This window comes from Amphiprion ocellaris, chromosome 1, assembly GCF_022539595.1.
Source record: "Amphiprion ocellaris isolate individual 3 ecotype Okinawa chromosome 1, ASM2253959v1, whole genome shotgun sequence".
Taxonomy (NCBI): domain Eukaryota; kingdom Metazoa; phylum Chordata; class Actinopteri; family Pomacentridae; genus Amphiprion; species Amphiprion ocellaris.
Window position 1 is genome coordinate 15,748,220 of NC_072766.1, and position 472,961 is coordinate 16,221,180.

General features: G+C 39.0%; 17 protein-coding genes and 2 long non-coding RNA genes across 25 annotated transcripts in view; 13 read left to right on the forward strand and 6 right to left on the reverse strand.

The window, feature by feature from the left end:
- Positions 1 to 138,653, reverse strand: part of LOC111576189 (CUB and sushi domain-containing protein 1-like) — a 427,486-nt gene extending 288,833 nt beyond the window's left edge. Inside the window, exons 1-2 of the mRNA XM_023281752.3 lie at positions 137,995 to 138,653; positions 42,692 to 42,908 (exon numbers count right to left, since the gene is read on the reverse strand). Coding sequence (XP_023137520.2) covers positions 42,692 to 42,908; positions 137,995 to 138,130 — 353 coding nt within the window. The 5' untranslated portion in view covers positions 138,131 to 138,653. The remainder of the gene's footprint in view (positions 1 to 42,691; positions 42,909 to 137,994) is intronic.
- On the forward strand, positions 112,128 to 114,891 carry LOC129348959 (uncharacterized). The gene is made up of 2 exons (XR_008601735.1): positions 112,128 to 112,875; positions 114,674 to 114,891. It is a non-coding gene; the product is annotated as an uncharacterized LOC129348959 (long non-coding RNA).
- A 35,410-nt stretch (positions 138,654 to 174,063) lies between the features above and the next one.
- On the forward strand, positions 174,064 to 175,532 carry LOC129347643 (uncharacterized). Its single transcript, XR_008599843.1, has 3 exons — positions 174,064 to 174,468; positions 175,171 to 175,279; positions 175,436 to 175,532. It is a non-coding gene; the product is annotated as an uncharacterized LOC129347643 (long non-coding RNA).
- A 6,011-nt stretch (positions 175,533 to 181,543) lies between these two features.
- Positions 181,544 to 208,781, forward strand: chs1 (chitin synthase 1). Of its 2 annotated transcripts, none has more exons than XM_055009030.1 (35): positions 181,544 to 181,992; positions 182,102 to 182,181; positions 185,076 to 185,211; positions 186,881 to 187,066; positions 188,053 to 188,254; positions 189,680 to 189,840; positions 189,964 to 190,039; positions 190,492 to 190,607; positions 191,428 to 191,605; positions 192,096 to 192,192; positions 192,453 to 192,549; positions 192,810 to 192,931; positions 193,381 to 193,476; positions 194,104 to 194,268; positions 194,358 to 194,505; positions 195,197 to 195,262; positions 195,353 to 195,525; positions 195,774 to 195,832; positions 196,252 to 196,452; positions 196,546 to 196,714; positions 197,818 to 197,933; positions 198,665 to 198,844; positions 198,932 to 199,036; positions 199,126 to 199,243; positions 200,133 to 200,214; positions 200,308 to 200,525; positions 200,816 to 200,925; positions 201,031 to 201,112; positions 201,402 to 201,555; positions 202,163 to 202,267; positions 202,474 to 202,584; positions 203,223 to 203,360; positions 203,504 to 203,583; positions 203,891 to 203,954; positions 207,293 to 208,781. In XM_055009030.1, exons 2-35 carry the CDS (start codon positions 182,135 to 182,137, stop codon positions 207,398 to 207,400), a joined length of 4,266 nt encoding a protein of 1,421 aa, XP_054865005.1. In that variant the 5' UTR covers positions 181,544 to 181,992; positions 182,102 to 182,134; the 3' UTR covers positions 207,401 to 208,781. The 2 variants fall into 2 exon arrangements, with proteins under 2 accessions (XP_054865005.1, XP_023137551.1); XM_023281783.3 differs by having other exon boundaries at positions 181,545 to 181,992; positions 203,891 to 203,957.
- Positions 208,782 to 209,134: 353 nt separating this feature from the next.
- On the reverse strand, positions 209,135 to 219,543 carry ddx21 (DEAD (Asp-Glu-Ala-Asp) box helicase 21; the record flags this gene model as incomplete). Its single annotated transcript, XM_023281768.3, has 16 exons — positions 209,135 to 210,307; positions 210,490 to 210,534; positions 211,122 to 211,256; positions 211,530 to 211,689; positions 211,934 to 212,007; positions 212,819 to 212,938; positions 213,217 to 213,378; positions 213,645 to 213,794; positions 214,131 to 214,276; positions 214,455 to 214,640; positions 215,921 to 216,038; positions 216,171 to 216,349; positions 216,817 to 216,892; positions 217,620 to 217,760; positions 217,953 to 218,189; positions 219,307 to 219,543. Coding segments are annotated over 16 exons (2,415 nt in total), but the record flags the coding sequence as incomplete, so codon positions are not given.
- Positions 219,544 to 223,104: 3,561 nt separating this feature from the next.
- On the forward strand, positions 223,105 to 235,798 carry LOC111576205 (globoside alpha-1,3-N-acetylgalactosaminyltransferase 1-like). 2 transcript variants are annotated; one of them, XM_023281776.3, is made up of 12 exons: positions 223,105 to 223,355; positions 225,580 to 225,621; positions 225,823 to 225,945; positions 227,633 to 227,665; positions 230,469 to 230,603; positions 230,760 to 230,868; positions 231,600 to 231,713; positions 231,927 to 232,043; positions 232,244 to 232,377; positions 232,592 to 232,669; positions 232,880 to 233,051; positions 235,476 to 235,798. In XM_023281776.3, the coding sequence occupies exons 1-11, from the start codon at positions 223,291 to 223,293 to the stop codon at positions 233,025 to 233,027; spliced, it is 1,098 nt and encodes a 365-aa protein (XP_023137544.2). In that variant the 5' UTR covers positions 223,105 to 223,290; the 3' UTR covers positions 233,028 to 233,051; positions 235,476 to 235,798. The 2 variants fall into 2 exon arrangements, with proteins under 2 accessions (XP_023137544.2, XP_054865014.1); XM_055009039.1 differs by lacking the exon at positions 232,880 to 233,051.
- A 10,548-nt stretch (positions 235,799 to 246,346) lies between these two features.
- LOC111576206 (globoside alpha-1,3-N-acetylgalactosaminyltransferase 1-like) lies at positions 246,347 to 259,342 on the reverse strand. Its single transcript, XM_023281777.3, has 11 exons — positions 259,096 to 259,342; positions 254,547 to 254,588; positions 254,282 to 254,395; positions 252,593 to 252,625; positions 249,263 to 249,397; positions 248,998 to 249,106; positions 248,153 to 248,266; positions 247,823 to 247,939; positions 247,482 to 247,615; positions 247,190 to 247,267; positions 246,347 to 247,075 (listed from the first exon to the last, which is right to left on the reverse strand). The coding sequence occupies exons 1-11, from the start codon at positions 259,158 to 259,160 to the stop codon at positions 246,928 to 246,930; spliced, it is 1,089 nt and encodes a 362-aa protein (XP_023137545.2). The 5' UTR covers positions 259,161 to 259,342; the 3' UTR covers positions 246,347 to 246,927.
- Positions 259,343 to 265,967: 6,625 nt separating this feature from the next.
- LOC129349177 (globoside alpha-1,3-N-acetylgalactosaminyltransferase 1-like) lies at positions 265,968 to 269,930 on the reverse strand. Its single transcript, XM_055011658.1, has 8 exons — positions 269,926 to 269,930; positions 269,006 to 269,140; positions 268,741 to 268,849; positions 267,896 to 268,009; positions 267,566 to 267,682; positions 267,231 to 267,364; positions 266,939 to 267,016; positions 265,968 to 266,825 (listed from the first exon to the last, which is right to left on the reverse strand). Exons 1-8 carry the CDS (start codon positions 269,928 to 269,930, stop codon positions 266,807 to 266,809), a joined length of 711 nt encoding a protein of 236 aa, XP_054867633.1. The 3' UTR covers positions 265,968 to 266,806.
- A 3,907-nt stretch (positions 269,931 to 273,837) lies between these two features.
- On the forward strand, positions 273,838 to 289,331 carry LOC111576208 (globoside alpha-1,3-N-acetylgalactosaminyltransferase 1-like). 3 transcript variants are annotated; one of them, XM_055009051.1, is made up of 11 exons: positions 273,838 to 274,087; positions 279,548 to 279,589; positions 279,797 to 279,910; positions 283,377 to 283,409; positions 285,789 to 285,923; positions 286,080 to 286,188; positions 286,920 to 287,033; positions 287,247 to 287,363; positions 287,570 to 287,703; positions 287,918 to 287,995; positions 288,110 to 289,331. In XM_055009051.1, exons 1-11 carry the CDS (start codon positions 274,023 to 274,025, stop codon positions 288,255 to 288,257), a joined length of 1,089 nt encoding a protein of 362 aa, XP_054865026.1. In that variant the 5' UTR covers positions 273,838 to 274,022; the 3' UTR covers positions 288,258 to 289,331. The 3 variants fall into 3 exon arrangements, with proteins under 3 accessions (XP_054865026.1, XP_054865029.1, XP_054865033.1); XM_055009054.1 differs by lacking the exon at positions 283,377 to 283,409; XM_055009058.1 differs by lacking the exons at positions 273,838 to 274,087; positions 279,548 to 279,589; positions 279,797 to 279,910 and adding an exon at positions 281,623 to 282,513.
- A 1,178-nt stretch (positions 289,332 to 290,509) lies between these two features.
- mpc1 (mitochondrial pyruvate carrier 1) lies at positions 290,510 to 295,154 on the forward strand. Its single transcript, XM_023281756.3, has 5 exons — positions 290,510 to 290,701; positions 292,481 to 292,484; positions 292,791 to 292,887; positions 293,638 to 293,770; positions 294,161 to 295,154. Exons 1-5 carry the CDS (start codon positions 290,631 to 290,633, stop codon positions 294,192 to 294,194), a joined length of 339 nt encoding a protein of 112 aa, XP_023137524.1. The 5' UTR covers positions 290,510 to 290,630; the 3' UTR covers positions 294,195 to 295,154.
- Positions 295,155 to 298,342: 3,188 nt separating this feature from the next.
- On the forward strand, positions 298,343 to 305,290 carry kifbp (kinesin family binding protein). Its single transcript, XM_023281755.3, has 13 exons — positions 298,343 to 298,815; positions 299,105 to 299,203; positions 299,649 to 299,728; positions 299,849 to 299,907; positions 300,058 to 300,182; positions 300,506 to 300,599; positions 300,893 to 301,005; positions 301,330 to 301,479; positions 301,832 to 301,906; positions 302,792 to 302,954; positions 303,097 to 303,271; positions 303,364 to 303,549; positions 304,402 to 305,290. Exons 1-13 carry the CDS (start codon positions 298,366 to 298,368, stop codon positions 304,538 to 304,540), a joined length of 1,908 nt encoding a protein of 635 aa, XP_023137523.2. The 5' UTR covers positions 298,343 to 298,365; the 3' UTR covers positions 304,541 to 305,290.
- A 14,516-nt stretch (positions 305,291 to 319,806) lies between these two features.
- On the forward strand, positions 319,807 to 329,047 carry vps26a (VPS26, retromer complex component A). Its single transcript, XM_023281774.3, has 9 exons — positions 319,807 to 319,942; positions 321,284 to 321,433; positions 322,055 to 322,130; positions 322,808 to 322,964; positions 323,472 to 323,636; positions 323,744 to 323,850; positions 324,060 to 324,161; positions 324,349 to 324,458; positions 326,183 to 329,047. The coding sequence occupies exons 1-9, from the start codon at positions 319,940 to 319,942 to the stop codon at positions 326,297 to 326,299; spliced, it is 987 nt and encodes a 328-aa protein (XP_023137542.1). The 5' UTR covers positions 319,807 to 319,939; the 3' UTR covers positions 326,300 to 329,047.
- Positions 329,048 to 330,496: 1,449 nt separating this feature from the next.
- Positions 330,497 to 339,632, forward strand: supv3l1 (SUV3-like helicase). Its single transcript, XM_023281766.3, has 16 exons — positions 330,497 to 330,921; positions 331,061 to 331,138; positions 332,832 to 332,939; positions 333,132 to 333,246; positions 333,324 to 333,492; positions 333,961 to 334,072; positions 334,380 to 334,457; positions 334,586 to 334,677; positions 334,788 to 334,968; positions 335,362 to 335,455; positions 335,848 to 335,967; positions 336,091 to 336,190; positions 336,282 to 336,362; positions 337,323 to 337,499; positions 337,989 to 338,137; positions 338,308 to 339,632. The coding sequence occupies exons 1-16, from the start codon at positions 330,654 to 330,656 to the stop codon at positions 338,732 to 338,734; spliced, it is 2,349 nt and encodes a 782-aa protein (XP_023137534.1). The 5' UTR covers positions 330,497 to 330,653; the 3' UTR covers positions 338,735 to 339,632.
- Positions 339,633 to 340,428: 796 nt separating this feature from the next.
- LOC111576191 (uncharacterized) lies at positions 340,429 to 376,638 on the forward strand. The gene is made up of 42 exons (XM_023281754.3): positions 340,429 to 340,712; positions 342,172 to 342,334; positions 342,454 to 342,611; positions 342,753 to 342,875; positions 342,998 to 343,093; positions 343,446 to 343,545; positions 344,789 to 344,972; positions 345,067 to 345,222; positions 345,305 to 345,538; positions 346,234 to 346,375; positions 346,530 to 346,686; positions 346,835 to 346,983; positions 347,199 to 347,318; positions 347,443 to 347,538; positions 347,723 to 347,822; positions 348,056 to 348,168; positions 348,284 to 348,417; positions 348,653 to 348,808; positions 348,969 to 349,056; positions 350,667 to 350,812; positions 350,955 to 351,087; positions 356,458 to 356,535; positions 362,852 to 363,014; positions 366,224 to 366,372; positions 366,465 to 366,584; positions 366,787 to 366,882; positions 366,992 to 367,091; positions 367,300 to 367,483; positions 367,807 to 367,962; positions 368,105 to 368,192; positions 368,584 to 368,729; positions 368,940 to 369,132; positions 369,219 to 369,330; positions 369,841 to 369,989; positions 371,386 to 371,505; positions 371,738 to 371,833; positions 371,917 to 372,016; positions 372,100 to 372,283; positions 372,412 to 372,567; positions 372,759 to 372,846; positions 373,181 to 373,326; positions 374,769 to 376,638. The coding sequence occupies exons 1-42, from the start codon at positions 340,650 to 340,652 to the stop codon at positions 374,914 to 374,916; spliced, it is 5,583 nt and encodes a 1,860-aa protein (XP_023137522.2). The 5' UTR covers positions 340,429 to 340,649; the 3' UTR covers positions 374,917 to 376,638.
- Positions 376,639 to 376,909: 271 nt separating this feature from the next.
- On the reverse strand, positions 376,910 to 386,040 carry tacr2 (tachykinin receptor 2). Of its 2 annotated transcripts, none has more exons than XM_055013177.1 (8): positions 385,823 to 386,040; positions 385,068 to 385,219; positions 384,313 to 384,608; positions 380,646 to 380,840; positions 379,193 to 379,343; positions 378,981 to 379,100; positions 378,827 to 378,903; positions 376,910 to 378,725 (listed from the first exon to the last, which is right to left on the reverse strand). In XM_055013177.1, the coding sequence occupies exons 2-8, from the start codon at positions 385,200 to 385,202 to the stop codon at positions 378,404 to 378,406; spliced, it is 1,296 nt and encodes a 431-aa protein (XP_054869152.1). In that variant the 5' UTR covers positions 385,203 to 385,219; positions 385,823 to 386,040; the 3' UTR covers positions 376,910 to 378,403. The 2 variants fall into 2 exon arrangements, with proteins under 2 accessions (XP_054869152.1, XP_023137550.1); XM_023281782.3 differs by having other exon boundaries at positions 376,910 to 378,710; positions 385,823 to 386,039.
- Positions 386,041 to 389,515: 3,475 nt separating this feature from the next.
- Positions 389,516 to 427,168, forward strand: tspan15 (tetraspanin 15). Its single transcript, XM_023281767.3, has 8 exons — positions 389,516 to 389,691; positions 400,213 to 400,398; positions 400,869 to 400,943; positions 404,299 to 404,394; positions 417,913 to 418,029; positions 420,517 to 420,567; positions 422,250 to 422,366; positions 424,414 to 427,168. The coding sequence occupies exons 1-8, from the start codon at positions 389,602 to 389,604 to the stop codon at positions 424,579 to 424,581; spliced, it is 900 nt and encodes a 299-aa protein (XP_023137535.1). The 5' UTR covers positions 389,516 to 389,601; the 3' UTR covers positions 424,582 to 427,168.
- Positions 427,169 to 443,451: 16,283 nt separating this feature from the next.
- LOC111576209 (zinc finger protein 771-like) lies at positions 443,452 to 447,876 on the forward strand. Its single transcript, XM_023281780.3, has 2 exons — positions 443,452 to 443,925; positions 445,492 to 447,876. Exons 1-2 carry the CDS (start codon positions 443,658 to 443,660, stop codon positions 446,433 to 446,435), a joined length of 1,212 nt encoding a protein of 403 aa, XP_023137548.2. The 5' UTR covers positions 443,452 to 443,657; the 3' UTR covers positions 446,436 to 447,876.
- A 2,253-nt stretch (positions 447,877 to 450,129) lies between these two features.
- dna2 (DNA replication helicase/nuclease 2) lies at positions 450,130 to 462,619 on the forward strand. 2 transcript variants are annotated; one of them, XM_023281769.3, is made up of 25 exons: positions 450,130 to 450,485; positions 451,629 to 451,694; positions 452,304 to 453,234; positions 453,837 to 453,951; positions 454,256 to 454,405; positions 454,796 to 454,979; positions 455,382 to 455,530; positions 455,779 to 455,901; positions 456,052 to 456,298; positions 456,388 to 456,502; positions 456,744 to 456,900; positions 457,004 to 457,195; positions 457,371 to 457,598; positions 457,742 to 457,855; positions 457,951 to 458,060; positions 458,297 to 458,406; positions 458,563 to 458,691; positions 459,040 to 459,132; positions 459,256 to 459,449; positions 459,536 to 459,625; positions 459,828 to 460,041; positions 460,317 to 460,406; positions 460,557 to 460,742; positions 460,861 to 461,007; positions 461,245 to 462,619. In XM_023281769.3, exons 1-25 carry the CDS (start codon positions 450,456 to 450,458, stop codon positions 461,296 to 461,298), a joined length of 4,218 nt encoding a protein of 1,405 aa, XP_023137537.2. In that variant the 5' UTR covers positions 450,130 to 450,455; the 3' UTR covers positions 461,299 to 462,619. The 2 variants fall into 2 exon arrangements, with proteins under 2 accessions (XP_023137537.2, XP_023137538.2); XM_023281770.3 differs by having other exon boundaries at positions 453,870 to 453,951.
- LOC111576203 (phenazine biosynthesis-like domain-containing protein 1) lies at positions 462,166 to 467,295 on the reverse strand. The gene is made up of 10 exons (XM_023281773.3): positions 467,127 to 467,295; positions 466,679 to 466,778; positions 465,448 to 465,546; positions 465,089 to 465,198; positions 464,851 to 464,880; positions 464,636 to 464,724; positions 464,310 to 464,401; positions 463,737 to 463,820; positions 463,053 to 463,115; positions 462,166 to 462,889 (listed from the first exon to the last, which is right to left on the reverse strand). Exons 1-10 carry the CDS (start codon positions 467,208 to 467,210, stop codon positions 462,777 to 462,779), a joined length of 864 nt encoding a protein of 287 aa, XP_023137541.2. The 5' UTR covers positions 467,211 to 467,295; the 3' UTR covers positions 462,166 to 462,776.
- Between the last annotated feature and the right edge of the window lie 5,666 nt (positions 467,296 to 472,961).

Genomic DNA, 472,961 nt, shown 5'->3' on the forward strand with positions numbered 1-472,961 from the left:
GTGAAAATGAATCATTTTAATTCTCTGGCCTTTGAGCAAGGACACACAGGACAGACCAGAACAGATGAAGGAAGCATACAAAAAGCAACAAACGGAAAGAGAGATGGAGACAAGAGAGGAGACAGAGGAAATGGAGGACAGACAGAGCCGAGACAGGGGAGAGGGGTGTGGTGAGAAAAGAGGAGACAGGAGGAAGAGAAAGGATCTTCTGTCTATAGGCATGAATAAGATTTTTTACTTCACCATAATAGTGTTTGGCACCCACATTTTTATGTTTGATTCTACGCATTGAGCAAGAAATCTAATTTTTGGTTTACATGGGATTTCGTATATTGTTGTCACTGAGCATTCTGGTCCCTGCAACTGTGCTAATTAAATGTTGTGCTCTGATTATACCAGTAGAGGGTAGAGCATGCTACCATAACTGTTTTGCAATTTCTGTAAAGAAACAGTAAAACCTACAATTATTATTATTCATTTTTTGTGACTATATGCTTTAGTTATAGATTTAGCAAATTTTGTATATTACAACAGTGTGTACTTGTGTGGTTGCCTAATATTTCTAGTCTTAATGATAAAACACATTTTTTGTGTTATATATTACGAACATAAAAGTAAACTGCTATAATTAGGTTTTAACTGCACACAACTACACTTATTAGCATACTGTGGTAATAAAATGACAACCACCACACACATTGGTTTAAAAAAAAAAGTTCTACCCACTCTTCTTTGATGATATACACATATATAAAGGCATTGGCGGTGGGAAACTGTCTACCTTTTCAGCTTGTGTGCTGCATTTTCTGTGCACTTGCTATTTTTCTCAACCAGAAAGAGAATTGGCTGGTCACAAGCTACAATAAATCACCTTGGTGGCCCACAGGGGACAGCAGTTGCATTCTCACATGAATATTTCACCACTCAACAAATAAGATGTGAACAAAGTAAAATGGGTATAACTAATTATCCGGAGCACGCTTTGCTCCTCCATTTTTAATTTCATGGGCATATGAACTTTCAAGGACATTTTGCTCTGGGCCAAGGTTAATTTTTGCCACTGGTCAGAGATGTAGACAGGGGTTGGCTAGATATGGGACTTCTATTGATCAAAGCGGTGCTGGCTGCACTATGGAGCCACGGTGGCTGACAACTGCAGAGGTAAAACTGTTTGTGAAGGGCTTTCAACAAGCGCTGGTATTGACTTAGATGATCATTAAGCTCAAACTGTTTTGTTTTTTTTTTTTTTTTAATAATTCATATACTGATTGGAAATATACATAAATCAGTCACAACATTAAAACCACTGACAGACGAAGTGTTTCAATGTAATGTCTTATACCCAGAAACTGGGTCCTGGCATTTATGTGGATGTTACTTTGACATGCAGCACTTATATAAATATTGTGTCCCAACTTCTTCACATCACAAAATGGTTCAGTGCTGTTTTGCCAGTGTGAGAGGAAACTACACATTATGTGGTTTTAATGTAGTGGCTGATCAGTGTATGTCATGTTGCAATATTAATAATAACATTGGAAAAATAAATGGAATAAACCCCCGCATAAGCATCATCATTCCCTTTCTCTGACTATCTGTCACTTGAAATAAAACAGTGGTGTGATCTGTGTCTTAAATGCAGGATTGACCAAAACACAGATGAAAATCCACATGTGCATGCACACACACATACACACACATACACACACACACACACACACACACACACACACACACACACACACACACACACACACACACACACACACACACACAAGATTGTTAGTCAGTCAGTCCGTCAGTCAGGTAATGAGCAGTAATCTTCTAGCTGTCACTACACTGACCGACGACATGATTCCATATCCCTGTCTAGCTCTGTTTCACCCTTTGTATGTGTGTGTTTGTGTGTGTCTGTGTGTCTACTTCCTCTTTTTCTGTTCTCTTTCCATCTCGCTCTCCCTTGCAATCAGGCAAACTGACTGATCCTGACATTTATATAAAAATAAGTGAGCCGGGTTTAGAATATTTGACTGTTTATCCAGTCGGTCAACTGTCCACCCAGTCAAAATAGCTTATGTAATCAGACAGCCACTCAGTGATCCCATCCTGTCGATTTTTTACAGTCAACAAACCAACCAGCCAGCTTGCCTGCATGCCTCTCTCTTGCTTGGTCCATCTGTCTGACTACCCATCTGTATCTGCCTGTTTCTATCTCCCAACCTGCCTGCCAGTCGATCAGACTGTTTGCATGTTGACATACTCTTTCAATTCTAAGATTACTGTTTAGACTGGATGGTAGTGCAGTTATATGGCATACCAGAGCAAATGGAAACAGTGCATGTATTACCACCACATGATCACAACACAGACAGGGAAACAAATAAGTGTTGCATCTTAGGTTTGTACAAAATGATAACAGAGACCCAGCAAATCCTGGTAAAGCTATACGTAAGATTTTCTTGAGCAAAGTCAAACAAAGTGAATACAGCGTTGAATATTTCAAAACTGATATTCCTATCTTAGAATTCATGACCTTCAAACTGCAAAGAAGATGTTTGTTCCATCAACTTTAACAACTCCAAATGTGCAGACTCTATGTTGTAAAGCAATGATGCATACTGAAGAATTGAAGTTAGCCAGTGATACGGCCAACTTGTAAAAGCTGCTGAATCCGAAAGAATAAGCCCATGATGGTGCAAAGGTGAAAAAAGAGGTACAAACAAATGGGAGCTTTTATTTGAATGAGTCAGCTCAAAGAGAGCTGTGAGTATTTTGGTTGAGAAAAGGGCTGTTTTGCTAAGAACAGACGTCTAAGAATCAGGTTGGTTTCCATTTCAACACTACTCTTTTATCACTGAAGTGACAGGCTGAGAACATTTATTTATTATCAGAAACAGCAGGCATGTTTAGAGATGCCCTTACTGCCCATGTGCACAAAATGTAGTACTATGTGCTGCTTTGATGCAAATGTGCCATTCAAATAGAGCACAGTCATTCAGTTACAGCCTTGTTACAACGCTATTCACAGATGGAATTGGTCTATTTATTGTCACACACAGCGATAATTTGGTTTACCAGACTCCTCAAGTAAGAGCAGTTAAAGGCAAGGTAACAATAAAACTCCATCAGAACAATCTAGTTTAATATTGCCTTTCCTATCTGCATGGATACATCTAGATCAAAGCCTTTTGACCTTGAACATGTCCTTGCAGTCTTCTGGTAAACTTGGCTTAAAAGTGGTCCACCAAGCAGAAAATATCAATAACTTTTAAGCTTTTAGAGTTGGTTCAAACTGCTTTCTGATGCTCTCTGTATTTCACTCAGCCCGCTCAAGTGGAATAGAGTATAAGCGAGTGTTGAAAATATACAGAGTTGATGTTTGGCATCTAGACTCTGACCTCTTCACTCCCCACGAAGAAGCACCAAGCAGGGAGTTGGGTTTTCAAATGCTATGTGAGTCACATGAGTGAAGTGGCCACAGGGATGCCTGCAAGAGTAGGAAGAGCAGTGACCGCCTGTTGCCTGCAACCAGTAATGTAATAACGGCCAATAACGTAATTTTAAAAATATTAAAGCCAATAACATAATAATAGCAGTTTGCTCAACAGAAATAGGTATAATGTATGGCATAGTCGTCATATTCATGCATCAAGGATACGTCCCATGTAGCACGCTGCTTAATTATGGTTGTAAGAGCCTATTTGAAAATTATTTATTGGACAAAATCTTTATTTAGAATACTGTTTGATTGCTTAGATATATAAATTCATAATTCCATGTCAGTGTTTCTGCATTTCCGCATTTTTTTTCCTCCGAAAACATTTCATTAAAAATGTTTTCAAACATTTCTCATGGAAAAACAATTCAGTCTTCACTTAAAACTGCATTTAAATACCTGAACCGGCACCATAACAGTATTGAATTCCAAAAAACTGAAGAGTATGGTGTACATGGTGAATTAAGGGGAAAAGATCAACATAAAATTGACATTACATCATCCAGTAAATGTCCTTAACTATGAACTGCACAAAAGCTATATCAGTGAGAAGAATCAAGGCTTTCATCCATCCGCTGTTCTTGCCAAATAACCTTTTTATGTATAAGCTTAGACCACTGTTGTGTCCAGCAGCCTTGTAGAACTTCATAATACTAATGGAACAGTCGTCTGTGCAGTTCGAGGCTTTCTGCAAGTGCTTCTCTCATATATAAAAGATATGCAGTCCTATTTATGTATTATTGCATTATCAGATGCAGTTAGTCTATTTTCAAAGGATTTTTTTTTAATGCAAGGTCATTAACATAATAACCAACCAATACCGTAATAACTTATTACACTATTGGCAAAATGTTATTACATTTTTCACAGGTTATTACATTATTGGCTTTATTACATTCAAAATGGCCAAAATTATTACATTGTTGGCAGGTACTACATTAGCAGCCATTATTAAGTTATTGGTTGCTACATCCACCTAAGTAGACAGCATGATTAAAAGGGTGTAGTGGTTGTGTGTTGCAATGAGAGAAATACAACATATGAATGTAGCAGTAGACTTGACTTGGATGCGTTAACTGGCTACACAGGTTTTGTTTCATTTTGGGGGATACTGAGTTTTTAAAAAAATAGCAGATGAAGCAATTTCAGAAACATAAATGCATTACTTAGTGAGTGTAACCCTCTTACTTTTGCTCTATACTGCACACTAGAATAATAGCCTTCTCTCACATTTGTCCCCTTAAGCGCTCCCTTTGCCACAGAGCATCCCTACCTGTGAAATGAAACCTGCAGGGCTTTTTAACACCATGTATTCAAAAACAATGAACAGATTGTTGTCATTGACATTCCAGCAGGCTAAATCCAGACAGGTGAAGTGAAGAAGTGATTTATTCAGTGACCATTGTGATGCGAACCCTCACTTCTCTGAAGCTGAAATAATATACGGCAATGATGAGAAACTCCTAGGAGGGCTAAATGAAGTAGAAAAACAGGAGGGAATTCCACTGCACAAGTCAAAGTATGACCTATCAATGACTCATCATAACAAAGGCAGGGTACTACCAAAAAAGGAACACTACATTTTATTTGTAGGTTGTGGATTTTGTTTGCAGATACTCTAGCTTTCGCCACAATATGACAGTAATCCAATTGTGATGGTTGGAAGTAATTTATGAGTCAAGCTCTGACAGATTTATTTGTAAAATTCCCCAACTTTCCTAGAAAATGTGTCAAACATGTAGTTAAAATGCTTGGGTTTTCCAGCTATTTCACTTCCGTACCCTGAAAATCATTACAGTCCTGTTGAAAGACCGTCAGAAAACTGTTCTACCATTGCAAAACCTGAGTTTGGACCCAGCAAAATCCATGACTTTTGGAGCTATAAAGCCCATACAAATTCCACACATCTAATGTAAAACAACGTGGCAGCCCAATGAAAAATAGGAACTGCTCTCTTCCCAAAACGGTCGCCTTTTTTGAGAGATAGCAGAGATTTATATCATAGGTTCCCCATAAATCTATCCACTCTGACATCTTGAAAAACTGTCACTCACAAACCAGAGACAAGATCAATGTGAACTCATAAAACAAATATGACTATTTTCCACCACAGTCTGGCTGAACATTTGACTTCTCCTTGCCAACAGTGGATACACCCCAGTCTTGTACAGTAGATGTATGCCCCTGGCTGCAACTATTTGTTTCAACCCATCATTCTGGGACGTAATCCATTTTTTAAGATTGTCTAGTGGAACACTAGTCTATCAGTGACACAACAGAGCTCAGAGTAAATGGATAGACAAGAAGTGCTTGTTGCGGAAAAGAAAGAGACAAAGAGAACACTGGAGAGAGACAGATAGGCAGTGAGCACATGACTGAAGAAATCTTGAGAAGCAAACATATTAGAAACAATAAATAACCAAATTTTTTAGTAGTCGTTTTTTACACACATAAAAACAGCAAATGAGAAATGGTAGACCACACAGCGAGAACATAGACAGAGCTGTTAGGAGATTTGTTTAAAATCATAGCCTTGGCGCTGTTTCCCGTACAAACTGCAGACCATATGTCGGGGAAAACAGTGTGGTATAAATCTGGAAACAGTGGTGGTATAAACCCCTGGCAACAGGATTGTGACTTTTTTGAAATTTGTAAAGCCAGATAATGATACACAAAACACCTGGGGCTCCTTTTCTCTCCATGTGCTGCTGAAAAAAACAGAGAGCAAGTAAGACAGAGGGGCCTTAGGCAATATGGGAATTTTCCTTTTTTTAAGTTTCTCTGTGTGTCAACACTTAACACACATTACTGTAGTCATCTGAAATCCGTGTAACTCCAACTTTCAAACCCCACTGGATGACTTTTAAAAGAGCACAAAGCCCCAGCTAAAATCAAGAAAACTGGCAGGTTGGAAATATTGAGATGAGAGAATGAAAACAGTATCAACATGAAGAGAAAAAAAAAATATCGTAACTGTCTTATTTTCCAACCACTCATTATGTGTAGGCCTTAAAGAAGATATTAAGCTGTATTTATGGATAATTAGTTCTCTCTGGCTTAATTGTAAACCCCTGGCTATGAAACAGTTTGACGGTCTACCCAAGACTTGTTATTGTAGCCGTAAGCAAACTTTTACAACAGCACTTTTAAAGACAGGCTTTAAACATATTACTGAGATGGTAAATGCTACTCTTTTGCTTGTTTTTGGTAGAGAAGAGAAGAGAAGAGAAGAGAAGAGAAGAGAAGAGAAGAGAAGAGAAGAGAAGAGAAGAGAAGAGAATTGGAATTGGGATTGTTTGAAGAGATTTGTTTTCACAGGTTTGAACACATTTCATGCAGTCAAATGGAGAGACAGATAAACAGATCTTATTCTGAAGAGGGATTACAGTTCTTTTGCCTCTGGGAGTTTAAGTTACCCACTGAGAAGCACAAACTCATTCACACACAAACACATACACACACAAATGGGACAAACACAAGAAGTGAGAGGTACGCACAAGATCACACAGATCTACGTGGCAGCACTGCTGCAGTGTTGTGAGGCGCTGAGTGCCTTGCTCAAGGGCACTTTGGCAATGGGTGGCACTTGATGTGAGTGACAGAAGCATAAAAACCCCACTGATTCTCTGGTGCCCTCCAGCAACACCTTGCTGTGCAGTCCCCTCATGTTTAAACCAGGAACTCCACCTAGCCTCACACTGTCTGTCAAGCTGTCTGTCTCCCAGAGTTGGACTGTCTATGGAAGCCTGTGTGTGTGTTTTTGTGAGCATTAGTATGTGTACACAGGTGTGTAACAACACCAATCGGTACACGTCAATCCCATTGTTGTGCAACTGTAAACTTTGTTTAATGATTCGCTGTTAAAAAAAATACCTATAGTACACATATTCTTACACACCAGTCACCAATTGTTATGCTTCTAACAACAAGAAGATGGAGGATGATTAATAGGGCAGTGTGATTGTTCCATTGGTGCACGTTTCATTTAATCTCCGTTATCATACCGTATATCTAGTTATTAGGAGCCTTAAAATTCAAAAAACCAAACCTGGCACACAGTTTTTTACTCAAAGTCAAAAATAGATGCAGATTATTTTACATCAAACTACATGTTTCAAAATATTGAACAAAGTTCTGAAACTAGCATTTAGCCTAATGTTTGGTGTGCTGATACTGTATTAGAGGTATATTTATCAAGAGTGGAACCTAAGCGCAGAATTTCCTTTGCTATGAACTTGGAAAATGTAAACACTTGACTGTTTCCAGTAGCGTTGAGCTACTGTGATTTTCAGGATGCTAATTATCAGAGAAAATTATTATATATGAGCCTTCCTCAGTGACACATATTTACACTTTGGGTACAAATCACATTCCCATTGAGTTAAATAAATGCTGCCTCGGTAGACTCTTTTCCTTGACTTGCAATTCGCTCCAATTATTACGATCATATTGCTAAAATAGCCTGCATTAAAAATGCAAGTTGCTTTACAATTTTAGGAAAAGTCACCATAATTTTAGGTCACAATAGGTGCAAAAAAGCCCCATAAAGTCCCAGAGGGACCAATTTATCTGAGCTGTGGTAAGGAACAGGAGCAGTGAGTAGGCAGCTGGCATGGAGCCACATCTCACTGGGTTGTAGACCAGTGTTTTTCTAACAGTGTATCCAATCCTATCATGGGTCACTGTTTGCTTCAAGTGGGCCCACAGAAGATGATCTTTTATTGAATGTGAAGAGCAGGTTGAAACAATGAGGTTGTAAAAGGAGGTTTCCCTGTGATAAAATCACTGATTCGGTCCATAAACAGAGAAGCTCTGCCTAGTGAAGACTTGTCTTAAGGGGGGTTTTGTTGTTGAAAATGCATTTTGTGTTATAATCATGACAAAAAAACTTTTCACTTTAACTGAAAGATGGCTTTGCTCTACATTTTAACCATCATCTAGGTGCCAGAGTCCATGGCAAATACTCCAAAACCCTTAAAATCCCTGGAATTTTAAACAATCATGATATGGAAGCCCACAAAGTTCAAATGTGGAAACAGAGGTTTAACTGCTTTTTAGAAAAGCCCACTCTGCCTAGCAGCAGCAGCATCAGCAAGGGTTTGTGGGTATCCAGATTGCTGGCTGATAGCCAAGTCTCTGGGTCCTTGAGACTTAAGTATTTTCTCTTTGTGTCTCTTTCTCTCACACACAACCTTGTTTTTGTTTCCAGGTCTATAGAGGTTTAATACACATTGTAAAGTTACCACCACAATTACATTATGGGTTTAAATCAGTCAGAACTGTCTGCTTTTGACATAATGGAACACATCAGTAATTGCAATGGCTTAAAACCCTACAAATCAGATTTCTGAAAATAAAACCTTGTTGTCAGAGGAAATGAGAATCACCACAAGAAGCTCAAATGTGTTGACATTTGTGTTTTCTTATGTTTCCAAATATACCATATGATGGCCCCTTAAGACAAGACACAAACAATGTTAAATACAGAAATAGCATAAACATTAAAAATACATGTAATGTGGATTTGTAGCACAATGCACTTGATTTATTAATTTCTTCTTGCTTCTGTTTGTAGGCCATCTTATCTTTATGATCAGAAAAACATGATCATTCCGCAGGGCATGTACAGTATTTATGCTCGTATAATGCATTGTTCACATTTCAGAAACATTGGAGAAATGAAACCCGCCAAACAGTCTGAGTAAACATTTTTACACTATACATTCATGCAGTATTCTGTTTAGATTTTAGTTACTGACAGCGTTGTTGCACTGCAGCCTGGGACTGTTGTTGCATGTCATGTTGCCCTCTTTCCCCTCATTTCCTGTCAGCTCTCCACTGAGTGATATGCTATCTGATAAACTGCTTTTTGTAATTTGAGTAGACACATGATATCTAAGAATCTTTAAAAAAAAAAAAAGTTCTATGTCACACTCAAATAGTACTAGTACAGAAATCACTGGTGGACACGCCAGTGGTGGAAAAGTAAAATGAAAACTGGCCCAAAGCCTGACATTGGCTCTTTTCCATTAGTAATGTGGGACGCTTGGAACAAAAGCAAAAAAATAAATAAAACTCAAAGTTGTGAATGTGATTTATGGATGTCTGCCAAACATAGGAGCTGTTGGTGAATATGCTTATCCATCTGACATAAAAAGAATAATCAAAACAGAACAGGAAAAACAATGATAGCAACTGTAATTAAATCATCAAGATTATGGAAATGCATCTCCCCTGGCGCTTCACTGAAAAATTGCTGGTGTTGTTCATCAATTTGTTTTTGATGTTGTAGAAGTGAATATATATACACACAAAATAATTTATCTTTATGCTGTGTTTAGGCCAGCTTCAGAAATGCATCAAAAATGCAACACTAATGTCTACACAGTGCTTGCCCTTTCTCATTCATTTGAATGACTTAGACATCAAGGAAATCTGATTAAATGTTTATTCTGTCCAAACTTATACAGTGCAGTCATCCAGCGATGTAATGCGCTGGCCAATCAAAGATGCACATTAGCACATTCTAGGTTGATTACTTTCAAACACTAGTACCAATGACCCTACTGTTAAAATCTTAAGATTGTAAAACAGTGCTTTGGTTGTCATAGCTTTCATGGTGTTTTAGTGTCACTGAAGAGAAAATGGAAAAGAGGTCCATATGAAGAAATAATACAGAACAGGCAGATAAATATAAAGGTTAGGACATTAGAACCAATAACACCAACAAGTCTGGCTTTGGTGCACAACAGTAAAGTTTGTAATACTAAAAATATATTTTCAGTTGGAATGAAACTAACTCCAAACTTCTCATTTTCCAGATTGTAATGTATGTTAATGTAGCACACGTACACTTCCAATTTAGTTATCAAATAGTAATTCATTATTACTTTCTTTGCCATTTACTTTGTGGCTTTGTGATGTGGGTCTGATGTGGCCTTATTGTGGGAAATGAGTGACTCTCTCTGTTGCAAATGTATGAAAAGTCATATTTCCAGCACGAAGCTGCAGCCACTGTTAGATGCATGTCCACAGAGGTGATAATGTTACTGTAGTCGGCCATCAAGTATTAAGACAGACCCAAATTCTAGTATAACACTTATCCAAATGTTGTGTATCATGTAACAGAAGAGGAAATACAGGCTTGACTCATGCAGCATTATGACAATGTCTATCTGGATCTACTGATCGTTGCAGAGTGGGACACTGGGGTGAAGTAGTCTCACTCTTTCTTTCTCCCTAACGTACACGCTGCATCCAGATGCACTCTTAGGTATTGAAATTTGGCATTGATTGATTTTAAGTGCATCGGTCCTCGCTGGGGCAAACATAATTCAGTCAGTGCTCTTCAAAGCACCATGTTCAGTTATCAGTAATACATACATAATAATAAGAACATAACCTAATGACCTTTTGTGTTCTTTACATAGCTCTTCTTCATCTTCTCTTTTTGTTCGCTATTTGCTCCAGCATTTTTTCCGTCTACTCTTATGTTTCCTTACATCCACAATACTCTCTCATTTTGTACTATGGTACAGGGAGAGAATAAGGAGCCATCCATCAGAACACTTACAGGTGAACAGCCATTACTGTTGGACACATACACACCCATGCCACACATAAAAACACACATATAAGCTGCTGTGTTTGAAATATATTGCCATATCCATCACGCACATACAAACACACACGCACACTGTAAGGTGCTTCAATCTTGACTCTACACACACACACACACACACACACACACACACACACACACACACACACATCAATTTCACACTTTTAGTCACACACACAGACTGGTCATAACTAGCCTTGAGAGCCAAATAGACCAAACACACACAGACACATGAACATACACAAATATATAGTCACATGCACATACACACACACCTACACAAACACACAGTGTTACACAAAATTAGCCAGCCAAGCAGAAAGACCCACCAAAAACATGGCTCACTGAGTGTGAAAACACAGGTACTGACACAAGAAATTGTCAACCCAGAAAAGCTATGTCACACGCACACACACATGCATAAAATGGAGTTTACAAAATTAGTTAGGCAGCTGCATCACATTAAATGAAACACATTTGTAATCTAACACAGGTATATCCTAAGGCAAGAATTTAAATGCTGCTATTGAGTAGCATTAACATATATGTAACATACACCATGACTCTGTCTGGACATGTTTGTGTGCGTCTGCATGTGTTTATGTGGTCTGTCTCTGTATGGGCACTACACTACCTATGTGCATATATGTGTCCTTGCCTGTGTGTGCGTGTTTGCATTGTTTTGTGAGCACGCGTGTGTGTATGTGTATTGTTTCGTGAGTGCGAATGTGTGTGTTTGACCACATTGAAAAGCGTATAATCCAGCGCTATGGGCAATATCAACAGAGAAAACCACTGGGCTAAAGTAGGCCAAGCTTCCCTTTAAAAAAAACACACACACACACACACACACACACACACACACACACACACACACACATACATACGCATACACATACATACAGAGATGTGCACACAGCTAACACAAACACCACATCACCGATCCACTGTGGGGGAGAAAAGCATTATTTGACAAACCATTAAAACTGATTCTCTATGCTTCTGAGAGACAGTGAGAAAGAGAAGGGGAGGAAAAAGAGAGAAGGGACGGATTAGAGAGAGGAAGCGAGAATTAGGAGACCCCCCGCCCCCCACCCCCCACCCCCTACTCTATTTCCTCTTCTACATCCTCTCTTTCACCATCTCATTCGCCTCTCTTATCTCTGTCAGGTTTGTTTAGAAGCCCGTGACAGGTGTCCTCTACATGTCTGTGTGTGTCTCTGTGTGTGTGTGTGTGTGTGTGTGTGTGTGTGTGTGTGTGTGTGTGTGTGTGTGTGTGTGTGTGTGTGTGTGTGTGGGTGTGGGTGTGTGTGTGCGTGCGTGGTAAGTCAAATATTTCTGACAAGGTGTGAACATCAAAAGCACCTACGGTCACATCCACCCAAAGGCCTGAGGGAAGGACACCTTCACACACTCCTCGATGCACATGTGCATATACACATGCGACGCACGCACACACACACATTCATGAATATACACACACAGGCACACACATGCATCAAAAGATCAAGTTATAATCATCATCCAGCCAGACCCTCAGCCAGACTAGTCACATAGCGGCAATGATCAAGAAGAAGAAAAGGTGAAACGAGACAACTTAAATGAGCATCCCACTTTGGTGGAATTTAAGTGGCATATCCCTACATACTGTACGGTGACTAGGTTTACTTTACTGCACAGTGTATTCACTGGCAAAGTCTTGAAATGACTGCCTTACTGTTTCTTGTTTAATTGATTTTTTTTTTCTTTGTGTGCTTTCTTTTGGATATGTTTTACCCAAGAACGCAACACTGACACAGCAGCCAATGTAACCTACAGAGTCAGGTTTAGGTTTGGCCTTTTCATTGAATATGCTTACAATAAGAATACTGCCAACCTCCTCACATAGCCATTTCTGACTGAAAGACATCCAAATAATAATAATAATAATAATAATAATAATAATAATAATAATAATAATAATAATAATAATAATAATAATAATAATAATAATATTAAAAATAGCAATCGTAATACTTAAGGGATCCCTTGGCTGCCTGGCCACACTGTGTCTACAGCTGCTACAGTCTGTCTGTCTGCATGTCTGACCTTGTCTCAACATCTCCTCTGCAGCTACAGGAAATTAAACTGAAATGATTTAATTAGTAATTAGCAACAAGGAAAAATGTGGGGGAAAAAATCAGCACAAATGATAATAGCGTAACAAAGGTTCAGAATTTTGCCTCCTGTGATAGCTTAGCATTCAGAACAGAGCTCTTAATCCTTAATTAGAGCACTGTTTACACTGTTATGTAATTGTTGCATTCGTACTTGTTGGGAGAAAGAAAATCCATGCTTCCATTTATAGCAATTGCTAAAGAAAGCCCAGTTGATGTGCCTGTATGCAATCTGGAAGACTACCATTATTGATTAAATCGACACATCCCTGCATATCCTCCTTGCACATTCAGACGGCTGGAATTCTGTTGGATACAGAAATATACTGCGTTGTCAAATAGACTTTTAGAGGCAAAATATAAATAAAGACAGAAGCAATAAAACAAAAAAAGAGAGAGAGAATTAAAAGTGAAATAAAACACGTCAATTCTTGCTGAACTCATGGGATATAAAGCATGACTGACATGAGAGATTCCTCTCCCCCACACCCTTACTCATCCTCGTTTGATTGATTGCCACCCTTCTGTTGCAGCTGTAATCCTTCTCTGGGCTTTCCAACTGAGAGAGTGAGAGATGCTGGACAGGCTGTATTCCTGTGTCCTGAGAGACTTAAATACCCATTAGTCACAACTTGGAGCCATAAATTATTTGCATATTTAAATACGAAGTGAACATTGACAAATGTGTTGTTTTATTTTGTTTTTCAGCTTTAGTTTGGCAGCAGTGTTCAGTAGTAGCGGACATACTGATCGTAGGACGTTAGATCTGTACAGAACTGTACAGGCGCAAATCATAGTCCACTATGAAACATTAACAGGTGAGACATGGGAATTTGACACCTTCAGTTACATACACTTGGAGAGGACTTTTCAGTGAAGCAAGAGACATCTAGACATTAAGCTATTATAAAACATAATTTGCATATTCACAGATTTTGGATTTTTTAATGAGGTAGAAGGAGATAAAGCTATTTTCTTAATGGTAATTCAACTGTTATTGTGCAGAAAAATCACACATAAAAATCAAAACAACTAAATTCTTCACACAACCTATTCCAAGCAGAGTATTACAAATATCTTAAAGCATGTCTGGAGAGGATCATTAACTTTGAAAACACAAGATGATGTGAGTAATGGGTGGAGGTGGCTGGGGGCACAGATGGTGTCTTGAAAGCCTGCCAGCAGCCTTTTTTTGTGCTAAAACAAAGAATAAGCAGCACTGAAAAAACATTTTGAAAGGCAGTAATCTCAGCACCTGGCAAAGTAAGTAATAAGTCATGTTTATGCTATTGGGCAGGAAAAAGAGTTACTTTTTGCTGTTTTAAAAGAATTCAAAGTAACCCTGTGTTGAAATGACAAAAGCCTGAGCACACAAAAGAATCTGGTGGAATGACTATACTTCTCAGCCTGTGACAAAGGCTGCAATGAGAAATTAGCTCTGCTTGGAGCATAACAACGATTCAACATTAGTCAGTGTTAGCGTGATTCAGGCGTTCAGACCTTAAAAATGACTCAGACAGTCAGATCCTACGCACAGAGTGTTTAACATGTAACAGTGATAGAAAGGAGAACTAAAGAGAAAGCCGTGGCATTGAATCACACCATTAAAGAGCTATCTATCTATCTATCTATCTATCTATCTATCTAACTTTCTTTTCCTTTATTGTCACCCTCTTCCTCTTTTTCTTTACCTGCTGTATGAATCAGTATTTTTAGCAGCAGAAGCTGAGGCATTACTTTCAGATTTGATCATGTTTTATCAGGAAAGCTATTGGGATCCATTGGATCAAACAGTCTTTTCCAGTTTCCTCTGCTCCCTGCACCTCTTACATCTCCTCAAATTATCTGCACTTGCTTCTCCTTTATTCAACTTCACTTATACTTGTTTCCCCTTAGTTTGTCTCACCCCTTGTATCGTCTCTCCTGCCCTCATCTCCTCGTCTTTTGCTCTCTCTTTTCTTGTTCGCCCTCCTATCATCAGCGCTACCCTGCCATTTTCCTTTCTCCTCTCCCTCTTTTCTGACATTTGGCTGCATCCTTCTTCTTTTTTTGTCTGAACACATGAGCACAGGGACAGGTTTAGGCAGAAAGGTAAAGAGTTAGAGAATGCAAAAGAGAGAGGACAGAGAAATAGACAAATTAATTGGCTATCACCCAAAGCAGGACAGGAAATGGAATATTCCCTTACACATTTGTTAAGCTGAGAGAGCAGCAAAGTGAGAGTTTGTGTCTGCATTGAATAATTCTTATCCGGCAGATGTGACCAAGCTGCAATGCACACATACTCGACTTCTATTGACTGCAGTGTGTTCTCATATCCTGCATGTGCACTTCAACTCTTGCCACAACATCCCTTGTTTTTTTCATGTACTTTATGATAAACTTTACCCTTGACTTCAAGCTGAATTTATTTTTGTGTATATAGGGGTTATGCTGTACATTCACTGGGTATGTGTGCAGGGTCCAAGGTTACACTGTGGGCTGATGTGTGTCCAATCATGTATGACACACAGGTTTACTATTGCAGTGGTGCTACAGCATCAACAGAAGCTTTATACATACATATATCCTACTTTAATGTCTGAAGTGTTAACAGTGCATTTGCAACCATGCCATTAATGAAACCTTTAGAGCCTTTGCTACAACCAAAGTCTTCCTCACTTCCCCTGAAGTCAACAAACACAAGCCCAACACAAACAATGTTACTTTGCTATTGCTTGAGATGTAGGCCTATAGCTCAAGACCAAAGCAAGCCGTGCATGTGGAGCTGAGTCAGATGAAGATGTTGACTTGGCAAGCAAAGCAAAGGAGGCAAAGCGCTGTGCTGCTGAGTTTGGCTAGTTCTTAATTTCAGTTGTTGTCCACTATCTGGTTCATCTGGAGAGACTCTCAATTAATTACTGCAAGTCACTATTCAAAAAATGTTACAAAGGACACATTATTGTAAAAACTGACTACACGAAATATTGTTTGTTGGGATTTTATAACAGCAAGATTGAGCTTTCATTCTCTTCTTTATCTGATATTTCTTCAGACAAATTCTCAACTGACCAAATGAGAGTTGTTTTTTCCTGCAAAAGGTAAACACATTTCTGAGAGTTGAACTCTAATACATAAAATGGAAGGTCACTTACAGAAAATCAATAAATGTGGCTCTTCAGGTAGAGGGACGATAGCTTGTTGTGTTTATATTTAATTTCATGGCCCAATATTAATGTTTTTAAATTTAGCAATTTTTACACTAGAATTGCAGGTACTGGTTCAGAAAAGTACATGAGGACTGCAGTGTTATACACGTCCTCATTCATTACCTTTAGATTACAAGCAGACAAGTTGACAAGCCTGGTACCGCCTTTGGCTGTCTCTGTCCATTACATGACCCTCAACTGGCAGGTTGTAGCAGTTTGTTCAGAGTCTCATGGCTGATCTGGCATCCAGAGAAACAAAATGTTCCCCTTGTTCATCAGTAGCTGCCATTCTTGTGAGCCACTCTAGTGAATTAATAAAGTAGTTAATCGCATGTGAAAGGGAAACCTTATGGAGGAGAAGTCAGCCATTTTTGGAAACTTTGCTCATCAGTCGACTAAGGGTGCCAGAAGTAGCATGGACCTCCCAACTCCCATATTCTTCTTCTGAAGCATATAACATGACGCTGAGTTATCACCTGCATATTCATCCACTTCAAACCTGTTTATTTGTGTAAAGCTGACTTTTCGGAAACTCAACAGCTAAATGCAACAGCGGATTAACCTGCTGGCTCATTATAAGAGAAAGTTATTTTAGTTTCAGCATTAGCTGTATTTACTGGAAGTCAAAAGACAAGGAGCTAAATCAAGAAGAAGATGCAGAGACTCAGAGGATAGTGGTAGAGATGGAAAGACTACACACTTTAGGAACCTGGTGGTTAGTGATGTACAGGTCCGTGGGCCGGGGGAAGCTTAATGGAAGGAATCACCAGTTCGTGAGGGTCGAGTCAAAAAGTGACTCAGCAGCATTCTAAGTTAATAGTAACTTACAGACACATCGCATGCAAAAGGATAAGCTTATCAGTCCACCTTCTCTTTCCCCTGTGTCTCTTTTACTTTAACACACACTTCAACATTGAGGCTGCTGGCTCTTTTATGCCCTGTCTGTAAATAATATACATTACTAAGCTATCAAGTAATCTACATGTTGCCTGTTAAATCTCTCTGAACCCTAATACCTAATTTTTAAGAGACAAGTAGCAGGGACTCACTAAAGTTGTTTCCATTTTTCCGATAAAATAATCCTTTATTAGACTATCATAGGCCTAAGTTATAATGACATATTCTATGATCTCTGGTGTCTGTGCTGCTGAAAGTACACCCCTGATCAAGATTAACAATATTTTGGGGGAAGCATGATAGATACAGATTTAGATCTTTGGTGTAGGTCTAACCTGAGAGTGAACCAGACCCCATGTGCTCTGCAAATCTGGTGGGAGTTTTGATTTTGGGTGGTTGATTAAAGCATATTTTTGTAGACTGGCTTTCCAAACTATTCTGGTGCGTGCGGGCAAAAAACCCCGCCCTGTGCATCAGTGCTGTCTGTGGTCACAGCTCTGTTGATGACAGAAAGACTGATGCTGTAAAATGTGAAAGTGGCTGGAATTACAACTAATGAATCTGCAGATTTCATAAACGTCGCCATCTCAGAGATGGTGTTTCACCTCGGCAAAATCAGCTGGAAGAAAAAAACAGGAGTGGCTAGGCTGAACGCTTGACTCTCCATATGGCAAGTAAAAGCTGTTCCAACAAGAAAAAAGTGATTTTATGTGTTGGATATCTTGTTTGCTATGACCTCTGTAGCACTGGCACAGGCTGAACAGAAAGCTATGCCCAGCCTCACACATGGTAGCACACACACACACACACACACAGACACACACACACACACACACACACACAGACACACACACACACACACACACACACACACACACACAGACACACACACACACACACACACACACTTTTTGGCCTCAACACTTCTAAAATTAATCCAGCGTCCTTGCCGTTGACACTTCAGGAGAACCTGTGTGTTCGAGTTGAAAATCACTTTTACCAATATAAGTTACATTTGTAAAACCTAAATAAGATTTTTGGGGTATTCTAAAGCTTTACTTTTGTATAAATTTTATTTCCTTGCATAGAAAATACAAAAAAAACCTTGAAACTAACGCATAACATTAACACGGTATACTGTTCATCATGAGAAAGAGCACTGATAGATTTCTTATTCCTCACCACAAACTGAGATATTTTCTCGATACTTTTTCCAAGAAAAAAATGTGAAGTTTTTTTTTTTTTTTAAAACATAGTGAATGTTTTTTTTTCTCATCTTTCTCTTTTCACAACTCTAAATGCCTTCTCAAGTTGCAATCTGCACTCACATGCAAATGCAGCACAAACTTTGCAGGGTGGATAAGCACAATATTAAAAACAGCTTTTCCATAATCAGAAAATAGAAATCAGCATTCCCCTAATACATTTTTATATATCATTTTTCACTTTCACTTGTGTTCATGAATGACATCTTTATATTTTTTAAAGCCCTCAACGTTACCCGGTGTTTAACACTTCACAATGTTACTCCGTCTTTCCACCTCTTCATCTATTTTCGTCCACTGTTCCTTCTGAATCTCCCAGTCCTCTTATTTTCATTCTCCTGCTCTGTTCGCCATTTCTTTCCCCCTCCTATTTCCAAGGAGACAGGCCCAAATTTCTTTGAAATTTAAATCGGATTGAAACATAAACATTCTTCTATAAGCTCAAAAGTCAGTTTCATGATAAGAATTGTGTGCTAATAGAGAGTAAAAGAGGCAGAGAGAGAGAACCATGAGAGAGAGACAGAAAATCTTTTGATTAGAACGAGACGAAAAGCGTGAGAGGAAGCTATGATTCTAGGTGGGTCTTTGTGTGACAAATCCTTCTGACGCTGATCTGTCAGCTGTCAATCCCCGATCACAACTCATCACAAGTTGCTATAGCAACCTTGTGGTCTTCTGAAGGAAAAAAAAAAAGACATTCAAAATTCAAAGTCTGGCCAGGTGGTATGCTGTGCTGCAATTGGCCACAGGGCTAAAAATATGCAAAGCATGCTGACTCATTGGCTGATATGAGATTTAGCTCCGGTTTGGGAGAACTGTACTATTTTTTTCCAACACATCCAAAGAAAGACAAACTCACAGATGCCTTTTCATGTTTCTGTGAGCTGTTTGAAGGTATGTCCACTAGTCAAGAACTCAAGATAAAGTCTGCTTAAAGCTATATACTCTTTCTCCAGCATTGGGGTTTTTTACAAATACAGGAAAAATTGTGATTTTTACTTCAGTATTTGTGGGGTATTTCTGTTTTTATGACTGTGTACACATGTAACTAGGCAGATAAGATATAGTCTATGATATGTAAGTGTGTCTGTGGGTATGTTTCATGCAGCTACTGGCTTAGGTTTGTACAGTAATGACTGAAAGAGCCAGCAAAGTGATGCTAATTACAGTCATATCAGACTGTAATTAGCATGTTGTCTTTTAAGAAATATCCACCAGTTAGCAGGAAACAGCTCCAGCTTCAACACCTTCTCACACATGGAGGTGAGGACACATGCAATCAGACACAATAGTAGTGACACGGGACTGAACTGTCCAATTGTGGACGACAGCCCACATAAGTGAATCTGACATTTAAATACTCTCACCACACTGAAATCCATGATCCCCAAATATTTATAAATATGGCAATATCTTAAAAAAAAAAAAAAAAAAAAAGTTTTTAAATAACCCGTTTCATTTGTTTGTGCTCACTACTGAGGAGGTTAAAGGAAGATCGTTTGTGAGTATCATGCCAGATGGAGGAGAATAGGCTCGTGTGAAGAAACACCTCCTCTGAGCCCCCTTGTATGAAACCCTGTGGAGCAACGTGATAAAAAGCAAAAGTTGCTGATAATATTACAAAGGTAGAGCTCAGAAAACATGGTCCTACACAGTTACAATACCTCTGCTTCAGTGAGCTCCAGACCATAATCTCAACCTATGATGCCTAAGCTACAAACCTGTAACAGCAAGCAATATTGGGATAAAAATATATGCTTTTCGTGGAAGTCATTTTGACACATTACAACAGTAAAGGTGCAGGTGTAGCTACTAAAATTAATGAAGAGAACATTACAACTATTAATGTTATTACTCACACCTGTGCTTTTCATCCTACAACAACTAAAAATGTCTGCTCTGAAATTCAAGCTCAATCTTTTTCTGCAGCTTTGAACTGCACATTACAGTCTGTCCCCAAGTTCAAAAAACAGACTACAAGCCTCTATTTTCACAAATTGATCCACAGTAAAATCACTTCCATTTCTCATTACTTTACTTTCCATCACTCCATCCATTTCTTCTGAAAATATCTTCTATCAAATATGAAATTCACCATATGTACCAGTCACATGCGGAACAATAAAGAGAGGACAGTATGGCAAACAAGCTTACTGACCATATAGAGCTTCCAAACTATTACCAATAGACAGGTGACTCAGTCCACCACAGCAAACATTACACATAAATACATTTTAGAATTTCTGGAAACTGTATTACCCCTTTTTCCCCCCACACCAATCTCCATTAACCCTATAAAACCCACTGTAGCAGAAATACAACATTATTTAAAAAAAAAAAAAAATTTTGTATTTATATATATATATATATATATATATATATATATATATATATATATATATATATATATATATATATATATATATATATATATATATATATATATATATATACATACACACATATACACCGTATTTTGGCGACCATAAGGAGCCCCGTATTAAAAGGCGCAGTCTCAGTTCCAGGTGCTATTTCTGTATTTAACACATACATAAGGTGCACCGTATTATAGAGCGCGGACATAGTAAAACATACCTGTACTAGCTTAAAACATGCATGCTAGCGTGTGTTTTAAAAAAGGTAGCGGAAGCTAAACTGAGTTCAGTTGTACTTTATTGAAGTATTTAGCAATGTTTTCACGTTGTTTTTTGATCAATCCTCATTCACAAATCCATCAAAGTCCTCATCTTCTGTATCCGAAATGAACAGCTGGACTAGTTCTCCATGGAACACGCCAGGTTCCCGCTCGTCATTGTCAGAGTCAGTCTCGTTGCCGTGCGGCTCCTCATAAATGATGCCGGCTTTGGCGAAAGCTCGAACAACAGTGCAAGCAGACACGTTAGCCCAAGCATCCGCAATCCATTCACAAATTGTGGCGTAACTCGCCCGGCGCTGCCTCCCAGTCTTAGTAAAACTGTGTTCGCCATCTGTCATCCATCGCTCCCACGCCGTTCGCAACTTCACTTTGAACGCCCTGTTTACACCGATGTCCAGCGGTTGGAGTTCCTTCGTCAAGCCTCCCGGAATGATAACAAGCTCCGAGTTCATTTGCTGCACTTGGTTTTTCACAGCGGCTGTGAGATGGACGCGCATGGAGTCACAGATCAACAGGGACGGTGACGCCAAACCCATGTTGTTTTGCATAATGCACATACCGGCACTTTATACCAACTGGGGGCGTGTCTTTAGCGTCTTCTTTCACGCCCACACTTCCCCCTTTAACGTTCTCATGCTGTCCTCTGTCACGTCCGCCTTTTCTCTATATAAGCAGCGTGTCGGCAGGAAGCGGAGCTCATCAAAGTCACACAACAACATTTACACATTTTGGAAGTCGGTGCACACATAAGGCGCACCGCATTATAAGACGCTCCGTCATTTTGGAGAAAATTTAAGACTTTTTCGACCTTATGGTCGCGAAAATACGGTATATATATATATATATATATATATATATATATATATATATATATATATATATATATATATATATATATATATATATATATGCAAATTTTTTTCTATATTTGGGTTTTATAGGGTTAAATTCTCACATCCTTACAGCAAAAAACAAAACAAAAAAACAAAAAAAAAAACGAATTTCAAAATGTCATGAGAACTTTGTTCTACTCTTAGTTGACACCTAAACTGACTAATTTCATGTTTGGCCTGAGTTTATCGTACAAAAAGTGAGTTTGGGAGCATGTAAGGACGTTTTTAAAACATGACAGAAATGGCTAAAATCCCTGTTTTGCTTTTTTTTCCCTTCCACCAAGGGTCCAGGGGACTTCATGCTAATTCATTATCTTCCATTGCAGAATTTTCCCAGTCGCTTCTGTTATTTTGTGAGTTCTCACTTTCAGTGTGAAAAAGCCTTTCTTCGATCGCAATAGCCGCACTGCACTGTGTGTAAGCAGCTGTTTGTCTGCATGTTTTTCTGCATATGTTCACACCATCATTCCAAATTAAACAAGAAAAAGTTTCCAATCAGGGGAAAAAAAAAAAAAAAAACTAGTAAAGAATTGCAGTGCGAGCCAGAAAATGATGGAGCAACAGGGAGAAAAAGAGATGAGGAGGCATCGACAAGTGGTCGAAATAATGTAAGAGTGAAATTGAAAATAAAGGAGCAGATTTTTTTTGGCAAACCCACAGTGGAGAGACAGAGGTACAGAAAGCCAGAGGAGAGGTTAACAAGAGAGTCTTGGCAAGCAAGGAAATGGAGAGAAATGTGAAAGATGGATGGAAAGAAACAAGCACTGCTCCAGCTCATCACAGTCTCTAGGTCTTTGTCAGTAAGAAATGAATAACACCAGGATTTTCTTTCTGTCTCTAAAAGGAAATACATGGGTGGAAAAATCACACTCACTCAGCCTGTAAAGTTTTTAATGAATAGAAGTCTAAAGAACTAGCATTCTGACACACACTTTTAAAAAAAATTACCACGCTGAACAGAAGTTTTCATAGCCTAAAGTTTGATATAAAACTGCTCTTTATTTTTTAACAAAGTGGTACTTTTGGTCAGCTGTATAGCTAAAAGTTGGTTTTAAAAAGTGAAGCATGAAAAGAACTGTTATTTCCTGATGTATGAATAAAACGGAAAGCTAGAAAAGTAGAGAGCATCATTTGTTTTGGTATTTTTTGCCTCTCATATCAAAGCGCTTTCGTCTGTGCACTTTGATGTATCTGTAGAAAAAAAAAAAAGATTCTTTTGGAGGCATTTCAAACTCTGGCTTTTTACCAGTCAGCCTTTCCACCTTGATGTGTCTGAAACAAACAAACAATTTTTTATCTGTATTTTCAGGAAGTGTAGATTCCGTATTACTGCTCAACAAATACCCAACGGGGGCAAAAACAACAGGAGATTTTCTGGATAAATGCCAGCTCAGATGTTCTAAAAATGACAGCCAGCCATTCAGCCAGCCGGTTAGTTCACCAGTCAGCCAGCGCAGAAAGGAATGCCAGCGGCCTCGTGTCTGAATGCCTGCACACATTGCATCTTATGATGCATGATATTTTGAAATGTAAAATAGAAATCAAGCGCTATGCCTAAGGGATGGAGCTAAATAAGAGTGAGTTAGAGATGGCTGTTACTATAGATCTGACTGTTGCCTTGTAAACTCTGAAGATCAGAATTTACATGGATCTGAGGTGATGTCTCAGCTCTGTTTCCTCACGGAAATACTTCCATGTAATGTGGGAATTTATTTATGTCTGTAGGACCGTCACCGCTTTTGTTTCGCTCACTCCGGGTAAATCAGACTGCCGGCCTGTTACACAACAGCAGCCTAATGAGGACGACGATGACTTTGGTAGCAGCAGAGACAACTGTTTTACTTTAGATCCTAAAGCAATCCTTCCTATTTAAAATACGATTTTCTATTGTTTTGCTTTTTTTTTACTTACACAGTTCTAATTCTATTAACCAGGTTGCTAGAACTTACTCAAGTTTTTATTCACACTGCTTCATTTTCATATCTTGCACTGATCATAAAAAGTACAAAACATAAATGCAAGATCCATGCATGTTGACATCTAAACAGCTTAAAGGAGTACTTTACACATTTTGAACTTTGACAACAGCTGTGAAATTAAAAATGAATGCAGTGAAAGCCCATTAAAAGCTGCACTGTCAAAAAATGTTACACCTCCCAAAATGAATAGAAGCATTGAAGCACTGCAGCATCATTAATATTGAGGTAAAATTCATGAAAGAAAGTAATGCTTCAAGATCACAATAAATGAAGAATAAGCTCATTACATTTTGCTTTCATTTTTAAAATGAACTATAGACTCTTTTAACCCTTAGATTTGATTGAAAATATGAGTAAAACAAATAATTCAACTATCTGGGTGCAAACAAATACAGCACAAACATGAATATCTAGCATAAAAGGCATAGCAGGAGGAGCTTTTCCTCTACAGCTCTGATCCAGATGATGATCTGTGTTGCTGGGCAACACGTTAGATGTCAATCATTTGTATACAAGCAACTAAAAGTACAGTGGTAAAAGACAAACAAAAAGCACACCTGAAAAAACCCGAAACTCCAAAGGATCAACTATGTTTCTCCTTGAAGCTCAATGCTTTTTGTTCATGTTGTATTTGTTTCTCTCTGTGAGATCAAACAGTCCAGTTCTTGGTGGTCATCACAGGACCTTGTTTACCATGTTTCACCTTGGAGACAGAAAATGCAGTTTACAGAACAGCAACTGAAAATTTCTTGCTTTGGTTGGCCCTCAATGGTTGAACTTCTCACCCTGCTCCACTCATGCGGTGGCCTTCAAGTTGTGTTTGTACTCTGTGACTCTGCACATGTGCAACCACAACCACAAATAGGTCTTCACATGCAGCACACTTTCACCGTTTAACTGATCTGCACATCCTAAGAAACGCGTGTGTATTTCTCTGTTAATTAGTAAAAAAAAAAAAACTGAGTCTCTAGATCTGACTGACACTTTCCTCATGTCATGTGCCAAACCTCCACTTTGATCAAGGGCAGCAAAAGTTTCTAACTGGAAAGCTTTTTTCTGGATGTGCAAGGACAAGATTGTTGTTTTCAAAAAGACTGTTTTTCTTCTTTCTGTAAGTACAGGCGCTTTTGCTCTTTTTTTATTGACAGTAGTAACAATGCAGAAATTTTACAGCTATATTGGCAAACTCACACTTTAGTAGCTGTAAACTGCAGTGTGGGGTTGATGCTGTGCTGGTCTTGTCCGATCTTGTTTGTTGGAAGTTTGTCACCCCCCGTGCACAGAGATAATTTCCTGCCAGTGTCCATGAACAATAGCTGAATATCATATGGGTAGAAGACGACTGCACATGCGTGACTATGCTGTATCTTTTTAAAGAAAGTGAGCGACATCATTATGGGTGGCCATGGTGAACTATAAATGAGTGCATGTCATTTCAGATTGCCTTATCCACTAGTGTTGTGTTTTGAATTGTCATGTTGATTTTTGTTGATGCTTTGTTGTTTTGTTTCTTTTGTTTGGGGTGAGATCTGTTTTAGGAACACCTGCAGTTCCATTCTTTCATACTCTACTTTCTTTTTCTTCCTGTTGTATTTTCTAGCTATTTTTCTTTTTTTTTTTTTTTTTGCACTTTGCGTCAATGTTCTGTGGCTGTGTAAACAAACTAAACTAGTACGTCAGATGTTTCACTGAAGTAAAACTTTTGTGACAAGGCCCAAACTGGATTCACGGCAAATTTAACTTTTACTGTGGATGTTTGAATAAATGCGACTGGAATTCAGGTTAGCAGCAACATTAGAAATGAGAGCAAACACTGTGTGCGTATGGGCATGTATGTACACTGTAGACTAGTGATCAAAATGCAGAATTCGTAGAGACAACTTAAGGAAGGCTCAGCTTGAAATCTGGCCACCGGCAGATTGTGTCCTCCATCTTTCCTGCTCTCTCTCTCTTCCTCATATGGCTTCTCTCTGCTCTGCTCTGCTCGGCTATGTTTCTCTCTCTGTTTTCTGTCTACCTGTAACTTTTCTTTTTATTGCTTCATCTTTCCTTCTGTATCCCCTCACCCCCTGCTGTGTCTCAGCAGTAACAGGTGTTTGGTGAGGCAGGAGGCCCACGGATCTAAATGTTCTCATCAGTCCTACAGTCCAGCCTAACAGCTGAACTCAGCATCAGTCCACAGTCTGTTCCAGCGACAGCAGCTCCTCCCGGTTACTTTCATTCTTGACAATAATGCACACTCATTTTTCCACTGAAAAAATACTCCTGGCTCCGATGGAATCTGGGGAACCAGCTAGAGGACTGCAAGCCCTATAAACAACATGAAAGGGTCATTATGGTCCCAGCTGACTTTGTGTAGGTTTTGATTTATTGAACTGTAAGACCTCGACTGAGCTGCAATTACAAGATAAGAATGCCAGTCACAGTGAAGCGGGAAAAAAAAAAAAGTTTAAATCAAGCAAAAACTAGCACCTACTCTTACAACTTTAAACAAAGTTTCTTTTCATTCAACTTGAGTACTGAAAAATGTGGGTGATTATGAACTTTTATTTAACAAGTTTGATTATGAGTTAATGTATTTTGAAAAATTGTTAGAAATGTTCATTTTCCTGCATGCCAGCTTCAGTTACAATATTTTTTTTTCTTTTTTTGTTGTTGTTAAACATATTTGGACTGCTTAGAATGTCAACTTGAGGACATTACATTGGGCCTTGAGATAATTCAGATAAATTCAGGAGCAACACACATTTGCTACATCCTTATACCAACACTACAGGCTTGCATAAATTGTCATAAACAGCTTAGCACAGAGAGGAAAAAAGGAAGCTGCATATATAACCATGTTTGGCATATTCTGGAAAAAATGTAATGTCTGGATCATACTGAGTATTCATGCAAACACTAGAGAGGTAGATTATGCCACAGGAGTAAATGCGTTACAATTCATTGTAACTGCTTTGGCTCCATGCTGATTGCAGCTGCCATTCTCCAAAAATGAGTTGGATGCAGACTTTTTCAAGTCATCTTTAAAACCTGCAGGAGAGGAAGTGCTTGGTAATCACAACAGAAGTCTTCAGTGGAATGTTTCTTTAAGCCTGCATGGACAAATATAACTCCAACCTTGTTAGCTACATTGGGCTTCAGTGTTCACTTGCACAGTTGAACAAATGAATAAACAAAAGGACGAGGAAAAAAAAAGATCAAAATGCTTATATGGCAGAAATCATGCATATTCTTTGAGTTTTCAAGCCTGTTCAACTCTTATCACAATGAGAAAACTGTACTCAACTTTCTGATGTGCTGGTGACAAGTCGAAGCAGCTTAGAGAATTATCAAGAATACAATAAGACACAGACAGACGGACAGAACTACCAACCGCAGAGGGACTTAGTTCGACTAGCTTTAGTATCCTCCCTCTGTGTGTGTGTATGTGGTGTGTATTAGTGTGTTTGAAACCCTCTGTGGTCCTGTGTGTCTCTCTCTCCTTACCCCAGCAGTCCTACCTTCATCCCTCCCCCACTCTCTTTCTCTCTTCACTTCGCCCCTTCCTCCCCTAGCGGTACTCCTGGATTAGTTCCATTGCCTGGTTATCTAGTGTTGGCCTACTTTTCTCAGAAAAGTGTGTTTTTTTTACTCTGCAGTTACTGGGGCTAGTCTTAGTTTGTGTAGGTGTATGTGTGCATGTTCAAAAGATGATGCCTGTAAACGTAAGCGAGAGATGTAATCCAATGAGTGTTTCTCATTACTTTCAATTGAAGTCAGTATCTAAACTACTTTGGCTTGTTACTTGGAGGTATCTTTATTTTTTGATATTGCAACATTGTAAAACTGATATCACAATCTCTAAATCTGTATCTAGATTAGGTCTGGTATGCATTCAAAACAAGAAAAAAATCCTGGCTATGGGTTCATTTGACATTTTTGTAAAATGTTACAAAAAACTGACTGAAGTACTGAGAAAATCTTCTTGCATAGTTTTGTTTGTACATTACTGTCTATGAAATTCTATTTTTAGATAAATGGCTTTGGTTGAGGAGCAGAGCACAACTGTGGACCTGCCATCAAAAAAAGTAATGTAATATCTTCTACTACGACCTGGTTCAGTCTTATTTTTATTATTGGATGCTCCACTAAATGTTTTACTTCAGTATTCTGCTCTCAGTGACACTTTGGTCTCTTTTTGTTTTAATGTTATCTAAGCACTTTGAGGCTGCAGCTGCCCCCATCTTTGTGTACGGTTACCAGGGTTACAAATGCTTTTCTTGTCTATTGCAAGGTCCCTCTGCTCTGCAGTGACACTGCAAAGAAACTCTCATAAATTCAGCTGATGTTATCATTGTCAAACCCTGAACTGTTTCCTGTCTCTCTGTTGTGCTCATCTACCAGTAACAACAGCACTATGGCAACTACATGATCTCTCCACAGAACAGCAGCAGCTCATTCAGTTGATAATTCACTTCAACACTTGGTCACTAAATTCCTGTTGAGAGTCTGGATTCAGCTTTAGAATGCTAAATGGTTGGAAAACACTTAGACAGTTATCCAGCAGTATTTCTATATGGAGGATGATTAAGATGGAACGCCGTCATTAATCCTGGAATTTACTCATTCCTTCTGACAGCAACATGAACAATATCCAACTGGAAGTAATGTTAACATTAAATCCACATCACCTGTGCTGCAATAGCAGTATTAGATTAACTTTAACTTGCCTCAGCTGCTTTATTGTCAGTTTTTCTCAATGTGATTTACAGAGGAGTTTATTTCCGAAGTCCATTTCTTTAAAGAGCCATCTAATATTACTTACTGAAATGAAACATTACTGAATGTAAGGAGTTTAGCTTCTTAAATAACAGCAGTTGAAGATGATAGATTGAAATCTACTAAACAAGACTAATTTTGGTTGAGAGAAAAAGTTTGATCAGAATTTCCAGTCTTGAATCTCCTTTCTGATATCCTGAATTCTCTTTTTCTATTTATGAAACTCAGAGAGTAAATACATAAATATTTAAATACACAATTAGCAGCTTGACAGACCTAAAGTATAACCAAGTGAAACTGAGCTAAGAAGAGCTCAGAAGAGAGGAGGAAGTGTATAGAGCCGAGCAGTTGAGATGGAAAGGTAGCTTCAAAAAATGCAAGCAGAAAAATAGAAAGTAGGCAAGGAAAGCAAGGGAATGTGTTTGACAGGAGAATAAACGAGCCACGAAGTTAAAGTTAGTGACCGATGAAGCAAAAATTATTCAGCACTGGTGGTTGTATTGTATGTGGATCTGTGTGTGCATATATGTGTATTTGCACTGTGCAAAAACGATGAATGGAAAAGACAGCTGACCAGCTTTCTCTGTCTCACACACACATGCATTGCAACATGAACATTACCCTTTTGCCTCTTCGTTCTCTCTTTATCTGTGTTTTCTGTCTGTTGTACTCTCTTGATTTTGCTCTGTCTCCATCTCTCAACAACAAAGACACAACACCCTACTGATAACCTTTCTCTGCTCCCTCCTCCTCCCTGTTTGCATGCAAAGATGCAGCACAGTGCTGTGGTTTCCAGTGCTTTTTCTACACAAATGCTCAAACCACTTTTCTGATTTTTAGGCTTTTTATTTCTGTACTATTTCTGTGATCACTCAGTTAGCCACTACAGACAAACGAACACTGCGTCTTGTAAAATGACATACAGTGGGTGCTTTTAATTGACTGATATAAATTTCGCTGAAGAAAAAGCCTACACACATTTTAGCTCTAGCAATATCTCTTCCTGAATGTGGTAGATACCAGATACTTTCTGAGCATAATATTGAGTTTGCATCATAACTACAAAGAGACGTGCTTTATTGTCTTCGACTGATGTTCATAAGGCTTTTTAGGAAATCATTAAAATGATTTAAAAGTCACCAGAGCTGCAGATGAGGACAGATGTGGGCTGTAGCTGCTAACCCTTCAAAAGTAAATTCATTAGTCTGCATTTCAGCTGACTTGTGGCCTCATCTCATGGTCTAAATATCATTTCAGTGATTTATTTTTTTTAGTATGATGAGAAAGGAATACCACAATAAAAACACAATGTTAAAAATCTGATTCCCTTGAATTGTATCTTTCCATTGAAGCATGTGGTCTGTTGGTGAACAATGGTTTGCATGACGGATTCGATCTTCTCATCAGGTAAATCAAATTGGAACCATTGTTCACTTGCTATAAATATGGCTCTCCCTCAAGCTTCCAGCAGTGCATTGCTTACTAAGTAGCACTGTGATAGGAAGAAACACAGCCTCAGAGCTAAGTGAAAGTGTCAGAAATCGAATAGTCGCTCCTAACAAATAGGGACTTTCTCAGCATCAAATCATGGCTAGTCTGAAGTTATCTAACGGAGTCGTGCATAGGACTAAAAGACCTTGTGGAAACCAGATCGGTTATATCCCAAACATGATCAGACACACCAAAAGTGACCACACCATCAGAAGATCAATACATCAAGCTTTGTTCACTGACAGATGGAAAAGCAACGTCATCACAGATACAGAATTTACTTATAAAAGAACACGACACTCCAATTAGCAAAACACTATCAAAAGCAGGCTGTCTATCAGTGGTCTCCGAGGAGGAGTAGTGGCCTCTAATCCATTTCTCAAGGGGAAAAACAAGACTAAGACATACCAGCCCTTCATGGCAGATGACTGGTCCTATTTACTAATCGATCCATGTTCGAGATTTGAGGCAGTAACTAAAGGGTATAGGTAAGGAGACAAACAGGAAATAGTATGATACTGCAGTGTATTTAGCCAGAAGTGCAACGTGGTGGTGCCAGTGTTGAAGTCTGGGGTTGTTTTGCTACTCTGGAGCTGGACACTTGCACCAAATCAACTGTACTCTGACCAAAGAGAAGTACCACTTCAGAGACATAGTCCTTTGTCCTCTGGTTTGCCTCTTTATAGAGAAAGATTCTTGCTTCAGCAGGACAATAAGCCTAAACACACTTTAAAGTTTTGCAACAACTTCGTGGAGACCAAAGAAGATCAAGAAATGCTAACTGTTGTGGGCTTTCCTCCACATTCACCTGACCTTAACTTCATTTAACATTTATGGTGGCACTAAAAGAATGAGGAAAATCAAGCCCTTCTCACATGACACTAAGGTCTTTGGATCATGCTGGGACAACATGGGTCATCAGGTTTTGCACAAACAAGTGGAGTTTGCTATTCTGAAAATTATGTACATTTTTCAGATTCAACTTTTCAACATCAACCACTGAAACAGTCTAAATCCACAGGAGAAATTGAGAAAATTCTCCAAGATGCTTGGAAAAGGCTACCTGCCAACTATCTTAAAACATGTATTCAAGTGTATACCAACTGGTGCCATTTAAAGGCAAAGGTTTGGTCCAGTAATTATCTTATTTATTTTGTATTTTTGTTTTTGAGTGCACTTTGCACTCCATTGAAAGAGTTCTTTTGCACTGGATGGCACAGCTATTAATCCTATAAATCAAGAATCTTACAATATTAAGTGTAGCAATACAATAGTATAAAAGAGGAAAGAGGAGGGATTCTGGATATGCTGGAAGGGGCAAAAATCAATTCCAAAAACAAATACAACAAATACAAAACACCAAAAACTCTGGTCCTTCAGATGTTTTGAGTATCACTTCAGTTCAGGTAGGATTTAGACGAAGGCAGGAGAAATAGGTTCAGTTGGTTTTTCTTCATACAACGATAATATGCCCATATTGATCCAGCTACTAGTTGCATTTCTCCTGGCTGTGAAGTGGTCCCTCTCCTTGGTCTTTTCCAAAGAAAGTGTTGTTAGGCTTTTCAGGTACTCTTTCCTAAAGTTTTGCATGACAGGTAAAAATCTAAACATCTGAGCTGAAAAAAGTATAAAGAAAAAAATGTACATACAATTCATTATATAGCTGCTTTATATAGCGATGCATACAGGACAGCTGTCAACACATCTCTAAATCTAATCCAGTACAACAATTTTGCATCTAAAAATTGTGTTCTATTTGAGTGCATTGCAATGTGAAATACTCTGTCTACCTTCACTAATTTAAATAAATACAGTGCTTACTGGTAAAGTCTATTAACAGTGCACGGTTGACCCATTTCTCTGGCCACAACAATTGTGATGGAAATTAGCTCATTGGGGGGAAGTGACACATTTTTATTTCTAAATTCTACAAATATTGCAAACATGTATCTCACAGATTTTTTTTCTCCAAGCAGTAACTTGCAAAGCTGCATTTTTAATGGCATATATTTTAACATCATTGTGCCAGTGCAGATTCCTAATTTAAACGACATGAGCAACCTCTTGACTCTTTTAGCTGTAAGTGCCTTTGCGACTTTTGCTCCAAATGTGCCTCAGAATTTAGCTGTCATGGCAATGTTTATTTGGAAAGCCATGCAATATTTGTAAATGGCATTAGGATGCCAAGGTCTGGATAATGAATACAGAAATATTAGAAAAGAATGTTTAAATTGGCAGTGTAAGCAGGAGGAATGAATTCAACAAGTAAAAGCAGTTTCAGGGTTCATATGTGCACGTGGCTATTGTCAGAAGACAGAAATGGAATATTCTGAGCCCATCCTTTGATGTATTTTTGGTCCCAGTAGAGTTCCCTCCAAAAATATTTTCTTAACAGAAATAGCTACAATTCGTGCAAGGCAATTAAGGCATAAAGAGTGTTTCCATTTAATGAAGTTAGTCCACAAGTTGACTTGTTTCAATAGTCAATGATCTATAGTTAAGGCAGAAGAAATACACAGAAATGGCTTTTAGATAGACAGTAAATATACTGATAAAGGTCGAAGGAGGTAAAACATTTTTGTACCCTGTTGTACATTAAAATGATTGCCAGAAGTTTGTGATCTTCTGAGGAGCTACTTAATTTGCTCAAGCGAGGGTCACAAAGAGAATAAAAAAGAATCTCCCTACAGGGATCAAAAAGGTACCACTTGACTTATGATATTGCAGGTCCAAATGTAGCCTGAAAAACCACTTCTGCAGGCGTCTCATGTGCAGAAGCCACAGTGGAAATACAGTGAGCTACTGGCACAAGTCCCACAGGGAACATGACAATAGGAATGCCAATGGTTTGTACCCTCTGACGTGACTCTATAATGACTCTCTGGTTCTGAAAAACAAACTCAAAGGTTGACAAAATCCAGCAGCAATTCACAATATAATATCTGTTTTGTTATCTTGGACAGCTGGAATATTGATCCAAGTGACTGTCTGCTTCAAGTGCACAACAAAGCTTGCAGTTGAGATCATCCATCCATCCATCCATTATCTATACACCGCTTAATCCTCATTAGGGTCGCGGGGGGGCTGGAGCCTATCCCAGCTGACTCGGGTGAAGGCAGGGGACACCCTAGACAGGTCGCCAGTCTGTCGCAGGGCTACATATACAGACAAACAATCACTCTCACATTCACACCTACGGGCAATTTAGAATGATCAATTAACCTCAGCATATTTTTGGACTGTGGGAGGAAGCCGGAGTACCCGGAGAAAACCCACGCATGCACAGGGAGAACATGCAAACTCCATGCAGAAAGATCCCGGGAAAGCCGGGACGCAAACCAGGGATCTTCTCGCTGCAAGGCAGAAGTGCTAACCACTACAACACTGTGCAGGCCAGTTGAGATCATATTACAGCCATTTGTTTGTCTGTAAGGAAGACCTCACAAAAACTAACATACCAAATTTCATGACACTTGAAAGGTGGAGCACGGCCAATTACCTCTTGGTGTAGATCCAGATTATTTCCTTTAAAATCGCAAGATACCATTGGCCTTGGCGGAGGACTGTGCTTTTCAAGTGCCCTTCTACCTACTTTATAAAGTAACAAAGGCAGTAAAACTGTATTTCACACCACGATGGTTAAACTTTGCAATCAATCCATGCTTCACACATACAAGAAACCATGGGTGGGATTCTGAACAGATCCTAGATGAAATGCACTCCGATACACCACTACTGAGTATCAAGAGGGTGTGCAAAATTATGAATGTGTTTGGGCATTTGTCTCCTTTCATTCTTGGCTTTACACAGCCCATAACTTTCTTAGCCAAAATCCAGAAGTGTGTTGTCGCGCCAAGTCTAACAACATATGCTCAGCCTTGATCTTTGTGACACCAAACAATCCAGTTTTGGGGTTAGCACAGTACAGAAACAGCTTTAGTCAAGGGGACAAATGACCTCCTCACTGCAGCCATTTCAGGTCAAGTAAACAGTTCTCACTGTATTTGACCTCAAAAATTTGACTCCATATGACACAGACTTGACCTCACTTACATGATGGAGTTCCTTAGCGTCACCCTTTCCAAGGTTCCAATCTGTCAGTTAAGGAGTACACCAAGGATCAGCAACAGCATCTTCAACCAAAACCTTCCATCCCCCTCTCTGTACTGTCACTCAACAACTTTCATGATATAAAAAATTTGATTGTATCCAACATGTTCATTCCATTAACTGTGTATAAAGGTGATTAAACCCTCTGTGATGTCACCCATATGTTTTCTGAACAGTGGTTTTGAAGGTCATTATGTGCCTCCAGCTGTCACCATCTTGGCAGGGTTTGACTCCTCTTTACTCTTGGCTAATCCCAAAATGAGCAGAAGCACAGTATGAGGGGACCTGAGGCAAATCAACACAAGCTTCTTCTCTGGGCGGGGGACTGTCCTATAACATGACATACCTGATCCACAGGTGGAAGAGTGGCTTGTCCACTGATCGGATCAGTGGCAGTTCAATATCACACCCCTCCACGAGCTGAAGTGTGAATTGGTGAATAAAAGGAACTAAGCGACGGTTTAAAGGGGATAGAAAATGTGAAACATCTGCCATTCACTCAAAACAGCCACACCATTAATTATGCATTATTGTAAGCCTTAATATACTTTAAACATGTGAGTTGTGGAAAATTGCACTCCTGTTTAGAAACCAAAATGCCTATACAGACCAAAACATGTTTTTGAACTAAACTGCAAACATGTTTATTTCTGCTGTAAACTTGGGCTTTTTAACAGGGACTCACTTTTAGAGATACTATCATGTGGCTGTTTCAGGATCTGTACTTAACCAACAAAACCACACCCATGATTGTGGCATCTATGACTGTTCTACCAACAGTTGGAAAAATATATTGCTATCCATTGATGGCTGCTTCATCTGCTCCTCTTCAGAAGTCTCCTATCTGTGTGTTATCTTTGATTCAATCCTTTGATTTGAACCACAAAATTCTTATTTCTTCCACATGAGGTTCATCTCCAGACAAAGATTGTCTCAATACATTTGTCACATTTAATCTGGATTACTGTAATAGAATCCTAATTGAACTGCCCAATAAAGTCCTAGAGAGATTTAAATATGTCCATAACTCAGTTCTCACATGTGCAAAACCCTGGCAGCACATTGCCAATCGACAGCATGTCCACTGGCTCCCATCAAGTTTTGTGTGACATTTTAAATTGCCCTCCTCACCTACAAATCTCATTACAATTTGGCTCCTAAATACTTCTGTGGTCTCTGCACACCTACAACCACTTTCACACTTTCTCCTCAGTGGACTCCTTGCCACTCCCCGCACCACGGTGCTTTCAGTTTGGAACAGGGCCTTTAGACTATTGCTCCTCTAAAATATTCCTTCTGCCTCAATCTGCAATGTCGATCCAATTCTTTTCTTAAATGTAAACTTATGACTATGACTAAGCATAGTTTTTAGCTTGTTTTGTTGGGTATGTGTAAGGCATTTAAAATGTAATTCATCATAAGTACCGGTGATAACTGGCCAAATTAAACAAAAAGTGTACAAAAGATGCCAGAAAGGGTTCAAATAAAAACTCTGCAGTGGTTGGTGAAACATTATCATCTGGGCTAAAATGACTAGTTAAGAGTTAACAGATGCTCATCATTAAGGATAAAATGCAAAATAAGTGGTTAAGGCTTGGGAATGAGTTTAAAAATCTATTAAAGTCTATTTTCCTGTCGCTAATGTATGTCTAAAGACACTGAAACAATGTAAAAGACAATCAAATTCTTTTGCTCTTAAAACGTGTGAGAAAGAAAACTGATCAGAATGGTATTCCAAGACACAAACAACACACTACATTCGGGAAAGACAATATACTTGTTCCTTTACAATAAACTTCATGTAACTTGCGAATCATGAAGCACTGAAAAGCAGCAATAGCAGCAGTGGCTATGGACAGGGGTGGGATCAGCGCCTTGCTTACCCTGTCAAAAGTTAAGACTTCATTTTTTGGTCAGGTAAGGGAAAAATAGTCAAAGAAAGACAAGAATGATTTCTAACTTCTGACTGGGTGGGCAGACTACAGCCTCCATCCAATGTCACCTACTACATAGTGTCTCTTGAAGCATGCAAAGTAATAGCACACTCGCTGTATCACTGCTGGTGAAAAAAATCAAACTCAAACACATCACCTGCTCTAACTCGTGTAAGGACTGAAGCAAATTAGAGTTCTAAATGTTTGTTAAACTTTACATTTTTTTCTGTATTATTCTTACTTATGTCAGGCATCATAAAAAACAGTCATCTCAGTAAGTGGAGATCCCTGCATCTGGCCTCAAACTAACAACCATTGGGTTATTAACTCCCTTCTCTGAACTCCCACTCGAGATGTCCGTCTGTTTTTTCTACCAGCTCAGCGTAATATCTAGCAGCCTAAAACTGAAAAACAAAAGAACTTTAAAATGATCCAACACTACAAGTCAGTCACCCTGCAGGTTTGATTGATGGCTATGAAAAGTTTTACTTTCCTTACTTTACTGCCCGACAGTCACCATGGTCAGCTAGAATTCAGCCAGCTCAAATCGATCCCAATGGGAACAGGTTTTACAGTGAAAAAAGCACAAAAAAGTTCACAGAAACTTTTAAACCTACTCCAGCATTTTCCCCATCACCGATGTCCATCTATACTGTACATGAAGCAAGATCTAAACAAGCAAACAGATATATCTCAACAGACTTCTTTGAAATTGGTAAATCTCTGACTATAAGAAAAGTGACCTCGAAGGAAACTATTTAAAAGCCATTCGTGACCTTCTTAAATCATGAAGCACACAGGAATAGAGCAGGGAGTGATGACTGTGTGAGAGAAGGTTTTCAGTTTTAGAAATAAATATTTTCACACTGTTGACATCAGTCATCAGAGTGAGTGGGATGGAGTAGAGTTAGTGCTGCTGACGCACAGCTGGGGCTGCTAAGAAAAGGCCACAGATGCCAGGTCAGCAAATCTTCTATATATGAGATTGCAGCATTCCCCACACACAAGGTCCGAGGGCAGTTGGAGGGGTGGCTGCAACACAAAGATATATCCTGTGTCTTCTGCGCTCCTCTCTGTGAACAAAGAGAGGGCTGCCAGCTCCTCTTGGCTTCATCCCACTATCCACGTGGGCAGCCTGATGGGTTCGTATCAGCAAGTCTTGCACCATTCAGCCAGAAGCTGAGAGGAGGAGAAGGTTCTAGGCCAACCAGCTGAAGACTGCCCTTGTCAACCTCAGGCAGAGAACAGGCAGCAGTAGGATAATTGAAATCAGCTCTTGTATGGACAGGGTGAAATGATTTATGTAAAAACACAAGTTAGACTCTCATGACCGAAAAAAAAAACCAAGGATGGTGTGCGTGATTCAATAGCTACTAACACTCAGCTGGAGCTGAAGGAAGGCTTACAAACTGGGCCGAAGCTTTGCCTGACACACACCAGGGAGGCCCCGAGGGCACAAAGGAAGCCTGGTCAGTGGTCTCAATTCAGCACTATGCTGCCTGTCCCCAGCAATGTCTGCACCATTCAGAGAAGTGCTAACATCAACAGAAGGGCTGAGTTGAGAAGAGTGAGCCTGCACCTCCTAGCTTAGTCACTTGATCTAAATGGCACAAAGAATGGGTTCACTGCAATAGCTCACTGCACATAAGGCCAGAAGCTCCAGAGATACTGACTATGCCAGTCTTCTACCAATCTTTAACAGTGAGGGCTTGCAAAGGATGGATCCGTTGTAATATTACTGGCATGTCTGTCCGATAATGTGTGTGCCAAATAACTGCAGGGCTAACTACGGTCAATGACAAAGCCACCAGGCTGGCAAAGGGTTGCAGCTGCCAACTCGTCAGCTCACTTGCCAAAGCAGTTAACTCCAGCACCCTTTTTTAAATTAATTAATGAATTGGTGGTTCTGTAATAAGCAGCAGCACACACTGAATTCAGTCTTCTGCAGAGGCTAGAAGACGCCCAAATGCATCAAGTTGACAGATCTTAAATTACTGTGTATGCACAAGTATGTACCAGGCGAACACAAGAAGGCGATAATTCAAACCAAATAATCCTGGTTAGAAGCCAATTCCATTTAACAATACTTTGTAGAAAATTCTATATGTAATCTTCAAGTGATCACAGCAGAGACAGCAAGTTGAAAAATAAAAGGAGCATATACAAAGAAAGTTAAAATAAAGAGAGAACTATTTGGGAATGTTAATTTATTTTCACATTTCATATATTTAATCACTTTCGTTAGTATTCCTCACAGCTGTTCAAGCTCATTTCACTGACAAATTAGATTAGATTTTTTTAAAAGACATTTTGGAAATTAACAGAGTGAAGGGTCTAATAAATCAGTGTTCTCAAGTAGTCTCCTGAACAAGCCTATCACATGAGATAATCACAGCACAGATCAGTGAGGCCAAGCGTAACAAAAGCCCAAACAAAGCCCTCTTAGTCATGTTAGCTTCCCGTGGATGTCAAACACAAGCAACAGGTAGAATAATGCAGGGAAGCATTGTGTACGATGAAGCTCTTTCAAAGACCTGCTAAAGCAGAAACACCTTATCTAAAAACACATCACGCAGAACAGATTAGCAGTTCACAGCTTAGTATTGGATTTTAATTTAGTCCAATTTGTTAGTCTGAAACAACTGTTAATGTGTTCAAATTTTGTGCAACTACAGTAATAAATTATATTCTTACAACTTGTAACTATCAACACAGTGCATTGCAATATAGTGCTTTCAGTCTTGAACCCTTACTTCCAAAATGATGTAGGCTATTATCTCACAAAAAAGTCTTGGCTTTTTAAGCATAACCCTAGGGGACAAAAAGATCCTATTGGTGATACTTTGTGCACAAAAAGTAGCTGAATTTACAGTCAGCTTGCACACAAAGCCACCACTCCGTATAGTGTACCCTATTCTCATCCATCCAGAAAGATGAAAAAAAAAGTATGCTACACAAACACTGACACAAAATACAGCTATGTAATGCTTTCAAGGAAAAACCCACTGCTATCCATAACTGCACCACCAGCCTCAAACACTACTTGGTGCATTCCCAGCTCATCCCTCCTACACACAAGCAGAACACTATGAATAAGCTTCCCACAGTTTGCCAGCTCAGTAGATGCTGTTCTCTCTGCCCTTTCTGCAACAATATTACAGTCCTACCACTCACCAAACAGGGACGCTGCCAATTCATCAATGGCTTATACTGTACTGTATATTTCTGCAGAGTTGTGTTGATCAACAGAGAAAATAACAATTTGAATTTTCCACTAGATAGTGCTGTTAATCCTGGTGAGATTTTCTTTATCTGCATAGTGGTGGTGTTGCAATATTTACAAGTCAAAATAAAATTAAAATATTGCAGTGAGGTTATTCATGTCTACAGAGAATGGATATTACAGTCAAGACACTGTTGTTCCATTTGGCTGGTGAGTTGCAGCCTTGCTGGAGTCTTGCTGCTACAATTAAGACAATTAGCCAGTCGACAGAAAATCATCTGGCAACAATTTTGATTTAAGCCATATTTTTTTAAACCAAAAATGCCGAATTTTCTTGTTTAACGTCCCCAAATGCAAATATTTTGTGGCTTTTTAGTCTCCTACAATTGTCCATGTAGTACCTTTGGATTTCAAATTGTTGGTTGAACAAAACAACACACCTAAAAACATCACTGTGGGTTTTTTATTTCTGTTACTGTGGAAAAAGCTAATGATCAATCCAGAAAAAAAATCAACAGATTTGTCTGATCTGAAAATTATTATGAGCTGCGGTTTTGATTTGTTATTACAGACTGTTTGTGATTGGATTCACATTTTTGGAAACAGAATCAGAAAACTTCTGTTACCAATAAATGTTGGCTTATTTTTGCAACATTTACATTACACAAAAGTCTAAAATGATTGTATATTTCATGTACTAAAGTCCAGTGCTCTGTAGAATGAATCTGCACGATAACAAATACCACTATATTTTGAATAGTATCAGCCCACTGAGAATACGCAAACTATGCCTCAATGGGAATCACCAAACCTCTCAATTAATTTAAATACAGGAATTTTTTTAAGATAGCAATTAAGCAGCAACAATAGTTATTTTGAAATAAAAGTACACAGAAAAGTGGTAGTTTCTTACTTTTTCTGTCACCTATCGGTGCACATGTTAAATAAACACGTGTTGCACAATGTTTCAAGTCATACAAACAAAATGCTTCCAAGCATTTAGTTTTCTAAATAAAAAAGGAGGTAGACATTAAACGGTAATGTCCCTGTCCTGCTCGAGGAGTTTATTAACCCATTAATGAAAAGGTTCATGTGTCCAAATGATTACCTTTATCAACATTACTAAGAAAGATTTATTGAAATTTGTCAATCAATGCTGCACTGTCAACCAAACAAATAGATTTTTTTGCCCTACCCACACAGCTTTTATCTTTTGGCCCATACATAGACCTGTATGCACTTTATTTTTCCTCCATTGGTTTTTTTTTGTAGTTGTCCCTTATCAACATCCTAAATAACACTTGAGCAAGATAATTTGGTTTGAAACCTTATATTATATGTAATATAACCAACAGTTTCTTTGTTTTAAGCAGCAGATACATTTTCACCCTTTTGAAAAAATTATTTTTATTTAATTTGCTTTGGGCCTTTGTGATACCTGTATTTCTGACACTGGTCTATAGTACCTACATAAAACTGAACACCCGGCATGCTGATTCATTAGCCCAGATGATTTATCATAATCCCCTGTAGTCTAAATTACAGTGCTGAACTTTGCTTGATAAGCTCCAGGCAATGCAGCAAAGACATTTAACCTAGTTTTTGTCAAAGATAAGACTTCATATTTCTCACTCACAAATTAAAATAACACATCCTCTAATATCATGCAGATTTCAGTTGTAGTTAAGCCTTAATTCTGATGCAAACATGCTAAAATGATTAATTCAGATGGCACTCTGCATGGCTAGAACCAAGAATATTCATTCTTTCATCTCACAGACTTAAAGACACAAACTTCACCATGAGGCAAATGTCCTATCTAAGCTTTAGATTGCATCCACATGATTTAGTTAGTCAACTATGAATATGCAATGATGATCATAAAATCAGAAAACTGTGACGGCACCAAATATTTTTGTAGAGTTTTGGATTTTTTAAAAATCTAATTAAGAAAGTAACAAAAGGAAAGTAGTTAAGATGACTAAGGGACAGAGTTTAAAGCTGAAATATGCTTTAAATAGATTTATTTAAAGGAACTGCTATTATTATGGACTTTGATAGAGCAAACTGACCATAATTAGTTTTTTCCTATTGTGTATTCATTTTTGTTGAATTATTTTTAATTCTACTTTGTGACTGTACTGAGGTTTTCTCTGATGCTGATACTTTTTTTCTATGTTTTTGAATGTGAACCACTTTGTAAACCTGTTTTTGAAAAAGGCTACATAAATAAAGGATATTAATAATTATATTTACTTTAATATCTCCAAAAATAAACACTCTAAAAATATTATATTTTAAAGCTGATCATTAGTGGCCTGAAACCTTAGATGATAACATAAAAGAGTTCTTTTTATACACTGTATCTTTGTTTGTTTGCCAATATAAAGTCAAAAACGTAGAGAAGATGCCGAGAATACTGTTGCAAGTATAGAAGTCCATGCATTCAAATGAAGAAATTAAAATATATTGTACTTTTGAAAACTGAACGAAAGGTCTTAGTTCCCCGAAACTGAGAGCTATCAAGATCATATCAGAAGGTCTACATGTATAAAGCATTTTGTATTCCAGCAGATTGTATTACTGATTGAGTTTTTAGGCAGCCAATAAACACCCTTCTCAACAACTGCAATGTCAAAGTGTGTGCTTTGCTAAATCTCCGTCTATTTTCTACAGCTACGTTTGTCATCGTGACAAATAGTGAACCTTGCCAAAAAAAATGGATGTTCTTTTGTAAAGTATTTATCCAATCTGCCAGAAAATCCACTCAAATTAAAACTGACATTCACCATTCTTTGTCATAGAAAAGTATTTGAAGCCCAGATGTCAAAAGAAATATGCTACTGTCCAAATGCCAACTTTTGTTTAGATAAGGAAGATGAGTTGGACAAGAGGGGAAGCTACACTCAAATTGAGACAGTCAGAGAGGTTAGAGGGGAAAGAGGGAAGAGAGAGAGATAGAAAGACCCACAGAGGAGCAGGAAACAAGATCAGACAGCAAATGAAAGAATCGGTTCTAACCTCATTTTTAAGTTGCCAGGCGATGGCTGTCCATCGTAAACCGATACAATATCAAAGTCTTCCTCCAGCGCCAGTGTGACGAAGGTTAGCTGGATCCGATTCCTCTCCCCCGTTATTATCAGCCACGTACAGTTGGCATAGTTGGGATAGCCATGGGGGAATCCAGGCGACTCTATGGTGCCATTCAGGCCTTGGACTACACCACCACAAGACTCAGCTGGAAGGGGGAAAAAATAGACAAACCATGAGTATTAAGACCACAAACCTGCATCCTACCTTGAGTTGTATAAGTTACACACAAGTTTATGTGTTTCATCTCTGCCTTACATACTTCAGATTTAGCCTGTGGCTTTGTAACCTTTGTCGAATTCTACGCAGGAATCAAAACAAGAAGAAAAATGATAATAATACATGTTTTTTAAATTAATTCTGTGCTCGAAAACCTTCAATAATGATGTAATGCACTGTGTATCTGCAGGAAAATTCCAAGCAGAGCTATGTGCAAGTCAAATGTTACTACAGTAACATGCCCATGTCCTCACACGTAACTCCAACATAATGCAACCCATGTGTCACAGCCTCCCTTGATGCCATAACATATGTCATATCAAGCTTTCGTGCAAAGTAGCTCAACGCGAGCACATATTTAGATTTCATGGCCCTTTCCCTTCAGTTCTGACAATGTTAGTGCTGTGATCTACTGATCTTGGACCAGAAGTAACCTCCCATGACACATACGCTCATACACACTCAGGCATCCACATGACACTGTAAGGTGTTATTTTACCAGTACAGCATGTTCCGTGTGATCTTACTGCTTACTCATTCAAGTCCCATGACATTAAAGACTAAAACATGGAACCATATCAACATGAAACCTTGTGCAGCCACAACAATGTCCTCCCATTACAGTGTAGAACACAGACTTCATATCATTCACTATAACTACATTAATACAAATACACTCATAGATACTTAACTAAAAACACCAATTAGGTCAGCTCATATACAGCTATTTTTTTTTTATTGGTAAATCATTCTCTGATGATAATGTTTTTCATATACAAATCTGTAGCAAAATACTTTTTTTAACATGCCAGCAAATGGTGTACAAAATGCTGTGCAGATTCAATTCTACTCTCTTCTCTCTCACACAGAATGTCAGCTTTAAGTATTCCCTCTGAATCTGTTTATGTCCACTATTGTGTAGCTACAATATGGTTTAAACTTGTTTTGAATGTAGAGAAGCCTCACGCGCACACAATTAAAGGGTCTCTGTGGGATATGATTCAGTGTAGATGTTAAGTGCTGGTACTTTTCCACCTCTTACATTTTTATCTGTGAGGATATGAGCAGTATATTCCAACAAAGTGTCAGACACCACTTAATACTTGCACATGCACATGTGAACGATATAGACAGAGACATAGTTGTGCAGACACACACACAAAAGAACTGAATTTATATAGCCGGTTAAGTTTTGAAGAATTCATGAACAGCTTTTAACTGTCAACTTCAGTCGGACAGAAAAAAGACAGTAATAAATAATAAAGCTACTCTTAACGCTGGAAAAAGCGAAGCCACAAATGTAGAGAAAGCTATACATAAAACTAGGGCTATGGCCAAAACAGTACTCATAATTATTTTTGATCAGTATTGACATCAAACTTATTTATTGCACTATTTAATTGATTTTAACTGCACTTTTACATTAATTACTGTACTAGTTTCACTTCTGTGTTGCACTACATTCTTGTTAATGTACAAGTCTTCACATAAAAAAAGACTTAATAGAAGGCTCTTAACCTGAATTCAGTGAACACATTTTTTTTTAATTGCACACGAAATGCCTCACAATTTATTATTTCATAAATGCCTCACATGTATTGGTAGACACTAGGCAGCTGTGTACAGAGAATACTCTAGTTTCCCAATTCAGTTACTTCAGCTCTGTGGAAGACCAAAAACTACTTTCAATAGAGTGAACTGAGGTAATCCAGGGCTCCAGACTGCAACTAAATGGTTGCATTTTGCGACTAAAGTTTGAGCGCGAGTAAATTTTTCATCTTGCGCACGTGCAACCAGTAAATTTGCCGATTTTTTAAAAATTACCGAATATTTTTTGTTGCTGACAATCTTCTGCTCCACACTTCAGCCCAGTAGTTGACAGTAATGAAATGAGCTGGTTTACCAACCAACATTAACTCCAAAAGAAGAAGGCGGGCCAACGTGTGTGAGAGCGGGGGGAGAATGGCGGCGAAGCTCCTCGTGTTTCACAAAGCCTTCAGCCGTCAGCCTTATTTTGAACACAAATTCATCTTTCTGTCCTTCAGGAAACACCGTCAGAGCTCGTCTCCATTCCAGCTAGGTGCTTCTAAGTTTAGACACATGCTTTGCCAGACAGCAACGGCGTGGAACCGTTTTCTTTCATCTTTACGTGAATTTTCAGGTCTTCATCATGTCAAGAAACCGCTTCTTAGATAAACACTTCCTGTGCAGCTGGAATGGTGACAAAATAAAAGCCTGTACCATTAAAAATAAAAGCATGGAGGGGACGGTTATTTTAACACTAGCAAAACAAAGGCCTTGCCAAAAGTGATGAACTGATCAACAGACCTTTATAAGAGTAATTTACATGCAATTCGGTATTCATACATAACATGCACATGCATAACACATGCCTGTGCTCAGCACAAGGTTGTTTTTTATTAAAGATTGCAGCCGTCAGAAATTATACGTCAACTGAGCAGCCTTGGCAGAGTACTGCGCTCTCTGAGTGCTTTTCTTGTTCTATTGTGTCAACTGCTGCACAATAAAATGTGAATTGAAAACATTATAGTTTCTTGATTTATTGTTCAAGTATTTATCAGTAATACGGTGAAAATGAGAGGAAATGTGAATATTTACTTTGTAAGTCGATTTTGGTGTGCGGCCTGAAATTTTCTGCTTGCGCTCCTAAAATTTTAAGTTAGGGGTCACTGTGCTCCTAGGAAAAAAAGTCAGTCTGGAGCCCTGTAATCTAATGTCAGCTTTATCTCAAGGTGTTTTCTATGACTGGGGCATTCTATGTAGAGAGATTTCTGTGCCTTGTAAATGAAAATATTGCATTCAGTCATGTTAAATGAACTGTGAGAAGCCAAAATCATGGTTAATATTTGATTAACTGTCCGGTCCAACATGTAACTGACCCTATAAACAGACTGGAGTCAGCTAGAACCAAACAAACAGAACAAAATTTAAAACCATTAAAATAAGCTAACTGAAACAAACCAAAGCTGACCAGCTTTAAAGAAATCTATAAGAGCTTACCAGGTATTTTTTACTTGAAAAAATGATTCTAACATGTGTAACAAAAGTGTCTTATGGAAAAATAAAGCAACTGTCAATTTTACAGTTTATTCAGTTGCATCAAAGGCACAACAGTGCAGTACCACGTGTAAAAGCAAAAACACCAAGATAAAGAATTAAAGACAATCTTTAAAGATGTTGCATGATGGCATATTGCCCCTTTAGTCTGAGTCTTCATTGTCCTTCTCTGTGCTCATTTAAAACTCTACACTACACTTGAGTCTTCTGCAGCATCTCTCATATTCTGCTAGTGTTTCCTTGATAACACTGTATATAGTTTACTCCAAGAGAATATAGGAGGCACGTAGCGCAGCGTGTGTGTGTGTGTGTGTGTGTGTGTGTGTGTGTGTGTGTGTGTGTGTGTGTGTGTGTGTGTGTGTGTGTGGCCAACATGAAAGCCAGCAGTAATTGTTTCTCAGATAGTGATGGCTATTGATTTATTAACCTTACATCAATGAGAACAGGCCTACTTTCGCATCCACACACACACATACAGAAACGTGTTGTAGACTCCAGAGAAAACTACCTACTAGGTCACAATTCAGTCTCCGAATGCATACAAAATGTGTCTAAATCTGCTTCTGTGTGTTTTTGTCGTCTTCTACCATAATGAGATGAGAACTTGCTCATGGTGCACATACCAGATGTTCTTGTTTGTCTGAAGTAACAGAAAGCACACAAAAACACGTAAACACCTATACACAAGCCCAAATGGACAAGCTGGCAGTAACAAGAGAAGCACACATGTATCCAAGCTCACACACATACACAAACTTCAAACCATCTGGAGTGTCCAGATTCATTTCAGATTGTTCTCCACTGTCTTTCCAACCCAATTCACCTCTCCCCCTCAGCCCTATTTGTGTCTATCTCTCATTCTTTTTTCAGCTGTCTTGTACTTTCTGTCTGCCATCGTTTCCGTTACCAGATCCCCCTCTGCCCTCTGTGGAGCAGATGGGATAAGTAGAATTCAGCGGATACCTGCATCGAGCCGGATGCCATATTGTAGCATCGTACTTGGGGCATTTCAGCAAAAGGGACTTTGTTTAGCCTTTTATATGTTATAGGTTGTTCTTCCTGTTTTGTTTTGTTTTTTAAATTAATGTTTACATTTTGCTTGCTCAGTGTAGTTTTTTTCTTTTTTTTTCTACAAGAGAAACGGTCCAGTAACTGAAAAACATATGGTCCTTCCTTCCAGCAGCTGTCAATTCTAGCAAGATAACAAAATATTGTCATTTTGTACTGACTTCAAGAAATGGCCATATTAACTTGGCAAGTTAGCATGCTAACAATTGATAACATTAATAACATCCATCCATCCATTATCTATACACCGCTTAATCCTCACTAGGGTCGCGGGGGGGGCTGGAGCCTATCCCAGCTGACTCAGGTGAAGGCAGGGGACACCCTAGACAGGTCGCCAGTCTGTCGCAGGGCTACATACAGAGACAAACAATCACTCTCACATTCACACCTACGGGCAATTTAGAATAATCAATTAACCTCAGCATATTTTTGGACTGTGGGAGGAAGCCGGAGTACACGGAGAAAACCCACGCATGCACAGGGAGAACATGCAAACTCCATGCAGAAAGATCCCGGGAAAGCCGGGATGCGAACCAGGGATCTTCTCGCTGCAAGGCGAAAGTGCTAACCACTACACCACTGTGCAGCCCCATTAATAACATATTATAGAAAATTTTAGATGTGCAATACATATCATTGTAACCAAATTTTAATAATTCATTCATTCACTGGGGAAAATGAAGGTCCGCATTAAGTTTCATTGCAATCCATCCAATAGTGGACTTTCTAGTGGCGCTAGATGAAAAGTCAGAGGATCCACAAATCAGAGAGCTTCATTTAGTGGGAACCCTGAATGTCTGCATTAACTTTCATGGCCATCCACCCATTAGTTGTTGAGATATTATCGTCTGGACCAAAGCGGCAGTCCAACCATCACTGCAACTTCTAGAGGCACATTGCCAGCATGGCTAGAATAGCTGTAATCACTTTCAGTTCCAGTAATAGAGGAGTCTGGTGAAAACTGTTGTGCAGAAGCAAACATCTAACACCTGTTGACGGAGGCCACCAGAAAGCTGATGAGTGGTGACCTTCATTCTAACAAACACCATCAAGTACTATTTTCAGGCATTTGGCACAAAACAGTCTGTTGTTTGGATTATAACAACTTGCCAACTAATTTTATGAGAAAAGGTTAGGCAGACACATTTAAATCGCTGTAATTATCGTCTGCTGGTTCGTTTTGTTGCTGTGGTAACAGATTAGAAATGCTGTACTCACAAAAACAGCATGAGTAATTGTTCAGAATTTTTTGTGTCTCTCTTTCTCTGTATCCTTCCTCCTTCTTCATTATAGCCCTCTTATGATATCTAAGATATGACAAGTACAGCTTGTATTGGCTATGATTTGTTTTTAGTTTAGATGAAATGAAATATACTGTTCGACCCATCGACATCTAGCTATATATAAGAACGTGAGAAAAAAGAAAAAAAAATGTCACATTGAGTGTGTGCATGTGACATAAATTAGTCTTTGTGTATCTCTAAGAAGAGAGTGAAAAGGCCACTCCAGAGACAGTCAGACAAAAACATGCTGTCATTTGCACACGTACACTGTGCACTTAGATGCAGACATAACACGTGTTTGAGTCTCCATTAAAACACAGGGTATAATCTTACAGGTATAATTTATATTTAACAGGAGTGAAGGTTTCAGCATGCTATTTAGATGGTTTAAAAAAAAATATATCCATGCATGTCGACATAAAGATACCGCTGTGAAATATGTGAGCATTTTCCTATATGTAACAGGCGTTCTCAAGAACTGCATGTCGTATGTCAGTAATCAAACCACAGCAACTTGATTCTCAGCCTTTTCCACGTGTACAATAGAGAGACGTTTGTTTGCAGAAAAACACATTATTTCCTCCTAATTTTTGCCCTACAACTGAAACAACGTCTGCATTGTTTGATAATGGATTAGGTTAGTGCACAGATCTATACAACAATCAGACAGACTGTTAAATTTTAGGCGCTGAGAAGCAACAGAGAGGTGAAGCGCTCTAGTAGAACCTGACCACAAGGTCCCTGGCTCATAAATCAAATGCTGGCCTCTTCTTTCCACGGCGTACTGGGCCACAAATCAAATGCATCTTTCCAAGTTACGCTGTGTAGAACTATTGACTGCAGTGATTCAATACCGGCTATGAAAAAGTGGAGGAGGAGAGGAAGGAGGAGAGGAGAGGAGAGGAGAGGAGAGGAGAGGAGAGGAGAGGAGAGGAGAGGAGAGGAGAGGAGAGGAGGTCTTCTGGTTTCCCTGTTTTCTTTCCCTCGTTGCCTCATCCTCCCCACTCTTCATGTGTACCACCCCTCCCTCTTTTTCATTATCTCCGTGTCAGAATCATTGTGTCTCTCCCAAGTTATGTTTGTCTCTCTGCTACCCTCCATCTCTCTCCATCTCCCCACTCTATCTCTTGTTCTCCCCAACCTTCTGTCCATCCTTGCTCTCTTCATTACGCCGGCGTTATCATCATCCCTCTACCTCTCTCCACGTAGCTCTTCCTCCCTCATGCTCTCCCTCCCTGCAGCTCAATTCCTCTCTCTCTCTCTCTATCTCTTTTCCCAGCACTGTCATCATGCCTCCCTCTTTCCCTCTCTACCTCTGTCCTGCTCTCTCATGCCTCCATCCCTCCTGCTCGCTCTGCATCCCTCCTTCACCACAATTATCTCTGTATTAGCATCATCACTTCTCTCCCTAAGTGTCATTACGTTTCTTCCTCGCTTCCACGCTATTATTATCACTATGTCATATTGTCTCTCTTCTGGTGTCATTATATCTATCTCCTGTGTTTCCTCTCTTATCCTGCTACAGTGTTGGGTTGTTTTTATTCCACCCACTCACCTGCTATATTTATCACACAAAGAACAAATACCACAACCTCTCTCTGTCTGTCTTTCTCTCTATCACCATTTCTCGCGCTCTCTGTCAGCCCACTGTCAAACTGTTTAAATAAGTGGGACTGCAGTTAGATTCAAGCGTTTAGGCCATTTAGCTGGTGCGCAGTGGGGATAAAAGCAGGTCTCTGGAAAATAATATGAAAGTCCACCTATGCAGTTAACTACGCTGAAAACTGTTTTGAAAAACGCTTTGTGTTCTCCTGCGACTGCAATCATTCTGAACACTTATTCACCAGACTGAAATTTTTAAGGCCATCGTGATGTTCACTCTAATAAAAGCAACAATAATCTTGTTTAAAGAATTTAAATAAGAAGCATGAGCACTGCACTTTGTCATTTCAAGCACTTGGGTCAATGCAATTATCACAAGAATGTATATTTATTTCTTTAAATGTAAAGAAAAGATTCTGAAAGCACAGCCTCCCTATATTAGAAACTGCCCACAATTTCACCTCCGTGTGTTTATTTTTTGGAGCTGTGATTATGCTGTGCAAAGTTAGTCAGTAAACACGATGAGAAAATCATTAAAGTGCAAACTTGAAAACTAATAAATACTGAACAAACACTGTTAAAAATTCTACCACGCCTCTCGCTACGCTTCAATAAGTTGATCAAAGAACCTATTTGTCAAATTGAAGATTAATATACTTGTCAGATGTAAATTAGATGTGTATTAAATTGAGTCAAAACATTAAATTTAATCTACAGTGAAGCTGGTAGCTAAATAAATGGCGAGGTTAGGGGCAGGACCTGCCCTGTCACCAGTCACCATGACAACCATGGAATACTGTGAGACATGTATTATACCCCATATGACACACACATATACACAGTATTGGACAGACACACCGGGACATACAGGGAGACTCAAGGCTACATCCAGAGTAAATCCCAAACATTGTCAGCAAGGAATAGGGGTTGCTGTCTGAAGATAGCAGACATAGGTAAGATTGATGGTGAGTGTGTGTGTGTGTGTGTGTGTGCGTGCATGTACTTGTACAGTTATCTTTATGAGGACCAGTTTGAGTTTTAGGCATTGGAGTGAGGACATTTTGGGAAAGTGAGGACCTCACTCTCTCACACCTCTTCAAAAGGCTGTTTGAGGGTTTAGACACGGTTTTTGTAGAATTAGGCTCAGCTTAGGGCAAAGGCTGAGGTTAAGCTCTTCCTAGTGATAGTTAATGTTAGTGTAATGGGCTGGGGAATGCACTATGTCCATGCATGTCCTCACAAAATAGCCACACAAATGTGTGTGTTTATGTGAGTGTGTAAGTACAAAAAAGACGCACAGTGAAAGATAGAAGCAGACTGAAATAAGGACAAAGTGATACGCAGGAGAGAACAGGAGAGAATTGCACGTGATTGCATGTGTACTTGTGTTTGTATGTGCATGCGCCAGTGCGTGTTTTATAAAACATTATCTTCATTTTTCATCATTCTTGCTTTGAAAAACAAACTCGCTGACTTTCTGAGGAAAGCCACCATTCTGCATCCCTTATCAATCATCCTTTAACCTACAACTCAATTACTGAATGCTCTGAATAGAATGAATGAAGATGATTTGAGGGATTCAAATCAAACTCAAGTGCTGAAACCAAAATGCTCTATAAATTTAAGAATAACAATAATTTTCAGAGAACATCTTTGGCCTTACTGCTGCCCTTGCTTCACCCGACGATAACTGTGAAGCTACACATAATATATCCTTCAAAATATTTTATAAAGCGCAACTAGTGTATTTTGTCTGTGAAGATATTACATCTCTGTAGACATGGTTGCTCATCAGCACTGGCTGAAATTCTGTCAATCCATTATTTGTATTTGCTTCAACAGTCTCAGTAGATCAGCTGGTGCCTGTTTGTTTGGGGGTTTGGGAGGTGTTGTCAGTCCAGTGATGCCAAAGCACCGGGGGTAGTTTTAGGACGTGATGGCAAATGCAGTGCAGGAAACCGCTGCAAAGACATTATGAAATGTGTCGCCACAATCAGGAAATACAACAGTCATACATACTGGCACATTTTAGACATTTAAAACAATGTGGCTAAAAAGACAGCAAAGTGAGTGAGACTTGTGGCACTTAGTTTTCTATAGTGCTCAGTGACCTGCAGTCAAATGAGAGCAGGACAGCTCCTGATTGTAATAATGATAGGACCAAAAGTGAAGAAGACTGACTGTCCACCCTTTAGTATGACTGTATTGTGCTGGTATTTTTAAAGCCTCTCGTCTTGGAAATACCTGAGTTTGTCTGAGTCTGAGAGGGCATATTGTGACAAAGTTCACAATCAATAATAGCTGTTTTCCGTTAAGTTCTGGAGAGATGGAAACAGAGATACTAGAAAGTGCCAAATAACTTGACACACTATGAATTACAACTTACAAGATGTTTGCCCTGCAACCTAGAAGCTTTATCACCAACCTGTCAGATTAGATAAAGCAGTCCTTGTCTACTATTTCTTGAAGTGCTTGTAGCTCAACTGCTATTGATTCATGTCATTGTGTCACTTTTGAAGGTCCCATCCCATGAAAATGAATCCTAACTATCACAGCATGAGGTCACTAGTAAAGACTCTCCGCTTTGCAGGTCCCCATTTAATGGGATCTTTAAAGGTGTAATCAGTGATTTGTTGGCCATTCGAGGACAGCGGAAACAAGCCCTGAACACATAACGCATGTTATCCCCTTTTAGTAGCTTATTTACACATCAAGCAGACATGGAGCAACATTAGTATTCATTTGGAGTCATGTTTCTGGCCACCTGACGAATCTAAGGGAAATATCCACTCTGTTTTAGCTCTGTTTTTAGTCTCTACCAACTCCTGGGGGAAATAACTGCCTCTATAGCTGTTCAGTGCTTCATTATGTTGACCAGCTCGCTGCTAGTTTAGCCTGTCTGCTCTTAAGAAGTTTTTCCTTGAAAACAGCAACCTGCTGCAGCTGGAAATGACACTGTGACAGCAGGTAACTGTGAACCAAAACGTTAACGTTGCTGGCCTCAAAATCAAACACAAGCTGAAAGATGTTATAAGGAAAAAATAGAGTTGAGGGAATATGTAGAGTCAGACAGTAAATGTCTGCGATCATTACAGTTTTGTAACCTGCTGTTGTAAATATAACATTCACTATAGACGTCTAAAGCAACATTAGTCTGAGGGCTCCCTTATATCAACAAAGCAGTGACTTTTTGACAAAGGTAAAATTCCCTTTTTGTATTCCCTTTGGAAAGTGACTTTCCGTCAGTTTAAGCTGTCAAACTCACTGAGTTTTCCTCAACATGGTGTAGGGAGGCATCTGAGTCAATGAGGGGGAACCACACAGTTATATGCACAGCCATCTAACTGGAATAGACGTGACAATGAAAATCACTGATGCCCCACAAGCTTGCAGCACCTAAAAAAAAGAGGCAGCATGCTCAATATTTAATTTATCCTGGGGATAAGCTTAAACTGAAAAAAGCCCTATGAATTCCTTTGCATTCCTGAAAAGTCAACCTGTGAATGTGATACACACAACCCCGAGTCAGCACACAGTCAAACAGACACATACTCCAGCAGAAAACACACATTAGGATCTTCAACGGTCAAGGCTAGGTGGAAATATCAAAACCATGAACTCAGCAATCTGCTGAACGCGTGTTAGAGCGCAGCAAAGCGAAATGACTGCTGAGAGCGAGCAATGGTAAGCAATCTTCTATATGTTTGTGATGTGTTTGTGATTTTGCCTGTGTGTGTGTGTGTGTGTGTGTGTGTGTGTGTGTGTGTGTGTGTGTGTGTGTGTGTGTGTGTGTGTGTGTGTGTGTGTGTGTGTGTGTGTGTGTGTGTGTGTGGATGCATGGCCTTGGGTGCACGTTGTGTGTTTCTGGATGTGGTAAACTGAAATATTATGCTGAGACGTTCTAATATAAACGGGAGCCAGCGGTCAAGACTGGGTCACTCTATCATTGCTGACAAAACACAAACATAGCACCTAAAAGTCCTACATTTGTCTTTTTTTATGATTTCCTTCCAGTTACAGTGTTTTTGCCTTCCTGTTCTGCTGCCTTTCTGTATTTTTTTTCTCTCTCTACTCATTAAACATATTCCTTCCAGACAGTGGAAATCAATTGCTTGTTTTATCTGACAATAATGTTGCTTTTTTCAGCAAACAAAAAATAAATGAAAGCAGTCCTGTTGTCCAATTTCTATAACAGTGAGCAATGACTATATTCTTTTTTTTTTTTAAATAAAAACATCCCCAATTTGCAATTCCTGTTTTCCTCTACAGTACATCACAGTTAACAGCTTTATTCTTTACAGACACCTTAATCAGTTTTGTCAAAGTAGTTTGCTGTGATTTGTGTATGATTTTATTGTGTGAAGTTTAGTGGTTTCATATCAAAACACATTTGATGTTACCTTATGCTTACTAATAATAATCTGGCATCACCTTACAAATCACAATGTAGCGTCACAGTTTTCTTATTTGTAATATTTTTGTAGTGACTAGAAAAAGCAGGCAATTTTCAAATTGGGAAAGTAAACAAGACAGTAAAACAAGTATATGTTAGGAAGTGAGAGAAGTTGAACTGTGAATAAGAAACATTTACACAAGTAGGTGGGTGACATTAAATGACACATTTTCTTTTAACACATTAAGCTGCATGTGGTTTTGTTTGTGCCAGCGTGTCATTTTGCCTATCAGGTGTGTGAGCGGTTAGAGCACACACAAGAAAAGAATAAGTGGGAAAACAAAATTATACCTTCATAAAGGAACCAAGGCTTCACCAGTCCAGGTGTGTCCCTTATAATTTTATGATAATTTCCATTAGAAACTCTTCCTGCTGTGAAAATGATCCATTTATCTTCTCCCTTTCCCTTTCGTGCTGACGTCTATTAAACAGCTTTCATATATCAGGATGCATTTTTCAGGCTATGATTTAATTTCAGTATATTCAGGTACTTTTAAATTTGATATAACAATGATACGTATGGTATGATGACTCATATTTTGACCATAAGCTCTATATCATTGCTAATTCTCTGTAGCTGGCCGATATTTCAAACATTATATTTCAGTGTCCACATTTGAAACTGTTATCAGTGAACATGTCACACCTGTACTAAATGTTACGTGGTTACTTGTTGTAAGTGGTTCAGTTAGAGCTGCATGGTTTTTACTTGGTACAAATTAAGTTATGACAGCATTTCCCAACAACATTAAGAATGTATCTTGTCCCACAAGTTTGTGAAAACCCATATAAATAGATATCAAAATGTGCGATTCAGAATGGTGGGCTCTGTCTTTTTGTAAAAATCTGAGTTTAAAAGTCCCTGTTGAAATGATGGGACGTCAACTGTCAAAACCAAGTCATCTTTGGAAGCATGTAGCTCTGACATACTTTACAGTAGAAACTTCATTGAAAGTTTAAACAGGTAGCAAGGCTTTAAATGTTATTCCTCTAAAGTTTTTTTTACAGAGTCACAGCTTAAGTTGTTTTTTCTTTTTTTTATTATTATTTTTTCAGGCAGTCATTCTGACTAAATAAATTTTGCGTGGTTAACCTTTTCTCCTTCTCACAATTTCTACTGTACATGAACAATTTATATACAGATATATAGGCAATTCCATCCTCTTTCATCCACCGCAACTCTCATTATCTTATGACTTACTGTTTTTTCATAAATTACCTCAGAGAACAAAGTGTACCGACCAAAACTCTCACTGACTCCCGTTATATTGGAGCTCCAAAATTTCAGGTGAAAATTAGAAGTGGAGGGTCTCTCTAACCTGCCACCAAATCAATATTATATACAGTATGTATAGGAAAATGCATCAGCTGGTTTGAAACAAAACTGTGCTTCATTGAAATGATTTCCTCAATATGACTTCCAATTTTTGAGCTATTATTGCTTGCTTGAGGGGCTAATCCTTAGGCTGCGTGTCTGCTCTTTTCACTGCTATTCTCACTGGAAGCAATCAGTGACTCACAGGTAATTGGCCGATCGACACTGGATTGCACTTTCAAAGTAAAAGCTCAAAGGTGTTAAAAGGTAATGATTGGGGTTTGTGAAGCATGCTGCTTTTTTTAATATAAATTGCACTTACATTAACAATACCTCATGGATAATATAGCAGGACATTTTAACCAACAACAGCTGCACTGGAACATTCAAAACTGTTGTAGTTCACCTTGATATCTGAATTCTGTGACATGAAATGGCTTTGTCTGATTTGACTCCCTTGTTATGTCATTCGTTCATTCAAAAAGACGAATGAGAGGCAACAAAAGCACTATATATTAAGTGCAGTCCATTTATGACCCAGTAATACAGCAGGCATTCCAAAATCAGGCTGTGAATTCACACAATCGTCTTTTAGACTCATAGCCTGTGTACAAAAGCACTCCCTATACAGTGCACCATTTTATGCTAGTGATATAATTATATGAAAACCCACTGTACCGTCCTCACAAAATTACCCACGGAACAAAAAAGTAATGTCCACAGCATATACACTACTTTATTCTAATAATCCCAATATGCAACAGATCACGTTTTATACATGAAATATCACTGTTGAACAGCTCAACAGCTGTCAATGATGACGTAAGATGATGATGATAACTTGCTTTTCTAATAGCCTGGAAAAACACTCTCGGTTTGTGTTTGACGAGATATTATCTGTGACTGTGAGCGAGCAGTGTCTGAGTTCTGCTTCATTCAGCCTGTCCCTGCCGGGTGGCTAATGCTAGCCGGCTGTCTGTAGAAATCTTGTCAACACTGTCCATGAATTAGTAAACAAATAAACTTTAAGTGTCTGCTGTGTCTGTGCTCAAAGTGATAATTAAATTGGATGCACTGCACTTAGTTGAAGCACACCCCATTGTACAAAGCTGTATGAGATTCTATTCAAATTTTATAAATCTAAATATTGATGATATCCTTGAATGTGATGCTGGTTTATTATTATTATTATTGCACACACTGGCCTAAAACATACAGATGTGCCATGATTTAGTCATTTACTCAAAAAATAATTAGTTGGCAGTCCTGTAATATTTTCTTAAATAATTGAGTCTATAATCTGTTTGCAATTGTGTATCCAAAAAAACAACAACAATATTGTACTGTTGTTGAACATGGAAGACGTTTAAGCGCCAAAAAAATACTCTATCAAATACTCGTATTTATCAGTTGTAATTGAATTGTACTCGAGAATCAGATTGAATCACAACTAATCAATTTAAAACAACACAATCCAAATCAATAAATAATTGCTAGTATCCAACTACAGTTAATTTGTCTGTTAACTATGAATATGTAATTTGACAAAATTTTAGTATCACCTTTATTCAACAATAATCATGAATTTTGCAAAGTGTATTTAATCAAGTTAAAACCCTGACATTTTTTGAAAAATTTTTTTAACCTTTTTTCAATCAGGGTGATTACAAAGAAAAAAAACTAAGTTCTTGAATACTGTTATAAAATATATTGCAGATTGTGGTCTATACAGTCACAGTTTCTGAGTTTCTATGTCTACATCTGTGAGGGAAATGTGTCATGGTCAGAACTTAACAAATATGAAAAACCTGTCCTTCACCTTAGAAAATATAGACATGTGAACAAAAATATAAATGTAAGCTGGCAGGCAGGCTAATTTCATATAACCTTGGTGTTTCTTGGACTGTTACAAATGTTGAACATTTTCCATATGGTTCGTCAGTAATGATTGGTTTTAATGATGTTACAGAAAACATAATTACGCACCATTACCTTTTCACTGAGCCCTGGATAAGAAAAGAAACAAATCTGGAATGGAGAGATCTATTTTGTTTAATAATTCTAAAAGCATTGCCTTTTGTCTGCATAATGTTCTGCCCATACAACAGCCCGCCAATTAGAAGGCAGGAAACCGCATGTAATGCATCGCACATATGAAAGTTACCATAAGCGAATCATGAGCACACTGTAATTACAGCAAGCTACATCACAACATGCCAGCGTATTAGAATGCATTATGAATCTAGCGGCAGTTTATAGGGCTGTTAGAGTTGGCACTTTATTTACTTTGCTTAAAAAGAGCATGTCAGAGAGGCAATAAATAGCAAAAACTTGCACAACTTAAATACATTTGGACTCTTCCTACAGTAGGCACCATTAAATTTGGACCATTGCTGATAGAGGCCTAAAGGACAAGAACATTTTTCTTTCAATTGACGAGTTACAATACACACTGCATGTTTTATGAAAGAAGTAATTTACCAGAAATTATGCCTTTAAGCCTGAGCTGTTAACATCCTAAACCACAGTGTGTTGTTTCTAAACTGATGGCTGGGTTTAAGTAATTCACTTGTAAATAATTCAGCTTCCTTTCTCCCGAGAAATTAATTGGGGCCTGTCAATTCTAGTATTTACCTAATTAGTTACACCTGCAACGGCTGAGTATTTTACAATCCTTTCACTTTAACAGCCTTTTACTGGTGGTAAGGAAGAGCAGGCAGGAATGGGAAGTATATCTCTGCAAATGCATTTTGTCAGGGCTTCTCTGTATAGGTCTTCCACCCTGGTTTTTTTTTTTATTCTTCTTTTTCTTTTTCTGTATACCTGTCTTTTGAATTTATAGGTCCCTGTGGATATCCGCATCTCTTCTGTACACGAGAGAGGAAGAGACAAGATGTGAGGGAGATGGAGGGAGACAGAAAGAGATGCTCTGCAGGGCGATTTGTGTAATAACTGCATGTGTGTCACAGCACACAGTTAAACCGCATGCAAGCATCACACATACGTAGATGCACACGGGGCCGTGCGACAGCTGCTGCTCAATGCCTGTGACTCAAGGTATGTTCGCTCGCCAACCGGCCACCACTGTAACGGAGACACAGCCACGGGTCCCTGGAGAAATAAAGCTGGGAAATGTGCCTAAGTGTGTGTGAAAGGAAGAGATGAAAAGAAAGAGATCTCTAAAAATACCGCGGAACTGTTAATTCAAAACCACAAAAAATGGAGAAATACAATAAAGGAGAAAAGTAAAGATGAATAAACTGAATGAGAGGAGAGAGAGGTAAAAAGTGCAGAAGAGAGTAAGAGAGGGAGAGAGAGAGAGAGAGAGAAGGATGCAGTTCTTTGCATCTATATATTTGCCCTTGGGGCCCTAATACTCTATATGCTGCAGTATGCTTTGTTATTCATCTGTGGGGACATTGATGTTTCACATGAGCTAGCAGGTTGTGTGTTAGAGAGCGTGAGGCGCACACACACACACACACACACACACACACACACACACACACACACACACACACACACACACACACACACACACACACACACACACAGAAGAAATAAAACAGGGACTACATGAGTTAAAATGGAGATTGCGAGCAAAAAAATGGGAAGCAGGGTTAACTCTGCAAGGGGAAAAACAATCAGCAGAGAGGAACGAAGGCACCAAGCATCTCGTCAATGTAATACATACCAGAGAGACAGACAGAAACAGGCAGAAAAAGTTGAGATGAGAGGGGGGGGCACTAAAATATACATAATAATCCTGAAAAAGCAGGAATGTGTTCATAAAGTTATATTTTAAATTGTTCATACATCACTACCTTCAGTCTCTATAAGCTTTGTGGTTAAAATAAAAACAAAAGATGGTGCTGTGAGATACTAGAAATGCAATAACTTTCATGATGCTTTTAAAGGACCCGAAAATCTACTTTCTCAGTCAGCTTCTTGCATGAACCAAATTCAAACAGTCTATTTCACATAAAAGACACATTCTACAAATGTATTATCTGCATTCTTTTTGTTTGCATTCTTTTACTGGTTCGAAGAGCAACAATTGAGTGAAAATGTGATGACAGTGATGGGTTTGTTTGTTTATTAAACCAGGCAGCTGTCAATCAAATCTAATGAAACCATACCCTCACACCTCTGATGAAAGAGATGAGTTTTTGATTGCTAAACTTCTTCCAAACTTCCACTGATGTACATTCAGTAATGGGCATTTAATGCTACAGTGAAATACTTGATATTTGAAACTACGTTTGTCAGGGGTTTTAAATAGTTTATTTGCTTGCAGTAATGAATATATGCTATTAAAGTCTCAAAACTGTGGCAAATTCCTTATCGTAGCCAAATGTTGGTTAGCATAGTGGTGAAATGTGTCACATACAAGATATTTGCAGACATAATGTCATGCTGGAGCAGTTTACTCACAGCAATCTTACAGTGGTGCAGTGATACATTTGCTTGCTGCAAGTGGATAATTTCCTGCCTGCATGAGTTCAATAATGCTGTAGCTCACAGTGACATTGCTACACCAACATTAGGGAAAGGGCACACCAGAGGAGGATGTCAACACAAATTAGGTGGGTCAATGTTGTCTGGCTTTAAAAAAAAAAAAAAAAAAAGCAGTGTCTCCGCCTGCTCAGACCACATCTCATTTCAGTAAATGTATTGTTGGATGTATAGCACACGCACCGAGCTCTTTAAAAACAACTGCAACTACAAGGCCGTCCAACATGTGATTACTGCAACAATTCACAAAGCGGGATGATTCCTACCAGTATTTGTCATCTACAGATGCTTGTATTATGTATGAGGGGCTTTTCCTTTTCAGCTGATGAAATTCTGCAGCTATCTGAAGGCAGTAAAACACGTATCCATCTGCAGCCTGTTATTCGAATAGCATTGTGTGTTTTGAAAGTAGCTCAAGCTCTTCATTCCTAAATAAATCTTGCTGAACTGATGCTCACTTGTTGCACGTGTGGAATAGTGTGTATTTGTGCTTTGAGAAGAAGTGTTTGCCCATGGGAGAGATCTGGACTCTTTTCTCCATTACAAAAATGTCAGCGTGTGGTGGGAGTGCACTGCTGTTAAAAGGGATGAGAGGAGCTGATCTGATTGTTCATGATTGATACCGATAATTTATTCCTCCTAATCCAGCCTCTTTTGCATTAGAGCTGCAGGTGCACCGCCAGAGCCCTACAGCCTGTGGTCATGAAATTACCAAAAATCTGTCAGTCACGGCCAAGCACACTAGTGCAATGAATTTGACTCCCAGAAATAGGGCCCTCTGAGGAAGTAGAAGTCGAGGTTGAAAGGAAGAGAAGAGGGAGTGGGAAATGGAATGAAAGTGGAACACGGAGAGAGAAGAGGGGGAAACCGTTGTCTCGTTTCAAAGGGAGAAGGCAAAAGGGGAGAAAGAGAGAACACAAAGAGTGAAACCCCCTTTCCCATCTCACAGGAAGAAATGAAAACTTGTGTCGTTACCAGGGAGGGTGCTTTTATTCTGGTGTTTCTATAGCAACAGTTTCTATGTGCCCATTTTACCGACCTGAAGAGTTATTATTATGCAACGTGTAGGAAAAAAAAACACACAAATGCCAGAAACAATATGATTATTAGTAATCATGCAGAGACAGACATCCATTTTTAACTAACCGTGCTGAATGCATGCAGCATAAACTGCATATATAAAACACACACACACACACACACACACACACACACACACACACACACACACACACACACACACACACACACACACACACACACACACACACACACACACACACACACAGAAACAGCCAACACACTGGCACATGGGACAAGTTTAAAGTGACATGACATGTTCCCCCCAAAAGGCTTCCTCCAAAAGCAGAAGGGTGAAAAAGGATTTATTAGGTGGTTCAAAAAATGAAAATGGAAAAACTGCACGAGGATTTTTTTGGCTGTGCTTGAGTTGCTTCCTGTTTGCTTCCTGCTTTCTTTCTGTTACTTTATTTCCTCGTCCCTGCCTATTTGCGTTTCGTGTCCTGATCAGCGGCTGTGTCTTTGTGTGTAGCTGTTTGTGTGCTTGTGTGTAGCTATACATCCTGAATGATCGTGGGACGTTGTCATTTTCAGGAAGACAGATTGAGATAGAGAAGCATTACCGAGAACCTAGGACATCCATCTTCTGCTGTCTGACTAGTGTGTGCGTGTGTGTGTGTGTGTGTGTGTGTGTGTGTGTGTGTGTGTGTGTGTGTGTGTGTGTGTGCGTACGTGTGAATGCGTGCAAAGGCCTACATCTCTTTAACCAACTACGTCATATTTGTGCATGATTTAGCAAGAGATTTTAACCACACACACACACAGGCGCGCAGGATCATTAAACTCGGCAGATGCTGCCTTTTGCTTTCAGCACTTCCCATGACAACAGAATCCCATCAAGACTCTCACCTAACCTTTTGCTGCTGCAGTAATCACCGATTAACAATCTGTTAAAGACAAGAAAAAGGCGAGCGGGGGGAGACTGAGCGAGTGACGGGGAGAGGCAGTGATAAATACGTAAATAAATAAAGAAATAAATGCAGCGTATGAGAGGAACAGAGGAGAGAAGAGACACACACACTCACAGGTCAAATGCATCGTGCCAACTCAGCATAAGTCGTTCTACATGGCAGGCTATTGTAATTAGTCTATTATAGCGACAGTAATCATATTAGCATGAATGGGTTCCTATTGAGAATAAACAGAATGCATTCAAGTGCCGCTGCGAGGTTCTGCAGAAGGAGACACCCACATTATTGTTTTGACGTTATATTTGAAAACATAAACTCCAGGATCCAAAAATGCCAAACTGTCTTACACAAACTATAGATTCACAATAGTCGCATCTGGGCTCAAACAATGACAACATCAGAAAAAAACTGAGAATCAAGCAAACTGAAGGCAGCTTGCTTCAGCCTTGCTGTGATTTTGGTCTCAGGGGGGTCTGACTCCCGCGGAGCATGACATCCTGTCACCATTGCCACCCTCGGCATTATGCATGAAGCTCTATCGCTTTCCCTCATTCATTTACATCCCTACACACTCAGAGAGAAAGTCTCTGCTGGCATCTCTGCTGGTCGGATGTTATTTTCCACAGTTTCCGAGGCAGAATGTCAGTAACTTTATCTTACTGCAGCAGTGCCCCACCCAAAGAAACACAAACCAGAACTCGGTAATGCACCCTTACAAACTAAAATCCAGCAATCAGTAATGCTTAAATTGTTTTCTTTCTACAGAAGGATCTTGTCACATTTTGTTACTAGCTGCTAGTCCTGATGTTTGTGTTTGATTTGGTTGATTGGTCATGCATTTGTTTTTCTTCTATGGTTACAACAAAACTAATCATACACAGTGTTTCAATTATATTTTAAAATCACATTATACATAACTTTGTCAGCAAGGGCCTTCTCTTTTTTTGAGTGCCTACTGCAGGGATGAGTGCTAGTCCCATTTAGCTAAATCTACCTGAAATACAGCACTCAGTTCTCCATCAGCAATGAAAGACTAAACCAAAAATAAACAAAAATTCCTGCCAAAAGCATCCATGGTGCTTATTCATCAACAAAGGTCAGTGCCTAGTGTAAAGGTTACCAAGATAACACATGTAGGTTCTTGGATTTGCTTAGAAAAAAAAAAAAAAGGCAGTTCTATCCATGTACTATTGCTTCCAGTATTTGAGCTACGCAAGGTTAAACATGTCCCTGACCTAGCTGTATATCTGTACCAGTGTTGAAATTGATATCGATTTCCTATCTGACGCTAGATTTGGCTAGAAACAAGCATTTTCCCCCCAAGTGTTCTCAAGTCTTTATTGGGGATATCAAAGATTGGCTTAGGGGCACACTGGTGACCGTTGCACAATTTGGGGAAGTGGAACATTGACCAAATTCACATGCTGGCTTTGCCGATCTCGACTTTGGTCTGGTGGTGTTCAGTGAATGAGACGGCAGTTTCATTTGAGATAAAAATGAAACATGATAAACATTACCAACCACACGCTGTGTTCAAGTGGAGGTGTGAGTGAGTGCAAATGAGCACGTTTGCATCCTCTGAATGCTGTGTTCACTGGATGTGAATAAAATGTGGATTGAGATGTTATATATGTCATGTTGAATGGGTTGGATAAACACAGCATGAGATTCAGGGTGAGATGACCCGAATCACACAGAGGACAACACCTCCATATAACTGATTATACTTGTAGGTATATGAAGCCATTGTATTATTTAACGATTATTCAGAGTGAGAGAGAAGTGAGCTAAGGCAGGGGGTAAAAAGAGTGAAGTGGAATAGACCCACAGAAGAGAGATTGGTACTTAAAGAAATGAAAAACTGAACATAGATGAGTAATGAACTGAGTGAATTCTCATTATTGAGTGGAACGGCCAAGAGGGATTGCTGCTTAGAGAGACAGTGAATAGAGAGCTCTGAGGGGTCACTTCACCCAAAGCTATTTCCATGATGTTAGTGTCCAAAAAAAAGTGGAACTCATGAGCCTAAAAATGAAAAAAAAAAAAAAGGAGAGAAAAAAGACAGAAATATTTCTTCAGTTGTCCACTAAAGAATAAAATGTATTTGTTGATGCTTCTGGAAAAGATTAAAAGTTAAATATCAAGAAGACACAAGCAACAAATGTATCTGAAATAAATGGCAATCCTCCTCCATAAAACATCCCACAAGTCGCACTGAGCTGTTGAAGAGTAGGTCGAATAACGTCAGTAAGTCAAACCTTAATGGTTGATAATTATAAGCAGCATTTCAGGAGTTACTTCATGGTACAGCATTTTGATCTGGCTTAATGAAAAAAATCCTACATCTTGACATTTAAATTCTTTCTGCCAAGACAATGGAAAGAAATGGCCCTTTTAAAGTTTTAGAATCCTTGATTTTTTTTCCTTCTAATTGATTCAGGGGATTTTACGTCTATGTATAACTGATTATAATATTTAGATTTTTTCCCAGAAAGATGGACGGATTGTAATGGACAAATAATAATGCTGTGAGGTGGACCGTGTGTTGTAATAATTTCACTGTGAGATGCAGTTGCTGATCCTCACTCTGAAATAATAGTCAGAAATTTGACTTTCTCAGTGTTTCCTTATTGTTTTGTGTTCCCCATTAGTTGTTATTTTTGCATCAACTTCTCTGCTAATAAGATTCCAGCCTGGCTTCCTTTCCTGACTAAAATAAATCAGTAGTGTAGAATTAATAGTTGTACAGTTATGTGCAAAAATTTTGACACATGACATATATTGTTCATCTTTGAAATTATTAGAAGTTATGTTACTAAGTAAATACAACCATCTGCGGCAAACAAACATGATTCTTTCTTCAAATGCTAATGCATTGTGACTTTACATTTTATTCATTTCAAAGGTTTGTCCCTCTAAACAGTCCCACTGTCTAACTTGCAAATCTATGTATTTGTGATGCAGTACTGTTAGAGCGTTAGGCTGTTTTTTTGTTTGTTTTTTTACAAGGGTGTTAATTAAAACTTTCAATAATATACAGAAAGAAAGAAAAAATGCTATATAGTAATAATCATAAATATATTCCAAATTTGTTCACACTAAATTGAAACCTGCCACAATGTGAATGCTTAAACCCCCGAAGGCCCAAACCACATTTATAAAAAAAATACATATCTCCAAAGGCTAAATATGAAACTGTAATTGCACAGAAGAAAACACACAAAATGCACAAATTTAGCAGATAAAAGTAAACATAGGTAACACTAATAAAAAATAAAATCAGTTATTTAGCAATACAATGAGCATCTTAGTCTCCAGAACAGAAGATGCAGAATCTCCTATTTTGGTTTCATTTATGATTCTAACTATATAGAGTGTTTTCTTAATTTCTGTATGTGACTGAAAGCTGTCATTCAGTGGAATAAAATTTTGACAGCCCTAACCCAGGGCTGAAAAGTGTAACCCATACGATAGTGTCAAAACTGCAGTTCCACGAATGCCCACTTGATGGTGTCACCAAAAGTGAGTTTCTCTGTTGACTTCAGTGTTAAAATGCCCAACATTACAGCAGAAAGGAACATGATTACAACTTAAAACGAAAAACAGTTTTGATCTCTTTTGCTGATTTCCCCATTTATTACTACTTAACAGGGGTGGACTTTAATATAACTACTTTAAAATATATTAAGGCTTAAAATTCTAAATAATTAAGTGCATGGCTGCTTTCAGTGACAGGAGGATGACATCACAGTTGATGGCCCAGAAATGTTTGCATGTCCTGCCACAGCTCCAGTCACACTCCATCTCTTTGTTCATTTTTGGATTAGCTGGGAGATAAGAGGAATTAGGCACTGCCAAGATAGCTACAGGCAGAGTCACCTCACTGAGCTTCAAAACAGCTCTTCAAAAAAACCACAGGCTCTTTCTCTCATTCTTTATATACAGTCAATGGCAAACATGTATTTTGTCACTAAACTTGAGCACACAGTTGTATTTTCCAATAAGCTGATTTTTTTCAAGGTCATCCAGATCAAGTGGACCAGATTTCAATAAGTCATCTTGAGTAAAATCTGTGATATTTTACTACAAAATGTGAAAAATCACTTTTAGCACTCCTTTCATACAAAACACCACGTTTGAGAAGATGTTGTTCATAGAAACAGATCATGAAAAGTAGAACGTCTACTGGATGTTCTTCACAGGTTCAGCTAAGTACATCTTAAGATTTCTTTGGACTCAGTAAATAGGAAGTGAAAAGTAGCCTCAAGCTATGTTTTGTTTGTTTTTGTCTGGGTTTCATTACAGCCTGTAACAGTTTTACCAGCTCAAGTGATTTATGAGGGTGTACATATTGTTGTGCGCGTGCTACTTAGCTTTACACACGCATTTTGATGTTTTATGACACAAAAATTGAAAAATTACCCAAGGTCAGCAAGAAAAGCATTTAAGTGAGATGAAAGAAGAGAAAGCAGTTATGTTGCCATCCCTGTTGTAATGATGCAACAAATTATTCGTTAAATAACACACAATCTTCCTATACTGCTATAAAAATATTATATATAACTTATATTAAAATTATATGAGTATTTTTGAAATATTTAAGGATAATGTGCTATCATGCTGAAGTCTTTTGATGTCATTTTCTCCAAATTCATGGAACATGATAATCCAGTCTGATCCCATATTTTGGTGCCAAACCAGACTTTTTAATCCACAGCACGGCAGGGTGTAAATCGTTACAGCCAAATATGAACACATTTGTCAATGCAAATTAGAATTAAGGACAATTTTGTCTCCTGAAAAAGAGTCACTTTATCTCTTCTTTTCAACTGGTGGACAGTAGCCGAACTTTGTGGGCATCTGTGGGTATTGATCATCTCAACCAAGGATGCTGCAGTTGCTGCTCTGTTGGCTTTGAGTTGTGAGGCTGCATTATGCTCAGCCACTCAGCCAGCCGGCCAGTCAGTCATCCACTAAGCTATTTCATCAACCAGCCGGCCAATCAGTCAACCAGCGCTAAGTCTGTCAGCCAGTTATCCGGTCAGTTAGCCAACCGACCTGGGTGCCAATCTGTCAGTGAACCAGTCAGTCAGTCTGACAGGAGGGCAGCCAATTAGTAAAACCTCCAGCTGGCCGCTGGTCAGAGAGGACGTTTCATAAGTATGGTAAATGCTAATGATACAAAATCATATCTGGGAAAATCAACATTGCTCTGCTTTTATAATAACAAATAGATCGCCATCATGCCTGCATTCAAAAATTCATTCTTGCTGTTTAGATGCTATTTCAGCTGTGAACCGTAAAGGAAGGCAGAAATTTACATGCCTATGATCATAGCCGTCATTTACATGTGTGTGTTTCCCATTCACAAACAGGCTGCAGCGCCGAGCAGGAGTCACTACCAATAACAGCATAAAGGAAAGAAAGAGAGAGAGCGAGAGAAAGAAGGAGTGTCTGCATCAGTGTTTGTTTTATTTAGTTTGACAGCCTGTTGACAGCGTTCGCTTGTTTTTGATGCTGTCAGCCGATTATTCATTTAGAGCTGAATGCAGTTTGGACCACAAGGCCTATTAAATTATACACATTGAACAGAATTGTCTCAGCACCACAAAGACTGTCGGAGCTGTACGAGTTTGCGACGCAGGAGCTTGTTTTAAGCTCACAACTATGGGAGGTGTGAGGCTGTGCACTATATCTGCATCTGTTGAGGGACAAGTTAAATCATACATGCCCTGTTCTCACTGGCCTCAAAGAGCACATTACTATTCAGGCTGTCAAAAGGGTGACACATTAAATTCTCAAATCAATTCCTTTAACTTTTGCTGCTACTGTGTTTTGACAGATAGAAAGTGTAGGGGAGCAGCGAGTTGTTTCTTTTAGTAATAATTGCCAAGTAAAAAAAAATAAAATAAAATCCAAAAACCCAGAAAAAGGGTCTCTGATGTGGTGAGACTCCAATAAATCTTAATACAAGTGAAGTAAGTACAATGACATGAGGTGACAGAGCTTGAATACATGAAGACATTGTGTTGTCAGTGTGATTTATTTCATTTTGACATAAATGTTTTCTGCTACACAAGTGATTTAAGTAACTCATTTTACCAAAAAATCTGTTGCAACATTGAGATGACCATCTGCTGCAGCTAAATATTCCATTTCCTCTATGACAGTTTCTTTCTTCAATAAATATAGAACACAAGCTTTTATTTATTTTTACCATTTTAGCATTCCTAAAGTATCAGTTCTATAGAAACTACAACTTCTGGGTAAGTCAAGAGATCAAACAGCGCGTACGTTTTGAGACAGCAGAGAGCAAAGGAAAGGTTTAATACATGAAATTAATATCAGAAGACAGCCATGTTGCCTCACATCATTTTTTACGGGAGCTGTTTTTTGTATGCTAACAAAGTACTCACTTAACTTTGTTAAAACCCCCAAGGTTATTTATCAATTTCGCTTATTTTCTGTGTATTTTTAGGTGACTCGGCAGCATAATGAGCTTGCTGTAGGACAAATCTAGCCGACACACAAGATGTTTATCATCAGTGTCTCGCCATATGACAGGGTCCTGTGTTTCATCACTGTCAACCAGGCTAAGTGATTGATAATACTCTGAAAAAGGTTAAAACACAGTGACACTGAGAGGAAAAGCTCATTTCTGCAGCATATTAAGGATAACATTACAAAGTTAAATAATCAAAACTTGCATTGAAAAAATACCCCTGAATATATCCATTCGATCCAATTTAATGACCCCCACAGAAGTGACTCATTTTAGGGCAAAACATGCTCAGACAACAAACCTGGCAGGACATATGATAAGTCGAGAGCAAGGGAATGTGTGAGAGAAACAGGGCATCAGTCCAAAGGGCAATTCAGTACAGCAGCCTAATACTGTGTTGTCCAGATGGTCTGGCCTTATTATGGGGAGTATATGTTTCTGTAATGAGCATCGCAGCCATAAGTCCTGCTTGCAACCCACAAATGTGCACGTTTTACTGAACTTACTGTACCTGGACTTCGAAGATATTTTACTTACAAAACATGCAATCTGTATTAAAGTCACTTGTATGTGTTCACATGCACTTGGCAGACTCACACATCCAAACATACAGCCAAATACAAGAATGTGGGATCAACTCCAGTTTCAAGTATTTCATTAAAGCCATTTTTTCTGTGTTTAAACAGAAATACTGTAGAAATCACCTGAAACCTGTGCACAAAGCTAACTTCCTCTCACCCTCTCTTGTCTTCCTCTCACACTGTTCTCTTTCCGTCTCTCTTGCCTTCTAGTTACTGACAGGCTAAATTCACTTCTACTTCCCTTCTTATGTGAGCAGCACATGTAAGCTGCCCTCTAGCTATAATAAAGCCTTTAAACGCTCAAGTGAAAAAAATGCATTTTGAGTAGTGATGGCTGCAGAAATTATAACATTTATTTATAGCCTAACCATAAACACACACCCGTGGCGCCGACTCGCTCCCACATACCCAGTCGCTTACAGTAAAGTGAAGCTATCATTCTGCTCTCAAGCACTGCAAAGTGAGTTTCAGCGATTGAATTTAAGTGGTATACTGCAACGCAGATGATGGATGGTTCCAATGAATGTTTTAATTTGCTGGTGCACATAGTTTCATAAGAGTTTAGAGGCGGTCAGACTCCAAATCCACTCTGGGGACATGTAGTCAAACTAAAAATGTAATCTTCAAGTGTTGTTTAATAATTGTTCTTAAAACACTCTGACACAAAGGAGACATTGATCCAAGTTATATTACGCTGCTTACCTTGGGGATTATTGTTTCTTTTAGTTATTTCACCTGCTTGCAGTTATTGATATTGAGCAGAAGAGAGAAAGTTGGAGTGCCAGTTGTGATAGTGGATCCCAAGGGTAGCTTCTGTTTATATTGAAAGTTGATTGCCCTTGAACTCCTTTCATCAGAAATAAAAATTAAAGACATTTTAAGTGCACAAAAGTTGATCTTGTTGACAAAAAAAGCGCATAAAGGTGTAGCTGCTGCAAAGTGAAAGAGTCAAAGCGAGCAGAAATTGCTTTGAGAAAATTTAATTTGGATAAGCCTGCAGTTGGAAGTCACGGGGGAGCCTCATGAGGGTTTCTGTACAAAACGGGACTTTTTAAGTTCAGTACTTTTGGAGTGAAGAGCCACATTAAGAGCAGTTAATCTACTGTAGAAGTACAGTGGGGTCTTTAATCTCTCTCTCACACACACACACTCTCTCTCTCTCTCTCTCTCTCACACACACACACACACACACACGCCTAAACAACACGCATGGAGAACACACAGAAACACAGACATGCGAGCTGGTGGGAGATGTGGAGGGAATGAGGAGTGCGTGGGGGTGGGCAATCCAGTGTTATCCACCTAATTCTGTCTCCAGCAACACTCCCCACACACTGGATTAGCTAGTGGGCTTTGTCAATACATTGTAGAGAGGCAGGCTGAGAGAGCGAGACTGTGAGTGTGTGTGCAGCAAATAAGGCCGATGAAGAGGGAAGAGCTTGTGCACGTGAGAGATGGAGGGTCTCGTCTAGGGGAGGACGGTTTGTGTTTAGATAGAAGGAGACTGAGTGTGACGCCAGTGAGCGCCCGCATCAGTGAGTGCATGTTGATGTGTGTGTGTGTGTGTGTGTGTGTGTGTGTGTGTGTGTTTGTTTTCGTGCTGCTTTTTGATTTGATTTTTATAATTTCATGGAGCCATTGTAGATAAGAAAATGCACAAAGGGATGTTGAGAAATGTCTGAAGCCGTGCCAGTTTGTGAGTGTGTGTGCATGTGTATATATGTGTGTGTGTAGGTCTGCGCATGTGTACACACTTTCCAGTCATTGTTTCAGAAAGCATAGCAAAGCGTAGGGTGTAGGAGGGGTTGGAGAATAGTATGTTATTTATCAATATCTTCCATATGCTTGCAGCATTGACTGGACTCACGAAATACGGAGCCAATAGTCACTGTAAAACACCATGGCAAGATTTCCAAATGACTGAATCATTCGCTGTAGTGTAACTTACAGAAAGAGAGAAGAAAAAGAGAGGAGAAAAAGGAGGCAGAGGAGGATAAATACATTGAGGGGGAGGAGAAAGAGAAAAAAAGTGAATGAAACCTAGCTGCATGTATTTACAATGCCTCTTCCAACAATTATGTTTGTGTTCCTTGCTTGTAAATACCAGGTCAAATTGCATAAAATGCAGGCTTTTCTCGAGGTTTGCAGAAACACTCTGTGTATGGCGGATTTACAACGGAAATGTGTTTTGGTTGTTCACATTTAAATCGTTACCGCTTCAAAAACATGCCTCATTTTGATGTTGAAATGTTACATAAACCACACTGTGCTTTCCAAACATCTCTAAGAGACTTTCAATAAATCAGTGCGAGCTGAAAGACAGTGAAAATGAGCAATGGAAGGAAAAATAAAGAGCAGAATCAAAGAGTTGCAGTCAATGGGAGGTATTGGGAATGTGTTTGTTTGCATATTCCAGAAAGCTTTTTCTTACACGGGAAGTTTGTGTGGGCTTTAAGATGTAAAACATAAGAGAGGAAGAAAAAAACTCCAGAAAAAAAAGAAAAAAAAAAAACTAGGACAACCTCTAACTTAAACCCCCATCAATGCCTTCCAAATTCTTTTTAAAACACTCACAGCACTCAAGATTTCCTTAATGCGTTTAAGCTGGAGATACAGCTGAGCCAACAATGGCTTTTGAACGGTCATATTTTGGACTCGGGATACAGTTTCGCTATAGAAATATAAAATGAGTAAAACATGAATCTTAAGTGTAAAAGAGAAACATGATGGTGTCCAGATAGCTCAGCCAGCTGGGCAGGCAACCCATGAACAGGGGCTATTGTCTCCAACACAGCGGTCATGGGTTCAAATCCAAATCATGGCACTTTGCTGCATGTCATTCCCCAACTCTTCTACTCATGTTTCCTGTCTCTCTCTCACTGTCCTATATAATAAAGGCAAAAATGCCCAAAAAATAACATTAACAAAAAAGAGAGAGAAACGTGACAGAAGCAGTCCTGGTGTCCCTCAAACCATCAGTGCTCATGGAGGGGAATAATGATTAAGGACAGCAGAAGAATTACCGGTACAACAGTGGCATTAAAAAAATCTCCAATTCCAACAACTGAAGGTGAATTTGTGAATAAAGTCGCTCAAGGTCCAGGCATGTTTTATGCCATTTTTCGGTTGTAATTCTTCCACGGTCCTTTTGCTTTTAAAATGTGCTCAAGGTTTGAACATGAAGAAATCTCAATCCTGAAATGTGGTCATAGTTTCGAAACTTAAATACCAAAAGATGGCGTTAGTTTTGATAAATAATTCTTTGATCACCATCACAGGTTTGCCCATTTTAGAATATTTTTAAAAGAATAATAAAAAACAAATAAAGAAAGAAAGCCTCTTTGGCTTTTTTGTTTGAAGAAATAAGGTTTTGTATTAAAAAAAAAGTTTGTAGTTTCTATCAATTTAAAATTAGTGCTTTGTATCCTATTAAAATCCATCACTACCAATAACAAAAACTGACCAGTTCATTACAGAGATCATGGAGAAAGCCATTTTGACACCATCTGGATGAATTTAGTTTCCGCTGTAACTTAAAACGGTGCACATATAAGAAAGCATTGCTGTCCTCGCTAAGCCCTCAGACACATTAATGTTCTTTTGGAGTAATTTCGGTTGCTGCTAGCTGAGCCCTGAAAACCACAAACACAATCTATATGACAAACACTGAGCAACCACTGTGTCTACGAGAAACCAGAAAGACGTATCCAACTGAGAAAAACGCGGACTATTATTTGTGTTTCCCCCCCACTCACACGCTGATGTTTATCACAAAGATGAATAAGTAAACAGCCTCCTGTAATTGCTGGCACTCCATCTTGAAACACATCTAGCTGCTTTGAGAAAATCAAATTGCACATCACCCACTGACAGTGCCCTGCATGGTGCAGTCCATCATCTGTCACCTCGTCCACTGCGAAGCTGCGCTACCTTTTACTGTGTGCAGCAGCCGAATGTGCCAGCGCTCAGTTTAAAAGCTGCTACAGTAACTACAGTCGCTCCACTCAAGGCTCAGCAAATGAGTCTAATAAAGTTCTACTGCTAGATAAAAAAAAACTTTTAGAATTTACTCAATGTGTGAGACAGAGCAGTGGCTGATCACACAGATGTCTAACACACACACACACTCAGCCAAACATCTGTCGTTCCCGTACTGAAGCGGTGAAAGATGCTCGTTGACAAGGTGATTGATGCTGCTGTTGTCATCTTCTGACTTTTTCCCTCCCTTTCTCTCTCTCTCTCTCCGTCTCATTCCCTCTCTCTGTTGCAGCTTCCTAAACAGAACCCTCAGCAGTAATGAACGTCGGTCCAGATGCCCAGTAAATTTCACAACAGTCGGCCTGTCAATCCACGAGCGCAAGCACACACATGAATGCACAAACATGTAGCACACGTGGGCAGACGAAATAATGGAAACATCACCTAGAAGACAACGAAATCACATGTGATTACTTATGTTGAGCTGCTGGGCGACTCATCGCAGGTGCTGAAAAACAAGGCTTTCACAGATTAAAAGATCAATTTAAACTAAGTTTTATAAATCTATTGTCATTGTCATCCTGTCTTTTGTTTCTTCATTGATAAGATGCTGACCATTATAGTTTAGAGTGCTCTGGTGACAAGCACACAGCCGAAGTTTGTCATCAAAGCAGTGCAAGAGTAAACAACTTAAGGTTAAAAAAAAAAATTGAAATAAAAAGGTGATTTTTTAAATCATATTTCCATCTTAAACTGTGTTTTCTCTGTTACTGGCTTACTTAAAATCATATCATCTTTAAATCATAATTACATTCAAATCAAAGACAATACAAAGAAGTTGTTTATCCAAATAAAGTGGACTCAGTAGAACTTGAACTGTCAAGTTACAGTTACAAAGGCATCAACGCAGCAGACTGAATGCTAATTAGCAGCATTCATCTTTCTTAAGAGGTCTGACAATCATCATGTTTTTCAAAGCCTCATGTCGCTTTGAAAAACATGATGAAGTCCTAAACAGGATAAACGGTCAGTGCATGAAAAGATGCATAAATCTTGCAGCCCTCTGTGGACGACATTATTACCACAGGAGATCTGAGGACTGGTAATTACCAACTCAGGACATCAAGACTTTTAACATCAGAAAAGACTGAGCTTACCGTATTCTGAGGTAAATTTGTAGATAATTTTAACTGTATCCAGGTAGACATCTCATTAGTCACGCAGTCCTCAACTTGAGAACATCACATCCTGATAAGAACAACCATGTAAGCAGCAGTGAGACTTTACAAAATGCACAGGGGCGCTTAAAACAACCTGTTATCATACACGCTGGGTGACGTTGTTGAAAGTGTTTCTGCGTTTTCACAGGGCCACAGTAAATTAATTTGAGGAGTGACAGGCATTACCAACGTGCATGGGCAAAATCAAATTGCTGGCTTGTTCTGATAACACTAATGCCTTCTCAAAAGGCTAAAACTCGGAAAATTATTTAATGAAGCAAAGAGAGCAGTCTGAAAAACAGCGACGACATATTCCATCTACATAGAACTAAGACTACAGCGGAAGACATGCGGAAAGCAAGAAGTGAGAGTGAAAGAATCTAAAAGGGAACAGAATAGCCATGTGGGAAAAACTTTGACTATAATTGGAATGATAATTAGAGAACAATGATAATGATAATCATAAAGATACAATTTTGTTTGAGGCCAAAGCTATCAGCAATTGGCTGCATTAACAGAGAAACGCTACCTTTATCTTTTCTATTTTCCCTTTGCATTTCAATTACTTAATTTCAATGTTTTCTATCCGAGGACAAATTGACAATTACTTCAGGGATCGAGCTATTTGTAACAGATATAGATAATTGCCAGGAAAGCCAGAACTTGGCACCACGGGAGGTGCTAATCATGAAGCTGTCGCTGATTTTTGAAGGTCTAACTCACAGGACACTGTCAGCTAGTCATTTAGTTGACAAATCTGTAAAATAACTTTTTATCAAATACTCCAGTAATTGTGATCTTCACTCCACAGGTGGTGCTACAGCATGCCGCACTTTAAAACCAGGGAGGAATTTAATCAGTTTCTGTTTCTCTGTGGTTATTAAGGTTCTCAGAGACATTTCCAGTTCATGCATGCACCTGCTTGAAGACATGAAGACAGAGGAAAAGGATTGAGAGACAAAGGCAGATGAGAGGGTCAAGGGAGGAGAGCAGTCGGTGTTTCACAAAATGCCACTGGAATATTGTGCATGTCTTATCTGCAGCAGTCACACAAACCTCACTGTGGAACGAAGGGCTAATAGGTTGACTAGCTGAATGACTGCCTGAATGGATGGATGGCTGACTATCTGACTGACCAGCATAGTGACTTTCCATCCATCCACCCGCCTCTCTCCCTGTCCCTTACTCTATGTGTGTCTGTCTGGTTGTCAGGCCCATTAGCTCATTAGACAGTGTGTGTGATTGGAATAAGAACTAAGCTAGCACGAATCTCTAGGCTGAGGCACACACACACACACACACACACACACACACACACACACCAATCTTCTCTTTGTCTCAGCTTGCCCTTCTCAGCCTTTTTGCTGCCCATTCTTGTTTTCCTTCCCTCTTGTTGTCCTCGGTTTATGCTCTTTGCTATCACTTGTTTCTGTCTGTTTCTTCCTCCCTGCCTTCCGGCCTTTCCCCGACTCTCCTTCTCAGTCTCAGTGTCTTTGCTACGACTACACCGCCACCTAATAAAAAATCTATAATAACAACCATTAAAGTGGACAAAGGGCTATAGTGAGATATTAAACACAGCATGTAGTGTGCTACTTTATCCAGACCTCCATTCAGTAGCAGTAGAAGACTGTAGGTATAGATTACCCTGAATGATCGCTGTTGGAAGAAAACTTCTATGAAGTTGCTGTAATTTTCTCGCACAGCTCAAACAAAAATGCTCACACAAATTAGGATGTTGTTCTTACAAGTGGATGCAGCTGGAAATATGTGAAGGCACTGCTTAATGCTAAGTAGGCATAAGTATCCCACTATACATTATGAACATCAGGAAACAGGCTAATATATGCTATGAATTTTTAAAAAGGCAGCAAATGACCATGAACAGCTGCCAGTAAATATGAGACTGAAAGCTGTACAAAAGCACAGCTCCTCTCTATTCTTTGAATCATTAATAAAAAAGTTAGCCTCACTCATGCATGAAAGTTGTCTAAGAAGTCATTTTATAAAGTAATCACCATAAATATTGCACTGTCAGTGACCAGCAAAGCCAGATGCAGCCTGCAGGAGGTACGTTTGACGCTGAAATGAAAACTCAGAGATGATCCCTCTACCCAAACCAACAGGAGCAGCTGGAGTCCCTAAATTATTTTTTCACTCAAGCAGCTAGCTTCAATGCTGTGATTCAAAGGTCACAGTTTTGAAAACACTGACCAAGCAGGAACGTTCTGTGAGTAAAGCTCTTTTGTGCTGCCCTTGAAAAAGGAAAACAGATTTTGCATAATCTCACAGGAGAACACATCCACAACAGCGTTTAGCTCCTGCACGGGGAATAAAGTTCATCAGTGTCAACCGGCATACTGTTTATTGTGCTGACGTATGAGCTGTACGTGACACATACTTGATGTGACCACAGCATATGTTGCTAAACATGTTGGACTGCACATGTTGTATGAGGGAACACAGGATCCAGTCATAGCTCTGTGAGCTGGCTCATCTCCCTCCTCCTCCTTCTCCGTCTTCGTGACTTTGATAATGTCTCGATTTTTCTCTCTTGCTCACTTTTCCGTTTCCATCTGCGTACAGTATTTATCGGTCTCTGTCTTCTGTTTACGTCTTTCTCTCTCTCCTTGTCTCTCTTTCTTTCTGTCTCTCTCTCTCTGTCTCTGGCTATTGGTTCCTATGGTGACAGGTCTCCGGTGCGTTCTGTTCTGTTGCTATGGTAACTGACCTACAGTTGGAATCCTGCTCTCTGATCTTTGCGTCCCGTCATTAATGTATATATGTGTGTGTGTGTTTAAGTTTATTACTGTGAGATAAGGCTGACAGTGCTTAAATTACAGTGAAATGTATCACTCATAACTGCAGCGATTCCAGCTTATAATCTGACTATGTGAGGCTGAGACTGACATCAGAAAATGTTTCTTTTTGATAGATAAAAAAGTGGGCGGACAAATGGACTGAGAGACAGATAAAATTAACTTCAGCCTCAGAGGACTGATGATGGAGATTCCTTTAAGCTTACATACCACTTTACCCCTCATCATAGCAGCACTACAAAGTTAGGGCAGTGTTAAATGATTTCCTTTCGTCCACTTGGGGGCTGCAGAATAAGAAACTGCAGATGAAAATGAACTCTAAGATAACTCTTGTGTAAAACATCAAATTGATTAATAATGTGCGTGGTCTCTTGCAAATAAAGTAAATAGAAAGTAAGCTGTAAATCAGAGACTGTATAAAAAAGACGGATGTGGAGTTTTGGATCTGACTGGGAACCCAAGGACACAAATGACACCTTTGCAGCAGCAACTTGTCATCACAAGGTAGCCACAGCCTGCTTTATCATCTATTTTACTCTAAATGGGACCATAATTTACAAAAAGAGCGCAAGGCTGTATTAAAGGAGACTTGAAAATAATGACTGAGTCCATAAACTGATTAAGGATGTAATAAATAAAGTGAGAAGTAGGTTCATTTTCTCATACACTTTCAAACTTCTTTTTGCGACCAGATGATTCGCCCTCTGCTGGCCTTTACAAAGAATGCAGGCTTGAGGCACCTCTGTGTTGGCTTCACTTTTCAGACCGAGAAGCTACATCAGTCTTTAATGCATGCTCAGTGCTGTAACAACATCACTGACAGACAAAATTATCACATTATTAAGTTGAAATGGATAACAGTTAGCAAACAGATGCCTAATTAGAAATCCAGCAGACACGAAGCAACATTAGCATCCATTAGAGTTTGTTCTGTGGCAACCTGATGAGTCTAAGTCCAATATTATGTCTGTATTTAGATCCATTTAGCTCTCCACCAATTCCTAAGGGAAACATCTGACTCTTTAGAGGTTAAATGCTTCACAGTTTGTCAAGTGTTTGGTGTTGGGCAGGTTGTCAGCACACTGGTGGTTTCTCATAACTTTCTTTCTGAAAAAGTAGTAAAGTTGTGGGCTATAAAACCGAAATATTGAGCTGAAAGACACTAAATGTCCTGTAGAGCTGTCAGGAACTCTGCTTTAGTAACAACTTGTTCTGACTACAAACGCACTTGTACACTAACTCTGAATTCCCCCAAAATGCTTGAATGAAATTGGGGTATCTTTTGCATGAATCCTCTCTGCAATGTATAGTATGAACCTCTGAATCAGGGCTCCAGTCTTTATGGTCAGGTACCTTGAGTGCCTCATTCTGCATACCCCTCGTATATGTATGCACACGCGTATCTTCACAGAGCACAGGGTTGGCAGCGATGCAGCACCCCTGGAGGAATTTGGAATTCAGTGCCTTGGTCAAGGGCACTTTAGAATTGTTCAGTGAGCAGCCACTGTCCTTTCAAAAACTTTTGTTCAGAAGGGATAGAGAAGAGGGCTGTCAGTGAGTGCAGTGTCACCAGACTCGTTTGTGATTCAGTGCCTTGTTCAAGGGCACTTTAACAGGCAGCCACCAACTGGTCCTATCACACACCAGAGGCAAAAGACTTGCTAGGGCTGGAGATTGAACTAGCACCCCTTCAGTTCTTACTGAAGCGCTGCGTGTTGAGGGTTGTTCTTTGCGTCTCTCGAGAGCGTAATCCTATAATAAAGTCACAGAAGTGGATTTATTCAGGTCCGGGATGATCTAACATCTTGAGAAAGTTGAGTAGTGATAGTGTTAAAATATCAAGTGATCTATATAAGATGTGACTCTAAATTTCATAGCAGGGTTAAAAGACTCAAAAGATAGCAGTGTGCATGAACAGGAGAACTTATATAGTTGCCCCACAAAAATGCTTTGAGCTGCTTGAGTGTTTTTAAAGAGCACCACGTAACACAATTTAAAGCTCTTAAACAGCTACTAAACTCACAATGAGTTGAGGCTGTCTCCTCAAGTGCTGTTTTCAGGGTTAAGAATGAACTTCAGTTTCAGTGTAGACAAGAGGCGTTCAGAACACAACTGAAATGTGAACACCTACAAAGTCCATCTGCTGATGAAGATAATGAGATTAGATCAGAAGCTCTAGGACATCCACTAATTGGACCATGTGGTGAGAAAGTTTTCTGATTATCACTTCCACACAATGATGGACTGCATCAATAATTCTTGATTGAAATACCTCTGCAAAACTTATAAAATGCACAAATTTTAATATTAGTATGTATTATTTAATTTCATATTTAATAAATTTGTGAAAGTGCTACTTTTTGGACAACAGAAGCAGTTTTATTATGGGACTTAACTCTTTATGAGGGGAAGAAGAGGTAGGTGTTGGACCTAATTTAATTTCCATTGCTGACTGACTTTAATACTCAGTTTCTGCTGTCTCTAGTTTAGTCTTCACTGATTTAGAAGTTAATTAGTTAACAAGGCACCGAGGGCTGTGGAGGTGGGGTTAATGTCTGATATGCTAATTATCACCATGGAAACACTGTCACAGCAGGAAGCAAGAAGGCAGTGACTAATGGCTCACTCATCTGATATCCCATTCAATCTCTCTCTCTTTCTCTCTCTCTCACTCACTCTCTTCTCTTTCCACGGATTCACTCTCTCACATCTGAAATCCCACTCATCGCTGTGTTTCCATTCTCCCTGCTGCCAGTCATCTCTTCTCAGAGTCTCTGCCTCATGCACTTTGCCTTTTCCTGTGTTCTCTCTGTGCGCTCTTGATTTTTTTCGTCTTTCTTGTTTTCTGAGGTTTATACTTCTAAAATATTTGTTGCAACACTAACTAGAAAAGCACTCAGAGAACGCAGTACTCCGCTAAGGCTGTTCAGTTGACGTATCATTTCCGACGGATGAAATCTTTAATAAAAAATGACCTTGTGCTGAGCACAAGCATGTGTTATGCATGTGCATGTTAGGTATGGATACCAAATTGCATGTAAATTACTCTTATAAAACTCTGTTGATCAGTTCATCACTTTTGACAAACCTTTATTTTGCTACTGTTAAAATAACCGTTCCTTCTATGCTTTTATTTTGAAGACATATTTTTAATGTTACAGGCTTTTATTTTGTCACCATTCCAGCAGCACAGGAAGTGATTCTCTAAGAAGCAGTTGCTTGACATGACGAAGACGCTGCCAAAAAGTCAGAAAATTCAAATAAAGATGAAAGACAACAGTTCCACGCTGTTGCTGTCTAGCAAAGGATGTGTCTAAACTTAGAAGCACCTAGCTGCAATGGGGACAAGCTCTTACTGTGAAGAAATGAGTGAAGGACAGAAAGGTGGATTTGTGTTCAACATAAGGCTGACGGCTGAACTTAACGTGTCTGGCTGGGGTTTGCTACATTGCATGACCTAAATATGTACCGGATGGCAGGAATTGATGGGACTCAGAAACAGCCCACAGTTTAATCATTTGTTCCTTGTATGATTTCCAGCTGATAAATCACAGTCAGTTTGTAGTAGGATCGCAATCATGTGATCGTCTGCGGGTAACTGACACAGTGTTCACATCATAGCTACAGCGACGCCGTGCCGGCTGCTATATCTCCCAATGGGAAATCTTTAACAAAGCTGTAGATCCAGACTATAAGCTGCATCACTGCCAAAATCTAATCACTTGGTCCTTGTGTCATTTCTGACCTTCTCTGAAAATTTCATCCAAATCTGGTGCTCCGTTTTTCAGTAATGTTTCACACAGACAGACAGACAGACAGATTCACAGACAAATGTACGCTGATCGTCACATAACTCCGCCCGTTCTTTGGCAGAGTAAAAATGAAACAATGAAATCTGTAATTTTTTTGAAGCTGCAGCAACGCAAGAAAAGAAGTCTGGAAAACACATAACAATGACACATGCAACAGTAAATAATGCATAAATGAAATCTCTTAGCAACCACAAGTCTCGCTTTCCCCCTTCATTATTTAACTGCATGAGTCATGTGTTCAGACACATTTTTATGTCTCTGTCAACATGAAGTGACAAGAAACTCACAGAATTCCCTTTAAAGTATTAATAAAAACACAGTTTCTTCTCATGCGACGTATTTAACCGCATCTGCCTGCGTCTCTCTCCAAACTTTCCCCAGCTGTCTATGTGACTCATAGCTTTTTTGACAACTCTGTCAACACAAGGAGATAAGAGACCACTAGTTAATTACGGGTGTGTTAAACACTGAGACAGGAGACACACCTTCTTCCATATCCAGAAGATGTGGGGGAAAAAATTACAATACAGACTGCGTTTGATGTTGATGGCAAACAATGCTTGAAAAATTTTAATGATCAGTGTAGATAACTTAATTATTAACCCCAGATGCACCATGGCAGACAAGACTAACTAGGAAAATCAAAGCAGCAGGAAACTCTGTCTGTGGTCTTCCATGTGTTTTTAAACTGACTACAAGCAAATGAAATTTAGTTCATGTTTTTGTTGGCCTCTTGAAATCTGTAGACTCTTGACTCTTGGCTCTCACCTCTGTCAACAGGCTGAGAAGCCATCTCCAATATTCCTAACCCTCGTGATATAGTCATTATGTGCATGACGTGTTTGGCTGCCATCCATTCTTATCACTTGCTTACACTACAAGCTTCCCTAGAAGGAAGAGCAACTCGAGCTTATCAGTACAGGGGCGTCATTTAAAACACAGTCAATGTGACTGTGTGATCAGCTCTTTTCCATCTTGCATTCTTGAGTGAAAATGGGAAAAATGGTTGTGGAAAACACGTAACACAAATTTAGGTTCTAAGGAAAACTGCACATGCACTAAAATGCATGCTTTTTTCCTAAATAAATAATATCAAAATCTAATGCTGTGGTTTAGTTGTGTGACCAAATTAGAAGCTGCAGACAGCAGAGTAGGCAGAAGAAGTCGGTAAATAAACTTATTTAATGCATTGAAAAAAAAAGCCCCAGGAGACATCCAATCATGATGCAGATTGTGATGCTGATGAAGATTAAATGAACAACTGAACTCCCAGTCAAGGCCACGCTTGCACAAGACCAACGTAAACAACTTGAGAGCACCCACACAAGCATTAATTCAGGTAGACGTACATTAGCTGAGTGGAATTAGCTGCTCCATATTTTACAATCATTGCCTTATTCATACCAGCTGACTAGAATCAGGTTGTTGCAGGTGTACAACATAGTCTTTATAATCAAGCATTTCTCCCCATTACTGCTGATATGCCTGTGCCAGATACATTTGTTGCCACAGCTCCCTACACACTTACTCGCTCTCTTTACATGCTATATTTTTGATATTTTTAATTTGACTGATTTAATGCCTGTGCGTTTCTTAAAAGGGTTTAATTTTTCCTTCAGAATCTTTGTCATTGCCCAGATCTTTATGTTTTATGCTATGTATTGTCGGCTCTTTTATATATGTCTGACTGAACTTCTCAAATAACAAGTAAAACTTAAAAGCTCTGTTGATTCTTGTGTGTTCTGCATTTTCTGCAACAGACAGATGGTCTCCTTCAGTTCCGTTACAGAGCAGATGTCGAGAGCAGCAGCAGTCGCAGAGACAATGTGACCTACCTTTTGATCCACAGATGCCCCACACTGCACATGGCACTGCACTGACCTGTCAAAGCGCTGTGGTTTGTATGAGGCCTGTGTTAAATTAACCCCTAACCAAGTTGAGAAGAAGAAATCCAAAGACAAGTTGTTATCAGAACGGCAGCACGATCCAAGCAAGTTTGCAGCTGACAGCGACAAAGTCCCTGAAAAGCAGCTCTACCAACCCACTAAGTTTCTGCATCAACACATTAATGAACCCAACTTTATAGGGCAAAGCTGCCACTGAGGCCACAAGAATCAGGACAAAGCAATTCAGGCTATGAAATGTGGGGGCATGTTGTAGAGAAAAGGCCTGCTGATGCATCCTTGGTTGCAGCTCCTGAAGGTTAAGTGTCCTCTGAGGAGCGCCACGTCACTTGTTGAGGTTCTGAGTCAGCCATAAAGTGACAACGGGTTTTAGAAAGATGGGCAGGTGGACAAGCAATAAAAAAATATGTATAGTGTCGGTGCTGACGATATGAGTTTTTGTGGTATATTTATGGTGGTATATACATGTGCATATATGAGAAAATGTATTCACCACACTGTGAAGGCCAAGGATCTTCAGCCCTTCGTGGCCACAGGGGTTCTTCCCATGGGACTCCTTCACCCCAACATACAACACACAAGTGCTGTAGAAACCCCTTTTCCTCCCTTATGGCTTTAGAACTACATTTACTACTGTAACACCTAAAATGAAGATAATGACTCCAGAGGGAACAGTTGCTGCTGGATTCAAAAGTGCATTTTTGGCACAGCATTTTCGCTCCGACAAGCACAATGCAATCTAGCAAAGAAGCAGCCATTCTGTCTCTAAATTACCTTGAGCAGAGGAACAAGGCCTTTGGCCTCTTGGCCACTACAATCTGAGTTCCTCAGCAAATAAGTCATGACAAAGTTTTACCTCAGTTCCATCAGACTTATTGCAATTTGGTAAACAACAAGTACAGAGAATAGACAAAAACAGAGAGGAATTGATCCAGGCTTTGTCTGGATCAGAAAATCTGCAGCAGGACTTGACATTTTGGTGGATGACGTGGTCATTACCGTGCCGTATGCAGTATTGACTGTGGTCCTCCATCACTCAGTCTGTGTTTGGGCATCAGGGCAGAGCTTTGATGCAGGGAACCATCAGCGCTTCCATTGCTCCACCATCTGTCACTGCAAGAAGGGCTGCAATCTCAAGCTCCATGTCTGCTGGAACAATGATGCCCTCTCCCAGCTTTTGTTGTAAAGCAGTTATATTGAGAGCCAGAAAGAAACCCAGTGGATTTCTAGACATTTATACACCTCTGACCCAAAATATTGAAAATAATCAATGTGAAGAAAGCCGATTCAGTTGAAGAGGTTACTTCCGAAACACACAAAACAGCACAAGTATATTGTGCTTTATATGTGCACACACATGCAAGTGTTGGCCAAAGAGCAGTACGTTTCAAGCCCAAAGGGAAAAGAAGAGATTACTGTCTCTTTTCTCTCCCTTCTTTCTCTGTTCACCAGTTATCTGTCTCTTCTTTCCATCCATCTTCATGTCTCTCTCTCTCTCTCTGCCCTTGGCAATATCATGATAATAAAAGCTAAAGAATATCTTTGAGTTTGGACTCTCTCTATTTCTCTGTGACCCCTTTGGCCGACCATTATATCACACACCCACACACACACACACACACACACACACACACACACACACACACACACACACACACACACAGATGCAATGCACATAGTCACACACTCTGACGCGTACAGTATACACACAAGCAAACACACGCACACACACTAGTATATCAAGTTGTGACTGAATTACATTTTGAGTGATAGTGCTCTTGAGGGAAGAGCAATGATAACTCACCTGTATGTGTGTGCGTGGGTGGGAGTGTACTTTTAGTGAGGTAGGTACAAGGTTGCAGGATTTACTTGTGTGTGTGTGTGTGTGTGTGTGTGTGTGTGTGTGTGTGTGTGTGTGTGTGTGTGTGTGTGTGTGTGTGTGTGTGTGCGCATGCGTGTGTGTCTGCGTGTGTGCATGTGCCATCGCTCAGGGCTACAATAAAGGGGATAGCTAGCCTGAAAGAGTTGGCCTTTTACTTCACTGCTAAGACTGCCAAGCTGTGCTAACACAGCCAATACAGCCAATACATCCTAAAATCTGACAGTGCAGAGATAAAGTTTTCCTTGGTTCACTCTGTATTCTTTTCTTCCTCTGTTCTTTGTCTCTCAGTCTCTAGGAGACACACACAAACGTGCATGATCACCTACCAGAAAGCGGATATGATGCTTTAAAGCTAACTTTAAACTGAATAAAATTGACTTGAATGTTGGCTTATGAAATTGTGATAAAAGATAAAATAACGGGTGTTACTGGCTGAGACACTCCATTGTGCAATAATTAAATAAGAAAAAGTGGTTTTGAAGCAGAGTTGAGGTTTAAAGATAACATTTCAATCATATTTATATATTTTCAGGTGTCTTGTCATGTTACTATACATTTTTAGAATTAGATTTTTAATAAAAGAAGTGGATTATAAGTACATAGACATGTAAATTACAATTCCAGTGTTCTTGTAATGAATTAAAATAAGTAGGAATTTTCTGGTGACTTTTTTGTGCTGTAAAAATCCATCTCTGGTACTGAAACACTGTGTAGGACAATATCAGAGCAGTACAGTAGATCTTAAGACATACTGGCTTGTTTACATGCAGTTGGACTGTGCTGCTATGTGAACAGTCTTTTGGTAAGAGTATGATCCATGCTAATCTTTTTCTGTCTTTTAAGATTTTCCCTAAAAAAATACCAGCTTAAACAGATTTTTTTTTTTTTTTTTTTACAGATTTTCTTTCCACTCATCCAAAGGCTGTGGTGAGTTCTGCTCCAAGATGACAGTGTTCATGCTGTTTACAGTACACAATGTCAACTCTTCGTGATTGTGGCTCATGTTATGCTTCCAACCAGTGCCAGAATTACATCTAAAGCTGCAAGCAACACAGAGTGTGCAGCTTTTATGAGGAGCTTTGTGCCGTCTGGTTCCATACAGCAAATGTCTTGTGTTTATATCAGCAGGTCAGTTTAATGTACAGAAGCATTTTCTTTGGAAAAGTTAATTTCTGGATTCGAGAAAAAAAAACATTAAAAAGAAGCTTATTTCCCTTAAAAGGTAAAGGGTAGGTAAAAAAATGAATTGAATTTATAGACTAAATCAAAGAGACTAGGCTTATTGAAACTGAAGTATTGGTGAAGATTAGCAAACATTTATTCAAATATTAAAATAAAAGTTGGGTGCTCCACAGGAGACTGATCATAATCTTTGTTGTTACCCTCATTACAAAATTAAAATGTTAGGGAACTCAATTCATCTTCATTGTATTAACCTACATAATTAAGATAATTCTCTGTTAAGGAAATTACAAACCAAAAACTCATATAAAACATCAAAGACTTTGCAAAAAGGTCATTTCAAAGTGTAAGAAAATGTATTCGCTGATAATACACTGGCTGGCAATTTCAACACCTATTCTATGGTCCAATTGACTTTCCTCCCTGGCTAGACAGTAATGAGAGTGTTTAAAAGGTTTCACAGTGGAAAAACTGTTTTTCTGGACTATTTTGCCATTTCCTCACAATACATCCTACATTCATCCTGATCCATATGAGTAGTTGGTGTCTTTGTGCAATCAGACTATAATACACTGCCAGTTTAGAGAAATGCTTTGCAGATACCACAGGAAAGAGAGATGATGTGACACTTTGCACGATGCATTCATTGCTCATTGCTCCTTTCAAAAGGCCAAACCCTGACAGTATAGAGCCACTGGCTTTGAGAACAGCTGCAGCTGATCCGGCTGGCTGTGGTGGGTGAACCCATAGCCATAAATATGGTCACTGCTCAAATTTTGGCTGCATTTGAGGTTGAATCTATGAGTCAGCCACTGCCACAATCACAGCGACAGCTATGTCATTCCACAGCTATGACATTCGTGATCATTGCTACAGCCTCAATCAGCCTCGGCAGTGGCCAGTGACAGAGACGGGTAAAGTAGCTCTCCTAGTTATCTTGCTAACTGTAGTAGCACATATTTTACTCGTGTAGCAGTGGATGATGGTGCACCGACTTGACTGTGGTCTATTGCTACACTGTATATAATAATAACTTTTAATAACTAATAATAACTTTTATCTGTGGATATGAGGAAATACGAAATTTATTGTGAGAGCATGCAAAAATAGTTCAGAACAAATGTCCAATATGATCTTCTGTAGTTTTAACTTCTGCATATATTTTTTTTAGCTGTAAATTTGAGAGTTTCCCTACCTCATAATTAATCTGATTTATCAGATGTAGGCCATTCTTCACAGACTGTTGGTGAAATGACTTCCCTGCATGCAAATGTTCCACTGAAACAATTCCGCCTGTCGCTATTTTGCAGGAGCACTGTCACTACGTCTTTCACAATTGTAATTGGATTTACAGAAATACAAATAAGTCATAAAGTTGTTTCACATATAGCAGAATGATACAGAAGTGCAGCCAGACCAATGCTCTGCTGCACAACAGTCTTCTATGTGAGACTACCTCATAACTAACATACTGGTCCAGAGCCTGATCTTTGATTCCACAAAATTCTATTGAGGAAATTTTTAAATCATTTTTGTTTTCTCAATAAAATATTGTCAAGTTTAAAGATAATGGGTATAGAAGCTCAGCCCTCAAAAGCCCATGAGTCAAAACCATAACAGGCCATGAATTTCTGTCAAAAAGATTTATGGGTAAGCTTCAGACTATTTTCCACTTCATCCCTGAATGAAGGGTGCTCGTCCATGAAAACTGCTTTAAGTGAGCAGGCTGGCCCACGCCCTCTCTGACTGGCCCTGCCGGCTGTGTGCACTTCATGGCAGACCATTTACACACACAAGACTTTGGAGGTGAGAACAAAAGTCTTTGCTCTTGTCCAGCAGCTGGCTGACAGAAATGAATCACATGCTGAATCTCGGACAGCAGCAGAGCAGAAGCCATGACCATCTCTCACCTTTGTTTGGGGACGAAAAAAAGAACAATATAGAAAATAATGGGGATATTAAGTACATGCAGGTGCACACAGTTAAAAGAAATAGACTGAGTGGAGAGGCCAAATCAAAAGGGCCTGTACTCTACATGAGTCAAATGTTGCTCACAGTACCAGAAAGTGAAGACGGAAGGAAAATGCAATTGAGCTGCTGCTGATGCACCAGAGTCCCTTACAGTAATAAAAAGAAGAAGTAAATAAACTGAAAACTGCAGAATGTTTGGGCTCCAAATGATATTTTTATAATCCCATTTTTAAAACTTGAAATAAACACAAGTGATTTTCTCAAATTAAAAAACAAAAATAGTGCCCCCAGTGTGATGAGTCATCACCAGGCATACAGTAGGTAGTACACAAGTATGAAGTTAGCAACCAGCCTTCTCTTAACTCCACTGCGCACACTCACTTACCTGTGTATGTTAATATAAGTGTCATTATGTCACAGCAAATCACTCTGTCACTAAGCCTCATATCTCCATTCCTTCAGATATACTGAGAAAGAGATTTAATTACCACACATACACACAGCCTCAGGTAGAAACAAGGGGCTAGATTTAATTATCTCTCCCTTTCTCTCTTACTCTCTCTCTCTCTCTCTCTCTCTCTCTCACACACACACACACACACACACACACACACACACACACACACACACACACACACACACACATATACACACATACACAGCAAGGCAGTGGTAGATCTTAATTGAAGCAACATGATGCTGAACTGAACATAAAACAGCTATCCAAACCTCAGGTGGTAGATCTCGTATCTTCAGAATGTACATACAGATACGCACACACACCTGCCCACACGTGCACGCACGCATACACGCCCTTTTGAATATTTTTTTTTTCTGTTATTTTTAGGCAGTGGCTTGAAGTCCATATTGAACTTATATTCCTAATGTCTAGCAGCTTAAAGTTACTCATTCCTTATTATTGTTCTTAGTCCCTTTGCACCATTTACATAGAACACAATGAGTGTCTATTGATAATAGACTGACTGACAGATAAACAAGAAGAAAGATTGAAAAAAAAGAAAAAAGAAGAAAACAAATGCAAATAAGGAAAATAATGAGCAAAGCCCAACATAAAATAAACTCATCCACCCACACAGTCTACCCAAGCCGTTTTGGCCTATTTGCAATTCCCATACACTAACTCTAGTGTCTTTCTCTTTAACACATTTTATATAGAGAATTTAACATCAATTGATTTACATGTAGGATCTCATTAAATGAGCAGCTCTCTAAATAGTAGCACTTCTGTATTTCTTAAGCGCGCTTTTAGATGCAATCAACATTTCTAAAGTACAAAGATTATGAAAAGAGGACAGCCACTGTCTGATATACGGCTTAGCAAAGGTTCAGCGAGGACGAACATCTCCTCTACTCCTCACTCATTACACCAGCTGACTGAGTGTTCTTTTCCCACCCAGATTTTGCCACATCGTCTGTCGGCAAGCCAAGCATTTTTCTGCTGTCATTTTTTTAAAAACTCTTCCTTTCTCAGCTCCTCTCAGCTGCCTTTTCAGTGTCAGATCAATGCAATCCTCCCGCCTGTCCACTTCTCTTTTTTTTTTCCATCAAGGCCAGTATGCATGGGTCCTTCCACTGAGCTCATCAGCAGTCCAGCTTCACATCACATCGATCCCAATCGTCAGAATCATTTTTCACCCCTGCTACACCATCACCAGTTTCCAGAGTCCATCGGGATCAAACTGCCGGAGATTCCTTATATATTTCTTCAACTTTTCCTTATGGCACACACCATGTCAAATAAATCATTTAATTACATTTTAAGCCTTTCTCTCATTTGAGTCTCTCCTGGTATCATAAAAATTGCCTTGGGTGCATTTAGCCCGGCAAAAAGGACCTTTTTTTGATACTGTAACAGTTTGAGGAGTGAATCATCTCTCAGCATCATAGAGCTTGCTGAACAAGATACATGGACCTCTAAAACACCTGATAATATCTTCACAAAATAATAAAAATGTATGTGCCAATGGACTTTAGATTACTGAGGGAGCATATTGGACTTGGACTCATCTTTAGCCAACATCGTGGGTTGATAAATAGTATTGATGAATCATTTTATACTGCAATAGTTTGTGACTGTACAAAGTTAAAGAAATGTTGTGATATACTATAACAATCATCTGTCCATCTTCTGATTAATCTACATAGATACGATCTACAGCCATTCTGTTGCATTGTTATTCACGAGATGAAAGTACAGATTCACTATTTGAATTTATAACAACAACCGTGTGATAGATGTGTCCTGTTATGTTTCATTTATTGTCACATGACAGTAGATTTGTTCTCATGAGTCTCTACATCTTCCAAATAAAGCATTTAACAAATAATACTGTGATAAAGGGATGAAGCACACATGCTTTATTATATCTGAGAAGTGATCCTCAAGTTTGCCTGCAAATCTGATGACTTTATTTTCAATACATAAATGTGTATTGTATTAATATGCCAACTTATCCCTCATTTGCGCAGATTCAAGTGTAATTTATTGATTCCAGCTGGAAGCTTGACGCACACACAATAGGCATTCTCCTTGTCCATGTGAAGTGTTAAAGCAGTGCTGATCCACACTGACAAACAGCTGCTCTTTTGCCCTTTGACTTTTTCCTCTAACATCACAACAGCCACTCCAAAGCATCCTATAAATAGTGCTCACACATGCACACACAGGTGAATGCTGGCCATAGGACACAGTGTCCTACAGTTTTCAGATTAGATAATTTGTCTCATTGTTCAGCGCATCATTTTTAAACCAACAGTAAACAAACACATACAAAGTATTGAAAATTTAAAAGGAGCACGGCTGATCGGTAAAATGATCACATGAAATTGATCTGTGGGTTGATAAAGTGGTTCCATCTGTGATGATAATTAGAGACTGCGACCTTTTGTTCCAGTTCAGTGCAGAGTTTTAAGTGTGACCTTAAGCGGTAACAGAAACACTGATTCTGAAAATTCCAATATGAGCTTGTTTGATGCAGGGCAACAAACAACAAGACTGATAATTGTGAGTTTGTTGATGCAAAGATACAACAACAACAAGCGTCAGTCGTCATTTACAATTCTGTCACTAATAGCTGGGAATCAGGTGCTGTGATGTTTGCAGATTATGAGTACTGTTTAATTCCCGCTAAAAAGAAAACGATCAGCTTGTAGGATGAAAGGACTGAAAAAGGCAGTTTAAAAAAAATTGTCTATTTTTCACAATCAAAGTCTATTCAGGAAATGTTTGTAAAGATGCATATTCTGATAAAGTACGATGACTGTGTATTTGTATTCTTTTAGAGGCAAAAACAATCATATTTTTGATCAGATAATTCCAAACTACAACCTAAAGAATTAGCAGGTGGTTCCACACAGTATTTAGTCTATGATCGCCTGATATGTACTTAAACACGAGTGATGCAGACCAGCAGTGCAGGTAGTGATTTACTGTGCAAAGAAAATGATATAGTCAGATGTGTCATCATGCACATGGTGCTCAGCAAGCAGAGCAGCATCTGTCTCAGCAACTCTCCTATGTGGGATGTGTTTCACTGGCATGGTGAAGCCACGGTGGACATCTCTGACGGTGCATTAAATGTTGCTGAGTGAGGGAACATGTACAATCTCCCTGAAAGATAATGGCTGTGTCTACAAGGAATGAGAGGAAATTGGTTTGATAAGCCTTAAAATGATGTAAAACAAATCCCAAAGCTGTCCCACAGACTAAACCTCCATCTGACTCAACACAGCGGGACACTCAGCTGTGCCAAAACATGATTTCTCCACAGTCAAAACACTGAATAATGGAACTTCTTGTCAGAAAGTTGTGCTGTACCCATGAATCCGGCGTAAACTTTAGACATTTGTGGAGTTTCTGGCGAGGCCCACTGAAGGTGCTCTTATGCCTCTACATCCTATAAAAGCACTCTGAATTGGCTTTTATTTATTAAACACAACAGGTAACAGGAGAAATGGTTGGTACTATAGCTGTTTTCTACTTGCATCGTTTCCCCACTGCTGCAATCGTCAACAAGTCGGTCAAATTTGATCAAAGTTTGCTTAAAGTGTGTGTCGCAGGTTTGTGAAAAATATTAGCAGCTTGTTGGTAAAGATGGCACTAACAAGCAGAGTAGGAGACAGGCAGATTGTTTTCCCTCTTTAGATTAGGCCTGGAAACAGACTGTTGACAAGGGAGCAGGGAAGAGAAAAATAAGGCAAATGAGCGAGGTGGTGGGCAGGTAACAAACTGAATTTTCTTCAGAAAGCCATCTGCTAGAGGAGGCAGGCTATGAGAGGATCTGTGCTAACAAGAGGGAAAAGAGGGCAGGTGAGCCGATCTACGAGCTGCACGGAGAAGCATGTTATCAGCATGGGCAACCTCACGTCTCTAAGCCCTAAAAATCGCCCTGACTACCAAAATAGAGAGAAAGACAAAGACACAGAGAGAGAATCCTGTGTTCCAGTAATTAGTCTGTAGAAAGTGAGCTGGACTATAATTCGGTCAGTCAGATGGATGTCTGCCCTCCAGACATTAGGTTTAGCCATTATCTACACTCATCCCTCCACTGTCCATCCATCCGTCTCTCCTCCTCCCTCACACTCTCCCCTCTCCACCACATTCATCCTTGTACCATGTCCCACCATCCATCCTGTCTCCCCCCTTTTCCTCCCCCATGTCCTCTTCTCCACTCCTCCACACATCAGACCTATCTCATCATTTATGCTCAGCTCTTCCATTTCTCTATCTCCTCCTGCCTCTCTCCAGCTCTCTCCTCCTTTCTTTCTCCAGACATCACATCTAACCATATTTTAAACTCGTCCCTCCAGTCCTTTCTATCAACACATCCATCTCTTCCTGTCTCCATCCTCTCCGCTCTCTTCTGCTCTCCTCTGTTCTTCTCTCCTCTCCTGCAGACATTAGATCAAGCCCATTACCTGCACTATGTACAGCGCACTTGCCAGAATCAGTTTATCTGTCATGGACAGGACATGTGCGGGAATCTGTCTCGGTGACGCTGATGGAGTGATATTCAGCTCGCAGTCACACAGTACACAGTGTCATACAGTCCACCGAGTGCAAGACTCACATTCAATAGGTTACAGCGAGGCACACATTTGGCAGAACACTGTCCACTGACACTTAACAAATACACATTCACTATCAATGTGTGTTCAAAGGTGCACGGCACACAGGTATGAAGATAACACCGTCCCTCTACTCCTTTCCATTCATCTCTCCATCCCCCTTTCTTATCTCTGTAACCTCTCCTCCCTCCAGACATTAGATGGAGCCCATTATCTATACTCATTGCTCCACTCCTGCCCGCATACCGATTCGTAGCTCCCGATCTGTCTCTCCTCCTTCCAGACATTAGATGTGAGCCCATTATCTGCACTCATTCCTCTACCCGTGTCCTTCTATTCTTTATATTCATCCATCCTTCCATGCATGCTTTGCTTCACTTTACCTGTTGTCTCTCCCCTCTTTTTTCCTCTCTGTCCCTCTTCACTCCTCTCTCTGCCGGATATTATGTCTAGCTATTATCTACACTCGTCCTGCTACTCCAGTCCATCCATCTATCCTCCTTCGCTTCCCTCTGCACCTCCACGTCTTTCACCTCCAGATAGAGCCGCCTATTATCTGCCCCACTCCCTCCATCCATCCTTTCTCTCACACTTGCACAAGCACTCACTTAGCGAGATCAGACACACATTCACACAGCTGGCCTATCCTCTATCTGGGCAGACTATCTTAGCAGTCAGCAGTGCAACAGGGAAGTAGCCCTGTTTAAAACGGGGAGGAATCTATGGCCTCTAATAGAAGACCCAGTTAAGGAATGTAGTTTGTTCAAAAAGACTCCAGTGCTGCTTTTCATTCAGTGAGACACTATGTTTGTGGTTTTGCCAGTATAGAAGTTAGCAATTAGGTACACTGGCAAAGCACCAATTTAAATCGAAGAACAGAACATGTTATATTGTAAAAAAAATTGTGCATTCCACATGATCCGTAATATGTAAGAGGAATGCAAAGTATTACTACTGAAGACAGACTAACCAATAAATGTGCCCTTAGCTGCGTTTTTAGCAACACTGGTTTCACTAGTTGAAATCTGTTTTATTTCTTGCTGCTGACCATTTTCAAAAGTGCACTGACACACTGCTGTTTCATTCCCATTTGGTCAGTCGTCAAAGATAATTTGTTTTTTTTGATCTGACCTCTGATGTTGGGCTATTTTCCACAGAGAACTGCAGGTTTTACAGTGATTTTCACAGTTATTTGCATGATTTTCAAGCACTTCCAAAAATCAACTTTCAGGGACTTCAAACTTAGTTGCAATGGATAATCCGCCCCTGTGTACAATACAGTAGTTTTGTTTTATCTGTCAAAGTGATGTTCTGGTTGTGTAGTGAGGCAGCTGGAGCAGAGACTGAAGCTTTATCTCTTCCTGTCGGTGCATGTAAGGACACTCTGGCCTCTAAAAACTCAGAGCCGGGGTAATGGTCTCTCAGAAGAAAATTCCTAAGACGTTTCTCTGACTATGTGACAAATCAAATGTGTTAATAGTCATTGTAAACGGCCACACTGGATAGCAGACTGAAAAGCTGAATGTCATATAAAGGGGGAAGCAATGTCATTTAAAAACAGGGATAAATGTGCATATTTTCAGTCAGATGATATTGATAGTGCCAGATTGGATTGAACACATGAAAAGTAATCCAAATAGTTGAGTAACAGATGAAAAAAACTGAAGAAAAGCAATGACTTAGTCGCTCTTCCTGTAGTTTCTCATACTTTTTCCAGTTAAACAGTTTTGTGGGAGTTTTTTTTTGTATCTGAGTAGATGTCTGTGCATGCTATACAGACTGTGACGCCCCTTGAGGCAAAATTGAGATTTGTGACACTGAGCCACAGAAATAAAGTTGACTTTTGACTTGACACCCCCATAGAACATCAGAAAGGTGTGGGGTGAGGAGGGGTTCAGACGCTGTCCCACCCTCACACATGCAGTTTGAACTAGCTTCAGGAAGCTGCTGAGCTGCAACAATTTCCAAGCTATTTCACATGATCTTTTTTATATCATTTACTGCTGTCTCCTGGACAGTGTAATGCCTTGAGGCAGAGGACTATCAGTTTACTGAAACACTATTAAATGCACCTTTCACTAGAGTTTTATAACAGCTTCTGCTTGCAACTTTTAATACCATAAAATAAAAATGCAAACAAAAACACCCAAAAAATAAATAAATCATAAAGGATTTCTTCAGTGTGATATGCATCTTAAGCAAATTTCAAGTCTTTGTAAATTGATTTTAAGTGCATCTTGAGATAAAGAGTGCTTCCAGACAAGGTATGATTAATCTCTACCGTGCCCGAGTACGATTGCTGTCCCTCCCGCATTGGCCAGCGTTCATATCACATTAATGTTCCGTAACTGACACTTGTTTGCATCGTAGAAATGTGCAGCAAATCCAATTGATACAGTTTTTTCAGCAAACTTTACACTGGAGTACTACTTAACTTTACTGCTGCTTTTGTTTTGAGTGCACAGACAGACACTTGACACGCTGTCACCAGTTTTTAAACCCCATTTGTCATGCAAGGAAGTGGATCTAAGTGTCAAGATCTGCCCACATACGCACACTTCTGAGGAGAAAGTATCTTCATTGTCGTTTGGAAAAGTGACAGATGGAAATACATTCTCAACAGTAGTAAACGTTCTGAATGTGGTACAACTAGCTGAGTACCACTCGAGTCTGCCTCACACAAACCAAACAGGTATGGACTGTTGTACTGTGCTGTTAGCATGACACTTCACAAAAAAAAATGTAAAAATGTAAAACATATGCCATTTGAAATCAAAGGGGGAAAAACCTTTATGTCATTGTTGCAGTCTACTTGCACGTACTGCATACTGTGATTTAACATAACCTTTAGATATTAAAGGCAGATACAATGTCCTCCTGTAACTCACTAAATCATCAGTCCAATCCACAACATTCTCTGTCAGTTCCCAGTGCCCAACCACCCCCATCCTCCAATCTTGATCTTTCTCTTCCTGTCCTCCCTCTCTCCTTCCTCCTCTGTGACCCCGCTGTGTACATCCATCTTCTTCTTTCATTCTCTCCATACATCCATCTTGTTGACTGCCTTCTTTCTCTCCTCTTGTCTCAAAGCTTTCATCCTTCTTAACCCTGTCCTACATTCATCTGCTTCATTCACTCTGCCCTCATCCTTGAAGCCTGTCTTTCTTGCCACTTCCAGGCTCTCTTTTTGTCCCACACCCCCTTTTTCTTCTTTTCTCATCTCTTTCTCTTCTATTCCCTCTCTGTTTCTCCTCCAGGTCTCCTCTGAGTTTGACGAGCCACTTCTCTGCTTGCTCTGCCGTGCTCCTCCTTATCTCTTGTTGCCCCTCATCCTCCACCAATTCATCTCTCCTCCACGCTATCGCTTTCATTCTTTCCCTGCAATCTACCTCCTCAGGTACCTGGAAACAGTTTTGCAGTGGAAGAAAACAGGAAGCCGGTTTAGATCCGCACTCATTTCCAGGATGTCGATATGCATGTTTTATTAATGCTGTGAATAGGAATACTTACAACTTTAATGTCAAGTGCTTCCCTTTATGTTAACTTAGGCAGCTTTAACACTGGAAGAGAATCTTATTCTGCACAGTGACCATATCATTCAGTATATATTCTGTATCAGATTCAACCATAAGACTCTATGCCTTTAATGGTTGCAACATTTTACAAATTAAAATATTATAGGTGCTTTGTGCATCATATATTTGGGCATTGTATATATTATTGTTATTATAATTGTTATTATTACTGTACATATGATTAGTGCTGCTTTGAAAGATGTTGTTGCTGTAACACTGGAAATTTCCCCTGACGTGGGGAGTAATAAAGGATTATCTTATCTTAAATTAATCCTAAAAAGGGGTAAGTGATAATATTAGCACAAAAGTGAAACAATCTAGAATCATTTACATTTGAACATTTTATGCTATTTGTTTGTGCGAGTAGGAAAACTATAGTCACTCCTGACATCCTCACCAACTGACAACTGACAGAATATACAGATCAATAAGTGCTTAAGCCTAACTAACAAAATAATAATTTTCTGCTTTGGCTAAACGGTTTTCCTTTAATGTCCACCCATCAGCCCCAGTCTCCTCCCTGTGAGGTTTGGCATCACTGTAACAAAATTCACATTCACATCTTTATAATTCTTCATTAGAAGAGCTGCAATTGCAGTAGTTACTGCAGGACTTGGAAGGTGCTTTGATTTGGACACGCTTTCTATTAATGTTGCTCAAACACAATAGATAGCCCGAAATTCTCCAGAAACCCTGTGCTATGTCGGCACAGCTCAGGTAAAAATCAGCGACACAGTGCTACAGCCCAACCTGTGAGTAGCTGCTATATCATGTAAAAACTGACCTGCGTGTTCTTCTGTGTTCAACATGAGTGACAATGCAACCATCTGCACAGCAGACCAGAGCAGACCTATTGTAGTGTGAACAGAACCCAATGTGCATCCGTGGTCCACTTTCCAGTCCTCATCAGTTGGTGCACAAGGATACTAGAAGCACAAGCTGGCCATTAGAAACTTGGATTATCTGCATTTTAACAAGACCTTTTTATGTACGGCACTTGAGTCAAAGGCCGAGAAAAAAGCTGTCACAAGGGATGAAGCTTGAACAAGTAAATTTAATCTTGCATCTCAAAGCCATAAACATGAATTAATAGCGTAACTTTTACTGATGATCTTTTCCCATAGAAGATTTTAACATTGTGTCGAGGACAGAGGTGAACTATTTTGACATCTGTGCTGTGTTCCAGTATGTGCTAAGTGTTACTACCAGTACATTGGAATCTGCTAATTGACAAAACTGCAAATCAGCAGGAAGCTGACATTTAAATTAAGGCGCTTTTACAGAAATAAATAACGTCTTACCTTAAACAGTGAACTGCCGACTGTACAGGCAACATTGTTTATTAGTATTCGACTGCTCTGATGTGATTTACATGGATGCAGCAGCCGCATACGCTCAGGCCCTTTGACGCTGTTTATCACAACGCACTTAGATTCATTACAGGTGACAGTTTTAGAGCACATCATTGTATCCTTTGTGAGAAGAGAAAACACTGCCTCTTGTTTACTGACAAAGCCGTATCTCACAAACTACATTTATACATTTCATCAATTTTAAAATCCTCAATGACTGGATATTGCATTTAATCAAATGAGATACTTAGCAAGTGAACACTGAGGTATGACAGCAACCTTTTTTATGCGCCCGGCTGTGTCTTAAATTGGACACACTTGTATCAAGGAATGTACCTGTTTTTCTCATAATGTTATGCATGGTCACACACACTAGGTGGTCCGCACTGTAATGAATTACCATATCATTTACCCCAAGCAAACACAATCATTACAGAACGCTCTGTGTATTATCATAAATAAGATGGTCACACACTGGGCAAGTATGGGAAGTGTTATTCTGTGCATACATGCACCTTTGTCATACTATGCATGCTTGTTTTGTTACTGGAAAAAAAGGAAAACAAAGAAGTAAGTCTTTAAAAAATGCAAATTCTTTAAAGTACTGTGGTATTGTTATAGGCTGTCTAGTTTATATTGTAAAGATGGTCAGTTTTTGGTAGTCAGGGTGGATTTCGTAAAGGTGCTTTCAGCCTCATGCATGTTAAAATAGACAGCACCCCTGACTTAGACAGCAAAATCTGGTTAAAAAAGGTTGAAGGATGGATCTTTAACCTGTTTCAAGCTCTGCTCTCAAGAGAGACTGTAAAATGGTAAAAAAGTGAACTTTACACTGAGAGACAAGAGGATTCTGCTAACATTGAGTGGTAGGCCGTGCCCTTCAAATGCCTCCAGGGGCCTTGTGGATCTACAATTTCATTTTGCTATATATTTGAATGCTCACAGGGTTTTTTATATTACATTTGCAATATAGACAACTTTGACCATATTGCAAAGCAGAGCACCTTGTCTCCTCTTCTTGAATTTCTCTTTCTTTAATCTTCTCCTTCCACTGTCCCTCACTGCTGCCTCATCTGTTCACTCATATCTACAATTTCATTTTCTATCTCCTCTCCAATTCTCAAGGATACAATGAATGCTAACTGTAAGTGTTAAGTGGGTTTTACTCAGAGACAGACCAAGGATGATGCGATGTGAGTGATTAGGTGATTAGTCTGTGTGTGCGTGTGCGCGTGTGCATTGTGTGTTCCATCAAACTGACTCCCAATGGCAGATAGCAGCTGGCAGAACTGACTGTGACGAGCACACACACACACGCACATGCACGCAGGCATGCACACACACAGACACACACACACACACATTAGGTTGCGTTATGCAGAAGAAAATTGGGTTCCAACAAATAACTATCGCTTAACTCAGTTAGCACAGTACAAATCCATTTGAAGTCGGTGTTATGGGAAACATGCTGTAGATAGCAGATGTTGTATAAGCCATTAGCCATGACTTAAGGAATTGTTCTTCTGCGACGTCCACGATGAAAAGCCATCTGTGATACATATGAAAAGACACTAAGAGTTATTGTATGCTATTATTATAGTTATTATGTTTAAATAGTAGTAGTACAAGTCAGTCCAATAGCTCGAGTCCCATACTGAAGACTCATCACATTTACAAATAGCAACTTTAAAAAAGATATGTTATTACTGAACATTAATTTGAGGTTGAAATAACATTTAAGCTTTTAGTTGATATCTTGTTTCATATTTTCTCCAGAAAATGTTGTACAGAGCAGAAGCCTAACTGCAAACACTGAGAAAGTGCTCTGAAAGTTCAAAATTATATGGTGGCCATGAAGAGCTGCTATGTGGAAGTCAGATTCCCCGCACAAAATAGCTCCTATGCAACAATCCCTCAAATTACTATTGAATAATTCCATATAATATGAGAAAAAAATGGTGATCTGCAGTTAGAAATGTTTCCTTCAAATGCTTCATTCCAACAGATGCATAAAAGCTGTTTATGTTGTCCTATATTTCTGAACCAGCAAATGCTACAATATGGTTGTCACTATTTTCATCTATTAACTTTTTTTGTAATTTAACACTGTTGGACTAGAAAAAGGATTCTAGGCAGACAAACATGGATAAAAACATAAAAACAGCTGTATTTAAAATAGATCTTTCTCCATTTGATGTGAAAAAATAATCGAAACCCTCAACATTTTTCTGCACTTTGGCAAATGCTTAAAGGCTACCTGTGGGGGTTTTGAACTCTAGTACAAATCAGCTGTTTTTCTATTATTAAGTCTCCATTTTGTTTGTATCATACACACATGCATACAGGTGATGCAGCACACATTCCTGCCTATGGTTTCACACTATTCCAATGATCTATAGGCAGAAGTTACACGCCAAGATAAGCAACAATGCACCGTATAAGGACAGGAAGAAAAAGACTGCAAGCCAGTAAACCTGGATGTAAACACTGCTGGATCTAAAAAAAAAATATCTTTGCAAATATTTTATGAGGAAGGAAATACATTTCACACAATTGCTAAACCTCAAGGATCCGCATGATGTGTTTTGGAGAGAAACACTGTTAACATAACTTTTGTTTGTTTACAAGAAAACTCCACAGGGAACTTTTAATAAAGCTAGCATTCTAAGATGAATAATACAGTGTATGTAATTGGGTTGTGATATTCAAAACAGTTCTAGCCATAAATTTTAGAGATATGAGACATTTTTCTTTGGATTTAATTATTTTTTTAGTTGGAATTGAACAGGATTACTTAGTGTCTGCAAAGCTGTTAATGACATTTTTGCTTCATTAAGTGCAATGCAAAACAACAAAGCACGGCAGAGAGAGGTAGTGAGAGAGAACACGCTCTGCTTAATCACATACATGTGCACGTACACATGCAGGCGTTGTCATGCCGCACCCGTTTTGCTTATGAATAACAACTTCATTATTCAAATGACTGGATCTGAGGTTAGAGATTGAGAGACGGTGTGAAGGAAGAAGATGGGAAGAACGGAGAAAAATGCTCTGACTTGTTTGTATTTCTTTAAACCAATCACAAAATAGTGAAGGGGGAATTGTTTTGGTGGAATACTTGCATGCAAGGAAGCGAGCACTGCCATTTAATTGGCTCATTCGCTGAACAAAAGCAGCAAAGCTGCCTTACTGCACATTCAAAATCTTTAGAACAACTTAAAATGTCAGCGTCTAGGTTGTTGCCCTAAGGTTGTGGTTGTTGTATCCCATAGTGATGGAGATTTTGAAAATAGTAGATAGCGGAAGGTGTGGAGAAAGCCACAGGAAATACCTGCTGTCAGCATCCAGCGAGTGAGACAGAACAGCAACACCTTAATGATTCAGCAAATTAAACTTGCTATTCAACAAGATCGCTGATCACTTTGGTTTCTTATTCATGTATGACATTAAAAAATCTTTCAATCTCTGGTTACTGATCATCTCTACACTGCACAGTCAATATCCCTGCTATAATTAGACAGAAAAAAATGTTTTCTGTGATGAAAGTGTGGCAAAATCAGTCAATGTTTACAGTGCAAGTAACTGTCTTTCCTTTTCTGTGCATTCACAGATTTCCCTCAGCATGTGTTGGAACTGTCAGCTGCATAATGTTTGGAGAGCCCCAGTTGGGTTTTACTCTATTTTTAGGGTTTGTTGTTCTTTGCTGTATTCTACTTGCTATCGCCACAGCCAGCTAATTTCCTCTAAGCTATCATTATAGTTTCACCTTTTGTGTGGCAATTAAGCACACACTGGGAAATGCATTGATTGCATCATGCATTTTTAAAACCATTAGCATGATGTACTGTATATGTAGACTAGAGGGGAGGAGGCAAAGCAACAGAAGAATGGATGTAGGGATGACAGAAAAGGTAAAATATGCAGCAATAAAACAAGGACCGCTTCTTTTTTTTCTTAGAATGACATGGAGATGAACTGCTGGCTCAGAGCCAGACAATCTCTGCCAGCTCTGTATCTCTATAGCTTCTCAGAGTGCTACAGTCAAGGTCAGAGAAAATGGGTGAACTCCCCCTTTAATACCAGGTACATTAGGAGGAATTACAGCTAATACAAGGACGAGAACATCAGTTATCTCCCCTTTTCTTTCCGCTTCTCTTGTTCTTTATCCCTTCCTCACTTCTTGTCATTTCCTTTAGTCACATTCTTCTCTGTGTTCTTTCCCTCTCCAGCCCTCCACTTTACTGGCCTCTTCATCACACACACGTACACACACTACACCATCTTTTGCAGGTCTATATGGATGACGAATGCGCAGTATGTTCTTTGCTCAGTGTGTCCATGCTTGTGAGCGTGCTGTAATGTGTGTGTGCGTGTGTGTGTGTGTGTGTGTGTGTGTGTGTGTGTGTGAATGTGTGAGGATGCCAAGGCAGTTAACAGCAGCAGGCTAAGAATAGTTTCAACTTGTCTGCTCATCTCTCCCTCTTTCTCAGCTCTACTGCTCCATGTTGTCCCACAGATTTGAATCTTCTACCCATTTTCCCTGTCAACATCCACGAGTTCATACAGGAGCTTTGTACCTTTGAAAAGCATCACACAGCCGCTGCCATAGAATATAGTCAAGGTCTTCAAATTATCCCATTAAGCTCTACTCAGAAAAAAAAACATTCAACCACATGTGAAATGAAAGTAATCCTGCACTTTTCTGTGAACTGAACTCTTTGTTAGTGCTGCTGTAACAACTGTCTTACAGCAGCACACACTCTCTCACTACTCTGCAGTGAATGTGACTGTACATCAGGAGATCTTATCAAGGTTTAACACTAAATGAGTGTAAAAACAACCAGGACCACATCAAGAAAGGTCTCTTGGGTTTTCTCCTCTTTTATTTACTCCTTCTTCGTGTTTTTCTTCCCTCACTCCCCCCTCTATCTCCGTCCTGCTATCTTCGTCCGTCTTGCTCTCCTCCTTCCTCTGTGTCTCCTTCCATCTTTATTCTACTTAAAACACACATGACACTGTGCCAGATTTTGCTCCTTGATCTTGGAGGTTCTTTCGCATTTTTTGTCACGCTTTTCCCTTTTTTATTCCAGCTGGAGAAACGCATCTAATAAACACAAGCACGCACACGGCACTATACGCACACTAACTGCACTCTGCGTGCGTATGTGTGTGTAGATATAAGTGCATGCTTATAGTTCTTTTAATATTCTCTTTTATTCTCTTCCCTCTTCTTTCATGTCGAGAGGCTGTCAGTTTGTGCATCTATAAGTCTCTGTTTTTATCTGCCTTCCCTGCTCCTCACCATTCCCCCTCTCCTACTGTATACCATCCTTCTCTTCCAGTGTCTTTCAGTCTTTGAATTTCTTTTTCTCTCTCTAGCCCTCTCTCCATTGCCACGAGTGTTTTTTCTGCCTGTGTCAACACTCAACATCGCTCAGCTGTCCAATAGAAGCTATTTGGAAAGTAAAATCCCACCTGTAGGAAAGATGACTCACAGGCTAACAGAATGATATGGAGTGTCATAATAGTATGGTGTATTTCACTGCTTTCATTGTCAGTGATCATTTTAAGTCAATCTTTATCATAACTTTTGCTGTTATTTGACTAAATACAAAGATTTTAGAACCACTTGTTGACTTTATTTTAAATAAACTGCTGATTTTGTTTCTATATTCTGAAGATTATAGTTATTTTTTTAAAAAGCTTTCATTTTGAGAACACTAATAGATGAACAGGTGCACTCACATTAGAAAGAATGCTTTTACACAAATTTCGCCTCAATAAATTGAAAGCATATGAATGAATAACAAATTACCCTCCTACACCTCAGTAATTCCATTTATGTACTGAGGAGCTGAGACATTCACTCACTGCCCTGTTGCAACAGAGGTGAAGGGAATTTTGTTTTGTGGTGCACAAAAGACAGAAAACATGACAAACTAAGCAACAGCGTGCTTGTCCAAAAGCAGTGTCCTGGTTACTCATTCCCACACACCTCGCTGTCACCAGTTTTCTTCAGATCTGTCTTATAGTGAAGAAGTGCTCCTCCTGAAAAGTGTTGACAGTGTGGCCAAGTCAAGAATATTTATGTAGCCTAAAAATGTGTCCAGCGGGACTTTACAGTCTGTAACATCTTTTGACTCTCGAGTCAGATAAGGAAACTGTGGATGGATTCGTGATACGTTTTGCATTTGCAGTAGGCTCTTTACAAATGTGACAAATGAAGCCTAATGAACTGAACCAACTGCTTCTTACGGCCAAACACAAAACACAATTCCAAGGCTAACCACAACCAGTAACACACTCTTATTCCCTCATATGAATGTATACCAGAGGGATAAAAAATAAATAAATCTGTGTGAATTGCATTTCAATTTGAATGGCAATCCGACTTTGCTATAATGGTCTCTTTTTATCCAGTTTATAATTATGCTAAATTCTGTCAGTTTTCAGTAAAGATTAAGTTAACATTCTTAATTTAATGGAATAGAAAACAATGTTTAAAAGTTGCCTGTGGATAGCCATATCCACAAAAGCCATGCACAGTTACAGAATACTGTAAAACTCAACTGCCTTTCAATCATGTGCTGCTGCTTTGTGTCTTTGACGGGTATAATGTATAGTGAGCTCAAATCCATGTAGAGGTTTTACTAGCAAGTTCATGAAGTCACACATCAGTTCATGGTCATTCCTTGCAGCGGCAGCTTTGTTTTATTGTAAAGTAGTTACTTTTAAAAACACAGACTCTGCATATTTGTACAAGACTGCTTGTTCAAAATAAAGCATACAGCTGATTACAGGGGTCAGAAGTCAACTGCAGATCTCTTGATAGCTGCTCCTGAGAGTAGCTGAGGGTCTCCTCTGGGTCACTGTACAAATACAGCACTGACTGGCCCACGTTTTTACAATAATCAGCCAAAATGTTTGAAAAGAGCTTAAATTGCACCACACACTGATGCACAAGTGTGTCTCCTGATGTGAAGCAGGCTGGTAATGGAGTGGAGTGGAGAAATAATTGGCTTTTAGTGAGAATCTGACATGTGGAACAAACACCTTGACAATTGCATGTTGGCTGTGGATAGATGCAGAATGCTGAGAGGTATCTTACTTGAGCTGGGATATGACAGGAGTGAAGCAGACCTGCATTTTACACCAGCTTGTACATATAATGTTTCAAAGTTTTTAGTCGTAAATCTGTTATGTCAAGAACGTAAGCAAGTTTGGTAGTTTCACTAGAGCTTGTACAAATATTTTTTTGAGTTTTATCATTTCAATCAGAAGAGTAACTTCAGGTTTAGCATTTACAGCCAAAGACTGATTAGATTCATCTCGAAAGGGTTACAAAATTCAAATGAGCGGTTTTTAATTGCAATCACAATCATTTCATATTCAAATGCTGCTCCACCAAGATTTCGTAAAGCATCCTTTTGAATTTACAGCTGGCATGTAGGGTTTAGTGTGTTTTAATTGCACACTAAAGTGTAATAATGGAAAAGTCAGTCTGACACAGCTGAAAAATAAAATTCATCTGCATTAACTATTGGTAGCATGGATTGTAGTGGGATTTTTCTACTATAGATTGATTACAACACCACAACAATATAAGTCAAGGATTTACACACAAAGATAAGCATCTGTACAACTCAAATGAAGCACACCGGCACCCACTGTAAATGCACATGCATGTTTACATGCACACAGCAGTGTTCAGTGACACCAGGACAGCAGGATGCAGCACTGTGCAATCAATCACTTCTCATCCACATGTGAATATGTGCACACAGACCTCCAGATAAGGTGTGTGCATTTTTAACAATTTGACTGTTACACTTCCAAACTGGCATATTTCTCTGAGACCCACATAGATGCTCTCAGTCTCACACACAGATTCTGTGAAATACATAACGCATAGAGAGTTTAAATAGAAAGCATTAGAAGTGCTCGGAGCATTACGATGCTTAGCACAAGGTTCTTGAACAACACGCCACACTCTGAGTCCTTGGAGAGTTACAGAGCCCGCATGCCTCCCTCTAAAAACCAAATTGTGGCTGTGACTTCGGCTCAAACTGAATTATTTTCTTTCAAGGTTACAATGTCTTTAGAAAGCGTTTCTTTGCTGAGCCAAGGCAAAGGAGCAGTGACACAAAGAGGGAATTTGGTCCTATGATGCCTTGGATTGTAACTCAGACTACAAAAACTTCCTAAAGGCTAAGATTAAATTTTGACTGCGCTTTTATTGAGAAGGAAGATTCTGGATTTTGCCCCATATCATTTCCGTTAAAATTGCTTTAATGGACATGTGACCACTGTTTTATGTCAAACCAAAAATTTGACCATGTCTTGTATTTCTCTTGATTCAATGCAATGGTTATTTTTCATTTCAAATTCATTCTCATATATTAAAGATCCCCTTCAGTGAAAATCATATTTTTTACCTTGGTAACATTTCCATATGGTGGTACATCGTGAGCAACATAAGCTGTCAATGCCACAGCTAAGCATTTACATCTGGAAGCTGCACTGCACCACTGACAGCCTCAAAAAAGCACATTCAGACTTCTGGGGTTTCATACGTGACAAAACCTATGAAACTCATCCTGTCAACTTCCTGGTTGAGACTTTCCACATCACTATTCTACTTCTACAATCTCTTTCCAGTTCGAACCTGTATGGCTGAATAACTCCATTATTACAACTTGTCTTTGTGTTTTCTTTACAGCATTTGAGCAGAAAGAGAGATTGCAAAAGTGTAGATACATTTAAGTCATTTTAAAGCATGAAGGGATTATTTGCTGGGAAAACCTCCAAATATTTAATTTGGAATTTTTAAGGTTTCAATCAAGGACTGGGGAGAGAATTTAAATGTAACAAGTTAAGCTTATGGAAGCATTGGTAACACTTTTATATACACTACATGAATAAATGTCTGAGAAACAGTGAGTGTAAAGCATCAAGGGAAATCAATGACTTTTTTGTTTTTTGCTCATTTCCGCATTTATTTTTCAAGCCCCCATAAGAAAAAAACCCTATGGAATACTATTTATTGTTCCAGGACCAATTCATTCAGAGAAAAACATAATGATATTAAATATGTCCTGCTAGTTTTATATCAGTATTACTATGGAAGGAATTTACAACGAGGTGCATGCAAACACACAATTCTTGCTTTTTCCTCCTTTTCCATACCTAACCCGTACTGAGGCACTTCCATTCACTTTCTATCTCTTTCTCTCCCTCTCTCTTTATATTAAAGCTGCAGCAGTCTGTCAAGTCACATAAAAGATTTTGATTTTGCACGCACATTCACAATTTTCTGTCTGTGACATAATGGCAGAAAATAACCAACACTAGCAGAAAATCTATGGAAAGAAAAACTTAGCTTCACTCTCGTCTGCCTCCCTCTGTCTCTGTAATAGTATCTCTATTGTCTGTTCTCTTCTCCCTCCCTCTGCAAGGCTGTCTGTCCTTCCCTCGTTCCTTGTCATTCTCATCTATCTGTCTGTGCCACCCTCTTCCTCCTCACCCTGTCCCAGAGTGTTGAGTCACTCCTTAGGGGTGAGGCAGTGAGTGCAGAACAATCCCTCTGTCTCTGGCCTATCAGCCATCCTTTGATAGAGCTGCGGTTATTGATTAAAATGTCTGAGAGCTCGGCCTTCTGGGGCCCGGAAGCTTTATTCAACCCTCTCCGTTTGCTCTTCACACTCAGTCTTCCTCTCCATCTCTCTTCCCGAGCCTCCCTCTCTTTGTCTAACCCCCCTCATTGCCTTTGACTTCCTCCACCCTGTTTTTTTTTTTTTTGATTTGCCTAAGGCAACACTGCAGCCAAACCAGACCACTGATTAGTAAGTAGTAACTGCTGCCTTTTCCTCTCTCCATCATGTATGTGTGTCACATGTGTGTTGAGATGTAGATGTGTCACTGTCTGAATCCAATCATTACATCATATCACTGTTTGTTTTAAACACTGAGCACAAATCACGATGACAATACTGAAATTCATATATCATCTGTTTGTAAGTGCTTATCATCATGTACAGTGTGCTGTGGCTTATTTGAACACTGAAAAACATGGCGAAACCATCCAGCCTTTTCATCTGAGAATATCTATACTCCTCAAGTCACTCTTAATTACAATTAATGAAAATACAATTAAAAATGTTTTAATATTTGGATAGAAAATGTTATTTACTGTATAGAACGCAGCTGTAAATCATCTTTAAATCAAACTTATTTCATCATTTTGTACAAGTATCCAATATAGAAAGGAATTAACATCCAGGTACACTAAGCTAAATGAATGTATTCTAATACGTACATCAAAAGCCTTATTTGTTTTTGTTGAAAAACTTTTATGATTATTAAACTCCATCATGTCATTTTAGCGGTCTTGTGTTGCTGTGTTGAACAGCATCGCATTACCCTGAAAAGTGCTTTTAGACTGAATGTTAGAAGCACCTATCAGTACATCACGAAGCGATTCAACAGCTCTACAAAGTAACCTCTAAACTATGAAGTTCAATTAACTTCTCTCACGAACAAGAAAACTGACTTACAACATAACTGAACATATTCATGTACACTGTATCATGTTTTAACAAACTGGAAAATGACTGCACTTACATTACAGAGAGTCAGAAAAGAATGTCTTCTATGTTTGAATACATCTGATAATTTCACATAAAACTATTGTTTGCACTCAAAAAACTGCAATAAAGACATTAGAGAATGTTGTGTGGATCTATTTCTGTTACAAACACTTTTGTTTTAGACCGATCAGTAACGAACTTGAAGGCATACAAAGTTAGTTTGGTAAAGACAGAATGATCAGTCACTTTTCTTCTGGTTAGGACTTTCTCCTTCTTATTAGCTGAATGCTGCCTCTTGAGGCAAATATCTCACGATAAAGGCAGAACCCAAGTGATCACTATATAGAAAGAGACCGGGTAATAAATGTGGACACATACAGCATAAGTTAAGCTGTATAAATGTGTTATGTTGCCAAGTGATGGGTTGAGGTGCCAAGTAATTGAGGGGTGCTGTGTTTTAAATGTAAGCTGCTGGTTAATGGGTTGAGACACACAGTAAAGGTCTGGCTAAGAACCCATTATCCCCCCACCCCCGTTGAAAAAGGACTGGAATGGACAAATGCAGTAACAGATGTCTGTTCCCCTATGTCACCCATTAATGTCTATACAACCCTACTTACACAGCTTATAGAAAACCCCATGCAGTGGTCCACAGGTTTTCCATTATCAAATGTAGTTTGCTACCATCTCCCACTAACTACAGGGACAACGTAATTCCTTGTTTGATTGGTTTCTATAAGTGCTGTTGTTATATAACAGTATAGCAGTTCCAGGCGGGAAATGGGCAGGAAAAGAAGTGTGTTCCGTAAGTGAAAGCAGAGGTTGACTTTTGTTTTATTATCAATATTTATTCTCCTATGATGTTTCTTTTTCTGTCGTTTGTTACGTTTCTGACAAAGTCCCTAATATACTCTCTGCCGCTCGCTTTTCTCTTTCTCTGGTTGCCTGCTTTTGTATGCTCTCTGTATTTTATTTATTTATTTATTTTTTGGTCATTGATTTGGGAGATGTTATGATTCTGACCAAGTCACCACAACACTGAAAGACAGCCAAATTTGTTTCTCCTTCTCTTTCACACCGCCCACTACGCACACACACACACACACACACACACACAATAACACACACATGCACACAGAGAATCTCAAAACAACCCTCCACTCCTCTTTAATAGTCTTGCCGCTCCTCAGTCCTGTTCTGTGTTTGTTGTTTAGCAGCTAACAATTTTATGCCTGTTTATCGCAGTGGAAGATACAAACAAACCCTGATATACTGAAATACATTTCAGATTTTTTAAGATAGAACTCGGCCTACATTTTACCATTTTTATAATGCAGAAAAAAGTGACAATCATCAGACCGACATAGTTGCTGAATCATGACACCACACAACTGCAACCGAGTGTACAGTACCGCTATGGCTATAAAAGCTTTTGCATTTAAAGAGTACAGTGGCGACTTAGTGCATACGGCCAGCACCCACGAGTATTACTTCCTGGCATTAAAAATCCTATTGGGTACAGGAACAAATTAGTTTTTATATCTGTTCGCTCCTCTCGAGTCCCTCATCCTTCCAGTGGAGGGAGAGAGCCGGTAGTCAAAGAGGAGACTGAATGTGTTGTCTCAGAGACTATTTTCTGCTCTGTCTAATGCCCTACTCATAAAAGCCCTCGATGGATGAGTTTAACTTGGCAAAATGCAAATGATTTGTGACTGAAGTTGCAAGTTTACAAAGGTCTGTATTTGTGCGATACCTCTTACTAAAAAGGATCCTAATACAAGATGGCTGCGGCTGCATTTCTGCATTGTTTTTGTGTTCCACTCACAGTCGATACTGACTTTACATTTTGCCAGCCTGGAAATGTATTGACAACCTATTGGCAATTAAATAACATGTTAAATGTTTAAAACTGGATCTTTGGCAGTCACAAGGTCACATAACTGCAATGTCCATACTTCGATTCCTGCCTGGACCCTGTGGTGCATCTCATTCCCCTTCCTCTCCACTGGTTTAATGTCTGCCTCTTCACTGCTGACTGTCCAATAAAGGCAAAAAAAAGTGCAAAGCTGAAATAAATAGTCAATGAACACAACAATTTTAGCAAATCAATAACTCATTTGAATAGGTCTCCAAGCAAAACTGACTGAAATCCTATCTTTCCAGCTCTCAAAAGTTAAAATCCCCCCCTAAATATTCAGTGGAACAAAGCAAGTAATCCGAAGACATCAAACTGGATTCTGGGAAATTGCAATATTACAACATTTTTTCATTGTTTTCTGAAATTTTACAAACCAAAGACTGAATAGACTTTTTGATGAAAAACAAAGTCTGATCATTGCTGAAAATAAACTGTGTACTAACAGGCTTTGGCAAAACTAAGTGAGCATTTTTTAAAAAGTGGATTAGTTGTTGCTCCCTTTGTGTTATTGAAGGATGGATGGACAGCTGAAGGGAATGCTGAAGAGAATAACCACTGCATAATTACATTATGATAAGAAAATGGTCAGAGAACAGCATTGGATTGTCTTTAGCATTGCAAAAACAAATCATAACAGAATTTGTAAGTCAGTCGCACCACTGCTGTATTATAGAATCAGAAGCAGACAAGATGTTTTTATTTGTTGTCCTAAATAGCAGCAAACTGTACCAACATCCTTCATCCATGCATCATTAAGCTGAAATTTTCCAGACAGTTTAAAGTGAGTCATGACAATATGAGCTTACTCTAAGTTGATAGCAAAATAAAAGGTGTCACCTTATGCAAATCTTATGCAAACGCCACCTCGTCACACATTTTGTTGTTCAGGATGAGGCTTTCAGTTCACAAATGCAAGCATGTCTGCATCTCTATTGCTCAACTGTGCACTGAACCAAAAACAGCAATGTCATCACACATTTTATCCAACAGCTAGGGCTCAAAGGACAAGCTCAGTCCTGTCTGTAAAAAAATCAGACAACCAAACTGCATTTTCAGTTACATTTAGTAGGAAATACATTTTCCATCAGCTTACAGTTGTTTGAGGAATCACAAGCATGCTTCACATAGATGAGGTGGGGTCACCCTGGTAATCCCGAAAATAGAGGTGGAGCTTCAAACATGTTGCTTAAGTGTTGTATTTTAATCCATAACTAAACTTAAGAAAGCTTCTAAGACTTATTGTTGGGAAAGTGCAAACTAAACCATGATACTGTCCTAAGCCTGGCAATGTAGCTTTAGTGCCTCAGGGTTCCCGCGTCTTAAAAATATTAACACGTGATATGTATGAGTTTATGATTGTAATTGGTCTCAAACCTCAAAATAAATGGTAACATTTATTCATTTATGTATTTATTTAAATAATTTACAGAATGACTCTCGAGGTAACATCGCGCAATCAACAAAACAGTGATGTGTTTGCAGCCGGGACTCTAATCGCAGACGCACGTCGTTCATGTAGCAACTTTGGACCACATGGGAAAATGTAAATTCAACGAAAATTGGCTGTCCAACCAAGTTTTATCTTCACGGCTGAAAGCGGTACCAGGCAGTGTACGAGGCACCGGTGTATTTTGTGCAAGAAATGTTTCAAACTCGGCACGATGGGAGTGAAGGCCGTGGAGTCATACATGCACAGCGCAAAACATAAAGCCTCGAAATCAAGCTGCCATCAAACGCCGGGTATTTCCCAGTTCTGTTCTACTCTCGTCTCCACCCCCAGCCCCGATATCAACAACCAGGACCGCAGCATCGCATCTCCGGACTATGTTCGGGTGGACGCCTACACTGAAAGCACAGGTACTGTGGTCTCTGAACTCCGTGACAAAACACCAATCATACCAGTCAAATGAGGGAGTTGGAGGCTTTTTCCGTGCTGTGTTCCCAGACTCTGACATTGCCCACTCGTTTGCGTGTGGTTCGGTGCAAGACGGCCTACATCAGCAGGTTTGGATTAGCCCCGTACATTTCAGAGCAGCTTGTTGCGGATGCTAACAAGGACGCGTTTGTTTTAATGTTTGGCGAGAGCCTCAACCAGACCACGAAAACAAAACAACTGGATCTGCATATCCGCTATTGGTGCGAAGATCACGTCCAGTCAAGATATTCGGGGTCGCAGTTGATGGGACATGGAACAGCTGAGGATTTACTACGCCATTTCAAAGTAAGTAGGCGACAAACAAATTATTATGGAAGCAGAAAATTAGAAACATCATTCTGCCTGTCTCATGCGTGTAAATGTAGCGACCAAAACTTTCAATATAATGCAGTCCACTTCAACACCACTGCAAATTACAACATCAGTAATGAAGTTCATATCTTTTCTGAAAGTGTCAATCAAAACTGAACATTATTATATTTGTAAAGGTAGAAGTCATGGCTGTTGTATTGGATCACATTATATTGTACAAGTGTTGTTTATATTGTATGGTCTTCAGTGGTGGACAGCAGTGAAGTACATTTACTTGAGTACTGTACTTAAGTACATTTTGTGAGCATCTGTACTTTACTTGAGTATTTGTTTTTTTTTGGAAACTTGTGACTTTCACTCCACTACATTTCAAAGACAAATACTGTACTTTTGACTCCACTACATTTCTAGGAAGGTTGTTGTTACTTTTCGACTAAGCTTTGAAGTCAGCTGTTGCTGTTTTTTCTTTTCTAAAATGCAGTTGGTCACATGCTGTGTTCCTCACAAAAGGAAACTGATCACAGTAGCTCCTCTCAAATGGGACTGATGTAAAAGTGGAAATACGTCATCCAGGTGCACTCTGGAACAAGAGCAAGCAAGCTCTCCCTCTGTTATTTAAACAAAAAGCAGTAATAGTGACAGCAGGAGAAAGACAAAATGAATTCTCAAGATGTTATTATAATTATTCATTATTCCAGGTAGCTTTTAAAGTTGGATTGTTTTTATTGGGATGAAAAATACCTCATAATTCATGTATATACTGCTCCTGAAGACAGAAAGAAATCTCAGTTATTTAACAGACTTGGAGAACTCCTTAGAGTTGGCTTCAATCTCATTTTATGATGTGATTTTAATACATTTACATCAGAAATTGACAACAGCTGTCCGTTTTGTTCTTGACTGTATTTCTATGCTGAAGTTTTTATAGATGTTTCTGTAGGCTTTATGTAGCAGAGTGGTTCTACAAGCAGGTCAGTGCATCATCAGGTGCTTTCAGAAAGTTACAAGGTTCTGTATATGCATCGTGAAAACAATACAGCATGTATTGATATTACAAAATGTACTTTGTAATTTGTACTTTTGAATACTTCAGTATTTTTTAAAGCAAGAACTCTACTACTTTAACTCAAGTAAAATTTTGACTGAGCAACTTTCACTTGTAGTTGAGTAATATTTGACCAGGAGTATCTATACTTTGACTCAAGTACTGGGGTTCAGTACTTCGTCCACCACTGATGGTCTTCAGCTTTGACTTATTAAAGCGAAATTCCACTTTTCAAGAATAATGCACTCAATATGTACTCACCTCTATGCTGATATGAGGATGGGTGAAAATCATCAGTTCACAAAATAATCCTGGAGTTTCAGCAGAAAACAGCGTTGCAGCTAATTACAGTGAATGGTGACCATGGATAAAATGTAAAAAAAACGAACACAAAATGTCTCTGCTCTCTGTGGTGGTTGATTTTATCCATGGTCATCATTCATTCTAATTAGCTGCAATGCTGTTTTCTGCTGAAACTCCAGGATTGTTTTGTGAACAGAAGATCTTCACCCATCCTCACATGGGCGTAGAGGTGAGTACATATTGAGTGGATTATTCTTGAAAAGTGGAATATCGCTTTAAGGTGTCATTATTGATATCTTTTCTGTGTCAGCCTTCCATCTGTTACAAAGACAATATGCTGTATGACAGTTTGCTAAATCTTTACTGGATTAATCCAGTATGATTTTTATATGCTTCATGTGCTTCAACATTGTTTATTCCCAGGAAGGTGCCAAGGACCTGGATAGGCGTAAGCCGTTGTCCGCCTCCATGGATGGACCAAACGTTAATTGGAAGTTCCTGGAGCTACTGCAGCAAGAACATATTGCAACTGAAGGAATTTTGCCTGGAGGTGTGGTCAAAGAAAAAAAACTTTTTCACTGGACAAAAAAGTCATGTTTTATGTTAAAATAAACATTTGGGTAAAATTGTCCCTAACCCTATGTAATTGATGTGGTGTTTTTTTTTTTCATTTGTGTTTATTGTGAAATTGGTCTTAAATTTAATTTCAAATGGCAATAAAAAAAGTCTTAAAAGGTCTTGAATTTAACTTGCCTTAAGCTGTAGGAATCCGGTGCCTAAACATTGAGTGAAACAAATCCTAAATTGAGATTAATGGCCCAATAACAGACGCAAACACTAACACTTGCTAACTGATGTCTCCATCCTCCCCCCTTACCTCCTAATCTGACTATTTCAAAATGAAAGCCTTTCCTACTGCATCACAGTCTCAACTTTTGGTAAGAAAACTTGCTTGTTTTAAAACATAAATGAGAATGCAGTTTAATTGTATAGATGTATAGAAAGATTACGAGACGGGGCTGACATACTACGATAAGATTAAAATAATCAAAGAATTGTGGTTAGGGCTGAATTTCAAATAAAAATTTTAATTTAAAACAATGCAGTTAGCAAACAGTTTAACCTGTCAGGTCAGTGGTTTTACAAATTCATGGCTCCTCCCTTTTGATGGTGTCTCATGTGCTAATCACGTTTTAAATCTATTACTCAGTGATTATTGAACCGAAGCAAAAACAAAATCGCAAATCAAATCACAATATCTGCCAGAACAAATGCAATCAGTTATTTTCCGAAAATCGTTCAGCCCTAATTCTGGTGGTAAAATTTCATTACAACATCACCACGCTTCTTGGTTTGTTTATACACCAACATTTCCATTCCCATAATGGTTGACAAAGCCCCTGTTGCAAAGCTAAGGCTGGCAGCTAAATGTGGTGGTTATGTAAGAGGGAGAAGTAAAAGGCTTGTTTAAACCTGTTCGCCAAAAGTAACAGATCTCCATTGTGAGTTGTAATGCATTGTGACGGCTGCAAAAAGGATTTTGGTGTACCCCATAAGTCAAAATCGTACAACAATCTGTATTCATAAAATGTAAGTGACTAGCTGAATTATTGAGATGGACATCAAAACTGCTGTGATACCAGTCACTGACACAATCATGAGGTGGGACACTCTCCACAAACTGCACATGTCAAACACTGCACTTTTCCTGGGTCAGAGTCCGTGGCATGACCGAGCATCCTCTTTTCAAACAGCTATATTTCAGATGCAGCAGCAAAGAACAATACATACAGAAGGCTGGACATACTCCTGCAAATGTCACTCTGGAAAAAAAGGAATTAAAACTTAGCACAACTCTTTTAGTCCTATTGTTTGTCCAAGCCCGAAGCTGTGCCTTAACAAGAAATATCACAATACATAATTTAGCCAGAGGAGAGGAGAGTCATGAAATCAGATCACTAATCTTGTGACGGGAAGATTCACCAAAAGTAGGCTAGCAACATGACACTCCTGCCAACTGTATAAGCATTACTTTACATACAAGTGAGCTTTCTATCGCGGTGCTGCACTAATCATACTGTAGAAAAACAACCAGGGTAATGTCACAGTCATCTTTCATGATGGGATAACTATCCTCGTGCAAAATACATTTTCCTGTTTAAAATTCTAATCAGTAAAGTAATCTACTCAGGTAAACACAATAATATAATCTCATAGATTGAATTACCTCCATAATGACTTTACTGTAGTATATCAGAAGCAAAAAAATGACTTAAATTCATCATTTAAATCATCATCTTTCAAAGCAGTGTGGTTATCCCCCCTCAGTCTAAAAAAACCCTCTGTATACTGCCACAGTTTCATCTTCAGAGACAAAAAAAAGAGAGGCCATGTCGATGTTTTACTATTCAAAGCTGCACTGGTTTCTCAAAGAGTAGCTTTGAGGCCATCGTATGTTATTATGCATATTAATCAAGTCAGCTCACATTCAGAAAGATTTTCTTAGATACACCAGAAAAGTAGTTTGATTTGTTGCTTGTCACTTTGCAGAATTAATGTCACTGAGCAAATGTTGTAGAGACAGTAAATCACTGACGAGGATCACAAGTTGGCTGTGAGAAGAGAAGAGAAGAGAAGAGAAGAGAAGAGAAGAGAAGAGAAGAGAAGAGAAGAGAAGAGAAGAGAAGAGAAGAGAAGAGAAGAGAAGAGAAGAGAAGGATTCCTGACAACACAAGATGGATCGTATCTTCCGATTGAATGTCCAATTTTTAAGATCCAAGGTATATCTGGTGTTGCTACTGTAACGCTATCCATTACAAACCAAAAGATGTACCCTTAATCCTGGCGATATGGAGCCGTACAATTGAGAAGCCATTACTTCTGCTGTCATGCGTGGGCCCAAAGGTGTAGGCTGGCAAGATAACCATGACAGAACATGTCACATGCATAACTATCACACCACATCCTCATATAGCATCCTGGATCAAAACTACTATGTGGCTGCTTACTGTAAGAGCAAGGTTGGAATAGTCATCACTCCAAAGAAGGCAAAATTGTTAAAATTGAGTTTGGGTGAGCTGGCGGTCATGCAGTGCAGAGAAAGGCAGAGGTTACTCTGTCATGTCATCAGTACTGTGACTACAACAGTCACCTACTGAACCAGAGCCTTGTATTTCTTATGACCTTATGAGGGATCCAGAGGTGTGAAAGTCTCTTTTTTCCATTCTTCACACAAGTACTGCTGTCACTTCTGTGCAACGGCATCAATACCTGTGAGGAGAAATTGCAGAGTCATCTGCCCTTTTCCTCATTTTTCATGAATCATTGTGTTGATAATACAGACAGAACTGGGGAGGCAGTTGATCAAGGAGGCCGAGTGATTCAGCCAGAGGAAGCTATAATGGTATTCCTTCAGTGCTACTTTCAACGTGTGACCGGGTCTGGAAAATACATCACACATACAACATAGTGAATTACACGCATACTGACCTGCAAGCATATTTTGTCCTATGTGCTGTCATAACTCAAGAGACGGAACATGTTAAGACGGCTGGAGCTTGGTGGAGAAATCCTTTCAGCCCAAGACACTGAGCATCAGAGTGATAGAGTGGTGATTAGCTGGGATTCACTGGATACAGTATTTCCAGGACTGACAGCTGGATGGTAAGTCATGCGGCATGTCAATCACTCCCTCAAGCCTTTTTTTTTTTTTTTTGAGAAGCAGTCTGTGTATAACATTGTGTAGCAGTGCTGATAATCTCCTACATTCTGAGTTTATGACAGAAAAACACTGCCAGTACTCATAAAAATGGACTGGAAGGGGAAAATGTCTCCAATTGTTAATGACTGTAGGTAACCAACTACAGTACAGGCAAGGCACCAGACTGAACAGCTCTTGTTTGTTTATAAGTGTATAAATTTCAGGCAGAAAGCTGCTGAAAAGGAGCATGCATTTACAATCAGTCTTCCCTAAACAAAGAAATTACAAGGAAGCAGGCTTATTGTTAAAACCTGCGACAAAACCAGAATAAAGGGAAGCAACTATCTCTGCTGCCATCAATGAGAAAATATTACAAAGGAAACTGTGATATGTTGAAATATTCACCAGCTCTCACAGCACAAAATGTTTAGCGGATAAGATCAATGGCGGTCTAAGTAGCGAAGGCTACATGAACCTGATGGCTGTGCAATTGTTTTGATTCATGCACCAGTGGTCATTTCTTTTAAGTGATTTTACAGCTAACATCTATGCTGTGAGCAATATCACATCCATTGGTACGCGTGTCACTGGTGATATACTCAACACTAATCATCATGGAGGAGACACATACTATTTTGGCAGTAACAGAGGTCACTCGCAATTATGTCATTGCTGCCGAGAAGAAATTAAAGAGAAAGGAATGGGAGGAAGAGAAAATACTGGTTATGAACATCGACAGTCATATTTTGAGTAATAGTGCAGCTGGCCAAAGGTCTGTGACTCCTGTCATGTTGTAATATCTTACTGGAGTGGAAGAAAGAATAAGAAATAAGATGTGGATGACAAGACCAGAGTCAACAGTCTTGTTCTGTGAGCTTTGCAGTAAGCAGATTCTGTGACTTATGTCACAGCCACTACATCTAGCTTTGCATGCATTATAAAGTATTCTCCTATAGCATCATCCATAACAAATATGTGCTTTGTTATGTCCTTCAATGCTTAATAGGCACATTGGTGTGTTTCAGATCTTGGTGCAGCTGATTTACAGCATCGTGGATAATGAACAGCAGCAAAATCTAAGAGCTGGCAGTAAGTGTTTTTCCATCCTGGTACTTTTATTAGCATTTCCAATTTGTGCATAAAAAAGCTGAAGGAAAAACAGTTTTTCTAACATCGCAGCTTTTTTCCTGTTGCGTGGAAAAGTTCATGAGACTGTACAAACAGAAACAGACATGTCACTCAAACGCCTACTCAAACTTCAGCTGCAAAGAAGAAAAACAGTGGCAGACAAAGGCTCAGATACAGTATATGTGGAGCCATGAGGACTGCAACATTCTTTGAGTTAATGCATGACACCAACATAAATGTCTAATTGTTAATAGATTTTCGAGATTGTTTTCCGCTATGCAAGGTCTGACTGCATGGCACTCAGAGTACTTTCTGTACCTGATCTCAGTGTACCATCTTTAATGGCACTCAGCTGGAGACTGAACACCACTACGTTTGGCTCACTTTGGATTTGGATGGCAAAGTGACTTGTGAAACTTTGTGATGGATTTTCAGATATACAACAATACAACAGCAATGTTGTTTGGATGCAAAAGTGTTTGTGTTACTATCAGTCTTCAATTTGTGGGTCTGACATAAAAATACATACAAAACCTAAAAGAAAAAAAAGCCATTAGGTTCATCTCAGTTGGTGTTTAGTGTACATAAACATGTAAGTATAAGAATAGCAAGTAAGAATGCAAATATGAAGAGGGAAGGCAGTGACAGTCTCTCAGATTTGACATTTAAAAAGGAGAGTTGTGTTAATAACTGTATTCATCTCCTATTTTATGGTAAAATTTATCACCACATCTGCAAAATGCCAAATTTAGTGTAATAACTGAACGGGAAAAGGCCATACAGTCTCTACTAATACTTTGCTTTATATCCATTCATATTTAGAGGAGGAGACAGTAACACGGTGCATGGAGTATATGAGGTGGAGGCTGGTTACAATATGTTTTGAGTAAATATTGAGAGCCCAAGCTTTTTTAGTATTGTGATGGTATTTTCTTTGGGTATTTTTCATTGACGAAAAGGACAGAATGAATGACATGCAACAAAGGTCTCAGGCCACCAGCAAGGGACTTTTTGAACAGGTTAACCAGTAAACTTTGTCAGCTTTGCAGAAGAAATTAATTTGCATCTCATCTAATTTAATATAAGCAAATTACAGGGCTATACCACACAGACAATATCTTACTATATCATGTAAACCACAGACAATTAAAAATGAGGATTTTTTAATTGGCATACTAGATGATTAATCACAGTCATCATAACTGCAGATTACTAATCATCCAGTTGTAAGCATCATAAGTTTTGATGCAGTATTTCATATAAATAAGACAACAGATGACACATTCTGAATGACATTCTAGATATGATGTATCAATAAATGATTTCCACATTTGGTTATAAATAATACTCTGATTAACATATCGGTCATGTTGACAGAGCAGACTGTGGAAAAAGAAAATAGCTTGCTGAGCCAGGGTTTATAGATTGATTCCCTTGCGAGGCAATGTGGCTCACTGTATGCAACTGATGCACAAATCAACCTGTAAGATATACAGCATCTTCACGATTTCCATTTATTTCACAGAATTATTACTTTTATGCATGTTTTTCAAACATGGAGAAGCAGAGCGGGGCTGGCAGTGAGATATGCAGGGTTTCAACATCAGGACAAGAAATGGTTTTTCAGGAGCTCAGTAAACGCATCTGGATTTTCCTTGGTGTCTAGTGAGTTTTGGAGATTTGATATTGCAAGGTCTGATTACAATAGATCCCCTCTTTACACAAATGATGGAAGGATTTATTCCACATTGGCACGATTATATTATATTATATTATATTATATTATATTATATTATATTATATTATATTATATTATATTATATTATATTATATTATATTATATTATATTATATTATACTTCCATAAAATAAAGACATATTTCACACAATTAAAGTTTTGATGCATTATTATACTACCTTGGGCTATTCTGCTGTATGAAACTATATCAATATATAAATCACAAACTTAGAAATAGGGTAACTGGATTACATAGATGATTACGAAATATAAACTGGAGCCTCAACATAACATTATATTACAATATATTATGACATAATTATATGGTTACATAATATACATGGCAATCTAATGAGTGATATACTTTATACATATAAATTAGGTAATTAGGTGATATTGCAGTGAGGGTGTTAATGGAGGCACAAAGCACCACCGAGGCTGGTTGGTTGGCTGCCTGACTCACAATTGACTGCTGATCTACAAGCAATTATCCTTTTTCAATTTTCTGACCATAATTCTGAGGTAAAAGATCTATCATCTAATTAGTCACTGCTTCCAGTCACAGGCACATTATTGCAGTCAGCAGACAGAAACAGGGACGAAGTGGATCGATCAGCCAGATGGACATACGGACTGACAACCGCCAGCTGACTTATCTAATAGAAGAAAATTCCTGCGATGCCACCTTATTAAGTCTTCACACAGAGAACAGTGTAACCCTTTTGTGGAAGTAGACAGTAGACGAAACGAGGCACAAAAAGTAGGAGAGAGGAGAGAGCAGTGGTTGGAGCAGGAGACAGGACGAGATGAAAAAGGTACATAGTCAAGAGAGGCAAGGAGAATCTGGGAAGGAGATTGAGAAGCCGAAAATCACACTTTTAGGACAAAGAGTGAGCGAGAGGAAGGAGGAGGGAAAAGGACAACAGCTAAAAAGGATGAGGCAGTGAGAGAAAGATCCAGAGAGAGGAGAGGAGCAGGGGAGAACATTATATCAGATCTGAGTGGAGGAAGTCATTTAGTTAAATTTAGCCCCCATTTAGAAAAGCTCTTCATGTCCCCTAAACAACTCCACACCAGCAGGCTACTGGATGCCACAAAATGCCTGGTGCAATAAACTGGGGAAAGGGAGGGAGGAGGAGAGGAGAGGAGAGGAGAGGAGAGGAGAGGAGAGGAGAGGAGAGGAGAGGAGAGGAGAGGAGAGGAGAGGAGAGGAGACATTAGAGGAGAGGAGAGGAGAGGAGAGGAGAGGAGAGGAGAGGAGAGGAGAGGAGAGGAGAGGAGAGGAGAGGAGAGGAGACATTAGAGGAGACATGAGAGGAGAGGAGAGGAGAGGAGAGGAGAGGAGAGGAGAGGAGAGGAGAGGAGACATTAGAGGAGAGGAGAGGAGAGGAGAGGAGAGGAGAGAGAGGAGAGGAGAGGAGACATTAGAGGAGAGGAGAGGAGAGGAGAGGAGAGGAGAGGAGAGGAGAGGAGAGGAGAGGAGAGGAGACATTAGAGGAGAGGAGAGGAGAGGAGAGGAGAGGAGAGGAGAGGAGACATTAGAGGAGAGGAGAGGAGAGGAGAGGAGAGGAGAGGAGAGGAGAGGAGACATTAGAGGAGAGGAGAGGAGAGGAGAGGAGAGGAGAGGAGAGGAGAGGAGAGGAGAGGAGAGGAGAGGAGAGGAGAGGAGAGGAGACATTAGAGGAGAGGAGAGGAGAGGAGAGGAGAGGAGAGGAGAGGAGAGGAGAGGAGACATTAGAGGAGAGGAGAGGAGAGGAGAGGAGAGGAGAGGAGACATTAGAGGAGAGGAGAGGAGAGGAGAGGAGAGGAGAGGAGAGGAGAGGAGAGGAGAGGAGAGGAGAGGAGAGGAGACATTAGAGGAGAGGAGAGGAGAGGAGAGGAGAGGAGAGGAGAGGAGAGGAGAGGAGAGGAGCAGGCTGGCTATGTGACACCTCTCTCTGTTCTCTGTCTTACTCAGTGCAGTGACGTCAGCTTTTTAACAGCACTGGTGTCAAATCTGGCCTCCCTCCTGTTTCTAGCGCCAGGAAGGCAGTCTGAAAGAGATTATTAAACAGTAAATGTGGATTTTTTTTTCATGTATATTCATGAGACATGTATCCTTTTCAATCATTGTGAAACACACGCATTCTTACAGAGGATGAACACAGTATCAAGAACACCTATGCAACTTCCTGCCATCTTTGTGAAGTTTTGAAAATCAGCACTGAACACTCGCCACTCTGCACTCCCACATACAGAGGAAAATGGCTATCAGAACAACAAACTGGGACTGCTGGCGTTGCCTTTTAAGGAGCAGCTTACAATGAGTTTGGCAAAGGCATTTTTGTACAGTGATTCTTTCTCACTCGTTTATGCTATGAGCAGTGTGGATACAAAGGTGCAATACGCAGTATTATACAGCCCTTGTCATCAGGGCTATATGCTGCAAATAAAAAGAATCTCACTAATGCCAACTTCTTTGGAGATATTACAAAGAGATGTGTCCCCACACAGAGTCAAAGGCAAACATAATACCGATAGGAAGTACATTAACTTTTTAATCATTCAGTTTAAACTGCATATGGAGGTGCATCAAGTTCATGATTAAATATTAATTATATTACAGGGGAAACTGCAAGCTTTACAGCTTTTGATGCACAACATTAAGTACATTAAAGCCTGATGTGCAAGATGGAAACAGATGATCCACTGTGGTGACCCCTAACAGGAGAAACTGAAGTGCAATTACACTGTTTTTCCAACAGCATGCTCCTTTTAACACTCGTTCTATAAAGAATGTACACCCATTAGTTTTTAAATTAATGATATAGACAATTTAAATGAATTAGTTGTGGAATCTGTTTTATTAGCGTTACAGTTTTTTTATTCAGATTTGCTGTAACTCTTATATACATTGTTGATATCCACAGTGTGTTCTAGTCTAGTGAATGACATTACGAGTAAACAGGAGCTGTTTCATTTATTTCATAATTCCTCTTGGGAATATTAAGTTCTTGTATGCATTTAAGCTCATATCAGGTGCTAATCTTATCCATAACTGTTCCTTTAGAATATACACTTTCATCATTGTAATGGCTAATAAGATGAAAGATGCCACAAATGTTTCTCTTCTTCATTAGAGACTCAACAGACTTGCATATTGATATCTTATCATCTTTCTGATTTAAACCATCTGGATGTGCTATCCTGCTCCTGTATGGGTGTCAGTGCATCCTGGGAACATAACTGTGCTGTAAGCTGCTTTGGCAGTATGCGGTGCCACACTGCTGCAGCTACTGCTAAGTCTTGGAGAGATAATGGCTTATTGTCTGCTTCTCCTCAACCATCAACAGATTAGAGGCATGTAGACACAGTCTCTCCCTCTCCCTTTCTCTTTATTTCTCTCCTTCTCCTCCCGTTTTACTCCTCTCGCCTCTCCCCCCACTCCTCTTATCTCAATTTTTTTCCTCTCTTATAAGCCGACTCACTCTCTCCCTCCTCGTGCACCCGCCCCACACCCCGTATCATTTTTAAACACGTTCTCTCTATTTTCAGACATCTTCTTCTTTCTCTTCACTGCCAGAAACACAAGAAAACTGCAGCGTCAGCCCAGCCCCCACCACCACCACCACAACACACTCACCCTACCTCACTCTTTCGCTCCCTGTGTCTCCCTTTCTGTGGTACCGATCAGAAAGCTGTTTATAATACCAACAGTGGCTGATGTGGCCATCTGACATTTAGACAAACGATCTACAGAGGCGGCCGAGGAAACAGAGGGGGGGAAATGAGAGTAGAAAGGCATAGAGAATGAAAGAGCAGGCAAAAACAAGAAAAGGGGTACTAGGAGAGAGAGCGAGAGAAAAGAAACTGAGAGGAATATTGCAGAGAGGCAAGTGAGCGGCACAAGAAGAGGATAAAATGAAGTGAGAAAATAAAAGGCTGGTGAGAAGAGGAGGACGAGGAGGAAATGCTGGGGAAGTAGAGGTGGAGAAGGAAGAGAGGGAGAAAAGAGGATAGAGGGCAGATGAGACTGTGACAGGAGAGTTATTTCAGTGGTCATAGACATCTCAATGAAAATGCCAGCAACCTAATCAAAGGACTCGAAAGGGCAGAGAGAGAGAGCAGGAAAAGAGACGGCAAACAAAATTGGAGAGGAGAATGAGAAGGAGTGAGGTGGAGGAAGTTGAGGGAGGAAGGAAAGAGAGGGACAAGGAGGGAGAGGGAGAGATGAAGAGGTGTGGAGGAAGAGAGAAAGGCCAGACATTGAGGGAATAGATGGAGAAAAAGAGGAAAGCAATAAAGTGAGTTGAGGGGGAGACAAAAGGAAGAAAATTAAGAAGAATGAGTGGCAGAGAGTAAAGAAAGAAGCAGAGGAATGATACATAAAGCAAAGGAGAAAATGTGGAGAGAAGAATCCGAGTCAAGGATGAAAAGGGGAAAAGACATGCGGCGGGAGAGAAAGGGCAGAGGGATGAAAGACGAGGGGAGATAAGGGGTGAGTGGAGAGCGAAGGAAAGAAAATGGGGTAAGAGAGAGAAGACAGAATCACTTGCTTCTTGACATTCAAGAAGCATTACTTGAAACTCCTCATAGAAGCAGCTTATTGCCTAATGTGCTAAAGATGTGCTGAAGGGACTTCATATCGTCGTCGCTGGTAAAAATGTGGCAGAATTAGAACAAATTTAAGTCAAGAACATTGTGCAAAAAGCCCATAACTAGTCTGAAAAACGAAGTCTGACTGGCACATGCTAATAAAAACAAGGCAATGGGGATTTACTCATCATTCATCGCTGTATTCATTTTCCTCTTCCTGCTCTTAGCCTCTTTCAAGCTTGCGCTCCTTTCCGTTAATCTGACACCAACTAAACTTCATGTCCGAATGAGCAACCAGGTCACTTTTCCATAAAAGTTGCAAGGACAATCCTACAAGGTCCAATGTAGTATTATTTCAGTATCACTTGCAACTTTTAAGTTTTAAGGACATTAACAAGTTAACAGAGAAGCAGTTCACTTCAAGTTGCGCAAAAATGATCAAGGGGAAGGTCCTGTCCACATTTTAGTACCATATTTGTCCTAAAACTTACAAAGAGCAAAAGACACAGCTTGTAGCCAAAACCACAAAACATCTTTCTTCACTACATCCAACAATTTCACATCTATTTGACTACAAACCTTACTGTGATGAAACCAGACAAACAGCTCAAGTTAATGATATTCATCAATATTTTCTTTTTGCTTCATACCTCTTTTAAAAAACCTGCAACGTGAACCAGCAGCAGTATCCACGAGTGTCTCCAAGGCGAGAGCTGCACGTATTTAAGCACATGCAACAGCAGGACAACAGAACATGAAGATAGGATCGATCAGGATCTAACGGCAAGTCACGCTGTGTGCTTTTCTTCACATCAGACAGGTGAGCTGTCACACAGTCACCGTTTATGAGCGGCAGTTGAACCATTTGTTACATAGCTGCTGTCCTCAGGTTGAGTTCTGAGCTCCATCACAACTGTAGGACATGCTTTATTTCACTGTTGGGAATGTAGCAGTTAGGTGATCATCACACATGGACAAAACTTCCTGCATTCAGGAATCAAAAATAAATTAGATTGTCAGTTATTCGGACAATTTGATAAACTTAGTATTAGTTTAGATTCAGCCTTTTGTTTATTGGAGCATGATTCTGCATTGAACATCTCTTACAGTACTGTGGAATATCTCATATAAGACAAATATCGCACCTGTAATATGGCACTTTGCAACTGTTGTGGGTCTGAATGAAGCTATGAGGAACAAGTGAAAGTAAAAGTGTCCTGTGTTTAAATGGCAGAATGGAATCACTTCAACAGAGTGAGAAAGCAAGGAGTGGTAGATATCCCAGGTCTGAAAAGGGCTTCTGACTATCCCACCTCTGTGGATTCCAACATCTGGGAGGGACTGATCGCTCTGGCCTCCTTTGACTACAGGAAGATTTGTTTGCTTGACTTAAGATAGGCAAACAGACAGACGAGGACAGACAGAAAAGCGGTGTTATTTAGCCATCATTTGTCAGACAGAAGTAAGCAATTGCCGTTGTTCAAGTTTAATGGCCTGTAAAGGACACTGCAACATCAGTTTTCATACGGCTGTGTGTGTGTGTGTGTGTGTGTGTGTGTGTGTGTGTGTGTGTGTGTGTGTGTGTGTGTGTGTGTGTGTGTGTGTGTGTGTGTGTGTGTGTGTGTGTGTGTGTGTGTGTGTTTGAGAGTAAAAGAGGGAGAAAAAGTGTGAGATTGTGTGTTAAGGTGTGTGTGTGGCTGATATTGCTAGGGCTGGAGTCTTGGAGGCTTTTACAACCTTTCCTTTATTATTTCCTTATCAGACTGCTTAAGGCCTTCCCTCCCTCCTCCTATTTCACCTCTCCTCCTTCCACCGTCTCCTCCTTCTCTTTAATGCCCCTCATTCCCTCACTCACTCCCTCTTTCACTCATCCTCTTCCCACTCTTGCCCCAATCCATCTCTGCCTCTCCAGCTGACAGGGCGATATTGCTCCGTTTACACTTTAACATGTCAGCATTGCACAAAAATTTCAGAGCCCGAGTTTAAGCCGTTTTAATCTTTTTTTTCCTTTAACTTGAATCGATAAATTGTTTCAAATGTTTCCATTGGCCTAGGTTATTAAATCCGGTTGAATACAATTCAATTTCATCTGATTTAGTTTGATTTAATTCCACTGGATTTCGCTGGATAAAATCCTACTATTTCCCTCAAGGAAGGCACAAGGAAGCATTGGTAATAAAGCACATTGTGGTCTTTAATGGAAACAAATAAAACCTAAATTTAACAAGGAACAATTTAGCAGCCATTATGTGCTACCAACGTTTCTTGGCCTTTGGACTGAGGAAACTCTGTCCAAACCTTTTTTGTTGAGTTTAAACACAGTTAAGAGGCCTTGACTTCCCCATCTCTCCACCAGGTCTCTCTGTTTGTGCCATTACAAAGGTACCTTGTAAAAATCCTTCAACAAATCAGCAATTGCCTCAGTCAGTCACGTAGCCAGCCTGTAACACAACCAATCAGCCAGCAAGTCAGTCAATCAGATTAACAACCAGTCCATCATTTAGTCAGTAAATCAAACTGTCAGTCAGTCAGTCAGTCGGCCAGGCAGCCTGCTGGACAGTTTCTCACCTTCTCCTTCCCTCTTCTTCACCCACTGTCCTCCCTGTAGGGGTGTAATGCAGCCAAACATTATACTATGGGACCTTTTCAGCAGAACCCTATGATGTTGGTTTCCACAAGCTAACATCTATTAACACCCTCCCTGTTTCTCCTCTCCATCCCAATCTATTTTTCAGCCTCCCTTCCTCTGTCTCCTCCGTCTTGCTCGCTTTGTGCACCACGGGACCATTTTTTGCTGTGTCCTGTGTCCCGATATAGGCTCAACACTGCTAGCAACCATTACCAATCATTAAAAATGGATAGAATAAGAACGATGCTACTGGAGCAACAATAGCCTGTGGCTAATGCATTTATACTCAAACACACACACACGCTCAGCTGAAAATGCATAAACACAAACCACACACACACAACATGCAGGTTGTTAACGCTGACACACACAAAAAGGTTTCAAATGCCATGTGCGCCATGTGTGCAGAAGCAAACACACACACACACACACACACAGAGGGCTCCAGCAATAAACCCCCTCACTGACAGCCACATATTTTATGCTTGTACACTGTGCTATGCCCGTTCTCATTTGCACACAGGAACTTCCAGACTTTATGGAAATACACAGCTTAAATTCCTTCACATGGACACACTCACAGAGGCAAATACTCATACAAGTTTGTGTACACAAGCAAACACTAATACGCATGCAACAAATTCTAAACTAACACATTCACTTTCAACTTGCCTCACTACATTAATATGACACACAGCTTGTACAGCCTTCGCATGGTTGCACTCAGAAAAGCTGTGTACACACACACGATGCCTAAAGTGGCACACACACATTTTTCGCTTACGCATGGACATTTACACAAAAGGGTACTCAAGCACAAAGTAATCCCCTCACAGCTCCCTTTAACACACCCACTTCTATCCCTAACCCTATAGCATATTTCCTCTTGAAGGCTGAGACAAATGCACACACAGACTCTTTATTCTTTACAGCAACTCATCTTCTGCAGACTTTTCAACTTCCTGCAGAGAAGAGTGTTGCAACAACACTCAGACACTTTACAGAGCAGTGAACCTGCTAATGTGAGTGACAGCTGCATTAAAACACCGGACTGTGCAGCAGATAAATTGAGCGCTCCTAATTTGACTAAAAACACAAGGGAAGACGTGGCGATGCGAGGTGGTTGTCAGTAGGAGAGGAACGCAGAGAAAGACACACTAATAAACAATCTGAGCCCTTTGCCAACCTGAAGAGTAATTATTACTGTGGCTCTATGCGTTTCCTTCTGCGTGTGTCTCACTGTCTCGCTCTCTCCCTAAAATCACATTAATGGATGAAAGTAGCTTCTGCTGCTGCTGACTCGTCGCTTTGAAATGGAAATGTAACTCATTGGCTCCATATGTAGAACGCACATACACACACTCACATACACACATGCGCACACACACTCATACAGTAGGACGACACACACGCAGCCCCCCCCACACACACACACACAAAGCGTAGGTGTGCTCTAACAGTGTCACACACACACACACACACACACACACTATGCCCTTAAACCATGGAACTAAGCGAGAGGAAAACTGAAATAACACTAATGTAACATTAACAGACGCATTAGCCTGCTTAATGTTAGCCCGCTAGTCAGCTATTAGCCTGCAGCTTATAGAAAATGTCATGCTAACAGAGAGGCAAAGCGGAAATAATAAAAGAGCAAAAATGCTACATTAAGAGACACATTAGCCTCTATATTCAGGGGGCAGCAGCACCAGACCAATAGACACTTAGGTTTAAAGCTGCAGGGTAGTATAGCAGATGGACAGCATCATTCAGTGTAGGATCTCTATTCGAGCTCCAAAAATAAAATAAAAAATTTAAAAAAAAAATCTCCACCCTGATTAAGTGTCCCAAAGCAAAACACTGAAACCCCACCAGTTTCTACCAGCTGACCCCGCACTGTCATCAAAAAGCCCTTTCTCCTACCTGGAACAGTAATTACCATATTACTTTTATCTGGGTTATTTAAACTTGCTAGCCCTGGGACATGCCACAATAAGGAGTAGTTCTACATTCAGACCAACAAAGGCACAACATTAAAAAAAACAACAAAAAAAAAAACCCTCAGCATTCATTTCAATGGGACCAACATGCTGATGCGGTGCTGTGCGATCACAGCTGCAGAGGACAAAAAAAACATAAGGAGGTCCAGCAAGAAAGTTGATCTCTTTGCTAAAAAAATGTGCATCCACCCTCTTGTTGCAACACATACCAGTGCAATGCCTCCAGCATGTCCCATGTGGCATTGCTTGATTGTCTTTGACCCTTAAAGAATTTCAAAGTTGTGAAATAGATGTTGTCACTGCATGCATGCATGAATCTTTAAACCTACTACACCTAATCATTTACAAGACCAGGAGCAAATAATGGCACAGATGTAGGTGATGGCAGCAATCTGTGCAATGCTCTGGAATTCCAGAATCAATCTGTGTATCTGGGTGGCAGTTTATATTGTTCACAAGGGTTAGAAGTTCTGAGAGATAGAAAACTATGTTTGGCACCTAAACTTGAATAAAATAGACTAGACCTCAATTTTATTCAAACATGAAGCAGTCAATATTGAGTAGCGCTGCTTGAACCATTGCTCCCAGAATGCACTGCACAGCCATTAACATAGCAAACGAATGGAAAGCGATGGAAATTATGTACTTTACTGGAATTGGTAAAAATGTACCATAGCTGTTGATGTTCTGAATAATCTGTCAAATTAAATTTGGATATTGGTTTTCATGGATGTCTTGTAGTCACACCGAACGATCTTTCATTATGAACTCCAGTTGAGAGGTTCATTTCATGCTTATTTTTAGAGCTGGCTGGCTGAGTAATCCTGTGTTATGAAATAACCCTCAGCTCCCACCACAGCGAGGCGTCTGCACCACAAGGTACAGAAAAACAGCAACAAACTGCTGTGCCAAAAGTGTCTGCATTAAAAGCTCTATAGCAGCCAAATGCAAAGTTTCAGCCCATGGTATAAATGTAGTGTTTATAGCTTGTTATAGCACATAGCTCATTAGACATGTGTCTGTTTTAATGGCTTGCAGTAGAACTTTATATCGAATCCTGGATATATCCAGGCGACGCACAGTTAAAAAGATGAATACAGTGGTCTGTGTTAGTTAGGTCTCAAAATTTCAGAAAAAAAAAACACTAACAGCGTGGTTCAGAAAAAGAGTCCGAAAGCTAAACCAGACATGGCATTTACTCATGCATACTAATGCACCCATGCAACAACTGGGCCAGCTATGCAACAGCACTTTTATGATGTTCATAATTTCAAGCTCTGTCATGGTATTTCAAATGATATACATTTCCTCCTTTATGCCCCCCTTTTTTTGCTGTCCTCTCAGATTTTAAATGACAGAGATGCGAGACTTGTGTGTGATGCACTATTTACTGCAAGCATGAAATATCTGAGTTCAGTCATTAATATCAACAGATTTTAGAGCCGTGTTTGTTCGCGCCTTTAGGTCAGTTTGGTGGATTTCCCTCCATATCTGAGGTATAAATTCAGGGCAGACAGGGTTATGATGTCATTACTTAATGCCAGACATTACTAGCCAAGCAGCACAAGATGGAAAAGTCAGTCCTGATTAATCGCATCTGCTGGGGAATACATTTTCATTTCCTCCTTCACTTTGTCTTCCCCTGCATAGAAGTGGCTCTCCTTCTCTATGTCCTTTCTGCACACTTGTTCTGGTCTCTGCCTCTATCTCAGTCTCTCTTTCTCTGTCTTTTCACACATATTCTCTTTTCCTCTCTCAGTCTCTTGCTCACTGCCCTCTCCCCCCGCATTAGTGTACTGTATGTAGGCCATGGCTCTTTAAAAAGTTCTGTCACTTGAACACTATAAAGATAGATTACTAGCTCATTTAGCTCAAGCCGGCATGCATGGCTGAAAGACTTCTTTTCAACATCAGAAGCATAATGACCCATGTATACTTAGCATGTACTTCATGTGTTTTCTTTTACACTTATTCATATGCTGTGACACCAACAGCAGCCCCACTTCATTTTATATGTTCTACCATATATGAATATATATTTAAATTTCAGAACTTGTGAGAATGAAAATCAAACGGTTCATTGCTTCTAGTATTCATTAGACCGCTCTGCAGCTCTCTCTATCTCTTCCTGACTTACAGACATGCACACACTACCTCTCTGCTCTCCACTGAACTGTGTACTCTCCGCTAGTTAACTGTATTGAAGTGTGTGTGTACTCTCTGGTCTCACTGGACATCTAGAAGGACTCTCAAGTACCCGAAAATCATCAGTAGTCAATGAGATGTCTCGCTCTTGCGCTTGCAGGTGCACACACACATAAAGACTCTCCTCTGCTCTTTCTCAAGCTCAGGTTGTTTGACATCTGGCGAATCTTTGGTGTGGCTGGGGGGAATCAATTACAATACAAGCACCTGTCACACACTGAACAAAATTCCTCTCTTTCTGCACCTGTGTGTGTGTGTGTGTGTGTGTGTGTGTGTGTGTGTCTATGTATGTGTGTGTGTGTGTGTGTGTGTGTGTGTGTGTGTGTGTGTGTGTGTGTGTGTGTGTGTCCATGTGTGTGCGCCTTTTAGTTTGTCTCCCAAGTAGAGGTGAAAGCTATAAATACTCCCATGTTTCTCACACGAAGAAAGCAGAAAATGATTAAACACACGCTTACACACACAAAGGGAATCCCGCAAAAATGTGCACACAGACACAGATCATCACAGACACAGCTACGTTTAAAGTGAGCTACAAGGACACCCCAAGGAAATGTTCTTTGAATGGTGGCTTTTAATAAAGGTAGTATGTACACGTTCTATTCTGTTTTCATTATTATAATTCACTTAAATTAAAAAAAAAAAAATGTCAGTCACATGGGAAGATTAAGTGCATTAATCACACTTAAAAATCGATAAAATTACAATTCAAGATTAGGTGTCAATGACTAGAAGCTCTTTGGGAGTGACATTTAGAACCTGTCTTATTAAAGCTTCTGACATTGAAGGTCTGTCGCACTCTTTGTTGCTGAAGTGCGTGGTATCATCATGGCAAGAACTAAAGAGGTCTCCAAGACCTTCGTAAAAAAGGATCGTCGATGACTATGAGTCTGGCAAGTAATTTAAAAAGTTCTCCAGATATTTGAAATAAATCATTGCATCGTAAGGAAAATCACCTACAAGTGGCACAGATTTTAAACCACTGCAAATTTGTCCTGCACTGGCCACCCGAGCAAATTCAGCCCAATAACAGACCGTCTGCAGCAAAAAGAAGTCTCCAAGAACCATTAAATTTTATTTCAGGATCTGCAGGTAACTTCTGTAAATGTTGGTGTCAATGTGCATGATCAGAAAGCGCAGGAAGAGGTTGACAAAACTGATTTGGATGGGGGGTGTGCAAGGAAAAAGCCTTTGCTGTCCAAAAAGGACACTGAAACCAAAATACAGTTTGTCAGTGTTCATACAGACAAAGACTGGAATGATGTGCTCTGGACAGATGAATCAAAGATAGAGTTGTTTGGCCACAGTAACAATAGACATGTTTAGAACAGACCAAAGGCATCTTTTCAGAAGAAGAACCTCATACCAACTGCAAAGTATGGTGTGGAAATGTTATAGTTTGGAGTTGCTTCACTGCCTCAGGGGCTGGACAGCTTGCAGTCAATGATTCAACTATAAATTCTGCATCGTATCAAAGAGTGCTTGAAAATAATAGGAGGCCATCTGTCCAAAAGTTGAAGTTGAAATGAAAGTGGACCTTTCAACTGAATAATGATACGAAGCACACTAACAAATCCACCAATGAATGGATCAAAAAAAGAGTAATGAAGGGTTAAAGGATGGCCAAGTCAAAGCCAGATTTGAATCCCACTGAAATTTTGAGAGAGGATTTGAAACAGGAAACATGCAGAAGAAAACTCATACAGGTTGCAACTGAAAGAATTTTGCATGGATCGAGTGGTCAGAAATTTCAGCAAGCCAATGTCAGAGATGGCGGACAATTATGTGAAATGCCTGCAAGAAGTCATTTTTGCTAAAGGTGGCAATACTAGCCTCTAAAGACTGGGCGTACTTTTTTTTTCCACAAAAGATAATTATAATGATTGACATTTTTGGTGAAAAAATGCCTAAAAAAAACTGATTGTCCTTGTGATTGTGCTTTTGTATGTCGCTTTTATTTGTAGGTATTGTTCAAAAGAGGATCAAATGTTTTCTTTTCCAAATATGTCAAAAGAGACCATAATTTTCATGAAATATACTTATACTTTCACACAATTGTATATCATTAACACAACAACATGGAGACACTCACAAACTAGCAAATGAACAAATGAGAGCATAAAGTGAGAGACAATGTCGATACAATACACAGCATGTCAACTACTGATTCTGAAAACTATATTCTTCAATAATCTGAAACTGTGTTTTGGTTTAAAGTCCCTCTATTCAGCATTTATAATCAGTGTAGAGACTTCTGAATAGCCTACAAAACATTTTGATGTAGTTGCATATATAAATAAATACAATATTTACTATTTATTAATGCGACATATTCTTTACCAATTAGAATTTTTATCATGGAGATACATTCTCTATAATTACAACTTTCTTTGACACAGTAATACTCAGATCTTCTTGCAATTACATTGTATTTTCATATACGAGTGTAGATATACCTGATATACATCCACTTACTTAGGTATTTATATGCTTTTTTGGCTGTACCCTGAGGTCTTGGTCATGTAATAACAGACTGTCACATCGGGAGCGAGATCATCGATCAGTGATGATACCTGAGCAAAGTCCATTCACTAAAGATGGCATGGGACGTGAAAAAAGCGAAGTACGTGGGCTTTGCTTTGAGAATATTTAGCACACACATCTGTGTTCTCAAGGTCAACAAAGAAAACTCCATGTTCAAGACCTCTAGAATACTTTGAAATCAGGGTCTGACATACACACCCACTTCTTTCTTTCACATTTTATGATTCTTTCTGTATTTTCACACTTTTCACTGGCACACACTGCATATGTCCAATTCCCTGGGTTTGATGTACCTACAGTGAATCTGGATTGGGCAGATAGCTCTGTTTTAATTAGCTATGTTCTCACAGTGAGTGTGTGTATGTGTGTGTGTGTGTGTGTGTGTGTGTCAGAGTTTGTGTGTCTCCTGTGTGTGATATTAGTATGCCAAGCAGGGGGACAGACAGCTAGTTCCAATATCTTGTTGTTTGGCATTGATTCAATGTCAGCTAATTGTCACTGTGTGCGTGTACTTTTGTTCCGTGTGTGCGTGCGTGTATTCGGGCCTAAATGTTCTCGTAAGGATGAAAACATTAAAAAGCTTCAAAAAACCCAGACGTTTAATCAGTCCTCGATTTAAAAAGCGGATAGCAATAAGTCACTGGAATGTCCTTTGTGTGAGTGTGTGTGTGTGTGAGTTTATTTCTGTAAGTGTATAAGTGAGTGTGTGCACGAGTGATTAAACAAGTGCTTCATAGTCCCTGTGGGAGTCTAAAATGAAGTTCTCAGACATGTTATTCTCAGCAGTGCGTGTGTGTTTGTGTTCGTGCATATGTGTGTGTGTGTGTGTGTGTGTGTGTGTGTTTGCCAAAAATGTCTTTTGTACAGTCCCCTGTAGAGTGTCGTTAACAATATATCAATTACATAAGCACTAGCTGGGTTTTATGGGAATTATCATCACAGTTGGACAATTGGACGTTACTTAGCTGTAACAACCTGTTGATAAATAGGCAGAGTGGATTTCATTCTTTCTGTGTTAGCTTTCGATAGTGAAACACAGTTTGGCAGGTAAATGCATGTAAAGACTATAAACGCTGGAGTGGGACAGACCATAGAACTGGATTTTTATTTATTATTACACAAGCTTCCAATAAGCATAATGCTCTCAAAAGTCAGCTACTATAATATGAATTTTGTGTATCATTGTCAATTAACTAATGTCCCTCAATTGCACATTTCGATTGTAAAATAAAATCTTAATGACATACTAAACCTATTAATGGTATAAAAGCCAATTTGGAAAATTAAAAGTTGCTTTGATGTTAGGCAAAATTGGTAAAATGTAGCTTACTATAACCACTACCACTAATATTAATAATCTTCAAAATATGTACTTTCTAGGAGTGATGATCACAGAAATAAATTATGAAAGACTATGAGAAAAGTCAAGCTAACATTTAACTAAAGTACTTCATCATTAAAAACTCTGTTTAATAAACTTTTTGTTCATTTGGGTGTTTTATTTGAGCTTCAGCTCATGTCTGAAAACACCTGACTTTTTATGACATTTTTAAGTGACATTTCCAGACAATCAATAATTAGTTGTGTGTTGGAATTTAGAGTGCGGCATCACATTTAAAAGGCTGGCAACCATCTGGGGCTTGAGGTTTGACAAAATAAATTATTGCCACCCTCCGTCTGTCTTTCCAGATGTCGGTCTGCCCTTTAATTTTCCCCTACTTTGTCTTTGTGTGTGATTACCTCTTCAGTGAGTGAAAGATTTCATTTGTGACCATTATAATGGTGTTATTGGTTGCAAATTCAACAGGTTAATTAAAGTCTACTGTGCTTGGTTTTTATTTCAATTTGTTTAAAGTGATATAATAAAATATGTAGTTGCTGCATACAAAAAATTGCTTAAGATCTTGAAACCTGTAAAAAAAAAAAATCAGATTTTAAGATTGATTAAAAAAAAAAAAACCCACAGGAAACACACATACAAAGATTAGAGCGCAAGATAAATCATAGGTGATAAGAAGCAGTTGCTTCAATCAAAAACGGCTGAAAAGCACCACTATCATATTCATCAACATACTCAATTCCCCCATAATCACACTTTCACTCAAATCCCTTTATTTCCAGGTTGACAGCCTGCATGTATACGACAGGGGAGTAGAGATAAACACACCATCACCTAACACACATGTGCACGCGCAGCAACCATTCACAGCAGATCAGCGCTCAAACAGAAGAACAGAGGCAAAACACCATCACTTACACAATTATCAAGATTTTTAACTCGCAGAGAAAGCGATTTCCTTCGTTGCAGAGGGTAAAGATCTCATGGGTGCATGTGTGTGTGACAGAGAGGGAGTTTGGGAGAGAAACACAGGCTTTGAGAAAAGAGAGGGAGGGAGAAGTGCACACAGAGAAGCTATTGATAAAAAGAGTAACAGTAAGGCTCCCACCAGACGAGGGGAATGTTAACACTTTCTTCTCTACCCATCCATCTATAACACCAGGAGCCTCCTTTGTCAAAAATCCCCCCCGCACCAACGCAGACCTGCTGGGCTGCTGACACACAGCATCAATCTGCTGTCCTATCACACTCTGCACAGCCTCTGAGACAGCTGCTCCTCTGTGAGTGCAACTCCACAAAATCATGTTTAACTATGAGCATTGGATTTCCTCTCTACATGCCCTCCACATGAAAATCTCTCCCTGCCTATTTGTAGCACAGATTGAGCTAGAGTTGCCCAAAAAAGGAGCCTCACACCAAAACAACAACTTTGCCTGTTTCACATGTGGAATTTAACTGCTCATTGATTCTTTTTTTTTTATTATTTTGATTGGAATATTTGCACAGCATGGAGGCCCACAAGAAAAAAAAATGCCTACACTGTTCCAACTTGGCCACTGCACTCTCTCCTCTCTCACGCACACACACTAACCCCTTGTGCGCGCACACACGCGAGCTCTCACTGCCTCTTTTTGGATCTCACACACGCACGCACGAAAGGACACACGCACATGCGCATACACGGCACCTACGCGCGCGCACACACACACACACACCAACGCTGTCTGCAGCACTGAAACTGCTCGCGTTACCTTTCCCTTCACTCTCGGATGTGCGCGTACATGCAAGGAAAAAAAAACCTGCGAACACTGTGATCCATCAACATGCGCCAGACAGATTTTTTTTTTTTTTTTTTTTTTTTTTTTTGAAAAACCTCCGGAAACTCACCCTTGGACGAGGAGAAATCCCCGATGAGAAGCCCCAGCAGGAGGAGAAGCGGGAGGTCGCGTCTCAGCCTTCCCGTTTTCTTCACGTTCAGCCTCCTCCTCATCAGCTGCATCTCCGGCGCCCCCAAATCCGTCATTTTGCTCTTAAATAAATCCAAGCTGGCTTAATTTTAAAGCCCTCTCTCCCCACCTTGCCGCTCTGCTTGGCTGAAGGAAGCGGAGGGGGGTGAAAGAGGACGGCCGCCCCCCTCCTCCTTTTTCTTTCGTTTTTGTACAAAACAAAAAAACAAACAAACAAAAAAGAAAATACACACGCCCGAGGATCAATCACGAATATCCCCCACGCACATGTCCATGGTAAGGTTTGGACAGGACAACCGGTGACGGGTTGACAGTCTGAGATCGGGCAACACGCCGCTGGTGTGAGCTGTCATAGCAGAGACCGGAGGACCGGAGGAGAGGGACGAGAGAGAGAGATGAAGAGATTCAGTGAAGGAGAGGAGAGATGTGGTCGGTAGGTCCGCACAGCACGGCGAGCGAGCGACGACTGAGACAGAAGGGGGAGAGAGAGAAAGAGAGGGGGAGAGAGGGAGGGAGGGAGAGAGAGAGAGGGAGGTAGAGGTTGGTCTGGGAAGTAGAGGAGAGGGAGGAAAAAGTGGGGTACAAGTGGAGGAGGAGAGGAAAGAAAAAGAGTGAATGGAGAGGAGTCTGAGAGAAAGATGGTTGGATGAGAATGGAAAAGAGGGAGGATGGAGAAAGATGGAGAGATTTATGGAGAGAAGGAAGAAAGGAAGGAGGAAAAGGAACAGAGGATGAGAAAAGGACAATGTCAGGGAGCTGGAAATGAAAGAAGAAAGAGATCAAAGGAGAGGAAGGAAGAGAATGATTTGAAGAATGAAGGAGGGAGTCAGGAAAAAGACTAAAGGAAATAGGAAAGGAAGGGTGGAGAAAAGAGGGATGGAGCCCAAGGGAGGAGTAAAGGGATGGAAAGGAAGAGGGGGAAAGAAAAGAGAGCGATGAAAGGATGAGAGGTGGAAAAGCTAAATTGACACAAGGAAGAGTTAGAAAACGTAGGTAAAGCAAATGATGAGGAGAAAGGGATGATATAAAAGAGGAAAAGGAGATGAAGAAGGGTAAAATGAGCAGATAAAAAGGAAGAGGAGGATAGTAAAGAAAAGGAAGACAGGAGAGAAGGAAAGAAAAGTAAAGAGGAATGAGAGAGGATGGTGATTGAAGAAGAAAGAAGGAATTAGGAGGAAGTGATGTAGTCGAGTGGGGTTGAATAAAGGTGTAAAGTGGAGACGTGGACATAAAGGGAGAAAACAAGAAGTGGGAGGAAAAGGAAATTAAGGAAACTGGAGAGAAAGATTCATGAAAAAGAGGAGAAGCAAAGGAACAGAAAGAAAGAAAGATGAGAAGTTCATGTGGAGTTTTAAAAGGAAAACTAAAAATAAAATTTCAAAAAAAGAAGGAAGCAAAGTGTGAGGAGTAAGTCTACCAAACACACACTCAGACAAAAAATATCTACTCCCGATCACATTTTGTGATGCAATTTGAGAATGTCACGAAGTGTTAAACACAAACACACACAAAAAAATCTTCACACTCTATTACTCTGTTTCTTGCCAATCAATCTCCGAGCCATATAAACATCCATCTGACGCTCTCATCTCTCTAAGAGTGTGTGTGGAGGCACCCCAAATGGAGCCACGAGCCAGTTATTGATCCTCAGTCTCTGGTGGCATGTGCAGAGGATCACGCTAACAAGATTACAACGCTACAAACACGACGTGGAGACTTAGCCTGCTGAGCCACAGAGAACAACCAACGGCAGCAATATTTCGAGGTAAATGCAAATTACACATGTCACTCCAAATTTGTCCCATTATTGTATCCCACTGCAGGTGTCACCCAACACTTTCACACCATGGAAAGAAAAGCTAGTGAGTAGGTGCCCCAAGTATTTACTGTGAAAACTGACAAAGCTGTCGACGTTGTTTTCTCAGAGATTTTGCAGAGTTTTGATGAGGATTTACTACTTGTTGCCATCTTGGCAGCGATGGAGCCAATCAAAGCTGCATATACTTCTCACTTTAATATATTTTAATGTAAGAGCAATATTTTGCTACTTTTAAAGAAGCATCTAGTGCTAATAGCTTATGTTACGTTTTTTTGCAAAGGTCAGTAAAGACTAATTTGCTTAAGTCAGCCTGGGGACTCATACAGGAGGAATACTTTTGTAGATATATGTATCTGTAGCATTTAGAACTTAAACTAATCAGCAAGCACGAATGGTGCAAGCTGCCAAAGCATAAAAAAAAGCACTGAATTTGAACTAATCCTCACTTTTGCCCTAAACAACCCCCTCGGGTCGTTTGACCACATGTCAAACTATTTATAGGCTACAGCAGCTTGTTTTTTGCTTTAAATATTTCTCATAATAGATTTGCTGCTAATATCCCATCATGCTAAACCACACAAGCGACCTCATCCATTACAGTAGAGGTAGTTAACGTCTTAACTTTAATATCATGTCTTGTGTGTGTGTGTGTGTGTGTGTGACACATGGGTTTATGAAGCATGTGTGTGTGTGTGTGTGTGTGTGTGTGTGTGTGTGTGTGTGTGTGTGTGTGTGTGTGCTCGGCTGTTGTGCTACATGTAGCATTAGTATGAGTGTGTGTTTGAGTGAGTGGCTGTGTGTGTGTGTGTGTGTGTGTGTGTGTGTGTGTGTGTGTGTGTGTGTGTGTGTGTGTGTGTGGGTTGAGCCATTTCACAGCATTACTGTGAGTCATCCATCAAGCTGGTAGCTCTCTGTGCGTTGGGCTAGTTTAGTCATTTTATATATATTTATAAAAACATTTTTTACATCTACTGGTGGGAGGCTTCATAACAGCATACGCTCCTAAAAAGACTGTCATTTTCAACCCTGACAAGAGGGCCGTTTGACACAGTACACTGCTGCTGCACGACAGACACACAGACAGACAGACAGAGAGACAGACAGACAGAGAGAGAGAGGGACAGATAGATAGATAGACAGATAGATAGATAGATAGATAGATAGATAGATAGATAGATAGATAGATAGATAGATAGATAGATAGATAGATAGATAGATAGATAGATAGATAGATAGACAGACAGACAGACAGACAGACAGACAGACAGACAGACAGACAGACAGACAGACAGACAGACAGACAGATAGATAGACAGAGCGAGAGAGAGACAGATAGTCTAAGGAGAAAGTCAGTTATGCACCATTCAGCACCATGGAGAACTCCTCTTTATAGCTGAGTGTAGTAAGGCTGCCATCTACTGGTCACAGACAGACTGCAGGAGAGAGACAATCGAAGAAAAGTGGGTGGAAAAAGAAGACAGAATTCAAATTTAATCAAATTTAAACGTAAAAACACTACCAATTTTGAATCTGCATTGAATGAACCACTGCCTGAGTGATTTTTGAATGCGTCAACCTTTAGATTATTATTGAGAAATTTACCCCCATTTACGTTCATGGCAGACATCTCATCTGATCATGCAGAAGTAGCTGAGGTTTACGCTGATCACTATGGCACTACTCTGAAGAACACCTCGTAATAAGTGTAAAGGAGCAGTTTCATTGAATAAAAGCTCTAACACCTTTGAGGGTGGTCTATGCTCTGATTATATGGTTACAACATGTGGTTAGGCACGAGGTGCAGCTGTGCTACATTAGCTAGAGGTCTAACTTTAGAGCCATACTACAGCAGGGAAGGGAAAACAAACCATAAAATAAAGCCAGTGATCAAGAAAACCATGAACAGTTTCTCTATAAACATACTTCCACTGAGAACCAATGAAATCCCCCAAGGTCTCGTGTTTTTTACTTAATTTTAATTAGAAAAGGAGAAAAAAAGGACACGTTCTTATTTGTCCTATGTTCCAAGAAACCATGAGCGTGGAAGACAAAGTTATGTCTGTACTGACATTAATTGAAAACAAAAAAAAGTGAAAATGTCGCATATCACTGCAGTTATATTCATTCCTGAATTGTTTTTGACCTCATTACGCAAAAACTAAAAGTATATCCAGATCTAAACTGCATCCTTCTTTAATGATTGCTGAGAAAAAGAGATTGCTTGCTTTGATATTGATGTTTGCAAGTTTTCCGTGAGGTGTGCCAGTTTCTCAGTGTATTCATCTGTTTCAAAATAGAAAACCCTTTATTTACACAAAGTCAGACTCACATTAGATGTTAAAAGTAGCACCCTTACTGAACCTCAGAAGTAAATACAAGTAATACTAAGTGTATTATTAAAGATGCAGATCCTGCTCATTGTGGAAATGGCACAACAACTGGTAAATTATTGGTGATTATGATCAATTGATCTGGACAAATACAGTAATTTAATGATCAGTAGTTCAATATGAGCCATGCAAAGTGAAAACATCATGTTTACATAAACAGATTACAAAATTTGCACTTAAATGGTGCACTTTATGATGAACAACAGAATGTTTTTTTCCTTTTAAAACAATACATTGCTTTCCATCTAAACATGAGGAAGGATTTAGAAATAAAATAGTCAAACTATATTTTAGTTGATTTTACTTAGTTTATCTAAATATATTTGATTTAGCGTCTACCATCGATTGCAGGCCCCTGAATTTAATCAAGTCTAATGTATTAAAGCAGACTTCATGATATCAGCAAATACTTTGTTATTCAAGAATCTATGTAATATCTTGGGATTGCGATGTACACCCCTTTTAATTATAGCATGTAATTTAACAGTTGAAGCCACCAGCAATGAGCTACAGCCGCTTCAGTCAAAGTTCCTAGAGGCACAAACGCTGCATCTCCACTGGAGACATCAGGTTTCTGCTTTTTTTTTCAGTAGAAAGAGTCAGCCCCCTGTTGTGTCTTCAACAGCTTTGGAGTCTAGCATTTTGTTTGAGCACAGACCAAAGAAGGTCAAAAGTTGAAATATTTCAACTTTGGGGAAGCATCGCACTGCTTCAAATGGGTCTTTAACAGTGTTTGAGCAACAGCAGGAGCCACAATCAGCCCTTGTCCCAAAATCTGCTTTAAGCGGCAGGAAGACTCACAGATTAACTGAGGATCAGTCACTCAGAGGTTGTCGCACAGTGTTTTGCTGTTTGAGAAGAGCATAATGTTTTAACAAGTCAATGATTTTCTTCATTAAAAAATAGTTTTGTGATTTACACTGAAAATCAGTTAGTTGCTATTTAGCATTGCAGCTAGACGTGACTGTTCACTTTTCCATCATGACACATCATCCCGTCAAAAAACCTAAGAAAAAGCTCATTTAAACAGTTGCTGTCTTACATACCACCCTCCTGATCAATTAACTTTTAAAAGTACTACAAGAAACACTGATTTTCTGAGCAGAAGTTCACTAAGTCCTTAATGTCATCAGACGAAAACAATGGTGGGAAAATAAAAACACTCTGAAGAGCCCTTGATCAAAAATTAGTTAATCAGGAAAAAAAAATGTAAAATTGGGAAAACATGGACGTGATTACAGAAGAATCAGATCTTCTGTAATTACCCCCGACAGCTTAACAACAAGCTATAAAAAACTGAAGACTGTTTCTAATATTTCTAGTCCCATGTTTCAATGCATTGTAACATCCCATAAGCCTCCAGATTAAGTCTAGCCCCTAACACCAGCTCAGGGGTAGGTCTGGGTAATTAATCACATAAATTGATGTATCAACATAACGACTTTCTAATCAACCTAGTTTCACTCGTTGATGTGTTCGATAAATTCATTCTTTCACACTAGCAGTCAACTCTTAATGCACTAGAGCTGCCTTGACTTGCCTATGCATAACTTATCTTACTAGCAAGCAATCATTCATGTCATTCAGTGTGTGCTTCTAATCTTTTTGGTCACACACACACACAGACTATAACAGCAACTCGTAACTGATGTGACTCAGCTATGAGGAGAGAAGAAATCAGCCCAATAGTTGATTCTGTGTCAACATCTTCAACGGTTAACTTTGATATTTACTTTTTTTAAAAATCTGCAGACAACAGTATACTCATTGCAAGGCTTCCAACACTCCTTTGTACTTGTAAAAGCAGTCACAAACAAATGTTTTAATAATTCGTTTAGCTATTAATAAGTCTAGTAATTATTTTATTTAAAAGCCTAAAATATTCAAATTAACTGTATAAAAAGAGAAGAGCAGAATACAAAGTACAAGCAAATATTGGCATTTTAGCTTGAAGAATGTCTAAAACAGTTATCCTTTTATTTAAAAAGAAAAAGGTAAGTGTTGACCTTGTGATGCTATCTTGCATAGAGCATAATGGCAGTTGTTGTCATGGCATCTTCGTTTAGCCTGCCTCTGAGAAACCTTAGAGTCTGGCTGCATTTTTAAATCAAGATGCAAAAGCTAACTTGTGTCATCTACTCCCAGTTATATGGTACAAGTTCTGCTGAGGAGGGTACTCGCACTGGTTGCACAAGAAGCAAAAGGACTATTACAGTATGTTGCCTTTGCACCAGTTTCAAAACCATTTTCTTATTGTGTTTAAGTGACCTAGAGAGGGAGGTGTATCTCAGTACGTGTTACTGAGTCAAGGTCAGTGGAGGAGAACCTTAATTGACTCAGCTTGAGTCCCCATAGCCCCCAAACCAGCACATTTTAATGAGTGCAGGCCCAAGGTGATATTTATTCAACTTGACAGAAAAAGTTATGAGATGTCTCATTCGTATGAGAATGTTGAACTACTTGGCAGTGCTGGACCATACCCAAGTTGTCTATGAGTGTCTCCCCAATCAAACATGAGGCCCGCTGTCTCGGGGCAAATTGTGCATTCTGCGGTGTATGGTCACGTCTGTGCAAGTGTGTGTCGGTGTGTGTGTCTAACTGTGAACTAACAGAGAATACACCTGTTCTCCTAAAACAGCTCAAAGTCAAACATGAAGCCTTTTAGAGAAAATGACAGAAGAGGGGTGAGGGTATAAAAGACAGGGAGGTAAAGAGACAAAAACACAGGGTCAGGAAACTATAAAGATAGAATTTGAGACAAAGATGAACTAGGATGCTACACTGTGATGTGAGAAGAAACTAAGGAAACCTGAGGTGGGAAGAGACAGAGATGAATGAGACAAGGGAATGTTAGATGTGAGGAAGAAGAAACAAAGGTAGCAGAGGAATTGGGGAAGAAATTAAAAAGGAAAGGCGAAGAGGACATGAGGGAGGGGGAGAGATGCGGAGAAGATGTGTGAAGAAAATGAGGAGAATAGAAAAGAAATCCCTGGTGATTCCAGCAAGCTCTCAACAAAAACATCTGGCTTCCTGATTAAAATTTCAGCTTTCCATCTCTGTTACTTTCGTTTCTTCTCTCCAGCAATAAAATGAGTCCTCCGTGACTTATCAACCTTGGAGACACTTGCTGATTTTAAAAACAACTTAAAAACCTTAATTAGCTGAAGGAAAGAATTACTGGACCAGGTTCGAAGTCCTGGTGCATATTTGGCATTCCCTGTCAAATTACCGTTGCCCTACAGGTTGAGTTTCCATCAGGGTTATGATTAACTATTGCTTTGAAGGCTATGATAATGAATGTCTGAGCTGTAACTGACTGAAACTGATGGCTAAGCAAGAGATTTAAATGTATCTTGGACTGGCAGAATGGAATGAAGATAATGCTTCATAATATTGTAAAGTCAGTATTATTGGCAAATGTAAATGGCCTAAATTGGCTTCTTGGGTTCCGTTACATACTTGTAAAGGCAAAGTAACAAGCACACGTATGCTCTGATCAGCCACAACATTAACCCCTTGATGGCTATTGTTGCGAATTCGCATCATACGACTTTCACTCAGACTGCGGCCGAGATAATGTATCCATTCCCCCAGTGCCAGTTTGTGCATATTCAGTACGTACCTCGGAACCTTTTGCAAGCACTGGTTTCTTGTAGGACCGGTTGAAGTGGGACCTAATTATTATATATCTGTTATTATTATTATATATCTCTTTGTAATAGATAAATTAATAATCTCCACTTATTTTAGCATCAGCTGGAAAGCAAAAACACACAAAAAATGCTTTTTTATTTAACTGTAAATAAATTCAGGCGTCAAGGTGTAAAACCACCTGTGCCACCAAAATAGCTCATGGACTCCCCCAGACTCTGAAGTCATCCAGTAGTATCAGGCTCCAATATGTTAGCAGCAGCTCCTTCACATCGTGGGAGTTGCCAGGTGGCACATGGCACATGCCATAGATGTTCAATCAGATTGAGATCTGGAGAATTTGAGAGTCAGGTCAACACCTTTAATCCCTTCTCATGTCCCCCGAACCAATCCTGAACTTCTTTTTTTTTTTTTTTTCTTTTTCCCTGCAGTGTGGCAGGGAGCATCGTCCTGCTGAAAGCGGCCACTGCCATCAGGGAATACTGTTGTCATGAAGGGGTGCATGTGGTCTGTAACAATGTGCTGGTGGGTGGTACATGTCAAAGAAATGTCCACATGAATGCCGGCAGAACATTGCTCAGAGCACCACACTGCTTCTGCCGGCTTGCCTTCCTATATTGCAAACTGCAGCAGTCTCCTTCCCAGGGAGACGATGCACCTGCACCTGGCTATCCTCATAATGTACAAGGAGGCATGATTGAACAGACCAGGCCACCTTTATTCATAGCTTCACGGTCCAGTTCTGATGCTCACTGGTCCATTGTAGATGCTTTTGGAGATGGAAAGCGTTCAGACACTGACTGACCTGCAAATGCACAGCGTTATATGCAGCAACTGATTTAGCCAAACTGTTTGCATAAACATAAATATCTTGCAGTAGCTGAAATTGTAGATCTTTCCAATATTTCAGACTTGAAATGACAGCATGAACATGAACCATTTTTTCATAACAGGTTACAATGAATAAATAGGGAAAAGAATAAGAAAAGGAAAATGAAGGGAGTATTGAGGGATGTAATACAGCAGAAAGAACAGAGAAAAGGAAAGAAAGCTAAAAAACGTGAACTATATCAGCTCAGATGACGCAGCAATTATGAAACAGGTCAGACAAAGAGCAGTGGGAAACAGGGAGGTGAAGAACAGAATACAATAAAAGAAAGAGAAGTAGTGGAATAAATGTTTAATTTGTGAACAAGTAAAACTTTCTCACAAAACTAGAAACCTCTCCTCGATAATGTCACTAAGAGACAAATGTGAACTGGCTCTAGTGATAATGACAGACTTTAGAGACGGTGTAGCAGCATCCAGAGAGTTGGCTGAGGGCACATCGACGCATTTTCCGGTTCTGAGCCATTTGCATCAACACTGGGGTAGAAAATGGGAAATCGGAGTAGAAAAGCAGGAAAGAGGAACTTGCGAATTAGAATGCGACTGAGCTACTGAGGAGTGGGGGGGAGAGTAAGGTGGAGAGAGAGTGGGGGTGGAGAGAGTAAACAGATTGGGAGGAGGTGGTGATGATAATGATGAAAGCTGTGTGGTGAGCGTGAGGGCTGGTGGGAGGGAGAGAGGTACTGTAAGGAGGAAAGAGATGCAGGGGAGTAGGGGGGTGGTAATGATGATGGTGAGGAACGATGATATGTGGTTAAATAAGAAATGATTTGCAAGAAGAGGAGGGAAAGAGAGGGAGCGTGGAGCACTTTCCATGATGATCTAGGTTTAAACGTGGAGGAGGAGAGTAGAGAAGGTACTCAGCTGAAGAGAAGAGGAATGGAGGGAAGGAGTTGGAGGACGGGGAGCGAGCGAGGAAAGGTAGTGAGTAGACGAGGTGTATAAATGCACACAACGTGCTATTGACTGAAGGCTTTCCCCGTTAATTGCATATTCCCTGTGATTGCACTGTGAAAAGCTGTTCGGAATGAGAATAACTTTCTCCCTCGCTCTTCTTTTTCAGACAGGCAGAGAGCAAGACAGCAACCGGCATAAGTGAGATATGAAGGGAAAGAGGCAAGGAGACAGAATATCAAGAAAATTAACAGGAGCATGAATCCTGCACAATCCGGTAACTGTAACAAAATTTTACTTAACACCACAAAATGTCTGAGCAAAATATTCTCGATGACGTATATGTTGAGATTTTTCAATGGAAAAGTGGAGATATGAAGACAGTTTCGCTTCTCATGTGGTCTGTTTAAAATTTCATCCAACAACTGCGAACACGTTGGTCTCGGCCAAAGTGGACTGGCAGACCAACATACAGTAGCCAGCATGCAGGGCTATCCACATAACAATAACAGATGACTCTTTAGAGCCAACCATGGATCCATATCCTCTATTTATGCCCACTACTTACTCCACACCTTCATTTACGCATTCATTTAACCTGTTGTTGTATATGTCGTTTGGTATAAATTAGATTAGTAAATAGATTAGCTGTAGCACCTGATTATGGAAACAGGCAGAGCATTTTACTGTTGCAAATCAAGGAATCATTCCTCGAACTACTGGTAAACAGAGAGCACTGTGGGAGTTTAACTAGTATAGTACAACCATGATAAATGTTCCTGTGCTGCTTAATAGCTATTGGCAAGCGTTTTCATATTGCAGAGTTGCAGTTCATTAACAGGGTCACAGTTGTACAGCAGGTAGTCGTTTACACTATTAAAGTGGGCTGTGTCATATGACTTCTCTCATTCGCTAGTTTTTAAGGCAGCTATACCAGGACACGGAATGATGTCCACTGAGAGAATTTCATGTTACTGACTAATCGATTACTGATTGATAAGGCTACCGATTATCAGCTCAGAAAATTGTTCAAAATTTGCATCCTTTCGCTCAAAAATTATTTTAAAAAGTGGTTTTGTAAGTATTTTAAAAGTTGAAAACACAGAAATACGTGAAAACAAACAACATCTCATAAGTCATGTCATGGGAAATTTAAACATCCATCTGTCCATTCAATAGTTCTACCCTTTTTATCCTGTGAAGGGTCACACTAAGGAGGAACCTATTCCTGCTGACAATAGAGGAGAGGCAGGATACAGACTAGTCAGGTCGACAGCCCGTTGCAGGCCTAACATTAGCAAACAGACAACCACGCACGCTAACACTTACACCTAGAGCCAATTCAGAGTTTCCAATAAGGCCACCATGCATGTCTGTGGACTGTGGGAGAAAGCTGTACATATGCAGGACGAACATGCAAACTGCACATAGAAAGGCCACAGCCAACTAGCAGGTTCAAACCCAGAACCTTTTTGCTATGAGGCAGCAGTTCTAACCACTGGCTACTACGGCACCCAGCTTTAAATATTTAAGAATCGCGAAAGTAGAAAATATCAGCAGCCCATCACATGCAAAAAAATAACTATTTATGTGCCCTGTAAAGATGCCTGGCAGACTTAAAAGTTCTGCCAACATGAAAAAATTACATTTTACCTGGACAAAGAAAACTTCCTGTCTTTCAAGGTTTGCTGGATTTGAATAAAGCAGACTATATCATGGTGTTGAAAGGACAAGCTGCAGGCTGTGATTTGTGTTCCACAGATCAATTTAAGGTACTTTGTGAAACTTGTGTTACCTTTGTATGGTAGACGTGATTTAGGTGCATATACTGCAGACTGTGGAGTGCTGTTTATTGTATCCCTTCTGACTTGAGCTCCAGTGTGAGGACAAAGAGTAGATAAGAAAAGGCAGATAGAGTAACAGCATCTCTGTGTTCACCACAATACAGGAAATAAATCATGCAGTGACTGTATGCACAGAATACTGGCGATATCACTTGTGGTCACCACCTTCTTTGTACAGCTCCCCTGGCATTGGTGGGGAAACGATAACTCAAAAGTCATCAGTAGTAACAGGCAAACATAGCAGATAAATACTCAGCTATTCATCCAGGTCAAATACTTGCATGATTATAAGGTCAGAGAGCCAAAAGACTCGAGGGAACACAGCATTGATATTTGTATAAATGACAGTCCAGTTCCAGTTTGTATTTCAATCAGAAGAAATAAACACAGTTGAACAGCAGGGTCTTTTTGGGGACTTTTTTTATATGCTAGGTTATGTCACATATAATAAAGGGTTTTATCCTGCATAATGTGTGTCATCTCCAGCTAAAACCTTTCAATCCAAGCAATTATAAGAGCAGCACAGTAAAACTTAAATGGACTTGTAAACAACTAGGCCTCCGTATAGCCAGAGGAACATGTGTTCAGGAGGAGATGCTGGAGTTCTGCACAAAATCAGCTCCACACCTTCCAGACACATCAGATCAATGCTAACTAAATAATGCAAGTCACTATTCAAAATGTCACAGGAAATCATCAGGAACAACTGCATAAAAAAAAAAGAGAAAGAAATCCCAGGTGATGTGGATTGTGAACGGTGGAATAAAACCTGACCAAAAACAAATCTTGCAACATAATCTTGTTTCTCTGTGTAACTGCAGGGAAAATATTGCTGCACCTGCTACATGCGTTATTGATGGTTGACACAAAATGTATCTTACTACATGGTTTATAAAAATATACAATTAAAAAATACAGAGAGGAAGTGATCACAGATGTTTCAGAAAAAAAAATCCATAGTGTAATTATGCAAACAATCATATGTTTGGTAAAATAAACATCTGACTTCAAAAGTATTTGTTCTTCATGTACCCCAGGTGCTCTGAATCGTGGCAAATAATTTACTAAAGTTTTACATTCTGCTTTCTTTTGTAGTCAAGATTTCTGAACCATTGTTGCATTAGAATATCTTAACCCTTTCATATAATCAAGAATTTCAATTCATTTATGATTATGACGTGATTTCTCTGCAATACAGACACACACCATCAATAAAGACGACGTTAACAAAACTGTGTCATTTTAACAGGCCAAAGAAAAGAGTTGGAGTTAACAGCACAGATTAGATTTTCCTTTGAAGGTACTTCAGAGGAAATTAAGTTCAGCCGGAGTTTAAAATGTTTGACCTCGCAGTTTAAGTGTATGAAACCCAATCAAATAGTATGTGACCCGGCAGTAATAGCCAATTGAAAATATTTGACCCTTAATAAGTGCTATGTGACCAAAGTCCACATGAGCGAGCTGTTTTGTTTCTGTCTGTTGTAGTCAATCAGCCTGTTGACCTGCATCTCCCTCTCTAATATGCCTGCATGAACACGGACACACACCACACAGAGTTCACAAAGCTGTGTATGCAACCATGAATATGCTTGTATACACACACAAAGACACACACGCACACACACTTGTCTCAGAGATCAATTTCAATTCTCCAGTTAGGGAACAAATCAGCAGACAGGCTTTCATCTCTTCAGCCTCTCTCACTCTTTCTCTACACTGCCCACTTCTCACTATTGATCTCTGTCACTCTCTTGCTGTCTTGGTTTCCGTCTCCCACTCTGTCCATTCCTGTTTTCCTCTCTTTCGATATTCCTCTCGCTGCCTGTAGTGTTTTCTGTCTGTCTTTCATTCTTGTGCTCTGGCAACTTCAGCCTGTATCCTCTGTTGAGGTCTCTCTCCATCTCCTTTTATCTCTCTTTTCAGTCTGTGTTTCTAACTCACTGGGTGCCTCCACTTTCACCCCTCTGTTTCCACTGTCTCTAACACTCGCCCACCCACCCAGCTCAAACACAACAGACACACATACAAGCTTATCTCATTAAATGAAGTTAATTTCTAATCCATGAAAAGCGATTGACCCTCTGCAGAGGTTGCACACCTGGTCAATTCGTAATGTCTGTCTGAATGTCTCTTTGACCTGTCTATCTGTCCTGGAGCATGTCTGCCTGACTTGTGTATGCAAAGCATGTCAGGTCAGTCCTGATAATAATGACAGCAGTGGATTTTTTTTTTTTTTTTTTTACCAAATTGTGATAATTCCCAAGCGTTTTTCTCTTCTGGCATAATTTGTCATGATAAGCTGTGACTACTGTGATGTTTATGCCGTGCAAATACCTTAAAACATCTATTACTCAACACTGGTAGTGACGACTGATTTCTTTATACATGTATTTTTACATTGATCATGTTGTGTTACTGTCCTTCTCCTTTTTATTCTGCAGATATCATAAACAAAATCCATTATTATTACACTGCTTTATCTTCATTAGGGTCACGGGGGGACTGGAGTCTATCCGGGCTGACTTAAGGTCACGGCAGGGGACACCCTGGACAGGTCACCAGTCTATTGCAGGGTTTCACAAAGAGATAAACAAAGCGCACTCACATTCACACCTACGGACAATTTAGAGTCACCAATTAACCTCAGCATGTTTTTGGACTGTGGGAGGAAGTCGGAGTATCCGGAGAAAACCCACATATGCACAGGGAGAAAGTGTAAACACCACGCAGAAAGATTCTAGGCCCAGACCGGGATGCAAACCGGGGGTTAATCTTCAAGCAAAAATCTAATATTTAGGTTGAACAGACTGTCAGGAGTCTCTCAGTAAAAGGGACAGGCCTGCTTGAATGAACACTGAGCTTTTAAAGGAGCTTCATATAAAAGTGACACAACATCTGAATGTGGAATGAAATGTTAACAGTAAAGACATATGAGTTGTTTGAAGTCATTCTAAAAAATTATCAACAACTCGGCATGCCCAGGCTTTGTTTTTAGAAGATAAGGAAATGCAGCCAAAGATGTGTGTGTTTGTGTGTCTGCACACGTGTGAATGACTGACAGAGAGAAACACAGAGGGAGAGAAATGGTAATCATGGTAATGTGCAGTGACCCTCTGCAAGACTTGTTGATGAGATGCAAAAACACCAAAACAAAATTCTCTCATGTCTATGATGACACTTTCAACTTGGATAACATCACTATCAAGGGCTGCCGGAGTAATTAAGAGTCTGTGTATGCCCACACTCAGCTAATGCTGCAATCTGAACCGTCCTAACACGGGCCAAATACGATGACACAATCGAATAGAAAGGGTTTACACAATGTGACTGTTTTTGCATCATTAAATGAGCTTAATTGTTGAATTTGGTGGCAAATGTGTTTTAAAATTTCCACTACACAATGCACCAAATATATTACATACACAACGATCACAAGTAAACACAAGGAAATCTTTTTTTTTTTTTTTTTTAATTAAGTCTTTCAGAACTGTCAGTGATCCACACAATCAACAGGACAGTAAGTTGTCAGTGGAAGCTAAAGCTCCACAGAAAAGCAGTATTATGCAAAAGAGAGATGAAAGTCACTGGTGCTACCACCAAACATCATAAAGAATTAGAACGATATTAGGTTTAAATGAGGACATGTCTGTAAAAAATATACATATTTTTGCATCTTTTATTAACACAACAATGTGCTTGTTTAGTTAACTTTAAAAAGTTTCCTTGAAAACATTGCTTCTGTATTGCTTTCAGCAGCAGATAAAAACTAATGACTGAATCCGTTAGGGCTGTCTTAACTAATCTAACAGTTCTCATCTTTGCCTATTCCTTAATTTGCTCATTTCTTACCTGTTTATTGATAGCCAGAGGTAATTTCAGTAATTGGGGCAGCATTAAAATATTTTATCAAGGTTAAGTTTGCTCCAAGCACATCTGAAAGTGCTACACCTACATGTGATAAACCACAAAATGAAGGCAGTGGGTACACAGAAGGAAAAACAAAGTGGCAGATCAAAACATCTGATGCTTATCTGAGGTTGACTAAGTTAGAACAATCTATCTTTTAAAAATGTCACAGAATCAACTAAATTCAACACAATTTCGATTCAAGACAAAGATTGCTTGGCAAGTTTCTGCTGTACGAGCAGTATCGTGCTGACACTTAAACATAAAATACTAATCTTAACTGTTTTACAAAGTGATTATTATCTCATAGCTAAAACAGTAACTGCACGGGGACCTGGGTTACTCTTGACCTGAAAACAGTCATTTAGCAGATTAGAAAGTCTAATCTAACATGGGTCGATACGCCATCATCCTGATCAATATGAGACACAGCTAACTAACCTCTTAACCCCCTCTAGAGCGCACCACAATCATGTTGCTATCCAATCTTTCTTGATTTATTAGAAAGCAATTTACACTATTATGAAATACACAGTCAGCGGGCATGAAGTCACTGGTGTAACGATGCACAAGATGATACAGAGTGGTTTTTAGTGAGATAAGAGGCATGTTTTCATAATATAGAAAAGAGCAGTGCTCCAATCCATGGAGAAAAAGGTAATGGCAATTTGTCCTCTTTACAGGTTAGCATTGAGGTCAATGTGAAGAAATTATCAGACACTGTCATGGAGTGTGTGACGGTGGGATTAAAGTACAAGTATACAGCAGGTTGGAGGCATGTGAAGCAAGCAAGGATGGTATTTGATATTCATCATTTCAAGGCATGATGAGGACTCCACAAACCCTAGTTTAAAAAACAAAAAGTGAATTCTCACTGAATCTTGTCTGTAAGGACTAGGGCTAGACTCTCCTCTCGGTCTGTAGTCACTGAAGTCCCTCAAGCAGAGACTGCAAAAACCGAGCAAGAAACACAAGCTGTTGCCACAAACAATATTAGCTACTCTCACAGTGGCTAAGGCCATGCAAACAGCTCGTGTCTAAGTTAGAAAGCAGCCACAAATCAGCCTGAAACTGAGTCTGGAAAACAATGGTTAATAATACTTTAAGATCTGAGCCTTAGTGAGACATAAAAGTGATAAAACAGTGAAAGATTAGGAAATAGAGAAGAAAAGCAGATGTAACTGCAGGAGTCAAACTGATCAATCTCAGTTGATCCCACATAAACAGAGGAGAGTCTACTAATTTAATCATTCATATTTCTATTTTACAGTTATAGTCTCTTTATTAATAAATAAGCCTAGTTATGAATGGCAGGTTCTTGCTATCTCAGGCAGTTAAAACGTTACATTTAATGTATATCAGCTCCAAATATTGCGTATCGCCCTGATTCTTGATTACCAATTATTGGTATCGGTATCTTCCCTACAAAACCCATATCAGTCTATCCCTATTGTGGACTTTCTGATAAGATAATAACACTTTTTTTCCCTGAAAGTGTTCATACATATTTCATAGCGTAAAGAACATCTACAATATCATTTAAGCGTCAGCTGATTCAAAACTGCATCACCTCAATTAGTTGCATTTCAAAGTTGCACATGAAGGTATTTACCTCTCTGTAAAATTAAAAACTACCAGTTTGGATTTAATATATTAACAATACAATACAAACAGTACAACAACAATGTGAGAAAAGTTAGTATTATTTATTACACAGATTCAAATGTTTTATTTTTTCAGTACTTGTCCACCTGTATTTTTTAACTCAGACTCAATCCTTCTCGACATGGAGGATACTAGGGTTGCACACATTTCTGGAGAGATGTTTTGCCATTCTTCTGAGATGTGTTGTTTTTTCAGCTGCGCCTTGCTGGAGGGGGTATGTTGTTCTACCTTTCTCTTTAAAATACAGAGCTGCCCAAACTTCTGTCTCCCTCACCATCTCCTCCAGATCTTTTGTCGGGGATACCAAGGTGCTTCCAAGCTGGCAGAGAAACATAATCTCTCCTGATTTGCCTCAGAATCTCCTCCCTGTTGCACATGCCCAAAACACCACGTGCCGAAGGAGTCCAGGAGGCATTCTGGACAGATGCCCGCATCACTTATACCTGCTCCTTTCACTGCAGAGGAGTAGCAGCTCGATTCTGACCTCCTCCCGAATAACTGAGTTTTTAACCATATCTATGAGGGTAGTAGCTTCTGAAGGATACCTGCTACATAGTTTTGCAGTCTTACCCACAGCTCAGAACCATGGCTGAGGGTAGAAATATAGATTGACCACTAATCGACAGCTTTGTCTTCTGGCTCCCTCATTACCACAACAGACCAGTAGAGCATCAGACAACACACTGATACATCCCTCGCCCGAGATAGGAATGCCTGGGGGTCTGGTCTGGCAACAGCCTGAGGGAGGAGTCTGTCTTCATGCGATGGTGGACAGGTCTTTATCCACTGGGGCCTGGCTGGGCTTAGCCCAACAGTGCTATAGGACCACCCTCCAGCTGGCCCACCACCTGCAGGAGGAGTCATTGTAGCTTAGACATTAACTGAAGGCTGGAGGCGTCGGTGGTCTGATTCCTGGAGTTTGGTTTTGTTGTTTATAAGTGGAAATACTCCACATCTCTGCTTAAAATAATGCAGTTATTAAAGGTTGATACAATTTTGAATCACTTGACAGATGACATTGATTTCTGTTGTATCCATATCTTCTCAACTTAGTATAAAACTCTTAAAAAGGGCCTGTAAAGTTCCTTACTGGTCTAATGGCCCGTGTGCATGAAATATGACACTCTTCTAAATGAACACATTTGTTCAAAGCAGGTCAGCCTCAAAGGTATTTGTGTGCCAAAAACAACTGAAGTGTCTCCACCTTCATGGCCTACCCTTTCAATACAATGGTATCACAATAACTTAGGTGTCTGTTTTGATTGGTTAAAAACCCTGACCTGTTTTGTACAGGATTGTCATAGAGTTATGGTTACATGAAATTTTTTTTTTTTATTTTTATTTTTTTATTTTATTATCTCTTATTAATCCCACGAGGGGAAATTCTAGTTTTCACATATCTCCCCAACTGGGGGAGTCAGAGCGACGGGTCAGCCGCGGTACAGCGCCCCCTGGAGCAGGAAGGTTTAAGGGCCTTGCTCAAGGGCCCAACAGTGGCCGCATCGGGGCTTGAACCTCTGACCTTCTGATCAGTAGTCCAGAGACTTAACCGTTGCGCCACCACTGCCTTTGCCAATTACCTTTGCCACATTAGTTTTCTGATTGACTATACTAAAACACAATATGTGGTTCAGCTGTTTGAAGAAAAGGGCTGAGTGTTCAGATGAGAAGGTGTCTGCTAATAGATGTTAAAACTTTGTTCATGGAACGTAGCAGAAAAGGATCAGAGGTGGAAGTTAAAGGGACATGCTTTCAACACTAATAACTCAAATTTACAGACTTACATGTACAATTGTTTTTTACTGCAAACCAGCTTTTGATTTTGCAGCTAAAAACTGTCACATGATTAAGGTTGATGATTAACATGATTAACTTATGAATTGCAGTCATAATGGAAGACTTTGCACCTTATGATTTACATCCAATACCACATTACAAGAAGTAGTGTACACTTTACAAGGCAGAGGCTAGTAACAGGGTGGTAAACAGGACGCCAAACATAGATGACAAGAGTTTGCACCGTGTTACAGACCGGTTTTATGAGCAAAGTAATGCATCTGGCACATTTATTACACCTCAAGGAGGCATGCTTTTGATGAGAAGCACTGACTGTAAACATAACTTTGTTTACGAGAAAACTTCACGGGTCACCTTTAACTAAAGTTGATCTGGCATGACTAGGTTTTCTTGTATAACCAGTACATAGCTTCCATGCACAAATATTTGGGAAAGATTTTGAAAATACTGAACATTAAAAACAACCAATATTAGTTTTCTTTTCTGGAAATTCACAATGTCTATAACACTTATTCAGTGCTTCAGAGTGAGCAGTCATGACCAGAAATTTTACATATCTTACAAACACCATTTGCAATATTAATGAAAAGTAATGTACCACATGTTTAAAGGATCTCTGATGTCTTTTAATGCTCACTGGAGTCCACGATGATCTCATGTTACAGCTGGATGAAATTCATTTAAGCATACCAGCCACGCCATCTCACTCTCTCTCTTTATTCCACATTTTGCCTCTTTTACTTTCTTCACACTTTCATCCTCCCTTCTTCATCTTTATCCCCTAATCTCATATGTGTACATAATATTTCAAAATAAATAAGTAAAATAATACACATAATCTAAGATAATAAAAAGCCTCCCTTTGAATGTTGACTGAGTCTTGATTGCATGCTGCAGCTCCATGACTGAGATGAAGCTCAAACAACGGAATCAAATGTTGTAAATTAAACTTTGCAGACTCTCTCCCTCCCTATCTCCCTTTTGTCCCCCTCACCGCCTCCATGTCTCTCTCTCTGGGTTGGTGACAGCATACGTGTTGAGAGATGTTGTGCTGTAGCATTCATATTTATGCAAATGAACTTCATCAAATTATGTTCAGCTATAAAAATATAACCCTCATCACACGGTCCCCGGCGAGCACACTATATAAATTTTATATTATCCCTTTAAATTTCTCATTCACATACGGGAAAAAAACATATATCCATCAATGTGAATCCATAAATATGACATTTTTTATGAAAAGTCTCATCTTTAAATGCCACATTTAAATGCCAGAGTTGGATTCAATATCAAAATAGCAAATCTTATTAATGAAACAGATGACTAATTTCAGACAGATGCATTCCCATTCAACACGTGTTATTTGGATTCATCTACTTTATGGTGATTCGTGTTGCCTTGTGATCTGTTAGAGCCAAAGTGCAGGACTTTTACATATAAATGAACGTTCCTCAAAATTAAGCCCTTGGCAAATGAGTTCCCCCAATGCTGATTAACCCTATCAGAACCAGGTAGATCTCTCAGCATTTCACAGATTCTGGGGTGTGTCGGTGTCATCATGAGCTGCAAAGGGAAGCAACAACAACAAAATATTGGGAGCTGCGTTTTTAGCTTATAGTTGGCCTTGGAAACAGCATTTAGCAAACAACCATTTGGTAGCTGCTTTGGGAATTTTGATCATATCACATGACCTTCCTCAGCAGATGGACTTTGCAAGAATTGCTAAGTGTTAGAAGTGTGCAAAGTGCTCTTTGGCTAAGTGTTTTGTCATTAATAAAATTCCACAGGCCTGCAGGGAAAAAATAAAAGAGATTTAGTTCTGTATCACCCCCTTCTTGGGCCCTCCATGGGAGAGCAGCCCCCTACTGAGTTTGACAGAGGGCAGTGGAAGTTGCAGGGGAGACAAGAAAGAGGGAATAAAAAGTCAGACAGACAAATGGAGGCAGGCTGAGGACAGGAATAGAGAGAAAGAAAGCAAAGAAGAGAGAGAGGTAGAAAGGTAAATTGACTTTGAGGAGGTTAAACTCTGAGTCTATGCCCAGAAGAGACTGATTATGATAAGGAGAAGAAAGGAGAGAGAGGAGACACATATTTCATTAAGGAATGGGTGGAGAGAGACGCAGGGAGGGGTGAATGTTGTCTTTCCTCTTTTCTTTTTTTTTTTTTTTTTACCTGCGTTGTTAGACAAGCTAATTAGGTTAGCAGCTAATTAGCTTGTTTTGATTCACTAAGTCACCTTGACCCAAGCTTTGACCTATCGGCTACTAACTGAATAGACACACACTGTCAGGCATACAAACAAAAACACAAAGACAAATATACAGACATCCACAAACATGCACAAACGCAGACAGCCAAAGGAAAACACAGGCGCGTGCACTCACACATAAACACATGTACAGACACAAGGACACACACACACACACCATTGGGATTGCTGTATAAGTAGCTAGCAGACAGTTATATTGGATTTGTTTTGGGGGGCAGGTCCAATGAAATTAATCAAGTTCTCTTCCACAGGTACAAAAACTCTCTCGCATACCACTCTGTATACAACTTCTCTCTCTCTCTCTTAATGTTTATCTCACTTTTTGTAAGCCTGTTGTCCTCTACCTGTCTAGCACCTTTGTCTCTCACACACACACACACACACACACACGTGCATACACACACGCACGCACGCACACACACACAGACACACACAAACGCACACACAAAGACAGTTTCCAGGTGTTGCATTACTGTAATAATAGGTTTATAACTCCCAAAGTGTAATCAGAGCTTGTCTTATTGTGTCTAAAATCAGATTACATATTACTGTAATTGGACGGCACAAAAATTGAATTACACAGTGAAACACAGTTAGCACACTACAGCTCAATTATTTTATCACTATCCCAGAGAAACACGGTGAGAGTCAGAGAGAGGGACACAAAAAGTGAAGCAGTAATGGTAGATATCTGACTAGTAGTACTACATATGTAAATCAAACTAGTTTTGACTCTTTAAAAAGACTTATTAAAAAGTGGATGGTGATGTTTTTTTCTTTTAGTTTTCAGATGATACACATTTATTAAAGCTTCAACAATTTATCGACCCCCTGATTTTGTCTGCTGATTCAGGCCTATCAACGATATATCATTACCGTCACATATGTTGTGGCTTAGGTAGAAGTGATGAGGGACACTGGGTTGTGGATGTTTTTAGACTGTAAAGCCCATCTCAGAAAAGCAAATGCTAGGTCCCACCAGCTGTAACCTCCAGTGGGGAGGTTGTAGATGCGCGTGACGACAGGTCTGGGCGGCCACAGACTACCACGCCTCGAGAGACCTGGCTGCCGGCCAGTAGAGTAGAATGAAGAAGGACGAAGGGCTCCATCATCAAGGTGTGATAGGCTGTTGTGAACTTGTTGAAGTTTGTACACGGAAGTGACCTTTGCACTTTCCACATGTCCTTTAGCTGAGTTTTTCATCTTATGGATTAAGGGAAACTATCAAACATTCTATTGAAAAATGCATACGTTGTATCGATAACGTGTCTAATGAATATGAAATAGATGCAGGCTATTGTTTTCTGATATGAAAGCTAATTTTAAAAGAACTTAATGCAGAAAAACAGCATGAAACAACCAAGTTAAAAACTGTCACTACATAGTTGTCCAGCAGAGTGCACTCTAACTCCATTGTTTGTAATACTCAGCAGCACATGCAGCAATCAATGTACATATCACAGCTGAGCAATGGTGGTGCGGAGTCAAGCAATGTCTTCAAGGTAAGTTCCTAGTTTGTGAAATACATTGTCGGGAAGTTAATAAACAGTGACCCCATCATTTTACCTTTGTAATAAAACTCTAACATATCTGTCTCTGATACGTAACTGTTGGGTCACTCATGGTTAAATGACATCCATTCCCACTATTAGTACAACAGCTTGCTGGCTACAGTTTGTCACCAATATATTTAAGGGTTAGCATCAGAACAGCGTGGGGGTGAATTAAGCCTCTTGAATGCTGACTTCATGCTAGGTTGTCACCTAGTTGGTCCGATGCAATTTTGGAAAGTAATAAACAATGTCCACATCTTTCATCTCCAGTCACTACCCTAATGTCACTCATACTTTTACTTGTTTGCAACATTACAGTGTTAGAAAACCATGTGGCTACTTTCATAGCTTGTCAGTTTTTGTCAATTTTAGATGCATAAACTGGTCAGAACTCACCAAATCAAACAAATCTAGTCATGGCAAAGGCTAAAATGTAATGGTTTGGTTTTCTACCAGATACATACAAAGATTCCCCAGAACATTTGAAACACAATAAATTATTTATACTGTACATTTGTCACGCAGATATTGAAGCAATGCAGATATTGAAGTTTTAGATCACTTGTTTTAATCAAGTAATTTGTTTAGTCAAGGAAGTGATTCACTATATCGCTATATGTCAGTAACACCAAAAAATGTGCACTTGGATATACTGCGGGATTGTATCTACACATTTAGTTTTACTCTTTTTCCAAAAAAACTGCCTCAGGCTTTCACATGTGTACATCTTATACATTCAGACTGGGAGTGCACAACTTTCTAGTGAAACCACAGTTTACAATGAGCAGTGCAAGTTTGGTTATGGACTGAGGTGTAGCAATAAAAGCCTAATTCTTTTTGTCAGGTTGTCACGGGTTTCAAACCTCAATCTGACACTGTAAGATCAAGACGACAACCAGTTACAATCTCGTTACTTAAACAAAGAAGAAAATTGCAGAAACAAAATCAAAAAGGTAATTCTGTTTACACACCAAGTGGATTTGTTAAAAAATTGCATTAGCAAGTGCCAGTTCTGAACATTTTATTGCCTTCAAACATTAAGGCACTGAGCTGCATCAGCTGCCACATTTGCAGCACAAAATACTAACATGAAAGGGAGTGACTGACCTTTATTAAGTTGAAACTAACTCACAAATGCACATACAATCAACACATGCTCAATTTTTCCCTGCTCCAATCTTGTGGTATTATTTTTTTGTCTGGTGTTATTTCCACACTATCACAAATATTTATGTCTATGCCACACTGACATGTGTAATGGTGCTAGCTGTAAAAATGAAAGCAAGCTTGAAGTTTCAGAGAAACATCCAGGACAAAGCTGTCAAGGCTGTCGACTACAGGCTTCTGAGGGTGTGTGTCATTGCTGGGGACTGATGCTTTTTACCACTGAACTAAATCACATCATTACATAGCTTTATAGCAGCATAAGACAAAAAAAAAAAAAAACTCAAGTGGAAGGACAAAAGACAGCTGCATTTTACAGCCAAAAATATATCTTACAAACAACAAATTAAGCTGTGATTCAAAAGCAAACTGACAAACTAAAACAACAGGGTGCTTTTTTGAGGAGTCACCTTCATTTTTGAAAGGGTATGGCAAAAAAACAAGGGGACAGGAAATTAGAGGCAGGAAACATTTAACAAAGGTTCCCAGCTCAAACCGTTGACATTTAATTCCATTTTGAGCTAGGCAAACGCTTGGAAAAGAACTAATTTGTGTGTCTGTTGTCCAACCACACTGGAAAGCATTGTATAGCTGTTCCAAATGGCCACACTCAAAGGTGGAATAGAAAGCTGGCTGTCGAAGTGAGGGATGAGACGTGATATTGTTTAAAAATGGGGTTAAGAGCGCACACTCCAGGAAAGACTGTCTGTCGCTCCTGGAAGGCATTCTTGGATTGGCATCTCAGACCATTTCTTGCTACAGTTTGCATTGTAAAAGAAGGAAGAGGTACAGTAGTGTGTGTGGCTTTGAAAGAAAGATGCTTACTGCCATAAAACCTAAAGCACAGTTCTCGTCTGTGCGATTGTTATGACTAGTCGACGTCAAAAGCACCCACAGTCACCTCCAACAAAATAAACCTCTTTTATGTATGATTTATATTTATTCCTAAATTCTTTAGGAAAACTGATTTCTACAAAAAAAAAAAAAAAAAAAGTCCTTCTTAACTAAGCAGTCATTATCTCATAGCAGGGACTGCTTTTAAAGCGGTGAGCGGAGATGGATCAGTGCCGGTCCCCAGAGAAACACACTCACCGATAAAGTTATTCCTCAAAATCCCACTTAGTTTCTCACAGCATCACAGGTGAACCACATGCCTCTGGCCTCAGAAGTAGCAGATACAGATACCATGCCCTATGCGATCTCTACAGCTGACTGCACTTTGCACCTGTGCCATTGCTTCCCAAAAGTAAAACTGCACCGAAGACCTTGAACGAACTTTCCCTTGAGCCATGTTTCATCCTTCTGTCATCTTTGTCATCATCCAGTCTTCTTCATCATTCATCGTGTCGTCATCACATCATTCATCTTCATAATGAAAGTTTTATCTTCGCAAACGCAAAAATGAAAGAAAGACGAGGATGAAGTACTATGTTGGCAATAAAACCGTTCACTGTAAACAGCTGAGAACGCAATTCAACTGTCAGATCTCCATATTGCTCATATTGCTTTGTTACACTTTTTTAAAAACATACTTTATGAGTTCATCTATTTTTGTATCCATATCAGTGCACATACATTGGTCTCAATTTTCAGATAGACAATATTTTCTAGACAGTGACTTAGAGTTTTCATAATTTTGCCTCTGTACACAACCAAAATAGATTTAACTTGAAGCAAACTATTTCATTAACCATTTAGGAACTAAAACTTTTTTTTTTTACACAGTTCCACGACAAATTAAGAAGTCGAAAGATCTGGAGTTGATTCCAAGTGTTGAATTTGCATTTGTTCATTAGAACTCTCAATATGTGGTCCAAAGGTGATGATGGAAAGGAAGAAGGGCAATATTAGTCTGAAAAAAAAACCAAACAGGCCGATAAGAGAGATAGCAAAAAACTTTAGGAATAGCCAAATCCACAATTTGCTATATTCTTCAAAACAAGAAATGCACTGGTGAGCTCAGCAACAGCACAACAGCTGGAACACCATGGAAAACAACTAAAGTGAACAACTGCCGAAGTGATTCCATGGTGAAGGAAAAGTCCTTCACAACACCTAACCAAGTCAAGAGCTCTTTTGTGGAGGTGGGCGTTTACCTCAAGATACACCACTGGTAACACTCAGGAAGAGAGGCCAGATTAGACTTTGCTAGAAAAGATTTTCGAAAGCCTTCCTAGTTCTGTGACAAGGCTGTTTGGACAAATGAAACCACCACAAACTTGTACTATAATGATGGAAAGAGAAGAGTATGGAAAAGAAAAGCAAGGGGCTTGTGATCCAAAGCATAGCACATCATCTGTAAAACAGGATAGAGGCACTGTTAGAGCATGGCCATGTGTGGCTGTCAGTGGAACTGGACCTCTGGTGTGTATTAATGATGTGACTGCTGACAGAAGGAGCATGATGACTTCTGAAGTGTAAAGAGCTGTACTTCTACTCCGATTCACTCACATCCTGCAGAGCTAGTAGGATAGCACTTCACAGTACAGATGGATAATGACACAAAACATACGACGGCAACCCAAGAGCTTCTTAATGCAAATGGCGGTCAGTCCCTGACCTCAACTCTGCTAAGCATGCTTTTCACTTTCTGACAAGGCAAAAAAAAAGACTTTGAACAAGCTACAACTGAAAGGAAAATCTCTGCATAGTCTATTGGTTTCACCATGTAGGCAGTCATTGGATTTTCATCCAAGCATTTAAAACTGGGCCTTTGCAGGGTGCACGGTCTCCTGTTTCTACATCAACTACAAACTCCTATTGTGTAGATGCTGTGTCTGGCAGGGATGCCAGGGTTTGTATAGTGGACCTGTGCCCCATCCTATATATCATTCCCTGACACCTCATTGTGCTTCTCTCTGAGAATCATTATGACAGATGAGATCGTTTGCAAATGCAAGCGCCATATCAGATGACCGCAAGTGGTCAGATGTGAATTATGTGATGCAAAGAGGTCTTCGAATAATTAAACCTGCAACAGAGCACACGGTTCTCCTATGTTCTGTCCTTTCAAATACACTTCATCATCCACTGTATGTTCTACAGCAGCATGAACTGTGTGTTCTACTCTTCTCGTTCCAGGACATTTTGTACTGCAAACATAAAGCAGACTTGTGTGTCAGGTGCAACCGCTAGTCAGGTTTTACCTTCACACAAAAGCCAGATTGTTCAAGAATATATAAGCATATGCTTCAAAACATAGGCCAAGAAATATGTGGATTTGGGTCCTCTCCACTGAAGTACAAGATACAACAACATGAACATATGGTACAATGCCTCTGTTCCTGTATCAGGGCTTAATGAAAAACACACACAAACATGGTAGTCTGAGGCCAGAAGCTTGTAAACTGTGATTCAACTTTCAGCCTGGATGAACAAAAAAGGCCTTTCCATCTGATTTCACTCTTTCATTCTGTCACTCTTTCAGCCTCCCTTTCCCTTTTGCCCTTCTCTCTTAATTTGTTTTCCTACCGTATCTCCGTCTCACACACTCTCTCTTTGTCTCTCAAACACTTTTCCCACTAACCCAAGTCCATACTTTTCTCCCTCACTTGCTTTCAATTAGTCCTCTTGTCCATTTCTTATCACCTGGCCTTAATTCCTCCTTCTCTCCCTTCATCCTTTCAATTCTGGGCTCCTTTTTAATTTTCCCAATTTGATGTTGTGTTTGCTGGCACAACCCCCCTCTCTCATCTCTCTGCCTCTGCCTCATTATCTCTCTCTTCTTCTCATCTGTCAGTCTACCTCCCTCCCTTCTTTGCTCTGTTTTTCATTCCTCTCTGCTTCTGTCCACCCACCTGTCTTGATTATGTGCACATCATTGCACTGTCATCCAACCATCCATTTCTTCATTCCCACTTTTGTTAATTCTCTGCTAAGTAAGTTTGGTTTTCCAAAACGCAGCAAACCCCTGGTGGAATTTTTAAAAACAGAGGAAATCTTTTCAATAAAAATCCAATACTGGTTCCAGGCACCATAGTGTGTTGATTGTTATCACTGACACCTCAATGAAAAGGGGTTCAGGAGTCTTTGTCTTTCTGGTTTCTGCATGAGTTTCTTCAATGTGAAAACATGTAGATTACTGAAGGTTAACTGATGCTGTCCATAATGGACCCATGGATGGATGGATGGATGGATGGATGGATGGATGGATGGATGGATGGATGGATGGATGGATGGATGGAAGAACTGAACTGAAGAAGCCACTTGGATGAGAGGTCAAGCATCTTCAAGAACCTACAAGAGAAGTCCAGTTGATTTCTTCTGAAGCTCCTACGATTAGCATGACCTGGATGACTGAGAATCTTCACAGACAGATGGATGGATGTTGCTTCTTAATCAAGTAAAAGCTCTGTAAATGCATGCATCAATCCAAATTAGTGAAATGCATTTTAAATTAATTTTAATTCAGACAATCAGTTAGAAAAATAGTAGCATGGATTTCATTAGATTTCATCATGAGAGATGAATAAAAGTTTACCCTTGTATATGTAAATAGAAATAAACAACCATGAATAATATGTTTCAGTCAAAAGCAATCCAAAACATGTACATTACAGACAACTACCTCAGAATATATTATAACATGGACATTTTAGCTTTGAATGGTATAGTCTGTTTATACTGGTAGGAATCTGGTAAGTTCTTACAGTTTATTCACCTGATGGGACAACAAAAGTGGCCAACTGAATAGCAGAGCACAAGTTTACAAGTGGTTTAACAGTCAAAGCATCGTATATTGCAAATAGATGTGGGACAATCTAGAGGTTTAGCACATTCTATAACACTTTTGCCATGATTTGCCTGCGTTCAGAAGAAAACCTTTCAGCAACAGAATCTGCAGGATGTCTAGCTGCTCTGAAAGCTGCAGATGGGGATGAACATGATAAATCCTATCTGTGCTATTTTTACACCTGCTCTTTTCTTTGAATGTGTACATACAAATACAAGCATCTGGGGCAGAATGCATTTTATCCACACTTTGAAAACAGACGGAATCTGAGCAATGGTGACTTCTCAGGCGTTTTTATTGAATATTGCGATTATTTGCTCCAGTTGAGGATTTCTCTAAGTGCAATAATCTTGTAATCAGTGCACCTTCATGTCAACATAACAACAAAGTGGGACAAATAATATCTTTTGGCGTGAGCAGCACAGCAATTTCAGATGCTGACAGTATTGTAGTCAGCACTTACAGTAGCAGAAAGAATACTACCAGCCTTTATGGACTATACTTAGTGCTTTGATCTGTCGATGTGATTTCTGCATTAATGCACAATGTCATTGAGTTCAAATACATTTATAAGTAACACTGAAAATATCTGGGATCAATTTCTTGTTGGGAATGGAATTTCCTTATTTACTGTGACAGCCAAGAATAATTTCACAACCAGCGATGAAAGTCAAAGTTTGACTGTTTGCTCATAAAAAAATACAGAACACATGTTGAATTAAAGGAGGATGATGTAAAAGAGAAATGAGAGGTAAAACAGTCTTCTATCACTGTAAAAAAAAAAGGTATGGAAAGCTTGTGGAGTAACAAAGAATAACAAGAAGAGCGTGAGAAAGTGGGCAACAGTCAGACTGTCGGTGAGAGTGTCTATACAATATGTCAGGGTTGAACCAATTGACCCACCATTAAACAAAAAAACACAGAGTACCCTTCTTCCACTGATAATCATTCTGTATAATCCCACTTAAAATCAAGATTTATTGACCTCAACAACAAGCAGCATTGACCCTCAGCAGCATCATATTGCATTTGTAGTGGCGTGGTATAATTCTTTATGAACACCAGAGTAGGAGTTTTGTGGGAGTTATGTGACGGTAAAACGAAGGTGAAAAAACTTATTACTGTGCCCATTATCCTCTATTAATCTGATACAGACATGATTTGTTAAATACTGAAATGAAAGTTATTACAGTCGCTCCAAACCACTGATGTTGATATGTGTTTATGCCAGAAAAAAAGAGGTAAATTAAACAGTTAAAGAAATTCAGCTGGATACCAAGCAAGAGTGACAAGTTCAGGATGTGCGACATGAATATCCTATTGGAGTACATCACAAGTACAATAGCGTTCTTTTAAATGGTTGAAAAAGAGCCTACAACTTATTTTCTGTCTACAACGAGAACAGAAAAACTCATTCCAAACTCAAAGACAGAAAGAGAACAGGAAAGGCAAACAGAAAACAGAGGTGAGTGAACAAGAAAACAAAGCAGAACAAAGCAGCTGATGCCATCTGTCTTGTTTTCCTTCATTACAGCTGTTGCACATATGTACGCACACAAACACATCCTCTGAGCACATCACCACTTCTGGTGTCTGTCTCTGCAGGACACCAACAATATTTTAATATTATTCTGTCCCGAGATGAACAGAAAGTGGAGTATGTCACTTTGGGACTTGATGGAATTGCAAATGACAGTGAGAGTAGACAGAAACAGACTGAGGTTGTGCCCAGAGTTTGTTCACAACTTGATCAGTAGAGTTCACTGACAGTACGCACGACGTCATATGATATCTTCAAGACCTTTGTTATAAACTGACAGATCCTATTCTCTGTTTACAAGGATGAGACACTGTTGTAAGGTATCTTGGTGAAGAAACTGTGGTGACATTTTTGACTCAATTAAATTTAGGGCTCATGTGAGGTATACAGTATGTCATCAAATGCTTTTTATTATTTCAAAAATATAGCTAAAACATGGCCATTTCTCTCTATGGGCATCAACGACACCCTTTTATATCCAGCAGTCTAGCCTACTGCGCTGCTTTTCTAACTGGTTTATCCAAAAGAACTTAAAAATCAATTACAATAAGATTCAAAGCTCACGACCAGAAACAGGAAATACATTAAACCTATTTTGAAGTCCTTACATTTGTTGCCTGTGTTCAATTTATGTGTTGATTTTACAACTCTTACTTTTCTTTAAATCATTGTAGGGTCTCGTAACAGCGTGCTTGACCGACGTGCCGCTCATCAGGACAAATCTTCACTGAACAAGTGTTTCAAGGTACAGGACAAAAACATTTAGTGAGGCAGTTGTCAGTGTTTTTTTCCACTCTGAGCCAGCGGAACAATCTGCCAGGGGATTTGAGAACAGCTGTCTTCAACACAAACTTAAACCCAGCCTTTAAGCCTTTTTTAGATTAGAAGGTTTTGCAGCTCTTGTTCATTGTATTTAACAGTTTATTTTATTGTGTTCATGTTTTACAAATATTTACTGATTTCATTATATTTTTAGATTTTTTGTCGAGCATATCATGTTGTTTTACTATTTCACATTTGTCTCCTACTTTTTACAGCTCTCCGAATTGTGCTGTTTGTCCTTTTCAAGGAGCACCATTACAGTCAATCCTGTTGCTATCCTCTCCTTCTCGATATACCAAAGACATATTGTTTCAAGGATGGACTGTATTAAATAATACATAATTATCTGTCTGTTACAGCGTCATGGCAAACTTTGTTGAAAGCTTGAAGAGAAGAGAAGAGAAGAGAAGAGAAGAGAAGAGAAGAGAAGAGAAGAGAAGAGAAGAGAAGACTGACTAATGACCAGTTTTTTTGAAGATTTTCACAAAAATTAAGGTAACATTACTGACACGTGCATCCACATACTATACAAGAATAAGGAACAAGGTATGAAAAGTAAAGTAAAAGTACAAAGTAAATGTGCTACCAACTGTTGTTTAAGGACACACATCTCGTTATTTCCATTACTTTATTCTCACTGCTATATTTCTTACCTCACTTTCCTTCTGAGAAAGTCTTTCATTTAATGTGAAAAATGTGTTTCCCTCTGGAATTAAACATCCTCTCACTCTCTTAAACAAAGCTGAAATAAATAAAACTCTGTTGACTACTGTCTGTCTGTCCATGTTCTCCTGAAATTGTCTTGTTTGATCAGAGAAGAAAAATGTCAACTGTGCAGAGCTGCCTTTTTTATATGATGGCAGCTTAATTCATCTGCAGCAAGTCTGCCCATAATTTAATTAATTTTAGTATTATAGTAAAAACCCAAATGGGAATTTAAACTGAAACCATCTTATTTTAAACTTGGTACAATAATTCTGCATACTTCGTGAGCAGTAGCCCAGAGAAAGCACGTGGTGTTGATTTAATCACTAGCATCTTCTCTCAGAGAAAAACTGGCCAGTAATAGCATGTCATGCAGGTGCACACCTACATTGTTATCCAGATTATTTTTTGACAAATATTCAAATAAATACACCTTTTACAGAAAACATAACAAATTGCTTTTAACATACAAACTCGCATACACTGAGACATGAGTAAATGTGGGAAATGAGCCTAAAGAAATGAATCCCTATAAAAATGTGGCAAGAACATAGCAAAGGCATTGACCCACGGTTGATGCTAATACCTAAACACAAAGATCTGTGCTGTTTTCACGGGGCTGTTTACCATTTCTGTTTACCTTCAGTTGCTATCTTTACATTTTTTTTCTTTATAATTTTCTAAGCACAATGTTTTTTCCTGTTTAGCCAATGGGCTCTGAGAAGAAGGCTAAAGCTGAAAATCTTGCAGAAGCTGTCTTGCAACCAGCCCAGCTTAACACAGCTTTGTTAAATTACTGTCAAACATTTGTGGCCTGAGCTGAAAATGAAAACTTTACCCCAGCGTTGCTGAAGGTGACTGAGAGAACTTTGGGCTCATTCATAATTTACTAGCAAGTCTGGGTAGTGTCCTGGGTGAGTCTGAAGTCAATAATGATGAGTTGCACATTAAGTCTAAGGCAGTGCAGATGTAGGTCACCATCTTGAGAGTGCATATCTCCTTAATGAAAAGGTAATATCACTGACCTGCTCATCCGACTGGGGTACAGTGCCTTGCTCATGCAATCAGAAATTAGGGATTGAACCACCAAACCTGCATTTAGTGGATGACCCACTGTAGCAGCAGACCTTGCAGACTGTATAATTTAGTAAGAAGTGAGACCACACTGCTATTGCCAGACTCACAAACCCAATTGATATTTTTCAGTTGGAGAGTACGAAGAAGTCAATCTCACAAGCAATATTTCACCACAGTAATTTATCCAATTATAGAATTTTTCTTGAAATTAATGTAAACAAAAAAATTAATAGAGTCGATAGAAGCTGCACCTGTGATTTAGAAACAAACGGTAAGATGTAAATGCTGCTCAAATTCAGTCTCACTTGTAAAATAATAATAATGTGGAGCATTTCTCAGCCATCAGCCACTGTGGATGAAGAATGACATAGTCGATTTCTAGCTCTGGTTAAAAGCCTACCTTGTTGTGATTGATTTATGGTCTCATAGAGAATTAGACTCCCCTTTTCTCTTCTGACTGTGAAATCATATCACAGATGGGGGAAAACGCTATAGTGCCACTGAGTGGAGCAATTCAAGAGCAATTCAATTGTGTGTATTTGGGCTTTGGTCAAGAAGTTGGTTGTTTCAGGCCAACAGAAAAATTGCAGCTCTAGACAGCACATGTGCTTTTATTTTCAAGATACTCTGTAGCAATTTAATGGCACATAAAAAATAAAGAGAGATCCAGAGTAATATAATTCCTTGTACAATATACTGCTGTCCAATACAGCAGATGTGTAGTCAATTCAACATTTAGAAACTATATTATTTATTGTTTTTGAAAGGTGTTGGTTGTTTTCTATTATAATCTTTAGTTTATCTGGTGTGCTTAGTTACACTGTGTACAAAAGTGTATGTAATCTTCTGTCCAACAACAGGTTTCACACACTGATCTACCAAATTACACTACTGGTCAAAAGTTTTATAACGCCCCAATTTTTTCTGTTTTTTATTGAAATTCAAGTAGTTCAAGTCCAATGACTACTTTAAAATGGTACAACGGCAAGGGGTGAAGTGCCAGAGGTTTTAAAAAAAAAAAAAGGTAAGGTTACCTAAAACTGAAAAATAAAAAGATCAAAGAACAAAAACATCTTTTTCAGGTAACAACAAATGAGTTAACAACTTAAAGCTGTTCTGCAGCAAAGGAGATTGATCAAGCCTTGAAAATCCTACAAGTGTCCCAGCTTTTCTTGATTACTTACAACCCCCTCTGTCTGCATAAAAGTAGTGTTGGAACACACTGCAGCACCATACCCTCCAGAACATTATTTGAACAGTATTGTACTGCAGAAAGTAGTGTGTTGCTATAAAAATGGTGAGGAAAAGGCAATTAACAATAGAAGAGAGACAGACCATCATAACACTTAAAAATGTAGGTCTGTCCTACAGAGGAACTGTGAAGAAAGTCAAGGTGTCAATGAGTTCAGTTTTCTTCACCATCAAAAGGCACTCAGAAACTGAAAGAAACTCCAACAGGAGGAGGTCTGGCAGACCCAAAGCCACAACAGAATCAGAAGATAAATTTTTAAGAGTCAACAGCTTGATGATAGGCGGCTCACTGGACAACAGCTTAATAGTAGTCATAGTAAGAAGTCTCAGTTTCAACTGTGAAGAGAAGACTTGGAGTTGCAAGTTTAACAGTTCGAGTCGCAGCAAGAACGCCATTGCGAAGACGTCAGAATAAGAAAAAGAGGCTTGCCTAGGCCATGAAACACCGCCAATGGACTACTGACGAATGGAAGAAGGTATTATGGACTGATGAATCAAGATTTGAAATCTTTGGTTCATAACGCAGGATTTTTGTATGCCGTCAAGTAGGGGAAAGGATGGTTCCTCCATGTGTGACATCAACTGTCAAACATGGAGGAGGAAGCGTGATGTTCTGGGGCTGATTTGTTGGATCCAGGGTTGGTGACTTGTACAGAGTGAGAGGAACCCTGAACCAAAACGGCTACCACAGCATTCTGCAACGCCATGCAGTAACCTCTGGTATGTTCCTAGTTGGTCAGGGGTTCATCCTACAGCAAGATAATGACCCAAAATCTAAGTCCAAGCTTCGCCAGAACTACCTCAGGAAAAAAGAACAAGATGATAAGCTTGAAAACATGGAGTAGCAGTACAATCTCCAGACTTAAACCCCATGGAGCTGGTTTGGGATGAACTGGACAGAAGAGTGAAAGCAAAGCAACCTACAAGTGCCACACATTTATGGGAACTTCTGAAACAGAGTTGGGAAGAACTTTCTGAAGAATATTTGACTTCATTATGGAAAAAATGCCATGAGTGTGTTTAGCTGTTATATCTGCCAAAGGTGGCCACTTTGATGAGTCAAAAATTTAGAATACATTTTGGTTTCTAAATTGATTTTTTTACCTTCATTTGTTTATTTGTTCTATGCTTTCATTTCAGCGTACAATGAGACATTAACATGCCAAATTTCCAATAAAAAAATGGAAAAATTGGGGTGTTCTAAAACTTTTGACCCATAGTGTATATTATGAGAAGTCAACACTTATCTAATCAATAACACACAATAACTGAAGTTCAATTTAAATGTCTTAACTTTCACAAAGGCAAGATTATTGCAGATAATCCTCACTGGCTAAAGCTTTATATGTACATCTATGATACTACATTAACTTTCAGTTTGTTTCTTTGTTTTTATTTTATATGTAACAGAAAATCTTTGATGATAAAGATTACATTTTCACACACATATATGTATGTGTATATATATATATATATATGTGTGTGTGTGTGTATATATATATATATATGTATATATATATATATATATATATATATACATATATATGGCATGCCGTTTAGGAAATTATATATATATATATAAAATCTAGAATTCTGAATATATGGAATGAAAGTTTGAATATATTGAATGAAAGTCGGAATATATTGAATGAAAGTCGGAATATATTGAATGAAAGTGTTCAGACTTTCATTCCATATATTCAGATTCTCATTCCATATATTCAGAGTTTCTTTCAATATATTCAGAGTTTCATTCAATATATTCAGAGTTTCATTCAATATATTCAGAGTTTCATTCAATATATTCAGTTTCATTCAATATATTCAGAGTTTCATTCCATATATTCAGAGTTTCTTTCAATATATTCAGAGTTTCATTCAATATATTCAGAGTTTCATTCCATATATTCAGAGTTTCATTCCATATATTCAGAGTTTCATTCAATATATTCAGTTTCATTCCATATATTCAGAGTTTCATTCAATATATTCAGATTTTCATTCCATATATTCAGATTTTCATTCCATATATTCAGAGTTTCATTCAATATATTCGGATTTTCATTCAATATATTCGGATTTTCATTCCATATATTCCGAGTTTCATTCAATATATTCAGAGTTTCATTCAATATATTCGGATTTTCATTCCATATATTCAGACTTTCATTCCATATATTCCGAGTTTCATTCAATATATTCAGAGTTTCATTCAATATATTCAGAGTTTCATTCAATATATTCCGAGTTTTTACCTACCGAGCCCTGGAAGGGACATGTCGGTATGGCGAAACGACAATGGAGGACACCCACCCGTACGAGAGTTTTATTGAGTTTTATTTTGTAATCAGCCTAAAATACAAAGACATTCAAGCAGTGCGATGCATGAGGAGTCTGCCATGCAGACCAGCGATCCTGATCCTGGTAAGTTTTATTTCTCCAACACCCTGCTGTTAGCCCACTATGAATACACAGCTACAGTAGTCCCACATTAATATTATGAAGGCTACACCAGCTAACGTGGTAGGACACAGCATCAGTGATCAGAGGTTGGCGTTGAACTGTTGTTTGCTAACCAGTTAGCCGCCGCTAAGATAACAAACTATGAAACAATTCCTTATAAAACCTGAGAAAAGGAGCAGCAGTATTTCCTAACAAGACCTGTATTCAAAACCTCCCACGTTGTTACACAACGACCCATTAATTATATTACTGAACTATATGGTAATCATTGAAATTTCTCTTGAAGAATCAATGAACTCTTTGCTAACATTATCATTAATGTAAGTCTAAAACTAATTCAACTGATCAATTTAACACAATGAAGTAAAGAGTACTGGTAATGTGCAGCTATTTTTATCATTTCAAGGTAAAATGCTGATTGTTCTTGAGGTTTCAGCTTTGCAGATGTGGAAATTCAAAGCATTGATTTCCTTTACTCAGATTTTTTTGGGTGGTTTCCAGTTGTGCCTCAAAGCAAGGCATTTAGCACTGTTAGAAATTATTAAAGGTATTTTTGTAACACTTTCTAACATCGTATGGACAAAGCAATAATTAAACAGTTAATGGAGAAAATGGTTTTAAATTACAGATGCTATCATCAACATTTCTTATTCATTTATTTAGTTGTCGGCCTTGGAGGATGAGGTCCAGCTACCAGGATCACTACTCTGCAGCTCACTGATCCCATCCTGCAGCTCATCCATGCCGTCCTCCTCTCAACAGACCAAATCAAGTAAGATCTGTTTAGACTGTGTGGACAACAACATGATCAATATGTTAACTTTCAGCCCATCCTAAAATCACAAAACAGAACATTTACTTTAACTGTGTTTATGAATATAGAAAGTAATTACTAACAACTAATACCTTTTTGGGTGCTTTTATGCAGGAAAAAGGAAGCAGGATGCTACTGTGGATCTGCTCTTCAGATTAGCTCTGCTGTGATTAACAATCTGCCTTCATCGCAGTCACAGCCAACGGGGAAGGCAAGTAATTGTCAGAGATGTTTTGACTCTTAACACTGAACATTAGCTTCGTTACTTCGCTTCGACTATGTTTTCATCCATTACATAACAGTTAAACGCAGTAAGTTGATGATAATATCTATGTTCATCTTTACAGATGGTCTTAAGGTTAATTGCGAGGCAGAGGTCCACTGTTGCCTGGATATCCGCGATCACGCCACTGGTGGGACACAATTGTACTGGATTTCAGCTGAAGGCTGCTGTTCTGTCCAAACTGTCATGAGACACTGACATTTTTATTGTGATATACCCACCACTGTTGTTAGTTTTTGTTTCAATAAATAGTTTGAGATGAGGAAATCGCTATTGCATGCTTCTACTTAAATGCCCTACTTTCATGATTTGGTATCACCATAGCATGAATTTTTTACATTTTCCATAAATTTCACCCAAAAGTTGAATAACTATTTGTGAGCGGTGTATGTATACACGTCATCTAAGCACACTTCAATAATATATCTGCTGCAGTAGTGCAGTTTATCTATCTTGCTTGGTGTGATATGTTCAAAAGCACCACTAATTATCTGTCAAAATGTGTGTAACAGAAGTGTGCACTGAGCACTGAATAAAGTCTGTAGATTATAGACAAAACACGCATCTTTCATCACAAATTTCTGTTTATTCCCCCAACGTGCAAGAGTTAAAATACAAAACAGGTGAAGTTAAATAACTAAAATGTAAAAGAATTTACAAAAAAGGTTTTTTTTTTTTTTTTTTTTTTTTTAAAAAGATCAGAAGTAGTGGATAATGCAGTTTATTTCTGTGACAGTCTCTCCAGCACTGACACCGTACGTCCCATCAGTCCAACCAAGGTGTTTGAATTTTCATCCATCCTCTGGATGTTCTGGAGCATAGCAGTGGTCAGGTCTTGGTCTCTGGATGTTCTGGAGCATGGCAGTGGTCAGGTCTTGGTCTCTGGATGTTCTGGAGCATGGCAGTGGTCAGGTCTTGGTCTCTGGATGTTCTGGAGCATGGCAGAGGTCAGGTCTTGGTCTCTGGATGTTCTGGAGCATGGCAGAGGTCAGGTCTTGGTGTCTCCTCAACTGTTCCTCTGACCTCTCCAGATACTGCAGCAGATCCACAGTAGCATCCCGCTTCCTTTTTCCTGCATAAAAGCACCCAAAAAGGTATTAGTTGTTAGTAATTACTTTCTATATTCATAAACACAGTTAAAGTAAATGTTCTGTTTTGTGATTTTAGGATGGGCTGAAAGTTAACATATTGATCATGTTGTTGTCCACACAGTCTAAACAGATCTTACTTGATTTGGTCTGTTGAGAGGAGGACGGCATGGATGAGCTGCAGGATGGGATCAGTGAGCTGCAGAGTAGTGATCCTGGTAGCTGGACCTCATCCTCCAAGGCCGACAACTAAATAAATGAATAAGAAATGTTGATGATAGCATCTGTAATTTAAAACCATTTTCTCCATTAACTGATTAATTATTGCTTTGTCCATACGATGTTAGAAAGTGTTACAAAAATACCTGTAATAATTTCTAACAGTGCTAAATGCCTTGCTTTGAGGCACAACTGAAAACCACCCAAAAAAATCTGAGTAAAGGAAATCAATGCTTTGAATTTCCACATCTGCAAAGTTGAAACCTCAAGAACAATCAGCATTTTACCTTGAAATGATAAAAATAGCTGCACATTACCAGTACTCTTTACTTCATTGTGTTAAATTGATCAGTTGAATTAGTTTTAGACTTACATTAATGATAATGTTAGCAAAGAGTTCATTGGTTCTTCAAGAGAAATTTCAATGATTACCATATAGTTCAGTAATATAATTAATGGGCCGTTGTGTCACAACGTGGGAGGTTTTGAATACAGGTCTTGTTAGGAAATACTGCTGCTCCTTTTCTCAGGTTTTATAAGGAATTGTTTCATAGTTTGTTATCTTAGCGGCGGCTAACTGGTTAGCAAACAACAGTTCAACGCCAACCTCTGATCACTGATGCTGTGTCCTACCACGTTAGCTGGTGTAGTGTTCATAATATTAATGTGGGACTACTGTAGCTGTGTATTCATAGCGGGCTAACAGCAGGGTGTTGGAGAAATAAAACTTACCAGGATCAGGATCGCTGGTCTGCATGGCAGACTCCTCATGCATCGCACTGCTTGAATGTCTTTGTATTTTAGGCTGATTACAAAATAAAACTCGATAAAACTCTCGTACGGGTGGGTGTCCTCCATTGTCGTTTCGCCATACCGACATGTCCCTTCCGGGGCTCGGTAGGAAAAAACTCGGAATATATTGAATGAAACTCTGAATATATTGAATGAAACTCTGAATATATTGAATGAAAGTCTGAATATATGGAATGAAAGTCTGAATATATGGAATGAAAATCCGAATATATTGAATGAAACTCTGAATATATTGAATGAAACTCGGAATATATGGAATGAAAATCCGAATATATTGAATGAAACTCTGAATATATGGAATGAAACTCTGAATATATTGAATGAAACTCTGAATATATGGAATGAAAATCTGAATATATGGAATGAAAATCTGAATATATGGAATGAAAATCTGAATATATGGAATGAAAGTCGGAATATATGGAATGAAACTCGGAATATATGGAATGAAAGTATGAACATTATATATATTCCGACTTTCATTCCATATATTCCGACTTTCATTCCATATATTCCGACTTTCATTCCATATATTCCGACTTTCATTCCATATATTCCGACTTTCATTATATATATTCCGACTTTCATTCCATATATTCAGAATTTTATATATATATATAATTTCCTTAACGGCATGCCATACATATATAATATATATATATATAATACAGTGCATCATGCATCTAACAAAAAATTGTTTTACCAGATGCCTCTTGTAGAGGTTATGCTGATCCTTGTATAAAAATCATTATCCATTTACTGTAATCTGGTTGCATGTAATTTTACTCCCCATCCTGCAACCTATATTACATAAATTGCACAGAAAATAGCTTTCTGTAATGAAGATTTCACAGCACCTTTTTTTCCCCTATTCGTTTCTAAGGATTGTGCCAATTCCATTCTGTCAATCTCTCAACCATTTTCCCTCCAACATTTGAGATTTTTATGCATCTCCAGTCAAACAAGTGTCATTTTAAGTCAAGTAAAACCACACCAGATCAAAGGCATTTCTTTTCCTAAAGCAGACTTTTCTAATCCTCATTTTGTGTTAGACAGCATACAGCCACATTTGCAGAATGCAGTTCTAAAACACCTGGATGAATGTGATGTTCCTGAATGTTTAGTCTTTCCTTTTGCAGTTTCTGCTGAGAGCAACTTTTTAATATTCTATAGTAAGAAATATAGCTGCTCTACAATTGTTTTTGCAGACTTCACACATCAAAATGCATAGTAGTAAAATTACACATATGTACATCAACTAAAAGGTCAGAAGAGCAGAACATTTTAATCTTGCAGTAAATGGCACAGTTTGTAGAATACACACTTTACACTGGTGTCAAGGTGCAAAATGGATTAATAGTGATTGTGTATGTGTGTGTTGGACTGGAGGAGGCTTTACCTCAACTGATTCTGACCTAAATATATTCTTTCAGCACAATCAGAGCAAATCGCTGCCCTCAGGCCTGCACAAAGCTCTTGCTGTGCATAATTTTAAAAAACTGTTTCTGTTTGTATTTATTTTTTGCTTCATGTGCCGATTAACAATATTCTCCTTCACATTCATTCTGCTCAGTGGAAGTACAATGTACCAGGCATAGCTGCTGAAAACGTAGGAAGGAAAACTTTTTACCCAAGTACATTAATGGTGGATTGGAAAGAAAGTACAAGAAGACCTGGTAATTCTTTTTTATCAACTTGGTGAGCAAAATGTACCCAGTCATTGCCTGATATTATTTACTGGATACATCACAGAGAAACAGAACAGCATGGGAGTCCTCTTTCTGTCTAACTTCTGAATGTACTGCAAGTCTTTAAAATCATTTTAGCCTTAGTTTTGTCAACTAGCATCTGAGACTAGAAAACTATCTTGGTCTCCTGGGTCCGAAGGATGTGTAACTTTTTTTTCACAAGCTCTTCATTTACTGCAGCCCTGCACCATCTCATTCTGACAGACCGTGTACAATCAGCTAGCATGAGTTTGCGAGCTTGAAGCGGCTGCTCACGGTCTTATATAAGAGGGACTTAACCATACACACCTGAAACAAAGAGCTTAAAGTGGCTTATAGCTACAGCAGCAAGTTGGACAGTGACATCAGCAGTTCAAAAACTGTATACATTAAAGGGAACTGTCTGAATCTATGTTAATATTTGAAATGTTTAATTAATAAAACTACTCTACTTTATAGAGAATGAAAATAGTTGTCTCTACATATTTTCAACCCATCTAGGGAGTTTAATTTAAAATTGTATTCATAACACACGTCCTCCCCTACCATTTTATGGCCTCTTTACAGCCGATAATAAAAGAATCAAGTCATAGTCTCTCCATGTGTGTTGACAGCAAGCAGTAGTTCTCAACACACAGTCTATAGAGCCACTAATTATAGTTTGGCTTTGAAGAATTCGGTGTGTCCAAATCAGAGTCAGGGATGGATACCTTTCTATAGATCTGAGAGGCATCAGCTGTGAAAAGCAGTAACAATGCCCTCTGTGACATCACCACAGTGATGTGAACCATATTTCACACATCATGGAGCAGAACTGTTGAGCTGAGATAGCAGCTACTCTGAAACAGACAGACGCCAAACTTTTGTCTGATACAACTACCTGTGGTCTGTTAGCCATGCCCGCCTCTATTTCATGAACAATTAGAGATTGTTTTTCAAAGGGTTTAGCTTGCAAATGATATTGCTTCACCATATTAAACCCAGGAAATCTGCTCTCTCTCTCTCTTACTACTGCCTTCCTCTCTGGTTGCTGTGTGTTAATATTGTGAGTCCACTCTCCAACTCACCTACCTGAAGGTGGGGGAGATGCCACCGCTATGTTGACCATATGGCCAGCTTATTATGCACTGGCAAGGCATGTTAATGAGAGTCCACAAACAGACAGAGACATTCTTTTGAGCCCACACCGTAGATACACTCTCATAGAAAAAGCACACACACACAGACGCATTGACATGCAGGCACATGGTTTCATAGATGCACACACACACACATAAGGCATGCATGAAGATGAATTTGAAGTGGACAAACTGTGTACACAAACAGAAACTCTTGTGTACAGTCAATCAGTTTGCACACACACACAACTGAAAAGTGTGGAAAAAATCTGCCAGCCATAGGCGCCAGCTAGTATCAAAGCCCTGCACTGACACCCAGTGGTAACAGCTCAAAACTAAGAGGCCATATTGAGGTTATGCCAAAAAGTGAGAGACAAAACCTGACTACATTTAGAAAAGCAACAAAAATGCAGACCAGTAAGGCAAACAATCACCCTTACATTAACTGTGAAAACATGGTATGAGATTATGTTAGGTTGTAATTCAACATCAGGACGATACTTTCTATGTTGCCAATTTGGTTTTAGGTGAGACATGAGCTGTATAAACCAGAAAATTCGGAAAAGAACGGCTAAAAAAGGGGGGGGTTCCTTTTTGCCACAATACTAGAAATTACTACTTTATCTGGCTTACTTTAGTGCTTTCTTTGCCCTGGGTTATCGTGTGTGTGTGTGTGTGTGTGTGTGTGTGTGTGTGTGTGTGTGTGTGTGTGTGTGTGTGTGTGTGTGTGCGTGTGCGTGTATAAACAGTGACGTGCAAGCTGCTGTGTGAAGCAGTGAAATCAGGCTGGAGTTCACGTGTGTCTGAGTGTAAATGACCCTTGTACCATTTTATTGCTTCTTATAAACAGTTGATAGCTTTTGGCCACTGACAAACTTTGATTACTCTTTGTCACACACACACACACACACACACACACACACACACACACACACACATTGTAATATTGCAGAATATTATGTTCATGGGTATTCATCGATTCCTGCAAACCCCATAGACACGCTTCCTTATTAGCGGTGATTTTATAAACTATAATAATCAGAACACGCACACAAGGATGTGGGCTGGGCTGAATCTGATTCCCGTTATGGGTGTCTCTTTCATAAACTACTGATAACAGAAAAACATATGAACAAGAACAAACTGCCTCACAAACTGACAGAGACTGACGCAGCTGGTTTACAGTCAGTTCCTCGCAAAGAACTTTCTTAATGCCATAATTTAAAGTATGATTTGGCATTTCATTCGACAATCCATAAACAAAGCTTCTGTCTTTAAGGGTTTGGTAATATCTGACTTTGGAAGAAATTTTGTGATTTGGAGTTGAACTGAAACTAGAAGTTCTTTGAAGAGATAGAAAGCGGTGGATTGCCGGATACTTGACGACATAGATCGAAACAAGAGGAATTATCAAAACATCAAGGTAAAGTTTCTCTTTTTTATAAAAAAAATTCTGCTCTTTGACCCGCATTCATGTTTCAAATACTACAATTTTGTAAGAAATGAAATAGTAAAAAATTTACCAATTTCAGGTCTGTGCTGAAGCAGCGGAGTAGACAAGCACAATGGCGGAAATGAAAGAAAAAAAAATTAAAAGGGAGGAAAGACACAGGTAAAAAAAATCGCCCACACATGCTGCTTCTTGTGTTCGTGTCATTTCATTTTCTGTTTTATTAAGGTGGTACATAATGTAAAAGATGTGAGACTGAGGAAAATATATGGCATGAGATGAATTTAAATACGTAAATCACATTTATGTGAACGGCTGCCCACTGAAGCCGAGCTGTCACACTATAATTAGCCAGCTCGATCAAATACACACAACGAGGGAAAATTCTGCCTTCTTATAGGCAGCAGAAATCTCTGGGGTTTGTATTATTTATAATCCAAGCTGTCTTCAACAAAACTGTCCCTGTGTAATGCAGGTATGATCGTTTCCTGTAAAAACAACCTGAATAATCATAAAACAAACCAAACTAGTACTGTATTATTGTATACTCCTGTTTGTCACACCGTTTTAGCTCTTTAGTTTATTGCTGTTAAGTTTAGTTAGTAAAATTTGGGGTAAAATTTCTGCTTAACAACTTACTTTGTAATCAAAGCAATACAACCTCAATTTATTTCTTGATTTAAAAACAATACGTTATTTTTAATCTATCAAAGAAGCGAAGGTGAAATGTATCATATGAGGAAGCTTTAAAGTTGGTTCTAATTGGCTGTACTGAGAGTGAGACATAAATACATTCAAATCAAGCTGTGTTGAATGTATTTCAGCAGCTCTGAACTAGGAAACGATTCCATTTCCTGGCAATAAAGGCAAACAATCAGGTCTCATTAACCTCTTCATCATTGTAAGGAGGTTTATTGTTAGTGTGATAGATATTCATAATAGTTAGATTGTCCAGTGATGTACTGTATAACAAGGTTTCCACTGAATTTCATTTACAGCTGAGGAAATAGTTAATTTCCCCTGTGCACTGCTGTGGTTCTCTTTATTGCTGTGGCTGCTATCATCCCCACAGATACCGCTGCTGTAGAGACACCATTTAAAATGTTAAATACATACTGCAGTTTCAATCACATTCTCTATATTGGTGTCGTGGAGGTCGAGAGAATCAGGATGTTTCTGGGTTTAGATCTTTTTTTTATTCATTTTTTCTCAGTTCCGTGTATTATTAAAAGCTTTTAAAGAAAACAACACTAAAACAAGCAAATTCTGTGACGCATAATGGAAGATTACCAAAGGGTCGCGAAATAAAATCAAAGCAAGTTCAACTAATATGCCATCTTCTGAGCTGTGTACCTAAACATACAATAAAATAGTCAGACTGGTGTTACTGTTTGGATTTTTATGAGAAACATGACTCAAACAAAAGAAAAATAATTCCGTTTTCCTGGTAAAGTAGACGTATTTCCTTGTCTACATCAAAACCCATCTAATTTGGAGGCACAATGTATGACTGCTGTGACTGCTGAGCTGATTATAAATCTGATTTGGGCTTCATAACTTAGGAGACCAAGCTGGATCTCATCCTAACTACACCTCTTTTTTTGGCATTATTAGTGCAAACTGCTTCACATATAAACACTGTAGGTATCTGGTTGCCATCCGTGACTGTTTATTACAAGATTACAGAACAGCTGGGGTCATCTAGCACCAGAACTCCGGTTGTTACTGGCCAAGTTTCAGCTAGTCTCCATGTTTGGGCCAAGCTTTAGGAGAGGGAACCACTACAACACGTTTTAGTCAGAGATGGCAGAAAAATCTGAGGAGACAAGTAAGTGCCATTATTATCATAATGTAAGGAGTTTTAGTGAGCATTTAGTTGCTTGAGAACCTTACAAACCAAAAATACACCTCTTTACTGGCATCGCTGCCTGTTAAATGGGTTCAGTAACATCCACTAGCATTCTGGGTTACACTTCCCCATGACAAGGCACTGTCTCGGTGTATTTGAATTCTGTGGAAACATAATCGGCCTTGGCTATTAAAACGAAAGATTGTCTTTCCCCTAGCATTTTGCAGACACTTAACTGTGATTTTCAGACACTCAAAAGTGTTGTCGCTCTTCTAAAATCAGCAGCTTTTCATGGTTATGCAATGATTCCATGTTTTTCTGCATAATTAAAGAAAAGAGTGAGTCACAGACATGCGCCCTCATCTTACATAAACACCTTCTGCTACTGTGGTTTCTGAACCACACCTGGACTTACTGGTAAGGTTGATAGTTGCTATGGCAAAGTCTATGGTCACAAAGTGTTATCAACTCAAGGTAGAAAAGCCACACCTTGATAATTATCCTGCACATGGCATTAATCAGCAAGGAGAGAGGGGAGGCAGAACAGCTGATAGACACTCAGGTTTTATTAGGGTGGTTTACAGAGATATCTCACAGGCTTGGTGAGCTCAGATGCCTGATATGTAGACGTCATTCACTGCACCCATCATGATTAAACCTTTAATCTGACTGCAATAAAATGTTTCAAGTGACAATACAGTAGACAGACATAAAAAACAAAGACGCTAACAGAAGCTTTATGTCCAGTATATTCACAGTTTCAGGACTTTCTCATTAAATCTGAGCTAGTTTTATGAACCAATGAAAAAAACAAAAATGTCCTAGTTTCCACGCACCTTCCTTAGTATGTAACCAATATTCAACTTTCTGTCTGATCTTGACATGATCAGTTTAATTACACTATTAGAAAATGACCGTGGTGTCAGGTCCACAAATTTTATCTTAAGGGGAAACTGTATCATGCAAGCACACATTTTGAAGTTTCGCACAGATGCAAATTAAATTCTGTAATCAAAAGATATTTCAGATTTCAGCAGGTCATAACTCAGCATTATTTATAGTTCTCACTCTCATTCTGCCACGTCGGAGCTGCCATTTTTCTGGAATTGTAGCTTGTTTGATTATTTGTCAGCCATTCTTAAAGCTCATTATTAAAGTGTCTTTCTAATTTTCCTGGACTTATAGTCAATCACTGTGTTTGTCTCAGGGATACATGGGATCCATTCCAACTGAACCCTGTAGGAGCTGAGAAGGAAGGCAGCAGAACATGCTTCCGGCTGGCACAGTACTTGGTTGCTGTTTTTGTGGGGTTGGCAGTCTTGACCAGTGCTGTTATTGCAAAGGTAATATTACCTGTGTCTCTATCTGATAACTGACTACTATTCCTATCTATTTGTGAAGATATTTATCTGTTTATCACTGGCACAGAAGTGAAAACAGCCCAACACTGGCTTTGGACCCTTTAAGCTAAAAATGTTGATTTAGATGTGATTTTGTTTAGAAACACCAACATTGCCTCAAAATGTTCAATGCTAAAAATCAGGGTTCAGCTTTTCTTTCAGGCAGAGTCAGAAAAACCCTCCCTGTATGCTTTCATTGTGATTAGATTTAATGACTGTAGTGTTTTTCTTCACCGGTCTATACAAGCACCCTTTTCAAAAATATGTTTTTCATTTTAATTTCAATTGTCTGCAATTTCAAATAGATGCAGCATTTGTTCTCTCAGTATTACAATTGTACTTGAATGTGCTTTGAACTGTTTGTTAATCTGAACACTTGTCTCGTGAGTAAGTGTGTTGCTGCATATGAGAATTTCCCAAACCTCTCTCTTTTCATTCACAATATATAAACATGATGTTTCACAACTGTTTTAAAGAGGAGACTGTTGTCTATATAGTGTGATATATTTGCTTAATAAGGAGTTGAGCAGGATCTTACTTAAGTATTGGTTATCCTGTATATACGATCTCTTACTGGCGGCCATGTTGGGAGCAGTGTTTGTGTTTAACATTTTGGCAAATTTAAAATGCAAACAAACAAATGAGCAAAAAGTTAAATGGTCCTGTGTACTATTAATCAAAGATGACTCATAACTATAACTGTATAGTCAGCTGATAACTGACTACTATTCCCGATATATAACCAATCCATAGCCATTAACAAACTAAATACTATTTTAAAATGTATGTTGACTGCATCCCTAATGCTACATGAATCTTAAAAAAGATGTAGGTAAATACTAATGTAAAACATTTATGTATATTTTTTTCTAAGTTCCATTGATTTTGGTACAGTGATTGTACTTCAAACATTTCACTGAGTACGTCATCTTGTGTAATAGTTAATAGGAGCCTTATCTGTCTCTGCTTGCATGATCACAAAGTAACATGTAAAAGGCTTCTGCTATTTATGGCAGGGCAAAGCTTACAATGCTTGCTCCCTTTGTACCTAACTCTCTCCCTTTTAGCTGTTTTATCTCTTGCTGTATCTGTCTCTTTGTGTGTATTTGTCTCCCTTTCAGATATCATCTTCATTTCCCCCCATCAATCTTTAATTCTGCAGTATGTGCATGTTTTAGCACTGTCTGCCCCTTAACACCCCCCCACTCCCTCTTTATTTTCCCAGTCATCATCCTTTGGGCTTGTCTTCTCCTTTTTATATATTTATCATTCAACCTGATGAATTCCTTGGTTGGTTTGCTGGTAAATGAGTATAATGCAACTGTGAGGTGTCATAAAGGCAGTTTACTGTAGAAGCTGGAAGCAGGAAGGCATTGCTAGTAATTCCCAGACTGCATTCCACTTACGATTAAAGAGAATACTGCCGAACACAGGGGTTTATTACTGTCAGCAGGGACTGACAGGATCTCTAAAAGCTCAATTTAAAAGACAAAGAGAGAAAGGTATCTGTAAACCTTAATTAAAAAGAGGAAATTGTAAATTTACATTTGGTCCTCTGTGTCAACTGTCCAACTCGCTGTTTTTCTTTTAAATATTTTGTCTGTTCATTCAGGGGTCTCTCTTGGTGTTGACGACGTTGTCCAGTCCTAAGTCCATGCGCTCAGAAAAGGAACAGCAGTTCTACATGTTGATGCTGGTGTTCTGCCTGGTCTGCCCCAACTTCCTGGTGTTCCTTAAAAGCCTGTGGCGTTGTGCCTTCAAGAGCTTTGTGAGGCCCAACATGAGGACCATGGCATTTGTACGTTTTTGTAAACCACAATAATACACTATGTGTATGTATGTATATTTGCATGTATTTATAACAAATAACAAAAATGGGAATTTTATATCCTTGTTTACAACCTCACATGGCAGCAATATTTGTCCAGATTTTGTTAGCATGAGGATAAGTGCAATTAATTAATCATGACTCTTGTTTTGGTTTATTTAAAATTATTTACAAAGTACACAACTGAAGACATAGACCCTAAAACAAGTTTTGCGAAATAACCATAATACTGGACTAATTTTAACTGAATAAATTTGCTTAAGCTATATTCAATATAAAATAGTTATTTTTGTATTGCAAAGTCATGTAATTTTTTTAGATCTTGATCACTGTATTCTAGTGGGTTATATTAATGTTTCAACATTTTTCTCATTAGATTTACCATCTATTTTTAACTGATTGTTCAAATTCTGCGTGAGTAAATACATCTACTTTATAGCGCCCTCAAAAATTCCACAGTGGAACAAAAAATTGGTGGTTTATGCATGTGAAAACACCTGACAGAGGAATGGTACAAGATGATTATGTAATTAAAACCAAAACTCAATTTACAACTCACTACTAAGTGACCTTTTTTTATTGTACATGTGCATATGGTCAATAGTGAATGAGTAACCACTGGGGGGATTACAGACGCAGCTGTGTCTTCACTGCCAATTGGAAACACACCACTGCTTCAATGTCCCTAAAGAACATTCAGTGAATTCATATCACAAAGGAGAAAAAAAACAAGATGTTTATTTTCTTATTGTAAAAACCATCCTACACAGAGAAGCATTCAGGGAACTACAACGCTATCAGAGCAGTTTAAAGAATGTTTTGTTGCTTAACTAATGTTAGTCATTTTGACCACAAATGTATTATTTGGACTCGATTCTACTGACTTAAGAATGAAAATTTTCTCCCTTTTGTTAACCAACATAAATACTGTAGGTGTGTTCTTGCATCTTTTCCAGATTTGTGCCATTGAGTGTCTGGTGTCTCTTGGTACTTCGGTCTTGGTGCTTGTCGTCATGCCCGAGTTTGACGTGCTGACTAATCTCTTCATTAGTGGAGGAGTCTGTATTACATCTGCAATTCTGCAGATAATATTCAAACTACAGAGAGAATCTTGGAGAATCGTGTTTCCAATCTGCTCCCTCCTTCTCACTATTGCTGGTAAATCTCTTTAATGTACTATCTATGTAAAGGACTATTTGTCTTTTCTTTGTTCTTTGTTTAACATCGTACTAAAAGAATAGGTTCACAAAGCAGACTTGTTATCCATTCTACATTTACAGACTGAATGTGGTGCCACTGATTATTAAGTTCCACTTTCATTTGCTGTTGTCCCAGTCTAAAATGCATTAACTAAATCACAGTTTCTACTTGATGGACTTTACTCAACACTGCTACACTGCTCCACAAAAACCACTCAAAATGCATCTTTTAAAGTCTTGGTAAGCCCATAGGTCAACTAAAAGGAGGTTTAATAGCCATGTTGGATAGGAAAAGAATGAAGCAGACAGGAAGATTCAACAATTATTATCTTTCTCCTATAGTACATGTGCAATAGTGATTGTTTTTCTTCGTTTCTCCCACTTGTTTTGAACACATGTCAGTCATGGTTTGTTTCTTCAGGCTTGGACTGAAATGATCTGTCTCTCTAATTATCAGTCAACTCTTTCACTGTCTTTCTGTTGTTGTGTTTTTCCAAGTCTGGTTCAGTAAATATGCCACCCTCATTATGACAGGCATCTCAGATGAATGATATAAGAGTTATGAACTGTCAACACAACCCTGACAAATTGTCACTGGAGTATTCAAATAAAAATTGCATGTAGATCTCAAGCTCTGGGTTCTATGGTGGGAAAAACACATCAACAACTCACATGGTTTATAGAACACGCATGAATACTGACAAAGCCGCCATGTGAACAAAACCTAATGAGACCTTGTGCCAGTTGTTTGGTTATGGTACAACAGTTGTCTTCCCAGGTATACTGTGGTGGCAAATGTAATCACTGGCTGGATTTAGCCGATAAGAAATGTTTTTTCAGTGAATGACATATTGCATTCGGTTACATGTTCTGTGGTTACATTTAGGCAACAAAATCGCTTTGCTTAAGATTGTGGTTAAGAAACACATTAAAGACACTTGTTCTTAATGAAGCAGACAACAATCTTTCTTTGCCTATAACCCCGTGAATCCAGTTCTAAACATGCACAAGTGGATACTGCCAGTATTTTTGGAAGAAAAAATGTTTTTAAAAAAGGGAAAATGTTGTCCGTATCAAGTTTTTGTGACTTTCTAGATGCTTTAAAATCTCAACATTTCCTTGATATAGTAAGAGAAAATATGAAAAAAAAACATAAAACATATGGGGGGAATTAAAGTTTTATAGATCACAGAATCATTTTTTTAAATTCTTTTTTTTTTTTTTTTTTTACCAGTCAATTATCTAGGCATATACCTTGGCAACTACTGTAAAATTTTACTGAAGTAATTAACTTGCGCTCTACTTCACTGGCATAACAGGCAAAGAAATATAGATGTGGTACTAACATATTCAACCCTTAAGTTACTAATTGACTGATTTACAGGTTACTGCCTCCTGGGAATGGACTACTATGTTCGAGTACATTCACATGTGGATGGAGAGACCGCCAACTCCTTTAAGTTTGTGGCAATTGGAATTTGTGCTTCACTCCTCGTCTCCCTCTGCTGGTGGGAAAATCCACTGCAAGCTACAAATCGCGTGCAGGTATAGTGTCTTTCTACTGTATGATGGAGATTCAGCTGGTGTTGCTGAACTGTTCTAGGTCTGTATATTTATAGTGCATAAATTGGTCTGACATGAGTGAGACTTTCATCCCTTATCCCGCAGGACACGTTGTCGGAATTGGACGGTTTCAGGGACTTTGTGTTTATCATCAGCAGTATTCTGAGGGTAATAGTGATAGGTAATTATCTGCTATCATTGTCTCTATGAATGTACCATGCTGACAAAATTACACGTTCATGAAATGTATTGCAAACACCCAACACCACTGTGTTTTGCATTGCAAAAATCTCATTTCCACCATTCACACTAGAGAACAAAACAGATTTCTGTAATGTCAGGGGTGCAGATGGATTGCGGAGGATGTTCTCCAGCTGTGATAAAGTCTTCAATTGCTGTTTTCCATTTTGCACAGCTAGTCTCCATATTGTGTACAACACAACACTGTTCTTCTATTCCACAGCCTAATTTTGTTAAAATCCAATGTTTCTGAAACCACTCAATTTTACAATAACTATTTTTAGACATTATTAATTGTATATTACATTTTTTTAATTATTGTGGTATCTATACTGTGCATTTTTATTTATCAGCGTCTCTTCTACATAAACAATATTTTTTATTCTGTTGTAGGGGCGGTGTACCTGATCTACCATGCACTTATTAAGTCTATTACCTGGTCAGACTTTAACCTCGAGGATAAAGAATGGGAACTTCTGCAAACAGGACTGGTGCTGTTGTTCTTACAGGTATGTAGAAGGCAGACAGAAAAATAGTAAGAGCGAGTCATTAACAGCCAGATATGGTGTGCAGTACACAGCGTGTGTGTATATATTCAGCCCTCTACTACAGGACTGCACCAAGGTTTTGCACCAAGTGGCACCACTTCCAAATGCACGTTGGAGCTCAAACAACATACATTTCCACACATTGTTAAAGGAATAAAGTCATCAATTAAAATATAACTACAATTCTTATCAAAATGACAGAAATGCTTGCAATAAATGGAGAACCTCTTTTATCAGTGTGGAGGGGCCACTGCAGCAGAAACCATGTCTCTAAAGTTTAATGTCTGAAAAAACTGTTGTAAAATTTGTAAAAATAATTTTTATGTTGTAAAATCATGTTTTATCAAACACATACTATTAACCAGTTATTTGTTTTTTTTCTCAAGTCCTCTGATTGAATATGTAGTTTTCATTTACTACTACATGTTAAGTGGCTCACAGCAGGTCTTGTCTAGATTAATACAGCAAATGAAATACTTATTACCAAAAATCACCCACACCGATTCATTACACACACATCAACCAGTCACCGATCACAGAACTGCCGATTTAACTTAATCCAATGCCTCCTCACATGGAGCTTTGGAAGTTTTCACATAATCCAAGTTCAAAAGCATATAGCACTTTCTTTTGCTATCCATTGCTCCATGCTAAAACATGTAAATCAGATTAACTGTGGTCCTAACAACTACCTAACAGCTAAACCACAAAATTTCACTCTGTGTCTCTGACCATGAATTGCAGTAAGTCTAATAAATAGTTCTACTGTATCCTGTCCCAGGCCTTCTGCTCAGCAGCCTGCCATTGGTTTGGGGTGGTGGCCTGTAAGATTCATGCTGTCAGAATGAGTTTTGCACTACCAGTATGTTGCACAGGACCTGCAGTGCTACTGGTGGGACTGATACTCTTCATAACACAGGCACAAACTCTCGGAGGTGATAAGACGATGAGCATCACAGGTGACTTTTCATCAGTTTTTTCTTACATTAACTTTATGTTGAGAATTGTTTATTCTTACCCTCATTCCAAACAGCTCCAGTAGGGTCACGGGAGAAACTGATGGATCTCACAATAAATCTTACAATACCTCCCATAACACCTTTTTTTTCCCCATTAGCAGTTCTGCTAGTTGCCTATCCATCTGCAATGAGTAGTCCAAGGACTTCTACCAAAACCAGTGGCAGAGTTTGAAATAATGTTGGATTTCAGATTGTATATGAGATCATGAAAAAAGTACTCCAAGACTAGCTCAGAAGAGAATTTCCTACCTTGACCTTTTAGGAACAAGTGTCATTCCATATCATCATGTGCGTTTGTTTGCGCAAATTTACTGTATTTTAACCATAGATCATAAAGCTGAAAAGTCAAGTTGGTTACCGAGACTCATTTCTCAGTGAATGTTCATTTATTACAAAGATCCCTAAATGTTTACTTGCACTTTCACTGCAGACTTCTGCGAAAACTTGAAATACCAGACCCATAAGAACACGACTCCTATGGCCTTACTAGAAGTTACTAATAGCATCTGTCAGACTTCACTTAACAGGTATGTTTGTGTGCTAATCTGTGTATAAGAAAAATGTTTATCTCAACTAACACTCCTTTTAGCAGACTTATGCTGTGTCTGTTTGTGTCTGTGTGAACAGTCGGCTTTCACGTTTCAAGCAATTTTGATGATCTATAAATGCAATTATTGTCAATGAAATGTCTTACAAGTACAGACTGTTCGGTAATCTATGTAAATCTACAGACATATTCCATCTGTGCAAGTTATATTCAAAATATTTAATACTATTTAATTGGCAGCTACTACTTGCAATGGCCTTTTTCAATGCTGGCACTGGAGGGTGTTTGTATGTGGTCCGGCTTTGTCACATGTACCTACTACGTATGGAAGATAAAGGTATCAACACACACACATACACTTTATACAATAATCTTCTTTAAAGTCTTAGTTCACACAAATTATGAAAAGAGATACTTTTGGCATGAATCAATCTCTTAAAATGTTCTGAGTTAGTTTAAAGCATCCATTAATCTTAAACTACAGCTTACTGCCAGAGTAAAATTTGAAAACAAAACATATGAAAGCATATCATTCTACTTTTATAATCAGACACAAAGACATACACCTTAATGTCTCTGCTCTTCACCACGTATTAGGTCCAGCGTATAGAGAGAACCTCTCAACTATTTGTTCGTCGACTCTATGAATCTGTTTTCATTGACCAGTCTCTGCTGCTAAACACCAAGATGAAAGTAGCACGAGCAAAAAACCAAGCAAGGTAAGAGTTGTCTGAAAAGCTTATTTTATCTTGCATTTAACTTTACTGTTTATATTAAAAGCAGGTATATGGGGGAAAAACATATAAATCACACATAGGGTGATTATTCAGAATTCTTTCAAATCGGGTCTGGTGTATAATATATGCTTTTGTAATTGAAGTCATGCAGATTTTGATATCGCTAACAACTCGCCTCAGTGTAATGACGCACACAGACAGTATCGTGATGAAAAAAAATGTGATAATGATTCGCAATCAGAACAAAATTGGAAAATTACTTTTTGACATTACCAAGTTTGTCATTGCTGTTATTGTATGAATTAATTTGCAACATGAATAAGTAACAGTAGTGAGCCGTCGTAACAGATGCTTCTTAAATGTGTATATTCACAGTCAAATTCAAAGTTTTGCTGAAAACCCCTCCCTCACCCCAACCCTCTCCTCCACAGCCACGATGAAATACAGGATTGTGTGATCTATCTTTGTGCCACCATGTGGCATGAGACCTATGATGAGATGCTCAAGATTCTCACCTCCATGTTCAGGTTAGATACACTGTAACTGCCGACACCACATCTACAAGTATTATCTACACCAGGCTTAGATCCTGGTTCAAACATTTAAAGAGCAACCAGTACATCTACTGTGTAAATTTCTCAGCAGGAAGCAGCCAGCACACAGTTGCATATCTATTGGGAGTTAATACTGGTACAACAGAGCTCATTTCAGGTCAGAGTAACAATAGAGGGACGTTTTTACCCAGGGAGACAGTTGTCATATGGCTCTAATGTGGAAAACTTTAACCATGAAATAAAGGCCAAATTCATTAACTGTGACTTAACTGTTACAAACTGTTCATACTTTCAAAGCTTCACTATATGTTTCAAAAGTACAACATTTTTCAATATTTTAGGGTCACTTTTGGAAAGGTTTCAAACTTTAAAAGTGGCATTGAGGGTGTTTTTAATGCTGTCAAATGTCAAAACAGGTGAAATGGGACATGAACAATTTAGATACTGAAGAGCGGAAAGCGTTGGGACTCTTTACCATTTACAAAGACATTCTCCAATTTAATTCTTTTCATCTTTTGACTGCACAAAAGAAGATATACTTAAAATACTTAAGGGAATAGGTTTTTGCCGTATTGCTACAATCATCTGTTGCTGTTTCAGGTTGGACCGTTATCGAGGTGATCCGAAGGAGGAGCATAGCGACTATTTTAACTTCGAGTGTCACATTTATGTCGATGATGCCTTCACGGGTGAAGATGTCCCAGAAAGGAGGCTGGTTAACAGTTATGTTGAGGACTTGATCCATGTTGTCGTAGAGGTGTACAGGTGGGATTATTTATCTATTTACTATCTACAAATCCATGTATCTTTAAGTCTCTTTTTCTAACCAACCATGTACATATCGTTCCATTCAGGGTGTTTACCAACAAAGAGCCAGATGATGTGTCGATCATTGAGACTCCCTATGGCGGCAGGTTGATGCTTGTTATGCCTGAAGGAAACATGCTGTATATTCACCTGAAAGACAAAAGGCGCATCAGGAACAAAAAAAGATGGTCCCAGGTATGTAGTAGCTGTGGTGTTTTGTGTATTTATATTTATGTTTGTGTACTTGTGAATACTAAATCTCTGAGTTTTCTAATAAAATGTACAGAGTTGTCAAGTTATGGATAGTTCCCCACCCACTCCTCACACCACTGTCTGGCTGTCATTCCCCAAATTCACATCCACAAATCAGTCTCACTGAACATATGTCTTTTAGATGGGAGAAGGCACTCTTCATCGCTGATCACTTTCAGTTTTGTACAGTCTGTTGATTATTTCAACTTTCAAAGATTGCTTGGTGTAAAAAATGACATGAATGAAATAAAAATGCTCAATACATACTTCTGAGAGTTACTGTGAGACAGAGAAAAGCATTTCAGTAACAATAATGCTGGAATAGAGAATGCTGTTAGTTAAATTCTATTCAGGTGTAATATTGTACTGCAGTGACTATCATACATCTATGAGAAACTGTTAAATTACAATTGAGATATGTTTACAATAATGCAGCTATACTCGTCTTTTCTCTTAGCAAGATGATTCCGTTGTACAGTGTCTCCATCACAATTCTCAGGTTTATTTTAGTTTCAGTTTAGAAATTAATATTTGACAGTTATGTTGACGTTTCTGTGAGACAAATCCATAACATAAATCATATCCAATCCGGTCTTAGAGTTTCGCACTTCAAATTACTGTATATGACTTTCAGATAATGTACCTGTATTATCTGCTTGGCTGGAAGGGCTACATTGTCAAGAACCCTCAGAAGATCAGTGTAAGACTTTGCTGCTGTTTTTTCAAATGTACATATTAGTATTTTAAGTTTGAGTGGTGTATAAAATATGTCAAATAACATTGTTTCCAGAGCCAGATAGACACGCGCAGATCCAGTCTGATCTCTGTGGATGGTGAGATCTTCCTGCCACAGTTTGAAAATGACAACAAAAGAAAATTCATATCAGATGACAACACATATATTCTTGCTCTGGACGGAGACACCGACTTCCATCCCAAAGCTGTGATTTTACTAGTAGACAGGTCAGTGACAAACAAATCAGCTAACTGATTTAGTCAGATTTGTCTTTCTGACTAAATCAGATTTAATCAGATGACTCAAGCCTAAGATCTCATCACTTTTCAGCAATGCTAGTTGCTAATACAACTGGAGGACAGGAACTACATAAATAGTTTTGTAAGTTATTCTGTTATTTAGGTTGATAGGTAAATACTATTTCAATTATTATTGCATGTAATGCATTTTTAAGTAAAGAAATTCTTATTAACAGGTTGAGGATGTATGACAATGTAGGTGCAGCATGCGGTAGAATCCATCCTACTGGCATGGGTAAGTAGGGTTTTTTTTTTTTAACAACTCTTTCAGACTTTGTGTTTGTCTTCTGACACATGCACTTCCACAGATGTATCATTAAAACATATACATATGTAAACAAATCAACAACAGGAAAGCCTCACAATAAAAGTGAATTGTAGGAAGTGACTTACAATGAGACCGAGTTTTCAAGCCTGACATTCATGAACCTAAATGATAAATATCATGTTAAGTCATGAGATGAATTATTAGAACACAGTATTTTTCATCTATTCCTTGTAAATATTATTAGTAGTCAATTCATGGGTGGCTTAGTTTATTTCTCCAGATTGTCTCACATTGCTGTTATCCTTTTATCAGTTTTTTCTGTCATTTTTTCATCATTGTGAATTACATTGTCTCTACAATTCTCCCTACACTGCCTGCCATTCCAGGTCCAATGGTGTGGTACCAGAAGTTTGAGTATGCAGTGGGCCACTGGCTGCAGAAAACAGCAGAACATGTCTTTGGCTCTGTGCTCTGCAGTCCGGGATGTTTCAGTCTGTTTAGAGGGTCTGCCTTAATGGACGACAGCGTTTTAAAAAGATACACAACAACTTCAACAAGAGCTTCAGAATATGTGCAATATGACCAAGGTTGGTACACACAGCCAGAAGTGTCTTCACCTGTGATGGTTCATGGTAATTTCTGACATCTTTTGACTCGTATGTGCATATATACTTTTCTAGGGGAGGATCGCTGGCTGTGTACTTTGTTACTGCAGCAAGGGTGGCGTGTCGAGTACAATGCTGCATCGGATGCATACACCAACTCACCACAGGAATTCAAGGAGTTCTACAACCAGAGGAGAAGATGGGGACCTTCTACACTGGCTAATACGCTGGACCTTCTGCACAGGTTAGTGTTATTTAAAGATTAAAAAAGTGGAGTTTCACATTGTGGCCAGCCACTTTTTTAACTTAGCTCCTTATCATCTATTCTCTCATCTATGTTCATTTTTTGTGTTTATTTTGTTTTTAAGCAGGGCTTCAGACTACAACAAAAATGGTAGCATTTGTGAGCTTTTTTTTGAGCGTACGAGTTGAAACGTCAACTAATTAAATTTGTGCAAGTGAATGATGATCATTAAACTGTATTAGTGTCGTTGTATTACTTTTATAACTTGGTGGCTCTGTCTATCTGTCCCGTGATTTTAGCTTCACACCATTACATTAACCCCTTGATGCCTGAATTTATTTACAATTAAATTTTTAAAAAAAAATTTTGTGAGTTTTTGCTTTCCAGCTGATGCTAAAATAAGTGGAGATATTTGATTTATCTATTAAACATATAACATATATATAATAATAATAATAATAATAATAATAATAATAACAGATATATAATAATTAGGTTCCACTCCAACCGGTCCTACAAGAAATCAGCGCTTGTAAAAGGTTCCGAGGTACGAATTGAATATGCACAAACTGACACCGAGGGAATGGACACGCTATCTCAGCTGCAGTCTGAATTAAAGTGGTATGTTGTGAATTCGCGACAACAGGCGTCAAGGGGTTAACATTATCTGCTGTGGTATTCACAGTTAAAATGCGGTCTTCTCGTGAAATGTGGAGCGAACCTACATGCGCTGTCTTTTGTGCTCGTAGAAACGAACACGTGTAGAAAAACAACACTCGGTTTCATCTGGGACAGATCTGACATTAGAACACCCTAGTTTACTCTTTCCAAGGTCATTTTTGGTCACACCTGTCTAAGCACACCGCAGCCACCCAGCAACAGCTACCACAGTCTGCAATGTGGGGCGTTTAGGGAACATCGGTGTCTGTCTATCGATAGGCAGATGCTCAGCAAGTGCTTTGCCTGTGACAAGCTGGGAGGTGCGATGAGAAAGTTGGTCGCTACCAGTGAAGAAGTTAGTTTGGAGCCCTGTTAAGTCATGTCTATAAACTGCACTTCCTCAGTTCCTATCCACTCTTCTGTGATTGTGATTTAATTTGCAGTGGTGCAGAGACAGTGAAGAGAAACACGTCCATCTCCAGGCTTTACATTTTCTACCAGATGTTCACTGTTGGATCTTCTATCCTGGGACCAGCCTCTGTGACTCTCATGGTAGCAGGTAGTTCTAGTTTACTTATGCATTGTATTGCTGCTCTTACTGAGTGAAAACAATCATTTTTGATGGTATGTAATAGACAAGTATCTGCTAATCTAATTTGCTGAACGGACACCTGAAGATTTCCTCCAAAACCTGACTCACTTTCATTCGTACGTCTTTCTAACAAAACAAACAGGGTCACTCCAGCAATAGAAATAGCAATGGAAACAAGAAGTCTTAATTGTCCATATACAGAGTGCAAAAAAGTTCCCAAACCACCAAAACTTACTAATTAATAGCTGGTGAATCACAGAACTATTTAGAACATCATTTACTATCATTTTGAGATAATTCTATATATTAACTCTGGCCCAAGTGCTTGATGCATCTGAGCATCAATAAAGCAGCTAAAAAAAAATGAAAAGAATGAAACATCAAATCTGCAAGTGTTTCTAAAGTAAGTTTGATTGGTTTGCAAACACTGAGCTTGGGTGCAGTCATATTGTAAGATTTGGGTCATGAATTTATGACTGCAATCAGTTTCATATAAAAAGCATCCAGTTTTCATAAAACATCCATGGACTTGGTCTGTCCCAGTACAGACTCTGTGATAACCTATAATGGCAGCTACTGGGAAACACACTTTCCCCTGCAGATCTGAATTATGAATCCTTCTTTATTAATAACTTCATTCATCTACCTGCATCTGTTATTTATCCCCCTGTCTCTTTTTCTTTGTCTTCTCCTGCCAGGTGCTTTCCAGTTTGTCTTCAAAATTGCTGGTACACTTTCCATCATCATTGCCAGCATTCCTCCCGTGCTTTACTTCATCGTTTGTTTTGTGGCCAAGCCAAACAACCAAATAACCATTGCTGCCATTATGAGTGTTCTGTACGCATTCCTCATGACCGCATCCTTCTTTTCCATCATTGGTGTGTTAATATCTTATATTGAATTCATATTACTATATATGTATTTCTTTAAAAATATCTATCTTAAATGCACAAATAACCTTTTAGGTGATATGGTGGTTCAGGGCACCTTCTTGACCCCGACTGGCGTCTTTTTGGTTTCTATGGCAATCATGTACCTGGTGACAGCTTTACTACACCCACAGGAATTTAGTAAGATAATATTATCACACACATTAATTTTCCAATATTAACAGTGTTTGGCTGTTGCGGTAACAATGTTATGTGATTCTCTCTCCCAGCGATGCTCATCTATGGTCTGATGTATTTCATCTGTATCCCCAGTGGATACCTCCTGCTGACAATCTACTCACTGGTTAACATGAACATTGTGACCTGGGGCACAAGGGAATCCAACAAGTAATGCTCTGTTCATTTTTGAAAAGAGTAGTGATGATTTAGGCTGTAATTTTTTTCTTTTTCATTATTAGCATATTTTATTTACATCATATGCCCCATTTACAGATTATATTCATCAATTAGCAACTGCTAATCTGATAACAAACCATAAGCGTGAGCATGAATGGTGTTAGCTGTAGCAATAAACATACCTGTAAGGACAGAAGTGGTAATGGCAAAAGGAGTAGAAACAGGAGCACTCACAGTATCATTTCCTATCAGTTGATTGAGCAGTAATAGTGGAGGTTGTGTTACTGTAATTAAGTGACTGTTTCTAAGTTTAACTGATAATCTGCATGCACACATTGAAGATGGAATGTAAAGTTTGATCATTTTGGGGGGACTGATTCTTACATTAACTGTATTTACAACTCCTTGATGATGCACATTTTGACAAAAATATATGCAATGTAAATCATTACATGTAAGATGGAACATAAATCCACATTAATATAAAAACATACAATAAACAGGAAATATGAGTTATTAATTTCAGAAATAATTAACATGTTATTTGTGCATGCAATTAAAGATAATATTATATGGGTAAGGAATGAATTCTGATAATTTAAAGATAAAAAAATAAAATGAATGATAATGTATAATCATGCAGAATTCTAGGATACCACATCCATCAATTGAGTCCTTTTTGCTGCTTTTCTGGGAGAAATCCACAAGGTATTGATAAACAAGGATTCATTCATCCAACAGATAAGCACAGACAGGAGGGAATTAATTGATTTTTCATTCATGTCAATTTGAAACGGCAACACTCACCCGCCGTATCTGTATGTATTTTGTTGTGTTTGTATTTTTTTTCTGACTGACCAACCTATTTTCTGCCTATCAGGACAGAAGGAGAAGTGAAGAAACAACACAATCTTCTCTGTGACAGAAACTGTAGAATCTGCTGCTGGGACATGAAGCTACAGGTACTGCTACCAGACAGCTACTGAGCCTTTCTGTGGGTGGGTGGGTGGGCAGATGATTTGATTTATGGACTAATGCATTCTGCTGCTTTACAGGTAACCCAGGAAGCAACGAATCTGCTATATCAACAGATCACAGGTCAGCATCCACAGCAAGCCATCCCCCTTATCAACAACAACCAGGGAATACCTCTACAGGCAATATCAAATTCGGAGCCTCAAACCCAACCCAACCACCAAACAGAAGCTGTGAACTTAAAGGAACCTAAAAAAGACTCACCTGACAAGTGGAAGGTGTCAATAAGCAGTGACAGGTATTTGTTTTTCTGTCTTCTCTTCTATTGGCCCTAAATTTATTTACTAATTATTTGAGTTAATCCGTAAAAAAAGAAGTCGTAACTGCGGCTCATGTTGGCACAAACCCTCCTCTGCATACTGCTAGTTTTGAAAATGGCACAGTACAGTTCCATTCCCAAACACTAGTATGTTCCCCAATTTAAAAATATCAGGCTTTGAATCATATTATCAGTCACTGCGTAAGCATATAAACTGGAATTATGAAGTTGCTACTAACAAACAAAAATGTGTGTGCACCTGCATGTAGTGATCATGATGACAAAAAGAGTTCAATACTGAGTTCATCAGATGAAGATGAGGATGAGGATTACTTTAATAATCTTGATCTAGAGGAACAACAGGAGCAGCCTGCATTTGGTGAGAAGCACTTTAACTTTGTATTTGTCAGTAATACTATACACTGTAACTCACACGATAAATTCTGTAGAACATATTATGCATAATTTTTGTGTGTCTATGCAGACTGGGTGTATCCAGTCAAAGAAGAGTTTCTGAAGAAGCTGACTTATGCCAACCTGAAGAAAAATCTAAAGGAACAAATATGGTAACTAAGCTACATCCTCTGTAGAAAAGTTTTTGTATGTTCTTAATCTCACGCAAACCCCTAACAACTTCTGACAATGTTGGTGCAAATAAAGGGTGAATATTATCTGAAACCATGTATCCAGAAATACAGCGCTACTTCCTATACATGCCTGTGTGTATGCGTGGTGTTTACTTGTAGATTTGTGTTAGTCATTGGGCACTTGCCGTCTCCTCCGTGGGATTCAGTACAGTTTCAGTTGTAATTGCGTGATTACAGTTATGTGTTCTTGTGCTTTTCTTTTTGTCAGGTACACGCTCCGTAACAAAAACGAGGATGATGTGTGTGAGGAGTTGGTCCTAATGTTAACAGACACACTGAATGGAGAGCTCAGTGCAGTGGGGCCTGAAGATGTTCTGACAGACCTACAGGTTGAACAGTTACAACATGAACTAACACAGCAGGTAATAACAATTATCTGGATAAAATACAATAACAATATGTCGTTCATAAAATAAAACTGGGCGATACAGCTATTAGTTATTAGATCAGTAGTAGCATATCCTTTGCAAGGCAGGATGCTACTGGGTGGGTTATGTCCCTGTAAAGGTTAGCTGTTTTTTCTGAGCCATCCCCGACCCCTACCTCTGGTCGAAAAACAGTTTCCTTGCACAATTTCCATGTGGCACGTGGCAGCTGTAGCAGTGTTTTGGTCTAAGACTTTAAAACCAATAAAAACTGCAATACTAGCAAGCAGACTTTCCTTCTGCGTACACCCATTTTTTTTTCCAATTGAGGAAATGTCTATTGATTGAAACACGTCGTTATCGTTCAATTGCCTAGTCCCGATAGATAGATAGATAGATAGATAGATAGATAGATAGATAGATAGATAGATAGATAGATAGATAGATAGATAGATAGATAGATAGATAGATAGATAGATAGATAGATAGATAGATAGATAGATAGATAGATAGATAGAGATGTTTTTCATTTTTATGAAGCCCCAACTGCTACTACACCAAACAAATAACTGATTTCATGAGTAACTGACTCTCTGTTCCTCAGGCTCGGCATATCCTTAAGACCAATGGAATGAACAGATTGGAGAAAAGAGTCAAGAGAGCCATTGAGAAAACACTCACTGCCCCAAAAGTGCAAAAACTAGACGAGGTAAGGTGCTTATTCAGCCTTTGGGTCTGTGAGAAATAAATAATATACAATGGCAAGCAATAACAAGTAAGTCAGCTGTACAGCTACGTCTTTTGTTCAGTACAGAAAAAAGAAATAGTAGCTTTAATGAGTCATTACCAAGAAGTAATGCTACAACAGTCAGGATGTAAGTGTATTTTTGTGCCTGCATTTGTGTGTGTGTTTAGAGTGAAAAAGACTTCTGGAACAAGTTAATTGATCGCTACTTGGCACCTATCAAGAACACTAAACAACATGAGGAGGAGGTCACCAAAGAACTGAAGTCCCTGCGCAACAAGGTCAGCAAACTGTATTTACTGTTTCGGTTCGATTATCTTTGTGGGATGAACTGTTTCGCACAAGAAGACAGTATGTTTAAATACTGACATTGACCAGTTTGTTATTTTTATTGAACATTATTTATAGATTAGTCTGTATAGGTTGCAAACCTAAAGTTGGGTATCCTACAAAGAGAATGGAAGAGACTTAGTGATCTCCTAATTGGTGTGTGGTTGACTTTAACCAATGTCAAACCATGGTGTTCCCAAAGTGCACATAATATTAGAAAAAAATACAGCAAAAAGTTCTTCCACCAGCTTTATTTGTTAATATTGCAGATTTTAATTGCCTTAAACACTGGAAACAAAAGTAGGGATCTAAGAAAAGTTAAATTTTTCTTTGTTTGGGTTTTTTTTTTTTTTTTTTAGAGCAAACAATTTCCAAAAGGCAGGTTCTGTCTAGTTGGGTAATTCAAGATTTAATGAATGATGTTGTGGTCAGGGGCTCTGTGGGGGGCTTTCTGGAACATTTGTCCATTTTGTATGCACACAAATTCTTTTCACTCCCTATGCCCACTAATGTTGCAGTGACTGATATTGTATCTGTATTAAGTATAATGGCCCAAGAAAAAACATTAAATTCCCTTTCCTCCCAACAGGCAGTCTTCCTGTATTTCATCATCAACGTGCTGTGGGTGGTAGCTACCTTCTTCCTGCAAGCCATTGGAAATGATATCATTAGCATCAAGATCCCAAAACTCCATTCAAACGGAACTCCATCTGGAGAGTTTCTCAAGGTTGGGATACACAACATACAGTTGTAGATGCATGCGCTGCAGCGATATAGTTTAAGGACCACTATGATTTTTTTGAATGCTTGGCAGCACTACTCTAAGCCCTACTAAAATGATTTACCATTGCGGTCATGTTCTGTCCACAGGTGGAGCCCCTCAGTTTGATGTTCCTGTTGTCTTTTGCTGTTCTTCTCTTTATTCAGTTCCTGGCCATGTTATATCACAGGTACAAACATGCTGAATTCACATCATTTCAGATTTTACTTTTTCCAGCTGTAAAAATCTGAAATTGAAAAATTCACTGATAACTCACAAACCTCTAAAACTAATCCGGAAAAATTAGTATTTGGGATACTGCAGGACTGACTCAGTGACAAAGAAACTGAATGAAAATTGGGGGAATTGTTTAATTGTTTTGATTAATGAATTTGTGTCTTTTTGGAGAGTTGTTGTCCTTGGAGCTGTTGTCCATCTATTTTAACATTTCCATTTCCCTATATTAACTGTTTTACTCTTTGTGCCTCTCTTTGCAGGGTGTACACTTTGATTCATGTTGTGTCCTATCGTGGCTCAGAGAAAGCCTACAGAAAGAAAGATGATGTAAGTAACAAACCCAAACTCTCTCTCTCTCACACACTCTCACACACACACACACACACACACACACACACACACACACACACACACACACACACACACACACACACACACACACACACACACACACACACACACACACACACAATCAAAAGGGCTTAATTATGATTCAGGTATCATGCCACTTGGGCCACTTATCACAACAATGTTAAAGAAAGAGGTGCCCATTTGTAACTGTCTTAACATCTCAACAGAAAAAGCATACTTTAACTATACACACATCCAAACACTAATCAAACACAAAAACCAGCTACTTCAAGCACAAACATTTTGACCATAGATTGAAGTGGCGTTTGTATCAATATGCAATATTGGAAAAAAATCACTAGTGCATTCAAAGCAAGGCTGTGGTTTCAAACAGTAAAGGAAACATAACTAACATTTAAAAACTATATAGTCGCTACATAACGCGTGTTGTATTTACAACAGAACGTGCATTTAAATATATGTTTGATGGTAACTGCACAAAAGAAGTTTAATGACATACAATCAGGGATTGAACGATATGTCTTTTTTTCAGGGTCAATATCGGCATCAGTTATTAGTAATGGAAAAAGGCTAGTGGCAGATATGATGAACCCATGTACATTAAATGTTATACATCAGCAGCATGCGATAGCAGAGAACCTGACAGTCATAACTAGGCTTCTTCATTTACAAGAATAGATTAAGTACAATACAAATGGGAGTGATGTTGTGATACTATGATGCTCTCCAGTTTATTGTTAAATCAGTTCACTTAGTTCAAAAACAGCTTGTCTCCTGCAGTTTTGTCTACTGTTCTTTCACTGTTCTATCACTTCAAGCTTCAGGGTGATCTGTGGCTGTCTCCCAACTTAGCCGTGAGCTGTTAGTATAGCCTTAGCCATTGTGAAAGTAGCTACTGCCCTCATTTCTGGCAATGGCTGCACTTCTTGGTCAGACTTATCTCTTAACTGAGAGAAAATATATAGAATGTGATCCAGATTTCATAATTGTGATTACAATAGTAAGGTGATAATCAGTCATAACTCTACTGAATTTATGTTTGATCAGTCAACATTTCAGAACTATTGGTGCACACTAGTTATACTGCATCCAAAAGCTGACCAGTTGGGACTGGTGCTACTAATGCAATGTCCTGGTTCACCAGTTACGCTTCTGTTGGACAAAAGTGGCATGTGCTGCTGAAAAGAGTGTATGTGAGAATTGCTGTTCAACTAGTATCACAACATGTCCAACAACTGCAACCAAATGTCCAACTCGTGCTGACAAAGACCTAACTACTGGAGAAATCTGAAAACCAATGACCTCTGGTCTCAGCACAACTCACAGTCACAAATCGCACACAGCTTAACGAGAAACTTTAGCAAACCTAAAATGTTAAACAAAACAGACAGAGGGAAGCTGGAGAGTTCCTGGTTTTTTGGTCAAGCAGTTTGCCACAAGTATTTGTAAACAAAGTGGGTAATGCTGACAGTTAAATTCAACATACTATACTACAGACAAACTGTATTTACACAGATATTAGTGAAAAGAAAGTATGAGAACAGAGAGGTAGAGGGTGTGTTTGACTGACATACCAGTGTCTGAAGACCTCTGTGCTCCATGTGTCCAGATAACTGCATTTTACATCCTGTATTTTAGTGTCGACTTCGTCCTCTTTAGCACAGGTTCAATGCTAAGTAGGCCATCCTCTCTTGATAGCACGTGGCCAACATAATTGATGTAAAACTATAAAATGAGTTTAGTTTTAGCAACTCTAAAAAACTTTATAAGGCTTAATTGGAGTAAAAGGGGTCACAGTTGCTTCTCTCGACCGTTCATACCAGATTTCCTACTGAGTTTTCGAGATAGTACCATTCAAGGGACGCTAACCTCACCTGTGTTTGCCTGTGCCGCTGCAGTACCGACTCTTACCACATAGGCTCAATGACGTTTACTTCACATTGTAACCCAGAGGGGCGCTGTTTCACTCATTTTTGGGGATGGATTGATATGATAGGAAACTGAGAACAATAAGGGAAACTGTGACAAAGATAAATAGCATTTTAAATTTTACAAATTTATTCTAATGAAAAAGAGAAAAAATAAAACTAGGATCATAGTCTATATTTAAACAATTAGAATGTTAATATACTGCAGAATAAGTTCAGTGCATTCATGTCACAATAGCAAGATGATGACAATGAAATGGTTGTGATTTTATTCCAATCACAGCAGTAGCTTAATTGATGAAATACATCAAGAGATATATCCCTGAATTTCACAGGAAACAACAAGGTTGGCATTGGTGGAAGAAGCTTTTACTACTTAATTTAAAGTATCAGTGCAAGAGTGTAAAAACAATCAAGTACAAGTTTTAGTGCAGCCTTCCAAATCTTCAGCAAGTACAAGTGCAGAAGCAAGTCATGCAAAATGTGACTGATGCATCAGTGTGTAAGCAGTTTTTTGCTATTTTAGATTTTCAGGTTATTCAGTTCAATAATTTAGTCCAGGAAAGAAAGAAAGAAAAACAAAATTGTGCAGCACAAATTCTTTCAATTTCTTGTGAAATATTAGGTCATTTTAACTCTGTGGGCCTGTTTTTTTCTTTTTCTTTTTTAGTTTATTTTATTTGGAAATGTTGCATTAAAATGGAGCTGTTTATTGATGAAGTGTCTGAACAACTCTGGCATATAAGTGTCAGAACCCCAAGGTTGACTTGTTTGTGAAAGGTCACAGGCCTGCATTTTATGGGGTGATCATTTTAAAAATCTTGCCTAGTAAGTACCGCAGTTGTCAGGTAAATGTAGTGGACTTGTATTGGCTACATTCCACTTCATTTCCTAGGCAGGTGGACACAAGAGTGGAAAATACTGCAGAATACATACAAAATAAAGTGCAGAATGAAAAAAATCCTTCAAGTGCCAATCCTGCTTGACTTGACACAATGCAGGCACCCATAATGGTCATTTTAAGTGGCTGAGCTGATGACCAAGGCCAACCGCAAGTCTAGAAATAGACAATTAAATTAGTGTAGACAGACTCCAATTTTCCCAAAATTCCCACAATGTATTCTCTGTGAAACCAACAAAGAGAAAGAGGTATGTTTTAACTGTCACACAAGCTGACAAAGCAGCTTTTCAAAATGCTTTTACTCAGTATTGTGTCTGTAAAGCGATATGCAGCAAACAAAACATTTAAAGCCAGAGACACCATCAGACAGTTAAAAATGTAGAAACCCTCAGGAAAAGTCTGTTCATTCACTCGTCAGTGTACCTTATGAAATCTTTTCTGTGTGTGTTTCTGTCACCTAGGATGATGATGATGATTATGAAGATGACCACATTCTGGAGAACGTCTACACCAATCAACTTGCCCTTAGCAGCGATGACGTGTCATCAATATCAACTAGCTTTAACTAGAGAAACACAAACACGACCAGCTCATAACGAAAGGCAACAAATCAGCAAGTCTCTTACCACCTAAGGGCTGTTTCCTCCACCGAGGGCTTTCACAATACATTAGATACATTTTGATCATGATCATACTGCACAGACTGTCAGTCAGTAGACAAAACATGTCTTAGACTTGCTCACAAGAAATATTATATTCTTCATGGAGTTTACAGCAGACGTTTTGCCTCCCAGCTAGTCATTTGAGTGTAATCCAGCTGGGGAGGCACAATGGCACAAGGGAAATCAGTCATAACAGAGCCAATAAGCTTTGTTTGACAATGTAAAATGAAGAATTAATAAGACCTGAGTGTGGGTTTTAGCAAAACATGATCAGCGGAAAGAATGGTTTTAATGGGACAAAGGACTGTTTGAATGTATTTGCTCTTAAGCTTTGTATTTATTCCATTTGAAGTGTGGTTTTAGGCATCAGGCCCAAGGGCTGATTAAATGTTCTGAGCAGAATTCAGTCTAAAGATCGAGATTGTTGTCAGTTGACGCAAGAGTGAAAAAATACAACAGATACAGAATGAAATGTGCAATAAGCTGTGAAGATTGTACTTCCCACTGTACTGCATTGAGAGGGGTTGAAAACAAAACTAGTAAATAGGTTTTTGTAGAATATACACTCAGAACATTTACTGAAAAATCAGTGTCATCTTGTGATTATCCATTTTGGATCGTCTGCATCAAAAATCGATCAAATAAGTCACGATAATGGATATGTGGACATGAGTATATCTGAACTCCTTGTCAATGAAAAATTTTAAATAAAAAATACTTGAATGCGCTCCTAGGAAACTGTGTGAGTCCTTCAGAAATATTAAATGCAGTATTTGCACATTAAATAGTGTGAGACATACATTTCACATTTTATTGTTAAACCTCTTTTTTTATTATTCTGGTGTATTTGAATTACAATGTAGATAGTGCACTTGTATTATAAAAAATAATGCATAACATGACAGAAATAAAGCTTGCTGTTTTCTGCATAAAGATTTGTAGCATTCAAACATATGAGAGCTTACATGATCTGACTCTTAATCAGACTCAAATTCTTCTCCTGACCCCTTTTACATTTTTTCTATATAGACAAAAAAGAATGTTTTGTTTTTCGATTGTACACAACATTTGTGTTGTATCTACTGTCAGATGTATATTGCTTTGGATAAAAATGTCTGCTAAATGAAATTGTAAAATTGTTTAACTGTACATATAGACATTTCTTATAATGTAATTGTAATATTTGTTGAGACTATCAAAACTGTGTTCATTCAACCCTAAAGTCAAATCAAAGCATTATTTTGCTAATTTCTATTGATTAAACTTACATCAAACCATTTTAAATGAGGTTTTGAGCTCGTTGTGTATGTGAAGCATTGAAAACGCTGTCCTGGTGCATCATAATACTGTATCCCTGCCCTGAATGAGTGTGGAGGCTTTAGTGTATTAGCTTCACTAAGAGAGTTTTCAGATGGGTATTTCAATTATTGTTCCAAAAGCCTTAAATGTGTGGTCTGTGCAATAGTTTATTTCTAAAGTGCTGCACTTCAACATAAAACACTGTAGATTACATAATCTATCTGTGCACTTAGGACTGTATCATCATAACAGAATTCAGAAGCAAGACTGGAACATATGTCTTGAAGTAATTGTGCAAGAATGAACGCTTACTTTACACCCCTTGACAAGGAATAACCACAATTTTTGTTGACCTTTTTTAATGAATAATTTCATTCAAATGAATGGAAGCAGTAGACACAGTCATTAAATAGAGGCAATTGCAAAGCAATCATCCAATATATTTTTGGGGAGAGGTTTCAGAAGTGGGTAATGCAGCAATCTGACATGAGCATAACTGTAAAGGTTAACACTCTTTTATTATCCCTCATCCCTGCAGGTGCAGAGCAGAAACAAAGTGTCTCCTACATGACACAGTGTCTGCAGTATAGCGCACCTTCACGGTATTACAAAAGAGGCAGTGTAATCTTGCAACAATTGTCAGGTTTACAAACTGTTAAGTCAGAAGTGTGTCTTCTGTGTAGGACAACTGCCCAAGTCTGATTGCTGTAACTGTTCCCCAAACACCCAGTACTAAAAAAAAAAAAAAAAAAAAACACCTTACCTAAAACTCATTGGATGATTCATTCCAACTCCCATTTCATGTCATTTCATTTCATCATGCAAAGTTTTTCTTTTAGGTTTAGCAGCCAATGTTTCTGATTTTATGCCATTCAACATGTGGCAGCTGAAATATGTAGTCATTTATGCTGTACAGTGAAAATCCATCTAGTCATTCCAAGAGTTTCAGGTAATGTGTCACTTAAAGAAGTACATGTCAGGCATTACAAAATGGCTACCAGTTGTCATTAATATACCTTTAACAGAAATATCTATCTTAGACCATTTTTAATGGCTACTTGAAAATTAACCACACTCTTCAAATAAAGAGTTGTTTATAAATGACAATGTGTAGTTGAACGAATTGTGTATTAATTTACAATTCAGCTTGTATGGCGATGGAGATTTTCACAAGCCGCACACTGGCCGCTCTCACTGACGGCCAACAAAAACCGCTGCCAGTCCAGGTGAGTGACAGTCAGTCTCATCAGTCCACAGGTTGGTGCTTCAGGAATCAAAAGCTTGGCTGAAGCTGCGTTTGTGTCCTCCTCTGTTGTTGCCATAGCCACCGCTCCGGAACCCGTTGCCACGGCCACCATTTCCCCTAAAGCTTCGTCCCCTTCCACCTCTGAACCCTCCTCTGTCACCACGGTTACCGAAGCCTCTGTCACCGCGGTTACTGAACTGCTTCTCCTCCAGCTCTGGGAGCTCTGTGGCTACAGTCAGTTGCCAACGGCGACCATCCTTCCAGTTGTCCTGTTGAAGGAGCAGGTGGGATGAGAAGGATTTTAACAAGACTACAACAGTCAGTCAACTTCTACATAAAACATCGTCACAATATTTACATTTCAGATTGTTGTCACTCTTTTAATCATGAAGATATTATAAACAGTCCATTACACATTTTGAGCACATTAGGGTTTTGCTGTTGTTCTCACCTGAAACTCCTTGACTTTATCAGCTGGGACATCAAAACAAACTCCCTGTTACAAACACAATAAGGGTGAGATGGTGAATGTTTTTGTCTCACTGTTGTAAAAAGTTTCACACATTCACTTTATGCAAACAGATGTTTTTCTGTTTACTTGCTGTAGATAATTAGTTCTGTGCTGACTGTGTGACTGGAGTGGCTCAATTCACATATAAACTTAAAAATATATTTGCAAAAGACATTTCACAAGCTTTTTTTTCCTCAATTTGAATTTTGATTTACCATTGGGTTTCCCGTTTCTATTTCCATTTGCCTATTCAGTTGTTATCATTTATGTGGTACTCTGGGGTGTTTTTTTGGGAAGAAACTATGATTTGAAGTCAAATCTAATAAGAGGGATTTCAGTTGGGCCCAATTCTTTACAAACTACATCCCAACATCTCCCGTCAAGTCTGTATACACACCCACACATAACTTCCTTTTCTATAAAACTGTCAGTATTCAGTCAGATGAATTATACAAATGTGGTACATTTGGAGCATTAAATTCAATACAATCTAGAATTGAAAACATGGGATATTTCACAAGGTTGCAAGTACACAGCAGCAATGCCTCACACACGTTTGTGTTTGTACATACTGTTTTGCCTTTGAGGAAGGTCATTCTGTGAATGTGGTTCTCGATTTCTTCTCCTAGCTGTTCGCGGATGCTCTTCCAAGCGTAACCCAGACCGTGCATCTCCTGGGAACACACCAATTGCATCGTGGTGAACCCCTGCAAAAACAAACAGAAACAGTATGTTACAGTTATACATCACCTACAGGCACAACAAATTTGCAACAGAATCCAGATGGAGTATAAGCCAAAGGGAGGCAGGGGCAGCTCATCAGGTCAGCATGTGTGTATCCAGGGACTTTAGCATGTACATGACCACATACAAACTTATCTTGCTTGAAAGGCTGCATAAAGAGGGAGAATAGTGCCTGCTGTTATATAGTAGTGAGATCAGACTTATTGCTAAACTGTATTTGTACATATGTAACTTACAGCGTCAGAGTTGAGCAGTGACCTCTGCTCTAGACTTGTGGCTCCAGAAATGTGGGCCAGGGCAGCAGCTAGTGCATCAACCGCTCCTCTCGCCTCGATCAGCTTTTCAGCTGATTCTCTGAAATACTCAATAGCTGCGACTGGAACGGAGTCCAGAAACCTGGACAGGAAAAAAAAAAAACACTTGCCAACAGGAAATACTTTTCAGATGGAACCATATCATGATTAAGGCTTTGTGGAACCACTGTTGAAAGTCTACATAACCACCAGACCATCAAGTTGCCTGAGTAAAAATCATAGCCGTCATTCTTTACTAACTGTTGAGTCCGATCAATTACAGTAGAATTTAGTCCCAAAACCAAATCTGTATGGCTCTCTTGCTCTCACTCTCGACAATCACTTACTTGACAGCATCTTTGCTTGATGACTTGATGATATCATTTGCAGTGGGAACACCAACACGCCTGAATGTGATGCACTGGAACAATACAAAATAAAATGTATTTAGTGTGGTAATTAATATTAATATGTCACGTGGAGTCATACAGTTTGTACAGAAAGTTAGCCGTTTCTTAAGCAATACATTTTTAATTTTATACACCATTTTGAACTACAAGAAAAAATACTTGTTTTCTATGCGCTTTACTATACCTCTAGCCTCTCCAATAAAATACTCTTCTTTCTGTCTGCATCACCAAAAAACAGTAATCATTTTTGTATATGGAGCACTTTTCAAAATCCAAGTTTTTCAAGTGTTTCACAAGGCAGAAAATTAACCCTTTTTAAAAAAAAAAAAAAAAAAAAAAAAAGATAAGCTAATGATGACCTAAAACCGCTAATGCAACCAGGTGATGTGGTTGAAATGCTAACATTACTTTGAGTTGGTTAACTTTTATGTTGTTGTGAGAACTTCTCCCTAAACATCATCTGTTAGATTTTCACGAAACAAATACTCTTGGTTAATTGAATTACTGTTTTACAACCATTTTGTGTCTTGTTTCAAGCTAAACTCACAGTAAATAGAATTTTAGTGAACATGTGAGTGAATTAATTACTGAATGAGTAGTAAAACAAAACAAGTAGCTGAGGTAGTAAGAGGTGAGCACAACAGGGAGAAAGAACACCGAGTTTAAAACATTTACAATAAACATCCAATGACTCAAACATGACAAAACATATACACACATCATCAAAAGACTAAAACTAAATCAATATCAGGCGCCAAAATGAACACTACACTGCACTGTGCTTGTCTTTAACGCTTCATCTAAATTTAAAGAGGCACTTACTGCTTTGTTTTCTACATAGCGCAGCTGGTCCTCTTCTTTCCTTTGGTAGAAGCAGATGCAGATTCCAGTCCTGCCTGCTCGGCCTGTACGTCCTGAACGATGGATATATGACTCCACATCCTGACAGCAAACAGAGACAGAAAATTTTTCAGAGAAAGTGGCCTTTGTTTTACAATTTATGCAACATTGCTGTTAACAAAGTGTGTAGTTAGCATTGATCTTCTAAGAGGGAATTCTTCATTTTTATCACTCAGCCAGTACACATAAGTGTACTGCAACTGCTTTCACGTGTAATTCAGTTCCAACTGAAGCACACGAAAGCTAAATTGTAGATAAACTGTCTAATGTGAATGGAATCTGCACCCTAAATTTTAACATTTTGCTGCAACACATCATACCTTGGGTGGAGAACACTGGACAACCAAGTCGACTTCAGGGATGTCTAATCCACGAGCTGCAACATTTGTGGCAACGAGAACCTCAAAGAGTCCATTCCTGAAGCCCTTTAGTGTCATCTCTCTCTGTTTCTGTGGAATATCGCCATGGAGGGACTGGGTACTCTAAAAGCAGCCAAACAAAATGAATGACAAATGACACTCGAGAATAAAAAGCAGAAAATATAATATTTTAGTGGCAAGGCAGCCACTGATTGAAAAATGAATCTGTCACCACTCCCAGAACTTTCAAAATGATTCTTGTTATGAAGTTATGTGATATAAAAAAATACCAGATGATGACTGTAGAAATTAAAGACGTAACACATTGTCCGTGCATGAAGTGGCTATTTGTAGACTGTTAAATATGCATTATGCATTTATGTATCTACCTGTTTGATGGATGTATTCATGGAAAGTTCATTGGCTTCTTTTTTTGTCTCACAGAAGATGATGGTTCTTCCATGGCTGCCACTGTAGACCTGGATCACATCGCCGATCACCGCCGCACGCTGTGACCAGTGACACGCTATGGCCAGGTGCTACACGGGATCAGATGGAGAGAGAAACAAAAGATAAACACAGAGAGGGGGGAAACCAGGGAGTGAGAAGAGAGACATTTTCATTAATCCAGCTGGCAGACTTTAACTTTTACTTCATTACAATTCCACTGGTGTGGATGATGATAAATACAGCAATTTTTACTGCAAATGAACTTGCTGGGCTTTTCTGATAGAGATATATGTGAGCTTATTTTACAGTCTCTGCTACTTTTACTGACCCGGCAGGCAACTTTGAGAGATTGCTGTAATGCTTATTAAATTTCACCCATCACACACCCTACACCTCTAGCTATACAAACACACACACACACTTACTTCCACAGTTGTTGCAGCTTTCTGCGTTTTCTTGCCAATCAGGTCAACATGTTTGCACGCTGGTCTCATGTATTTCTTGGCCACATCATACACCCAAGGGGGGCAGGTGGCCGAGAACAGAAGAGTCTGTGGGTTGGTGTCACAGTCTAGAAGGGTACACAAACACACAATTTTTATTAAACAAACACTAAAACAATTCCTCATCAACTGTATATGATAAACAAACTAAGATCCGAACATTTTGCCTTGTACATTCATAGAAAAATGAACACACACACATCATACGAAAGAACAACACATTCCACACACACAGATTTACTTTACCTTTCTTATATGATGAACCCAAAATCTCCTCGACCTGCTCTGCAAATCCCATGTCCAGCATCTGGTCTACTTCATCCAGAACGACGTGTTTCAGTTTAGTGAGGTTGAGCTTATTGTTCTGGATGTGGTCTTTGATGCGACCAGGGGTTCCAACCAAAATATCAATACCATTGCGGATGGCATCGACTAGACAGGAAAAGACGAGTAAAGAGAGTTAATATTAGTACATTAAGCGAAAGCAAATGGGAAGGGAAGAATGTAAGGTCCTGTTAACTATGTTGAATTTAACCCTCTGAACCCCAACCAGATTTACTTCAAGCAGGTGGGTTTCTGCTCCATTCACATTTTCTTTTCACTGTGGGTTCATTTTTCACCACAATGCAAAGTCCAGCATCTCTATGGAAACAGTGTAACTACGACTAGATGTAGAGAGAAATATGTGTCGTCCTAGATACCATGAATCATTTTAAAAAGTTGAATTTCTTTGACTATTTCACAAAAATGAAGAAAAACAACAATTAAGAAGTACAACATTGTTCCATGTGCCCCAGACGTTACCATTACAGGCAGAAATGGTGGCTCTACATAATACAGATGTTTTCCTTTACTTACATGTATCCAGAATTGTGTCAGATTATCCCTGTGTAAACACAACCTGCAGTTCAGCAAAACGCCAGTGGATTTTTGTAATGTGACTGCTGGTTGCAGCCAAGTCACTCATGTTTCACCAAGGAACTAAGATTCTTTCTTGTTTTTAACAAAATCTGTTAAGTGCACACAAAATTTTCAAATGCGACAAGGAGAATAATGTAATTTTAATGAAATATCACGATTTTCAGCTCAGACTTGGTTTATTTTCCTGACAACACCAAAGAAATCACATGTGATAAGTTCAAGAACTGTTGGAGAGTTGGAAGTCTAATAGTTGTTCCTATTTTTACAGTTTCTGACTTTTATGCAAGGTGTAATTTTGGCTGTTTATATGCCTTTCACACTCACCTGTTTGTTTGGGGGTTCAGAGGCTTAAATGCTAAACCAAAAAAGCAAAATCTCAATAACAAAAAGTAGCACTCAGTGTAAACAAAGTGCCAAAATTTCTAATGAATGGATACAAAATTGCTTATCGCAGCCTGAGGTTGTTAAATGAGTGTCTGTAGTTGTTCATGCACATATTTACGAGCAGATTCAGCTACAATAATTAAGACACTGACGTTATAAAGCAATGACAGTGCGGAAAAAACGTGGAATCTGTCTGCTATTGTTTGTTCATAACCTCTTGAGCTGAATAGCTAAAACCAAAAGTCTGCAAAAAAGGACCAGTGTAAGATAAACAAGGTTGTTCTGAAACCTTATTTTGTCCAAAATAAAAAATACATCTGGAAATCAACATAAAAAGGCCCAGTATTTTTATGTATTTCCAAACTACTTCTATTAAAGGAAAAAGTGTGTTTTTGCATCAGACTTACTCTGTGGATTGTACGAGCTGCCTCCATAGAAACAGGCAATAGACAACCTCTTGGAGACGTCTTTGAAGTCCTTAGCGACCTGGATAGCTAACTCTCTGGTTGGAGCCAACACCAGGACCTACACATAGCCAGAAAAAAAATTAATACACAAGCATACTCAGAGTAAGTAAAACTCATATGTAACTGACACTGGGAACTCTGAGTTAGTGCTAGCTTTCAGTGACTGCTGTGAATGTGTGCAGGTGCTTACCTTGGGAGGTCGGCCTCTTGTCTTCTCTGCTGACTCCTTCTGGAGCTTCTCCACCAAAGGGATAGCAAAGGAGAAAGTCTTTCCTGTTCCGGTTCTGGCCTGGGCAATTACATCCTCTCCATCATACACAGGATTAAATGTCTTGACCTGAATGTCAAACAGGTAAGAGACTCCCCGAGCTGAGAAAGTGATAGCAGGGCGACAGAAAATAACAAAGTGGGAAACAGAGGCACAGGGAAAAGTCAGCGAATCAATGGCAATTTGTTATTTAGAACACCCCAATTCACCTCAGCAACCCCAAAGCCCACTGAGGATTACATCTCCAGAACAAAAACAGCCATTCAAACAAGAATTATTGCATTTCTTTCGGTCCATGACAGTGAGCATCAAATTTCAACTTCAAATGTTCGTTACAAATTGCTCATGCAGCCTCACACAAAGGGTCAGTCAGTATTCAGAAATATATGTTTTCGAGAACCTTATTAAATCACAGTCTGTGCAGCTTTTCCAAAATATCTATATTAATTCACAACAAAATTACCCAAATCCAGAAAACTGTGAGAACTGTCAGATTCTGAACATACATCAGTAACAACTCTGGACTCGAGCTGTGATGAAAAAAGAAAAATGTAAACATTATGTTTACCTTTTAGCTTATCAATAGTGACTTGGGAGATTCTAAAGTTGGAGAATGCCCCTTCTCTCTGCTCCGGTGTCTCCTCCTAAACAAAGAAACAGAGTCAGTCTAAATGTGTGTCAACAGCTAACTTTGAGCATCTACTAAAAAAGCTAAATATTGAGACCTGCATCACAAAGTCAAGAATAATTTAAAATGAAACTGAACTGCTTCTGGGCTGTAAGATTTGTTTATTTTCAATTATTTTGTAGTTGTCAATTAAGACAAAACTATTACCACAAACTTGTGTGATGCTCCTTAATTACAAGCTAGCCTTTGCTGTTGCGTGCATCTACTGTTTTACTTTCTACAAAATGTTACAAGACTAATACAGATCATGATAAACACAAAAAACTATAACAGACTGGCCATTTTGTAATATGTGATAAAATGCACAAATGCCACAAGCAAAATGTAATGTCTAGAAAAAAGGATTGAGGAAGACTTGCAGTGCTGAACCGTGTGGTGCAGTGTCTCCCTCTTCTGGCAGTGAAAGTAACTACACAAACACTACTTCTCGTTTGACACTACACTCCTTTCTCTGAACACCAAGTTTTTCCCCATTTCACCTCCCATAAATCAATCACTGCCAGGGTGTGTATATCTACTCCAGCTTTGAACTATCAAACAGAATCTAAACTTCAAAGATACTAACCACGACTGCGGATCTCTAACTGATGCAATGCTCAGATAACCAGGAAAACTCGTAACTAAAGTTCTAGTGACGAAGCTGGGAAAAGCTAAAAACTGTACAGTTCCTCTCCAAATCTTACTTTCTCTTTTTCGCTGTCACTGGCTGAGTCATCACTTGACTGGGACGGTGTCTGGATGGGAGTCTGAACTGGGGTGTTTGGGGTGGAATGTCCATTGGTTGCTGCTTCTGCAATTGCTTTCTTTTCCTTCTTCTTGGTCTTCTAAACCCCGAGAGAAAAGTGGATAGTGTGTTATACAAGGGACAGGGTATGACACTGTCTACCAGGGCATTTGCAGTGAATAAACATTAATCTGTTTACTAAATAGGCCCACAACCAGCCTTGAACATTAATGACAAAACATCACAATGCCCATTAATAGTTTGACAGTCACACAAACAACAAAGCACTGACCTCTTTCTCTCCTTCTGTGTTCTTCTTACTCTTCTTCTTTGGTGTTTCGACACCATTACTGTTACCATTCACGTCTGTGGCCTCATCGATATGGCCGTTCACTTGGTCCGCTGCCAGCTTGTCTTTTTTCTTTTTCTTCTTTGGTGCCGGAGGGCCACAGTCTGGGTCCTCCTGCTCCTCCAACTGCTGCTGCTGCTGTTTCTTCTTCTTCAGCTTCTTGTCCTCCTTGGTCTTGTTCTTGGTATTTTTAAAGACACCAAAAGGGCAAAACACTTAGACAAACCAAATACTCTGGAGCATTGAGCATTGACTAACTTTGTGTATGCCATCAACTCATCTCATTTAAAAGTCAACAATAATAAGAAGAAAGTTCAGGTATTAAATAAATATATCAATTAGTATGTTTTCCACAATTAAAAAGCACCCAACTACAGACAGCTTAATTTTCCATTTAAACAGTTCTACACAGTTAATATCAAACTGCATTCTCTCTCTTATAAATGATTATGTTAATCAGGTCAAAAATTAGAAAACTGGTTCCCTGTCATGTTCTTCTTTTGATCGACTAATAAAGAGAATTAGTTATCCAAGAAGGCTAAATATAATAAACAAATATTTGGGTTATCATCTATTCAACCCTATTTGCTATTTAACTTATTTTGGCTTTGCAAATGAAAAGGCCATTTTGCACAACTTTGCGTCCATTGAAAACGTGTACTCGTGACCTCGAAAATCTGATAAAAACATCCCAAATGTAGTTACACCTGAGTGACGATGAATTTGGGATGATTTATTTTTTTGACAAAAACTTTTAAACAATCAAACAATAATTCGACACAAACAGTTAGCGGCAGCTAGAATTAAATGTCCTGTTTGTACACCTGGCTAACAGCTGACGAGCTCAGCTGAAACAGACGTCATCAGTTCGCGCCCACAGCGCAGATTTATAGAAACGTGATCAGTCTGCTCAGGGTCTCCGTGTTAACAACCAAAGAATCCATGTAGTGTACAGATCAGCTCAGCAGCACATGGCCTCACCATGTGATCTTGTACTGTATGTTAGCTAAACCACATGCCGACGTTGACAATGAATGCTAACACTACCTTAGCAGTGGAACATAATAACACTGTTTTTGACGATGTGAAGTTAACAATTCATTGCCAAATTCGCTACAAAAGCTAATATTGAATTAGTTTCACATTGTCGTTTTCCTAACAGTGTAGTAATGTTAGCTGTCCGGTTAGCCGAGGTTTTGAGTTAGCACTTCCAGCCACATGTTAAAAACGGGGAGCAGCCGGGGCAGAAAAACGGATTTTTTAGTGTTTCCACGGCGACACAATCCGTTTTACTCACCTTCAGGAGTTTACCCTCGGCGGCAGTATCCATGTTGTCTTCCATTACTTGTTCCTCGGTTTCAAAGATGACTTTTGACGGCATTTCTCTTCCCGGTTGGAGTCCCTCAGCGTAGACACACAGGCAAACCCACGGGCACGCGGCTAGAAAAGAACGCGCCAGGGAGCGTGCAGCGTGTTCACGAGCCAGGCGCTTCGTCTTCTTTGGGGATAATTGGCGGTGAGCTACCAACGAATAAGCACATCATCGCCACCAACTGGTGAGGAGGGAGAATCAGTATTTACATGATTCTTTAATTAAAAAAAAAAAACATAAATAAGTTCGTCCAAGATGCTGAAATATGATTAGATAGTGTGCATTTAATCAAATTTTACCAGTATCCCTTTAAGGTTTTGGATCACATGCCTTCTTCCTGACTCATATTTCTTTTAAAAATAATTATTTATGTGACAACAACATCATTCCTGGGAGCTGTAATAACTGTCAGTTGTAGTAATTAATTATACCAGTAGTATTTACAAAATGCTGTAGCAAAGAAAAGTAATAATAGAAATAACTATAACCATGAAGATGAAAGTAGGAAAAGTAATGTTAATATCAATAAAACCTAAAAAAAAAAAAGACAGACAGACAGACGGAGAGAGACAGAGGGAGAGAGAAAGAGAGAGAGGTTGGGGATAAATGGTTTCCAAGACAAGAAGATGTACCATGCTATCCCTTAACCTTTGAAAGGGAATGTCGATCATCAGGTCACGCAGCCTCATATTTTGAACTGGATTGTTCTATTGTTTTTTCTTTCCCACAGCAGTCGCACCTGCCTGCATTATGTTTGAACAGTGTTAGTTCACTAGTATGTACTTGTCTTGTTATTAGTATTTAATCTCTCCTGCTCGTACCTGCACTCCTCATTTCTCCCACGTTCCTTTGCAATCGAGTAAATCAGATTGCAAACCTATTCCTAGCTTGTCCTATGTAGCTAAAAGATCTTCTCTCCACATGGAGTCATAAGCTCTCTTAATGTCTAAGAAAACTATGGTCATATCTCCCCTTACAATAAGACTCTTCATTTTCATAACTTACTTGAAAAAAGACAACCTGTCAATGTGAAGGAAAAATTACTCACTTTCTCATGACTGAGGTGGTTCTAGTTTATGACAGCCTAAATGCTGAGTCATCCCAAATGGTCACCCTTGACTCATGGTTCTCCTAGATAGAGGATACAAACTTGCGTATGCTCTCTCTGTCCCCTAATATGACCCTGAGACAGACAGATGCCTGGTAAACATAACATAGGGATAAAAGACCAACTATCTGGCTGATGATGTCAGAACAACAAGGTTATATTGCTGTGTTCCTGTTCAGATGGATCCTGAACTAACAGTCCTGCCTCCACATTTAGAGTATAACATAAACATGGAACGCCTTCCAAACAGTATATATGCCCAAGACCAGAGAGACTCCTCAGAACTGATGCTGCCAGTGCTCACGTCACTGTGTTACTCGCTGTATCATTTCTCCTGAATTCAGTAAACCTTATTCTCAACATAAGCCATCTGAGTCTCCAGAGTGTCCCTGAGATTGCCTCCTGATTCCTCTTTTGACATCGCAGAATTCCCTAACAGTCAACATGTTTTCCATCTATTTATTCAAGGGAGAGATTAGTGCTGTTATTCTGCGGTGTTCTGCATTTGCTGTGTTTTTTTTTCTGATTCAGAAAATAGTGCAATACATGCCATCTCCCACTGAAAAGACTGGTTTTCTTTTGTTTATACCTTATTAAAAAGTTGCAACACAGTTTGTAACTGTTCCTGTGGTAACTGGCTTAATTGGTCTCATGCTGGACCAGAATATCTGGTGCCCTTTAGTGACTGTCAGTTCTCAATTCCATATTCATAGATGAGCTGACTTCCACTTATCACTCACCATTTGTCAATATCCACTTGTCTTTGTTTGCGTTCTCAAGGAGTGGCTACATACCTGAGAAACCAGTTGTACTTCAAGAAGCACAACTTGAATTACAGAAACACTGACAGTTAACAGAATCTGTGATGAGACAAAATTTTAGGGGTGAATCTTTGTAAAGTTCTTGATGATGGAAGCAGCTGTGGGTTCATAATCTGGAAGGATTTGCACCAAATTGAACACCTTTCTGCTCTCCTAGCACACAAACAATGGAAAAATGAATGATATCATCGCATCATCGCATCAAAGAAAAAAAAACATTTAGTGTGTGCCAACACATCCACAGTAAGCCAAAAGTACCAGGATGTCCTGTGGCGTGGGAGTCAGGGAACCCAGGCGCAGACACAGAATTTAGCAGACAGGTGGGATGTAGAAAAGGGCTTTATTTAATAAGACAAGAACTAAAACCAGTACAGAACAAGGGAAACTGAAAAGAGGGGGGAAAACTAAACCAGACTCAACTCAAAGATAAACAACACTACAAAAACCTACAACATTCCCAACTAAACTCAAAATTGCAAACAACCAAAGAATCAAAACATAGTAACTAACAACACTAACTCAACAGGGTACTCACACAATGGGAAACTGAATACCAAGGGGGAGAGCAGGCTTGGGAAACAGTAGGCTGAAGACAAAGCAGGGAAAGGCAGGAATCTGGGGGAGAAAAAACGAGTCCATGAGGGATCTGGTATTCACCAGCATCAGCCTCCACATCTGTGGATCCCTTCCAGCAGCAAAGCCAGGCAGTTTTTAAAGGGACGGCCAGGCTGATACCAGTAGGCTACTTAAATTTGGGTGGCACAATTTCTTCTTTATTTCTTTCTTTGTTTTCTCAAGCAAATCCCTGTGGGATAGATCAATTTTCTGGTCAGTCCCTCCTATCATTTTCTTATGCAGGCAGACTGGCAAGCAGCCATGTAGAAATGAGAACACAGTATAATAAGCTTTTAGACGTGATCTTCAATTGATTAAAAATCTAGATGATCAGGGTATGTTTTTACTGTAGCTAAAAATCAAAAGGTATATACAATTTAAGTTACAGAAGATAAGTGCACATAAGACGTGTCAAAAGCGGTTTGTACCAGTTGTTTCCAGAGCTCTTCAGAGTGGTTTTCATTCTTACATGGCTCCACCTCCAGTTTCCTCCCCTAGTTCACACTTTCATCACAAAGACTGTTTTGTAGTAATGCTTCTGAAGCTGTGCAACTGACTGTGTTCTGCATTTGAATCCACCACAGCTGTTAAATATAACAGTGTCTCTGAGTCCTACTGTTTTATTTTGTATTATATGATTTAATCACGTGGTACCTGGATTTTGTGTTTCCCTTTACACAAAGACGTTTGCATCATAAATTGATGCCAAAAAGGGGAATAAAGACCACAGAGCAATACAACATATAGAACATTGTGGTTTGTTAGCTTAAAGAAATTATGAATAGTTGTTCTATTAACATATTCCAGAGCAAATGACTGCAGTCTGTGTTCACTGCTACTAAACTGTGTGGATTTTAACTTCTGGTTTCTGGCCTTCGCTTAAAAAACAAGTTGCAAAAACGTAGCAAAAGATTTGTTGATCATTTCTTTGAACAGACCTTCCTATCACTATTATTATTATTATTATTATTATCATTAGTGGCATTGCTTGCATTGACACCAACTTAAAGAGGGCCCTGTAGCTCTCTCTCATTCTTTCCTCTTTGTTTTGTTCAAAGAACTGATATTTCGACCTAAACTTACCTGCCTTTACACATAGCTTCCTCTTGGCGAATCAGGAGATGGTTAAAGTTCCCTCCCTCTTACCTGTCAGATCCTTCCTTTTTTTCACTTATCAGTAGAACCTGTGTGTCTCTCTCAGCAGACAGTTGGAGCTAAATGCACTAATTATGTCAGCTGTGTTAAAAACGAGCCTCCAGCCAGTGAGCTTAACTGCGTTCAGCTTCTGTTAGTTTGTGTTTGTGCTCCTCTAGTTCTGGAATATATTGTTTGATTAGACTGAATTTAATTTAAAAAGGAGTGGATATGTTGCTCAACATTTCCAAGGCTCACATTTTGGTCAGCTTTGTGTTTCTTCTCATCCTTTCTGGGTAAGTTTTTTTTGTTGTTGTTGTTTTTTTTCTTTACTTGTTGCCCATCTTGATCGCACTAAAACTTATTATTCCAGGGAATAAAAGCTAGAATTGTTAAACAGAAAACATTATGTAGCTAGATAAATAGAGACTAACTTACTGTAGGATTAATTAGGAAGGCAGTAACAGGTTAACAGAAGCGTGTGTTTGGTGAGTCCTGTTTTTCTCATGTTAGGCAACTTGGTTCTGGCACCTTTTACGCACAGCGCAGCATGAAGCAGCTAAAATGTTCTCTGCTGGTGTTGTTACTGTTGCTCCTTTTCTTTCAACCTGTGATTTATTCAGTGAAAGAATATATGTTAAAGCTAAATGTAACCAAGTAGCCAAAACTGAACTAAACAGTGAATAGTGAGTACATAGACTTGAGTCACAAAATCTCTGTGAATAAATAACTATCCAACACAGGACATGAGCAGAAGTCTCTTTAGTGACAGTCTGGGGACTCCCACCTCCTCTCTGTCAGTCTGTCTGTTAAACAGGAATAAACTGTAATATTTCTGAGGGTGTAAAGTATTGATGCGGATGGCGTCGACGCCAAAGGACATTTGGTGCATCTTTGAGCCAGTGGATTTGGTTTGGAGCGATGTAAAATGACAAAGGCAGCACCAGATTAAGGGGGGGGGGAGCAATGATCAGTTCCTGTGTCTTCTTAACATTGAGATGGAGATGCTTATCCTTACACCACTGAGTGAAATGGGAAATGCTGTTGTGATAGTCCTGGACAGAGTTACTGTCTGTAAGCAGTGAAAGTATGGCTGTATCATCAGTTCTTAAGATATGTGAGTGCAGTTTTCAGTACCCAGCAGGTTATAGATCACATTTTCTCAGACATCCAAGAGTAACAAGAAGGACTGTAAAATAAATGCTGTGTGCTGCACATGTGACAAATACATTTGTAAAGTCCATGCACAGACACTTGCATACTGTCCTACATGCTAATTAGAGTTTAATATGTTCTTCATATTTTTGTTTTGCATCTATTATTTAATTTTATTCTTATTATTGTTGGAGGTTATGCATCTTGTGGGTGGGAGAAATGGTTAAAAAGATGAAAGAAGACTAGTATTTTGTAGTTGAGTTTGGTAGCTTTTCATTCCATATTACAGTATACAGTACACTTTTGATTCCCTTCAAGAATGCATTTCAAGCTACTTTCTGCACATTTCTGGTGCTTTCTTAGGATACACAAGTACTATCTCTTGCTAAACAAATAATATTTACACCTATGCAGTACCTTCAGCAACAATAATAGTGATAATAAACCTCTGCTTTAGTAAAGAAAATAGTCATAATGTGTGATGTACTAAAAATGAGTGGTGTCCACTGACTAAATACTGTCTTTATGACCTCTGACGAGGGAAAAACCCAGACATTCACAAAGTGTGCAATGCCTGAAGGGTTGATTCTTCATGTGAAATAGATTATTGGTTGAAAATTCAATTAAGCTGCTCTATTTTAGAGGTTCAGTGGAGGCGCTTTTTTTTTTTTTTTTTAACCCTGAGGACAAGGGGATTGTTCAAGATGTTAAGACAACATGATTGTTAAAAATTGTGTAATTTTGTAGTTAAGTATGGTACAGGAACAAATCAGTACTCTGAATCATTGCCTACTGTGTAGGACACAACAGGAAAAACTAGTTAAAATGACCTTTGTTGCTGTTCTCATGACAATAACCGTCTCCAGGAAAACAGTTTGCCATGTGACGCACAAACACAGACTCACAAGGTGAAAACAATGATAGCTTCACTATCACGTTTGGTAAATATTAAACTTTTCACAAACATTAAACTTCATGGAAACTGAGCAGAGGCACTTGACGTTTTAGTCTCAGCGCTCTAATCCATCTCTGCTGATGGTTCCAATCCCAGTACACATTATCTGTCAGCACTGAACATCAGACACACAAAGACAAACATATTAGGACACCCGGTAACTCTAAATTCTAAAGATGGACGTCTTTTGGTATGTTTCTTGTCTCTAACACAGTATAAACTGAGCTTAAATTAATGTCAATAAAAAATAAATCAGGGTCTTAATTTCCATGTAGTAAAAAACAAGTGCCAAATGCTTTGCTCACCAAAAATACAATAAAACATTATCCTTACATTTAAGTATGCTTATAACACTTTGCAGCATAAATGTGTATGTGGTGAACTGTGAAACTGTCTGTGTGTTTTTGCAGGGCCATCTATACCTACCTTGAAAATATCACCATACCATTCACGTAAGTACAGCCGAGGTTTCTACAGCAAAGAGTTAGAATTTAATAAAACAAACACCTACAAGTTAATGTCAAACTAAATTTAAAGTATTCTGTATCTTGTTACTACCCAACCATTCCAGGACTTTTAAATTAAAAAAAAAAAAGTCCATTCTATTAATTTAGTCACATACTAAAACATATATTGTGTGTTTCCCCTTTAAGTTTCTGCCAGCCGTGTCATGAAAACCCTGAGTCAGTTGTGGATGAAGCAGAAAAGCGTGTAGAGACGAAACATTGCCCGCTTGATGACAGCAGGAGGAGTGGAAACCTAATAATGAAAGCTGGGTGAGCATCCACTTTTCCTTTGACCAACAGAGAGGAACAGCTGGTTGAAAGAGAGCTGTCCTTTCATATTTTAGAAGATTAACATAGTTCACATCTTCAGCCTGTTGTGAAATTCACTGCCTGTCCAAAAAAAAAAGTGCACTAATATTTTGTTGGACTGCCTTTAGCTTGGAGTATGGCACACATTCACTGTGGCATCATTTTGATAAGCTTCTGCAATGTCACAGCATTTATTTCTGTCCTGAGTTGGATTCATTTTCTACCAAGGTCTTGTATTGATGATGGGAGAGTTGGATGCTGTGCAAAGTCTTCTCCAGCACATCCCAAAGATTCTCAAAGTAGCTGAGGCCTGGACTCTGTGGAGGCCAGTCCATGTGTGAAAATGATGTCTAATGCTCCCTGATCCACTTATTGTCAATGCGACATCGATGAATCCTGGCATCATGATCTTGGAAAATGCCCGTGCCATCAGAAAAACTCCATTGACGGAAAGACCTGGGGTCCGTTTCACAAAGCAGGTTCAACAAACTCTGAGTGTAACCCTGAACTCTGAGTTGATCTATTCTGAGACAGAAAACTCTGAGTTTTCGGTTCCAGAACAGCTGATTTGAGTTGGTTGAATCAACTCGGAGTAGTTTCACCCGGAGTTAAGCGCGTGCACTACAACTATAAAAAGCCAGCATCAATGGAGCCACGATTCGACATGTCACCATGGCAACGGGGAAGCGGAGGGCTGCGTTTTTCATCCCACTTGAACTGGAAATCTTAATGTGCTCATATGGCTAGTTTCAACACGTTTTTAGATAGAAGTGCAACACCGCTGTAGCTGCAAAAGAGAGGGAGACGGCGTGGGAGAACATTGCTGCCCGGGTCAGTAGATAAGTTTAAATGTAGTCCTTTGCAATCACAATAATATTACATGGGGAAACTTTCTGAATAGTAGCCTATTAAGTTATTTCATTTAGGTGCAATTCCGCGGGGGAAAGCGCATGTGGCAGCAGCTTAAGATGAAATATAAAAACACTCCCTGGGAAATCCTGAAAGAAATTAAAATTACTAATCCCAGTCTGAGGTTGCAGCACAATGTCATTAACAGAATATGATTTACAATTAATTTAACAGATCTCTGCATCATTCACCTGCAATCCTGTGGAACTCCTCCTTGGTGGCTCTGACAGGTTTATGTCCAGGGAAAACAACAAAGATGGTAAAAGCCGTTTCAGGGCCAGACACACTTTTCTGACTGTCCTCCATACAGTTGGGCGCTGTTTCTTGTACAGGCGCTTTTTACTTGCTTGTTTCTACAAGCCCAGATACTGCTCCACATTCAACAACAAAGGCGAAGGACGATGTTAAGGACGGTTATTCTCCACCACCTTGCTGGAATTTGGGGAACTACTGCAACCTAAAGGTCCGGCATGCTTATGAAAGTGCTTGAAAACGCACTTATGCGGTTAGGTGTGGATGAAGTTTTTTTCTAAAAACGAGGTGATGTGTACTTAAGTTTTTTTCTAGATGGAGGGGGCAGGATATTCGGTTTTACAAATACCCTGCTATGTGTGGACAAGGCCTGAATGAATGAGGAAATGTTTTCTTACTGTTCTCTTTGTGTACTGCATTTGTCCTGTATGCAACCTCCTATGAATCTCCTCTTTTGAATAATCTGATCCTTGCTCTTCTTTTCCAGACTATCTTATCCTCAGCCAAGCACACTGACAGGGTAAGCTGTTAAAAACACTCATATCCACTGTGCAATAGTGACTCTTACCTCGTCACAATTACAAGATTTAAATACAATCTTGTGGTTTAGAACACCTCTTGATGGTGCTCTTGTGACAGTTTTAAAGGAAAAGCACATCTTTGATTGGCCATAAACTAAAATACTGAGATGAAAGATACTAAAATTCTGAGGAGAAACTCAAGTGATGAGTGAACATTTTGTTGTGGTGCCATGCTGTTTAACATGAAACCTAATTTTAAACAATATATGTAGACACATTTTTATTAATAGTTCCTTGTAGTCAGATATTACTCTGCTAAATACTTAAACACCTAATGAAGATGAAACTACATTTTTTGATATCATTGATAAAGTATTCCATTTTTGCAGCTCAAAAATTGTTCTAGCAAAGAATTTACATCTAAGGGTTAGGTTTGCAGTCCAGATGCAAACACTGCAGGTGTTTTAAAATGAAGCTTGTAATGTGCATAGGTGTAGATTTCAGGGAGGGAGGGATGCAAAGATTGTTCAGTATGAACAAGTGTGTGTTTGTCCCCAGCAATACCTGAAAGGAGAACTTTACTTTTATTTGAAAAACTATTACTCAAAGACATAATGATATGATGAGGCACATACAGACAAATTGGTGCCAGATTCACTGAAGTGCAAAAGACAAAATCTCTGAACTCCAGACCAGAGCCACCCAATGTTCAACCTAAATCTGTACCCATAGAACTGGAGATGAGGCCCTGCTATTTTATTTATTTTTTTTGGTGGATTATTCATTTTAATCACAGTGATCGTGTTCCAACCAAACAATTCCACTTGTCATGATCTTGAGGAAACATTGAAGCCACATACCCAGCCACCTACGACAACTGTGACTAGCTGAAAGAAACACAACATAGCAGATCTTCATTTTAAACAAACCTGTCTTTGTTGACATTTGGGGATTGTCATTTATCCACACAACTTTAGTTATCAAGTGTGAAGTTATTTAAGAACACACCCTGAGCAACTAAAATGTAGACCTAACAGAACAAGAACAACTTGTCAGACTAACATACCTAAACTGCAAACACGTCTAAATGTCTAAAACAAGCCGTTTAACCGTTATGCATTCCTCAACCACACCTGAGGAAAGAGGAGGAAGAGAAGGAGAAGTCAAACTGAGACACACCTGATGATCAGACTGCAGGCAGGAACATACTGAACCGATGTCAATTACAAAGGTTAGCGCTGTAGCAGGGCTACAAAATGAAATAATCATTGATCACTGTAGGGTTGTGATGGTAGTAAATCTCTACAAAGTGGATGAACCAAACAGTATCAAAGGGAAAAGCATGATGAAACCATAAAGAGCAGCCAACCAGCAATGAGTTTTTCTTCCAGAGCTGCAGATTTTACTTATTTTCACATACAAAAAAATACACAGCTCACCAAAAGAAAACAGCAGGACAAAGGAGTCACCCAGGTACAGTGGATTGTGGCAGATTTTAGCAGCAGAGCAGAGCGAGAGCTTCAGCCTGACCCCCTCCTTCTCACACACTGCACTGATCGCTCACCTGGCCTTTATACAGTCTCCTCCCACCACAGTGACACTACTGTGATCTGCCCACACTTCTATTTAACACACATTTATATGATTTAACATCATGTGTACTTAAATAAATCAAATACACATTGCAAATGACTACAGTCTGAAACAAATGAAAGAACACATAATAAGCTAAAGGAACAAAGATCAAACTCAGCAAACCCCCCCATGTAACCCCTCCCCTCTCCTTTCTGATCCCTCAATTCAGTCTAACCAGGTAAGTGACTACTACTGGCATCCTGTGGCCACATCCTGACATGTACACTCCATGAAAACACTCCCCCTGAAGTGGATCTCAAAGAGAGAGCAGATAACAAGGGTCTTTTCACCACAAAACAAAACAATAAATAAACTTGCTGTATCAGTTTGTTATCCAACTGTCCATATGCACTTGTGCTGTTTTTTCACCTTAGTGAGGGGGATGCTTCCCAGCTCCCTCACATGCCAACCACATTGTGAGACAAAATGTCAGCCACCATGTTCTGCTTCCTTAGCCAGTAGTGGATGGAGAACTGGTACACTTGAAGGGACAGGAACCATCAAGTGACTGCCTTTATACTTTTGTACTTTTCTTTTGGAGCTGCAGTTACAGTGAACTTTCCCCACTGTGGGATCAATAAAGTTTATCCTTATCCTTACTTTGAATGTAATGAGTACATAAAATAATCCAAAACCAACACTGAAAAGACATTTGATGAAGGAAAAAGTTCACATGGGCTGAATGTAGTAGAAAGTAGGCATGGCATCGCATACAGGTTCAGGAATTACAGTGGTAAAATCTGACAATAAAATTGTTAACTACAACTTCCATCATTCTTTTACCCTTTACAAAAACAAACGTATTGTAAAATTGGATGCTCTGTTACTGTAATCAGCTTTGTGTTCAATTTCTTTTTTTTTTGCATTATTGTGGTTAATGTTAAGAGAATTGTTGGAAGCTGAAGAATTAGAAGGAAAATTAAACAAATTGTTACAGAATACAAAATCTCAGAAACTACCCTAATTGTACTAATAATCACTGTACATCTACATGCAATTTTTTTTCTATTGTTTTGGAGGCCAATCTATGACAATGACGGTATATTGAGCTCCTGCCTCTGTAAACTGGATTGTATGATCATAGCTAAACAAAAGCTGTCATAAATGTATCTATACATACAGTTTGAATGCTGTAAGCTCTATTTTGAATTTCTTTGTTTTCCTCAGACGCACTGATGTGAACTCTGTGACAAACTGGAATGCTCCTCTGGTTTGGGAGGGAACCTTTGATCCAGTGGTGATTGATGACATTTATAGCAGGATGAACCCAAGAGTTGCTGTGGTGGTTCTTGCTGTTGGCAAGTAGGTACATAGGATATTCTCACAGGATGTTGTTGGGATGAGGTTTCATCTCACCCACTGTAAAATGCTTGGCATGACTTCTCTGTGTATTATTACATATTTTGTCTTTCATACTAGCTGATAAACTTTCTGCCTTGTTTCTTTCCATCCGACCAGATACACTCGTTTCCTGAAGGGTTTCCTTGAATCGGGTGAAAAGTACTTTCTTGTTGGTTTAAGGGTCACGTACTATATCTTCACAGACAATGAACAGGATGTTCCCAACGTAAGTTGTTTGTTGATAAGTTTAAAATACAGCTCAACATAGGACCATTTAACAAGACTAACCACAAATTCAGTCTTTCTGGTCTGTTTGTACAGCAGTTCTTCTAAAGTTGTGTCTTTCATTGTTTCAGGAAGGTTGGTCAGTCTAGCTCCATCGTTACATTACTTTCAGTGCTCCACTGTCCATTAGTGTGTGGAAGCAGATTGTTGTCCAAAGTTGCTTCCATTTATTTAACAGTACGAGCTAGTTGAGACATCGAAGTGGCAACAGGGAGGTTAGTTTTAAAAGTAATGGAACACCTAAAACAGTATTATTAAATTACTTGGTCACACCTCTGTACTGTTCAGTATCTCTCAACTGCCCCTGGGAGATGACAGAAAACGCCCATTATGAAATTGAGAAAGAACTTTACAGAGAAACTCCGGAAGAAATAAACGGAAACAGTGCAAACTGCAATGAATTTTTATTCCCTGCATCTATGGGTCACATTCCAGACAGCTGTTTTGTGTCTGAAATAATGCTATTCAACAGCACAGACTGAACTTTCCCACATGCATTAAGTGCTTCAGGGATTAAATGACAGCTGAGGAATTCTGGACTTCAAATTTATTTCAAAAGACATTGAATCACTCTTTTCTGATGACCTCAATCATTTTGTCCTTCTTACCGTCGTTGAATGTTTCTTGATGACGTTTGCAATGTAAATGTCTTATTTTTATTTGACTGTTCAGGTTACACTGAGTGAAGGCCGGAAGATTACAATTCTCCCCGTCCCTAGTGCCAAACGCTGGCAGGACGTAGTACTCAGCAAGATGAAATGGGCAACCGTCACGATTGACAAACAAGTGAGGAGTGAAACACATGAAATGGTCCACACAGAACAACAAAAGCAAATGCTTCAAACATCTGGTTAAAACTGAGCAGTGAGGATTGTAAAGCATCAAGCACTGTAGTCTGCATGCACGATTACTACCAAGAATGAGTTCCATCAACCACTTCTCTGAAATATTATGTCTTCATCATGTATTAAACTTACAACACATCTGTCATGTTTTCAGATCCGTAATGAGGCCGATTATCTTTTCATGATGGACATCGACAGCGTCTTCCACAACCGTTTTGGAGCAGAGAGTCTCAGTCAGATGTCTGCTGTCCTTCACCGTGGCTTCTACAAGGTTTCACTCTTTCCTGCATCACATTCATCTCAAGTTTATGAACCTTTTTTTTAATCTTAATAATAGTGTAATCTGGTGTGTATTTTTTCATTATATTGCCTCATTTTCTTATCAACTACAATACTTTCTGCCAGCACAAGTGTCAGCTAAACTCTCTGCTCATTTTAGAAATGATTATTTTATTTTCTGTATTTTCTCAGAATATAAACAGGGATGGGTTTCCATATGAGCGTCGTCCTGAGTCCAAAGCCTATATTCCTGCTGGTGAAGGAGACTACTACTACACTGCAGCTGTGTGGGGTGGATACCTGGAGGACATGTACAGGCTCGTCAAGTAAGCAGAATCATGTGATCTTCTAGGTTATTTTCATGCTCTTTCTGATGTTAACACAAAATACAGTGAAAAGTGAAAGATGGCCATACCACAGGCATTTAGATACTGTGTATTTTTAAAAACCCTAGTCACTGCTATTGTCCTTTTTCCCTTTTAAAAATGTCTTTTCGCATAGTGCCTTGTCTCAGTTCTACTGCATGTCTTATCTTGCCAGATACTGTTATGAGCAGTCAGAGGAAGATGCAAAGAACAACATTGAAGCAGTGTGGCAGGAAGAGAGTCACCTGAACAAGTACAGAGTTACAATTCATTTCCTTATTTTGCCGTTTTTGGTAATGTTCTCTTTTTTTTTTTTTTTTTTTTTTTTTTTTTTTTTTTAAAGGTCATGTTCAACCAGAATCCAACCTGCAGTTTCTGATCTTGTCTGACAAAACAACTGACACTTTATCTCCAGCAAATCACAGTCAGAATGCACATATCTGCTTATCTCTCTGTTGTGCAGGTACTTTCTGTACAACAAACCAGCTAAGGTGCTGTCTCCAGAATACCTGTGGTCAGACTATGATGCACCTGGATCAGACATTAAGCTCATCAGGATCTCTCAGTTGGTGAAGGACTATGCTGAAGTGCGACCCAATGGTGGACAATGATGTCACATCAATGATATTAAAGAAGTAAAACCTTTTTAGTAATAATAAAATCTATACTAATTATGTGGATTGCTTTCTAGATTGTGCATTTTTCTTACTGAAAGGTATAGAACTGTTCTCTGCAGACATTTACAATTAAGTTTGTGACCAGCATTCACTAAAAACTAAAATTTTAAACCAAAATAGACTACATGTGCTTGTTTTAAAGCATGGCCATGTAAAAATGAGTAATTCTGTTTGGATGGTAGATGCCAGCCTCAAACCTCATTGGGTTAATGATTTAACGGGGGTGGGAGGTAAAAGATCACTCCTCAGTTTCACCCTTCTCAGTATTACTCACTTTTATTCAGATTGGATATTAACTGCACACCTCAAAAAGAGGTAGTCATGTCTGGAAAAAGTGCACAAGGGACATTTTAACATATTTATTTATTTATTTTATGTGGTCACTCCAGCTCAATTGTCAATACAATTCCAACTAATTTGAACAAGCACCAAGAAAAAACAACTCGGTGTGAGTGGAATGACCACTAGAAGAACAGTGCCAGCAATGACTGTTGGTATGTATGAGGGAAAAGTGCTGCAATTACCCTCTGTCTGACCCAGTTCAATTCATTCAGATCAACATAACTCTTTAGAATTGACACAATAATGTAATATGTAAATCAGTATCAAGCCATCAATACGTTTATTTAAAATAATTAAAATAATAAAACCTAAGAACCATCTGGTCTGGACAAACACAACTCAGTGTCAGTGTGATGACCACTGTTTCGGACCCAGCATCAGAACACTAATCACCAGTCTGCATAGACACACAAATGGTTCTGATCAAAGGGCCAAAATCTAAGAACTTGAACCCATCAACAGTTAACTCCAGCTTATCAGTATTACCTCCTACTAATCCTTATGGCTACAGTTTTCGGCTTAATACTTGATTCTCCGAAGACACAATTTTACAATCAGCACCCTTATCCTATATAATCTAAAATGTATGTGCTGAAGGACTTTGCCAAATCAAGACTTTTCAGGAATTTGCCACTCAGCGTTCTGTTCAGCATGTATATTTTTCACCTGGCCAGGGTGCAATATTGTAGCTTTTCTGAGCTACAACCTGAAGGACACTCAACCGCAAATTACTCAATTACTCTTAAAACGCTTTTTACTTTCATTTCTCTTTTAACTCTTTAAAAACTTTGAACTCTTTTACTCTTTAACGCTTTTACTCTTTAATTTTTAACTCTGTAAAAAAATATTTTAAACTCTTTAAAACTCTTAAAGGCCTGTGAAACAATTTTTATTTTGAGACCCTGATATGCAATTGAATTGAACTGAGCCGTCATCATTCAAAACATTGCATTATCTCATGAAACATGGGTTTAAAATTTTGCAGTCAGTTTCTCTTACCACCTCCTCACTCACAGACTAAATTTAGTTTAACTTTTCAGAATCTAGGTTTAAGCAACAGGTTTCTGCTTACCTCGCTGTTTCCGGCTTCTGTGAGTGTTGAGGGGATTTTGAGGAGCCAACCAAAGGAGAGGGGATCCAAAAGGACTCGCCGTCTGTCAAATCGATACTACTTCTTCTCAAATCATGTCGGCGTCACCAAGTTTGTGAAATCGTGTGTTCATTGTTTGAGACAGAAGACAAACTACATTACATGTAAGGAGCTGTAGCTTTCCAGGTTGTCCTGTCTGTGGCCAACATATATTTAGCCCTTTATAACCTGGGGTTAATCTCTCCCTTAAAAGGTCAAGCACAACTCATGCATTAATTGCACAATAAATAATATTAATATCAATATCAATATCGTATTACTCATGTGAAATCAGTTACAGTGTTCAGATAGATATAGATGATAGCAATCAGGGACTCTATGTAGCCCCTAACCTACATATGTGTCCTCTGACAAAAGATATCCACTACTTGTGCCCCAGTAAACCCAGGCGGTATTTGTGATCTGAAACCCATGACCAGAAAATCACAATGCCCTACGACCGTGATGCCCTGATGCCAGGGTACTGAGACACAAGCAGAAATGGCAGGAAGTCACTGGCCAGTTTATTCTCCGGCAAAGACTGCTACTCTGGCTTATGACCGAAGCGACACCTCCTCTCGCACTGAACTACCCAGTCAAACTTTATGGGTCAGTGTGCCAGAAGGGGCCATCTTCCATGAAGATTACTTGGTCTTCTGCCACCTAAGTCCTGACCAATATGAGAGTGAGATCGAGATCTCTGACCTCTTCAGTAAACACACTTTAGAATTAGACACAATACCATCAATCAAATACAGTATGAGCTCACACAAATCATTGATGTGGGTCCTGTTGACAATGTACTCAAAGAAATTGCCTCACACGGGGCACCAAAATAATATATATGTAGCGTAACTACAGATGTAGTTAGTTGCACTCGTTCATTAAAATGCCAATTTGTTGTTTTTTAGATAACCCGTGACAGCACCTGGACAATGAAGTTGTCAGGCAGACCACTAATGTCATGGCTGACTCTGTCATTGAGGTTCAGAGATACCTGGCAGAGAGCAACATCCCAAGATCCCAGGATCCTTTGACCTGTTGGCACGATCAAAAGAACACCTTCCCAAACCTCTTCCAGCTGTCCCTACAGTTTTTGTGCACACGAGCCTCATCTGTGCCTTGTGAACGGGTGTTCTCTAAAGCTGGAGAACTCGCATCAAAAAAGCGTAATCGCCTGAATTCCAAGATGTTGGAAAAACCTTTTTTTTTTTTTTTTTTTTAAATAAAAATTTATAAAAATAAAAAATCCCCTCCCTGCCTCAAAGACACATAAGCATCCTCACATTCACAACATTTTCACTTTGGTTGTCACATTAAGATAAGATAGATAAAGTTCTTTATTTCTCCCCACTCCAGGGGAAATTTAAATTGTTACAGCAGTTTTATTTACAATATATACAAGGGTGGCAAAATTTTTAACAGAAAAAATAAAAATAAAAATAAAGTTTAAAAGTGCAAAGATGTGCAGTGCAAGAATGTCTGTGCAAATTGTTATGGTTTGGGGTGGTAATGATATAGTCCAGTTTATGTTAACATCAGCCAGTGATGCTGATGTTGTAAAGTCTTATAGCAGATGGGATGAAGGACCTGTGATAGCGCTCTTTCTTGCAGGGTGGATGTCTCAGTCTGCTGCTGAAGGAGCTGCTTAAAGACCCCACAGTGTCATGCAGTGGGTGAGAGGGATTGTCCATGATGGATGTGAGCTTTGACAACATCCTCCTCTCACCCACCTCCTCTATGGAGTCCAGGGAACAGTCCAGGACAGAACCGGCCCTCCTGACCAGTCTGTTTAGTCTCTTTCTGTCCCTTTCAGTGCTCCCTGCTCCCCAGCAGACCACTGCATAGAAAATAGCAGACGCTACCACAGAGTCATAAAATGTCCTGAGCAGAGTCCTGCACACTCCAAAGGACCTCAGTCTCCTCAGCAGGTGGAGACGACTTTGGCCCTTCTTGTACAGGACCTCTGTATTGTGTGTCCAGTCCAGTTTGTTGTTGAGGTGAACACCCAGGTATTTGTATGTGTCCACCATGTCAATGTCCAAACCCTGGATGTTCACCGGTGCAGTCCGGGGTGTCCTCCTCCTGCGGAAGTCCACGATCATCTCCTTCGTCTTACTGGCGTTGAGCTGCAGATGGTTTCGCTCACACCAGTCCACAAAGTCAGAGATGACCATCCTGTACTCCCGCTCGTCCCCTTCAGATACGCACCCAACAATGGCTGTATCATCGGAGAACTTCTGGAGGTGACAGCTCCCAGAGTTGTAGTGGAAGTCCGATGTGTACAGGGTGAAGAGAAAGGGGGAGAGCACTGTCCCCTGTGGGGCCCCCATGCTGCTGACTACCACATCAGACACACAGTCCTGAAGCCTCACGTACTGTGGTCTGTTGGTGAGGTAGTCGATGGTCCAAGCAGCCAGGTGACAGTCTACTCCCGCTCCTTCAAGCTTCACCCTAAGCAGAGAAGGCTGGATGGTGTTGAAAGCACTGGAGAAGTCAAAGAACATGACCCTCACAGTGCTGCTGGGTTTCTCCAGGTGAGTCAGTGATCTGTGCAGCAGGTAGACCACTGCATCATCCACTCCAATGTTCGGTTGGTAGGCGAACTGCAGTGGATCCAGATACTGGCTCACCTGGGGACGGAGGTTCTTGAGGACGATCCTCTCCATGGTCTTCATCAGGTGAGAAGTGAGGGCCACAGGTCTGAAATGGTTAGGCTCCCTGGGGTTCCTGGTCTTAGAGACAGGAACCAGGCAGGAAGTCTTCCATAACAGAGGAACCCTCTCCAGACTCAGGCTCAGGTTAAAGATGTGCAGCAGCACCTGACAGAGCTGGTCTGCACAGTCTCTAAGGAGTCTGGAGCTGATTCCATCAGGACCTGCAGCTTTCCTGGTCTTGATCTTTTTAAGTTCACTTCTCACCTGATCAGCTGTTATGGAGAGGCAGGGGAAGGGTGGCAGGAGGAGGGGTGATGGTGGTGGTGGGGGGTGAGACGAGGAGGGGTGATGGGGCTGTATGCGGAGTCCGGAGGTGGTAGAAGACGGGGATGGGAGGAGGGGTGCTGTTGGTGGTGTTGGTGGTAGAGAGCTGAGGTGTGAAGAAGGAGCTGGCTGGTCGGTGCTTTGATGAGAGGGGGGAGGAGTGGGAGCAGAGTCGAATCTGTTAAAGAACAGATTCAGCTCATTGGCCCACTCCTGGCCTCCTGCTGCAGCTCCCCTCTCATGGCCTCTGCTGTAACCAGAGATGGATCTCAGGTCTCTCCAGACCTCCCTTGTGTTATTGTCCTGCAGGTGAGATTCCATCTTGGTCCTGTAGCTGGCCTTGTCCGCCTTGATCTTCTTCTTTATCTCCTTCTGCACCCTCCTCAGCTCCTCTTTGTCCCCAGATCCAAAGACCCTCCTCTTCTCCTTCAGCAGGGCCTTCAGTTCCAGGGACACCCAGGGTTTGCTGTTAGAGAAACACCGTACTTTCCTGGTCGGTACGATGTTCTCTGCACAGAAGTTGATATAGTCCGTAACAGTGTCTGTCAGTGCATCAATGTCCTCCCCGTGTGGACCACACAGCACATCCCAGTCTGTGGTCTCAAAGCAGTCCTGCAGCGCCTCAGTGGCCTCGTCAGACCACTTCTTCACATACCTGGTGGTGGGGGGTTGTTTCTTCACCATAGGTATGTAAATGGGCTGCAGTCTCACCAGGTTGTGATCTGAGTGGCCCAGTGGGGGGAGGGGTGAGGAGCTGTATGCATCCTTGATGTTTGCATACAGCAGGTCCAGGGTTTTATTGTCTCTGACACACATTCACATTATTTATTGACTGTATCTAAAGATATCAAAGATATTTTAAACATAAATTCTGTCTGTAGTATTCTATTCTGGGAAAAGTTATGACAACTATTTTTGCTTGCTCTATTATTATTATTATTATTATTATTATTATTATTATTATTATTATTATTATTATATTATTTCTTCATTATCGTACTATCATAACTTCAACTGTATGTTCCATCTTTTATGTTTTTTGTTGCACCATTCACTGAAACAAATTCCTAGTTTGTGTACACCCATTAACTTGGCAATAAAGACGATTCTGATGTCAGTTGAGTCTGTCAACGAGGTTGCCTGTAATGATTGTTAAGATCCAGCAGGTGTCAGTATTGAACGACACAGTATCGACACAGTATCAATACAGTTGGAAGTGTGCCGCAACGCTTCATGAGGCCTCATCTACCCATCACTTGCCTGAGGCAAATAATCAGAAGGCTAGACTTGAACAGAGGTAGAACACTAACTGTGCTGTTCAACAGTCCAGGGAGGAATGGTGACTGCGCCCAGCTGATATGATAGAGGAATGTTGCTGATCACTTCCACCTGCCCGTGATTACCGATTGTCAGCACCTGTCTCGCCCAGCCGCACACCAAGCTCATGCCTACCTGGAGAGAGAGAAAGAAAGAGACTGCCACTAAGGCCTTGTCCACACGTAGCAGGGTATTTGTAAAACCGAATATCCTGCCCCCTCCGTCTAGAAAAAAACTTACGTACACACCACCTCGTTTTTAGAAAAAAACTTCATCCACACCTAACCGCATAAGTGCGTTTTCAAGCACATTCATAAGCATGCCAGACCTTTAGGTGGCAGTAGTTCCCCAAATTCCAGCAAGGTGGTGGAGAATAACCGTCCTTAACGTCGTCCTTCGCCTGTGTTGTTGAATGTGGAGCAGTATCTGGGCTTGTAAAAACAAGCAAGTAAAAAGCGCCTGTACAAGAAACAGCGCCCAAAACCTTGTGAGAGCATCCATACTGTTACCGAATGTAAACACAGGTCGCATATGTGACGTAAGAACATATTTTGTCGCAGGCGGTGACGTTTCGAAACGCAAAACCGATGTCCGCATGCAGACGCATAAAACGGAGAATTCGCAAATCTTCACTTTGGTCGGAGTTTTTAAAAAGAATCGTTTTTAATTATGTAAATCTGCGTTTTCGTGTGGATGATAGGCCGAATCGTAGAAAAATATCTTCGTTTTGTGAGATACCCGGCTACGTGTGGACAAGGGCTTAGTGGCATTAGTTGCAGAGGGCGTCACAAAAACATGTAATAAAAATTGCTATTGAAGTGTAAGGTGAGCCAGTCAAGCCTTTGATAGTTTATTACCTATTGATGAATATGTAGCAGAAAACTGTAAAAGAGAAGGTTTATTTTTCAGAAATTTTGAAGCTCAAATGTCTTCCAATTCTGGAATGATCCACCTGCTGTAGGAAGCAAATAAATTTGATTGAGGTCATTAAAATAACTATGAGGAAAACTGCCCATGTTTCTAATGAAAAGCTGCTGATCAAAAACAACATTTGCGATGTGCATAAAGACACCAAGTCAGTGGATGTAAGGAGACACAAAAGTACAGGAGTTGATTTAAAACTTTATTCATGTACCACAAAGCAATATCCATACAAAAACAGTGTACTTAGTGCAAGTCAAGTGAGTTCAAACCCATTCCTCTCTGCTTATGCTAAAGTTTAAATAACATGCTTTTTGAATTCCTCTTTCTCATCAATAGTCGTTAAAAATATACATCTACACGTTTACACCACACTTTCTGTCATTGTGGAAAATGAGTAACTGAGGAGATTTTGACTGACAGCAGAAAAAGCGCAATCATGATGGTTACATCCCACTGTTGTGCATGATTTTTCACTGCCATGGCTCAGTGGGACACGGAGTCATCATCAGTGTTGTTAATTCCGCTTGGGACAAAAGGCCAGAGCAACCCTGTCGAGTGTCACCTCAACATGTGACTTAATGCCCCTCAAACGGTGGAGCGAGGCAGACTTGGGAGTCAAGGAGAGTTGCCAAAAAAAGAAAAGAATATCAGTGCCTGTGATGCACATTTGCATGTTTTTAACATCTCTGCTGCTGATTTTGTATTGAGCGGCCGCTCTCCTTTCTATTCACTTAGCTTGATCTGCTAAGCTAATGGCTACATCCAGCCCTCCCGATGAAAATCAGCAACTCATCAACAAAAACAGGATTATCTCTAACCTCAGGGAGGACATCCGAAGGCTGACACAGGAACTCAGAACAAAATCTGAGCTGCTGACAAGGACTCAGGACGTGGCTCACAAGCAGTCTCTACAGATCTCCTCACTAAAAGCTGCTCTTCAGGACACGGTAGCCTGGGATCCGACCTCTTCTCCTCCGCAGCCCAGCAGTTCAACGCCTTGCCATGAGCCGCTATGGTCGGAGGTGGTGGTACGGAGCAAAGAAAGGTCCTCGCACGGCGTTGGTCTCTCATCTCACCTCAGCCTCTCCAACAGATTTGAGCCTCTGTCATCGCAGGTTGAAACGCCGGACTCCGGTGAGCTCAAGGATGCCGCAGCCCGTTCCACATCTCCCCGGTGCGGGAGTCGTTCTCTGCCGGCTGGGACCGGTGGACCGTCAGCAGCTGCCCAAGGAGCGGCAACTACCCTCCCAGCTAACAGCCGGACGGCTCTGCGCCCCCCATCGCGCACACCACGGCTAGAGAGCGGCAACAGAGGCGACAGAGTTACTTAACTCATAAAGGTGAGACTATGAAACTGATCAATTACAATAAAGCTAACAGGTCACAAGCCAGAGCCAGGCCCAGAGTCAGAGGGCACTTTGCCAAAAGCAATGCTAAGAAGATTCTGTTTTTATTGGAAGCACTTACAGTTTTTCTCAATTGATAAGACACTGCTCCTGAAAAATAGCACACATTTCCCAACACACTGCACACTATTTTTTTTTAATTTGAACACAATTCACAAAGCACTGCACACTTGTGTCAAAAGCGCACTTTGTCAAAATCTGAACTTTGTTTTCAAAATTAAGACACACGAAGCAAAACTAGGACACTGCACTGCTAAATACAAAACACTTCTCTCACTGTGTTTTCACATGAAGTGTAAAAAAATGATAGTCCTCAAAAATGACAACTTAAACACAAATGCATCCTATAAATGAATCAGAGGGGTCATTGCAGTGCCTGACTGTACATTATAAAATAAAAATAATGCTAGACAAAAAATACAGCACTGTATTGTACACAGTACAGTATGCAAATATTTACACCATGTCTGCATCAATTCTTTCAGCCTGGTCAGACCACAGGACCTCATGCATCAACAGAAACATCACCACATGCCTAGACCACTGATTGCAAGAGATTTTCCCAAAGTATGGCTGCCGCTCATATACCTTCCACCTCCATGCAGAGAAGAATTCTTCTGTAGGATTCAGAAAGGGAGAATATGGCGGCAGAAAAACCACAATAACTTGAGGGTTCATATTGAAACTTTCCTGAATCAATAGTCCTCTATGAAAACTAACATTGTCCCAGATGTATTCATGTGTATCATCAGAATCCAACTGAAAAACTCTCTGGAACAAATGCACACAAAACACAGAAAAAGTCAGCCATGTCCACTTTCTGTAATTTTACAGGCACTTGATAAGCAGGAAGGACAGCGTACAGGGAGCTTAAGGACAGACTGGCTCCTCTCCCACAACAACCGTCTCCAAAGATGATGACGTCACGGTCTGCGACTCTGTGCTGTACAGAACCAGAAGTTTGCAGAGACCGTCTTTGTCTCAGCCAGAATGTCAAGATGAAAAGAAGCGATAGGACAGTCACCATGCCGCTTCCCTTCGTATGCCGGCAATTTTACACAGCCGGCGGCATGGTAAAAATTAAAACAACTGTAGAAATTCAAGAACGATAAACCCATCAAATCTGATATGTATTCCATGTACACCACAGCCCGTTTTAAAACGTGCCAAATAAGGACTTGCAGTTAGCTGTTTTAAATATCAGGTTTCTGGTTGGCAAATCTTTTTTAATTAATGATTTTATTAGTAAGTGCAACCTTGACTTTATGTTTTTAACTGAAAGCTGGTCAGGCCAGGATAATAGCGCAGCAGTTCTTACTGAGTCAATGCCCCCAAATTTTAGTTTCTTTAGTGAAGCAAGAATACATAAGAGAGGAGGCACTTTGCTCAAGGACAGCTTCCAATGCAAGAAAATGTCATATGATCAGTTTGACTCCTTTGAATATGTTGCCATTCAGTTAAAATCCGTGTTGTTACTTCATGTTTGTTCATAACTTTGTATTTTATTTTGATAAGCGCTCTATGCGGAAGTACTTTATTTTGAAGGACTCTCTCTTAGAGAAGCAGGAAGTGTAGTTGTGATGAGAAGCAGACAGAGAAAATGCTAAACGTTCGTTGTTCAGCTCTCGGTTAATATAAATATTACCAACACCAAGGATGCAATGCCATAAGTAATAATTTATGTTACATAAATTAGTTAAGGATAAAAATAGATTATAAATATATGTTAAAAAGCAATTGTTTTGCATTAGATAAAAACGATTTATATTTACAAGTTTTTTGCACAGAAAAAGGACAGCATGCAACGTTGTTGTATTTATGTTTGTTTCAGTTTTTACTCCATGTCCATGTGCAAATGAAGAGCCTTCAGTAAATGATCAAGCTTACTACACGACTTTGTTATTTTTGGAGTGGAGTTTAGCTCGCTGTTGGGCTGAAGTACATGTACACTTTAGTGAGAACAGGAAACCTGTCGAGCACTCTTAGTGACCATCTACAGACCCCCCAAATATGATACAAAGTTTTTTGATGATTTTCAAAACTACTGTTCACTGTGTGCATGGACTTTGACTGTGTTGTTTTAATTGGGGATTTTAACATTCATGTTGATAACCCTAAAGATGGGTGTGCAAAGGAACTCTTAAATATTCTGGAAAACTTTGGGCTTTCCTAGCCTGTCATAGATCCAACACATAACAGAGGACACATATTAGATTTATTTATTTCCAAAGGTCTTAGTATCTCTGAGGTTGTGGTGAATAATGTTGCTCTTTCTGATCACTACTGTGTCTTGTTTAAAATGTCCACCCTTGCTAATCCTATGAAAGGTGAAGCAGAGGTAATCAGTAAACGTTATATAAATGATAAACACCTGTGCATTATTCACCCAGGGTTTTACACCATCACCAACCTCGCCCTCAGTGCTAGTTGATGACCTTGTTAACAGCTTTACTTCCAATGTTATTACTATTATTGATTCCATCGCCCCAGTTAAGACCAAAGTTCTGTCTGGAAGGAAAAAGTCACCCTGGAGAAACACCACACTGGTTAAAGCACAGAAAACAGTATGAAGACAAACAGAACGCAGGTGGCGAGAAACCGAACTGCAGGTACATTACGACATTTCAAAAGAGAGTCTTCACAAATATAACTAGGAACTGAAGAATGCAAGGCAATCATATTTCTCAGAGATTATCAATAGAAACAGTAATAATGCCCACACACTCTTTTCTGTAGTAGACAGACTGACAAACCCTGCTGCATCAATTCCTCCTGAACTGGTCTAACAAGTCATGCAATGACTTTGCAGCCTTTTTCACAAACAAAATATTACAGATAAGACAAGCAGTGTGCAGCTCCAGCTCAGGACTGATAACACTTGTGCCTTCCTGTCCTCTAGTTAATCAAGGACATTTTAGCCTCCTAGATTATACAACTTTAATGGAAACAGTGTCAAAACTAAAGCCCACAACATGCTGTCTTGATATTCTGCCTTCAAACTTTTTTACGTATTTGTTATTTTCCTTTTTGCACTGCACGGAGCCAATGAGCCCCATTCTTCATGTGAAATACGATAGAGGGGTGTCATCCAGCCTGAGATGGCACACATTGTCGCGGATGAACTCAGAACGCTACTGGCTTCTTATCACATAAACAAAACCTGCTCCTGATGGCTCGTGGTTAGCGCCTTGCATGGCAGCTTCCGCCATCAGTGTGTGAATGTGTGTGTGAATGGGTGAATGTGATGTATAATGTAAAGCGCTTTGGGTATCATTACAGGTATAGTAAAGCACTATATAAATACAGACCATTTTACCATTTACCATTTAAAACTGTTTTTAACTGCATAGGTCCGGATGTACTGCAGATAATAAATACCTCTCTTCAAGCAGGCCAGTTTTCCAAGGCTTTGAAAACTGCAGTAATAAAACCTCTTTTAAAAAAATCAAATCTGGATGCCACAACAATCAGTAACTATAGGCCGATATCAAATCTGCCATTTTTGGGGAAAATCATTGAAAGGGTTGTTTTCCAGCAAATTCATGCTTTTATGATGCAAAACAATCCTTTTAACACATTTCAGTCTGGATTTCAACTACACCACAGCACTGAGACTGTTCTTACCAAAGTTTTAAATGATATTCATCAGAATATTGATGCAGGCAAATCCTCTGTTCTGGTATTACTAGCTCTGAGTGCTGCATTTGACACAGTGGATCATGACATACCATTCAGCAGATTAGAAAAGTGGGTGGGACTCACCGGCACTGTGCTACAATGGTTCAAATCTTACTTACAAGATAGGGACTTCTATGTCAATTGGAAATCATAAGTCTGAGCGAATTAAAATCATATGTGGGGTTCCTCAAGGGTCCATTCTCGGACCGCTTCTATTTAGCATTTATATGCTACCCCTAGCTCACATTATGGAACATCACAACATCTCCTATCATACTTATGCTGATGACACACAACTCTATATTTCAGTGTCATCACATGACTACAGTCCATTACTGTCACTGAGTAGCTGTATTCATCAAATCAACGAGTGGTTGGGCCAGAATTTTCTCCATCTAAACGCTGAAAAGACAGAGGTGATCATTTGTGGCCCCAAAAATGAAAGGGCAAAGATCAGCGCTCACCTTGGCTCTATGTCATTGACAGCTACAAATCAAGCCAGAAATCTTGATGTAATTATTGACTCAGACCTGAACTTCAATAACCATCTAAAGTTGATCACTAAATCTGCCTATTACCACCTGAAAAACATTGCTAGAATTAAGGGGTTTCTGTCTAAACAAGACATGGAAAAATTTATTCATGCATTCATTTTCAGTAGGTTAGATTATTGTAATGGCAACTTTACAGGTCTTAACAAAAAATCAATCAGGCAGCTGCAGCTGATACAGAATGCTGCCGCCAGAGTCCTTACAAACACGAGGAAACTGGACCATATTACACCAGTCATTAAATCGCTACACTGGCTTCCTGTGAGTCAAAGGATAGATTTCAAAATCTTATTGCTGGTCCACAAAACACTGAGTGGTCTGGGACCACAATATATGCTTGATCTACTAGTTCCCTACGAAGCATCCAGACCCCTTAGGTCATCTGGAACTGGTTTGTTGTGTGTCCCAAGAACAAGAACCAAGCAAGGCAAGGCAGCATTCAGTTATTATGCTCCTCACCTGTGGAACAAACTTCCTGTAGATCTGAGGTCTGCTCAAACTGTCAGTGCCTTTAAATCAGGGCTGAAAACACTATTGTTCACTGTAGCGCACTCATAGATTAAAATACTGCCTACTTGCTATACTCTACTGTGTAGCAAGTAGGTAGTATTGCTATATGCTACACTTTATTGCCTTTACTTATATATTTCTTTCCTCTTTCAAAAAAATTATTCAATATATTTTTTTCTTTTTACTGTCTTGCTGCTTTTAATGTTTATGTAAAGCACTTTGAATTACCTTGTGTTGAACTGTGCTGTACAAATAAATTTGCCTTGCCTTGCCTTGGGCTGTTCCTGCTGTGACAAGTCAAAACATCTGCTGCTAATAAAGTGTATCCAGCGAATGTAGTTGCACTTACACAGCAACAGGAGGAATATGTGACCTTATGTGTACATCTTAAAGAAATAAATTGAAAGTGATAGTGTTTACCATCCAAACCCAAACCCTCGGTTTTATACTTTTCAGAAAAAAAAGAGAAAAAAACAAGTAACAGGTTGTAAAAAGTATACAGATCTCTGTATAAACACAGAGCAAATTTGGCAGAGTTGAAGAAAAACAAAACAACAACAAAAAGAACACAACATTTCCTCCTCTGTCCTGAGCATTGTAATGCTGGTGCAGTACAATAATTGCTTACAACAGAATCAAGTCAGACAGTGATTACATTTCACTATTTAATACATGATTTCTACCAATGCATGCAAATCAGTTTACCCCTATTAAATCATTAACCCAATGAGGTCTGAGGCTGGCATCTTCCATCCAAACAGAACTACTCATTTTTATATGGTCATGCTTTAAAACAAGCACATGTAGTCTATTTTGAAATTAAGATTTTTAGTTTTTAGTGAATGCTGGCTACAAAGTTAATCATAAATGTCTGCAGAGAACAGTTTTATACCTTTCAGTATGAAAAATACCCAATCTAGAAAGCAATCCGTACATATAGTCTAATTTTTATTATTACTAAAATGGTTTTACTTCTTTAATATCACTGATGTAACATCATTGTCCACCATTGGGTCGCACTTCAGCATAGTCCTTCACCAACTGAGAGATCCTGATGAGCTTAATGTCTGAACCAGGTGTCTCATAGTCTGACCACAGGTATTCTGGAGACAGCACCTTAGCTGGTTTGTTGTACAGAAAGTACCTGCACAACAGAGAGATAAGCAGATATGTGCATTCTGACTGTGATTTGCTGGAGATAAAGTGTCAGGAGCAAAAAGAAAACGGCAAAATAAGGAAATGAATTGTAAAACTGTACTTGTTCAGGTGACTCTCTTCCTGCCACACTGCTTCAATGTTGTTCTTTGCATCTTCCTCCGACTGCTCATAACAGTATCTGGCAAGATAAGACATGCAGTAGAACTGAGACAAGACACTATGCGAAAAGACATTTTTAAAAGGAAAAAAGGACAATAGCAGTGACTAGGGTTTTTAAAAATACGCAGTATCTAAATGCCTGTGGTATGGCCATCTTTCACTTTTCACTGTATTTTGTGTTCACATCAGAAAGAGCATGAAAATAACCTAGAAGATCACATGATTCTGCTTACTTGACGAGCCTGTACATGTCCTCCAGGTATCCACCCCACACAGCTGCAGTGTAGTAGTAGTCTCCTTCACCAGCAGGAATATAGGCTTTGGACTCAGGACGACGCTCATATGGAAACTGATCCCTCTGGTGAGTCTGAGAAAATACAGAAAATAAAATAATCATTTCTAAAATGAGCAGAGAGTTTAGCTGACACTTGTGCTGGCAGAAAGTATTGTGGTTGATAAGAAAATGAGACAATATAATAAAAAAAATACACACCAGATTACACTATTATTAAGATTTTTTTTAAAAAAAAGGTTCATGAACTTGAGATGAATGTGACGCAGGAAAGAGTGAAACCTTGTAGAAGGCACGGTGAAGGACAGCAGACATCCGACTGAGACTCTCTGCTCCAAAACGGTTGTAGAAGACGCTGTCGATGTCCATCATGAAAAGATAATCGGCCTCATTACGGATCTGAAAACATGACAGATGTGTTGTAAGTTTAATACATGATGAAGACATAATATTTCAGAGAAGTGGTTGATGGAACTCATTCTTGGTAGTAATCGTGCATGCAGACTACAGTGCTTGATGCTTTACAATCCTCACTGCTCAGTTTTAACCAGATGTTTGAAGCATTTGCTTTTGTTGTTCTGTGTGGACCATTTCATGTGTTTCACTCCTCACTTGTTTGTCAATCGTGACGGTTGCCCATTTCATCTTGCTGAGTACTACGTCCTGCCAGCGTTTGGCACTAGGGACGGGGAGAATTGTAATCTTCCGGCCTTCACTCAGTGTAACCTGAACAATCAAATAAAAATAAGACATTTACATTGCAAACGTCATCAAGAAACATTCAACGACGGTAAGAAGGACAAAATGATTGAGGTCATCAGAAAAGAGTGATTCAATGTCTTGTGAAATAAATTTGAAGTCCAGAATTCCTCAGCTGTCATTTAATCCCTGAAGCACTTAATGCATGTGGGAAAGTTCAGTCTGTGCTGTTGAATAGCATTATTTCAGACACAAAACAGCTGTCTGGAATGTGACCCATAGATGCAAGGAATAAAAATTCATTGCGGTTTGCATTGTTTCCATTTATTTCTTCCGGAGTTTCTCTGTAAAGTTCTTTCTCAATTTCATAATGGGCGTTTTCTGTCATCTCCCAGGGGCAGTTGAGAGATACTGAACAGTACAGAGGTGTGACCAAGTAATTTAATAATACTGTTTTAGGTGTTCCATTACTTTTAAAACTAACCTCCCTGTTGCCACTTCGATGTCTCAACTAGCTCGTACTGTTAAATAAATGGAAGCAACTTTGGACAACAATCTGCTTCCACACACTAATGGACAGTGGAGCACTGAAAGTAATGTAATGATGGAGCTAGACTGACCAACCTTCCTGAAACAATGAAAGACACAACTTTAGAAGAACTGCTATACAAACAGACCAGAAAGATTACATTTGTGGTTAGTCTTGTTAAATGGTCCTATGTTGAGCTGTATTTTAAACTTATCAACAAACAACTTACGTTGGGAACATCCTGTTCATTGTCTGTGAAGATATAGTACGTGACCCTTAAACCAACAAGAAAGTACTTTTCACCCGATTCAAGGAAACCCTTCAGGAAACGAGTGTATCTGGTCGGATGGAAAGAAACAAGGCAGAAAGTTTATCAGCTAGTATGAAAGACAAAATATGTAATAATACACAGAGAAGTCATGCCAAGCATTTTACAGTGGGTGAGATGAAACCTCATCCCAACAACATCCTGTGAGAATATCCTATGTACCTACTTGCCAACAGCAAGAACCACCACAGCAACTCTTGGGTTCATCCTCCTATAAATGTCATCAATCACCACTGGATCAAAGGTTCCCTCCCAAACCAGAGGAGCATTCCAGTTTGTCACAGAGTTCACATCAGTGCGTCTGAGGAAAACAAAGAAATTCAAAATAGAGCTTACAGCATTCAAACTGTATGTATAGATACATTTATGACAGCTTTTGTTTAGCTATGGTCATACAATCCAGTTTACAGAGGCAGGAGCTCAATATACCGTCATTGTCATAGATTGGCCTCCAAAACAATAGAAAAAAAAATTGCATGTAGATGTACAGTGATTATTAGTACAATTAGGGTAGTTTCTGAGATTTTGTATTCTGTAACAATTTGTTTAATTTTCCTTCTAATTCTTCAGCTTCCAACAATTCTCTTAACATTAACCACAATAATGCAAAAAAAAAAGAAATTGAACACAAAGCTGATTACAGTAACAGAGCATCCAATTTTACAATACGTTTGTTTTTGTAAAGGGTAAAAGAATGATGGAAGTTGTAGTTAACAATTTTATTGTCAGATTTTACCACTGTAATTCCTGAACCTGTATGCGATGCCATGCCTACTTTCTATTACATTCAGCCCATGTGAACTTTTTCCTTCATCAAATGTCTTTTCAGTGTTGGTTTTGGATTATTTTATGTACTCATTACATTCAAAGTAAGGATAAGGATAAACTTTATTGATCCCACAGTGGGGAAAGTTCACTGTAACTGCAGCTCCAAAAGAAAAGTACAAAAGTATAAAGGCAGTCACTTGATGGTTCCTGTCCCTTCAAGTGTACCAGTTCTCCATCCACTACTGGCTAGGGAAGCAGAACATGGTGGCTGACATTTTGTCTCACAATGTGGTTGGCATGTGAGGGAGCTGGGAAGCATCCCCCTCACTAAGGTGAAAAAACAGCACAAGTGCATATGGACAGTTGGATAACAAACTGATACAGCAAGTTTATTTATTGTTTTGTTTTGTGGTGAAAAGACCCTTGTTATCTGCTCTCTCTTTGAGATCCACTTCAGGGGGAGTGTTTTCATGGAGTGTACATGTCAGGATGTGGCCACAGGATGCCAGTAGTAGTCACTTACCTGGTTAGACTGAATTGAGGGATCAGAAAGGAGAGGGGAGGGGTTACATGGGGGGGTTTGCTGAGTTTGATCTTTGTTCCTTTAGCTTATTATGTGTTCTTTCATTTGTTTCAGACTGTAGTCATTTGCAATGTGTATTTGATTTATTTAAGTACACATGATGTTAAATCATATAAATGTGTGTTAAATAGAAGTGTGGGCAGATCACAGTAGTGTCACTGTGGTGGGAGGAGACTGTATAAAGGCCAGGTGAGCGATCAGTGCAGTGTGTGAGAAGGAGGGGGTCAGGCTGAAGCTCTCGCTCTGCTCTGCTGCTAAAATCTGCCACAATCCACTGTACCTGGGTGACTCCTTTGTCCTGCTGTTTTCTTTTGGTGAGCTGTGTATTTTTTTGTATGTGAAAATAAGTAAAATCTGCAGCTCTGGAAGAAAAACTCATTGCTGGTTGGCTGCTCTTTATGGTTTCATCATGCTTTGCCCTTTGATACTGTTTGGTTCATCCACTTTGTAGAGATTTACTACCATCACAACCCTACAGTGATCAATGATTATTTCATTTTGTAGCCCTGCTACAGCGCTAACCTTTGTAATTGACTCATCGGTTCAGTATGTTCCTGCCTGCAGTCTGATCATCAGGTGTGTCTCAGTTTGACTTCTCCTTCTCTGCCTCCTCTTTCCTCAGGTGTGGTTGAGGAATGCATAACGGTTAAACGGCTTGTTTTAGACATTTAGACGTGTTTGCAGTTTAGGTATGTTAGTCTGACAAGTTGTTCTTGTTCTGTTAGGTCTACATTTTAGTTGCTCAGGGTGTGTTCTTAAATAACTTCACACTTGATAACTAAAGTTGTGTGGATAAATGACAATCCCCAAATGTCAACAAAGACAGGTTTGTTTAAAATGAAGATCTGCTATGTTGTGGCTTCAATATTTCCTCAAGATCATGACAAGTGGAATTGTTTGGTTGGAACACGATCACTGTGATAAAAATGAATAATCCACCAAAAAAAAAAAAAAAATAGCAGGGCCTCATCTCCAGTTCTATGGGTACAGATTTAGGTTGAACATTGGGTGGCTCTGGTCTGGAGTTCAGAGATTTTGTCTTTTGCACTTCAGTGAATCTGGCACCAATTTGTCTGTATGTGCCTCATCATATCATTATGTCTTTGAGTAATAGTTTTTCAAATAAAAGTAAAGTTCTCCTTTCAGGTATTGCTGGGGACAAACACACACTTGTTCATACTGAACAATCTTTGCATCCCTCCCTCCCTGAAATCTACACCTATGCACATTACAAGCTTCATTTTAAAACACCTGCAGTGTTTGCATCTGGACTGCAAACCTAACCCTTAGATGTAAATTCTTTGCTAGAATAATTTTTGAGCTGCAAAAATGGAATACTTTATCAATGATATCAAAAAATGTAGTTTCATCTTCATTAGGTGTTTAAGTATTTAGCAGAGTAATATCTGACTACAAGGAACTATTAATAAAAATGTGTCTACATATATTGTTTAAAATTAGGTTTCATGTTAAACAACATGGCACCACAACAAAATGTTCACTCATCACTTGAGTTTCTCCTCAGAATTTTAGTATCTTTCAACACAGTATTTTAGTTTATGGCCAATCAAAGATGTGCTTTTCCTTTAGGAGGTGTTCTAAACCACAAGACTGTATTTAGTTTGAAATTGGTTCAGTATCTTCCTGCCTGCAGTCTGATCATCAGGTGTGTCTCTGTTGGACTTGTTTGTGTTTCTTTAAGCTAGTCACAGTTGTTGTAGGTGGCTGAGAGAAGTATGATGCTTTGATGTTTCCTCAAGATCGTGACAAGTGGAATTGTTTGGTTGGAACACGTTCACTGTGATTAAAATGAATAATTCACAAAAAAATAAATAAAATAGCAGGGCCTCATCTCCAGTACTATGGTTACAGATTTAGTTTGAACATTGGGTGGCTCTGGTCTGGAGGTCACATGACACCATAACAAAATGTTCACTCATCACGTGAGTTTCTCCTCAGAATTTTAGTATCTTTCATCTCAGTATTTTAGTTTATGGCCAATCAAAGATGTGCTTTTCCTTTGAAACTGTCACAAGAGCACCATCAGGAGGTGTTCTAAACCACAAGATTGTATTTAAATCTTGTAATTGTGAAGAGGTAAGAGTCACTATTGCACAGTGGATATGAGTGTTTTTAACAGCTTACCCTATCATTGTGCTTGGCTGAGGATAAGACAGTCTGGAACAGAAGAGCAAGGATCAGATTATTCAAAAGAGGAGATTCATAGGAGGTTGCATACAGGACAAATGCAGTACACAAAGAGAACAGTAAGAAAACATGGAGTAAAACAATGAATACAATAACAACAGTTGTCAATAACAAAACCATTACTATAATTCAGAAAGGAAACAACAAAAAGATAGAAGGAAACATCCTTTGAATTGTCTGATTGTGGTGCTGCACCCTTGTAATTCCCAAGAATTAGGAGTGTCAGATGAGCACACATAGCTCAGGGCCCTGAGCAAAACTGTAATGATGATAAACAAGTAGAAGACATGCATAACGACACCGTGCAAATACACTGCCTGACCAAAAAAAGTCACGACCTGGATTTAACTAAACAAATAGGTAAGATCTTCTGTTGGATAATTGCTGCAGTGACGAGTATGTTTCAGCGGGCAACAACTTATTCAACCCTACCTGATGCAGTGAGGAGCTTCTCATTTCTTAAATGGCCATGTTGGAAGACATCCTGTGGTCATGGAAAAGATGTTAATCTGTCTGACGGGTCAAATTATTAGCCTGCATCAAGCAAAGAAAACAACTAAGGAGATGTCTGAAACTACTAAAATTAGGTTAAGAACCGTCCAACGCATTATTAAAACCTGGAATGGCAGTGGTGAACCATCATTTTTGAAGAACAAATGTAGTTGGAAAAACCCTCCGATGATCGTGATCTAACCTAATGTTTGGTGAAATATAAGAAATCAAACAGTAGAGCTCACGGCTATGTTTAATAGTGAAAGTAAGAACATTCCCACCCACACAATGCGATGGGAACTCAAAGGATTGACACTAAACAGCTGTGTAGCTCTAATAAAACCACTGATCAGTGAGGCTGAATGAGAAAAAACAGCTTCAATTTACTATGGAGCATAAAAATTGAACTCTGGAGCAATGAAAGGTCATGTGGTCTGATCTGATGAGTTCAGATTTACCCTGTTCCAATCGATGGGTGCATCACAGTCAGAAGCGAGGCGGATGAAGTGATGCACTCATCCTGTCTAGTGGCTACAATCCTGTGGGGGTTAGGGTTATGATCTGGGGTTGGTCAGGTTCAGCAACGTTATGTTCCCAAAGAATGAGGTCAGCTGACTACCTGAATATACTGAATGACCAGGTCTTTCCATCAATGGAGTTTTCCTGATGGCACGGGCATTTTCCAAGATGATGATGCCAGGATTCATCGATGTCACATTGACAATAAGTGGATCAGGGAGCATTAGACATCATTTTCACACATGGACTGGCCTCCACAGAGTCCAGGCCTCAGCTACTTTGAGAATCTTTGGGATGTGCTGGAGAAAACTTTGCACAACATCCAACTCTCCCATCATCAATACAAGACCTTGATGGAAAATGAATCCAACTCAGGACAGAAATAAATGCTGTGACATTGCAGAAGCTTATCAAAATGATGCCACAGTGAATGTGTGCCATACTCCAAGCTAAAGGCAGTCCAACAAAATATTAGTGCACTTTTTTTTTGGACAGGCAGTGAATTTCACAACAGGCTGAAGATGTGAACCATGTTAATCTTCTAAAATATGAAAGGACAGCTCTCTTTCAACCAGCTGTTCCTCTCTGTTGGTCAAAGGAAAAGTGGATGCTCACCCAGCTTTCATTTTCAGGTTTCCAACTCCCATGTGTGGACAATGTTTCGTCTCTACACGCTTTTCTACTTCATCCACAACTGGCTCAGAGTTTTCGTGATACGGCTGGCAGAAACTTAAAGGAGAAACACACAATATATATTTAAGTATATGACAAGACTAAATTAATAGAATGGACACTTTTTTTAAAAAAAATTTAAAAGTCCTGGAATGGTTGGGTAGTGACAAGATACAGAATACTTTAAATTTAGTTTGGCTGTACTTACATTAATGGTACAGTGGTATTTTCAAGGTAGGTATAGATGGCCCTGCAAAAACACACAGACAGTTTCACAGTTCACCACATACACACTTATGCCGCAAAGTGTTATAAGCATACTTAAATGTAAGAATAATGTTTTATTGTACACAAACAATATGTATTTTTGTTGAGCAAAGAATTCAAATAAAATAATATTCTGGTTCTTTGCCATCTACCTACATACAGACATATTTATGATTAAACTGTATTGTGCATATAGATATTACACACTGATGAAAACCCATTCATTCAATATTTTTCATGTGATACAGCTGTAATTATAAAGGATATCTCTCATTTCGTAACATATGTAAAATTACAGAAGCTTTGCCTCTATTTGCTGTTAACTGGCACTAAATGCATCTAATTTTAGAAATATATTTCTGATTTTAAACTTGAACAGTTTTACCTATTAAATAAGAATGCCTGAAATTCTAATCAATTTGCAAATGGTTTGTAACATTGTTAAAATATAAATTTGATAGCTGTGTTTTTAATTTTATTTTACATTGGACACGTAGGTTCCCTGTTCATTTGTGTGTGATTTTATCAATATCTTTCTGCAGCTCAAAAGTCAGATTTTTTTCAAAAAAAGCTAAAATTCTATAAAATTACAGATTTTTTTTACAATGTATATTAAAAATGAGTTTGTGTGATTTTGGAGAAGAGAGTTCAGCATAGTCATATCATATTTCATTGTCTTTCATATTTCTGGCAAAGATAGAGTTCAGCTGAATGTTTCTCAAAATGATTTATTTCCATTAAAATAAAAATATGGTAAACCTGCTCTTCAGTATCCATTCATAAGTTCAACCTGGTTTCTTCTAAACATTTTCAAACCTTTTTTTGGGGGCTTTGTTGGAACATAAAGGAAAGTCACACAACAATAGAATTAGAAAACAATAAAGAAAAAGACAAACACAGATACACACGAGCAGATGCACAAACCCCCAAGACCTATCGGACTGTGATGAGCTACAAAGACTTAATCCATTTGGAGATGCATTTGGAAAGGCGAGGAGTTGAAGATTTCCTCCCAACAATTTCCACATTTTCCTAAATTTATCAGAGGAGCCGACCCGTGGTCTGAATCTGAGGTTCTTGAATTACCTTCACTGAGCCAATTCCTATTCACCAATTAACCTACCTAACTAACCTGCTCTTTGGACTGTGGGAGGAAACCTGATCTCTTAGAGAAAACCCACATAAAGACACTTCGCGCAGTGGTGGCGCAACAGTTAAGTCTCTGGACTACTGATCAGAAGGTCAGAGGTTCAAGCCCCGATGGGGCTACTGTTGGGCCCTTGAGCAAGGCCCTTAACCCTTCCTGCTAAAGGGGCGCTGTACCGTGGCTGACCCGTAGCTCTGACTCCCCCAATTGGGGAGATATGTGAAAATCAGAATTTTATCTGTCGACATCTGTTTATCTGTCGACAGATAGCATCACAACTGTGCACAACACAGTCATGACACTGCACACCTGGTGTGCAGTTCAGATCAGCTCAATCAGTGAATTGTTGGTCAGTGTAATTTTGCCTATGTAAAGCTGAGTCCTGCTTGGCTTGCGAGAAACAGGAAGCCGAATTTGTTTCAGCAGAAACGTCAGCTGTGATGAGCCAAGCAAACAAAGCATTGACTGTGAAACTGCCCATTCAAGTTATGCAAGTTGACTTTATCATTTACAGAGCAGCGTATGAAAATGTCGTGTCAGGAGAGACTTTAACCAGTTACTGAGTACGCCACAACTGAAAATCTCATGGAGTAAACAGAAATAACACTAGAGGAAAACCGAACTATATGGGCACCTTTATAGCTGCTATAGGGAAAAAGTTCAGATTCAAGGTGTATGTGATAAAGGAGTCACATTGCAGCCGCCTGTAGATGTAGGAGTGTAGCTATGGGCCTTGTTAAGTGATCTGCAGAGATCAGATGAACAACTGAAAGATCCCTATTCAGCAGAGTTTGGGAAGCTGAAGATAAAGCAATCAACAACGCCTTGAAAGAGGATGTTTGGATGTTTGAAGCTGGACCGAGATTATATTAGAGGGGGATCGCTGTGCTGAAGAAGAAAGTTATATGTGGATCTAAAAAGGCATCTCACCCAAAACTCTCCCATAATAAGATGTTATCTCTTTCTGGCAGATACTGATAGACAGCAAGTGCCTAACCAATCAAACCTCCTTGTGGTTGTCACACTTTCGCCAGACTGACATCAGGAATCACAAGTATGCATGAAGTCTTTCAACATGAAATGACAGAGCTTCTTATGTATCATGAAAGTTTGGCTATTCATTATGAAGAATATATACATTTAGTGTGCCTTTGACAAATCTGTCCACACCTTGGATTTAAGTGAATTCATCAAAAAAGTTTTGTCTCTGGAACAGTTATCTCAAGTTGGACCAGTGATTCATCCAGATAAGCATGTAGTGTCAAATAGATTTTGTACAAATGTTAGACTTAAAGAAAAATGATGTCTTGCAATGGCACAATTCTGAAAAGGACATAGGTATACTAAAGTGATTTCAGTAAGTGATTAGTTCAGACTCTTAAACTTGCCTGTATAAAGCTGAGTCCTGTGTATGTATTAATTTTATTGTAGCATAGGATGGCCGCATGCTCTCCACTTCTCCAAATGCGTGTTTTTAACATTAATTTTTTTCCTTTCTAATTTTACAGTTTTCTCATTTTGGTACTGAATTGGTACAAGCACTCTTGCATGTCAACAAAACTGTAACAGTACTTTCTTTCAAACTGAGCACTGAAAGCTGTTTGTTTTGACAGGAGATATTAAAATCTGTATTTTTCTTAGAGTCATTGCTAACTGTACAGTTCATTTCAGGTAGCTTAGAGGTTTAATCCTCTCTCTTTTTGTGTTTCTTGTGCTGTAGTTGCCATTCCCGCCACCCATGGGTGTGGTCCCTGTCTTCCCTCACCTCACTCACTCCTCACTTCAACTCACTGAGGATATCCCTCCCCTGTTGTGACAAAGATGTTGCAACCTCCGTTTCTGAGCTTTCATTTGTCACTGCCATTTGTTTCTGTCATTGGTGTAAAATTGCTCCTTTCTTTGCTCCTGTCAGCTCTCAGATGGCTGCAACTTGTTCATTTGTCCCTCCACTGAGCTCTACCTTAAACATCGTTCTTCACCTCTGCTCAACCGCAACCAGTGTCTGGTTTATTTCCACACACTTAAAATGGTGATGTCACAGTGCACTGCGACAACCACAGTTGGCAACCAGACCCCATGGGGACTTTCCTTGTTTTGCAAGTCATGTCCAACAGATAAATTAGTCTTTACACCTTTCTTGCATTTCAAAGAAAGACATGAAAGCACACCTGGTTTGCATCGAAACTTTGGTAATCTATTTCACATGTAAAAGGTTGCTACCCTGGTCCTTCACTGTCCATCTCTTATGTTGTCTCATACACATTACAAAATGACTGTCATGCTCCTCAATGTCATAATGATAGTATTTTCCCCAACAATTATCTCTATGAAAGTAACATACATATTTTTACAATTTTTTTCCCCCGACATTTCTCACTCACTTTTTTTAGTGGCTCATGGCAAAGTCAACTGGTACTGGATAACTGCCCCTCAACAATGATAGCAGGCACTTTTTATTAGCTGGACTATGAGCACTGCAAGTCAAAATCAGTAAGTCACATCCCCATGAGTGCTATTTTACATTTAGAAATAAAAAAACTCTAGCAATTTTGTCAAATCTCTGTATATTCCATTGTATAGTAATTGATTTTAGTGCTGCATTTTGTCTCTTGTAGTTTACTGTAATCTAGTCTAATTGACTATAAAAACTATATGTTCTGGAAATGTGCTTACCTTCTTTTGATAATGTATATCACTGTCATTAAGAATTATTTGCAATTTTAGCAATCAAAGTTGTTAATCTGGTGCTGCCTTTGTCATTTTACATCGCTCCAAACCAAATCCACTGGCTCAAAGATGCACTAAATGTCCTTTGGCGTCGATGCCATCCGCATCAATACTTTACACCCTCAGAAATATTACAGTTTATTCCTGTTTAACAGACAGACTGACTGAGAGAGGAGGTGGGAGTCCCCAGACTGTCACTAAAGAGACTTCTGCTCATGTCCTGTGTTGGATAGTTATTTATTCACAGAGATTTTGCGACTCAAGTTAGCTACTTGGTTACATTTAGCTTTAACATATATTCTTTCACTAAATAAATCACAGGTTGAAAGAAAAGGAGCAACAGTAACAACACCAGTAGAGAACATTTTAGCTGTTCATGCTGCGCTGTGCGTAAAAGGTGCCAGAACCAAGTTGCCTAACATGAGAAAAACAGGACTCACCAAACACATGCTTCTGTTAACCTGTTACTGCCTTCCTAATTAATCCTACAGTAAGTTAGTCTCTATTTATCTAGCTACATAATGTTTTCTGTTTAACAATTCTAGCTTTTATTCCCTGGAATAATCAGTTGCACTGCGATCAAGATGGGCAACAAGTAAATAAAAAAAAAACTTACCGTGAAAGGATGAGAAGAAACACAACGATGACCAAAATGCGAGTCTTGGAAATGTTGACCAACATATCCACTCCCCTTTTTAAAGTAAATTCAGTCTAATCAAACAATATATTCCAGAACTAGAGGAGCAAAAACACAAACTAACAGAAGCTGAACGCAGTTAAGCTCACTGGCTGGAGGCTCGTTTTCAACACAGCTGACATAATTAGTGCATTTAGCTCCGACTGTCTGCTGAGAGAGACACACAGGTTCTACTGATAAGTGAAAAAAAGGAAGGATCTGACAGGTAAGAGGGAGGGAACTTTAACCATCTCCTGATTCGCCAAGAGGAAGCTATGTGTAAAGGCAGGTAAGTTTAGGTCGAAATATCAGTTCTTTGAACAAAACAAAGAGGAAAGAATGAGAGAGAGCTACTGGGCCCTCTTTAAGTTGGTGTCAATGCAAGCAATGCCACTAATGATAATAATAATAATAATAATAATAATAGTGATAGGAAGGTCTGTTCAAAGAAATGATCAACAAATCTTTTGCTACGTTTTTGCAACTTGTTTTTCAAGTGAAGGCCAGAAACCAGATGTTAAAATCCACACAGTTTAGTAGCAGTGAACACAGACTGCAGTCATTTGCTCTGGAATATGTTAATAGAACAACTATTCATATTTTTTTAAGCTAACAAACCACAATGTTCTATATGTTGTATTGCTCTGTGGTCTTTATTCCCTTTTTCGTCATCAATTTATGATGCAAGCATCTTTGTGTAAAGGGAAACACAAAATCCAGGTACCACGTGATTAAATCATATTATAATACAAAATAAAACAGTATAGGACTCAGAGACACTGTTATATTTAACAGCTGTGGTGGATTCAAATGCAGAACACAGTCAGTTGCACAGCTTCAGAAGCATTATTACAAAACAGTCTTTGTGATGAAAGTGTGAACTAGGGGAGGAAACTGGAGGTGGAGCCATGTAAGAATGAAAACCACTCTGAAGAGCTCTGGAAACAACTGGTACAAACCGCTTTTGACACGTCTTATGTGCACTTATCTTCTGTAACTTAAATTGTATATACCTTTTGATTTTTAGCTACAATAAAAACATACCCTGAGCATCTAGATTTTTAATCAATGGAAGATCACATCTAAAAGCTTATTATACTGTGTTCTCATTTCTACATGGCTGCTTGCCAGTCTGCCTGCATAAGAAAATGATAGGAGGGACTGACCAGAAAATTGATCTATCCCACAGGGATTTGCTTGAGGAAAAAAAAAGAAATAAAGAAGAAATTGTGCCACTCAAATTTAAGTAGCCTACTGGTATCAGCCTGGCCGTCCCTTTAAAAGCTGCCTGGCTTTGCTGCTGGAAGGGATCCACAGATGTGGAGGCTGATGCTGGTGAATGGTTGGTGTGGAAATCTTAAAGTGTGTAATGTTTGAAGGCTGGTGACTGGAAGCCTTTTCGGAGGAAAGACTGGAGTCTGAAGCACAAAGAAGTGGCTGGTTAGACTGGTGCAAACATAAGAAAGCAAATACTGCAAGAACTGTTCGGGCCAATGACACTATAATGGGAACAGGTACAACAATCTAGTGAGGAGTGCAGTGATGGGTCTTTGGGTTTCTATGCTGCAGGAAGGGGTTGATGGATGATTTTTATGTGTGTGCAGTGGTTTACCCATGAAGAACAGGAAGCCACGGTCAGGCAATGATAAGTATGAGCAGATGTAGAAAGAAGACAAATTGGAAAAAAAAAAAAAAAAACAATGGAGAGGACACTAGATCAAATACATGAGCGTCTAAATAATCAGGGAAAACAAAAACTATATTTCTTCAAGTAAACTGGAAAAGCATTGCATCATGACTCAAGATTTAATTTGTTCTGTTTCTTGAGAAAAAATGAGAGACGCCCTCCTTCTTTTGCCCTTGGGCTTCTCCATTGTTTCTCTATTTCATCCTGATGTTCACGCTCACGGCTTCTTCCTCATGGCTACAAACAGAATTTAGGTTCATTACCGCCACCTACTGGGCAGGAGTGTTCATCAGAGTTACCAGTGTGCCAGAAATGAGGGAAATGAGGAGGGTGCAATTCATTGCGTTATTATTTTAAACGCGTTATTTTTGCTGTGATTAATTAATCGAAATTAACACGTTAAGGTCCCAGCCCAAGTTTATAGTTCTTGTGGTATGCCTTACGTTTTTGGAGCTCTCAGCTTACCTTAGGTACCCCTATGGTAGGTCTTCCATTAGAGATCAGATTTTCTTGTATATTGTATTCGCTTTAGAGTTTCTAGTATAGTTCGTCATAGTTCTTGTTATCACTTCACTTACAGACGATTTCCTTAGTTTACAGTTCATACTGACTTGTGTGAAGTATTCCGTGAGCCTTCTGGCTTTTTTGGTTTAGTATGTTCTTTGCTCTTGCAGATTCTAGTTCAGACGATTTTAGTTCTGAGTTCTCCTGCCCAGGTTATACCTGCTGTGGGTCAGCTTCCGTCTATTGAGGTTTTCGTTTAGTCCTCCTGCCTTTAGAGGCGCTGTAGATCTTTGGTTATTGTTCCCTTGTCGTTCGGTTACACTTCTGGTTCTTTTTGAGTACTGTAGGGATTTGTAGTTTCTGTGCAGTATTGTATTGTAAATAAACTATTGTTGCTGCATTTTGTTCGTCTCTCTCGTTTCCTGCGCCTGAGCCTCTGAGTAAACCTTAAAATCAAGAACTTTACCAAGATTCACCCCTGAAGTTTTGTCTCATTATAGATTCTGTTAACTGTCAGTGTTTCTGTAATTCAAGTTGTGCTTCTTGAAGTACAACTGGTTTCTCAAGTATGTAGCCACTCCTTGAGAATGGAAACAAAGACAGGTGTATGTTGACAGGTGCGTGATAAAAGAGGAAATCAGCTCATCTACGGCTATGGAATTCACCTTGAGAACTGAAAGTCCCGAAAGGGCACCAGGTATTCTGGTCCAAGATAAGATCAATTAAACCAGTTACCAGAGGAAGACTTACAAACTCTGAAACTTTTTAATGAGGTACAAACAGAAGAAAACCAGTCTGTTCAGTGGGAGATGGCATCTATTGTACCATTTTCTGAAAAAGTAAAAACCACAGCAAATGCAGAATAACAGCACTAATCTCTCCCTTGAAGAAATGGATGGAAAACATGTTTACAGGTTGTCTCGTTTTTTTTTTTTAAGTCAGTTATGACAATGAAGAGTCTTATTGTAAGGGGAGTTATGGCCATAATTTTCTTAGACATTAAGAGAGATTATGACTCCATGTGGAGAGAAGATCTTTTAAAGGACAAGCTAGGAATAGGTGGAAGGCTATACAACTGTTTCATGACTTTTTTTTTTTAGGCAACATCCTGATTTACTCTAAGAACCTCGAAGAGTGCACTCTCCATGTCTGTCAAGTCCTGGAACGCCTCCTGAAAAACAGACTGTTCATGAAAGCAAAGAAGTGCGAATTCCACGCCTCCACGGTCTCCTTCCTAGGATATATCATGACTCAGCTAGTGAACTTTTCAGAAGTGAATTGCCAAAGAAAGCTTTGATGGCATATCTTTTATTCTAAGTTCCATGTGCATCATTTTGCCTGTTCTGAAGACATAGATCTGGATCAAAGTGTCCAGGTCATAAGATGACTGAGGCTGAGCAGTTGTTACTTGACTTGCAGATTCTGTTTACATCCAAACCTCATTCAAAAAATCCTTTTACAAATTAAAGAATGTGTTGATTTTAATTCAGTTTACTATTTAACAGAACTCTGGTAACAGCAGTCCATCATTACACCACTTTATATATATTTTTTATATATATATATATATATATATATATATATATATATATATATATATATATATATATATATATATATATATATATATATATATATAAAAAATATATAAAGTGGTGTAATGATGGACTGCTGTTACCAGAGTTCTGTTAAATAGTAAACTGAATTAAAATCAACACATTCTTTAATTTGTAAAAGGATTTTTTTTTTTTTTTTTTTTTTTAAGGTACATGTTGTGATGTCTTTGTTTCTTTGTTTGCTGGAGCACACGGTTTGCAGCTGTGATGCCAGTCAGTTCCATACAGGTCTTCACCTGTGAACAAAAGTAGCAGGTGATATATGGCAGTAGATGGTGTAGTGCAAAGAAGCAGTGTGAACTAGCTAAGCAAACTGTGTAAATGTGTTGTTCGTTTATTAGTGTACTGGTCACAGAAACTTATATCTGCCTGTTCTCTTCCACGGGGTTAGTGTTGTGTTCATAACAGATAGCGGAAGTTGGCTCAAAGGTGAAAAACGAGGCAGAAGAGGAACAACTTGACGAACAGCGTCTAAGTTCATTCACATCCATTTCACATGGTCTTCACACAGCTTCTCATTCTCTTGTCCGGCTACATTGTGGCACACAGAGTAGTCCCTGTTGCCTTACCGCCCTCTTGTGGTGGTTATGAGTCACAACATTAAACCTTAAACCTAAATTGGCATTTAACAATGCATCCTTGTTTTCTTACAATGCACATTTTCTTTAAACACCACAGTTAGGATGCCTTTTATTAGTTCTGGGAGGAAGGTGCCATGTGGGAAGTAGGTAGAGGGGAGTTTGGATTTCCTGTTGTGTAAATAATTATTTAAAGTATTCAGAGGGGGTCTATATTAAATAGGGTTTAGTTTGGTTATACTTATGGAGTGTGTATTTGTAGTCAGTAAGGGGTTTTATGTCAATATTTATTATCTATTTATGTGGGTGTGTTTGGGGGTTTACCTCTCATGTGGTATGTGCGTGATAGGCGCAGGGTATTTATGTCAGTGGAGAGAATTTGATTGGAGGAACATGCTGGTATGTTGTGTGGTGTTATGATGTACAAACAGCAATTAAAAGAAAATATGGATCTGAATCTTCTCTGATTCCCTGGTTCTTTTATTGGTCTCTGCCATTTTGACAAGCAGTGTTGATAATGGATGAAGGGATTTAATGGGTAAATTGACAAATGCTGTCTGAATTGATTCTGTTGTAAGCAATTATTGTACTGCACCAGCATTACAATGCTCAGGACAGAGGAGGAAATGTTGTGCTCTCTTTGGACCTGTTGCCTTGGGCTACTGCAGGACCTGTTAGAGATCCACAGCCTGCGGTCCCTCAAGCCTGTCCAGCCCCCGGACCGCCCTCCTGATCAGTTCCTCCTGCCTGACCTCTGCCTGCCCCAGGACCCCCGGCCCAGTTGTGCGCCAGGAGGCTGTCATGGCCCCTCCCTCCTCTGTGCTTCACCCCGGCTGATTGGACACAGCTGCAGAGAGCGTGCACAGTCCAGATCGCTGGAGTGGTCCCACCTTTGTCTGGTCGGCCGGCCAACATGACTGAACTTTTGTTGAGACTAGTTGCGGCGTGCATGGAGCCGCCCCCCGTGTGGGACACCTTGAGTTTTGTTTGGTTTTGTGTTTGTGGACCCTTTTCCAGACCCCTGACCCTGATGGACCCCTTGATGCGCCAGGAGGCGCACTTTGAGGAGGTGGTACTGTCACGGCCGCTGCAGGTGACCGGCATGAACTAGATGAGCTGCAGCAGCACACGTGCAGCTCATCCCATTCTGACACTCTATAAAGACCGACGCTGCATGGAAAGCGGTGTCGGATCATTTCAGCCTGTCACTTAGGAGTACGGAGCGACACTGAACCACAGAGCAGCCTGTTTACCCCGCAGCCATCCTCAGGAGCGAGGATACGGACTTTACTGTGGGTTGTGAGTTTCTGGCCAGTGTTGGCAAATCCTGGTTAAGTTTGACCTGCCTGCCACCTGCTCTGTGTTGCTTCTCACTTTGGGTTCAGAATTTCCCTGTTCCGTGACACTGTAGTGTTCTATTGTTTCTTCTTCCCCACAGCAGTCGCATCTACCTGCATTATGTTCTTGTATTTTGAACAGTGTTAGTTCACGCGTATGTACTTGTCGTGTTATTAATATTTCATCTCTCCTGCTCGTCCCTGCACTCCTCATTTCTCCCATGTTCCTTTGCAATCAAACCACCATCCATTCCTCTCCTTCTCCCATTTCTTTTGCCACCTTTCTTTAAAAATCTTCTTTGTTTCTGTCCAACCATTGAATGTGATAATTTCCTGTGGTTTCCTTTGAAACCTTATGGATATGTGCAAATATGTACTGGTGCTCTTCAAACATAACCATTAGATACATCATTTTAATCCTGTAAAATGTTTGTTGCATTGTTATCAGAATGACTGTACTGCTGACTGGCCAGTGATGAGCTTGAGTCTGAACAAATGATTGCTCTCAATGATCTTATCCTCTATCCATTGCACTGCTAACATTATTCCAAGCATTTCTCCTGATATGTAAACTGATAATCCCTCATAGATCCTTTTCCGGGCTTTAAGATGAAACTCAGGAACAATAAACGCTCCTCCTGCTTTTTTCACCAAAGTCTTTTTGGTGTATTTGAGTCAGACTCATGATAGATCAGCACAAAAAGCAAGAACATAAAACCCAAAATAGTACTAAACAGAAATAACAGTGAGTTCTACACTGATGAAAACTGAAGCACAAAGGGATTTTATAATAAAAATAAATAATGTTGATTCATTTGACAAATTATTTGGCCTCATGGGAGCAAAATATCTTGTATAAACTGCTGAACAATAAATAAAGATATGCAATACTGATGAAACATAACCAAACAAGTCTAAATGGAATTCATGTTCTCATGCTATCACAAGAGAATCAGTCTTACTTTTTGTAAAAATTAAGTCTTACTTTCAACAGTAAAGTCTTGTGTTTTATCATTTTTCTATTTTATTATATTGTTTTTTTTTTGTTGATGTAAAATGTTTTGAGTTAAACATGCTGTACATAAAAAAGTCTAAGTTATAGTTTTTATTAAGACATTACAGTTCACATCACAAGGCAGCAGTCATGACATGATGACATTCACCAGCAGGGGAATTTTCCCTTCAAATAGAGTGAATATGATGAGAGAACTTGTAGACTGTAGTAAAAAAACAAAAGGAGGATGATCCCTTTTTTGTTTTTTTACTACAGTCTATATATCCATCCATCCATTATCTATACACCGCTTAATCCTCACTAGGGTCGTGGGGGGGGCTGGAGCCTATCCCAGCTGACTCGGGTGAAGGCAGGGGACACCCTAGACAGGTCACCAGTCTGTCGCAGGGCCACATACAAAGACAAACAAGCACTCTCACATTCACACCTACGGGCAATTTAGAATAATCAATTAACCTCAGCATATTTTTGGACTGTGGGAGGAAGCCGGAGTACCCGGAGAAAACCCACGCATGCACAGGGAGAACATGCAAACTCCATGCAGAAAGATCCTGGGAAAGCCGGAACGCAAACCAGGGATCTTCTTGCTGCAAGGCGAAAGTGCTAACCACTACGCCACTGTGCAGCCCCAGTCTATATATGTTATGTAAATATCCAATGTTCTCCTATGAGACGGCAGAAACAACACATGATGTGGTCTTGCAGTTCCTAACATGGGTAGAGGGTCAAGTGGTTATTCGGTGGTGGACCTATGATGCACCCTGGGTAGGATAAAGACCTGTACTTTAGTTGATAAGCATCATGGCCTCGGTTCACTGGCTTTGAAACCGACTCGGTTGTGTTGCATTGTCTGTGCAGGCTGCAGATGCATCATAGTCTGACCACAGGTATTCTGGAGACAGCACCTTAGCTGGTTAGTTGTACAGAAAGTACCTGCACAACAGAGAGATAAGCAGATATGTGCATTCTGACTGTGATTTGCTGAAGATAAAGTGTCAGGAGCAAAAAAAACCGGCAAAATGAGGAAATGAATTGTAACTCTGTACTTGTTCAGGTGACTCTCTTCCTGCCACACTGCTTCAATGTTGTTCTTTGCATCTTCCTCCGACTGCTCATAACAGTATCTGGCAAGATAAGACATGTAGTAGAACTGAGACAAGACACTATGCAAAAAGACATTTTTAAAAGGGAAAAAGGACAATAGCAGTGACTAGGGTTTTTAAAAATACGCAGTATCTAAATGCCTGTGGTATGGCCATCTTTCACTTTTCACTGTATTTTGTGTTCACATCAGAAAGAGCATGAAAATAACCTAGAAGATCACATGATTCTGCTTACTTGACGAGCCTGTACATGTCCTCCAGGTATCCACCCCACACAGCTGCAGTGTAGTAGTAGTCTCCTTCACCAGCAGGAATATAGGCTTTGGACTCAGGACGACGCTCATATGGAAACTGATCCCTCTGGTGAGTCTGAGAAAATACAGAAAATAAAATAATCATTTCTAAAATGAGCAGAGAGTTTAGCTGACACTTGTGCTGGCAGAAAGTATTGTAGTTGATAAGAAAATGAGGCAATATAATGAAAAAATACACACCAGATTACACTATTATTAAGATTAAAAAAAAAGGTTCATGAACTTGAGATGAATGTGATGCAGGAAAGAGTGAAACCTTGTAGAAGGCACGGTGAAGGACAGCAGACATCTGACTGAGACTCTCTGCTCCAAAACGGTTGTGGAAGACGCTGTCGACGTCCATCATGAAAAGATAATCGGCCTCATTACGGATCTGAAAACATGACAGATGTGTTGTAAGTTTAATACATGATGAAGACATAATATTTCAGAGAAGTGGTTGATGGAACTCATTCTTGGTAGTAATCGTGCATGCAGACTACAGTGCTTGATGCTTTACAATCCTCACTGCTCAGTTTTAACCAGATGTTTGAAGCATTTGCTTTTGTTGTTCTGTGTGGACCATTTCATGTGTTTCACTCCTCACTTGTTTGTCAATCGTGACGGTTGCCCATTTCATCTTGCTGAGTACTACGTCCTGCCAGCGTTTGGCACTAGGGACGGGGAGAATTGTAATCTTCCGGCCTTCACTCAGTGTAACCTGAACAATCAAATAAAAATAAGACATTTACATTGCAAACGTCATCAAGAAACATTCAACGACGGTAAGAAGGACAAAATGATTGAGGTCATCAGAAAAGAGTGATTCAATGTCTTGTGAAATAAATTTGAAGTCCAGAATTCCTCAGCTGTCATTTAATCCCTGAAGCACTTAATGCATGTGGGAAAGTTCAGTCTGTGCTGTTGAATAGCATTATTTCAGACACAAAACAGCTGTCTGGAATGTGACCCATAGATGCAGGGAATAAAAATTCATTGCAGTTTGCACTGTTTCCATTTATTTCTTACGGAGTTTCTCTGTAAAGTTCTTTCTCAATTTCATAATGGGCGTTTTCTGTCATCTCCCAGGGGCAGTTGAGAGATACTGAACAGTACAGAGGTGTGACCAAGTAATTTAATAATACTGTTTTAGGTGTTCCATTACTTTTAAAACTAACCTCCCTGTTGCCACTTCGATGTCTCAACTAGCTCGTACTGTTAAATAAATGGAAGCAACTTTGGACAACAATCTGCTTCCACACACTAATGGACAGTGGAGCACTGAAAGTAATGTAATGATGGAGCTAGACTGACCAACCTTCCTGAAACAATGAAAGACACAACTTTAGAAGAACTGCTGTACAAACAGACCAGAAAGATTGAATTTGTGGTTAGTCTTGTTAAATGGTCCTATGTTCAGCTGTATTTTAAACTTATCAACAAACAACTTACGTTGGGAACATCCTGTTCATTGTCTGTGAAGATATAGTACGTGACCCTTAAACCAACAAGAAAGTACTTTTCACCCGATTCAAGGAAACCCTTCAGGAAACGAGTGTATCTGGTCGGATGGAAAGAAACAAGGCAGAAAGTTTATCAGCTAGTATGAAAGACAAAATATGTAATAATACACAGAGAATTCATGCCAAGCGTTTTACAGTGGGTGAGATGAAACCTCATCCCAACAACATCCTGTGAGAATATCCTATGTACCTACTTGCCAACAGCAAGAACCACCACAGCAACTCTTGGGTTCATCCTCCTATAAATGTCATCAATCACCACTGGATCAAAGGTTCCCTCCCAAACCAGAGGAGCATTCCAGTTTGTCACAGAGTTCACATCAGTGCGTCTGAGGAAAACAAAGAAATTCAAAATAGAGCTTACAGCATTCAAACTGTATGTATAGATACATTTATGACAGCTTTTGTTTAGCTATGATCATACAATCCAGTTTACAGAGGCAGGAGCTCAATATACCGTCATTGTCATAGATTGGCCTCCACAACAATAGAAAAAAAAATTGCATGTAGATGTACAGTGATTATTAGTACAATTAGGATAGTTTCTGAAATTTTGGATTCTATAACAATTTGTTTAATTCATCATTCTAATGTGAAGTGGAAACTAATCACAAATCAAGGGCCAGAATCTAAGACCGTGTTTAAATGTCTAAAAAGCTCCTTTAAAGATCATCAGAAAATCACCAGGAGAAGTCAGCATTCGGAGATAGAAGGTTTTATTGTTGACAAAAATCCAGGAGTAGTTCTTAGCAGTGAATAACACCCCAAGAATAACCCAAGATACTGAGCTGTGCATCATCTTTTATGCTGTGAGAATTGCTAATTTTTCCACATCTATAATCCGTATTATTGGAGTGACAGTTTTGACACCATTATACTTTCCTAAATATATTGGTCAGATCATGACATCAGGTTGTCATGTTTCAACCCTAGATCACTTGTGACAGAGGACATGTGCATTAGGTTATCATTCAGTCATGTTTTACAGAGAACATGCCCAGACATGTTCAGACTTTGCCCTATTATTTTGAGACAGATTTCATGGATATTATACCTTTATGTATTGCTATGTTTCTGATATACCTCCTTCCAAGTTATATTACTTTAAGTTTACGCCATTATGTTTTGATTACTCCACATATCATTTTCTAAAGCATGTCTTCACACCAAAGTTAGAAGTTATACTTTGTGATCTTCCAGCTGTACGTGTGTGTGTGTGTGTGTGTGTGTGTGTGTGTGTGTGTGTGTGTATATATATATATATATATATATATATATATATATATATATATATATATATATATATATATATATATATATATATATATATATATATATATATATATATAAAAATAAAACTAATAACCTGACCGCTCCTGCTTGGACTGGTGCACAGCTAGAAAGGATGGGGGCTGAAGCTCATAAGGTGGAAGCGGTGGCTCAGAGGTGGGTCAGTAGACAGCGACGGCAGGTGGAAGCTGAGATCGGGGCTTGATCTGAAGATGGCGGAGGAAGTGAGGAGGAGAGCCAGGTGGCTGACCGAACGGGAGGAAAACCGACTGGCTGGTGAGCAGGAGAGTCCAGACATCACGGAGGCAGGTCATCACACGAGGGGGAGGCAGTCCAGGCTGAGAGGAGAACAGAACAAAAACCAGAATTACTAGAGTTCACAAGACTAACAGAAGGTAGAATGACTCAGTCAGCACTGACTAGTTGCATCAACAATCCAGCAAAGAATGAAGAGAAGAGCCCGGTTATATGGTGAAGAGGTTGAGACTGACTGGCTCTGCAGTGTCTGCTCTCACTTCAGCTGATTGCTCTGATGAGGACTTCCTACACCTGCCGCCGCCATCTCAGTGCCACACATTCCTACAAAGGAAACACAACAAAGGGAGGGAGGGGCACTACCCAGAGACTGCAGAGGCAGGCCTGACACTTGATGATGGAACCAGTTGTGGGTTCATAATCTGGAAGGATTTGCACCAAATCTAACACCTTTCTGCTCTCCGAGCATACAAGCAATGGAAAAATGAATCATATCATATCTCAAAGAAAAAAAAACATTTAGTGTGTGCTAACACATCCACAGTAAGCCAAAAGTACCAGGATGTCCTGTGACGTGGGAGTCAGGGAACCCAGGCGCAGACACAGAAATTAGCAGACAGGTGGGATGTAGAAAAGGGCTTTATTTAATAAGACAAGAACTAAAACCAGTACAGAACAAGGGAAACTGAAAAGAGGGGGGAAAACTAAACCAGACTCAACTCAAAGATAAACAACACTACAAAAACCTACAACATTCCCAACTAAACTCAAAATTGCAAACAACCAAAGAATCAAAACATAGTAACTAACAACACTAACTCAACAGGGTACTCACACAATGGGAAACTGAATACCAAGGGGGAGAGCAGGCTTGGGAAACAGTAGGCTGAAGACAAAGCAGGGAAAGGCAGGAATCTGGGGGAGAAACAGAGTCCTTGAGGGATCTGGTAGTCTGGGGGTAATGCAGGGACCGGTGGGAATCCAAAGGGTGAAAGGGTTTTTTATTTTTATTTTATTTCTTCTTTATTTAATTCAGGCTTTCACTAGTAACCTCATGTTCAAGCTTGTAAAGCTATGAACTGTGGGTATTTCCCTCAGGCAAAGTCTGAAAAAATTTTATGGAAAGTGAAGGGCTTAAAATCTCTGCAAGGGAGGCTTCACACACTGAACAATTTGATGGCAGGACAGCAGCGGCAAGCCCTGACATGCCTCAAAGTGTGCAGGTCCGTGAGCGTGAACATCAGGATGAAATAGAGAAACAGTGGAGAAGCCCAAGGGCAAAAGAAGGAGGGCGTCTCTCATTTTTTCTCAAGAAACAGAACAAATTAAATCTGAGTCATGATGCAATGCTTTTCCAGTTTACTTGAAGAAATATAGTTTTTGTTTTCCCTGATTATTTAGACGCTCATGTATTTGATCAGTACTTAGTCGGTTAGGGCCTAATTGTGTTGTATTCTCATTTTCAGTCAACTTCAGTAAAGTTATACATGATTTAAGCACACAGATTTGTGTGGAAAGTTTTGATTATAAATCAAAATCTCAAACACAGAGGTTATTCCAGCAAACAAAAGAAACAAAAAAGGGACAGAAAGATGAATCGTGTTTTTATGTGAATTGACTCCACAGCGATATTGAATGACAAAAGTTGAGTTACAGGGTAAGAGAGTAAACATTTGAAAACAATTATTTGTTTCTGCTCTCCATTGTTTCTCTTATTTGTTCTCATTTGTCTTCCTACATCTGCTCATGCTTATCATTGCCTGACCGTGGCTTCCTATTGTTCATGGGTAAACCACTGCACACACATAAAAATCATCCATCAACCCCTTCCTGCAACATAGAAACCCAAAGACCCATCACTGCACTCCTCACTAGATTGTTGTACCTGTTCCCATTATAGTGTCAGTGGCCCGAACAGTTCTTGCAGTATTGGCTTTCTTATGTTTGCACCAGTCTAACCAGCCACTTCTTTGTGCTTCAGACTCCAGTCTTTCCTCTGAAAAGGCTTCCAGTCACCAGCCTTCAAACATTACACACTTTAAGATTTCCACACCAACCATTCACCAGCATCAGCCTCCACATCTGTGGATCCCTTCCAGCAGCAAAGCCAGGCAGTTTTTAAAGGGACGGCCAGGCTGATACCAGTAGGCTACTTAAAGTTGGGTGACACAATCCATCCATCCATTATCTATACACCGCTTAATCCTCACTAGGGTCGCGGGGGGGGGCTGGAGCCTATCCCAGCTGACTTGGGTGAAGGCAGGGGACACCCTAGACAGGTCGCCAGTCTGTCGCAGGGCTACATACAAAGACAAACAAGCACTCTCACATTCACACCTACGGGCAATTTAGAATAATCAATTAACCTCAGCATATTTTTGGACTGTGGGAGGAAGCCGGAGTACCTGGAGAAAACCCACGCATGCACAGGGAGAACATGCAAACTGGGTGACACAATTTCTTCTTTATTTCTTTCTTTGTTTTCTCAAGCAAATCCCTGTGGGATAGATCAATTTTCTGGTCACTCCCTCCTATCATTTTCTTATGCAGGCAGACTGGCAAGCAGCCATGTAGAAATGAGAACACAGTATAATAAGCTTTTAGATGTGATCTTCCATTGATTAAAAATCTAGATGATCAGGGTATGTTTTTACTGTAGCTAAAAATCAAAAGGTATATACAATTTAAGTTACAGAAGATAAGTGCACATAAGACGTGTCAAAAGCGGTTTGTACCAGTTGTTTCCAGAGCTCTTCAGAGTGGTTTTCATTCTTACATGGCTCCACCTCCAGTTTCCTCCCCTAGTTCACACTTTCATCACAAAGACTGTTTTGTAATAATGCTTCTGAAGCTGTGCAACTGACTGTGTTCTGCATTTGAATCCACCACAGCTGTTAAATATAACAGTGTCTCTGAGTCCTACTGTTTTATTTTGTATCATAATATGATTTAATCACCTGGATTTTGTGTTTCCCTTTACACAAAGACGCTTGCATCATAAATTGATGCCAAAAAGGGGAATAAAGACCACAGAGCAATACAACATATAGAACATTGTGGTTTGTTAGCTTAAAAAAATATGAATAGTTGTTCTATTAACATATTCCAGAGCAAATGACTGCAGTCTGTGTTCACTGCTACTAAACTGTGTGGATTTTAACATCTGGTTTCTGGCCTTCACTTGAAAAACAAGTTGCAAAAACGTAGCAAAAGATTTGTTGATCATTTCTTTGAACAGACCTTCCTATCACTATTATTATTATTATTATTATCATTAGTGGCATTGCTTGCATTGACACCAACTTAAAGAGGGCCCAGTAGCTCTCTCTCATTCTTTCCTCTTTGTTTTGTTCAAAGAACTGATATTTCGACCTAAACTTACCTGCCTTTACACATAGCTTCCTCTTGGCGAATCAGGAGATGGTTAAAGTTCCCTCCCTCTTACCTGTCAGATCCTTCCTTTTTTTCACTTATCAGTAGAACCTGTGTGTCTCTCTCAGCAGACAGTCGGAGCTAAATGCACTAATTATGTCAGCTGTGTTGAAAACGAGCCTCCAGCCAGTGAGCTTAACTGCGTTCAGCTTCTGTTAGTTTGTGTTTTTGCTCCTCTAGTTCTGGAATATATTGTTTGATTAGACTGAATTTACTTTAAAAAGGGGAGTGGATATGCTGGTCAACATTTCTAAGACTCACATTTTGATCAGCTTTGTGTTTCTTCTCATCCTTTCGGGGTAAGTTTTTTTTTTTTTGTTGTTTTTTTTCTTTACTTGTTGCCCATCTTGATCGCACTGAAACTTATTATTCCAGGGAATAAAAGCTAGAATTGTTAAACAGAAAACATTATGTAGCTAGATAAATAGAGACTAACTTACTGTAGGATTAATTAGGAAGGCAGTAACAGGTTAACAGAAGCATGTGTTTGGTGAGTCCTGCTTTTCTCATGTTAGGCAACTTGGTTCTGGCACCTTTTACGCACAGCGCAGCATGAAGCAGCTAAAATGTTCTCTGCTGGTGTTGTTACTGTTGCTCCTTTTCTTTCAACCTGTGATTTATTCAGTGAAAGAATATATGTTAAAGCTAAATGTAACCAAGTAGCTAACTTGAGTCGCAAAATCTCTGTGAATAAATAACTATCCAACACAGGACATGAGCAGAAGTCTCTTTAGTGACAGTCTGGGGACTCCCACCTCCTCTCTCAGTCAGTCTGTCTGTTAAACAGGAATAAACTGTAATATTTCTGAGGGTGTAAAGTATTGATGCGGATGGCGTCGACGCCAAAGGACATTTAGTGCATCTTTGAGCCAGTGGATTTGGTTTGGAGCGATGTAAAATGACAAAGGCAGCACCAGATTAACAACTTTGATTGCTAAAATTGCAAATAATTCTTAATGACAGTGATATACATTATCAAAAGAAGGTAAGCACATTTCCAGAACATATAGTTTTTATAGTCAATTAGACTAGATTACAGTAAACTACAAGAGACAAAATGCAGCACTAAAATCAATTACTATACAATGGAATATACAGAGATTTGACAAAATTGCTAGAGTTTTTTTATTTCTAAATGTAAAATACCACTCATGGGGATGTGACTTACTGATTTTGACTTGCAGTGCTCATAGTCCAGCTAATAAAAAGTGCCTGCTATCATTGTTGAGGGGCAGTTATCCAGTACCAGTTGACTTTGCCATGAGCCACTAAAAAAAGTGAGTGAGAAATGTCGGGGGGAAAAAATTGTAAAAATATGTATGTTACTTTCATAGAGATAATTGTTGGGGAAAATACTATCATTATGACATTGAGGAGCATGACAGTCATTTTGTAATGTGTATGAGACAACATAAGAGATGGACAGTGAAGGACCAGGGTAGCAACCTTTTACATGTGAAATAGATTATCAAAGTTTCGATGCAAACCAGGTGTGCTTTCATGTCTTTCTTTGAAATGCAAGAAAGGTGTAAAGACTAATTTATCTGTTGGACATGACTTGCAAAACAAGGAAAGTCCCCATGGGGTCTGGTTGCCAACTGTGGTTGTCGCAGTGCACTGTGACATCACCATTTTAAGTGTGTGGAAATAAACCAGACACTGGTTGCGGTTGAGCAGAGGTGAAGAACGATGTTTAAGGTAGAGCTCAGTGGAGGGACAAATGAACAAGTTGCAGCCATCTGAGAGCTGACAGGAGCAAAGAAAGGAGCAATTTTACACCAATGACAGAAACAAATGGCAGTGACAAATGAAAGCTCAGAAACGGAGGTTGCAACATCTTTGTCACAACAGGGGAGGGATATCCTCAGTGAGTTGAAGTGAGGAGTGAGTGAGGTGAGGGAAGACAGGGAGAACAAGAAGAGATAGTATAAGCAAGAGAGATCACAACCGGCCATCTTTTAAAACGGGCTCTTTATTAAAACGCCTGCTATGACTGGAAAGGGAAGAAAAAAGAGAAGGCGGATTGTTGTATCATTATTGGGACCCAACCTCCCTCTGATGGATTATTCTACCTGTGATGATTATACCACACACTAAATTATATAAAACTCTGCACCATTGAAAAGTGCCACCACAAACTGTATCTCCATCAAAAGTGAATGAGCTCTCAGGACAGCGACCACACCCACGGCTGGAGGTAATGGCAGCTACAGCACAAGAAACACAAAGAGAGACAGGATTACAACTCTAAGCAACCTGAAATGAACTGTACAGTTAACAATGTCAAAGTTTTGTGTGAGATGCCTTTTTAGATCCACATATAACTTTCTTCTTCAGCACAGCGATCCCCCTCTAATATAATCTCGGTCCAGCTTCAAACATCCTCTTTCAAGGCGTTGTTGATTGCTTTATCTTCAGCTTCCCAAACTCTGCTGAATAGGGATCTTTCAGTTGTTCTTCTGATCTCTGCAGATCACTTAACAAGGCCCATAGCTACACTCCTACATCTACAGGCGGCTGCCATGTGACTCCTTTATCACATACACCTTGAATCTGAACTTTTTCCCTATAGCAGCTATAAAGTTGCCCATATAGTTCGGTTTTCCTCTAGTGTTATTTCTGTTTACTCCATGAGATTTTCAGTTGTGGCGTACTCAGTAACTGGTTAAAGTCTCTCCTGACATGACATTTTTATACGCTGCCCTGTAAATGATAAAGTCAACTTCCATAACTGTCAATGGGCAGTTTCACAGTCAATGCTTTGTTTGCTTGGCTCATCACAGCTGACGTTTCTGCTGAAACAAATTTGGCTTCCTGTTTCTCGCAAGCCAAGCAGGACTCAGCTTTACATAGGCAAAATTACACTGACCAACAATTCACTGATTGAGCTGATCTGAACTGCACACCAGGTGTGCAGTGTCATGACTGTGTTGTGCACAGTTGTGATGCTATCTGTCGACAGATAAACAGAATGACATACAAGCAATTGCGAGGGAAAAAAGCATAATTATGGCTGCAAGGGCACCAGGAAAATTTTTTAAAGGTGGTTGACCTTTCAAAAAATGTCTTCAAAAACTTTCAAAAATGACAATAATATTATTTTTAGCTGACCTAAAAACAGTTAAACAGTGTAATTTTATGGTTACACATTGTAAAAGAACAAAATACTATTTGTAATAATAATAATAATATTAATAATTTTTTTTTGGATGTGAATATTACATCAAAATGCATGGACATTTTTTTCAGTCAGCATGTAAATGAATAATAATGATAATATTATTTGTGTAAAAAAAAATTCTGTAAAATAACAGTTTAAAATGTATTTAGCGTAACTGAATTCTTAATATGCATCATTTGTCTTTCAAACAACAACAAATATCTGTAAAGTAATAATGTTTCCGATTTAAATACAATAAAAAGTAGTGTAATTTTATAGTTCAGCATGAAAAAGGAACAAATTCATACTTGTAAAACATTGTCTACTGTGTTGGACACTGCAGGAAAAACTAGTTAAAAATATCTTTGTTGTTCTCACAACAATAACCGTCTGCAGTTACAGTTTGCCATGTGACACACAACACAGACTCACAAGGTGAAAACAATGACAGCTTCACTATCATGGTTGGTAATTATTACACTGTTCACAAAACATTAAACTTCATGGAAACTGAGCAGAGGCACTTGACGTTTTAGTCTCAGTGCTCTAATCATCCCCGCATGACATTTGTAATCCCAGTACACACTATCTGTCAGCACCAAACATCAGACACACAAAGACCAACATATTAGGACACCAGATGACCCTAAACTATAAAGATGAAGATCTTTTGGTATGTTTCTTGTCTCTAACACAGTATAAACTGAGCTTAAATTAATGTCAATAAAAATAAATCAGGGGCTTAATTTCCATGTAGTAAAGAAAAATCCTCTAAATTATGCCTTGCATGCATGTAAGTGTTTATATTAATGCTGTAATCAAATCTGTAAATACACACACACACAAAAAATGTTTTTTGCAGAAAAAAATACCATTTAGACATGTAGGAGCAAAGGGGGAATAGACAATTCAACAAAAATCTTTCAGACAAAATACAAATCATGAAAAAATGCATGACTTTATGTAGTTAGTGATCTTGAAATGTGAGCACATGTACATTTAACAACTGTTGACTTTGGGTGTGAATCATCTGTCAGGATTCATGCATGAGAACATTGCTCCTTTCTACAAACATGCTGGCTGTTCTCAGATCACAAAGAGGACCTTATAGACCTGTTGATGTTTAACTACATTTAATTTTGGACCTCGTTTACAAGGTTCTTTGGAAGTTTTATGTTCACATCAAAAGACCCAGCATGCAGTGGAGCGTCACCATTCCTTACAGCTGACAAATCCTTAACATGTTTGACTTTGCCTGAGGCTTTATTGACCCTTTTGACAAGGACCCAACAGTTGCTTCAGAAACACTTCAAAGTGTAGTAGACTTTATTTTAAATGAATAAAATTGGCCTTTTTCTCCATCAACCAACACTCAATAACACATGTGAAAATGTCTTTATGTGGGATTTCCCTAAGAGATCAGGTTTCCTCCCACAGTCCAAAGAGCAGGTTAGTTAGGTAGGTTAATTGGTGAATAGGAATTGGCTCAGTGAAGGTAATTCAAGAACCTCAGATTCAGACCACGGGTCGGCTCCTCTGATAAATTTAGGAAAATGTGGAAATTGTTGGGAGGAAATCTTCAACTCCTCGCCTTTCCAAATGCATCTCCAAATGGATTAAGTCTTTGTAGCTCATCACAGTCCGATAGGTCTTGGGGGTTTGTGCATCTGCTCGTGTGTATCTGTGTTTGTCTTTTTCTTCACTGTTTTCTACTTCAATTGTTGTGTGGCTTTCCTTTATGTTCCAACAAAGCCAAAAAAAAAAAGGTTTGAAAATGTTTAGAAGAAACCAGGTTGAACTTATGAATGGATACTGAAGAGCAGGTTTACCATATTTTTATTTTAATGGAAATAAATCATTTTGAGAAACATTCAGCTGAACTCTATCTTTGCCAGAAATATGAACGACAATGAAATATGATATGACTATGCTGAACTCTCTTCTCCAAAATCACACAAACTCATTTTTAATATACATTGTAAAAAAAAATCTGTAATTTTATAGAATTTTAGCTTTTTTTGAAAAAATCTGACTTTTGAGCTGCAGAAAGATATTGATAAAATCACACACAAATGAACAGGGAACCTACGTGTCCAATGTAAAATAAGATTAAAAACACAGCTATCAAATTTACATTTTAACAATGTTACAAACCATTTGCAAATTGATTAGAATTTCAGGCATTCTTATTTAATAGGTAAAACTGTTCAAGTTTAAAATCAGAAATATATTTCTAAAATTAGATGCATTTAGTGCCAGTTAACAGCAAATAGAGGCAAAGCTTCTGTAATTTTACATATGTTACGAAATGAGAGATATCCTTTATAATTACAGCTGTATCACATGAAAAATATTGAATGAATGGGTTTTCATCAGTGTGTAATATCTATATACACAATACAGTTTAATCATAAATATGTCTGTATGTAGGTAGATGGCAAAGAACCAGAATATTATTTTATTTGAATTCTTTGCTCAACAAAAATACATATTGTTTGTGTACAATAAAACATTATTCTTACATTTAAGTATGCTTATAACACTTTGCGGCATAAGTGTGTATGTGGTGAACTGTGAAACTGTCTGTGTGTTTTTGCAGGGCCATCTATACCTACCTTGAAAATATCACCATACCATTCAGGTAAGAACAGCTGAGATTTCTACAGCAAAGAGTTAGAATTTAATAAAACAAACACCTACCAGTTATTGTCAAACTAAATTTAAAGTATTCTGTATCTTGTCACTACCCAACCATTCCAGGACTTTTAATTTTTTTAAAAAAAGTGTCCATTCTATTAATTTAGTCTTGTCATATACTTAAATATATATTGTGTGTTTCTCCTTTAAGTTTCTGCCAGCCGTGTCATGAAAACTCTGAGCCAGTTGTGGATGAAGTAGAAAAGCGTGTAGAGACGAAACATTGTCCACACATGGGAGTTGGAAACCTGAAAATGAAAGCTGGGTGAGCATCCACTTTTCCTTTGACCAACAGAGAGGAACAGCTGGTTGAAAGAGAGCTGTCCTTTCATATTTTAGAAGATTAACATAGTTCACATCTTCAGCCTGTTGTGAAATTCACTGCCTGTCCAAAAAAAAAGTGCACTAATATTTTGTTGGACTGCCTTTAGCTTGGAGTATGGCACACATTCACTGTGGCATCATTTTGATAAGCTTCTGCAATGTCACAGCATTTATTTCTGTCCTGAGTTGGATTCATTTTCCATCAAGATCTTGTATTGATGATGGGAGAGTTGGATGTTGTGCAAAGTCTTCTCCAGCACATCCCAAAGATTCTCAAAGGCTGAGGCCTGGACTCTGTGGAGGCCAGTCCATGTGTGAAAATGATGTCTAATGCTCCCTGATCCACTTATTGGCAATGTGACATCGATGAATCCTGGCATCATCATCTTGGAAAATGCCCGTGCCATCAGGAAAACTCCATTGATGGAAAGACCTGGTCATTCAGTATATTCAGGTAGTCAGCTGACCTCATTCTTTGGGAACATAACGTTGCTGAACCTGACCAACCCCAGATCATAACCCTAACCCCCACAGGATTGTAGCCACTAGACAGGATGAGTGCATCACTTCATCCGCCTCGCTTCTGACTGTGATGCACCCATCGATTGGAACAGGGTAAATCTGAACTCATCAGATCAGACCACATGACCTTTCATTGCTCCAGAGTTCAATTTTTATGCTCCATAGTAAATTGAAGCCGTTTTTTTCTCATTCAGCCTCACTGATCAGTGGTTTTATTAGAGCTACACAGCTGTTTAGTGTCAATCCTTTGAGTTCCCATCGCATTGTGTGGGTGGGAATGTTCTTACTTTCACTATTAAACATAGCCGTGAGCTCTACTGTTTGATTTCTTATATTTCACCAAACATTAGGTTAGATCACAATCATCGGAGGGTTTTTCCAACTACATTTGTTCTTCGAAAATGATGGTTCACCACTGCCATTCCAGGTTTTAATAATGCGTTGGACGGTTCTTAACCTAATTTTAGTAGTTTCAGACATCTCCTTAGTTGTTTTCTTTGCTTGATGCAGGCTAATAATTTGACCCGTCAGACAGATTAACATCTTTTCCATGACCACAGGATGTCTTCCAACATGGCCATTTAAGAAATGAGAAGCTCCTCACTGCATCAGGTAGGGTTGAATAAGTTGTTGCCCGCTGAAACATACTCGTCACTGCAGCAATTATCCAACAGAAGATCTTACCTATTTGTTTAGTTAAATCCAGGTCGTGACTTTTTTTGGTCAGGCAGTGTATTTGCACAGTGTTGTTATCAGATAGTCCTTTATTTCTCCCCACATGCCAGGGTAAATTCACATTGTTACAGCAGCTTATGTATCAATAAACATAATAATAGTAATACAATAATAATAAAATAGTAGTAATAATATTTACAGTATGTAAAGGGATGAGAAATGAGAATGAAATAGTACAGTATTGACACACTGTAAACAATACAATATAAAGTGGCTTGAAAAAATACATTTAAAAAGTGCAAAGATGTAGCAGGGCAAGAATTGGTGTGCAAATTTTATGGTTTGGGGTGGTAATGATATGAGTCCAGGTTATGTTAACATCAGCCAGTGATGCTGATGTTGTAAAGTCTTACAGCAGATGGGATGAAGGACCTGTGATAGCGTTCCTTCTTGCAGGGTGGATGTCTCAGTCTGCTGCTGAAGGAGCTGCTTAAAGACCCCACAGTGTCATGCAGTGGGTGAGAGGGATTGTCCATGATGGATGTGAGCTTTGCCAACATCCTCCTCTCACCCACCTCCTCTATGGAGTCCAGGGAACAGTCCAGGACAGAACCTCCTCCTGACCTTCTGTTTAGTCTCTTTCTGTCCCTTTCAGTGCTCCCTGCTCCCCAGCAGGCCACTGCATAGAAGATAGCAGACGCTACCACAGAGTCATAAAATGTCCTGAGCAGAGTCCTGCACACTCCAAAGGACCTCAGTCTCCTCAGCAGGTGGAGACGACTTTGGCCCTTCTTGTACAGGACCTCTGTATTGTGTGTCCAATCCAGTTTATTGTTGAGGTGAACACCCAGGTATTTGTATGTGTCTACCATCTCAATGTCCAAAACCCTGGATGTTCACCAGTGCAGTCTGAGGTGTCCTCCTCCTGCAGAAGTTGATGATCATCTCCTTCGTCTTACTGGCGTTGAGCAAAGTCAGAAATGACCGTCCTGTAGTCCCACTCATCCCCCTCAGATACACACCTGACAATGGCTGTATCATCGGAGAACTTCTGGAGGTGGCAGCTCCCAGACTTATAATGGAAGTCCGACGTGTACAGGGTAAAGAGAAAGGGGGAGAGCACTGTCCCCTGTGGACCTCCATGCTGCTGACTACCACATCAGACACACAGTCCTGAAGCCTCACGTACTGTGGTCTGTTGGTGAGGTAGTCGATGGTCCAAGCAGCCAGGTGACAGTCTACTCCCGCTCCTTCAAGCTTCACCCTGAGCAGAGAAGGCTGGATGGTGTTGAAAGCAATGGAGAAGTCAAAGAACATGACCCTCACAGTGCTGCTGGGTTTCTCCAGGTGAGTCAGTGATCTGTGCAGCAGGTAGACGACTGCATCATCCACTCCAATGTTCGGTTGGTAAGCAAACTGCAGTGGATCCAGATGTGGGCTCACCTGGGGACGGAGGTTCCTGAGGACGATCCTCTCCATGGTCTTCATCAGATGAGAATGAGGGCCACAGGTCTGAAGTGGCTGGGCTCCCTGGGGTTCCTGGTCTTAGAGACAGGAACCAGGCAGGAAGTCTTCCATAACACAGGAACCCTCTCCAGACTCAGGCTCAGCTTAAAGGTGTGCAGCAGCACCTGACAGAGCTGCTCTGCTCAGTCTCTAAGGAGTCTGAAGCTGATTCCATCAGGACCTGCAGCCTTTCTGGTCTTGATTTTTTTTAAGCTCACTTCTCATCTGATCAGCTGTTATGGAGAGGCCGGGGGTGGTGGAGGAGGGTGGTAGGAGGAGGGGTGATGGTGGTGGTGTTGGTGGTATAGAGCTGAGGTGTGAAGAAGGAGCTGGTGGTCGGTGCTTTGATGAGAGGGAGGAGGAGTGGGAGCAGAGTCAAATCTGTTCAAGAATGTCATGTTATGCATGTCTCCTACTTGTTTATCATCATTACAGTTTTGCTCAGGGCCCTGAGCTATGTGTGCTCATCTGACACTCCTAATTCTTGGGAATTACAAGGGTGCAGCACCACAATTTCTTTTATATTGACATTGTTTCCTTTCTGAATTATAGTAATGGTTTTGTTATTGACAACTGTTGTTATTGTATTCATTGTTTTACTCCATGTTTTCTTACTGTTCTCTTTGTGTACTGCATTTGTCCTGTATGCAACCTCCTATGAATCTCCTCTTTTGAATAATCTGATCCTTGCTCTTCTTTTCCAGACTGTCTTATCCTCAGCCAAGCACAATGATAGGGTAAGCTGTTAAAAACACTCATATCCACTGTGCAATAGTGACTCTTACCTCTTCACAATTACAAGATTTAAATACAATCTTGTGGTTTAGAACACCTCCTGATGGTGCTCTTGTGACAGTTTCAAAGGAAAAGCACATCTTTGATTGGCCATAAACTGAAATACTGAGATGAAAGATACTAAAATTCTGAGGAGAAACTCACGTGATGAGTGAACATTTTGTTATGGTGTCATGTGACCTCCAGACCAGAGCCACCCAATGTTCAAACTAAATCTGTAACCATAGTACTGGAGATGAGGCCCTGCTATTTTATTTATTTTTTTGTGAATTATTCATTTTAATCACAGTGAACGTGTTCCAACCAAACAATTCCACTTGTCACGATCTTGAGGAAACATCAAAGCATCATACTTCTCTCAGCCACCTACAACAACTGTGACTAGCTTAAAGAAACACAAACAAGTCCAACAGAGACACACCTGATGATCAGACTGCAGGCAGGAAGATACTGAACCAATTTCAAACTAGCACTGTAGCAGGGCTACAAAATAAAATAATCATTAATCACAATCATGATTTTAGCTTCTCACCAAATACGAAGAGGACTGACTGCAGTCTTTAAATTTTAAAAATGCACTCTGCTCTTAAAAGACGTCACACTTTATTATCAAAGATGATGACCATGGGGGATTTTTTAAAAAAAGATCATATTCTACATGTGCAAAAAGTTCAATGCAAAAATGCTTCTCAAAAGAGCATTTCCTTTTTCAGTAACAAAAGACAAAATTAATTTCTTCCGTGTCTCTGTCAGTTTGTGCCTCCCTGATGTCTAAAACAAGCCGTTTAACCGTTATGCATTCCTCAACCACAGCTGAGGAAAGAGGAGGTAGAGAAGGAGAAGTCCAACTGAGACACACCTGATGATCAGACTGCAGGCAGGAACATACTGAACCGATGAGTCAATTACAAAGGTTAGCGCTGTAGCAGGGCTACAAAATGAAATAATCATTGATCACTGTAGGGTTGTGATGGTAGTAAATCTCTACAAAGTGGATGAACCAAACAGTATCAAAGGGCAAAGCATGATGAAACCATAAAGAGCAGCCAACCAGCAATGAGTTTTTCTTCCAGAGCTCCAGATTTTACTTATTTTCTCATACAAAAAAAATACACAACTCAGTGATTGACTGCCATTATACTTTTGTACTTTTTCTTTTGGAGCTGCAGTAACGGTGAACTTTCCCCACTGTGGGATCAATAAAGTTTATCTTTATCCTTACTTTGAATGTAATGAGTACATAAAATAATCCAAAACCAACACTAAAAAGACATTTGATGAAGGAAAAAGTTCACATGGGCTGAATATTGACAGAAAGAGACTAAACAGACTGGTCAGGAGGGCTGGTTCTGTAGAGGAGGTGGGTGAGAGGAGGATGTTGTCAAAGCTCACATCCATCATGGACAATCCCTCTCACCCACTGCATGACACTGTGGGGTCTTTAAGCAGCTGCTTCAGCAGCAGACTGAGACATCCACCCTGCAAGAAGGAACGCTATCACAGGTCCTTCATTCCATCTGCTATAAGACATTACAACATCAGCATCACTGGCTGATGTTAACATAAACTGGACTCATATCATTACCACCCCAAACCATAAAATTTGCACACCAATTCTTGCACTGCACACCTTTGCACTTTTAAACTTTATTTTTATTTTTTCTGTAAAGCCACTTTATCCTCATCTCTCACCCTTGTATATATTGTAAATATTAATACTATTGTTCTATTATTATTTTATTCTTATCACTATGTCTACTGTTACATAAGCTGCTGTAACAATGTAAATTTCCCCTGGCGTGTGGAGAAATAAAGAACTTTATCTTATCTTATCTTATCTTATAATAGAAAGTAGGCATGGCATCGCATACAGGTTCAGGAATTACAGTGGTAAAATCTAATAAAATTGTTAACTACAACTTCCATCATTCTTTTACCCTTTACAAAAACAAACGTATTGTAAAATTGGATGCTCTGTTACTGTAATCAGCTTTGTGTTCAATTTCTTTTTTTTTTGCATTATTGTGGTTAATGTTAAGAGAATTGTTGGAAGCTGAAGAATTAGAAGGAAAATTAAACAAATTGTTACAGAATACAAAATCTCAGAAACTATCCTAATTGTACTAATAATCACTGTATATCTACATGCAATTTTTTTTCTATTGTTTTGGAGGCCAATCTATGACAATGACGGTATATTGAGCTCCTGCCTCTGTAAACTGGATTGTATGATCATAGCTAAACAAAAGCTGTCATAAATGTATCTATACATACAGTTTGAATGCTGTAAGCTCTATTTTGAATTTCTTTGTTTTCCTCAGACGCACTGATGTGAACTCTGTGACAAACTGGAATGCTCCTCTGGTTTGGGAGGGAACCTTTGATCCAGTGGTGATTGATGACATTTATAGGAGGATGAACCCAAGAGTTGCTGTGGTGGTTCTTGCTGTTGGCAAGTAGGTACATAGGATATTCTCACAGGATGTTGTTGGGATGAGGTTTCATCTCACCCACTGTAAAACGCTTGGCATGAATTCTCTGTGTATTATTACATATTTTGTCTTTCATACTAGCTGATAAACTTTCTGCCTTGTTTCTTTCCATCCGACCAGATACACTCGTTTCCTGAAGGGTTTCCTTGAATCGGGTGAAAAGTACTTTCTTGTTGGTTTAAGGGTCACGTACTATATCTTCACAGACAATGAACAGGATGTTCCCAACGTAAGTTGTTTGTTGATAAGTTTAAAATACAGCTGAACATAGGACCATTTAACAAGACTAACCACAAATTCAGTCTTTCTGGTCTGTTTGTACAGCAGTTCTTCTAAAGTTGTGTCTTTCATTGTTTCAGGAAGGTTGGTCAGTCTAGCTCCATCGTTACATTACTTTCAGTGCTCCACTGTCCATTAGTGTGTGGAAGCAGATTGTTGTCCAAAGTTGCTTCCATTTATTTAACAGTACGAGCTAGTTGAGACATCGAAGTGGCAACAGGGAGGTTAGTTTTAAAAGTAATGGAACACCTAAAACAGTATTATTAAATTACTTGGTCACACCTCTGTACTGTTCAGTATCTCTCAACTGCCCCTGGGAGATGACAGAAAACGCCCATTATGAAATTGAGAAAGAACTTTACAGAGAAACTCCGGAAGAAATAAATGGAAACAATGCAAACCGCAATGAATTTTTATTCCCTGCATCTATGGGTCACATTCCAGACAGCTGTTTTGTGTCTGAAATAATGCTATTCAACAGCACAGACTGAACTTTCCCACATGCATTAAGTGCTTCAGGGATTAAATGACAGCTGAGGAATTCTGGACTTCAAATTTATTTCAAAAGACATTGAATCACTCTTTTCTGATGACCTCAATCATTTTGTCCTTCTTACCGTCGTTGAATGTTTCTTGATGACGTTTGCAATGTAAATGTCTTATTTTTATTTGATTGTTCAGGTTACACTGAGTGAAGGCCGGAAGATTACAATTCTCCCCGTCCCTAGTGCCAAACGCTGGCAGGACGTAGTACTCAGCAAGATGAAATGGGCAACCGTCACGATTGACAAACAAGTGAGGAGTGAAACACATGAAATGGTCCACACAGAACAACAAAAGCAAATGCTTCAAACATCTGGTTAAAACTGAGCAGTGAGGATTGTAAAGCATCAAGCACTGTAGTCTGCATGCACGATTACTACCAAGAATGAGTTCCATCAACCACTTCTCTGAAATATTATGTCTTCATCATGTATTAAACTTACAACACATCTGTCATGTTTTCAGATCCGTAATGAGGCCGATTATCTTTTCATGATGGACGTCGACAGCGTCTTCCACAACCGTTTTGGAGCAGAGAGTCTCAGTCAGATGTCTGCTGTCCTTCACCGTGGCTACTACAAGGTTTCACTCTTTCCTGCGTCACATTCATCTCAAGTTCATGAACCTTTTTTTTTAAAAAAATCTTAATAATAGTGTAATCTGGTGTGTATTTTTTCATTATATTGCCTCATTTTATTATCAACTACAATACTTTCTGCCAGCACAAGTGTCAGCTAAACTCTCTGCTCATTTTAGAAATGATTATTTTATTTTCTGTATTTTCTCAGAATATAAACAGGGATGGGTTTCCATATGAGCGTCGTCCTGAGTCCAAAGCCTATATTCCTGCTGGTGAAGGAGACTACTACTACACTGCAGCTGTGTGGGGTGGATACCTGGAGGACATGTACAGGCTCGTCAAGTAAGCAGAATCATGTGATCTTCTAGGTTATTTTCATGCTCTTTCTGATGTGAACACAAAATACAGTGAAAAGTGAAAGATGGCCATACCACAGGCATTTAGATACTGCGTATTTTTAAAAACCCTAGTCACTGCTATTGTCCTTTTTTCCTTTTAAAAATGTCTTTTCGCATAGTGTCTTGTCTCAGTTCTACTGCATGTCTTATCTTGCCAGATACTGTTATGAGCAGTCGGAGGAAGATGCAAAGAACAACATTGAAGCAGTGTGGCAGGAAGAGAGTCACCTGAACAAGTACAGAGTTACAATTCATTTCCTTATTTTGCCGTTTTCTTTTTGCTCCTGACACTTTATCTTCAGCAAATCACAGTCAGAATGCACATATCTGCTTATCTCTCTGTTGTGCAGGTACTTTCTGTACAACAAACCAGCTAAGGTGCTGTCTCCAGAATACCTGTGGTCAGACTATGATGCACCTGGATCAGACATTAAGCTCATCAGGATCTCTCAGTTGGTGAAGGACTATGCTGAAGTGCGACCCAATGGCGGACATTGATGTTACATCAATGATATTAAAGAAGTAAAACCATTTTAGTAATAATAAAAATTAGACTATATGTACGGATTGCTTTCTAGATTGGGTATTTTTCATACTGAAAGGTATAAAACTGTTCTCTGCAGACATTTATGATTAACTTTGTGGCCAGCATTCACTACAAACTAAAATATTTAAAATCAACATAGACTACATGTGCTTGTTTTAATGCATGGCCATATAAAAATGAGTAATTCTGTTTGGATGGTAGATGCCAGCCTCAGACCTCATTGGGTTAATGATTTAATAGGGGAAAATTGATTTGCATGCATTGGTAGAAATCATGTATTAAAAAATGAAAGATAATCACTGTCTGACTTGATTTTGTTGTAAGCAATTATTGTACTGCACCAGCATTACAATGCTTAGAACAGAGGAAATTTTATGTTCTTTTTTTGTTGTTGTTGCTGTTTTTATTGTTGTTTTGTTGTTCTTCAACTCTGCCAAATTTGTTCTGTGTTTATACAGAGATCTGTATACTTTGTACAACCTGTCACTTGTTTTTTTCTCTTTTTTTCTGAAAAGTACAAAACAGAGGGTCTGGATTTTTATGGTAAACACTATCACTTTCAATTTATTGCTTCAAGATGTACACATAAGGTCACACATTCCCCCTTGTGTTGTGTAAGTGCACCTACATTCGCTGGATACACTTTATTAGCAGCAGATGTTTTGACTTATCACAGCAGGAACAGCTCAAGCGGAATTAACAACACTGATGATGACTCCGTGTCCCACTGAGCCATGGCAGTGAAAAATCATGCACAACAGTGGGATGTAACCATCATGATTGCGCTTTTTCTGCTGTCAGTCAAAATCTCCTCAGTTACTCATTTTCCACAATGACAGAAAGTGTGGTGTAAACGTGTAGATGTATATTTTTAACGACTATTGATGAGAAAGAGAAGAATTCAAACTGCATGTTATTTAAACTTTAGAATGAGCAGAGAAGAATGGGTTTGAACTCACTTGACTTGCACTAAGTACACTGTTTTTGTATCAATATTGCTTTGTGGTACATGAAAAAAGTTTAAATCAACTCCTGTACTTTTGTGTCTCCTTACATCCACTGACCTGATGTCTTTATGCACATCACAACTGTTGTTTTTGATCAGCAGCTTTTCATTAGAAACATGGGCAGTTTTCCTCATAGTTATTTTAATGACCTCAATCTAATTTATTTGCTTCCTACAGTAGTTGGGTCATTCCAGAACTGGAGGACATTTGGGCTTCAAAATTTTTGAAAAATAAAGCTTCTCTTTTACAATTTTCTGCTACATATTCATCAATAGTATGTAATAAAACATCAAAGACTTGATAAGCCCAGCTTACACATCAATAGTACCATTTTTATTACATGTTTTATTTGTTATTTGCTAACCCTACTCTCGTCACAATAGCAGGGTTGCAAATCCATACTAATGTTTTTCTCAGCTGCAGAATCTAGCTGTTTAGATAACTGTTACTGCTGACCAAGATGACTAATTTACTTATGTAAAGAAAAAAGTTAAAAGAATTTGTCTTATCCTCATAATATGCATAATAGGGTTGCATGAGGTAGATTGAGACATTAAATCAAGGCTGACAATGTTATAAAAATATGAAAAATATAAGAGAGGACATAGCTTTGCTCTGCCCATGCTTTTGAAAAACTGATGATGTCAATTCCAGCGTATCATGTGATTCACAGTTTTCTTCTTCTTCTACAAGCTAAAATGTTTATGCTAACAGGGTTGCATACATGTTGTGGGACACACGTTCTATGCATGATAATTATTATTTAAAATATTATGTTGATTAATATTTTTTCCCAAAATAACAAGAGGCATCAATGAAAAAATAATTCCAAAAAAGGGAGATTTAAATTTCATTTTAATTCAAAATTCAATTTGGTCATCAGTGAGGTGAGAGAAGAGAAAATGGCATTTTGGGGGGTATTCCAGATTTATTTGGTATTTTAAAAAATATTTTTAAACATTCTTTTCTCCTAGTTTTTTTAGGTTTTGGTCTCAGGACAAATAAATTTACACAACAACTGCATTTTTGAGTATTTTGAACTTGGACTATTTGAATTTTGATGCGTGGGCAGTGAAATGCCCTGTGATTCTGGACTGACCCAGCTAATCTTACCTTTTTCTTTGGTATATAATCTATTTACTTTCCACAAACCAGGCATCGGGCGTCGCGTCGCGTCTTTACGACAGTGTCGTAAAGCGCCAATGTTGTGGTCGGAAATTTGACCAGTTGTCCTCTGAGCTGATCTTTCAGTCGCCCTTCAATCAACAGAGACAGAGCTCTTCTTGACTGGAACGGACACTGGCCTAAGATTAAACCATGGCAGGCGCTATTGCACGGAAAGGCTTTGACTACCTGAAGAGCAAAGAATTCAGGGATTATTTGACGAGGTATGCGTTAGAAACAGCTCCGCGTCTCTATTAGCATGGATGCTAACGGAGCGAGTTGGCAATCGACAGCTAGTTAAGTAGCATTACATCATGTTCTGCAGCAACAGCCTGCATTTACTATCCTGTTCTGTCCAACCAACGTCTTAATGACATTTTCGACCATGTCAAACAACTGTTGCCCCCGTCTTTGTTCCTTTGGCTTTTTTTCCCCGTACTTGTACGTTGCTGCTTTTCAAGGACAAGTGTGTTTACTATAATAGCATTGAGCTACTTTGTCTGTTCAGGTCATTAGATAGGCTGTAATTTCAGAGAGGACTTACATATTATACATACTAATAGATAAAATACTTCCTTTACTTTATTATATGTTTTTTGTCGTTCTAGAAACATACCTGACACCATGGCAAATGTAGAAAGTGGGTCATAACCTGTTTAATAGGCTGACGGCTACTTTGCCACCAGTGTTGAATCTTACTTCAGAGCCAATGTTAAGCAGACAAAACTACCTTTTTTACTTTTTGTCAAGACATTGGTTAATGTGTACACGATGCCCTGGGGATGTTTACACTGGCCACAGATTAACCACGTCTAAAATTTAGAGTAAAGGCGAAATTATGACATAGTAGTGGACGAGGTCATCTTTGTTTGTATTTGTCACAATTGCACAACATTGTTATCGCTGTGTTGTTTTCTGAGGAGCTTTGACGGTAATGTCTTGATTGAACAATGAAAAGGCAAACAAATGCGCTGTAGATGTTGGTAATGCACACAAAATGATGTCCTGTATAGTCTGTCTACAAAGTGTTAGAGAAAGAAAACGTTATGTCATTAGAACTTTTGCTGCAATATATATTATGATGATTTAATATGATTTTAAAAATAAAGGAGTTTTCACTAGATGTGCTCAACAGGTTTATTTGGAAAGAGGATTTTGAAAAGGAATGAATCTGCACAGTAAATAAAAAAAAAATCAATACATTTTTAGCCTTTTGAAACATTTTTGACACTGGCAAATGTTGCAAAAATAGTTTATTGCTTTTGTTGGCATCCAGATCTTACTTTTTGCTCATCATTTGAATCCAAAGCTTTGTGGTCCTAATTTAATTGATCAAACAAGTATTTTGTATTGCCTTGTGTAATGACAACAATGGCAAGACACTCCTCATAGAGAACCTGTTTTTTGGTCAACATCATCCTTTCTGCTGCCAAAATATTTGCATACATCTAACACTGTGTTTCTTTCTGATACCAAATCTTTGTTTTCTCTGTTTCTTTCCTGTTCCTTGCATACTTTGCAGTGCACATGTGGTGACTGTATAATTCAATGTCTTTCAAATGAAATTGTGAGAAAATCTATGTATCTAAAACCCCCTAAATTGGATTAAATTGTGTTCTGTCAGACACATAGAGTAATCATGGAAAATCTGAACCATACAAGTTTTCGTTTTGCATCAAGCAGTTACAATAAGTTGTCGCATGATATATTTGCGTTATTTCACATTGCACTTCCTGCCATGTTGATGCTGAAACAGTATATTGTGGATTCTTTGCCTTAGGCTCAATCTCTGTTTACCTTTGGCTCAAAGCTCTTTTTGGTGCCATGTTTTGTGACTGTACACACACCAGTTTGTGTTACTAATGTTGTGGCTGCCAGCTCACTGTCCAGAGACTATAATGCTATGTCATTCATTATACTCTAATTTAAATAAAACTTAACTTCATTTCTGTATTTTTTCTCTTCTATGTGGCACCGAAATAATCCCCTCAAACATTCAACAGCACGGTGAGTCCTCATCCTTTTTGTCAGTATACCTGTTGCTATTGGTCTCTCTTCTCATTTGTGATTCCCTGTAGTTTTATCTGAACCTTACTGTATTTGACAATTTGCACTGCACATATAGTCATTGCTATAAATTTGAGTGTATCATTTTCTAATCGTCACTGTCATATTTGTATCTTGTGTATTTTGACACCATTGTTTTTTATTACGTGAATCACAGTACACATTTTACCAGTAAGTATATGTTTCCTTTCTACTGCATAAACAGCTAATGATAAATGTCGAAACTATGATTTGTCACTTTTGCAGCATTTCTGGGGTCCTGTAGCAAATTGGGGTCTTCCCATAGCTGCCATCACAGATATGAAGAAGAGCCCTGAAATCATCAGTGGGAGGATGACCTTCGGTAAGACATACAGACACATGTACACAAATGTCCATATGCAATGTACATACAATACTTGAATGCTTTTCTCGTCAACATTATTGGAGTCCCAGCTGTAGTTTGTAAAGTTGCTTAGACACAGGAAAAAAGCATAGCTGTAATTCTTGTTACTCATTTTGAATGTTCCTTATAAATGTCACTTTTTCATGTCATGTTCTCAATGAGAGGCCTTTACTTTGACCTGGCAGAAGAGTTTGAACTGACCATAGGTTCTGTTTTGTAGTCTTGGTTGTGTGCAGTTGTAGAGAAGAGGAATACTGTCTGTATTGGATTCAGGACTTACCTTAAGAATAGTTGATCTGTAATATTTCAGATTTAGATGCTTAATATAAAATTTTGTACTATTAAAAACTTAAGATTTTGGGGACACCCCTGTAGCTAAACTGGTTGAGTGGGTGACCCATAAACAGGGCCTATAGTCCCCGACGCAGCAGCCATGTGTTTGAGTCCAACCCACGGCCATTTGTTGCATGTTTTTCCCCCACTCTTCTCCTCACGTTTCCTGTCTCTCTCTACACTGTGCACTATAATAAAGGCTAAAAAGGCAAGGAAAAAAAAAAAAAAGAACTTCTGACTTTGGGCAGGGGGAGTCTAGGTGACGTGATTATATTAAATTTTAGATTTATAGTATGGAGTGTTAAGCATAAGGTGGTTTTTAAAATGACAATGCTGTAATAAACCTAGGCTCATATGTTGTTTCCCTCCTATTAGCTCTGTGCTGTTACTCGCTGGTCTTCATGAGGTTCGCCTACAAAGTGCAGCCACGCAACTGGCTATTGTTTGCTTGCCACTTGACCAACGAGTCAGCACAACTTGTTCAGGCCAGTCGTCTCATCAAACACAAGTGAGAAATGGTTTACTTTTCATTTTATTTGTTGTCATTGCACACAGATCATGTGTCATGAAATGCTGTGGGGGCAAGGCATGAGTGCTATGTTGTTTTCTAAGCCAGTCCACAGTTATGGACCATCAAACTTAAGAGAACTTTTGAGTTATGTTGTTTGCGTTTTCAAAACAGGTTTGTGATGACAGTTTAAACTAAAAATACTGTCTTTCTGATGTTTTTTTTAACCTAGTTTTAAGTTTTGCCACTATGACTTTTGAAGCTAAGATGAAAAGCAATATTAGCAAAGTAAAACTCTTTCCTTCAACCCTTAATATGAGCCTTATGATAGTAAGATCTATTGAATCATGGAATAGAAAAGACCTCTAATGCACCCTGACTGTTTCTCAGTTTTTTCAGCATGGAGAAGAAGGGGGAATCTTAGTGGCAGAGTGAAGCAGATGCAGACTGCAGAGTGGCACCGTGCTGCTTCAACGGACACCTAAACCAGGACATCAGAACTCATGCATCTAAACATTGTATGTAATTAGTGAAAAAGCAGCACGTACAGCAGTTATTTAACATGATGTTGTCATGATTGATCACCCTGATGAAGTTTTAGTCACTTTACTACACAGACAGAAAAAAAGATGATGCTTTCCTCCTAGAATTAAGGTCAACTTCTTATTTTTAGATTTTTGCAATATTGATCATGACACACAATGATACACTCAGCTAAGCAGACTGACAGATGTCTTGCACACAGCATCCAGTGGCTTTTGCACACTTTCAGACTTGGCTAAAGCAATCATTATTTGTTAATCATCTCATTTCAGGTCATTGGCATCAATGTATTTCTTACAATGTAACTCGCTTAGGAATTTAAGTAATTTTGTAGAGAACTGTGGTTGAGGTCAGGTTGTGCAAATATGTCCACACTGTAGCCGAATATCAGTAAACATGCAGACTTTCAGTCATTAACCTTAAACAAAGAGAACGCACAGGGTTAACCTGTCAGTCTGCTGTACCCTGGAGCAAGATATACTGTAAAATGTGTGTTTGAGTGTGTTTTAGGATCCAGTTTGGCAGAGTTTTAAACAGTATCATAAATTAAATTCAATCAAATGTTGAATTACACAAAGTACATTTTGACATCTTGTCATGTGGTGAAACTGCCTGTGGTCTGAATCACTATAATTATATTTCACGCTGGGACTGTTGAGGTTATTTTGAATGACTAAGGAAGACAAACTGCTTCTGTCAGTGCTGACCAAACATGTACTGTGTGCTGTTGTAAAATATCATTCACATTAATTTATTGTCATTGTATAATCCAACTTATTTCACCTCATTAACATTTGGATTCTCTGGGTTTGTTAAAATGAACTGGCTTTAATACACTTGATTTCTTTGCCAAGATTTTTTATTTTTTTTTAAATCATGAAACTCAGCTACGCACCTGCAATTTTCACATGATCCTTGCTTGTCTTAGAGTCAAATTCCATGGTCATTGTGAGGGATCAGGTGACAGGTACACTGTCGGGTATTTTACTATAGCAATGTCGCAAAGGACACTGCTCTGTATTTACACAACATTAAATTCTCAACCTAATGGGATTGTAAAATGAACACTGTACACACATTTTCAATGAAATTTGAAGGCACAAATTAACTTGCCTGCAAATTAATTGTTATTTTACACAATTAATTAGGCCTTGTATGAAAATGGTTGCTGAGAGATAAGTGCATTTAATGTGTTTTTTTTCACTGTCATTTACTGCATAAGGAGTCACCACTCAGTGTTGCCTTTAGATCCTTTTGTTAAATAATTCACATTTTGCTTCACTAGGATTATGCACAGTTTAGTACAAATATGCATGCATAGCGGTTATTATAGTGAGTGAGTCTTTCAGGATTTTAAATAAGATAGGGTGAACTTTACTGATTCCTCACAAGGAATTCTCATAAAGCAGACTCCAGGAGAAAATGAAGATTAACAGTAAGACAAGAAAACAAAAAGTAGAACAGAAATGTTAATAGACTATGTGCACCTTTTACATGTACAGATATGATGGATAATCTTACCCATATTGTAGGACATTCACAGTGTGTAGAGTTGTACATGAAAGTTAGAAAAATACACTGCCTGTCCAAAAATGAAGTCACCACTTGGATTTAACTAAGAAAATAGGTAAGAGCCTTCTGTGGTGGTCATGGAAAGGATGTTTATCTGTTTCAGAAGGGTCAAATTACTGGCCTGCACCAAGGAAAGAAAACAACTAAGGAGATCGCTGAGACTACTAAAATCAGGTTTAGAGCCATCCAAAACATTATTAAAGCCTGAAGGATAGTGGTGAACCATCAGCTTTGAGGAACGAATGTGGTCAGAACAAACTCTTAGATGATCATGGGTAATCAACAGTAGAACTCACAGCGATGTTTAATAGTGAAAGTAAAAGTATTTCCACACACATAATGCAAAGGGAACTCAAAGGATTGGGACTAAACAGCTGTGTAGCTCTAAGAAAACCACTGATCAGTGAGGCTAAATGAGAAAAAAAAAGGCTTCAATTTGCTATGGAGCATAAAGATTGGACTCTGAAGCAATGAAAGGTCATGTGGTCTGATGAGTCCAGATTTACCCTGTTCCAATCAACGGGCGCATCACAGTAAGAAGAGAGGCGGATGAAGTGATGCACTCATCATGTCTAGTGCCTACCAGCCTGTGAGGGTTAGGGTTATGATCTGGGGTTGGTCAGGTTCAGCAACATTATGTTCCCAAAGAATGAGGTCAGCTGACTACCTGAATATACTGAATGACTAAGTCTGTCCATCAATGGAATTCACGTTGTGAATGAGTGGATCAAGGAGCATGAGACGTCATTTTCACACATGGATTGGTCTCAACAGAATCCAGACCTCAGCTCCAATGAGAATCTTTGGGATGTGCTGGAGAAGACTTCGCACAGCGTCTGACTCTCCCATCATCAATATAAGATCTTGGTAGAAAACTAATCCAACTCTGGACAGAAATAAATGCTATGACATTGCAGAACCATATCGAAACGATGCCACTGCGAACGTGTCATTCTCAGAGCTAAAGGTGGTCCAATGAAATATTAGAGTGTGCAACTTTTTTGGGGGGGTGGGCAGTGTAGTTTGTTATTGCTTTTGAAAAGTTGAAGGGAGAAAATCAGGATTACATTATTATAATACTAGTGCATCTCTAGTATCATGAAAAAGTATAATGTTTTCCATCATTAAAGAAGGTTAAAATTGTGACCTGCAGCTCAAAACATTTAAAAAAAAACATCTCTAAATGTGAGAATATTACATTTCGAGTTTAAGTAAATTGCTATTTTTACAGTACAAATATTGTGTATCTCTTGGTCTAGTTGAGGTCCCAAATGCCAGTATCATGCGGAAGACTGACTTGGACACTGTTTAGGAGACAATCATCAACACTGCACCAACAGTTGAGAGGCTGCAGAAGGTTGTTGCTGAAAAAGCTGGCTTTTGGTAGAGTGTTGTATCAAAGCATGTTAACGGAAAGTTCACTGGGGGTAAAAACGATGATATGAAAAGAGCAACAGATTTGACTGCAGCCTTGTATGATTGTCAAGAAAAGTCAATTCATGAACCTGGGAGAGCCTCACCATCAGTGGACTGAACTGTCACATTCCCAATAAAGGAACCTCAGCCAAGTATTGAGTGTATAAATGAAGATATTTTTTCAGAAGTTGGACATTTCTGTATTGTAAATCCTTTAATTAGATTGATCCTAGAGAATGTAATATTTTCAGATCCTGGATTTTTTTATTTTCATGAGCTATTAATTAAAACAAAAAAAGGTCCAAAAATGTTCACTTTGTGTATAATGAATGTAGAATAGATAAAAGCTTGCCTTTTTTGAAATTTTTTTTAAAATTTAAAATTCTGATTTGTTAAGATGCATTAGTATATTACTACTGATGCTTTTATATAAAAAATACTTGAACAAGCAACATTCTAGTGTTTTAGTGTTGGTGCGGAGCTAATTTTAGCTTCAGTATGTTTTTAATCAGTAACTATGCATTGACTGTGAGAAAAAGATGTTCTGGAGTAACATAAAATGATTCTCCAAAACTCATGGAATTCAGATATTTCCTACTACTCAAATACCTCCAAATTTGACACAGGTTTTGTTGTTTGAGGAAACTAGATGTCTGTCTACCTGAATGCACAATGTCACTTTTTGCTGCTTTCGTGCAATTTCATAACATATTTATCATAGTCTACTGGTTCTTATTCCATTTCATTTACCTCCCATATTGTATATATCTGGCCTCCTTTGCAGATGTTGTCATTTTTAATATTGTTTTGTTATATATGTACATTTGATTGTATTATTTAATGTTGATATTTTATTACTTATTGCTTGTTGTTGTGCACCGTCCAGTGGAAGCTATTTATATTTTCGTCATGCCATGTATGATGACAATAAAGCTATTCTAATTCTAATTCTAAAAAAAATAAACTGACATTGACAGAGACACTAAATGCCAGCAGATGGCAGTGAAGCAACAACAGGACTCAGCTGCAGCTAAACACCACAGAAGAAGAAGAAGAAGACCAACATGGCGTCCGTCAACAGTGATGAGTGGAGAGCTATATGCGACAAATTCAACAACGCCCAAAACCTGACAGAAGTAGAATCACGGAATGACCCAGAAAATGACCCGTTCCGCTCCAAATACAAGGCCAGGGAACTTCTCAGAGAGATATACTGCTCGCTCAAGAGTTTTGAAGCCGACGAAGGCGAGGAGGAGAGCGGCGGAGAGAGCGGCGAGCAGCGGCCGACAGAGCAGCCGGTGGACGGGCAGAGGGAGGACGGTCAGGGCATCAGCGGGGACTCGCCAGCCGGGATGCGGGCCGCTAAACTCGGGGCTGTGGAGTATTACCTGGGTGTCAACCACGTCGACACGGAGGAGCTGTCAGCCGGACAGGAGCATCTGATGAACTGCATGAAGCTGCTGGAGAGATGCCGAGTGTCGTCGGAGAATGTGTCGCTGTTTATTCATGTCAGGGTAACGTTGACAGTAACTTTGACATAAATATGCGTGAGTTGTTGTTTACAAGCAGGAAATCACAGCAAGAATTTAAAAATCATCTGATTGAAGAGCTGCTGTGAATAAATTGTGATTCGTTCCATAGATGTTTACATAAAACAAAAGCATCTCCATCAGATTGACCGTTATTCCTTGTAAACAGAGTACGTGTAGAGCTACAGCTCTTTCTTTCACAGACCATGCTGCTGTAGTAGATCAGATGATGCTGATCACTTGATGCTCATGTGTTGCCTCTTTGTGTTATCAGAACCAGCTGGGCATCCTCTGGGCAGGCCGTGATGAAACAGAGATGGCTCAAGGCTTCCTTGAAACCGCAGAATCCATCTACCAACGTTACATGAAGGAGGTAAGGTTGGGTTTTTGACTCACTGTTTATTGACTGACTGAGACTGTAGCAGAGGAAAACCATCATTCTGCGGTATCTGTTCATCATTAGTTTCTGTGTCAAGTACCAGGGATTTACATCTTTCAGGTGCCAAGGCAGAGCACTGCATTGTCGTATTTTTACCAATTAAAGTCGTGCATTGTATTTTTCACATTCAGTTGAAAAGGTAAATACAAGGTGACAAAAAGAGCATTTTTTGCAAGTTCTGGCTGTGAATATGTTTTATGTGCTGTAAGTGTGTTGACGGCATCATTCAAAATACACATTGACTGAGAAATCCTCAAAGTTTTCAAAAAAACTAATACTGGCTTCACAGACTTGCCCCCTGCAGCAGTTAAGATTAAATGGCCAGATCTTCTTTATTAGCAGCCGTTGTTCTTGTGTTTTATGTTTGTGTTTTTTTCAGGATGGTAGTCCTCCCACTGATATGACAGAGTACTTCACAAGTGAAGAGAACCTGCTGACACACCAGGAGAGGACCAAAAGGTAACTTGTAAACTCCAAATACATGTATTTGTATTAATATTTTTTTCTGTTTTGCTTTGCATTTACTTTATCCCTTTCTCCTTACTTATCTCATTTCATCTTTATGTTCGTATCTGTCAGGTTTGAGTTGGCCTACACTCATACCATGTACTACCTTGCTCAAGTTTATAAAAACCTTGGTAAGTATGAGGTGTTGATCCTTCAGTTTATGATCAGTTTTTGAAATCTTCTTTTGAATTGTATCGTAATCTGTGACTATAATGAAGCTGAGTGTTAATATGTTGCTATATTTGATGACAGTATATTAATTACAGCCTTTTGTCTCTTAGGGGAAACTGAGCGTGCTGCCACCTACTGCCACAGTACCCTGCAGAGGCAGCTCCAGTTGAATCAGTTCAGTCCAATGGAGTGGGCTCTAAACGCTGCTACTCTGTCACAATATTATATCACTAAGGTAGGACATAGATTAATTTATGACCGCAAATCTAAAAGCACTTTATTATCTGAATTTTTTTTTATCTGTTTAAAGAAAATAAATCTGCTTTACCTTGCTTTTAACAAGATTTCCAGAAGACCTTAAATGTTTCTTTGTGATTCACTTTTACTGAGATTTAACATAGGGTCAAATCATTTTGATTACATGCACGAATGTAGGTTGTAAAAATCAAACATAATTAATAAGATCTGTTATAGGTGTTCGCTATCACTGTCACACTCACAATAGTTTGTTTTCAGTGTGTATTCTTGTGTGATTTTTTTTTAAAATTATTTTTCTAGGGCCGATACATGGAAGGCAGACATTGCCTCTCAGCAGCTACTGTCATATCTGGTTTGGCAGGGGAAGTTCCCTCTGAGGCTGCTGCTCAGGAGAGTAAGTATCAATCTAAGCATTCAATTAAAATGCATAGCAACACAATTATACTGACAGGCTTATTTCCTTTGTATTCTGCACCCTTCCTTAAATGCAGTGAGTCAAATACGAGATAGAGCACAGATTCGTAGCAAAGCTGTCAAAGGAAACTGTGCGCTTTCCTCCCCTTTTCTTTTTGACTTTGTCTCCTTACTGTCTCCTTTTGCCCCTCTCACCTCATCCAGACATATTTAGCATTTTTTCAGTCTCTCCTGGCGTATTTTAACATCTCTTTCTCCTTCTATTTGACCCAGGTGAGACAGAGAGTGAGCGCAGGGAACATCTCAGACAGAAGAGAGCTGAGATTGCGAGATGTTGGATCAAATACTGTCTCAACCTCCTGCAGGACTCCAAGAAGCTACTAGAGGTACGTGTATGTGCACAAGTATGTAGTTGAGGCTCGTAATAAAATCTTTAGGTTTTTCCGAAGTGGTGACACCAACCACAAGCATTTTATGAGTAGAAAACCCAATGAAAATTAAGTTTGCATCAAAGGTAATTCTTCAGTAATACCTTTTGTAAGGATTATTACATCCAACTGTTTTTCTTTTGCAAAATCTAGACAATCTGTGCACATATGGTCATGTAGAGTATCTGCTTGTTCATGTGTCCACATGCTTTTGCGAATCTTGGATCAACATGCTTTTAATGGTGTATTGTAAAATATGTTTGTGTGTTTGTGTGTTTTCAGGACAACATTGGGGAGCTGGATACTGATCGGCAAGATGAGCTGAAGAGAGCAAGAAGACGTGAGGAGGAAGAGGAAGAGAAGGGCAGGAAGAGTGCTCTGCTTTTTGGCTCTGAAGACACTTTTGACTCCATTGCTAGCCTAGAAGAGAAGGTCTGGCTGTGTGTCTGATGCTAGTTTTGCTGCTAATAACAATGTTGTGGTTAGAACTATTATTGTTAAGGATCATGTTGTACTGCTGTTTTTTAATGTTGGTATCAGTTGCTGCATAAATGCTTTCCTTAACTGACAAGGTGTGATAATAGTAGCTGTTTTTAGTGCATATGTATTCATATGTGTGTTGTAATATTATCGGTCCATGTTTGACAAACATAATTACTTAATTGCTTGGTGCTATAAATAAAGGATTCAGATTACCCTGTCACTAGAGGGCGCCATTCTGTAGATGAATGCTCTGCCTCTTGTGATAGATGAACCTAAACACAGCTTGTTTTCTGTTTTTCAGGTGCTGTGTTTATTCCCTTTGGACTTCACTGAGGCCAGATCTGTATTTCTCATAGGACAGAATTATGTCACACAGGTATGAACAACACGCAAACACACGCTGAAACTGGCTTGGATAGACTCATAAAAGTGTTCTGTATGTATAAAAAAGAAAAACAGACACACAATGTCGACATACAGTTTATAAATCGCTTGTGAGTTATGGACGTTGCTTCATCAGTAGATAATAACACAGATGAACATTAGCCTGAATTCAGTAAGAAATTTTTAGCATATAAATGTAAACCTTTTTTTTTTTAGCTTTTACAAATGTACAATTTGGGTTCAGCTCCCAGTGAAGTATTTGGGCTGCAAAGCCCTCAAAGGTACTTTTTGTGGTATTGAGCTGTGAAAATATAATAAGACTTTATTTGATGTATCAAGGTATTTATAGCAGAAGCAAGCGACTTCACAGTTTGCAAAGGTCCCTAACCAGATTGTTGTCTCAAATATTCACCACAGGAAAAAAATGTGCATCGTAATGCCATGACTATGATGTTCTTTCTGTTGTTGTACTGACTGGGCCACACTGGTAAATCATTTTATTTTGACAGCGCGATAAAAAAACAGGTTAATCGTTGAAGATTGACATGAAACATTTCACAGTGACAAAGGCAGCAGGGCCAGACGCCTATCAGGTTACTCCACGCAAATACAACTTTAAAAAGTACCACTAAGTTGGATCATGTCCTTTCTTACACAGTTGCACAAATTATGAACATAACAAAGATGTTATTCAGTTCATGGCAGATTATCCCCTCTGTAACTTTTTCCCAAGCCCTGAACACACAATACATTGTTTAAGCTGCTGAACAAAGTCAGCTGTCTCATTTAAAGTAGAAAAACACCTTTTACTGTTTTGCATCTGTCTGTAGTTTATCTCTGCTTGTAACTGTTTCTTCTTTCTGTCATTCTCACTAAGGCCAAGGAGTACTTTCAGATGGATGGATATGTGACAGACCACATAGAGATTTTACAGGATCACAGCTCTCTGTTCCGTGCCCTGGCGTTCTTCGAAGAGGATCTGGAACGACGCTGCAAAATGCACAAACGAAGAGTTGACATGCTGGAACCAATCTGCAACGGTACTGAATTCTCGAGTTTCAAATTTATGATTGTGTCTTCCCTTGAGACTTTCATTTTTTTCCTTTTCAGTAGAAAAAAATGAAGAAAATGACCTGAAAATTTATTGAAATGTACTTTCTCTCACGCTTGATTTCTCTATAGACCTGAATTCCCAGTACTACCTATTGATCCGCAGACAGTTGATGTTTGAGCTGGCTGAGACCTACAGTGAAATGATGGACTTAAAACTGACGCTGGCCAACAGACAGGCTGACACACAGTCTCTAGACAACCACACCATTAAGAAATTCAACAGTCTCTGCTCTGCCTCAGCCAAGTACGTGTACATTTACATTTAAGTACCTTCGTATGTCTCTATGTATCGATTTTGCTCAGTTTTAAAGTGATTTGCTATCCTCTCCTCTCCAGGTACTTCCAAATGTTTCTGGACTCTCTGTGTTCTCCAGAAGGGAAGTTTCCAGACGTCCTGGAGGAGGAGGTGCTCCGACCTGCTCTGGTTGCCCGCTTCAGAGTGGCCCGACTACACAGCCGACTGATCAGCTCTGTACCTCCAGTTCAGCTGGAAAACCTCAACAGATCTCTGGAAAACTACAAGTATGAAGATACATAGCACTACGTCCAACAATATTCAAAACATTGCTCTGACCAGGAGCTCTCTGTCACAGGATGACGTTGATATGTTGACTTTAATGTATGAACATATAACCAGAATGAGAGAGAAGTGCCGTAATTTCCAGACTATTGAGCGCACCTGAATATAAGCCCCACCCTCTAAATTTAAAAAGGAAAAAAATATTGTACATATATAGGCTGCACTTGTCTGTAAGCCGCAGGTGTCCACGTTGTACCAGTAGATATTTACATAGAAAGATTTTTTTAACTTTTAATTAAATAAATGCTTTTTTTCTGAACAGTGCCTGTAACACGGCAGTAAAACGCATTGACTCAGTAAATGCTGCCGACTCCACTGTCTCACCATCGATTCATTGATGCCAAGCTTAGGTGCAGCAGCTCTATTTTTTTCTTCGACAAGCAGATCGATTGCCTTTAACTTAAAACCTGCATCATATGCATTTCTTTGTGTGTTTTCCATGATAAGGGTGTGTGCATGAAGTGCAAAATGACTGAAGAATTTAGTGTGAATGCGTTTGATTCAATTTGAACAGTTTCATTTGTCCACTGTGACCTGTTCGGTAATTTTATTGGTCTGTTGTGACGAGGCTAAACGTATTGGTGGCATGAAGCTCGCCCGTAAAAATCTATACATTAGCCACATCATTGCATAAGCCGCAGAGTTCAAAGCATGTGAAAAAAGTAGCGGCTTATAGTCCGGAAAGTACGGTAATAGGTAATAGGTCACATGGACAAAAGTTAGACTGTGACTGAACTGTACATCCTGAAAGCTGCTATAATGTTTTGTCTTTCCATCTTCCACCTGTTGTGTAGGTACGTGGTGCAGTATTGTGAGGCCCATCCTGAGGCAGCAGCTGCCGCGGAGACGGAGCTGGAGTTGAGCAAGGAGATGGTCGGCCTCCTTCCTCTCAAAATCAACCGCCTCAAAGCGAGGATGGCCGCAAACAACTGAAGGACATCACTGTTCACTGACTGACTCACTGGTCGACTAATTGTGCTAAAATCATCCTAATATACCAGTCAATCTGAATTTACCGCACTGTAGTTAAATGGACACTCCCAACAATTCAAGAACCTAAATGACAGAATGACTGGCTTCGATTCTTATTGTGTTTATACTAGTGATGACCTCCTTTTTTGTGGGCATGCTGCTTTCACAAAACTGTGAATACGTTCCTGGCTGTACATGCTTGCTATCCTCTGTGTAGTGAATTTTGTGGTCTATCTTGAATTAACAGAAAATTGCTTAGAAAATGCACTCTGTCTAGCATCAATATATATCTTCAAAATAAAAATGTCATTCTCTTACAGTAGTTTATTGTTAGAATATAAAGCTGTGTTTTCAGCTCAAACATTCTTCTTAACTAGTCTATTGTAAAACCCCTCTCTGAAAAGCCGCAGTCTTTGCAGGTTTATCACTAACAGCTGCTTTCAGTCAGTGTCCTTACGGTGGATATGTGCACCAGATTTTTATTATATTTTGTGAACATTTTACTTATGTGTTTTGCTTAATTTTTAATCGTATTTCACTGTTCAAGGGTCTTCTGTGACCGTAGTCTGATTTATGTCTGTTTTCTATTGTTAATCATATTGGTTTTCATTTAACGTGGCTTTATTTTCTTTAAAGCACACTAAAAGTATTTTCCTTCAACTACTTTATGTCTTTGATGGTTAATAAAAGTTAAGACATATTGTAACCAGAGTTAGTGTGTCAATGGTGATGACAATACGACAGCCTGAGGTAAAGATAGCAGCAGTGACTCAGTTTGTACAACTGATGGGTTGGTTTTGAGGGTAAGAAATAAAAAAAACACACTGCTGTTGGTTTAGTAGACTTCACAACCTGCATGGTGCGAGTTCCATCAAGTTCAACCTGTATTGCAGTCTGTTTTAGGTACAGTAGACACTTAATATAATATTTAAACAATCGAGTATTCCACACTTATGTCACAATACTAATATGTACTTCTTTTTTAACCTTGAATAAGAGGCTGAGTGTGAGGTGGGGCCTGTAGTATCCATATAGGAGAAGGCCGTTTTAATGACAGTGGTTCCTTGAGCAAAAGGCTAAAATAATCTCATCACTGAGTGTAGATGAGTTTAAGAATTTTTTTCCAGACTATTAAATTGCTTGATGCAGAGATGCATGTAAAAATGTGTCTATTAAAACTATACCATGTCTTAAACTGCCTCTATGTAATGACGTCCTATAAAAGTAACAGTATGTGTCAACTTTTATGTGAAATACATCTTTATATTGTGCTCCACCCACAGCTGCCTCTTCTCCTGCTTGTTTTCCACAGTATCAGCAGTCAAGACAACTTTAATTATGTACTCCAACATCACGAATTTGCCTCGAGGCTTTACAGTCTGTGCAGCACGTTGGTTCAGTGTTACGTACATTTATCACATTGCGAATTAAAACTGCGTACATGTATTACAGCTGGCAGAAATAAAGGGACATTGCACAACAAATGGAAGTTAATTGAGGATAGCAGTTCCCAGATTCTTTTGCATATTTTCAAAAGGGGAAGCAATTCCATCATAGGTCAGATGTGTGGGCTGACATATGACCAATTTCCCACTAACCAGGAAGTCATGCAACTTCAACCTGCTGAGTGCTGCTTCTCTTAAGGCGTTGGTGGGTTTGTGGTGTATCTGCAACACCACAGGACTGTGGGTCTGGTCAACTAAGTGGCAGCCAGTGTCACCAGCATGTCACACCAGGCCGGTCTAGTAAAATCATGGGATTGGGGTTTACATCCCGAAAGCATTAATATAAAAATTATTATCACCCAGTGGTAGCTTTTGTATGGATTTAGAAGCAGAGGACAAGCTGAAGAGGAATATTTTAAAGATATGAATTCCACACTGGGTTATACTGAGTTGTGACACTTCGATATGATGATTTTAAGAGAAGAGACATAATAAATCCAAATTTATTTTGCCAAACAACAAATGCCAACACATCTCATTCCTCCGCCACACACCTCCAGACAGACACAAGCATGCCAGTGAAATACTGATCATGGCACAAATTGCTGTTTGCCGTAAAACACAATTAGTTTTTTCATCATGCAATGGAAACATTTTCAGTGCATCATAACCTGTAATTCCTGCTTAAGTTTATGCTCCTATTAACCTTTCTGATGCTTGTCAAAACATGAACCAACAAACCTGCCCAACACTTGAGATTAATGTGTTGTGAATAGAGAAGGCAGCTTACAGAAAATCCTCACTTACACTAAATATACAACTCTAAGGAAGATTTTTTTTTTCAATCAAGTGGAAAGGATAACTCCATAAGTGCTGCTGACAAATCAGATGATCTGCAATTCCTGTTGATGTTTACAATTATGTGAAATGCAAGTTAAACAGGGACAAAATGATTGTATATAAAAGAGAGTAAAATGTTTCATTTCATTGGATGACTATAAAGTTTTAGTTAAGGAACTTTTTAGAGATGTCTGTAATTGTTTTCGAGGGAGTTCTTGGCTGGTTGAGTTTGTTGTGTCTGACCTGGACACTTATTTCTTATGTGTACTCAAGTTTTGTTTTTGCTTGTTTAGAACGAAGGTCCTAATCTCAGTGTGACTGCCTTATGAAGAAAGGGTTTTTTACATTTCCCACCAATGGAAACAAAACAGGAAGATTTAAGATTACTGAAATTAAGATCTGACTAGGGCTGCTTTGTAGAGATTTTTCTTGTCCTACCTAACTGTTACACATCAAATATACATCTATAGACTGTTACAATATTGTTACATCCTGATTAATACCCCAAGGAACAGTCAACACTAGTGTATAGTAGATTGTGTACATGCACTTGGCTGTGTTTGACACAACAGTGACAATTTCTGTTCTTAACACACAAATCTACATCTTGTAGTTTTCTTTTTTTTAGATAAAAACTGATTCCATTAGCTTTTTCCTCCTCACGACAATCATTGTGGAGCCTGTGTTTCTGCCCCTTGTCAGACCAATCAATGGTTTTAGTGTGTTTTCATATGTTTACCACTGTGTGCACATTTACTGTGTCTTTCTATCAGAGAGGGTGAAAATAGCGCTGTCTGTTCAGCCATAAACTCTGGTTACTCAGACAATAGACTCGAATCCCACATAATGTGACAGGGGTGGGAAATGGAAACCAAGCTGACTATAAAAGCTGACTTTTTATAGATAAAGATACTGACTGCTGCAGAGAAAATCATACAGCGTCAAACACAACATTTTAGATATTAGTGATCGTATGGTGTTTAAAACAGCTTGATTATCGAGTGTTTTAAAGAAGACAAGTGCTGATTGGAAAAAGGCCAAAAGGGAAATTTAAGTGGGTTTATGTGCCTCATAAATATGTCACTTATGTCACAGTGTGTGTGTGTGCGTGCCTGTGTGTGTGTGCGTGTGTGTGTGTGTGTGCGTGTGTGTGTGTGTGTGTGTGTGTGTGTGTGTGTGGTTGTAACCCGAGGCGAGGTTGGGCAGGCTAGTGTGTCATTTCCTGAAGGAAAATGATAGCAAGTGATGTTACCACTTCCTGCAGCATCGTACCGATGTGTCAGCTGAATCAAACAGTTCTCTGTCTATGTCTCATCTGACACAGACAAGAAGAAGACATGAAAGAGATGCAAAAAAGAAGAGTAAGAAAAACACAAAAGCAGTCAAAGGGAGGAATGCGGGGTTCAACCCACAGAGCCACCTCTGTCTGTGTTGTACAAGGACTTGACAAATATTTAAAGGAAAGTGCTGACATTAACATGTACACACACACAGGTCACAAGGTCAGACTGTTCTAGAAAAAGAACGTCATGAAACACAGTTTCTTATACATGCTGTTGGATTGTGCACACGTCTACATGTAGTTTTCCCACACAATCCACGTGAGGAAATGAAATGAATTGAGTGTCTTTTGCCGTGATAACATGTCCACATGGTGTTTTTGTATTAATATGACAGGTTGAAGTGGAGACAGCAAGCAGATACATTATACATTCTGACAGATTAAGTGCTTAAAGGAGCAGTGGGTGCCCAAAGTGGGACCTGAGGGCCATCTGGAGTCTCTGATTGACAAACAAAAATTAGGAACTGTTCCTTTGTCTCTCCGTGTCAGCAGAAAGAGATTACCGTAAATAAGCATGACTCATTTCTGATCATCAGGGTTCTCACTGCTGAGCTCGGTAACTTCAATCATCATCCTCCCCGCCTTTACAACAGAATGTAAAAACCAGCAGTAACTTTGTAAAATAAAAATCAAACATGCTAGAAGACACATTGTGAGTGAAATACGCAGTCAATGCCATGGCTGGGCATTTCCAATTTGAACCTGTTGTGTATCGATGACACTCTCAAATATCACACTACAGATTTTTGGGGTTTCATATGTAATGAACCCACATTAAGGAACTATTCCTGTCAACGTGTACAGAGGGGGACTTCCCATATCATTATTCTTCTTCAGAATCGGTTTCTGGTTCGAACATGTATGGCTATAGTACTCCAATATTAAAACTTGCCATTGTGTAGTGCAGAGTATTTTTAGGTTGTAGTTGTAGGTGAGCTGGTGTGCTAGAAACTTGGGATTAATGTGTAGAGAGGCAGAAGGGGACACCACTGATCTGCACATTCTAGAGGAAGCAATGTTTTACAGTTAATGCCATTTTAAGGTAAGTAGGTATTATTTTACTTCGAAAGCTATAACACTGATATGCAGATCTGAGTTTTTAGAGGTTTAATAAATGACCAGACAGAGAGAAAATGGAGAAATATACCAAACTTTAGAATTTCTTCTTGATGAGCACTTGATTTTGACTGACTTTTCAGTGTTCCCCACTAAAAAAGTAGAACAAACTAAGTGCTAGTTTGGTTTTATGGTGTATATAGCATCAAAACACTCTTTCATGTGTGCGGTGAGGTGACGTGCCGAGGAAACCACAAAAAAATACCACAAAGATGTCATCAGCCTGTCATCATTATCATTTACATCTACAAACACCTCTAATAACTGAAGACACCATCGAAGTTACACAGAATTCAACTGCTCACAGATGCAACCCTGCAAACCATCAGCAGATACTTATATCCAAATACATGCTGTACAGGCTTTAGTTTTACACCCAATTTACTTTTAACTGTTAAATATGTTAAGAGTAAATGTAGAAACATTAGTACAACATAATAAATTGTAGAAATTCTTCACTTCTGTCTTGAACAAAATGATGTTTGAGTATTGTATTCATTATAAAGGTGATTTTTAACTGTCAAGCTACTGTTTAATACTTTGAAATGTGAAAATAACCTGAAAGTTAAAAATTCTCATCTCATTTTGTTGTCTATCACTTTCCGTTGTGATCATAAAACCAAACTCTTTCCAGCTCTCCAGTGATTTCTACAAAAACAATCATACTCTAATAAATGTGTCAATCACTGTCTGTGTTTTAATGTTTTCATCTTCTTTACAAAACATCTGCATTTGAAATATTGTTAAACTGCCAGAAGTTAACAGTTGATAACTGATCCCTATAAACATCTCAAAGGATGATCTTTGAATGTTATGATCAATAAAATCCTTCCCTGGTGTCAAAGCACAACACACGGAACTCCTCTTGTTCTATCTTGAGTAGTAATCCATACCTCCATCATCAACATTGCCTGAAAATGTCTTTGCTTGCCGACTTCTAACAGCACAGTAGTGTCCTGAGTAACTTCTGAGTCATCGTCAATGGACTAAGTCTGATGAATATCCTTCATGTGCCCGAGACGACACAACGTACCAGGTGTCAGGTCTTGAAATGTCTCAACTTGTGTTTATCGGCACAAAGTTATATCACAGAAACAAACACATATGGACACACATAGACACCTTCCTGTCTTTGCAACAAAAGTTGAAGTGTAAAAAATATGTTTTAGTTTTTCTGTTATTATATTGATTATGCATGTAATATTTGAATACATAATTCCATTAATTATAAGCATCAAATCTCTTTAACTGGCAGTGGAGCAAACTGTAAGGGGGCAAAAAAAATGCTTCTATGTTCACCAAATAAACTTTTAGCTCCTGAAAACTTCAAGTGTAGAACATGAGTAAATGTACTTGATAGCATTTGGCCAAATGACAAGCATCTGCAGGAAATATAAGGCACAAATATAATGAAAACAAGGCACAGGAACTGGAAAGAATGCACATCACTGACCAAACATATACAGACTATAAAGAGGGAGCAGATCAGTGGTTCTTCTGTAAGTATCTGAGGAGATGAGGCTGAGGATTGTTGATGAGGTGCTGGTGGAGCTTAAAGGTCATTTAACCCCTAGTGACCCCTGGCCTGCTTACAGCTGATCATAACTGCTTTTACTTGTGTTACTGTGAATAGATAAGTTGATTTTGTGGTGGTAGTTTGTGGCTGCTGAATGATTTTGTGGTTCTGTCTCATTTTACTGTTTCGTTCTGTGAAGTAGGAAGAAAGCAAAATTAAGCTGAGGGAAATCCTGAGCTAAGAAAGTAAAGAGGAGACGCACAAACATTCATCTGTCACGCTGCAACTGACCGAAAATTTGCTTTTTGCATGAAATGAACAGAGCTAAGAAGATAAAAAAGGTGAAACTCGTGATTGTGAAAGCAGAAGCTCTCAACGCTGATGTCGTTTTCTTATCTCTACGGCAGCCAATTAAGAGAAATTGTCACTTCCTCTCTGTCAAAAACACAGATTGAATCTTGGCTGCTATCTTTTGGTATTTCCTCAGCCTAAGTGCGTCGCTGCGCAAACTCCGACCTGATATCTGATATTTGAGACGACTAATGCGAAAGTTTCCACTGAGGATGTTCAACCACTTTTCTGCACCAGAAGACTTCAGGAAACCATGACGCACTCGGAGGGCTGAGCTCTTTTAGGGGACTGTCTGAGGCAGTTTACTCTCATTCTTCACTGCGCAAAGACACCTCGTTTGATAAAGGAGTGGTTTTATATTTGCGCGTTTTGCGGACGAAAAGACTAATTTGAGGATGAAACTTGTTCTGCTCCTCTTTATCTCCTGCCTCGCCTTACAAAACGGAAAAGGTAAGTCGACAGTTAACTTTGTGGCTCTTCCTGTGGGGATAAATGTCGCTTTCCTTGGACAGGTTGTAGGGGAAACAACAAGGAGAGGCGCTTCACATGCTGGCAGATTTAAGTGCGTAACGGAGCAATGGGTGCCCAAACTGGAACCTGAGGGCCACTAGGGTCTTTGATTGACAAGCAAAAACTACTGACTGTCGCTCATCACTCATATCTGTCTCTCCTTGTCAGCAGAATGTGATTACTGTCAGTAACTATGACTCATTTATCATAATCTGGGTTCTCTTTTCGTACTAATGGGTTCTGTAGCCTCGATCACCATCCTTCCCACCTGTACAGCAGAAAAGAAAAACACCGAGTAACTCTAGAAAATATAAACAAAACTTCCACAACTCAGATATTATGTACTAAACCGTAACTTGCTATGATGTAATATTAAAGTATGTAGATCCCCTGCCTGGTCTGGCTCATGTTAAATAGAGAAAAAGCAAATGTGTTTCGCTTTCCGAATTCAGTTTCTATAAGGCTTGTTGGACCTTCTGTATTTGTGAAGGGGAATTTCTGAACTCTCCCCTTGACATTTCGGGATAGTGTCATTTTCTAATAAAAAGGAAGGAGACAGGGTGGGAAAACCCAAATAACTGTGTTTTTACTGAATTGTATCTGGCATTAATTAGTGGTAAGCCCCTGATGCCAGAAGTGATATTAGACGCATACTTAGAAGTATTTATTCAACCCAAATGTCTTCAATATTCCTTGTGACGTGTGGGTTTTTTTCTGTATTTGCATAATACCAATAAGACAGACTAAAGCAGTTTAATAACTAATACGAACACTTCTCGATTCATCTCTTCTTCTAATAATTTATCACTTACAAGCTGAATCTAAATTAGAACAGCTGCGATATAAAGGTTTTATTTGGCAAAAAGAACTACTAAACTGTACAGACACTCAACAGTTTATCATCAGTGTATATTAGGCCCCATATTACTCACAGTAGTTGTCACAGGAAGTCTCCCATACAACTTATCTGGATGTCACACTGTCACGTAGGTTTTATCAGCATGTATGGCAAGGGGTGATAAATGATTTTCAGCAGTCGTATCAGTGTGATGCAGAAATATCACATTCACATTTTAATAGGGAATTCTGCTTTTGAAAACAATTGAAAATGCTTCATTAGTGTCTCGATTTTTTTTGAAGAGTCATGAAACCTTTATAAAACTTTCAAACAATTCCATCATCACAGCGGGCAAAGCAGGAAATAGATAGAATTATGTCAGTCCTGTATGATGAAGTTTATTAATCCATAGGAGAACTAACAACAAAAATCATCAAGACCTGACAATCACAGGATTAACATGAATTTTGCTTTTAACAAACTTCCTCACTGGAAATCTCGCCTGCTGTAGCAGCAACACATTTCAACAGAAAAACTCGGTGATGCACTTGCTGCAATGTATTGAGAAAAAGTTGCAAAGCTGCTACTTCCTATTCCTACACATTACTGAAGTGAATAAACATCTGTGAAGCCCAGTAAACCGTTACTTTACCATGTTGTAGAATAATGTTGTAATCTCCTGAAACCCTCCAAACATGGAACTAGTAAACACTAATTGTTACTCTGAACAGAGCCAGATGATCAACGAGATGCTGCCAAAGAACAGCCTGACTGTAGTGAATTGCTGTACTTAATGTTGCATTGGGGCAAAACACGTAAATTAAACATCAGTGCCATTTATCTCTGTGTAGGAGCACCAAGGACTGCTGTGTATAAGTTTGTGAGATGTAACCCTGAGGGCGGTCAGGCCAACTGTGTGACTCAACAGACCCCAGAGATGACCTGGAGTCCAGACCTGCCAGCCAAACTGCCTGCCTCTGCTGCACAGTATCTGTAAGTATTCATGGGTTGTGTAAATGTACATTCTCTGTGAGAGTGTTCAAATCTGGGATGTGAAGATTTATTTCATTTGCCAGATGCTTGGGAGCAGTAAGTTCACTTCCACATTAAAATGAGTCTGGAAAAACAAAACGTCATCATCATACAAGGCTGCTGTCAGACAAATGCAGACTTTGAATGCAGAAATGCTGATGCTGTGTTGGATCTGTCACCTTGTTTAACTCAACTCCATTGACACAGTCTCTGTGTGCGTGTATAGCTGTGTGTGTTCACGTGTTGTGTGTCTGAGAGAGCATTTAAGTGTGAGGTAGGCAGCCAAGAAAAGCCAAAATAGGAGACAACGTGGAGGGATAAAGCAAGAGAGAGAGAGGGCAGAGAGGTTATAGCTGGAGTAGAAAAGACCTGAGAGGTTCATGATGGGTTTGTCACTGTCACAAAGCACAGGAGCAGGAATATTTAGAGTTTACAGCAGCAAGTCTGTGGCCAGTTTTGCTTTGCTTCTACACAGTCTGAAATGGTTGTGAAGAATGTCGGTCTTTTCTCTGCACTGGAGAATTTAATTTTGATTATTGAAATTTTGCCTGAAGTAGTTAAAGTAAAGCTTTTTGTGTAGTATACAGAATACATGTCATGAAACTACAGAGAAATCATAGCTGGCACCAAATGTCAAAACAACAGCAACATTTAGAAGCATGTTGTATGTAAATTGCTGTACAAAGCAAAAGTAAAATGGAAATTCACTCCCAGTCATGAATATCAACCTATTCTACATTTGTGTCTCAGTGCTGCTGCAGTGTTTGTGGTGAAACGTTTGCATTGCTCAAAGTGCTGCCTTGAGGCGAACTTGTGCTCTGCACACTACAGACTCCAGTACAGAGGAAGTACAGCCAGCCTTTGTTGAAACAATCGACTTAGTCATACAAAATGTTCTCATAATGATGTTGTAAAAGAAAATCCACTGATTGCATGACTTACTTTTATGTTTCTGTTAAATTTCATTCTTGTTTCCACTCAACAGTGTTTACAAACAACATTTATGCGGTTATACTTTTAAAAATTAGAGGCTCATACTGTGCAGTATGTTGTCATGTCTTCTGTCACACTTGTTGACCCATTTAAAGTACAAAAAAAGAAGTATAGACACCATCACTTATGTTCCTATATTGTCAGTCTGTGATTTAGACCTTAGAGACAGCAATACAATATTTTATAATTTCACATATTTCTTGAATTTAGTTGTTGATCAATTGTTTTCAGCATTAAAGCAAGTCAGTGAATTACATTGTGTGAAGGCTTTGTTTAGAGTCTAAATCTTATTTTCATGACAAGTTTTATAAATGAAAAACAGAGTAATCTCTACTCAACTTCAGTTCCACATTGAATTTTTACAAGCTTTAATGAGTCAGAAATTATTTTTTATAGTTTGAAAACTTGGTGTTAACTTAGTTAAACTTCAAACTGTGATCTGCTAGAATCACTGAATGCCAGTAGAGAATTACATGTGTATGTCTGTTAGTGTATTTGGTGTAGGACAGCATATGTGTGGGAAAAAAAGTGTTTTTTCTCTTGGTGAGAAAAGCCCAAGTATCACAGTCTTGGTCTCAGGCCTCAATTTCCTCTTTTAGAGTTCCTCTTAACCACCAATGCTATCAGTTAATTGCACTATTTTTATTTAAAAAGAAAAGATTTCAAAAATGAATAACACAGATCACATTTTGTCCAGTTAGAGACTATGTATGGCGTTGTTTAAACCACACAGTGAATGGATGTAAGCAGCTGTAGCATTACATAGATTCTCTGCAGGTAGTTGTACAACTCTACTACAAGTTCTCCACAGAAGCTTAGAATTGGATTACATAGTTGTGAAACTTCTGTAAACAGTGCTATTATAAATGGTCTGCGATTACAGATACTCAAACCAAAGTCAGGGACAGCAAGTCAGAAGGATGGCTGCCAACAAAGTGACTGAATGTGGACAGCCTCAGAAAACAAATATTATGCTTATGGGATGTCTGTGTTTTCTGGCCTCCTACATCTTATTTGAAAGCTTACTTAAAGTCAGCAGGGCTTCAGCAGCAGCAGCAGTCCTCGTTCTTCTGTCTCACATTGAACAGGAACTCAGGAGGAAGTGTTCAGAGGATGTGGGCTGTGCCGTCTGGTGGGCTGTTGCTTCTGGTCTATTGTTTTGTATCCGTCTAGGTGCCATGCCAGCTAGATAGACGTATTTGTGAAGTACCAGATCACATGTACACATGTGCTTTAATTTATTTCATTCACCCTTCACAGAACATCTGCCTCCATAGCAGTTCGAGTCAGATTCAGTCAGGGCTGATTTTATAAGTTTATGACTGTTTAAAAAATAAAAAACAAAAAAAGTCTCGTAACTGCAACCAAAAATAATTCTTTTCAGTGATGGCATAGATGAACTGTTTATATTGCCAGTAAGCACTTTTAAAAAAAACATTTCTTGAAGCGGTTCTTTAAAGTACGCCCAAAATAAAGAGTTTCTTTAGTTGGTGATGGCACTTTAAAGAACCTTATGAGGAACCATTTAGGAACCATTACTTTTTTGAGGGCATTACAGTAGAACTACTCCAGAAATATAGACATTTGCTCTTTCAGTTTTACTTTAAAGCTGGCATTGGTTGCAAGAATGATGTTTTAAGCACTGTTACCATGTTACCCCGACAATAATTTAAAGGCCATTAATCCACACGGATGTTTTTACTCATTCTATCCTATTAAACTCTCGTTCTAGTTGAAATTATGTCAGTTCACCGAACGTCATAAACCAGTAAATATGATAAAACTGTAAGCAGAGTGAGCAGAACGGTCAGACAAAACCTCAGAAAATTGAGAAAAAATGCCTGTTATATTTGATTAAAAACCATGGGGAAGTGTTCTGGTACATTATACAATTAAATATTATGAGGAGAAGCATTAAATTTTCAAGTAAGAGGAGCTCGAGCAAATATAGGCATTTTTGGTTGAAAATTTATTTAAAAAGAATAATTAGTTATCAAAAAAATTCTGCTACAAAAGAGCTACAAAGAGATATATTTAAATAAGTCAATAGCCAAACTCAATCAACATATTTCTATATCTCAACATTCTTCTGTTTCTAGAGATGCAGAGCCTGTGGAGGGTGAGAGTCCACTGGTGGAGGATTACGAGGAGGTGGAGGAGAAAGAAGATCAAATGAACGGTCAGGAGGGGGAGTCGCCTTTTGTGTACCCGGGAGAGGAAGGTTCTGGGTATGAAGGTTCTGCAGTTGAAGATCTATACATGGCAGACAATGCCTCGCCTGCTGAGAGTGAGACAGGCTCCGGAGACTACTGGACAGAGCCAGAAGCTGAGCTATACAAAGGTATTTATAGGAGAAACGAGTGGCACGGATTATTTAAGTTTCTCTGTCTTCTTATTTTTTCTGCTTCATGTAATTTAACCTGTCCTTGTTTTCTCCTGTTTGTAGTTGGACATGTGGATGTCATGAGGAAGTTGTTCCCCAGCCGTTCTTTAGCTGATGATGCAAAACCAGCAGAGAAGGAGCTCAAAGAAGACGACCTCCTACAGCTGTAGACTCTACACCCACTCAAAGACACACAAACGGCTGGCATCTGTTTGAATTCCCTGTTTACTCAGATAGTAAAACTAATTTTACATCACCACCTGCTGGAAAACCTTGGTCACTCAGACAAAGGCCAAACATGTATTTTGTATTCTCTGTGTGGAAATTATTTTCTTCAGGGGCAAATGAACAAATGTTTAAAAAAAAAAAAAAAAAAAAAATGCCAAAGTATACGATTTGGTCTGCATCAATAAAACATCCCAGTATACACACTTTAATTTAGTCTAAGCTGGCATTGACTTGTATTTCTGCTTTCCTGTGAAATAAAAGGTTGTAATATGCTTTTTAATACAAATTAAAATGTGCTTTTAAATCTTTGTAATACCAGTGCAATAAGATGACGCCTTTGTCCAAGCATTGCTTACTCTGTGCACTTCCAACCTTGTTTTTGAAGCTGAAAGGGATGTGCTCCTTTAAGAAACACAAAAAACAAAGACTTTTTTAAAATATTATTTGATCCTTTTGTCTCAAAAATTTGTGACACTTAGCACTTACCCAGAAGGATAATGCAATGTATTCTGGTTACAAGGTTGAATAAGATAATCTTGTGGACCTAGTCCCCTGAGAAATGGACTGGAACATCAAAATATGTACTATGAACATGCATTAATTCAACACATGCCGCGTTATCTAATTTGCATTTGAGATACTTCTATAAATAAAGGATTTCTAACAACAGTATTCAATAGATTTTCTGGTGCATTTTATTCAAACTACTGATATCTGTTCTCTTAGGGGTCATTCCACTCAAAACATCATATCTTGACAACAATTTCTGCTTGACTATGTCTGGTTTGCCTGGAGTTTTTTTAGCAATAAATATGTATATTTATAAAGATCTGTGAAAAGTTAGCTATATTAAATATTTTCCGAGATAACTTTTTTTAATGCCCATCGACAGTATGCTATTCTGCTCCATTGGTTATGGAAGTTCAATGAAAATCACTTTGTTTCAACATTTTAGTCTCCAAGTATTTTATATTAAAAAGTATTTTATGTTTTGTAATATTATGACCTGCTAGTATATGGTGTTAGGATTTATTTTTTTAAGGCACTGCTAGCTGAATACTGAAATTGATATCACATGTGAATATTACAATATTGATATTAATAACCATTTATTGTGCAATTTGTATGAGTTGTGTTGACCTGAATAGAGGGAGAGCATCAACCCCAGGTCCTGAAGGGTTAAATACATGGTGGTTACTGACAGGTCAAGCTGGAAAGTTACAGCTGCACACACACACACACACCTACTCACACACACACACACACACACACACACACACACACACACACATGCACACACCTACTCACACACACACACACACACACACACACACACACACACACACACACACACACACACACACACACATGCACACGTCAAAAAGACAGAGAGATTGGCTTTACTTCACAGTATATTCCTATTTCCTCATAATGTAACAACTAATTGCACTGAAACCGCTAAACTCAAGGTTGTTTAAGGGTGGAAACCATAATAATCCTCCCTATGAGCCACCACCAGTAGCTGCATCACATCTCAGCTAACAAAGGAATAAGACTAACAGGTAGAGAGCGGGAAGAGGTTTCTAGGAGGTTCTTTTACAGGGTGTGGTCCCTGGAGATTGGATGAATTGTGTGCTGAGAGATATGGACATATCTGTGCACCAACTAATGGGAGAACTAAGTCTAAATCACCTTTCATCCCCACTTTTAGCCAATCACATTTCACCATACTGTATAAGATGTTCTGTTCATATCAGACTTGTCCTTTTCTGGGAGGCTTTTCCAAACAGAAAAGGTCCTTGTACAAGATTCTTTTGAGACACTGATATTAGAAAATAAACACCTTAATGTGAGAGAAGTTGCCTTCTATCTCAAAAAATGAACACGCTCAACAATGGTTCAGACAATATCACTCGCTGCGTCATCATTTTTTGTTAATGTGTGCTCACAGATGGGACTTTTTCTGACAGCTTCATTTTATTTTTCATATTTCAATTCAGCCACAGTCTGAGCATATTCAATCTACTTGTCCAATGCTGCAGATTATGAATCATTGGCAGAATGAGAAATAAAAGTTGAAGTCTTATTAACTGTTTTTCTGAGACATTGTCGTTTAAACATAGCCTCAAAAAAAATTTCAAAAAGCACTTTAGTGTAAAATTTCACAGATGCCATTTCAAAAATCCATATTTTGTCATTAAAAACAAACAGATAGTGAGCAGAAGATCCCTGTCGGTTTCCGATGAAACACCCCAGTAGAGAATATGAAGCCAGCAATAGCAGTAGAAGTGTTATCATTTATTTGTCCACTTGGGAGTAGTGATAAACTTCATTTTCATCTCAGTGAAGCATTTTGGTCAAACACTTATGTCACTGATTAGTTGAAAAGTGTTTTTCTCAAATCTTGACATTGGTATCAAAAATGTATTACCAACACCAGCTGTGACTAGAATTTAAGGTCTTTATACTGTGAAACAATTAATAAACTAAGCAGACTAATAGCGTAATTTGATGTCTGTATCCAAAGCTTTATTTACAAACTCATTTTACTGATTATTATGCTGTGAATAGTGTTTTTAGGGCGTCTTCAGAAAGAGTTGCCAACCTGTGATGAGTCTCCCGGGTGTGTTCAGCCCCCCTGTCCACGCCCACACACACACATGACCCGGGTCACATGACGCTGAGCCCCGCTACTAGCCCTGGTTCAGACAGACTGGCTACACGGAGCGAGGCTAGCTGTTAGCTTCCACTGTCTAGACGGCCGAGATGGTGAGTAGAAAAACAAGCATCATTCACTCGAACTGAACCGAAACAAACCGTGGTATGTGTTTATAAAAGCCCAACATTTCCACGAACTCGTGGCCTCAGCAGGCAGCAGATGTTTAATGTTTGAAGCTGACAGGGAAGCTAGCTGGGCTGGTCCAGTTAGCTTCAGTACGAGGCCGACTTTCTCACGGCTGTTTTGGCTAGCTCACGGCCCAGAGACTGTCCTACATAATAACAGCAACTTTTAGCTTTCTTTAATAACCAAAGGAACCGCATTTGGTTTGTGTTCTCGGTAGCTGCCGCTGCTAGGTAGCTAAATTAAATGTCAGTGTTAGCAGCTGGTTAGCTTCGTGTGGTGTGAAGTTGGACCGTCACATGCATGTTGATTACAGCAACAGCTCCTGGAAATTATTTGTTCTCCTTGAAAGACCTGCTGTTTGGAAAGTCCTTGTTTGCTTAGGGATTTAAGGACAGGAGTGCTTTAATTGCAAGTTGTTACTCAACTGCTGTGATCTAGAAATTTGTGTTTGTCACATTGATTGCTCCTGTGTTGCTGATTGAGTTTATTTAGGATATTAAAAAAAAAAAAAAAAAAAGAATCCTCTTTGCTATAAATGCATCCTCTGTCTGTCCTGACATCTTGATGACTGGGCCGATTCCTCCAGATCTGCTCCTGCATGTTGAAGCATGTGTTTGTGACTTTGTGCCAGCTCAGGGGAAAATAATGAGGCTGTGCAGCTGCTGAAGAGTGACTGGTTTGTTATGGAAATAATAGCTGTTGTCATTCTACTAGTATAGTGGGATTGTGAGAGTTTACTTGATAATTGTGTCAGAGCACACCCATCAGTCCAGTCTGTGTGCACACTGTGAGGGATGTTGTCTTGGCAGCTCTGGTGGTGTTTTTCATTATTGCCACATCCTATTTGTCTGTCAGTAGAGTCCATTGAGTTGCATGTAAACAAATTCTGTTGCACATTAATGTGGCTGGAAACCTGAAAACAGACCCCATAGTGTTACCATTATTTGAAATTATAAAACTTACATGACGTTTTAGCCTCTTTTATCAAGATATATTACATAGTATGTCATTCATACTCATTGCCAGTCTGTAAGTTGATAAATCATTTTTTTTGTTTGTTTATTTTCTTCATTTTGTTGTCTTAGACCTCTCATATAAAGGATAGATAGCCAACAGGCTCATTCATCCAATTTACAACTCTGTTTAATTGCTATAAATATGCTTAGTCATTTTAATATTAAAACAAGCACCTTGGCACATCTCATCTTGTTGCTCTGGTCCTCCGGTTTTCTGTAATTCTGTGTTTCATATTCTTGTATCTCCAGAGTTTCCTGGGAGGTTTGTTTGGGCCGGTATGTGAGATAGACGTACTGCTGAATGACGCAGAGAACAGAAAGACAGCTGAGTTGAAGACAGAAGATGGGAAAGTGGAGAAACACTACCTGTTCTACGACGGAGAGTCTGTGTCTGGCAAGGTAAACCAAGTTTGCATTATTTATAAAGTAGGGCGCGGAACTCCACAGGATTTAATATAGGGATCTAACCCAATATGAAGCATGGTTTAAATATGCTGTCAGTTTACTTAACAGTTAACAGTACTCAGTCAGCACATAATGGACTTCTCTGCCATACGACTGCCTATTTTGAGATCCTCTCTTTAACTGACTCCAGTGGGAAATTAACGTTTTTTTGATGAGTGTGTCAGATGTGTTCTGGCTTCGGGAGGAACTGAAGGCCTGTGTTTGGAGCCCACAAATATATCAGCTGATATAACGGCATTATTAAGTAATCTTGCCGCCTGTCCAATATTATTTAATTTTTTCTGTTTACTTCTTCTGGCACCTCATACAAAATCAAATTAAGGTAGTGTGAACTAGAATCTTCAGATCTGTGTTGCTGCAGCAGATTTGAGTGGAAAGAGATAATGATATTTAGCACCAAAATTGTCAATGTTTTAAATTGTTTAGTGTTTAATTCTGATTACCTAACAACTGTCATGTCACATTTATATATGGGGAATATTGCCAAATTGGCCTAGTGACAATGTGCTTTTTAGTTCATAAGATAATTGTTCTTAACAAATGTTTCCTTGCCAGGTGAATCTAAATGTGAAGCAGGGAGGGAAGCGACTGGAGCATCAGGGCATCCGCATCGAGTTTGTGGGACAGATAGGTGAGCATGACTGAAATGGTATAAAGTTTATGGGGATATATTTGGACTTGATGTTCATAATTATGGAAGACTTACCCAACTCTTTTATTGCTCTAAAGTGTTAATAGGACAGTGCTCACAGTTTAATGTTGGTAACCTCTAAAGTGGCTCATGCAACCATCCGTCCGTCCATTATCTATACACCACTTAATCCTCATTTGGGTCACGGGGGGCTGAAGTGTATCCCAGGTGACTTACAGTGAAGGCAGGGGACACCTGGATGGGTCACCAGTCTATCACAGGGCTACACATACAGACAAACAGTCACACTTCATTCACAAATACGGACAATTTCGAATCACCAGTTAACCTGAGCATATTTTTGAACTGTCGGAGGAAGCTAGAGTATGCAGAAAAAACCTAGGCATGCGCAGGGAGAACATGCAAACTCCATGCAGAAAGATCCCGGAAAAGCGGAGAGGTGAACCGAGGATCTTCTAGCTGCAAGGCAAACGTGCTAACCACCGAGCCACTATGCAGCAAATATTTGAAATGCTAATCGAGTGGATCAGGCTTTTTAGCTGGAAAACTACTTGTAAACACTATGCTGTGGGCTCATGTGACTAAAAGGTTTAACAGGGCATGTGGTCATCATGTGCAGTCACAAACCACTCTAAATCCCCTCTGCTGTATTTCAGAACTGTTTTCTGATAAGAGCAACACCCATGAGTTTGTGGACTTGGTCAAAGAGTTGGCTTTACCCGGAGAACTCACCCAGAACAGAAGCTACGACTTTGAGTTCATGCAGGTGGAGAAGCCCTACGAGTCCTATACTGGAGCCAATGTCAGACTAAGGTACATTAATAATGCATTTTGGCACAAAGGAAACTGCATGCTGGTTGAATGTGATGATTTGTGACCTGTGCACCCATGTCATTCTTGATGTTTCTGAAAAGCAAGGAACTTACAAAATCTAGTATTCAGGTTCTGTCTTCCAACAGAAGCAGTCTATAAGGGAACTTTTTTCTTGCTCATCTGGTACAGTTTCCAGATAAATATCAATGTATTGATTTAATTGGTTCTGATCTCACTGCTGAAATAATTTAATATTTGATTAATTTGTCTACATTGATAGTGTTTTTTTGTAGCGTTTTTAAGTAAAATATGAAAGTTTTTGCCGACTACAAGTTCATAATTTAAATTTTTTAAGTTTTTCATAAAAATATATTTTTTAAAAGTATTACTGTAGTGATTGTCCTATACTTTCGAATTCAAATTTAGGACCGTCATCTTCAAGTGACAGCATATTGCATGTTTTCAATTTCACTTTTATGAGTTGGGGTGTCTGTTTTCTTCTTGCAGATATTTTCTCAGGGTGACAATAGTTCGTCGGCTGTCTGACTTAGTGAAGGAATACGAGTTAATTGTCCACCAGTTAGCGACCTACCCGGACATCAACAACTCGATCAAGATGGAGGTCGGCATAGAAGACTGTCTTCACATCGAGTTTGAATACAATAAATCCAAGTAAGATCAACATCACTTTAATGTCTCTAATTACGTCTACTTTGCCACCATACAGACTTGCCCTGAAGTCAATCTGAGCAGATATGTCTGTTGCGTCTCTTTGTTAGATACCACCTCAAGGATGTAATTGTTGGGAAGATTTACTTCCTGCTGGTCAGGATCAAGATCCAACACATGGAGCTACAGCTCATCAAGAAGGAGATAACGGGCATCGGTAAGAATCCAGGGCAGCTGCATATAAAAATAAGATCAAACACATGGACAGAAAGCACATCTGGACTAACGCTAATTCTGTGATTCAACAGCTTTGTCGTTTTTGTAGCTGTACTATGCTTTTCTCGTCTGTAAAGTAACTAGGTCCTGAGAAGAGCAACATTTGTTAGCTTTTTCCACTATCATATTTTATCCTGTCCTCCTGTTTAGGTCCCAGTACCACCACAGAGACAGAGACAGTTGCTAAGTATGAGATCATGGATGGAGCTCCAGTTAAAGGAGAATCAATTCCCATCAGACTGTTCCTGGCAGGTAAGAGCTCTTCTCTTCTTTGACAATGAACATATTAAGTGCTGATCCACAAGGTTGACATATTGTAACATCACATCATCAGAGTATCACTTTCCTTGTTAACTTCTGTCATGTTGAAACATTAAAATGGGCCTGTTTTTACTTTAGATGTGACTGACAGCTTATCACATCCTCTGTTTCCTTTCAGGATATGACCTGACACCCACCATGAGGGATGTCAACAAAAAGTTCTCTGTGCGCTACTTCCTTAACCTGGTGCTGGTGGATGAGGAGGACAGGAGATACTTTAAACAACAGGTACCTCACTTGTGTTCAATATCAGTGAACTAATACGTGTACGTTTCTTCAGCACACTGTCAGTCGGACTGTACATAAGGAACATTTTCAAGTACCAAAGTTGGCACCCAACATTTGAGCAGCCAAACAAGCTTATTTTGCCAGTGAGAAAGCTGCTGCATTGTATTCACTGCTACACTCCTGGGATTTATGCTGTGAATTTTCCATTAAAGCTGTTGATTACAATGACAGAATGCATTCTGCCTGCATTCGTCACTCTAATAGAACTCTTTGAGACAATTTAGTTTTCATAATCCAGCAGATTGTGCATTAGTGAAATTACATTTGGATAGAGGTGGGAATCTTTGGGCACCTCACGATTCAGTAACGATTACTATTCAGGGGCCATGATTCGATTCTAAAGCGATTATTGATGCATCTTTAATTCATGTATATTGATGCACTTTTTCACAACACACATTTGTTTTTGTTTCACTGAATAAACATTCATGTTTTATTTTAGCGTGACACAGCTTATATATAACGTGGCTCTTGCCCAGTTTGCTTCTGCCGTCAACATTGTAGAAGCCAAAGTGTTTCCACACGTCTGCTTTTAAATTAGAAAGAGTTGTTCAGATATCACGGTGAGGTGGGTGGCGGTCAGCCATATTTGTTTTCCTCCGTGCGCATGTCGGTGTGTCCGCTCCAGGTGCACATCCCAAAATGTCCCAGAGATGACGTGTACCGCGCTTCTTAGTTACGCATTATTTAGAACCTTCTGTATTACTTTAACAAATTTAAATAATCGAAATTTGGATGTTTGTGGATCAATTCCGATTCGTCCATGTCTGAATTGCGATGCATCTAAGAATCGGAAATTTCCCCCATTGCATCTTCCCTAAGCAAGTGTACGTTGTTTCCCTGTCTATCTTTTTAACATTTGTAACATTGATATCAGAGTGTTTTGTTGCTTTGCTAAAAGAATGTTTGTCATACGTATGCAAAAAAATTATCAAATATTTCTCAAATGCATTTCATTTCTAATGGTGAAAAATCATGCATTCATAGAATCTTGTGTAGTTTTGACCCCTGGTAGCACAATGAAGCAATTATTTTTTTATATGTTTATACATGTGATTGTAGAGGTAAAACTTCAAGTCAAAGGACAGTTCCTGTAGTAGTATTAGTAAAATCCCTTTAAAGTAGAAGTAGCATGTATAATGGTAACTTGTAGTCTGTGCATGGCATGGACTGAGGGTAAGACTTTCTTCTATTAATCTTACAGTTAAAAAGAGCCAAGTTATTCTTGATAGAAACAAACTACAAAGGCCTCAGAGTGTCTTAGCCTGACATGTATCATATCATTATTATTTTAACATAATATTAAAATAATATTATTAAGGTAAAGAATTAGCTATCTAACTGTCAGAATCTCAGAGATTGATTTTTATGTGTTTATTTTTTTAAGAGACAAAATCATAATTTTTGGGGTTGTGTGTGATGCCACGTGTTGCCATATCCTGACATCTGGCTCGCATTTAGGGAATTCTTGTGTGACGTCTCTGTGGAGCCTCACTGACAGATTTTCTTAAGAATATTGAAGTACACATATGCATTCTTACATCTTTTCAGTTTGTTTCCTGTCAAATTGCTTTTTGTCTTTTTTTTCCATCTGTTTGTCCACTACTCTGTCCTTATTTTACTGTAGGCTTTTAATTTTTCATTCTTCTGTTCTCTGTGTTTAGGAGATTGTTTTGTGGAGAAAAGCTCCAGAGAAGCTGAGAAAAAGAAACTTCCATCAGCGCTACGAGTCTCCCGAGTCCCGAACCCAACCGGTTGAAGCGGAGCAGCCAGAGATGTGAAGGGGGCCGGGCTATGAACTGAAAATCCACACAGACGCACCACAGCTCTTCACTGCTGAACAGCCAGAGGTGTGAGGGCTGCCCCACTATCTCCCTGGACTGAGCAATGTCTGTATACATGAATACACATAACATACCTTTAGACATCCCCCCCTCACCACGTCACAGCTTCGGATGTGAGCTGCCCACCATCACTCTGTCCAGCAGGACCGAAACACACTCCCATACACATGCACACAAGCATACAATCCAAGTCTGCAGAATGTTAAATGTCAAGGCAAGAGTGCAAAACAAACCAACCCAAGTAACAAACAGTGAGACGGCCTATTTGATCCCGGCGTCACGGACTGAAAACACACTCGAGCACACACAAGTGAAGCCATACAGTTTGCTGAATGCATAATAAAACAGGAGCAAAGACAGAAAAGAGGAGACGGCTACAGACCAACACACCACTTATCTCTTTTTTTTGCAGCAGGAGCTTCTTCTCTTTTTTTTGCATACTGAACAGCATTTTTCCTGGACTTTCTCTTCCATCCTGCCTCCCACATCCCCTACAAAGTGACTTTCTATAGTCTGGATGGGCTGCTCAGTCATTGAAAGTAGATGTGGTGGATCTGCCCAAACAAAGGATGTGAGAGGCTGAGCTATGAGTCAACACACACACATACACACTCAGTACCGGAGTTTAAACTCTCATTCTTCCATCTGTCAGTTTTTGTTACTGTAAGTATGTAAAACTGTCCACAGACTGCTGCTTCCAAGCAAACGCCTGGTTTAATGGGGAATTTCATGCAAAAAATATTCATCTTAACATAGATGTAATCCTAAATTTAACATCAAATGAAAACATATTCCACTCTTACATGTTTATACTTCCAGTCCGCAGCTTATTTTATTTAGGAAGATAATATTCAACATGGCCATTATCATTTCAGCATCATTTATTTCATAAGATTATTTGTTTACATTAAAATCATCATCTAGAGCTAGAACAAATGCCTGTTTTCATTACTGAATAGTCTGCAGATTCTCAATGAATTGTTTAGTCTAGAAAGTGTTGGAAAGAGTGAAATGGGTCCATCACAAATACCCAGAGCCCGAGTGTCGTCTGTAGATGTCTTGATTTGTCAGAACAGCTCCCTAAAACGCAGCATATTAGAAAGAGCAATCAGTTTTTTGTTGGTTGAGTAACTGATTATTTATCTGTTCACTGCTGTTCCTAAAGTATCACACATTCGCACGTGAGTTCAATCTTTTGTTAAGATGAATATTTGCTGTAAATGTTTATCAGTTTACAACAGAAATTTCTTCAAAATATGTCTAGCGGTTATGATTTCTCCATTTGTCTGCATGCACGAGGCATCTTGTTTGATCTTTTACCGTGCTGCCTTTTTTTTAGGGTTAATCTATAATTGTTATTTGAAATGTTTGTACACCCATATTTCAAACAAGAAAATGATTATTTTTGTTTGTGTCAGTAAGGTTTTTGGAGAAGGTAGAATTAAATTTCAGCACCTCACATGAAATTCTTCTTTAATTGGGGAGAGAAAGAAACTCAAAACTGTGATATACTGCATCTGCAATTGAGAAAATGCAGTTATTTGTAATTTGGGTGAAATGAACCTTTATGTTCTCATCAGTCAATGTAAGAAAAAGATTTTCTTCAGTTTCTTTCTTGAAAAAATACTGAAATTATGCAGCTGCTTTAACCTAAAAGTGACGGTTCTTTAATTGCTATTCAAGCGGCAGTTTCTGTTTCCATCTCGAATGATTCAGTTGAAACATGAAATGATAGCTAGCCATAATCAGCAGACTGTAAATTCACTGTTCCTGTCAGTTTCACCTTGTTTATGATAAGGTGCAGTTTTTGAGCCTGTTGGTTTGGTATGAATAGAATACTAATGTAATAAATGGCTCATGTCTGCTTTTGTTAGCACTGGAAGGGATGCAGTATCAATATACTGTAACATCCAATTATGTTCCACTGTGATGCCCAGACCGGCAGTTTAGGTCCTGCTTTAAAGACACTGTTATCAGCCCTGTGTGTTGGGCAGCTTTGCCCTTCAGATCTGATCTATGGCCAGTTTTGCACTTTTCCCTCCAATGCTTCACTTTGCATTAAAGGGGCATGGACGCTGAAGCATCACTCAAGGACAACTTCGCCTCAGAGATAATCTGAGTCTGTAATTGAAGTTATGCTGTCATTTATATAACACTACATATTTTAAATCATCATAAAATGTACAATATTTGTTGCTTCTTGTCTCTTTCTTATGCAGCTTATGTCACTACGTTATGTTTGACTTCATAATTGTCTGAACGCAGATCGACAATTCAGGTTTTTTTTTTGTTCCTTCACACTAGTGTTGACCTTGTAATCGGGGTTTTCTTTTGTTTGGAACTGTAATTTATTTGCAAGCAATGCTTTCTATCTTTTTCTTTCTTTCTGCCTGTCAGAAGTATTTTCTGTCTTTCTGGCATCTTAGGGTTTGTTTGGTTTTCTTTAAATACCGTGAAAGGTCACGAAGACACACTTAAAAGCCAAAACTCTCTGCCCCTGTCTTATCTACTGCATGTAAATCCTTACACAATGTCTGACCATCTCATTATTTGTTTGTGTGTGTGTGTGTTTGAGTGTGTCTGACTGCGTGTGTGTGGGTGTGTATGATAATATGTGTGTATGTATTACACCAAACCCAAATATATAGCTAAAATGAATCATGAATAAAGCAGATTTATACTGAACATTTTTTGAACAATATCTTTTTCTCTTTTAGGAGTTTATCATTATTATTCTGCTAGTGGATTTAGCATCTTAAACATGGAAAAAAGCATTGCAATCACCATTTAGAGCATTGTGTAACCGCAGAAAACTTTCAGGAAATGTAACTGCACAGTTAGATGAGTACAATTCTAAAATTTCACTGACATGTTCTTGCTTGTGCATTAAAGGTGAACGTACCTTTTTCTACAATTCTGGCTGCAGATTTCCAGCAATGGAAGGAAAAACTTCTTCAGTTGATTAATTACAACGAAACTTGACTTTCTCTGGGTTGGTTTTCAGAAATTTTCTGTTGAACTGTGCAAGTATGATGTTACGGCCTAAAAATGATCTGATTTGCATTTGTTTCCACAGAAGTCTGAACATTGGATAAAGCCAGCCTTACAATTGACATATTATAGTGAAAGGATTTTACTGAGGACATTTTGTCATGTGATTTTTATCACTCCATGAAAAAGAAAATACTGGATAATATTATAATATGTATAACACTGCTGTTTGTCGTCGAGGTACTTCCAAAACAATCTAAAAATGTTTTTTATTAAAACCAAAACTGTTAAGCCTTTTTAAAAGGAAAGGGTCAGCTGTATCAAATGTTTTGTAAAGATCAATTTAAAAAAGCTGCACAATGTTTCCTTCTGCATAAAGCTATGATATAATAATCATTTAAAATAAGAGTGACAGCTGTGACAGCGACGGTACTGTGCTTTTCTCTAAAACCTGACTGGTGTGTGTTTAAAATTAATGAAATGTGTGCAAATTTGCATTATTGCCAAATAGACAAAATATAGTCTAGTTTAAAGAAAACTCTTTTGAATGTTTTCTTTCCATTAAGAAGACGTTATGGAAGTGAAACAAAAATTCTAAAGTGACCAATGCATGAAATAAAATGTCTTTTTGCCTGCAGTAGTTCATCTTTATCAAATTTAGGTAAGATGAAATGCCCTAAAAATTGCCACCCAATGAGTTTTTGTTAAAAGAAAAAAAAATCTGAATGGAAAGTTGTTTTTCTGCAGAGTTAAAAGTTATGGCACCTTCAGAAGATCTTTTTGTCACTCGTTACTACAGTCAGTGTGCAACTAGTCTCGCTTTGCCAGCACTTTCTGTAATAAGTAAATATGCAGTGAGGTTTTGTTTTTTAATGAAGAGGCAAACGTCTTCTATATACACGATCTTCGGGTTCAGTTACCGAGGAGTCCTTAGTTTTGCCTGTCAGAAATTCTGTCTCTATTGTAAACAATGTTTAAAATGAAATACATTTAAGTGAAAATAATGCATTCTACTAAAATTTCATCATGAAACAGGGTGTGGGTTACTGTATTTGAAATAGAAGCGGTTTTTTTTGTGAAACTTTACTCAGGCACATTTGCGGCCAGCTATGTAAGGACTGGTCCTGCCCCACGTTGTGCTCCCAACAGGAAGAGAAATGTGTTGACCGTCCTCTGTTGGGTTTGACGCTATGTAATCCACACATTTACACCTGATAAACAATATGGAGCGACAGTAGCACTCTTTTAGTTAGTAGCCCGCAGAAGGTGCTCCTCCCGGGGATACAAACCGGTCGTAGCGATGTCGGTAAACCGGTGTGTGCATTTGTTTTCTCGGCTTCAGCGCCACATTAACACTCGGACAAGTCGCATCACCTCTGGCGGCTGTCGTGTGGCTTCGGGGTCTAGCTTGCTACATAAACAACAGGCGGTTTCCAGTAGAAATGTCTCGTCTAACAGCTCTTCGTCTAAACCTCCGGACACATCGCTGTTTGTCCCCGTCTCCCTGAAGACCGACCCCGCGGTGCACGGGACGGTGGGAGCCGAGCTGACCCAGCCGCTCGATAAAAGTGAGTAAACATCAGCACCAAACATTCCCACCTCGTTTTCTAAAGTGTTGAATAATTCCACAAGCTTGCAGGGAATTTTAGAGGCGATTTTCTGTGTAAGTTCTTGCTTCTATGTCGTTTCTTTGTGTCTGTGATTCAGATGAACTGCTGAAAATTCTGAACCGGTTTTACAAAAAGAAGGAGATGCAGAAGCTGGCAGCAGACCATGGCCTTGACGGTGAGAAAATACACTGCTAAGTTACCTGTTGATCATTTTGTGTCAGTGCTTTATCTTCCCAAACACCTACCATTAACACGAAATGTGTAAATGTTATTCAACTGGTACTTCTTTTTCCTCAGTCAGTATCTGTCTCTGTGTGACTGTCCACAGGATTCAGTGTGTCATATGTTAAAACATGTACTCTGAAATTTAATGTAAAAGGTGGTGAAAGCTGTAAATAACCAGAGAGCGTACATATTCGGAATGAATGTCACAGAGCAAATAAAGACAACTAAAACCAATATCTTCACAAGTAAACATACAGCTAGAGACCCTGCTGTGATTTTTTTGAACTGTCTAAATTGTGTTTTTCATTTGCTTATATTCGAAATCATATTCAAGTGTTTCACTATGTTTTTACATATATTCAATAGATATGCCAAAATATTCAATAGTAGCACAAATATAAATGTGGTGATTATATAGGCGAGTGAAAACCGTTCTAATGAACTGTAGTGATGATATATGCAGATAAGAAAAAGGCATATGGGTCAGTTGGAGCTTGTGGATCATGAAATAGATCAGGTGTGTCAAACATAAGGCCCATGGGCCAAAAGTGGCCCGCCAAAAGGTCCAATGTGGCCCGTGGGATGACTTTGTAACAAAGAACACATTGACTGCAAGCCATAAGTTTGTAAAACTGCAAATTTATAATTATTTCGAGATCTACTATATTGTTCAGTTCCAGATCCCTAAATGTGTTGTGCCTTTGTAGATACTCTGTGATCTGTAGGTTGTAATGTGTAAACTGAGGCATAATATTGTTGAAATTTTACTCATTTTTCTTAAAAAAGTTCAGATTTTTCATAATGTTTTGTAAATAGATAGTTCATTAAATGTGAAAATTTTCAGAATTGTACTTTTTTGCACTCAAACCAAGTGAAAAAATTGGAGTTGTCCTTGTTTATAGGCTATTATGTTATGATTTTACTGGTCCAGCCCACTTGAGATCAAATTGTGCTGAATGTGGCCCCAGAACTAAAATGAGTTTGGCACTCCTGAAATAGATGGTCAGCATGTTAAGTTTGAAACGAAGCTTTGATAAGGATATTCTATGAATCTTCCATGTGTCATTGCGCTCATTAGGAGATATTCTGCCGGTTTCAACATTCAAATAGCAAAATATCCCGAAAACAAAGATTGTGCTCGATCTGAATACAAACAAAAGCGATGCAGCTAATGACAGGAGGTGAAAATTAAATGATAGTCAGACTTCGGGGAGACTTATGATGTACATTTGACAGAGTGAAGAATCTTCTTTAAGTTGATGCTTTTTATGCAAACTTCAGCTGCGCTAATGACCTGCGTGGTTTATCATAGGTTACTCTGTGTGATGTACAATCTACAGGTCGGCTAAGAATCCCAAGCTCTGCCTGATTCTCTCCTATTCTAAAATGAGTTAGGATTTTTTGGTGTTAGTGTAATTCATGAGTGTGGCAGTCAGATTAGAAATTCACACCACTGGAAGTAACGGGAGCAAAATAAATAGCAATGCTATGGCTGAGCATTTCCGCCTTGAAACTGCAGTATATTGATTACAGACTCAAAAACACTTCCAGGGTTTCATCAAACTACTCCTACAGGCTCTCTGGTGACTGATTTCGGCACAGACCTCTTCATCTCATGCATTTCTCTCTGTGTGCACATGCAGCTCGTCTGTTCCATCAGGCCTTCATCAGCTTCAGGAAGTATGTCCTGGAAATGACGTCACTCCCTGCAGACCTTCACATCATCCTCAGTGACATCTGCTGCGGAGCAGGTTAGTCGCCTCGTGATGGACTTGTGTGTGTGTGTCTGTGTCTGTGTGTGTGTGTGTGTGTGTGTGTGTGTGTGTGTGTGTGTGTGTGTGTGTGTGTGTGTGTGTGTGTGTGTGTGTGTGTGTGTGTGTGTGCAGTTATTGTTATTCACTTGCGATATCTTTTTCAATAACTCTGTACTTGTGTATCTCAAGGCCACATAGATGATGTCTATCCGTACTTCATGCGTCATGCCAAGCAAATCTTTCCCATGCTGGACTGCATGGATGATCTTAGAAAGATCTCAGACCTTAGAGTTCCAGCCGACTGGTACGTATCACAGTCTGACCACATGCCATACATCATCTGTACACATGTCATAACATGGATTTATATGTGCTCATCAGGTACCCTGAGGCTCGTGCCATCCAGAGGAAGGTGATTTTCCATGCTGGGCCGACTAACAGCGGTAAAACGTACCACGCTATCCAGCGCTACCTGGCTGCTAAGTCTGGAGTCTACTGTGGTCCTCTGAAGCTGCTGGCACACGAGATCTTTGAGAAGAGCAACAATGCTGTGTGTATTTGTTTTCTTTAGTTTTGTTTCTTCAGTTTTGTTTAAAGGAGAACTCACATGTCTTGCAGATGCTATTCATAAGTGAAGCCTTTTAGTGGCTCTAGAGGAACGTGCGTGAATCTCACAACTGCCTAAATCTCAGAGTGAACAGTTAGTGGCTGTGTTGTAGGAAATGTAGGTGGAATGTCAAAGAATACACAAAACAAAAAAGACAATATCTTTGTTGCATCAGTTATGAGCCTTTTTGTAAACTGTCTATTTTTAGTTGAACTCACAGTGTCACAGGATTGCAACTCTACATTAGTGGTATGCTCTTAATATTTTATTTTATATAATTTTTATGTGCTCATGTCTTTATTTCACTGTCTACCCTGTCTTTTTTATTCTCCATGTATATGTGTATTGTCATATGTTATCTTAAATTTCTATGTTGATTCTGATGACTGTTCTTTGTTTATGTACTCCCAGGGTGTTCCATGTGACTTGGTTACTGGAGAGGAGAGGACTTTTGTAGACTCGGAGGGTCGAGCAGCTGGTCATGTAGCCTGCACCATCGAAATGTGTAGCGTCAACACACCTTGTAAGTAGACATAATGCATACTGGATGTGATGATGATGATGCTTCGATTATTTTTTATATTTGGTTCCATTTGTGTTAACATCTCCTTAGAAATTTCTGTTATGTAAACCTAATGATGGTTCACAAAACATATAACGCATAGAAACAAATATGTTTCTATCATCATCCAAATTTAACAATGATATCTGCCATTCTTAATATTAAGTCCTGTATAAAATTATACACTATTGTAAATTTTGTTTGTGCTAATTGCTAAAAATTTTTTTTTAGCAGATTTCTATTTTCTGTTCATTTTATGTGTCTGTAGATGAGGTGGCAGTAATAGATGAAATTCAAATGATCAGAGATCCTTCCAGAGGCTGGGCGTGGACCAGAGCACTGCTGGGTTTGTAACACATGTTCCAAAACATGCAAACACACACGAAAGAGCTGCTGCAGCTGCTGTGACAAGTCAGACATAAACTAATGAGCATCTTCTGAAACTTTCTTGTACAATTCTGTATATCTGGGCAGGTCTTTGTGCAGAAGAGATCCATGTGTGTGGGGAACCTGCAGCCATTGACTTTATCAGAGAGCTGATGTACTCCACTGGAGAGGAGGTGGAGGTGAGACTAACATACAACACAGCAGAAGGACAATGTTCTGGACGATGTTTAACCTCTTTCTTGGAAGCACAACTCTCTCTCTCTTTAACTCATTCTCCATCTATCTACAGGTTCACACCTACCAGCGCTTGACTCCATTCTCCATCCTGGATCATGCCGTGGAGTCATTAGACAACCTGAGACCGGGAGACTGTATTGTTTGCTTCAGTAAAAATGACATTTACTCTATAAGCAGACAGATCGAGGCCAGAGGACTAGAATGTGCTGTAATTTATGGGAGCTTACCTCCAGGTGAGTGCGGGAGTGTTTTTTAGGAATGCGTATACTTGTCACAGGAATGTGTGTTTGTGTTTAAGGTACAGAGCTAGCATGTCAACTTGGTACTCAGTCCTTCTTAGGATTAAAAAACAGTTTGCAGCAAAGATCAGAAAAAGTTTGTCTACCACTGTTTTGTTTTTTTTAACCATGAAGCATCTCTGTTCATCATAGAAAAGTGATTATAATCCTAGAAACAAATTGTCTTTTGAAAAAATGTTTATTTTCAGCTTAAGCTCATCTTATGTAACAAAATCATTATTTAGTTTCACAAAAAGTGTTTTTTGTACATTCAGAATTAGATTATAAACCATCGTTTGGGTGTTTTGTGTGAAAAGACCCAAGCTTAGTTGTTTCTTTGATTTACAGGCACCAAACTGTCACAGGCCAAGAAGTTCAATAACCCTGATGACCCCTGCAAGATTCTGGTTGCCACAGATGCCATTGGCATGGGTCTTAACCTGTGAGTGCCTTGCATTGTTAAATGATGTCAGATTAATTTCAAGTTACAACAAAAATTCATTGTGAGAAAACAAAAGCTCAAATAATTTCTGATTAAGGTTTTCTGCAATGTCTGATAATTATCATTGTAATCGTTATTATCTCCATATTCTCTAGAGTTATTTTTATCTATATTGGTTGTGTCACATTTATTTTTATAAGTAGTGCACAAATACAGCACACACCACTAGAGATATTTGAAATAGTTCACATGAGGGTTTTAGCAAGACTCTAATCTTCAAGCTGTGGCTGTTGATGTGGCAGATGATCATCAATAAATTGTGTCGATTCTACCAGCTCATCTAATATCTGTGCATTTTCTGTGTCTGGTTTTCCCCCCTCATCTACCTCCAGGAGTATAAAACGTATCATCTTCAACAGTCTGGTAAAACCAAACATTAATGAGAAAGGGGAGAAACAGATGGAAACCATCAGCACATCACAGGCTCTGCAGATTGCTGGTCGTGCAGGGAGGTCAGTGTCATTTCTCTCTCAGGTTGTCCCTGTTCTGAAACAGTAAAGGTGAGAGAGAAGAGGATACATACAAGTTATTTTAGTTTCTGTCTGGTGACTTTTCTTCTCTGTGGCCTGTTGTAGGTTCTCCTCCAAGTTTAAAGAGGGAGAAGTTACGACTATGCACAGAGATGATCTGCCTGTTCTGAAGGAAATACTGAGCCACACTGTGGATCCCATAGAGGTGAATATTTTACACACAATCTCATCACACTCAAGAATCCCAAAAATGTGCATTTATACATTTTACGAATGTTTTCTCTCCTTTGCCTCAGACTGCAGGTCTTCATCCGACTGCAGAGCAGATAGAGATGTTTGCCTACCATCTGCCTGATGCTACACTCTCCAACCTTCTTGTGAGTATCACCTACTATTAAAACAGCAGGTGGAAGAAAATAATTTCTCCCAGCTTCATTTCTGGGTCTTTGTTAGTGGTCAGAGTTGCAAAGTTGCCATCAAATAATGCAAGTCTTTAAATATCAGAATACAGCTTGACACCTGTTCAAGCTGTATTCTGCTAATCAAGACCATGAGTTGTAGCTAAAAGTAAATCTACTAAAAGCACCCCGAGTTAACATTATTTATGGGGCCAAATTAGTTTTTCTCTGTAGCCCCAAGAAGGGCTATTTTCAGGAGCTACATCGATTCAGTAAGGACTGTTGGTCACTTTTTTGAGATATGTGACCATTTTCAGATACATGTTTACATGGTTCTATTTATCTCAATAAAGAAATGTCCAAATGAATCAAAGACATTCAGTAAAATGCCTTAAATAGTGCACTTTATGAATGTAGCTGTTCTAATTACAGGAGACAAATCTGTGTGAACAAAAGTTTCTTAAGTTTTGTCTTTAACAACTGAATGGATTGTTTAATATAATTTCAAATCTAATCACAACCCAGAAAACAAAGATAAGAGATACATTGGCTTTCATAGACCTGCCAGTACTAAATACAAAGCACTGTCATTAGTTTTCATGAAGGGATGCGATGCAGTTTTTTCCTTCTGGATTGGAGAATCAGTCAATAATCTACAAAGCTTAAGAATAATAATGTGGTTTGTTATGAGGCATTTCTAGTCTTCCAAAGGCCAGTGGAGTAAATGAACATGAATAAAGTAGCAAGTTCATGAAGCCATTGTGACACATAAACACAATAAAATACTGAAAGTACTCTGTCAGTAAAAATGTTAATACAAGCCAAACACACAAATTCTGACATATGCCATAAAAAAAGACACTTAAGTTGAAGTGTAAAGTTTTGTCCATCTATTGACACATCATCTATTGTGAATCTCTTTGTCTGTTATTGTCTCAGGACATATTTGTCAGCCTTTCTCAAGTGGATGGTCTGTATTTTGTCTGCAACATTGATGACTTCAAGTTTCTGGCCGATATGATTCAGCACATCCCACTGAACCTGAGGTCCCGCTACGTCTTCTGTACCGCTCCAATCAATAAAAAACAACCTTTTGTATGCACCTCCTTCCTAAAGGTAAGAATTAATAGAAGTAAACATGACAAAGACGTTTGAGATGTCAGGTAAGGTGAATCGAGTTTGGTGGAGCAGTGGAGGACGCTGATAAGGAGAGTAAAAATGATTAATAATAGTGACAGCGGTGGCAGGGTTTATAGGGGAAGGGTAACTGAGTGAAAGACCAAAGAAAATGCTGGAACTAATCCAGTGAGTCAGTGTTGGGAAAATAAAAAAAAAAATCCAAGGAGGGAAGAATACATTGACACTGAACTGTGTCCCCTCTCACTTCATGGTTATATCATACTAATAAAGGAAGATTAGCTCCAGAATAGCGTTATGATCAAGAAACAACCTTTGAGATTCAGGGCAAAGGGCATCAGTGTGTGTGAAGAAACTGTAAATGCAAACCAGAATATCTGCTTTGTTTAAAGCAGTAATAACGTTTGGTTGTTTAATACTGTCCTGTACAGCTTCATTAGTCTCATTTGAATCTCGTCTCTTTTGCAGTTTGCCCGTCAGTTCAGTCGAGACGAACCCCTGACATTTGACTGGGTTTGTCGCCATGTCAGCTGGCCTCTGGCTCCTCCGAAAAACATCAAAGACCTGGTTCACCTGGAAGCCGTCCATGATGTGTTGGATCTGTACCTCTGGTTAAGGTGACTTTATATTTCCATGTCTCTGGTTGTCACTTGGTATGATCTTCACCACATGCATTTATGACTTATCATTTGTTTCTGATGACTCTTCTTCATGACATAACAAGTCCTGTTTATGAATACAGGCAACCTTCAGCCTCGTAGCTTTTAACTTCTGTCATTCTCTGCAGCTACCGGTTCATGGACATGTTCCCAGACACTGCCTTTGTTCGGCAAATCCAGCGGGAACTTGATGATATCATCCAACAGGGTGTCCGAAATATCACCCGTCTCATCAGAGCCACCGACCCAAACATCACTGACCCGCTGCAGACACAAAGCAACAGGCGTAGCCAAACGGGCAGCAACATTGGTGCTGCCAGCAGTAGCGTTTTGACCAAAACCAGAGGTCAAAGGGGACAACGAGCCTCAGGAGGGGTGATGGACAGCTCTCTGGCTAGTCGTCTGGTGAGGGACGGGCTGCTGACCCCTGATTTGCTCCAGCAGCTGCAGAAAGAGTGGTCCAAAGATCAAAAGCAGGAAAACGCCAGTCAGAATGCTTTCGATGCCCAACATCACAACAACAATCACGGGAAAAGAAAAAAGAAGAAGAAATGAGGAGACAAACAGTTGCATGTAGGTAATTGTCTAAGATTATCTCTGTTCTGATGGAGATCAGTAACTGTTACAAACCTTAGATAACATCTGGTGGTTTGTTTGAAACGAATCAGGATTTGAAACAGTTAAATAAGGTGAAGGCACTTTTTCCAGTGCTGAAAGGATCACAATGAAATGGCATCCCCAGCTATACAAATAACACCAACATGACAGTTTGGACACAATGGCAATGAGTTTTGAGTGTGGTCGCATGGGTCTGAACTGAGGTTTACATCAGAATACTAGGTTATTCATGGTTATTCATCATTTTCACTTAAACCGCTTGTTTTCCCTGTGCTACAAATCTCCTAGTTTGTTTTCCTCCAACGTAAGTGTTTTAAACTGAAGTTACTGTGAAGTACTGGCTGCTCTTTGCCCTTTGGAAGGATCAGGTTTCTGGTGAGAGATTCTCCCAGTTCTTTCAGTGTGAATAAAATAATGCTACTTGGTAACTAATTTAAAAACAGTCACATGAGCGAACAACAAACGTCACTGACCTCACTTGGACTTGGCTTAGAGAAATGGGCCCATTGTCATGAGTCTTTGATGTCTGGTCTGAGAAACCCAAAACTGACGAGCAACATTGTGTAGAACAGTGTTTCAGCGGAGGTCCACACCGTGTCATAAATGCTGTTTTAGTAGCATTTTTGAGACCAGAAAACATTTTAAAATGCACTGTATGCAGGTCTGTTTTCTTTCCTTTCATTTTATTCAGTAGCTTCTATGAACATTTCATCACAGAACAGAAGAGAATAGATTGAATGGAGTGGAGCCACGTTTGAGTGATAAAATGCCATAGTTTTTCTTGTTTGTACAATTAAGAGGATGACATTTGTCAATAAAAACTATGTTTTAGGTATCTTGATTTCATGTTTATCGTTTGTTATGCAGTTCACACTAAAAAGTAACAAAATAATGACAGCAAATAAAGAATCTCTGAAGTAGTTGTCGAATTTGCAGCAAAATCTTGCACACTTTTATTCAGTAGAACAAACGGCAGCAAAGGTTCCAAAGATATTAAATCATATTAAGAGTTACAGTTAAAATTCAAGTATGCTGATGAAACACAGTAAAGAGAATTGCATATGCTGAAGGGGGCAATCTAAAGTCATGTCAGATTTTAGAAAAAGGCAAAACATTTCAATAAAAAGTAATGAGTTGGAGTTTACAGACTGTCATGGTGGACAAATCTGGCTCCACAGTATAGAGCTACTGTCAACACTTTACCTCTCCTATTTTCCTAATATTCTGTCTTGTGCAACATTTTAAGGTCCTGTCCACTGAAGTCAACCACATATGTTTGTATGTTTTAGAAACTTGGGGTTCTGCTCTTGAATGTAATGTTGAGTGGGTTCGTACTATTTCTGGCTGCACAGCTCAAGTTTGTAATGACAGGCCTTAAACTGACCTCATTCTTACAGTTATCACTAAGTTGTTGTCACTAATTAGTATTGGGATCACTGAAAATGCATTATAACATTTCCATGACCTTTACTGAGCAAGTTAGATTTTCTGCAGAACTTCAGTAAAAGGCACGCTATGATGAAACTAAACAGACTGCAGGGATGGGCTTTAAGACACAAAGAGTGGAGGATATGATAGGAAGAGGTTTGGCTTGTTGTTAATCATTGAGTTAGTGCAGAGGTTGGTCTCTGCTCAGTACACTCTGTGAGTCAGAGAGAGCAAAAAGATAAAAAAAGGCCCATAGGGAGGGACAGGAGGGAGAGAAATAGATTTTTTTAATCTTAATATGTGTGCATATTGAACATAGTTTCATTGAGGTGTATTTATTTGCGTTGTTCCCTGACAGGAACATAGGCGTCATATACAGACCAAGTACAGGAGTTTTCATGGTGTTGTATTTTTTTCCATCAAGATGTTGGCTGTTCATCTCGTCTCCTTCTTCTTCACCAAACTCAAGGAGGACCCCACAAAGAAGGTGAGACTGGTTCTGGACTGACTGGCAGATAAGTGTAACTAAGCTTTATACAAGTCATGTGAATTATTGGCTGGTAAAGAAATCAGTTTGCAGCGCTCTGTCCATTCACTTCATGATTTGTTGCGTATGCACCTGATTTATTGCCTTGTTTTGGCTGCAGATGACAGTGAAAATATATTTTATATGCAAATCTTGCCAAGTTCACCATCAAAGATTAATCAGATCTATTGTTTTGTTCCTTACAGTTCCTTATAAAGTGTAATTCTTACTAATTGCTCAGATGTTGTGCTTCATAATTTACGGTTAAATCACTTATGGCAGGATTTGTCCAGAAATAGAGAAGGAAAAGAAGGACAAATCACAGATATTTGCATTCAACTTTTGCAGACATGCACATGATTAACTCGATTAAATTAGACAGATAAGGGAGAAGACAGTACTGTAGTGAGATGATCAAGGTGCCATAATCAATAGTTACTGTGTCACCACTGTCTGCCCCTGAGCAATGATTAACATCCTTCTCTGCAATGTCCCTGCTCCTCTTACTGCAGGTTAGATCTACACTAATTCTCACAGGAGCAAAGTATTGACACTTCCATAAGCAACTCTGCCCATACTCACGTTTATACACAAATAAAGTAATATCTCAGCCAGGTGAGCTGCCATTTGTCTCATGAACGTTCAGTGATAGTGAGTTGGCTGAGGACTCAGTAAACAGGGTGTGGCTGGACTTGAACTTTTTGATTCAAAACTCATTTCTAAAGAAGATGAGTAGCTGTTGCTGCTCTCATATTGCTTTCCAAGTCTTAGTGTCCCTCTGTTCCTTAAATAAAACTACACTTTAACGAGTTACTGCTTTGTTACGCCTAAAAAATGAGCCCTAGTTTCTAACACATGACATTCATGTGTCAAATGTTAGTACAGGTCATGCTGCTCTAGCTTGTCTAAAAGTTTTCACAAAATGTGCACTGATTTGTTTTAAGTGAGTTTCACAAACTTGTCCCAATAAATCTGAACAGCCTCATGAACACAATCCCAAACAAAAAATGGACCAAAAATAATTCTTCAAACCTGTCAAGACTTCTTTGCTCTTGTATAAGAAACAGAAACAGAAACAGAAATCAAACAGCGACTGTGTTTCCATGATATGTAATTAAGATATCAAAACAGAATCTGGTGAATGTAGATTTGCAATATTTTGAGGTTTTAATGAGTCATGAGATCTACTAGATCAGAGGGATGGATGGGTTTAAGTGGTGGTGCAAACATTAACGGAGGATGATGCCAAAAAATGACCTTAGAGCTAAAAGAAACGAAGGATGAGTCCTTGACACCTGCTAATGAGAAATTTGATGACAGTAGACTCTCATTCAAGTCCAGTCTGTGGAAGTGAATCAGTACGGCTCATTTATTTTTGCCTCTGTTTGCTCTGTTTCTCCTCTCTCCTCGTTTCTATCAGGTGGACAGGTTTCTCCATGCAATGTGTCTCCATGACGACCAGCTAAATGACATCTCGGCTCGTTTCCAGGCTGAAATGAAGAAGGGACTTTCAGCAGAAAGCAATGCTGCCGCCTCAGTGAGAATGCTGCCAACACATGTTCGCTCCACTCCTGATGGCTCAGGTTATTTACGTTTATGGTTTTCAAACTTTTCTTAATGCTGTTGTGTAAAGAACAACATAATACCACTGAAACTTAGAAGAAACACAGAGGTTTTCTGTCTGTTTTCTACTTGGCTGTAGAGAAAGGACAGTTTCTGGCGCTGGATCTTGGAGGCTCAAAGTTCAAGGTGCTCCAAGTTAAAGTGAGAGAGGGAATGGGAATTAGGAAGGGAGGAGTGGAGATGGATGAGAAGACCTACAGTATACCAAAGGAGGTGCGCAATGGAAGAGGATCAGAGGTAAAAAAATTAATTAAATTGACTGAGTTTAGGAGCAGGATTTAAGCAGAAGTGAGGAGAATGACGAAAGTTCGGCAACAGAGAAAAGTTAATAGGATTCAACTTCTTTGTCTTTTTCTGTGTCTGACTCTTTGCTTGTAGTTATTTGACCACGTGTCTGAGTCACTAAAGGACTTCCTGCTTGAGAGGAACATCAGTTTGGAAAAGAAGCATCCTCTGGCCTTCACTTTCTCTTTCCCCTGTGAACAGTCTGCCTTGGATCAGGTACAACACTACATTCAAACATTAGTACTTGACCTGTACCTGCAGTATATTTTATTCTGTATGTTGACGTGTCCGTCTTTTGATATTTTGATTCCTGAAACCTCCTCATTTCCTCTCTGCAGGGATTATTGTTAAGCTGGAGTAAGAACTACAGTGCTCGAGGTCTCCAGGGAAAAGATGTGGTCCAGGTCCTCAGAGATTCTATTGACAGAACTGGGGTAGGACGCCACTGTTCAACAAATCATCTTTCCCCCCCGTTTGTCATTTATCAGACAGGCACTCAATGGAACTGAGACATGAAGACTTTACATTAGACATTTAGCTGATAATTTCAGTAATTCTGATAACTTCTTAAACAGGGATGCTACTTTTTTCACCTTAGAAAGAGTTAGAAAAACTGTGGCTATAAGATAAAGTGAAAACCAAAGGAGTGTAAGGGGAAAATATTATTACGTTACATCCACTATGCATCCATATGGCCGACCACATCATCCCTATGCAAACATTACCCATAATAGGAACTGTACTGTAATGACAACGTTCTGTATCCCTCTGTAACTCACTCTGCAGGGTATGGACATAGAGGTGTTAGCTATGGTTAATGACACTGTAGCTACCATGATGACTTGCGGTTTTGATGACCAGTACTGTGAAGTAGGACTCATCATTGGTAAGTACATTCATTAAATTCATACTAGTTTTGCTAGTCGGTGGTGTCCGATCTTTGGGCCCTTTGTCACATTTCAGATATGAACTGGTTGTTTCACCAAAAAGAGATTTACCCCCTAAATGTTTCATATTGTTCATTTTAAATAACCATTCAAGGCCCAAACAGGTAAAATAATCCACTGTGTCATAATGAAAAGAAATAATTTCACCCAAAGTCCAGAAACTAAGAACAAATTTGCTTATCGTGACTTAGTTTTTTTTTTTTTTTTTTAAATCTCTTTTGATTTTATCTGAAGACCTTTGAAGGACTCAACCCCTAAGATGTGAACAGACACTGATCCATTAGTATTAATCATCTAATGATGTCATAGACAAGAATGTAAAAACCACTGGAACCAAAGGAGTACTTTTACTGATATTTTTAAGGATGCCCTCTTGCTAGCATCTCGCCTACTTTTGCTTGTGATGAAGTAGCTTTACTTTTTGTATTGTTTATTGTACTGTTTATTTCTGTAAAGAATCTAAGTGCTCCTTCATTTCCATGCTGTACTGTACTTGGGGAAGACCTCAAAAGAAACGTGTGATTTTATGACCCAGAAAAATGACTCAGAACAGAACTGATGTCTTTATAATTGTAAACTAGTAAAACAATATGTATTTTAGTGTGTAGAATTGAACTATGAGCATACTATTATCAGATAATCAGGCTTTTTTCCAAGTTTTGTGCACCTTTAGTTAGCTTGCTGCTCCCTCTAGTGGTTTGTCATCTTTTGCGTGTGTGTGTGTTATGTACATGATCTTTTTTTTATGTTTGTGAAGCGCGTTCATTTGAATTATTTGACATACGAATAGGTTAATAGTGGCCAGTTGGGTGCCCCAGCAGCTCAACTGATTGAGCGGGAGACCCATAAGCAGAGGCTATAGTGTCCGACACAGTGGTCATGGGTTCAAGTCCAACCCACGGCCTTTTGCTGCATGTCATTCCCCGACTCTTCTACCTACATTTCCTGTCTCTGTCTCTCCACTGGTCTATATAATCAAGGCCAAAAAACTAACTTACAAAAATATTGGCCAATCAAAGAATGAGACTTAAGTTTAGGATTAGGGTAGGGTTAAGTTTCATGTTAAGATTAGTTTATGCTAAATATCTTTTTTATAGGTTTCAATATAGAAAAAAAATGATTTATTCAGTGTCTTGTTATAGTATTAATATGTTTGTGTATCCTGTATGTGTGTGTGCTCAGGCACAGGCACCAATGCGTGCTACATGGAGGAGTTGCGTCACGTTGACCTGGTGGAGGGAGACGAGGGGAGGATGTGTGTGAACACTGAGTGGGGAGGCTTCGGAGATGATGGGGCCCTCAGTGATTACATAACAGAGTTCGACAGAGATGTCGACGATGTCTCCAACAACCCTGGAAGACAAATGTGGGGAAAGTAGCTTTCTCTTAGGTCATAATGCAGCATACATGACACAGTGTTGACCTTAAACCTCTCTGTCTCTCTGTTCCCTCAAATGTAGCTTTGAGAAGATGGTCAGTGGGATGTATCTGGGTGAGTTAGTGAGGTTGGTGGTGTTGAAGATGGCTAAAGTAGGAAAGCTGTTTGATGGACGTGTGTCGGATGCCCTGAGGATCAAAGGGAAGATAACCACTGCACATGTAGCAGCCATGGAGGAGTAAGTTCACTTTATCTCTCTGCGTCCCGCTGTTTTTGTCTGAAAACGGTAAGATATAAATCTAAATATTCTTCTATCTTAGGTACAAAAATGGTCTGACGAACACTAGAATCATTCTCGAGGAGCTTGATTTGACCCCATCAGATGATGACTGCGTCGCTGTTCAGCACATCAGCACCATCGTGTCCTTTAGGTCCTCAAATTTGGTGGCTGCAGGACTGGCTGCCATCTTATCCCGAATCAAGAAGAACCGGAATCAGAGGGGCTTAAGGATCACTGTGGGTGTGGATGGAACTGTCTACAAGACTCACCCGCAGTAAGTTACAGTGAAAATCATCACTAAAGTTCACATTTGTGCACATTAATAGACCCTTTTCAATGAAGACATTCTGGTGTGTCACAGTGGGAAAAGTATACACACTAAAACTAATGATGGATACATGTAATGTAGCTGCTTCAGTTTCAGGATTTTGTGTAATGGCCTATGGTCAGAACATCATGACTTACTGTAACGTGTTGTTAGTAGCGTATGTGTCTTTTTTTTTTTTACTGTGAAACATCAAACAAAGAGAGTAAAATGTCACACATTTCATCATTAGCAAGTTTGATCCAAAACCATCTACTATTCATAGCCACATATCTATGAATCTAAATTTTATTGCTGTGTCACAGTTGAGCCACTAAACCAGTTGTGACAGGCTTTAATAAGTCAATGATTAAGTTCTGACATGTCAGCACTGTGTCCTTTCCTAAAAAACAATGGCCAAAATTAACTACAAGTCATAATGTAACCACATACTTTATGTATGAAATAGCTTGATTGAGTATATAAAATCCTATTTTAGACAACTTTACTACTTTGTTATTACAGATACTTCAGTCTGATGAGTCACATTTTTAAGATATATGAAAATACATCTGTAGTAACTGCTTATTCTTATTAGTCAGATCAACTGGCCACATTTTTCTACACTTATATAGGTAGTGATATTGTTGATGCTTCTATTTCAGGTATCCTAAACGTCTCCACAAAGTGGTGCGGCGGCTGCTTCCTGAGTGTCATGTTCGATTCGTCCTCTCAGACAGCGGCAGCAGCAAAGGAGCTGCTTTGGTAACAGCAGTTGCTCAGCGTCTGGCATCACGGAAGCGACAGGTAATGGTGCTGTGTGTGTGTGTGTGTGTGTGTGTGTGTGTGTGTGTGTGTGTGTGTGTGTGTGTGTATGACTGCAATGTGTGTTGTTATTGTCTTCAGAAAAGAATCCACTGGTCTTCCTTACACATCTGATGCACAGTCTGTGGTTTTCCAGGTGGATGAGACTTTGTCCTCCTTCAGACTGAGCCAAGAGCAGCTCAAGTTGGTCAAGGCCAGGATGAGAGCAGGTCTGGAGGCAGGGTTAAAGACAAAAGGCCCTTCTGCAATCAAGATGCTGCCCTCTTTTGTGTACCACACACCTGATGGCACAGGTCAGGAACTTAAACAAATGTTACACATGTGAGCCAAACAGCAGACAGACAAATAACAAATTCACTGTTGCAATTTCTTCCGGCTTTTACTTAGTAAGTTTTACCATAAAAACATATAATCTCTAAGCTACATGTTGTGTTATTCTAGAGCATGGGAAATATCTTGCCTTGGATCTGGGAGGAACCAACTTCAGAGCTATGCTGGTGAACTTTAAAAAAGGTCTGCAGCAGAACGCACGACTGTACCATAAAATCTACACCATACCACTGGAGATAATGCAGGGGACTGGAGAAGAGGTACAAAACATGCATATACTGTCAGAAATGTAGATGGTTTCCTGGTTTCCACTTAAACATGGTTTAGTAAATTACTGATAAAAAGGTAATGGATATTTTAATTGCTGAGCCAGGAGACACATTACGTGCAGTTTTATTTAAATAAGACTGAGAAAGACAACACTTAAAATCAAATCCTTCACTGAAAAGGGTTCTGTGTCTCTGCATGTTTCTAGTTGTTTGATCACTTAGCACAGTGTGTTAGTGATTTCCTGGACTACATGGGGATGAAGAACGCTCGTCTTCCAGCAGGTTTCACTTTCTCCTTCCCCTGCGAGCAAACAGCCATTGATACGGTAAGCATGGACATCAGTCTTGGGCTTCAGTTTGACAGATTAGTTTATTAAAGCCACAAAAAATGCCATAAAATATGAAAGTAAACAGATGCTCAAAGAAGCCCTTTTCAACTGTGTTCTGCAGGGTACGTTGGTGAGCTGGACCAAAGGCTTCAAGGCCACTGACTGTGAAGGACATGATGTTGTAAGCATGCTGCGGGAGGCCATCAAAAGACGCAACGTAAGTCAGAAAACTACAGAATAGAGTTTCTAATGACGATGGATGAGGTGAATGAATAATTCTGTCTTGAATCGCGCACAGTCAAGGACTAAAATTTAAAACACCAATGTATGTGCATGTGAGTAAATTGACTATACAATAGAACACATAAGTAGCATGTATGCATGTGTGTTTGCACCTGCAGGAGTTTGACTTGGACATAGCAGCAGTAGTCAATGACACAGTTGGGACGATGATGAGTTGCGCCTATGAAGACCCTCAGTGTGAAATTGGAATGATTGCTGGTAGGTGTGTTTACAAAGGGAAGACACTTTGGTCAGTCCTCACTTTAAGGTCTTTGTTTCCAGGTGAGGGTTAACTTAGAGTTTAAGGTTACAGATTTAAGTTAAAGGTAGAAATGTGGATATGATGGAGGACTTCTAGATTGTACTTATAAAGTGTTTGCTCGTGTCTTCAAACACAGCCCACTGAGTTTGAAAAGCAGTTCTTACTTTGAATACCTGATTCTGATTCACAGGAACTGGCACAAATGTTTGTTACATGGAGGAAGTGAAGAACATTGAGAAGGCAGTGCAAAAGAAAGGAAAAACGGAAGAAGACAAGGGGACACCTGATGAAGAGCAGGACAAGGTAGAAGAACTCGCTCAAAGCGTTTAGTACATCAATGTGCTGTCGTGATGTTTAATGCATTTTGGATTTTAATCTATGTATTGAATGCCTTTGTTGGTTTTTGCTCTTGGGACAGGCGGATGCTGAGATGTTGAAGATGTGCATAAACACAGAGTGGGGAGGTTTGGGTGACGATGGCTCTCTGGATGATATCATCACACCTTATGACACTGAAGTGGACCAAAACTCGGTCAACCCTGGAAAACAACGGTGAGAAACACTCACTGTGTATTTATATGATGCTGCCTACTTGGTCAGCAGACACGTATATAAGTGTGGTTTACCTTCTTGTGTGTCTATATTTCATACATACTGTTACACATACGTATGTGTCTCATGCTCTAGTTATTTTGTCTATTTTTATATTTATTGAGCTGTTTGGTAACCTGTAACAGAGTCAGATGGTCATGAAAGGTATTTTCTTTTACATTTTTTTTGTGTTTAGGTTTGAAAAACTCACCAGTGGGATGTATTTAGGTGAAGTGGTCCGACAAGTATTACTGGATTTAACTAGAGGAGGTTTGCTGTTCAGAGGCCATGTCACAGAGACCTTAAAAACACCTGGAATATTCCAAACCAAGTATCTGTCACAAATAGAGAGGTAAGTGAAACTTTGTGTGTGTGTGTGTGCATCACTTTTAGCTCCATTCCATATCCAGAATAGAATAAATAAATAAAGCCTTGATTCAATTTAATTATTTAAATCTGTCACTGTCTCACATCTGTAACTGAGAGCTCATAACTGTGTTGTCTCCCTCCAGTGACCGCCTGGCTCTACTGCAGATCAGATCTATTCTCCAGCAGCTGGGCCTCAACAGCAACTGTGATGACAGCATCATAGTCAAAGAGGTAAAAGACAGAAAAATGAGCAGACCTTCAGTTTGTAGTTGAAAATCTGTTTGTTTGCGCATCTCATTTACCCATCTCTCTGTGTTTTTGAAGTAAAATGCAGTTTCACAGACGTAATCTAGAGGTATGCTGCCTGGGATAAACACTGACAGCTGACACCATTGTCTAATATTTTAACATCTATAACCTTTCAGAGTTTTTTAGCATGTTAACTTATCTATAAAGTATTTTCTATATGCTAGAAAACACATTATGAGCAAAAAACCATCGTACTGATGACAGTCTCAAAAACATGGATTCAGACTTCTGGTGTTTCATACATAACAGACCTAAAGAACCAATCCTGTCAATTTATAGGATGGAGCTTTCCATATCATTCTTTATTATCGGTTCAAACATGTATGACTGAATTACTTCGATATTAATGCCTGCCAATATATAGTAGTTTTACAATGTTTGAGCAGAGTCATAGGTGAGCTGGTGTGCTCGAGCGGCAGTGAGTGGGAGGAGCTGGTAGAAGACAGAGGTGGGAGCTTCATAGATCTGGACATTCTAGAGGAAGCAACAATGTAGTATTACATCATATCTCATATTTATGCCACTGGCCCATCACTTCACTCTGCTCCATCTACCCTTCAACTCAGCCTTTCTTCAGTCGAGGAGTCTCTCAGGACCTTTGCTTGTGCCTCCATCTAAAAAAACAACATGTATACTATTCAACCAGACAAACAGTGTCTCTAGCCCCCCAAAGATCACCTGTGCATATGGCTCAGATCTGACATTCATCAACTCCTACAAATACCTTGGCCTCTGGCTGGACTCTTCACTCTCTTTCATTCCTCACATCAATATTCTACAAGCTAAAATCAAATCCAGACTCAAGTTTCTTTACCCTAGTAAGGCCTCCTTTACACACCAAAAACACTCTTGTGAAGATGACCATCCTCCCCATGTTCGACTACGGTGATGTCATCTATAAAATGGCCCCTAAGTGTGCCCTTAACAGGCTTGATGTCTTTCATCACTCATCCATCCGTCTTGCTACCGGTGCACCTTTCTCCACCCACCATTGTGACCTTTACAAACTGGTGGGTTGGCCCTCCCTTTACACCAGGTGACTCCAGCACTGGCTTTTACTCATTGACAAGACCCTATCAGGGAAGACACACTCAATACCTCTCCAACCGCCTACACCCCTCCCATAACAACTACCGCCTGAGGTCCAATGATTTCATAACACCTAAACTTTTCTGCTGTGAGACGGATTAGCCACAGGGAGCAGTTAGATGACCGTGAAAGTATATCACCCAAAACTTCTGTTCCTTGTTTGCAACTATTAAAATCAAGCATTGTACTTTTCCCGTGCTGTCATGAATTTGCCTACTTCTGGTCTCAGATTCAGCTTAAACAATGGAGAGAGGTCAGAAGTTGAATTTAGTTTTTTTGTTGCAAAGTCTAGGAAATCATGTTCTCTGTTGCAACCTCGCCTTGAGGTTAAGTAATTTTTTTCTACCGCTTTGTGAAATAGTTCATTGTCTGTTTCAGCAAACTGTGGCACCAACACATTGTTAACTGTTGCAATAATGATAAAGCTTTTCATTGTTGTTTAGGTATGTGGAGCAGTATCACGTCGTGCAGCTCAGCTGTGTGGGGCAGGGATGGCGGCCGTGGTCGATAAGATCAGAGAGAACCGAGGACTGGACCATCTGAACATCACTGTAGGGGTCGACGGGGCTCTCTACAAACTACACCCACGGTAAGTTATAATTATTATTTTTTGGTGCAGTGTCAGACTGTCTACCAGATTGTCAATGTGTGAATCAGGCTAAAAACAGCTTTGTTGTCTTTCTTCACATAAAGCTAAGCCTTTTTTCTTCTTCTTATGCTGCTGTTTCTAGTTTCTCTGGAGTTCTCAAAGAGACTGCCAAAATTATGGCTCCTCAGTGTAGTGTGACTTTCCTGCCATCAGAGGAAGGCAGTGGGAAAGGTGCTGCCCTCATTACCGCCGTGGCCAGAAAGAAGCAGGAGATGTAACTTCACGTGACTGCAAAAAACTCATTCACCAAACTTGTTTTTTTGGGTTTTTTTTTTTTTTTTTTGCTTTGACTTATCTTTCATGCCATGTGGAATGGCCCCTCCTTGTGCAATGCTGTGTAACATAGACTAGATGCTTAACATCTAGCCAATGTTAAGTCCTGTGTTGACCTGAGAGAACCTCAGACTGTTATATGTTTTCTGTAAATCAACACTGCAGATGGAAGCTAGAAGCACTGTTGCTATGATGTTCCTAATAAATTTTTAAAGAACTGGAAATGGATTAAAGGATTTTTACATCAACCTCAGAGGGTTAGTTTTTGTATATACAGTAATGAACTCCCGTCATGTTTTCCTATCCCAAGAAACACATGAGCCCAAAGTTAGATTTAGCTTGCTCAAGAAGTCTGACATTCAGTACAGGTCATTTTCTGCTCTGATCTTTTCAACTCAGATGTAAACCTGTAAACCTGGCCTATCAAAACATTTTGTTTCGGCGCTGGTGTAATGTGCTAAAAGTACTAAAGATCTCCAGTTATTACCAGATTACATGTGGAGAATCTGTCATACCTACTGCTGCATGCTCATGTACCAGTGTTAGTCAGGGTTGAATACTTGGTTTTGTATTTATAGAATACAATCAAGGTGTGTGTGTGTGTGTGTGTGTGTGTGTGTGTGTGTGTGTGTGTGTGTGTGTGTGTGTGTGTGTGTGTGTGTGTGTGTGTGTGTGTGTGTGTGTGTGTGTGTGTGTGTGTGTGTGTGTGTGTGTGTGTGGGTTAGTCAGCATTATCTCAGTATTAATGAAGGCCAGGAGGAGGATTGGAATCCCGCTGACCACATTTCTAACAACACAAACAACCAACGCTCTGTTCTGTCATTTTAGACTCTCTGTCCTTACGATCACAAGTCTCTCTCTCTCTCTCTCTCTCTCTCTCTCTCTCTCTCTCTCTCTCTCTCTCTCTCTCTCTCTCTCTCTCTCTCTCTCTCTCTCTCTCTCTCTCTCTCTCTCTCTCTCTCTCTCTCTCTCTCTCTCTCTGTTCTCTGTGCATCTGTGCCATTTTGGTCCTTCTGTCCGTCTGCTTTATCTGTCTGGCTGGAGCTTTGCCCAATTGCCTGTGCTTGTATCTGTCTGTCTGCACGTTACATCTGCAGAAACCTGGAAAAATCCAGCTTCAAAGTTGACATTTTTAATCTTTCAAGTGAACTGAAGTTGACGTGTTATTTTTAATTTGAGTTTGACTTTTTATGAATCTTTCTAGTCAAGACTTCAAACTGCTGATTTTGTTTACAAATTGCATTAGAATCTGAAACTACTGATCTGGCGATACTGGCCCAGGGTATGAGCAGTGCAATGATCAGTGTAATGCTAATCCATTTATCACAGATTAGATGTTGTGTTGAAGATGAAGACAGGCAGGAAGACTACAGTGTCATAAATAAAGAAAACAATCCACATAAAAGCTAAATCATCAAGACAGAAGGAGTAAAGGGAGGAACTGAATGAGAAAGAATTCAAGAAAGGAAGGAAATGCAGAGAAAGTTGCGTGATAACCGACGTGAAACAGAGGCTAATCTGTCAGGGATTAACATGTTAGAATGCTACCGGCTGAGAGCTACGTCACACTCCCACCCACACACACATAGACACACAGTAATCCCACACTATCCTAGTAGTGACCTAGTATCATCAAACTTGAACCACACATGCACTGGCATGGCAGCTTCACTGCAGCCCTGCATTCAAACACAGTGGGATCCTGAAAGTGCAGCTCGTGCAGCTCAACACAGAGCAAAGACTGATACAAGAGCTGATCTGCTTTCTTTGCCTCTCACGCTCTGTCACTCGCCTCCTTTGCATTTCCCCTCATTGTTTGGCCTTTTCTCTTCTTTTTTTCTGAACACCCCTCACATCTTTCAGATGTCCCCTGAATGGGCATTCCTCAGGGAGCAAGGTGTGTGAGTCTTGTTATATATGCACTTTGCTTGTGTGTGTTGAAGGCTCTGTGAGAGTGTGTGTCTTTGTCTGTTCTGTAAACTAACAATAAGAGCTTTGACACGCACACTTTCTTTTTGTCAAACACGCACACACACACACACACACACACACACACACACACACACACACACACACATGCACACACACAAACAGAGATGGTCTCCAGCAGATGGGCAGAGTTGCACTGCTGGTTCCTCAGGACTTATAATGGGACAGGAACTGGACTCACTCTGGTAGGACTGTACCAATGAATCAAAGACTGAAGCTGGGATTTGAACCTCTGCGTGGAGTGGACAGTAGAAGATTGAGACACCACAATGCGCCAAAACACCAGTGTGATGACAACACTCAGATGCCGGCTCTGCTTATCAATGAAGAAACCTTATCACTGAAGGTAACTGAGTTATCACAATGAAATGGAAAGATGCACAAGTTTGTAGATGAAGGTGACAGATAAATAGATGATTAACTGAAGGAGCAAATGGAAAAACGTGTGTAGGTGAACCAGAACCAGAGCTTCAAAAACTGCATATTGTCATTCAATTTGATGCTGCAGAGATCCACTATATTTTAGTCACTTACTTTTTTATACTGCATTGTGCTCCCTGTAACGTGTCTCAGCCTGCAGGGTGGCCTCAAGAAAGGATAACTAACATAGCAAAGCAGGAAACTACCAGGCAGCCCAAAGCCCCAGCTTCCTCCATGTTGTCTGGCCCTGCAAAACTTGATTAACTGCAAATATGTTGGAAATTTGCACCATAAATGGGCCTAAAATTATATTCTTATAATTTTTTACTTTGCATTTTGCTTGTTTTTTTTGTGAATTTATTTCCATGTCAAGAAAATCCAATTTTACATTAATCCATCATAGAATAACTAAAAAGCTGCAGCCAACAATTATCTAATTTATAACCATATCTGAAAGATATTTTTTTACATCTAATTAGTTGACTGTCAGAAAATACTGCATGTGCTTTTTTTTTATTTATTTATCTAACTAGAAAATGTTCACATTTGAGAAGCTGGAACCAGAGGATTTAAAAATAAATGATTACTCAAATATCAAAACAATGCTGTCATATACTTTTATATTAGGTGACTGATAGTTTCATCCTGTAAAATTCTGCTAGGTTGCTTGGAGAAACAGTGAAAGTAACATTTATTATGGGGGTCAGTAGGAACCCAACAGCAAACTTTTGCACCTTGTGGTCTCCAGGGAGTTTAATCCTGTCGTGGTTGGTATGGAGTGATCTGCATCTGTATAAGCTTTGGTTTGATGCTTCAGGCAGCAAAGCTTAGTGGTCAGTATCTTGTGATGTTTGCATGACATTCTGAAAGATGACTAAAAGAGAAACAGAAAGAAAACCAAACGGACACTATTCGGGGGTCAGTTAAGCAATATGCAAATGATTTATATGACTAATATCATGACTGACCAACTTTCAGCTCAGGTTTCATGAGACAAACATCAGTGGTAAAGACCATCGTATTTATTCTTTCTCACTAAACTTTTCACTCCGATGTTAAGCTACCTCATGTAGACAATAGACTCAATAGAACTGTTTCAATGCAGTGTGTATTGTGTAAGCAGCACAAATCTCACCTCTGCTCACTGCACACATGAACAAGTCTGGACAGGTTGGCAGGTATGATGTCAAATAGCACTCTGGGAAGGAGAAACTCAAAAGCAGCAGAGACAGATGTGCACAACAACAGGAAATTACATTAAAATGTTGTGTGAATCTGGAATTCATTAATAAAGATCACAGATGGTGTGGGAATAACAGTCTGAGGAGCTTCTTTTTGTTTGTGTAAAACTAAAAACATTAGAGTCCTATTTGTTTGTATATACTGCGCATTGGAAGCCACGCATATTTAAGTTCAAGGAGTACTGTTTCAACAGCTGACAAAATACCCTTTACTCTTAAAACTGGAGCCACATTTGGCAAAAGTATATCAGAATTTTCTGTAATGAACACCAGAGTAATGGATTTTTAAAAAAATAATAATAATAAATAAGGTTTTAAGGTAGAATTAACTCCACAGCCCACTTTAGTCAGTATATAAAGGATTACAGTTCCTCTGTGTCGCCTGTTGTTTGGGAGAGGGTGCAGAAAACAGACAGCTGTTGTTGCTGTGATGGTGATGTAACGTCTGTCTGAGTGTCCATGAGGCTGGAGAAAGTGGTCGTCTGATGGGTTGCCTCCCGGGATGATTGAGTGAAAAGCTTTCCTTCAATTATGGAGAAGCAGGTGTATGGAACAATACGGGTGGCAGGTGTTCTGTTTCGTTAATCAGCATTTTAAGGATCGGGGAGGCAAATGACTTTACACTTACCTGAGTTGTAAACATCCAGTTTGTATATTGACAATAGAGAGAGCTGGTGTCTTGGTGGAGGTAGAAGGGCAAAAAGGTCGAGCCAGTTGTGTCCATATGGTACATACATAACTAAAACAAGGCATTGATTAGCCAATTAGTTGATAGTGTTTGTATTGCGCACATTAACCACACACTGTACACCATTAAAACAGATTCAGTTCAGAAATCATTTTCTTAATGGACAGATAATATTTGAAGTTTGAGTTAAAAACCCTCTGCTGCAGTGTTTCTGTGGAGAAGGAGCTGGGACACCAAAGAAAACACCCCTCATACCCCCTGACCTCCCCAGTGTCAAAAGTTCCAAAAGATGTCAAGAACTGCACTTCCACTTCCTCTTCCTGAGAACCAGCAGGTCATTTACTAAAGCACTAAACATAACGCTCTAAATAACATCACCACTGGGTGACTCATTTTCTCACTAACTCAAACTTAAAGGACTGCAACTTTACCACTTCCATGAAAGTAGTAAAATTGACCCAACTCTTCCCCTCTGTGTCCTCCCTCCTCCCCTCTAATTAACAAGTCCCCCTCCCTCTTCCTCCTCCATCACTGAGCTTGCCTTCGCTTGCCTCCGAGGCGTCAGCAGAGCAGCCAATGGCAGAGAAGAAGATGTGGCACTGCGCCATGAACACCAATGAGCTGACAGATAGTAGGCAGGGCTGTGCTGAGGCCCTCCCTGTTTCTCTCTGCTCTACCTCCTGCAGTTGAAGTTGCTGTCTCATAAAACAGGCTCATGCTTCCTGGCTTTACTCACATGCACAGAGGAGGAAGAGCTGTAGAGTCTTAACCACACATGAAGCAGCTCTGTCTATTTTAAACCCCACCGGATTGGACTGAGGATATCTTTATATCTCTTGCAGTGTGTGACAGATTGTGTGTTTGAAACAGGGCCAGGGAACAGTTTGAGTTGCTCTCTTTTGTTGCCATTTTGTTTGGGATTTTTGTTCATCTGTAGGTGAACGTGTGAGTGTGTCTGTATGAGTATCTGAGAGGAAACAAGGAGCAGAATGATTGCGGCCCAGCTACTAGCCTATTACTTCACTGAGCTCAAGGATGACCAGGTTAAAAAGGTGAGTGCTTTCTGTACCTTCTGTTTCCATTTTGAGTGTTTGTGTTTGTTTGAGGGAGATGGACTGGTGTGACTAAGAGACAGAGGCTGAGGAGAGAGGAGAGGAGCACATGTGTTGTAGAGGTCATTGAGTTTGTGTCCATCAAAACTTTTCTGACTCTTTTTTTTGTGGCCTCTCCCAGCGCAGTACATGTCAGGAACACTTTGATGTATGATTTATCTCTTTAAGGAAGTGAATAGACCATCCACCATTTTGAGAGAACGGTGTAAAACAGACTTCTAGTACTTGTTTTACAATGAGTGACATTCATAATTAGACTTAACGGTTTACTGGGACGTGACAAACTGCACAGGGGTGTGTGTATATAGTGAGATGTGTGAGTCGGCATGACACAAGAGTGTGTGTGATTGGTGCCATGATTTAAGATGTGAGAGGTGTGTCGAAGAGGAGAGAGGAAGTCAGCGTGCGACAATGAAAGGACACTCGAGGGCAAGGAGAAGGTTGAAAACAGAACTTATTTCAGGGGTCACTGACTTTCTTTTGTGTTCTCGTTAAAATGATACTTAGACTTTCATTCCTCTCACTGGAGCTTAACAGAGCAAGAGGAAGAGAACGAGCTGAGAGACCTTGTAGAAGATAAATTATTCAGTTCAGCAGCTGAAATGACCATCATCACTGATGGCTAGTGGTCATAGGAATTTACACTGTGTTTGTAGCAGCAATGTACAGGATGTGCCCGTGTGTCCAGATGTTATATCCTAAAAACATTTGTGTTTAACCTGAAAGTATGAAAGCTGATCCACTGTATGACTGTAAATGAGGCAAAATTGCTCCTGGAGCTAACAGTTTGAGCTTCTTTTAGTGTGTAGTAAAAAGTGAGTGAAAAGTGATATGGGCTGAACACCGTGAATGTGTGTCTTTCATAACTTCTCAGCTGAGCGGCCACCGCTGCAAGGCTTCTTCTAAAAAAACTGACTGGGCCAGTTTTACTCGCCCTCAGAGTTGTATGTGTGTCCACTGCAGGAAAAGGAGTTTTTCCAGTCACTTCCTTCTTGATTAAATGTGCTATAAAACTGTGTTGCCAGGCACCAAACAGAGCTGTGTTCTATGAACTAACGTAGTGTCATGAAGTAAAACTGACTCAGAGGAAGTTGAAAAACCTCCAGACCCGCTTGTGTCATGCTGGACATTTCTAATGTCTTAGTCTGAGTTTGAAACTATTCCAAGGCCATTTCTCAACATGTGCTTTTTGATTCATACACTTAGTCGCATACAGATGATGTCACACATCAGCAGCAGATTCTGCATCAAACTTTTGTCTTTTTCTCGTATAAACAGATACAAATTCGCAGATATCACCCTCCCCCCTTTAATCACTCTCCTGTCTGTAGCTGTTTTCTAAGTTCTGTTAAATAGTTCACTCTTTGTCCGCACACGGTGATACACAAAGCTGCCTTCCCCAGGTGCGCCTGCTGTGCCAAAGTCAGATCAGTCTGTAATGATAAAAGACATTAATCAGCAGCTAGGATCTGATGTAATACAACACATCTCCCTCCCTCTTTACTCCTGCTCTCTTCCTCTCGCTGCCTCCCTAAAATAGGCCAGCTTTGAACCACGTGACCACAGGTGACAGGAGGAGAAGGCTTACACCCTCACACTCACACACAAAGCCAGGTGTGTAGCCATTGTGCTGCTTTTCAAAGAGCAGGGTTTGTCTAGGCCTCAACAAGCACTCCTCTAATTGTGTAACTGCATACGGCAAAAAAATCAAGCAGTCATCAGTGTAAGTGTACAGATAGTCTCATCATTGATATGTTTTCAGATAAACTGTGCTTGTCAGAGAGACTCGGTCAGCGGAGGGTGTCTCTCGTCCTCTCAGTCCACTGCAGTGTCCTTGACTATTCTCCCCGACGCACTGTGAAGCTGTAAGGCATCCAGAGCTGTGTTTCAGTTTGTGTGTGTGCATAAGGTGCGGGAGGGGGGCAGTGTAGAGGACAGTATTTTTCCACATGGTGAGGCTGTGTCCGTGCACGACATCGTGCGCACGTACATGCACAGTGGAGTCGGGTTTCATTGCTTCTCCAAACCAACCTCGTGGTGACAAGGCATTGTTGAGAGAAGGAATGCAAACAGAAAGGAGAGAAAGAAGGAGCAACGGGGAAGAAAGGGGAGGGAAGGAGAGGCAGAGAGGGTGATCTCCTGGAACTTAAACCCGGCTCTGGGCAGTGTCGGAGGAAGTTGTGTCAGAGGTGTGTTGAGGGGTAAACATGATCTTTACAGACTCGTGTGTGCTGACTGCAGAGGCCTCGTGTCACCTTATTAGTGAATGTAAATTATTAGTCCATATTTTGATGAAATCCTCATTGAAAGATCAAGATGAAGCTTATTTATTGTGGACACTACAGTCTATTCCACAGCAGAGATGTTTCTATGAGCTGATGTTGTCCCACTATGATAAAGTGCTTAGTCATGTTTTCTTGCTGGTAACTGCTGAGTCAGAGATGCTAATTTCTTTCCTGCAGCAGGAACTGAATATAGTCTGGGGGTTGGTGGATTTCTGTTAGTTCTGCATGGAGCAATGTGGCAAACGACTACTTTTATTGGTCCTCTGTGTAAACAAGGAACAAGGTGGACAGATAAGAACACAATGTTCTTTAAGCATTGCCAAGAAGTCTTCAGTATTTAATTTACTGATTATTAACTCATTGTTGTTTTAGACAATCAATTTAAATAGGAACACAGTTTTATGCAAGCAGGTGAGCTGTTGAGTGCAAACATACAGGATAGTTAGTTGGGTGACAGTTCTGGTCAAAACATTGTGTCAGTTTTGTTATACTTTCTAGGAACGTTTTTACCAACAGCAATGAAGAGTAAGAAACCAGAACTGGAGGAGACAACATGACGATGGGAGGAATACACTGGAGCAGGAAGAGCAGAGTGTAGCAACAGTTGGCAAACACAGAATGAGTTGGCAGCTTAAATAGCTCGGAGCATCAAACCTGAATGGATCTGTTTACATCAGCTGACAGCTAGAGTTTGTGCACAGGGTCTGCAATTAGCAAATACAAACTTCATAAAGTCATTCACAGAAGCAAAAGCAAAAGCAGTGTTTCAGGAAGGTTAAACTGATATATTTTCCCACCCCATGCTATGATATAAACCTGTCTTTGAATAGCATTTTATTGCATTTTATGGCCAACATAAAAAGATCTGTGGGAAGGATGAAAGAATTGAAGAAAAGATTCACAGCATTAGACAGTGAGTTGACAAATACAGCTGAATGTAAGAAGCTGGATGGACTCATCCACAAGGAGCACTCAACCAAAACAAAGAGCTCCAGACTGAATATTGATTATCAATGGAACCACCAGTACTGGAAACTGCACACACTTCCCATTACAGGGATTCATTTGTTCCAGTGTATCACAAATATCTATGGAAAAACTTAAACAAGATGTTATTTTATGACATATGCACATATGTCAGTATAGAAACATGCAACGTGAGTATGGAGAGATTTTTGTTTCACTCTTGATTTTACTTTATATTCAGCTATATTATTACACCTTTTTCCCATTCTGTGTGAGATGTTGTTTGTGTAAACATCAGATATTTGTGTTATAGCTGCTCTGACTGAGATCTGCTCTCATTTCCTCATTTTTGGTCAAACAGACCAAATCTAAAAATTCATTTAGAAATGCAAGGGTTTGTGGGTTGTATATCTGTGTGCCTTCATATCTGGCTGTTATATGTAAACTGTATCTATTCTATTGAATATTTACGCATTGTCATCCCTATCTCTTCTAAATATTTACAAATTTTGAAGGTGTTTAGTTTGCAGGCATGTGTTTGTTAATGTGGCTGCATAATAAGAGAGTGGAGACATTTCTGTGTGAGTGTTTGTGGTGTAATTCGAGTAACAGATGCTGTAGTGTCCTGAGAGGAGGGTGCTGTCGAGCACCAACATGACGCTGTTGTCAAAATGTGCCTTTAAGCCACAGACTAGATTTTTGTATTAAACACAATCCAACACAGCAGAGTGCAGGGCTGTGGAGTTGTTTGTTGCGTGGTCCAGTATGTTCACAGTACTGTATCTGGCTGGGATTCTGAAGGTGAGCGGTTACATTCACTCAGCTGGGGACTCCCGTCTGACAGGAACATGTGCTAATGAGCTTTCATCCCAGAGGCAGACTCCACATTTAGACTGAATATAGGGAATGTAACACCCACAGAGTTGTTTACAGTTACTGCCGCTGTCATCCATGCAACTATACAACTGTTTTGGCTCACAGTTTGTTTATATTATTTAAAGAGGGCTGCATGTTTAAACAACATATTGGTATTTGTATCAAACACATGGTCATGAACACCCAGACTGGCAATTTACAATAGCCCATATTTCACATCTCATTAGCTCAGCTGTTTTCTCAGTCAGTGCTGAAACACATTATCATTTCACATTGTCTTTTTTTTCTTTTTGAGCAGAACTCCTTTAATTATATGATAACAAAATCATAAGGCAAACATCTGATGATTACAGCCTTTATGCCTAAGAACAAAGGCCTGCATGATATGATCAAAATTTGCAATGCATGATGACATTGCTCAATATTGCAATCATGGTATGACTTGTGATTAATAAGCAATTATTGAAGTGTATTAGCTCTGCAGTTCTTATGTCTTTCTGCTTTAATATGTACACTGTTAAAATAGACATCAAATACTTAAAGAATTGCCCATGTCGTCTGAATGAATGAATTATTTTGAGCATATTTTGTTAACAAATATAATTGTAGGAAATTAAAGTTCCTCTGTTTCCTTGTAAAAAAAATTCTTCGAAACTGGACAAAAACATCTCTTGACATTTTCCTTGCCCACCTCTCTTTCCTTATACATTATGCCTGCAGTCGTCACCAAACTGGCTAGATCAAATGATATTTCATTATGTTCTCATGTGACAGTGTGAGTGTTATGTGCTGTATGTCATATAATAGTCTGGTGATAATCCAGTTATGGGTCCTAAAGATAGCTTAAAGGGTTAATCCTGCTTTTTACAAATGAATTTAAATACTGAAAGGGATTTTTAACCAGAGTTGTATGTGAGTAATATCTGACTGGCCAAATGGTATCAATGCATGGCCCAGGTATCCAGGGCTCCATGTGATAGGTCAAATGTAGACGAAGTTGGAAATAAAATCTAGATTTCTAATATTTTCAGTCAATCTTTTGTGTTTATTGTACATGTTCATATCACAACGATGATTAAATTATAGATTATATGTCAGCACTAGTGTAGCACACATATTTTATCAACTATAAAATCAATTTCTGGCACCGGTAGATCCCGAACTAGTGTTGTCCTGTTCCAGACACCAGAGCTATTCAGGAGACACTGTTAATGTGTGACTCCAGAAACAGGACACTGTAAGATTCCTAGCTGATGGATTTTACAATGACTTTTACTGTGAATAATAACACAGACGTCACAGCACATACAAGCATTGTTTGAGAGTGAATATTTCATTTTGTGATCATTTGACTCTGATTGTTAAGTGCTTTTTTTACATAACAGTCTGATTATAATCCAGTTATGAGTCCTACTGATGACTTGAAGGGTTAATTTGCTCTTTACTGAGCAAGTCATGATGACATTTAAACAGAGTCGTACGTGATTAACGGTCTGTGGCATTCGCCACACTTTCAAATCATAATCTCAAATCATCCTGTGTGATGCAACAAAGGGTTTCACCAGGATTGTTTAACATCCTGTTCCTGAGAGGCTGCACAGTTCAGCCTGTTTGCTTCATCAGCCACAGTTAAAAGAGCACAACGTGTCAACAGGCTGAACTTTATTATTAATAGACATGATGACGAACACCTTTATCTGAGGATTTGGTGCAATTCCTAATCAGAAAAACCTCTGACTTGCCCTATCGGTATATGTCTCCTATGCAGCCTTATCACAGTCATAAAAACAATAAGACCATAAAGAACGCCACTCAATGTAATATTGCCTTTTGACAGGACTGAGTCTCACTGTGTGTCACAAGGATGATGCTGCACCATATATTTAGTGTACAATGTGACCACAGTGTGACTACAAGCTTTATGGCATGAGGAATTATTCATAATAACAGCATCGCTGTGCTTCTATGTCATTAAAAAACAGTGACTTTAAATATAAACAGAGACTATGTCAGATACAGTGTGAAAGTTTGTGTGTAAATCCTAATATGTGACATTAACAGTATTTTTGCATCAGATTTATGATTAATGGTTGAGATTAAGATAAAACCTGTTCTTTGTTTATTTTCAGATTGATAAGTACCTGTACTCCATGCGTTTCTCTGATGAGACGTTACTCGACATCACGCAGCGGTTTCGGAGGGAGCTGGTCAAAGGACTCGGCCGGGACACGAATCCCACTGCTGCACTGAAGATGCTGCCAACGTTTGTGCGATCAATCCCTGATGGATCAGGTTAGCACGTCTAAACCTGTATTTTATCACTGTGTCACCGGATGTCAGCAGAGGCAACACTGTACTGTCAGTGAAGGGACTTTGCAACAGAGCTACAGTGCCAAACATGTTCCTCTACACGAGCCACAGAACTGTAGAATGTGTTGTTTCATTATATTAGCAGAACCACAGGTGATTAATAACCCCCTCCTGTGAAAATATAACTTTTTACCTTGTTAAATGCACATATGGTGTTTTTTTTTTTCTGCTGGAAGACACACAATGAGCAAAGCAATCAACACCATGACTGAGCATTTCCACCTTTACACTGCTGTTTACTGATGACTCAGGGAACCAATCCTGTCAGGTTGCAGGGTGGCTTCAAAATTAGTTTCTGATGGCTGAATTCCTTCAGTGTTACAGCTTGCAATTGTTTATCACAGAGTAGATTTACAGTGTTTGAGCAGAGTCAAAGGTGAGCTGCTGTGCTCGAGCTGCGGCAGCCGATGAAGAGGTCATTGTAGAGAGATGTGGGGGCTTCATAGAGCTGCACATTCGAGAGAGTTAAATCTAAACTATATTAAGGCAGGAAGGAATTATTTTCATTGCTCTAAATATGGAACTTTGATACACAGAGATAAGTTTTAGGGAGTGAAATCGATGTCCATTACGTCTAATAAGTTCTACATATAGTTTAGGTACAACCCAGATGCGACATAGAGATTTTTAGAGAACATTTGTTATGCAGGGACAAGGGGACAGGGAGCCCCTTCTTTTATCGTTCTCTCTTGTTGTCTGTGTTAAATGTTAATGCCTGGTCATTTCCACACAGACATTATAGATTTTCAAACTACTTCATGATCAATGCTGTGCGTCAGCTCCCATCTCTCCTTGTCATTATGTCATTGTCTGCTATGTGCGTCACTGCAGTCATTCTGCCCTTCACTTCAATGTGAGGCAGGATTTTTTTCTCACCTTGAACAAGCTATCCTTTGGGAGCAGGTTGTCTGTCAGCTTAAGGTGAGGGGCAGATTTTATTACATTAGTCAGCGCTATATTAATTGAAGCAAAGCTCCCGTTTCCCTCACATGTGAACACTGATTTAAGTTTCCATTCTGATCTATTCTGTTGTAACTTTATTCTAACAGCGTTAGATCAGTAGCTCCAGAAACACAACGTTCCACACACAAATCAGAAATTAACACTAATCCTGCTGCCACTGTTAGAGAAGACAGTAACAGTTATTCCTTAAGTTACACCTAGAATGATGTAACAAAGTGTTGATTTAATTCTCTGCTTCAGAGAGTAAACATCAAACTGCTGCTGCAGAGCACAACGTTTGACAGATTAGAGCTGCTGTTTTCTGATATTCACTCATGAATAACTTGTTATTTTTACATTACGTCCAACATGATCTCCTTATTGTCAGTCAGCATAGAGACATAGAGTTGGAAAGTGGGATTATTAGTCCAACAGGTTAAAAAGAGCAGGAATAAACCTGTGTTTTGTTTACCTGATAACTTGATGGTAAAGGCAGCTCCTGCTGCAATTATAATTCCAACAGTTTGCTTTGTAGTGATTAAATGCATGAAATAAACCTGTCTACTACAAGCCAGAGCAGTATTTTTCATTGTCTTTGGTGTTTTCAGATGTATTATTGAACTTGCAGAACATGGAAGATGACCTCTTCATTTCCACTGATCAACAGTGAATTCAAAACCACAGTTGTAACCAGTCTTCCATTTGCAGCAGCTAACGATACCATAAACTTTAAAATTTCTTGTCCCTGGTGTGTTTGAGATAAATTATCATCTGGACCTCGCTAGCCTGACCTCACTTTGCCCAAATAGTTGTGACGAAAGATCAAAACATCTATGTGAATTTTACACAAGAGGGTACAAGTTTAGTAGTAGTTTGTAGAATTATTAGCACATTTACTCTGAAATAACATAATGTGATATAGCGAACATAATGAATTTCTATTTTGTATATTATCATTTCTGTTTCTTTCAGTTATTGTTGCATTGTCATTCATTGCCAGAAGTCTCAGAAAAGCATTTAAAGAATGTAGAAATTAGTTGATACACAAATCCAAGACCTCCACTGTCAAACTACTTGTTTGCACTTCTTATGTTTGATTTGCTAGTTGTGGATCGCTGAAGAGTAAGAGTTGGAATTAAACAGGAAGCAGTTAGACGTTAGCAGATCATATCTGTAATGACTCAGAAGTTATTGCCACTTTTATCAAAGGTCAGTGTGCTCTTATTATAGATGAGGTATGATAAGCATCCGCTAATTAGAAAGCTATGAAACCATTATTTTCCTATTTCAGACAGAAAAAGTAAACTATGGTGCCAACATGCTACTGACTGACCATGAACTAAAAATGTACTAGAACATGGTGCTCTGTCATCACAGACAGGAACAGCAACACAGCACACAGTCTTAACTCAATGTATTATCATCCAGTGTGTTAGAGCTTAACATTACATTTAACATAACAGACTTTTCTTTATGCCTCTGAATTATTTTTAAAAAATCAGAAGCATTTTAACACAGCAACATTCATTCATATAAATAATATTTTACAAATAAATAACCTACATAACAAATAATTAAATTTCATAGGTCTTTGTTCCTTAGATAACAAGGTCAGTTTGAATAAATGTTACATGTGTAATAGTTTCATTTACTCATGAAGCACCATCTCTGATGAGCTCTTTGCCATGTGAAGTATAGCTGCCATAATGCCTCTAGTGGCATTAATCATTAACCAATAAATATACAGGAGTTTGGAGCAGGACAGCACAAAGTCATGCAGTATTACACACCAGCATACACACTCAGAATGAAACTTAGGCATTTTTTTTTACTGCTACACTAAATTTGAAGGCGCTGATAGAACAGAACCTTGGCCCAAAGAAAGGGCATAACTTCTTATATAAAGCTTTTGGAATTATCTTTCCATATATAACTTCTTCCTCATGTGCTTTATGACAGCACATTGTGTGGCATTAATTTATAGTGAGCGCTGCATTTGTTTACTAAGTAACAGATGAACTTGTTGGTAGGGCACGTATTCCTGTTACGTATGTGTAGAACACTCAGTACTTTCCTTAGGAAGAAATGTCGAGCCCTACTGCTGCTGTACCTAAATGCATTGACATTTCTCTCCCTCCCTCTACCCTTTTTTTGGCCTCCTCCTATCCTCTCTCTTTCTGTCTCGACAGAGAAAGGAGACTTCATTGCTCTGGATTTGGGAGGCAGCAACTTCAGGATCCTGCGTGTCAGAGTGAGCCATGAGAAGAAGCAGACCGTTCAGATGGAAAGTCAAATCTATGACACACCAGAGGACATCATGCATGGCAGTGGAACAAGAGTAGGTTTATGCTGAAATGAAATACAGACAGAAACTTACAGTCTCGAAACTCCTCCTGTACCAACCTCTTCCTCTCTCCACCTCTGTTCCAGCTGTTCGACCATGTGGCAGAGTGTCTGGGTGACTTCATGGAAAAACACAGCATCAAAGACAAGAAACTCCCAGTTGGGTTTACTTTCTCCTTCCCCTGCCAGCAGACCAAACTAGATGAGGTAAACCACAGAGTCAACTCAGTAGCATGCAGCATGTTTAATTTATTATTCTTCATGCAAATATCTGACAAACTACCCTGCAGTCCATTTACAATATGAGCTGCTACAGAAGATCCAGAGTAATGTGTGTGTGCCAGCGTCAGCCCAACAAAAAAGGGTCAGCTGGGCATCAAATGTTTCTTTTCCTGTCTCATGTCTCCAGAGCTATCTGATAACGTGGACAAAGCGTTTCAAGGCCAGTGGAGTGGAGGGGATGGATGTTGTCAAGCTGCTCAACAAAGCTATCAAGAAGCGAGGAGTGAGTCTAACTCCAGTTCTGTTGTATTTGCTTCATCTTGGGATGCAGAAATGCACGGACAGCAGCTGGTAAAAGCTCTCTGACATGTCTGTGCTTTCATTTGTTTCAGGACTATGATGCTGACATCATGGCGGTAGTGAATGACACTGTGGGAACCATGATGACCTGTGGCTTCGATGACCAGCGCTGTGAAGTCGGCATCATCATCGGTACTGTGCATTTGAATAGTTTAGAGACCAATTAAATTCAAAGATGTGGTGATGTCAGGTATAAAATGGAAGCCAGTGCTTTCCGAAAAAGGCGAAACACAACAAAGATACAACTATACAACTTGACAAACTGATATTCATCTGTTTGTCATAGTCAAGGAAATGATTGCAGTCCCTTTATTTGATAAATGCGTTTCTCTGTTTTCAGGTACGGGTACCAACGCCTGCTACATGGAGGAGCTGCGTCACATTGACCTGGTGGAGGGAGATGAGGGCCGGATGTGTGTGAACACTGAATGGGGAGCCTTCGGAGACGACGGCAGGCTGGAAGACATCAGGACAGAGTTTGACAGAGAGATAGACCGAGGCTCTATCAACCCGGGGAAACAGCTGTACGTCAAACCAGAAAATGTCGCTGCCTTGTACAGTCCTCAAATACAATTTACTCCAAAGCTGCAAGGCCAATGCAGAATGAGCTGATGATCACCTGTCAGTCACACAAGCAGCTGTTCTTTATTTTTATTTATTAATGTCAGAACATTTTTGTTTTTAAAAAGAAATATGTGATGCATTTAGCATGCTAAAAGTATAGCTACTAGTAACATATTTAACGATAAGAAGACATCTGTTCGAAACAGTATTGTGTGGTATTTATCCAAATCTGAGGCTGTTTAACCCAAACTTTCTTGTTGTTTGTTGTTTTCCTGTGCTTCAGATTTGAGAAGATGGTCAGTGGGATGTACATGGGTGAGCTGGTTCGTCTCATCCTGGTGAAGATGGCAAGAGAAGGCCTGCTGTTTGAGGGAAGGATCACCCCTGAGCTTCTAACTAAAGGGAGGTTTGAGACCAAGCACATCTCAGCCATAGAGAAGTGAGTCACACCCTATACTGCAGAGAGTTAAATTCACTTGTTATGTCAAGTCGTTATACAAAACAAAATGCTTTAAATTCAATCTTATTAGTTTCTAGTCAGCCTTTGCATGTCTTTGTCTGTCTACATCTCCCCTGTTTAGGAGTAAGGAGGGATTGTCCAAGGCAAGAGAGATTTTAATCAAACTTGGCGTGGAGCCCTCAACGGAAGACTGCATCGCTGTGCAGCATGTGGGTATCGCTGCTGAAATACTGCTTGAATCAAGTAAATCTCTGTTCTCAAAGAGAGCATTTAAATTACGGGCATCCTTCATGGGAGAAGTATATTGAAGAAGTTCATGTTTTACTTTCAAACAAACCATTTTAAGCATAAAGAAGAAAATGAAAATATTTTAGTCTCATTCCAGCATTTGTATTAAGATATCGTTTAAGACCAAATGGAAACTTCTTAACAACATTTCCCCTTTGCAGCATATCTCGAGGCTGTTGATTTAAAGTATTACTTAAAATGTTTTGAGAACTTAGGAGGTGCTTAATTTCTGAGGCACTTCACTTGAATGTGTTGTTCATAAAATATGTGCTGCTTGATGAATTTCTCCCCTCGCTGCTTCTCTACCTCCAGGTTTGTGCCATCGTGTCTTTCCGCTCTGCCAACCTGATAGCTGCCACACTGTCTGCCATTCTAAAGAGGCTAAAAGAGAACAGAGGAGTGGCACGTCTCCGAACCACTGTTGGCATCGATGGCTCTCTGTACAAGATGCACCCACAGTGAGTGTGGATAAGATAAAAGACAAAATAAAAATGTATGGATTTGCATGTCCTTGACATACATTACCTTTTTATATCATGCATTTAGCACTTTTCTAGGCAACTGAATTAACTATAAATCCTCTATTATCCTGCGTCAGTATGTCTGATACTAACCACAGACCAATTTTCAGCATGTACAACTCTAAAACACTCTTATATCTGTTTCAGGTATGCTCGCCGACTTCATAAGACAGTCCGACGTTTGGTCCCTGACTCTGATGTCCGATTCCTCCTCTCAGAAAGCGGCAGTGGAAAGGGTGCTGCCATGGTGACAGCTGTGGCCTACAGACTTGCCGAACAATCGCGACAAATTGCCCAAATACTGTCTGAATTCCGCCTGACAACCGAACAGCTGCTGGAGGTGACAAGAGAGAGAGTGTTTTCTTACTGTGTGTTACTACAATAACTTGATCATTTTATTAATCAAAGTGTTCTTTATTTCTGCAGGTTAAGAGGCGAATGAGGACAGAGATCCAAAATGGCCTTTCAAAGAGCACTCAGGACTCTGCCACTGTCAAAATGCTGCCAACCTTTGTACAAAGCACTCCTGATGGCTCAGGTAGAACACGTGGACTCACTCACATGCTTAAACATATGCAAGCTGACAGTTTGTGACGGCACATCTGCTGGTAGGAGAGAACAGCGACTATCGTTGCTCAGCAGCTAAGCTCCTGATTCCTGGTTCACACCGTGCCACGTGACATGACATGATCTCTTGACTGTCATATCCTCTGTACTGTTGTCACAGTTTGTCCAAATGAAATTCTGTTGTGTTTTCAACTTTTGAAAGCAAAGGCAGATTGTTTCAATAGAATACATACAAGTGTGTCCTTACAATGCAACATACATATAACCAAGAAGGAGATGGTCTTTGTATCCATAAAATCCAACTGCAGATTTAAAATTAGTTTGTAAATGATGAGCATTATAATAATTGGGTTTTTCACAATGACATCTTCAGGTGTTCATTTGGGCCACTGGACAAGTCATTTCTAACACCTGTGATTATTTTAGCTCCCGGTTATGTATTTATGTGTCTGTCTCTCTCTCTGTTTGTCTGATTTTCCAGAAAATGGTGATTTCCTGGCTTTGGATTTGGGAGGAACCAACTTCAGAGTTCTGATGGTCAAGATTCGTTCCGGAAAGAGGAGAACAGTGGAGATGCACAACAAGATCTACGCTATTCCTCTAGAAGTGATGCAGGGGACGGGAGAGGAGGTGAGATAGACGATCAGACATTTGTCATGTGACCCAATAATCCACGTTAAACTGAATGAATTTACGCAAGCTGGACACCACAATGGAAGATAGAGGGATAGGTGAAAAGATCCAAACTTAACCTCAAGTTACTCTGATGCTACTGTAAAGATTAGGATAGTTGAGCAAAGGGTTGATGTGTGAGTCTTGTTTGTTTAGTGGTAAGTAAATAGGATAGAAGCTGGGAAGAAGGTCAATAGGTTAAAGGTAAACAAATAGAGCGGCTCACTGGCTAAGATTAGCATCAAATTGACAAGCTTTAAAACATAGATTTGAACTTAACCTGTGTGCTCCGGCTGAGGTTAATCCAGTTCATCACCTCTGGCCTGTCTACCCTCCTCCATCTGTTCCCTTGAACCCATGACACCACACATGACAGAAAAATCAGAATAATGGCACTATATTACTACACAATTTCACTGTCCCCCCTCTTAATTTACCTAGTCTGACCTCTACCCAACACTGTACCCTCTATGATAGAACCCGCACCTGCGCTGTTTTTATTTTCCAGCATGTCTCCTTCCACTTTCAACCTGAGCAGAGGTCTAATTAGCCGGAGTCAGTGAAAATAGCTTAAATCTTCACGTTGGTTGAAAAATGCCAGGTAGCTGAAGAGATCAAACGTGATGTGTGTCCAAACGTCACTGTATGTTTCATACCATGTCTTCCAAATGACAGTGTTGTCAGCTAAGATTCCCTCGATACAGTGAACTCAAACTGTCCCACAGTGCCTTGGTAATAGTAAAATAGTGAATGATTTCATATGGTTTTTCTGCCCTTAATAACTTCTAATGAAACTGCAATTTGCACCCATTGTGTCTTTATGGGGAATCAAATATCACGGATGGAGATGTTATTGTAAGTACACTGTACTTTAAAGATTCATCAAAGCGGTGCAGCAGTAATTTTACTGCTTAAAAGATTTAGAGTTAAATTATTGTCTTATTGGCTGATGATGATAAACTCTGATTGTGCTTGGCAGCTCTGCAGTGTCGGTGTATGGCACACTCACTGTGTACAGCTACTTCTCCAGTACTTTGCTTCACAACTGCATGAAACAGCACTAACCTGTGTGGGTTAGTGACACACATGAAAAACAGATTTAACAAAGACCCTCTAAAATTATCATCCTGTCACACATCTGTAATTCCTGCTGAAAGGTGAAATATGAAGCAGTGCCATATGTTTAACACACAGGAATTATTAATTTTTCCATACATCAAGTTCAAATTTGGCCCCTAATTGAAGCCTGATATTGGGGATTCAAAGAGTAAAACTAATCACCAGAGGCTCAAAATGGAATTAAATTTTGCAGTGTGTTGTTTCACTCTTTGTCATATCTTTCCTATTTTTCCAGTTGTTTGATCACATTGTGCAGTGCATCAGTGACTTCCTGGACTACATGGGCATGAAGAATGCTCGTCTTCCTCTGGGCTTCACCTTTTCATTCCCCTGCCGACAGACCAAACTGGATGCTGTGAGTACGCTTCTCTTTTTTTCTGTCTTGTATACTGCACTGTCTCATAACTGCACTGCATCATGGGAAAACCCCAAATATTTCCAAGTTATTAACTTTATAAGACTTAAGAGAAATTGTTTTATTTTTAGCTCAACCACTCTGGGTTTCATGAGCCCAGGAACAGACAGTCTTCTGAGTAGTCCATGAAATAGTGGCCTGATATGCAGAGCTTGTTTATGTCTGTGTGCAGGGCATCTTGGTGACATGGACCAAGGGCTTCAAGGCGACAGACTGCGAAGGAGAAGATGTGGTGGGCCTGTTGAGGGAGGCCATCAAGAGGAGAGAGGTAGGATATGAGGAGCAGCATTCTTTTGTTAAATATGACGCTGTGCAACATATAGACTCCATCTTAACACGTGTCTTCTTAAGGAATTTGAACTGGATGTCGTAGCCATCGTTAATGATACAGTGGGAACCATGATGACTTGTGCCTACGAAGAACCCACCTGTGAGGTTGGACTCATCGCTGGTTAGTTCACCTTAGATTGACTAATTCTGCTAAATATTCAGCTTTCTGTGCTCTATCTCACTAACACATCGGACTGATTGTAGGCACTGGCAGCAATGCGTGCTACATGGAGGAGATGAAGAACATTGAGATGATAGAGGGCGATGAAGGACAGATGTGTGTCAACATGGAATGGGGGGCTTTCGGAGACAACGGATGCCTTGACGACATCAGGACAGAGTACGACCGATCTGTGGATGACTTCTCCCTCAATCCAGGAAAACAGAGGTGCCTCTGACAGACAAACATGTTGTGTCCATGCTCTCCCACTCAGACACACATGTGAGAACTTCTTTCATTCACAACCCTGTCTATATGTCTGTCATATGTGTGTGTTTTGTGCTTGCTTGTTTTAGATATGAGAAAATGTGCAGCGGCATGTACCTTGGTGAGATTGTGCGGAACATCCTCATAGACATGACCAAGAAAGGATTCCTGTTCAGGGGACAGATTTCTGAAACACTGAAGACGAGAGGCATCTTTGAAACAAAGTTCCTCTCACAGATAGAAAGGTAAAAAACAAACAAACAAAAAAAAAAAACAGTTGACTTACTAAGTTGGAAAAGTGACAACATTAGAAGCAGGAGATTGAACTCCATCAGCAATTATCTTTGCTTATTTTGTTGTAAGGATACTGTTGGATTTGGTTGAGTTTATGTAGATTTTTTTTAATGGCTCAGTCTCTGTGTATGTCTTTCTCCAGTGACAGGTTGGCTTTACTGCAGGTGAGATCCATCCTGCAACACTTAGGGCTGGACAGCAGCTGTGATGACAGTATCATCGTCAAAGAGGTGAGTAGGAAAGATGAGAGTGTGAATAACAAAAAATAATTTGTTTTTCCAATTTCTACCTGACAAAAACTACCACTTAAACATGTAGTAGCTAATTCAGCCTCAGGTTCAAATATGTACACATGGACACTGTGAAAGAAATCGACACCTGCAATACTATTTTGTAAGTCTTATCTTGTGAAAGACAGAAAAGTATGTGACTGTACAGGAGCACAAGACACACGGACATGTTTCAGTTGTATTTATTTTCATGGTTTGATGAGTGATATGCAGTTTTGTGCTCCAAATACAATCTGTTAAGTGTTGCAATCATGATAATGGTTCTTATTGTTAGGTATGTGGAGCAGTGTCACGACGTGCAGCTCAGCTGTGCGGTGCAGGAATGGCAGCCGTTGTGGATAAGATTAGAGAGAACCGTGGACTGGACCATCTGGACATCACTGTAGGGGTCGACGGAACATTGTACAAATTACATCCACAGTAAGTGTGATTCAGATGTAATTCATCCCACAAAACTGTTTGCTGTCGACAAAAGTGAATATGAAATAAAGATGAGATGTAATAAAGACAGATCACAGCATGAAAGAAGGAAGGTGGACAATATGGGTTTATACACAAACTCTCAGATATTTGTGCATTTACATTACCAAGATAGTCAAGGGAGTCAAGCCAACACAGCTCTTCTGCTGTCTGTTTTCAAGCATTATACTCACCAAGATGGGAGGCTGACCACATACAAGGCCTATTAGAAGTAATCTCCTTCCTTTATCCCTTTTATTGCTTTTCAGCATAAAAATATGTTTTATAGGCAATTTAACTAATGCAGAAATCATTATTCATAAATAGAAAATCCCTGTAGTGTTGGACTAATCCTAAAAACTAAAGACCACTCATGGCATGTAAAGTACATGTCATGTGCATTATTTCATGCCGAGCAAGTCGAAATCATGATTTAGTTACACCCATCAGGCAAAACATTATGACCACCTGCCTAATATTGCATTGGTCCCATTTATGCTGCTAAAACTCCTCTGACCCAGTGGGGCATGGATCAGGACCTCTGGGGATGTCCTGTAGCAGTGAAGTCTGTGGGCTGCAGGGTGGGACCTAGCTAGATCAGGCTTATCCTGGCACATCCCACAGATGCTCAATAAGATTTGGATCTGGGTGAACAGCTTAGCTTTGTTGTGTTTCCTGGGCCACTCCTGAGCAGTTTCTGCAGTGTGTCAGGGTGCATTGTTCTGCTGAGGGTGGTAACTGGCATCAAGGACTGCTGCCATAGGGGTTTGGGGGGGTTGTTTCACCTGCAATGTTTAGGTGGGTGGTACATGTCAAACATCCACATGAATGTCAGGACTCAAGGTTTCACAGCAGACTATTGCATTATGACAAGATGATTCATGTTGTATATATATTCACTTCACCTGTCAGTGGTCCTAATGTTGCGGCTGATCGGTGTATGTTATAATTAAATGTGAGATGTTTTACCCTCACTTCATTTTTTTTCTTCAATGCCTTTTTCTGCACAAAAGCTCCATCAACAATACACAGATTAACTGAATGTTATTGGTTTGTGCGTGGATAAATTCCCTAATCCTCTCAATTTACCATCACTTACAAAACGAAGAGAAACTATGCTTTGGTTCATGCAAAACAGAGATAGCCAGAAAAACTTGCTTCTTATTCAGACAGGAGAGATCTGGGTGTTCGGCACAAAGATATACAAAATATCCTGTTTAACTTGTTAAACATAAAACAGTCGAGTTTGTCTAGATTGTCACCAACTTTGTCTCCTTCTCCTGCTGATGGTAAGCCATCATCTAATTTATGTCAGTGTTAGTGCCAAACCCCAATAACCTCAACATCATATTTTGTCGTGTCTTTTCTGTCTAACAAATCATAAATCTTTTGTGTGTCTCTAGCTTCTCCCGGATCATGCACCAGACTGTTAATGAACTGGCTCCTCAGTGTAACGTCAACTTCCTTCTGTCAGAGGACGGCAGCGGCAAAGGAGCTGCTCTCATCACAGCTGTGGGCTGCCGGCTGAGGCAGGAGCTGAACAGCAAATAGAAAATCTCCTCCATCTCCCCCTGACACCTCACCCATTGTCTCCTTTCTTCCTTAATCAAACGAGTCCAATCAACACATCACGCCCCAGTAGCTGCTCTAGTCCGTCTGCGTGACTCAGAGAAAAGGAGTCAGCTTTCTCTGTTGTGTTTAGTAGCAGAGAGTCAGGCACTCTGTTGGAGGTAGATTATTTCTGATTAACCATTGGAACAGCACCCAGTCTCTTAAGGGGTTTGCAGTTTTGTGATTTCTGAGGTTAAACTTATCATAGGGAGAAAACACGCACAATCAACTCCTGTTTTAAAAAAAGAAAAAAAAAACATGAAAAAAAATTGCAGAGCAGAAAGAAAAAAAAAAAAAAAGACTTGACACACTCGTAATGATCCTCTGTCTCCATCTGGAGGATTCTTCTGGTTACCGCAGTCTGTTACAAATTTCCCAGCACAATCGTTGCAGGAGAAAAGATAAAGATCCTTGCAACATGTTTAAGAGATGCAAGGAGATTAAAACAGTTTTACACCAAAGTCACCAAAGTGTGTCTGCTGTGGACTACTCACTGTCTGTACAGGAAGACATAAAACCAAAAGATAAGAGATGATATATAAATGTGTAACGAGATGAAAGGAAATATTTTTGCTTTAAGATTTTTAATATCTTTCCCGAATATAATACAGTATGTTATACATATATTGTTGCTATTTATTTTATTTTTATATTGGGAGATGTTAAAAATTGTTACTGTTGCAATAATGATGCACACACAAAAGGCCATCGGTGAAGTTCCCTCAGATGTTGCCTGTCCTGTGTTTCAGGGCAGAAACATAACAATAGAGGGAATCGTACTGTGGTTGGATCAGCAGAAAACTATTTCTGAATGTGCTTACTTGACAGCAATCTGTTGTTATTATCTGTGCTCTAGCGTAAAAATATGTCCTGCTGTTGGGTCTAATCACAACTCTTGATAAGTTGTTGCTGTCTGTAGAAGTTCTGGCTTCGTCATCGCCACGGTGACACTTCATCAGTTACTTAGCGACAGCCATGAAACAAGAAAGTGGTGCTAACATGAATGCCAGAGGAACAACAATAGCCAAACTGTGTATTAATATATAACAACATCACAGTAGGACTTTTAAGTGCTTCAAATAGCATATCTCTACACTCACTATCTATAAGCTCCCAAAGGCTCCAGGAGTGTTTAAGTGAACTACTGTATGACTCATTCATGTAGCACAATTCATGCAAATTCCTAAATGTTTATTTTCCTCATCATATTTATAATCACTAATGTTGAAAAACTGGTCAGTTTGTTCACTGGCAGTTCTCTGAGTCAATTATCAATATCGAGGCTGGCCTTTTTATGTAATTAAGTGTGTAGATGTTTGACACTGTAAGAGGAAAGTTATCTATTCTGAGGTTAGTGGTACTGTCACTGGCAGGATACATTTTTGAGATTCAGCACTATATTTAGCTGTTATCTTTGTAAAATACCCAAAAAGTTAGTTGAATTTCCTTTTCTATCTTTTAATCAAACTGTCAGGATAAAGAAGGCCAGCCTCTGCAGCGTGTCCTGACCTACTCTGCCTCCCCCAAATTACTCGGTCGAAAAGCCAACCCCATCACTCACAGAACACCTTAATCTCTTTGCTTCTGTTCACAAAGCCTAGACTGTGTCTGTCCAGCACTGTCAATCAGTCACAAAATAAAACCAACCTGTGTCAATCTGAAGCCGCAGTTTGTTTTGCACTCTTGTACATGAAGACCTGTTTACTGATTCACTACATGTTCAATGAGAATATAAGCCGAGGCCTCCTTGTGTGCTTCCATTAGTGTGTTCTTGAGCAATAACTCTGCAGAAAAACTTGTTGTCTCTGACCTTTCTGTAGCTGCAGGCGACTGCCCCACACAACATATGTTAACAGCTGCCACAGCTGAAATTCAGGTTGTCACGTGCACAAAACCTCAATGGGATCTGTGTTGGACACAAAATAAAGGTGTGTGGGTTGTCCTTGCATTGCAATTTTATTACCACATTAATTAAACATATTTTTGACTTTTATGTCGATCACAAACAACAAACTTCCGGTTCTGTGTAGACAAATACAGATGTTTCATGCTGTCACCGTGTGCACTTAACAAGTCAAAAAGTTACAACGAATCAAAGCTTTTTTTTACTTCATTTGGAAATCTTAATACTCACAGCTTCAGAATTTAAAACTTATTGGCGTGATTCTAAACATCCAGTCCATCTGTTTCATATTTACATTTCCACTTAATCAGCATATGTTCTAATAATACATTTAATAGATGGCAGTATTATGTTTCACATCTAATTCTTCAGTAGTTCTTTGACTTTTTAATTTAGACTCTACTGTACACGGAACCTAAATAAACATTGCAGCTCTATGAACCATTGAAGTCACAATATAAGAGCAAGTTACAGTAACAAAATGTCAAAGGCATAGTACTGTACAGCAACATACAAACCACACAATAATTAAGCTCATCCAGGAAATTCAAGGCCAGTTGTCCCTTTACATATCCAATATTATGAAGATCCTAGCATCAATGTTAATGTTGTTTAAAAGCAGAAATAACAGAAGGTCTCTTTGCTGTCCCTGAAAATTTGTTGCCAGCTGGTGATCGTACATTCAGAGATTTTCTATCTCAGACTTTAAAGAGATGTCGGCTTCTTAAAAGTAAATCTAAAATCATGAAAATGGACAAGCCCAGATTATTTAGAGGAGCTAACCTGCACTTTAGCGTTATTTCAGAAGGCCAGAAAAGTTGAAAAGATCTTCATCAAAATCAGGAACCAATGACTGATTTTAATTTATGTGCTTTCTAGTCGTTGAAGAAAGGAAGGAAAACAGAAGTTCCTATGAGAGAATTTTAAAAGAAGTCCTGTATTAAAGGCAGAAAACACATAAACAACAACATATTAAGGCTTGATGCTGATGCCAGTGGACTGACGATCCACTCTATGCACTAGAAAACCAGTAACCACAGTTAGATTTTGCCATAAACACCAAAATATCCAAAGCTGAGACGGAGAAGACGAAGACAAAGAAAAGCGTCAGTGCTGAAAGAAAAGATGTAGAAGTTGAGGCAGCAACAGAGAAGGAAGGTCTGCAGCAAAAGAAAGACTTTCCCAATTGCAGTAAATGTTGCAACATCAGGAATGGTCTCTTTTGTTTTCCAGTGTATATTTTCATATGTCTGTATGAGCAGTTTGGCCTTAAAAGCAAAACCTCCACCTGCTTTATAGTCACATTCATTCATGTATATGTTTAATACAATAATGTTTTTTAAAAAAAAAAAAAAAAAATGTTAATGGTCCCAAGTCCAATGACCAACTCCTTTAAAGGTTTCCACACTAATGAATGTCATAGTTGATTCACCTCCATCCGGAAGTCAGCAGGTTCTCCTCTGTCTTGTCAGAAAATCTTTTTGTCTTCCCTTTGAGAATATCCTTATCACGACGCTTCAGCAGTCAGTGGGTGTTCTCCAAAAGCTTGGCTGCTGAGGATTTTGCATCGTCCACCCTCTTCACCAAGTGTGCTTTGGATGTGTTGTGTGAGTGGTTTTTAAGCGACGCACAAGTGTCTCTCTCCGTGTTGAGGTCATTGGCTGTGTTTGAGGCATACGCATTGTTTGCTTTGATGGATGAGGTGTCGTTGCGGTGGCTTCGCGTCATGGTGACTCTGAAGGTGTGGGTGTGCTGCAGCTCCATCTTGTCCTCCTCCGACACCTTGATGAAGGGACACCAGGCGAAGGCGTGACGGAAACCAGCACGAAACCTGCACAGAGAGAGGCTGATGTGAAATTAAGAGGGCCCACAAAGAATGTAAAATGATTTACAAGACATAACTATTAAAGATAATAAAATACAGTGTTTGGCATAATGGATATTTACCTTTGGTTCAGACAGCAGTAAATAATAGGATTGTACATGGTGGAACTCATGGCCAACCAGAATATGGCCAGATACACCTGACAAGGAAACAAACACCAGTAAGTAAACACTAAATTACAGCGTCATGAATGCAAGTAGAGAGGCAGCTTCTAACCTGTTGGATGTAATGTTGCTTATAAATGTCTCTGTTAAATGATCCCAGAATAAAGTAGATATGGTAGGGCAGCCAGCAAAGGGCAAAGGTCGTCACCACCACAACCATCATCTTCACCACCTGTAAAAAAATCACAGGTGATGTACATGAAAGTTACCGGTGTGTTTTCAGTTTCTGGCTGAGTCAGGTTATAGTAGCAGAAAAAACCACACCTTTCTCTTGGCTGTTATCTGGCTGTGGTAATGGTCCGACGCCTCTCCGGGGATGTGTCCACCCCACAGCGATCGACCAACTAAACTGTAGGTCACCAGCATCACCAGCAGAGGGAGCAAGTAGATCAGCAAAATCACTGCATACTGGTAACTGCACAGAGAGAAACAGACACAGCAGAGCAGAGAACTCAGCTGGTGAGAAGATTAAGAAAAAAAAACCGCACAACACAGGCAGACTAAGGATATTTCTATGTGGGTGTACATTCACAATGTGCGCTTTGTATTTATGTGATTTTCTGGTTGTATCTTCCTTCAGCAATAACTGAGCTGCTTCCTTTTAAATCCTTTTCATTTGATAGTACTTCAAAACATGGCATACTTAGAAATGGTTTTCTAACAGGAATAATGATTAATTAGGTAATAGTTTCACAGATCAGATACTGTGAGATTGTGAAGTCACTTTTCTGGTAAATAATAAGTGCATTTCATGACTTATAGACATGTGCAGGTTTATGTATGTTGAAAAAAACTAAAAGAAATCACAAGTCTTGTTAATAAAAGTTTTTAAAAGGCATCAAAATCCTTATAAGTCATAGAAGTTTTTTGTGTCATTTTGATTCAGATGCTCTTCTTACAGAAAGTGTCAAACAGTTGGAAATGAAACTAGCTGAACCTTTCAAATACAAGGTCTGTATTCATCACATTATTGACAATTCACAGATTAAAAAAACAACAAAGAAACACTTATGTTAACTTCCTTTACTCATCTGCATGTCATTGGTATGAAATGTGTTTTCTAAAGTGTATCCATCACATAGGTCCTTACTCACACCACCAGTCAAAAGTTTGGACACACCTTCTCCTTCAGTGGTTTTTATTTCATTATTTTATACATTGTAGATTAATACTGATGACATCAAAACTACAAAAGAATATATATGGAATTATGTTGTAAACAAAAAAGTGTTAATCTTCAGTTTTAATTTACAATGTAGAAAATAATATAAATAAATAAAAAGCATTGAATGGGAAGATGTGTCCAAACTTTTGACTGGTAGTGTACGTCTTTACTAACAACATGTAAATAGAAATATAAACGTACATAAATAAATATTAATATGTGTAAGTGTGTCCACACTGTGGGCACACTGAAAAAAATTAGAAATAAGATAAGATAAAATAAGAAAACAAGAAATATAGAAGTACAATCAGCTAAAAAATAAAGATATAATAAAGACTGTCTACACTTTTGACACGTACAGATGAGGCATGATGAATATACATGTGGATATGCACAGTTATGGCATGATGAATAATGTTCAGTGTTCAGATTTGTACTTACCTTTATACAGAATAGTACTTCTACATTTCTGCTATTGCACTCAAAAAGTAATGAGGACAGAGGTCACAGTCTGTCTCTCTTGCTGTGATTTTTTGTGTGTCTTTCATTCACCTTAGTTGATGTGTGCCTCCATAATCATCTGGCCAGTCGACCATGCACACAGTTCTGGGGTAGTAAAACCTTGTCACGCTGTAGTAGCACTGAGGGAAAGCCAGTAAGATGGCTACGATCCATATCAGAGCAATCACAACCTTGGTAGAGGTGGAGGAGAGGCGAGGCTTCAGAGGGTGGATGATGGCCATGTACCTGAGAGAGGAGGAACAACTTCATTCATTGATTCCTACATGTATGTTTTACGACCAATACTCAGTCAGGCATCTGATGTTCTGGGAGCAGACATGAAGAGAGCACAATCCTTAAAATTCTGTGCCATAAATAGTTTAAAGTGAAGCTTTCTTTTTATGACAACAATCTCTTCACTCATCCATTCAACCATTTACTGTAATCTCCTGACTCAGGCTAATTAAAATGCTCTTGCTGAGTGCTCTTTTTTAGAGCAGTCTTTAAAAAGTTCTCAAATACACTGAAATTTACACTAAATCACACGTTGAGAAGAAAACATCTCTTCTGAATATCTACTCATTAGTGCAAAATATACAGCTATAAAGCTATCACGGTTTTGGGGGTAAAAGCACCGTTTGTCTGAGGAAAATAATGCAGTTGTTTTCTTCAATCCTCGTAAAATCTCAGCTTAAAATAGATATCCGGTGATTCTAAATAATAAAGGTGAATTATGGCTCATTCACTTTCATAATGATGAGCAGCTCTGCTTGGAAATTGAAAACTACCTTCATATTTCCCTTATAGGAGATATTGCACTGAAAAAACTAAACAGTTCTGACCTGGAAGTGTGCTAAAAAATAATAATAATCACAATATTTTATTCTGTCCAGCATGTCAGTGAGACAGAAACATATTTAATATGTACAGAGAAAGAGAACAGTAATTGCAGGCAAATATTTTTAGCATCAAATATAAATTCTAAAAGTATATAATGTAAGAAGCTATTTTCTCCTCTTACTATAGTAATGTATAAAAATCAATACACGTGGGCACCATGGCAACACATCTCAACACTTAAGCAACGTACGACTTCACTCAGCGTTGCCACTATTATGGCCTAATCATTTAACTATGGCTATGAGTCATAAATGTGAATTATTTAGCACTGACGGTGTCCATGTGTTATAGATAATTCACTACCATCTAGCAGGAAATTATTTGCATAAAAATCCATCCATTCATCATCTATACACTGCTTGATCCTCGTTAGGGTTGCGTAGGGGCTGGAATCTATCCCAGCTGACTTAGGGTGAAGGCAGGGAACACCCTGGACAGGTCACCAGTCTGTCACAGGGCTACATATACAGACAAACAATCACACTCATATTCACACTTACAGACAGTTTAGAATTACCAGTCAACCTCAGCATGATTTTGAACTGTGGGAGGAAGCCAGAGTACCTGGAGAAAACTCACATGCACAGGGAGAACACGCAAACTCCATACAGTAAAATCCCGGGAAGGCAGGGACATGAACCAGGGATCTTCTAGCTGCAAGGTGAAAGTGCTAACCACCAAGCCACTGTGCAGCCCTTGCATATACATGTAATTTCAAATTCTTTTTTTTTTCTTTTTTTTTTTGTTTTTAATAGAATCCTGCTTATGAGGTCTCAGGTCTTTTACTTGCTTTTACATTAACCTTAAGTCTGAGAGTTCTCATCATTTTCTTTCTCATTTCCAAGACTGGGACACTTCCAGGGTTGTTGCTGTAATGTTAGAGCTAAAGAGAATTGTGCCCAGCGTGTAATTTCCTTCATGTAGAGATGATTGTTTCACAGTTCAAGTGTCTGATGTGGTCGTTCTGTGTTCTGCTTAATGCTGCGGCTGATGATACCAAAGAAGAAGTCCCGAATAAAGTCATATAAACTGATGATTCAACAAATGGAAAACTAATGAGGAGGAATTTTCACATTACAAGATTTTACACCTGATCTGATCTCAGCATGTGCCTCATTTTCACTGCACCTTTTCCTGGACCCACAGTCATGTATGTGACATATAAGAAAATAATGAAATTCTCCAGTGCAACTCTGGAACAGCTGCACTGTGGGATACAGTCCCTCATAAAGTATCAGACGCTTTAGAGACACTTTAAAATGCAATTACATTTAAAGCAAAATGTCAAAGCAAATGGTGCACATTTATAAAGGTAGGTTGTACAAGCATGTTTGCAAAGAAAATATTCAATTAAAAGCTATTTCTAAGTTTGAACTGATAAAAATTCAAATTGGTTTAAAAAGCTTTTTTTTTGTTTTCAACATTAGGACAGCCAATAGCATCATCACTGAAGATCACGGTAAAAACAACTGAGTACTCAGTTTGGCCTCCTTTGTCTTGTAGGGGTACTTTTAAATGTCTGGGCAGGGAATATGGAGTAGTCCCCACTTTGGTCAGGAAACCTTTAAATCTGCTCAAAAGATTGCTGCTTAAAACCTCTTAAGTCTGCTCCTGTGCATCGATGAGCTGTTCTGGTTTTTTTCTTATCAGTCTAAAGGTGCTCTATTGGATTGAGGTCCAGTCTCTAGAACGGCCACTCTAAGATTTTTATTTGATTTTCTCCTGGATATTTTTTTTCTCCATATATATTTCTTAATGTTTCTCTGGATCAAATATCAATTTATTTTTTAATTAACGTCATAAAATTAATGGAAGTTTGCTGATAATTTAACTGTCTAATTGCTTTTTGGAGACATGTTTGTACAAGTGTCAAGTTTATGATTCTCAATTTATGGTGACACTGTGTCAGAAATGTGTTGATTCGACCCTATGAATATATTTATATTAAGGTCTGGATTAATGGTGATGCTGTATGAGGAAAACATCAGTAATACCATACTACACTGTCCGTGGCCTCAAAGTAAATATTATGCAACGGCTATTGCAGGATTGTTGTATTAAATGAGATTGCACACATCCTACATCATGTACTGAACACAGATTTATACTAATAGCAGACTGACTGTACGCTCTAGTAAGCATTCATGACATCTGTGTCTCTCCTGGCTGTTGACCCACATCTCCTTCATACAACATCTTCATCCGTGTTGGGTGAACAGTTGCTGATGAAGATGATATGAAATGATGCTGCTCATTTAATGTGAGAAAATGAGAAGAAGCTACAGTTTGATCTCAGAAGACAAACTGCTGATTGAAATAGAAGCTTAGGAAATTGTCAGTGGACTTGCTGATAAATTGATGAAAAACATCACACTGGGCATACCCAGATCTGCCATTTAAAACGAAAATACTTGAAATGACAAGCAGCTTTTAGGACGTCTTGTTCTTAGTAACTAATATCTTATCCACATTTATGTAACATCATTAGAGTCAATGAAGAAGAACCTTTAATATATCACAGTGTAGAAATGAAGCAGTAGGTTATATGCTGAGATAGCCTCATTTCTGTGCTGCTGAGTTGCTTGTTTTAGTAAGTGGTCATCAATCTCTTTGTGAATAATGCAGCTCCTAAATGAGGTGTTGCATTAGATGATGATGAGTAGCCCCATTAGTGTCTAATTGCTGGGGGGAAACAGTCCCTTGTGTGCTGAACTGTTCATTTTAACGGACTCTTTAAAGAAAAGAATCAGCTCTACTCTGCTTTGAGAAACATTAGTTGAAATTTGACTCGTGACCTTTGCACAGAGAGCTTCCTCACCTGTCCACTGCGATGGCTGCCATCGAGTATATTGATGAAAACATGGCTGTGATGGGGAAGAAGTTCTGAAACCTGCAGTAACCCAGGCCAAAGTACCAGTCGTTGTGAAGTGCGTAGACAAAGTTGAAAAGAGTGTTAAAGGTTGCCATGGAAACGTCAGAGAAGGCCAGGTTCACGATGAAGTAATTGGTTACCGTCCTCATGCGTCTGTGAGCGAGGATAATCCAGATCACTGTGACGTTCCCAGTGATGGACACCAGGATGATGAGGGAGTAGGCTAAAGCCCAGAGAGCCACCTGAGGGAGGAGAGCACTGTCAGCTGGACGTGATGAAGGCTCAGAGGGTGGAGGGGCAATGAAGACAGTAAAGAGTCACACAAATCAACCTTCAGCAAACATGACTGATGTATTTGACATGGATACCACTTCAGTTTACCTCAGTTTAATCCATTTGAGCAATTTTACTTGGATTTTGGATCAGTAACGTCTCAGATAGACACAATTTTCAACTTATTCAACCAACTCCAGGATCATATTTTCTGTCTTAGATTTTCACACATACAATTTAAAAAGGTTCCTGTTTGTTTTGTTGTACTTCATTCATTCATTCATTCATTCATTCATTCATTCTCGTTTTTCATCACCAAAATTTATTCTAAATGCCTCCAGGCTCTACTGCATGTGTCATGGTGGAAACGACGGAGCTGCTTCTGACTTCAGTCAGTTTCTTTCCTCATATCAGTGTATTTCTCCCACCTGCCAGTCGGGTTGCTGGAACTGATTCCCGGTCGTCTCGTTTCCGTCCTCCAGCCAGTCAGCGGTCACTGATAACGGCTCTGAAGTGACCTCCATGTCTCGTTCAATGTGTTGAATAAGACTTTCGGCCTCCATGTGGGTTCCCTGTTTACCTGGTGACAGAAACGTGATGTTTAACTATAAGTGCCTTGTGCGTCATGCGTAATGATCCGTAATATAGTATGGACTCGATGCGTTTTCTTGAAGGTAAATAAACAGAGATGCAGCTTTATACACTCTTTTGCATTTAAAATTATTTTCTAGTAGAATTTTGTTTTGGAAAACGATTAACAAAAAATAGTAAAGCTACTAAAATACCTCTATGGGCTCCAATATTGTCGCTCGTGCTGTTTTAATAGAAATAAAGTTTTCAAACCATAAAATAACGATGTATTTCAGATTAACCAAGTCAAACATATTAAAAGTACAATTTCGTTTGGCTCATTATGCATAAGTTATTAATCATACACCGTATCACTGTCTCCTGATATCCTAATTCTGATCATTTTTAAAATGCCCCTCTTGTCTGCAGAACAAACCTGCACCGTTTAGCTTATATTATTTCAAAATGCAAAACTCATCCAATAATCAACATGCATTACAAGCGTTTGTCACACGCAGTAATAGCTTTCTTTGGCTGCAGTCACGGCACCAGAAGATGTTCTCTACAAGAACAAACCAAAATCTCTCAAAGTTAATAGTTTAGTGTGTCTTACCTTTCTATTTAGGCGATTAGATCAGTTTTAACTTTATTTTGTCCAGTCCATAGCTGAAAAAATCCGGAAATTAGTCTCCTTCTGCGTAATGGACAATCAGGTCCATCCAACTGTATACTAAGACATTTCTCCGCTCTCTGCTCTCGCTCACACGCACACTCACACGCACTGTGCCTCTCTCTGCTGGAATGTGTAACTAACTGCCTGGACGCGCGCCTCAGACTGAGAGCTCAGATATTCAGCCACTGCGCGCGTAAAGCTGCACCAAACAGGGAGAGAGACGAAGAGAGAGGAAGAGAATAGCAGTGAAAGAAAGAATAAGCAGAACTCGAGTCCTTCGTCTTTCTGACTGAACTATAACATGTTGCAAAAAGAGCTGTTAGTGTGAGAAAATTCATAAACAAAAAGTAAAATGTTTAGAAAGAGGGGTAAGAATGATTAATTGCCAGCAAAGCATGACTACATCTACCAGAGAAAGATTACTATCAACAAAGTGATGAGAGAAAAAAAAACTGAGATCTTGGAAAAGTGAAAGAATGGGTTTAAAAAGAAATAGGACAGCCAGCAATTTCTAGCACCCTGAAAAAACTAAACCACTTCTGAGGTGGTGAAATGTCTTTTAAAGTATTGCTATTATTACCCTTGTTCTTCTTTTTCTGTGTGATACACTAAGCTCAAGACACATTGCACCATTTGCTGTGTTGTACTTTTGTGTCTCCTTATGGTTCGGGAACAAATGTAGGGCTCCTCAGAGCTTTTATTATTTATATGTTTTTAATATTTCTGTGGATGTAGATGTATTACAAATACAGGCCAACCTGTGGTGAAATGATTCTGCAATCGAGTTTCCAGTGCAGCCCCTGAATACCACATTGAAAGGACTTTTGTGGTTCTTACCTCACATGCCCACACAATCGTCGTCTACAATCACTGAAGACCAGTCAAGTGAGATTGCCTGTTTCACCTGGTCATTTTGGTGGGTTTTGTCGCATCTGTGGTCATGGTGCTGCTGAATTCTTGGTGAAGTTTTTTCACACTCTAATGCCTGTTGGAAATCTTACAGTATCTCTGTTTCTCCACATTGGTGTGCTTTGAGGAATGTCCTCTTGGTTGATAGTGTCTGTGCACAATATATAACCAACATGCTGATTACAGTGTCATTTAACAGGTTCTTTTTCTTAGAGGAAAGCAAAGAGATGCTTCATTGAGTTGCTGAAATACTTGCAAAGTGCAGCTGTGTGTTTGCAGTTTTTGGCAGTAGCATTTGCTGCTGTAGACATCTTTTAGTTCAAGCTGTGAAACTCAAACATGACAAAACACATAAATGTCACACAGAAATTGATGACTACATGCGGCTACACTACTACTGTGGCTATGTAAACCTAAATGAAAGCAATAAAATGTATATGTGTGCTGTTTTTATGTACAGTACATATGTTGATGTGCACTTGGGTATATTACATTATATCTTGGTGTAATTTGTCTTCAAATGGCACATAAGCACCAAGTTAATGTGTGCTTAAAAAGAGATACAGTTAATAGTACATATAAATGTGCTGTACTTTTTAATCTCCTTCACTTATCACTAAGTATTCTGACTAACTATCAAGGACAGTTGATGTACACTTAGTGCACTTTGATATTTCCTAAAAAAAAAAAAAAACAATGGTATTATTTGCCCATTGCAATAACTTTGTGTTTGTCTTCTACACTGCAAACAATAGGTTTGATATCAACCGTATGTTTTCAGTGTCAGATTCTCTGCCTCTCTTACAGCTACATTTTTTTTCCTTTCTGTTATATTGATTGACACCTCAGCATCCATTTGTTGTCAGATATACTTGCTGCATCCTATGTGAGTAACTCCTCCCTCACAGGGGAAATCATTCGCAAGTGTTCACATGTTTGCACAGAAAAGAACAAACAGAGGTACAATCTGCTGACTTCAGCTGAACACATTGTGTTTTTTCTCCTTTGTGTGTATGTACGTTCACATGATCACATATCCACAGCCAGCAGCAGGACATGGTGAAGGGCATGTTGACAGTTTCAAGCAAGGAGAAAGACGGGTTTCTTAGGTGGTGGAACAGCATTTATGAAGTGTGATCTCCTGAGTGAATCCAGGCCTCAGTAAAGATGTTAATCCTGGTTATGTTGAACTAGCAAAGACAGACTGATTCACATTGCCTCATGTCTTTTGTTGAAGATTGCACCTTAACACATGTCAAAGACTGCTGGCATGTATAAACATGTTGCACATATGAGCTAGTCAGCTGTCTTCCCAGGCAAGAAAAACAGGGTGGAAAGACAGAAATCCACAAAACCAACCATGTTCATTCCAATGTAATTCTGATTCCAACTCTGTTCTATTCTAAAGATAAAAATTGAGAGTATGTTTGAGAAAACCTGATTCTGTTTTGCTTTGTTGTGCTTTTCTTTGCACTGGTGTTTTCAGTCCAAGATCTTAAGCTTGCTGAAGAAGATAAGAAAAGGTGATAAATGTAATCACTGTGAAAACAGTGATTCACTTGAAAGAACAGCCAATCAGACTGCTCCGTCTTACCAGCGCTTGCTTTATCGGCTCAGTGGCTGCTGATAAGTGTTGACCAGAGTGGTGCTGGACACACTGTATAGAATAAGGACAATAGCTTTGGTGTATCTGAACTCAAAATGTCTCATGAGCCTCAGTTGTATATTCATGATTAAACCTTTTATATCAGCTTTGACTCTGCATAGGCAGTGGAGTTTGTTTACATGTGTGCTTTGGATAAAATGTGTGTTTTGCATGATTTAGAGGTCTGTAAAGTACAAAGTAGAATAAAATGTACACATCTAAGCTGTGCATGGGGCTCAGTAGTGAGGGTTTTATGAAGGCAATGAATTAAAGGCTGACAATGAAGTTATTATTTGATTGTTCAAATTCTGAGTCTGGAAATCCACACACTGGGAATCTTTCTGAATGACCTTCTAATGACTTCCTGACACCACAGTAGTTGTGCTCTTTGTCCACAGTCTCTCAGCTATATTTCACCACCAGGGGGCAAAGTTTAATATTTTGTGTCACTGTGTAACACATACTGTGCCAATTACAATATTAGTTTAAAAAACTCAAACATCAAACATAATATTTGCAAAAGCAGTGACAAATCTGTGTTTTCTTTATAGATTTCTGCTCTCTTGACAGTTCGCCATGTTCTGTCTGAGGCTCATGCACTTTAAAATCAGATATTTATGCATTGCACATAGATTTTTTTATATCAGTAACACAAATTGCATTTACTTGTATAACAACAAATATATTTACAGGCTGTTGAAAGTCATTAGAACAGTTTGCAAGCTGAAGAAAATATAGTTGCTGTTGCATTAGGTGTCAGATCTCTCTTGAAAGGGGCCTATAATTAAAGTGAGAGGGACTTTGAACTGGCTAAATAAAGAAAAAGAAAAGGTGAAATGATCTCATAATTCATATGTGGGCTCTGGGACAGAAGGAGTCAGAGGCAATAAAAATCAATATCAAGGCTCAAAACAAATAACCTGGCCCATCAATCATTCAAAAAAAAAAATCTCTAAATGTTTTTCTTTCTTTTTTCTTTTTTTTTCTGTTTTAAAGCAGAAAGTCTTCCTGACTTTTTCCTGTTTATTCCAGCCCATCTCCCTCCTCCATACATCCATCCATCCATTCATCCGCCGCTCGCAGGTGTGGTACCGATGACAACGCGGAAGTGTGTTTGGCAGCAGCGCAGAGAGCCGCTGGAGTCAACTGTCCCCGGTCAGACACGATGTCCGGCAACGACGACATCCGATACTGTCACAAATTCTCCTACGTTTTCCTCAAATACCTCCTGCTCCTCTATGCGATCGTGTTCTGGGTGAGTACCGACATGGAGAGAAGTGCGATGCGCCTTGTTTACGCAGATATGCCGCCTGAACGGAGTGGAGAGTGTGTTCCCACTGGGGCTGGAGTTGTGTGTACGCGTATGTGTGTGAGTATGGGTCAGGTTCAGAGAACAAGTGTGAACAGATATTATTGTGACTCTATGTTTCTAATAATAGTTGGAGATCTGCAGCTGTGAACTGACAGGTGTTGTACCTGTGGAGCTGTGATCTGTAAACGTCTGTGAGCTCCGGTGAGGCCACACCTTCCTCTGCACCTTCACCCCATACCTGCCTGATAAGCAGCAAGTAAACACAAGGCAGGAAAAGAAAGAGAAACGGCACATGCGGGCTGTTTTGTCTGGGAGATTCCACACACTTGGAGCAGCAGCTTTGCTGTGTCCCGCTGTGGCCAGACTGACTGCACCACAACATGAGTCATGTGTTGATCAGCACATGACAGATGTTCAGAAATGATGTGGTGGCAGTAAATCGCTCCAAATGACAGAGCTGCTCTGGTAGTGGTTCATGCCTTTCATTGACAATATTCAATCTGTGTGGTAGCATAAAATTTGATAGTCTGCAAGCACACTGAAAACATTTTCAGAAATTATTTCTTGTGTGGATGTAGGGCATCTCAGACTGAGTGTCTTCTGTCTCTTCATGTCATACCAGACTGAGATCAGGGATCTGTGAGGATCAGACCGTCTGTTGCAGGACTCCTTGTTCATTTTGTCACTAAGGATATTTTTTATGGTTGTGTGAGCTTGTTGGTTTACGTATTCAAATACTGAAATATATTCATATACTCACATATGATAAGTTCTTACACAACTTTGTTTTTGAGCTTTTTGGTCCATTGCTATGTGGAGGTACAATTCATTGTAGAAATATGGAGACGGCTCACATAACCAGGCTGTTACCACGTTTTGCCCATGATTCTGTAAAGTGATACATTGTAGTACAGTCTATTATACGCTGATCAGCCATAACATTAAACCCACTGACAGGTGAAGTGAATAACACTGATCATTTATGTGTCTGTTTGTTACAATGCAATGATCTGCTGGGATTTCTTGGTCCCAGACATCCACCTGGATATTATTTTGACGTGTTGCACTGACCTAAAGGCACTTTCTGACAGCAGCAGTCTCCCTCCTGAAGGACAATTCCTCTGCCACACCACAAAAGCTCTCTAGGAACACGGCAAAAGGCCTAAGGTGTTGATCTTCCATCCATCCACCCATCCATCCATCCATCCATCCATCCATCCATATTCCTCTTCTTATCCAGTGGTGGCGGCAGACTAAGCAAGTCATTCCAGGTGTCCCACTCCACAGCAACATTTTTCAATTTCTCATGGGAAATCTCTTGGTGTTCCCTGGCCAGATGAGATATGCAATTCCTCCATCGAGTTCAGGATCTGCTCCAGGCTCTCCTCTTAGTTGGATGAGGCTGGTAGACCACCAAAGGAGGCATGCTTATCAGATGTCCTAATCACCTCAGCTGGCTCCTTGTGAGTAAGGTGCGGTAACTACTCTCCTGTTGGCTATCCGAGCTCCTCACCCTAGCTCTACGCCACCCTACAGAGGAAACTTGTCTGACTGTATCCGCCATGTCATTGTTTCTGTCACCACCCAGAGCTCCTGATCATTCCAGCACCGCTCCCTCTTCACCACGGCCGTCCGTTACAGCACTGGCATCTCTGCTGACTGCACCAATCAAGTCTGTCCATATCAAGTTCCATTTTTCCATCATTTGTGAACAAGATCCTAAGATACTTAGACTTGTTTGCTACTCCAGATTTCCTAGTCTAATTGAGCGTCTATGGAATGCTCCAGGATAAGCCCGATCCACAAAGACCCCACCACGAAACCCACAGGACCCGAAGAATCCACTGTCAGCGTCCTAATGCCAGACACACAGTACACCCACAGAGGTTCTGAGTTCATTCTCCGGTAATTCAGATCAGTGTTGGTGGCAGGAAGAGGACTGACACACTATTAGGCAGGTGCTTTTAACGTGGTGACTGATCGGTGTATATTTTGGGTCATTGTCAAAATGACGCCTCCTTGATGGTATTATTTGATTAATAAAAATATAATTTTATCAAGGTGCTAAAATGTGTGAACAGTTATTTACTTCAGTCATTTGATAGTCATCTCAACCACAGCAGAAATGTTTGATGACAGTGTTAAAACAAGCTTTCTTAATTAAACAAAGAAGTACTACTGAAACTATCCATCACTGTCGTTTAGATAGTGACAGCAGGACTCTGTCATATGTGTAAAATGATAACAATGCACGATTAAAGTGCTGCTACTTTGTCAGCAGGTAGAATACAATGGAGGTGATATTTGTTAGCTATGCCCTAATTAACTAAAAGTCTGGCTTTATCGTTACTGTCATGAGTGTTTTTCTGCAGAATTGCGTATCTTTGGTATTTTGCTTTGTGTTATGTCCATGGTGAGCCTCTCTAGGTTTGCTATCACACTTTTTACAAGGCTGCCACGACTCAGAAAGAGCCACACATTCTTATATTTGTAATTATCACTTGATTCTGCTGCTCCCTCAGCTTTTTAGAGCTTTATAGTGAGTTTCAGCTAGTTGTTTAGCTGTCCGGCCTCTGACTGTGATGTTTTGGCTCACTCTCACAGCTCCCCCAGCATCGCATTTGGCTTGTTTGCAGTGAAAACCTACTGTAAACTGAACTGCTCCACAACAATTTGTAGACAGACACAGTTATTAGTCCTCCTAGTGACTCCCTGGTTAACATGTGAAGCATTTAGCAGCTGAAGAGCTGAATATGTCAGTGTTGTGTTCTCGGCTTGTTTTATCTCCAAGTGGCCAATAAAACTGGTTCTGGCATTTACAACAGTGAGGTCAAGGAAAGTGAAGTGTCCTCTGAAGAGCACACTGTCTAAATTACTTTCTTGTTACGTGAATTAGTAAATGAGCATCAAAAACATTAGCTTACAGCAGTGGCAGCTTTATATCACACACTTATTTGACTGGCTTTATTACATGTTCAGCTGTAAAGGAACATTGCCTGACTCTTTGTTGAAATAAAGTGATTTATTGATAAGAATTTGTGCTCGCTAATTTCATCTAAGAACAATCAAGATGTTCTTTAATGGCTGATGACGTTATTTGCATCAATTTATTTTTTTAAGGCAATAATTCAAAGTCTTGTAATTTGACTCCTGGAGATGACAGTAGATGTGATGTGTGATATTCTGATGGCTTACAATACGTCTGTTTGCTTTTAATGAAGATTTTCTGTATCATAGCCTAACCTTGCAGCTGCTCCCTCTCATAGACAAACAGATTGTAAATTTGCAAAGACAGATGGCTGATTGACACAACGCTTAGTTCACTAAGAAAATCACTTATTACTGACAGACATTTCTGAAGGTTTATTCATGGTGAGAAAGCAGCAGAGAGCGGAACGGCGAGGCAGACGCTGTAATTGGTTTATTATGGAGAATGAATGCTGCCTTGATAGGGGAGGTGAAACAGATCAACAAGTTATATTTACTTTGCTCCCACAGCTTTTTTATTCAGTCATGTTAAAAATGACAATTTCACTGCCAGCTGTGAAGAATGTGGTTAATCTCTAGAATAATGAGCATTTATATAATTACATCCACCAGGAAACACAGACGTAATCAACATCAACACTGATTCTGACATCATTCTTCAGGAAACAGATGTATGGGAGTCTGTTCAACTTATTTTGAAGTTTGTACACGTTGCTCTCAGTAGTCAGTTTCAGCAGTTCTTGTAATTAGTGATGGAAAGAAGAAATATGAATCTAATGCTCACAGCATTGTGGAGCAGCATCAGTACTCTGGTAGGGATTCACTGGAAAGTTTGTGATGCTCAAACAAGTTTTCATTCATTTACTTTCTCATCTGTCAGTTGATATTTTAAACTACCTTAAAAAAAACAAGAAGTTTAGTTGGTTTTTGCTGTCTTTGACCTTTAGGTGCTCATTCTTTTCGACATATACCATGACCCACCTTTCACCCTCATACTGTGTCGTGCAGGACAGGATGTACTTGTGCTCTATATCAGCTGCTGAGGGTCTAAACAGCCGAGCGAAACAGTTTACGGTGGAGGAACAACGTACAGGAGATGATGAGTAATTTCCTGCTTACTCTGGAAAAATCATTTAAGTCTTCCCACCACAATAGCTTGATTCCATCTAGCTTTTGTTTACTATATATTCAAATGTATTACACTTAACAAAGACCCAAAGCTAAAGCAAAGCAGTTTCGGGGTGAGAGAATGTCTCAGGTTGTGTTTAGCAGCCTTTGAAAGTCATTTCTGGTTCTAATTCTTCTTCCAGAACAGTGTGAAGTGACATAATGCAAACAGTGTGTTTTAAAAGGGCAGAGGAAATTCTGGGGACGTGAATGAAGCTTTGTGAAAGGATTTGTCAGTGGTTGTGAGTGCCATGTGTGTCATAACTTGTTTATTCCTGTCAGTAGAGTCTCAGAATAATGAAAAAGCTGCTGGAGGTGTTTTTTAACAGTAGCCTTCCCACTGTTCTCTTAGCTCTGAGCTCTCTGTGGGTTGATTTCTTTTCAGTCTGCTGAATGAGATTATCCGCTTCTCTTAACCTTTGTTTACCCAGGAAAGTTTGATTGAGCTCACTTCATAGTGGCTCATAGTGACACACAATAAAACACTTCCTCGTTAGAAATTTCTACTTAAATCACATCTTTGACTTCTGACCGTTGAGCAGCTGTAATTGCAGTATAACTTGGGACTGTAGAAATCATTGCATATTTAGCTATTCCTAGTTGGTCAGGGGTTCATCCTACAGCAAGAAATGACCCAAAACATAAGTCCAAGCTTTGCCAGAACTACCTTAGGAAAAAGAACAAGCAGTACACTGTATGCTTTTAAAGCAGTGAGTCAAGCACAGTAATAGCATAACAGGTTATATAATATAACTTAACCTTGGCCTGATGCCCTGATAATATCACTAAGTCATCTGCAGCTAAGTGCATGTGGATAAACACAGCACTGCCTGTGTTAGTATATTTTCCAAACAAAGCATTTTTGTTAAAATTTGATTGCACTGATAGAATGATTCCAAAACTAACAAGACACTTTGTAAAGATTATCACTCATTAATGCTGACATGCCATTGGCAGGAGTTTAGAGTTACTCTGTTTAAAATGCTCCAAGTGTCCTCTCACCTCTTGGCTGAGTGGAAGTGAGGTTGTGTTGGGTGGGACAACCAGGCAGCAGCAGGACACCATCACAGACCTTAAGCAGGGACATGTAAGGAAAAGACATCATGGTGGATTATTGTGAACAGTACTGGACATTCAGGACTCAGAACTAATGATGTATAAGACCTTCTTTCTTTCTTCTTCTCTCTCTGACTTGTCCATCTTACAGTATACAGCAGAAGCGTGTACACCCCCGTGCAATATTAACACTTCATAGTCCCACCTTTATTTCTGATGGCATGCTCAGTTCTCATCAGCATGGAGATTAAAAAAAAAGATTCTGCATAGATTTTTTTTTCAGAGACATTTTTTTCAGCTGTTTTTTTTTTTTTTTTTTGCTGGAGGGGGTGTGCTGCTTTTAAATACCTAAAATGTGTGCTATTAGATTCAAGTAAGGCAACATTCAGGTCATAGTTGTCACTTTTTTCTTCTTTAGAAACTCTTGTGTGATTTTGACAGTGTACTTTGGATTGGTGTCATGTTGGAATATTCCTTTTCTGACAAGCTTCTGCAGACTGGGAGGCATCTTGCCAACCAGTATTTTGATACATCCACAGGTATGATGTGATCTACCTTCATCCTTCACTGTCAGGACTATGCATTCATCGTCGCCCTCCTTTTCAGGTTCACACCAAACATGCTGGAACACGTCTGAGCTGAACAAATTCCCCTCGATCTCATCTGACCAAAGAATGTGCTCCCAAAATTAATCAGACTTTTTTTTTTATTATGTTCTCCAACAAATTGTATTTTTGCAGTTTTGTGCCTTGGGGTGAAGTTTTTACTGTTGGATGCCTCCCATAGAACTCGACAATATGCAGTGTCTTTCTCGTTGACTGAATTGTTGTAGAAACTCTGATTTTCATTGATAATTCCTCTGCCAAGTCATAAGCCCTTACCTCTTTTGTTTTTTAAAGCTAAATTGTGCAAGTACTGGACTGTTTGTGGTATCTTTGTAGGAATACGGCTATCGTCACTCTGATTAGTGGTACTATAGCTGGTACTCTTGCTTGTTCTATGCTTTCTGATTACTGCTGCGCTGTTTCCCCTGTTTTTAGTCAGTCACTGGTCTCACAAGTCTCACAATCAGATTTATCAGTTTCTCTAGCAGTTCTTGCTTCATGATGCAGACATGCAGATGGACACAGCCCATAGGTCCAAAACTGAGAAAGTCCAGGTGTTCACAACTCATTGTATACATGTTCATGCAGTAAGCCTAATTGAAATCCCACCTAGTCTTGTTTCAGTTATCACAGTTATCAGTTATCCATTATCACAGTCACTTTCTACTCCAGGGCTTATATTTTCAATTTGATCTTTACAAAGTAGTTGTTTTTGATGCATCAGAGGAAATACTCTAACTGTCAAATTAGAAGCAGTTACAAATTTGACTCATTTGACATTTAAATGATGTTGCACAGGGGTGGCTGTACTCACTTCTGCTGACTGACAGGTTGTGGGAGGCAAATCGCAATTAGCAGCAAAAAAGTCAAAGAAAGAGGTCTATGCAGTAGCGATTTGCAGAGAGTGTTTGTGTGTGTGTGTGTGTGTGTGTGTTTTTGCACGTGTAGTCATCCTTGACTCAGAGGAAATTATAGATTGAACTGAAAATGTTGAGTCACTATTTTAACTATTTTTCTGTGGAATTACTGTTAGTTTTAACAACTAAATTGTTCTTTACTGTTTAACACACAACTTCTGTCTCCTGTTCTATCATTTACTAACCTCATACTCACCGTAATTGTTTTGATTTTGAATTATAGCTCTTCCTTTCATGTAAATTAGCAAATGATAACATGCCAACACACTAAACCAATCAGGTAAACATAAAATCCATTGAACGTCTACATATTAGCGTTGTGCTGACAGCTACAGCCTCCCAGAGCTGCTAACATCGATGTAGGCTTTTAGTCTTACTGTGTGCATCATTACAGATATGCGCTATCTTTACCTCGTAATTAAGTGCGGTAAATTATCAAAAGGTGGCAAAACTGTCAACATATGTACAAGTTGTCAGGCTTCTCATGTTTGTTGCCCAGTTGGCTGAATTTGTATCGATGGCACCATGTTTCCAGATCTCAACAATTCCTCTGTTGACTACAGCAGTATCATAACTGTTAGAAGTGTTGTCCAGAGCAACAAAAAATAAAATTTGTGTTGTGATGAAGTATAGTTGTCCTTCAAAATATGTGTCTTTTTCAGTTTTTTTCATTTGCAAATAGCTTTCTTCCAGTGCATAATATAAATATATTTTGATTGACAGCTTCCGTGTACATGTGTGACCGATTATTGCATGAAGTCACACTCATCTGACTCAAACGTGATACAAAAAAATATTAAATAACAGAGGTCTCTATAAATGGATGATTGGTGTTTGGCCAGTTACTACTTCAGCTGCCTGATCACATTACATGCCTACATTTGCCGTGTGCTATTTGACTGTAATTGAATCTGTGTAAGTGGCCTTTTTAATTTTAGATTTGACTGCAGCTCATAGTTGGGATGGACGTAGTTATTTAAATTTCTTCTTGTGTTTTCATTTTCTATTTTCATGTTGATATGCATTGGCGGGGAGCAGGAAAAATGTGTTGCAAACTCTACTGGGATTTTTGTTTGCGCTGGGTAACATTTCAGCCCTCAAGCCTCACCCACAAACAGCAGTGTGTGGTGTTTTTCTCTGTTAAACTATTATTTCAGTGCAGACTTTGATCAGAAGAAAATGCCATGTACTATGTACAGTTCTATTGTTTAGTACCTGCAGCCGTGTTTTAGAGACATTACTGGGATGTCTGTGTGGAGTTTTGAATTATCATACGAAACACATTGTTTCCGAGGAAAATATTGTGATTTTAACTTTTTGTTTGTTTGTTTGTTTTCTACTGATGTTGATTTAAGCACATTTAAATTCCACCCACTTTCTGTCTACAGAGGCTACAGAAAAAATATATCTGAAATCCTCAGTAGAAAGAATCAAACATGTTTACATTGCTAAATAATGTTAGAGTTTTTTCTTCTTTACAGTTTCTGTAAACTGACCCGTTATGCTTCTTTTATTTACTGTTATTTTTGTAAACTCAATTCTACCAAGGCGTCTTTTACAAAAGTCCAACGTTGCAGCCATACAAACTCATAACATATTAAAATGCAAGACATACATATCAGCAGTTAAACAAAAATAGCTATTTTAACACAGTGACCTCTTAAGAAAAACAATCATATGCCCCACATTATTTATATTATTATTTACGATGCCCTTAATATGATTAGGAGATACAAATGTGTCTCATTTTACATCTTTCCGCAGATGATTTCATGCAAAAATTACAAAGGAGGAAAATAGCTTTACCCAAATCTGTCAAAGCCTGCCGTGCTTTAAAAGCAACCAATTAGAGAACCGTAATGTTCCTGCTGTGCACGTCAGGTTTGACAGGTGTGTTCTTATGTGTTAATAACTGCTGTCAGATACTAATTTGCTTTTGGTTCATTTGACCTTTTGAAGAAGTATTGCATTAACAATTGAAATTTCTAAGTGGAAGGACCTTAATGTTTTATGCAGATTGGATGGAGTGATTTGTTATTCAGTAGTGCTGCTGTCTGAACACCAGAAAAATGTGCCATTATAGGGCAATTTTACTGTAAATTTAAGTTGTTAAAAAATATCAGCTTTTGGAAAAGATGACGAAATAGTCTTAGAACTTTGTTTATCCCCTTTAATCGGAGGTCTGTTGACCTTTTCTCAGAACTCAGAAGTTGTCCTGGCATGTTTTGCCTCAAGAAAAGAACGTTTCTATTGGTTATGATACTGTGATAAGTGATTTTTGAAGTCTGGTATAGGTTTCTGATGGTGTGATGTTCCATCCTGCTCTCAAGGAATACCTAACTTTCAGTTACAGACCTTTTTAAGTTTCTACAGTCAACAATGGAAATAAAAGGCTTTGTGTTTGTAAAACTGTGACCTCAGTTTTACAGGTGATCTATCTAGCAAGTCTTGCATTATTTCATGATCTGCCCTTTTGCCACCCAGATCAGAAAAAGTCTGCAAAGATGCAATTAACATGCTGATGCCAAGAGGGAATATAGGGGTGACGTCTCGCCCCTTCCAGTGTGCTCTGTGGGACCTTATCTTGGAAAAAACATATTTAGTAGTCAGCAACATGAGACCAATTATCTTTTGATCTTGTTTAAATTATGCCAAATAATTCAATTTAAGAGCTACTTTTGCAAATCAAGAAAGTCACAGTTTGTCTTTAAACTGTTGAACTATAAAACTGTGAACATACTAAACGAGAAAGACCACAGACCTCAAAGTCAATTAAGTAAAAGCATCCTAACTTTGTCTCTCCAAAACTATCCTGAGCTGTTGAACATTTTGGTAGATAGATAGATTTGCACATAGCTGAAGCTCGAAACATGGCCAGACGTGTAACGATTTTCACATTCTTCTAAAACTTGTTCTCTCATTTTGGAGGAAGGAAGTGAAATATACCAAACAGCTGTGTTGGTGCTGGTGATGTCTTTTGTATGAGATAAGAGATGTAGTTCAGTGAGCATTTTCACACAAAAAATGATTACAGTACTTTATTTTTGCAAGCTGCAAATACTTTCTTGGCTCAAACATCTCATGTAAAATTCAACGGCAAAATTCAGAGTAGATCAAAACATTTATTTGACTCTTATCATTGTCTAAATATTCTTCCGAAGATAAGGTCCAATGGGACACACCTGATGAGCAGGACTCCACCTTTCTTTAATTTTCACCATGCAGCATCCCAGTTTAACATCTTTGTATGCAAATTAGCATTAAGCATAAAATATAGCTGAGGCAACTGTTTAATATGTAATTAAAATTGCCATGTTATTGTAATTTATCCTGAAGACAGCATGAATCATAAATAAAACTCATTCAGCGCTAGACTTAGTCGACTAACATTTCTGTCCTTGGAGCCACACATGATTACACCATATTTAGTTTGAATGGGAATCTGACAACCTCATTGTGTATCCTATATATATTTATGTAAGTACATTTGTCTCTTTCACTGTTGTGTTTGAAACCCGAGGGCTCCATCACTCTCCTTTGCTTCCACCTCTTTGGCTGAGTGGTGGCTATTTGAGTAACGTATAATTAAGGAAAATATGAGGCTTGACTGTTTTATTTCTGTGTCGTATTTCAAGCTGTGGAAATTGCATGAATTGAGACACCTGTCGGTTTTCCATCATGGTCAAGATGATGATTGTTCTGTCCTAATTGCTTTTGCTTTGTGTTTCCAGTTAATAGGTGGGTTTATCCTGGCCATTGGCATCTATGCTGAAGTGGAGAGACAACGTTTCAAGACGCTGGAGGGAGTGTTTTTGGCTCCAGCTATAATCCTGATCCTCCTGGGAATCGTCATGTTCGTTGTTTCATTCATCGGAGTCTTGGCTTCACTGAGGGATAATCTGACTCTGTTGAAAGTGGTGAGTGGTGCATTGACACCTAAGTAACTATCTTTAGCAACAAAGTGGTCTCATTAATGCTCAGCCTCTACATTTATTATATATTTATGTGCAGATATACACTACCGGTCAAAAGTTAGAACACCCCAATTTTTCCAGTTTTTTATTAGAAGTTATGCATGTTGATGTCTCATTGTACTCTGAAATGAAAGCATAGAACAAATAACCAAATGAAGTAAAAAAAAAAAAAAATCCCTTTAAAAACCAAAATCTTTTCTAAATTTTTGACTCATCAAAGTGGCCACCTTTGGCAGATATAACAGCTGAAACACACTCGTGGTATTCTTTCCATAATGGAATCAACTATTCTTGCAGCGGTGAGAACCCTGATTTCGTTGTATCTAAGCTGCCAGCACTTAACTAAATAAAATATCACAAGTACAAATATTGAAATTTGAATAGTAAAATGGCTCTTGTCTGCTGTGTCACAGTTCATGTACACCCTGACGATGTGTCTGATCCTGGAGCTGCTGGGAGGAGTCTTAGCACTGGCGTTTCACAACCAGGTGAGCCAAACAACGCGCTAATTAATAAGAGTTAAAGGATAAGATCAGATGAAATAAAACTTTATTAATTCTGACATAAATTCTCGTGCCAGATTTTGTTCAGACAACTAAATTAAATTACACGACAATGAATGCAATAGAACAGCAATAAGATATAGGTATGTTACATTACTGAAAATAAGACAAGTAAGCTAAAATAAGACTAGAATAGAAGAGTAAGAAATAAGATTGGCCAAGATTCTCAAATATAAATGGATAATATGTGAAAAATTGACATGTTACACATGAAAACTGAAATATTGCACATGAAACCTGACAGTGAGAAGCCTCTGCCTCAGCAGATGGTCAATGAGGAAATGTGAGAATGGAACTTTATAATATTTATGATGTTTAGTTTGATTCCTTATTCTCTGTATGCTGTAAATTTACAAGATAGCATGAATGATGCTGCTGTTGTGAAATAATCAACCGTGACCAACTACACGACTGGAGAATTACTCTGTTCAAAGATTATTATTTGTATTAGTTTGCACTGCTTTTCCGATCTGTTGCTGTATTACTATATGCATCTACTCTTCTAATATACTTCTATTTTTAATTTTTCTTATTGTTTTCCTATGTCTGTCTTCAATTTTTAAAGTATTTTTCCTCCCTGCACTAAAATCCAGTAATGTTCTTTTATGTATTAGCCACAGCACAATCTGCTGTTTGTGTGTGACCAAAACTAGTGAGGCAGCTTCTTCCAAAATCATGAAAAATAAAAAAATGATGATAAGGAAGAGGCTTTGTATGACATTCACACTAAGTACCGTATTTATTTGATGTGCCTAGACTGGAATGTGTTCCTAATTTAATATTTGGAAATTGCTGACATGCTGGACGTTTTCACTGATGCACTGCAGGTGGTTAATTAAAAATGCCGTGTTTCTCTAACGTAGAGGCAGCCAGCCCAGGGGTCCAGACCACCTTTTAATGAATCCTGATTAGACAGTGTGATTAGAATGTTCAATTTGCTGTGCTTTTGTATATTCCAATGAGCCTGACTGCTGTATAAATGCTTTTAGTAAAAATCCAACTGTTGCTGCTGCTGTTTCACATTAAAAGGTTTTTCAGGGTGAACCATTAGCTGCCTTTTTTTGTGACAAAAACCAACAGAAAGTTAAGTCATTGTTGGTAAAAGCCATTAAGAGATTTTTCTTTCCCGCAGGAGGCAATTTCAGTTTAGGTGAACCTCCAATAAATTTTTTAAAGTAAATAACATCTTTAGCCTTACTGAAATTATTGGAAACCCACAGAAATCAACAGGAACTCAGTGTCGCTATTATCTTGACACTTTCTCCTCTATTAATGTAACTCTAAATTTAAGGGAATTAATAGTGAACTGTACTCCAGCAGTGTCATGTTTATTTCATGCTATTCAAATCATTACTGGTGAAAAGAGGTTGGTCTGCAGCTACAACCAATAGAAGAAACGGCAGTTTTCACAGTTTCCAAAATCGGACAAGGCTTGTCAGGTTAGGAGCTTGTCAGCAGCATGTTTGTTGCTTTTATTTATTATTCACGTTGTGCATAGAGAATTAATCTCTCAGGTCGGACTGTCAAGGCAGAGTCCTACTGTTACATCCTGAGGTGTCCGAAGGAGAACATTCAGAACAAACCACCTGAACTGTGGTAAGATGCCATGCGAGTGTTCCAATGCTCTTAGTGTCTAGTCATAGTGCAACGATTACACACAGGCTTTTTAGTCACAGCTACGTGGCTCTCTGTGACTTTTTCCTGCTCTCCAAAATACAAACAAATCGAAGGGTTGTTGTTTTGACATGGTTGAAGAGATTCGGGGCTCAGAGCAGATGGTTGTTGACAGTCAAAGGATGGTCATTACAGCTCACACATGTTGCAGTGGGCTCCCTGCAGTCCCTGAAGTATCTGATCAGCCCTCATACTTCAGTCACATCTTGAGTGCTTTATTGCAGAGCTTTTGTGCTTGTGTACAGAGGCAAAAATCCAAAGAAATTGTGTCATTCTAAAAATTTAGAAAAAAAAACATGTTGCAATTGATTGCTATTAAACTGGCAGAATGACATGACGACATGAGGGGGATTTCATTTATTTGACTGGTAGAAGATTATGTGATCATGTTTCATGATTATAAAGCAAAATTGGTGTGACACTGACAGTCGTATGCTAATATATTCAATTCATTAGTTTCCTTCATTGAAAGCTCTCTCATTCATGGATATCTGCATGTGTCTCTCTGGGGGAGAATCTTGAGTTTCAGGCTAAATACATGACTGAGATCATGTGTTTTACATGATCTATTTTATTGTTTGTGTCTGTCAACAGAATATCTAAACTATTAACATAATGACTCTACATGTCAGTGTGGTAGTAGCAGATTTGTTTTAAATACAATAAAGAGCCAGCTCCTCATATGTCACTCCTTTATTTCACTGATGTATCATTTACATTGAGATTAAAATTAAAGAGCAATGCACAAGAAATGTGCTCACTTTGATAGGATTTCTGTTTCTTGTCTCCATAAGTAGACTTTTATAAGGATGGATTTTTGCATGTCATTTCCAAGATTACATTATTTAAGGTGATAATGACATGTGAGCTTTATAATAAGTTCTTTAATAATATCCCAGTTTCTTGTGTCTCAAAGGAAAGTCTCAGTTGACTAACTCAGTTTCTGTAAGTGACTATATTGTACTGTAGTTCAGTTGTGGCTGCCTTGTCCCTATAGATCCATTGTGAAGTTCTCATATGTTCAAGAGAGGTAGAAAGAAAAGAAATGAAAATCCAATCCAATCTTTTATTCTCTGCAGGACCCATGGTTGAGAACACTGTCACTTCATAATAGAAGTGGTCAAAAGAGAGGTATGACAAGCTGTGAGAAGCCTAAATAGGGTAAAAAATCCAGTGCTTTGTTGTCCCTCATCTTAAATGAACTATAAATAAGATGAATATATCAGAAACAAAGAGTGGAGTGGAGAAATTAGTGAAATCAATGTAGTGTTCCCTAAATTAAAACATTCAATTCAAAACCTCTCAATGACTGTTCTCCAAGTTACAAATGTTTATTCTCAGTCTCTGGACAGACTGATACATTAAACTAATGTGACCCTGCTGCACCAGATTGTGACTGACAGATGTGAGCTGTCAGACTGCCACATTTTCATATTCCAGTTCACTGGATCAGTCACCTTGACTAATCAGAGCATTTCCTCTCCACAGCTGCCCGTTTGACACACTGATTGTGGACCAGCTGTGTCTTGGAGACTGCACCAATGTGGTAACTTGACCTTATTCACCCCACTGACATACACTAACTGTTTACATTTCTCCATTACAGACTGTGGAATTGCTGAACAAGAACATCCGAAGGGGCATTGTGAACTACTATGATGACCTGGATTTCAAAAACATCATGGACTTTGTTCAGAAGAAGGTAAAGTTGTGTCACATGTTTTTTTATTTACTTGATAAGGGATGCGCCAGTGAGCTAATCGCAAGAATGGAAAAAGTGAATTAGCTTGTCAAATATGTAATAATGCAGTGTAGTGCAGCCAGCCAGCCTGTTTCTCATCACAAGGCTTAGTCAGGGTTCGTTGGAAGACGCTGCACCACTAGTGAACTTGGCTGCTCACCAGCATGTTGTGTCCAAAATGATCAGAGAGGTGTTGAGTGCCCTGCTCTCAGAGTACATCACGCTGCCACAGACAAAGCCTGAAGCTGATGGTCCTTTTTTCCAGCTTTTAACAAGCACACGGGAATGCAGCAGCCAGGGTCAGCATACTGATCACACACTGACACTAAGACGCAAACATCAAACTCTACTGATTTGCACATCAGCAGCGAAGACAAATGTTTCTTTAGTCAGTGTGCTACAGGCAGTATGTCATTAAGCAATGAGTACCTTGGCCATCGATGTGTGTAAAGACGGATAAACTCTCTGTGACCTCACTCATAGGTTTCAGGAAGCGGTTTTGAAGCTCACACACCTAATCATGTAATGATTTTTCTTTATTTTCATGGCTATTTACATTGTAGATTCTCACTGGAGGCATCAAAACTATGAGTGAACACATGGAATTATATAGTAAACAAAAAAGGTGAAATACGTCGAAACATGTTTTATATTTTAGATTCTTCAGAATTTAGTCACCCTTTGCTTTGATTACTTCTTTGCACACTCTTGGCATTCGTTCATGGTAAATCAGCTGTAGAGACCTTAGCTGTTTTTTCTGCCAGGCTGTAACTGTGTTTGTTTAGCTGTAAAATTGGACATTTTAAGGGGGGATTGACTCACTTATTGAGTTGTCCCCAAGTGGTCATTGATGGAACTGCAGTTTTGCACTTGAGTGTTGGCTTTATTTTTCACCCTCTGAAGTTGCAGCTTAAGCATGACCAACACTTATACCACTGGAGAATGATTAATATGACATTTATGTCTGTTCTGTCTTAAATATTAGTTGTTGCTTGAGGAAGAAAATTGCGTTTGTTCAGGATCTATCAAAACAATAACTTTGATTGATGGACCTAAGTTCTACACAGCAAACCTCCAGCGTGTTACATTGAAATACAGCACATCATGTTCTGACTGCAGATTTATCGTGTGGTATGCTGTGTGAAGATATTAACTCGTTAACAATATTGTTTCAGTGATGGCAGAAAGCCTTCTGGCTGAAGCTTGTAAAGCTTCTGTCATATTTTTCCTGTCATGGTGTAAAGCTTCTGGCTAGCTCAAGTGTCTTGCAGCAGGAAAGATTTAAGTGTTTTCCTTCAGGACTTGGACCAAACACCATCAGAAAAACTTAGCAGGGATTGAGATTGTGTCCATACATAAATAAAGTCTGTGGATTTATGGCCAGTGGCCTAAATTCAGCCATGCTTGTGTGCTCACGCTGAGTAAATAGTGGTACATTTTTTTCTGACAATCTTTTATAGGATTAAAAAAGAATCCCTTAGTTGTGTGGGGATTTGTGGTGTGTTTGTGTGAGCAGTCAAAGGAGGTTCCTGATGGAGTTTGTTTGTTGAGATAAACTGATCGTGGACTTCTACTCACAGTGATTTTTTTCTTTCTTTTTCTTGTATATGATAGATTCTTCCATCAGATTTTCATTTTAATGTGTTATGTTTATTGTAATCCCGTGTTCCCATTAAAACCCTAGACAGCCTGACACCCTGATTGTGGGAAACATTTCTAGTCCATAGAAGGTAATCACAAGTGATCCATTGATAAACTCATACCAAACAATTAAAGCTGTCAGTTGACTCATTTTCTGTGTACTTTGAAGGGATCAGATGAGCCTTTCTGGAAATTGCAAAGTGGTTGAGTGCAAGCTTGAAAGGAAATGTCTTGATGTTCTGTGTTTGTGCGTAGCTGCTTTTGTTTTGGATTTGGCTGTTTCTGCTTTTGATTCTTGATATTTATACAAGATTTTTCAGTGTGTGAATGAGAGTTGCTGCTGTCATGTGCAAAACAAAATTACAGGAGAATGAAGGCTTGAAAACACCTTCATAATTGACAGCATGAACAGTTACTATGGCTTTTTAATGATGTTAAACTATGTCTGAGTTCTACAATTTTTTATCATTTTCTGAGGCAGACAATCCAGCATTCACAGCCACTTCACATATTGATCAAACACTTAGTTGGAGAAAATAGGCAGCACTACTTTGTGAAAGTAAAAATTGTATGTACAGGGTTAAAGCTGAAACAGTTTGCTGTTTAATTTATTGCCAAAGAAAGACACTGCCATGATTCTGGTAACTGACTCATACTTTCGGTCAATTTCTGTCAACATTATCTGGTTTTAGCTTTTCATCTCTAGGGACTGTTTTGCTGGAAATTAGATTGAATATATTTGGAGTATGGACATGTATTTTTCTCAGTTTTAATCAAGATAATAGTCGTCTGACTAAAATGATAATGATCGTTGGCTACAACACTTAACTATTTAGCTTGAAGCATACTTTAACCCATGTTTCCAGCTTGTGACTTCCCTCCCAAAGTTCTGGTTTCTCCTGTCATCAAAAACATGCTAAATTAAGCGCCCTTGACAGAAGCGCGACTTCGAGATGGAGTCGGTCATCAGGCTTCACACTGCTGCTAATACTTAGAATTGGTTAAATGCAGAGCACAAATTTTCCTACGGGGTTCAATAGAGGATAACTTAACTCTTTAACAAGAGAAAATGAGAAAGATATAATTCTGGAGCACAACATCAATCCATGTATTAGTCGCAGGTCATATCATATCCTGTATTAAGTTAATTTCAAGCTGACCTTTCTATTCACTGCACCTCACTATTCTAATGGAGATGTGACATTTACTCCGTCAGCAAAGGCTACCTTCGCTTTCAATGTAGGCGAAGACAGGAAAGACCTTTATGCCTCACAATTACATTGAGTAATATGCAGAAAATGGAAATCATAATATTGACTGCTCTGGTATCATATTGCAAGAAGCTGCACTTTTTCAAGTGCGTCATTAGAGCAAATTGTAACAACTGCATGAACACCACACTGTTCAAATACTTCAGACCACTTGTTAATCACAATTTCTAGTCATAGCGATCAGTGTTCTCATAGCGTGTGTGTGTGTGTATGAGTTTGTGTGTGTGTGCCACAAAGTCTTGTAGGCTTACAAACAAAGTTATTCAGTTTTTTGGACAGACACTTACTTCATTTCTTCAGTGCTTTGCGGTTGTTTGACACAACAGTGATCATGAATATTTATAACTTCATTTTAGATTCAGCAGAAGAGGCGGTCGGTGGCATTTAGACACAGCGATTTTACATACACTCAGCACATTTTTTAAAGGGGCAGCATCTGAGTGCAAGAAAATATAATAAACAGCATGCAAAAAAAAAGTAGTAACAACAAACATAAAAACAAGCGCAACACACACTAGGAAACTTTACCCGCACACATGGATTCAAATTCACTATGTTTTTGTTAGTGCTATGTTCATTTGCTTTTGGGACATGGAAACAGTTTTAATAGATGACATTAGCAGACAGATTGTTCTTTTGAGAGCTGAAACTCAGCACATCTTCATCATATGTGATGAAGATCTTATTCTATTCTTTACAGCTTTTGCTGTTACAAAACCACTGATCATCTAAAGGTCTAGGTCACTTTTGTTTACAGTGTCTGTACAGTTGTGATGGAAATTGTAATGCTTCGTGATTAATTTTATTGTTGAAAAATGCATTGTTTTTAGTCAATCCAAAATGATACTGCAACCTTAAACCCGAATGTCGAACAAAGGAAAAGAAAGTTTAGTCTTTCTCAGAGGAATATAAAAGTTTGCACAATTAAAAGGCAGAAATATGAGACATTTTCCCCAACTCACTTTTTCATTTTCATTTTTTAGAATAGGAACAGCAAATAAGACGGAATGACAGATAACATTATTTGCCTTTCAGGAAATATTCAGTGACTCAAATAGCCCCACTTCATTTTAATAAATGTCATCCATCTATGGAGCCTGTCACTTCCTCGATCCATTCAAAATAAATTTTCACTGATGCAGCATCAAACCTTCCCAAGTGCTGCTCAAAGATTGTCTTCCCTTGCTGTTAATCTCATATTTGAGCCTACAAGCTCTCAACAGGAATAAATGTCAGGTGAGGGATGGAACACAGTCATTATTTGGTCATCTGTGAGGCTTTTGCTGGCGAGTAAACAAGTAGAGAACTTGAACATGTGTAATGAAGCATCCTCCTGTATAAAGATGATGATCTTCTTGAATTCTGCAGACCTCTTGCTGTGTCTTGGAGTGCTTCTTCGCTCACTCTTGATGCTTTACCTTGTGAATCTTATTTCCAGTGCATGAAATTTTACATCAGGTAATGACAAATAATTCACTAATAGAATCATACCCATTAATGCTGTCATTTGAATCATTTTGTGTGTCGTGGAAGATGCAGTTTGGTAAAGTGTAAGGTTGACCAAAGATGTCTTGTGAAAATTAGAATTTCAACCCAGGTCCTGATGTTGCTGTTTCATGCTGTTACAACCCCGGCTCAGGGGGGGGGAAAGCAACATAAACAGTTGTAGTTGGTAAAGATCAAATTATTAATTATTGAAAAGTTGGAACAAAAATGTGCAAGATATTATACAAATGAGGCAAAACTAAGGAAGAGGGCTGGTGGGTGCTGCTCAAATTAAAGAAAACAGCAAAACACAAGAAGAGTTCTCATAAGGAGAACTTAACACTACACTACACTACAATACAGTCGCTGTGGACAAAAGAAAAAATTAAACAAAAAGGCTCACTACCTAGGAACTGGCACAAAACAAAACTACATGGGAGTCAGCACCCCTAACCCTGGTGAAAACTAGACAAACGAAAACTACCTGTAATGAAATGAAATGTTGCTGTATCAGTTTTTAACACTAATCCTGGCCCAATTCCAACCACACAGTCTATCTGCCTCAACCACACAGATCACACAGAATGACACGCTGGAAGTCAGCTGCCTCGTTCAGTTGAAGTGCCAACGCTTTTAAAAGAGTTGGCAGTTTTCGGTTGGTCAGCCTGGTGAGCGCCGCACCAATCACAGGCCTCCTGGTTGCAGTCACGCCTCTGCAGTTGTGGTCCAACCAGGGAGTGGGGATCACACAGCCCTATTTGCATAGCCACAATATATAGTTAAACACACACACAGGGTAGGAGGCGCTGGCTGTAACACATGCTTTTGTTTTGGATGTCAGTGCTTCTTCTTTTAATTTATCTTATTTATTCATGATTCTCCACGGTTTGAATCAGAGTAGCTACTTTCATGTCTAAAACATAATTTATAGCAGAATAAAGGCTAGAAAACACCTTCATAATTGACAACAGGATCAGCTGCCTCAGCACATCTTGTTACCGAATATTGTCCGTAACCTTCCGTTTTCAGAATTTTCTCCAACAGACAATCCAACGTTCACAGCAAAACCACATATTAACCTGCCTCTCAGTTGGAGTTAAAAAGTAGGCAGGCAGCATGTGACTTCTGTCAGTTTTTTGTCACATTATTTGCAGTTATTTTAACTACTTTGTGTACAACTGAGTGTCTGAAAGTGTGTGCTGTTATCCTCGTTTGCACAGTCCGTGATGTCTCACACTTATTTGCTACTACGAGCGCTAATGCTTGTATTAACACTGTGCTAATAGAACCAATGCTTATGGCTGCCACTTGTGCAAATTTTCACCCCACCTTTTAATGTGACCTTTCAGAGGGGCATAGTCGCAGTGACCTTTTGGTTCAGCTGGTAATTGAAGTGAAATGATCACCCCAAGCGTTTTAGCTTATAGCATACACTAATTCATGTTACCAGTGACTAAGCTCACCTATAAGGTGTTTGTTCAAACTCTGAAAATATTTTCCTATCAGGATTATTCTAATAGCACTGATAATAGCAACCGGCTTCCTGTTGGCACTTCAACATGTGGATCTTATTCAGAGGTTTCGAGTTTCAGCCTGCTAAACTTTGTCCATGTCTATGATCACTTGACAGCTTGTACTTCTGGCTGCAGCTCCAGAATAGAAAAAATAAATTTTCCACAATTTTTTTTCAGTTGATGTGCACTTTATTCTCCATGCCTATTTGCCATATTTGCAACAAAGTGTTTAACTGCTGGGTGGTCACACTTCAGAAATTTATTTTGGGAGTGTTGCATCCATCTGATACACATTTGCTGATTTTTACTTTCCAGTGTCAGTTACGTCACTTTTTTTTTAGCAGTTTTTACCTAAGGTAATGAAACTGTTTATTACGTATGCACACCTTAATATAAATCATTAATCACTTCAGGCCGCACCCTCTCTTATTACACAGATATACATATACATACATATGATACTACATGTCACCTGAAATTGAATAAATCCAATAAGCATTGAAATTTTTATTGTGTGGAGTTGAAAAAATTGCGTAGAAATAACGATAAGGTCAGAATACTCTCTTGCTACATAATTGTACATGCAGTATACATTGGATTTGACTTTCTGGTGACAGTTATGTAAATATTTAACCTCTGCATCCAATTAAGTAATGGAATTAAAAGAGGAAAAACAGCATCTTTTGTTATTCACATTTGATCATTTGACTGTCACACGAGCGTTAAACAGAAATTGATGTAGTTATGTAAATGAAGGTAAGTGAGCAAACTGAACAGAACCAAAGTGTAGTGTTAAAGTCATTTGAAATAAATTAGTCAATGTTATCATCTGAGAAGAACAACTCATTCTCTCCACCGGTCTATTACTGACCTGTGTCTTCATCTCTGGAGAGCTGCTGATTGATCAGTTGTGTTTACACAACGTGCTCATCCGTCAGAGCGGAGGTGAGATGAACATTGGTACAAACAGTCCATCAGTCATGTGCTGCGATAGATTGTTTGGTCAGAGTGTGCTACTGTAGATCCTCAAGAGCTTGGTTTTGCTTGAGATATAGGCCTTTATCTTCCAGAGAACGTCTTTGTACCATGTGGTCAATATAGAATTTGTGGCAGTAATAATGTAGCTTTTACAGTATTAAAAAAAACCCCGATATATTATACTCCTACAGCATTTGAAGATTACACAACAATATGTCCAGTATGTTTACAATTTACAGTGAAAGCATGCTGTATCTGTTCAGAATATACTCTGTCAGTCTTGACTATGTTGAACTTCAGCCAAAATTATACTTTCTTTCGAATCTTCAAATGCAGTAACTTTGATTGTTTCATTGCACAGGTTCAGTTGGTGTTTTCAGATGCTGAAATCTTCATTTGTGTGAGAAATAAAGCAGTAGGATATATATTGTAATTTATAGTACAGGAAACATGAAGGAAATAAGAGGAGGAATAGGAAGAAAAGGTTCAGAAGGTGAAACCAAGGGAGGAAAATTAAAATGTGGTAGGAACGCCTGCAGGAATAAAGGAAGTGTTTTGCCTACAGTTCAAATGGATGGAGGAACAGAGAAAAGTCTATTATTTGCTGAAAGAAGCACAGTCCTGTGTTCACCAAACAGCTTTATTTCTTTATTCTTCACTTACTGCTGACTTCAGTAGATGATGAATGTGGCTTTTTTATGCCATTTGAATGAGGTCAGTCTTTTGCAAAACATCAAAAAGTTTGTGGTATCTGATGTTCAAAACGCGTCTGTACTGCTACATGCAACAGCCTACAACTACTTGTAACCACAATATGTAATTCTCTGCACAGTTTCCATGTTAGGTGATCAGCTGATGTCGCAGCAGCGTCGGGTAACTTTAGAGTTGAGGCCTCTTTGTTTTTTCATGGGTTGTTGTCCATTTTCTTCTGCTGCTGCTGTAACTGGTGTGCGATGGCACATAGAGCTGATATTTCAGCAAGAAACAAATGAATCAGTGTTAGCGTGGACTGCTGTCTGCCACCACCGGCTGGAGTTAAAGGAGGGGTGTGGAGAGAAAAGATGAACTATGCAACAATAAACGCTGAGCAGGTTGTTGAGGCCACGAACCACAGATCTGAAAGATGCAGCTGCAGATCTGGAAATACCTGCAGAAAGACAAAGTTCCAGTAGTGGAAAAGCAATTTTATGACTTGTAGCAGAGAAAATTCAAAAGAAATATGATCATGGCATGACTGATAATAAATACATACACTATAAAAAAAATTAATTCTGTTGAAACAAAAACGGAAAATCTGTCAGCAGATTGTGGACATTATTTACAATTTGGACCTTTTTTGACATTCAACACAAGAGTTTATTTTTTCTGTGATTTTGCTAGATCTTATCAGTAATTTAACAAATCATAGAAAGTCTGTAGAAAAACATTTACAAAATAACCCTTAGTATGCACGATTTTTCTTTTTTCAATTTCAATTAATTGTTTTTAAAAAATATTTGTTTTTAAGAAGTGTTGTTTTTTGGATTTAAATGCAGTAAATTCTTAATTTTACAGGCAAATGTTGTAAAAGTACAAATTACTATTATATAAAGTTTTGATGTGGACATTATTTCAATTTTTTGCCTGTTTTTTAGGGATAACTTGTAAATTAATGCCATTTCTTTGTGAATTTATTAGTTATCTGTGATTCAACAAAACTGGGAAAATCTGTCAAATAACAGCAAATTGTCAAATAACAGTTCCTGTTAACTTTTAAAAAGTCAATTTACTTATCCTTACTTTTTTATCAGTGCATACTTTCTATCAGTGTAAACTTGATTATATAAAAATATATCCATTAATCATTTTGACCTTTCACAAAACTCTCTAGTCTTGAAGGTAAAAGTCAGATTTCATGCACAAAAAGAATTGCTTTGCTGAATAAAAGAAGTTATAAGTTTGGTGAAGATTTAATCAGGGCTCAGTTCCTTATTCAGGGATGAACTCCACAACATCAGTGTCAGTCCCCTACAGCTTGGCCAGCTTTACTGCTAATTTAGGCAGATTTGTGGTGTTGTTCGTCAGAAGTGCAGCTAATTGGGTTTCTAAAGAGCGTACTGATCAGTGATTGGCACATTAACGCTATGTGTAAACACTTTGAGGGGCAATTACCGGTTAAAAAAATGAATCTGTTGAATCTTCAACTCCAGGAGATGGGAGTAAGTCTATAATAATAAATAGAAACGTGCTCACTGGTTAGACTGGGAAATGGGAGAGATAGTTATGCCTCTAGTTTAATGAAGAACAGAAGACATTAGCTTGAAACACTTAAGAAAACTATCACAAATAAATTCGGTTTAAGTTTAGGGCTGTTCACAAAGTGGATGCACAAAGCAAAATATGGCATTATTTCCCTTGCAGTTCATAGTCAGGGTGAGTCCATTGACACCACAAAGCCTGTCCGCAAAAGATCTTTTACCTCGCAGTCTGACGGAGCCAACAGGTCCAACTAGCAAATCACATCTCACTGACAGTCATGTCGACTTGTTCAAAAAGCAACAGGTTAGCAAATATGATAGATAACATCATAACTGCTAATTCAATGTGGTAGTCATCTGTATATGCAAGTGCAACATTCACACTGGTAACATTAGCTCACATTACTCACAATTATATTGGACTGAATTCCTGCAGAAAGAGTGTAAGTGGAGGTTTAAAATGTGTGCTAAAGTGCTACTGCACTTGCCTCCTTGGGGTTTTACCCTTCAATAAGCAGCAGTGTGACACGAGAGAGAGCCGATCTTAGTGAAGACTTCCTCCAGTTCTGGTTGGATATATAAATGTATGAACACAGTTTGATGAAGTATTGTCCTCTTGTTGTGTTACAGCTTCTTTTGTTGATATATTTTTTGTGTTATTATTCAATTAATTTACAAAGCTAAGGCTAATTTAAGGTAATTTACTGTCCATTGCTTTTCCTAATGTTTTAGATTTCTGCCATGGTGTTGTTACAGTATCTGTATCGATATATTTAGACGAGTATTGCATGAAATTCAGAATTTTATTATTGTAACAGCACTCTGGGTAGCTTGAGTAGCTAATAAAAGGGCCTAGATTCATAGGAATTATGGGACTGTTCTAAAGTACATGTGGGAATTGGTGTTGGAAGTGTGATTATTAATCACCCAATTGAATACAACTGTCAAATTGAACAGCATGATAGCCATCGATTCACCTCACACACAAACCCTCACTTCAGAGAGGCTCCATCACACAAACACACACACAAAACGGCATCACAGGGTGCTACTGCAGCAAAATCATTCATCACACAGACCAATTTTTTTCTTAGCATGTGCAATTTATATGAATGCAGGGAACACAACATGGAGTGAGTTCGTCGTACAGCTCACACTTGGAGTAGTCGGCTCAGCTGGCCAGTTAGCCACACAGTGCCTGACAACAGCAGCTCATCAGTCGACTGGGCAGTTGGCAACGAAATCAGTCACACATTCTTCACATATTTCATTCCAGGAGACACCACTAACTGAGCTCTGAATTGAATTCTGAAGAATATTTGTCATCCATCAACATTTAATTGGTACATTACAAAACAAGTGTTGTTTATCACAGCCAACGTTCTACAAGTCACTGCAAGTAGAGTCTCTTTGTTGTCTGAGGGCTTAGAGAGGTGGGCTGTGAAAGATTGAGCTCAGGAGGATGTGTAATGAACTAAACACATCAATCCTCCCAAAGATGGGATTTCCTGCACTAACTGTTTGATTGGGTTTTATCACATACTCGCACTTCCTAAACTGTAAACTTCGTGTAGAGTTATAGTGTTTTTGAACTTTCAGTTGCAGGCATTAATCACATCATAATTTCTTTGCCTCTCTGTGACCTTTGTTTGGGTCCTGACCCAGTGCTGGAAAAACAGCTCTGCAGAGTCCCACCAACAAGAACAGAGAGTAACACTCTGGCACAGTGGCATCATATCAGCATACTGATCACACTGGCTGGCAAAGACTTTCTCATATTTATTCATTTATTCATCGTCCCTCTTCATCCCTTGTGTCATCCTTGGTTTCTGCCTCACTTTCTCCCTCCCAATAAAACATTTGTCTCAGTAAGTGACATCCAAGCTGAGCTAATAGTCTGGTTTTTCTGTCACTGTTTAATCTCTGATGCAGCTGTGCGGCTGCTATCCACCCCAATAAAAGTATAAATCAAGTAGAAATTACTGAATGGAAGCATGAGATGGTCAATGTAATTTATTCTGACTGCCTTCAGTTGAGCCTGTAACTTGTTTTTAATTCAAACATTGAAAACCATTGGGTCTCAGATATTTGTCATATCTGTGTGCATATTATCACTAGTCAGGCACAGATGGGTCTATATTTACAGTTATCGGCTGGCTGTGCTTTTGCTGCTCCGAAAAGTCCAAAATATCTACAATTAGAAATTTCCATAGAAAACCTGCCCATAGAAGAGGGTTGGATAATTAGTCGTATTTTATTTGCAAGTATAATTTTAGTTTGAAACATTCTATTTCTCAGTGAGGCTCTTATTGTGTCTTCTGCTGTGAAGTGCACCTCATTTTCCGCCCTCCTTGAAACACCAAACATTCAGTGAGCCTTTGAATTGGTCATCCACTAACAGGGAACATGAGCTGAATTTTGAGACAGGTCAGTTCTATCCTACTGATGATGTGTTGTTGCCATAGTAACCCTGCTCAGTACGAGAAAAAACGCAAGCCGAGCCAATCGTGGAAAGATACCATCTGTGGGATTATGATTGAACTCCTCAATCAGGTTCCTGCTTCGACGTCACTTTACCTCGGCTGGTGTCAGGGAGATGTTCCTGCAGGTGTGGAGAGCCGATGATGGTCGTCACTCTTCTGCAGCAGATGTTTGTGTTGAACCTGCAGACAGTCTTATTTATATTTTACATTTGTTTTATTTGTTTCTCAGTTTAATCATATGTAAAGTTGATAGAAATCTACTTTTTAATATGTCTTTTTTATCATTACATGATGTTTCCAGAGTCAGTGACAAGTCTAAATAATAATAGCCATCTTAATATTGACTGAAATAATCCCACCAATAGAAAACTGTTTTGCATCAAATTGTTCTATTTCCATTTTGTCTAGAGGCCAATCAGTATGGTTTGTTCACTTCCGAGACTGATTGTGAGTAATCAAGTATTGTAGCTGATACCGATCGACCACCGATATTTGGAACTGATGTACGTTTGTGGTAATAATGATTATAATCTTGGTGATAAATTTTAGACTATCACACACTCCAACGCAAAGCTAAATTGAAATGCAGGAACATTCAGTTAAATGTGTGACTGTGACCGACCTCTACAAGTGTCCTCCAGCAAAACACTGACCCTGAAGTTTCCTCTGATGGTGGGCGAGGACCTCGTACTGCAGCTCCACCGCCATTGATGTGTGTGAATAGGAAACACTGGCTTTGTTGTGTTTCTCTCTGTAATATATTAATGGGAAGGTCTTGACCTTATGTGAAGTGCTCAGAGCTTTATTTTATTTTGTTCTATTCTACTGAGATGTGTTCAATTCTCAGAGATGTATTATGTATTATTCTCTAAATTAAATTGAATTAAATTGAATGAGGCAAAACATTATAAAGTGATCTCTAACCCCCTAAGGTAAAATAGTGCTATGTAAGTGAATGTAGTGCGGAACAATTTACCATGTACAAGTAACAATGATGTAGTTTTTTCTAGTCTGTGTGATTTAAAAGCTCACTGCCAAAACCAGTAATAATTCTCTTCTTTTAGAAGGCTCATTCATTTTCCCTGTGGGGTGATATTATTTTGTTTCCTTGGAGGCTGGAAGAGAGGCAATAAGAAATAAATTGGTTGGTGTCGCATTATTTTGTGTCTGTGGACCAACAACAGGTGGTTGCAGGTATCAGTTTGCTGTGTGGGGCTGCAAGTCTTATTGATTTAGCAGGAAACCCACCAGTCTGCTGCTTTCAGATGCTGGCTGAGTGTGGAGGAGACGTAGCAGAGGCCTCTCACTGGAGATTAATTACATTTTCCAGCTGTTATATGTAAGAGAGGATAGAAAGCTTTTTTTATGTTTTGCTTCGTTATTGTATAAGTACAGATATTGTATAAAATTAGAATTGCACTATAATTGCAAAATTACATCGTTTCATAATCTACCAATTTCTGTTGCCTACCTGAATGTTTCAACACTGTGATCGATGATCAAAGTTTGTGAATGAAAAAGTCTATGTATATGTCATAACATGTGTATATGACAATAATAATATGCCATAATATTATATTTTATCTACGAGCTGTACTGTACAGTGATTTTGGCAAAGATAGAGACATACCAAAAAGCAGACTTAATGCTAATTACATGCAAATTGCAGTTGATTGTGGCTCGTTTCATCCCAAAACGTCACTGGCATTATGCCAGTGCTGCAGAAATAATGTTGTTTACAGGGCTGTTTTTGTCTTTCCCCTCTCTGCCTCTTTTTCGCCTGGCATATCTCTTCCCTCTCTGGCTTTTTTATTCTGTTTTTCTGCTCACTTCTCTTGTTAATTGCTACCATCTTTCTTTTCCCTGGCAGTTTAAGTGTTGTGGAGGTCAGGAGTATAAAGACTGGGAAGTCAACATGTACCACAACTGTTCTGCACCTGGTCCACTAGCCTGCGGTGTCCCGTATACCTGCTGCATTACTAGAAAGGTACGTATTACTGTCTTAATATGATGCCAACTGCTACTGTAGCAGCTGTTACTGTTTCTGCTGAACTATAACTGATGGCATGTATCCCCTACAGTTTCTACTACTTGTGATATTACTGCTTTTTAGCTACTAGTACTGTATTACAAATATTCAGCTGTTACGAAGACTCACAGTACTATAGTTTGGGTTCACTTATTGTGACCAAACCAGCTTTATTACTACTGCCACCGAAAGTACCAACATTTTTTGGCATGGTCTAAAAGAACACAAGTTTGAACCTGAATAACAACTGGAGTGTGGAATTAAATAAGCTTCAGACCTCTATAATCTGCTCCTTATCTCTGCTCGAGGCAACATTAGCTGCTACTTCTATAATACACCCGAAACCATGACAGAACTGTTATTGAGCTAGATGCATTATGGGTAAGGGAGGTACTAGTTTTTGACAAAGAAGAACAATGTGTGGAATCAAAATGAAGATGAATCTGCCTCTGTTGCATCAATATAGGTATATTTTCAACTAGATACAATAAGTCAGATAATGTTAGAGGAGTGCAAGGATATAATTGTGCAGAAATTAGTTTAACATTCAATTTTCTTTTGTGTTAAATGCTGGAAACATCAGAATTCCAAAACAAGGCACCTCCTAACTGAATGGATTCTGTGTCAACAGTTTTCAAGATCAGAGTTCAAAAATATTTTCATAAGTTTTTGCATGAGGCACTTTATAATTTGTGGCTTTATTTATTTATAACAGGTGAAGCTCTAAACATGCAGATCAAAGTGTGCAGTATGTCATTATAGTAATAGCTGTAATATGTGGAGTTACGTTCAAAATGCATGTCCTCTTTGATATAATAGTGATTAAGCCTCTGCCATGCCCCACACAGGCAATTTTCCCCCACGCAAAACAGCACAAGCTCCTCAGTGATTATGGGGAGAAAGAACAAACAAAAACTTTGCATCCAAACAGACAACAGTTGCTGTAAGTTGCTGAAATGAACAAGTCAAGGCCGGTCTAATGCTTTCTGTGTCCACAAGTACCGTATATAAGGATCCTCTGAGGGCCCTGAGACACAAATTTTGTTGCCCAAGTCTGTGAACGTCTGCATAGACACTTCACTGAACATCTGCACAGACAGTCTGGCCATCAACTATGTTACAACTGCTGTAGTGTGCATGAGCAGATTATGTTGATGTCATCCTACAGCGCATATAGGGAACAAAGTCATCGTGGACTTCAAGCAGACTTCAAAGTAGTATAATAACAACAATTATGCATCTCTGGTGGCCACAGCTGTCCGTGGGCGAGTTGAAAGCCAGAGTAATTAAGGCTTAGCTCTATACTGTTCCTGAACTCATGAAACTGAAGTCATCTCATTTGCTCAGCATTAAATAGTATGACTATTAGCCATGCTTAAAGATTAGAATTCAGATCAGACTTCGTTGGTCAAAGGTCACTGCGACAGCACAAAACCTGTTTTTGGCCATAACCTTTAGAATTTATAACCAGAATGAAACAACATTTTGCACAAAAGTCTGATAGGACATGATGAAGTGATGACATTTTATATCCAAAAGGTCTGGAAAAACACTGATGTCAACTGCAACTTATCATACAACCTTAGTAATTCTAGTCATAAATAGAAATCTGTTTTCTCTGTTAGTGTTGGGGTGACTGCAGTCGATGAGTAGAGTGAATCTGGTTCAGCAGCTTAGAGGTAGCCGGTGCGCAATGATCTAGGTACACAGTAGGGGAAGCAGTGGATGGAAAAGAACAGCACAACCCACTCTGCATGTGTTGATGCAGATGATGAAGCAGAACACAGCTGCTGTCTTCCATATTGAGTTGACTTGGCTAAAAAGAAATATGCAGACATAGAGTTTTATTTATAATAATCCTTTCTTGGTTGTAGCAACTACTCAATGCTAAATAACATAACTGGCAGACCACCATGCCACTGTTATAAATATAAGGGCATCTGTAATACATACATAAAGTTAAAAAATAATGTGATTGAAATAATTGATGGCATGAGTTTTGCCATTTTCTGAATGAACAGTAAGATTATTTTGATACAAATGGAAATAGATATAAGTCAAGCAAGTAAGTAGTCAAGTAAGTCAAGTAAGGAGTTCACCTATTAATTGGACCTTATACACCTCATGTTGTGACTTAGAAATGATGATCACTTCTGCCTGCCTCAGAGGCTATTTATCTTATCATATTTGAATATTTAAATGTATTTTAAGTTGCAAAACCACATGCTCAGCGTTATCGGGCTTTGAAACATGCTCACAGATACATTCTATAGAAAATCAAACACTGTTGTGTGTGAGAGGCAGATGAAGTGTGTTTCTCCTCAACAGTGTAGCTCTTGTTTTAAGAGACTTCTTACATTGGAGGATAGTCACAGCTTTTTGTCTTCCACGTAGTTTCTGTTTCTCTTAACTTTACCTCCTTCTTTCTGCTTCTCTTCCCTCCAGCCGAATGAAGTGGCAAACACTCTGTGTGGGTACAAGGTGCTGGAGAAAGAGGTAAGACTTCACAAATGCACTCCTGTAACTCAGCTAAGGAAAAACAGATGCCTGTTGATGATGCAGTAGTTTTTAAACACTGAACACTTGCTGTGTTTTCATGTTGTGTGTTTCACTGATAGCTGGATGCCTCCCAGCAATTACTGTAGTTTCTGTAGCTGCCATGGACAGAATCACGTCTGTGCATTATCACCTAACCGATAGTTTAGATTTACAATGTTTAAAATACAGGCTCCACAGATTGGTACAACAAAAGTCAGTACACCTTCAATTACTTTTTCCAACACTTTGTTTTGCACTTTTTTGAAAAACAAACAAAAAAACAATCATTCTCAGCATGAAGAATGCCAGATTTCTAGAGAGATGTTCTCTCATCCTTCAGAGACTGTTTCTTTTCAGCTGCTCTTTGTTGGAGGGGTTGTGTTGTTCTGCCTTTCTCTTTGAAATACTCCAGTCATGTTCTGTTGTATTCAAGACAAGTCAGACACTTTTTTCTTCTTTAGAAACCTTTGTTGTGATTTTGGCAGTGTGCTTTGGATGCTGGAATATTCTTTTTATGCCAAGAGACTGTTACTGGAAGTCATCCTGTCAGCCGTTATTTTAGCGGTCACGCTCCCACCTCCATGCTTCACTGTCAGGACTATGCATTCACTGTGGTAGTCCTGGCCAGGTTCATCCCAAACATGCTGGACCACATCTGAGTCTAACAAATTCACCTTGATATCCCAATATTAATCAAGCTGTTTTATTGTTGTTGCTTTTTTTTACCAAAGTTTAATCTTGCATTTTTTTGCCAAAGAACAACTAACATTTTTTTCCTTGAATGAAGTCGATAGAGGTTGACAATATGCACCGTCTGCGTTGTCACAGAAACTCTGATTACCTTTGATAACCTCCATGCGAAGTCTGAAGCACTTCCTGGATGTTTATCTGAGCTAAATTGGGCAGTTATGAGTTGTTTTAGGATCACAGCCACTGCAGCTCTGATTAGTGATACTATGGCTCATTCTGTATCTGCTGATTACTGCTGAAACTGTATTTTGACAGATTTTTAGTAGGTCCTTGATCTTGCTGTATATGTTTACATCTTAATAATAATCATATTTTTCAGTACTTCAAGCATTTCTTTTCAATGTGGAGCCATCATGTAGACATGTAGGTAGAACCCCCACTGATCCAAAACAGAGAAAGATCTAGTGTTCACAGGTCATTTTATAGCTTCGTTCATACAGTTTGGCTAACTGGAAATCACAGGTGCTCTCAGTTTTGTTTCAGTGTCACAGGTTTTTTAACTTAAGGGATCACAGGTGTATTTACTGTTGCTGTACTGGTTTTTGCTTAGAGGCTTCTATTTTTCAATACAGTTTTTCTTTTTAATTGTTCAAAAGAGGGAGTACTGTACTTGTCAACTTGTCAAAAGTAATGCACTTATTGAGAGATGACCTCGTTTTGTCTTATTTGACATTTAAGGAATATAACGCGGAGGTGTATTCACTTCTGTTTTATACTGTACACTGCGTTGTTGTTATCATTACTGCCACAAACTGTGGAATATTGAGGACAACCTTCAAATGAAGACATTACTGCGATGAATTTAGGCGAAACGAAATTTAGCAAAGGGCCTTTCCTTTACCTTTTACATAGTTTTGAAATCTGACTGATAAGTGTTTTGTGTCTCACAGCGTTTGAATTTAATTGACGAAATCTACATTAGAGGCTGCACTGATGCATTCTTCATCTGGCTGATGGACAACTACAAGATCATGGCTGGACTGCTGTTAGGCATCCTGCTGCCTCAGGTAGACACAGACTCACTGAAAAACACACATTTCTCTCACCGACGGTGTAATATTTATGATGCTCAGAGTGGAGTCAAAAGTGATTACTATTAACTAGGTAAAAATGATTTTAGGTAAGGTGAAGATAAAGTTGTAAGGAAATACAACATGTACCCTATGTTTGCTTGACACCAATCCTTTTTCTGATATTCACAGGTGTGGTTGCAAAGTTGTGTCCTATGTACCTGTGATTTTCACAGAGCCGCCTGTACGTGATACAGCTGGCAGGAATTCATCTAGAGCACATCAGAAGCACAGCAGGCGAAAAAACATTTATCCATATTCAACAGCCTGTAATGCAACTCTGATGACTAAACGGGCGAAAATGTAAATAACTTCACGTCTCAGGCACATCAGACAGCTCTACTGATTCAGCAGTGATGAAGTCATAAGAACATTTTTTACTAAATGCTGTCAACGTTGGTCCATTTTATTTAGCAGCTCTGCTGTGCATGTAGATCAAACAGGCTCAATTTTAAGATACACCAACCTATCAAGTTTTTTTACCAGGACCATTAGAGGACGTGGGTGTAATAGACACAGAAGCTATTGCTCATCACTTTGTAATTTCTACCCTCTAACATCTCATTTTAAATCATGATGCATTTAAATTTCAGACGCAGCCATGAATATATGAAACTAGACTGTGATTGACTTCAATAAGCACTAAGCTGTTTTAGGAAATGAGAGCAGATGTGGTTCAGAAAATGGGTGCTTCTCATTGAGCTTATTTTACGTATCCTCGTCCGATGAACGAACCATAAAAATGGATAATGAAGGACGTCTCAGTTCTCTCATTTCTATTTTGTTAAGAGGAGTGGGAGACATGAGTGAGGTTGCGCAAGGCTTCATCTGACCGGATGTACACTGTGGGTATAAGCCTGTCACCAACCACGTATTCCATGCTGATTTCTCCTTCACTTCCTCTGTCTACATGTTACTGTTTTAAAAATTCCCTTCAAGCCATGAAACAACATTCACAACAGTGTGTGAGAAAGCAACCTACATGGTAAAAGATGTGGATCATGTGATAAGGCATGCCTGCTACATCAATTATGGCTAAAATCTGCAGAGAAAAGAGTTTAAAACATTTGCTGTCTAACAGGACCTTTCTGACATGTTTACCCACCGTAGATGGAAAAAAAAATGTTTTCCAAGCATGTTTTACCAAAATAAGTTCCTCCTAATGCTATATTGCACACTTTGCATTGTCCAAAGGGATGATGTGATTGGTCTGTGATTGGAAACTGGATTTGCGAGACTACATTAGACCATTCCTCATGCAGTTGTTTTAACAAACCGGTTAGAAATCTGCTAGTGATGAGATGCTGCAGCTGCTATGAGATATCTGGTTTTATGACTTCAATAATCTGATAAAGTTCGTCAAATAGAAATCATATTTTGACATATTCTATTTTTATTGATTTATAATCTCTCTCTAACTTGACTTATTCCATAATAAATTGAAACATTGATGAAATTAAGATGCAAAATATAAATAAATAAGGCATTGTCTGTATATTCATTTATTTAATATGTATTTGTATGAGACAAGGACATAGCAGGAGGTGATGCCACACACTCTAGCATTTATAACTTTATATAACTAATTTGCAGCCCTTTCTGCTCTAAATGTGCTTTCACTGACTGAGCAGTAACTTTTCAAACTGTTATTTGATGGATCTGTTCAGAGTGTAAAATGAGAAAATACAGACTTTTTAATTTGTGTGTGAGAGGACTTTACTACATCTGTATGCTGACAGTAGTAATTGTTTCTCCTTATTATCATTTAAACACCACGTCACATGATCTGTGTAAACACAAACTCAGTTAAAAGCTGCAGACTTTTAATTAAGAGTCTTTTAATCTGTTCCTTGTATTTTACACTGGAGGGCTTAAACATTAGGTCAATACACAAATGACACAAATGACTAATGAGACACAACATCAGATGACCTTCCTTCCCTTCATTCCTGTTTGACTTCAGTCTCTCTCTGTCTTTCTGTAGTTTTTTGGTGTGATAGTCAGCTGGCTGTATATCACTCGTGTGGAAGACGCCATCAGTGAATACGGTCACTACATGGACGGGCTGCTGAGTTCAAGCGCAGAGGAAAGACAGGCTAAGAGGCAAGGCCGCATGGCCAAATGGTTTAGGTGTATGCCAGAGTTCGACTGATGGAAACAACAAGCACCAAAATGGACTTGAGCCATCACTTACAGTGTGTTCACAGTGTTCAGCATCAGATTATTTAGAGTTTGATATTCAAGTGCTCTTTTTTCTCCTCAGTGTCCACTGTTCTATTAATTATTAATTACTGTGTTGAAATACAGCCTCCTAATGGATGAGTGGAAGTGCTTTTAGCTGCATTGTGCCTCAGACAGTCTCAGGGATAAACACAGAAGCCAATACAACCACTTCTGCTACTGATGTCACTACATGAAATTAGACTCTTCAGTTGCATCACGCAGTCACAATCTGCAGCTTTACTTTACTTTTATATCTGCATTTGCTTTTTTCCAATGATTAAACCAACACATGACTTCTTTATACAACCAGCTGAGAGAGTGTTTTCTTTAATCCTTAAGCAGGCAATGTGCCTTTATTTTTCATGAAAGTAGACACACTGAGGTTTGAGACTAACAATGAGTTATTATGAAATGTATCTGTGGAATGCATACTTAGCCTTTACATCTCCTTAGGACCAGACAAGTGCTCATTGAACCTTCATGATGTGTTCAACTCAACAAGTGTCATCTTCAATGGCATGTCAACAGACATGTTCTTCAGCCTTTAACTTTGACTTTCCAGTTGATCTTAAGTGTGTGCTACAGTATTTAACCAGTGTATTTACTGTTGTAGGAAAGCAAAGCACTGCACTGATTATTCTTTTGTATTTTTATGTTGATTTTAAAATGAGTACAAATAAAGTGGCACTGCCATATTAACAAGGGGATATCTCAGGGTTACCGTGAAGCATAGCAACCAAGTCTTCTAGAAATGATGCTCATATATTAATAGTTAACCAATTAGTGAGATACACAGTTTCATCTGAACATGAAGTAAAGCTTCAAGGTAGCAACTCTGCTAAGTCACAAATTGTTTATGCAAAACACAGATCACAGAAATCACAGTCTTGTGACCTGAAGCACAAGCTATGGCATGTTTACTTTATTACCTGAAAACTACAATGTTTTCCCCTATTTTCAAAAAAAAGTGTTTTTATTCTCTAAACCTCATCACACACAAGACTCAGAATTGGAACTGTCTTAGGTGTCAAAGTGCTGGGCTTGTGCACCTTTGGATGCCTGTGGCTCAGGTGGGAGAGGCGGTTGTCCACTAATTGTAAGTTTAGCGATTCATGGTGATTTCTTTAGCAAGATGTTGAACCTGTAGTTTTCCCCAGTGGTGCTGCAATGGTGTGTGAATGTGTACATGTGAATAAAACATTGTAAAGTGCTTTGAGCTTTTAGCACTGCTAAGGTTAAAAAAAAAAAAAAAGTGTTGCACAAGTACATAAGCTGCATAAGATCATTTAACATTTTACCGTGAGCTACCCAGACCACCCTCCTACAAGTCACTGCTTGAACACTTGTACAAGAGAATACAAACCAGCTTGCAATTTCGATTATTTCAGAACAAATTAGGCAACATTTAAAAAAGTGTAGTTTCTAGGAGACGCCGTTGCATAGACGTTTAAATAGGCTGACCAGAATGTACTGTACAGTGGAGGGAAACTGCCTTAAAACATCCTGCAGCATATAATCCAGAGCAGTTTTAAGAATTTGCAGATATGCACTTGTTATGACAGAATTACTAAATTGAATTTAATGGGCAACTTGATGTGTTAACTGATACCAAAGACATAATCTTTGTTGAATTCTTTTTTTTTTTTTTTTTGAATTTCTGTGACTGTTTCAGCTTTGTAACTTGTGAAGCTATTTACTGGTGAGTTGAAGGTAAAAGTGTTGTGTATATACTCTGTTGGTCGAGGGATTTTCATTTTGTTCGTTTTTGCAGTCAGGCTGCACTCATACTGAATCAGATTCACTGTAAAACAGCACCATGTCTTCTGGCTGGTTGAACTGCAGTGAGTTTTATATTTGATGATTTAACTCCTTTGGAAATAAAGACTTTTTTTATCCATTTGCATGATTGTAATTACACTGTTGACACCACTCGAGTTACCTCATTTGTTTGCCTCATTAAACCAGGCTTATCTAATGGTATTGAATTAAAGCGTGAATAATTAATGAGGCATCACATTATTTTCAGCTATTTTGATTGAAACTGGAAACTAAACTATGAATATATTGACCCTCTTTTTTTAACAGTGTTACTGTTATGTGCATTTTATTATCAATTTTGTTCATTTTTATCAGATTGTGTACTTAGAACCAAACAAACAATAACAGTTCCCCTCAATGTGTGGAGAATGTTGTTAAGTAAGATACACAACATAAATTACATCAGTCACAGGTAAAGTCCCATTGTTGTCTTTTTAAAGATCTAGATGATGCATAATGCTATTAATGTTGTATTATTTTTGTTGTTGCAAGGACATTGAACTGTTCTCACATGTTTGTGCTAGAGTGTACATAAATACATGCATGCATTCAGTATGTGGGACTCACTGGGAAATGCATCATTTCAAAGTTAGTAGTCTGGTCAGTTCACTGGTTTGCATAACAGGAAAGGAAAGAACAATATTCTCAAAGGTTTTGCTGATTGAGGGTGGAAAATAAAACGATTTAATGCCCTTTAATGACTGTTTGTTTCTGAGCTGATTGCTGATTGACACTTAATATGGACTCATAATGGGATGGGGCTGTTAAATAATTAATGGTCATATTGTGTTTCAGGTTTCAAACTGAGTTTCATGTAAAAGTGCAAAGTATGTGAATATCAAATGTGAAGACAGTGCAGATGATAAAACAAAGAAAATTATTTAAATTGAAAGTGAGTTAGTTCAAATTTCAGCTTTACAAATTGTCTCTAAAATGTAACAGGATGGTCATACAATAATACAAACAGTCGATATTAAAGACAAACTCTGGGGAACTAATCTGTTTGTCAATAAAGATTGTTGACAATATTTTTAAATGCATTATTGTTTTTAAGAGCAACATAAGTAATTTTGTCAAAGACACATTAAAAGGTTGGAAAACTAAATGGGTTCATCTCTAAAACAATCTCAATAAAATAAGAAAATTAAACTCTACATTGTTGTCAGAATGAATAAAAGACATAGTTTAATGGAGGCTTCCATTATACACGCAATTCCCAGAGATACTGGCTCATGTTTATGTAATCTAGTTCATAATTTGTACAAGTTACAATCAACTTGTAAGATCTGTCAATGAACTCTCACAATAGCTGGAAAACCAGTTATTTGGAAGTGAAAGCAAAACAAATATCACTTAGTTTGTACTTCAGTGATTTCTTCTCTCATCCTGCCAGTGGACATTTTACATGCTTTCAGAACTGAAATCTACAGTTTACAATGGTGTAAATTCTGACAGAGTAACTAATCACCCGTCAGTCACAGAACATCTTTTGCAATTAAGTTTAAGATTGGGCCACCAAGACAGCTAAGAATTTGGATGCAGTTAAGTGAGTCCTTTCTGCATGACATTCGAATTCATACCAAGAAATATTAGCTTCATCAGAATTAAATGCAAATACAGCCTTCTTGTTTATCTACAGTCTGTTTCTCTAATTAATGCTGCCTTCTGGTAATCAAGAATATATAAAGTAGCTGTGTTACTGTAATCAAAACTACAGATTAGTCACCAGATTACAGTGTTTTGGCTCTTCATCTGCTGCTGTGTAGACAGCTGCTGACCCAGCTTGACAGTGTTTGGTTCCCTTTCTGTCTCTGCAAGTGTCCCTCTCAGTCTATCTTTCTGTGCTTTTCTTGTCTTTCACTTCTCCTCTCGAGCAGTTTACAGTGAAACATGTGAGCAGACACATGTTCAGGGTATGACTGTGTTCTGTCAGGCATACAGGCAGCCTTATATGACTGTACATGACAGGCTTACAGAAGCAGACAGTATACACTTCAGATTTTTACTGGTAGTTGGTAGCTTTACAGTTTGTTTGAGTTCTTCTGTGGATATAGATTGTTTCTAATCCCACACACCGATGTTCAGAGCTTTGGGGAGCTGTACTGTCTGTTGCAGGACTTATTTTTTTCCTCATGACTGCTAACACTTGACTGCAAGTTTTCCCTAAAGGCCATTTCTGGACTTTGGGTGTACCAGGGTCCTAGAGGGTGTCAGTCAACTGTTGTTTAGTTGTGATTAACAAGTTAAATCCTCTAAACCTCTTGGGAATACAAATCATTTCTTACAATGGAGGAACGCAGAAATAAAATCTGGTTTGTCAGGCACAGTTCAAAACATTTCACTCCATCATCACAGTAACTGCGCAGTTGTTCAGTTGCACCCAGAGTTTGTACTGCGTCATTAGTAAAGAGTGGATTTTACCTTTCTTCTTCAAAACTTTCTTTGACTGAATAATTACCTCACAGAAAACTGCAAAAAGTAAATAAACCTACAAAAAATAAAAATAAAAAAGAGCAAATTTCAGCAGACACAAACGGCTGAAAGACTACAGGAGGATAAATAATAGAAAAATACAGCTGAACCTGTTAATAGAAAATAGGAGGGAAGTAAAACTAAAGGGAGTGATTGTGGGTGCGTTTGTAATGTCTTACCAGTGTCACACACATACAAACACACAATACCCAGTCTCCTCCCAGCCACCTTCTATTAATGGACTGACTGTAGAAATGAAGTTAATGGTCCCAGCATGTCTAAATTGTTCAATTAAAAACATTCTCTGGTTGCAGAGACCAATAAGGTGAATTTAAATCCATTAGTGAACTGGACGTGAAGCAAATCACACCATATTTGACAGGTTGAATCTGAGCATTAGTTCAGTAGTTATCAATATATATATCAATGTGAGATGAGCTAAAAACACAAAACTTAGTAATACCATGTTCATCAATGCCACTGTGTGCATGTAAGATGCTCAATGGGTCGTTTTCTATTAACTCTTCTCTGATAAGTTCAATTAGAGAGATAATGGGGACATAAAAGAAGCTTTTTCTAATTAATTCAGCCGACAAGAAAGTCTGGTAAAGACAGATCTGTGTGTAAGGAGGGCCATTTATCACTGACGGTGTAGATTTGCAAAACAAAAAAACAGAAAATCATGGTGTTAAAGTTTAGAATTACATTATATTTCAGTATTAATTTGCCTTTACTCATGATGCATAACCAAGTATTGATGAGGGTTGGACATTGATCGAGACTACAAAGTGATGAATACAGATGGACAGTCAAAGTGTATTTCCAAATGAAACAATTTTACAATATTATTAGTCTAAAAAACTCTGAATATCAGATCTGATCGACCCCTAATTCTGTTTCTGCTCTAAATGAGCAGGAACATCAACAAATCATGGCATCAATTTAATCATCAAAGAGTAGATATCCTTTTCTTTTCACTGTTTGTACATACACATGCAGTATTTCAAACACTGATACTGTGTCCAGTAATGTGTAGGAGTCTGCTGAACATTTATTACGGTAGTCTGATAGATGAACCAGTCTGTCCTGATGCTGACATTTTGCTCCTGACTACATAACAAACCTGCAGCAGCAGATAGAGGGGTGTGTTTTCAAAGCCATATGTTTTTTTTTTTTTAATAATTGCTAAGTTAAACTTTAATTTGCCCCAGATTGTTCATTTTTATACCTTTTGACGGATGACAGATGTAAATAATTTTTTTAGCTCCAACGCATGCATGTCTATGTATCACATCAGAGACCAACAGGCTGCGGTAATGAATGTAAACTTCACACATATACGCTCCTGTCACTGTGACTGTAGAGAAATTAGATAATTACTCTTCAGAGCAGACAGACTCTTGGGAATGTGTCACACCACGGCAAGATGTGAGACTCATTTATTAGTCTGGCAGTCAGCCTGATCCAGTGTTGGCATTTAACACTGACGACAACACTCAATAAACTAACAGCAGGATTAAATTGAGACTGAAAAGCAGCAACAACAACTGCACAGTTCTCTGGGGGATCAGAGCAGATGCAAGCATCCACAAAACATGAAACTAATCACATCTTGAATATTTTTCAGACTTCATCTTCATTTACATGTAAGGGTAAATAGTCAGCACATCTCGTCTGGAGTATTTAATGCTGATCTCAGTTTCTGCTACTCATGCAGTAATTGAAATGGCTCTTAAAATCATTTTGAAGCACCTCACTTCACCTGATATCACAACTCCCTCTGCATTGCACAACCTGTCACCCTGCTCGACACACCTGCAAAGCTATAGTAGATAACTCCACCTTTTGAAACAGCAACGCCCTTTTTCGCTCCAATCACTGCACTGACAACAATGAGATCACTGTTGGTTGATAAATGACTCTCTAACACACTACTGGATCTCATGGTTGCTTTGCAGTCTTTTATTTGTACTGTCTTGTATTAAATCCTTGTGTTCAATAGCTTGAAGAAAATTGAAATGTCATAGTGGGTGGATGCGTAAAATTAAGTAGATTCCAGCATTGTCAGCCTACTTCTTTGACCTGTAGATATACTTATTATTTGTTATTTCCCTAATATATAGAAAATAGCATCCTTCCATCCATCTCGTGGTCATCATCCATAAAAAAAATAAATTGTTAGACCAGTTTTCTGGATGCTGTATTTAAATATTCCCTCCATATCCGATGTTCTGTGACCCAACAGTCATCCATTAAAGGAAACAGAAAATGAGTTGTTTATGCATCAATACTATGCTTGTTTTTAAATCTAGTAACCAAAGAAAGCCTGTGTCTTTTTGTTACTTTATTTGAGTTCTTATTCATGAGCCGATTTGCTCAAGATCATGAATCGATTCTATAAAATTCAGATTGTTTTAAATTGGCAATTAATTGATCTAAAACAGATTGCTGCTAAAATAAGTTCAGTTGTGCACTTGGAGCACCTTAGTCAGGGCAACACTTTGCAGTTCTTTGTTCAATTTTCACCATCAAAATGAATCTAATTAAAATAGAATTTGTTGTTTTATTACTTCATAAATGTTTAATTGTCTCTCAATTACATTTAATTATTCACATTTTGGTTTTAGCTTGAGGATTTGTTTTTTCACCGCAAACGTTTTTAATAAATATTGTAATTTTCCATTTTTGTGTTCGGAACTGTGGTTGGAATCCACCATTAGCACCCAATGGAATCAGCCAGCTACACTATGTATTGTGCATAATAAAACACAGTAGGCATTATATTGTCTATAATATTATTATAAGAATGTTCCTCTTTACTTAATTAGTCTATTTATTTCTTGATTTAGTCATTAGCCTATAGACTATATTTAAGGATATGTACCATTACACATACACCCTCTGGGTCAGTTGCAGAGGAGTAGGGTGAGGCACAATTTGACAAAATCATAGAATGAGTTGGTTGCTGTAATTCCCATTATTCACATTAAACATAGCATAAACTACTTTTTAAATACTATTTTTAAATTCCAGTGAAGGTAGCCCCTCTCTGTTTCTCACTGTTAGTTACTGAAAGCATTAAAGAGCTGAAAATTTTTCTTTAAACTCAAATTCAAAAACCATGACAATGAAAAACTGGAACATACTCTGATGTCACAAATTCCAGTCTGACTGTTCATCATTAGTTCAGTGTTTTTACCAAGCTTGTGTGCGACAGTGTGCTTCATTGCAGAATGTAATTTTATGGCATCATTGTAACTTCAAATTTCTGCATTGCTTTAAAAAACTGCTGTCAGCTTAGGGGATGTGTTCCTGCAGCTGATTCAGATTCAATTTTTAAAGATGTTGGAGAAGGTGGAGGTCAGATTGCATGAATTGCATAGTGTAGAATTCCATTAAAGTGCTGTCACTGAGCTGTTATCCCACAACAGTTACAGAAATTGGATCCCATTTTGAGCTTCTATTCCTCAGTGCAGTAAGACAGCGATTACTGCGTTGGATGCATGGCAAAGATCATAAAGGCCACGATACACAGCACCACTTTATAAATACAGAATCAGCAAAACCCTAATGTTGGAGAAAATGGTAGCATAGAAGAAAGGCATGTTTGTGACCTCAGAGAAACCAGGTGAAGGTTAAGGCCGAGTAGAGAATAACAAATGGACACAGTAACAGTTGCCGTATCATTTAATAACTTCACCTTCCACCTGGAGTGTGCAGCTGCTTCATGGACAAAAATCAAAGGTTGTGGTTTTACTAAGCCAATGTGAAAATGCAGAAACATAATGTTGTCAACACTGTGCTCTCAAAGGGAGCAAATGTGTTCAGCTGACTTCACAGTAACAGGTTAAAAAAGAGATCAATTATTGCCCTTTTTAATGTTCTATGATGACTAATAATTACCTATGCATTAGACTATTTTAGCTGCACTATGCTGCACAACTTAACCAGATAGACTTTACCAGCATGAACTGCTCAAAAAGATTTTTTTAAAAAAATCATGAGGCACCAACAGCACCACATGAGTAATGAGCACCGAGGAGTCAGTCATTCAATAAATAACTTCATACCTCTGTTAGCTGTAAACAGAGGAGGGTATTTCATTTCCAAGTTTGCTGGTATAAACCAGACATCACAGAAAAGTCATTACATTGGAATATACTAGTTTATTAAAACTCAACTTGGGAAACATTTGCAAAAATTCCGTTTGACAATTTCGTATTTAGCTATTAGCTGACTGCACAAGAGACACCTGTCATCAGTGTCAACATGCACTGACATGACATGAAAACTAGTCAGCAGGAGTGAAGGATTGAAGCAGTTCAAAGTAATGAAACACTGAATGTGATACAGTCTTAGTGGCACCGACTTTACTGAATGCAAAGTAAGTGTATTTATTTAAACTAGTTAAATAAAATCCACTTTGATGTCCATTCAAATGAACATACTAGGAACAGACAGATGATGTTGACAATGTACTGATGTGTGCAAACCACTGATCTTATTCCCAAACAGCACAGTTAAGGCTACCTGTAATGTCTTCAAATGACTCTAATCAGGAAATGCATTTTCTTTTTGTCGTGCTTTTCCTGCAACTTTCATTTTAGTTTCATGTTTTATGCTTCCTACAATTATTGTGCTTTTATATAATTTCAGAAAATTCCCTCATACCCTGGATTTATTAAATATGAATAGCCAGTGCAAGAAGCAGATTTATCTTTCATCTTCTGTTTTTGGAAAGAAAAGACACACACAGCTGTCTGCACTGAAGATGTTCCAGCCACAATTTTTTGTCCATTTTGTCGTTTTCTGATGGAACATTTGAGTGGATCTGAATCACGGGGGCTGCTGGTTGAAAGTGTGTGCTGTGGTGTCTAAATATTCCACTGCGGATGTGTTGTTGTGTCATGTGTGTTTGTTCCCTCACCGTGTGTTTCACAGCATGTTTCTGTGTGAACCTTTTTTAATCACAATGCAGACTATTTGGTGACATTCTGATCAGCTCATTAATTAGAATTAATTACTTGCCTCTGCTCCACATCACAGTGCACGCCCACACTGCTGGAATCGGTGCGCAGGAGTTACCACTGACTCTGCTCTGCAATGGCTTTATTATTGTGATGATTAAGGAAGCACACAACACACTATGTCCAAAGAGAAGCACAACTCTAATATGTGATTAGATGTTTAGCGTGAAAGCAACAAAAGAAAAACAAAAACACATCTATATCTAACTAATTGCTCTGTTTGGTGTGAAGCTGCAGCACAAAAATATGCAGTCAATCACATGTAAGTGCTCCCTGCTTTACCCCCTCTCTATCACAAACAGATGATTATAGTTGTGTTAGATGGTTATTTCATAGCAAGACTCCTCAGGATGAAGTTATATTCACAGATTTTCAGGCTATTGATGAAGATGCTAAGATGCCAATTATGGTAAATGTTGTTATTGGAAATTTTGTAATTTTTTTCACTTATGGATTTCATTGGTATCAAAACGTTATTAAAGTACGATATAAAACAATACTGCAAATTGAACGCAATCCAGTCTGAGGGGGCATGCACCCATTCAAACTCAGTGGACCTGACGCCTCTGACAGAAAGAAAATTAGTTATGTTATGCTTTAACTTTCTCGAGCAGTTTTGACCCACAACCACTGCTGTGAGGACATTTCATAGTTTGTGACGACCTTCAGGCTGTTGTGCCTAAAGCTGTTCCTGTGTATCAAAGTTGTATATACTTGTGTGAACCAATTAAATTTATCAGCAATTTCACTGAGATTAAAATTCTTCGGCATATTATTTTTTGTACTTTTTGGATAGCTCATACCAACAAAAAGTCAAACCAGATGGCTGTAACTTCATACCTCCCTGCCATTCCAGCAGGACTGAGTAGAGTCGGAGCATGTGATTCTGGACAAAGATGGTTGATATACAGAAAGCGCGTCCTGCAAGAATGTTGTGTGGATCACAGTCTCCTTACTGTCAGTGGTGGGAGTGTGTGTCTGTGGGCGTGTGTGTGTCTGTGTATGTATGGGTGTGTGTGTGTGTGTATGTATGTGTGTGTGGACGTGTGTACGTGTGCGTGCTCCTGCAGTTGTGTGCATATATGTATATATGGAGGGAGGGAGGGAGGGACGGGTTTTCTTGTTTTTAATGTTTTTAATGTTGTGAAGCACTTTGCGTTGCATTTTTAACTGTATGAAAAGTGCTATATAAATAAAGTTTGATTTGATTTGATTTGACTTCAAGCCACGTTGTTTTTGTTGTTGTGGTTGTTGTTGTTGTTTTCATTTACAAAGCCAGGATCTTTGTTTTCAGTGCACACACAGAACAAACAGTGACTGCAATAGAGGACCTATTTACTGATTCACATACACATATATAGTACATTTTGTGTTAACTGAAATTGTAATTCTGTACTGTTGTGCCAGGAATGCCTGTACAGTGTGTTTATTTACATTCTGCAATGTTAAGATCTTTGATTTACTAAATTCTGATTGTTTGACCAGCTGCTGGGAGTAAAATGATCTAATACATCCTCTGCAAGTGTTGAACTGAAAAAATAAATATGGTAGGTTCAGGGGTTTTTTTCTTTTCACAAATAACACAGTTCAGATTATTAAATATTTTTTACTTTATTTGCATTGCGTGATTTGTTTGTGTATTTCTACAAATGGTTTTCTATATTGGTCAGCATGAGAAGGGATGTACTGTCCGTGGCTGATAATTATGCTTCAACTTCAGCAAAATCCATGTGATGGTCTTTATGAAATCACTAAAGGGACAACAGGAGAAGATCAAAAGATGATACCGCACACTGCAGTAGAAGATAAGAACGCTAGAATGTCAAAGAAAAATACATAAAGAGGGGTGAGAGACAAGAATATAAGAAGTCAAAAACTAATGAACAAAGAGAATAGATAAGACAGAAAAGGCAACTTGGGTAGTGTTTTGTGCTGACATAAAGATTTACTATGAAATTGACTGATTTGTTTTGTTAGTCTTTCTATTCATCCATCTGGTTCTAACTATATTACTCCTCCTGGATGACATCTATAGATGTGACATCTTCTTTGTTTCTATCCACAGAGGACAGTTATGTTTGGTCAGATTCCCTCAGGTTTCAGAGTCAATAACAGCAATGCTTTCACACACACACACGCACACACACACGCACACGCACACACACACACACACACACACACACACACACACACACACACACACACACACACAGAAATATCTCCTTCTGCACGTCTGAGTTCCCCCATGAAATCAAAGATTGTGTTTTGTATTGTTTCTTGTAGATTGATGCATTTCATGTGTCACTGAACAGGATGTAAAGTGGGGATTGGGGTCAGAGGGACACAATTAGGAGATGCATCTGTGGCTCTCATGTAATTGCAGAGGCTGACTAGATAAGCACACAATCTATGATTACGCTCAGTATTATATTCACTGCATGATGCATCAGGGATTGTTCTGTGGTGCACAGAAGCAAGAACAAGAATACATTGAATACATTATCTTGGAATATAAAGCGGGCTGCACAGTGGTGTAGTGGTTAGCACTTTCGCCTTGCAGCAAGAAGGTCCTTGGTTCACGTCCCGGCTTTCCCGGGATCTTTCTGCATGGAGTTTGCATGTTCTCCCTGTGCATGCGTGGGTTTTCTCCGGGTACTCCGGCTTCCTCCCACAGTCCAAAAATATGCTGAGGTTAATTGATTATTCTAAATTGCCCGTAGGTGTGAATGTGAGAGTGCTTGTTTGTCTATATATGTAGCCCTGAGACAGACTGGTGACCTGTCTAGGGTGTCCCCTGCCTTCACCTGAGTCAGCTGGGATAGACTCCAGCCCCCCCGCGACCCTAGTGAGGATTAAGCGGTGTATAGATAATGGATGGATGGATGGAATACAAAGCATCATGTGAAGCTTTGCTGGTATCACTGCATGGTTGAGCCTTAAAAAGCAGGATAACTAGAAAAGTCATTATTCTTACAAAAGATGAGCTTTGAATTTTTTTGAGCTAGAAATTTAGTTTTTATTTAGCCTCTAAAAAACACAACGTTTGGCCGCAACAAAAAAAATCAACACAGCAGTTTGACTTAAATTTTGAATTATGGCAATTTGTTATGAAATTATGTTCAACCAACAAACTATTTTGAGTTGGAGGAATTAGCTTTACCTCCATATTTAAAGGTATTTTTAACGAACATTTACTTGATGATTGCTACCACAAACACAAGTTGATTACTTATTCAAAAATTTGTTGTTCTAACAGTATTTCCACGTTCTTTCACGTTCATTTAAAAGGAATTTTTAAATGTTATGTGTTTGTCATAATTATGAACATGACTTTTTAAGTTCGCATATTAAAAAATGAAACTGTTCTGATGTTTTGTCCACAGGTAAGGGGACTTGAATTCCTAAACTCAAGGAGAAGAAAAATCAAGGCAATTTTATCAAGTTACTTGAATTTTGGTTGATGCAGAAATTAAGTTTAAATCTCACACATTAGGTTGGTGAAATTACCAATATTATTATGTCAGCTCAACTCAAAGTAATATTTGCAAACTGGTGGGAACCGATCCCTTGATTCACTCTTTAAGTTTTACTTATTGAAGTACAAAATCTTCTTGTGGATGTTGAACCCAGCTTAATTTTAACAGCTCACTCTGCAAGCCAGTTTTTTAATACAAATGTAATGTATAGTCACAAATAGTAAAAGATACATGACAGATTTCTCTCATGTGGAGATGGAGCTGCCACCATTCAAGGTCGGGTTCTTTGCTTCAGGTGAAAGTTCTTGGGCATCATCTGGATCCTGACTAACTCCTTAGTCTGTCTCCATTTTCTTGTCATTTTCTGAGTGACACATAGTGTTTATATTAAAAGAAGTTGTCTCATCTGGCTCCATTGACAAAGGAAGCTCAGATTGTTTCGATCAGCTGGCATTCAGACACCAGTAGGAAATATTATGGTCACTTCAGTCTCATCTGTTTGTCACAGTCACAGCCAGAGGCTGTGATTAGGTGGCAGTGCTTTCTCCTCCTCCGGTTTGTTTTTTTCTCTCTCTAGGTGTGTGGCAGTGGTGGGCGGCAGGTGTGGCTGATTACAAATCAGCTGATCAGGTGCAGGTGGGAATCGCTCATCAGGCTGGCTGGGCTCACTATAAAGAGTGACTTGTCTTGTCAGTTGGTGCTGGACCATCTCCTAACTAACAGTTAGTGTTGCAACGAGATCTGTCTGAGCCACTGCGTTTCCTAGTTCTGCATCTAACCCTGTTCTCTCTGTGCAGCATTGACTCCTGCCTGCTTCTGTTTTACCATCTCTTCTGGTTGGAAAGCCACCTGGCCGAGGCTTCCTGGCTCTATGAGGACTGGGCCTTTCTCCAAGGAGTCTCAAAAGGCTAAGGAGGACTCTGGCTGCTGCCACACCACTACAGGAATGCCATTCCACTGGGAGCTGGCACCACTGTTGCAGTCCACTTACCTGCATGCCTAGGATTCCAACTGTTGGCTGCTGAACACCTGGGACAAGAGTCATTGGTTCCAACTCCATACCAAAGAGAGACTGTTCAGCTAAGTTCTTGTTCTAGCAGCATCAGAGAATAGAACATTGTTGTTCCTGCTAGTTTAGTGGGATTCTGGGATTAGAGTTTGGGTCATTTGTGTGGACTAGGACTTAATAGTTTTAGTTTAAGTTTTGTAGTTTTCCTGCTTGGGGGTATCAAACGTGGGTGAACTACTCTGTATATAGTGTTTACGCCTTCCCTCTGGGAAGTCTTGTTTTTTTTATGCCGACTGCGTATTCTAAGTAACTTCCGTTTCTGGTAATGGAGTTCCGGTTGTAGTTTTTGGTTTAGCCGTTTTGCAATAAAATCTTGTTTAAATTGAGTCACTTGTCTGCTGTCTCATTTCCCTGCTCTTGAGCCTCTGCACCTGCTGTAGCACTGTTCTTCTGCTGCCCACATGGTCAAGAAAAGAGCACAAAAGGGAGACGTTTATCTCAGATATCCAAATATTGTAAATAAGGAAAACTTTCCTTATTTGTCTTCTTCTTTGTCTTTCCTTCATGCTACTATAAGCACTGGCTCTCCTACTGTCAAGTCATCTTCCTCTGCCAGTCTGTATCTTTGTTTTGTGTATAAAACTGCAAACACCATAAGCTATTTTCATCATTACAAGGCAGATTTGCACTATAGTGTGTTGTCAGATGGCTACTGTGTAGTGCCATTACTTCACCAGCTGAACAAGTGCGTTATAGGGGCTGTACAGTGTTCGGTGGTTAGCACTGCTGCCTCACATCCCTGGGTTGCGTCCCGGAGTCTTTCTGTGTGGAGTTTGCATGTTCTCCCTGTGCATCTGGGTTTTTCAACAAGGTGCTGAGGTTTTCTCCCCCAGCCCAATGACATGCTGAGGTTAATTGGTGATTCTAAAGAGCTTATACATAGGTGGCTCAAACTTCATCTGTGATTTTGATGATTTCAGACTTGGCACATCAAGAAAGACATACAATGTCCCATCACTTTCTTGCACCATGGTGTAATAGGCAGAGTTATATATACTGCCCTGTGGAAATCCAGACTTTGAAACATGGAAGCTGCATCGAGTGCTTAATGAGCTACATGATTAGGCACACTGAAAAGCTAGATGATTAATATGTTGAGAGAAATCCAAAGGTCAGTTTAGTCAGCTATTCAGGCTCTTTGTTGAATATGTGCCACTAATGAGCCTACTAAAGACCAATTACCTTCATCTGTGCCTCTGTTCTCTTCCTTTAATTCTCTCATTTTGGCTGTGACCTTTGTAAGATATGGCGGTGAGGCAAGAAAACAACCAGAACCTCTAACAAAGAATAAAAGAAATGAGTCAGTAAATGAGTCAGTAGAGCTGCTAGTGGAAATTTTGATAATATGCAGGGAACATCAGCATTTACTGACAGTAGTCTTCATCCCTCACAGGGCTTTGATGAATGCATCACAGAGGTTCACAGGCAGCATGAAGTATAGACTTTTCCTTTAATCCTTTAGAACTACAGCTGCCTCCATATGGCAAGATAAGAGTTTCAGTGGCAGTGACCTGAGAGCTTGACAGAAAATTGATACCTATAGATTTCAAAGACACAGCAGGTGCCACCTGAAAGTCAAACTCAATTTTAGTGCTGTGACTCAAAGCCGCAAGATCGAACCAAAGTATAAAAGAACCTTTTTGAAGAATATTCTTTTCATTTTCAATGTACAGAGACAGCTGTCAGCAAGAGGGTTTCGTTTTCTTTGTGTTACATTTATTAATAACAGTGAAATACAGAAACAGCAAATAGATATGACCTGCAATGTGTGTGGTGATTACAGACAAAGGAAACTGAATAATGAGCATTTCTATTGAATCAACATTGGGGCAATAACCAGGTGATTTGGTGACATGTGGAAAAGACAAACAACAGTTTCATCATTGGTGTTTCATGGTATCTATGTTAAAGTCATTAACCAGTTCTGCTGCTTTTTGGCATAAATTCAGTGTAGCCAGCTGATTCACCTGCAACTGAAACTAGTCAAACACAGGTTTTACTGTTAGCAAATCTTCCTGTGCTACAGGTAATAAAGCAAGCCATGATAGGCAGAATGTAGCGTGGCATTAGGGTGTAACTGACTCCAAAGAAGAAACAGGGATGTGAAAAGCTGATCAAAAGAAAGAAAAGAGGGCAAATCAATAGCTGAGCGGTTAAGGTGCAGAATACGTATGGGTGCCAATGTCCTGAGCAACGAGTCCACAGTTTGATTCAGAGCTGCATGTCTGTCTTCCAATATATTTCAGGTCTATGTGCAATTTCACCATCAAATTAAGCTCCACAATGTCCCCCCAACAATTACGACCACCCAACAGTATTTCCTACCAAGCAGTGAAGTTGTGTTGTGCTTTGTGGTACAATGTGTGTACATGCAACAGTGCACGCTATCATTGCTTTACAGCTCTTTGGTGAATATCCTCCGTGGCAATCCTGAGGGAAATCACTGCGGTCAAATCACATTTCAGGAGTGTGTCATTGCAATTAGAGCGAATAACTGAGAGAACTCTGATATGAGTAGAACTCCTGAACTCAATAGGCTGCCAGCCCAAAGAGCCTGTCCCACGTGGGTCTGATCCAGGATTACTTAAAGTGCAGGAAGATAAACAATGAGAACGCTGAGCGTGACACCAGAATGCTTTTTCTCTTGTCTTTATTAAAATGTACAAGCAATCAATCTTGTTGCTTTTTGTTACTGAACCTTCAAGGACAAAGAGGCAAAATCCAATCCAAGTTACTCTTTTGTAAGTGTTTATACAGTACTACACTATAAACACACAGCACACCAAGCACTCTTTGAGGGATTTTTACACACCAGTCATATTCACAAGATCCACCTGTTAGCACATTCCTGTTTACAGCCTTAATTCAAACCTTCTTTTTTGTTATAGATTCGTCATACAGCTGAAGATACAAACCAGGTGCTTAAACTCTGTAGAGGCATTTTAATTTCAGCTAAACAGTAGAAGTAGCTGATGGAAGTGTGGGGTCTGTGCAGTCTGAGCTGGTGTGTAAGAATCTGTCACTCTGGCACATAAAGTTTACATGGTGGATGTCCTGGTCTGAGTTCTGCTGTGTGTGGCCCCCCACTGGTATGTTATTGTCTGACCACGCTGAAACAGTGGACCTTAATCCTCATGTCTAAACACACAGTCCATGAATGGTATTTCTGGTATTCTTCAAAAGCATGACAGGGACACAAAGGAATTGATAAACATTAAATATTTTAACAAATATAAATTTATTGTGAGTAAAATAAAGTAAAATGATAAAAGGTTGTCTGTAAAATACCTTACAATGTTGCTTATATGTTATATTTTATCTTAGGAAAGGGTTCAGCAGTAACAGGTTGCATATTTTAAATTAGAATAATGTCCTTAAGGTGACATAAGAATGATACAGCATGAGTTGGTGACACAGGACTGAGGGGAAAAAATAAGGAAAATGGAAACAGATCAAAATGAAAATTGGGAGCAAAAACAGTCAGTCAATCTGCCCTATCTCATTTTGCACGATCTAGTAAATCTGATGATGAAATCAGATTATCAGTTTGTGGCTGCAGTTCTGACTGAATGAAACATCACTCATAGAGACGCAGACACAGGAAACGTAAAGTTAATAAAATTATCTGATGTCTTGCAAGCATGGATCACACACTGAGTTTAACCTGGATGTCTGCTGTCACCTCATGGTGAACAACTGTAAATGCATATCTGGTTGATACTAAAAGGGCAGCAAAGGCATTTGATTTGACCTTTTCAGGGAATATATAAAATAGCTAAAAACCAATACTTGTACGTGACTGAAAAGCAATTTGATTAAGAAAAATATTCCCCTGGTTATTACTTTGAAAAAGTGGGCATGACATCAGTAGAGTCACACTTGATCCTAGAATCACAGAGGTAGTTGAAATTCCAGAAATAAAATTATGTTCATAAAAATCAAAAATAAATACTCACCACTTTATTCCAATTTATTTTATAATAGGTTGTGATTATGTATCAAATTAATAAGGATCAGTTCTATATTTCTTTTGTCCTAACCCTAACCCTAAATTTGCTACTGATCTTAGTCATTTTAATGAAGAAAAATGTCTTCCAGGGTCACAAAACACACGCTGGAAATCAAACTTCTAAACTGGATCAAATATAATGTCTCTAAAATGTGTTTCAGATAGCTTTATGGCTGCAGATAACCATTTTTTTGGGCATTTTACTTGTTCTTATAGCATGTGTATATTATACCATTTAAATAAATGTTAAATGTATTGATGTTTTCAAGCAAATAAGTACATCTATGCAGCGGCCATGTTAAAAAAAAATTATAAAAGCCCTGTTTAAGTTTAACAAACAAACAAAAACAAAAAAACCAGTTGGCCAAAAATACTTTCCAATGGTTCATATAGGGATTTCAGTTGTGTTGTTGTTGCTTTATAGCAAAATATATGTTGTCCCATTTTGCCAGCAGGGCTCAAGTTTATATAATTCTATCAAGTTGCGAGCTGAAGCACTGAAATGATTTGTAAATTATGTCACATTTCACCAATATATATCTCTATATTTCAAGCATTGGGACACTGCACATTAAGAAAACTAAAATGTACAGAATGAGTTGAGTCAGAATAAGATCATTTTCATCTGTACAGTCTATGTTCCTTTCTCAGATTTCTATACTTTACATTTTAGATCTAAACCGTGAGGTTATTATAATGTGATTTAACCTGGCAGCACAGATGCTCACCTTTGAGTTTCTGTTTTACTTACTGGACTGTTTTGTGATGGTCAGCAGGTGGCAGCAGAGCTCCACCACTGAGGCTCTGGGTCCATTGTGTGCCTCAACATCCAGTGTTGTCTGTCTGATATAAAACGCTTCTCCTGTGCTTGCATTGGACGTGTTTTACACATTTGCCCTAGTCCTTTTTTCATCATTTGGGTTTCTTTTGTTTCGTTTAACAGCTTATGACTGGACCAGTGGAGCAGAATCTTAATAGTAGTCACGAAAATCTGATTTAAACTTGAAAATAATATGATTCATTTTTCTGTGCTTCATTTTTAAAGCTTATTCAGTGAGTTGCAAATAGGTAAAATATATACAGAGAGGATGGGTGGGAGTCCTGCCGGCTGGCGGGGCTGTTGTAGGGAATCAAATGAGGGTTTTACTTGATTATCGCGATATCTGGCAACCCAGCGCCAGCCTGCGTGTACCGTCAGCCCGTCAAACGCTCCGGAGCTCTGCTGCTGTCAGCCGAGACATGTTCAAAACAGAAAAACTAAAGGCTTTGGTCAACGACCGACTGAAGGCGGCCGCTGAGGAGATCTTCATCCTGTTTGAACGAACCATCAGAGAATATGAGGAGGAAGTGTTTGGTTCAAGGCAGCAGATGGAGCAGCAGCGGAGGGCGGCCGGATGGAGAGGTAACAGCAGGTCACACTGCACACCAGCGAGGATTTCACTCCTATTTAACGTTTGTTTAGCTGAACTGAAGCCTCGCTGTCAGGAGACTTTACCTAAATGCTCAGAGCGTCACACAGGAGCCAGCAAATAGCGCCATTTTGCATCCCTGGCCTGGGGAGGGGGATGCAAAATGGCTGTCAGAGAAAATGCAGCACAAAAGACGTTTCTGTTTATGATTAACTGGACAGAACAAGTGAGACAAAGCTCACTTTGATTTCTCTCCTGTCAGTAGGACAGCTAGGAGAAAAACATAATAAAGAGCTTAGAATTATTCTAGTATTATATGTACATCTTTGGGAGGAACATTTCACTGTTTTTCTACAGATGGATGTAAGAAAACCTTCCAAAACTGTAAATAACTTCCACATCAAAAATCTGTATTTTTACAAATGGTAATTTGTTCTTTTACTGTGTCTAAAATCAGCAAAAGATGTATGTTATTTGAAAGAAACAACTATTGAAAAATGGTAAATAATTTTCAACTGTTCTTCTGCTTTATTCCTTGTTCTGGTAAATTTTAGATAATAACTAGTAAAATCACAGAGGGAGAAGTATTAATTTGCACATTATTTGTAAATAAAACAAAAACAAAAACTGACCAAATCTAGAAATAATATCTACATTTTTTTTTAAAAAAGTATTTTTCTAAGTGCTAATTTGCTCTTATACTATGTGTGACTATAAAATGACAGTTTTACTGCATTTAAATCCTCTAAGATATCATTTTACAGATATTTGCAGTTGTCTTCGCTATTTTGTTTTGTTGTTGTTTTTCTTACAGGGTTTGAACATTCCAGTATTCCACATGTTTTTCAGAGACCCTTACTGCCAGATTTTCTCTCTTTTTTTGCTTTATTGACAGCAGCTTATTTGCTGCTTTGTAGTTTTAAAAAGGTTTCTTTATGAAGTGCTGCTCCATTGAATCCACAATATGCCTAATAAAAAGTGCATTTTTCAGGGGCTGCCAAAAATATGATTAGTAGCTCACAATTGTTAATGCAATTGTTGAGGAAATTTAGACATTGTATGTGGAAAAGGTGAAACTGATTACTTTCTAAAGCAACTGTATAATGTGTTTTATTGTCGTGCGAGCCTCAGAGAAAGACAAATTCATCCAACAAGGAAACACTTTTACCACTTTTATCTGTTTACTACATCTACTTCCTGCTACAAAGCACTCATTATTTGCACATATGAGTTGTGCAAATAATGAGTGATTTGCTGAAGATGACTTCTTGCATCTTTGTACACTTCTGATATTATTGCAGCATTTGTTTTTGTGACTTTTTCTGTTATGTCATCACAAACCAGATCCTTTAATTTCACAAACAGGCAGCAAAAGACCAGTATCATTGCACCTGTTGCTACCTTGTGCAATGGAAGGCTGTGTCCTTTTGCTGTTGTTACCATCTTTTCATCAGCAGGCGGCACACCATAATGGTTTAGGTTAAATATATGCAAAACAAAATATGTATTTGATCAAGCTAAATTCTGAACTCATTTTCTGTCTTGTGATACTGTTACAGCTCCCCTGCAGCTCTCTGTCCAGAAAGAGGATATTCCCTCTGAGCAGGATCACTGTGAGAAGAGGATGGAGCGTCGTGAGGATGACCGAGAGCCCCCGCACATAAAAGAAGAACAGGAGGTGGAACCGTTGACGGCTCAGGCTTGTGAAAAGCAGGAAGAAACAGACACCAAAGACTCTATGTTTAATATAATTTATGTACAGAGAAGTGATGAGGAAGGAAGACATTCACCACATCAAAACCAAATAGTTAAAAATAAAGAGGGCGACCTTTTGCCTGGCAGCTCTTCTCAACCTGTTAAAGAAGGTGCATCAGAGCCAACCAGTGACTGTCAGATGAGTGAAGGAAGTGATGACGACTGGAGAGACGATGGAGGACTTCACCGTGACGCAAACAAGAACAAACCGCAGAGCGCTGGTGAGACAGCCGACAGACCGTACACCTGCAGCGTTTGTAACAAGAATTTCAGGATTAAATCCATTCTGACCCGCCACATGAAGACACACACGGGAGAGAAGCCGTACAGCTGCAGTGTTTGCGGTAAAAGCTTCATCCAGCGCTCCTATCTGCAGACTCACATGAACTCTCACTCTGGACAGAAGCCGTACAGGTGCAGTTTTTGTGGCAGAGGATTCACACAGGTCGGAAACATGAACGCCCACGTACGGATCCACACAGGAGAGAAACCTCACAGCTGTACTGACTGCGGCAAAAGCTTTAGAGAGAAAGCTGACCTCATCAAGCACACAATAATACACACCGGTGAGAAACCATACAGTTGCACTGTGTGTAATATGAAATTCAGCGCCCAGTCGAATCTGACCCGCCACATGAAGACTCACTCCGGGGAGAGACCTTATAGTTGCACTGCATGTGGAAAAAAATTCATCCGGCGCTCTCATTTAATCATTCATATGAAGACTCACACAGGAGAGAACCCGTAGATTATTTGATTTCTTTGGTAGAGTGAATGAGGACACACATTCCATGAAGCGTAAGTGACCCAAATCTTGTACTGAACAGTTTGTTTGTTGTTGCTATTTTAGAATAAAAGATGAAAGTTAAAGTTTTTCTCCAGGTGATTTGAGTTGGCAGCTGTTAACTTGTTAAATCAGTAAAGTAGGCATTATGAGAGCATTTTCATGTCCTCCAAAATCATCAGTTTGTCCAGTCTTCCTGGGTGATACATTTTATTTGTTGTCAAAAAATCCCATGAAAAGAGCAACACAAGGGAAATGTTTAGTGACACTCAGCCTCAGACCAGTTACTTCCTATTGAAATTTTTAATATCCACTTACAATGTGGCCATTCTTATTACAAAAGGAGTATTGTAGTCAATTGTAATTATTTCTCAAGAGTATATTGTACATTTGTAGGGATTTTTTTAGGGTTTTTTTGTGACAGAAAGATGAATTTGGGATTTATGTCTAACAAAGTACAACGTGTGTGTTTATTGTAGAACATGTAACCCAGGGCAACTGTGGGTTGTCTGACAACAGCTCATCTCTATAGTGCTGAGGAATAACACATATCTGCTTTGGTCTACAAGACAACATGTAGAAGCATCAGTTAAATGTTTGATCACTTATGACACTGATACAGAAAATATCGCTGATTTTTGGGTGATTTTTATTCTAAATGTTCAGCCAACAGTTTCCTTTTGAATGAAGAAATGCTCAGGGTTTTTCACAATGATGGGATCTGGAATCTGTAGAGATGACTGATAGGATTATAAAAAGCAAAATGTGGATAATCAAACACTTATTAAATCCCTTCGCTTTGGCAGCATAAACTGACAGATTATATAAAACACTGAATAGAGAGCATAGCCCAGAGTGTGGTTTTACACACTTTCTTTTTGCCAGTAATGTCCAAGCAATGCTGGTATCAAACCCACTACCAGAATGCAGAGATTCTTACGTCCTTCTGGAGTTTTTAATTGGCATATCTTTTGTTTTTTAAGCATGTCTTGGTTTGTTTTTATCAGTGTTATGTGTTTTTTTTTTTTAAGCATAGGTCTGTGTTTAAGAATGAGAGATCAAAGCCACCTGTGTTTTATTATGTAACTTTCTATGAGTGTTTTTGTTCATGTATGTACTTTTTTTAACCTGTAAACAAAGAGCTGAACTGCCAATTTTTTCAGTCCTTCAACTTTAAATGTAAGATAGAAGAGTTGTGTGTGTAAGAAACTGACCACAAGCAAACAGAATTATATCATTTCAATATTAAATGCAGTACCAAAAGAATTCAAAACCCATCATGTTTTGATTAGATAATAATTATTATTATTTTTAGTGACCACTCACTGTTCATTGTCATCCTAGGGGAGACTTCTTCTATCAGCATAGAAATGTTTCATCATGGAATAAAGGTGATCACTTTAAACAACTTTGTACTGATTTGCAGCGATTATTTCCTCCAAAGGGATAAGTAGATCAAAACCACATCACTAAAATCTTCCTACAGTGCAACAGTCAACTGATACCCTCACTGTAGGTTCAATGGTTTGCATCCCATCTGTAAGGTGTGTCGGCTGAGCAAATGTTTGACTTGCATTAGCTTAATTTTCATGGTCCTATAAAAGTATTTCAAAGTCCACATTAAGGACAAATAATGAGCTAAGACTCTGAGCTGCAAACTGATCCACAACTGATATTTTTCTCTCCTTTTGTTTTATTTATTGATTTTTGTTTTGTTTTGTTATCAGAAAAAGAGGACACATCTTAATGTCCCTCCAAGTGTTTCAGGTTCAGTTCCAGTTAGCTCTATCATAAAAAATACGTTTTCAAAGTTTCATGTTTGTTATTGTTGTCATGGTGAATTAGTTTGTTTTCTGGGTTTGGAAGCTTGTAAATGGTGATCTGACAACTGCTGCACATGACTGAGAAAAAGTTTTGAAAGGTTGAAACTGGGTATATATATATAAGGAGAGAGAAAGAGAGTGCTTTCCTTCTCCAGGAATGCAGAATTTTTAAGATTTCTTTATTTACAGTGTTTTCCAACACCTTTTTAGCATTCTGTAGCTGCATCTTTTGGTGATTTGTTCAGAGTTCAGCTTGTTTCTCATCAGCTGGACTGTGTTCACAGAAAACTGCAACTTTTTTGCAAATTCAACCAAAGAAATAACAATCAGGGAATATGTTCGTTGAGTCAGGTGTTGCTGTCTCCCAAGAGGTGTCAGTATGAGGGCTTCATACCTTTAACCCCTGTACTGAAAAGGAAATGCAAAGTCTTTTCTATGTGGAATGTTCTATATGACATTATTAAATTGTGGCATTGGAGGGGAAGAAAATCCCTGGACATACACTACCAGTCAAAACACATTCTCATTCAATACTTTTCATTTATTTGTATTATTTTCTATATTGTAGATGAATACTGAAGATTGACGCTTTTTTTGTTTACAACATAATTCCATATGCATTCTTTTATAGTTTTGATGTCTCCAGTATTAATCTACAATGTAGAAAATAATTAAATAAAAACCATTGAATGAAAAGGTGTGTCCAAACTTTTGACTGGTACTTTAGATAAAAGTAATTCCTTCTAAAATTGGCCTTAAAAATGTTCTTTTAAAATTTATTCCCTATGTACCATAGACAGTGTATAATGTATAGGCACTGTATTCCATATCTATTCAACATAAATGTATCAACAATAGGTAATGCTAAGTTTAAGGCCCTGTGATGGGCTATTTATGTAGTACCGATTAAAACCAGACAGAAAATATATAAAATATTACTTTAACTGACTACAATGCATATTAAGGTTGAGACTCGACAGTAATATTTATTATGTAAAATGACCTTCAATGCAAAAATTAACTTGTGTAACAATACAGCTAAGACCCTGCAGTATTACAAAATACAAAAACAAAACTTACAAATATAAATATAAAGGCTAAGACCCTACTGTAATAATTATTATGGAGATTAGCCTGATTAACTTGTGCTAGGATTTTGACCAAATAAAAGTATCCATGAAAACTTACCAAATGCAAGGATCCCTGGATCCCCTGTAAGAAAGTATTTTTTAATATTATTATTTTTTTAATTTTCTGCAGAATGTTTTGTGTTTTGTTTGATAATATTTTCTGTGTTCTAATATTTTATTTTATTCGCGACAACAATGAGTGCCATTGGGGAAATAAAAATCATCAAAAATAAATAAAAGTTGTCCTTTGCAAAAAAACGGAAGAATTCATTTTCATGTTCACTTAATCGTTGCGTTTAATTATCTATTAACTGCTGCATTTATTTTTATCATTTGATATTTATTAATTTATTTATTTAATATGAGTATTTTTTTAATTGAATAAAGAGGCATTCCATACTCCTGTGAGCGTATAAGCTCATGACCGCTACTGCAAACATGTTCATGCATCTACTTGTTTTTCTTAATTTATGTTTCTCATGCGTTTTATTTTATTGTTATTGCATAAAACTTAGGTGTGCTGCTTCTCTTCTGAAGTGCCCTGTATGTTGGATGGCGTTTATGAGTCTAATCTACGTACCGTGATTGATTGTGACTGAAATTATTGAATGTCTGAATGAAAACGTTCACCTGCAGTTGAGCCAAAAAAAATAAATAAATAAAATAGAAAATCAGGCGGAACTGCGCTGACGTCATTTCCGTTGCGCGAAGCTGAAAATTTGGCGCTGCGGTTTGTCTTGAACAAAACACTGAGAGAGATAGTGTAAACATGGGAAATACCGTCGAGAGCATTATTCCCGTAGCTGTACCGGTATTGTAGCTTTGTTCATAAAAACAGAACCGCTGTCTGTCGCTTGCTCGGCCGGTTGTCGGTGTCCTGGTTCCGGAGAGGCGGATTCAACGTTAGCTGGAGCTGCTCAGGTTAGCTTAATCTGAAAACTAACCAATAACAAAAGCAGCTCGATAAACTCTGCTGGACGAACAACAGCACCTTAATACGAACACCAGGCTGCTGGTTAACAACAGTCATCATGAACAGGATGAAAATGAAGAAACCCAAGGTGAGATGTCGTTAAATAACAAGAGTAACCGTTAAATGTGGCACCTGCCATCGTTTTGTTTTCTTTTTGTTTCCTCCTGTCTGATTTCATTTCTTCTGAACCCATCTGTGCAGCTGTCTTAAATTTTTCTGTGTTTTGCTTTCCTGGGCAAAGCAGTAATAGATCATGGAGTCTTAGGGTGCTTTTAATATAGACTTTATTTTATTGTATCTGTCTTTTATCACAGTCTCTCTGTTACTCTACCATTCTGCGTGTCTGAATTTTGCCTTTTGCAGCCTCTGGTGTTTCCGAATTGTATTTATTTATGACAGTGTTTCCTCAGTCCCAGTTTTATACAATATTTACATATTTAAATGCACGAGTTCTTTTTGAATTATTTGTTATCGGATCAAACTTTTCTGCAGCTGTTTGCAACATCTCTTACACCTTCATCACTGGATGGAGTTAGCAGTATCACTGATTTTTTTTGCATCCTTCAAAATTGAATGCATTTTTAGAATAGAGAAACTGCTAGTCATACTTTTTTGAAATTATAATTTTTTTTAGAAATCCATTTGAGTTATTTTACCAACTGTTGCTGTTACCAGATTAGTGATCTAGAGAAGAAATATGCCATATTTTGAAAATAAAAAAGAAAAGGTTTTGAAAGATTGAAACTCAAACGTTAAATAAACACATAAGTGAACAAAAAATGCTGAGGTTCAGATTTACTGTTGCAAAGCTTTGAAAAAAAAGGTTTCACTAGACTGAAGCAAATTTTTCATGGCTTCCATAATGTATTGATGGGCTGTATTCACTTCTTCAGACCCAGCCACTTTTATCCTTATCTTTTATTTTTCTAGACCAAAGTGTTTTTAATACCTTTTCTTCTAAATAGCATGGATTTCACATAAGTAAGATTTTTTGCTGATATTCTAACCTTAGAGATGTGACTTTTGCATAACTATAGTTTTTAGTGACTTATCAAGTGTATGTGTGCATCAGTGTAACTAGAGACCGTACTGCCAAATTGCTAATCTACAATAAAGTTTAATCACTGACTCCTTTACTGAAATGTAAATGTTGTCAGTGTCTTCTCTAAGACAACAAACAAACGGCACCTGTGACATGTTGGTATATTTTTGTTTTTGTGGTTTCTGCTAGGTATCTGGAGGGAAACTTGGACAGCAGAAGAACATCTCGTCCTTCTTTTCCTCCAAAAACCAAAAGGTAATGGGAAAACTGGACGTTTTTTGGCCCCAGTATCTTCTGGGCCTTTACAGGGATGTATGTAATGCATATTGTGGTTGATCAAACATTCAAATACATTTTAGTTAAAAAAAATTAGATAGGTAAAAAAAGTAGTAGTAGTTTTGTAACTGTAAATCTTTGTAATAAAGCCTTTAAGACTAGGGAAAGAATGAAAACAACTCAGCATAGTTAATGTTACATCTATCAAGCATCTGCCTCTTTTAATTCCTCTATACTGTACACACTATGTGTGTGCATTTCTCATCAGCTTATTTTATGCTTCTTGAATTAAATTCCTTTGCATTGCAACAGTTTGAATACTCTTTTGCATTATATTGTTATTTTGCTACAGAAAGACCTTATATTTCTGTAGGATATCCACTGGACAGATAGGTAAAATGGCAAAAAAGCCAGCTTTTCAGACTGTGAGATGAATGCATAAAACTGCAGTCAAATTATATACCTGCAGTTTTTTTTTTCCTTTTCCTCTGTTCTCTTGCTGTGCAATTGTATTTCTTCCTGATGTACACAAATAATTACCTACTAATATTTGTTTTAAATTTTAAAATACTAATTTATTGCTTGCAGGACTTGTCATCTTCCACGAAAGTACCCATTACTGGCACTACACAAACCAAGAATGAACCCCAGATCAAAGATGGTGGAAGCTCTCTATTCAGACTCCATTCCCCGTTAAAGAGGGATGTCCTTGGGGGTCTTGAAAACCTCCTTCCCTCCTCACCAGATCTTCTCCTCTCTGTGCCTGAAACTCCCAACAGTCAGATCAGGCCTGCTTTCTCTCCTTCCACTAGAGACGCAGGTCTATGGAGCCCAGAGCCCAGCAGAGAGGCAGCATTCTCCTCAAAGCTCGGTCAAATGTCCCCCATCTGTCGCAGTCCCTGCTCCAAAGGGCAGAGTCTGAGGAGACTGATGGCTGAGGAGGGAGGGAGATCCAGGAGGGAAGATCGATGGTCTGGCTCTATTAAAAGACTCCTCAGCCCTAAGGAAGAGTCAAACCATGCCAAGAGACCAAGAACTGCTAATCCATCACCACCAACAACCGTGATCAACCCTACAGGTAGCAGCGTAAAAGGAACCAGAGCTGTGATGGACCCCGTAAAGGCACCTCATTTATCTAGTGGCCAATCAGCAGATCAGTCTGAGAGATTAATAGTTCACTGCCGAGACACTGAAGTGGTCCTCAGTGACAAGAACGTAACTGTGTCACTGACGTCGGGTTTTTGCCAGGCTTTAGGGGAAAAGAGAAAACATGAGGAGGAACAAGACAAGAAAGATTCTTGTTTTACAATGATAACAGAGCAGAAAGTATCTGAGTTGAAAACTAATGGAAATCTACACACGGGTCTGGATAAGGACAGTGATGGTCTTACTGCTGATGTGCATCAACCCAGTGCACCAACTCTCACACCTGCACCAACAGACGGAGAGGATGACCTAAATGAAAAAGAAAGTACAAGAGCACCAGTGTCAGATGGAGACAGAGATGAAGCAGCTGGAGGTACAGATGCAACCTGCAACTGACTGCTTTTCTTATCTAGTTATTATGATTACTTTTACCAAAGTTGCATATTTTCTGTGAAAAATGTAGACAGTGTCTATATCAGCTGATAAATTAAAAAAAAATGCAGTTAAACTAAATTTGAGATTATTTACAAACAGTGTGACCATTTTGTGGACAAGTTTAAATTTTTACTTTGCTGTGCTCATCATTTTTCTTTATCAATCTGAGAAATTTTGTGGTTCTTGATATATTGTTACTGTTTTTCTATATTATGTTGTGTTGATATCAGCGTTCGCTTTAAGAATATCTAGAATTAATCAGTCCTCCATGTCAAAGCTCTTCTTCGCCTTTCTTGAACACATTTTTCCATGTAATGACATGGAATTCAAAAATTCCTACATAAACCTTTTATGTGTGGTAGGCCCACTTCGCAGAAATGTTGTGCTAAAGACCAAAGAACGATTTAAGCTGTTTCACAGTATTCACTGTCATATTCTCATGTTTCGTCAGTATATCACTCTTTGATTCTAGTGAGTTTTGAATCCTGCTAACTTGCCTTTTTGTGTTGCTTTCAATTTTATGCCAAAAAACCCCCCAAGAAAATACAGAAACGATGTCTGTGTGTCCCATAGAAGAGATGTTGGATGAGGGCTGGTTTGCAGAGCAGATGGAACATAATGAAGATCGTGCAACGGAGGATAAACCCAAACCCCGGTGAGAAAGGAGGTTTGTGGAGAAGGGGACATGAACACACTGGCTTAATGAAGTCGTAGCAGAGTTTGACATGAAACAAAAGTGAAGAAGCAGCTCCTGACACACTGGGCATCTATGTACAGTTGAAGTACATTAAGTTTGAAATAGCTGGTACTATGTCACCCAATGCTAGTTATTTTTATGTAAACCTGCTCAAGTTAAAGCTGAAACGTGGTACTTTGATGCCGTCTCTAGTGTTTTATTTTAAACAATGTGTAAAAATGTGTAACTGCATGTGTAATAAAAGTCCTTTCTGTCCCTGCAGTAAGGTACCAGACCATGTGATTCTTTCTGGAGGCCCAAACAACCGCTACTGGGTTATGGATGTTGAGGAAAGACCAGGTCACAAAACACTGACCATGTCATGCTCCAAGTCTCTACATCCGACTGAGACGTGTCTGCTCAAAGATGGATGGTAATGCTGTGTGTCAGGACATTTGTCCCGTTCACAATTCCTTTTCATTTCATATATGATATGCATTTTGTGCTGAATTCAATTTCAGTAAGTTTCAGTGGAAATCCTACGAGTGTTTCACCTTTTCATTCTGCAATCATTGAAATGTTCCATTAATATAGATTTTGTCACAATCTGTAGAGAAATTCTGCTTCCATTCTTTGCTTGGGTTCGCTGGTGCTATTTATTGTCATTCCACTTTGCATGACAATAAATGATGTGTTTCTCTAATGACCTTCTCTGATGATCTGTGCTGATTAGCGAACGTGTGTCTTGTCTTGTTGCTTCATTGAGCATGTGTACATCTGTCTTTACGTGCGTATAAAATGATTTTTCATTGGTTGTTTCCAGGGAGATGACGCCTGTTCGTCGTGGTGATGTGGTACATCTGGAGGGCTGCTCTGATGGTGGATCCTGGTTGGTGGACAGGGAACAGGGCTTCCTGGTTTTACTACCTGATAGCCTCATCTCAGGTACCAGTATCTCCAGCTCCATCCGCTGTATGAGACGTGCAGTACTGGGAGATATGTTCAAGGTAAAAGGCTTTAATAATAGTGAACAATAATGTGTCATTTAAGTGAGTGTCGGGGTGCTTAGAGAAACTCTTCTTTGAATAAAATGTGAAAGTAGGAACCACGTGTTTTGTTTGTTTTGTATACTGTTACATTAATAAGCTAAAATGTACAAAAGATGCACGCATAATGAAATGCAGTTGCCCTGAAACACATTCCAGCTTTAGTTACAAGTTAAATGTGTAGTTTTTTTGTTCATTGCTTCAAAGAAGTTTTGATTTAAATGCTCTCTAAGGCTATAGTTTGATGTTAGTGCATTAAGTCACATTTTATTGCACAATGTTCGTTTTATTTTGACATCACATACCTTAAAAACACTAAGCTGTACTGTTTACTGTCTCCATTGTTTGTTTGCCTTGATGCAGAGTTTTGACGGCGGTTCGATGCAGATGCTGAATGGCACCATGGTCCATGAAGTCTTCCAGAGAGCAGCTACAGCTAAAGATTTTTCTTTGGAGAAACTGTCTAAGCTGGCTGACGAGGCACTGCATGGTCCTCGATATCTGGGAGACATGTGAGATTTATTATGCAGACCTTTACCTTTCTGTAATGATGCAAGTAACAGTTTTTCAAAATACTGTGCTTGAACAAAGCAGTAAATGTTTGAAGAGATTGTTAAAGTGATCAGTTCATTTTGAATTGCATTTGTAGAAGATGATGATGGTAAAATAGTATTAAGAATCCACTTTAAGGGTGATCTTTCACTTGTTTGTATGGTTTTTCTTTCTCAGTTAAATTTGTGTTTCATCAATGTGTTCATAGGTACGGTTTGGGTGTAAGTCAGGAGGAGATGAAACAGGAGCTGCATAATTATCTACCTTCACTGCAACACTGGGCAAATGAGTACCTCAACTCTTCAACACCTAAAGCCATCAGCCTTAAAATGTATGTAAATTCCTAAGACTTATTTAGCTCTGTAGGATTGTATCTGTTATTCAGTGTAAAGATTATCCACAGTTTAAAAGGTAATGGCCTAAAACCTGTTATCAGTGTTTTGCCAACTTTTTGGATTACTCTCTGTCTTCCTTGTCTCAGTCACAGCAACAGCAGAGCTCCAAGCAGCTGTCAGGACTCTGCAACTGTTGTCACGGTAACAGACCTGGCAGACATAGAGGAGAACGTCTGGTCCCCGAGATTTGGCCTGAAAGGGAAAATTGATGTGACAGCGCGGGTTCGAATCCAGAGCCCACGTAATGGCGGCCACAGAATTCCAGAGGAAAAGATCGTCCCCTTGGAGCTGAAGACTGGAAAGGAGTCAAACTCAATAGAGCATCGCAGTCAGGTTAGTGGGCCACAGTCGACATGTATGTAGAGCAGTGAGTGAAGTGAAAAGCAAGTTTTATTTAGGTTTAGGTGGGTTTCTATGTCTAGGTGATCCTGTACACTCTGATGAGCCTCGAGAGATACAATCCTGAAACAGGCTTCCTGCTTTACCTCAAGACTGGCAACTTGCACCCTGTAGTAGCCAACCACATGGACCGCAGAGGTACGCATGTGCTGAACCAGCCTGCCCAACACCAGCTGTAAACAATCATTTACTTTTTTAAATGTGCAAATGGGGACTCTTAACAGATTTTGAAATTCCACAAAACAAAATTTAAATGAATGAAAAAGAACTGAATTGTGTGTGCCTGACCACAACTTGACGGTGCAGTGACCACAAAATCCTTTTATGGCATTATCTCCTCCGTCACTCTTATTACTAAAACTCTTTCTGTTCATGTCAGAGCTGCTAAAGCTGAGGAACACTTTGGTCCATCATGTTCATAACTGTGTGGAGCAAGAAGCAGAGCGGAGTCGCCTCACTAGACTGCCTGACATCCTGACGAACAGACAAACCTGCCAGTATTGTCCTCAGAAGAGAAACTGTGCTTTATATGAGAGGTAAACCTTTTCAAACACATTTTGTGGTCATGGAAATCTCAAACATCAGACTTTTTCTGAAAGTTTCCAGCTGTGTATCAGAGACATGTGTCCTTTTGTTCAGAGCTGTGGATCCCAGCTCAGCAGATGTCAGTGAGGATGTTGTGCAAGACTTTCTGCAGCAAGAGACTGGCCATCTGACTCTGCCACATCTGAACTATTTCTCTCATTGGCTGCTGCTCTGCTGCCTGGAGGCTGCTACCATGGAGACCAAGAACAGTCGAAAGCGTGTATGGCTTCAGACAGTTCAGGAAAGGTACAAAGCTGACTCCCAAACATAAACACTGATGGTCTGTGGCCTTCTCTGAATGTTCTACTTCTTATTGCTCCAGCACATGCAGTAAAGCACTCAGTCAAAGCCTATTTTTTAAGGCAGGGACTTTACAGTCTATAAAACTTTTAAAGTATTTAACTCTGACTTGTGTTTCCAGTGAGAAGAATGGAAGCTGTGTGGGGAATCTGCAGCTCAGTGATCCAGTGACTGTGCAGTCTGAAGGTGTTTTCCTCCACCGTTTCCAGCGCAGTAGTGTTGCTTCACAGCAGGGTTTGGCCAGCGGGGATCGGATTGTTGTTAGCGATCAGGAAGGTCGCCTCGTTGGCTTGGCAACAGGGTACCTGTGTGAGGTCAGCAGGAAAGTGATCAGCTGCACTCTGGACAGGTGGGAATAAATGCACATCAACCTTACTTTCTGAGTGTTTTAACTAAAGGACAGTAAATGATGTGGTTTTTGTTCAGTCATTTACTGAGCAAATAATTTTACTTACCAGATTCACACCTACTTAATAATTTAATGTTTCCCAGGGACCTGTCAAAGTACAGTGATGTGTTGTTTCGAGTGGATGGTGATGAAGGTGTGGTGGGACTCAGCACTCACCTCACCAATGTCTCCAGGCTGATGGAAAGCTGTCAGGACAGGTAGGTACAGTGCCATGAGATGCATGTAGGAGATATATGAAAAGGCATCTGAAAGGCTTTTAAGGTGTAATTAACTAGAATGTCTCTCTGTGCAGTGATCGCCTCAGGGAGTTGGTTGTTGACCTTCGTTCTCCAGAGTTTATCTCAAATCTCAGTTCCGTTCTGCCCAGAGAGGCCAAGGACACAGTGGCCAACATCCTCAAAGGTGACTCAACTCTGTTTTTTGACTCTGCCTGTCTTCTGCTCTTTGCTTTATCCTTTAGTGAGGATAATGCACACATGCCAAAAAATCTTATACAGATAATGGAGTTCTAGTTTCATGCTAAAACCAATATTAGAACATTTTTTCCACGCCTTGTCTGTTATTTTCTCATATGTTGCTTATGTAGATGAACACCCGCTTGGTCACTTAATGCATTTATGTGCGTTTTGTTTGTGTAGGTCTCAACAAACCACAGAAGCAGGCCATGAAGAAGGTGTTATTGTCTAAAGACTATACACTGATTGTCGGCATGCCTGGCACTGGCAAAACCACAACCATCTGCACTCTGGTAACCCCCAGATTATCATATATAAACTTACCTGAACCATAAAGCAACATTATTTACTCCCCATAAGGCCAAACTCTAACCCTCTCACCTGCACACATCTGTCTCAACCATTCTTTCTTTGTGTCTTGCTCTTCCTCTCTTCTTCACTTTTCTTAGGTTCGTATCCTGCATGCATGTGGCTTTAGTGTGCTGCTGACCAGCTACACTCACTCTGCTGTTGACAACATCCTGCTGAAGCTCAAACGTTTCAGAGTTGGTTTTCTGCGTCTGGGGCAGGGACAGAAGGTGAACTACGGTTGACGTGTTATTGTGTGTTTGGATGACAGTGAAGTCTTGACTTACCAAACTTGTTTCATAGCAATATAATTCGTCTTTTGGTCGAGATATCTGCTGTTAAAACACAACCCACTTCGTTCTCACATTTATTTGTACTGAAGCACAGATCACTATTAAGTGTGAATGAAGTTGTGCAGTAATGAATCAAAGTAGTAATATCTGGGTTAGGAAATAATTTAGATTTTTAAATATCAAGAGAACATGTAAAAGTACAAATGTCTAGATCTCTTGTTTTTGTTTTGCAGTATTCTCCTCATGATTTGCTCTAATTTCTTTTTTTTCCTCTGCTCTCTCCAGGTTCATCCAGACATCCTGCCATACACAGAGGAAAGTGTGAGGAAGAACAGCGTCCATACTCTGTCAGAGCTGGAGCAGCTTTATAACAAAGAGGTGAGCAGTTAGTGTGTATTTTCTTCAAAACCTTTCCCTTTCAGATATTGTAACTTACAACATCTGCACAAAATAAGAAATTATTTTTTTTAAAATTAATGCTCATCTTCCGTCTCTTTGTAGCTGGTAGTGGCAACCACCTGTATGGGCATCAAGCATCCCATTTTCACACATCGCCGGTTTGATTTCTGCATCGTAGATGAGGCATCGCAGATCAGTCAGCCTATCTGTCTGGGACCGCTGTTCTATGCCAAACGATTTGTCCTGGTTGGAGACCATCAACAGCTGCCACCAATAGTACAAAACCAGGAAGCCAGGTTGAGCATCTGTGACCCGTGTTGATGATGTAGCTGCAAAGATTCAGCATTTATCAATGTCTTTCTTTCTTCTCTTTTCCCATCAGGTCACGCGGGATGGATGAAAGTTTATTTAAGCGACTAGAGCTCCATAAAGAGGCAGTGGTCCAACTCAATGTACAGTACAGGATGAACAGGTAAACCTACATACTTAAACACTTTATGTTACAATAATCAGGTCTTATGACCCTGAAATGAATAAAGTCCGAATTTACAGCTGCTCTGTCTTCCTGATATCACCGAAAAAACTTTACAGCTGCAAAACAACTTGGTTAGGGCAGTTTGGACAAATTAAAGTAAACCCACTCTCTGATAGTAGTTTGTGCTCTATTGTTTCAGGCAGATCATGTCTCTCAGTAACTCTCTGATGTATGACGGCCAACTGGAGTGTGGATCAGAGAGGACGGCCACAGCCCTGCTCACTCTGCCCTTCCTGCTCACTGTCCAATCAGAGCTCAACTCCTACTCTCAGATGCAACCACAGCACAACCTGTCTTGGTTACAGGCCACACTGCTGCCTAGCAACCCAGTTTGCTTCCTGGATTGTTCAGTGGTTGGTGAAATACAGAGGGCACTTCAAGTTTTTTAATTTTGTTGAGCTACAAGTTGCTCAATTTAAGCTGAAGGTCAAATAACTGAAGCAGCCACTGTAACTATTGAAGAAAGTGGTCTGACTAAAATAAGATTGCTTTACTGAAGACTGGGCTTTTCATCTGGTTTAGTCTGATGCATGTATGACAGACTTGGTACATGTGGAACAGTGTTTGAAAGTAAGAAAGTGGAGGTGCATTGATCTTAATTTTGTTTTCTCTCCACTGGTTCCTTCAGGTGCCTGCACTGGAGTCGGTGGAACAGGGAGGAATAAGCAACCACACCGAAGCTGCCCTCATACACATGCTGCTTTCACTTCTGATAAAGGTGCACCAAGTTTTAAAGTGATGCTCAAGTATTTAAGACAAAATAAATTCCTGTTTTGTTACAGATATAGAAAAATTGAATTTTGGTGTGAACGTTGGATCATCAGTGTAGTTTGCCCTCATATTAACCTGTTTATTTTTCTTACTTTAGGCAGGGTGTAAGCCCAGTGATGTGGGAGTTATCGCCCCCTACAGGCAACAGTTAAAGAGAATCTCAGCTGTGCTGCAGTCCTCTGCTTTCACTGGTGTTGAGGTGAACACAGTGGACAGGTACCAAGGAAGGGACAAAAGTCTGATTGTTCTTTCTTTTGTCAGGAGCACTGCAGAGGAAGGAAACGTGAGTGTTTCTCTCCCCTTTTCACTCATTTTTGTGCACATTTTTCTTTAGACCTCTGTCTGCACAGACAACCAAGTGACTGCTTCTACCTGATTCTCTCCTGCCTGTCCATTCAAAGTTAGGGGAGCTGCTAAAGGACTGGCGTCGCCTGAATGTAGCCATCACCAGAGCTAAACACAAGCTGCTGATGGTGGGTTCTGCCACAACACTACGCCGTTACACGCCAGTGGAGAAACTACTCAACCATCTTCAGCAGGAGAACATGATATCCTTAAGAAATTATCTTGATACTCCTAAATTTTTCCTCATTTTAAGACAAATTATTCTCTAGTAGGGGTACTGTTATTATTAATTCTAATAATGTTATGCAAAGTTGGTGTAGCTTAATCAAAACTTACATCTGTTTAACAGCAAGTCACCAATATTCCTAAAGAGTCACAGTTTAGCAGTTATTTTAATGACTTCTGTGTCTATACATTTTTTTCCTGAACTCTTTCTTCACATTATCCAGCTCCCACCAGCTGCCCACAAGGCCTTACCCAACATGCACCTGTAACAGAAGTCTATGAAGCTATAAATGGTGTTTCAAGTCACCTGTATACCTCACACCTCAACGTCAAGGCCTCACCCTCAAACTGGAAATATTTCAAATAAGACCTGAGCTAACTGGTATCAAAACCAAATGCTACTCACAAAGTAAAATGCTCCATTGCATTTACATTCACAACTTGGCATATTTTCTTGCGTTTTCCTGCAGATCAGTAGATGGCCAGATGTAAACCACACAACTTTAGGCCACAGCTGCTGTTGCTAATGTTTATCCGTTTTAAATGCAACACACTTTCAGCACTGTAATTTTAAAGTGTCCGTTAATGTCTTAATGTGAAACAAAGTACTGAGATGCTGAATAGCTGCAATAGCTACATGAGCATTTGTGCTGCATTCATAAGATGGTCCAGTAGTTCCAATGTGTTGAACTGGCACTGATTTTAAGTGCACCAGACCTCAAGTAGGAGTCAGATTTGGATGATTCATCAAATACCTCACTCAATACACTGACAATATGTCAGGTGCAACTATTAGTAATTTAATCAAATATATGAGTATGGACACTGGAGTTTTCCATAATTTATTTTTCTCGACTGCAGCAGTCAGATACACTCGTACATGTCTGCCACTGAACTGAAGTTTGTTAAATCTTCAGGAATGACAAACTTGATGAGACTGAAATTATGGTATTGTTTACAGTCTGTTTGGTAGTAAATCAGTCTTTAACCACCTCAAAACTTTTAAGCTGTCATATAATTTCTTATTTAATGGATTGACTGGATCAAGAAGAGCATTATATTAACAGAACTCTATTCTGATCTGTGAATGTGCTTCACTATGTCGGTCTACAGCTGTAAAAAATGGAAAAACAAACTGGTATATAAATTGTTTTATTGATTTATCTTTTTATCAACTAAGTTTTCTATCTCTTATGTTAAGTAACAGCAAAAGCTAAAGTAAATTCAAGCATTTGAGTCATTTATCTCAATTCCTCTGTAGACCAGCTGAACTAAAGCTGGACAGAAACAGATTGCAGAAGACAGAACAGTTGGAATTGTAGGAATGTAGAAGAAACTACAGTGACAAGAATGATCCTGCTCAGAATCATTTTGGAAAGCCTTGTTGTATTATAACGCCAGTAAACTGTCATGTTGGACTTTGTCAAATAACATTCTGACCACAACTGTAATTCAACATTCAATCTGTTTTACTTGAAGATAGACTTTGAGTTTATTTATTTAAAATCTTGTCATTTGTTTTGAGTTATTGTTATGTGAATAAAATAATGCAAATCCTTACAAAATGTGCTGTTTTTTTCTATCCTATAGTATGCTGGTTAGTTGAGTGATATTTCGTTGTAAGGCTTACCAGTCTGGACTCTAGTCTGCTTTTTTTTTTATGCCATCTTGTATTTATTAATAGAAGATACAAAGCGTCTATCTGCAGGTATGTTTTGACCTCTCAGCTCGTTATCTGTGTCTGAAACTATATTGTGATTGTTCCCTGCAGAACACTAACAGCCTGTCCAGATATGTTGATTCTTCCATCATCTCTCACTTCAAGTTCCAGTTCCCCGCCTCGACTGGAGCACTGGTAAGCTACACAAAGACACAGGATAATCTGAGTGTCAGTAATGGAGCATTTATAGGAGGAAACAACACATCAAGTAAGTCGCTCAGTTAATAGTAAAATAGCTTGCCTCTGGTTTAGCTGTTTAAATTGTGCTGATTAAAACTATATGAAGTCGTTTAAATTTCTTACCCAGCATTTTTTTCTTTCCTAGTTTTTCGGACCAGTAGCTACCGAGGACGGTGTGGGCAGATCCTGTGCAAAAGACACATGGCAGGAAGTGGTTACCAATTTTTGTACAGGTGAATTTCACAGAACACATTGAACATATGACAAATTTACTGCTTGAGAGCTCTGAGTGCATCTGAAAACACTTCATCTGTAGTCTCTTTGGACCTGTTGCTTGTATGTAAATGTGTAAAACAGCCCAAAAGTGCAGTAATATAAAAGCTTTGTTCATAATTAGTTACAGTTACTAGTTTTATTTTGAGGCAGTACAGTCTCTTGCCAGTGCTACCTAGAGTCTTGATCTTGCCATGGCATTTTTTCCATGAATTGCTGTTCGGTCTGGTTCCACAAACTTTGCTGTTGGCTTTGAGGTAATACTTTCATTTAACGGGAAAAAAGAAAAGATCTTGCATATGTTCTCATTATTACAACGGGGATTTTTGCTGATATGAAGATACAAGAAAGGTTTAACATTATATTATTAATTAGCAAATTATGTGAGGATGCATCTCAAGTGATGAGTAGCACAAAAGCAATGCACTGAGTAGTGCAATGAATCACTTTCTATAGGGAGTAAATAAGTAGTGCATTACTTCTGAGTTGTGACTTCAACACTGGTAATAGTCTTACTTATGGCGGTCATCTTACCAGTGACAGGATCCTCATCGATGCCATTCCATGGAGCAAAAAATCTGGAGTAGAAATCGTATCCTGGCTGGCAATCTGGTGATCCTTTTGTCAGATGTAGAAATATTTTAGAAGGATGATGTTATGAGACTACTAAGATTAGTTGACATCTGTAACAGTACTTTTTAATATTTGTTGGCTATTGGGAAGAAACCTTCAGTAGACATTGATTTACAGCACCCTAAGTGTTAAAGCACTGAACACAGACAACAAACAAGAGTTACTTGTCATGAAAACATTTTTGTAGGTTTGTTCTTGAAGTCTGAATGTTCATGATATGATGATGCTATGCGTCTGAAAATTAATAACTCTGAAAAGTAGAATTTCTACATGGGGTCTGGCCCAGTAAGTCATAAACCTGTAACAATATCCCTCTGGACTGGCTGAAAGAGACAATAGTTTTTTTATTTTTATTTATATATATATATATATATATATATATATATATATATATATATATATATATATATATATATATATATATATATATATATATATATATATATATATATATATATATATATATTCTGTTACCTTTCGCTGTGATGATTAGTCCTTTGACTCTTCCACTCTTCTCAGTGCTCTGAAGAGCAGCAGCGTCAACCTTCAGACTGGTTAGTACAGACCTGGACACAAAACCCATGCATGTGCATTCAGTGGATTGTGAGGAGTGGGTTTAGAGGGCCAGTGGTTTGAATTTCTGTCCGTTTTTTGGGGTATTTTACTGATGTTCCCACATAGGTATTGGCTGAGGAATAAGAGTGCTCACTAAATAGAACAGATTCACCACAAACATGCCTCAGCAGTCCAAAGCCTGGATGTATTTGAAAATGCCTGCATGCATGTGTTTTGTTAATAACCTGTCACAGCTATCAGCCAGTCGAATCATCAGTTTCTTAGTGGTGGGGCTCAGACAAACATCCTGAACTGGGTGGTTTCCAACTGCCACCTGTGTCACACATGCAAATACACATTTAAGTTCACACACTCTCACTCTAAAGTGCAGGAATGTAATCACACTGCTGCATCATTCTGTTAACACAGTTGTGCTCATGACTTAAATCATATTACTGACCTTGATAATGTCTCTGAAGGCGTTAGGATCCTGAGATGAAAGTAGTTTTGGGGAAAAAAGTTATTATCGCCTCTTAACATTTCTGGACAATCTTGCAGAAGTAATACAAGAAGATACCATATAGAAAAACCAGAGAGTGGTTCTTCAGGCAAATATTCAGAACTATGATATTAGATGTCAGATAGGATTGCCTCCATCTGAAACGTAAACCTTGTGTTTATCTGAACACATACTGTACCTCTTGGCCTGGTGGATTGAGAGGAAAGTCCATGACGTAGCCGTCCCCCTTCTTGGTGACGGCCAGATCGCCACTCAGAGTCTCAAACACCACTGTGGGATTTACATTGTCTGAAGGAACATGTGCAGTACACACAGTATTACTCTCACACGCCAGCTGAGGAACTAGAATTCTTTCCATGGAAATGACTATCAGATGTATTGGCTAAATGTTTTTTTTTCTTTCATGAAGGGTCATTATAATATAGGAACAATTTCAAAATGTGGCAACTTTGTGGCATGCCACCAGTGATTTAAACCCTACAGCAACAACACCCTGAATAACCTTGATTTGCTGCTGATGTCTATGTTTTGTCTTACTCTGATGCTCGAACAGCATAGCTCCAGAGGCCAAAGTTGCATGACCGCACAGATTCACCTCATTGGTTGGTGTGAACCATCGAAGGCGGAACCTTGATCCTGTTAATCACATCACATTTTCAGACAGGCACCTTATCACAGAACTGATTTACTCCACATATGTCATCCACGATGTAGCAAAACCACTAAGAGAGGATTATACATGTGCCCAGTATCTCATGGCAAACTGTCAGTTTCACTATAAATAATGCTTGGAAGTGTTTTCATGCTGAAAAATTGAATAAAGTGTATTAACAGACAGAATGTCATCTGTTTTTGTCTATTTTAATCATCCATCCATCATCTATACACCGCTTAATCCTCATTAGGGTCGCGGGGGGGGCTGGAGTCTATCCCAGCTGACTCAGGTGAAGGCAGGGGACACCCTAGACAGGTCGCCAGTCTGTCGCAGGGCTACATACAAAGACAAACAATCACTCACACATTCACACCTACGGGCAATTTAGAATAATCAATTAACCTCAGCATATTTTTGGACTGTGGGAGGAAGCCGGAGTACCCGGAGAAAACCCACGCATGCACAGGGAGAACATGCAAACTCCATGCAGAAAGATCCCGGGAAAGCCGGGACGCGAACCAGGGATCTTCTTGCTGCAAGGCGAAAGTGTTAACCACTACGCCACTGTGCAGCCCCTATTTTAATCACTTTTACTTAAATTCTTTCAACATTTTTTTCTTTAATGTAATATTGGCTTTTGGGGGGGGGTTATTATCTTATTTGTATGAATTTGTGTTTGTGATGTGCCTTTGTCAAAGCTAATTTAATTATGTTGTCCCTTTCTGTTGCAAAATCAATACGTCCTTTGTTCCAGTGAACAGTTTTACAATCATGCAAACAGACTCAATAATGAGACACAGATGGACAACCGTTGTCAGCAATTCAGGGGATCTTAGTAACTGTAAATAGGGACACAAATACCTGCTAGTGGCCAATGAACTTTGAGACATTAACTACACCTTAAAGTTTCCAGTGCTGGCAACAGTTTTATAATCATGCAAACAGACTCAGTAACAACAAACAGATGGACAACAGTTAAATTTCAGTTCATTTCAGTACAGAAACCAGACAAAGAAAAGTGCATCTCTGTTGAATCTTTAATGTTTCCAGTCTGAGCTGGTATCTGTGGTCAGTGATAGATTACACAGTGGTGATGCATTTAAACAGAGATACCTGTAGAGAAACTGTCAGAGGGGTTGGTCCTGGTGATGAAAGCAGTTTCTGACAGATTCATCTCTGTTGCTATCTTCTGATACAAATCATCACTCAGCTCCTGTGAGAAACATGCAATACAACACAGTATTTTGTAATAATGAGAAATAGCTTGTGCACGCACACTGGACCAGGCCCATTTTTACAACAAATATGTCCTCTTTTGATAAAAAGTGGAACTGCAGACCATGGAAACAGTTCAACTTTGCTCACTGAAAATGAATACTTAGTATAAAGTAACTATGATCTTTGAATAAATAACCAAATGCACGGCATAGAATCACCAGGCTGAAGTGTCATGATGTGTTCACTCCAGTGCCAAACCGCACTTTTCTGTGTTCCAACGCAGACAGCCACGATGAAGTCTAAATGATGCCACAGTGCACACTAACCTTTAATTCTTACTCACATGCATAAGTGGACAAATGGCAGCAGGGTTTCCCTTGAATAGCAAATTGGTGAAGGCATCCAGGACAAACACTGGAATTTCCATTATTGCTGTGCTGAGAATAAAAGAAGGCTTCAAACCAACAGTAACCCCCGCTGAGGACAGTCTTTGAAACGATCTGCTGTTGTTCCTGAACTTTAGACCAGAGGCACATCCGAGAGGGAGCACAGCCACCCCTGAAATCTCATTGGTCGCCACTGTGGCCAACCCACATCTCATAGGTCAAATTCATTCACTAAAACTCATATTTCCGAGTGTAAATGAATGCAACTACAGTGTCCAAGTGCAAGTGAAGGCAGCGCTGACGATGGTAAAGGCTCCAAGTACCGACAGCCAGCTGGCTGTGCGTCCTGTGCACAAACACTTCAGTTGCCTTTAGTTACACCCAGACCTCAGAACGTTAACAGGAGCCGAAATTACATTTGTTACGTCTAGTAAGAGTGTTTCCTCTAAAATTATCAAATGCACTTCATTTTACATGAGACAGCAGCTGGACTCAGGTGCATCATTTAAACAGACAGCAAACACTTCATTAATCACCTGTAATTAGAAATTATTCCTGACATGGAGACAAGATCTAACAGTAAATGACACTGTGCTTGTCTTCAGGCAGGTGAGCTGTCACAGAAAGAGTCACGGTTTGTAAACTGCAGGTAAAACATTTGTTAAATGTTAAATCCTGTGCCCCATCCCAGCTTTATATTATTTTACTGTAAAAGTTTGATCTGCAGCAGTGACTTCATTGTGCCTAGAATGCATTAACAGACCGTGACCTCTCTGACCTACCTAAATATGGCAACGGGCAACAATGAAAACAAGATATTGTACCATAATTAGCTGCAAATGATCATCACACAAAGCCTGAGTTTTCAGTATTGAAACATTAATAAGTTAGCCCATCTTGCCACCTCTATTTCTGTCCATGAAAAGTTTCTGGAGGCGTCCCTGCTGTAGACACAGTCTGCTTGGTTTTGCAACCAGGGTTGACTTTTTTATCCTCAGGTTTTGAACGTGTTTTCCAGCCAGATTTTGCACGATCCAGTGTAGGACGCAAGTTTGCTTTGTTGATCATGTGCTGAAGGCTACAAGCTCACCTCACTGAATAAAAACAGTAAATTAACCATGGTTATCTAACCGAAGTGCCTTGTCTTTAAATGCTTTTTCCTGGAAAAGTAGGACCAGTTTCAAATATGGCTACCTTTTGGCTGCCATATTCTTGTTTGTTCTGGATAACCTTGATATGCCGTTGACGTCTTTGATGGACGTGAAGTTAAACATGTTGTATAACTTCTCCTTGATGTGAAACAGTATAAATCTAATGAAACAGTGCCTCAAAACTACAGTTTGATGTTTGATATTGGAGATATAGCCAGAATTTCTGCTTGGTCTATTTGTCACACATGCATGCACCAATACTTAACACATACATTTTATTTTATTTTATTTATTTATTTATTTTTACAATACTAAACCATAATGTCTCATTTATGATTGCAGACGTAAAACAACAAATATATTTACAGTGTAGTATTTTTATTTCTATATTTTTTCTTCACAAATGTAGCTCTTGCATCATGTGAATTTCCCCCCTAGAAGATGAAAACAGGTTTATCTTATCTTATCTTGTCTTATCCCTGTCTGCTTGATTGCAGCACTCTCCAGAGGTTATCAATAAATTAAATTACAGAGAATGATAAATGATTTTAATTAATACACTTTATTAAATACACAGGATAAAAAGTCCCTTTGAAATTATAACCACGCAGCCTGTGGGTCCGTGTATATTTTGGCAATTGGATTTTCCGTTCTAAAACGGTCATTGAAAAACAAAAAACGAGTGGTTATTTGATTTTCATTTTAAAATACAAAAATTAAAATTGAAATACAAGGCGTTTTTCCTTTTCATGATCAAAATGGGATATACGAAATTTTAAAAATGCTTTGATTTTCATTTCATATTTAGAATAAAAAAGTAAAATCAGTAAGAGACAGAAACGAAAAAAGGTCCGTTTTTTCATTTCCTGAGACCGGAAGTGGTCATCAGCAAGTGTGGAGTCAAAAAGAGTACGCTGCATAGACTGTATATATTTTTTTTCCAGTTAGTTTTCATCGTCAAAATGAGAGATCAGGTGGCCGATCTTAAAATAAATCAATATTGATTTTTTTATAGAGCGTTAAAGTTTTGCGAAGCCAGGGGGCGGGACTACTTGATTGACAGTCTGGTCTGGAATGATTGACAGGTCCTATGGAGGAGGCAGCAGAGACTCTGCTCTCCTTGTTTGGATTATTTCTGATATAACAACTGTTGGTTTATGTATCAGTGAAGCAGCAGAACCTTTTCCACAGACAGTTTTCCTGCCCGTTGGCTTGTTTTAACCAGTTTTCTACCTTCGGCTGATTCTACCAGCAGACACTGAAAGGACTCTGATAGTTCAGTAAGTTAATGTTTATTTTTGTATCGGTGCCGCTTTTAATGCACTTTATATGCAGTTTTAGTGTCAGATATAATGTGTGCCATGCACTCCAGATGTTGGTGGAGTTTGTTTCGGTGTGTGTTGACCAGAGAAGAAAGTTAGCATAGTAAATATTAGCCTAATGTTCGCGATGCTAACCGAGCTAGCTGCTCAGTCGAAGCCTGATTAAAGCTAACGTAGCATTAAGCTAACGATGTTTGCGTTGAGTTTCATGTAAACAGCTGATGTGTGTTGTGTTACTGTAATGTGGTTCATTTAGTGAATAAAACTGTTCATGGAGACGCTGGTTCACATTAATGTAACTTTTAGAAAAACTAAATGTGATTGAAACAGTGAGGTTAAGGTTCTGTGTTGTCAGTAATCAACTTTAATTTGACGCTAAAACAGACTCTGATAGTTTTAAATGACATCAGTTTCATGAATTTGTTGAAAATTGTCTCATTTGTTGTGATGTTGCTGCTGATTCATAAAAACCAGATGATCCGTGTTGAAGACAAGTTTAGTTCTAGTATCAGAAGTACAAGAAGGAAAATGGAAGTTTAGTTCTGCTACGTCAAAGATTTCAGGAATAAAATAACTAAATGAGTCTTTATGCCTCAAACTTTATTTTACAATAATGAATTAATCACAGATAATAAAAATATAAATAGCAGAGAAAACCTGACAGAATAATTTCCTGGAAAGTCTGTGAAGGAAAAGCAGCTTTTTATCCTGAAAGATCAGAATCAGCTCCAACATCTGCATCTGACAGCATCAAGTCAACCAGAAAGAAAAGAAAAAAGAAAATGACTTCTTTCTGATCACATCTGTTCCACTGGCTGCTGCTGCTCACATTCTTCAAATTTATAGTCCACTTTTTCAAAGTTCAGCAGACAGTTGCTCTGCTTTGGAGTGTGACGATGTCGTCGGTGATGTGGAGAGTCAAGTTTCCGTTTCACCCACAGCGTGCTTTAGGGCGCCGGGGTCGGACTTGATGTTTGAAATACTGACCGACAGCTCAGATTTAACTGTCTGTAGTTCCGTTTTGATGGGTGTTAAACTTTCACTCAAAGCCACCAGGAGCTGGGTGTTTCAAATAACCGCCGTCTCGTTACAGAGTGAAAGTAGCAGTTCCTCCTTAAGGTCAGCGATTGCAGCATCTGAGGGCCTCTTCAAAAGAAGACGTAGTTGATGAAGGCGTTCTGGAGCAGGACCAGAAAGACCACGACCAAGCAGCCTTGAGATCTTAGGCAGCGTCTCCCTCGGGTGGGTGTCTATGTCAGCAAAAAAAAACCCAACTGATTATTATGTGGTTCAAAAAGTGCAAAATGATAGGATGTTGCCTAAAATTGTCATGTATGATATGTGGTTCAAAAAATGTCATAGTGCAGTATATTGTCAAAATAGTATGTTTTTCAAGAAAACATCAGAGTATTTGTCATCTAAAAAATGCCATAGAATAATATTTTATTGCACAAGTAAAAGTATAGTAATTTTTAAAACTGTTCAAATTCTTATATGTTGCTAAAAAACAAAAAAAAAAACAAAAAAAAAAAGTCATAGTAATATGTCAATTTAATAAGCCTATAGTATAGAGTGTCATAGTATAGCATGTCACCCTAAAAACGTCATAGTATAGCATGTCGCTCTAAAAATGTCATAGTATAGCCTTTGGTCCAAAAAAACTTAATAGCATAGTATGTCGTCCAAAAAATATCATGGTATAACATGTCGCTCTAAAAATATTATAGGATAGCATATCACTCAAAAAACGTCATAGTATAGCAACTCGCCCAAAAAACGTCATAGTATAGCATGTCGCAGTAAAAACGTCATAGTATAGCATGTCGCAGTAAAAACGTCATAGTATAGCATGTCGCACTAAAAACGTCATAGTATAGCATGTTGCTCTAAAAACGTCATAGTATAGCATGTCACCCAAAAAACGTCAGAGTATACCATGTCGTCCAAAAAATTTCATCGTATAGCATGTCGCTCTTGAAACGTCACAGTATAGCATGTCGCTCTAAAAAACTCATAGCATAGCATGTCGCTCTAAAAACGTCATAGTGTAGCATGTCGCTCCAAAAATGTCATTGGATAGCATGTCATCCAAAAAATTTCATAGTATAGTATGTGGCTCTAAAAACGTCATAGTATAGCTTGTCGCTCTAAAACTGTCATAGTATAGCCTTTGGTCCAAAAAACGTCATAGTATAGCATGTCGTCCAAAAAACGTCATCGTATAGCATGTCGCTCTTGAAACGTCACAGTATAGCATGTCGCTCTAAAAACGTCATAGCATAGCATGTCGCTCTAAAAATGTCATACTATAGCATGTCGATCTAAAAACGTCATAGCATGTCGCTTTAAAACGTCATAGTATAGCCTTTGGTCCAACAAACGTCATAGTATAGCATGTCACTCTAAAAACATCATAGTATAGCCTTTGGTCCAAAAAACGCCATAGTATAGTATGTCGAAAAATGTCATTTTTCAACATGTGGTAAAAACGTGCCATATGATGAAATAATGTAAAGGAGGGCGTGAAAAACACTCCAGAAAGGTTTTCTTTGAAAAAAAAATCATCATGAATTTTGGCGCAAAAAAAACGCCTTACTATACTATGTCGAAAAAAAATGCCATTTTTCAAACATGTTGTAAAAACGTGCCATATGATGAAATAATGTAAAGGAGGCCGTGAAAAACACTCCAGAAAGGTTTTCTTTGAAAAAAAAATCATCATGAATTTTGGCGCAAAAAAAACGCCTTACTATACTATGTCGAAAAAAAATGCCATTTTTCAAACATGTTGTAAAAACGTGCCATATGATGAAATAATGTAAAGGAGGCCGTGAAAAACACTCCAGAAAGGTTTTCTTTGAAAAAAAAATCATCATGAATTTTGGCGCAAAAAAAACGCCTTACTATACTATGTCGAAAAAAAATGCCATTTTTCAAACATGTTGTAAAAACGTGCCATATGATGAAATAATGTAAAGGAGGCCGTGAAAAACACTCCAGAAAGGTTTTCTTTGAAAAAAAAATCATCATGAATTTTGGCGCAAAAAAAACGCCTTACTATACTATGTCGAAAAAAAATGCCATTTTTCAAACATGTTGTAAAAACGTGCCATATGATGAAATAATGTAAAGGAGGCCGTGAAAAACACTCCAGAAAGGTTTTCTTTGAAAAAAAAATCATCATGAATTTTGGCGCAAAAAAAACGCCTTACTATACTATGTCGAAAAAAAATGCCATTTTTCAAACATGTTGTAAAAACGTGCCATATGATGAAATAATGTAAAGGAGGCCGTGAAAAACACTCCAGAAAGGTTTTCT

What these genes read in the sequence shown, in the direction of transcription:
- dna2 (XM_023281769.3), top strand. Translation starts at nt 450,456, where the DNA reads ATGAACAGGATGAAAATGAAGAAACCCAAG. An exon ending in TGTCTGCTCAAAGATGGATG is followed by an intron (nt 454,406 to 454,795) that starts GTAATGCTGTGT and finishes GGTTGTTTCCAG; the next exon opens with GGAGATGACGCCTGTTCGTC. An exon ending in CAATAGAGCATCGCAGTCAG is followed by an intron (nt 456,299 to 456,387) that starts GTTAGTGGGCCA and finishes TTCTATGTCTAG; the next exon opens with GTGATCCTGTACACTCTGAT.
- vps26a (XM_023281774.3), top strand. An exon ending in GGAGCCAATGTCAGACTAAG is followed by an intron (nt 322,965 to 323,471) that starts GTACATTAATAA and finishes TTCTTCTTGCAG; the next exon opens with ATATTTTCTCAGGGTGACAA. An exon ending in TTTGAATACAATAAATCCAA is followed by an intron (nt 323,637 to 323,743) that starts GTAAGATCAACA and finishes TCTCTTTGTTAG; the next exon opens with ATACCACCTCAAGGATGTAA.
- supv3l1 (XM_023281766.3), top strand. Translation starts at nt 330,654, where the DNA reads ATGTCGGTAAACCGGTGTGTGCATTTGTTTTCTCGGCTTCAGCGCCAC. An exon ending in GACCCAGCCGCTCGATAAAA is followed by an intron (nt 330,922 to 331,060) that starts GTGAGTAAACAT and finishes TCTGTGATTCAG; the next exon opens with ATGAACTGCTGAAAATTCTG. An exon ending in TATGCACCTCCTTCCTAAAG is followed by an intron (nt 337,500 to 337,988) that starts GTAAGAATTAAT and finishes TCTCTTTTGCAG; the next exon opens with TTTGCCCGTCAGTTCAGTCG.
- LOC129349177 (XM_055011658.1), bottom strand. An exon ending in GTGGTTCTTGCTGTTGGCAA is followed by an intron (nt 268,850 to 269,005) that starts GTAGGTACATAG and finishes CCATCCGACCAG; the next exon opens with ATACACTCGTTTCCTGAAGG. An exon ending in ATGAACAGGATGTTCCCAAC is followed by an intron (nt 268,010 to 268,740) that starts GTAAGTTGTTTG and finishes TTGATTGTTCAG; the next exon opens with GTTACACTGAGTGAAGGCCG.
- LOC111576206 (XM_023281777.3), bottom strand. Translation starts at nt 259,160, where the DNA reads ATGTTGGTCAACATTTCCAAGACTCGCATTTTGGTCATCGTTGTGTTT. An exon ending in GTGGTTCTTGCTGTTGGCAA is followed by an intron (nt 249,107 to 249,262) that starts GTAGGTACATAG and finishes CCATCCGACCAG; the next exon opens with ATACACTCGTTTCCTGAAGG. An exon ending in TTCACCGTGCCTTCTACAAG is followed by an intron (nt 247,616 to 247,822) that starts GTTTCACTCTTT and finishes GTATTTTCTCAG; the next exon opens with ACTCACCAGAGGGATCAGTT.
- LOC111576209 (XM_023281780.3), top strand. Translation starts at nt 443,658, where the DNA reads ATGAGGGTTTTACTTGATTATCGCGATATCTGGCAACCCAGCGCCAGC. An exon ending in GAGGGCGGCCGGATGGAGAG is followed by an intron (nt 443,926 to 445,491) that starts GTAACAGCAGGT and finishes ATACTGTTACAG; the next exon opens with CTCCCCTGCAGCTCTCTGTC.
- tspan15 (XM_023281767.3), top strand. Translation starts at nt 389,602, where the DNA reads ATGTCCGGCAACGACGACATCCGATACTGTCACAAATTCTCCTACGTT. An exon ending in TCTATGCGATCGTGTTCTGG is followed by an intron (nt 389,692 to 400,212) that starts GTGAGTACCGAC and finishes TTGTGTTTCCAG; the next exon opens with TTAATAGGTGGGTTTATCCT. An exon ending in ATCTGACTCTGTTGAAAGTG is followed by an intron (nt 400,399 to 400,868) that starts GTGAGTGGTGCA and finishes GCTGTGTCACAG; the next exon opens with TTCATGTACACCCTGACGAT.
- tacr2 (XM_055013177.1), bottom strand. Translation starts at nt 385,202, where the DNA reads ATGGAGGCCGAAAGTCTTATTCAACACATTGAACGAGACATGGAGGTC. An exon ending in TCCAGCAACCCGACTGGCAG is followed by an intron (nt 384,609 to 385,067) that starts GTGGGAGAAATA and finishes CTCCTCCCTCAG; the next exon opens with GTGGCTCTCTGGGCTTTAGC. An exon ending in GGAGGCACACATCAACTAAG is followed by an intron (nt 379,344 to 380,645) that starts GTGAATGAAAGA and finishes CTCTCTGTGCAG; the next exon opens with TTACCAGTATGCAGTGATTT.
- LOC111576191 (XM_023281754.3), top strand. Translation starts at nt 340,650, where the DNA reads ATGTTGGCTGTTCATCTCGTCTCCTTCTTCTTCACCAAACTCAAGGAG. An exon ending in GTCAACCCTGGAAAACAACG is followed by an intron (nt 348,418 to 348,652) that starts GTGAGAAACACT and finishes TTTTGTGTTTAG; the next exon opens with GTTTGAAAAACTCACCAGTG. An exon ending in ATCAATCCCTGATGGATCAG is followed by an intron (nt 363,015 to 366,223) that starts GTTAGCACGTCT and finishes CTGTCTCGACAG; the next exon opens with AGAAAGGAGACTTCATTGCT.
- LOC111576203 (XM_023281773.3), bottom strand. Translation starts at nt 467,210, where the DNA reads ATGGAAATTCCAGTGTTTGTCCTGGATGCCTTCACCAATTTGCTATTC. An exon ending in CCATTTGTCCACTTATGCAT is followed by an intron (nt 466,779 to 467,126) that starts GTGAGTAAGAAT and finishes TGTTTCTCACAG; the next exon opens with GAGCTGAGTGATGATTTGTA. An exon ending in AGGAAAGAAAAAAATGCTGG is followed by an intron (nt 462,890 to 463,052) that starts GTAAGAAATTTA and finishes GTCTTTGTGTAG; the next exon opens with CTTACCAGTGCTCCAGTCGA.
- LOC111576208 (XM_055009051.1), top strand. Translation starts at nt 274,023, where the DNA reads ATGCTGGTCAACATTTCTAAGACTCACATTTTGATCAGCTTTGTGTTT. An exon ending in TTTCTTCTCATCCTTTCGGG is followed by an intron (nt 274,088 to 279,547) that starts GTAAGTTTTTTT and finishes GTGTTTTTGCAG; the next exon opens with GGCCATCTATACCTACCTTG. An exon ending in CCGTCACGATTGACAAACAA is followed by an intron (nt 287,034 to 287,246) that starts GTGAGGAGTGAA and finishes TCATGTTTTCAG; the next exon opens with ATCCGTAATGAGGCCGATTA.
- LOC111576205 (XM_023281776.3), top strand. Translation starts at nt 223,291, where the DNA reads ATGTTGCTCAACATTTCCAAGGCTCACATTTTGGTCAGCTTTGTGTTT. An exon ending in AACCTAATAATGAAAGCTGG is followed by an intron (nt 225,946 to 227,632) that starts GTGAGCATCCAC and finishes CTTCTTTTCCAG; the next exon opens with ACTATCTTATCCTCAGCCAA. An exon ending in ATGAACAGGATGTTCCCAAC is followed by an intron (nt 230,869 to 231,599) that starts GTAAGTTGTTTG and finishes TTGACTGTTCAG; the next exon opens with GTTACACTGAGTGAAGGCCG.
- chs1 (XM_023281783.3), top strand. Translation starts at nt 182,135, where the DNA reads ATGGCGGAAATGAAAGAAAAAAAAATTAAAAGGGAGGAAAGACACAG. An exon ending in ACATGAGGACCATGGCATTT is followed by an intron (nt 187,067 to 188,052) that starts GTACGTTTTTGT and finishes CATCTTTTCCAG; the next exon opens with ATTTGTGCCATTGAGTGTCT. An exon ending in CTGGCCATGTTATATCACAG is followed by an intron (nt 203,584 to 203,890) that starts GTACAAACATGC and finishes CTCTCTTTGCAG; the next exon opens with GGTGTACACTTTGATTCATG.
- kifbp (XM_023281755.3), top strand. Translation starts at nt 298,366, where the DNA reads ATGGCGTCCGTCAACAGTGATGAGTGGAGAGCTATATGCGACAAATTC. An exon ending in CGCTGTTTATTCATGTCAGG is followed by an intron (nt 298,816 to 299,104) that starts GTAACGTTGACA and finishes TTGTGTTATCAG; the next exon opens with AACCAGCTGGGCATCCTCTG. An exon ending in CACCAGGAGAGGACCAAAAG is followed by an intron (nt 299,729 to 299,848) that starts GTAACTTGTAAA and finishes CGTATCTGTCAG; the next exon opens with GTTTGAGTTGGCCTACACTC.
- mpc1 (XM_023281756.3), top strand. Translation starts at nt 290,631, where the DNA reads ATGGCAGGCGCTATTGCACGGAAAGGCTTTGACTACCTGAAGAGCAAA. An exon ending in CAGTGGGAGGATGACCTTCG is followed by an intron (nt 292,888 to 293,637) that starts GTAAGACATACA and finishes CCCTCCTATTAG; the next exon opens with CTCTGTGCTGTTACTCGCTG. An exon ending in AGTCGTCTCATCAAACACAA is followed by an intron (nt 293,771 to 294,160) that starts GTGAGAAATGGT and finishes ACTGTTTCTCAG; the next exon opens with TTTTTTCAGCATGGAGAAGA.